The 576716-nt window shown below is 37.9% G+C and overlaps 1 protein-coding gene, 2 long non-coding RNA genes and 2 other non-coding genes across 7 annotated transcripts; 1 reads left to right on the forward strand and 4 right to left on the reverse strand.

The window, feature by feature from the left end:
- Positions 1-52961: 52961 nt before the first annotated feature.
- On the reverse strand, positions 52962-57787 carry LOC135964740 (uncharacterized). The gene is made up of 2 exons (XR_010577306.2): positions 57213-57787; positions 52962-54064 (listed from the first exon to the last, which is right to left on the reverse strand). It is a non-coding gene; the product is annotated as an uncharacterized lncRNA (long non-coding RNA).
- A 26143-nt stretch (positions 57788-83930) lies between these two features.
- LOC102136136 (uncharacterized) lies at positions 83931-106899 on the forward strand. The gene is made up of 4 exons (XR_006700382.2): positions 83931-83989; positions 96851-97029; positions 97667-97869; positions 105172-106899. It is a non-coding gene; the product is annotated as an uncharacterized lncRNA (long non-coding RNA).
- A 22493-nt stretch (positions 106900-129392) lies between these two features.
- On the reverse strand, positions 129393-442931 carry TOX (thymocyte selection associated high mobility group box). Of its 3 annotated transcripts, none has more exons than XM_005563383.5 (9): positions 442538-442931; positions 281983-282048; positions 261223-261465; positions 175705-175986; positions 161716-161946; positions 150553-150633; positions 139101-139487; positions 131816-131967; positions 129393-131482 (listed from the first exon to the last, which is right to left on the reverse strand). In XM_005563383.5, the coding sequence occupies exons 1-9, from the start codon at positions 442637-442639 to the stop codon at positions 131446-131448; spliced, it is 1581 nt and encodes a 526-aa protein (XP_005563440.2). In that variant the 5' UTR covers positions 442640-442931; the 3' UTR covers positions 129393-131445. The 3 variants fall into 3 exon arrangements, with proteins under 3 accessions (XP_005563440.2, XP_065375325.1, XP_045255039.2); XM_065519253.2 differs by lacking the exon at positions 442538-442931 and adding an exon at positions 442270-442408; XM_045399104.3 differs by lacking the exon at positions 281983-282048.
- On the reverse strand, positions 138175-138315 carry LOC123575443 (U4 spliceosomal RNA). Its single transcript, XR_006700720.1, has one exon. It is a non-coding gene; the product is annotated as a U4 spliceosomal RNA (small nuclear RNA).
- Positions 442932-461920: 18989 nt separating the features above from the next.
- On the reverse strand, positions 461921-462050 carry LOC123575394 (small nucleolar RNA SNORA51). The gene has a single exon (XR_006700685.1). It is a non-coding gene; the product is annotated as a small nucleolar RNA SNORA51 (small nucleolar RNA).
- Between the last annotated feature and the right edge of the window lie 114666 nt (positions 462051-576716).

Below are 576716 nucleotides of genomic sequence, written 5' to 3' on the forward strand. Positions count from 1 at the left end.
TCTGGCTCTGTCCCACCGGGGATGGGAGTCCTCCCTTTGTCTAGCGTCTCCACGCCACAGATGTTCCCTGCCCTTTAGACACTTAGCTACCTCAGTTATCAGATGGAAAAAACATACTCTGCATAGGGTTCAGTATTATCTGACATTTCAGGCAGCCACTGGGGACCTCAGAAGGTATTCCTCGCACATATGGGGAGACTTCTGTATACAGTTGTCCCTTAGTGTTTTGGGGATATTCCAGGACTTCCCTATACTCTCTGTACAAATACCAAATTCTCAGATGCTCAAGTCCTTTATAGTCGGCCTCTGTATCCGTGGGTTCTTCACCCATGGATTCAATCAACCATGTCTCTAAGGGTGGACTGTATTACTTTCGTAATTGAAAAGCAAATCACATGTATTACCCATTTTCTTATGCAAAAATTGAAACAGCATTTTTGGAGGGTACATCCTAAAGGATCCCCTTTTTCCATTTTTCTCTGGCCAATTTCTGGACTAAGAAAACACTGAATGTGTGTTTCTTTAAATTTTCTACTTCAAGATTTGCAAGAAACCACTATCAAGGAGCCACCGTTGGCCAAGGATCATTTCCCCAGCCCAGGCCTGCCTCCTGCCTCTCCAATTTCTTTTTTGCTATGGTCTTGAGAACTCAGCTTGGTTTGCTTTCCTTTGTGACTCTCAGCACACACTCTACCCCTTGGGATTTGTTTTTCCTTGAGCTTGTCCACTCCAGAAAACAAAGCTTTCAGCTCTTTTCTTCACTTATTTTCCCCCAAACACATTGATATTGCCTTTTTTCTTTCAAGGGCTGTTTTCCTACAGTACTGGTCCTAGGACACTACTGCTAATGCCAGCAGCACCACCGGTTGTCATTTGCTAAGTACTACTTTAAGTATTTTTTGTATGTTAACTTGTTTAGTCATCATAACCAATTTATGATGCAGGCAGGATCATCCCCATTTTATGTATGAGGAAATTGAAGCATGAGATCACACATTTGGAAAGTTGAGGAGCTGGGATTGGAATCTCTCAATTTAGACCTAAAACCCAGTCACGTAACCACTAGATCACATTGCCTCATGAGAAAGGAAAGAAACTTTTAATGTGAGGAATGGAAGCCTCCTTTGAACGACCAGACCCAGGCAGGGCGTGGTGGCTCATGCCTGTAGTGCTAGCATTTCGGGAGGCCGAGGTGGGAGGGTCTCTTGAGCACAGGAGTTTGAGACCAGCCTGGGGTCCACAAGCATAGTGAGACCTTGTCTCTACATAAAACTAAAAAAATAGCTAGGCACGGTGGAGCACATCTGTAGTCCCAACTCCTCACGAGGTAAGGTAGGAGGATCACTTGAGCCTAGGTCACTGAGGCTGAAGTGAGCAGTGATCACACCACTGCACTCCAGCCTGGGTGACAGAGTAAGACCCTGTCTCAAAAAAACAAACAAACAAAAAAAACAAAAAACAAAAAACACAGACCCAGCAGGGTGTTGGAATGAGACTGCAGTCATATTCCACCCACCCTCTCACCCCCTTGAGTTAAGTAATCATTTTGAAGTGGCTTGTCATGTGGCCTCTAGACTGGCTGATGCCTCCAGTAACTATAAATTAACCTAACAATGCCACATGCTGGACACCGTAATTCATATCTAATAGCTCAACAATGTATAACCAATTACTAACAATGTCATTTTTGTAAACGAATGAGGATTCCTGACAAACCACTTTTACACTTTCATCATCACTCCATCTTCCGATTCATCATTTTTTTCTTTAATAGCTCCAAACTCTCCTTTGTTCTCCAGAGCACTTCCCAAGGTAACATAGAAGTATTTTCTGGGCTGCAGTCCTTAACTTTAGGCCAAATAAACTCTCTACCTATAGTAATTTTGGATCAATTTCTTTCTTTCGGCCAACACTGCTAAAAATAACAAATGAAGCTGAATGGGCATTCACTTTCTGCTTTCATCTTCTTGGGGATAAGAACTATAAAATCCTTTTCTCATTCCTCATCTGATCCCACCTTTAATGAAGGCCGTATGGATGCTTTTATTCCTCATAGTCCTTCCTTACAACACAAAGATACAAATAAGCTGAGCCAATTAGAACAACCAAACCCCTGTAGGTCAAGTGGAAAATGTGTATCTCTGATAATTTTTAAACAGGGTATTACCACATTAATTAGGCTTCAGTCATATGAAGGAGTAATCCTTTCTTGGTATTTTCTTGCAACACTCAAGACATCTGTTGGGCTTATCATCATAATGTTATTGTGGCTCACGTGTGAGTTGGGACCCTCTGCTCTAGTGCATTGTCTTGTAGACAAAGTTGGCTCTAAGCCTCATGGAATTCAAAGTCCTTTCCAAAATGGACCTCATTTCTCTCAGGGTTTCTATTTTCATGGCTTCCTGTGTCTCCTAAGGTCTGGTTCTTTACTCTGGTCTTTGTTTTCACCATGTGAGGCCCCTTTCCCGGCCAACCTCCCTCCCAGCTCCTTGGTATTTGTGTTTGCTGGATAACTGTGAGTCCAGGGAGGAGTCATGTCAGTACTGATTGCTTTGTAAAGAATTCCACATTAATTCTTCTCTCAGCCTACTACTTAGGATTTTAAGTCTACCACTGATGATTCCTCATGCTGCTCATCCATAAAGAGTCCAGTCTCACATCTTCCCATTTTCTCTCTCTCTCCTATCTCCTCTTTTCTTACTTCCCTATCTTTCCCTCTCTAGAGCAACAGTTCTCAAACTTCAGTATGCACCAGAATCACCCAGCTTGTTTAAAACAAGGTTTCTCAGCCCATCCATAGTTTATGATTGAGTGGGACTGAAGTAGGAACTAAGAATCTGCATGTTTTCAATTTTTAAAAGTGTTTTAGAGACACGGTCTTATTATATTGCCCAGGCTGGAGTAGAGCGGCTATTTGCAGGCACAATCATAGCTCACTATGGCACTACTCCTGGGCTCAATTGATCCTCCCGCCTCAGTCTCTAGAGTAGATGGGACTATAAGCACCCCTACTGTCCCCGGAAAGAATCTGTATTTCTGTTAAGCTCCCAGGTAATGCTGATGCTGATCTTGAGACCACTCTTTAAGAAATACTACTTTAGAACAACACATTTATTTCCAGGTCTCAAAGACAGCAGTTCCATCTGCTTCTCTTTGGTTCACATTTTATTGCAAACACTTATTAACACATTTTTCCAACAAATATAATTTGTTTCCTAAGAGGAATGATGGTGCCAGGTTGAAAGAAATATGCTATTTTTGCCACTGTTACCTCTCTTCATAATTGTCAATATTATTACCGTCTGAATTTATTATGTGTTTACTCTGCAGCATACACTGAGCTCTGTAATTTGCATTCATTTTTCTCCTTCAATCTTGTTGGGAGAAAATTCTCCATGAATCTACATTTTTCCATGTCTAAGCATCAATAGTCAATTTGTGCAGATTTATTTACATTCCATTTTAGTAAAAGTAGACAGAGCCTCTGTCTGTCTGTCCTCTCTCTCTCTCCATTCCTGGGTAGTAAAGATAAAAACCTCACCCTCCCCTCCCAGGGAAGATTTGCGAACATCCCAGAATAACAAATATAATCTCTGTTGCTGAAAGGCAGGAGGGACAGGTTTGCCAGCCACCATATAAGGCCAGGGGGGTGCTAAACTTGGCATTCTTCAGGAGTGCCCCACACCACTGTGTGTGCAAGACCCACCTGGGTGTCTTTATCACCCACATGTACCTGACAGGCAAGGGAAGCTGATGCCTGCACGAAGCTCACAATGCCTGCCCTCTCGTGAGTAACAAACTGTCTAAATCCATTTGGGTTCATTGTGCCCTTACCAGTTAAATCCAGGGATATTTGGCAAGCCCGCCTAACAGTTGTCACCTGCTGCTCCTCAGGGACTGCTTGACTTCTTGGCAAATCTTTTAAGATCACTTGGTGAGATTGTTCTATTATATCCAATCTTCAGAAGAGTACAAGTCAGGCCGGGCGCGGTGGCTCAAGCCTGTAATCCCAGCACTTTGGGAGGCCGAGACGGGCGGATCACGAGGTCAGGAGATCGAGACCATCCTGGCTAACACAGTGAAACCCTGTCTCTACTAAAAATACAAAAAAACTTAGCCGGGCGAGGTGGCAGGCGCCTGTAGTCCCAGCTACTCGGGAGGCTAAGGCAGGAGAATGGCGTGAACCCGGGAGGCGGAGCTTGCAGTGAGCTGAGATCCGGCCACTGCACTCCAGCCTGGGTGACAGAGCTAGACTCCGTCTCAAAAAAAAAAAAAAAAAAAAAAAAGAAGAGTACAAGTCAGGCTTTGTGCAGTTTAATAACATAAGCAATCCACTCAATTAGTAAGTAAAAGTGACATGATTTGATCCCATGACTGCCTGACTCAGAGTCTACTTTCTTTGTAATTACATGTTTCCAGTAGCAATTCTGAGGTCTTTCAAAGAAACTGATAAGAATCAGAAATTCTCATTACTTGAAGTAAAGCTCTAAGGGACCTCATGGGAAGAAAATAAATCATTACACTCCTGTCCATACCCAAGGGAGAAGAGCTGCTCCAGAACAATCTTATCTCACAATTCTTATCTCAAAAGTCCTCCTAGGAAACAGTGGCCTCAAAAGGAAGAGGGTAAGAGGGTAAAGGACAAGTTTGATGTTTCTGACATCAATCCTAAGGTTTGCTTTCCCTTAGTTTCTCTTAGTAGCCATTTATAATGTTTATACATTTGTAAATCCATTTTCAATTGGGTTTATTGAGGTATAATTTATATACAATGAAATTGATCAATTTTAAGTGTGCAGTTGGATGAGTTTTGACAAATGTGTGCAGTCATGTAACCTCTACCATGAATATGATATAGAATATTTCACTATCCTACAATGTTTCCTTGTGTCGTGTCGTGAGGAATCCCTGCCTCCATTCCTGGTCACTGGCAACCATTGATCTGCCTTCTGTCACTACAGGCTTACATTTTCTAGAATTTCAACAAATGGAATTATACAATATGTAGTAATTTATATCTGACTTCCTTCACTTAGCATGGTGCTTTGAGATTTATTGGCATTGCTATGTGGACCAGTAGTTTATTCATTTTTATCGCTGAGCAGTAATTCATGGTATAGAGATACCACAATTTATCTCTTCAACAGTTCATGACTGTCTGAGTTGTGTTCAGTGTTTTCAGCTATTATGGATAAAGCTCCTATTAACATTTGAATACAAGTCTTTATCAAAATGCACGTTTTCTCTCATATCTTGGGGCCATCTCCTGGATACTCACAAAAGCCCCAAGGGAAAATTTAGCTCCGTAGAGAGGCACATGATGTATTTTAAGAAACTTTCTCTGATTACCTTTTGTACTTTGTTTCTAAATATTTTCCCTGCACAAAATTTGTAGTCCATTCATTTATTAATTCAACATTTGTGCACCTGAACAATGTCAAGGGCTGGGGATACGCATGGATAAAGCAGATATGGTTTCAGTTCTTACAGAACTTCTACTACGTAAAACTGACTATAAACAAACAAAAATACAAAATAATTGCAGATCATGATGAATGCTACAGAGAAAATAACTAGCAACCAAGATGGCACCAAAAGGTAGAGGAAAACATGGTGCTATGGACTGAATTGTGTTGTCCTGCCTCCAAAAATTCACATATTGAAGCCCTAAACACCAATGTGATTGTATCTAGAGATGGAGTTTTTAGAAGGTAATTAAGACTGAACTAGGTCATAAGGATCAGGCCTTGATCTGATAGGACTGGAAAGGAATAGAGAGAAATCTTGTTCTTTCTGTCTGCCATGTGAGGACACAGCAAGAAGGCACTGTCTGCAAGCTAGGAAGAGGGCCCTCCCCAGAAACTGAATCAACTGGCACCTTGACTTGGACTTCCCAAACTCCAGAACTGTGAGAAAATACATTTCTGTTGTTTAAGCCACCCAATCTATGGTATTTGGTTATGGCAGTCTAAGAAGAATAAGACACATAATTGGAGGTGAGAAGATGAAAAAGCCAATAAGCTAAAATGTTAGATGGGTCAGCCATTGATGAATAATGATGAAATAAGGAGGAGAGAAACTCATTGAGTCCAGAGCCAAAGGTTTTCGTGAATCAGGTGGATTTCCCAAGATGCCAGGAGATTATAACAACTAACTTGGATATCAAATGGTATAGCCTGGTGTCATTAACTTCTAAGTAATTATAGTTTTTAAAGGAGGAAGCAAAAGAATAGTTTGGATGCAGCAAAACAAGGAAGACTGTTATCTATTGGTCCTAAGTTACTTGAGGTGTGAGAACTCAGGATTACACAGGACAAAGGACCAAAAGTTGGGGCGGGATGGGGAAGTATGAGAGATGGGACCAGACTAGAAATGAGTGTCCTGAGTCAGCCAATGGCCTGAAAAGCTTGGACTGCTAATGATGGCAGAGGTAAATAGAGAGCTGAGGCATGGGGAGAAGGTTGGCAAAAAAATATATAATCTTTGGTCCTGAATCTATGGCTCAATGGCTAGGTTACTGCTCACTTTTGCAAGTCTCCAAGATGCAGAAAGCTGGTAGGGATGCCTTTCCTGGGGGTATGAGCCGCACTGAATCTCCTGTGCTCATTCACACACCTAAGACTTTGCCAAGCTATTTTGAATTTGGTAGTTCCCCACCAACCAACTCATCATTCATTATTCAAGTCAAAATTCACCTTCTCTTTGAGCCATTTCCAATCACCGTTTTTTACATACTCACACCTTAAACAGAACAAACTAGGTATTGATCCTTCAGCATTCTCACAGTTTCATGCTCATGATCTAATTTTAGATCATACTATAATGTAATTACTTATTTATATGTTTGTTTAACTTACTCTAATAAGAGCTACTTAAGCACAGAGGTTATCTTAATTGTTATTCTTAGCAAATGGCAGAGTGTCTGTCTCATGAGTATTTCATCAGTAAATACTGGTTAAAAGAATGTAAATCCAACTTTATTAGTCTATTACCTACTGTGTGAGGTTGGACTTCCTCTTATTTATTTATTTATTTATTTATTGTACTTACCTTGTTCAAGTTTCAGAGACTGCTCCTAAAACTAGTATTTTGAGATTGACTGACAAATCCATTTTATCTTATTCAAGTGATTTAGAATTATGTGTGCTCTGTTGATACATGACTTTCCAATCCACACCCTGACAAACTGAAGAGGCCCTACTTTGTGGCTTGTTTTGTCAATGCAGTTTCTCTTCCCATTGTTTCAGCCACTTCAGTTGCCCTTCTCCAGACAATATAGACTCCCTTTGTTTCACTGCTTAAAAGGCGATGTTTGTCTAACAATAAACAATCCAGAAGCAAAATTAAGAAAACAATTCCATTTACAAGAGCATCAACAAGAATAAAATACTTAGGGATTAACATAACCAAGGAGGCGAAAGATTTGTATTAAATCTTTAATTGAAAACTTTAAAACATTGCTCAAAAAAATTAAAGAAGACATAAATAATAGAAACACATCCCATGTTCATGAATTTGAAGAATTAATATTAAGATGCCATTATACCCAAAGCAATCTGCAAATTTCATGCAATCCCTATCACAATCCCAATGATGTCTTTTTCCAGAAATAGAAAACTCTACTCTAAAATTTATATAGAATATCAAAGAACTTTAAATAGCCAAAACAATCTTGAAAAAGAAGAACAAAGCTGGCAGACTCACACTTCCTGATTTCAAAACTTACTACAAATCTACAGTAATTAAAATAGCGTATATTGGTATAAAGAAAGACAGACAGACCAATGGAATAAAATGGAGAGACCAGAAATAAGTTCTTATGTACATGATCAAATGATTTTTGACAAGGGTGACAAGACCACTCAATAGGGAGGAAAAAGACAATCTTTTCAATAAATAATGCTGGGAAAATGGGATATCCACATGCAAAAGAATCAAGTTGGACCCTTAACTAACACCATATACAAAAAAATCACTCAAATGGATGAAAAGCCTCAATGTGAGACCTAACACTTCTTGAAAGAAAACACAGAGCAAGAACTTTATGACATTGGGTTCAGCAGTAGTATCTTAGATACGACATGAAAGGCATAGACAACCAAAGAAAAAATAGACAAATTGGACTTCATAAAAATTTTAAAATTTTATGTATCAAAAGACACTATCAGCAGAATAAAAAGGCAACCCATAGTTTGGAAGAAATATTTGCAAATTGTAAGTCTAATAAGAGATTATAATTCAAAATATATACAGAATTCCTAAAAGTCAACAAGACACACACACACACACACACACACACACACACACACACAAAACCCAAACAGTCTGATTTTAAAATATGCAAAAAGGATTTTTTTTTTTTTTTGAGACGTAGTTTCTTGTCGCCCAGGCTGGAGTGCAGTGGCGTGATCTCGGCTCACCGCAACCTCCACCTCCCGGGTTCAGCAATTCCCCTGCCTTAGCCTTCTGAGTAGCTGAGATTACAGACATGCGCTAACCATGCCAGGCTAATTTTGTATTTTTAGTAGACATGGAGTTTCTCCATGTTGATCAGGCTGGTCTCAAACTCCCAACCTCATCTGCCCGCCTCGGCCCTCCAAAGTGCTGGGATTACAGGCATGAGCCACCGCGCCAGACTGCAAAGAGCTTTAATAGACATTTCCCTAAAGATGATATACAAATGGCCAATAACCACATGAAAAGCTGTTCAATATCATTAATCATTAGATAAATTCAAATTAAAACTACATTGAGATACCTCACATATGTTAAGACAAGTATACTAAAAAAAAAAAAAAAAATGGGCCAGATGTCGTGGCTCATGCCTGTAATCCCAGCACTTTGGGAGGCTGAGGCAGGCAGATCACCTGATGTCAGGAGTTTAACACCATCCTGGCCAACATGGTGAAACCCCGCCTCTACTAAAAATACAAAAATTAGCCAGCCATGGTGGTGGGCACCTGTAGTCCCAGCTACTCGGGAGGCTGAGGTAGGAGAATCGCTTGAACCCAGGAGGCGGAGGTTGCAGTGAGCCAAGATTGTGCCACTGCACTCCAGCCTGGGCGACAGAGTGAGACTCCATCTCAAAAAAAAAAAAAAAAATAGCAGGGAGTGGTAGCTCATGCCTCTTATCCCAGCATTTTGGGAGGCCAAGATGAGAAAATAGCTTGAGTCTAGGAGTTCGAGACCAATCTGGGCAACATAGTGAAACCTTGTCTCTACAAAAAAATTAAAACATTAATTGGGCATAGTGGCATGCGCCTGTGGTCCCAGCTACTTGGGAGGTTCAGGTAGGAGGAACGTTTGAGTTCAGGAGGTCAAGGCTGCAGTGAGCCATGATTGTGCCACTGCACTCCAGCCTGGATGACAGAGAGAAACTCTATCTCAAAAAAACAAACAGAAAAAAAAGATTTTGAATGGAAAAAACTCCAGAAAATTAGGGTTGGCAAGGAGGTGGATAAATTGGAACCACTGTGCACTGTTGGTGGGAATGTAAAATGGTACAGCTGCAGTGGAGAATAGAATGGTGGTTCCTCAAAAATTAAACACATAATTACAATATAATTCAGCAATTTCACTTCTGGATGTATACTGCAAAGAACTGGAAGCAGAACCTTGAGGAGATATTTATACACCCACGTGCACAGCAGTATTATTCACAACAGCTAAAATATGAAAGCAATACAAGGGTTCACTGAAAGTATTCACTTTGAATAAACAAAATGTGGTACGGTATTACATATATTGGAATATTACTCAGCTTTTAAAAAGAAGAAAATTCTGACATATGCTACAATATGGGTGAAACTTGAGGTCATTGTACTAAATGAAATAAGCCTGTCGAAAAAAAAATACTGTATAATTATACTTAAATAAGGTACTTAGTGTCATCAGAATCATACAGCTAGAAAATAGAATGGATGTTGCCAGAGGCTGAGAGGAGAGAATAGTGGGGAGTTATTGTTTAATGGGTACAGAGTTTCAGTTTTATCAGATGGAAGAGTTCTGGAGATGGATAGTGGCAATGGTTGTACAGCCATGTGAATGCACTTAATGTCACTGAATTGTATATTTAAAAATGGTTGAAATAGTAATTTTAATGTGACGTGTATTTTACCACAATTTAAAAGCTTGTGGTTCACCCTACCTTAATTTCACCTACCTTAATTTCTTCTTCACCCTACCTTAATTTCTTAATCTCCTCACTAGGGTTTAGCGTCAACTTGGAAAACTGACTGAAAACAGACTTGGTTGTCACCGTATGAATGAGATTGAAAATACTCTACACATGACCTTAACATTTAAGATATCTTAGGTACAAAATAAACAAGACCATTTTTGGATCACTGAAGATGGTCATAAATAATGCGTTTATTTAAAGGGTATTGGCAAATGAAAGGTACAAAATAAAGGTAAGGGATGTATATACTATCTGTCTCTAGATACATAAAGAGTGTGGAAATTAGAACAGAAGTCTTAAAATAATATATTTAGGACAAAATGAGACATACACCTCTGCTTCAGCACTGACTCATGAATAAGATATCCAGTGAAGACGCTGAAGTTATAGCATATGACTTTTAAAATTACATAAATTACCTTGAGAATAATGAAACTTCCTAAGAATGCTGCCAACAAACAAAGAAGGCAGAACAGTAGATCTCCAAAGATGTCCACACCTGAATTCTCAAATCCTGTGAATATTTGCCTTACATGGTGTGAACTCTGAATGTCCAATCCCTCAAAATGAATCCTGAATGACTAACCGTGCTTAAATTCATATTAGAACCAAGCAGCCATTTGCTGACTAGAGGTCAAACATGTACTTTGAATTCCCAGAAAACCCACGCATCTGCTTAATTTTGGGAACTTCATAGTTGGCTGTTCCTGTTTACATCTCCCTGAACCCATCAATAGGCTATGACCTGGTTTGGCCAATCAGAACTCAGCAAATGCCAACCAATCAAAAGTAAGCAAGTTTGAATTCTTTATTTGCATAAGTAGACTTGAGTGGGAACCTGAGTAAGAACCATCTCAATAAAAGACAAACTTTCTCTTTGTTCTCTAGAACACACCTTCAGTTGACACCAAAGGCTGTGTCTCCCTGGTTTGCAAACTGTTCATTGGAAGAAAGTCTTTTAAAATTTATTTTCCAAGAATTTTGATTCACATGGGGAAAAGAGACTTAGCAAATATGGTTAAGGAATTTGAGATGAGGAGATTAATCTGGAATATCTGGGTGTGCTCAATCAAATCACACGGATCCTTTCCCTACTGGGGTCAGAGAGAGACATGACTATGGAGAGAGAACCAGAGAGGTGGCAGTGCGAAGAGTCAATCCAACTGTGCTGACATGGAAGACAGAGGAAGGAGGTCTTGAGCTGAGGGGTGCAGGCATCTTCCAGTTGGAAAAACCAAAGAAACAGATTTTCTCCTAGATCCTCTAGAGAGGAACACAGCCCTGCTAACACCTTGTTTGTAGCTCAGTGAGAACCTACCCAATGGTAAAATAATAGTGTTGTGTTAAGTAATTATATTTATAGTAATTTGATACAGCAACCATAACTATTACAGGACAGTATGAAAGATGAGATGGGATTGTTTTTGAGAAAGAAAAATTAAAAACCAGGCTAAGAGTTGTAACTGAATTGGGCAATGTGAAAATGACTCTAGCACATGCATTCTTTTTTATTATTCTTTTCCTAGATATAACTACTTAAGACAAAATAGATCCAGCCTGGGCAACATAGCAAGACTCCAGCTCTACAAACAACAACAAAATTAGCCAAGCATGGTGACACACACCTGTAGTCACAGCTATTAGGGAGGCTGAGGCAGGAGGATTGCTGGAGCCTGGGAGGTCTAGGCTGCAGTGAGCTGTGATCACACTATTGCACTCCAGCCTGGGCAACAGAGTGAGACCATGTCTGAAAAAAAAAAAAAAAGCAAAAAAGCAAGAAAGAGAGGGAGGGAGGGAGGGAGGGAGGGGGAGAGAGAGAGAGAAAGAAAGAAAGAGGAAGGAAGGAAGGAAGGAAGGAAGGAAGGAAGGACCGTATACTGAAAAATGTTAACAATGTTACCTTTGTTAGTAAGAGTATGGCTTATTTGCTTATTTTTATGATTTTTCCTTAGTGAACTTATATTACTTTCATAATAAAATATTTAACAAGAAAATGAAAGTGGGCAGAAGAAATTATTTACCTGTAGAACGGTCTGATCATGATTCCTGGTCATTTATACTAGGAATCATGACCTATGACCATGTTTTCCAATCACTAAGAAATTCTCTTTCTAAGACTCTAAAGTAGCAACCTCTGAACTTGTGTGTGTGTGTGCGCGCATGCACACACATAGCTTTAAGCAAAATTCAGAATTTTCAAAAATCTATATATACCACCATGAGCTTCACAGTCTCCACGTACTTAAAACAATGTTGAGATCAATGCAGATATTAACAAGTGTGATTTTTTGACATTGTTATAATACAATTTGTCAACACTTGCGAGTTACAAAATCACACGTGGGTAAAAGAGCCATTTAATGACTGAGGTAAACTGGTGGGCTTTGGTGTAACAGAGAAAGGAAAGTTCACTGACGCAGTTTTGGCTGTCCCATTGCAGCTGTTGTTTGAGAAGTTAACACTAGGTGAATTTCAGTGTCATACCAAAGAAGAATATCCAGTTTTCTGAGAAGGCTATTACATACTCTTCACCTTTCTAACCACATGTTCATATAAGACTGGATATGACTTTTCTTCATATATTTCATAGATCAGAAGCAGATTGTTAAATCTGCTTTTTCTCCTAAATCAGCCTTTTTCTCCTAAGCCAGACACTAAGAAACAGCCAAAATGTAAAACAATGCATGCCAGTCTCCTAATTCATTTTATTTTAGAAATATGGTTTTGGCTGGGCACAGTGGCTGGCTCACGCCTGTAATCCCAGCACTTTGGAAGGCCAAGGCTGAAGGATGGCTTCAGCCCAGGAATTCAAGACCATCCTGGGCAACATGGCAAAAAAAAATCCTGTCTCAAACAAACAAACAAACAAACAAAAATTAGCCGGGCATGGGAATGTGCACCTATAGTCCCAGCTATTGGGGTGGCCAAGGTTGGGAGATTGCTTGAGCCAGGTAGGTGGACATCGCAGTGAGCCAAGATCATACCACTGTACTCCAGCCTGGGTGACAGAGTAAGACCCTGTCCACACCCCCACCTACACCCCCCCAAAAAAGAAAAAGAAAAACATTTTAAAATTCAATTATTTATGATGAAAAGTAATGAGTTCATTGTCACGTTAAAAAATACTTAAAATGCATAAAAAACTCCTCACTATTTCTAGTACAATAAATTTTAATGGATGTAACCTACATAAACAAAAGTTCTCACTACATTTTAGAAGTGTAATGGGTTTGCGAGATCAAAAAGTTTGAGAACTGCTAAATAAATAAAACTATGAGTACATTCTGGAATCCAGAAGCTTCTGAGAGAGCTTTTGAGAAATACATGTCTTATTTGACATACCTGTCATTTCAGGAAAGGGTAAAAATATCACAATCCTGAAAACAATTCTAATTTTCCACATGACCGGTCGGATTTCTGACTGTTTTGATAACCCGAGTCTTAAATGTATCACTTCAATATAAAAGAGATTTTGCTTACTGTAAGTAATAAACGGTACAGAAGTAGGAAAGACATTTTGACCCTTTGCTACAAGAGAAAATGATACCTCATTAAAAGAAGAGAAAAGAAAAATGAATGGAGATTGTTATGAGAAGGTAAAAGTTTTGGGACCATCCTGGAGAAAATAGCCACTAAGAAACTCGGTGATGAATATAACAACAGACCGTGAAAAGAAAAGACAGATTTCTAACTTGACTAAAGGGATATATTTGAAACAAGAAGAACAATGTGCGAACTAAAATAGAGCCTCAAGTTTAAGAAACATTCTTTATTCCTGTAGCTTTTGTGGAGTACACAATGTAAATAAGCAGAGAAACATATTTTTTATCCATATAATTTTTCAACTGTCACATCTAGACCAGCTGGGTCATGCTCAGGGCCATGGTGACAAATAATAGCTCTTGATATGACAATCCATAATGTGGAGAACTCACAGATGGAGAACTAGGAGTTTATTTTATATCATTTAATTTTCTCTCTCTATGCAGCAGGGAAAATGTTTCAGATATTTTCCCGAGTAAATGATCATGTTCCCCGGCTACAATTCTAGAGGAACAGTATTTTAATGCTCATTAATTGAGCCATGACTCCCTCAACACTACAGCTGCAGCAGCTACATGCAGGGGCTCTGTGGGCTGAAACGCAGCGCTGGACCAGGAGACATGTCACTTTCTCCACTGCTACACACCGTGCCACCACAACGATTACGCTCTGTAGTGATCCAGATGGGTGGTGATGGCTTGAGCTTTCTGATGCTGTTGTATCACTGGCTATTGGTTTTACTACCCATTCACTACGTTCTTTCGCAGGACACCTAGTGTCTCATAAGTTAGTAATTTTGAAAAATAACAAAGCCCTTTTATTGGGTTAAGGATCTATTATCTCTGAGTGAGTGACTGTAGATTAAAAATGATATGACTTAATAGTGATCGCATTGTAACAACTGTTACAATGTTGAGTTAAAGTTGACTTTAGGGCCGGGCGCGGTGGCTCAAGCCTGTAATCCCAGCACTTTGGGAGGCCGAGACGGGCGGATCACGAGGTCAGGAGATCGAGACCATCCTGGCTAATATGGTGAAACCCCGTCTCTACTAAAAATACAAAAAAAAACTAGCCGGGCGAGGTGGTGGGCGCCTGTAGTCCCAGCTACTCGAGAGGCTGAGGCAGGAGAATGGCGTAAACCCGGGAGGCGGAGCTTGCAGTGAGCTGAGATCCGGCCACTGCACTCCAGCCTGGGCGACAAAGCGAGACTCCGTCTCAAAAAAAAAAAATAAATAAATAAAATAAATAAATAAATAAATAAAGTTGACTTTAGGGTGCAAGTATAGAGGATGCTTGTGGGGTTTTGACAAGCAGAGTCTAATGTGTCTTTCTCATAGAACACTAATTTCCTTTTGAGGGCTGTCATGTCTCATTGGATTTAGTCTGCTGGAACTGTTCGTTAGTCAGACAGTTTTGCTTCAACAAGCTGATGGCTGGGCACATAACCCAAGCTATGCCAACTGATGTACCATCCACAAAATTTAAATCTTGAGTGGAGTGGCAGAGACTAAGAAGGGCCAAGTTGATTTATTTTAGCAGCACTGCCGAGGAAGAACTGTTCTTGCTACCACACCATTCCCATTCTTGTTTACTAGTCCCTCAAGATACCTGGGTTCCTGCCCCTTCAAACTCCATTTCTCTAGCCTGCTGATTGATTCTGTGTACTCCTAAGAGCTTTACAGATAAATTCCGTTTTGCTTAAGTTAGAACCCCAACATCTGGTTTTTGGCTTGTAACCAGAGAATCCCAATTTACAACAAGTGTCCGTATATATGTTATTGTATTTAAACTTGCTGAAAGGCTTTGTAATTTTATGCTACGTAAAGAACATCAGCCTTAGCTGTGTGTAAGAGAGTGATTGCATGAATACCCCAAAGTTCCTTCAAGACTTCAAGCATCCAGTGAAACAAAGGAATTAATTCTACAATCATGGGAAGAATACTTACTATGTGCTCTATGCCAGACTTTGGAAATATGGAGATAAGAGATAAGAGTAAAACGGTTGCTTGTCTTCAGAGGACTTATAATGTAGCAGAATAAATAGGCATGAACACACAAACAATTAAATATAACCTATGTGATAAGTACTACAATCAAAATACGAGCAAAGGACTATGCAAGCCCAGAAGTAGCAGCAGCAATTTCCTTCTGCCAAGTAGTTCAAGGAGTTGGACCTAAAATAATTGGGATTTCTCCAGCTGGATAGGGAGAGGAGGGTAACTCAGGCAGCAGGAACATAGGAAGATTAACACAGGTTCATGACAGACCTGTGGCCTGTTTGGGGGAAGAACAAGAGGTTCACACTGGTTTAATGCAGAATCCATGAGGAGAGAGGGTGACGGGGGGCATCTGTGGGTGTGGATGCAGGAGTGATGATCAGTTTAAGGATTTATGCAATTGGCTGGGGAGAACCTTCTATTAGTTACAACTTAAATTTTCTATATCTTACGGTACAGATATTTTCTATATCTATGTCTTCTCTTATGTTGACATTTTTCAAGACACTTGCAGATCCAGAGAAAGGCTGCTCCCTGAGGCCTGGATGATTCCTGGGGGTGGTGGATGGCTTGCCTGGAGCTCACCTTCCATGGGCAGACTGGCTGATCCAAGGCTGGGCCCCTATCTGCCTCCTTATCTAACTCACACACTAAGCCAATATTTTCCCTGCTTTAAATCAACCGAGGGCCAGGAAGGAGACAACTAGAGGCAGCCCCTATGCTCCAAAGCCCTCCAGACTTATTCAAACTAGCCAATCCTAAATTGTTTACTCCACCCTACCTGGCCTTTCTCACAGAAACCCCAATAACATCTCTGGTCTCGGCTTCTCCCTCACCCGTCCTTTTCCTCTCACCCAAACTTGGTGCTTCTGCAGTTCTGTGTGGCTTGGTGAGTCTCCTTCTCTTGTGAAATGTTAAATAATAAGTTTTTCTTTCAGTGGCATTGACCCGGCTGTGATGGCAGTCAGTTACCTCTGTAAATTAAAATCCCCTAGGGATAATTTTATTTATTTATCTATTTATCTATTTAGTTAGTTAGTTAGATAGATAGATAGTTTGAGACAAGGTCGCTCTCTATTGCCCAGCTTGGAGTGCAGTGGTGCAGTCTCGGCTTTCTGCGGCCTTGACTGTCTGTGCTCAAGTGATCCTCCTCCTGCAGCCTCTCAAGTAGCTGGGACTACAGGCACACTTTCTGTAGAGATGGAGTCTTGCTACGTTGCCCAGGCTGGTCTTGAATTCCTAAGCTCAAGCGTTCCTCCCACCTTAGCCTCCTATAGTGCTGGGATTACAGGTATGAGCCACTGCACCCAGCGGGTATAATTTTAATATGAGCTTGGACACAGTTTCAGATTGGAAAACAGGGTCAAGTGTGTGATCAATCCTATATTGTAAAAAGATAACTTACAGCAAATGGAGGCTAGACAGAAAGGAGACAAAATCACCACCGAATATCTAGTTGCGGATACTCTAGTAGATACCTTAACTGGTGATGCCACTAAAGAAAGCAAGAAACACAGGATAACGTGCACATTTGGGAGACGGAAATCATGATTCTGTTTAGGATGGGGAAATATCCTAGTCACAGGGAACTTCTGAGCCACCCGGAATGCAAGCAGAGGAAAAGAGCGGGTCAGCCTGCCCCGAATGTCCTGGGTGGCAGCCAGGAGAGAGAGAGCCTTGAGACTGCTCTGGGGTCATGGTTTCCCATCTCTGATGTGTTGCATGGATCATATTTTCACTCTCACACCTAAGGTAGCATGTTGTTCCTAAGGCCCTGAGCAAATATATAATGAATGCATATGTTGCCCAGGTCTTGAATCTTGCCCTCTTTTCTTTGGCTAGCTACAGATAATTCTAATCATGTAGGCCTCACGAGGCAAACTGTCTATTTTTCTTATGTTGGTGATGTCCCAGGCTCTTGATTTTAAATTTTAGTAGACGTCAACTTGAGCCATTGAGAATTATGTAATTGATTTCATTTTGCTTCTGCTTCCATTACGGTTTTTAATTGATACTGGTTAACACAACAACTGATGCAGAATAGAGTGGGCAGTTACTCGGGCCCTCAGGGGCTCCCGGTTCGTCCGTGTGAGCTATCCGGCTTAAAGAGCTAATAATAGTGTGCGGATACATTCTGTCCACAGAGGGTGTGGTGGGTGCCAGAAATCAGAAAAGCTGTTTTGTGGCAATAGTGTCCCCAGCAGCTTGGTCTTGGTTTCTGTACTCATGAATGGACTTTTCATGAAAAATGGTCAAATGAGATATATATTCCTGTTGGTCAAGCTTATCACTATAAAAACAAAACCACTAAAAGAGCAGTGTCTGGAAAATGGATTTTGTTTGCACGTCATTCAACAGATGCTAGAAGATGACTTTGCCTGAACGATATCATTTTCAGAAAGCTTTATCATTAGTGACTAAAAAGTCACACCAACTGTATTGATGGTATATTTCATCCCTCACTCCATTTATCATAGCAACTTGTTTTTACAGTAAATGATATATGTGGATAAATATATATAATATGAATATTTCAAACGTCAGTGTTTTGCAGGGATAAATTTTTAGTAAATGGAAGTAGATATACCTTGACATTTACAGAAAAGGGCACAAGAAGTCTATATATGGAGGACCGAGTTTTGAATAGTGACATTCACTTTAAACTCATTCATTGTGTAGTTACTGAGTACACGCTGAGTGTGAGGTCCTTGCTAGACTTGGGGTAGAAAGTTGAGAAAGACAGAGTTGCTTTTTATTGACAGGCAGCCTACATTCTAGAGAAGAGGCAGAGAGAAACACAAGTTACATAGTGAATTATTTAGTTACACTGTGGTCACTGCTATGCAGATGAAGTCCAGAGCACTACGAGATTATGTGATGTGACTGAGACAGTGCATGTGCGACACACTCAGATCCTCCTTCACTGGGGAAATGAAATGGTTGGATTGGTGAAGAAATTATTCTCTAAGGAAATGCAGTTGCAATTGAGACCTGAAAGATTAACTAGTTGTCAAGCAGGATGAAGGAAGAGCCTGAGGCAGGAAGGAGCCCAGCAAAATGAAGTGCAGAGGCTGGGGCCTCCGGAGTGCAGACTCACTGGAAGGTGCTTAGGGGTATGGCAGAGGGCCCTGGCCTCATGTTTGCCAGAGCCTCAAATTTAGACTCTTTTAACATTTATTTTTATTTATCTATTTTTTTAGAGACAGGTCTTGCTCTGTCACCCAGGCTGGAGCGCAGTGGCAGAATCACCGCTCGCTGCAACCTCGACCTCCTAGGTTCGAGTGATCTTCCTGCCTCAGCCTCCTGAGTAGCTGGGACTACAGGCATGCACCATCATGTCTGGCTAATTTTTAAGTTTTGGTAGAAACAGGGTCTTGTTTTGTTTCCCAGGCTGGTCTAGAACTCGTGGCCTGAAGCAATCCTCCTACTTTGTGTCAAGCGCCTCCGTGTGAAGAGACCACCAAACAGGCTTTGTGTGGGCAACATGGCTGTTTATTTCACCTGGGTGCAGGCGGGCTGAGTCCAAAAAGAGTCAGTGACGGGAGATAAGGGTGGGGCCGTTTTATAGGATTTGGGTAGGAAAAGGAAAATTACAGTCAAAGGGAGGTTGTTCTCTGGCGGGCAGGAGTGGGGGTCACAAGGTGCTCAGTGGGGGAGCTTTTTGAGCCAGGATGAGCCAGGAAAAGGAATTTCACAAGATAATATCATCGCTTAAGGCAAGGACCAGCCATTTTCACTTCTTTTGTGGTGGAATGTCATCAGTTAAGGTGAGGCAGGGCATTTGCACTTCTTTTGTGATTCTTAGGTTACTTCAGGCCATCTGGGAGTATATACATGCAAGTCACAGGGGATGAGATGGCTTGGCTTGGGCTCAGAGGCCTGACACTTTGGTCTCCCAAAGTGCTGGTATTACAGATGTCAGCCACTGCACCCAGGCTTACTTAAACTCTTGACTGATCTCCAGTTGAGGTTGTATATTCAGTCATTGACTGTTGAATTTTTAAAGCATTAATTTATTAAATAAATATTTTAAAACATGTAACAGTTTTTGAATCTCTGTTTTGGCATTTTTATGTTTATCTCTTTGTTGTTGTTTTCTGTTAGAGGTATCAGAAACTCTATGTGGCTCAGGTCCCTCTTGCCTCAGAGGATCTCTGCCAGGGCTAGATGGGTGTGAGTTCACGCAGGGTCTTGTTGGCTGTGTGAAGGATTCTGATTCAATTCTCCAGGGCAGTAGGAGCCTCAGCCGGGCTTCAGTCCATACCTGAGGAATACTATGCCCATTTGTTCCCTTTAATCACCTCCTTTGTTCCCGTTAATCGCTTATTTGATCTCACCTCTCCCTGGCAAGGAAGGTATTTCTAGCTTTATTTTACAAATAGGAAAACCAAGGCTAAGAACATCCCCAGCTCACACTGCTAGGCAATGGTCACAACACTCAGGCCCTCTCCACTGCCTCACAGCCACCTCACTGCACGGTGGATTTGAAGACGTCTGAACAACCCTGGGAAGGAAGGAAAGAAGGGAGTGCTTTGGACTGAATTGTGTTGCCCCCACCTCCCCTAAAATTCATATGTTCAAACCCCAAACCCCTGTGCCTCAGAATGAGACTGTACTTGGAGATAGGGTCTTTACAGAGATGATTAAGGTAAAATGAAGTCATATAGGTCAGCCCTAATCCAACGTAACTGGTGTCCTTGCAGGAAGAGGACATTGAGACTCAGACAGATGTGAACAGAGGGAAGACCATGTGGAGACACAGGGAGGAGATGGTCACCTACAGGCAAGATGAGAGGCCTCAGGAGGAACCAACCCCGCCAACACCATGCTCTTGGACTTACAGCCTCCAGAGCTATGAGACCATAAATTTTTGTTGTTTAAGTCACTCAGTATGTGATACTTTGTTACGGCAACCAGAGCTGACTAAGAGGGAGTTTGTTATTGTCTCACATGTCCCTGTGAAGAGACCCCCAAACAGGCTTTGTGTGAGCAACAAGGCTGTTTGTTTCACCTGGGTGCAGGCGGGCTGAGTCCAAAACAGGAGTCAGCAAAGGGTGGTGGGATTATCCTTAGTTCTTACAGGTTTTGGGATAGGCAGTGGAGTTAAGAGCAATGTTTTGGGGGCAGGGGGTGGATCTCACAAAGTACATTCTCAAGGGTGGGGAGAATTACAAAGAACCTTCTTAAGGGTGAGTGAGATTACAAAGTATGTTGATCAGTTAGGGTGGGGCAGAAACAAGTTACAATGGTGGAATGTTATCAGTTAAGGCTATTTTCACTTCTTTTGTGGATCTACGGTTGCTTCAGGCCATCTGGATGTATAGGTGCAGGTCACAGGGGATATGATGGCTTAGCTTGTGCTCAGAGGCCTGACAGTTATCATTTTTTTGCTTCTTCACTGTGGCTTTGTGGTTGATACTGTTCTCCCTCCACAGGTGCCCATGGCCCTGGCAGGTTCCCCAATATGATATTCCATTGGCTATAGATTGTGTTTCCCACACCTGGCCTCCTCCCACAGTTAAAAATTGTTATCACTTTAATCCTCAAAGTCTTGCCTTCCTAGTATATGATGATGTCTAGTAAAAGATTAAGCCATTTAAGCTAAATCCTGCTAATAGTCAATGTTACCCATCCAAGTTGAGGTGAAGCCTTAACTCAATTACAGACAGTGAGAATGTTAAGACATAATTAAAGTTCTTAAGGTGGAGTGCAAGTCTTAAGAATTTCAGGCACTAGAGGTTAATCAGAAGAGAAATTTCTGATGAAGGGAAGCTGTCAGCATCTTTTGAATCATCTTCCAATGTTCATCTATAAGGCTGACTCCACTGAAAGGAATATTTTGGCAGATGGAGGGGTTGAGAAGCTCTGTGTAAATTTATTCTCATTTACAATCTCATGCCTTGTTTGTCTTCACTAATTGAATCAATATTTCCTGTGTATTTTTTCCCCTTAAAAAAAATAACAAAACCACAGTACTAGCATAATGCCTTTAGGCACTTGTATTTTGCCTTCCGAAGACTTTTTAGTGTTGTAATTCCCTCAGCCATTCTGTAACTCTTTATTAAGTTTTAATGTGGTTTAAACTCTCCATCTGTAGACAATATATTATTTTCCTCCTTTTTGCCAGCAGGTCTAATATGTCCCTGTAGTATGTTTTAGAGCTCCTTCTGGTGGTTTAAAGCTATTATGACACATCCATCTGTAGCGTCTGTATCCATTCAGTCTCAGAGCGATGGCCGGGACCTGTTCATCAAAACAAAATAATAGAAGTTATGTTTCCAATACAATGCAACAGAATAATGTTCAGATTTACAAATTTAGCATAATTACTCGATTTGTGGCTGTCAGAAAAAGGACAGGAGAGTTTTGGGGAGGTAGGTTACAACCACTGTAGTAAATGGACATTCTGCTACATGTAACATATTCTAAAGGATGCATTTAATATTCCTATTGTTGGCTGAATTTGGCCAATTTTTGGTACAGAAACGAAGAAGGAGCTTTGGTTTTTGTGTTATATTTTTGCTCATATTAATATCATTTTTGAGAACAGGTGTATGAGTGTGGGGCAATAGGACTAATTATTAGATCCTGTCAAGACTTTTATTTGTTTCTTTTTAAGATGGAATGTGAGGCCGGGCGCGGTGGCTCAAGCCTGTAATCCCAGCACTTTGGGAGATGGGCGGATCACAAGGTCAGGAGATCGAGACCATCCTGGCTAACATGGTGAAACCCCGTCTCTACTAAAAATACAAAAAACTAGCCGGGCGAGGTGGCGGGCGCCTGTACTCCCAGCTACTCGAGAGGCTGAGGCAGGAGAATGGCGTGGACCTGGGAGGCGGAGCTTGCAGTGAGCTGAGATCCGGCCACTGCACTCTGGCCTGGGCGACAGAGCAAGACTCCGTCTCAAAAAAAAAAAAAAAAAAAAAAAAAAAAAAAAAAAAAAAGATGGAATGTGGCTCTGTCACCCAGGCTGGAGTGCAGGGGCGTGGTCTCAGCTGACTGCAACCTCTGCCTCCTGTGTTCAAGCGATTCCCTTGCCTCAGCTTCCCAAGTAGCTGGGACTACAAGTGCCCACCACCACACCCAGCCCATTTTTTATAGTTTTGCTAGAGATGGGGTTTCACCGTATTGTCCAGGCTGGTCTCAAACTCCTGACCTCAAGTGATCTGCTCCCATCGGCCTCCCAAAGTGCTGGGATCCAGCCTCCTGTTAAGACTTTTTATTACCTGGTGGTTGAAACATTGGTAAAAAGAGCTCAGTGACCTAAGTTCACCATTGCCATTCACCTCACGATCTAGCTTTCTGTGCCTTCTCAATATATATATGGTGATAAAAAGCACATAGCATAAAATTTACCATCTTAACCATTTTGAAGTTTGTGTTTAATATCTGTGCCTTTCTGACTTTGCATTTTTTAAATATCTGCTCAATCATGCCCTTCTTTTTATACATCATGGTATTTATAAATTAAAACATAAGCACTTGCTATAGTCTAAAGCTTTGTGTCCTCCCAAAATTTACAAACATTTACAAGCATGTAAATGATTTCATATGTTGAAATCCCAACCCGGAAGGTGATGGTATTAGGAGATGATTAGATCATGAGGATGGAGACTTCATGAATGGGATTAAGGCCCATATAAAAGAGGTCCCAGAGAACTGTCTTGCTTCTTCTACCATGTGAGGATACAGAGAATAGGCTTCTATGAATCAGGAAGCAGGCCCTCACCAGACACAGAATCTCCTGGCACCTTGATCTTGGACTTCCCAGCCTCCAGAATTGTGAGGAATAAATTGTTGTTGTTTATAAGCTACCCAGTCCATGGGTTATAGAATCCTGAGTAGGCTAAGACAGTACAGGCATTGAAATGAAATAAAACATATTAAGGATTAAAATGACAAATTGCTCTAAATTAGGAAATGCGACCAGAAAACCACATGAATAACTTACCAACAATAGCAACAACAAAATTAGATATGTATCAAAATGAGTGTTTTCCTTTTCAAAGTCACAATATTGGCAAGTTGAACACTTCCTAGAAAGATTTTATCTAAAACAGTGACTTTGCCTTGTGAACATATAGAATCTTAGGTATATTAGTTGTGTTGCAAAATCATCTTCTAAAGTAGATTTGAGGAAATGTGATTAATAAAATAGATATGCTGAGTAATATACAGTTAGGTACAAAATAAAACTACACTGTTAATTAATGTCTTTTCCTATATAACATGTAAATGAATTTTCTGGGCAATTCCAAAGGAGAAAATATAAAAATATCTTGAGAAACAGCAGCATTTTTGGAATAAAGGAAAAAATATTTGCAATCCAATTAGAGGTTACAAAGCATTTCAACTTATATTTTCTCACCTGATTTCCATTACAAGCTGAAAGAATAGATGAAATAGATATTATTATAAACTGTTCCTGCCCCCAACTTGCAGATGAGAAAATAGAGACTTGGGAAAGTGAAGTGACTCATTCAAGATGGTATAGCATTTGATATGGGAGCAATAAATCTGGGCCTAGACAACAAAACCCATGTTCGGCTCCACCACAACCCTTCAGTGAATAGCTCTTCTGAGGACATTTTTTTGAGACATAACTTACGATTTTTTTGTTTTATAAAGAAAACAGATACCTCTTATCATCAGCCTATAAATCTTGTAACATTAAAACAATTAGGATGGGGAAAAAATTGAAAAATATTTCTACAAAAATGTTAACAGTCAAGTGGTAGCATGGTTTTGTTTTTTTCTTAAAACAATAAACATATACTCATTGATAATCAGAAAAAGGTGTTATTTATAAAATGATTTTTAAAATAACTAATTGCTGAGTTCACAATTTGCAGTTTCTTTAAAGAAATTTTACGAGCCACTTGGGAGGCTGAGGTGGGAGAATCACTTGAGCCCAGGAGTTTGAGGCTACAGTGAGCTATGATCACAACATTGAACTTCAGCCTGGGTAACAGGGAGAGAAAGAAAGAAAGAGAGAGAGAGAGAGAGAGAGAGAGAGAGACAAAGAGAAAGAAAGAAATGAAAGGAAGGAAGGAAGGAAGGAAGGGAAGGAAGGAAGGAGATTGAGAGAAAGAGAGACACACAGAGAAAGAAAGAAATAAAAGAAAGAAAGAAACAAAGAAAGAAAAAAAGGAGGAAGGAAGAAAGAGAAAGAAAGAAAAAAGAAAGAAAGGAGAAAGAGAAGAAAGTAGGAAGGCAGGCAGGTAGGCAGGCAGGAAGAAAGGAGAAAGAAAGTTTCCCATTTAGAACTTTACTTTTCAGGCCGGGCGCGGTGGCTCAAGCCTGTAATCCCAGCACTTTGGGAGGCCGAGACGGGCGGATCACGAGGCCAGGAGATCGAGAGACAATCCCGGCTAACACGGTGAAACCCCGTCTCTACTAAAAAATACAAAAAAACTAGCCGGGCGAGGTGGCGGGCGCCTGTAGTCCCAGCTACTCGGGAGGCTGAGGCAGGAGAACGGCATAAACCCGGGAGGCGGAGCTTGCAGTGAGCTGAGATCCGGCCACTGCACTCCAGCCTGGGTGACAGAGCAAGACTCCGTCTCAAAAAAAAAAAGAACTTTACTTTTCAGTTGAAGAGCTACAATTTCACTTCACTTGAAGAGCTACAATCAGTAATTTTTGAGCTATGGATAATTTATTGAAAATGTTCATATTAATAAGAAAAATTATTCTTAACTTTTTACTGAATAAAAACATATGATGAGGTTAGACTTTTTGAGATATTTGATCTATTATTTTAATCTCTTTGAAATTTTAATAAAAACTGTGAACTCTTTTACCAGGGAAATGTATGTGCTCTCAAAATTTTGTCTGTAGTTTTAGGGAGTTTTCTGAACGCCATTCATAGGTCCTACATTACCTATTCCAGTTACTTTTTTTTCCTGAGACTTTGCTTTTTCAACCAAAAAGTTTATTTTTATTTATTTATTTATTTATTTATTTTGAGACGGAGTCTTGCTCTGTCGCCCAGGCTGGAGTGCAGTGGCCGGATCTCAGCTCACTGCAAGCTCCGCCTCCCGGGTCCACGCCATTCTCCTGCCTCAGCCTCCCGTTGCTGGGACTACAGGCACCCGCCATCTTGCCCGGCTATTTTTTTGTATTTTTTAGTAGAGACGGGGTTTCACCGGGTTAGCCAGGATGGTCTCGATCTCCTGACCTCGTGATCCACCTGTCTCGGCCTCCCAAAGTGCTGGGATTACAGGCTTGAGCCACCGCGCCCGGCCAAAAAGTTTATTTTTTATGTATCAGAATTATAACATCATAATTGGTAAAGCTAAATTAATACTCTGTACAAGTTTTAGAAAACATTTTTTATTCTCTCTTTGTAAATAATTTCCTGAATGTGTTAAGGTCTTCTTAAAAACCCTATGCAATTTATATACTAAATTTCCTCCCTCTTCCCCTCCCTGCCTCATTTCTCTCCATCTTTCCAAAAACGATTTAAGGCAGTTTAGAGAGAAGTGCATTAGGTAAGACAAGAAAAGGAAAGATAACCAGTGAGTTAATTTGAGCAAAAAGATTGTTTCTTTTGCTGTGAATAAGCTTTTCAGTTTAACATAGTCTCATAGGTCCATTTTTATTTTCATTGTCTGTTCTTTTGATGTCCTAGTTATAAAATTTTTGCCAAGACCAAGCTGACGTCTTCGTAGAAATTAACAGGCAAAGCCAGCTGTGGTGGCTCACTCCTATAATCCCAGCACTTTGGACCACCAAGGCAGGAAGTTCCCTTGAGCCCAGGAATTTGAGACCAGCCTGGACAATGTAAGGAGGCACCATCTCTACAAAAAATGAAAAATAGACAGGTGTGGTGCTGTGCACTTGTGGTCCCAGCTACTTAAGAGGCTGAGGCGGGAGGATCACCTGAGCTCAGAAGATTGAGACCGCAGTGCGCCATGATTGCACCACCGAATTCCAGCCTGGATGACAGAGTAAGACCCCTTCTCAAAAAAAAAGAAATTAACAGGCGAATTCTAAAATTCACATAGAACTTCAAGGAACCCAGAATAGCCAAATAATCTTTAAAAAAAGAATAAAGTATGATAACTCACATTTCTCTATTTTAAAACTTACTATTATATAAAACAATGGTAACCAAGGGAGTGTGGTACCAGCTCATAAGAACCCTCAGAGAAACATTTCCTCTAGACTTAATGCCAGAAATAAATGTGCTTCTTCTAAGAACTGATTAGCACTTATCTTGTGATCACTGACTCACTTATACATCACATTTCCTTCTCTGTGTTGATCAGAGTGCTATAGGTGGGCCACTTCTAGACCCTCAAAGCATACGTGGCTTCATTTCAGTCTCTCTACTACCCTTATTCTCTTTTTGCTCAAATTAACTCACTTAGTTATCTTTGTGTTTACTGCATGGGAATTTTTAAAGACACTGTTTAGTCCACTGCTCCTTCCCTACTCATAAGTGGGCAAATAACATGAATATACATTTCCCAAAAAAGATACAAATGGCTTATGTAAAAGGTTTATGCAAAAATGCTGAACATTATTAATCATCAGAAAAATGTAAATCAAAACTACAGTGAGATATCATCTTACCTCAGAATGGCTATAATAACAAGAGAAAAGTTAACAGATGTTGGTGACAATATGGAGAAAAGGGAACTCTTATACACTGGTGGTGGAAATGTAAATTAGTACAGCCACTATGGTCAACAGTATGGAGATTTTACAAAACACCAAAAATAAGACTACCATAGAATCCAGCAATCCCTCTACTGTGTATTTATACAAAGGCAAAGAAATTAGTATATGTCAAAGGGATACCTACACTCCCATTTTTATTGCAGCACTATTCATAATACTCAAGATATGGAATTAAGCTAAGTGTCCATCAACAGATGAATGGATTAACAAAATGTGGTGGCCGGGCGCGGTGGCTCAAGCCTGTAATCCCAGCACTTTGGGAGGCCGAGACGGGCGGATCACGAGTTCAGGAGATCGAGACCATCCTGGCTAACACGGTGAAACCCCGTCTCTACTAAAATACAAAAAAAATTGGCCGGGCGAGGTGGCGGGCGCCTGTACTCCCAGCTACTCGGGAGGCTGAGGCAGGAGAATGGCGTGAACCCGGGAGGCGGGGCTTGCAGTGAGCTGAGATCCGGCCATTGCACTCCAGCCTGGGCAACAGAGCTAGACTCCGTCTCAAAAAAAAAAAAAAAAAAACAAAATGTGGTGTATATACCCATTTGAATACTATTTGGTCATAACAAAGAATTAAATCATATCATTTGCTGCCATATGGATGGAACTGGAGGTCATTATGTTAAGTGAAATAAGCCAGGCACCATCAGACAAATATCTCATGTTCTCACTCATATGTGGGAGCTAAAAACTTAGTCTCATGGACGTAGAGAGTAGAATGATATATTTCAGTGTAAAAGCGGTGAGGGGATAAAGAGAGGTTGATTGATGTATACAAATATACAGTTTATGAGAGGAATTTTTTTGTAGATATGGATTCTGGCTATGTTGTCCAGGATTGTCTCAAATTCCTGGCCTCAAGCTATCCTCCCACTGTAGCCTTCTCAGGCGCTGGAATTACAGGTGTAAGCCACCACATATGGCCAAGGAGGAATAATTTATAATGTTTAATAGCAGAATGGAGTAACTATTGTTAACAGCAATGTATTGTATATTTCAAAACACCTATAAAAGAACAACCGACACATAGAAATGATAAATATCTGAAGTGATGGACATCTCAAATGCCCTGACTTGATCATTACAAAGTCTATGCATGTAGCAAAATATCACATATACCCCATAAATATGTACAAATATTTGAATTAATAAAAAAAAGAGTGCTAGGGAAGGAATAAGTAAAGGTAAAATTTAAAAACATCTCTTATTCTTAATTGACCTAAAAGTTAATTGTTTATGCAAAGTAATGATTAACTGACTGGGTGAAGATCCCATAGGAATAGAATGAAATAAATGCTAGCAATGTCAAAATGGATGGGATGGTGTATTAGTCTGTCCTCACACTGCTATAAAGAACTTCTCGAGACTGGGTAATTTATAAATAAAAGAGGTTTAATTGACTCACAGTTCTGCATGGCTGGGGAAGCCTCAGGAAACTTACAATCATGGCAGAAAGTGAAGGAGAAGCAAGGACCTTCTTCACATGGTGGCAGCAGAGAGAAGGGCAAGCAGAGGAAATGCCAGACACTTATAAGACCGTCAGAACTCGTTTTATAGAGAACTCACTCACTATCATAAGAATAGCATGGGAGAAACCACCCCCATGATCCAATCACATCAGACCAGGTCTCTCTCTCAACACCTGGGGATTACAATTCAAGATGAGATTTGGTTGGGCACAAAGCCTAACCATATCAGATGGGAATTGGGAATATTCTGTCATATGTCTGTAACACACATGAAGTAGAATAGTGTCATTTGAAAGTGGACTTAGATAATTATGAAGGGGTGGCCTGCCCCTCCACACCTGTGGGTGTTTCTCGTAAGGTGGAACGAGAGACTTGAGAAAAGAAATAAGACACAGAGACAAAGTATAGAGAAAGAAAAGCGGGGGCCCAGGGGACCGGCGCTCAGCTTACAGAGGACCCACGCCGGCCCGGTCTCTGAGTTCCCTTAGTATTTATTGATAATTATCTTTACCATCTTAAAGACAGGGGAGTGGCAGGACAATAGGATCAAAGAAAAAAGAGGAAATCGGCAGTAAGACATATGAACAAAAACCTCTGTGACATGAATAAGTTCAAAGGACAATGCTGTGCCTTGAGATGCATATGCAAACATCTCCATAAACCTTTTGGCAGCATAGTTTCAGTCTATCACATGGGGAGAAACCTTAGACAATACCTAGCTTATCTAGGAACAAAGTCACACCCTGCACGCCCAAAATCCATTAAACCTTGAGTTACCACAGCACATGTCTCTTGCAAGGACAAGGTTGGGGGTAGGGTCACAGATTAACAGCATCTCAAATACAGAACAAAATGGAGTCTCTTATGTCTACTTCTTTCTGTATAGACACAGTAACAGGCTGATCTCTCTTCCTTTTCCCCACAAATTAAAATGTATATTTTAAACTCTTGAAGAACCATTAAGTAAAATTTTAAAAGAAATGTCATTTATACACTAAAGGAGAAGACAAAATGAGGTTATATAAAATACTCAAACTTTGAAAAGGAAACAAAGGCAAAACAGAAACAAAGAGCAAATGCAAACTTCAGATCAATGAAAATTATCATGAATAAAAAGGGGCATTACATAATGCTACAGGGATCTGTTCCCCAAGAAGACATAGTAATTCTAAACATGTATGCACCTAACAAAAAAGCATCAAAATACATAAGTCAAAGACTAATAACAGTGAAAGCAGAAATAGAGAAAGCCATTATTATAGCTGAATACTTCAACAGTCCTCTGTCAGTACTTAATAAATCAAGCAGGCAGGAAATCAGTAATGACACAGATGAACTAAAAAGCTCTATCAATCAAAATGATCTGACATTTATAGGCTAATTCATCCAACAAACTACAGAACACACATTCTTCTCAAGTTCACATAGGGCATTCATCAAGATAGAGCACATAAACTACACTTTAAGAAATTTAAAATAATAGAAATCATACAAAGTATATTCTCAGACCATAATATAATTAAGTTGGATGTCATTAACAGAAAGATAGCTAAAAACTCCCGGAATAAACAGCACACTTCTACATAACATTGGACAAAGAAGAAAAGTTTCAGAGGTCTTTAAATATTTTGAACCAAACAAAAATGAGAAATTTGTGGGATGCAATGAAAGTAGTACTTAAAGATAAATTTATGGCATTAAATATAGTACGTCACAATGTGTTTAATGAAGCCCTTATGTTTAGATATTTCGATTTTTTATTTTTAAAATTATTTCAAGCATGCAGCACTGCTACATTAAACAAGGTGAATCTTTTTTTTTTTTTTGAAGTGGAGTCTCGCTGTCTTGCCCACGCTGGAGTGCAGTGGCCGGATCTCAGCTCACTGCAAGCTCTGCCTCCTGGGTTCACGCCATTCTCCTGCCTCAGCCTCCCGAGTAGCTGGGACTACAGGCGCCCACCACCTCGCCCGGCTAGTTTTTTGTATTTTTTAGTAGAGACGGGGTTTCACTGTGTTAGCCAGGATAGTCTCGATCTCCTGACCTCGTGATCCACCCGTCTCGGCCTCCCAAAGTGCTGGGATTACAGGCTTGAGCCACTGCGCCCAGCCAACAAGGTGAATCTTAATTAATGAGATTTTTAAGAAAAATATATAAAAGTATAATTGCTGATTATGCATATTTTTACGTTTTCAAAATATATTACTAAGTTATCTCAAAGAAATAATGTTGCGGTTTACATTTGTATCAGAAATACATCCTGTCAAGATCAAGTATTAATTTGTCTTGAGCTTATTTTAGCTAAAATTTGCATTTCTTAGATTATATGTGCATTCATACAAGGGACACTTCCAAAATACAGTAGCACAGATTTAATTTGGACAATGCAAAGTCATTATAGCATAATCCCTATGTCAATGTGGTCCTAGCATCATATATTGGCAGTTGTCCTTTTAGTTGCTTAAAACCCTTTGTTATCATCACAAGTTTCCTGTTAGAACTCTTCTACCTATCTTTCATAAAATTGTTGGACTATAATACAAACTGTACTGATAATTGTGAGGCCTTTCATAATATTAACAGACTTCCATTAATTTTTAGTTGCACACTAATATTTTTCTTTAGTAGTAGTTTTCTATTGCTACATGAAAAATTACTCTCAAAATTTAATGGTTTTAAACAACATTTTGTCTCACTGTTTCTGAAGTTCAAGAATGTGGCAAAAGCTTTACTGTGTGTTCCTAGCTCAGGGTCTCTCATGAAGCTGCAGTCAATCTGTTAGCTTGAGATGCTGTGGGGCTTTTTTGTGTGTTGTTTGAAGGCTCAACTGGGCCTGGAGTGTCCATTTTCAAAAAGGCCCACAAACATTGCTATTGGCTGGAGTCTTCAGTTTCTCTTTGGCTGTTGGCTGGAAGTCTTATTTCCTTGTTACATGGACCTCTTCATGAGGCTATCATATTGTTCTCAAGACATGGCAGCTAGATCTTTCCAGAGAGAGTAGGGGGAGGTGGAGGAAGGGTGGAAGGAAAGAGAGAGAGAGAGAAATGAAATGAAAGCTTTAATCTTTTATAATGTAATCTCAGAAATATATAACATCACTGTGTCACAAGCTGTTGGTCACATACCAACCTGAATTTGATATAGTAGGGAACTACACAAGGTTGTGAACATGAGACAGGCATTATTAGGGGCCATTGTGGCAGGCAGAATCATGATCCTCCCACCAATATATCATGTCCTAATCCTTGGAACCTGTGAATATTACTTTATATGCCAAAGTCTTTGCAGATGTAATTAAGTAAAGGGTCTTGAGATGGGGAAATTATTCTGGACATTCCAAGTGAATGACATTCCTAAATACAATCACAAGTGTCCTTGTAATAGGATAAGGGCCTAGTATCCAGGATATAAAAATAACTTTTGCAACTCAATGATAAAAAGATAAATAACCCAAAGGAAAAAAAAATGGACAAAGGAAACTAACAGACATATCTCTAAGAAAGATATATAAATGGCCAATAAGCACATGAAAAGATGCACAATATCATTAATCAGGGAAGTGCAAATCAAACACACAAGTCCAAGTTACACTTACCAGAACAGCTAGAATTAAAAAGCCAGCTAATGGCCGGGCGCAGTGGCTCACGCCTGTAATCCCAGCACTTTGGGAGGCCGAGGTGGGCGGATGACTAGGTCAGGAGATCGAGACCATCCTGCCTAACACAGTGAAATCCCTTCTCTACTAAAAATACAAAAAAAAATTAGCCAGGTGTGGTGGCATGCGCCTGTAGTCCCAACTATTCGGGAGGCTGAGCCAGGAGAATGGCATGAACCCGGGAGGCAGAGTTTGCAGTGAGCCGAGATCGCGACACTGCACTCCAGGCTGGGTGACACAGCCAGATTCTGTCAAAAACAAAACAAAACAAAACAAAAAACAGCTAATAACAAATACTAGTGAGGATGTGGTGAAATTGGAATCCACCGTACACTACTGGTGGGAATGTAAAATGATGCAGTCACTTTGGAAACCGTCTGGGGATTTCTCAAATGATTAAATGTAGAACTATTATATGATATAGAAATCCATTCCCAGGTATACACCTAAGATAAATGAAAACATATGTCCATACTGAAGCTTATATATAAATGTTTATAGCAGCATTATTTATAGTAGCCCAGGGTGGAAATAACCCAAATGTCCATCAACTGATGAATGAATAAACACAATATGCATACAATAGAATGTTATTCATTCATGAAAAATGATGTATACATGCTACAACATACATGAACCCGAAAACTGAAAGCAACCCTTCACAAAAGACCATATATTATGTGATTCCATTCATAAGAAATGTCTAGAAAGGGGAAATCTATAGGACAGAAAGTAGATTCGTGGTTGTCTAGGGCTGGTGGGGAGAGGGAGGATATGAGTCTGGGGTATGATAGCTAAAGTGCGTGGGATTTGTTTTTGGTGTAATAAAAATTTTCTAAAATTGACTGTGGTGATGCTTGCATATATCTGTAAATATACTAAAAATCATTGAAGTGTACAGTTTAAATAGATTAATTGCAAAGTGTGTGAACTCTATCTCAATAAAGCTGTGAAGCAAAGGATGAGAGTGATGACATCCATGCTTTTTATACGTAGGAGCTGAAATCAGAAGTGGTCCATTATGACACAGTATGAATTACTCTTTAGTTAATAAAAATAATTTTTTTTTTTTTTTTTTTTTTTTTTTTTTGAGACGGAGTCTCGCTCTGTCGCCCAGGCTGGAGTGCAGTGGCGCGATCTCGGCTCACTGCAAGCTCTACCTCCCGGGTTCACGCCATTCTCCCGCCTCAGCCTCCGAGTAGCTGGGACTACAGGCGCCCGCCACCACGCCCGGCTAGTTTTTTTTGTATTTTTAGTAGAGACGGGGTTTCACCATGTTAGCCAGGATGGTCTCGATCTCCTGACCTCGTGATCCACCCGCCTCGGCCTCCCAAAGTGCTGGGATTACAGGCTTGAGCCACCGCGCCCGGCCAAAAATAATTTTTGTAGATGAATATTTATTTATACTGGATTATGTTTATAATATCTTGTTAAGCAAAATGATCTATAAATCAATATGTATGTTTCTAGCTTGGCAAAAAGATATTTCTATACAGATGCTCCTCAACTTATGATGGGGTTATGTCCTGATAAATCTATCATAAGTTGAGAATATCATAAGTCAAAAATGTATTTAGCACACTTAATCTACCAAATATCATGGTTTAGCCTGTCCTACCTTAAATGTGCTCAGAATACTTACATTAGCCTACAGTTGGGTAAAATAATCTAACACAAAGCCTATTTTATAATAAAGTATTGAATATCTCATGTAATTTATTGAATACTGTGCTCAAAGTGAAAACAAAATGGTTGTATGGGTACTCAAAGTAAGCGTCTAGTGAATGCATGTCTCTTTCACACCGTCATAAAGTTTAAAAATTATAAGTTGAACCATTGTAAGTTGAGGACCACCTGTATATAGAAAAATATATGTAAGGATAGTTGTTAAAAGTGGTTATTGGTCAGGTGCGGTGGCTCATGCCTGTAATCCCAGCACTCGGGGAAGCAGTGGTAGGGGGATCACTTGGGCCCAGGAGGTCAAGACCAGCCTGTGGAACATAGGGAGATCCTGTTTCTACTAAAAATAAAAAATTGAAATTAAAAATACAACATTAGTCAAGCATGGTGGCACACGCCTGTGGTCCAAGCTACTTGGGGGGCTGAGGTGGGAGGCTCACTTGAACCTGGGAGGTTGTGCCTGCACTGAGCTATGGTTGTGCCACTACACAACCTATGGGACAGAGTGAGATTCTGTCTCAAAAGAAAACCCCCTAAAATACAACAAAAACGAACAGCAAAAACAAAGGTTATCCTTGTTGGTGATAGTTTGGATATTTTAATTTTTCTTTTTCTGCATATTTATATTGTCCCTAGTGAATTAATCTACTTAATACTGTGAAAAATATTTAAAAATTATTTTGTACCTCCTATAACACAATCAAAATCCCAAGGAATGTGGCTGCAGCACTGTATCTTGAAAAATTCTTTAAGAAATTTTAAACAAGCATCAACCGTTTCATAAAGAAATAATTTCAGCTCGGGCGTGGCGGTTAAGCCTGTAATCCCAGCACTTTGGGAGGCCAATGGGAGTAGATCACCTGAGGTCTGAGATTCAGGACCAGCCTGGGCAATGTGGTGAAACCCTGTCTCTACTAAAGATATAAAAATCAGCCAGGCATGGTGGTGCATGCTTGTAATCCCAGCTACTCAGGGGGCTGAAGCAGGAGAATCCCTTGAACCCAGGCGACAGAGGTTGCAGTGATCCGAGATGATGCCACTGTGCTCCAACCTGGGTGACAGAGTGAGACTCCATCTCAAAAAAAAAAAAAAAAAAAAAAATCCAATAAAAGAGTCATAAAATCCTTATCTTTGAGCATGCCTTCCAAGATTAACAGGCTGGGGAATGTATACTCTGGTAAATGGACAGGGTAATTTACAGAATAGGACATAGTAAGATTAAAGTCATCCAATGTTAAGTAATATTTATGAAAAGCACAACATTGACTTTGAAATAGCACATTGACTTTGATATAGTTTAGCCAAAAGCTTTGTTTTTAATAACAATTAGATGTTTTAAAAAAGGTCACTCCTAGATTGAGACAGTAAAACCTTTTTGCTATTGTGTATTTATTGTATTTGTGTATCTTTTATCTTTTCTAAATGAGAGTGTTAGGTGATAGAGTGGAGGAAGGAATACATTAGTTCATCCAAAAATGCCATTAAACCTTTAAAGGACATTCAAAGGAGAAAGAAAAAAAAATACTGCGTATCCTGATGTCTGTGTCTGTATATATTAGATCTATTTACAAATCTCTTAAACATCATTTCATTCATATACAGATATATTATACTAGAGTATGTCTAGGTTTCTTGAAATTACCACTTATGTCATCAAAATTTTTTTACTACTTATTCCAATCACAGGAACATATTTAGAGTCTGAAATTGAAAGGTTTTTTTTTTTTTTTTTTTTTTTTTTTTGAGACGGAGTCTTGCTGTGTCGCCCAGGCTGGAGTGCAGTGGCCGGATCTCAGCTCACTGCAAGCTCTGCCTCCCGGGTTTTTACGCCATTCTCCTGCCTCAGCCTCCCGAGTAGCCGGGACTACAGGCACCCGCCACCTCGCCCGGCTAGTTTTTTGTATTTTTTAGTAGAGACGGGGTTTCACCGTGTTAGCCAGGATGGTGTCGAACTCCTGACCTCGTGATCCGCCCGTCTCGGCCTCCCAAAGTGCTGGGATTACAGGCTTGAGCCACCGCGCCCGGCCGAAAGGTTTTTTTTTAATCATATAAGTATAACATTATTTCCTTTTACTTCAAGTGCTTCCATTTATAAGATAATTTATCTGTTTGTAGATAAATTTGGGAAATGGATACTCATTTCTCCAAACTCATAGGCTGAAACCTAACCATCAATGTGATGATACTAGAAGGTGGGGCCTTTGGGAGGTGATTAGGCCATGAGGGCAGAGTCCTAATGAATGAGATTACTGCCTTTATAAACGAGGCCCCAGAAAGCTACCTTGCTTCTTCTACCATGTAAAGATACAGTGAGAATATGCCCCCTATGAACAAGAAAATTGGCCCTCACTAGATACTGAATCCGCTGGCACCTTGGTCTTGGACTTTCTGTCTTCCAGAACTGTGAGAAATAAATTTTGCTATTTATAAGCTGCCCAGTTTACAGTATTTTTTTATAGGGGCCTGAATGGACTAAGACAGTCATCCTATGTGTAAGGATATTGCTTAGTGTCACAAATGAAATACTATATTTTCTATGGATTTCAAGTTATTTGGGCTATTTCTCTGTAAGTATACTGAATGTGAACTTTTCAAACAGGCAGAAATGCTAATGGGCATAGAGAAAATAAAAATCAGGAAGTAAATCAATCATAATATATTACTTAGTGTTTATCACACACCTACCAAGTACCAGGCACTATTAGGAACATTGCAGACACTATCTTTTTTTTTTTTTTTTTTTTGATACGGAGTCTTGCTCTGTTGCTCAGGCTAGAGTGCAGTGACATGATGTTGGCTCACTGAAACCTTGGCTTCCTGGGTTCAAGCAATTCTCCTGCCTCAGCCTCCCGAGTAGCTGGGATTACAGGTGTGGACCACCACACCCAGCTAATTTTTGTATTTTTAGTAGAGATGGGTTTCACCATGCTGGCCAGGCTGGTCTTGAACTCCTGACCTCAGGTCATCTGCCTGCCTTGGCCTCCCAAAGTGGTGGGATTACAGGCATGAGCCACCGTGCCTGGTCGACACTATCTTTTTTAATCCACACATCAGCTAGTGAAGTAGGAAACTAAGGCTCAGAGAGTTTACACATGTTGTTTAATGTTGTTTAATGTCACCAAATACCTAGTAAGTGACAAAGTCAGGTTTGAGCCAGGAGTATCCATTTCCCAAATCTAAGGTTTTTCTATAATACCCAAAGAATAAAGGGATATCTTTCTGATGACATTTTAGCCCTGGCTGATTTATAGGTATAGCACTTGCACTAATGTTGAACATTTAGTTAAGAACTTGATTGCTGGAGTGGTACTTACTACATGTGTAATCTTGGGCAAGTCACTTCGGCGTACTCCAGGTTCCTCCTCTGGAGATAGGGTAGCAATATTATTGACCTCATAAGGTTGTTCTGAAGAGCAAATGTAAATTACTATACATAAAGTCTTGGCACTACTAAATACTTTTTAGCTCTTATTATGTTGATGAGAAAATTGTCCTGTTGAATCTGTAAAATAAGGTCACATCCCTGTGGTTATGCTGTTGTGTCTCTTGAAGGGAAAAAAAATAGTAATTGACAGCTATCCTAGGAATTAAAATATCCTGGACAGAAAGTGAAGCCTTGGAGGTAGACAGGAGATGGGAAAGTCACATTCTTCTCTTCGGACATCTCTTTCAGACGTGGACTCTGGGCATCTGGCTGTCATTAAGGGCATTCTTGAGAAACAGGGGCACCTGCCTCATGGAGGCAAACAGCAGACACAGCAGCACGGGTGCAATCATGATGGGGGCCCCAGGACTGGGGTCTTGTGCTGGTGGGCGCAGAGGGCAGCCACATCCTGTGGGCCATTGCACGTTGCACTCTAACCTATCACTGCCTTTCTTCTGTTAGTCTCAGGACCTGAATCAGAACTGATCCACTATTTCAGTCTAGTCTCAGCTCTGCTGTGGGAGATTAAGGAATGTGTGTGCGCTCATACTGAGGCTGGAGTGGGAAAAGGCAAGAGCAAATACAGTGGTAGCAAGGTAAAGTTAACAAAAAGTCTGAAGGAACAGGTGAGTCAGAAATTATTGTGATTGTGTCCAATTGCCCCTCTCCATGTTCATGGATTTTCCCTTCATTGCTCACCTTGGAGGAAATCTGTAGGTTTCCTCACACACATCACACTGTGAAAATTTGATACTGTATGGATTTTTTACTAACACCTGTAGAAGCTAGTTTTAAGCACAATTGAACATGACAAGATGGGCAATAGAACACCCTATTTTCACTTCCAAATACCTACAAAAATATAAATTTTAACATTAAAAATACATTTTAATAAAATTGTTGAGGTTAAAAATACTGGTTTAATAGTTTCAATTGTTATATGTATAAAATTATTTTCTGCATATATTTGAACTTTATTGAAACTGATAGCCAAATATGTAAGGCTGGTTTTCAACTCCAAGTTTGTTTATGATACAGACAGATCATACTAAAGTGAATCTATGAGCTCTATTTCATTCTGTCCATTCACTCATTCACTTCTTCAACAAATACATGCGGCCCTCCAGTTATAAATCAGGGATTGTTATAAGAGTAGGGGACACAAAGCTGAACCCTATCCTTTGGAAGACATACACATAATGAGGAAGATGAATACAAAATAAATTAAATCATGGTGTGTAAGTGTTAAGATGAGGCAGGATAATGCTTTAGGACATTAAGAGTTCTAATTCTCTAGAATAAACACAAGACTCCAAACATTTAGATTCCTTCAACTAGGAATTGGTTAGATATTGGACATATTCCAAAAGACAAAGGTCCAATATTACAACCCTTAGGGAAATCCTAATATTATTCCCATTTGACTTATGATGTCAAATTTGGTTTATGATGTACTAATTTGTACATGATCACACAACTAGTGAGCAGCAAAAACCGGATTTCAATTCACTTATGTTTGACTCCAGAGCCCAGATACTTGACCACTGTGCTACACTAAATGACTGATGTTACTAACCTAGTTGTCTATAGTTTGGCTGTGTTATTTGGAAAAAAGATCATTCATTTGTGCCTCATTTGTAAAATGGGTTCCTTATTATAGGACTGTACTGACAAGTAGCTACTGTTGATCCCTTCAAAATTGTAATCTTAGATGGCATTAATGACAAAATTAAATGTAAAATAGGACAAGTACTTTAGAAATATCAGGCATAGTAGGCTGTTTAAGATGGTCTCACTGATCACACTTCTTGGTAACTAGGCCATTCTATAATTCCCTCCTCTAGAGTATGGGATAGTGCTAGTAACTCAATTCAAATACATGGAACATAGTAGAGTGACTCTTGACATAAATAAACAATTGAATAAATAAACAAATCAGGAATAAGAGGAAGGTCTTCCTTGAAAGAGAATTCTAACATAAAACTTTAAAAGAAAAGTGGGAAATAGAAAATCACTATTAGGCAAATACTGTAGTAATAAATGTTGCAGACAATATCTACTTACAGAGGCTAAATTTGGTGGCCAAAAGTTTAAGAAAAAATAGGCTTTGCCTATTCTCAAGTTATCTCTTCCAAGACGTGTGTCTACTTTAGAGCGAGAGAGAGAGCAGCTCTACAGTAGAGAAACCCAGAAAACACAAACTTAACCAAGTGATCGAGGTAAACATAACCAGGAACGAGACATACTAGCACACTGATATGATACACTAAGGAGGACACAACATAACTTTTAGTAGTGTTTTGGCCCAAAATGCCCAACCTCATTCTAATAATGAGAAAACATGAGATAAACCCAAATTGAAGGACATTCTACAAAGCAACTGACCAGTACTCTTCGAAAGTGTCAGCATCATAAAAGATAAGGGAAGTCAGAGGAACTGTTACAGGATAGAGGAGACCAAAGATGAATAAAAAGCAAATACGGACTTGGAACTTGGATAGAATCCTGGCACAGAAAAATGACAATAGTGGAAAAATTGGTGACATTCTCTCTGAAGTCTGTAGCTTAGTAAATAACATTGTGCCAAGGTTAGATTCCTGTTCTTGACAATTACACTATGATTGCCTACGATGTTAGCATTAGAAGTAGAATTGAGGATATCAGGAACCCTGTGCAATTTTTATAACTTTTCTATAAGTCTAAAATTAGTTCAAAATATAGAATCAAAATGTTATACTGGCTAATAAATAAAATCCAACCGTGTAGTCTTTACAAGAAATATATCTCAAACTTAAAGATACAGAAAGTTTGAATGTGAAATGATGAAAAACTGTATGCAACTCAAATAGTAATAAAAGAAAGCTAGGATAGTGTAGGGATAGATTTTTAAGATTAGAAGCATTACTAGGGGTACATGGAATTACTTCATGATGTTAAATGTTCACTTCACCAGAAAGACATACATTTGTATGCTTTCAAAATATATAACAGAAGAATAACAAACTACAAAGAGGAATAGATAAATTAAGAATCATAACAGGAGATTTTAACTTACCTCTGTCTGTAGCTTCTAGATTAATTAAAAAACAAAAACAAAACAAAAAACAGTGGGGATCTAGAACTACTTGAACTACACAGTTAACAAATACAAGACACTCCACCTAACATCTGCAGAACACTGATATCTTTTAAGCATAAGAAACGTTTACAAATAGTGACCATAGAATGACTATCAGGCAAACCCCCCAAAATACCAAAGGATTGAAATAATACAAAGTGTATTTTTCTACTATAACGCAGTAATGCTAGAAATAAACAATGAAAGACCAAAAAAAAAAAAAAAAAAAAAACCTTCAGAGGTTTATAAGTTTAAAATATTATTTTAAAGAACTCATGAATAAAAGAAGAATTCAGAATATAAACTAGAAAATATTGTAAATGGAATTATAAAGACACTACACACATCAAAACTTACATAGCAAAGTCAGTACTTACAGTACTTTTCCTTAGAGAAACAAAAGAATGAAGCTAAACATTTAAGAAGTTAGTGAAAGAATAGCACAATGTATACAAAGAACATAGAAGCAAGGAAATAATACAGATAAAAGCAGACATTAATCATTTAGAAAACAAATAGAATAGGAAGCGCATCAACAGAGCTGGTAATTAGATCTTTTGAAAGATTAATAAAATTGACAAATTCCTGACACTACTGATAAGAAAGAAAAAAGAATAGACAGAAAAAGATGATCTCTCAGCCAATTCTAAAAACATTAAGGATAATTAGATGCTATTATGAATAATAGTAAACCCATAAATTTGAAAATTTTAGAGGATTTTAGAGGAAATGACCATGTTCTGAGAAAAATACAACTTAGCAATATTTCAGAAGAAGAGTGAGGTGGCTCACACATGTAATCCCAGAACTTTGGGAAGCTGAGATGGGAGGATTGCTTGAGGCCAGGGGTTTGAGGCCAGCCTGGGCAACACAGCAAGACCCTGTATCTACAAAATATTAATGATTTCAAAAATTAGCTGGGCATGGTGACACACACCTGTAGTCCTAGCTACTTGGGGGGCCAAGGTAGGAGGATTGCTTGAGCCCAGGAAGTCAAGGCTGCAGTGAGCCGTGATCACACCACCACACTCCAGCCTGGGTGACAGAGCCAGACCCCATCCCTAAAAATAAATACATACATACATGAAATAAAAGAGAAATAAGGCCGGGCGCGGTGGCTCAAGCCTGTAATCCCAGCACTTTGGGAGGCCGAGATGGGCAGATCACGAGGTCAGGAGATCGAGAGACGATCCCGGCTAACACGGTGAAACCCCGTCTCTACTAAAAAATACAAAAAACTAGCCGGGCGAGGTGGCGGGCGCCTGTAGTCCCAGCTACTCGGGAGGCTGAGGCAGGAGAATGGCGTAAACCCGGGAGGCGGAGCTTGCAGTGAGCTGAGATCCGGCCACTGCACTCCAGCCTGGGTGACAGAGCAAGACTCCGTTTCAAAAAAAAAAAAAAGAGAAATAAGTGAAATATTGAATTAAACATGTTTTCACAAAGAAAACTACAGATCTCGACAGTGAGTTCTGGCAAACATTTATGTTAGAAATAATTCTAAAGCAAACTCTTCCAGAGTATAGAGAAAGAAGATGTGCTCCCCAACCCAGGAGACTGCCATAACTTTGACACCAAAACCCCATAACAACAGTATAAGGAAAGAAAGAAAATACAAGCCAATTAGATACATCTACAAAAATTTTGTAAAAAGTTTAGAAAGATAAATCCGTATGTATCCATGTAAAAAAATGATGATATATCATAGCCAGTTTGAATTTTTTCTGGGAATGAATAATTGGTTTAACATTAGACTATAAATTTTTAAAATTTATTGTTTTAACCACACGGACAGAATAAGGGAGAAAAAATATAAACAATGCAGTACATGCCAAAAGTGTTTGATAAAATTCAACATCTAGTCATAATTAAAAAAAAAAAAAAACTCCTAAGAAACTAGAAATATACGGGAACTTCCTGAATCTCATAAATGCTATCTCATAAAGTAAACTACAGCAGTCATTGTACCCAATGATTAAATGTTATAAAATCTCTTTAGGTTCAAGAAGGAGAGAAAGATGTCCATCATTACTGCTGTTATTCATAGCACATACACAGCATATTGTTTTGGAGGGTCTCGCTAGTTTACCAAAGCAAGAAATAAAAGGGAATAAAAGAGTACTAATTAATCTATCACCATTTGCCAATAATATGATAGTGTATGTAGAAAAAAAGATGAATTTCTAGAATTAGAGATTACTAGAAAAATTCTTACTAGTAAAATTGAAGATATACATCCCTGAGATGTATCTACTTTTCAGAATTGTAAGGTAAGAAGCACCAAAATACATGTATGAACATGTTCACAACAGCATTATCAATATCTTAAGAGTGGAAGCACTCAGGTATACATCTACAACAGAACGAATTAATAACTCTTGCAATGGCATATTATATAGCCAAAAAATAATGAGCTCACAAAAGCTTCATTCTTCAATGTAGATGAGTCTTAAATACCTATGGCTTAGGGGAAGGAGCAAGGCACACACACACACACACACACACACACACATCACATATTCTGTGATTCTAATTAGACAAAACTACAACATTTTATTTAGAGGATACTTAATCTGAGGCTAAATTACAAGCGAAAGGGAAGGGGCAAGCAGGTGTCTTGAGAATGTTCTAGTTTCTGACTTAGGTAGTGGTAATACGACTGTTTATTTCATAATAACTAATTAATTTGTAAATTCATTCATGCAAGAAATAAAGAATATGATATCTTCTTTGGACAAATCATAAATTTGCTAGCTCCACAGAATAATGAAGGATGTAGTGTGCCTAAGTAATTTTTACAATCATGAATATTGAAACTTTGCTGAACTTGGATACTGTCATTTTTTTATCATAAATGTTGTAGACAGACTCTTAATAAAATTTGTTGACAGTCCCAATCTGTTTTATCAAATTTTGCAGAAAATGTGGACCAATTTCTTTTATTATAAACATATGGAATGCGAAACTAAAAGTCAAGCTTTTTCTTAATTTACTTCATTCTCAGTAAATGCCTTCAGGCATGAAAGAGGACCTAATGCCTACAAGTTAGACAGTAATAAAAACATTCAGAAATGTTACTTCTTCAACTGGTCCACTTGAGGGCACTAAACTAACATAGAATAAGGGCTAATCCTCCATGGAAGTTTGGTGCATTAATGTGTTTTCATGATTTTAGACCTTGTGAATTCTAAAGGTCTTTTTTGGCTTAGCACTTTGGATATATGCAGCAGGGGAAAAAGGGGATTAAAATTTCTTTAAAAATTAAAGGTTTTTTCAAATTATAAAAAGACACATTAAAACTCTTTAGGGCAGACAAACTGAGCTGTTCATGTCTTCTTGACTCTTGCTTCTTCTATATCTCCAATTATGAACCCTAGGGAAAGAAATAATTTTGGCCCTAAGATATTAGAGGCTTGATAGATATATATGAATCACAAGATTTGAAATTGAATTCTTTTGTGAGGGCAATGAGATGGAGAAGTTTTGGCCATGGTTGGTGCCCTTCATAGCAGATCTTGGAAGCAGCAGAGGTTTTGCACACTGGCAGCAAGGATGCAGTTAAGATGGAGTGGGTTCTGCAGATTAAGGAAGGATGCTGGTTGCCTTCTTGAAGGAGCATCTTTGCTCGGATCTTAAAGAAGAATAAGGTTTCTTTGCTATGACTCTTTAGCTGTAAGCAATGGGAACTAATTTTTGGCAGGTGAAGAGAATTGGTAGAAGAAATATGAGAAGCTACTGTTTTTTAAGGATGCATTTACTGAAAATGGGGTACATTCGGTAAAGTCTTCACTTCTAATTTGAAATTACATACACCTACAAAAAAGGAGTTGGCCTACATGTTCTCTGAGTGAAATAATCTTTCTTTGAGTGTGTCAGAATTTATTTGGAATTGCAAAACTGTAGACAAACCTGTTACTGCTGCATGAAATACCAGTAATGATCGTCAAAGAAATCTGCATGAATTTCTCTTCTTAGGTTAATCTTAACAAGCCCTTTTCCGGTTTGCAATCACCAAAATTCTTTTTTAAAAATTCTGCAAGGGCTTTCTTCTATGTGAGGACTTTCAGGGTCCGTTTGCCTGTCAGTACCCTCTGCACGTAGCAGGCACTGTTTCCCTAGGGAGACAGGAGGCTTTTTGAGGGCAGGAGCTGTGTCTTATTTTCATCTGTATTCTTTTCAGAAGAGAACCCAATGGCTTAGGGAGGTGAATATACAATAAACATAAATAAGATGACTAATTCGTCATTCTGTTTAATTTAAGACCTGATTTTATATTTTCTTCCTGTCTGTGAAGATTTGATTTTCTTATATGTTCATACATTTTCTTTAAGATAGAAAATTTGATAGAAAGTGAAATAAACTGTGCGAATGGTTTTAAATCTAAATGCTGTATTTTGTCAAACAAAGCACCACTCTGTGCTTTCCTTACCACTTCCTTCCTCTTTTGCTGTGAAGGACCAGTAGTTTTGTCCAAAATACTTCAGATTGCATTTATTTCCCTCAAAAATAAAAAAAGTTTGAGAATTCCTTCAGCATTATTTGCCAGTCTTAAGCAATTTTAGTTGTCTGTTAATTTTTAAATATCACCCATAAGAAGCAAAACATAGTTGTATTCCCGTAATAGAAATTTAAAAGTAGACAGATCTGTTGGACTTTTAAAAAACGTGTATCTCTCTCTCTCTCTCTCTCTCTCTCTCTCTCTCTCTCTCTCAAAGCAAAACCCAATGAGGCTAAAGAAAACCCCCACATAAAATTGAATCCTTTTTTTAATGTAGGACTCATCTTTATATTTCTTGAATCATCAGCCATTTGTCAAAATGCCAGAAGAAATATTCTACACAGAAGGAATATTCATTTTAACCTTAATTCAGCCAGAAAGAGCTCCATGAGCCAAATTTGTATTTCATGCAGCCCAGACAAATTTTATGAAATATCAGAACAAAAGGAAAGCATCACAATGTGTATTTCTTAAAATTTAACAAAATACAATTTAAAAAGCTATGAATCAAAATCTTCCCTCTTTAATGGTAGTCTCTCCTGATATAGAAAACTGTCTTCATAGACAAAATCAAATAGTGCCCTCATATGCTTTTATGAATATCTAAAATCTAAAGACTTTATTAGGTAAATAAAGGGAAGAATTGCTAAGACCTAATGCTTCACATGGGTCTTTCTGACTAGGTCTAAAGAGCAAAATATTTTCATATTTTGAGTCAAAATGTTCCTTCTTTCTCTCTACATTAAAAAAAATTTCAATGCACAGGGGAGAAAAGTTGCTCATTGGCTGAGTCAATTTCTGGAATTTCTGGGTCAAAATGGAAATGTGGAAAAAGTTCTAAGCACTGATTTAGTGTACAGGACAATGCCCTGATCTGGATATGTGTCTTCAGTTCCCAGTACAGTGCTGGAGCATAATCTCTGTGTATTTACTGTACTTACCAAATAAATTGTCTCTCTACTTTCAGTCATGTTTTCTTTTTTTTTTTTTTTTTTTGGTTTTTTTTTTAGTAGAGACGGGGTTTCACTGTGTTAGCCAGGATGGTCTCGATCTCCTGACCTCGTGATCCACCCGCCTCGGCCTCCCAAAGTGCTGGGATTACAGGCGTGAGCCACAGCGCCCGGCCAGTCATGTTTTCTTTTATTCATTCTCTACCAGATAACTTTGATTTTTTTTCCCAAAGTGAACTTAGATCATGATAAAGCTGCTGTTTATTAATCTGTAGTATATACCATACACATTACATCCATCATGTTATTAGATTCTTGCCATAACACTAATAAGGAAGCATTATTGTTCCTGTGTTTAGAGACGAGTAAACCAAGGCACAGAGCAGTTAAATGGCTTTGCCAATGTCAGTTTAGCTATTGCAGTATACCCTCAAGTGATAGCACACCACTTGATGTGTTAAGGTGACTAATGACCTCAGTTTTCCTGGGATTGTCTTAATTTAATACTGGAAGTTTGATTTCATAGGAAACTCCTTAGTCCAAGGAAAACAGGGACAGTTAGTCATCCTGTGTTTAGTTAAACAGCTTCACGATAGTTGATATGATTTGGCTGTGTCCCCATGGAAATCTCATCTTGAATTATAGCTCCCATAATTCCCCTGTGTTGTGGGAAGGACCTGGTGGGAGGTAATTGAATCATGGGGACGGGGTTTCCCAAATACTGTTCTAGTGGTAGTGAATAAGTCTCATGGGATCTGATGGTTTTATAAGGGGAAATCCCTTTCGCTGGGTTCTCATTCTCTCTCTTGCCTGCTGCCCTGTGAGACGTGCCTTTCCCCTCCTGCCATGATTATGAGGCCTCCCCAGACACATGGAAATGAGTCCATTAAACCTCTTTTTCTTTATAAATTACCCAGTCTTGGGCATGTCTTTGTCAGCAGCATGAAAATGGACTAACACCATGGTATACTTTCATTTCTCCCTTCTCCATTTTTGTGGTATTTATTCAAACATTTTCCTTTTTTATATGTCATAAACCTCATATTACATTGTTAATAGTTATATAAACAGTCAACTATTCTTATAAGATATTCAAATCATGAAAAAATCTTGCATATTTTTCCATGGTCTTCAGTCTTTTGTATAGATCCAGATTTCCAGCTGGTATTCTTCTGGTTCTGCCTAAAAGGATTTCCTTTAACATTTCTTATAGTGTGGCTCTGCTGGTCACGATTCTCTCAGCTTTTGTGTATCTGAAATGTCTTTTTTAAAATTTCATTTTTGAGAGAAAATGGAAAGAAACAGAATTACAGGTTTTCTTTCCAGTATTTTAAAGCGCTTCCTCTATAGTCTGGTTGCTGGCATTGTTTCTGATGAGAAATCAGCTGTTGTCTTTGTTGCCCTTTACATATCTTTGTATGTGTCCTCTGGCTGCTTTTAGGATGTTCTCTTTGTCATTGGTTTGGAGAAAATTGTTATTATTATTATTTTTTGAGATGGAGTCTCGCTCTGTCACCCAGGCTGGAGTGCAATGGCACCATCTTGGCTCACTGCAACCTCTGCCTCCCGGGTTCAAGTGATTTTCTTGCCTCAGCTTCCTGAGCAGCTGGGATTACAAGTGCCTGCCACCACGACATCCAGCTAATTTTTGTGTTTTTAGTAGAAACGGGGTTTCACCATCTTGGCCAGACTGGTCTCAAACTCCTGCCCTCAAATGATCCGCCCGCCTTGGCCTCACAAGTGCTGGGATTACAGGCATGAGCCACCACGTCTGGCCTGGAGCAAATTAATTATTGATGTGATTTATTAAGTTTCCTCATGTTTCTTGTGTTTAATGATCTTTGAGATTCTTAGATCTGAGAGTTCATAGTTTTCATCAAATGTGGAAAAATGTTGAGCCACCATTTATTGAAATATTTTTCTCTGTCCTTACCCCCTTCACCCTTTAGTGACTCCAACTACATTAGGCCACTTGAAGTAGTCCCACAGCTCACTGATGTTCTTGATCATTTAAAAAATTCTGTTTTCTTTCTGTGCTTCATTTTGGATAGTTTTTATTCCTGTTTTCAAGTTTACAACATTTTCTTCTGCAATGTCTAATCTGCTTTTAATCATATCCAATGTAAATTTTGCCTCAGACATACGTTTTATCTCTCCAAGTTTTATGTGGGTCTTTCAAAAATAGGTAGCATTCTCTAACTTTTTGAGCATATAGAATGCATTTATAATGATTCTTTAACATCATGCCTGCTAATTCTAGTATTTGTGCCCCTTATGCGTTGATTTCAATAGGTTGATTTATTTTTTTACTGAGAGTTGTATTTTCCTGCTTCTTTGTGTGCCTGGTACTTTTTTTTTTATTAGATGCATAACATTATGAATTTTATCTTTTGGGGGTGCTAGGTTTTTTTTCTACTCCTATCAATATTCTTGATTTTTTTTTTTTTTTTTTTCTGGGACACGGTTAAGTTACTTGGAAACAGTTTGATCCTTTCAGGTCTTGATCTCAATGTTATTGAGCAAGTCTGGAGCTATACTAAGTTTAGGGACATTTTTCCCTAATGCCAAAGCAAGACTCTTCTGGGTACTCTACCTGATGTTCCTTTAATCATGAGGCTTTCCATTCTGGCTGGTGGAAACCCTGGGCACCATTACCTCTAATGTTTTGTGTGTTTTTTCCTCCAGCCTCTGCTAGTTTCCTTATTTGTGTGCCCCAATCTGTACCCATCTGAATACCTGTGGCCTTTGTTGTCCACCTAGCGTTTTGTGAGTCATTATATCTTTTGTTGTTGTTTTTGGCTGTTTCAGGTGGAGGATAAGGCCAGTTCTGGTTTCTCTATTTTAGCAGTAAATATAAGTCTAAAATGTGCTGAATAAATGTCAATAAAATGTTTGTTCTACCTTTCTTTTTTTTTTTGAAATGGACTCTCACTCTGTTGCCCAGGCTGGAGTGCAATGGCGTGATCTTGGCTCACTGCAACCTCCGTCTCCTGGGTTCAAATGATTCTTCTGCCTCAGCCTCTTGAGTAGCTGGGATTACAGGCACATACCACCATGCCTAATTTTTGTATTTTTAGTAGAGACAGGGTTTCACCATGTTGGTCAGGCTGGTCTCGAACTCCTGACCTTGCAATCCACCCACCTCGGCCTCCCAAAGTATTGGGATTACAGGCATGAGCCACCGTGCCAAGCCCTGTTCTACCTTTCATGTTGCCCCACATAACGGAACACGAACTTAGTGTGACTGTTTACATGTTTCTGAACTTAATTAGAAATTATTTTCATTCAGTCAAGTTACCTCACTTATGTTTGCATTTAAGAAGAGACAATATAAATGAAAGGAGTGAAAATGAAATAGTTAACTACGAAGATGAGCTACTTAAAAGAGGATCAGGATAGGAAGACCGTTGTAAGTTTGCTTGTGCATGTCCACCCTACAAGTTGCTTCCCTTGCACTTTGAAATAACCACATTTAATTGTCCAAAAATATTTTCATATAATATTTCTAAGTGTGATCTAGTTAGATAGTATAATGATAACTCTTCTAAATAGCTAATACCTATTTGCATGGATAGAATCATGACCCATGTAATTCAACTTCTTTGAGCTCAACCAGTATTTGCTGGGTGCATTCAATGTGGTGAACACTGAGCTAAACCTAGAGAGGCAGATGAATAACAAACATCCTCTGCCCTAGAGGAGCTCACAGAGAGGCAGAGCTGAGAAGTGAGTTGACACTGTGCTGAGTGCCACAATTATCCTAATTATGGGTTACTATGAGAGCACTGTGGTGGGCCACCTCCCACAGCGCAGGAGGGTGTGGTGGTTGTGATTGAGAGGGTGTAGCTAATGCCAGGGGTTACCTACTCCTCTCTCCTTCTTTTCTTGCTGGAAGAGCCACCTTGATTTAGTGTTGATATTCACTCTTCTCCTCTTCCAGAGTCAGAAAGTGAATGTTCACAAGTCTAAGCCAATCAAAGTGGGGACTCCTAGTCACTGATTTATTTAGGTGTGGGCCTGTAACACAATGCTGGGAAAGGAGACTTAAAAGTAGTTCTTCAAACAGAACTCAGTACAAGTTTCTCTCTGAATAAAAGGAGACAAGCAAGGAGACACCTCCTTTCCTGGCTTTGACTACAGTTGTGTGAAAATATGTGTGGTATCCATGTTGTGATCATGAAAGGACATGCCCGAGGAGGAACCCTAACAGAGTGAGGATGGGAGAGCAGAAATAGGGCAAGCAGTTGGGTCCTTGTTGACATCATAGCATTACTGAAGTACAAACCTGGGACCTTCTTTTCTATCTCTGTATCTTTTGCTGTTATCGTTATATAAGATAACACACCTTTCTTGTTTAAGTCACTTTCCATTATTCTGTCTGTTACATGCAGTTAAAAGGTTCCAATGGATACAGAAGGTTTCCCAAAGTAGTGCAGATTAGTTCATGCTTTTTTTTTTTTTTTTTGAGACGGAGTCTTGCTCTGTCACCCAGGCTGGAGTGAAGTGGCTGGATCTCAGCTCACTGCAAGCTCCGCCTCCCGGGTTTACGCCATTCTCCTGCCTCAGCCTCCCGAGTAGCTGGGACTACAGGCGCCCGCCACCGCGCCCGGCTAGTTTTTTGTATTTTTAGTAGAGACGGGGTTTCACCGTGTTAGCCAGGATGGTCTCGATCTCCTGACCTCGTGATCCGCCCGCCTCGGCCTCCCAAAGTGCTGGGATTACAGGCTTGAGCCACCGCGCCCGGCTAGTTCATGCTTTAAAGGGCCAAAGATATTCATCTTTGGTTGTTGATGAGTAGAAGAAAGGGATCAGGCCACTCCAGGGAAGAGCTTGTGCAAAAGCTTAGAAACACAGAGCAGTATGGAAGGTTTGAGATAGGGCAAGAGTTTTTGTGCTGGATTGTTATTCTGGTAATTCAGGTTTCTCACATGGGTAGGATGTTGATTGAACATAGTTGATATCGAATCACTATCTGTTGCCTGATTGCATTTATGTTTTCTTTAATTATATTAAACTGAGTCTAAGAAATATTCTTGAGAGTCCATGATATTACATGGATTTTATAGGCATAAGTGGCAGAATCTGTGTGGATATCCATCAAAACCCCAACTCGTTTCTAAAGTGCTAAAAATTAAAACATTTCTCAGACTCTGTTAAGAGGCTTGCTATGGACTAAATGTTTGTGTCCCTTCAAAATTCATATATTGAAACCCTAATTCCCACTGTGATGATATTTGAAGATGGGGCATTTGAGAGGTAATAAGGTTATGAAGCTGGAATCCCCATGAGGAGATTGGTACCCTTATAAGAAAAGACATGTGGCCAGGCGTGGTAGCTCACACCAGTAATCCTAGCACTTTGGGAGGCTGAGGCGGAAGGATTGCTTGAAGCCAGGAGTTTGAGACCAGCCTGAGCAACATAGCAAGACTCCATCTCTATAAAAAATTTTAAAAAAATTATCTGGGTATGGTGACATACATCTGTAGTCCCAGCTACTAAGGAGGCTGTGGTGGGAGGATCACTTGAACCCAGGAGGTCAAAGTTGCAGTATGCTGTGATCGTGCCACTGCATGCCAGCCTGGGTGACAGAGACCCTGGTGTCTAAAAAAATTTTTTTTGTAAAAGAGAGAGAGAGACTTGAGACATAAGAGAGATTGCTATTTCTACCTGTCTCTCTCTCTCTCTTTCTCCTGGCATGTGAGAAAATCAGGATGAGGGTCCTTATCAGAACCTGACCCTGCCGGCACCCTGATCTCAGACTTCTAGCCTCCAGAACTGTGAGAAATTAATGTTTGTTGTTTAAGCCATTAAGTCTATGATATTCTTGTTACAGTAGTATGTACTAAGACAAAGGTTATGATTTATTTTCCAACAATCACATACAATACACAGGACTTTGACTTGAAAAGTGTATAGGGTGAGATAAGATTACAATTTTATTCTTCTGTATGTGGATATCCAGTTTCCTAACACCATTTATTGAAGACACAATTAATGTCCCATTTTGTGCTCTTGACACCTTTGTCAAAAATAAATCAACGGTAAATGTGTAGGTTTATTTCTGGGCTCTCTGTCTTGTTCTATTGGTTGAAGTGTCTGTGTTTATGCCAGTACCATACTGTTTTGTTTTGTTTTGTTTTGCTCTGTTTTGAGAAGGAGTCTCGCTCTGTCATCTAGGCTGGAGTGCAGTGGCGTGATCTTTGCTCACTGCAACCTCTGCCTCTCGGGTTCAAGCGATTCTCCTGCCTCAGCCTCCTGAGTAGCTGGGATTACAGGCATGTGCCACCGTGCCTAGCTAATTTTTGTATTTTTAGTAGAGACGGGGTTTCACCATGTTGGTCAGGCTGATCTCTAGCTCCTGACCTCATGATCCACCTGCCTCAGCCTCCCAAAGTGCTGGGATTACAAGTGTGAGCCACTGGGCATGGCTGCCATGCTGTTTTAATTACTATAGCTTTGTAATCTATTTTGAAATCGAGGCATGTGATGCCTCTAACTTTATTCTTTTTGCTCAAAATTGCTTTGGCTATTTGGGTCTTTTGTAGTTCTCTTCAAATTTTAGGATTATTTTTCTAAATCTGTGAAGAAAGACATTGGAATTTTGATAGAGATAGCATTGAATCTGTAGGTCACATTGGGTGATATAGATATTTAAACAATATTAGTTCTGTCAGTCTCTCCTGGCCCGCGGGATAGTCGAAGCAGGCCCTGGAGGAGGGGGTGGGAATTTGGGGAACAAGAGATACGAGAAATGGAGACAAGACAGTGCTCTGATCAAGTCTCTTTTAATGGCGGTAATGCAGTGCCTTATATACACTTGGAGGGAAAGGGGTTGGGCCAGAGGCGGAGATGATCTCATCGCAGAGGGCGTGACCAAGTAGGTATTGGTTTCTCTGGTCGAACGTCATGTTGCACCTGCGCTGTCAGGTAGTAATTTTCGTGGGCGCGGGAAAAATAGGTGAAGAAGAAGCAGGAAGAGCGCCATCTTTTATGAGGTATTAATACAAGGAGAAAAGGCAAAGATAGGGAGAAGGCGTGGGGTGGAAATGAATAGAGCTCAGGCGTTCCCAATCGTCAGCTATCATTCGCTATGGCCGGGGCGTGCAGCTCCGGACAGGTCCCCCTTTTAATTATTTTATGATGAGAAAACGACCCCTCGGGAACTGCGCCTGTCTTAGGTTGGGTCAACTCATCCCCACCTTCTAGGCCCGTCATGGGATAAGGCAGCAGCAAGGGCGGCCCTCCTGTCTTAGGCTCCGATGGAGATAGTGTCCTCTTACCCGTCATTGACTGTCCAGTTCAGCACACAGGGGAGGTGGTCTTATTAAGGTAAATAAGACTCACCATTTTCAGTCATCTCAAGGGGATGATAATGGACCTGTATAGGTTTGGCCTGGAAGGCCTCGATTTGTTGTCTGACGAATGCCATAAGCTTATTAAAGATTATAGGCCCGAGAGTGAGAAAGAGTAGAAGAGTAAGTAAAGGACCAAGAAATGGCAGGAGATAGGGGAGAAGTCCATTGAGTCCAGTCCACAAGGGATTAGCGACCAGACCTTTTCTGCGCTCTTCTAGTTCTTCCTGTAAAGTCTTTATCTTATCTCTGACGATTCCGGATTTGTTGGCGTAAAAACAGCACTTTTCATTTCCATGACTGGTCTGGCATTAGGTAAGCTGTCTTGCCCGAGCAAGTCACCTGGGTGATTCTGTCTGACGGAGGTTCAGATACCTGTCCCCCTCTGCAATCACAAGGCTGACCGTATTGTTTTCATAATAATTCTCTTGCCTTACGAGGGTCACCAAAACCTGCATAGACTGTCACTATGTTATATAGAGCGATTATTCTCCAAAGGAATTTCATGTTAGGCTTCATTTTCTGAAAAACAAGAAGGAAAGAACTTCTCAGGGAGATTTATCTTCCCTGGACTGATAATGGTTATGATTTATTTGTCTTACCAATCTTTCAGGCAGCCATCTGGCTGCATCATTTTTTTGTGAGAAGATGCATACTGAGCCTCTTCCCCAAATTAAAACTGGATCGGGGCCATGCCATGAATTATCAAGTGGATCTTTCCATTTTACCATTGCAAACTGTTTTTGAGATTCAGGATGCCAGAAACGATCGGCAGCCGATTTTCCATGACTGTCCAAATTTAAAAAATTAAGGATAAACAGGGCATGATTGAGAATGTTTCTAGGGGTACCCTTCACGGGGTACCAGCTCCCCCCTTTTAATTTTGTGATAACAGTTTTTAAAGATAGATGAGCTCTTTCTATTATACCTTGTCCTTGGGGATTGTAGGGAATACCTGTGGTATGTTTAATTTGTAGGGTATTACAGAATTGTAAAAAGGTTTTGGCTATATAACCAGGGCCATTGTCTGTTTTGATTTGTTTGGGTATTCCTAAAATAGAAAAGCAATGTAATAAATGAGCTATGACATGTTTGGTGGCCTCTCCTGTTTGGAGAGTTGCACTGATGAATCCACTATAGGTGTCTATGCATACATGGATATATTTTAGCTGACCGAATTCTAAGTGGTGAGTAACGTCCATTTGCCAAATTTCGTTGGGGATGAGTCCTCGGGGGTTAACTCCTAGATAGGGAACAGGCAAATACGTTATGCAGTTGGCGCATTGTTTAACTATTTGTCGAGCTTGTTCTCTGGTAAGTTTAAACATGAGTCTTAAGGTTTGGGCGTTTAAATGATGCAAGGCATGTGCTTTTTGTGCTTGTTGCAAATTGTCTGTAGTGACTGTGGCTATGATTTTTGTTGCCGCGTCAGCTGTTGCGTTACCTTGTGTTAAAGGTCCCGGTAATCCTGAATGTGCTCTAATATGCCCAAGAAAAAAGGGAGTAGTCCTTTTTCGAATAAGTTGTTGACATTGTAAAAATAGGTCAGCTGTGTCTGAAATATGTTTAATTTGAGGCACGGTCTCTAAGAGGGGTATTGAATGAGCCAGGTAGGTGCTGTCTGTGTAAATGTTAAGTGGCTGACAAGGAAAAGCTGATAGTGCTGCAATTATAGCTTGCAATTCGACCAGCTGAGCTGATGTATAAGCGGTCTGGAATTTAACGACTACATTATTATAAGTGTAAGCGGCAAGTCCTGTGGAAGATCCATCAGTGAAAATTAATAATGCGTCATTGAGAGGTTCTTTGCTGGTAATATGGGGAAACACAAACGCATGAAGTTTACAAAATTGAATAAGTTTGTTAGGTGGGTAATGGTTGTCAATTGAGCCAGTGTAAGAAGCGCAAGCAATTGGCCAGGCTTCCGTATTTTGTAATAGCCAATGAATGTGTGATTGAGTGTAGGGCTGTATAATGGTAGAGGGTTCTATTCCAAAGTATTTTCTACTGTTTTCTCTTCCCAAGATAATTAGATCAGCTATGGCATCATAATAAGGCAACAAAACCTTTTTAGGGGAGGAGGGCAGGTGTACCCGCATAATGGGATTGTTCTGCCAAAATAGGCCAGTAGGGGTTATTGTTGTGTTAAAAATAAGGAATATTAATGGCTGAGAATAATCAATACCGGTAACAAATTGTGTTGCAATGGCATGTTCTACCTGTTGGAGTGCCATTAATGCTTCTTTAGTAATGGACCTGGGAGATTTTGGATTAGAGTCTCCTTTTAATATATCGAAAAGAGGTTTTAACTCTCCTGTAGTGAGTTTTAAGTACGGCCGAAGCCAATTTATGTCTCCCAGTAATTTTTGGAAATCATTTAAAGTTTTTAAATGATCACGACGTATAACGGCCTTTTGATTAATGATTTTGGGTCCATTAATTTGAAAACCAAGATAGGTGTATGGATCTTGTAATTGTACCTTTTCTGGGGCTATTTGTAGTCCAGCTGCTGCTAACTCTTGTTTGAGTTGAGCAAAGCACTGTAAGACTTGTTCGCCAATTTCTCCTGCTATTAAAATATCATCCATATAATGTATAATATACATTTGTGCCCACGTTTTTCTGACTGGCTCTATAGCAGCAGCTACATATTTTTGACACAAGGTAGGACTATTAGCCATACCCTGAGGTAAGACTTTCCATTGATAGCGTTTCATTGGTTGTTTAAAATTTGTAGATGGAAGACTAAAGGCAAATCTTTTTTGGTCAGCAGGATGAAGGGGAATTGTAAAAAAGCAATCTTTAAGGTCAATAATGATTTTAAAATATTTTTGAGGAATCGCAACCGGTGAAGGTAATCCTGGTTGTAAGGCACCCATAAGGATCATAGTGATATTTACTGCTCTTAAATCTTGTAAACGCAAAGCATGCCTACAAGACCAAAAACCTCATCACCTGGGTACATGGTAGATAAGTAAATAAACTTGGAGGGCAGAGCTCTGCAAGCTGTGATTGAACAAGCCTCCCAAGTGAGTTTCATGCACACTGAAGGCTGAAACTCAATGAGAACCATTGTTTTAACCAATTAAAATACAATCTTCAGGTGGTTCATATACACTGCCAAAATTGAGAAAGCTTGAGAATCACTGAATAATTATTTTCAGATGATACTCGACAAATTTACAAAAACTGCAAACATGCAAGACCCGCCCAGCCATCCGCACATCCACTGGGATCCACTCCCACGATTACCCTCGAGGGAAATGAGACCCTCCTCCGTATCTTGCAGAGGCTTTGCAAGGTTAGAACGGGAGCTAACCTTTAAAATATGCTCTGTCTGAGCGACCGCAGCCATGACTTGAGGATCGACCTCCTTCCTATCTATTAAATCTCTAATGAGGTTCCAATAAGAGAAAATGGCCACAGGAATTTTTTCTGGCCCAAAAGTATTATAATAGTCCTGAAGACAATCCCCTACTCTACGCCATATTTTGATATCAATAGTTCCTTCCTGTGGGAACCAAGGGCAAATATCTTTTACAAAATCAAAAAATTTAAACAAATCATTACCTTTAACCTTTACTCCTCGTATCTTTAAAGCCTCTTTTAATTGTCCTACATATATTTGATGTTGGCTTAATTCTTGTCCCATTTCGGACGCCTCACTTACCTTCGATCCTGACGCGGCAGGTTCCCGCGGTGATCAGTTTAATTCCTTTTGTCTTTGTTAGCGGTCGACCATCCTCCGGCGTCCTCTTCCTCACAGTGTCCCTCGTTTCCAGGTCGCTGTTCGGGCGCCACGTCTCCCGGCCCGCGGGATAGTCGAAGCAGGCCCTGGAGGAGGGGGTGGGAATTTGGGGAATAAGAGATACGAGAAACGGAGACAAGACAGTGCTCTGATCAAGTCTCTTTTAATGGCGGTAATGCAGTGCCTTATATACACTTGGAGGGAAAGGGGTTGGGCCAGAGGCGGAGATGATCTCATCGCAGAGGGCGTGACCAAGTAGGTATTGGTTTCTCTGGTCGAACGTCATGTTGCACCTGCGCTGTCAGGTAGTAATTTTCGTGGGCGCGGGAAAAATAGGTGAAGAAGAAGCAGGAAGAGCGCCATCTTTTATGAGGTATTAATACAAGGAGAAAAGGCAAAGATAGGGAGAAGGCGTGGGGTGGAAATGAATAGAGCTCAGGCGTTCCCAATCGTCAGCTATCATTCGCTATGGCCGGGGCGTGCAGCTCCGGACATCAGTCCTTGAATACTGGATATCTTTCCATTTATATGTGTTGTCTTCAATTTCTTTCATCAATTTCCTATAGTTTTCAGAATCAGATCTTTCACTTCCTTGGTTAACTTTATTCCTCAGTATTGTCTTTCCTTGATGCTATCATAAATGCAGTTGTTTTCTTAATTTCTTTTTTAGATAGTTCATTGTTAGTGTATAGAAATGCTACTAATTTTGGTATGCTGATTTTATATCCTGCAACTTTACTGAATTCATTTATCAGTTTCTAACAGTTCTAACATTGGAATCTTAGAGTTTTCTATATGTAAGATTATGTTGTCAGCAAAGAGAGATAATTTCATTGTTTCTTTTCCTATATGGATGCTTTTTATTTCTTTTACTTGCATAGTTTTTCCGGCTAGGACATCCAGTACTATGTTGAATAGCAGTGATGAAAGTGGGAATCCTTGTCGTTTTCCTGGTCTTAAAGAAAAAGATATTAATTTTTCACCATTGAGTATGATGTTAGCTATGAACTTGTCATATATGGCCTCTATAGTGTTGAGGAACATTCCTTCTTACCTACTAAATTGAGGTTTTATCATGAAAGGATGTTAAATTTTGTCAAATGCTTTTTTCTGCATCTATTGAAATGATCATATGTTGTTTGTCCTTTCTTCTATTAATATGGTGAATCACATTTATCAATTGGCTTAAGAACTGAAACTGTAAAAAATAGGAGGAAAGTTTGCAAACCATACATCTGATAAGAGGCTAATATCAAAATACATAAGGAACTCAAAAAACTCAATAGCAAGAAAATATTTAAACCAGATTTAAAAGTGAACAAAAGACTTGAGTAGACATTTCTCAAAAGAAGACATACAAACGGCCAAGAGATATACAAAAAATGATCAACATCACTAATTATCAAGTAAATACAAATTAAAACCACAATGAGATACCAGCTTACACCTGTTAGGATGCTCATTATCAAAACGATGAAATATAACAAGTGTTGGCAAGGATGTGGAAGAAAAGTACACTCTTGGTGGAAATACAGATTAGTACAGCCATTATGGAAAACAGTATGGAGCTTACTCAAAAATTAAAAATAAAACTATCATACAGTCTAGCAATCCCATTTTTGGGTATGTAGCCAAAGAAATGGAGTTCAGTACATCAGTGAGATATTTGCACTCCCATTTTCATTGCAGAACTGTTCACCACAGCCAAGATAAGGCAGCAACCTAAGTGTCCATCAACAGATGAATGGATAAAGAAAATGTGACATGTATATGCAATAGAATACTATTCAGCCTTAGAAAAGAAGGAAATCTTGTCATTTTTGATAACATAGATGAACTTGAAGAATGTTATGCTAAGTGAAATAAGTCAGGAACAGAAAGAAAAATATTGCACGATATCGTTTATATGTAAATGCTAAGAATGTCAAACTTGTAGGAGAGAGTACAATGGTGGCTACCAGGGATTATGGTCTGAGAAATGTTGGTCAAAACATGCAAAGTTTCAGTTAGACAGGAGGAATCAGTTTTAGATCTATTGCACATCAACGTGACTCTATTTACTAATAATGTATTGTGTATTTCAAAATTGCTGAAAGAATAGGGGTTTGTTGTTGTTTTTTGTTTTGTTTGTTTGTTTTTTGAGACAGGGTCTCACTCTGTCACCTAGGCTGGAGTGCAGTGGCGTGATCTCAGCTCACTGTAGCCTTGACCTCCTGGGCTAAAGGAGGGATCTTCCTGCCTCAGACCCTCAAGTAGCTGGGACTACAGGTATGAACCACCATGCCCGACTAATTTCTGTAATTTTTGTAGAGATGGGATTTCACCATTTTTCCCAGGCTGGTTTCCAACTCCTGAGTTCAAGCGATCCACCTGCCTCCCAAAGTGCTGGGATTACAGGCCTGACGTTCTTACTACAAAAAAATGATAAGTATATGAGTTGAGATACATGTTAATAAGCTTGATTTAATCATAACATTACATTGAACCCTATAAATATAATTGTTGTTTGTCAATCTAAAATTTAAAAAGAGGAGCCCCAGTGAGGAGAAGCAGAATGTGAGGCATCTGAGCTACGCATGTGAATGGTGCTGAGGTGACATGTACCCAGCCCCCGATGCTCCCATCTCTACTGGACTGCAGGAGAGGCAGCAGTCACCTTGGTGCCACAGGTAGGTAAATTATTCTCAGAAGCTCAGTCTGATTTCTGCTTTTCAGCCCTCCCAACAATTTTTTGAGCCAGATATACTCCTTACTCAACTATCTTTGCATAAACTAACTAAAGTGGGTTCCAGGTATGCATTCAGGAACGTGGGTGACACAAGCTGTAAGACACAGCTCAGGTGCTCAAAGACCTTAAGGACTAGTGGAGCAAATCAGAATCATTTTGCTCTGGGATAACAGAATTAGAATTTGTATAGCAATTAATACTTTTTAAAGCACTTGCTTTCATGAGATGTGTAGGGCTTCTGTGACACACAATAACAAATGTTAAAGAAAATCTTTTAGGGCCGGGCGCGGTGGCTCACGCCTGTAATCCCAGCACTTTGGGAGGCCGAGGCGGGCGGATCACGAGGTCAGGAGATCGAGACCATCCTGGCTAACACGGTGAAACCCCGTCTCTACTAAAAATGCAAAAAATTAGCCGGGCGAGGCGGCGGGCACCTGTAGTCCCAGCTACTCGGGAGGCTGAGGCAGGAGAATGGCGTGAACCCGGGAGGCGGAGCTTGCAGTGAGCCGAGATCGCGCCATTGCACTCCAGCCTGGGCGACTAAGCGAGACTCTGTCTAAAAAAAAAAAAAAAAAAGAAAATCTTTTAGGTAGAACAAAAATAATACCAGATAAAAATCTGGATCTACTCAAAAGTCTGAGGAACATCAAAACCATGAAAGATTTTTTTTTTGTGTGTGTGTGTATTTGTTTGGCAGATGAGGAAATTGAGGCCCTTGAGAAGTTAAATGATATGGAAATAAGGTAGTAATTATTGAGATTAGAATTCAGGTCTTATAATTCCTAATTTAGTGCTCTGTCCTCTTAGTGACCATTCATTTGGAGAATGGTCTATTGTGCAGGAAACCCTACAGGAATTATGCTTTTGCATTGCTGAAAAATAGTCAATCAGGCCTTGCTAACTGAGATACTGGACCCACCGACACACAGGTGAAAGGGTTTGTGGCCCATTACTCATCCTTTGAACCATCTCATCTCACTCTAATAGCATGTTTAATGGAAACCTATCACCTAAATGTCAGACATTACTATAACCTCCTTCACTACCTCCTAAAGATCATTATCCATAAGTGTGATAGAGACATTTATATTGACAAAGAAAAATAGAAAGTTGCTCTAAAAGTTTAAATAAATTCTTAATGTATGTTTGAGGAGGATATACAAAAGCTGTGGTAATAAAGTTTCTAATTGCACACTATCCTAATGCAAATGTTCAAGAAGAAGCCTCATTTTTTCATATTGTGTTTGCTTCTTCAACAAAGAGCTTTTCCTGCAATTGCTACAGGTGCTAAAGATAGCTGTAATAAATGTTGACAATTGGGAAAAAAAAAAAGGTGAATTACATAAAATGAGAGTACACAGACCTACGTAATCCGATTTCAGTGGGCCAATCTGGTGCTCCACCAACTAACCACATTTCCCTGTTCTGACTGTAGGAATTGCAGCGATGCCTTTAAGCTGCAGGGTAAATGCATTATTTACTTGACTGAGACTTTCATATTTAAAAGGAAGATTAGGAGGACTGGCAACTGATTTTCCCTTTCTCTTTTAGGCTATCTGCTTCTCAGCTTTCTACCACTTTTTTTTTTCCTCTCCATGTAGCAGGTTTATGCTAGATGAATGAGGTAGAACTCTGGCTCAGGACAGGTTAGAAATACTGCTGACACTAGTAGTTACATATGTATGAAAATAGGAGAAATCAAGGCAATATAATTTGGCTGCATAAATTAACTACATAACTATGGGTCTCTGCATCTTCTGGCCTTTGTTACAAGGAATATTTTTAGCAGTGGTGGGGTTGTGAAAGAAAGGATAGAAACAGGTAACATCTGCAGATACTCACCATGTATCAGATACTGTGCTAAGTATATGTTTTCTCATTAAATTTCACAATAGCTTCTGAGATAGTTACTATTATTATCACTATTAGTTTACATATCAAGAATCCAGGGTTCAAGGACATTTAGTAACTTCAGCAAAGCCTTAAAGTTAGACAGGGGCACCAGGGTTGTGGAGTTAAGTTATACTTCCTATGCTGAGGCTTACTGACAATTTAGCTCCAGGTAAGTCCTCATTAATCAGTTACAGCTGCCACTTCTGGGGAGGGTTCAATGAGACAAAAGGTACCAACATGATCTGAAAATTGTGAAGCATTTATTCATTTCTCAAATGGTATTTACTGAATACCTATGTCTTAGATTCATGGAAGAAAATACATAGTTTCTGTAGTTAAGAAATTAGTAGCCTTAGGAGGAGATGGATGTCTGAACAAATAATTGTGATAAGAGCACAGGTATGGGAGAAGTTTACTAAATGTAATAGGAGAATTACAGGTGCTTGTAGAACACAGAAAAGGCTTCACAGAAATGGCAGCATTTGAGGAAGACATGAAAGACAAGGCCGGGCGCGGTGGCTCATGCCTGTAATCCTAGCACTTTGGGAGGCTGAGGCAGGCAGATCATCTGAGGTCGGGAGTTCAAAACCAGCCTGACCAACATGGAGAAACCCTATCTCTACGAAAAATACAAAATTAGCCAGGCGTGATGGCGCATGCCTGTAATCCCAGCTACTCAGGCAGGCTGAGGCAGGAGGGTTGCTCGAACCCTGGAGGCAGAGGTTGTGGTGAGCCAAGATCGTGCCATTGCACTGCAGCCTGGGCAACAAGAGCGAAACTCCAAAAGAAAGAAAGATAAATGGAATGTTGTCAGTGGACATGACCGAAGAGTGTATGGAATGTTTGGGAAACCATAATAACTTTAGCATTGCTGGGAGTCAGGTGGTAGTTGAGCAGCTTGGGTGAAACAAGGCTAGATAGGCAGGTAGGGGCCAGATCATAAAAGGCCTTGTCAGACGTACAAAGGAGTACACATTTTAAACTCACCTGTGAAGGGGCCAGAAAAGCTGTGGCCAGAATAGAATTCCAATCAGCTTTATATGTTGTCAGTAACTGACGGGGTGGCAGAGTCGGGGATGAATTCAAGGGAGCAGGATTTGAGATTGGGAGAGAAAAACTGTGGATATCTGGACTAGGGAAGGAGCACTGAGTGTCAGGAGAATATGACTGAGAGCAATTTTAGGCTATAAATTTATAAATTTTTTATCACACCGATAAAAGAAAGTCAGAGGCATGTAGGATGACTCATAGGTTCTAACCCGGACGAATGGGTAGATGGTATGTTGGTGTCATCAACCAAGATAGGTAATAGAGAGTAGGCTTGGGGGACTGAGTTCAGAATGATAAATATCGGATGTGAAGATCCAGGCCAGGGTGACATCCAGGAAGAAATATCCAGCACAGAGTCGCACAGCCCTAATGTATGGTTCACCTACCATTTTGAAGAACTCTTTACTTACACATATTCAGAACAAGACTGTAAATTCTTTGTAGGCAAAGACTATCTTGTTAACTGTTGCACATGAAAACCTTCCTAAATATCTAACAAATAAATGTGTTTGAACACAAGAACAGGGTCTCTCAGGTGGATATGAAGCTCTGAAAGTCAGCAAGGAGGTTGCAAATGAAGCTTTGTGTATCCATTAAAGTTACAGCAAGAAACAAAAGGACTTAAGGGAAGATGGTTTAATGAAGGGATCGTTTACAGAGGTGTGGGCATGGTTAAGGGAGCCGAGCTGAATAGGCAGCTGTTCATACCCCTAGGCCCGAAAGGGCAAAGGGAAGATTGAGTTTCAGCAGAGTTTATGAGGTTGGAGCCAGGGAGGGGTGGTCGGGCAGGAGATGTAGTAACATTGGAAACAGCCCCTGTCAGCATAGGGCACCAATACAGGGAGGGGAGAAGGGAGAGAAATATCCCCACTTCTCTTTTCTCTTGCCCTCTCATGTCTTGCTGATGCCTCCTATTGGCCAAATCCACTGGAGGGCAGGGGAGCTCGAGTCAGACAGTCTATGGGAGGCAGTTTCTCCACGAAGCACGCTCAAAGTCAGGGTGGGGAACAGACCTGCAAATAATACGTACAATATAGCAGTAAACATGTACAAGAGACTACTAGTCCGTGGTGAGCTTTCGCTTAGTTCCCAAAGAAGGTAACAATTAATTTCTAAACATTGACTTGCAATAAATTAGCCTTGGATTTCCATAACCAGGCAGCTTCTGCAAACACACTTCCATTTTGGAGCTGTTTCCTTTTGATCAGAGGAAACTCCTTCCTGGAGCCCGGTTGTACACTTGCCTCTTTCATGTATTCATATCCCTGACCACATCAGATATGAGCCAAGATAAGGACTCCCCCTTAGATGTTTGCCCACCTGGAAGATAAATATTTCTTCCTTAGAATCAACTTTTGCTCCCAGAGATAAATTCCGACTTTCTTCCCTCTGTGCTATATACACTTTGGGCCAAACATCCCAGGATTTACCTAGCTTATGTCTGGGGTAAGGGGCGGGATGAGACCCAGTTATGGCCACTAACTTTGTCCACTTGGGAAAAAAAAAAAAAACCTCTTAGAATACTTTTTCTGTGTCTTTATCCTTTTCAAGTGTTTTCTGCTATGGCTGGTAAGGCACAAGAATGTGAAATTAGGACATGGGAGCATGTTCCTTCTTTGGCTGAGTATTGAGTTATCTCAGTACTCAGATGAGCATCTATATCTTAGGGATAATAAACACTAGTTACTCTCCCTCTCTTACTCAGTAACCTGTCTCAACAGAAAGCCTTCCCTTGTTACTGGGCTCCTTCCCCTGTCTGAATTGTTACCTGTTTCAGACATTTCCTTGAGGACAATCATGAAGCCTCTCTAATAAGGCTGTTCTTAGGAGGGTTATTATACCAGATTAGACAGCCACCTCTCACTCTGTTTAATTTTGTAGTTATTCAACATTGAAAATAAATTTCTTGATCCTCTTTCATATTGATTAATCATAGCATAATTAAGGAAGATAAAAGACAGCTGACTCATCGAGTTTCCATGTTTAATTTTATCTAAACCACACATTCACAAAGGTAAGATGAAAGATGAAACAGAATATGAAAGAATATATGTATAATACCATATATCTATTCTTCCTTAGGGTATATAATGTGTATTTGTAATAAATACATCAATATATAATTCATAGTATTGTATATATGATGTAAGAAAGTACAAAAAATAATATAATATGCAGCACCTGTCTTGAGGTTTAACTCATTCGTTCTTCAAGAGCCGATCTAACAAAATAGGATAGTTCATGGAATTCAATCACATGGAGTGAGTTTAGCGTATGCCTCCTTACTCCCTCTCTCCATACTGGGTTTCGATACTGTTTGATTGACTACCTGTTCCATGGAGGGAAGATGCTATCAGATTTCTCCTCTAAAGATATGTTCCTTCTTTATCACAAACTCCAAGGTTCACTTTTTACCATGACTTCTGGAGCCAGAGTAGAATGTCACTTTCTTTTTTTTTTTTTTTTTTGAGACGGAGTCTCGCTCTGCCGCCCAGGCTGGAGTGCAGTGGCCGGATCTCAGCTCACTGCAGGCTCCGCCTCCCGGGTTCACGCAATTCTCCTGCCTCAGCCTCCCCAGTAGCTGGGACTACAGGCGCCCACCACCTCGCCTGGCTAGTTTTTTGTATTTTTTAGTAGAGACGGGGTTTCACCGTGTCAGCCAGGATGGTCTCGATCTCCTGACCTCGTGATCCGCCCGCCTCGGCCTCCCAAAGTGCTGGGATTACAGGCTTGAGCCACCGCGCCCGGCCTGTCACTTTCAACTCTGATGGCTTCCCGTGTGAGTGTAATGTAACAAGGAGGATAAACTAGATCACACTCTGTGTCCACAGTTCTCCTAGTGTATTGTGGACAACAACACTGAATAGCAGTAGGAGAAGAATTCATTGAGTTGTTATCTAAAAATCCTTCTGGGCCAAGGAAAGAAGTGTTGTTGGCGTTTTACCTTTCAGTTCATGTTTATCCTTGGCCTTCTTCAGATGACAATGACTTTGCTGCACAGGCTCAGCTTGCCCCAGGAAGACCCTGAGTCATGGTGAATGTTTGTTTCTGGGTGAGTTCTCTCCTTCCTTTGCCCCATCCCCAGTGATAGTGGTAAATACTTGCAGGGTAATTTGACACAGCCTTAAAACAATCCAATTTTTCAGTTCTGGAGAATGCTAGAAATACAGGAGACAATGTTACAATCTGCCGTAAGGCGTTTTTAAAGGTAGCTCTCCTGTAAGCAGAAAACTAGTTGTATTGAGAAGAACTACCTTTAATCAGAAAAAAATACCAAGGAAATATGTTACATTGATTTTATTACTGAAAATTGAGAATCTGGAGCAAAGGCAGTTGGTATGAGTCAGAACCTTGAAGTTGATGAGCTACATGCAGCTCAGCAGGGTTCCTGATTGCTTAGTGTGATCTGCTGAATGAGCATGTCCATGTCTATACAGCCCCTGAGCTCAACCATCTTGAGGACTTACACAAAACTGTGTTGAGCACAGTTGTGTATATTAACGCATAATTCATCCAATTCCAATTATTAAAATAACTGGGCCACGATACAGCTTATCCAAATAATTTTAGCATTCTTATCAAATTGACCGTTAACTAGTGACTTGAGGATTCTGTGATCAGCTTCTATGGCAACCAAGAAAAATACAACCAAACTGTCATAAATTCAGTTGAGCCTTCAAAGTATTGTGGCAACGTGCTGCGAATAATGTCCATTTGGTGAAAGGCACAAGTGTTGGCAGTTGTCCATACTGACCCTGCTCACGTGCAGAGATTCCTTCAAAATCATTAGAACTGCTAGCTCTTTCTTCATTAAAATAAATGCTTACTGAAGTTGTACATTAGCTGTCTCTTTGTTTTGCAATCAATTAAGGCAGGTTTTCAACATCTAAATTTCCCCAAATGTTCTCTAATGGGTTTCATTTATATTCTGCTTTTCAAAATTCAGATATTAAAGGCATTGGCATCATTAATATCCTTTTAAAAAAAATCAGTTCATTTGAATGGCTATCCATTTCCCCCCCAAATTTGGGTGGAATCCTTCTGTATCTGGGTTATAACACAGGCCCAATAAAATCAGTGTATGAATATAGTACCACAGCTGTTCAAAACATCACTACTACTATCGCCATCATTGAACTGTTTACTATGCATTACACAGGAGTAGAAAATTCTCCAGTAAAGTGATCAAATTTTTAACACATATGAATATACTTAAAACCTAAATTTTGTATGCTATTTAAAAACCTAATATACTATCAGAATGAGTTCATAGTAAAGTTCTGTCTTTCTGCAAAACTGCCTGTAGCTAATCTTACTAATGAGGCATGCATGAGAATACCACTGTCTTCTCATACATATTACTAAATTTGGTAATATTATGTTTTTCTTGGAGGAGGAAAAGTATATAAAATTTTATTTTCAGATTATAACATTTATTTAGGGTTTTATTTTTCTATTTCTATTTCTATACTTTTCATATGATGTTCAGTATCACATTATGAGAACGAAATTATGTGATTCTGTTCCAGCACTAATAATATTTTATTTAAGATATAGGACAGCTTTTTCTGTCTCTTGGGGACAATGTGGACCATAAATAGTAAACTACTTAGTGGTTCTGGAAGGATAAGTGCTTTTTTTCTAGTTCTGCTGTGCAATATAGGTTCTCTCCCTGGTGAGAGGTGAAACAGGGTAAAGAATAAAATGTATTAAAGTAGTGATATGAAAAATTCTTAGCATTCTCTTCTTTAGTATCCTATGAACTCAATGGCCCTCAGAAATTTAATATCTGTCAGCATTTTGACAACCAAGAGCCCATTTGATTCCAAAATCTTTGATATTTTAATATTCTTCTCATCAGATTGTCAACTCATCCCTGCTCCCAAAATAAGCAACGCACCCTCTGCAAACACACCAAACCTGAGGCTTATCTAAATGGATTCTATATTCTACCATTATAACATTAATGTTTTAATAAATGCACAACATGTAGTACAAAACCCCACAAATGCAGAGGAAGAGTAGGTTCTATTTCCTAACGAGATCAAATAATAGAATTTCCTGTTCGCAATCAGAGGTTGCCAGAAAGACATGTATTTGTGCTACCTCTAATTTGGGCCCATACAGGTAAGATAAGCTTAGAACTCTTTAACCTGAGTTCTCACCTGCAAAGCAGTCTGGACTTGGGGATAAGAGAAGTCCTATTAAGAATTGTCTACAAGCAGGACCATACATGCACTTGAAGTAGGTACATTCTCTAAATTTGTATTATCTTTTGATTGTAATTTTGTAACAGTCAAGGCAGCAGAAGCAATGTTGACTTCCCTGGAGCTGACTGGCCACATTGCATATGGTAGGATGGTCAGCTCTAAAGAGAGTGCAGAAATTAGGGGATGGTCGTGTTCCAAAGTCATAGCTCACAGGAGCCTCCCTGAGCTTCTGGGGTGGGGGTAGCAAAGCCAAAGGGCAAATGATGAGGGGAGGGGCGATCCTATGCTTAGAGAATCACTATTTTTGACATGACAAATCAGGCAAACTTGGTAAAGCTATTTGAGTATATCAGCAGTGGTTTCCAGAAAGTATTATTACCACAGATGTTACTGCAAGATAATCAAAAAAACACATCTAATTTGGGGATGTGGAGTACTTGTTTCTGTTGCTGATTCTATCATTTGAAGCTTTCAGAGCTGAAGGCTTTCATGATTAAGCACATATTATTCTCCTGGAAGATATTTCTTTTTTGGCAGATAAGATAATGGAACAGATCCACTGTTTGTCAAGAGGAGTTACTGTGTCATTAAAAAGCCTTTAACACAATGTTTTTCTCTTTTCCATGCTGGTTGAAAAGATTTGAATGCAGAAGCATACATATAACAATAACAGTACAAAACCTAAATTGTCCATGGAAAAGCTTAAACCAACTTAAAACTTTGCATTTGCCAAATGTTCTCCAGGCAATTTAAATGTAATTCAAAACAGGCACTCAGTAGCCACAGATGTGTGTTGCCTCAAAATGTTCTTTGTCTTGGTTGCATGCATCCATTTTCCTTCTGAAGGTGTTTTTAAAAATTGCCTCTACTGCTGCAGGAGGAAAAAAAAATCCAAATACAATGATGTAATTTATATGATTAAACATTTTTTTCTTATTAACCCTGGAAAAGTATTATCATTTACTTAAAAAAAAATTCCTCGTTATACTGTTGGTTGAAACTTAAGAATAATTCCAGAAGGCATTTTGCAGGGTAATAGTAATTAATTCAATACCTAGTGTTGTAAATTCAAGGAGATGATCTGAAACTCCCCTCACTTTAGCAATAGATACAGAGGAGCTTCTACTTTTGCTCATTTGTACAAAGAGGACACCACACAGTTTGTGTCCATGAGAGGACAAAAACACGCCCTAAATATTTTTCAGAAGATCTTCAGTACAGCTAGGTGCCACCCCAGGACATCTGTTCCCTCAAACACCGTTTGCAGAATTGTGATGCCCCTTGATGAATTTACAGTTCAGGAGACACCTGAATGAAGGAAGTTATGAAAGATTTCTGGGGACCTTTTCGAAATAAATAAAGGCTCCTCATTGAAATAGACCACACGATGTTGCTCTAAGACCTTAATTTGTCGTCTCTGGTCTGGGCCCTCACAGACACTATGTGCTATTGAGCTCCTTAACCTGCATTCTCTCCAGAAAAGTGGACTGGAACTGGGGCACTGCTCCACCCAGAGAATGGCCTAAAAAGGGAACTCACTCCTTGGGGAAGGTTCGCTCCCATAGCTTCTGGGTCTTTAGGAGAGGACTCTTGACCTTTTGAGCCGCCTCATTCAATCGTCCTGCACCCTGACAGGGAGAAGGTGGTCATAGAGATTCCAGATTTTGGTTCACACTGGCTGGATGGAATGGATGCTGGCTTCCTCATTAAACTGGTGTATGGAACTTCACTAAGTCTCAGCTCCTCATAGATGGTATAAGATTAATAGTATCCATCTCATAGGAAAGTGACAATTAAATGAGATTTTATATATAAATGCCCAGCACAGTGCCTGCTACATAGTAAGAGCTCAATAAACAGCAGCAAGTTGCAGCAGCAGTGGCATGCATGGTAGTTGTCTAAGTTATGGAAGGAAATGCTTGCCATTTTGGGGGTGTGGCTATGGAAATGTTTAATAAAATACCCTTCCATAGTGACACTACACACGTTCTTTTTTTTTTTTTTTTTTCCTGTACTTCCATGCAAGTACACTGTGGCTTCAATTTGATTTTATCAGTGTCAATGTTGGACAAAAATCATCAAGTCCTGCCTGTAGCTCTCTGGTGGACCACCCTCTCCCTTTTAGAGCCTGCTCAGATTGGGTAATGGGAAGTTAATTGACAAAACAGCAGGTTTTTTGCAATCCATTATCTTCCTATGAGACTTCTTTGTAATCTTTCTATAAGCAGGTTAATGGTAGACTTGGCAAACAGCTAAATGGTGTTTAGGATGCACCTGTTTGTGTAGGATTGTTTGTGGTAACCAGACCTGGAATCTACAAATAGATGGAGCATGACCTCCTAGAATACACCATATACATATGCTATGTGACTGTGAGTATAAGATGGAAAACCTTCATGCCTGATGTGGCCCTCTTCTGTGCAAGTGATGTGAACTGCACGCACACCTTAGAGGTCACACATGACCCATGGCAGGAAAGGTCCTGGAGAGCTGCACTGAGGGTGGCAGACCTCTCCCTCCTGTGGCTCACAATGACTCCTGAAATTACTAGTAAAACTTGATGCCAGGTGAGATCTCAGGTTCTCTGACATCTTTATTGACAATCTGAGCCTGTGTGTTATGTCAGGTAGTAAGGTGAGTGTCATGGAAGGTGATACAGTGCCTGGTATACAAAAATGTTCCCCCCGCCATACTTGTTGAATAAAAGGATAAATGAATAAGAGAGTAAATGGACAAATGAATGAGTGAATGAATGGGGACTTTTTCTTCCTGTTGTCAGTTGTGAATCACCAGAAGACATTAAAAGAAACGAAACACCCAAGAGTGACTCTTTAGTCGTGGATTTCCGGGCATCCTGATTGGCTAAAAGGGAGGAAAGAGGCACAGAAGACTCCTGAAACTCTTCAGACCTAGCCTCCTTCCTGTTGCAAGTGCTTGTGTGGATTTTTTGGGGGGTATAGAGGAAGTGTTTTTTTAAAAATTTTTAAAGGATAAACCAAAACAAAATTGTCTGAATTTAAGTCAAGGAGTAATTTGGTCTGATTACACAGTACTTAAGTCTGAGCCTGTATGACATTTGCTAATTGGCCTGACTGCAACTACCTTTAAAGGGCCATTATGTGGAACAAAACAGGTTATTGAATTAATAAACAGAGAGAGCTCTTACAAGAAATTTTAGGACTTATTACACATTATAGACATGTATCAACATACCACATGTACCTCATAAATATGTACCAATTTAGAAAAAGAAATTTTAGGACCTAAAAAAGCATGAATCAACCAAGACCTACTGAATACATTTTGAAATTACAGATTTTCTGGCAGCGTATAATAATTACATTCTAAGATTCCTTCTTAGCCCAGTGAGATTCTCCATTCTATGTAAATCAAGCCTGGCGTCATGGAATGGAATCTTATTGGAAGAAACTCGGTTGGGGGGAAAATAGAACTGCCCTGCAGAAGACTTTTTAAAGCCCTGTGTACTTTTTTTCGTGAAAGAGTAGGACATACATGATACCTTCAAGCTTTTATGCTGCAAGAGAGCAAGGCATCCACCACAGACCTCACTGAGGATTTATTCAGGATTCAGGATGTTGTATTTGTCACCGCAAAGAAACCAGAGCTAAATTGATAAAGTTCTTTATAAATTGGACTTAAGCAAAGTAATTGGAAAACCTCCAAACAAGAAAACTCTACCATTGTAAATTCTGCTCATATCTGTTTTGCTCACCATTGTATTGTAGTCATATCGTCTGGCACAGTACTTGATATCAACCTGCTTACCTTTCTTCTGATGCTTGATACTTCAAATGTTTATGTGGCCATCAGGTACTTGCGACATCCAGTCATTCCTTCTGGCCTCAAGCCCATTATTTGAGAGCAAAATTGAGAAGCTATAGTTGTTTGCTATTGGTGCTATATTTGTGACAATTTCCACAGGTGCACCAAGATTCTGGGATCTGCTGTGGGAGCTACAGGACAGCTAACTTCAGGATAAGATATTTAAGGAAAGAAATCCTGTAATTATGTTAGCAAAGATTTGTAAACTGAAAGAAAAGCTGCAGCCTGCCAAAGTATTCTTAAGAAGAGACATACTGTTGATTTGTTCCACATTTAACAACTAACATAAATAAGCAAATTCCTGCCTTTTGTCATGTGTCAGGCATTCGGTCCTCTAGAAGAATGGCATCTAGAAGAAAAACACATCTGGGTTCTGAGTCCAGCCCTGTCCATCAAGAAAACAGATGGGTTTGAAAGAGACCAGAAGGCAGGACCACGGAGTAAGCTACAGGCATTTTTCTAACTGGAATTTCCTTGTTGGTAATTTGAAGCTTGAGATAGTCCCTGAATATTGAAATTCCATTTCATGCATTTATAATGTGATATGGAATATGAAAAATCAGAAATAGGAATGATGGTGGGAACAGAGTCTGTTGCCCACATTTAAATCCTTGTATTTACCATTCGAGAGTTTATCTCTAATGATAGCAGTGTGCTAGAATATAAAGAGATGAACACAAAGAAAAATGTGCTCACCAAAAATTACACTTTGCGTTCCATCTGTGGGTAAATGGCTTGCCGTCTTTCGTTTTAGTATCCTCATCTTCAAAGTAAAAGATTAGGCTGATGATTCTCTACATTCCTATCGTCTTTAGAATTCTAGGACTCGTACACACGCTGATGGAATTCTCCACTGGTACAATCTTTCCAAAGGACCATATATATCAAATATATCAAAGACCCCAGACATGATCTATATTTTGACTCAGCAATTTCACTTTAAATAGTATATCTTGAGGAAATGAACAGGCATGTATGCAAATATGTATGTACAAGGTATTTATTACAGAGTAGTTTATAATAATATTTTGGAAGCAATAAAAATATTTAGTCACATGTGATTAGTATGTAAATATGTGATGGTATATTCATAGGCTTGAAAAAAAATTTTCTGTGTTAGCCTCAGCAATATTTCCTTCTAATTAAATGGCACGGTTAAAGAGGAATAGCCAAACTGTTCTGGAAAATAAGATTTCAGGCAATGAAATTCACAGTCAGTAGCCTCTGAGTAAAGCTTTGTCTCTGGGCTTTCAGAAGTACTCCATACCTGGGGCTCCAGCAAAGGATTCATCAAGACAGGAGGCTGCTCTAGTTCAATATTAACATTCAGTGTTGAGGCAGAATAATGAAGAGGGGACCAGGGCCTGGCCTGAGAGTCACTCACCAGGCTGTTGTTGGTGCTTGGGAGAGTCAGGTCAGTATAACGTGGTATTCAAACAGTTCCGCATTAAGTGACACCAAGGATCCAGATACATCTTCTCGGTGGGCAGAGCATAGACAATGATGGGCAATATAGTCAGGTGTCCAGGAAAGTGGTAGGACTGAAGACTCTTCCTATTGGTGACAGGCCTCAAGGATGGGCTAAGATTGAAGAAAAAGGAAGAAATTGTGGGGAAAGAGGTAAAGAAAGAGAGGCACTGTATTGTTATCTAAGCATGGGGTACATGGGGTAGAGAGGTGTGGGAATTTGACCTTGGAGATCAAGAGCCACCTTCTCAGAACAGGTAAGGCAAGGAGTGACAATTTAGACTAATCATTTGGAAACCTCATTAACTGGATCCACAGCTCTCTTCGATGTAACCAGGAGGGTGTATCCCAGCTCTGTCCCTAATCAAAGGTCTCATGGGTGGGGAAGCCTGGTAAGCCTGGAGTGGAAAAGTGAGAAGGCGGTAACGCTATGATCTGGCTGTGCATCTCTGGGATTTCTGCTGCTCTATGATCTTCGCCATTATGGGGAACAGCCTGATGCTGTAGCCTTGGTCAAATTCATGCCAGCCAGCCAGCAGAAACCAATCCAAGGACACAAATGGAGCCACACAAAAGCGTGTGAAATGAGAAATTTGATGGTTCACTTTTAATGCCACCGTGTTTTTCAGTTCTATGAATTTTTTTATTTTACAGCTGTTTTTGGACTATTATGTAGCAGCAATGTGTATTTACAGGTGTCTACTGCATAGACCTCACTCTGCAGTCCTATGATTTGCTTAATTATGACATAAAACAACAGTAAAAAAAGACAAAATTATATTATAAAATAATAATACAATAATATGTAATATGTAATAGTATTTGTAATAGTATTTTATGTAATAGTAATATGTAATAGTATTTTATATATCAAATATAAAATAGTATTTTATATATATACACACACACACACACACACACACATATATATATATACACACACAAAAAAAAACCCCACATAAATCAACAGGCATTTGTTGAATACCTGCCATGTGTCATGGACTTTACCATGTCCCAGGAAACAAAGATGAGTCTTAAACAGCCCTGGCCTGTGAGGTACTCTCTGTTTACTCCGTAACCAACAGGATGACTGTAAATTCTTGGCAGCTAGGGGCCACTTTTCTCCTGTATCTATTGATCCCACACTGTTGCCTCATCTACCACTTCTCATGTTTACTGATGAAGAGGCTTAATATATTTGGCCCGGCACTATAATAAAAACTAACAATTTCTTAGCACTTGTGATATGCTGAGCCCTTTTCTAAGATTTTATAGTATTCATAACAACTCAGTGAAGTAGAGACTTTTCTGATTCCTGAGTTACAGGGGGTTAAGATATTTGCTTATGGTCACAGCTGCTAAGTAGGAAGTTGGTGTTTGAACCTAGACAGTCTAGTTTCAGGGTACAGGTGCTTAACAATTACGCTTTGTTGTATCAGTGGCAAGCAAAAGAAGGGTGTAGTCTTTACCACTGAGGAATTTAGAATCTGCTTCTGGAAGATAAAGCTAAATTGCTGAGAGCTGTGGGTGACAGAGCACGTAAGGCAGAGTGCAGACTACAGACATCGTAGGGGTTGAAGAAGGTGAGTGCAGCAGTAAGGGGAGGCTTATTTGAGAGTGTGTCTGGGAAAGTAAATAGTGTTTGGAAGATGGAAATGCAAGGTGGTGTAGGGGGTGTTTGGGGCATGGGAGTGAGTCAAGTGTGTGTCAGGAACACAACCGAATGCCCTCTAATGGCCACTGCTCTACCAGGCAATTGGGTCCTGGAGGAGGGGGCAGGGAAGCTAGGAGGTGGTTTCTCTTTTTTGCCCTTGAGGACAAAAATGTTTCAGCTCACATCTTTTATGCATGCAGTACTATTTCTGAAAAGCTAAAAGTAACCTACAGGGCCTTATCAATTTTAAAAAAGCAAATCTTTTCTATAGAATTTTCAAAAACTGGTAGGACTCCTCTTAAAAATTCTAAACATTTGTTTTTTTATCTTCTTTGATCTATATGAAATTATTCAACAGTCAAGGACCAAAGTAATTACTACCATTGAAATTATACATTATTAAAAATGCGTTTAAAGCTGATCTCTCCTTTATTTTAAACATAAGTATGAGACACTAACAGTTGTGCAAAAGGAAGATAAAGTCTGTGCCACAATGATGCCAAAGCCTTCAATCAATTTGATTGACTGAGGGAAAATAGGCCAAAGCTGGTATCACAGAGCTAAAATACCAAAAAAAAAAAAAAAGAAAGACAAAAAAAAACCACAGAAAAAGAAAAGTAATGTTTTTGAAGTACTTCCCACATGCCAGGATTTCTGTCAGATTTTTCATGCACTATTTTATTAGTCACAAAAATTCTATGAGATGTTTGTATTCCCATTTTATGGGTGAGAGAACTGAGGATTTGAAAGATTATCTTCCCCAAATTAAGACAGAGCACAGACTTGGATCCAGACTTTCTGAGTCATTATCCCATGTGTTTAGCAACCCCATCTGGCTTAGTTCCCAAATGCAGCTGGTGTGACTCACAATGACGTGAAGTCTCCTCTTCAGGTCATCTCTGAGACCCTTGGGTTCAGATTCCCTCTAGTATCTCCTTCTGGTGTTTCAGGGTAGCAAGGGAAGCCTATAGTGGTGTGTAGATAAAATATCTGAAAAATTGGCTTATAATTTTCAATATTCCCTTTGAATTCTTGTTATCATACCAGAACATCTGACAGCTTACTTAAGGGTTCGGAAAGAAAACCCAGGTTTTCTTTTTCTTAAGCCAAAGCTTCCCCTTCTCATCTACTAGATTTTTCCATTGGATCTAAGTGAAGTTCATTTCAAGGTGTGGCGTGCAGATAAACAGACCAAACAGAAAGAACATCTCCGATTACTCTGATTTCTGTAGTAAGATAGAGCCTATAGGCGTTAAGGACTGGATGTGAAGGACAGAGGCAGCTCTCTGGCTGACTGCCTGATTTCCATGACCCTCTGCAAGCCTGCACCAAGTCCTAGGCCAGGCACAGCATGCTGTGAATTCAGAGCTCTTGGAAATTGGCATGGGCTTGACATATAGACAAATATATTTTGATACCTTGCAGACAGAGTTTAGGATGTCTTGGACATGAGAAATTGGAGATATTGGTGGCAAAAGGAAAGAGTAAATTGTGATCGTCAATGGGACTTCAAAATGAAAAGATCACTCAGATTGACATGAAATGCTCTAGCAATCCTTCCTAAAGGGAACTTTTACCCATGACAAGGTGCTTTTTGTTTATTTTTTTATTTTTATTTATTTATTTTTTTGAGACGGAGTCTCGCTCTGTCGCCCAGGCTGGAGTGCAGTGGCCGGATCTCAGCTCACTGCAAGCTCCGCCTCCCGGGTTCACGCCATTCTCCTGCCTCAGCCTCCCGAGTAGCTGGGACTACAGGCGCCCGCCACCTCGCCCGGCTAGTTTTTTGTATTTTTTTTAGTAGAGACGGGGTTTCACCATGTTAGCCAGGATGGTCTCGATCTCCTGACCTCGTGATCCGCCCGTCTCGGCCTCCCAAAGTGCTGGGATTACAGGCTTGAGCCACCGCGCCCGGCCGACAAGGTGCTTTTTGTTTTTGTTTTTGTTTTGTGGTGTACATAGTGGTTTCTAGGGGGCATTTTGAAAATTAGAGCTTTGACAAAACTCCCAGGGTTTCAGATCCTGGTGTCTCTCTCTCTCTCTCTCTCTCTCTCGTTTTTTCTAGTAGTAAATAGAAATCTAAAATGATCAAAAAAGATAAATAAATATAGAAAGATCAAAAAAATAACAAACATTACCTCCTAATTACTTTCCCTCTCTGAGCATCAGTTTCTTCACTGGTAAGATGGAAATAATAATAGTACTTCACAAGTCTCTTTTTTTAGAATTAAATTAAACAATCCCTGTATAAAGGTACTTAGCATATTGCCTTATTGCTTAGCACATAGTAAAAAACTCATAATAAATGAAGATATTATTATTAATGGTATTATATTAAATGTGACCATTAATAAAGGATATAAAATATCTTGACCCCTTTGGTAAACAAAACTCCACCTCTAAATTGAAACTAACGGTACTCTGGGGTCATCGTTGCCTTTGGATTCAGGCTCAGGAACTCATTGGCGTGAGGCTGTAGCTCTTCTGGTAGCTAACATACCTTGGCTGGGGGCCAAAGCACATGAGTTAGCTGAATTTTATATGACAAGTCTAGGCCATCCTTTTTGGTATTTATATAAGAATGCTCTTAGGCTAGTTTTAAAATCTTTTATTTTGTGGCAATCTGTGACTTCACTTTTATTAAATGACTTTCTCTACATTTTAGAACAGATTGGAACAATTTGATTATAATACAAAATCTTCAGTGCTAAATAGTCTATCTTTTTATGCACAATATGCTCACCCTTGGGGAGCTGAGCTGACCTCGAATTTTGGGCTTACATTTGCTTTTCCCAAACTGTGTCAACTTAATCAAGAAAACAAACAAAACAAAACAAAAACACAACAGAAACGAAACCCTCTTTTATCTCAGGGAAGTGGCAGATGCTAATTGTAAAGGTTTATCTTCTTTTAACCATGATTTAGGGGAGTAGTTTTGCTACTTTATCCCAGCTCTAATATCACAAGAAATGGAAAATTCATGCATGCAAATATTGTTTATGAATATGGGCAACTCTAGATGCATTTTTTATGAACATGGAACATTTGGCTTTGCATCTGGTAGTGTGGAGAATAACAAATCCGGCTCTGCACCCTAGGAGACATCCAGATTACTTTATTATTACAATGGTTTCAATAACTCCAGGCACTTTTCAGACACCTGGATATTCACGAATGGTTCAAACCTCCCTGACAGCATTTTATTCATACAACTTTTTGAAGTTAGAGATCATTTGAGTTATCTGGGTTTCTAAAAGCATATGGGAAATAAATGCAAATCTTAGACCCCCAATATGTTAGTGCTTTATTTCATCATTGCCACACTTTTCAAAGATTGACCAAATCTTGGGAGCTTGTGATGGTTACCATGAAATTCAAGGCTTCCCTCTGGAACACATCGCTGGAGTACTTTCTGTTAGTCTCAAGTCATCTAAGTCTCAAGTCACCTTCTTGATTTGTGCTGGGATAAATGTAATTCCTCTGTGGAACTTAATGTACAAATTGATTAATCTAAATTAGTCTTTCACATCTTTATAAATAACTCATCATTATGATATCTAACATTTAAGTTTTTAAAGTATCCCTTAGAAATCTCTGTTTTTCATCTTACCCAGGCACTCTTTTGTTTGAAAGGGATTGGATGGAAAAAGAAGACTTGGCTTTTAGTACAAAACCCACTAGAGAGCCCTTGGAAAGTTTATTTGCGCACTTGTGTATTTTGACACTCACTCAGTAGGTGAACTTACACAGAAGAGAGCCGTGTCTAATAGGACTGTCTGATTCTATTTATTTTTTGTTATCATCTTGCAGTGCTGTTTTTGGCACACAGTTATGTAAGCCACTAGTCTCCAAAAAAAAAAAAACCATGGGCAATCCTGTGCCAATCACTTCAAGTTTCCCTAAACACCTCAACATTGACATTTTCCATGCAGTAATTCAGGTTTTTGCCTTTGAGAACAACCAAGAATGGTGTTAAGGAGAGATGCCTCTTTTCTTATCTACAGGTTTTATTCCTAAATGTTACTTCAAACATCTTTAGATTCTATTCAGTTTTATTACTCTTCATTTCAACTTTTACTCCTCCCCCAAAAATGAGTTTTGCATATTTTATTTTATTTTACTTTTTGTAACAGAGTCTTGCTCTGTCACCCAGGCTGGTGCGAGCTCAGCTCACTGCAACCTCTGCCCCCTGGCTCAAAGTGATTCTCCTGCCTCAGCCTCCTGAGTAGCTGGGACTACAGGTGCCCTCTGCCATGCCCAGCTAATTTTTCTATTTTTAGTAGATACGGGGATTCACCATGTTGGCCAGGCTGGTCTCGAACTCCTGACTTCAGATGATCCTCCCACCTTGGCCTCCCAAAGTGTTGGGATTACAGGCGTGAGCCACCGCACCCAGCCCGAGTTTTGCACATTTTAATTTTAGGTTTTAATGTTTAGGTTTTAGGTATTTTATTTTTTTTTTTTTGTACAAGTCAAAAGATATCAGTTGTATACGGGCTTTTGACTGAGAACTAGGAAACAATCACGGTCTGAGGATTCTAGGTTCTAACTTTTGGAATACAGAAGTACTCCTCTTGAAACAGTTTGTGAGCTCTTTTAATCTTATACCTTTATTTATAAAATATTTAAGCCCCACCCCAGTATATGTTTACAGACTTACCATCTCACACTTCTTTTTTTTTTTTTTTTTTTGAGACGGAGTCTCGCTCTGTCGCCCAGGCTGGAGTGCAGTGGCGCGATCTCGGCTCACTGCAAGCTCCGCCTCCCGGGTTCACGCCATTCTCCTGCCTCAGCCTCCCGAGTAGCTGGGACTACAGGCGCCCACAACCGCGCCCGGCTAATTTTTTGTATTTTTAGTAGAGACGGGGTTTCACCATGTTCTCGATCTCCTGACCTTGTGATCCGCCCGCCTCGGCCTCCCAAAGTGCTGGGATTACAGGCGTGAGCCACCGCGCCCGGCCTACCATCTCACACTTCTACACTGAAATGGCCTGCCCAGGGCCCCCAAGGCTGAACGTGCTCTCAGCCTTGCTTCTGCTCCGAGCTCCTTGCTGGGTGAACGAGTTCATACATCTGCCACTGCAGTAACAGAGAGTTTGTATTCTATATCACCAGCAAATGTTAGAAAGATGAAGTAGCCACAATGAAATATCACCTTATACCCATTAGGATAGCTACTATTAAAAAAAAAAAATCAGAAAATAGCGAGTGTTGGTGAGCCAAGGAGAAATTGGAAACCTTGTGCACTGTTGGTGGAAATGTGAGGTGGTGCAGCTGCTATAGGAAACAGTATGGAGGTTCCTCAAAAAATTAAAAATAAAATTACCACATAATCTAGCATTTCCACTTCTGAGTGTATCTCCAGAAGGATTGAAGGAAGCGTCCTGAGAAGATATTTGTAACTCACATCCATAGCAGCGTTATTCACAATAGCCAAAAGGTGGAAATAATCCAAGTGCTCATCAACAGGTAAATGCACTATGGTTTGAATGTGTCCCTCCACAATTCATAAGTTGGAACTTATCTCTCAAAGTGATGGAACTAAGAGATGGGGCCCTTAGGAGGTGATTAAGACGTGGGATTAGTGCCTTTATGGAAGGGCTGGAGGAGCGCATTTGCCACTTTCTTCTATGTCTTCTACCTTATGAGGACATCACATTTGTCCTTTGTGCCCTTCCCTCTGTCTCTCCTGCCATGTGAGGACAGAGTGTTAATACCCTCCAGGAGACACTGCAACAAGGTGCCTTCTTGGAAACAAAGACTTGTAGATGCTTTGATCTTGGATTTCCAGCCTCCAGAACTGTAGGAAATAACTTTCTGTTCTCTCTCTATTACTCAGTCTCAGGTATTTTGTTATAGCAACACAGAGAGACAAAGACAAAAGGATAAAGAAAATGTGGAATGAAATATTATTATTCATCCTTAAAAGGGAAGAAAGTTCAGAATATGCTACAACATGGATGAGGCTTTAGGAGTTTATGTTAAATGAAATAAGACAGACACGAAAAGACACAAACTGCATGATTCCACTTATTTGAGGTAGTTGAAGTACCTAGGTCAAATTCACAGAGACGGAAAGTAGAATGGTGGTTGCCAAAGGATGGAGGATGGAAGGAATGGGGATTGTTTACTAGGTACAGAGATTTGCAAAATAAAAAGAGTTGTGGTGGTGGTTGTACAACAAATGGGAACACTACCGAACTGTATGCTTAGAAGTGGTTAAAATTGGCCGGGCGCTGTGGCTCTTGCCTGTAATCCCAGGACTTTGGGAGGCTGAGGCAGGCAGATCATTTGAGGTCAGGAGTTCAAGACCAGCATGGCCAACATGGTGGAATACTGTCTCTACTAAAAATACAAAAAATTATCCGGGTGTGATGGTGGGCATCTGTAATCCCAGCTACTTGGGAGGCTGAGACAGGAGAATTGCTTGAACCTGGGAGGCGGAGGTTGCAGTGAGCCGAAATGGAGCTACTGTACTGCAGCCTAGGCAACAGAGTGAAACTCCGTCTCAAAAAAAAAAAAAAAAAAAAAAAGTGGTTGAGATGATAAATTTTATGTAATACATATTTTACCACAATTTTTAATGAAATATGTAAGAGATAAATGCACCTTCTTAATATTTTTTCCTGCCTCTAGTGGGTTATTTTAAATCACGGCACTCTGTTGCGCACCACTTTTAAGGCATGCTAACAAGCCGAAGGTGACAGACACAGAGATACGCCTGCCAGCTCCCCCTCCAAGGAAGGATGCACTGCCCACCCAAGGGAGTGTGCCCAGCAGATGGTCCAGCTGTCAGGCACTCTGGGACCCACCGCCCCTGCAGATAGCCCCCTTGCTGAAGTGATGCCCTTACAGGACAGCCTGTGTTAGTAATGGAGAGTAGCAGGGTCATAAAAACCCAGCCCTTTCAGCCTGATGTGGGACACTGTGATGGTCAGCTCTCGTTCTAGGCTCTTCTACGGGCGCCTGCACTGCAGTTCTACTTCATCTGCCCAAAGTTACTTCCACCTCATTCCTTTTCCCAGGTGTGGATTCCTAATAAAGATTTTGTACCCAGACTCTTGTCTCAGTATTTTGGATTTTGGAAAACCCAGCTTGCAACGGAGATCAAGATGCTATCGAGATTAATGGAAGCAGATTCCCTAATTTCTAAACAAGAGTGAACTTGTGCTTAAGTTGCTTAGTGAAATGATGAAGGCCATTACGTTTGAAGAATAAAATACATTAGAGCTCTGAATAGGCAAATGAAGTCCTTTTCTGATTAAGAAACATACATACACATCCATGCACACAAGAACCAAGCTAACATAAAAATTATGCCACAAGATGAATAGAAACTTCTGCTCTGTAAAAGTTGCTGTGTTTGTAATTCAGGTAAACCTATTTTCTATAAAGCAGGTGTGATCAGACATTAATATTTGTATGCCTCCTCTAGGAGAATCCTCCCACATTGTCATTGTTGACAGACATCAACGGGCCTGAACAAAGAAGAGGATAAATAGGTCAATCCATCATCAAACCAGCTCAGTTGTAGGGAGGGGACTATAGAACAGCCCTGAATGGCCATAGCGGGAGCTACCAGATAAGTGAGTAGTCAACACTTAAATACACCTACAGTGTACACTTTTGAGTATTTATTGTCATGTCTCTGGTTTTTCTGTGTGCCTCTGTGAACGCCCCTGGAATCTTAGAATTTCTATGAGAAATTCCAGATGTCTGAGGAATCTTTCCGAACATTATAGTTTCTGCTAATGTGAAGAAAAAGTTAGCCCATGAATTTGAGGTCATGTTTGCACACAAAAAAGAATTCAAGAAATTACAATATAATGTAATTCCTACCTCATTTTGGCTTTAATTATTTGGATATGATAGGACCTTCTTAAACAAATATATTTTAAACTTTCAAAGCATAGTGAGAAATCGCTTGTTTGTGACCATGGAAGAAAGAGAGATGTAGAAATGTGAAAAAATTTGTAAATCCAAGTTAATTATATTTCCATTTGGCTTTCAAATAAGGTAAGAAAAGACTCTGCCAGGTGTTTCTGTACTGTGATATGACAGCTAATATGTACTGAACACACAAAATGGACCATGTGCACATTACAGGGCTATCTCAGTTTTTTTTCTTAAAACAATCTGCAAAAAGGGAATTATTATTATATTATTGTAATATTCACTTACAATAAGGAAAGACACAGCTTAGAGGAAATGAGCAACTTGGCTAAAGTTGCATGTGGAGGAAGTAAGAGAAACAGGAGGAAGCAGAAGGCCGGCTCCAGAGTTGGAGCTCCTAAGACCTGCACATGAATGAACCCAGCCAGTTCATTGAATAACTTGTTAAGTTTTGTTCATGTTGTATGAATTGATGGTTTAATTAAATGTTTTAAATCATGGAATTATATTATTTTGGACCGACAGATTTTCATTAAAAGACGATAAGACACTTAAATCAACTTTTAAGGTTTCTTTCCATTAAAAATATACTTTGCAGTCTTATTTAATGAACAAAACACCAGTCCAGTGAGAGTCAATGAATAGTTTTTTTGGATGACTCAGCTAAAGGGGAGAATGGTGGAATGATCTGTTTGATGATCTAATCTCAATTGCTAGGGACATGATGGTTTTAACTTCCTGAGCTTTGAAATTCACCCAACTCAAAGTTTCATTGCCAGACACGTCATTATCAGTCATTGTCATGGCAGCGCACCGAAATGGCAAATGTATCCATCTGTCTTCTTTCTCCTCCTCCCTATGCCTATGACAGGGAGTCCTAGAGGATCACAGCACCTGCCGAGCCCAGATGTGGTCAGGATCCATTCTGTCATAGCCCAGGGAGCAGCCATCACAAAAATTCTCCGTGAGAAAAAAACTTTTCTGTTGTTCTCTAGCACTTGGGGGCTGTAGGAGGGGAGTTCGAGGTGCAGCTCTGTGTTTGTAGAACATTTATAATGGGTGTTTTTTTTTTCAATACCTCTGAACAGTCCTAGTTTCCTCTTAAACTTTCAAATCAGGGTTGTGGTGTTAAGAAAAGGAGATTTTAGGAAAAGGGCTATTCTGTCTCCTTTTCTTGGGTCCTTCTTAAGTAATTGGACAGTTAAAATGAAAATACAAGCTCATTTAAATTGATAAGAGCTTACTTAACATGTTGGTCTTCTTACTAATAAGTTTGTAATATTAAAGGATCTTTCTTTCCCCATTCAGATTTTATAAACATTTATGTGACAGACATGTGTTAGGTGAGTTTAGAATCATTGTCTCTTGGAAACACACTAATTGCAATGTTGGTTACTTCAGAGACCTCCACAGGCTAAAGGGAGCAGTTATTTAGGGACAAATTTTTGGCAAACCTTGTATAACAGCTCATCCAAGTCCCCTTTACTTATGAGTAGAAATGAACCTGTGACTTACAACTAAATAGAAATAAGTGTTCTCAGCAGGGAAGAGTCATTACCAATTTAATGAACCAGATTTCTGTTTATAGCTCTGTGAAGGATCATAATGTGTAAATTTAAATAAAACACCATGACTTTCCTTTTAAGTGTTAATATGTGAAATATTGACTTAGTCTATTCCTAACTTAAAAAGTAAATACAAAATTCAAACGTGTCTATCAAGTTCACTGACAGGCAATGCAGTTAGAGACCCCAATAGAAATGCAGACAGGTCTCTAAACAATAGCATTGCAGGATCTAGGGGTCACATTATTGGTCTGTTGTGCTCTCCATCTGTTATTGGGCTGATGACTTTAATTAGCAATGTGCATTTAAACATACGTTCATATAAATACTTGAATATGCCGTTTCTTTTTTTAAAAAAGAAATTTTATTATAGGTTCTAGGGTACATGTGAAGGTTTGTTACATAGGTAAACTCATGTCATGAGGGTTTGTTGTACAGATTATTTCATCACCCGGGTATTAGATTCAGTACCCAATAGTTATCTTTTCTGCTCCTCTCCCTCCTCCACCCTCCAACCTCAGGTAGACCCCAGTGTCTATTGTTTCCTTCTTTGTGTTAAAGTGTTCTCATCATTTAGATCCTGCTTACAAGTGAGAATACATAGTATTTGATTTACTGTTCCTGTGTTAGTTTGCTAAGAATAATAGCCTCCAGCTCCATCTATGTTCCTGCAAAAGACATAATCCTATTGTTTTTTTATGACTGCGTAGTATTCCATAATGTATATGTACCACATTTTCTTTATCCAATCTGTCATTGATGGGCATTTAAACTGATTCCATATCTTTGCTATTGTGAACAGAGATGCAATGAACATTTGCATGAATATTGCTTTATGGTAGAATGATTTATATTTCTCTGGGTAGACACCCATTAATGGGATTACTGGATTGAATGGTAGTTCTGTTTTTAGCTCTTTGAGGAATACTGCTTTCCACAATTGTTGAACTAATAATTCACCAGCAGTGTATAAGTGTTCCCTTCTCTTTGCAATCTTGCCAGCATCTATCATTTTTTGACTTTTCAATAATAGCCATTCTGACTCATGTGAGATGGTATCTCATTGTAGTTTTGATCTACACTTCTCTAATGATCAATAATATTGAGCTTTTTCCATATGTTTGTTGGCTGCAAATATGTCTTCTTTTGAAAAATGTCTGCTCATGTTCTTTGTCACTTTTTAATAGGGTTGTTTGTTTTATCTTGTAAATTTGTTTAAGGTCCTTACAGATGCTGGATGTTAGACCTTTGTCAAATGCATAGTTTTCAAATATTTTCTCCCATTCTGTAGGTTGTCTGTTTACTCTGTTGATAGTTTCTTTTGCTCTGCAGAAGCTCTTAAGTTTAATTGGATCCCATTTGTCAATTTTTGCTTTTGTTGGATTGTTTTGGTGTCTCTGTCATGAAATCTTTGCCTGTTCTTATGTCCAGGATGGTATTACCTATGTTTTCTTCTAGGCTTTTTATAGTTTTGGGTTTTACATTTAAGTCTTTAATCCATCTTGAGTTGGTTTTGCATATGATGTAAGGAAAGGGTCCAGCTTTAATCTTCTGCATATGGCTAGCCAGTTGTCTCATCACCATTCGCTGAATAGGAAACCTTTTCCCCATTGCTTGTTTTTGTCAGCTTTGTTGGAGATCGGATGGTTGTAAGTGTGCAGCCTTATTTCTGGGCTCTCTATTCTGTTCCATTGGTCTATGTGCCTGTTTTTGTACCAGTACCATGCTGTTTTGGTTACTATAGCCCTGCAGTACAGTTAGAAGTTGGGAACAAGTTCCTTTAAACCGTAAACCAAAAACAATGAAAAAAAACATGCCTTGAGATTTATCACAAAGTCTCTTTCCATGGTTCCTTTTGTGGACTCTGGCTCCATCAATCCTCCTTATTTACATCATTGCCATTTTCCATTCACTGTAAATTCCCAGTTTGCAAACATGGGGATAGGTCTGCTCTATTCACTGATGTCTTCTCAGGGCCTAGAACCATTCTTGGTCCATATTTGGAGCTCAAGAAATATTTGTTGAATAAATGAATGAGTGAATTTTTGGAAACTATTACAATTGAACAAAAGCTCTTGTATTAGGACTTCTTTACTATAATTAAGTTCCTGAATAACCAGTTGGTTTAATATTTTTAATTAGTAAATTCAGTTGTCTAATCTTGTTAGGGGTTCCACTTTAGGTAAAATAAGCCAGTGCTGTCTTCAAACTGTGGTATAAGTATTTCTGGGGATAGACAAAGATTTTTCAGGTGGTTCACAGACAAAAACACTTAAAGGAAATCAACATTCAGATCTTCAATTTCCACCTGTACTCTTTCCTAAAGTATATTTGACTGAGAACACACAGGCAAACCACCTCCACTGTCATTATCATGTTTCTTACACTTTACAAAAGAAAGGCACGTCTCTCACCCAGCCTGGTTCTCATTATGGTGTGTTGCCTGGAGTGTAGAAACTCAGGTGACTGTAAAACCTACAATCGAACAAGGGCATTCTTGAGAGTGAAAGTAGGCTCTATGAATCTTTAACTTGGGGCCAGCCACAGTGGCTCACACTTAATCCCAACACTGTGGGAGGCCAATGTGAGAGGATCACTTGAGCCCAGGAGTTCGAGACCAGCCTGGGCAACACAGGGAGACCCTATGTTTTCAAATAGTAAAAAGAAATTAGCTGAGTGTGGTGGCACGTTCCTGCAGTCCCAGCTACACGAGAGGCTGAGGCAGGAGAATTACCTGAGGTTCCAGTGAGCCATGATCGCACTATGACTTTCCAGTCTGGGTGGCAGAATGAGATCCTGTCTCAATAAACAAATAAATAAAATAGTTAACTTGCGACAATATAATCTTCACAAAGGTGTATTCAGATAACACTATCACCATTCTCCTCTCCCCTTCTGAGTATACTGGGTTTAAAAAGATGGCTCTAAGTGAAAGAGTAGCAGGTAAATTAATAATCACTTGCTAAAGTGGTAAAATTTAAAAAGTATTCTTCCCAGAAATTGATTAAGTAAATAAATGCAATGAGCCAGTGATTTCTAAAACTTTGTTTTAAAAGGTCTTATTGAATTGTCAGCTGATGGATCAAAAGACATAAAAAATGTTTATAGCAGCATTATTCATAATAGCCCAAGAATTATTACCCAAAATCTCCATCAAAAGTTGCATGCTATATCCATACAATGGAATCTTACACAGCAATGATAAAGAAGTTGTTGCTGCATATAATGGGGTTGACTTTCACAGTTATAATTTTAGCAAGACCATACTTTTTGATTTCATTTTTATGAAGTTCATCCACAGACAAAACTGATTCGTGGTGTTAGATATTAAAACAATAGGATAATGATTATTTTGGGATGGGTTTTAGACTAGGAGGGGGCACAAAGGAGACATCAGGAGAGATGGAAATGTGTTCCAGATCTTGATCTGGGTAGTGGTTACATGGGTCAATCTATATTTAAATCTTCATCTAGTTTAACATTTGTCAACTTTATGTAAGGTATGCATTAATAAGAAAGAAAAACAAACTGATTTATTTCATCAATAAAGGTTTACTAATGCACAAGGCTGGAGTTGGTGATGTAATAATGAACACAATCTCAAGAAGCTTATAGATAGGAAAACCGTCTCTACAAACCATATCTATCTGTTTTGGCAAAATTATTAACACCCACTTGCATCCCCCCCCCCAAGATACCCTGGGTTTTGTGATAAATTACAAGATTGCTCCATGTTACAGTTTATCTATTGCTTTGTAGCAAATAATCTTCAATGCTTAATGGCTTTAAAATAAAAATTTTAACATAGCTCACAATATTATGGGTGAGGAATTCATGCAGGGCTCAGCTGGGCAATTCTTTTTGGTTCTAGTGACCTTGCATGCAGTCACTTGGAGGCCCTCAACTGGCAGATGGGCTGGTCTGGAGGGTTCAAGATGGTCCACTAACGATCTCTGGAACTTTACTGGGGATAGTTGGAAGACAGGGTTCATCTGGGACTGTTGACTGGAGTACCTCCATGTGGCCTCTCCACAGTGGACGTCTCAGGGTAATTAGATGACCCTCTAATGAGGTGGCTGGCCTGGTGGAAGCTGCATGACTCTTATGACCAAAACTTGGAAGGCACCTAGTGTCTCTTTCACTTCATTCTATTGATTGAAGCAGTCACAGCCTGCTATGTTCAAGAGGAGGGAACGTAAACCCCATTGCCAAGTTGGAGGGATGTAAAAAAATCTGCAGCCATTTGTAAAAAACCTCAATGTCCCACTTGGATCAATTCCAAGCAGACATTTTACACATCTATGTTCTCAATATCTTTTGCATCCTTCTCCTGTCTATCCTTAGTATAACTTCATTAGCTTGGATTCTCACAATTTTTCATTTGTACTGTTAGTGAATACTCTTAATTGATCCCTTGTTCTAGTTTCTCTCTTCTTTATTTCGTCTTATTCATGGTTACCTAATGGTCAGCTTTAAAAATCTGTTAAACTTTTGCTAAAAAAATTTTGAAACAAATCCCTCTTTGTGTACGAATTAGAACCCAAACTCCTTTGCCTGACATTTAAAGCTCTTTATGACTTGATTCTAGCCTATTTTTTCAAACTGATCTTTCATTTCCCCTTTTGTGAACTTTAACATTCAGCCAAATACTCATTCTTTATGTTGCCTCTATAGGACTCACACTTCACAGCCTCAGTGCATTAACTCACGTGGTATCTTCTCTCTGAAGTGAACCTACTCACTGGATATACGTAGGTACAGCCCAAATCTAATGGTTCTGCAAGGTCCTGCTGAAATGCCTCCTCCAGGATGCTCACTCATTCGCTCAACAAACATTTATTTCAGGTCTTATTCATCAGCCTCTTTTCTAGGCCTTGGAAGCACAGAGGAGAAAAGGCAGACAAGGTCCTCAGCCTCAGAAGATTTACAAGTCTCTATTGGGAACTTGTAAACTTGTCCTTTGATCGCTCATAAAAATCCATTGATTCCTTTCTTGTGCTCATTTTAGAGGTAGTGTAAGTAGAGTAACTAAACATTAAGATCCTGAAACTGTGGCCTTGAAAAAGTTTCGGACCGGCCGGGCGCGGTGGCTCAAGCCTGTAATCCCAGCACTTTGGGAGGCCGAGACGGGTGGATCACGAGGTCGGGAGATCGAGACCATCCTGGCTAACACGGTGAAACCCCGTCTCTACTAAAAAGTACAAAAAACTAGCCGGGCGAGGTGGCGGGCGCCTGTAGTCCCAGCTACTCGGGAGGCTGAGCCAGGAGAATGGCGTAAACCCGGGAGGCGGAGCTTGCAGTGAGCTGAGATCCGGCCACTGCACTCCAGCCTGGGCGACAGAGTGAGACTCTGTCTCAAAAAAAAAAAAAGAAAAAGTTTCGGACCTTCTTTAGACCTCAGTTTTCCTTTCTGTGAAGTGGGCTATTAATAGTACCTATGACACAGTTGCCGAGAAGTTCAAACACATTATTAAATACAAAACACTTAGAATACAGTTTGGTAAACAGTAAGCACTAAATAAGCTTTAGTAATTATTATAATTGCCACTGTCATTTTCGGTTGTATATTCCCCCACATTAGATTTATACACTTTTTTGAGGCCAGGTAAGATAGCTTACAGTTATGGTGTTTTGGGGTTAGTGTGAACTTTTAAGTCAGATAGAGCTGTTTGAGTCCAGCTCAGCAACTCATTAACTGTAGGACCTTGGCCAGGTTACCTTTCTGTACCTTACTTTTTACATATTTAAATTCTGCATAACAATACCTAACAGAGTTGTCACAGGGATTTAACAAGGTCATATTTGTACATGGCCTAATTTAGTGTCAGATATGTAGTATGTTCCCCCCAAACGATGATGACGGTGATAATGATGATGATGATGAGCACAGACAATGATAAAATTATCATTCTGACATTTTCTAGAATCCCCTCTACTTATTATGGTACATAATTTAGTGAATATCCTTTTAGATGTTCTAATGCTACTATAAAAGCAATGTTCCCTAATTAGGATTATACCGTGTTTAATTAATCTCCTTTTATTACTTTCTGAAAATAGTAGATGTCTTTAAATTTCAACCCACAGAGATATGCCTCATCTTTTAAAATGATTACATGGTGCTTCTTTCTATATGCGTACCATAATTTAATTAACCAGTCTCTTACAAATGTATACTCAAGTGTTTACAAGTTTTTCTATTATAGCATGGTATCATGCTATAATTAAATCAATTGCATAAAGATACATGTTTCTATGCCTATCTTATTATTTCTTTAAGATAAGCAGTTAGAAGTAAAATTGCTTTACAAAGCAAATGTACGTCAAGATTTTTATGCATCCTGATAAATTGCTCTTCTGGCTCGTTGTAACAATTATTACTCTCTCTGCTGTGGTCTGAATGTTTGTGTTCCCCCAAAATTCATATGTCGAAACCTAACTACCAGTGTGATGTTATTAGCAGGTAGGGCTTTTGGGGTGTGATTAAATCATGAGGACTCTGCCCTCATGAATGGGATTTGTGCCCTTATAAAATAGTTCCAAGGGAGTCTGTTTGCCTCTTTCACCATGTGAAGGCACAATGAGAAGATGCCATCTACGAGCCAGGAAACAGACCCTCACCAGACACCAAATTGGCTGGCACTTTGGATCTTGGATTTTCCAGCCTCCAGGACTGTAAGGAATACATTTTTGTTGTTTTGGTTTATGGTATTTTGTTATAGTAGCCTGACTGAACCAAGACATCACCAGTGGGGACCATCCAAGTATTTAGACACCGTTACTAAATAAACACTAGGCTTTGGTCAATTTCTGCACATCTTTGTCATGATTTATTCCCTTCATCTCTTTTTTTAAACCTATCAATATATTCATACCAACACAGGCTCTTTAATGTATGTCTTTTTATTTCCTCTAGACTACAGGCTTCTTGAGAAAAACAATCTTCATTCATTTTGGTAGTTTCCACTAATCAGTGATACATTTCCCTGCAATCTGGAGCAAATACATATCTTTCCTCAGCAATTATTTGCAACATTAAAGTAGATCAAGGCCTTGAGCAAAGTCACCTATTTGTTCATTAAAGGGTTGTTGGGGTGGGAGATGGTTTCAAGTGATTGGAAATTAAAATTTATTTTTAGAATTTCCTTTTATTTCAAACATAACTCCTTTTTCTCCCTGTTGGTATTTCCCTGTTGGTATAATAGATCTAGAGTACCTGAGTGCTGTATTGTGGGTAAAGAAAGGAAGGATAGAAAGGGGATGAGAGGAGGTCTGAGCGGCTGCCAGGCAGGCTCAGAAGGGCTCCCATTTGGTTCCACTTTCCCCCACCAGACAAAAGTGAAAGCAGTCTGGTCAGTTTGTTAGAAAAGACTCGGCAAGGGTGGTTGTTCCAATAAGAAAATCATCTGGGGCAAAAGTGAGAGAAGGTGACTGGCGATTACTATTAAAAAGTTCGGAGGAAAATGAGGTGCAGGTAAAATACTTTCTTACATGCTGCTTTTAAACAATGGGAATCAAGAAAACAGTGTATAAAATAATAAAAGAGCTAGAGAGGTTTCCATATGAGAAGAATGAAAAGTTTTTTTTAAAAAAAACCCCACCATATTCTAAACCCACCACTTTAAATGAGCTCGGATCTCAATATCCCAAAGAATTACATCCTAGGTAATAATATGGCACTTAACATTTATACAGTGTGGAGTTGCAAATAGGAGGCCCCTGGGCTGCACTCAGTCTCCAAATATGTTTTGTTTGGCCCACACAGCATTGGCCAGATAGTGTTTGTAAAAATTTTTAGTAGTTACCCAGATTTAAAATTAGAAACAGGCTGGCTATTCACCAAACTGTTTCACTTCATCCCAGGCACACAGCTAGATTGCATTTCTCAGCCTCCACTGCACCACGTGAAATGTGAATGAAAGTGATGGGCACTTCCTCCAGGTCTGGCCCATACAAACCGACCATAAGCAGCCCTCGCAGCTCTTTGCCCTTTTGTTTCCCTGAATGACAGTGTGGAGGAGAGTCTCCTTACCCGCTCTTTCCTCCTCTTTCCCTGCACCAACCCAAAACAAGATAGGGTGAGCAAGAAGTAATTGTCTGTGATGTTTGAGCCATTGTCTATGTTGGCATTCATCAGACAAATAGTTAGCAGACGCTACCCAATATACTCTGTAGCCAGGTTCACACAACCTCTAGTATGGCGAGATCCATTCCCTGTTATCTCTTATACCCCTGAGGTATTACCCAGTTGTGTTTCCTGGTAGACTCCCTTAAGTATGATTAGAATTTGAGACTTTTTATATTGTGCTTTAGAGTTTACTAGGCATGCCCACATTCACATTCATTATCCCTTAAACCTTTTAACAACTCTGCATTTTCGGCACAGGATACCCCCATTCATTCTTCAGTAAGTTTGGGTTCATGTGAGTAAAAAGTTATTGAGTTCCTGCCACAGACCAGGCACTGTGCTGGGCCCAGGGGATACAAAAATGAGACATGGGGAAATGGAAACTTAAAAATGTTTTGATTCATATCATTACACATTTGCCAAGTTACAGACTGCTAACAGAAATGACAGGGGTGATATCATGTATCTCTACCAAGAGCAATCTCTGAGAAGTAGCGGTGGTCTGGAATAACGCTAGAAGATAAGACATGGTCAAAAGTTTGGACGTTTCAAAAGGAAAATAATGTGACTTCTCGAAACTAGAAACTAGTATATTTAATGTTGATACCATGAAAAAGCCTAGAAATAATCACTTAACAAAGGTTTTGTGACCACATAGAAAAGAAGAAATCATTCCTGGAAGTCAGGATTGGTTCATGAAGAGGAAACTTCACTAAACTTAATTTATCCCCTTTTTGGGTGGGGTTATTATTCTGCAAGCTATGGAAGATGTTACAAAGATGGTTGCGTTAGCTTGCTTGGGCTGTGTGTTAGGCCGTTCTTGCATTGCTATAAAGAAATACCGGAGGCTGGGTAATTTATAAAGAAAAGAGGCTTATTTGGCTCACGGTTCCACAGGCTGTACCAGCATGGCACTGACATGTGCTCAATTTCTGAAGAGGTATCAGGAAGCTTTTGTTCATGGCAGAAGGCAAAGCAGGAGCAGGCCCATTGCTCACACAAGGAGAGCAGGAGCAACAGAGAGGTGGAGTGGGGTTGGGGGAAGTGCCACATATTTAAACAACCAGGTCTAGTGAGCGCTGGTTTACTATCGCAAGGACAGCACCAAGACAGGAGAGACCCACCCCAACGAGCCAAATCCTTCCCACCAAGCCCCACCTCCAACAGTGGGAATTACAATTCAACAAGATTTGGTGGGGACAAATATTCAAATTCTATCGGGCTGCCACAACAAAATACTATAGACTGGCTGGTCAACAATTTATTTTCTCACAGTTCTGGAGGCTGTTAAGTCCAAGAGCAATGTGCCAGCATGGTCATTTTCTGGTGAGGTCTCTCTTCCTGGCTTGCAGATGGCTGCATTCTCACAGTGTGCTCACGTGGCCCTTCCTTGGTGCCTGAGTGTGGAGAGAGCGGGTAGGAGAAGAGAGAGAGGGATACTTCTTTTCCTGTTTTCATAAGGTCACTGATCCTGTTGGATTAGGAGTCCACCTTCATGACTTTATTTAACCTTAATTGTTGAAGGCCCCATCTCCAAACACAGTCACACTAGGGGTTAGTGCCTCAGCGTATGAACTCGAGGTGGGGCGGATGGCACAATTCAGTCCATAGAGATATTGAGTCTTGCTTTTAACATAGCATCTGACAAGAATATTTTTATGATATCACTACAGACCAATTGAATACATATCCTAGAAAATGGCAAATTTAGATGGATGTAGATTAATGGGTAATTGTCAAACATGAGAAAGGTCATTGGTAGCCTGTCCTAGGTTAACACTTTCATTAAGAACATAGTTATAAACAGAAAATATGCTTGTGGAGTGTGCAGCTCATATACTGGATGATAAAATCAAGATTCAAAATGAAACCTAGGGACTAGATTTATGGATTCAACTAATGAAATGTCATTCAGCCAGATAAATGTACAATACTTTACTGAAGATGAAGACATTATATAAGATAGGAGGAAAGTTGAGAAAAAGTCCTGGGGGAAATGAGTCACAGCAACCCAGGCTGTGTTCTTAAAAGTCTAAATCTAGGTTGAGGTGATAGTCCCATGTTGTATCCGGTTCTGGGAGACATATGTAAAAAGGAGGCCATGGATAAAGTGGAAAGGATTCAGGAGGATGACCAAGAGGGCCCAGCACCTGGTGCAACTCAGTTGCTATTGCTCTATGTGGTGCTGGCTCAGGGATCTGGAGAGAGTTAACTTAGCGGTATGAAGCCTTGTGGGGAATACGATACTATCTTCAAATATAAGGAAAGTTGTCATGAACTGCTTTTGATTCTATCTGGGTGGGATTATAAAATAGTTTTGTTTTCTTCTTTTCCTTTAATTAAAAAAATCTACCCTATTTAGACCTGCATACACTACCACTAAACACTGTTTCAAGCACCTCACAAATGCTGCCTCTCTCATTTCTTAGAACAATCTGGTGAGAAATAGTATGTCCCCATATTATTGATGGGAAAACTGAGGGCCAAGGAGGGTAATTGTCTTTTCTGAGGTCACACAGCTAGTAGGTGAAGGAAGTAGGTTTGAGTCCAGCTCTGTGAGGCTGTAGAGCCCATGCTCTTGACCCCTGTTCTTTCCATATGTTCTGTAATAAACAAAAACATTACGTGGATATCCAGGAAAAACATTTTAAGATGAAAACAAACAGACAAAGAGGCAGAGGAAGGACCATGGATAGAGGTTAATGCAGTTAGATTTAGATCTATTTCTGGAAGAACTGCTTAACGGTGACAATTTCCATGAGTGGAGGGGGTCGCCTTGCTGGCTCTGGGTGAGGATCTGCAGAGGCCGTGGAGGTGAGGGAGGACCTGGGAATCTCTGGGTGAGGATCTGCTGAGGCCGTGGAGGTGAGGGAGGACTTGGGAGGCTCTGGGGGAGAATCTGCAGAGGCCGTGGAGGTGAAGGAGCACCTGAGAGGCTCTGGGGGAGGAGCTGCAGAGGCCACAGAGGTGAAGGATCACCTGCGAGATTCTAAGGGAGGATCTGCAGAGGCTACGGAGGTGAGGGAGCACCTGGGAGTTTCTGGGAGAGGATCTGCAGAGGCCATGGAGGTGAGGGAGCACCTAGGAGACTCTTGAGGAGGAGCTGCAGAGGCTGTGGAGGTGAGGGAGCACCTGGGAGTTTCTGGAGGAGGAGCTGCAGAGGCTGTGGAGGTGAGGGAGCACTAGATTATCCAATCTGAATATGCTCTGTGCTCTGTACTGTGTCTAATGGATCTCTTCATTTCTTCAACCAGCACATGATTGTTGAGCACTCAGTAAGCCTCAGACAATGATCCAGGCTTCAGGGACACTGGTGAACAAGTGACTGCTCTCATGAAGTGTATATTCTAGTCTGAGGGGACAGATAAATAAAGGCACATGTAATATGCAGGGTGATAATAAGTGCTCTATGAAGGAGGAGTGAACAAGACAAAGGGATAGGGAAGGATGTTGGATGGGAGAGGAACAGAGCTGTTACATGCAAATGCTGAGTGAGACCTCGTGGATAATTCCTCTAAAGTATAAATCATACCAAGCCATTCTTTAGTAGGTCCCTCAGTGATTTAACATATTAAAATACCTCTAGTGATTTTTCATTTTAAAGTAAAATCCAAAGTACTTAGAATAGACTGTCATGTCCTACCTGATAGGCTCCCACCCCACAACTGCTGCAACCTCATCTTCTACCTTTCCACCCGTGTTCCTTTTGCTTAAGTTACAATGGTTTCCCAGCAGCTCCTACAACACACTGGCACACTCCTGCCATAGGGCCTTTGCACTGGCTCTTCGCACTACCTGAAACCCTCTCACTTAGATATTCACACGGCTCACTCTCACCTGCTTCTGGCCTTTGTCCAAACGACATCTTATCAGAAAGAACCTCTGTCCCTGATCACCCTGAATAAACCAGAGCTTCTTCACCCATTGCTCTCTCTCTCTCCCATGACTCCAAAACGAGCTACATATTCTGAAGGACCCAGTACAAAATAAAATATAAGACACGTGGTTCAAAAAGCAGGGGAAAAATGCTCCTAAAAGTACTAAAATAGGAAGCTTTTTTCTTTTCTTCATGAACTCTTTCTCAATTTGTTGTTTTTTAACTTGCTATTTAATGCTATGCTCTAAAACACAGGATGCTTGTAGACTGAGAGCAGACCTTCAGAAGCACATGGGGGACCCATCCACGGTGGGGGCCTGAAGGAAGGAAAGATGCCTGGCCCAACCTCCTGGGCATGGCACATCAGTCATCTGGCAGTCAGTGGGAAGGAGAACCTGGCAGCCAGAGAGCTGCACGCAGGCACCAAGTTACAGGTGAGCACCACGATGCCCTAGGTACCTAGATTGGGGCGGGAGAGAGGCTTGCCCTCATTGAGTCACCCACTGAATGCACTGTGGTGCTACAAACTCTGGGATGAAGACAGCCCTGGCCACACCCCATCTGAGATGGCACAGAGCATATGCGCCAATTCCTGACCCTTCTCATGCTCTTGTTTAGGTCCCAGCTGGGGCCACAGGGTGGCAGCGACCAAGGGGTGGATGCATGAATGGGTGGTCCGATGGGGCCTGGAGTGCCAGAAGGTTGGGAGCAGGTGGCTGGGAACTTGTCCTGGGTGGCAGGAGGCAGGATGGGGCTGAGGCTCCAAGTCTCCACTCCATGCCCCATTGTCCCATAAGACTTCACTTACAAAACCAGATGCAAAGATGAGATTATGACTATCAGGACACAATAATTACAGGGCATGAAGCCCCAGGTGCACGCCCTTCTGAGTTCGGGGCCCTCTACAACTGCACAGGGCCCAAGCCCTTGAAAAGCCCTCCTGGCCACCCCATGTGACTCTGCCTAGCCACTGTATTATGTATTTATTTGATTTTTAATGTTCTGTCTCCTTCCCCCAGAAGTAAGCTCCACTGAAGCGAGGACTTTTTTCTCTTCCTTATGTGTTTTTAGTGCCCTCAGATAAAAAGGATAAAGAATGGCTTAAACTCTAGAATGTCAATACATGAAACTTGAAAAAATATTGCTTCTCAAACCACCATGGCACATGTATACCTTTGTAACAAACCTACATGTTCTGCACATGTATCCCAGAAGTATTAAAAAAAGAAAAAATATTGCTTCTGATCCAACGAAAGGATACAGGCCTTTACAAGGTAAGTCACAGGATATTGTTGGAACATCCAGCATGAAGGTAGGAAAAGTTAAAAGTATGAATAAACTCAAGGAAGGTTTAGGTAATTTTAGAGAGACCGTATCTATACTACTCAGAGGTTTTTAAGTGAAGTAAGGATGTTTAAGAGACCTTGAACACCAGAGTTTCAAAATAATAGCCCTGAGAGCTCCATGGGCTGTGTGCAGAGGCTCAATCCTGGGCTGCTGGCCCTGGCAGACCAAATGTGGCCTTCTTTTGTGCTCCTTTTCTTATGTTTTACTTCACAGCATGGCTTAGCACCCTAAGCCAGGCACTCTGGGGACATGCAATAGAAATAAATATAAAATGCGAATTCCATTCGTACCAACTTTCAGTATGCAACTGTCAATCAATTCCAAACCCCACTTTCAATCATTTCCTACAGAGATGAACTCATACAGAGCAGGTGGTTTCTAACTGAAGAATTCGACTTCTCTAAGTCAAAGAAGGGTCAGAGTTGCCAAATGAATGCCGTACTCCAGAAGGAAGTGAGCACAGCCTTCTCTTACAGGGAGTAGGGTGGGCCTGATGCTGAAAGACAGGGAGCCTATAGAAGTTTCTTTGGGGTAGGGCAGGGACGCGAGTAAGTCTGAGTCTGCAACAATGAAAATATTCTAAATCTTACTAAACACTGAAATAAAATCAGTTCCTAATATTTACTTTTGGTTGTTGCAATTCCTAAAAGTCTTTAGCCATCGTGGAATAATTAAAACAACATATTAAATGGAGTTAATAAAGATGACCTTTTTTCCCTTTCAATAATTTGTGTTAGTGCTATCATTACAATACATTTTTAAATGGAAGAAAAAGCCCAGCCATCTTTCCCCTATAAAATGCTAGATGTTTTGACTGTAAGAAGATTTATATATCTATCGTAGATTAAAGTAGAAAAGCTTTTTGAAACCTCAGGTTCCAGAGCTCTATTTCTGGGGATTCTAACTTAATTAGTCTAGGTAGGAGCTTGGGAATGTGCAGCTATTATCTCCAGGGTTCCCTGGTGACTGGCTTAGCTCAGAAACTTCTGATCTTGTCCAACTCCTTTATAGACAGAAGAATGAACCTAAGAACCCAGAGAACTCAAAACTTTCATTTCCTCTTTGGATCATTTTTGTAAAGAGACAGGCATTTTGAAGTCACATTTTATTCACCATTTTGTTTGTTTGTTTGCTTTTAGTAGTGGTCAAAAGATGAGAAGAATATATTTTAAAGACCAAAATACAGAGTCGTCTTACGTAAGCACAGATGCTACCAATATGGTTCATCCATCTAATAGATCATTTGTGTGTATCTACTCATGTTGACTCATTGTGTTATTTTCCAAGAAATTAGTTCAACCAAACAGAATAGCGCACAGCTTCCAGCTATCTTAGTGTTGACTTAATTTTGGTGCTTTCATTCAAATTCATTGCCATTTTCTTACTCAGACTTCTCATTTCTACAGCACTTTGCAAAAAATTGGGGGGAGAATTACATGAATGTGAATTAGCAGATATGTGGGAATATTTCATAAATCTTACTTTCCTGAAGCTTCTGTTACTAGATCCTCTTGGTATTTGGCACACTCTATGTGTTAATTTATTAATTTTTCATTTCAATCCAGAAAAGAGTTAAGGAAGTCAATTATTTCACTGATTACTTTTAATGGTGTTCCAAGCAACAGAATCAATTTTTCCCTGGATTCTTAGATTTCATATATCCATTATGTATGTGTGTGTGTGTGTGTGTGCGTGCGTGTGCATGTGTGGGTGTGTTTATATATCTGTTGACTCTAAACGAGGTAATCAATGAAAAGGAGTGTCAGACACCAGGCAAAACACTAAGACTAACTAAGATGATTTTACAGAAAACAAAGAGGAATTGTTCCTTAGAACAGAACAGGGAAACAAAATGCACATTTTAGACAGAATCACCAAGGACACAGTACAAAAAGGAGAAGCAGCTTTAGTATACCAACATATCTGAAAAATGAATTTAGATATAAAATCAAATTTGCCACCTTAGTCCCACTGCAATCATCTGGTCACTCCAGGGATATCCTAGAAACCCTCTGGATAATCACTTGCAAAGTGTGCAGTGTAATTGGTGGTGTATATAAACCATGTTCTACATATGTTCTACACATCTACAGATGTTCTACACATCTTCTCCTTTGGTTTCAGGAGTCTTGGGCTTGTGCCTTTAGGGATGTGTTAGTCAGGGTTCTTCAGAACAACAGAACCAATAGAATGTGTGTGTGAAAAAGAATAAAATATCTAACAATACAGTTAACCAAGAAGGTAGAAGATCTCTGCAATGAGAATAACAAAACACTGCTCAAAAAAAATCAGAGAAGACACACAAAAAATGAAAAAAACATCCATATTCATGGATAGGAAGAATCAATAGCATTGAAAGGGCTATACTGCTCAAAGCAATTTACAGATTCAATGCTATTCCTATTAAACTACCAGTGACATTCCTCACAGAACTAGAAAAAACTATTTTAAAGTTTATATGGAACCCCCCAACAAAAAAAACCCCGAATAGCCAAAGCAATCCTAAGCAAAAAGAACAAAGCCGGAGGCATCACATTACCTGACTTCAAACTATTCTATGAAGCTACAGTAACCAAAACAGCATGGTGCTGGTACAAAAACAGGCGCATAGACCAATGGAACTGAATAAAGAGCCCAGAAATAAGGTAACGCACCTACACCTATCTGATCTCCGACAAAGCTGACAAAAACAAGCAAAGGGGAAAAGACTTCCTATTCAACAAATGGTGCTGGAATAACTGACTAGCCATATGCAGAAGATAAAGGCTGGACCTTTTTCTTACATCATATACAAAAATCATCTCAAGAAGGATTAAAGATTTAAATGTAAAACCCTAAACTATAAAAATCCTGGAAGACAACCCAGGCAATATCATCCTGGACATAGGAATGGACAAACATTTCATAAGAAAGACACCAACGAAAGAAAAAATTGACAAATGGGATCTAATTAAACTAAGAAGCTTCTGTACATCTAAAGAAACTGTCAATAAACAGGCAACCTACAGAATGGGAGAAAATATTTGCAAACTATGCATCTAAGATGTAACATCCAGCATCTATAAGGAACTTAAGCAAATTACAAGAGGAAAAGCAACCCCATTAAAAAGTGGGCAAAGGACATGAAGACACACTTTTCAAAAGAAGACATACATGTGGCCAACAATCTATGAAAAAAAGCTCAATATCACTGATGGTTAGATAAATGCAAATCAAAACCACAATGAGATACCACTCACACCAGTCAGAATGACTATTATTAAAAAGTCAAAAAATAACAGTTGCTGGCAAGGTTGTGGAGAAAAGGGATCACTTATACACTGTTGGTAAATTAGTTCAACCATTATGAAAAGCAGTATGGTGATTTCTCAAAGAGCTAAAAGCAGAACTACCATTCAACCCAATAATACCATTACTGAGTATATATTCAGAGGAATATAAATCATTCTACCGTAAAGATACATGCACGTGAATGTTCACTGCAGCACAAATCACAATAATAACAAACACATGGAATTAACTTAGATGTCTATCAATGACAGATTGAATGAAGAAAATGTGGTACATATATATCGTGGTATACTATGCAGCTATGAAAAAGAACAAGAGCATGTGTTATGTGGGGACATGAGTAGAACTGGAGGCTGCTATCATTAGCAAACTAATGCAGGAACAGAAAACCAAATACTGCAAGTTCACACTTATAAGTGGGAGCTAAATGATGATAACTCATTAACACAAAGAAGAAAACAACAGATACTTGGGTCTACTTAGTAGGAGGGTGGGAGGAGGGAGAGGAACAGAAAAGATAACTATTGGGTACTGGGCTTAATACCTGAGTGATGAAATAATCTGTACAACAAACCCCAGTGACACAAATTAACCTATGTAACAAATTTTTACATGTACCCCAGAACCTAAAATAAAAGTTTTAAAAAAAAGAATGTATGTGTGTGTATACAAGGGTGGGGTATTTATTTTAAGGAACTGGCTCACACAGTTGTGAAGGCTAGCTAACCCAAATACGAATCTACAGGCAGGACAGTGGGCTGGAGACCCAGAGAGGAGTTGATGTTGTAGCCTTGAGTCCAAAGGTGGACTAGGGGAAGATTTCTTCCCTCCTCGGGAGACATCAGTCTTTTCTCATAAAGTCTTCAACGGATTGGATATGGCTCATCCACATTATGGAGAATAGTCTGCTTTACTAAAAGTCTACTGAATTAAATATTAATCACATCAAATACCTTGGCAGCTACATCCAGACTTGTATTTGACCAAAAACTGGGTATCATGGACTAGCCAAGTTAGCACATAAGATTAACCATCATGAGGAGTATAATTTTCCTTCATGATGGACAGTCACCAGGTGAACAGGGAAAGCACTGGTGTCTTCAGGGTTAGCCTTTGTAGAAAATACAGAATCTGACTTTCTGCGCTGTAGGAGAAGGATTTGGGCAAAGGCAATGCCCAGGCTGCCCCCATTCTGATCCTGGGCATGGGTTTGGTATCTCTCTCCCTTTGGGAACTATTGGGGAGAGGGAGAATAAAGCTGACAAGGAGCAGCAGGCCATGAAGGAAGACAGAAGTTCAGAGGGAGGCAGGCCATGAGGAAGTGCATGTTTCCTTGAGTTTTTTACCCACTCAGAAGTAAAAGAATGAGATACCATAGAGCTGGTCCAACATTTGGGAAGTCCTTTCCTAATACTTCCTGTGCCTCTAATGTCTTAGGCCAGGACACTTCTTTTTGAAATGTGGGGCAGCTGCCAACACACCACAGAGTTGAAGTGTCCCATAACTAAAAGGACTTCTTTTTTAAAAAAGTTTCTATTAATACATAACAATTGTACATATTTATTAGGTACATGTGGTATTTTGATACATGTATACAATGTGTAATGAGCAAATCAGGGTGTTCAAGATATTTATCACCTTGATCATTTATCATTTCTTTGTGTTGGGAACATTTCCAATCTTCTCTTCTAGCTATTCTGAAATATACAATATATTGTTATTAACTATAGTCATTCTACTGTGCCAGCAAACATTAGAACTTAGTTCTTCTATCTAACAGTATGTTTGTTCCAATTAACCTACCTCTTTTCATCTCCACCTCCTTCATGCTTCCTGGTCTCTGATAACTATCATTTTACTCTCTACCTCCATGAGATCAACTATTTCAGCTCCCACATATGAGTTAGAACATGTGATATTTGCCTTTCTGCATCTGGCTTATTTCACTTAATGACCTCGAGTTCCATCCATGTTGCTGCAAATGACAGGATTGTACTTTTTTTAATGGCCAAATCGTATGCTAGTGTGTGTGTGTGTGTGTGTGTGTGTGTGTGTGTATGTGTGTATGTGTGTGTTTATATATATGTATATATATGTGTGTATATATATGTGTATATATGTGTGTGTGTGTGTATATGTATACACACACACATATATACATATATATATTCCTCATTTTCTTTATTCATTCATTAATTGATGGACCCTTAGGTTGACTCCATATTGCTGCTATTGGTAGCAGTGCTGCAGTAAACATGGGGGTACAGGTGTGCCTTTGATATTGTGACTTCCTTTCCTTTTGGTATATACCCAGTAGTGGGATTGCTGGATTATATGATAGTTTTAGTTTTAGTTTTAGTTTTTTTGAGAATCTTCCATATGGTTTTCCATTCCCACCAACAGTGTATGATTTCCTTAATCTCTTCATCCTTGCTAGCATTTGTTATTTTGTTGTCCTTTTTATAATAGCCAATGTAACTGAGGTAAGACAATATCTCATTGCGGATTTGATTTGTATTTCCCTGGTGACTACTGACGTTGAGCCTTTTTTTATATACCTGTTGGACATTTGTATGGGTCTTTTTTTTTTTTTTTTTGAGAAATATCTATTCATGGCCTTTGCCTACTTTTCAATGGGATTTTTGTTGTTGTTGTTGTTGAATTGAGTTTCTTGTATATTCTAGATGTTACTCTTCTGTCAGATGCATAGTTTGCAAATATTTTCTCCCATTCTGCAGGTTGTCTCTTCACTCTGTTGAGTTTTTCTTTTGCTGTGCTGAAACTTTTTAGTTTAATATAGTACCATTTTTTTTGTTGCCTGTGCCTTTGAGGTCTTAGCCATAAAATCTTTCCCTAGACCAACGTCCTGAAGTGTTTCCCCCAAGATTTCTTCTAGTAGTTTTACAGTTTTGGGTCTCAGAGTTTAAATTTCTAATACATTCTGAGTTAATTTTCGTGTGTCATGAGGAATAGGGATCTAGTTTCACTCTTCTGCTCATGGATATCCAGTTTCCTCAGCACTATTTATTTAAGAAGGTTACTTTTCTCCAATGTATGTTCTTGGTACCTTGATCAAAAGGGACAAAGTTGAGGACACTGGACATCCAGGAAGAGAAGATAGGTGAATTTTTTAAGCGAACCTTAAGGAACCTCACCACTGTACTAGATCAACCTTCAGATAACTTTACGGCCAGGGCCAGGCACAATTTATGATGAGTCATAAAGAGGATCTGTGATTTTCTTTAATCTTTGATCTGTGTAGTTAGGGGGAAGCAGTTTTAAAACACACACACACACTTTTAGAATTTTTGGTAAACTGTGTTCTTTCCATCATAGGAAATAAGCAGAATTATGAGATAATTCCCATCCTTTAAGATAATGAAATTTTTCTCTATAAGGCCACGGCCTGAACCCAATGCCAAAGCCAAATAAGCCACCAATAATAAGGCTATGAATTGAGTGACAGGTGAACATGATTCTTGCCTTCTCTAATCCAAGGTAGACAAATAGGGAAGTTGGTGAAGGATGAACTAGAAACAAACAAACAAAAACAATCAGTCACTGAAGGAGCAAGCCTGTCCTTCTAGGAGAAGGAGAATTCCCATTTCTGCCTTCTCAAAAGAGTGTCTCCAAAGGGCAGCGAGCATTATCTCCACTGAACTAAGCATTTGCCTCCCATTTGAACTCTGGACTCCAATACCTATCAGTGAGGTGAGGCCAGGGCAGTGGGATTCATATTTTAGAATGGAATTATCATTCTAAGAGTTGTGCAATCACATTAATTGCCTTGAATGGCTTCCTAGATATAAATAGAAAATACGAGTAGCCTAACTTTAACTTCTGTCTAAATTCTCCCAGCTCCACATGGAGTTTTATGTTCTGATATAAACACGATATTATTCGTTTTCATGGTTATTATGGTCTGTAAATCTTTTTAGACCTTTGACTCCTTGATTCCTCATGATCTGGATAAAAGATGGTCTAGAGCAGTATAGAGAAATAAGAAGAGAGCAATGCTTTGGAAAGCAAATGCTTCGAGAATTCCAGAAGGACTGACAGCCAACTGTGTTGAATGCTGCAGAACCACACAGAAGATGATCAGCATCCACTTACCTGTTGTTCAATGACAGCGTATTATATGTGGTGTATGGTGGTGGATGCCAGGAATACAAAGAAAATAGAAAAGATACCTTTTTCATATAACTCAATCTGGTGTGAGACAGAGACATGCAATAGTTTAAGTGCATGAGGTAAGTGGCTTGTTATAATTATGTGCTGTGGTAGAAGTGAAGAAGATGCAAGAAGAACAGGAATAATGAAAGGTTTTGGGGGTAAGGTAATATTGAGCTATGCCTTGATAAGGAATTTCCATGCAGAAAAAGGATGTATGGGCATTACAGACCAATGAAGAACATGAGTAAAGAAGTGAAACTATGAGACTGTGGTGCTCGTGGAAGGATACAGTATGGCTCAATAATATGGATGCACAGGGAAGAAATATCCAGTAGAGCACAGATCACAAAAGGGCCATGTGTATATGCTACATGGAAGAATTTGAATTTCAACTGCAGGGAGTAAAGCACCATGGAAAACATTTTAAACCAGAATGTGAATGGCCAGTTTCCCGTTTTAGAAAGATCTCTTAAGTGATACAAGAAGATGGATCTGAGTAAAGAGATAGCTAGTGTGAATTCCATTTGTCTTCTACAAAGGTCCAAGTGAGACACAATAAAACAATAGCTAAGACAATGATAGTGAAATGGACAGAAGGGATAGATTAAGAATGTCTTTTGAAGGTTGCAAGGGATTTTAGTGACCATTTCATTGTAAGAGATGGAAGACATAAGGGGAGTTGAGAGTGACCACTTTTTGATTTAGATCAATAAGAAGAGAGCAAAGGCAATGTTATTAATTGTGTTGAGGCCTATGAGAAAACCAGTAGACTCAGGTGGACATGATGAGTTCAGTTTTGTATGTAACAAAAATATTACCACTGGATTTCTTGATTGTGAAGTGCATTTGTGATCAGAGAAGAAACTGAGGGAGAGAAAGAAGGAAAGAGTCTGAGAGACACAGAGAAAAGAGAAACAGAGAATGAACGAGAAACTGTGGGAAAGAAGACTGTCTTTCTCTGATTTATTGCCTATTTTCAGCCTTAAGAAATTTAATTCTTAAGACAGTTCCTTCCTTATTGTAACTACCTAATGAATCTTAAATCAAATTGAGAAAGAGGAAAGGTAAAGTGGCAATTTTAAAACCCAATTAGGAAGTGGGCCCAATCCTACCAGAAATACTTGCCTAAAACTTTATACAACTGAAAAGAAATCCAGAGTCACTATGATATAATCCTTTAAGAGTTACTCTAAGGAAATAAGTCACATAAATGCAATTTGGAGATTTAAAAGAATGAACATCTGGCCATTATTTTATCCCAGTGTTAGTATTAAAAATAAAGTGAATAATTTTTTTTGTTGTTTTTAATAAATGAAATGTTGATACAGATACATTCCCTGGAAGCCCACAAAAGCCACTTGTCTTTGACCTGACGTGCTCAGAAATTGGCCTTCATTTGAAGGCAGAAAAACTCAGTTCTCCAAATTCAGACATATTTGTAATTGTTCTTGAAATAATTTCCAGGATTGAGGAAGTCCTCTTGAGGAGCAGATATTCTTAATGAAAGATTTTTGTATCTCTACAAAACTTCTTATCCTCCATAGCAGGGCATTTATCTAAAAAGGAGCATGAGTGCAGAATATAGTAATATGAAAATCAGGCAAAAAAAAAAAAAAAAAAACCCAAAGCACCCATATTAACGAAATTATATTCACACTATGGAAATCCTATAGAAGGTAGGCATATAAAACATCATCTACTATGGTGGAGTTAGACTCTTTTTCATCGAAATTTTCTTAGGGTTCCCTAGGATTAATTTGATTCAATTAATCTCACTAAGATACTACCCTAGAAAGACATGGCTATCCAATTCTTTCATAGGCAAGTAAATGGATTTAGTGAATGCTTTCATTTTCTTATGTTGGGTTAAGCACAGAGAGTCCAGATAGATACTTGAAATGTGGTGCACAGTTTGTAGGTTGTAGAGCCCAGTGTTAAAGGGTAGGACAAAGGTTTATCTGGGTTAAAACAGCAAAAACAACGGTTGGCAGGATTTGTGAGCCATTCTCTCTGCTTGGTCACTAGTAATTTGTTGTGCATCTCTCGGGCAAGAGCTTTCTTCTGATTTGACGGGACAGCAGGAAAAGCTGAAGAAAAGAGAAGCCTGTGCTGCTTCCTTTGTGTGTCTCTGGTGAGAATGTGAGCCTAGTGAGGGTAGGAACTATGCCCTCAATTTAAATGTCTGGTGCCCAGTATAGCATGGAGATGGGTGCAGCATACCTAGGAAAGAGCGAGCTGCACTAGGAGAATGGCTTACAGTTTTACTCCACCTCAACTTGGTTTTTGGTAAAACACGTGGATATTATTGGAATGACTAAGTGGATGTACCTATCAATTGCACATTCTATAGTGAAGATTTATAGATTCGTCTAGGGAGAAAACTACTAGTAGGGAACAGGAACAGGAATATAGGTTTTTTTTTTCTCCCTCAAAGTCCTGGCTGATTCATATTGTCCTTTAAAAATAAAATTCAAGGCAATGCTTTCAAATTCCAAAGTCCATCTTTCTGTGTTTGCCCTCCTTATAAAGGAAGCTAACTGGCTGGTTGAAAACATCAGGCTATGAGTCAATTAACTAATCAGCGTTTCTGGTTGCTCTGAATTGGGTGGGTAGCCACTGCTGTTGGACAGAAGGAATGGCATGTGGTGTGTAGACAAACACTTCTGGGTGATAAGAGCCTCACAATTAAGCCCATGAGTGATCGGGAACAGATGTTTCCCTCGGGCAACTGCTCTCTTCCAGAATGATACTTGGATTTACTGTATCCAGGCACAGTCTGCTGCCACCTTGGCAGCACCTTGCAGCACATGGCCGCACGTGACCTACCTGTCCAGACAAGAGCCCCATCTGGCACCTTCTTGTCTTTCCTTTGGTGGGCTTGCCTGCTGCTGCAGCAATCCTCGCTTTTGTCACTGAGTAATTTGAGATGAACCACCTCATGAAAACTTGCTGGAAGCCTTGAAGGAAAGATGCCAACACACTCCTCCTCCTTCTTACTGGCACTCTTGCCAGTTGTTCTTTTCATGCCTGAACCAGGCACATAATGGACCATCCCTGTTATTCTTACTCATGTTCAAATCACTCACCTTATTTATGCATGATAACAAAAATGGTGGAAGCAATCGATTATCCCTGTTTGTAACCTTTCTTCTTTAGCATTTTTCTCCTGTGTCTCCTGGAGTTTCATTCCTTGACCAGTTGAGGGATCTGTTGGCCTTCCATCACTCTGGTACATGACAGGATATAAACATTTGATGTGTGCAACATGACTGAACGGCACTTGAGCTTTCACGATTATAGCACACAATTACTTCCTGCTGGCATTTTTCTTATTACACCTCTAATTTCCAGCCATCAATTTAGGTGGTTCTGGAACAGTACTCCCTGCAGCAACCAGAGTTTTGTTGCACTCAACCGATTGAGTGAGCCTTATAAATGGATCCCTATCAGTTCAGAAACCTATCATTTCCTCCTGATTTATGAAAGAGAAAGAAAGACAGAAAAGCTTTAGATTTTGCTTGGTTCTGAAATGTCATGCTCAGGTTCCCCAAGGAGTGTAGATGTTCCTTACTGACTCCCTTAGTGATGACAGGATTATGACTTAGGATGAAGCTTCTTCCCACACCCTGTCATTACCCACCAAGGCTTCTGTGATGTGAATCAGAGCTGTGGGACGCAGAGCTCCTGCCTGGTGTAGTAAATTTACTACTCATAGAGAAACTTCCCTTGTTCTCATTTCTTTATTCCCTCGCTCTCTTTCTCTTTGCAAAGCTAAAGTTGTGAGTGGATTGGGACCAAGATATCACCTTAACTCTAAGTCATAGGATAAAATAAAACATTGGTTAGAAATTATTTGTGAGCCACATAACTTATGTTGACCAGAGCTTGCAAAAGCAGTCCTTTTCAGAAGATAGAACAGAGTGGTAATGTGATGCTAACACAGTGTGGTTGAAAATCCCACTGCTGAAGGAAATAGTATTGTGCAAAGACCACTCTCTCAACCAGAGCTTTCCTGCTTTTCAAATCACTCCTCTTTTGGCTTCATTTTCCTTGAAGGCAGCAAACTTTTTAAAATTTTACCTCTTCAGTGAGATTAGCACTGGTTGCATTACCAAGTCATAGCCAGTCCGCTGAAAGCCACCATCTTGGTTATATGGCACAATGACTTGAGAAACTCTGATTTAAATGAACAGCACATGTAAGCCGTTCTTTGGCATTTCCTTTCTGGGGTTTGTAAAATGATGTCTGCCTGTCAACTAAATAAAAAAATTAGTGCTATTTGCAGCAGGATGCCGCTGGAGTCAGCTGAATGCCACGGGAGTAGACAGGAGAAATTCACATAATTGTTTTAAAAGTTTTGGCTCATAACTCACTCTACCTTCCCTGTTTTCAGGTTATGTTTGAGATGGGGTTCAAGTGGAAGTCAAACAGAAAAAAAAAAAAAAAACAGATGTTCAACAAAACCCTAGAGACTTGAAGCCAGAATCCATCAAAAATAGGAGTAAACTCTGGCCCCACATTACTAAAAATGCACCTGAAAGTGAACTGCCTGTGCCTGTGCCTTGCTGAGGGATGAAGCAGTTTTATTCCATTAGGTGATGCCGTGGTCGGGCACTGTGCTCCGGGTGGGTAGTGTCTGTGAGCATCTGGGGTCACCAGCAGTCTTTTCTCAGCAGCATATACATACAGGTATTTTGATTTATGTCTATTTTCACGTTGCACTTCTGGTGCTGTTTGTCTTATAGTGAAAGGAAATCATAGATGGAAATACTCTGAAAAATTCACAATTTTACAGAAAAAAAAGATTTTAATATAACCAAAGGGCAACAGAATTCAAGTCCCAATTTCCGCTGGTTAGAATTCTAGAGATTGTCTTACTGTCCTGTGATGGAGCTGAGTGGTGCACTTGATTCCTATTGCAGTGACCTCTCTGTGGAGAATATTCTCCCTGTTTCTCTTGGCTTGTCAGACCAGGTGGAATCTAACCATAGCCTTCAAATTTTTGATATGCATTGCAGGAATCCACCTGAATTCTGACAACAGAATGCTGCTTAGGATGTCACATGGGCTTGGAGTTGGCGAAGTATGCTTCGGTACATTGACTGGGACTACTCAGGAGCTTCTGGCTATGTCATTGAATCTGTTTCTCAAAAGGCTACTCTCCCTTCAACAGTCTTTCTGACAGCTTGAGACTCAAGATCTCCATTAGCAATGTGGGGAAAGTTGGGAAGAAACGTGGGTATACAGAGAGAGGACGCACATGGAGTTGGAGGCTTGCTGCGAGGGACCACTTTGATTTTTCCATTTCTGGCATTTCAGGTTTCTTTTGCACATGGTTTCCAAGTGCTGTTCCTGAACATACCTCTGAATTATAGTTCCATTAGGTACATGAAATCTAGGGATTTGGGCATTTGCTATCCCATAGCCTCTATTTTGATTCTCTTAAAGGTGAGTTTGTATTCATGCCATTAAGAGAATATGAAGATTAAATGCCATAGGAGCAAATGAGCTCAATGCCTATACCACTCTTGGAGGGTAGCTAGAATCCTGAGCCTCCCTGGACAGCTAGAGAGAGGGGCCACCTTTCAAATGCATGTACTTTTGCAGTTCATTATCGAATCATATGGTACCGGCCTGGGAATATAAAGGAGGGTTTTAAATCTGCAGAGACAGGATCCCAGGGGTCCATGCTAATGCCTCACCTGTTTAACTCTTGCTCATATTCCCTTTAGGCCTTCAAGATAGACCAGGATCCTGTGTAGCAAATCCTAAGTAATAATTTCTGGTTCCTTGAATTTCATTCACCTAGTTTCAATTTCACTACTAACGTACTTTGGTTCATAATTTAAAAGGAAGGATTTATGTGCATATAGTAATTTCAAAAGGGGACTTGGTATCTATTATTCTATAGTATCTTTCTGCCCTTGAGCTCAGAGGCCTTTGTAGATGATAAGGAAGTATATCTTGAAGGGTATTTTTTGGCTTGTCCGGAGGGCTACCTTTCTGACTGGTCAGCTTTAGAGAATTCCTATTGTCAGACAGTGAAACTTTTGTCCAATCAGAAGCCTTAGGGAAACTCTCCAGCAAGATTCTTTATGCAGATCTGTGCAGAAAGACTAAAGGTCAAATATGAGAGGGATTTCCCTTTTCAGCAGCAGTCAGCCAAAGAAATGAGCTAGGAGCAAACTCTTCAGTACAGAAATGCATTAGGAATTAGGTTTCAGGGACACAGAACTATTCCTCTAACGTGTGCATCACCAAAACACAACAAGATTTTTCTGGTGTTCCCACCAGACCTTCATAAATGGGCCTTTCCTCCTTGGAACTGTGGGGAGTTCAGACAAGGTTCCCCACATGAGCAGTTAGATAATAATAACTGGATAGATTTTCCCCAGAGATGATTAACAGCATGTCAGAAATTTAGAAAAATAGGGAGTTTTAAAAAAATATGGCTTTATTCATATAAAAAGTTTTAAAATGTTTTTATTAAAATAACAGTTACATGATTCTGTGCTTGTTGGTAGGATAAAGCCCTTTTCCTATGGGTTGGTTGTGCTGTGTCTTCTTTGAGTTTTGCATGGCTGAAAGTTGGCTGTGGAGTTTCTCTCTCAACAGCTCACCCTAAGAGACCTGCCTTGCCGTGCTCATCTTGGGAGACACCTTTCTGTTATTGCCCAGGCTGGGGTGCAGTGTCATGATCTCAGTTTACTGCAACCTCCGCCTCCCGGGTTAAGTGATTCTCTTGCCTCAGCATCCCGAGTAGCTGGGATTACAGGCATCTGCCACCATGCCCAGGTAATTTTTGTATTTTTAGTAGAGATGGGGTTTCATCATGGTTCCCAGACTGGTCTTGAACTCTTGACCTCAAATGATCTGCCTAACTTGGCCTCCCAAAGTGCTGGGATTACAGGCGTGAGCCACTGCGCCCGGCCTTGCAAGACATCTTTAACACATTTTCTTTTTATTTATTCGTCCGTTTTTTCCTTCAAGAAGCCAAAAAGAGGAATGGTGTATTGTCTAAAACTGGGTTTCCTGGGAAACAGACTCTGGATTGGAGCAAAGGAATATGGCTGAGGAATGTTCCTGGGATCAACACCTGTGGAACAAGAGGGAAGGAGGACCAGACAGAGAACCACAATGTAGTCACCAAGAAGACTGCATCTTGTCCTGATCCCACAGAGAGCTCTGTACTGGGACAGCCCTGCAGAGTTGTCCTGGCTTGAGGCAAGGGACAGGAGGGCCTTCATCCAACTATGTGTGCCAGCCATCGGATGTGTACTGCCCCTGGGATGTGGGCATGGACCTGGTAAGGCAGCTTCTCTGGGTTGAGAGTAGCCCCCAGAGAGGGCCTCAGCTGACAGCCTTGTAGCTAATGCTCCCAACAGCTGGGGCAATGAGTCTCTTAGTCCTGAAAGGAGACATCTGAGTGTCACACCACGGCAGCCACACCACTCTCCTTATGTGGCTTAGCTCTTAAGATATGCAAAAACCTGATGTAGCTCTTTCCCATGGTATGCTCTGTTTCCTACCAACATATTTGTTTGGTTGATTTTGGGGATAAAGGTCCTCTATGTAGTGTGTGTGTGTGTGTAAGCCATATATCATATAGCTATCATATGATAACATATATATGTTATATCATATATAATATATATCATATTACATTATCTACATGATCTATTTTTATATCTACCCTAGTGTGCTATGCTGGTATGCTCAGGATTTTGTAGGTCTTTATGGGTGTCTAGAGGCAGCAAAAATACTGGAGAGAGGAAGTACTTTTGAAATAAGTTTAAAAAAAAAACATGTCTGCTTTGAAAATCATCTGCCAGGTCTAGGTGTGGCCTGAAGGACCACAGAGTCCTCTGCTCTGGTTGTCCACGTGTTCGTAGTTGTATGATGACAAAGGAAGCATTTTCCCTCTGAGAGTGGTTTGTAACCACTTTGTGGAACTTGGACAGCGAAATGTGTTATTAGACCAGAGAAGCACACACCTTGCTGAGGAGTGTTGGCTCAGAAACCTTGGTCAAGGGAACTGCCAAGTTCTAGAAGGCTGTAGGGGGAAAACTGGAGACCTGCAGGCTGTTCCAGGGTTGATTAGATCCTGCTGTTGAGTGACACATTTCCAAATTAAGCCATGTGTGCAGTGCCTTAAGTTTGTACAGTTCCTGACCTGACATTTTCATTATCCTATTTGGGGTTGCTATTGCTATTGCAACCCCAAATAGGTGAGGTGTTGGACTTCTTCCAATATGATTTTATGGATGAGGATATAGAGGCCTTATGAGATTAAGCCAGTTGCCCACAGTCTGTGTGGCTTAGAAGTAAGGCAATCATACATTCTGGTTTGTTCAAAATGGTCCTCTGTTGTTTCAGTGTAATTGTTGGTTGTACCTCCTTTTTATTCACACGAGTTTCTTGGTTCAGATGATACATGATCTGGCTTTTGGGCTCAGGCTTCTTGACGCTGAATATGCCTCTCAGGCTTTCTCTAACGCCTTGCAATGGTCTTAGAAAGTTGTAGTTTCTCAACTGCATGTGGCTTCTGGGACCTGGAACAGTCTCTTCTCCACCAAGCAGGTGTTGGCTCTGCCAGGGTTCTGCCCACTGTCTTCCACAGCACCAGTTAGGAGAAACCAGAATCTATTGTATTTTCCACTAAGGGATTTTTTTTCTGAAACATATATGATCACAAAAATCTGGTCTGAAAGAAACACAGATGTAAGACAGAGTTTTTATCAGGTTAAGATTCTTTTTTTTTTTTTTTGTATTCTTTTTTAGACTAGTGGGACTTGGACCTGTGCTGATTTTTGTTACTGAGTTGTGCTTTCTGGTAAGTGAATTAGGAGGTTAGATTCTGCCAGTCATCTTCAACCCTCTGCCCAGTGAGATACTTGGTCTTTCCCCAGGAAATAGCAGTGTGAATACAGCTCCCAGTGAGAAGAACCTATATTACTCTTCCGGTGTGGGGCTGTTGGCACCTTCTGATAGCAGCATTAAGTGTGAGGTTGGCAGGATTACGTGTGAGGTTGGAGAGTAACTGAATAGTCAGAAATGCATTAACATCCAATGCATTCTACATGAGGCTGCTCATGTGTGCTATATCATAACACTCAAAGCCATCAACAGCTCAAAAATTCCCCCAACCCCAAATAACCCGAAGTATTATCAAACCTCCTTGGTTTGATAGTTATAAAAGCAATGATTGATCTTGTCTTCAGAAAAAACACTTTATAATAGTTTAATCTGACTCACACTTCAAAGTAACTATTTGATTGGCTTAACATGCAAAGTCTATTCGTTGTAGGAATTATGACTCCTCTTGGACATCACCTTAAGGACATCAGGCTCATCTTAGCAGTAAGCATCAATTGCTATTTTTGTTCACAATGGTATTCCCCCTTTCCCCTATTTATGGAATAAACAAAAAAGCCTTTTGGTTCGAATTTTGTTTGGAATAATTTGAGTGGTCTTTAAGAGCCACTAATTTTCAAAAACAACCTTAAAATTATGCCATTTAACAGTTTCTCCATCACATGATTGAAAGAGGAAAGAGAGATTTATTTTTCTAAGTGACATTTTAACCTACTGGGATAAGAGGGGGAGAGAGAGAGAGAAACTGGGGTCTCTTGAATGTGTGAAAACAACAAAGTCTCTTTGAGCTTTCACTTTTTATTAAAATACACAGCTAAAATACAGAATTAGAAAGCTCTCAATTTAAAAACTAACAAATGCACCAAAAGCAAAATCCGAGGGCCAGGAAGGGCCTCCCATCATACCAGCCAGTGACCCTCCTGGCTGAAGTTCAGAAATGAACAGAAGACGCCACTCTTCTCTAAAAACAATTGGTATCATTTTGGTTTCCAAGTAACATTTTCCTGTACAGCTGCATCAGATAGAATTCTCAGTTAAATAAATGACTCACTTAAGAATTAAAAGCACTGAAAAAGGCCAAAAAAAAAAAAAAAAAAAAAAAAAGAAATCCGTTAACTGTTGCTGTTCTCCCCTTGAATTCCTTGCCTGGTAGCTTTAGAACAAGAGAGTAGAGTAGTCTCAGGTTGAACTTGACACAGGTATGGGAAAGTCTCATTGGGAGATTTCTTATCTGAATTATTCAGGGCTGTGAAGATATAAAATATTTAAGTGATCACCATTTCCCCCATTCCAATTTAAGAATTTTCTGTCTTCGGTGGCACATTCAAGACTTTTTCTTTCTTTCTTTCCTCACTATCCTCCCAGGCACCTAGAATGTGTGGGTCCCTGCCCTTCCAATGTGGCCTTTTGGATCAATTCAGTTTGATGAGACCATTTTCAAGAGAGACCTTTTGATAGGGCTTAAAAACTGTAAAACCGCAAGTTCTTAACATTACTATACAACATGTGAAATAGACATTCTCACCTTATTCATGTATTTCACTTCATTCTGAACCTGTCCCGTTCCCTGGTACCAACCTTGGATTTTGGGAAAGTTTGGAGATAGAGTGTATCTAGAGGGTACCTTACTTGGTAACAAAGATTTACCTTTTCATTTTCACCCACGTGTTTTGATATGACTGATTTAAATTATTTTCCCCCAAATACCTGGCTTCAGAATAAGTCAGTTTACAGAAAAAAGAATGATATGCCCAAGAAATCATGGTATAAAAAGTTCCAAGCTGGTTGTCAGGGGTCACCCCACCTTTTGGTATGCATTTCTTTTTGGCACCCTTCTCTTGTAGTGAAGATAAGCCTTTATCCCATGTGGGATGCTGTGAAGCACATAGCAAGGACTACTGGAATCACCCTACAACTTTTCTTGGGACAGAAAATAACTAGGAAAATTTCCTGTCATTTTCTTCTTCAGCCCAGCTACAATACATAAAAAGAAAAAATTGTAATGTTATTGGGATAAACAGAAAAAGAAGGGAGTTCTGATGATCAAAACTATAGGTGTTTGTCCAAAGATTATGTAGAGGTCTTTATTAGTAAATACAATAATGTTGATAGCATATGTGTATATCATCTGAAATCTTACTTGTTCCTAAATTCCTAGTAAGATCTGCGCAAAGCCCCCTTTCCACATCCTGTGAAAATCCAGAGTGCTTTCCATGTTTCCTGTGGGTTCTTGGGCAGTGGGTGAGGGAATGGTGCTTATACCTCATGGGCTTTTCATATTTCAGTCTCGTATGTCTGCTGAACTTCTGTAGGTTTTTAATTATCTTCTCACTTAATGCAAGTTGTCACTCCTTCCCATGATGCTGACCCAGATGTGGAACTTAGCTTTTTCCCATGATATCCACAAAAATTACATGCATATAGATGACACAAACAAATGGAAGCACATCCCATGCTCATGGATGGGAAGAATCAATATCATGAAAATGACCATACTGCTCAAAGCCATCTGCCAATTCAATATAATTCATATCAAAATATCAATATCATTGTTCACAGAATTAGAAAAAAAAATCCTAAAATTCATATGCAACCAAAAAAGAGCCCAAATAGCCAAAGCAATCCTAAGCAAAAAGAACAAACCTGAAGGTATCACATTACCAACTTCAAATTATACTACAAGGGTATAGTAACCAAAACAGCATGATACTGGTATGAAAGTGGATACATAGACCAATGGAACAGAATAGAGAACCCGAAAATAAAGCCAAATACTTACAACCAACTGATCTTCAACAAAGCCTACAAAAATATAAATTGGGGAAAGCGCATCCTATTCAACCAGTGGTGCTGGGAAAACTGGATAACCACATTTAGAGAATAAAACTGATTCCTGTCTCTCACCATACACAATATTCAACTCAAGGTGAATTAAAACTGAAACTATAAAAATTCTGGAAGAAAATCTAGGAAAACTCTTCTAGACATTGCCTCGGCAAAGGATTTATAACTAAGACCCCCAAAGCAAATGCAACAAAAACAAAAATAAATAAATGGGACCTCATTGAACTGAAAAGCTTCTGCTCAGCAAAAGAAATAATCCTCAGAGTAAACATATAACCCACTGAGTGGAGAAAATATTTGCAAACCATGCATCTGACCAAAGACTAATATCCAGAATCTACAAGGAACTCAAACAAATCAGCAAGAAATAAAAGAAATAAAAACAAATAATCCCACTAAAAAGTGGGCAAATGACATGAATAGCATTTCTCAAAAAAAGATATACAAATGGCCAAAAAACATGAAAAAAAAAATGCTCTACATCACTAATCATCAGGGAAATGCAAATTAAAATCACAATGAGATACCACCTTACCCCAGCCAGAATGGCCATTATTAAAAAGTCAAAAAACAATAGATGTTAGTATGAATGTGGTTTAAAAAAGCAAATGCCTATATACTGCTGGTGGGAATGTAAATTAGTACAACCTCTATGGAAAATAGTATAGAGATTTCTCAAAGAACTAAAAGCAAATCTACAATTCTATCCACTACTGGGAATCTATCCAAAGGAAAAGAAGTCATTATATTAAAAAGGCACCTGCATGTGTATGTTTATTGCAGCACAATTTACAATACCAAAGATGTGGAACCAACCTAAGTGCCCACCAACCGATGAGTGAACAAAGAAAATGGGGAATATACACACCATGGAATACTACTTAGCACCGAAAAATATAAAGTAATATCTTTTGCAGCAATTTGGATGGAACTGGGGGCCTTTATTCCAAGTGAGGTAACTCAGGAATGAAAACCCAAATACTGTGTGTTCTCACTTATAAGTGGGAGCTAAGCTATGGGTACACAAAGGCATACAGAGTGGTATAATGAACACTGGAGACTGAGAAGTGTGAAGGCTGGAAAGGGAGTGAGGGATTAAAAAAAAAGTACATATTGGGTACAATCTACCGTAATCTGGTGACAGGTGCACTAAAATTTCAAACTTCATCACTATACGATTCATCCATGTAACCAAAAATCACTTGTGCCCCTAAACTATTGAAATAACTTTAAGAAAGAAAGAAACCCAGATACTGCATGTTCTCACTTGTAAGTGGGAGCTAAGCATTGAGTACACATGGGCACAAAGTTGAGAACAATGGACACTGGGGCTTACTTGAGTGGGAGGGGTGGCAGGAGGAGGTTGAGGGTCAGAAAACTACCTATTGGGTACTATGCTCACTACCTAGGTGATAAAATCACCAAACGCCAGTGACATGCAATTTACTCATGTATCAAACCTGCACATGTACCCCATAAACCTAAAGTAAAAACTAAGAAAAGAAAAAAGTTGCATGTATAAATTTTTGTGTGTAGAGAACTTCATGAAATTATGGGAGAACAGAAGTGTAGGTAGGGATTGAAGGACAACAATGTGCTTCATCTCAAAATTCAAACTATTTCACACATAATATTCCTGAACTTAAATGTCTTTAAGTATCCAGTATTTGGGATTAAAATTGAGAAAAAATCAAATTTTGAAGTATTTAAATTGTACAGACAAAAATACCTAATACAATGAAGACCAGTGTACCTGCGCGTAATGCTGCAATGAACTCCTTTTTGTTTTTCCTTGAAACTTGTGTGATCTTATCCTCAGGGGATATACCTAAAAGCCACCTAAAAGCCAAGCAGTTGATGGCTGCTTCATCACTCCCAGAGCCCCCGGACTCATGGTACTTACTGGTTCGTATCTCTTCCTTTTTCATTTCTCTTTCTCACTCCTTTTTATGTAAAATATCTCCTGAAACTCAAAATTATCCCTCCCCTCCCCTCCCTCCCCTCCCTTCCTTCCTTCCTTCCTTCCTTCCTTCCTTCCTTCCTTCCTCCCTCCCTCCCTCCCTCCCTCCCTCCCTCCCTCCCTCCCTCCTGAGGAATTCAGCTCTTTCTAGCCCTCAGCCTAAGCTCAGTTCCTGGTTCATCTTTGCATATGCGATTCAATTAGGACATACTGCAGCACAAAACCAAACCACATCAAACCAAACAAAAGAAAACTTTCTTTTAATAAGGCCATTCCCTTTAGAAAGCAGTTGGCATTGTAAAAGAAACTTGGTCTCTTCATTACTTTTGGGAAAGTAATCCATAGGACGATGAGTTTCTGTATCTCTTGGTCTGGGGGTCAATCTTCTGCTTGTGAGATTTTGTCTGGAAAAATAAAATGCACGATTTATTCATTCAACAGGTATTACACACATATTTATCTGGCACTGTTCTTATAAGTGTGACAGGATCATAAAGTTGAGTGGGATCTAAATACCTCTTAATCTAGTCATGGAAATAAACACATAAGCAAATACTTATAATACTTTAAAAATTTTTCCTCCGAGTGTGAAATGGAGTACTGTGGAAATATTGAAAAAGGAATGTTAAATTTAGTGAGAAGATGAGAAGTCTTCAAAAGAAGCAGCGGAAATAATAATCACAAGGTGTGGAGCCTAATAGTCTAATGTGTTTGGAATTGGCAAGGAACTGGGTTGCCAAATTTCAGAATCTTGGAAGGAAAATTGAGAAGCAGTAGCAAGTAAGGTAAATTGGTGCCAGATTTTGCGTAGTTGTATACACCAGGCTCAGCTGTTTGAATTTTAATCCATAAGCAATGGAGGAGCCACAAGAGTTTTAAAAATGAAGGCATTATTATATTTAATCTGAGTTTTTAAGAAAAGACTAACATTTGTCTATAAACTCTGACAAGTTAGGTCACTGTTGTGATGTTCCAGGGGAGAACGTAGAGAAATGGAACTAATCTTGTTTGGGAGAGTTGGATGAAAAGTAATTCAGAAAATTTGGTGAGTAATGAGGATTTAGCGTAATTAAACACAATGGTCCTATCTGTGTGTGGGATGAAAGGAGGGAAGGGTGGAGGATATGAAGAATCCTAACTTGGAAGGCTAAGTAGGTCAGCATGCCATTCTCCAAGAAAGGGAGTTTGGGAAGAGGAACAAGTCTTTACTGGAAGGTTATAAATTTGGTGTAGGCAACTCTTTTAATGTCAATTGTTTATTAGGCACAGAATAAGCGTTGTCTGTCTGTGGTCAGTGGAACTATGGTTTTTAATATTTAGAAGAGGTAAGACTTTAGAGAGAGGTTTTGGGGAGGGTTTCAGTGTGGTCCAAAGTAGCAGAGAAATCTAGGAGGATAACACAGAATACAACTCATATGAAATTGGCAATTAGGGATTGTCGCAGATAATTTTCAAAAGCAAAGCCAGTGGTGGTAAGGTAGAAAAGACCTTAGTTGAACGACTGGAAGTTAGTGTGGTAGACACTGCTAATATTATTGCAAATATCTGTTCTCCCAGTTGCTGTCAATAGATCCTTGGTTTTATTCAAAGGGCCATGAGCAGCCACGGATGACCATGTGAGACATTTGTGGTCAATTAGACATATGTAGAAGTCTGTTGGGGATTTCTGGGAAAGTTTGTGGATCTTGACAGGCCTTGCTTCTTTTCAAATTTCCTCTTTGCTCTTCCTCCTTCTTCTGTCCTAGAATACTGTATGAGGCAACAAGGATGACAATGATTGTCTACACATTTAGGGTGATGAGAAAGATAGCATTGTAGAGACTTAACTGATTCTGACCTATCTGCCTCTAGAGACCTTATTTTGCAAGTCAAACAAACTGTTGAATGGCTTTAATCAGATAACCTAGGTCTTCATTAGCTGGGTGTGTTCTCATAATTAGAAGCTAAATCCTCAAGTTGGTATTAAACCTGGGCATTGACAACAAAGAGTCTTGGAGACTTAAAGTTGATGGCAAGATCCACTTGCCATCCATTTATTAATTATTCTATGGACACTGACATCAAAATCTTTTGGGGTAGCTCTAAAAATGCAGATGCTAGGTTATACCTATAGACTAACTACATCAGCCTATCTGGGAATGGAGCCTGGAAATCTACTTTTAATGCACTGAAGTTTGAGAAATATAGCATAGTTTATGATTCTTCTATGCCACTTTCAGATTCATGCATGTTTGCTACACTGTAGGCAGCCTGTGAAAGTGAGTTTGTGTCCATTCCACCGGGGATGGACGGTTATGCCTATATCTGAATAAGTTAAAGAAACAATTAAAGAGCTAATTGGAAATCTAGTCATTAGAAAAGTCAGGCTTGGATGCTGACATGCTCTAGGTTGATTCTATAATATGTAACATCAATATCTAGTGCCTTTAAAATCTGTGAAGGAATGGGAGATCTCAAGGGCTACTGAATAACTGAAGGGAAAATAATTAGGGTGTAAATCTTTTCCTCTCCCTCATCATTGAGCCCACAGGCACAGGCACATGTGAAATCTCTGGGGAAAGCAGTAAGAAATATTCCCGTAGAGATAAGGAAGGGTGGGGGAACACTGGAGTTTAAATCGAAGTTGGATAGTTTCACCATCTGTTTTCAGAAATTAGTCAAATTTTCACACTACTCTATAGTTCTTGTTTGGGTCACTAGACTATTATTATATATTTCCACCAGCCCTTTTAATTTTAAATAACTTAGCAGATTTCTTTTCTTCTTATGTTAACATAGGTAACATCTAGCAAACAGTTTACATTGACTCTGTACAACAACCAAAAGAGGATAAAGTTTTGACTTGTTTATTTGTAGTTTCTTTCTTTGAACATGGAGCCTCTGAAGAGATTTCTTTTTTCAGTATGGTATGTTGTCCAAATGGAAATATTCTGCAAAGTAATGCCTTAAGGATAAAACCAAGATAAAGAGCTGACATCATTATGTTTGACAGAGCATATACAGGACTTATTCTGAAATTGAAGTGATCAAAACTAACCTCATGAAAAAATGCAAACACTCAAAGGTTGTATGAAAATATACATAAATCAAATTTGTAAAGCAATTCTAATGACATTTTTTAAAAAGCAATTTTCCTCTAAAAAGACTCATCAGCTCCACTGTAGTCCAAAAGCTTGCTGGGTGGCAGAAACGATGATGATTAAAACCTGAGATGTGGGCAAAACTCTTTTACATCTTCAAAAATGTGAAAACAAACCTTAAGGCAAAATGCTAAAAATAGGCTCATTTTGGTGAAATGAAGCTGTTTGAATAAATAAAATTAATAGATTTTATCTAAACCATCTGTAGTGTGAAATGGGAAGTCATAAAGAAAAGTCCTTAGAGACTTCTGATCACTCTACATTAGAAAGGAGAAGGGTAGGAGATAAAAATGGGGTCTCTTTCTATCTCTCTGGGAATTAACAAAGTGATCAGCAAAGTGAAGCTGCAGGCCAACCTGCTCTGGCTGCAGGCAATCTGGCTTTTCCAGCTGTCCAGAAGTCGAAGGTAAATGCTCTGAAAACACAAGACCAGAATCATATCAGTAAACCAATAGGTTGTATAAAGTAACAGATTCTCCTGGAAGTAAGGAAAGAAAGGAGGAGAGAGAGAAAGAGAGAGAGGGACCTAAACTCCCGGAGACTTAGTACTATAAAGGACTGTCACTTCTGTTATGTTGGTCTCCTGAAACCACATCATGAAACCAGATGTTAAAAATGACCCAACTCAACAGCTAGAATGGCTTTGTAGGTATGAGTATTTTGTAATAGTACCCGGAAATTGCAGTTTCATTTAGACACATTGTTCTTTCTTTTGTTCTTGTATGAAACTCTTGCTAAGACCAGATTTGGGTTTCTGTGGGTCTACCTTGATAAAAAACAAAAACAAAGCAAAACATGAAATACCCCAGAATTTGTTCCAAATTTGTAGAGAGATGAATTCTGAGGATTTCCTCAGGATGGAGAAACCGGATAGTCCTTGCAAAGGCAAATCTAGTATGATAAAAGTACGGGTTGCTTTTATACAGGACAATTTCTACACGTCTGTGCATTATACCAAGAAGCTAGGTTTCTGAAGGGACTTTACCCATGGACCACAAACAACGGGGATAACTTCACTGGCTTTTGGGTAGTCATAGTGGGGTCCCAAGAGTTTGTTGAGGAACCCTTGCTTAATTCATTGACTGTATCAGATTCTGTCTTGGAATTGGTATACCCCTTCATCTCCCACACTTAGTTAACTCATCTGAATAATCAAACAATTACAGGCCAATGGAAGGCAACCAAGCTTATAAAAGAGCTATGAAGAGTAAGTGTGCCACATGCTGTCCTACAAAGCATGATAGGAATACATGTAAGTGATTTTTTTCCCCTGCCCCTACCCTGGCCTTTCTTTGATTCTATTTAAAGCAGTATTAAGTTTTTTGGGATTAAAGGTTGAAGGTGTAGTCTTTTAATTTGATTAGCAACAATGTGCTTTAAATCCAGTGATAGAACTCTTGCTTTGCTGTAAAGTCTGAGGTACTTTTGGAGCAAGTAAGAGGGTGTATTTCTGCACAATCTGGCACTTGGCCTAATTTCTCAGTGTGAGCAGGGCTCTGCAGAGAGAGTTCTCGCCCTAGAAAATGACCACAGTGCCATAAGCCCAGAGCTATTTTAGAACTTAGAACACTCAATGACGTATGGTCATAGATTAATTTTTAAGTAAATTTTGTCCTCTTGATTTTTCTTTGTCCACAACCTGGGCTTCAGAGCCAGGCTCAGTGGGGCTGAGGCAAACACACACCTTTCTTGTGTTCTCAATGTCTACAGTCACTTCATGTCTCTGATTGTAAGTGCTGAATTAGTGTTATTTCTCATCCCACTACCACCCCCCATTGTAATATGTGGAAAGGACCAGAGAGAGAGCTTTAGGGTGCTGATGGCAGAAAGCGACATATTCAGGGATGAGTGCATGACTCATTTGTCTGTACCTTGGAATCTGGCTGGATTTGATCCTGATTCAAATATCAAGCATCAGAGTGCATCAACAGCAGAGACTTCAAAATGAAGTCATTTAGAAGTTAAATGTTGGTAAACACCTGCTTGAAATGTCCTTGTAGACGGCTTAGCTTCTAAGCCACCTCCCTCCTTCCCCCAACTCCATACCTCAAAGTGTAGTGGAAAGTGCCAGCAGAGAAAAGGTTAAGAGATGACAATGTCCTTTTGCATCTGCTCTGACAACTTAGTCCTGCCTGATGCAATGCAAAATGGCTGAGATTAATCCCCCCAAAAGCGGTCATACTGGAAAGGCTAATGTGACTTTCACCACGACACTGGGCCCTTTGGAGTCTGATGTTTAATTCCATTGGAATGTTATTCTTTCCATTGCTTTTCTGACTATACTTGGATTTGAAACTACCAGGTCTTATTCCAGTACAAAACTCAATCTGCCTCGTCTTTAACAGACTTCAAAACATCCAAATCTGTTTTATTCTACAGGTTTCCACTCAACCAAAAAGCAAGGTGCATGCTTTACCAAGTAAGTGGCTTGTCCTCTTTTGGAGTTCTTGGGAGAAATCCCAGTTCCAATGCTAACGATGAATGGCCACTACTGAACTTCCCAGCATCCCACTGTGGGGTCTTTTCCCAGTTATACGGCAGATACGGCATGTGCCTGGCCTGAAGAAACAAAACATTAACTTTGGAATTCTAATGGCTTTAAACCTTTGATCATCACTTTCTAACTGTCTTTAAAACATTTTGCCTACAACAGTTGCAAGCTGTGGTTTTTTTTTGTCTGTGTGAGGTGACTAACAGTGCTACCGCTACCGCTCTCTATGTGGGGAATGTATTCATCTAGCACCCAAAACCACCTACTGGCTTCCGGCACCTCTTATCAGCTAAGCCATCAGCCCTGAGCTGACATTTCAGCATTTAGAAGCTCCCTACCCCCAACAGAAATAAGTGACAGGAGGAGAAAAAAGCTCATTTGGCAATAGTTTGCTTTTGCTGTTTGGCCTAGAGAAAGACATTCAGAGTGGTAGAAGATTGTTTAGGAACAGCTGGCGAGCACCAGGGTGTGAGGCTGATTTTCAGATATGACAGCCACTTACAGGAATGCTGCCAGATACAGCTGTTTAAAAGCCTTAATAAACAGCAAGTCAATACTAATCTTTGCCAAATTAATCTTTTCCCTGACAGCCCATCAGAGCAATTATGTTTGGGCTTATTGTAAACATACAATTGTCAAACAGGGACGCTCCAGACTTTAAAATACTGTAGTTTGGTTCATACTCTTTCTTTAGAATGGTATTTTTTGTTTTCTCTGTAGTATCGTAAGTCTTTCCATTTTATTTTCTAGTCACTGTTCTTTTCTTCTGGCCTCATGTCAGTGTGAATAAAATTTCACTTTCAAATGTCTTTGCTAGCAAGCTGTTAATAAAATGTGAAATGATTCCTGCTGGTGGGCTTCATTAATTAGGCGCAACTCTGACCGTGCTGAAATATAACAGGTCATTGTTCTCAGTTGTCTCCTATCCGTGAACAAGAACTTCATCTTCACTTCTTCTCATCTACTACATTGCAGGCTGGTGTTGGATACAAATGACAAGATGTTTGGCTAAGTATGAAATGAGAAGACAAAGTCTAATCTCTCTGTGTACATGTAGATTGCCAAGTGTGTCTAACTTGGGTTTGAAGTTACCTCTTCCTCCCGCGGCTCCCAGCCTTCCTCCTCCGTGGTTGGTGAGGTTAGGGGGGCTCCCCATCCCCTTTCTCCAAGCAATGGTCTTGTGTACAGATTTGGAGCCTTTTTTTTTTGTTGTTAGGAAAGGTTTTCCACACTGGTAATTGGTTCCAAATAAAAGTAGAGAAATTACCTTTGAAAATCCTAAAAAATAGAACCAGGAAATACAGTCTTTTCCTTGCTTCACCAAGTCATACTAACACTTGGTAATTAGAAAAGAAAATTCAGTATCCTGTTCATCAATAGTTTAATTTAGAATCCATGAAACTTGTCTCCTGAATGTTCTCTCTTGTGTTTGACACCCTACATGTCTAGCACCTCTTTTCTCCCTTCTTATTTTCTTGGTGAGACTAGTGTGTATTAGATCTTTTACTTTTGTCACAAATAGAAAAGCTCTTGTTCAATTATCTAGGCCAAAAAAAAAATGGCATAACTCATTTTGAAATTCTTTCCATCTTTTTGTAACCCTAGGTTTTCAATGAAATATTTGCATCTTCACTCTTAATGCTTGCCTGTAATATCCAATTCCCATCTATATTTAAAGAGCCTTTAAATCATCAAGAACACACCATACAATTCCTGTTGAGGATAATTGGTGATGTTTTATTGATTTTTCTTTGTATCATTGCATTTTTTTTGTGCACCTACTGTGTGCTATGACATTCAAAGTTGTTTTGGAGATAAGGAAATTGTTGAATTTCAGGCAGACAAAGAGATTTGTACCATGGGGTGACTCACATGAATTCAACCATTAAGCGGAAGGGTGACTTAGATTCAGAGGTTAAACTCATGATATGAATTTTTCTCCTTGCCTTGCCACTATTTTAATATTTAATAATCAGCAAAACAGATGAATTTTCTGTTTCTATCCTTCCTTGAAAATAACAATTATGGGCCGGGCGCGGTGGCTCACGCCTGTAATCCCTGCACTTTGGGAGGCCGAGGCGGGCGGATCACGAGGTCAGTAGATCGAGACCATCCTGGCTAACACGGTGAAACCCCGTCTCTACTAAAATACAAAAAATTAGCCGGGCGCGGTGGCGGGCGCCTGTAGTCCCAGCTACTCCGGAGGCTGAGGCAGGAGAATGGCGCGAACCCGGGAGGCGGAGCTTGCAGTGAGCCGAGATGGTGCCACTGCACTCCAGCCTGGGCGACAGAGTGAAGACTCCGCCTCAAAAAAAAAAAGAAAAAAGAAAAAAGAAAATAACAATTATGGGTAGGCACGGTGGCTCATGCCTGTAATCCCAGCACTTTTGGGAGGCTGAGGCAGGCGGATCGCTTGAGCCCAGGAGTTTGAGACCGGCCTGGGCAACATGGCAAAACCCTGTCACTGCAAAATATAGAAAAAAATTAGCCAGGAGTGTTGGCATGCACCTGTGGTCCCAGCTACTTGGGAGGCTGAGGTGGGAGGATTGGTTGAGCCCGGGAGGTGGAGGTTGTGGTGAGCCAAGATTGTGCCACTGTATTGCAGGCTGGGTGACACAGTGAGGCCCTGTCTCCAAAAAAAAAAAAAAAAAAAAAAAAAGGACAATTATGAGTGGAATAAGAAAATGCAGGCCAAATCTCTATTTAACAAATAAACGTGAGGACATCTATGTTTAACCAAAACTTTCTGTTCCAGCAGATAACCTATTTACAACAAATGTTCACATGAAATTTTTCATTAAAACAAAGAAATATGAATGGCTATTGGGATTTACTGGTAATTTAAAATATTCCTTGTTTAATATAACATACCTGTCTAGGACTCATTCTAAGTGGGGTACCTTGTAAACAAACATAATTGATTATTCCTTTGAGCATTTTCTCCTAGGACTTTGTAAAGTACTTCTAATTCCATTTGAAATTACATATCAAGTTATAGTCAAAACCCAATTGTCTCTAATTCCCACACCTTTTGGTTGAACCACATGAAATTACCATTTCGTAGATAAAACAGGCCAAATATTAGCAATTTCGTACAGTTCAATCTAATCACTTTTCCAAGGAGTGGGACAACTCTTTTGCAAAAGGCAAGAGATCTATAGAAAAGGGATTGGTTGTTGATGTGCTAATTTTAAGTCATGCATTCATAAGTTTAAGAAATATCTTAGTAATGAATCTGAGCCAGAAGATACAGTTGACCCTTGATTAACAAGGGTTTGAAGCAAGTGAATCCACTTTTGTGCAAATTTTCTTTCGTCTCTGCCACATCTGAGACAGCGAGACTAACCCCTGTTCTTCGTCCTCCTCCTCAGCCTATGCAATATGAAGAAGAGGACGAAGAACTTTAGGATAATCTACTTCCACTATTGACACTGGTCAATAACATTTATTTCTCTTCTTTATGATTTTCTTAATAACATTTTCTTTTCTCCAGCTTACTTTAGGAATACAGTATATAATACTTAAAACATACAAAATATGTGTCACTTAACTGATTATGTTATCAGTAAGGCTTCTCAACAACAGGCTATTAGTAGTTAAGTTTTGGGGGCGTCAAAAGTTGCATGGGCATTTTCGACTGCATGGGTGTGGGGAGGAGTTGGTGCCCCGACCCCTGCATTGTTTCAGGGTTGACTGTACTGCTTTGGTGGTCATGGTTTCCTATGGACTGCTTGTGGTCCATGCAGATAGGCCTCTTTGCCTTTAACACAAATAATAAAAGGAATCACAGAGACCAACTTCATCCTTGGCTATGTTCACTAATTTGACTAACTGGAAGTCATTATTTGACTCATTTTGCCTTGTCAACTCGGTCACATTTGAATGGGAATCAGGATTTTGAATTATTATTTCTTAATCATTTCTCGATTATGTTAGAGACACACCTCAACCCACTCCTACACACTCTCGCAATTTTTTCTTTTCCTAATCAGCTATAATTTTGATTTTGGTGTGTTGGTGAAGAAATCTGTTGTCCCACAGTATTGCTGTTATCTCTCAGAATGACTTTATTGGTGGTCCTAGAAATCTTAGGAATGCTTCAGCAGAGAACTTGACGTGCACTCCCACTGTTCCTCTCAGTTACAAGCTCCAAGCCAGGGCCTGGGCTACTGTGCCCAGAGTGGATTCTGGCTTTCTGAAAGATGGGGATTTCCTAGGCAATAGCTCACTGTACCAGAGCCTCAGGTTGGTGAGAGGGCGTTCTCAGAGTTTCAGGAAAGAACGTTTGTGGCCATGGCAGCCATTAACCCCCACTCTGCTCGATCACTTCCACCATAAAATTTATTTGGGATTTCTCATCTGACTAGGCTTGCTCTTTAGAGACTGATGGATCACCAGATAGAATACGGTCACGCATAATAACAGTTTTATTGATGATGTGTTTTCTTTTATTTACATTTGCTTTTACTGTATTTGGTATTGAATTTCAACACTCTCTACCCTGGTCGCACAGCTGCTCTAGAAAAGCTGTAAACAACACGGTGCTGTGCTTTCCTGCACAAACCGCCTGTCAAAGTCAAAGCTGCTCATTCTCCTCCCAGTAATTACCTTCTCAGTTTAGACTTAATGCAAGTGAAATTTTTACTTTATCATAATATAATAAATAAAAGACATTAGTTAATTAGTAGTGCTGGTATATTTCTAAAATACTAAACAGACAAACAATAAACTGTGAACTTAATCACATGAGTTCTTATACAGTTTCAAGACAGGAAAATTAGAGCTCTCAGCTACAGTCATTTTAATAATCACATGGATCTGCATTATTTATTAGTTATTACATGCTCAAGTGATTCAAGGTTGTACAATGCCTAAAATCATTCCAAAGCAAGCATACCTTTTGTCTGTTTAATTCTGAGTGGATTACATAATGCATATATTTGTATTTAGTTAAATTGCTAACTTTATTTCACATATTCCAAGAAAGAGACATCAGCCATTCCCTTGATTTCCAACCAGACTTTCTTGATATGATCCCCTAAAAAGGAGTAATCTGCTAGCTTTTTTTTTCAATGTGAAAGCTATGCAAGCCCTCAGGCAGATTTTCAAGCACTTTTGGTTCCCTAGCAAATCTCTGGTACCTTAAGAATTCTCTTGGAAGACCCAGGAATTCTGGAAAGAGTAGTAGCTTATAGAGGCACAAAAGACAGCAAGAATGTCATTTCTATCAACAGCTTTCAAATTTGGATGGCTTTCCCTTTTCTTTTGCTGTCTGGTTACTCACCTTTCATTTTTAGATGCTTCCCTTTCACTTCTTCCAGCCCCTAGTTCAATTCTTAAATGCTTTCTGGATTTTGTGAAAAGCATGCAGCTTGAGGAAGTTTGGTTTGACTTTTACTTTTTTGCGGGGAGAGGTGGGGTGGTTCAGAATTGACTAGAACCAGCTGAGAACCAAGAAGCAACCCTTTTAAGATAGAGGACCTGTCTGTTTGTTTAGTCTTGGAGCTTGTGTGACTTGGAGGGCAATTCCGTTATATTGTATGAGGAAATAAAGTTCTTAAATATAATAGTTTTTTGTTTGCATCAACCAAAGAAATGCAGAAATAAGGACTGGTTACTTAAATTTGCTGCTAAATGAAAAGCAGGTTTGGCTTTATTCATGTTACTGTAAAAACTAAATAATAAAGTATTCACACCAAGCGTGAATTTTTTTTTTTGCCAGCAAAAGTTAAAACATCAAAGAAATTTCTTTCAAATACTAACAAATTTACTTACAAACACCTATATTTATTATTTCATAAATAGGCGCAACAGGTTCCATAAAAAAAGATTAAATACAGACACAGTATGAAGAAACAATAAGACAGAGCCATATGTAAAGGTTATAATTTAGCTGTTTCCAATCTGTTTCTGCATCTAATAAAATACCAGGTAAGCATTTGGCAGTTTTATACATAAAAGGACTTAAATGACATTTACTAACCATTACACAAAAAGTGATACAAAAAAGCAATTTTTCTGCAGTACAAAATAAATGTGTTTGCGCTTCCCTTAATACTAGTTTCTTTTTGTCTGATCAATGAGACAAAGCCAATTTGTTTTTAAATTAAAATCACTTGGGAATACTTTTTATTTTCAAATATTTTGAAAATATAGAACTATTAGTCAGTTGTTTTAAAAATGAAGTAAAAATATGAATGTTTGCCAATTTAACCCCTATTGTGAAATCAATAAACTGGAATGAGCCAGTTTCAATTACAATTTAGCTACAAAAACATTCACATTTTATACTCTAGGAGAGTGTAACATAGATGCTATTTACAAACTTGCTATGACTGCTACATCAAGCCATTTAAAAAGTCTTTAGTAGTTTCATATAAACACCCATTATGAAAACCAATGGAAAATCCAGGACTTTTATCCGAGACATCTACAGTTGCTAAGGCAGTTACTAGAGCGCAGCACTTCACAGCAAAAAACCAACATAAAATCTGAATGGTCCAAATTTCCTTCAGGGAAGAAGAAAAACAATGTCCATAAAGGATTAAAAAAATAATAAAGAAGCATGACTATTTCTTCCAGAGTGGGTGACCCACAAGCTCAAATGGTCCTAAGTGCTTAGCAACTTGTATTTTCTAATAAAATGGAGAACTGCCTTGACTGTACAAAGCAATCCATGGTGAAAACACTTCCCTGAATTCCTCAGTGGAAAGAAGAGGTGTTCAGACTCTCAAGTAAGGTACAGTGCTTTGTCCCTCTGCATGCCCCTGTATGAAGAGAAAAAAGACAATTCCTTGTTACAAGTCGTTCTGAGCTACAGGTGACAATGGGGGGATGGATGGCTTTGAATTATTTGCTCCAGCTTGAGTTGTTCACTGGGAAAGTGCAATTAGTTAACCTACATCTGAAGTGAGAAGTGAGCTAAAGGCATTTATTCTTGGAAGAGCTAGAAGACTGCTCAACAATTTCTGGTGTCTTCTGCCTTCACGAATGTGAAACTATCCCGGATCATGTTTTTGGAAGCAACAAAACGATCAACTAGGAATGATATCATGCTATGAGTGCTGTCCACCACCAGGTGGCGATGACCACCCGCTTACCCACTACTGCAGTAGTCGTTATTCCAGTCCACCGGCTGTGGGGGAGGATTTCTGCACCCCGAACGCACATACTCCATTGCTTGGGTGACAACTTGTGCAGCTGTAGATGTAGGATTGATAATAGTCTGATAGTCGGGTTGAAGAGTAAATCCCTGAAAGGGAAAGCAAGTCCATAAATAAGGATCAAAATGCATTTTAAGAAGAAAAGCACCTAAATATTTATTCATTCTTTGAAGACACACTAGGCCTCTTGCTTCTGTCTCTGCAAGGGCAAGCCTGTCGGAAGAGCCCAGAAAATTTAAAACAAAGGTAGAAAACAAATGTCCACAAGTCCATTCTTTTTACCTTTCCTTCATTTAATCATGTGTCAGAAAACCTTTAATTAAATACCCTTGAGCAGATAAATTGAATTGAGAAACAATTTCAAATATAGAGGAGCCAACTAAATCAAAACAAAGGGAGAAGAGGGCCTAAACCCCTCAAAGTTTATGTTTTCTATCAAACATAAGGATACATTAATAGTTAATCCCCAGAATATGCAACAGAATCTTTTTTGAAGGATTCAGGCAGCAGGTGGCTGAGTGTTTTATTAGACTACACCTATTCACATATTGTTCTCAAACCCCTTTTTCTTCATTCAGTCACAAAGGGACCATCTGCTTCTTCTTTTATTTGTATTTCTCCCTCAGCTAAAAAATTTCAACCAAAGCTTTTTAACAGTTGTTGGACTAATATAGAGAAAAGAGATTCAAAACAACTTGCCATTGGAAAACACAGGGAGGGAAAAGTGTACGACAGAGCAAATATTTTTTAATTGAAAAGTCTATTAACTGGCAAACAATAATCAGACTTCAGGAAGATTCTGCTAATACACTGGCATGGTGAAGTGTTGACTTTTAATCCTAGCGAAGCTATTAAAAATTCAAGGACAGAATCTCTGAAGTATACAGCTATATCTGGTAAACAAAAAGCATTCTACACTAAGATTTATTTTTAGATTCTCTGGTGAATTCAAGAGCCACATAAGCAAGCTTTGCTGGAAATGACCAAAAAGGCAACTTAATTAATCTTATGGTTGTCTCTGAAGCAGACTCCATCCATGGTTTTAACCACTAAGAAATCAAGAGATTAAAAAACAAACCATTCTCTATTTACTTGGAGAAAGCTTTTGAAGGCATAAGATTGGTGAATTTTCACTTTTAAAGAACTCAGCAGGATGATGGGAGGATTGATTTTTAACTAGGGATACCTCCTTAGACTTTTATTCATGTTTGGGTGTCCCTCGTGTAAAGACTCGAAGGCACCTATTACCAAAGATTCTAATTTCTCATTATTCAGTTTTAGGTATTAGGTTTATTTCCCATTCAAATGATAAAGACTTCCAGCCAACATCACCACTGATTCCCACACAAACTGTGGACAAAGACAAAACTCTGAATGATTGGAGACAAATCACTGAAGAATGGAGAATTCAACAAGACTGGTTACTTGATCTCACACAGACTAAAAGAAATTCACAGCTTGCTTAAGGAAAATAAGTTTGTCTATGTAGATGTGCCCTGTTCCTCAAGCTGTAAATATCTTCCAAAATATTTCCCTAGTGTCTATTTCGATGCTGGGCGAAGGGCAGGAGAAAACTCTCGAGAGGAGTCTTGTCTTGGCTTCCTTTATTCAGCCTCATCACAAGGCTGCTGTAAGCATCTTGAGATCAGAGAGTGTTTCAAATACTTACTGGGTATTCTCAGGGCCTTGCCCATAATAGAGGCTCAATAAATCATGCTTTTTGTAAGTAAAGTTTATTGCAGACTGTTTGATGCTACTGTTGGAAAGGTTCAGGGTATATAAATGTTTAAATGTCAGGGATTTCCTATCTTTTTGTTGTTGATAGAGACTGGGTTTTGCTCTGTCACCCAGAATGGAGAGCAGTGGCATGATCACAGCTCACTGCAGCCTCAAACTCCTAGGCTAACGCAACCCTTATGCCTTGGCCTCCCAGGTAGCTAGAACTACAGGTGTGTGCCACTATGCCTGGCTAATTTAAATTTATATATATATATATGTATATGTGTGTGTGTGTGTGTATATATACAATTTTTTTTTTTTTTTTTGTACAGATGGAGACTTGCAATGTTGCCCAGGCTGGTCTTGAACTCCGGGGCTCAAGTGATCCTCTTACCTTGGTCTCCCAAAGTGCTGGGATTATGGGCATGAGCCATTGCAGCCAGCTGCTATATTTTTAGTGTAAAGTTCTCCATATTGGATTTCTGTTTTGTTTTGTTTTTGAGACAGGCTCTTCCTCTGTCACCCAGGCTGGAGTGCAATGGCACCAGCTTGGCTCACTGCAGTCTCCACCTCCTGGGCTCAAGTGATCCGTCCACCTTAACCTCCCAAGTAGCTGGGACTACAGGTGCTGCCACTATGCAAAAAAAATTGCTAAATGTTTTTTGGTGTGCATGTATGTGTTGTAGAGACAGAGATTCTCCAGATTTCCCAGGTTCATTTCCAATTTCTGGGTTAAAGCGATCCTCCCACCGTGGCCTCCCAAAATGCTGGGATTACAGGAGTGAGCCACCATGTTCAGTCTCCATATTGAATTTTTACACAGTTGACAAAATGTAACCTAAAAGGACAAAAGTCTCAAAAAAGAAGTAGTCGAGAATACATGGACTTAGTTGATGGTGTGGAAACATATGAAAAAGCAAAAACAAGCACACACACACAAAAAACAAGCACAAATAAACAAATCCATCAACCACGCAAGAACGCCCACCCCCTTTTGCTGCCTTTCCCCACACAAAGGCAACAGAAACCGCCATTTTTTCCCCATGAATGAAAATAGTTCCTCAGGTTGTGAGAAAACATTATTAGTTTAAGATTAAATGAGTGACTTCAGTTTACAAAACCAAAATTATGTGTTAGCTACAAAGTTCAAAGATTTAAACTTCAGCTAACTTCAATGTCTGTTTTAAGAAGATCACTAATATCAAGGACCAAGAAAAATACAAGCAAAGCCTGAAGTAATATTATTTCACATTATTTTACTTTCTTTCAATTTAGAAAATGACACATACTTCTGAACACTATAAAAAGAGATGCTGAGGTCAAATGTAGCACTCAGTAAATATTGATTATTGGTGTAAATATGAAACAACATGATGATATACATTTTCTGAAAAAACGTTTGCTTAGTAGTCTAATTAAACAAGACTGAATATTTTGCATTTTAATACTCAGGAGAAAAATCGCCAACTGTTTTGTAGCATGCCTGGAATTTTAAATTTCATTTTCTGGTGCCAGATTGAAATAAAAATAGGAAACATGATAAAGATTAATTTGATGTCAGAAGGGACATTTGCTCTTTAATTAGATTTCTGCAGCCCTCGCAGTTTTGTTGTGCCACCAGAGCAAGTCCGAAAAAGCCTGCAGCACAACCAAACAGTGATCCTCATATCCACACTTTACTGGGAACTAATTTCATTTCCTGCCTGTCTGGAGAGGTATTTTCAACAGGCATCAATGTTTTTGTCTTCACAACTGATTTATTCATCAATCTCAATGTGATTTTTTTAAAACCTTTAAATTACACCCAAATCCTAAAGCAGCTGTTTATTACACAAGGAAATTGAAAATCTGTCTGTGTGATATCATACAAAGATTTTTTCTTAAGTTTATAAAGGAAGTTGACAGATATTAATGATTTTTTTCTCTTGACCTCATTCGACAATCTCATGAGCAGAAAAAAAGGAAGAAAATTGGACAAAAAAAAGCAGGTCCATGGTTTCAGTGTATAAAACATTATTCTAGAAAAAAAATGAAACTATTATTCCTGGTGGACTACACAATCATTTTTGTAGGATACATTCATTTTCAAAAGGATAATAAAATAGCTAAAGTAATACTGGAATATGAGACACTATTTTAAAAATACAGTTGCTGTTAACTTTCTTCTCTCTCTCTCTCTCTTTCTCTCTCTCTGTCTGGTGTTTGGATATGTCCACATGGCTCCCACATGGGGAAGCAAACATCTTCAAGATAAAGGTGTTTTGAATGGTGAATCAGGTCGGATTTTATCCACAACTCAGGTCTGCATCTACAGGCTGAAGACTAACTGATGACTCGGATGTGGGCCCCAACAAACTGTGGCGGTGGCAATAAATGAAGTGACAGCGTGGAGGGGAGGTGGACTCCCTTTTTGATCCTGATTTTGGGATTATCAGTTCTCTGGGGATACCAGTCCCCGTCACCTGCAGGATCCCACTCCAATTCCCTGCCCTTGACTCTGACCTTGCCCCTACCTCTCTATTTCCCTGCTTCCCACTGGCCTCCTTCCCATCTCCTAGACAGGCCATGCTCCTCCCCAGATTGGCTCTCCCAGCCTAGAGTCCCCTTTCCTGGCTGCTGCTGTCTGTGGGAACGTCCTCCACACCCTTCCCACTTTCCAGTATTTAAAGCATACTTCCTCTTCTCATCCTTCAGGTCACTGTGCCAGCCCTTGAGAAGGCCTTCCTTGTCCATCCCAGCTAAAGGCTCCATCCTTCCTCCATGCACCCTGAAAGTCTGGAATTCTGTCTTCCAGTTTTATTTGTTTTCAGAAGACCTTTGTTATTTGTTTATCATATCACCACTGCCATCCCTCCCCTGCCAACTCCACGGGGCAGGGGTCTCATGACTTGTTCTCACTCATCACTCAATTTCCAGAGCCTAGACAGTGTCTAGCACATGTTAGGGGTTCAATTAAAATTTTTTCAAATCAATTACATTTTTAAAAACTTCCAAGGAATTGAAATTGAAATTCTACTAGCTGATCTTTAATTCATTCTAACAGTGAAACACTTTTACTGCTTATTTGTTTGTCCCTTTGTTCACTACTCAACAATTATTTTGACTACTTACCATGATCAAGGCATTGTTAAAAGAGTTCTTAGTTAATGTAGTCTGTGAAGCGATTTACTCTCCATTTTGGGTTTATGCCATTTGGGTAAATTGTAATTAGGTCTTCCCATCTCAGCAAGCATACTTTTTGGGATACACTAACAGAACTGACTTAAAGGATGATGAATAACTTGTCCAGTGTAATCTGTTCTATTTTTTCTTATACAGTTAAGATTCTATATGGAAAGACAAATCTCTTGGATTTTTATATGTGGTCTTATGTAAATCTGAAATATTTGAAAACTATTCAGGATCACAGCCATATCATCCAAGGTGTTTGTGTTAGCATAAATAGAAAAAGTAATCATCTCTGAGTGATAAATCAGAGAAAGGATCTCCTCTGCACACAGCTCCAGCCCTCAGCATGGTGAGGAAACTGAATTTTTGTTTTTTTTCCTCTAGAAAGAAACAGCCCCCAACTATAGTGCTGTAAGCAAAACATGGGTCCTTAGCCGGGCAGCACCCTCAAACAGATGTCAATCATCCAACCAAAGGTGGTGTCCTCCAAACCATTAATTCTTCTTACAAACACTACTGGTTCGTTAAGATGCATGGATACCCAAGAATGTTCCTTTAATTGAAGTTGATGTCTGATGGGAAGAGTGGCAATTTGCCCCTAAGAATATAACTCGGTCATACGCCTCTTAAGACAAGGCAGGGTGGTGGGAAGTGGCTTTCTACATACTCTTCTTCCCCAGTGAATCAACAACTGGTGTGCTGGATGCAGATAAGAAAGTTGTCATAGCTTTAGCAGTATCTTTGGCTTAGGGACCAAGAAAGACTTCAGTAAGAAGATGAATCCCTTTGTTCTCCATAACCATTTTGATTTGAGAAGTAACCAGAATTTAAAGATCCTTTGAATTCTTAGGAGATACAGGTTTTCTCATATGAAAGAGTTAAGAGTCCGCAAGAATCATTGTGAATGAGATGCAGCAAGTCCTTAGAATTCAGCCTCTGAGTTTTGAACAGACCTGGGTTTGAATTCCAGCTCTAACCTTATGAGCATATGACTTAACTCTGCCAAGCCTCAGTGTCTTCCTCTAAATGAAGATAATGCTAGTACCCGCACTGTAAGTTTTCTGAGAATTAAAGAAGAGGGGGTATATTAAAAGCATTGGGCTTGTTACTGTGAGCTCTCAAAAGTCCTGTCAATAATAATAATAATAGTAATAATAATAATGAATTGGGGACTACGTATATTTGATTTCTTTTTCTGCCTCTCCTTCCGCTCCATCTCCCCAGTCCAACTAAAGATTTGAATTCCACAGAGAGGTAGGACTTCAATTCTACAGGAAAGCTGTGTTTGCCTTACATCCTTATAGCTTGGAGAACAAGAGAGTTCTCCAATTGGAGTATATAAGTGATACCTGCATTTAATGTGATTTGTAGTTTTTACTTTTATTTATTTTTTAAAAAATTATATTCAGTCTCCATAGAGACTATAAAAGATTGCCAGTGTCAACTATACTGCGAGTTGTCATGGCAGGGTACTGGGAGAAGCTTTCAATTGGCAATAATCACATCTCAGATAAACTTCATTGGCTACGATACAGCCACTGCGCAAAGCTGCTTTTATTTTTTAAAATACAATTTAAAAAATAGTTTTAGGATTTCAGGATGCCTTCTGTTCAGTTTAGTTTATATTGTTTGAGCCTAATTTTCAAATTTTAAAATAATACCAAAATCCAAAAGGAAGATTTGGTTTCAAAGAAAAGTTAAGCTAAAATTGCACACAAATGGTTTCAATAATCAGGGAGTGGGTAGGGAGGCTTCCAAACAGTCTGTGTTTTTCAATTTATGCAGAAGCCAGATATCCATTTTTAAATAAAACTCTGGTTAAAATGTTCAGTTCTTAGGACTTTCAGGGTTCCACCAGATTTGGTGTTGGATCTGATTTCATTTTTCAGCATTTATGGGACTCAAGAGGCATACCAGTCAAGACTTTCTCATCTCCAAACAATATTTTTTAAAAAGTTGTAGAATTCTCTATTCCAGAGAGATTCGGCAGCACTTGGTATCTTAAAATAACAAATGTACTTTATTCAAGAAACGGAAAACAAGAAGAATGATTAGAAACATGAAGCAAAATGGATATCATGGGAAAGAAACCAGTGATTATGAAAAGAAGCAACTGTCAATTGTGATGGCATAATGCCACACGAACTCACTACTTGTAAATTACATTTTGCAGAAAGCAGATATTTGTTGAATATCTTTAGTGCTCTCTTGACTTACACAGAAGGATAGAAAACACATATCCCCCATCCTGTCGTGGATAAACAGCCCTCCCACCCCCCGCCACCACACTTCACAATAGGGGTGCACACTCTAAGTCCAGAGCCATTGCACTTACTTGCTGCATGGTGGGTGAGTGTAAGGCGGACTGGACCTGCATAGGGAGCTGGTTCCCAAGGGGCTGCTGCATGGTGAGCGGCTGGTGCTGCTGCATGTTGAGATGCTGGTGAAGAGGCGGGCTGATCTGGAGGGGAGGAGGAGGGGACACAGCCATGTTCGCTATAGAGACAGTCACTGGCATTTGGTTATTCGGCTTGGGGGCTATGTTCCTGGGGAGACTAGGATGCATGGCGGTTAGGTGAGGATTCATTCCTGGTTGTTGGTGATAGTGGGAACTTAGGTACAGAGCCGAGTGGGCCTGGCTGGGCCCGTGGAACACCGACGGCTTGGAATTGATCAGCTGAGGAGGTTGAGATGTCTTCACGTCAACAGGTTCACTGTAGCTCTGTTGAGGAAACAAATGAGCAGAATTGGGAGGCTGATACATGAGTGTTGATTCTAGGTATGATGCTTTGTGAATTTATTAAAGCACTTTCCCTGGAATCCATACCCGTGACTATCCTGGAGTCTCATCTTAGAATCCCTCCACCACTATTTGTAATGTGATTTATACAAGACAGCTTCCATCCCTTTTTATGAAATTGAAAACAATCTGCAATGACATTTTGTTCCTTTGCCTAAATGTTTAACTTGGTGACTTTTCTCATCATCCAAATGAGGGTAACAAGATGGGTTTGTGGAGGGGGGGACGGGGAAGGCAGATGCCGCGAATGCCCAAATGGGAAACACACGTGAAGATTACTTTCAAAGCAATTCAGTTCTGGAGTTCTTCTATAGATTATAGGTTTGGTTTTTAATTTTTCCTTTTTTATATTCTCAAAGAGACTTGGCCTAGATATTTGCACAAAGAAAACAAAGCTGGCTGATGGAAATGGATATGGGAGAACAGAGTTCTAAAATACCTTTCTGAAGTCATATAAAACTACATTAATATACTCTTCAAAGTAACTGCAGAACTTATCCTGAGTTTTAAAATGAAGTTGGTGATGAATTGTCCTCCATAATGAAGTAGATAAAAATAATCTCTCTTAGAAATTTTAGACTCCATCATAAATTAATATAATTTTGCCCTAATTTTTCCACACCTTCATATGGTCATTTCCTAATAATATTTTAATTGATTTAAAAACTGAACAAGAATTAAGTCTGTAGCAATTCCTCATGGGTCTGAACCTACCTCCTACATTTCCTGAGAGGAAGAGACTGATAAAACAACCAAAGATAGAAGGTAGAACCAACTGGAAAGAAAAAAATGATAAAATGGACTGGAGAAAAAAAAAATCACTTTGTCAAAACAAGGTCTTGAGGACGCATATATGCTTTTACTCTGCAATCTCGATGTCATGCTTATTCAGCTTTCAAGTCAAAGTGAGTTTCTTCCTACTCTCCGCACTGCAGGGAGCACTGTGCCATGAGGGCTCTCGGGGTCCTTCTGCTCGGTGCACCACCAGGCAACCCACTGACAGGCCCTTAGAGAAACGGGTTCATCATGCATGACGGCATGAAACTCAAGCCGGGTAGCTTCATTATCACCAGGCAGCTTACAATACAGTTAGCAACACAACTCATTTGTCTTTAATAATGCAGTCAAGTTTCATGAAAACTACTGTAAGAATGATGCTGCGTATGTCTGCTGACTCCCAGGGGGACAGGCTGGGGTGGGTGGACGATTAGCCCCACATTCTGTCATTACAGAAAGGACACATCTGACACCTGTAAAAGTATGTCAAACCATGGAAACCTGGGGTCCTGTGAGACTCTGAATACTCCATGCACAGTATAAAGTAAGGTGTACCCAAATAATTCCAGCCCCTTTGGAGAGTCCTCTCATCCTGACATTTTTCCCTGTGTCACTGTTGATGCAGCTTTCTGAAATAGGAACAAACATTTAGACTCCCTGTCTTCGCTATTAACATGAAAAATGTCAAAAACTGTTCATGAAAAATCTTTAAGGGAGGTTTTAGATCAAAAAAGCTTTATTAAATGTAGCTCCTAAAAGGTACTTTCAATTAAAAAAAAAAAGTTTTAAGTAGATTTTTTTTGGCTTCCATTTAAAAATTCTTATTGTTGATGTGCAAAATAGTTAACAATTCAAGGAAAAGGTCAAATGGGTTAATCGAAGCTGTGTAAACAGTGACTACTTCCACATCAGAATAACATGTACTGCAATTGATATGCCTAAAAAATTATTCCATATATGCCAGAAAGATTATGTCTTAAGTCTGTGTGTTTAAGTAATCTGGAAAAGTGTTTGGTGTGTTTGAATTCCCTCTTTTTAGCCTATTGCAGAAAGGCTAGTTTCATATTTAGTCACAGACTGTGTTGACTTCATACCAGAAAGAAATCATATTTATAAAAATGGATACATATTGGTACATCTTTAGTTTTTGCTTTATAGTTGTTGTTTTTAATTTAAAAATAATACAAGTCACTCACATTCTCCTATGATCAAAAGTAGAAAATATGTGTAATTGTAAAAATGTTTTCATTTTTAATTTCTGTATATAACTTATTACTAGATAATGAGGTAACTTTTGGCTAAAGAAATAAAAATATCAAATTCAAAATAAACAATGAATCTAATTCTCCTGAATTCTACTATTTAAATAATAGTATGTGGTCCATCATATAGACAGATGATAGATAAGCAGACAGAGATGGAATAGATATACAGATTTATAGAAGTCAACAGATAGCAACCTAATTTGAGATACTTTATTACCAACCTTGGAAAGCTCTCTTTTCTCATGGATAATTAAACACAAAACATTTTCTCTGTCTAGCCACTTATTTATCATTTATGTCCTCTATATCAAAGCTGCAAAGACCAGTCCCCTTCAACCTACTTTGAAAGAGTAGTCACTTTTAATCACTAGAAGAACTATTGGCAAACTCAAAGTAAATACAGTTCCAAAGATGATGATTCAGACAACACTTGAAACATAATTTTTAACATAGAGGGAGGGAGACTTTGGGGGAAGTTATATATATTTTCCCTTTATTTTCTAATCATTGAATGTGACAACAAATAATGTATCCAGCCATGTGCCTAAATGTGGCAAGTGCTCCAATGTGAGTTCTCGTCCTGTAGACTCTTTTCACAAAGATATCCTGATTCCTCCAAAAGGGGATCTTTTTTTGATGGTAGGGACTTGAATTTCTGTAGCCCACGCATCTACCATAGTGCAAAGTACGTAAAAACATAATTATGTTTTCTAAGGCGTGAATGACTACTCTTGAGCAATCCTCCAGGCAGCCACCATTGCCCTTGCTGACTTGCCCCCTTGACCAGACACACCGTTCCTCTTCCCATGGAGTGAGGAAGGATCTGAAGACTTGGAAAAGCCACAGAGTATTAGACTGCCTTCCTCATGCTCTTCTCTGCTCTCGGCAGGAGCCAAACCCTTCCTGAAGTGATGAGAAATTGCAGCTTTCCGCTCTGTCCTTTGGTTAGATACACTGCCCTTTATGCCTCACTGCTCTTGGGGGAACGGCGGCAGCAGGGCAGCTAGTTCAGTCTCACCCTTACTTTGGGAATTTGTATCTTTATATAATGGTCCACTCATTTAGATGAGGAAAAACCTGCTTCTGGCTTCGCTTTTCATTAATTATTAAGCAGACTAGTACAATAGACAATCTATTAGTTACAGAGCTATTTTATTGTTCTGGAAGATAGGTAGAATAAGTTCATTTTCAGTGGGAAACTGCCATAAATTCATAATGCGATTAAATGAAAATACATAGAAATCATAATGTATTCTTACTGTCATTTTTTTTCAATTTAACTGTGAAAGCAAGGCTACAATTTTGCTAATCAATTATATCGCATATGAAGACTTCTATAACTATCATTCAGAAATTAGAACTATTTTCCCATACATACTAAGTAATGTGCATTTGTTTCCACTTTTAAACACATTAACCACTTTTATTGAGCAATGAGTGTCATATTGGTCACCTGACAAATGTGTTTCCCAGCATGTAGACAACTGAAAATCAACCTTTGGATCCCACACTTTCACAGGAGAAATGTGTTCTTTGCTGTTAGTTTCAGAGTATGTTCTCTTTCCTATGTGCTTTTAGACCACAGATTCTGGAAGATATTTTCTACAAGCCATAAAGTGGGGGTAGTGGCCAGAGAGACATTTTGAGGATTATCTGTAGCGGGTTCCTTTGACATATGCAAAATGTATAAAGGATACAACTCTATAAGCCTGAAGATACCTCTTACTAACCAAATTGTTGATTATCCAAGGTAGCTTCAATCCCATCTACTTTGTATAAAGAAGATAATACTGCATAGCGTATAATTTCCCCCATTCTGGGATGATACGTGCTATAAAAATGAAAGATTGACAAAGCTATTGTTATTTAAAATAGCAAAGTATAAACACAATACATAAAACTCAGTGGAAAGAACAATATAAGAGTTTCTGAACCAAATCAAATTAATAGTCCATCTAATTTGATTCTTGTTTTCAGCACTGACCGATACTTGATGCATTGAAAATTAAACAAAATTTATGCACCTACTCAATTGTGCATTGCTCCTTCTGGAAGAAAACTTCTTTCTGGTCCATGCAGGTGATTAACTTATACCCTGAAGCATGAGATTTTATTATCTTTAAATCACGATCTGGGTTTACAGAGCTGCAAATTTTATGTTACCAGTCATACAATGATCCATCCCATTTGCAAATTCAGACTCAGTATTTGTCTCTATAGCTCACCATGGCATGATATCTGTAAGTTTGCCTCATTTTATAAAAAGAAACTATTTTCTTTTTCAAATCCACTTTCCTTTAATTGAACTAAGCATCGTGCTTCTTTACTATTGACTATGGAAACAGAGAACTTTCTTGTCTTAATTCAATATTGTCCTGTTCCGTATGTTAAAAAAAAAAAGGTTTCCATTTGTCCTTTACACATTTTAGTGCTTCATGAACTATTCCTTAAGGTAGAAACAAAATCTTATATTTGATGTTATGACCTTAAAGTCATGAATCTGATTGCCTTTATTTAATAAACCAGAACATAGTTATCCAAATGCCATATCCTTCCAGGTTGGCAATCCTGAGACGTTATACACTTATTTCAATAATGCTGCCTTTATTTGGGATATTTGGGAGCTTCCCTACTGGAATTCTCTTCAGAGCCTGTGGGACACTGTTTTACATATCCTCAGACAACTCTTTGTCTTTTGATGGTGAATTTGATTTTTGGAAACAGCTAATAGTCACTTGAAGCCAAGTCTGCGGGTTATATCTGGGTGATGTTTGGGGAAAAGAATGAGGTGTGAAAACAATGTAACAAGATTGATTTTCTAATGTGGCTCATAAACTTTTCCTGACTACAGTTCTAAAAGAGGAGTTTCAAAAATTTTTTGAACTCTGGGAGCAATAATAAAATGAGTTTGCAGCCTCCCAAGGTGACTACTTTGAATGCAACACTCATTTTGGGAATATAAATTCTGGTCTATGTGGTAAAATGAAACTAGTTCCATTGCTTTAAAGTTATACATTGTTTTCGGCATAATAATTTAGATCCATGTCTAGGAATTCCTGAGTCTATGGAAAAACTATATTTCCTTCAGCTTTATTTAACAGTCCAACCCCATATGACCTTTAATAGCATGTAAAATTGCTTAAGCCAGAAGTCTGAGCCTTCATAATAGCATATATCCTTGGACCTCTTTGCAGGGTTCATAAAGATAATTTCAATTAAGAAAACTATAGATGAATGCATTTTTGTTTATATCTAGATCATTTCTTATCTTTATAAAGAAATGTATCTATGAAGCAAAAATTTTCTTTTTTAAATGTCACCTTTAGAATTTATTTATATCAAAATAGCCTTTGATATAAAGACAAATTGAAAATATAATCCAGCTAAATTTTCAATGATATGCAAATCTTTCCCTCCTGCTTTGTATACCTACTAATACTAAAAATAAAATTAATAATAATACTCATAGCTTATATGTATTAGGTGCTTCCAATGTTTAGGATGCTGAGTCATGCTGTTTATTTTTTAAATTTTTGAATTTAAAAAATTTTAATTTTATTGTGATAAGAACACTTAACATGAGATCTACCATCTTCACAAATTTTCAAGTGTACAATCCAGTATTGTTGACTGTAGGTCCAATGTTGTACAGCAGATCTCCAGAGCTAATTCATCTGGTTTGGGGAATGCTTTCTGCCTGTTGATTATTGACTCCCTATTTCCCCCTCCCCCAGCCCTGGCAACCACTGTGCCGCTCTTTGATTTTATGAAATTGACTATTCTAGATAACTCCTATAAGTGGAATCATGCAGTACATGTCTTTCTGTGACTGACTTATTTAATTTAGCATAATGTCCTCAAGTGAACCATGTAATTTATATAGATTTTCTTATTTTATCCTCATGGAAACCCTAAGATGTAGGTCCTATTATCTTCTCTGTTTAACATTTGAGTAAATGGAGACTTAGAACACACAAGGAACTGCATGAAGATATGCAGTTTGGAAGTGGGAAACCTGGGATTCAAATCTAGATCCACCCACCCCAGAGACTACAGACTCCTCAGCCTGGGGACTCTCCCAGTACGATAGAGGTGGCACTTTTAGAGGTCCTAGAACAGGCTTCCCGTGATTCCCTATAGAAGCACAGAGGTTGAAGTTGCCTTAGAGGCCTCCAATCCTTATTTATAACATTTGCTTCTGCTTTTAAGTTTCTCTCTATGGAAAGAAGTTGTTCATTTTAACAATTCAAGCATTCAGCAATGTCCCCTGTTCAGATTAAATTCATCTAATTTGAAATGGAACCTATTTTCTTATTCTGTAGTCAGAGAAAATTAAGCATGAATAATCGCTAACCTATGTCTAATGCCAGTGTGGACTTAAACACCCTTGAGTCTTTGTTTTCTGGGTTTCATAAGCTTGAATCCTCTCTTTTTCTGCTACTACCTTCTAACTTTTGGCCTTCCAGTCAATTTTATGACCTTTTCCAACTTCCCCCTTTAAATGACAGAGCCTAAAATTGAAGAAGGTATTCTGGAGTCTGACCAGTGCTGTGTTTGCAGCATCCTGTGTCTTATACATGTGTCCTGAAATTCTTTTGCTTTTACAGCAGGAGTGACCAGAGCTGGGCAGTTTTGTCACTGGCTCCACACGACCAGCTGAGGAACCCACCCGGCTGGAATAGCATAGCACAAAGCAGTGCTTTCCAAACATTAAGCAGGCCCAGATTCCTCTGAAGGTCTCAGCCTCTGTTGGTAGTGGGGGTAGCAGAGTGGGCAGTCGGCTGGACTCCACCCTCAATTAAGCCAGGGCAGCTTTACTCTTAGCTATTTCCTATGTAAGAGCTGGCATGGAATTTTATGGGAAGTTGTTACCTCAATAAAATGAGGTGCTGGTTTGAAAGATTAGAAACATTTGAGAATCACTGAGGGTAGAGAGAAGCCTATAAGCTCTCTCTTATAGGCTTGTGAGAGAGGAGACAGTGAGGAGTTTGAGTCCTACTCTGCTGCAGCCACTGCGGGCAAGCCATTTACTCTCTCTGCCTAGAGACTGTCTAGAAAATGGGGCTAATTCCTACTGTGCAGGTTTGCTGTGATGGGAAATAGGAACACATATAAAATGCCTAGCACAGTATAAGGCACATAGAAGCTACTCTGTAGACGGAGGACATATATATTTTTGTTACTATTGGAAACAATTCAATATCCTGGTAAGAATGGGCCAGAATTTCCATTTGGAAGTTACAAAAGCTAGAATATTTGTTTCCTAGGATTAAGCATTTTATTCTGGGCAGATTTCAATGTTATTCAAGCCTGGAGTCACGCTAATTAATCTGCTGGATTAGATGGTATATAGCAACTTTTTAATTTTTTATTATATTTTGAGATGGAGTGTTACTCTGTCGTCCAGGATGGAGTACAGGTGGTACAATCTGGGCTTGCTGCAACCTCTACCTCACGGGTTCTAGTGATTCTCCTGCCTCAGCCTCCTGAGCAGCTGGGATTACAGGCACCCACTACCATGCCCAGCTAATTTTTGTATTTTTAGTGGAAACAGGGTTTCACTATGTTAGCGAGGCTGGTCTTGAACTCCTGACCTCAAGTGATCTGCCTGCCTCAGTCTCCCAAAGTGCTGGGATTACAGGCATGAGCCACCGTGCCTGGCTGGTATATAGTACTTTTAAATGGAAGACGTAATCACTGAAGCATTGTCAATCCTGTGACTCAGTTTCACAGGTAGAGTCAAAGGTCATTGACTGTTCTTATTTTTTATTATGTTCTATAAGAAGCAGCTAATTTTAAAGGATCACTTCAGGCCTTTCAAGTATCATGAAACAGTCCACTTGGATCTGCTGTATACATCTTTGTCTCTCAGCACCCAGCCCTGTGTCTGACATAGAACAGGTGTCCCGCAGCCCTGCTCTGGATGCAGAGTATGGCCTGGGGGTGAAGAGGGGAGAAGGAGCAGACTGTGACTATGACATGACCACAAATTAGTGAGAGGATCTATTGGCCTAGGAATGCAAAGTCATATTTGGGGAAATGAATGCCTTGCCTAGAAAATAGGTACTAAATTATAGAGCTCTGGAGGAGTAAGTCAAAGTGGCTGGGAAGAATTTAGGAAAATGGACAAGGTGCTCTGGCTAACACAGCTTTTCATGAACAAAAATGAGCTTATCAGAGAGAATGTCAATGCTGTGCCATGACTCTGAGGCACTGGCTGTCTTGGGGTGCAGAGGAGCACATTGAGAGGACTCATGAGCAGCATGGCCCAGCAGAAGACTGAGGGCAGTGCAGGTCAGTGTCAACCTTGGCCACTGGTTACCTGCAGGTGTCTTTCCTCTTCAGTGAAATGTTGATAATCAAGCCTACTTCAAGGGATAAGGCCTGAGGATTAAGGGAACTTATGCAAGTAAAATGATCTTTTAAAAACATAAGTCTCATCAGGCTATCTATCCCCTAACAGAACCCATTCTGTGGCTTCCCTTTGTACTGAGAATGAACCCAGCTCCTTTCAAATGTCCTCCAAGGCCTTCAGGATTGGGCTCCTGCCCATCTTCCCAACTTCAGCTCAAACCACACTCTCCATTCACTCAGCTCCGGCTGCACAGACCTTTTCAATTCAAGGGAACATTTTGCCACCCCAAGTCTCTGCACTTGTTGTAACACTGCCTGGGCCAGCTCTTTCCTCTGGCTCTCTGGTTCTACAAGCTCCTGTCTTCCTTCAACCCCCAGATCCAATGTCACTTCTTTAAAGAGGTCTTTGCAGATCACCTAAGCAGAGGCCTTGCTTGATCTCCTCGAGAATACTTGGATTCTCAAATCTCAATCATGTATTAGTTTATGTTTTCACTCATGATTTCCCTTGACGAAAGAGAAAGTTCCTCAAGTCTAGGGAAAGGATTTGCCTGTTCTTCAGAGCATTCTCTGAGCCTGGCATAGTGCTTGGCACAGAGCACAAGCCCAGGAAGATTGGTCAAATGAATACATAAACGGAAGGTGGGGAAAAAGTAGAGCTTGGCTGGCACATGGTGGTTCCTGGGAGTTATAATTATGGAATATATCATGTAGCATTTTCTGTTTGTCCCTTTAAATCTTTTAGAATAGGGAAATAATTTATAACATAGTAAAAAAAATTATAATGTAGAAAAAATATGTTTAAATACGACTGGTTATTATTTGCCTTGTCATAATTAAAATGGAACAGAATTACATTTTTATAAACATGGTTATATCCTTGGGAGGATAGGCTGGAAAATTTTCTGATGATGTCTAGAAAGTTACACTGCAAATATCCACTCACATACAACATCGGAGGGTCATTTTTTTAACCTGGAGAGGATGTTTGTAACTTGCCTTCAATTTGTATACACACAATAGATAGTTGTACATAAATAGATATTCAACAGCTCCAGCAAAATTTCTACTGCCAAAGAGAAGAAAAATGTCAGAGTAAGCTGTAAAAAAAGTGCTGGGTTTTTTAAATGTAGAAATGGCAATTCGCAGCATTTATACAAATTGCCGTACACTGCGGGTTGCAACTCTGAAACTGAATAGTAAGAAAAGTTGCAGCTAAGAGCAAATCTGAGGACACTTGTTTTGAAAGTAAAGGCTTAGTCAGTATCACAGCATTCTGGCAATCTGCATATCATTAACTAGTGTGCTTTGTATTGGGATTGAGACATCGTGTATTGATTTTCTCCTATGTAAAGTGCTCTGACTAAAACTCTATTTAAAATCTTCAAAAAGAATCTGATCTTGGATGAAGTAAGGAGAATTAACTTTTTAAAAGCCCCGCTATGTTTTTGGTGTAATTATCTGTTAACAATATCCACACGATTATTTAATCCAATGGCTGTATGGATCTAATATTTTATACTTGTTAGGTTATAATTTTATATACATTCTATGTAATATAAGCAGATATGTGAGTTGGTATCAGCAGAAAATATAAATAGCTTCAGAAGGAGTTAGATAAATTAGAAAGTGTGAGATAATACCAAAAAAGCTAGAAATTTTAAGGTAAGTTATACCTAATAAGTTTTCTCACAGTGCAATACCTTAGAAGTAGAACATAAGACTGGATTAGACAAATAGTTTACTGAAATTTCTTATGCATTTGTACTTTGGGCTCTCTTTTCTTCTCTGCATCAGTATATTCAGTACATATTTTCCTCAATAAAACATAATTTATATAATTATTTTAGAATTACAATGAGTCTGGATATTTGTGAATGAGAAAAAACATCTTTTCTAAGGGGAAATGGGATGAAGTCCAGAGCCCCAGACCACAGTAAGCACAGTAACAGCCCATTTGGGACTTGAGATAACAGTGTCTAATGCTTACAGACTCAGTCCATTTCTCTGAGGTTACCTTCGGAAGAATTCCATAAAGGAAACTGTATCTTTAATAACATGAAACCAATCAGAGTCAACTCTTGAGTATTTATAACAGGAAGAACTAGTGTTTAAGATATTCTAAATCACTAAATATTTTTAAGTGGTGCTTTTATTTTCAAACAAAATGATGTGATTTATAAACATTTTTGGGGCCTGCTTACCTCCTAATGCTGCTGTAATGAGTCTAGAACTTACAGTTGGCATGTCCTCAGTAAAGGCCAATGGCATGGGGGCCTGGAGGCAATTTAGGAAGGGGATATGGAGAAGTAGAAAGCTGGCTTGGGTTGAAGAATGTACTGTGACTAATCCACACAACCAACCATCCACAGGTGGACAATATTTTAGAAATGGCCCAGGGGATGCTGCTCTGGTCTTTTAGAGCTGAACGAATATTTCCATATCATATAGCTTTGTTTATAATTTACTTTTTTTCCAACAAAGAAGATTGTGCAGAATTGTTAAAGTGATCTTTTATGCCTTTAAGTGACTATCAAAATCTGCCCTGAGATAGCCACAATCCGTCACACTATCACAAAACTGCGCGTTACCTTGGATACAAGGCTGGCTCTGTATGCTGCAAGTTGCTTCAGGTACTCCTTCTTTGCAGCCTCGGTTTTCTTTTTATAGACCTGCAACAACAGCAAAGAGTCTTAAATTAGAAAGTGCATCTGCTTTTGTTTTCAGAGAAGTACAATATAGAATGATAATTGCACACGCATACACAGTTATAGTTATATAATATAATAATATATAGCTCCTCAAAGATTGTGTTTTCTTACTGAAACAGATTTTTAAGAAGTATGGCAATAGACTAGATAAGAAAAAAATTAACAACAGTAAAACTTTACACCTTTACATAAAACATATGAAAGGATTTATCTGGGTAGCTATGAGTGTAGAGGTAGTTGGCTTACAAAGATACTATTGATGAAGGTTCCCAGGGAAACCACATGTGAGTAAATAAGGCATTCATATCTATATAATGGGCAGATAACTCCACAGAGCATTCACATCCTGATATATATGTTCCATGCTAAATACAAAAACAAAGACAGAATTTAGAGATGACAAATCATGTTCAATAAGCAAATCAAAGGAAACAGAATGGAGTTTGCAGGTTCATCACTCAGTTACGATTTGGAGCCTTGAAGTTCTATTTTCTAAGACTCAGGAAACAGTGATGGTGATTAAGGACACGTTTGGGAGAGGAATGGGAAGCCCAAGTGGCTGTGGATTGCATGCGTGCCCTGCCCTGCAGTCCACTCTGGTCGTGTCCTTTCCAAGAAAAACACTGGATGTCATGGGTCTGTGGACACCTCATTTTGAAAAGGTAAAAATGTTCCGAAATGAATTTCAGTTTACAGAAGCTTTCCATTTCTGAGAGGGAATCATCTTGAAAATAAAAGCAAAATCATCCTAAATTCAGCAAAAGTACTGAAAAATGACTTGCTTGTATGCTAAAGGTCACATCGCTAAGTTAAACAGTGAGCAGTCATTAGAGTTGAAAATGAAAGATTAGCAAAGTGAACACACATGGCTGTCTGCTACCATTAAGTTGATTCTTTCAAGGCTTTAGAGTATATTTTTGGCAATCTTTTGAAATCAGCCTTAAAGAACAAAATATTTTTCATCCTTCACTGTGTAAATGGAAATGTATTTTCATTGATACAGCTATTTTAAATGTCCCACATTTTGGATTTTACAGCAGGGAATAAGGCTTGGCTAATATTTTGTAATGCTGAGCTCAAAAACAGACACACAGATCAGTATTGAAAAGTGGCTTCGGAATTAGAGCAGTTAAATATAAATTATGTCTAAAGACCAAATATCTGCTATTTGGCAGCAGGGGTCAATTTATGGTTTCAAATGCTGACTGTGGTTTGCCGAGCCCAACACCAACTATGAAATTCGAGATGTGAGAAATATTATTTACTCATGAATATTTTAATTAAAGCAGAACATTTTACTTAAGGTAAACAAGTGACTAACCTTGTCAACAGAATTATAACAGGACTCTATGAAATGAATGTGCTAATTTTTCTCTTAAAGGGAGGGCTTCAGCCTTGACTTCTGTATTTGGCATTTTGGTTTAATAAAAGCCAAGTAAAATAAGGAATTAAGAATTAGTACAATATTATCATATAATCAGTGTGCTATCTTACTAAGTATGAAACTACAGAAACTTTAAAAATTATATTTCAGTTTTTTTTTTAAGCAAAAAGCCAATAAATCCTTTGGTTCAAATACAGGAGTATTCTAAATTTATTGAGCTAATTATTGGAAATCAAATTCAAATTCTTTTTTGGAAATTCACACGTGAAAACAAACACACGCTAAAGTCGAGTAAGTGCCTTCGAACAGTGTGATCTGTGTACATCGTAAGCCTCGGTGCAGCCACGAAACACAGCTCTCCTGCTTTTCATTGATTTATTTTTTTTCTTGAGAGACAGATTTCTGTTTATAGTTTTTCCTTAAACCTCTTCTCAAAGACATAATTTATAATTAATGACCTTAAACTGACAATGTTTACATTTGCTTTTAATACCTTAAAACTGTTTCAAGAGGGTTTTTCTCCTACAGAGATAGAAATCCTATTCAGGACTTTGAAGCAAACATTTAGTCAACATGTCTTTTATGGTAATGCATCCTTGTATACCCTAAGCATTTCTATCATGCTTTTATTAATATGCTACTCCAAGTGACTCCCATTCAGCTAACTAGGATATGTTTTGCTTTCAAAGGCAAACAGAATGCACTTTGGTCCACAGCGTTGTCCACAGTGGCATTTTCTAAGTTGTGGCAGATAAGACAGTATTGCCAGATGGTCTGACTGCAGTATCTATCATTTTTCTTTCATTGGTTTCTACTGAAACAGCAACAGTGTGACTACGACGCTATCCCTTTGTTGAGCTCCTGGCAGTTAACATCACACAAAGTGTTAACTTTCCTGAAATTTGTTGCTTAACAACCAGGGAAGAAAGGTAGCTAACTCCACATGTTTCAGGCTGCATGTGTCCCCGGTTTCCCTCCAAAATCGATGTTGTTACAGGATACCTGACTAGCATGCAGAGTCCCCTGTTTTCTACAAATGGCTCCCTATTGGCTATTGATGATTGGCTATGTGGGTTCGTCGCATAAGTGCCTAAATACCACTTTAGGAAAGAGTAAACTCATCATGTCACATTACATGGATTGATGGATCCACTCTTTCCTGAATAGCTGCAGATATTCAGAGGGAGAATTCAAAGGGGGGTCATTTCAGAAGGTATATTCCTGTAATTGTGTTGAAAGGGGAGTAGCCTGGACCAGAATTAAAATCTGAGGTGGTCTCCTCAACAGTAATTAGCACCTCCATCTTTGAGAACTACCTGATGGGTCCTACTTTGTACACTCTGTATATCTTTCCAATGTTACCTTCTAAAATTGGACAAGGATGTTGCTTGAATTCTATATCTAATGGAAACGTCTGAAGAAAGGCCTCAAATATGAATGAATGATGATACATAAAAATTCCACATGCAGGTGAAGTAGGGGAAATCCTTTAAAAAAAGATGTTTAAAAATTACCAGTAAAAAATCTCTCAAAAGCATTTCAAAGCCTCTAATTATGGATGAAGAAAGTCCTCTGCTTGCAGAAAGCAAAGATGTCCCAGGACGGCATTTGGCAACGAACAACCACTGCCACGAGCAAGTGCACAGACCTTCTAACTGACAAGGATGGGTCTGATTTATGTCAAAGTTAAGTTTAGGAAAGAAATAGTCTCTCACTCTTAGGGAAAGACAAATATTTTAAAGGTATGTGATTCATACAGTAAATATTAGTATTTAGTTGAGTTACAAAATGTCTTCCAAATGGTCCACAGCTGTTTGAAATAAAGTACAAAGTTGGCCAGATGAGGATTTAAAAATCATAATACATCATTTATCATTTTCCCCCACTCATCTAAACACTTTTGAATTCATCCTGTCCTAACTGAGTTATATGCTGTTGTTTGTTATTCCAAGAAAACTACCATATCCCATCTAAGGATTGCATCTCAGTGGCTAAACTGAAACATATATAATGGCTAAACTAAAACATACGTAGATAGTCATCAAATAGCAGTTCTAGAGAACCCAAATCTTGTCGCATGATCTAGTGATTCACCGAGGCATTTTTGAAATACTCTGAATACCAGCTTGTACATATGTTTTTATAAGCTAATAATCCCTAATTGAAATCAGCAGTTCAATATCAACGATATGACAAACTCAAGCAGAAAAAAATTTCTCATACAATCTGTCATTTTCCTTTTACTTTCTGCTTCTTCCCTAAACAAACAATCCATCCAATTCATACAGAAAAGCAAAATCTTATAAATACCATTTAATTCCTTCTTCCTTCCTTCTTTTCTGCTCTGGCCCTTAGTTAATCTCTAGCCATAGTTTATTTCAACAGTGTTTACAATAATAATAAGAAAAAATGTAAAATTCTTTCCATTCTGGATTCTATCCAAAAACTAAAGGCGTTTTTCATTCTGGGTAAGTTCAAATGTAGTTTTTCCCACTACTATTTCATATTTACAGAAAATCTTTAGAAATGTATAAGGAGTAAGAATTTAACCACAATTCCTTGCAATATATTTTAGAAATTTAAAATTCTCAGCTTCTTTCAAGGCTGTTGCTATTTAGGTCAGTTAGAGCAAGTGCATCTGTATTTTACATAGAACTTAGTCCATTTAACTTAATGGTTAAATGTCCATCCTGTATAACTCGCTCAGCATTTTCTTAGGTTCCAAGGTCTTTGGAAAGTGGTATTCAGAGGATTGAAAACATTATACAATGTGACAAACCTCTTGCTATGGATTCCTTTTGAGGACTGTCTGACCCATGTAAATGGTCTCAGCAAAATTGGTTTGACCCGTTTCTGGAATGGTAAGAATCTGAACCGAGGTCCTTGCCTGAAAAAATGGCTACAAAATACATATCTGTTGATTTATTAAATGAAGGTGACTAAGGAAAGTATGATGTTGCTCAATTATGGTTACCAATCTATTGAGTGCCCAATATGTGCCTACTGTGGTGTGAGGCACCGATGTTATACAATTAAAATAAAAAAGTCATTAAAAATTATGCCTCCATTGTGTGCATTTTGTGGATCATGCACTCTCTCTAGATATTACCTCTAATTCTTTCAATAAAAATGTTGCATTGGCATAATGCATATGGGATAATTCCCATTTTGCGATAAGAAAACAGACCAGAATGGGTAATTATTTTACCTAATATATTAGAACAGGTATATGGTAAAACCATGGTGCAAATAAAATCAGTCTGCTGTCAAATGTTCCATCTTTGTTTGCTCAATGGTTTCTCCTAGCCATGAGAACTCCTTTTGATTCTTCTCTCAAGACACACAACTGAAAGGCCTGGTCTCTTTTTTCACTGCTGAAGCCTCAGCATGCTTGGAACATAGTAGGTGCTCATGAAATATTTATTGAGCATATAATCCGTGGTCTCAGGTTTCTCCTTCTATGAATCAGCATTAGCATGTGTGCTAAGGATGAAACTGAACTGCGTGTTCTAAATTACAATGTACATCAATGGAAACAGTAGACTGATACACAGATATACAATCCACCCAAACATTTTTCCAATTATAGATAAAGCACAACAGACTTCAATGAGTATTATGTTTGAATTATTTTCCTGTCAACATCATGGAAAATTTCAAATGAAATGTCGGCTCCCATGGTGTCTGAGCATATGAATATCTGTATATGTGTAAAACAAATGCTTACGCCCAGGAAGACATGCAAGAATCATATTTATGTACCAATAATTGTATGTATGGATATATATATATATATATGTAATAAATATATATATAAATACCTGAATTGTACAAGTATGCTCACCATTTCTTGTAATAATTTTCATTGCTCAGTTTCAAATTCGTGTGCATATGGACTTTGCTTACATTCTCCAGTTTTTAAGTGAGCAACTGTTTTACATATCCTTCACTCCTAGTTTTTAAAAAATTGGGAAAATGCTTAATGTTTATAAGAAAACGGCCAAGATAAACACATGTGTGAATGCTATAGTGTGACAGGATTTTAGTTAACCTTAAGTATTGTCGACATAAAAAATCCAAACGTTATCAGAAGATAAGGGGGAAAAAGAAACCCCGGCAGCATTATGTAGTGGGTGTCTGAGCACCAATGAGGAGGAAATGATTTGATTCTGTGGGCTCAGAGGATTTGTCAGCTGCCTCATAAGTATAATTCTGGCTCTTCATATCCCTGCTGCTTCTAATTTAGCAGGACAGGCTCATAATTGAAGCAAATTAACTATTTACACTTGCCACTTCTACCAGGGAAGAGGACACAGCAGCAGGAAAGAATGAGTAGGAAATTACATTCTTCCCACTTGTGTCAGATCTGCCCTTATATAAACACATTAACAGTAATTTCATGAGGCGTCAAACATAGGAATAAATACTGAGGAATAAAATAATGAGGTGTTGCTATTCAGCTGAACTGCTATGGCTAATATCCTTGGATATGAATTATGCATCCTGAAAGAAGGCATATGTTAACAGTATTCAAACAGTTTCCCTGCAAGTGAGATCTGCTCATTAGGTTCTGGATCTCTAGGTAAATCCACTCCCCTCTTCCACGACAGGGCTAGCATTTACAAAAATACACGCTCTGGGCACCGTGGGCTGTGGTTTCTCCTGAATACGCTAAACTCTGAATAGGCTTTCCACTCCATTTTTAGCAAAACAGCATGTTTATTTAGCTCTTTGGCTGCAGCTTTAAAGCCATTTAATGTAATGTAAACAAGAACATTTTGTTTGTAATTTGCTAAATGTCTTACAGCCCGACTGTGTCTCCAATTAGGAACTTAAGGTTCATTTAGTCATTTACATCTGGTTCTGATTTAAGGTGACTTTCCTTTTTCACTTAGGAGCCGGCTTGCTGTGGCTAAAAAGGACCCAAGAACACTTTATAGCTCTTTGGACCAACCCTTTCTGCTTCAAAGTGGGACGAGCTCTTTTATTTTGTAGGGTTTTATTTGTTCTGTATTGTCACTGTGAACCCAGATCCTCCACTACAATGACCAGAATCAGAGAGTTCAGAAATAATGGAGGTAGACAGGAAATTTAGCTGGGACCTCATAAAAAAGATGCTGAGGGTTGCTGAAACTCCAAGGATCCTAATACAAAGGGTGTGATATTGTTAACTTATTATTTTTCTTTCTCTGTAGGTTCCAGTCAGTGAAAGATAAGTAGCAGAGACCAACATCACAGCAATACTTATGTTTTATTTCCTTCTCCATCTGGTGCCTTTTAAACAACTTAGTATGCTTCTGAAATGGGCTCTCCATTGTCTTACGAGTCATTAGCATTTAAAACCCCCGGCTGGAATCCCAAACACAATTCTGCTCCCATTCCAGATTCAGTACCATCTTCCAAAGTATTAAAATGGGGAGATCTCTGATATGTGGAGTTTGTTCAGTGGCTTTGGTAGGAATGATTCATAAGGGAGGTTTTGTGTTCCTTGAGGATTTTTATCGCTTCTTTCAGCTTCCTTTTGATTTCTCTTCTTTGAAAGATTCTTCACAGAAACCAAAGTACATATTGTTTCTCACTCACCATGGATTCTGAAAATAAAGATCTGCCCTTCTGCAGTGGCTTCTTACTCCCGCCTATACTCCACAATGAGGAAGCATGTGATATAAACACACAGCAGCTCTATTAGTCATGTTCCCTCTGGCTGTCAAGAAAACATTCAATTGTAATCTCACTAATAGCCGTTTTTCCTTAAATATTGTAATTTTCTGAGGCCCCCAGTAAGTCATCAATAATTTTGTCCATTTTTCCCAGTTTGTGTTTATATTTGTAGCTGTTCATAATTGTGGGCTATGATGACAACAGGATTTTGGGACAATTGTGGCACATGAAATCTTAGCCTTCCACCGGAACCAGCTGCCTACACAATGCCAACAGCATCACATGGTTGGTTCTGTAACACGCATATTTGTCCAAAATTTTGAATTTTAATAGTATGCCTCGAATCTGCTCCAGGAATGTTCTTTTAAAAATACATAGCAGTATGTGTGCTCCCCAACTTGAATATTAAATGAGAATAAAACACAATTAAGTTTGAAACGGAGATATTATTGTATGTTGGCACAATGAGTTAACATAAAGGGAGAGAACAGGTGGTAATCTACTATTATAACACTTTGGGATATTTTGCTGAAATTTTCTGGATGCCCAAATGTGCATTTCAGGCAGGCACGTTTGCTCTGCTGATGACTCGAGCAAACTGCTAGAGAAGGGCTGCCGCGAAGCAGCAGAGCGGTGGTCCAGCCGGTGCAGTGTGCTCCCTTTTGTAAGCAGTGTCTGATTTCATTAATTTGACCCTCTCCCTGCTTGGTTCTGGCACAGGCCTGCATCCAACGTGTATCCTACACCATATCTTTTGGCATAATCTGCAGCCTCACTCTCTTGATTAAGCAAGATCATCTTTTACTTGCAAATGATAGGCCACGTTGGACTTCTGTGAAGTCAAAGGAGCATACAGCATGGGGACAAATCATTTTAGAGTGACCAAAACTGTTTTGGTCATCCCAATGCCTTGTTTCGGTAACTCTTAAACAAGTGTTCCAATTTTAAAATATTTACTTTTGTAAGATAAAAAATTTATTTCTCTCAATCTTGGCATAATTGTTTAGCAAGTGGATTTTGATTGAGAAATTGCTTTATGATACCAAATGATTTATATGTCAACTATTATATAACTTTATCCTTTATAAAATGAATTTGCTCTCCCAAACCCTATTTTCATTGAGAGACAACCCAAAGGTAGACTCATTACAAGTTACTTACTAAACTAGGCAACATATGAAACCTGCAAGAGAGTAACATACAAAAGAGAAAGAGAAAAATATTTGCCATCATACGTAAGCAATTAAAAAGCTTTGTACATAATCATAATTATATCCACATTAGGGAGACCAGCCTCGATTCTGAATGCCAGAATGGGAAAATGGGAGTGACTTCTCTTTTTAACATGACAGTAGTGAATCTTATACTTTTTGGGTCTGTAAATAACTTTGATGATCAGACAAAATGAATGCAAAATATTCTACCTTAATATTCTCCTCTTGCTATATTAAAAATAAAGAGTATAATAGAATTAGTGGGAAGAAACCTGCTGCCTGATATTTACTGCCTTGAGGAACTACCTGATTTTCATCATAAGAACATTACTCTTTTCCATCAGAAACATGAGAACGGGGATTTATTTTTTAATATTGACAATGTAAAGAACCAGTCATGGGCTAGGGAAGGCCTTTGCAGACCTCCCTCTTTAAAAACCACTGCTCTTGAATATGGAAAATAATTATGAAATGTAACTGGGGTCAGATGATAGATAAGAGAAGTAAGGTGAGTGGCAGAGCAGGCAATTGATGTTTCCAGAAATGAAGTGTTTGGCAAAGTGGACACTAAAGAGGCACAAATGAGCCTTGAAACGATACTCCCAGTTCAGTCACTGAGTCTTAGGTAGGGAAGAGGGGCTGAGCCTTCACAGGGGAATCATGTGTCTTCAGATAAACAAGAATTGCTGTACCCAATCCCTAGGGAAGGGAATTGCTTTTGGGATGCTTTCTCCAGGAAATTTTGTCTCACAAAGCAACAAAGTTTATGGTACTGAAGCCAGGTGCATATTCAAGAACGCACAGAGGGCTTACTGGAGCAGAGAGCAAGCTACGTCTTCATACGTGGCATCATGGGTGGAGCAGGGAGGCCTTAAGGTGACATTAAGGGAACAGGGAGGGGGTTGGGATTGCTGGTTGGAATACACTTAGTTTCTCATTCAGTGAGGCTCTGCTGAATGGAGAAGTGAAGTCACTGTACAATTCGCCCTGATTGTCCAACATCAGTTGGGAACCACACCTCAGGTTTGGCAGTGTGAGAGCAAACTGACCCAAGTTAGAATAGAAACTAGCTTTAAAATTCTGCAATAATATGTTAGGTTTCAATTAGAATCCCATAATACAATGTCAACTACCCTCTTATGGTGAGTGGGCATTTTAATCGAGTGTGCAGAGAACGTTTCGGTGGTGCGTTTCCTGTTCTTAAAGAAAACTCTTGCAACACAGAGCTCCATATGGCAGGTCTGTGTGTTTTCCTAGGACAGTACCCCTTCAGGCTGGCAATCTTGAAAAGGATGTAGGGAAATACTAGAGATTTCAGATAGCAGAAGACAGTTTTGACTTACAGAAAAGAGAGAATGGAGGGACCTGAAAGAGCAAGTTCTATGTTTCCTTAGCAACTGGTTTTGTCATTATCCCCATCATTGATTTCATAGGGTTTGTTAGGAAAAGCATTGTAAGTTGAGTGACAAGTTTTATTCATGGTAATTCTATGTACCAGGTATGTAATTGTAGATAAATCATTCAACACAATGGCGTTCTGTTTGTCTTATTGTCAGTTCTATCCTCAGTGCCTAGAACACTGCCTGGCACATACGTGCTCAACAAATATTTGTTGAATAAACAAATGAATGAATTTAATTAATATGGCCCTATTTTGTAATCTGCAAAATTTGGGTAATAATTTCCCTGTATATCTATGAGTATTGAGTAGAACAAATCAAATAAATCATGCAAAACTGCTTTGAAAACTATAAGACATTATACCTTACAGATATTAATATATAATATCAACATAATATATAGATCCTTATAGATGCATAAATAGGTGTGGGCTTTTCTGTATTTTATAAAATTCCTGGATATGATAAGGTAAGATTGATGTCTCTAAGAATAAAATATGAGACTAGTTCATCATTAATGCAATTCAGAATTCTGCAGTGGCTGAAACTGCATCTACATAGTTATTTCAATCACTTATTTTAATGAGAATGCTTTTAAATTTTTCTTTGTGATGCTGAGATTTTTTTAGACGGTGACCATGGCCATCTAGTTCCTAGTTTAGAAATGTGGGATCAACATTGCTTCTTTGTTTAGGTGTGCTCCATCCTCTCACTGAACCCTCACTCTCTCTGTGACTCCAGTCCTCTTTAAGACCTCTGAGCCATTTGTGCCGTGTCCGTGGTGTCTCACGTGACCTTCCCTAAGCATGGTCCTCAGTCACACCACAGCAATACATGAGAGAAGGAAAAAACCAGGCATCTGGTCCCATTTAACACGGCCTAAAAATATGGTGTAAAAACATATGGGGGATTGAATAACAGCCCCCGGCAGTCTTTAGGGAATGGCTAGGGGCGGAAACCCTTGAATTTGAGGTTCATTTAGCAAAGAGCAAAGAGGGTTTTGATGACAAAATGGTAAATAGTAAGTGCTGGAGAGAGGTGTGGACAATTTTCAAAATACTTTTAGGACTTTTTTTTTCAGTCTTTATGTTCACATTGGCAACATTAAGGAATAATGCAATCCTGGCTGAGATATGTAAAAGTGCTTCTAAAAGTCTCTACACTATATAAACTTTGAAACAAAGGAATCAACATGCTATTTATGGAGGAGTAATAAAGGAGTACAACATTATGTGAACATCTCAGAAAGTCTGGTTTGGATGGGGACACATTCTCAGCATCTGTTCTGGAATCTAAAGAATTTACTAGAAGCCCTGGCAAGCCATTTCTTCAGACTGCACCATCTCAGCTTATGTGGATTCCCACCCCGCTGAGAATCCCTTACCTGTTTCTGCTCTTCTCCTAAGCCATCCCACATTGAAGCCACAATTTTAGAGACTTCACCAAAGGTAGCATTTGGATTTTGGCCCTTGATGGCGGCCTGAGTATCACGAAAGAATAACGCATAGGCAGACACAGGCTTCTGGGGCTCATTGGGATCCTTCTTCTTCTTCTTTTTGGGAGTTTTTGGTTTTTTCCCCATATCGGAGGCAGGCCGCTTCTCTCCACCATTGATCTGAAAGAGAAGTAAAAATAGAATTATAGGGGAACTGAGACAATTTGGGGACAAGATATATTGTTGTTTTCCTTTGAGACTTAGACACATACACTCACCCATTCACATCACTCAAACACAGGCTTTTCTAAGGGACATATTGCTTTGTTATTGTTTTTATTTTTTCCCAGATGAAACTGCATATTTCAAGTAGTCTTCATATTCATCCTACTCCCAACTTTACTTACCTAGCTTTTTTTTTTTTTTTTTTTTTTTTTTTTGAGACGGAGTCTCACTCTGCTGCCCAGGCTGGAGTGCAGTGGCGCGATCTCGGCTCACTGCAAGCTCCGCCTCCCGGGTTCACGCCATTCTCCTGCCTCAGCCTCCCGAGTAGCTGGGACTACAGGCGCTCGCCACTACGCCCGGCTAATTTTTTTGTATTTTTAGTAGAGACGGGGTTTCACTGTGTTAGCCAGGGTGGTCTTGATCTCCTGACCTCGTGATCCACCCGCCTCGGCCTCCCAAAGTGCTGGGATTACAGGCGTGAGCCACTGCGCCCGGCCCCACTTACCTAGCTTTTAAAAAAAGTTGGCTCTTTTTATATTATTCACTATTAAATATAATCCCTTAACATTCCTAACTTTTTCTCTTACACTGTAACTGTGTCAACAGCAGATTTCTCTTGTAGTAACACCATTGGATGAACAATCTAACTTGTTTTCTTCTAAGGAAGTTATCTCCCTCCCTCCCTTCCTCCCTCCCTCCTTTCCTTCCTTCCTGATGGAGTCTTGCTCTGTCGCCAGGCTGGAGTGCAGTGGCATGATCTCAGCTCACTGCAACCTCCACCTCCTGAGTTCAATCGATTCTCCTGCATCAGCCTCCCCAATAGCTGGGACTACAGACGCGTGCCACCACACCTGGCTAATTTTTTGTATTTTAGTGGAGATGGGTTTTTACCATGTTGGCCAGGATGGTCCTGATCTCCTGACCTGATGATCCATTTGCCTTGGCCTCCCAAAGTGCTGGGATTACAGGCATGAGCCACCGTGCCTGGCCATCCTTGTCTTTCTAATTACGGCTTTCAAACCTTGGGGGCAGCATGTCCAATAAATAAATTCAAATGGCTTTTGACTTTGCCCCTAGGTCTATGGAATGCTGCCAGGAAAACCCAGCGATGCTCATGGTTTAAAGAATGGTATGGTCTAGACCCTAGATCAGTGCTGTCCAATGGAACTTTCTCCAATGACGGAAAAGTTCTACGATTTGCACTATTCTATATGGCAGCCACTAACCATATGAAGCTAGTGAGCACTTGAAATGTGACTAGAGTTAATCAGGAGCTAAATTTTTAACTTTTCAAATTTAAATAGCTACATATGACAAATGGCTACCATATTGGAGAGTGCACCTCCAGAAATTAGATTCTAGAGCGTTCTAGAACAGGTTTTTACTCAGTTTAAAAGTAGATTATATTTTCTCCCATGTTCCTAAAGTATGAATATTTTGATAATTGTAATTGTTATTCTGATACAACTGGGATTACACATTGAACATATTTAAGATGGCTGCATTTGAATATTATCTTTGTTACTAACTAGATGTGAGAGTAATTCATCCACCTCTAAAATAAAGCATTGTGGATAGGATTTATTTCCAGCTCTAAAATTAATATGAGTCTACATGAATACAAATAGGGCTGCATCTGAAGGATTCAATTTCCACATGCCTTGCCCACTAACGAAGTGTCAAGGCAGCTTCTGTACCCTCACCTTCTATTGTGGTGGTTGTAGTTGGCTTCTCTCTGCAGATATAATGTAATATATATCTTATTTAGATAAATTGCTAGGTGGGGTATTTGTGTAAAATAACTGCCACCATTGGAGATGAAACATGATGTACAGAGAGGTCTGTGGATATGATTTCAGAGGACCTTGCTTCATGCCCTCTTTTTACTATTTTTAGCTGTTACCTTGGTTAAATTAATTTCTCCAGGCCTCTGTTTCCTCTAGTGAAAACTAGGTATGGCACCATCTTATAATGACTAAGATGGTATATATTTACATATGTGTAGCACTTTAAAAGGTATTCAAATATCAATTATGACATGGTAGAAACTTTCAAAATAATTCATTGAATGAGTGGATGGAAAATACTTTAATATTAATATGTGATACCTTATAATCAGTATGAAAGATATACCAAAAAGAGATAAGAAAAAGCTAAGTGATTTCTTTGTCTTTGTCTTTATTGAGCAATCTACTAAAAATATTATCATTCTGAAATTGTCTACTGAAGCAGATCAAAGAACCCCAGAGGGACAGGATGCTGTGAACCAAGTTGACAAGCTAATGTAGATTAACGCTAGATGATAACTTCCCTGAGATGGATCACAGAGGTGATCCTGTGAAGTCATTGGCCACCATGTAAATCTGTCAGAGACTCAGCATGTCTGGTGCTCGATACTGGACAAACTGGCATAACAATGCTGTATTAAAACACATAGGCATATATATGACCTAGAATGGTGCTTCTCAAACATGACTGCACATTAGAGTCACCTGGTCAGCTTTTAATACCCTGATGCCCAGGTCTTACTCTACACAGTTTAAAGCAGATGCCTAGGGGTGGGAGCCTGGCCTCAGTCACACGCTCTGAACTCTACTCTTCCAACTGGCATTTCGATATCCTGAGAGACAAAACAAACAAGCAAAATTTTTCTGTGCCCAAAGCCTACCCATGGCCATATTTTTCTCCTTTTCACAACTAAACTCCTCCAAATGGTTGGCTGTGCTGGCCTGATGCAACCTCTGCAACCTACTTCAGCGTGCTTTCCTGTCACTTAGCTCTCAATTAGATCTCCACTGGCCACACTGCTGAATCCAGTGGATGCTTGTGTCTCCCCCTTACCTGATTCTCACTGTGAGGTCCCTCTCTCCCACTGGTTCCCTAACATCACCCTCTCTGAGTTCTACTCCTACCTCACTGGCCCTGATGTTTCCAGGATCATTTCAGGGTCATCCTTTTCCACCTGGCTATTAATTGGTAGCATTCCTGATTTGTTTTGCAGTAAACTCCCTTCTCTTGTGAGCGCACTTAGGTAATCTCACACGTAAGCAGGGTTTCCATTACTATCTGTGGGTGGATGGTTGTCAAGTTCATGTTTCCCCTGAGTTTTGCACACACAGAAACAACTGTTATTGACATCTCTATTTCCAAGTCTCAAAGATATTTCAAACTTAAGTCAAGCTTATTTAGTTCTGTATATTTCCATTCATAGCATGTATCAAACTTGTAATGATACAATAATGTATGTGGTTGTTAGATCTACTCCTGTCTGCGTGTAGGCACTATGAAGGCACTGGTTTTGCTCACTAGCACATATCATGGTGCTACCTGATATGTGATACATAGTAAATGCTTAACATTTGTTATAGTAGTAATAAAAATAATAATGCAAAATGATAATATTTTGTAAACACGGCCATTCTTACATTCACAATCATAAAATATTTATTTAAAAGGAGAAAAAAGGAGCCAACAAGATCCACAATGAAGAATATTAAAGATAGAGTGGTCTAGGATACAGGCTTTCAGTTATAAGATGAATAAGTTCTGGGGATCTAATATACAGCACAATGGCTATAGTGAATACTGTGTTGTATACTTGAAATTTGTTAAGAGAGCAGGTTTAAAGCATTCTCATTTTTAAAAAAGTGAGGTGACAGATAGGTTAATTAGCTTATTGTAGGTAATCATTTCACAACGTACACATATATCAAAACATCATGCTGTACACTTGAAATACATACAACTTTATTTGTCAATTATACCTCAATAAAGCTACAAAAAGAGTAATCCTCATATTTCATCAAAGATTGAGAGAAATCGGGAACAAAGTACAGAAATAAGTGAATGCTTATTCATATGGAATATTACCTAGACTCATTTTAAATTTTAATTAAAAAATTAATGATCTGACACATTGAAATCTCCATGATTACAGATTATATCAATCTTTCTGGAAAATAATCAAATGTCAATCATAGAGATAAATTTCCTATCATGCAATTTAAACGCTCTTATTAAAAGATTTCCCCACATTATTTAAATAGTTTTTGTGATGGTTAATTTTAGGTGTCAAGTTGATTGGATTAAGGAATTCCTAGAGAACTGATAAAGTATTACTTCTGGGTGTGTCTGTGAGGGTGGTTTCCAGAGGTGACTGGGGTGAGTCAGCAGACTGGGTGGGGAAGATAGACCCTCAATGTGGCCAGGCACCCTTTAATAGGCTGTGGTCCTAGATAGAACAAAAAAGACAGAAAAAAGACAACTTTCTCTCTCTCGCTCTCTGTCATACATGTGCTCTTTGTCTTTCTGCTTTCTACCATGGGATGACACAGCAAGAAGGCTCTTGCCAAGGGCCTCTTGAGCCTCTAGAATTGTAAGAAATATATCTCTGTCCTTTGTAAATTACCGACTTTCAGGTATTCTGTTACAGTGGCACAAAATGGTGTAAGAGAATTTCCTTCCTTCATTGTGCAGAATTTTGTTTGAACCACTGATCATCATGCTTACCTCCTTTTAAAGTTGGTATTTGGACAGTATGGTACAGGCTTTAGATCTAGTGGATGTGTGATTCCTTGCTGTAACAGATAGGAGGACAGTCATCCTCTTGCATTTGACAACAGGCCCTACTTTTAGAGATGTCCTGAAGAAGCAGGAGAACTTGTTACTGCCAGTAAGAGGCGCTCAATCGTACGAAAACCACCAGTTATCATTTTGAGGCAATGGATAGCAACCCTATAGAAAACGCTAAATAATTCCACGCAGCCAATCCATTTTGTTAGTTGCCTGGAGGCTTTACCTATTTTCCTGGTTTGTCCTGGAGGGCTAGCTGAATGCAATGTTGCTTAAAGTTTTGTTTAATAGAAGCAAGTATTTCATGACTTCTGCCTCCACACTTTCAAGGCTCAGGAGACATCATTTATGCATTAGGGAGTGTAACTCTGGGGCTTCCATTGTATATCTGATTGAGTACCTGAGAGGCACTAGACTGTAAAGCTATGGTGTTGCCCCCCATTAAAGCAGACTACCAGTCAGTCTTATCAGATCACACCATCTTTGTCTTTGCCATGCCTAAAAACAAGAACATATTGATCTGCTTTCAGTTAACATCACACTATGCCTTCCCTTTAAATACTCATGCTAACCTTGGTTGGAATTTTCTGCCATGCAAGAAAACTGGCATCTGAGAAGAACAATCTAAAGGATATACATAAAATATTCATTACTCAAGATTCACTGCCTCTCCTTCAATAACTAAACTAGATCACCACAGTTAGATTCTTGGATCATAATATTCTGACCATTTATAAAATTGCCCTCATAGAACTGAACCATATCTAAGACAATGCCCTGACTTCCACTGAAGATTTACATAAGGGGAAAAACTATGCATGAAAGATCTCTATTTTTTATGAGATAAAATGTACTTTGGAGGGAATTGTTTATTATATTGCTCAATGTTCTTGTATCAAGGACTAGTAAGTATTCATAATATCTTTGCTCTTTAGAATAGTTTTGTTGTAGTTTGATCTCTCATGTACCCAAGTAGTTGGGTTTTGCTCTATGGAATATAAAGCTGTTTGTCTTAGGAACACTGGGCATTGCCCCCTGATCTGTGGGGATCTTATTTTTTATTTTTTGTTTTTCTTGTGCGGAAAGGATGCAGAAATGAGCTGCCATTTTAGATTCTGTGTGATGAACTGGGAATTTGTAAGGTCTACTTTTGGAAGTAGCTTCATCACATGTGTGAAAAACACATGATCACTGTTGTGTCCAAAGCCTCCTTGAAGACAGAAATGCTGCTGTAATTTGGATCCATTTTCATGTCAGTAACGGATGCACTTTGAAAGATACTTGGCTCTTATGACCACAAACTATTTGGAATAAACACAATGATGATAAATATGACTGTGGTAGAAAAATTAGCTAAATGGATTTATAATCTGTCCCTGGACCTTAATTTTGAGTATTGTCTGGATCCTGACTTTTTGCATAGATGGATGGAAACTTATAATTTTAAATCCTAACTTTCCGAAAGGCCTTGACTTTTAAAGTCTAGAGTACACTGTCTCGTAAAATTTTCTAGGATGATAGATATGCTCTCTGCCCTGTCTAAAAGGGTAGCTGCTAACCACATACGGCTCTAGGCCACTTGTAATGTGGCTAGTACAACTGAGAAATTGAATTTCTAAATTTAATTTTAATTGGTTAAATTTAAATGGAAGCAGTCACACATGACTAGCAGTTACTGGATTAGACAGTACAGTATTTTGTACAGGACACTGCTTGAGAGTACATACCGTATTTGTAAAGTTACCAGGGTTCTAAGACTGGAGAGTTAAATTTTATTCCATCATAATCTCTAGAATATGGAAGAAACCATATAATGCAAAAATGTGAGTTTCTCACGATGACAAGCACATTGAAAGTAAGGAGCAAGTCCCATTAATCTTCACATCCTTCATAGCATCGGTACAGTGTTTTACATGCAATGGATCATTCTACATTTCTGCTCTGGTATTCTATAGCACCGGGCAAAGGCTTAGACTTATGAGGCAAAGAAAATTTGAAATACACATAAAAATTGTATGAAAATCATAGCAACTAAAACATGGATGAGCTCAGGCCCTAAATGTCACCCTGATTACCCACAGACTGATTTCACCATCAGTTAAAGCACTGATGAATACATAAGTGCACAAATACCTAAATAATTATTATTCATAAATAAATATTACACATAAGTTTTACACAGATACATGGGCTTCATGTAACTTACTCGTAAGACATAGATTTATTTCTCAAATCCCTAGAGGTGCCCGAAGGTTTCTGGTAATTCACCCCTGTCATGTCTTATTGGTTAATTATAGAGATGTATTTAACTTATTTATCACAAGAAAACAATAATCTTTCACTTTAAAAAAGCATGTGCTAACGGTGTTGCTTAGATAATAGTATTTCTTAAGAAGCCAGAGCACAGGAGATAAGACTACCAAGGAAAGATAATCACTGATATTGAAATGTCCCTGGAGAAGTTAGAAACGTCTATAAGCATATTTAAAATAAACTGCTGCGGTCCCAAAGCCTTTAATGGAGCTGGGAGAGCTGTTTAATGCACACTATCTTGCAGTAATCGCTGTAGTTTAAAATAGATTTTAATCAAGCACCATCTGCATAATAGGCTGAACAAACAACATAGAACTCCACTTATAACTCTTATCATATAAAGTAAATATTATAAACTCCTCTCCATAGAAACAGGGCATATAACAGCACTTTTTGTGATGTTTCAGTGAGTGAAAATTTTGCTACTTAAATTCATTCTCTCTTTTCTAAACTATGCCATCTAAAATCCCCTTATGAGAATAAATTCAAATAAGCATGGAAAGTAAGTCATCTAGTTACTGTGAAATCAGCAAGGCTGTAATACTTCTTTCATTTTACAATTGGGTTTATTATTATCTTTAATAACGATATGCTCTATGACTCAAAACATCAATTATAGAAAAATGCATATGAAGTGCTATACTTTTGAAATGATTCACAAGTGTGGGGCATTGTATCAGTGTCATAGTTTGTAAAGCAATTTCATTTTTAAGGATCTTTGATTCTGCCAAACATAGCTGAGTATGAGTTTTGAATGAGTTCAGCAAAGGCACTCAGTGGCCTTATGTGAAATAGGAAGTTTGGGCTAATGTCCAGAAAAATCACTTTAAAGTGAGAAAAAAGGTTGGTTGTTATTTTATATACCTACTGGTTAAGTTTATCAATTTTATGAGATCCACTTGGTCTTTTCTAAATTTGCTGATGTAGGGAAATATGTTTACTTCTTATTCTTTTGGATTGAGGGCTTTTACAGGCTTACAGAGAAGGCAAGCTGTTGAGGTGGGGTCCCGCTGAATAAAATGCCAGGCGGCTATGTTAAGTCTCATTTTGTTTTTATTCCATAAATGAATAAAGTATGCTCAGTCATCTAGGGTATGTCTATATCCTGGCATAATTATTACTTGAATAAATTTCAGGAAAGATGATTTGGAATCAGGTACTAACTGTCTGACTAAATTTTATCATTTTCTCCTGAACTAGTTTATTAGGCTCAGCCTTAACAAATAGGATACTTTTATTTTAAATAAATAAGAGGCATACATTAGTTTAATTGCTGTGGTCTAATAAATTCTTTAAAAGTATCATACACATTATACTATATAAAGTGAACAGTTACAATATAAGCACAGTTCAATGATGAAAATACCAGACTTCCAAGTCCCAGTTTTAGGTATTCTGTCCCACTGCTAGTTAGATAAAGTGACGTGACATTTGGTTCTAACACTGTTTGATTTCACTTAATATTTGTAGAAACCTGTCTGTTCCTCATTTCTACTTTATTCCAGGAGTCTTCTTGTCTTCAGAGCAGTGGTAAATAAAAACTCCTACTCTCAAGGCTTATTTAATTGCTGCTCTAGTGATTTATCCTATTTGCTTTGAGAAAAAAACCTCCTGCTTCTGTCTAGTGTGGCAGAGCACATGCATTGATGAACTAGCAAATTAGTCACAAACTCTTAAAGGCAAAAACTAAGCGAACTCAGAGAAGACGCAGCGTATTAAAGGCAATTCTCATATTGAAGATACTGTTGAACCTCGTGTGAATTTGAGTTAAGAGTGCAATAGACAGAAGACAAACACCATGCCTGGCCAAAAGCAAGATGTTTAATGGGAGAGGTCCTGTTAAAATCAAGAGGTAAAAGAATTAGACCGTCAGTGCAAGGGTGAAGTAACATTCCCTTGTATGTGACCTACTGGAACATGCAAGAATGGCTGCTCTGGAACTTTGATACAAATGAAGAGTGGAACAAAATCTCTTGTGTTCATTCACAAACAAAAGCCAGCATTTGCAAGATTTGTAGCCTGAACATACACTTTGTGGGTGGTCTAAAAAATTCAGGCCAAGTGTGGTTCTTGATTGTAATGGTTCAAAATATGTGGCAGAAACAAATATAAATCATCCCCGGAGAAATCACTTTTAAACAAGCTCTAAAAGAATTCTTACAAAGTTCTAATACATATTAATTCTCATTTCAAAAGTACAAAAAGCAAAATGAAACAAGCTGTTAAAACCAACATATTCAGACTTCAGAATACTTCATGTATTGAAATTAGCAAAAGAAGCTATAAAACAAATATGTTTAACATGCTTAAAAGAATAAAAGAGATTAAATACATGGGTAAAGAGCAAGCAACTATAAAAAGAAGTCCAAACTCATTTGAGAAGGAACCAAATGAAACTAAAAATATAAAATATTTGAGATTAAAACTGCAATAGACCATTTCAGATTAGGTATAGCTGAAAAGAGAATTATGAACTGGAAAATATGTTAATCAGAATGTAATACAGAGGGGCAAGGAAATAGAAAATATGAAAAAGTTGTGGAAAGGAGAAAGTCTAATATTCATCCCCTCAGAATAACAGCATAAGAAGGGAGCAAGAATGGGATAGAGGCAGTATCTGAAAAAAATAAGGAACAAAAATTTCCCCCAAATTGCTGACAGACAGAAATGATTACAATCAGAATGCATGCAAAGAAACCCATACATATCACCGTGAAGCTGCAGGACACCAAAGACAAGGGAAGATCTCAAAAGCAGTCAGAGAGTAAAGTCAGGTTACTTTCAAAGGAAAGACAGTAAGACAGTAAATCCTCAAAAGCAATAGTGAAAACAAGGATTCAGTGGAATAATATAATATCTTCAAAATGCTGAAAGAAAATAACTGTCAATCTAGAATTCTATACCCAGCAAATGTGTTTTTTAAGGTAAGCATGTTACCTGCAGACCTTCATGAAAGAACATTTTAAAGGCATAAAGAAAAAGATGTCAGGTGAAAGAAATATATAGGTGAATAAATCCAAAGGAAAAATAACTTCATAAAATAATTAAAATAGCGTTTCATGAAGTTTATTCAGCTACAGAATTCAATTAAACTATAGTTAGAATGAACAACAATAACAGCCCCCAGTAAAAACTGAACAGAAGGTGTATGGAGTTAAAGTAATCTAAGAAAGAAGGTAAAGATACTGGTAAATTTTAGACTTTTATATAGTTGTATTCCAGGGACAGCTACTGAAAGAAGAGAAAGAATATAAAATCTCTAATCTCAAAATGGGAAATAATGTAATGAGAAAAATAAGAGCAATCTTAAAGAAGATGAGGAAAAAAAGAAACATAAAATATTTGCGGCATAAACAGAAAGCAACATACTTAGAAAAATAAGCCATTTTCATATTTATATTAATGTAAATGTAGTAAAGGTTTCATTTTAAAGTAAAAGCTCATTTAACTACATGACATTTATAAGAGACAGTCAGATAAAACATGGATATTTTCAACACAAAAGCAGAAAGTAAAAGGATAGAAAAATATATAATGTGATTCTTAACCCATAATTTCCTTAAAGAGAAAACTGTGCCAAAAATATACGTGTAATGCCAGATACTTTTTGTGTCTTAAAGTATCTCTTATATTACAAATACGGGATTACAGGCTTAGAATCGCAAGCTGCCTAAGTTTGTGTTTCTTTGATGCTTTACTGTGTCTCATTTATGACTTAAGGCTGTCAACACAGTTTCCTAGCAATCAAAATCACGGGTAGTGTTTATAAGGTGATAATTTATTTTACTGATGTATTTACAATATTCCTCTCTGTCAAAACAGACTTATTTCATTTAATTGTTCAATTAGATGAGCTGGAATCAACATGTAATTGCTTAAAGACAGCACAAAGTGTTAAGAGGAAAGCTTTAAAAGCTTTTTCTGGTGTGGAACTAAATATTCTTTTTTAGTTCACTTGTTAGAAATGATTTAAATGATCTTTTTGACTTAATGCTATTTCACATTTAACTGGAGCTATTGCACTACAACTTTCCACATAAATCCTACTCATATGTAAAGGGAAAAATCCAGTTTAATCCTTAACGGTAATGAAGAATGCTTTAACATTTTCATCAGAGGATTTTTCTAGCTTAAATAAATATGATAATATAACTCAAATAAATGAATAGGAGGATTTGAATTGGAGACAACGTGAAGAACAGTGTATAGAATTGGAATGAAGGGTGACTTTTCTTGAGATGGAAAATACACTTAAACTTCACATGACTTTGTGTCAATGTTTGTGCAGATAGAAAAGTCATTTTAATGGATGCAGTCTTAGAAATCAATCCCTAAACTTTCATGCATCGATAATTCAATAATCTATCATTATAGAATATGAATTTTACTATGCAATGCTGACACAGTCCACTAATGAAGAATTATAAATTATTTCAAGATGTGGATATTGAATGATTGGAGAGGACACCCACTGGCAAAGTTTCATATCAGTATGGAAACATGTAAATTCATGCTTTAGCAAAATTATAAAATATGGACCTAACAGGTTAATAGCAAATGGCAGAACCCATGAATGTTAATGAATTTCAGATTTCTACCTACTCTTCTACTCATACAAGTGGAAGACTGTGAAAAATGTTATTGTAATTAGGAATAATGCAGTATACAATTTACTGTCAGAGGATGTTACTAATTTTGCATTTAATTTCCTGAAATGTCAGGAATGAATACTGATAAAGACACAATCCAGATACACAAATTGATCTTTACTATGAGAGTACATTAATTTTTCCCCTTACAATAAAGTACATATCATCTGTGTTTAGCAAATTGATTTGAATTATTCATGCATAATCAACATCTAAATCACTGTCCACAAACAAATTATTGGTGTTCACATTTGGGTTCAGGTACTCATTGGCCATTAGGTGTAATCTAACAGCCAATGAGTACCTGGAGCCATTGGAATAACCTGTATTTTCTGAAGAAAATTATTGCCCTGGAAATGGTCAGCTAAAGGCAAGGCTTTCAGCAGCCCAGTCAATTATTTATGAATATCAATTAGATTCCTCCTGCCGTTTCACCTAACTCATGAGAGGCTGACTCACTGACAACAGGGAGAGATGGTAAGGATGGAGGGACTGGCTTGGGCAGTGTTAGGTTCTGCAGCTGTTCTAAAACGTACTTGGGATTTGTTTCATCAGGTGTGGTAAGACAGAAGACAAGGAAATGATGATTGTGAGGAAGAAGTTTCCACTCATAGATCCCTGAAAAGAGGAGGCACAGCACAGCATAGCACACAGGGCCACATAGGGAACTACCCAGGTTGGTCAGGAGACAGAAAGAGGGAGAAGACAGAGCATGCCCCGAGCCTTTACTGGGGATTTTGTGGGCAGGAATGGGCAAAGCAGGCTGGCATGCTGAGTAAGCCTAGGACTGGATAGTTTGAATAACGTTGGTGGGCTATGGGCTATAAGGAGTGATCCCTAATTGTCTGACACTTGGCCTAGGGGTGATGTAGGGCAGAGGGAACACTGGCTTGGTATGTGAGAGTTTTTAAAGGAGATGTTTGGGATGCAGCTGTGAATTGTTGGCATGTATACAGAAAGGGGGCTAGCAGGAGTGTCGTTTGCAATCTCTAAAAATTAGCTAGCTCTGAATTTCCAGGATTAAGGCTCCAAATGCCAGAACATCAAGAATACAAAAAATAGGAAAATATAGTCAATGCAGCTATCTTATCTTTGTCATCAGGCTAAATAAATTGATGAATCACTATTTATCTAGACTGAAAAAAATTAGCAGAGTTACTAGAAAGTTAACCATGTATATCAGGATTGCACAGTGCTGCTTTTGGTAGCATGTTTATAGTTTAACTTTCCAAAAACAAAATTCTCACAATGGTAAAAAGAAAAAAAAGTGGCTGACATAAAACCCATCTTCTTATTCAGATAACTTAAAAGAATGACTCTGCTGGCGACAGACACACAAATAACCATATTGGCAAGGAGTTAACAAAAGATATTCAATGAATCAACGAGGAATGGAGTCATCTAGTATCCCTGGCACTTACTTTCCACATCCTCAATTTGAAATGGTTGGGTCGGCCGGGCGCGGTGGCTCAAGCCTGTAATCCCAGCACTTTGGGAGGCCGAGACGGGTGGATCACGAGGTCAGGAGATCGAGACCATCCTGGCTAACACGGTGAAACCCCGTCTCTACTAAGAAATACAAAAAACTAGCCGGGCGAGGTGGCGGGCGCCTGTGGTCCCAGCTACTCGGGAGGCTGAGGCCGGAGAATGGCGTGAACCCGGGAGGCGGAGCTTGCAGTGAGCTGAGATCCGGCCACTGCACTCCAGCCTGGGCTACAGAGCGAGACTCCGTCTCAAAAAAAAAAAAAAAAAAGAAAGAAATGGTTGGGTCAGGTGGCCACAAAGGTTTCATCTAACATCATCACCAAACATCTCCTCTCTCTCTCTCTCTCTCTCTCTCACACACACACACACACACACGCACACACACACCCTTCATTGTACCCCAGTATACTGCCTTCTTAAAATGGTACATTGACTATACAGGCCCGAACTTTTGTAGGCGCAAGCAACTTTTATGCTTAACACATCTATATTTAAAGGATTTCTCAGGGACTTTAAAGTGTAATTGGACAAGAAGATGGTTTAATCCAGTTTGTTTGTAACCTCATGCTTCATTAACAAAGCAGGTGTCTCCCACCAATGTTTCACTTGGACGATATAAACTTGTACCCAGCACAGGTCAAAGAAGGTACCTAAGAATGGTCTCCTATAGGTCCTAAAAATAACTTATTCATACCTTAGAGGTATCATCGCCTTCATCTTCATGCACTGAACTGGATGGTGAAGGAGTTGCAGACTTGCTTCCAGGCGGAGATGGTGAGTTATGGGGAACATTGCTTCCTCCCATATTCAAACCAAGTTGACCACTTAGCTGTGACTGGTTAATGGTAGTCAGCTGGCCATGTGGCATCATTCCTGGCTGCTGCCTGATGTCTGCAGGCTGGCCCCTTGGTCTCATGGCTGCCATCTGAGGATGGGAACTGTATTGAGCTCCTTCTGGGTTTCGTATATCTGGCATCTACAATAAATAAATAAATAAATAGGAAAGGAGTAATTTTCAAAACATGTTTTGGGCAAAAAAGTAATAATTCTTTAGATTTCCAGATGTTCTGCTGAGTCACATACACATTTATTTTATCGGGGTAAAATAATCCTAAAAGTATGTATCACCCTAGAGGATAGCATAAGACTACCAAAAGAATAGAATTTGAGAATTCAGTTAGCATCATACTTCATTACTTGAGATGTGATTAATTAGATTTACAGTCTTTCTATGCTAGTGAAATACAGAAATATATTATTTATATATGTATTTGTGTATTATATCATGATCATATTTATATAATGTAAATTTCAAGATGCTGATGCTCATTAGAGTGTCTGTCAAAATTATTCAATTATTAGTGATTACAACATTCACAGCAATTCATTAAACCCTGTTTGTTTTATCTTGATCATTTAAGAAAGGCTTTGGGAGTTAATAAGTGTACTCTTGTACTCAGTTTAAAGTTTTACAGGGTATTACTAGCCAAAATGATCTCCTAACTACCAGATTCAAAACACTGATAGGCTGGTATTAACCAATTGATTGACTATTGAAATGACTACACAGTCAGACTTGAAAGTAAAGCTCTAAAATTGCAAGGTCAACATATTAATCCATTATGCTATCTGAGTCACTGGTTTTTAGCCTTAATGAGACTCACTCTTGTAATTCAAGCAATGAATTTTGTCTCTGCAAGGATTAGAATTAAAAGCATTGGAGGATGAAGCTCTTAAGGTATCTAGAGGTCAAATGTGTTGTATAAGAGGAGTATGGAGAATTTCACTTAACATTTCTCTGGCATTTTCAAACTTAAAATAATGGAGAATATTTCATGGTGCTTATAGGAGCAGCTCAGTTTTTTCATCCCAAGGGGGGTGTTGAGGAATTCAGGCAGGTAGAGAGCACACAAAACAAGAGAGAAAAACAAGAAGACTGTGGGGGAAAAAGATCTATGGTTAAAGTTACACGTTGGAAGTGAAAAAGTAATACTGTTATCTTATTCTGTTTCATTAGAAAAGAAAATCCCACAAAGTGTCAGATGTTTGGCAATGACCTGTCTGCAAATGTTGTTGTGACATGAAAATATTGTGAAGGCAAATTAAGTAACCTCGTCATAGGTTCTTGTTTTTGTTTTTATGATAATAAAATCATTTTCCACCATTTTCCCTCTAGTCATTTTACCAATCTAGTTAGATTCACCTAAAACTAAAATTGAGGCTGTCCAGAGTCCCCATATGTGCCCTGTGTTCTTCTCTGGTACACATTTATTGCCTCCACCATGAGGTCTCTTATTAGTCAATTTCACTCCTTTAGATCCTTTCCAACTTTGGTTACTTCTCAGTCTTCAGGCACAGTTCAAGGTATCCTAGACCTCCAGCTGGCCTCATGATTTGTACCTGCCTTTTCTAAGTCTGAACCAACATTTTTTCCATTATCCAAACTGTATTCCTCCAATCCTTCCAAAGTAGTTCAGGATTCTCCCTTCTGTGATGTCCCTCATAAAGCAGCTTTTACTATTCAATGGTACATGCAAGAGCTGCAAAGGCTGTTGGTGACACCGTCGGTCTATGGAAGAGGAACACTGGGAGGGGGTGATGATAGTGCAAGCTTGTTGAATGTTTGTGGAATAAGGATATAAATAATTATAAATGAATAAATGAAGGAGTAAAACCCAAAGAGATCAAATGACTTGACCAAAACCAAAGATAAAACCCACCTCTCCTAATTCCAGTCTTTGATACTTCCCACTGTATTAAGCAGCTGATTCAACATTTTACATATTCCATAAAAAAGATTACAGTTAAAGATAATTAAAAATACCTTTTCAAATGTTGTCTACCCAAATCAATAATGGTTTTATCTAGCCCATTCATGTTGCCTTCAGTCACATTTACTAAAATGGTTGTTGCCTCTTCTTATATGTACATGTAACTTCTACAATCTGATCTTCTTTATGAAGTAGTACTAGCTTTCACGGATATCCTTAAAGTTGTGCCAAGGACAGAGAGTACCATGAAAATTAGGACTGACTTTTGAAACTACACAGAAGAGACAGTGTATACTAAATTTCTTTTCAGGCCTACTCTCAAAAGTCCTCAAGTCCTATATGTTTTTAGACCTTTAGCATGTAGAACAGCTCCCATTATGGGCACAGAGTAATGGATATCCGTAAGTGGACACTATCCTACAACGGGCAGTCTTCTTTCCCAACCCGGCACCAAATAAAGCACTACTGTGCATATTCCAACTTATATGTTTTATAGCCTTGTAAATGAAAAGCATTTACTAGCAAAATCATACTTCAACTAAATGATCTTTCTAAAAGTATGTAACTAATTGCTATCTTTATTTCTCCTTCACATAAATCCCAAGTTACAAAACACGTACAGTCTGTAACATATCTGTTTTGAGCCCATTTCTTCTCATCCTTTCAGAAATCTTGTGGTTTTAATATATCAGAGAGGATGGTTTCTAAATTAATTTTCATATGGAGTTCCAGATTTATGACTACAACTAAAAGTGTTCCAAAAGCTTGAAGCAATCTTCACTTTATCACACCTTCTCTCCTCCACTGTCTTGCAATCTTTGAAGATGTTTTCTCATGTTAATTTGTGTAGTGGGTAGATCTCTGGGCACTAAAATCTGCATTTCCACCCTTGCACTGGAAGGAGAAGAAGGTGGGTGTGGCTATGGAAGAGTAAAGTATCAATTTGGGAAAGGAAGGTGAAGTACTCAAGAGGGTACCTCTCGTTCCACAGTCTCACCATTAGTTCAACGTATCCTGTCACCAGTGGTGTTAGGTCAGGCAGACAGCTTGAATATCAACTCAAAGCACACTTTTCCTGTGTGGAGCATGGCAAGCACAAATGAGGGAGCATATCTGTATCTTCAGTCCTCAGATGCACTTACAAACAGTGGGATCTTAACATCCATGGCAACATTTCTGAATTAGGAGGAGTATTTCCATTTACCTTATTTTCCTGAAAGGCATTTCAGTATTAATCACTGCCTAATGTATAATATGGGGAAAATTAAACTCGATAAAGTTTGATTACTGAAAATATGAATAATTAGTTAGATCATGCAAATAAGCTAATGTTTTGATTATTGGTTTCCTGCTGTAAAGGTATTGATTGACTACAGCTACATCATGTCAAATACAAACCCTGAAGTAGCAGAATATTATTTCCTGTTAATCACCAATATTTTAAATATATTTTGAACAATTCACTTAAGTCATGCTGAATTGCAACGGTTGTTCTGATTCTTCTCAACTCCTTCACTGACTTCTCTTTTTTCTACAACACCCCACCTCTAAGTGATTCCTTAACATGTTATTCTGAGTCACATTTCTTCCACCCAGATAAAATTTGCCACGGTTTTATTAATGGGAAATGTTCTAAACTAAAATGTACAATTCTGACCCAAATTCCAAGCCTAATTCTGCAACTGCTTGTGAGACATTACTACTTGAACATCATTCTTGCTAGAAATGTGAACAAAGTTTTCTTTCTCAAACCTATTTTTTTTTTCTGTCTGACCAATATCTGCTGATGACACCTTCATCTTCCTTGTCACCTCTACTCAAAATGTTGCCGTCATTTTTGACTCTTTTCTTTTCTACCAAACTCTTGTGAGTTCTGTTGGGTTTACCCTAAAACATCAATTATTTCCATCTGCCCTTCCACCCATTTCCACACCCATTCATCTATCTAGGCCTTCATTACCTTTTCACTTGCAATAGCTGCTTAACTAAAATCGGTCTCTTTACATCTACCCCAAAGAGTGGTACAAAATTAATCTTCATGAGCCATGGGCTCAACAATTCTCTAATGACATCTGTCCCCCAAATTAAATACAAACTCTTCAGCATGACACGAAACCTTCCAAATGAAACTCACGCCCTATAACCATCCCTCATCTACTCTATTGTTCAGTCAAACCCAATTAATTGCTTCTTTTTTACCTAAATCTCTCTCCCTTAATCATGTGTCTTTGTTTACGCTGCTCTGTCATTATTCAATTACCATTTTCCGAGAATTTGCTGTCTAAAGTTGTTAAAAAGAGGGGAAAAACCCCCATAGTTTGCTCAGTGATTTGTGGTTTGCCCAGTACTTTTACTTATTGATCCTTATAACTTCCCTTTGAGGGAGCCATGTAGGAAAAGCTGCTTTGCACAAGCCCACAGAGAGGTTAAATGATCTCAGATCTTTCTATTAGCAAAGACTGAAGTAAAAATGAAATATACTTTTTTTACATACTTGTACTTTTCCCACAATTCCATGATGCCTTTACCATCTTCATATATCCAAACCCTAAATATATGTTAAAGTCAAGTTCAAAAGTCAGCTTACCTATAAAGTTCCAAGAACCTTCTGATTCTGAACTGCCAAAGCATTTTGTTTATACTTTCTTTATGGGATACCACTTTAAAATTTATTTCTCTAATGTGTATTGTATCTACCTTCTAGATAGTAATCTCCTTGATTAGTTCATGACTAATGCATTTTTCAATCCCTCTTGAGATATCTTTTAGTTAAATGGTATTCTAAATATTCAAAAATATTTGCTGTGTCAGTGTGTAACTAAGGGAATGAATTCATCAGTATAAACTGACTTTAACCAGTCTGATGATTTTTCTTTTTTCCTGGGAACTTCTTAGTCACAAGATGAAAATATTTGATTAATGTCCGTTTCCCTTAGTGGCAGAAACCTCAAGCTACCCTCCTACACTCATTTTCCTTTTGTGCTGAAAAATGGGCCCCTCTAGCTGGCTCAAGGAGGACATTTGTAGCTTCCTTTGCAGCTATGCATGGCCCTGTGACAATGAAATGTAAGTGGAATCCTTGTGTGGTGCTTGCAAGAAGTCTCGTTGAAGGGAGGGGCTCACCTTCCTTTGTTTTTCTCTAGTTCCTGCTGGCAAAAACGTGGAGATGATGGAGAGAGCTAGGGAAAATGTCTTGGACCAAGACATGGCACCATAAGGACGCTGAAGGCACAAGAAAGGAGCCTGAGGGTGTGATTATTCTGGAACCTGGACAACCTACTTACAGTGGGAGTGAAAGGGAAGTAAATGTCTGTCATCGTAGAATCATTGCCATTTGGGGTTTTCTGTTATAGGCAGCCCAACATAATCCTAACTGATACACCCTAGGAGGTTGAGGTGAGCTGAGATCGCGCCATTGCACTCCAGCCTGGGCAACAGGAGCAAAAAACTCCGTCTCAAAAAAAAAAAAAAAAAAAAAAAAAAAGCTGGGAGAGAATTTATTTTGTTCACCATTATAGCCCTAGTATCTAGAACAGATCTTGGCACGTAGTAGGAACTCAATACATATTTCTTGAGTTACACTGAATAGCTGTTTAGGTCTGGTACAATTAGGATTGATGATGCCAGTTTCACAGAAGTAGTTGTCATAAATCCTTGATCTTTTGGGAACTTCATTTGCTAAATTCTAGGGCTCGAATGTCTCAAAGGTAATTTCTCACGTGTGTGTTTCTCATTTTGTTTATTTTCAAGCCTAATGAACTTCATATTTTCTTGGCAAAATGTCCTGCATGTCACTGGCATTTTAGTGTTGAGTGGCTCTTAATATTTATCTCACCATTTGCAAAACTATGTCCATTTGAAAATGGGTGCTAGATTTCACTTTTTTGGAAATCAGATCTGTTTCCTAGAAATGCTATTGATGACCAATGTCAATTAAAATAATGAAGAGGTATTATAATGATGAAGAAGAAATTTCAATTTTTCCAATTAATGCAAAACAAAAGTTCCATTAAAATCAATTAGGAAGCCAGAGCAGAAGTCATGTATTGTCCCACATGACCTGCCTTGATGCTAAGGCCATGTTCCTTTCTCCCCTTGCCTGGTTACCTAGAGCTGAAGAGTGCCATGTTGAGGACAGAGCTCAAGGTGGAAACATGAGGCACAATAATAGCTACATATTTCAGCATTTGTTTTTCACTTTATTTCCTTTGATTTTCTTTCTTTCTTTTTTTTCTTCTTTGACATGGACTCTTACTCTGTCGCACAGGCTGGAGTGCAATTGCACAACATTGGCTCACTGCAACCTCCGCCTCCCAGGCTGAAGCAATTCTCCTGCCTCAGCCTCTTGAGTAGTTGGGATTACAGGCATGTGCCACCACACCTAGCTAATTGTTGTATTTTTTAGTAAAGACGCGGTTTCACCATGTTGGTCAGGCTGGTCTCGAGCTCTTGACCTCAGGTGATCCACCCACCTTGGCTTCCCAAAGTGTTGGGATTACAGGTGTGAGCCACCATGACTGGTCCCTTGGATTTTCTTTGAAAAGGAAAAGAAGAAAAAAAACCTTGTTGCTCATCTCAGGTTATTATTTTTAAAAAATGAGTAAGATTTTGGTGTAACTGGAATAGGGAAAAAAAAATCCTTGGAATAACATTAGTCATGTTAGTGATGAAATGGTGTTAAAATCACATACTTAAATGGCACCAGAATGACGGAGGGCCTGCCTTTCAGTGTTTAAAACTCTGTGTGCTTCACAATCCTTCCAGAGTCTGTATTCCTCCTTCAAACATCTGCATCCTTCCCCATCCAACATGCCAGCCTTGAAAGCTATCATTATCTCTGCCTCTAGCAGACAATCTATATCAAAACAGTTGTACACATAAAACTGCACCACCGCCTCGGCTGGCTCTGCTCTGATCCAGCTGTTAGAGTGAACAGCAGTTGGTGCACAGAGCGCTGGAACATGGGTAGCCCTGAGGCCTTATTTGCTAATGTGGCTCACCAGCTGCTGCTTTCTGTGGTCTTTGCAGGCAAGGCCTGGAAGGCTGCCAGTTGCAGCAGGAGCAGGAGAACGTGAGGAATCTCTGAAGCCCGTCCATTTACCCCTGTCTGTCAGCATTTGACATCCTGAGCTGTGTGGAGTGCTTTCCCCAGGGCAATAAGGAGATCCTGCTGGCTTTAGCTGTGACAAGTGCTTCCTCTTGGTTCCTTTTATACACACTATCAAACACACACCATTCTTAGCACCTAAAGAAAAACTTCTGAGCCTTGCTCTTGGTTGTCCATGCAGGCCTGCATGATTAATTAGGGCAGGAAGGCAAAGCGGTTTCATTTTTCTTAGGAATAATGCACTCTAAGAGTCTATGAGAAGAATGTAAATGTTGATATTATTTAAGTCCCCAATTTGATTACATATTTTTGCCAGGGATTCAATTAATATGTAAATGTATACACCAGAATAAATGTGTGGGGAAATTTAATAATCAAAATTTATTTATTATTTTCCTAAATGCATTTCCAAGAGAGAGCTTAATTATTTGTTGTCCAAACACATTAAATAAATCGTTTTTACGTGACCTTCTTGTGATCTATTTATTATTTAGAAATGTGTACTTTAAATAAACTTTATGTTAAGATTTTTGCTATTAGACTTCATTTAGTTGCACTGAACACTGATAATTAACAATGAAAGAGGGAAAATTTGGAAAAATACACATGAACAGAACTTGCTATATTTTTAAAGATTGAGAAAAGTGAGGTTCAAAAGAAAGGTTGGACATTTTTATAAAAATGTATTTTTATCCTCAGTATTTTAATTTAGAATAACTTGATTTCAACTCTGCATTTCCATAAACAAAACTATTTTTGTATTTAATATTTGGAATCTTTCCTTTTCTTTCAAAAGACAATAGCAACAAGTAGGGTTCAGCTTTCTTTACAGTATGCTACAACAGAATACTTGCAGTTTCGTTAGGGTAATTAGTCATTATGAAACAATTTATCACAGGAAAGTAAGAACTCTGAGCATAATTTATTAGATAGTTGCCAAATGGACAGCCATAGCACTCTCTAGAACCACCATCTTCAGGGAAGATTAAAACTGCCTCAGAAACCAGTGCTCACACTGCCCGACTTCTACATTACCTGACCATCACACTCCTTCACACTGTGGTCTCTCCATTGTGGCTTCTTCCACAAATGGGCCCCTTATTACTCAAGGAATTTGGTGGGTTCAGAGGAAAACATCACTGATGAGTCTTAAAAGTGATGGCTAAAAATCACACTGGCTAAAAACCATGTCACCAGTTTTGGTGTTTGCTTGTTTGTACATCCTCTCCCAGGGATGAACCAAAGATCAGATATTGAAGAGCAGCAAGGGACAGAGAGAAAGTGGACCCTGAACCTCTTAATGCCCTTAGTGCCCTTGCCTGGCCTCCTCTGCAGAACCCCACTTCAATTGCTGCCACATCCAGCAGATCCAGAAAGAAATGTCTTTGTTGCCCTAGTGTATGCATCTGGATTTATATTTATAAACAACTGGAAAAGCAATTTTACTCCATTTAATTGAATTTTTTCCCTTTCCCTAGAGGAGAGGGAGGTCATGTGTTATTGTGGAGGCAGCCCTGTTCATGACACCTAGCTGCCACTGTTTCTAATGAGTTGTCTTACTTTCAACTTCTTCAACCCCCATTTTTCACCTCGTAAAAAGAGGATAATTTTTCACCAACAAATATTTATTGAGTGCCTGCTATGTGCCAGGCACTGTCTTAGGTACCTAGTCTACAGTGGTGACCATGTAGTCGGAAATCGTGCCCTGATGCAGCTCACTTCCTAGTGGAAGAGGCAGACAACACGATAAATATGCTAGGACAGTGATATATTTTAAGGAGACAAATAGGAGAGGAGCATACTGACCTTAAATGCTTCCTTAAAACATGACTGTGAGGATTAACTAAGATAAGGACTATGAATGTGTTTTATTACAAATGAATTCATTTTTGTGATTGCTGCTCGTGCTGATGGCTCTCTTCGGTTATTATCCTTGAGTTGCTTTCCCTGACCAGTTCTGGTCCCTGGTGAGCCACTGACATAATAATGACCAAACATTCTGGCAGCCAAAAGCTTGTATCTATGGGGACCTTCCCTGGGATAAGCAGGGCAGCTTATAGTCACAGAGCACAGGGTTTCACTGAGAGAAAGTCAACAGCACAGAGAAAGGTTGAACTTATAACCTGGGTTTTAATAGCTCCCTGATCAAGGCTAATAGGCTAACTGGTAGATACAAAGTTCAAAAACATTTTAACGTATAAAAAGGTATTCCAGTTCAGAGGACAGCATTCTTTTCCACCAACTATGTACATATAATCTCTCCTTTGGATCACAACTTCGGCCGGGAGGTTATGGGGTATAGCGTTGCCTTTTAACTGCACAGTTGGAAACATGTTTTTTACTCAGATTGAGCCACCTTGTTTCTGATTGCTTCATGCCAATGCCATTTTTCTCCTGCTGTGAATCTTAAACTATCAACGTCAATATTACCAAGTTTGACACACCGTGCTTCAGTGAGCCCTGAAAAGGGCTTCCCTGCCCAGCAAAAATAAAGGAAATGTGCAAATGGGCAACGGGCAAAGTTTACTTTTACTTGATGAGGAGCATCTCTCATAATTGCAGATAATGGCAGGACATGAGAGGCTCATGGACTACAGGGTCCGTCCTGTCTAAAAGAGCTCTGGGGATCATGTGGTCCACCCTCTGGTTCCCAAAACATCTGAATTAGCAGTTCCTACAAATTACATGTCTGGTAAGGGGAGTTTATGAATGTGCTCTAGGTCTACCTATGATTAGAATCAATGAAGCCTTTTATTTGTATTTGTATGGATCATGACTTTTGCATCTGTGCTACAAAGTGTAGGCAGTGTTTTGCTCACAAGGGGCTATGATTTTATACTAAAAGTGCATCAAACATGCTAATGTTTGCTCACGTCTCCTTTGTTTTGATGTGCCCAGAGAAGGTACTGAATAATGTGCTTTATTTCTTTTTTTTTTTAAATTAATTTATTTATTATTATACTTTAAGTTGTAGGGTACATGTGCATAACGTGCAGGTTTGTTACATATGTATACTTGTGCCATGTTGGTGTGCTGCACCCATCAACTCGTCATTTACATCAGGTATAACTCCCAATGCAATCCCTCCCCCCTCCCCCCTCCCCATGATAGGCCACGGTGTGTGATGTTCCCCTTCCTGAGTCCGAGTGATCTCATTGTTCAGTTCCCACCTATGAGTGAGAACATGCGGTGTTTGGTTTTCTGTTCTTGTGATAGTTTGCTAAGAATGATGGATTCCAGCTGCATCCAAGTCCCTACAAAGGACACAAACTCATCCTTTTTTATGGCTGCATAGTATTCCATGGTGTATATGTGCCACATTTTCTTAATCCAATCTGTCACTGATGGACATTTGGGTTGATTCCAAGTCTTTGCTATTGTGAATAGTGCTGCAATAAACATATGTGTGCATGTGTCTTTATAGCAGCATAATTATGGAACAGAACAGAGTCCTCAGAAATAATACCACACATCTACAGCCACTTGATCTTTGACAAACCTGAGAGAAACAAGAAATGGGGAAAGGATTCCCTATTTAATAAATGGTGCTGGGAAAATTGGCTAGCCATAAGTAGAAAGCTGAAACTGGATCCTTTCCTTACTCCTTATACGAAAATTAATTCAAGATGGATTAGAGACTTAAATGTTAGACCTAATACCATAAAAATCCTAGAGGAAAACCTAGGTAGTACCATTCAGGACATAGGCATGGGCAAAGACTTCATGTCTAAAACACCAAAAGCAACGGCAGCAAAAGCCAAAATTGACAAATGGGATCTCATTAAACTAAAGAGCTTCTGCACAGCAAAAGAAACTACCATCAGAGTGAACAGGCAACCTACAGAATGGGAGAAAATTTTTGCAATCTACTCATCTGACAAACGGCTAATATCCAGAACCTACAAAGAACTCAAACAAATTTACAAGAAAAAAACAAACAACCCCATCAAAAAGTGGGCAAAGGATATGAGCAGACATTTCTCAAAAGAAGACATTCATACAGCCAACAGACACATGAAAAAATGCTCATCATCACTGGCCATCAGAGAAATGCAAATCAAAACCACAATGAGATACCATTTCACACCAGTTAGAATGGCGATCATTAAAAAGTCAGGAAACAACAGGTGCTGGAGAGGATGTGGAGAAATAGGAACACTTTTACACTGTTGGTGGGATTGTAAACTAGTTCAACCATTATGGAAAACAGTATGGCGATTCCTCAAGGATCTAGAACTAGATGTACCATATGACCCAGCCATCCCATTACTGGGTATGTGCTTTATTTCTAAAACACTTTCTAAGGATTTTGTGCATTGAAATAAAAAGAATGGATTGGAAGTGTAGGTTAAGTAATAAGACAATTGGTACGTACTGGGAGACATGCCGTCTGGGAGTAGCGGATCACTTACTAGAACTACCTCCGTGTATTCATAGCAGCATGAGTTAGCAAGAATGCTTCTTCACACCATATGTCAACCTGGGAATTTAAGTTGCTTTCACATATTTTTCCGCTGGAATGTTAATGGGATGCTTGCAAAAAATGGAGATGTCAAGTGGGATATTGACTTCCTAACATCAGTTCAGAACACTGATATTTGACTTCATTTAGAGGCACTTAAATCATTAGATACACACGACATTCAGCTTAAAAATACATCTTAAGAAGCAAAATTAAAACCTTATATTCTACTTGAGCCAGACAGCTTCCCTGTGCAGAATATTTGTATGCCCCAACTTATTGGAGACTTGAAGAAAAGTACAATTTTTACATTAGTATTTTATTATGGAAATCATCCAATAATCCATTCAAATCATACATTATAAAACATTAAAATAGCATGAAACCAAGATAGGAAAAGGCTGGAAATCCTCTCCTTTTGAGCATGGTATTAATAACTTGGAAAAATCATTCTAGGAAAATTACAATGTCTTTCAGCTATTTTAAAGTGTCTGACTCTGTAAGTGACCTTAAGCTCCTTTAAAACAATTACAAGATTCAAATATTTGTCTGCCAATATTTTATAGCATGTTAGATAATGGGATAGATGTAGTTATATCCAGTCTCTATATTTCTAGGTATACCTGATTTAGTTAATATTAACATCACTCACTCATTTATGGTTTTATAAACTTTGAGTCACATAAGGTCAAGGTCTCAAAACTAATCATAAAAACTACTGACTGCTATTCATGCTAATATAATAACGCTTTCTTTAAAACAACAGCCAATAAATTTCATTATAAAAAGTTATTAAAAGGGTTAAAAACCTATTAAATGTCAAAGAATTTGCCTGACTCAAACTTCTAATAAAGAAGGAGAATAGGCTTTCTTTCTGAATTATTTAAATCTTTACTGACTGTGCACTGAACCATGAAATTAGAAAAGTGTTATTAGAAGTATTCTCTGGTTTTTATAAAAGTTGGAGCCCAGAATGTATCAAGCCATAGTCTTTAACTAGACTAGTTAAAGCAGTAGGTCTTTAATCCTAAATACATGGCTTCTACTGATATAAAGATCATAATTAAAACTCTATCCTGTAACTTGGTGATAATAAAGTTATTATTACAGAGGCACACATGTTCATTTAGAATATATGAACTACATGTTCTAATTTTAATTTGAACAAATATCTTCCATTTTGGGGGGATAGTTCCATGTCCACTAACACAGACCCTCTCAACCAATAATTAGGTTTTAATAGTGACTGATTTTAAGGCACTAATGTTAATAATTTGAATTATCTATCATTTACTGGTTTAACACCTACCAAATATACATTGAAATTAGATCATTATGGTCTAAAGTGTTAAAAAAATCATAATCCTGCATGATTATAGCCCTGTGTGACAAATGACATAAATAATTTTAGGTATTATTGAAAAATAGGAAATACATCTTTCACATTTTAAATCTCTATTTCTCCAAGTGACTACACTTAGCACAACTAATTTGAACTGGTCTCTCTCTCACAAGCAGGTAACTGTCCTCATATCAGTTTCCTCAACTGCCCATTCTTAGCCTTTGGTAACTGTGGTTTTAAGTTCTCTTATTAAAAATATCAAATACTGACAGGTCCCACCTAATATACTAGGCACAGTGCTAAGAAGTTTCCATGAATTGCCCTATTTAGGACTCACAGTAACCAGGTGAAACTGTTACAGTCACCACTGCCATGGTACCCACGAGGGCCGCAAAGGAATAGAGAGGACATTCTCCAGTTATTCAGTAAGTGGGTCAGCTGCAATTTGTCACAGGGTGCCTGATCTCAAAGCCTGTATCATAAACATGAAACTGTACTATTGACCCAGTGTATGATCTGATGTTTTTAGCTCTTCTTTAAACAAAAGATGTTTGGAAGGGCTTACAGGGGAGGATGCAGCTAGAACCTAGAATGACTGAATTTAATGTACTAATTCCTTTTGCAGGAAATTCAATTAATTTCTTTTCTTTCTTTTTTTTTTTTTTTTTACTGAACACTTACTCTGTGCCTCCCTCTGTGAGAGGTCCTAGGAGAAACAAAGACAGATGAGACTATCCCTGTACTCAAATATCTCACAGCCTGGAACACATACTATAATACAAGTCAAAGGGAATTCATTGCTATAACCAAAAATGCACTGCTATAGAATTGCAGAGAATAATGCTGCAACAAAGAGTCTGTCTGTATTGCATTAAAATTGCAGTGAGTATCACTTAGAATTAAGAATTTTTTTAACATCAGAAGATACATGAAAAATGAAAATGAGTAGAATTTAACTCTGGAGGCAATATAATTGACACTAGACACATCGTCTAATTGTTTGACAGTCAGTATATCTGCTATATTTTCATAAAACTAATGATACAGCTAAGATAGTGTGAAAGAAAATTGAACAAAAATAAAAAAATCATGTGGCCTTCCTTCTAATGATGAGTTTAAACCTCAAAAATTCAATGTACAATCAAATTATACTTTAAAAAATGTGACTAAAAGCTATCTGACAGTTTGACTTCTGTTTGGGAATTAGCAATGTGATTCCAAAGTGTATGGTCCTGTAAGTCTTAGGATGACTAGACTTAGTCTGTAGTTTCAAGACTATATGTCAGAATATATTCTGAAGTATAAAGTTGTTTTAACTGAAGGAAATCGAAAAACAAAAATAAAAAATACATTGCCATTTGATACTATATTAGCAGAGAGACCATTTCACCAGTCCCCAAATATGGGCCTAATGTTTCAAAAATTACTTGGGTTTTTCATTGGGTCCTAAAAAACATTTATGGGCATAGCAACAGTAGCCATTTTTATCTAGAGCTTTACAATGTTCATTTCATTAGCTAAAAATGTTGCCACATAAATTATGCTTTCACAGAGTGACTGACAAACATTTTGATCAAAACCTTTCTTTATATTGTTTCACTTGTCAATCAGTGCCTTTCACTTGTTAGTAAAGTATGTTTTCTAGAAGGGAAGAATGAAAGCAAAACACTCTGTAAGAGAAATTGGAGAGTGCACAAGTCTTACTGTGGGCCCAGACGGGGATCATGGCTTAATTATGTGAAAGCTTAATAACTCTCTGAGACAAAATTGAAAGGGAAAAGGAGCTTGGAACAAATTTGTTGTGAGGCATGAGCACTGAGTAGACATCGTTTGCTTAAAAAAATAGTTTCCTTTCACTTTAACAGTAAAAGACTAAATGGATGCTTGCTGGGGTTATGAGAGCTGGTATCAGAAGCTTGTATGAGAAAAGAAGAACTTTCCCTACATTCAGTTTTAGATGATGACAACTTTTCCTACTTAACCATTAAGTGACATCTCTTCCATGCATCTCACTGAGGAAGGTGGTGGATGGGCGAGACACTGGGGAGATGTTGACCCTAAGACACAGCAAAGCCTGTGGAACCATTTCTAGGCCATTGTAAGCTTTTAAAATTGTGTACAAGGGGTTTAACTACAGGAGGGTAATGAATACATATGTTGATTATAATGACTCTGGTGTGGTCCTTGCTATTATATATAGGAAGCCTGTCTCAGAATAAGAATTCAATTAAGTTTGCAGTTAACTCTGAATATTCATGCCAACAATCACGATAGCATAATTTTGGTAAAATGTCCAAATATTCTGAGAAATCAGTATTTTTAAAAATTCAATTTTGTATCCTCGTACTTTTTTTTTTTTACTTTTAATTCTTGCTGAAAACTGTTCTAGAATGCCTTTGCCTGCTTTTCTGTCCCTGTTAAACACCTGATTCTAAATAAAATCTTGAAAGATTTCAAGAGAATACATTTTCCCCTCAATAGTAATTGTGAAGTTTTGTGGCTATGGAATATGGAACAGACTAAAGTAATTGTATGCTGCTCTGTGGACATGCCTTTCTTAAATACATTTTTGGTCTTTATGTGTTAAAAACAAAAATAAAAGAAAAAGAAAATAATAGCCAGCTAATTGAGAATATTGTTTGGATGGAGTCCTGTTAGTAGATATTTTAATCTGCCAGGGGAATTTTTTAAAATTAGAAGTAATATTTATTTTATCATTTTACTATCGTTTTTCATAATTATGGTAATTACAGTGTCTTTTTTTTTTTTTTTTTTTTTCTTTTCTGAGACAGAGTCTCACTCTGTCATCTAGGCTAGAGTGCAGTGGCATGATCCTGGCTCACTGCAACCTCCACCACCTGGGTTCAAGTGATTCTCCTGCCTCAGCCTCGGGAACAGCTGGGATTACAGGCACCTGACACCACACCTGGCTAATTTTTGTATTTTTAGTAGAGACAGGTTTTACCATGTTGGCCAGGCTGGTTTCAAACTCCTGACCTCAGCTGATCCACCTGCCTCGGCCTCCCAAAGTGTTGGGATTACAGGCATGAGCCACTGCGCCTGACTGATAGTGACATGTTTTTAACAACAACAAAGTACAACTGTGGCCTAAATCTATATACTAACAGAACCACTTAATCAATAAATTTCTGTATTGTAAAAGAGTTGACTTGCACTTAGTTATACAGGGATTGCTGAATGAGAAGGTACACTGACTGACTTACTCATCAAGCAGTGGTTCAATAACCTCCAACAAGGTCAGAGTGCCAGACACTAAAAAGGATACATTATTTTAGGATTTACATAATTACCAGACTGATAAGTCCCACACATTTTAATGCCACAGGAATAAAATTAGCAGCATTATTTATTACAAAACTTTAACTGCAACAAATTAACTGATAGAAACAGCTGCTAGGTAATAATTTACCTCTGGACACAAACTTATGCTTTCTATCCTTTACTTAACCAGTGCCTCCAGGCAATCTTAACTTAGGTAAATTTTTCCAATATGATGCCCAGTCTCCTGAAAAAAATGTTAACTGACAGAATGGCCATTTAGAATAGAATTATAATCTTAATAATTGCACATTTATATATTGATATTTGCAACTCTGCTGTCCCCTAATTTCCTGGTGATAGAATAATTCAAATACTCATGTCAAACTGAGTAGCTTTTAAAAGAATGTTAAGTATGTGCGCTACGGTGAGGCACGATATTACTTACAAGTTATGAGAAATGCACTTTGCTTATGGGTAAAGTGTGGTTTAATGACATGGAAATAAGATCAGAATTCCTCTGTATTGTATTTACTTACAATTTTGTGTCTAAGACATATTTAATATCCCAGCATAATTTATGACCACAACATGACAGCTCCAATAAATAGGAAAAAATCTCAATTATATTGATCAGCTGAGGGAAAAGTGAGAAACTTGCACCATTAAAGTTTAGAGCCTACTGTAAGAGAACAAGAAAGAATATCTACCCAGGAGTTTTTAAATTTAAAACCCACTGATCATTTTCCTGCACCCACATTTACAAAAGCTAATAGAATTTTCCAGGAACAATTTATTTTCTGAAGACAAAAAACACTCTTGGCAAAGACAGAAGTCAGAACCTTCTGGAATAGTACATTATATTTTATTTCCGCTTTCATAGGCCAGGGGTATTTTAGTTAAATACTAAAAACACTTATATTTTGATGTTTTTCTTTTTTAATAAAAAAGGGAGATAGCTTTTACTTGGCTTATGTTCCTTGCCTTCACCCCCAAACGCTCCTTGTCTGCTCATGATGTATGACACATAGGCAGGTGTTGTCCCCATTCTGGGGGTGGGGATTGAAGGGGACTAAAGGGCTGGGTCTAGATGAATAAGGCTCTACCTTTCAGTCTCCCTCGAGGGCAGCCTCCTCTGAGAGGCTTTCCCGGACAAGTCTATTAAACGTAGATCCATCCTTCCTAACTCAAGCATCTTTTTCACAGCATAACCACAATTTAACATTATCTAGGGTAAGATGCTGCAAACTCTAACATGCACATGAATCTTTCAGGAATCCTCTTAAAGTATAATTTTGATTCAGAAGTTCTGAGGAGGAGCCTGAGAATCTGCATTTCTAACATTCCAAAGTGGTGTCAACGTGGCTGTTGCATGAACCCAAGTTTGAGCAGCAGGGCACGAATTCGCACAAACTAATTGGCTCTCCTGACCAGAATCTAAATTCTGAGGGCAGGGTTTTTTGGCTGACTTGTTTACTGCTCTGTTGTCAGTGCCCAATTCAGGCACATTGAAGAACCAAGCTCAGAGAAAATTAGGATGTAGGCACTGAATTGCAGAACCATCAGTTAAAGCTTCTTAATCTCCCAAGACAGTTTTGTCTTGTTTTGTATTTGATATGGTTTAGCTGTGTCCCCACTCAAATCTCATGTTGAACTGTAGCTCCCATAATTCCCATGTGTCATGGGAGGGACCTGATGGGACATAACTGAATCATGCAGGCAGGTCTTTTCTGTGTTCTTGTGATAGTGAATAAGTCTCACGAGGTCTGATGGTTTTATAAAAGGCAGTTCCCCTGCACATGCTCCCTTGCCTGCCACCAGGTAAGACATGCAATTGCTCCTCTTCGCTTTCTGCCACGATTGTGAGGCCTCCCCTGCCTTGTGGAACTGTGATCTCATTAAACCTCTCTTTTCTTTATAAATTACCCAGTCTCAGGTATGTCTTTATTAGCAGCATGCAAGCAGACTAATAGGATACTGTTGTGAATCTTTTGCTAGTCCACATGATAGAGAACCAATAAAAAACAATGTGGTACTTTGATCTGGCTTTTCTGTGCGGTGGACTAATGAGAAAGTTACCTCTTGCAAGTCCTGGGCTATTATTAATTAAGAAAGAATATGAAATAGAGGGACTTCCACCTACCAAACATGGCAGAGTTTATCAGCAAATGTGGGAATCAAACCACGCCTCTTGGTCCTTGAAAGTTTTCAAAATCTGTGGCAAAACTTTCCTAAAGTACTTAAAAAATAGATATTTAAAATTTCTCAACATATGAATAACTTAAGAAAGAGCTACATGAAAATAAAAGTACAACAATAAAATTTGTGGGATGCAGCCAAATCAGTGCTTAGAGGAAAATTTATACCATTAAATATATAAGAAAAGAAGATCCAAAAATCAATAACCTAAGCTTCTACCATAGAAAACCAGAGAAACAGCAATTTAAGCCTAAACCAAACAGAAGAAAAGAAAAAATAAAAATAAAAATTAGACAAGGGTTCAATGAAATCAACAACAGGAAAAGAATAGGAAAAAAAAAAAAATCAACAAAGCCAAAAGCTGGTTCTTTGAGAAATCAGTAAAATTGATAGACCTCTAGACAGGCTAGTCAACAAAAAAGAAGACACAAATTACCAATGTCAGAAATGAAAGAGGAGCCATTTATTCTGATTTTGAGGACATTAAAAAGCTAATAATCCTGGCCAACATGGTGAAACCCCGTCTCTACCAAAATACAAAAAATTAGCCGGGCATGGTGGTGCGCGCCTGTAGTCCCAGCTACTTAGGAGGCTAAGGCAAGGGAATCACGTGAACTCGGGAGGCGGAGGCTGCAGTGAGCCAAGATCGTGCCACTGCACTCCAGTCTGGCAACAGCGCAAGACTCCGTCTCAAAAAAAAAGAAAAAGAGAAAAAAAAAAGTGTTAATAAAAGTATAATATGAATAAGTCTATATTTACAAATTTGACAAGTCAAATGAAGTGGAACAATTCCTTAAAATTCAACAACTACTGAAACTCATACAAACAGAAACTGACATCCCAAATAATCCTTTACCTGCTAAATAAATTGAATCAATAATTAACAATCTTCCAAAAAAAATCACTAGGCCCAGAAAGTTACCAATAAACATTTAAGGAAAAAATTATACCAATTCTCCACAATATTTTTCAGGAATTAGAAACAGATGAAAGACTTCACAACTCATGCTATGAGAACAGTATTACTGTAATATTAAAACCGGACAAACATACAAGAAAGGAAAAATAAAGACTGTTAACTCTCATAAACACAAATACAAAACTCCTCAACAAAACATTTACAAATCAAATCTAAAACTCTGTACCACAACCAGGATTTATGTTAGATATACAAGGTTAGTTCAACATTAGAAAATCTATCAATGTATTACAACACATCGACAGTCCAATAATCAATGTATTCTAACACATCAACCGGCTAATAAACAAAAATTATATGATCATATCCATAGATGCGGAAAAAACATGTGACAAAATATAACACCATGAGTGGGAAAAAAAAAAAAACCCTTAGCAAACTAGGGGTGGAAAAGAACTTCCTCAACTTGATTTTTAAAAATCTTTAAATCCTATGGTTGATATCATACTTAATGGTGGGAAAGTGAAAGCTTTCCTGCTAAGATCAGAAACAAATCAAGGATGTCCCCTTTCGCTACTGTTATTCAACATTGTACTGAAAGTTCTACCTAATGCAATAAGACAATACAAGAAAACAAAGGGTTGAACAGACAGCAAGAAATAAGACTGACTCTATTCATAAGTGACATTATTGTCTATGTAGAAAATCCTAAAGAATAAAAAAAAAATCTCCTGGAAATAATAAGTGAATATAGATAGTTTCCTGTATACCAGGAGTAAAAATTTGGTATTTGAAAATTTAAAAATACCAGTTACAACAGCACTCCAAAAATGAAAGACATAAAATGAACAAACAAGTACAGGACTTACACACTGAAAACTACAAAATATTGATGGAGAAAACCAAGATAGGCTAAATATAAATAAATACCTTGTGTTCATGGAATAAAAGGGTCAATATTGTTAAGATGTCAGTTCTTAACTTAATCGATAGAGTCCATGCAATCTCAATGGAATATCGGCAAGCTATTTCACTGATATTGAAAAAATGGTTTTGAAATTTATATGGAAAGGCAAACAACCCAGTACAGCCAACACAATACTGAAGAACAAAGTTGAGGGACACATGCTGATAGACTTCAAGACTTACTATAAGACTTGCAATAATGAAGACACCATGGTATTGGCAAATGAATAGAAACATAAATCAATGGAACAGAATAGAGGGCCCAAGAATAGATCCACACAGATACAGTCACTTATCTTTGGAAAAGGAGCAATGGCAATTCAATGGAAAAGACAGTCTTTTAAAAAAATTGGTGCTGGAAAATTGGAATCCATAGGCTTCCACCCCAGGCCCCAAAAGAAAAGAAAGAAAAATAAAAAAGTAAGGTAGGATCTTTCATTCAATATTAAATAGTCTTAACATACAATTAGCCATCATGTTTCAGGGAATTTACTCTACTGATTTGAAAATGTATGTCTATACTAAAACCCGCACACAACTGTTTATAGCAGATTTATTCATAATCAGTAAAAAAAGTCCTTCAATAGGTAAATGGATGAACCAAATGTGGTGCATCCATACAATAAAACATTATTGAGCCACCAAGCCATGAAAAGACATGGGTGAACTTTAAAATGCACACTGCTAAGTGAAAGAAGCCAGTTTAAAAAAAAAAAAAAGCTACATTCCATTTGCTTCCAATTATATCCAGACAGTAAACATTGGTTGTCATACATCAGGAAGGAGAGATGGTTGAATATGGAAAGCAAAGGGGGCTTTTTAAGGGTGGTATTATTCTGTACAATACTGTAATAGTGCATATAAGAAAGTAGGCATTTATCAAAACCTTTAGAACTTAACCTCATACAAAGTAAACCTTAATATATACAAATTTAAAAAGCTATTTAGGATATTGGGGGAATCTCAGGATGAAAAGTATGTGACAAAAGAATCGGCCGGGCGTGGTGGCTCAAGCCTGTAATCCCAGCACTTTGGGAGGCCGAGGCGGGTGGATCACGAGGTCAGGAGATCGAGACCATCCTGGCTAACACGGTGAAACCCCGTCTCTACTAAAAATACAAAAAACTAGCCGGGCGTGGTGGCGGGCGCCTGTAGTCTCAGCTACTCGGGAGGCTGAGGCGGGAGAATGGCATGAAACCCGGGAGGCGGAGCTTGCAGTGAGCCGAGATCACGCCACTGCACTCCAGCCTGGGAGACACAGCGAGACTCCGTCTCAAAAAAAAAAAAAAAAAAAAAAAAAAAAAAAAAAAAAGAAGCTTAATGTATGGCAAATATATGAAACAACCTCATTGAAAAGGAGCAGGATAAGAAGATGCTGACTTAAGTAACGTTGGAAATGAGAGGAGTCCATAAGACTAAAGGCAAAAGAATTGTACATAAGCACTGTACCCTAGTTGATAAAGCTGTTTCCGAAGGGGGCATGGGTTTACTTACAAATTGGTTACCACTATTCCATGGCAGATGGTGGAATGGAACCTGAATTAAATGGATAGTGGATGTGGGGGCCAAGTTTCTCACTATTGTGGTGGGTTACAGAAAGAGAAGGAGGCTATGTGGCAACAGATTGGAGTTGAACACAATCAGCATGAATTCTTGTTTAGCTTAATGTAGATACATGTTTACATATAGAAATATTTATAGATATGTGTTATATATACAGGTCAATATTCATACATGTATCTCCCTAATCTGCCAGTTAGGAGATCCATGAAGCAATAAAAGGCCAGTAGCTATGAGCATACCTAGCCATCTTAGTTTCTAATACAATTCTCCAATAAAAAGAAATAAGGCTCCTTAGAAAAATGGCTTGCTCTAGAACAGGAGCAGAAAATATACAAGATAAGTCTGAAGTATTTTTTTTTTTAGTGGAAGATAGAACATATCCAAAATACAAAACCAAACAATATACACACACATACAGAGTGGTGTTGCCAGAAAAATACACACAAGAGCCACCTAAAATAGCCCCATTGGCCAATGCTAGAACAATTTGAGCAAAATATTAAGTATAATACTTCTGAATCATAACACAAAGTATAAAAATAAATACCCATGAGCACATTCAGATTAAAGGAAAGGATTGAATAAGTAAATACATATGAGGGAGAACATACAAGTCTCCAATGCCGAAGAATTTCAAATAATTTATGTAGTTATACACCTTCAGAAAGGGGAAGCACAACTCCTCATTCCTTAAATGTGGGCTGAATATAATGATTTTATTTCAAAGAGTATAGTCTGGAAAGGGAGGAAAATAAAAGAGTAACATTACATCAATGAAACCTGACAAATACTACCTCAAGCAGGTGATCAAGGTCAACATCAACAGTGATAAGTCATACTGATAATGTGAACCCTTGAAATGATGTGATGAGAATGGCACTTTACCTCTATCATTTTCCTCCCAAGAGTACATTACCTAAGTATCATCATCAGAAAACCATCAGACACATGCCAATTGAGGGACAAACCTGAGGGTCTCAAAACTGCTGAGGTCATCAAAAACAAGGCAAGTCTGAGAAACTGCCTCAACTGAGAAGAGTCTACTAAGACATGAGGACTAAATGCAATGTGGAAACCTGGGTGGAATTCTGGAACAGAAAAGGGATATCAGGGAAAAGCTGAGGAAATACAAATAAAGTATGACTTTAGATAATAAGAAGGTACCAATATTGATTCATTAATTGTGACACATGTATCATACTAATGTAAGATGTTAAAAATAGGGGAATCTTAGTCTGGGGTACTAACACAACTCTGTAGTATCTTCCCAATATATTTTTTTAAATCTAAAACTTCTCTAAAATACAAAGTTTATTTTTAAAAATTGCTCCAGTTTTACTCCCAATAGTCAAGCTGTATGCTAACTAAGAGTCAGGTATATTAGTTACCCAACTAATGTTCTTGCCCATTGTACTTGTTAATGCAATTATAATATTCATTCAAATAGTATATAAACCGATTAAACCTGCATGCATACAAACAGGATGCTTTCTTTATAAATTAAGTCTAATGCTTTGGAAAGACTGACTAAAGATATGCTGCATAAAAACTTGCTGCTTAATTACAACATGATGATACTGTAAAATATTATGAAAAATATTGTAAAAAGCCATAAAGACTCCTCTTTCACATTGCCTCATAAGAGCCTTTAACTTCTTACATCCCTTTAAACACATCTAAAGGGAAAATTTTCATAGACAAAGTTTCATTTCTGTTGTCCATGCTACAAAGACTACAGGAGCTGGAAACATGGACCCAAACAGTAAGTTGGTGCCTTGGTCCTACTCCAAAAAGATTGGATGTTTATATGCTCAACTATCTTTTTAAACAAGGAACTACTGCATCTTGATGCTTCAACTACATTCTAAAAATGTTAATTGTAAGTAGAAAGAAGTTATCTGTATACCACAATCTCACTTGTGTCAATCAAAGTGCAGCCAAGAATGTTAACAGGGGATGCTTTTCCCTCCTTAAGGGCTTATTGTGCTGGCATCTGATGGGATCTTTCAAAAGGAAGGCACTAAACTTACATTAAACATCTGTGGAAGATGGTTAGTAGAATATCTGACTACTTTCAGTCTTTGCTCATGAGGGAGACTCCATTTAGCTGTCCAGTAGCCAGAGATTCCATGAATATTGGATATTTCTCCTCCATAATCTATTTAAGGGCAGAGACCAGAGATTTCCTGAGTGACTTGTCACTTCTTGAAAGGAATACACACCCTGAAGGCCAGGAAGCTTTTTTGTTTTGTAAACCATGATAGATGAGGGTCTCTTGTTGGCCAAGCATGACAAGGAGCTGGGTCCTATCATTAATCATACTGAAGGCAAAGAAACTTCCAGAGTATTCCTTTTACCTAGTGAGTCTACTATAGGGGACTTTAATCCATCTGTGCCTGGCATCCTTTCTATCAGGTTTCTAAGTGCTGGAAGTTTGCGAACAGGCCCATCCATATTTTTACTCTCTCTGCCCCCTGCCCTTTGCTAGGTTAAAAAACAAAAAAACAAAAAAAGAAACTTTTGGTATTAAAATTTCAGGAAGGAAAGTTTTTAGTTTAGTAATACAGGAGTGCCTATTCAGAATGATGGAATTTTTATTTTGTTTTAGGGAAGGAAAGAGTGAGAGATGTTTTGAGTGTGTGTGGGTAGACAGTGGTAAGAATATATGTGTTCCCAGGGACATTTTGGCTTCCTAAGACTTTGTGAGCACTAAGGTAACGTTGGCTTCTGGATTCGCCTACTTGAAGCATTTCAGAGCCAAGATTAGAAAATCAGAGCCAAGGACAAGAATCATGTACTATTTATTCTTGAGAAAGGAAAGTCTACTTGTACTGGACTCAATTCCAAAAAATCTCAATAGAGGTTGCAAACAGCAAAATGAAGGCAAAATTAATTTTAATCCGCCTGAAATTAAAGCACAGATATGAGGTCATGAAAAACTTTTAGGAGTAGAAAGCAACGTTGCATTGCAAATATATGAAACAACCTCATTGAAAGGAGCAGGATAATAAGATGCTGACTTAAGTAACTTTGGAAATGAGAGGAGTCCATAAGACTAAAGGCAAAAGAATTGTACATAAGCAAAACATAATGCAAAAACATGTAGGGTGTCTAACACCAAAAGGCTGGGAATTCCCGTTATTGCTGAGAACTTAGTGGACTGTGTCTTTATCTTATCCACCATGTACGCTGTATCTAAACCAGGGGTGTCCAATCTTTTGGTTTCCCCAGGCCACATTGGAAGAAGAATTGTCTTGGGCCACACATAAAATACAATGACACTAATGATAGCTGATGAGCTAAAATACTGCCAAGAATCTCAAGTTTTAAGAAAGTTCACAAATTTGTGTTGGGCCACATTCAAAGCTGTCCTGGGCCACATGTGGTCTGTGGGCCATGGGTTGGACAAGCTTGATCTAAACACTCAAGAGGAAGATTCCTGCATTTCCCTTGTTCTAGGAGTCAGCAAGGCCATAGAAGACTTCTGAGTACAGCCCACAGTTCACAGAGTCTTTCATTGGTATGTTTGGACATAAGTACAAGACCTCTCTGGTGGTGACATCTGTTTCTGCTTCTGCTTCACATGTGGGATGAGGACAACTAAGGAGATTTTTATTAGGGATTACTTTTATTTTACTTTATTTTATTGTAAAAATAAAAGTAGTGGTTTCTAACATGATTGGCAAAAATTATGAGATTCTGCTGAGTCAAATAACTTATCTTCCTTAGAAACTCCTTTTAAGTCACTCAAAGGTCTTGAAGTTAAAGGTATTACATGTATTGTCTATTGAGGGCGAAATGTACTAGTATATAGTAACTCAATAATTAACTTTTTGCATTTTCTCTGTCATTAAGTTTCTCAAAGATGATTTTCTGAGTTCAGGGGTTTTTTTTCAGGGCAGGCTCCATAACACCCTAGACTCAGAAAAGTAACTCCCTCTTAGAATAGTAAAACAATCCAAAAAGTAGAGCATAATAAGTTTAAAAGGCTATAATTTACAATCTCATGGCTATGCATTGGAATAATTTAAACCAAAGTTCTGGTTCAGTATCTTTGAAATTTTGGTGATATTCCTTGGCAATTGGTTTTACATGTAGTGGAAGAAAAAGAAGTGAGCAGAGGGTATGGCTCACGCTGGCAAAAGTTCTGGAAAGGTCAGATGAGCTGGATTCAACTTTATGTTAGCCACAATTGGCAATCACAAATAGTCTTCAAGCTTCAGTTTTTGCTCTTTAAAAATACGAGGATGTGACCAGATGATGCCTAAGGTCTGACCATTCCAGGACTATATCTTCAGGGTATGTGTACTGCATGAATTATGAAAGAAGGAATAAACATCATATAAGAAAGTATAACCAAGGTTGTAATTGTTGCTTAAGAAAGACTGATCTGGGCCTCAAATCCTAGATTACTTTTCTTTGTATGCTTAACCTAGAATATTTAATAAAGTTTCCAAGAATGCCTTACTTTTCTACCAGTTATTAATATTTGACTAATAAACTAAGTATAGAGAGATATTTCAGAAACATAAGCATTGCCATGAAATACATGTTAGTGTACAATCTTGGTTTTTGTTTTTAAGAAAAGATTCTGATAGATGATGTATTAAGGGGAACCTACATATTATCAAATGGAAATACAGATATTTGCTCAGCAATACATGATAGAAACTGTATATACAATTTTTTTTTAATTATCTTGAATTTTATCATCGGAATTGGGTTAATTCAGGCTGATACTGGGTACAGGTACACAGAATAAAATGTGTTATGATTTGATGTGGGCTACATGAGCTCCCCAAACTCCAAGTACCTTGGATGGAATGCACTATTTTACACATTCATTAATTTGAATCAGCATATCCCTCTTTTAAAATGGTGGGGGGGCGGGGGGAAAGACAATTGTAAATATATAAAGTCAGCCCAAATCCTTCACATCTTGATTTGAATGACTTTAATCTGATTGTTTTCCTCAGAAAGTTTATGTGATCAGTTTCACTGAGCGAATGTTCTTTGAAGGAGAGTCAAAGAGGACATAGGGAATTGTCCTGTGGAGGCTGAAAAGATACAGATGCCTAGCTATGTGTAGCTAGCGGGTAGCATAAAGGGTCTGGGTGTTCAAGGAGCAAAAAAGGACAACATTTCAAAGACTGGAATAAAAAACTTCTGTTTGAGAACTTTCATTCCACAACTATTCGTGGAGTGCCTATTACATGCCAAGCACTCTGCTGGTGGAAGGAAATAGTTACAATTTTGCCTAGCCAGTTTCATTTTTCTCCTAGAAATGCAAATAAACAGGGACAATACACTTTCAGACATTCTGAGAATGTTCTAAATTCCAATTAGTAACGTCCCTTCAGTATATTATAGTTTGAACTTTTAGGAAGAGGCACATTAATAATTTAGCTTTGAAGTGAACTAAAGTGAAATGATGTAGAATTAAAAGCATCACAAAGGCTGCTAAAATATTTATGGAGTCTGTATTTTGACTAAAGGATTGCATTTACAGAATGATTTATGTCCTAGTTCCTGAGATCTCTGTTTACAAAGGGAGCCAAAGCTAGAACCAAATTTCACAATTGTGGTTTTCATTACGAAAAGATTTTCCATGTGTCTTCCTTTTAATTAATGATTACAGTGATGTATCTAGATGGTCTATTGCAGCATTACGTATGATTTTTAAATGATTTTCCTATAAACATGAAGGCCTTCATTTGGTTTTTATGTATTTAAAATAGCTATGGAACAGTGACATGCACTTTACCATAATAAACGCATCAGACAAGAAAATAAAAGCATCAATGTTGCTAGTTATAGTAGCACCAGAGGGAATGTGTGGTCCAGCACAAAATTGTGCTTCCTCAATTCTGAATTGGCACGCTTTACTTAGAATAAATGTATTCACCTTCTCAATCTTGTGAAATAGAGACTCAACAAGCCTTCTTAATAACCCTCCAACCTTGCCTGCTGTTTGCACACACGGTTAGTGGAATCACAGAACTGCACATAATCCAATAAAGCTCACACCACCAAAGATATATGTAATCAGGGATCTGAAAGAACATCCTCTAGGTTATATGCAGTCTCTTTTAACTTGTACTTCACAAAACAAACAGTCTCTTCAGGCAGAAAGAAAATACATGTCTGTCATCCAAAGCAAATATGCAGTCGTGCAGTGTACTAAAATGTGCAGGCCTTTCAAACACTTTCTAATCCCAGCAACAACCTCTTTCATTGCAGAAGTAGATGAATATTTGGAGAAAGCCTACATATTAAAAAAAAAAAAAAAGCCTCAGGAAAACTTTCCAATTGATTTTGCTTACTCTTAATCATTTGTTCTGATTGCTCAGGGTAATGAGGATGACAGAGGGTTGCTCTAGGCTACCCTGACTGGGGAGCACAATGACAGAATGAAACACAGATATGCCAGGTAACCAAAGGTTCCCAGCCACCACGTTGCATACAATCTCTCTCTGAGATTTCAGAATTCCGATCTGATACTCATCACTAGTAGTGCCATCAGTTTTTTATACCTGATGTTTATCCCATCTTGACTCACAATTCTTTTCCCATTTTTTTTTTTTTTTTTTTTTTGAGACAGAGTCTCGCTCTGTCGCCCGGGCTGGAGTGCAGTGGCCGGATCTCAGCTCACTGCAAGCTCCGCCTCCCGGGTTCACGCCATTCTCCTGCCTCAGCCTCTCAAGTAGCTGGGACTACAGGCGCCCGCCACCTCGCCCGGCTAGTTTTTTTTTGTAGTTTTTTTTTAGTAGAGATGGGGTTTCACCGGGTTAGCCAGGATGGTCTCGATCTCCTGACCTCGTGATCCGCCCGTCTCGGCCTCCCAAAGTGCTGGGATTACAGGCTTGAGCCACCGCGCCCGGCCTTCTTTTCCCATTTTTATAGGAAGGTGGAAAGAGGCAATGACTCAAAGTTAGGTGGTATTTGGGGGGGAAAAAGAGAGAATCTAAAAACTCCTTTGCTCTCCCTAGTTTCAAACCAACATCAAAAGAACAGGGAGTAGGACAGATGGCCAACTCCAAGCAATGTTCTTTAGGTAAATAAGCTTCTATGGCATACTTTGTTAAAATTCCAAACAAAATTTTTTGCAGGCCAAAGAAACTTCAGAATTTTAGGTCTATCATCTTTCTTCTCAACCATCTTTAAAACTAGTGAGGTTTACTCATTGTTCTTTTTAAATTTGCTTTGAAATAATTCCTCAATCTTTAGGTGACTGTTGAGATTAAACAATACCATTTGAAAATAGAGAAATCATCGGTCAAGCTCTATTTTACACCATCAACACTTGAGCAATGTATTGTTGGTGGAACACACTCAGCTTCATTTGTCTTTCATAAGAATTCTATTTTTCTGGACCTTTTTGGTAATGTTCCCCAGGATTTTTGTAGTTTCTAGCTCTCTTACAGATAAAAACGAAAGAAACCTCTGTAAAGGCATTTTTTTGAGAATATATTATTTGCCAGCAGACAGATCATCATGTAAGAATTGGGTTTGATTAGGCCAGGCACAGTGGCTCACGCCTGTAATCCCAGCACTTTGGGAGGCCGAGGCGGGTGGATCACTTGAAGTCAGGAGTTCGAGACCAACCTGGCCAACATGGTGAAACCCCGTCTCTACTAAAAATACAAAAATTAGCCAGGCGTGGTGGCGCAAACCCGTAGTCCCAGCTACTCTGGAGGCTGAGGTAGGAGAATCGCTTGAACCCGGGAGGTGGAGGTTGCAGTGAGCCGAGATCACGCCACTGCACTTCAGCCTGGGCGACAGAGCAAGACTTCATCTCAAAAAAACAAAACAAAACAAAACAAAAATAACAAAAAGATCTCAACAACAACAACAACAAAACTTGTGTTTGAGTAAAGGCAACAGAAGGAAAATGAATAAAATCTCATTTCCATTAAGACCTACGTTCATGTGTAAAGGCCTCCAATTAGAATTCTATAGAACTGATAATGCTTTGCTATTCGGTACAGAAACCATACTAGACTACTGGCATGATAGCTAAGAATTTCTGTGTTTCTATGGCAATCTATTTTAGATAGTTTTACCATGATGGCTAAAATGAAATGTCAATTAGTGCATATAATTTAGAAATTACACTCAAGTCTTGCAGAATTTTAAGTAAAAGTCAGATGTTCTCCCAACAGAATAAAAATTAATTTTCTCCAAAGAAGCATTACCACATTTCAAGAAAACCTCCTTAATTCCTACTTAAGGCCCAAAAGAAATCACCTAATTTGTGACTTGGAGATTGTGAAGTAACATATTTTTAGTTACAGTTATTACGTCAAACAAATACACTTCATTATAAATGAAAAAAAAAAAAAAAAGCCAAGAGCGCTGAGCCATGTAATCTAGCCATCTAATAAATTCTTTACTGTGGCTGACTAGTCCTTTGGGAAATGCCACAGTACGTTCCCTGCAAAAAATCAAGAGACTGGCTTGTATCAAACAAAGCATTCCTTAAAAACAAATGTAAATGAAACAGAAGCAAACCCTGGTTTTGTAGTTGACTAAATTCCAAAACAAACAAGGCTCTATTGGATGCATCTATGACAAACTTCAGAATACATATTTTAATTATTTGGTCCCCAAGAATTAAAAAAAATATTTTTTATAGTGCCAGCCACACGTAATATATCCTTGTACTGGTACAACCCATTTTCAATACTTCTCTTTTTCCTCTCTTCCTCGTAAAAAAAAAAGGCACTGAATAAAGGATTATTATGTTTTATTATCTTTACTGTCTTTTTAAAATGGTTCATATCTATTTTGAAATATTCGAAAGGAAAGGCTTCCTAGATCCCTTAGGAAATTCACTTCTGAAGAAACCCAGAGCAGCTTTCATAGCTACTGATCTAGAATGAGGGATTATTCCTGGGACAAGGGACAACTGTAAGAGAGATACAAGAAGTCCTGAAGATGGAGAAAAGTCAGCAGTGTGAAAGTCAGTCCTATCTGCCTGGATGTCAGTGTCCGGGGATGAAGGGGCAGTAGGTAATGGCATTGCAGAGTGAAGCCATGACTAAAGGGGAAAAGGATGGCTGGTTATTTAACATCCTTGAGCTTGAGTTCCTAAAATGTAAGGTGGGACATCCATAAAACCCATCCCTTCAGAGCTGTGAGAGTTAAATAATATATGCAAAATATCTGGTGTATATTAAGATCTTAACAAATGGTGACTATTATTATTATAGCCATTAGCTGGAAAGAATTTTAACGAACTTAAGACTTTATTTCTACATCTGGAGGGAAAAATCATGAGAGACCAGAGTGGCGGGCAGCTGAGTATCCTCTTAGGGGATATTGAATAGATTATTAAAGAACAGGAAATGCCGGCATTCTCTCTCTTTCTGCTAGAATAAGACCCTGAAAGCTAAACATGCTAAAGCAAAATGTGAGAGATAGAGCTCTGTATGGGCCTGGGATGATGAAGTTGCTCACAGGAAAATGGTGAGCTGAGAAAGGACTTATGTATACCTAAGATTGTCTTGAAGCTTATACATAATATTGCTGTGCTGTCCAGCTAAGTTATTTATGGCTTAACATCGCATTACTTGAGAAGAAGCAATTGGCAATTGGATTTATTGGGCTTACTGAAAGTAGGGTTTTAACTTTTTATCAATTTGGTTGTATATATGGAAGGTATCCTTGAATAGCTATACTAAGATGTGAATAATGTACCAGCTAGCCTCTGAAGAAAACAGATCATCAATTAATTTACTTACTTAACAAATAATGACTGCAGGCCACCTATATAGGAGGCAGTGTCCTGGTATCTGGGGTTGGGGAAGAGGCCTCCCACAAGGGCCTCCCCTGTGTGGGAGGAGGTGGGGGGTGAGTGGGATTGAGGTATAAAGATTCAGAACATGGATCCACAAACTTTAGGATTTCACTGACCACAAAGTATTTTCAAAGTAATGAAAATGACAAAGATTTACCAACTTTAAACTTTGTTAAATGAGGGCACTGCAAATCCGATTACTATCTCATTATCACCATTTCATAAAAGCAAAGACATTTTAACACTCATGAAATTAGGAGACTATCTTCGAATAAAGTATTATCCTCTAAACACAATAAAGTTTGCTTTAAAAAAGCATTTTGTGTATTTTTCTCATTTTTGTGAGGTGCAGTAAGAACTTAGGGATTAACTAGCCCCCATCCTTGCATGGGCACATGTGAACCATTAAGACTGAGAAGCTAAGGCCGGGTGCTGTGGCTCATGTCTGTAATCCCAGCACTTCATGAGGCTAAGGTAGGTGGATCCATCTGAGGTCAGGAGTTCAAGACCAGCCTGGGTAACATGGCAAAACCCCTCTCTACTAAAAGTACCAAGTTAGTGGGGTGTGGTGGCACGTGCCTGTAGTCCCAGCTACTCATGATGCTGAGGCACGAGAATCATTTGAACCTGGGAGGCGGATGTTGCAGTGAGCCGAGATCACACCACTGCACTCCAGTCTGGGAGACAGAGTGAGACTCCATCTCAAAAAAAAAAAAAAAAAAAGACTTAGAGGCTAAGAGCTTAAAGTCTACTTTAGGAAAGGTAACATGCACACCAAGCTGCAGTATCAGGAGCATACTAAGGGTATTGTCATTATCATGAAATATGATTATATATCATCTCAAACTACCCTGAAAGATGGATAGGGAAGGCATAATATTCACTCTTTCTTAGAGGAGGAAACCAGTACTCAAAGAGGTGCAGTAACTTGCCATATGTAATTTACCTTTGCAGTAACTTTACTACTGCAGTTGCCTTTGCTGTAACTTGCCTCATGTCGTTAACTTGCCTCATGTAAGTAACTTGTTCATGTAATTGTGCAATTGTAACTAAAACTAAGCTCTCCCACTTCAGTAGCCATTTCAGGAAACCACAGTGCATGTCTGGTGAACCATGACTGTTAGGGAAAATAAACACTTTCATTTTCCAGTTGTTATGTCACCCTAATGGCATTGCTTGACGCTATTAGGATGGCATAAGAATGTAACAAGAAGATCATCCTAACATCCTAACATATACTCCTTGTTTGAATTCTTGGTTTTCCTTGAGTGTGCTAGCACATTCTGTACCTGGCTTCACAATGACTTTATCTTTCATTGGACAGGCAGTTACTGTCATACCAAACAACAATAGAAAAACAGATAATTTCATTTGATGTTTGAGAAGCATTTCTTAGTGGTCCAAATTTGGTCATATCTTCCTTAGCTGTTACTGCAATTTCACAGTAGCTCTGGTTTACTTAAGAGAACTTGACAAAATGAGTTCCACTGAAGTTAGCCCCTGCTTTGCTCTGCAATTGTCTAAGCTTTTAAGGGTATCTTGTCCTTGAAGTCAGATGAATTTCATTAGAAATTGACCCATTTTCTTTGAGAACACAGTCAATGTCACTATAATCTTGAAAAAATGATAAAAAGGTAAGTTCAAGTTCAACACAAAAAAGACCTTTTAACAATAGTAAAACTGGAATGGTTTGCTATGCAAAGAAGTCAACTACCATCACTGAAAGTATTACAGTACAGGCTTGACAAATACATGAGGGAGATGTTGTAGGACATATGAGCGCATTGGGAAAAGAGTTAACTGGATGATGTCACTGTCAACTCTAAGATTCTTCAAACTGTCTCATGCAAGCTTCGCTGACAGATAGGATCTAGAATTCATTAGACACATATCCACTCAGATTGGAGATTCCACTCTGTAAGGTATAGAAGAGCAATGTCTTCCTTGCAAATACTCATTTCCGAATAAAGGCAAACCATAGATTTCTGTGACACACACACGTACACAACCCACGTGCTTTCTACTTTTTTTTGGTTAATTCTATTTTCTCAGTGATATGTGTCCTAATCACTTTCTCAGCAATGTCATTAGACATCTCCGATGTGGAGCCAGGCACAGAGCTAGGCTCTGGGTTTACAATGACAGAGTTTCAGTTCCCATCTGAAGTCCCCACATTCTGCTCAACACGTGACTCTCCATCATCAGGCTCACTGTCACCAGCAGGCTATGAGCCTCAGACAGGAGGTCTTGCCTTAAACTCTCTGGCCTCAGTTTCCTTACCAGTAAAATAAAGGACTTTGATTGAACAATCTTACAGATCAAACATTTTTAAATGATCTATTTTATCATTCCATTATATGGCCTACTAAAACCTTAGAAAATTATACATTCAAATCAACTTATTTCACTATTTTTAGTGTGGCCAATAATCCAAATGCTTAGTTTAGGGAGTTTTATACTACAACAAAACTTTATGTTACTTCTCTTCTTAAAATCATTTTCTACATTGACAAACAATTACCCTTCCAAAAATTTCTCCAAAGTTTTGATTCATAGTGTGACAGCCTTGTAGGATAAAACTATCATTTTAAAATCTAATTTTAATCACTTACCAAAAACATCACATTTGAGTATCTGGGTAAGTGGACAAAGTATGGAAGGCACGATTTGTATGAACATTGTTCATTTGTATGTTTTTTTAAATATAAAAGCACCACTAAATATATAGAAATTGTAACAATGAGAAACAGTCCACAAATTGAAACCTCAAAGAAGACATATGATTGACTTGAAAAATAATTGGTATCTTTCCACTTAATCTACATTAATGTAAACAATAAATCTTCTCTTAAACAAAGACTGTGTGAATCTTCATTTATCTTTTATGACAAGAGTGCAAAGGTTGTGGTTTAATGAATGGAAAGAAGCAACAAGGTCAGTTTTAAAAGCCTCACAGGTCAAATGTCTGACACTGAACATTAAAAAAGAAAAAAGCCCTAACATGGTAATTTCTATTTTCATCAAACCACCAGGGGCCAGCTGAGGCTTCAAGCAGAAAGAAAGAAAACACCATAATTTTGTAACATAGAGACAAGCAATTGGAATGACAATATCCTTTTAGGATGTATTCACCAGCATTTTAATAGGTTTGAATTAGGTAGATTTTTAAACAATTTTGAAGCTTTAAGCTTTGAAAGCTGACAACAATCCCTGGCATTGATAAAGGGATGAAGCGCAGCATATACTTTTATTTTACATATGCATTGATTTTTCCGCCAAATGGAAGACCTCTGTCATCTAAGAAGGTTATTCATAGATCCAAAGAGCTGATCAGGGTCATTAATAACAATAGTAAACTGATCATCATTCCAATGGAACCTGACAAGTTTCTTTTCAAAGTGGATACTAATGTATTGATGCCTGTGAAGTTCATTACAGCAGTAATAAATCATTAGTCTCTGCAAAATGATTTATAAGTTGGTTGAAATGCATTACATTAGACTGTCAAAGAGCTTTGCAGGTATAAGAAGGCTCTGGTGCTTCTACCCAAATTGTGCTGGCTTAGAGTAATGAAACACCAGCACAAAAACAGCAAATCCCACTACAACTACGGTTGTCTCTTGCTTAAAATCCAAGTTTTAATTCAGGATAGACTTAATCCTTCCTTGAATTACTACTGTCTTTATAAAGGCTTTAACCATTCTTTTTAACTTCGTTTATTCCATAAAGATTCATCGTGACCCTTACTTAAATTTCTTTTAGCTTTACCAAATAATGCTGAGAACTTTTATAGTCACAATTACTTCCTTAATATTATTTGCATGTACAATAATATGCACTGTAAATACATTTCCAAGGATTTACCTTTCTGAGCTAACACTGGAATGAAGTGATTCAAAGCTGAACATGGGTTGAAAAGTTTGTTTTCGAACATGTGTAACAATGTCTTTAATGTTCCTAGAATGTTTAGGATGTTTAACAAAAGAGTTACCTGTATTTGCAGGTACTATTTGTCTTCCAGAAAAGGAGGAGGAATAAGCTAAAAGGTTAAAACAGTATTAACCTTTTACAGAAGATAGCACTTTCTGAAAATAAGGATAGTTCAACATTACAACAGATTAATGGGTTATAGATGATACATATTTGTTTAATTTGGGTGTGGGCAACGAAAAAAATTACATTCTCTATCATTCTTCTATTGGGAAACACGACAAAAGCAGTAATCTCATAATTACTAGTACCTTATTTTAAATAAATCACCTTAACGTACACTTTTAAAAAATTTCTTTGGTAGTTTTCTTTCATTACAGTAGTCAGATTGAAACCTATTGCTACTTCTGGCTGAAAAACTGAGAGAGGTGTGCTCACTTCCAAACAGTCTCTTTTCTGGATAGCTTTAAACTATGTATAAAATATTACCTCTAGATATGTGTTACCTTACTCTGGTCACATTGGCTTCTTCTTACCAAATGAGCTTGTTCTGATGGTAATAATAATTTATTGGGTATCTAAAGAGTTCTGCTATGTTAGTAAAAAAAGAAAGCCAATATGCCCTGCCAATATCAAATTACCAAAAACCAGTTTTCAATTGAGATTTACTTATTGCCTGTTCTTGGCTAATGTTTCTCTGTCTTTTGGCTTCATGACAAAGACCACATAAGTCCATGGTTAACAAGGGCTATTCTGCACTGAAGTGCTACAGGTTAATCTGGCGTGTTTGCTGTGTTGATTTTCAGAGGTTAATTGCCATACCTCAATCCCTGATGTCTGTGCTTCAGTGAAGACTTACAATATTGGCTGTCTAATAATCTGGCTATTATTTCACTAATGTACACATAATATATCCTGAAACTTCAATGAAGGGGATTTTCTAGAGTAGGGAATTCACAAGAACATGGGTTTTATTGAGATATTAAACCATGACTCCATCCACAATATACTCTTGACATTGGATCCCTGAAGATAATTGCATGTTGAAGTTTCAGTGTTTTCACACACGTGTACATCTGCCCCAATTTATCCCTAATGATTGTCCCAAAGCACATTCTATCAGCTGATTGCTATTATGAATCTAAAAGAGTACAGTAGGCTCTGAGAGGTTTCAGGAGACAGCAGTCTTTTTATCTGGCCATGTTTCTGTCCGGATATGCTCAAATGGACTCAAATAGCCTTCACTGAGAAGAATGCGGAATCCCTAGCCTACCACCCTCATACATGCTAAATTCTTTTTTTTTTTTTTTTTTTTTTTTGAGACAGAGTCTCGCTGTGTCGCCCAGGCTGGAGTGCAGTGGCCGGATCTCAGCTCACTGCAAGCTCCGCCTCCCGGGTTTTTACGCCATTCTCCTGCCTCAGCCTCCCGAGTAGCCGGGACTACAGGCGCCCACCACCTCGCCCGGCTAGTTTTTTGTATTTTTTAGTAGACACGGGGTTTCACCGTGTTAGCCAGGATGGTCTCGAACTCCTGACCTCGTGATCCGCCCGTCTCGGCCTCCCAAAGTGCTGGGATTACAGGCTTGAGCCACCGCGCCCGGCCACATGCTAAATTCTTAACACTCTTACTCATGAAAGTATCACATATTAAGGAAAGCTACAAAAGTTTAATTTCAAACTGCAACTAACTCTAATTATTTTATCAAATAGTTTCCCAAATTTTCTGCTACAAATGATAGCAATTGAAAGTGTTGACATCACAGCTACATCAGAAGGGAAACTGGATGCCTTCCTTGCTGAGACACAACCAGGGCTACATGTGACCATGTGTATGTGTCTGAAGCGGACTGCTTCCTAAACGAAAAATAGCAAATCAAGATCAATGGCAAAGAGATTATAGATTCTACCTGTGGTCAGATAAAAATGCACACATTTGACAGTTAAAATAATTATTTTTGATGCTTAAATGACAAGACAATAAAAATATATTCTTCAAACAAATGTTAGGAGTGACAATTAAACATGAAAAGCTTAATTTCTTTATACTAAGTTTCTATTTGAATTACCCTATTGTTTGCAGGTTTACAATGGATACTCTTAAGTTTTCCAATTACACAAGAAAATCATCTGCAAATAAGGACAGCTTTACCTTGTTTTTTTCCTGACTACAATTTACCTTTTATGTTTATTTTTATTTTATGTTTTATGTTTTATTTTATGTTTATGTTTATGTTTATTTTATTTTATTGGCTAGTACTTTCAATGTGTTAAAGGTAGTTGTTATAGGAACATCCTTATCTCATATTTTACTATGAGAATTATTAGGAAACATTAGGCTTCCTCTGTAAACGTAAGACTAAATTTTATGCTCGGATAAATATATTTCATTACATTAAGAAAGTATCCTTTGAATTCTATTTTATTAAATTTTAAAAACAAAAAATGAGTGTGGAATTTTGTCAGGTACTGATATGTATTTATCATGTAATTTATGTGAAATCAACACATTTTCTAATATTAAGCTACTGTTGCATGTTTGGAATAAATCTTTCTTATTCAGGATGGATTCTTACTTCTAATTTCTGTTTTTTCATATTTTATTTAGATTTTTGTATTGGTATTTATTAGTAAGCCTGTTCTTTAGTTTTATTTTTGTGTGTAATTTCTGTCAATTTTTAGTATCAATATTATACTCACTTCATATAAGAAAAGTTAGTTTTACTTTTTCCTCTGATGTTTTCAAACAGTTTTTGAGAGTTTTAAATATTTGCTGAAATTCTCCTTTAAAGCCATTTATACATGCTGCTGTTTTTATTGGGGAGAGGGACAACTTTGACAACTTTGTCATTTTCTTTCTATCTTTTCTCAGTTCAATTATTTTCTAAATTATATTTTTATAGAATTTTCAAACTTATTTACAAGGAATTGAGAAAAGTAGTCTCTAATGATTCCATTAATCCTCTACATAATTGTGTTTATTTTATATATTCTGTGCTTTGTTCTTCTTCAACCAATCTATTTCATTGTATTTTCAAAGAACTAGATTTTAATTTTATTTCTCAGTTCTACTGTTTTTCTGTTCTTAACTTGTTATTTTCTGCTCTTTAAGGTCTTTCTTTTGCCTTTCTTAAGTTTATTTTGTTGCTGTTTTTCTAATTTACCTAACTCTTAAACTTTTTTATTTGGTTTTTATACATTTTATATACTTAATCAATGTAAGTACTTAAGGCTAGGAATATTCTTACAAACACAGCATTAGCTGCACAGTTAGGTGTTGTTTAACAATGAGAATACATTCTGAGAATTGTGTTCTTAGGTGATTTTGTCACTGTGTAAACACCATATAATGCACTTACACAAAGCTAGATGGGATAGCCTACTAAAGGCCCAGGCTATATAGTGTAGCCTATTGCTCCTTGTCTACAAACCTGTACAGCATGTGACTGAACTGAATATTGTAGGCAACTGTTACACCATGGGGTTTGTGTATCTACACATAGAAAAGGTACAATAAAAATGTGGTATTATAATCTTATGGGTCCACCATCATATATGTGATCCACTGTTGACTGAAATGTCATACAGTTCATGACTGTATTTTATACATTCTGATATGCCACATTTCATTTTCCTATTTCTCAAAGTGTCCAACCAGATAGAAAATATAATAGAATATCCCATTTATAATAGCAAAATGAAATACACCTAGTAGTAAGTAGCTAGTAATTAATTTTTTTTTTGAGGCGGAGTCACGCCCTGTTGCTCAGGCTGGAGTGCAGTGGCACGATCTTGGCTCCCTGCAGGCTCCGCCTCCCAGGTTCACACCATTCTCCTGCCTCAGCCTCCTGAGCAGCTGAGACTACAGGCGCCCGTCACCACACCTGGCTAATTTTTTGCATTTTTAGTAGAGACGGCGTTTCACCATGTTAGCCAGGATGGTCTCCATCTCTTGACCTCGTGATCCACCCGCCTTGGCCTCCCAAAGTGCTGGGATTACAAGCGTGAGCCACCGCGCCCGGCCGCTAGTGATAAATTTAACAATAAATGTGTAAGATATATAAGAAAACTTACTTAAAACACTACTGAAGGTCACAAAAGAAGACCTGAAGAAATGTAGATACATACCATGCACTTGAAGAAAAGAACAGTATCATTAAGATGTCAATTTCCTATAGGTTAGTTTAGAAATACAAAGTAATATCTATAGAATACTACCAAAATCTTTTTGTTTTTATTTGTTTCATAGGGTTGGGCAAGTTGTTCTAAAGTACAAATGTAAAAATCAACAGAAATATGCAGGGAGAGAAATGAAAAACAATTAGCACTAATAGATGCTGAAATTTACTAAAACACTTGAAAAAATCACAACAGCAGAATATTAGTATGGGAATAAAAAGACTACAGAATAGAAAATCTGGAAATAGGCTCAACTGTACATTTGAATTTTCTACATAATAGAAATAAATCATCATCCACTGGATCCAAATCAATGAACTAAGGAGGGATTACTCAATGCATGTCATTGATTTAATAGGTGAGTCAAGTAAAAAAAATCAAATTGTATCCATACCTCCTCCCTAACAGCAGAATAATTTCTAAGAGACAGTTCACTCAAGCAAAAGAAAATATGAATGGCTCTTAAATATATAAAAAATAATACCCAGATCTTTTTCACCTATCAGACTGGGCAAAATCCAAGTTTGATAAGGCTACAGGCACTCCCATAATCTAGAGAATAAAAATGTAAATTTGTATAAAACATACAGAGTACAATCTGGCATATCTATTAAAATTACAAATGCATAAACTTTTATCCAGAAGTTCCACTGCTGCACTTACACTCACATAAGATATTTATACAGGGCTCTTCATTGCAGCATTTACAATAGCAAAAAAAAATCCTGAAAACAAAATACCCTTCAACAGTAGACTAGTTAATTGAATTGTGAAGAATACACACTAGGCAATGATAAAAAAACAATAAAGCAGCTATCATGAGAAAGAGCTCCAGGTGAGAAAAGAAAGGAGTGGAGTAGTGTGTTATCTTTTGTAAAAGAAAAAGTGAGGGTTGGGGAGGATGGAATAAGAATCTGTAAGCTCTGGAGGGAGAGAGAAGAAATCAAGTCTGTGGCTACCTCTTGTGGTGGTGGGGGTGAAAATGGGAAGCTGGAAGGTAAGAATGGGATACTTTGCAGTTTTGAACAATGCGAATGTTTTACTAAGTTAAATAATTAAATTTAGAAAGAAACAAAACAGAAATTTTAAAATGACATTTATACTATAAAATGTATCTGTCAGCAATCGATGGACCTCCCGTAAGTGTCTTCAAAAAAGATTTGACTTCCTAGGAGGGAGCTTATCTAATGGAAGCCATGATTTAAGAAGTGAATTTCTGTGTCTAAGAGATTTGTCACAACAAAATTTCAATGCTGAGATATCTTGTAATCACCTTAATATTGCTAAATTTTTATTTCGAAATCAAGAAAAAGTGCATTATTAGTTGTCAAGAGTTGAAAATTCGAACTATGACTAAAGTGATCTCTTAACATTATAAAAACAAAGTTTCCAATTTAAAAACCTTAGAGGCTATATATGTTATGACATATGACTCACACTTTCCCAGATGGATATGTATTATTCATAAAGGTTGGGTGTAAAAATAGAAAAATATTTAAAAAAATTATTTTGGTGGGAAATCAGAAAAGTGAGGTGTAATCATTCGCACATTTCACAAAATATTTTATGTCCATAATTCTGATAATCATATATTTTGCTCTTATTAACCAAATATATTTGACAATACATCAATTGTGCAGTAAATGGGAATTATGTACAAAATATAGTTGGTAGTCTACACTGGGAGAAATTCAAAGAGGAATGCAATGTAGTTATCATATTCACAGGACTTAAGACGTGCATCAACAATTAAAAGCAGAATGTGGTAGAGTCGTGGGAGGGATACACGTTACAAGAGCACAGTGGCAGGAGATAAACTGTGTCCACTTGAGAGCATCTTGAACTGAACCTGAAGGGTCAGTAGAATGTTAGAAAGCAGAAGTCAGGAAAGTAGAAAATTCCAAGTCAAATTAATTTCAGATGGGTAGGAAAGCATAGAAAGCGCTCATACAATGGCAAAGTATTTAGTTTATTGGATATATAAGGAACAAGTTGAGAAATAACAAGAATGAAGCCTGAATAAGGTGGGCAATAGGTGACATTGGACGGTACAGAGGAAAGGGCCACTGTGTCATATAACTCCGGGGGCTATGAGAGTAAGGTCTCAGGCATTGGTAGGTAGAACTGTGGATGCATAGATAACGTTAGGAGGAGATACTTGGGGTAATGAAGAAATTATTACATTAGAGGTGCTAGCAGAAAACCCTGGAGGGGATGGATGCTCACCAAGCATTTGAAGTCATGGAAATGGAGGTTGAAAATGAGAGTAGTGTGGGTGACATAGATGTGTCAGTCCCCTAAATGGGGTGATGGAAACTCTGGGGCTGGCTGAGATCCTGGGGATGCAGAACCTTCGGTGGTGTTCACACTTAAGACTGGCAGGTGAGGTGGGGCCAGTGAGATGTCATAGAGCCAGAATCACAGCCAAGTCCAACAGGATCTTAGAGATCAGTATGTTCATTACTTAAACACACTGATCTCTGAGGTGCTCCCTTCCTCTCTCTCTTCCCTGCATTTTCTATATGAGCAAATGGATGGTATCTAGGGATTCGAAGAAGGAAAAGGACAGGCCACCTTTGAAGTATGGGGTGATAAAGAGAGGAAAGATGGAGCAAATACTTGAGACACTAGCAATCTTTAGGAACAGTACTGAGTTGTATTTTAAGGAAATAAAAGACCTAAACACATTTTTAGATAGAAGGAATTCAGCCCAAAGCAAGAGACAAAATATTTAAAATACAGAGACATATTAGAAGGTCAAGTACACATTTAGACATGCTAATGTAAATAGGAAAAAGAAAAACAGGAATACAAGAAAATAAAGAGCAGGGGAGGAGTTTTCTTCCACAGAAGCCAAAGGGAAGGACTAGTCAGAGGACCAAGATGTCATCTTGTGTGCTTTATATGTTCAGCCCTGTGTGATGTGTAATTTTAAGACAATCAAGGCAAGGAGATTTGTAGAAACTCCAAACTCATCTGACTAGCACAAAGGGTGAACAGTGGTGGTGTGGGGAGGGAGGTAGCCACCCTCCCCTTGTAATCATGCCACCCGACTGCCTATGTAGGGAAGGGGAACAGGTGAAAACAGAGACCCTTCAGGATGGGAAAAAGGAAAGTTGAAAGAGTTTCTGTTAGATAACTCTGATTTCTTCATGAAATGGAAGTTAAGCTCCCTTGTTGACCTGAGAAGCTGGGCGCTTAGAGAGGAGACTGGAGAGCTTGAATTTGAACATGATTTTAAATTTAGGAAGCAACTCTGCTTTCTCATGTGAGATTCATTCTAGATGCAGTGTGGCTGTTTCTGCTTTAGCAGGCTTTGCTGTGGCAGAGCCTGGGCTCTGTGTTTCTAGCAAACAGTGTCTCACTGAGAAGTATGACATTCTAGTGTTTTTATTTACACATTTTGGTCAGCTGCTTGCATCACCCGGTTTCTACTACCTAGTACATTTTCTAAACCATTCGTATTCATAGCATGCTACAGATGAAATTAGACAATGAGACTGATGTTGTGTGAGAGGGGGAAAAAAAACTCTGCCATTTCTGGGTGGAAACCATTTCTGAAGAGCTTAATCATCAAGCTCTTCAGCAATTTCAACAATTGACTGTTGTTATAATTGCTCCACTTTCTACATATCACAGACATACTATGCTTACAGCCATTGTTGTCTAACATTTTGGTTCTCAGCATTTCTTTATTTTATGCCATGCCTTAATGCAAAAACAATGATGGATTCCATTTCAGGATGTACAAAGTTTTAAAGGAGGCAGATGTGAGGAGAGAAAGAAGGAGAGAGAGAGGCCAAATCATTCATGTAGGGACATTTTTTTTTTCTCCACTTACAATAAAATTGCCTTTCCTGGTGGCTTTAGTCTGTTGAGTTTTTCCAGTAAGTACTGTAACAGTTGAACAAACATAAACCTGAACTGCCCTGATTTTCGATTAAAATCAATTTGGATTATAGTTGTATGAAGGATGTTACCAATATTGTTTCTAAAACAGATAAAGGAGGAATGCACGTGGCTTTGGGTTCCCTCAAAAGTGTCAGAAGGCCACAAGAACTCTGCCCGTGCAGGATTTCAAGTACTGACTTAACTGAGAGATATGTAAAATCACACATACTGGTTAAATTTGAGTCACACGCAGCCTGCGCATGTCAGTTTCTAGGTTAAAGGTATGGACTGTATTGTTCGCACGAGGTGGCCTTTGGGGACGTACTCTATTGGGAATCAGCACCTCACTGTTTCTAGCCTCATTTCTGCATTAATTTTGTATGACCTTGGGCAAGTCACTTCATCTATCTGCTCCCCCAATTTACTTAACTGGAGCTCCCTATTGCTCAAGAGAGTTGGAGAAGCAATTGTGAAGATTACACATTAAAATAACAAAGATGTAGGCAACAATATTATAAAATGTTACAGAACCATGTAATTACCAAGTCTTAGAAGTAACTAGAAGCAGATGAATTTGTTGGTCCAACACCGTATGTTTCAGGTCACATAAAAGTGTAAGAGCAAATAAATTGTCTTTATATTACTCTACTATATTGGTTTATTGTGCTCCAATTGCCATTTAACTCAGCAATCTCTAACTGCTTTGTGTCTACAATAATTTTGTAAAGTTATAATTTTGCATGGGAATCATGATTTGCCCTTCAAATTGCTCCAGATGATACTCATAAACTCCCCCCACAAAACACAGACGTACATACTCCTGTAATTCTGGGGAAAAGTGGAGTTCTCAACAACTTTATTCATATCATTGAATGGCAAGAAGATAATATCTCTTTCTTTTCTACAAAGACATTACCTTTCTATAATAATCTTCTGAAATTATTACCCACATGGAAATATTACCTATTTCCAGATGGTATTCACTACTGCAGTGGTCCCCGAGTAACACGCACATTATCTAGTGATAGTGTTTTCAAAGTCTTGTCAAAACTGAAAATACAGTTTTGAAATCTACAGCACATAACTCCTCAGTGCATGTTTATGTAAATCATGTCATTAGTTTGTTATAAGTTCAGTGCGATTATTATTTTTTTGGCGGAGTAATGTAGCAGCTCTCTAATAAAACACATCAGTACCTCTTCTTGGATGTGGAGTTCCTAAAGTGTTTCCTAAGACTTAAGTTGACTTTTCATAGAAGAAAGTAACAGAAGCTTTCAAAACTTCACCCTCAAGATACAACTGAGCATTGGACTGGACTTTAAAACTATTTAAGGTGAAATGTGAAAGCTAAAAAGAAGATTGAAGTGTAAATGCATGAAGAGGTGAATTCAAAGTACGTTTGCTTCTTAGTGAGCAGGTGAAAATGAGAGCTTCCCTCAGTAGTAGATAGGAAGGCATTCACTTCCATCTATGAACTAGATGTGCTATTTTTATGTAAGTTAAAAATAAGGATTACTTTTTAGCTGAATATAAGAACCATTTCCAAGTAAAATGAATTGCCCTTTAGCTGATTGGAAACTCGATTCCCTAAAATGCCTCTGTTGTTTTTAACTGTGTTCAAAATCATATCCAATTGCACTCGTGTGCTTTGAAATAATAGTACAAGGGCCTTAATTCAATGTTTCTCTGAAAGCTGAAAAGTTGTCATGCCAAGCGACCATGGGTCAGATTGGGATTCAGGAAATCTTTGCTGATTGCACACCCTGCTATGGCAATCCGTGCAAGTACTGCACAAACATTGTGGTATTTAGTTCTCAAAATGGCTCCGTGGGAAATGTTTTATTGTTTTCCACTTTGCAGATGAATTAATAAAGGATCTTTGAAATTAATTGTCATCTATGGTTAGTAAGAAGTTGAGTTGAACTTTAAACATAGATGTTCTGGCTTCATGTGTGGGGCTTGCCCTCTATTTATTGATATTGATGTTAAAAGAATAGGAGAAAGAGCTAGATTAATAATAATTTTGATATAATGATATATTCTTAAAAGATTCATTGATATGAGCTTGTCTGCTATTCAGTTATCTTTCCTAATATGTGCATTATTTACAATTCTGGTTATTTTGGAGTTCTGGTGCCAGGTGCAGTGGCTTACGCCTGTAATCTCAGCACTTTGGGAGGCCGAGGTGGGTGAATCACTTCAGGTCAGCAGTTCAAGACCAGCCTGGCCAATACGGTAAAACCCATCTCTACCAAAAATATTAAAAAATCAGCTGGGCCTGGTGGCCAGCGCCTGTAATTCCAACTACTCGGGAGGTTGAGGCAGGAGAATCACTTGAACCCTGGAGGTGGAGGTTACAGCGAGCCGAGATCGCGCCACTGCACTCCAGCCTGGGAGACAGAGTGAGACTCTAGCTCAAAAAATAAATAGGCCGGCGTGGTGGCTCATGCCTGCAATCCCAGCACGTTGGGAGGCCGAGGTGGGCAGATCACGAGGTCAGGAGTTTGAGACCAGCCTGGCCAATATGGGGAAACCCTGTCTCTACTAAAAATACAAAAATTAGCCAGGCATGGCGGCAGGAGCCTGTAATCCCAGTTACTTGGGAGGCTGAGGCAGGAGAATCGCTTGAACCCTGGAGGGGGAGGTTGCAGTGAGCGGAGATCACACCACTGCACTCCAGCCTGGGGGACAGAGGAAGAATCTGTCTCCAAAATAAATAGATAGATTAGATAGATAGATAGATAGATAGATAGATAGATAGATAGATAGATAGAGTTTTGATTGCTTGAAGTCTTATTAAATTCTAATTGAGTAAACTTTCTTCTATTTTTAAAGTAGAGTTAGTCTTTGGAAAACTTTAAAAAAGGTTCAGAGAGTCTATCTATAAATAAAAAGATTATATTGTAGTTCTTTATGCATACAGTTATATATAAGCAAACATAAATATATGAGATAAAACATATATTACCCTACTTATTTTTGTATAAATAGTATATTAAAAGGAATACAAAAATCAAACATAAACAAAGCTGTACAGAAGAACAGGAAAAACTCTGGAGGTCTCAGTTCTGTGGTATGCTAGTGATTCAGTGAATTCACTGGATACGAAGCCTAGCAGTTAAAGCATTTGGTTCTTTGTGTGTTTACTTTAAACCAGAATCTGATAGGACTGAATTTTGTCTGACCTTCAAAATTATGTGGATCTGCTTCTCTCTGCTGTGTCGCCATCATAGGCTTCTGTTCTGAAATTATTCTATGCTGGAAGATGCTACAACTCCATTTTTCTCTGCATAACATAGCAAATTGTTTTGTTTGGAACTACTCTGGAAAGAAACAAGAGAGGCAGACTGGGTTTTAATTTTTGTTTTATTTAATCCCCTTGAGCCTCAGTTTCTCTGTCTACAAAAATGGAGGTTATAGCTCCTACCTCGGGAGGGGATGCTGTGAAGATTAAATACTGTACTGCATCTACAAAGCTTCCAGCGCAGAGCCCAGTCCATAGCAGATGACTTGTAAGTAATTAAAGAGGGATTTGTTTCACATCTAGATTCTTTCAAAGGACTTGAAGGAGTAGTTAATATATATTAGACTTTTAGTTCTCTCCTTTTTATTCCTTTTTTCAGTATTAGTAAGATTCAAGTGTTCACATAACTTTGATTCACCAAATTGCATTGCTTCCTACATTTGGCTATGTCAAAAAGTGGGATAAAATCTTCCAATCATGACACAGGCAGACGAGTCAGGCCACGGCCTGCTCACATGGAGGCTCAAGTGACACAGCCCTGGCTGCATCAGGATGCAGACAACACGGCAAGAGAGGACAACACACTCACACCCAACATAAGAGGGGGATGTCTCTGCCTCTGAGCCCCTGGAAATAGGTAATGAATGTGTCATTCCTTGAGCTGGCCATCAGAATATACCATATTAGCACAACATTAAAATAAATACTGGCTGGGCGCGGTGGCTCACGCCTGTAATCCCGGCACTTTGGGAGGCCAAAGAGGGCAGATCACGAGGTCAGGAGATTGAGACCCTCCTGGACAATATGGTGAAGCCCTGTCTGTACTAAAAATACAAAAATTAGCTGGGCATGGTGGTGCGTGCCTCTAATCCCAGCCGTTGGGGAGGCTGAAGCAGGAGAATCGCTTGAACCAGGGAGTCGGAGTTAGCAGTGAGCTGAGATAGTGCCACTGCACTCCAGGCTGGTGACAGTGAGACTCCATTTCAAAAAAAAAAAAAAAAAAATCCTTTTCACCTTAGGGGAGGAAATGCCATTTCAGTACTTTAGTGTATCCAAGGTGCTGGGTTTAGTCCTATTACCCTGCATGGACCACACAGTAGACAAGACACCCAACACTCTTCTGCTTCATACACAAAGAAGCGCTGAGATTTATTATTGTAACGTATTCCTACATTAGGGATAAGACATATGCGTTCTGTCTCAAGTAGTATAAAGGCAAATAAGACATTTTTTTAGTCTTTCATGTGTCAGATTGTTACATTTTTCTTCCTAGACTATAGCTCTGAGTGTAATTCTTAAAATATTAATCCTGGAGATAATAATAAAAATATTTCTAATTTTATTTGCCTTCTAGTATCACCATTGATGGTTTGAAATAAAAGGGCATTTATAACTTGGATTATAAAATATCTTCCTAGAAATGGAAAGTTCTATAAGCAAATTTACCTATATAAAAATGCCCTCTTTTCACAGATCACGATCATCATTTTCTCCAATTACCATTCATATCCTACTCTATGAACATTTTTATTTCATTTAAAAGTGAAATGCAATGTTCCCATCCTACAACTTTTCTATCTGGATGGCAGAATTTGATAATTTGGATGTAGAATTCCTGGATACTACAAAATAAATTAACATGTCAGAAAATCAAAACCCTGTGAAGATAGTGTTTTTAGGACACATTCAGGAGGGCATAATCCATGTGTCATAAGTTCATGTCAACCACAGGCATGATAGGAAACCATTGTAAGGAGAAATTTATCGCTCAAAATCAAACATCAACTAAAACTCAGTAATGTGTTCTCTGCTTCTTTTTGACCTTCTGTTGTTGCTTATTTGAAGATCCTGGCAACTGTCAGTGATGGAATATTCATGAGGCTACAGTCATTCCAAGACTAAAATGTTAGATTCTGCCACTTTTTCATAGATGGCTGTAGAAGTGGGATTTCATTTAAATGGAAGTCTTTTTTTTTTTTTTTCTTTTCTTTAACACATCCTACGTACATGAGTCAGTAACAATTGTGGATGAACAGTGAATGTAATTTTCATGAATGATAAATCCTGTTTGCCCTCTTACCTTGGATATTTCTACAATTTTTTAAAAATTCTACTAGTGACTTGGCAGTCCATCAAAAGATTGGCTAGTTCTTGATGGTGTCTATGGAAAAAACATTTTTAAATTGAAGTTTTTCATGTTAAAAGAAAACATGTACCTTGAATTTAATACTGATTACCTACAATCACATGATAAACTAATAATTGGGTTCTAAACTATAGCAATATCATAACATTTTGAGAATAAATTTGATACAAGCATGAAAATATTTTCAGGCACCTTTCTCCATTAAAAATCCTTTATCTGAAGCACATGGTAAACACATACAGGATGTATCTCGTAATTCTATGCAAATATCAGAAAGAGTTTTCAATTTGGCTCCCTCAATAGCCACATAGGATTATTATGAGTATAACAGTTTTATGTTCAAGTGGGATTCTGCAGCATTAAACTCATTGTTAATCAAATCAGTCAAGCTCTCTCTGGAATTTCAATTTACACCTTTGCAAAATATTAACAGTGATTAATGTTTGATTTATTCATATGTTTGATTATTCATACATAGCTTTAAGAAGGGCTCTCACCCCTAAAAGCTGTCTTCTTTTATCTCTCGTTGTGTTCAAAAACTATACACTTTAGTCCCAATAAGTTATAATTAATTTTAGTAATATAACTGCTAATGCAGTAAAGATCAAAGCAAAATTTGTTCTACAAAACATCCGGTTTGGGGAAGCAACTCATACTGTTTCTCAGTTTGAGGAAGTTGTGATCTGGTAGCAGAGCATCATGCCAAAAAGCTTCAGGAACTATAAGCAGTGGGCCCAAGAGCAGGGTTTTTGGCACAGGGGATACAGGAAGCATTTGGGCCCAAACCAGTGAATGACAGAGTATTTGTGCTCACACTTTTGCTTGAGTCCAAGTTGTCCGTTTTCTTCCCAGCCCCGTTTCTTCTCAGATGAAGAGAGTTGCATGCTTCCTTTGCAATGGAAACTGTAGGGGTGAATCCTACAAGGACACTGACTAAGATTCAGAGAAGGTCAACCCCTTCTGTGTCTTGACCTTGGGAAATCAGTTGTATCTCCAAGGCTCCATGTTGCAAATTGATTCTATTTCTATTCAGATTCTATTCTTACGTGTTAAGTATCTATTAAATGGAGGTGCTTTTACAAATGTAATCTTGTAGTTTACTCTCTGAGGTAGGCAATAGCATTCCTTGTAAAGGAAATCAAGGCTCTGAGAGGTCCAGTACCTTGGCTGAAGAGGCATAATCAGGGTGCAGCCCTGCCCTGGTTCTTGTTACTCCAGATCCAGGGCGCTTTCCAATAAACTCTGCTTTCTTTAATGGTAGCTCCTAGTCCTACTTATAAGACAGAGTGGTTGTAAAAATCTAAGATGATCATGTACATGAAAGTTCTTTGTAAGTGGTAAACAGCTCTAAGGTACAGACTAACATAATCATTTCTCAGCTATACTTTCCTGCTTTCTACTAACTCGCTAGCAATTGTATAAACGTCTTATTCTTTAGCAGGGAAAATTAGCCCTTGCAGACAACTATTTTAGGAAAAGTGCTAATAATCAATACAGATAGAAACTCTCATTTTTCAATTCTTGGCCAAAATCTGTGCTTTAGACACCAGTCTTTTTAAAAGATATAAATTCTCTCTCTTTTGATAAGTGCTTTGAGACTTGCTCAAGCAAAACGATATTGGAGTCTCTCACACAATTGTGATAGAGTGCTCACATGAGAACTTCTCCACTTTGAAATGAGAAAGCTGGGTCAACTACGGAATTAACAAAGACGGAAATGCAGGTAGATTATTCCTGGTCCAAAATATTGGTGACCAGAAGTGTTTCAAATTTCTGACATTTTTTTTTTTTTTGAAATTTGGAATATTTACATTATACTTACCAGGTTTGGCAACCCTAATCAGAAAAGCTGGAATCCAAAATGCTCTGAAATCTTAAACTTTTTGAGTGCTGAAACAATGCTCAAAGGAAATGCTCCTGGAACATTTTGGATTCTGGATTTTCAGATTAGGGTTATTCAACCTGAGCCACTATCCTAATTTTAGTTTAAGGAATAATATGAGAAAAGCTAAATATCCATACTGAAGTGAGGATCTGAGGCTATCAGTTGGAAAATTCACACTCCAGGGAAAACACTATGAGTGAGTGTTATTAGCCGAAATTACAAAACTGTTTGCCTATGTTGATCTGTTTCAACAAATATATTTTCAATGCTTTTTTTTTAGTTGGACTCTAAGATAGTGCCAAGATTATCATTTCGAGAGATGGTCCTTTTGTTGCTATCTATATGAGTAATTATTCTGTATGAAGTTCTTCCATTTGCAGTGATCAAAAACATTCCCATTTGACCCTTCCTCTTTGAACTAACTTGTCCTGGCCCAGGCTTGAACTGAATATTTACTTGCGAACAAAGAAGTATCTCCTGCTCACCCAGTGGAATACAACTGGCCCAACATAACTATTTTTTTCAATCAGAGCATATGTTATTTTGAAAATGAATCATTCATAATCAAAATATTATACAAAATGACTTTTTAAAATGTATGCCTAGCATTTATATAAAACAATCTCTATACATACAAGTAGATGAATACATATAATACCTTATTTTGTACAGCAAGATAAAAACATATATATGAAACATTCTAGACAGCCATATAATAATATCGAAGTGTAGAAGATGAGTAGCCAAAAAAATCATAAATGAATACATCAACTACCATTTTAATCATTTCTACTTTGAGCTGTTTTTAACTGATTTTTCAAGGGTTGGTTGTTTAGTTTCTATGAACCTACACAGAAGATCTGATTTACTTTAAATTGAAAAAATGCTCATACAATATAACAATTTCAAAAATGTACTTTTAGTAGCTGGTGACACCATCTATTCATGTCATCTGAGTGTATTTCTTGGGGCAAGGGACCTGCAAGGCAAGACTATATAGGCCATAATTTAATCACTGCAAATAAAGAAAGTCTAGGAATGACAGTGAAATATATGTATTTCTCCAAATGGGCAGCATACTAAGATGAAGATGTTAGAAGAATAAAATTAAGATAAAATAAAGATCATGTATAGTTGGTAGAGGTTTTTTGGTAAACATTGAGACCTTCGTTGAAATGAATTTTTACAAATAGAGTAAGATTTTTAAAATCCATTCTTCTCTTGCATTGTCAACAGAAAGCTTCTATAGTTCATATAACTAAAAAGAATCCACTATTTTAACCCTTTACGTTGGACAGCATCAGTCTAATTTTGAATTTTATCTAAGGTCATTCTTAATTAGAAACCAGTAACAGAGTAGTTTATCAAATATTTTATTTCTTCCTTCAAAAATCAACATAGGATTGTTTGGTGACTTTGCTTTGAATAAAGTGTCTTTTATTACTTATTTTAGTACAACACATTAAAATCAAATATCTCCTGTAGCAAAACGATTCAAGTCCCTGGAACTCAAATAATTTTCTAATAAAAAATGCATGAGACAAATAAATGCACTTTATGTTCCACAAGAAAAGGCAGTTTCAACAGGCTAATGCTCAGAGAAAATTCATTTTATCAACCAGCCATTTCATTCTTTGGTGCTGTTACAAGCTCCTTCCAGTTGCTAGGCAACCATAATTCATAGTACCTTTTAATGGATACTCTGCTACTGCTGAGAACATTAAGGTGAAGAGAATAAATGCCTTGGGTGAATCTTGAAATCTTTCATTATGCATGTCATTCTATTTCTGTAATGCTATATTGCTGAAATGTTTCTGTGGCAGGAAACTGAGTTGTAGTAATTGCATATTCCACTCATATATGTTTTGTAAGCAGAGCAGCACGTACTTGTCTAAAATGAGTTATTTCAGACATGATTGAAATTGGACTTCTCTACTTCTAAAGGTAGTAAATAAATCTAAAGAAAGAAAGAATAGGTTTAGAGTAAAATGTCTTGAAATTTCCAGTAAGAATGAAGAAATCTTACAGCACAAATCAAAAGTAATCAAGCTGGTTCAAGTTTGATCAGGATGGTTTATAAATATGTGGTACATACAAGTTGAAATGTAAAAATACAATAGAGAGAAGACATTGCAAGCTTTAAAGTAGCCTGGACAGACTTTACAAAAAGGTATAGGTATACTAGTGACATTCATGTGTTCAAGTTTTATAGAATAAGATTGGGAATGCACCATGGGTATCTTCCACATTGTTGTCCAATGGGAAAGGTACTGTATATTAACATATTATTATCATTTATTGTATAGCACACTATTTCTGGTTTAATTTAAGCATTATTTTCATTTTCTTGATTCTGGTAACATATCTCCATATTTTATAAATATTTCTGTATTTATCTCATTGCATTAAAACATAATCTGTGATTTCAAACTAGGGAAACCATCATTACAAATATGCTTTTCTTCCCCCTTTTTCCTTAACTTGGTGTATATATTCCTTTCAATGCAAAAGTTATAGCCTTTTTCTGATAGAAATCACATTTAACTCTTGCATTTACTTACTGGTCACCATCAATTTCTGAAGTGAAGAAGAAGAACAATGCCTCTATCTTTGTGCATGAATGAAAAAAGAACAATTCAATCCATCATCTACATGGTGATCCAAGTCAGCAGTTCTAAATTGGTGCCAGTTACAGGACGGGGGGTCCTATAGGAGAATTATTTGGCTCACACAGAGTTATCAAAATCTCTGGAAATTGAGTGCTGGCAAGGGAAGCACCTCGTTTGAGACTCAAATCCAGGCTCAGAAAGTAATGTCAAATCTGGAGGCATCTCAAAATCTAGAACTTGGGTACTGCCTAGTTTGCATTTGGCACCATGGAACTTTTATGATAAAGATGCATCTTATAAGTTTTCTGGAAAAATGAGTTAGTTGATCATGTTATTTTGCCAAAAATGGGATATAAATCTTTCTGTTTCTGGTCACCTGGAGTATTTAAATTCATGTTTCTTTCAAATGCTGATTGAACTACATCTGCCACTTCATAATGATATGTTGTTCTCTGTTTCTTTCTCATTCTACCCTATGCCTTAAAAAATGCTGAATATCCTTTGTGAGTATTTGAAAATCTAGCAATTTTTTTCATGAACTCCTATGAATTCTACTCAGTATCTACTTGTTTAGAAAAATGCCAGTTCTACCAGTTCTTGGTAAATGTCATCCCTATTACAAAGCCTTAGAATGACTTTGTACTACCCTCTGCTCTCTCTCTAAATCCTGGCTGGCGGCCCAGCCTGAATCATGAAAATGAGAATAGTTGTCCTAAATAAAAACAATACTCTTTACCATTAAAAAAGTCTTCGAACGGAGCATAACCTTTTTGAAGAAGTACTAACTGAGCAAATAGGATTCATTTGGTCCATTTCAAGCACTGATCACAGAAATTAAGAACTGCAGGATTAACACAGACCCTGGAGAGATCGACATGATTTTGTAAGAACTAGTGGTGTTGAACACAGTTAAGCAAATGTTCTAAGATGGGTGTTAAGGGAGTTTATGATATTACAAATGTGTAGTGGACTCTGTTGTTTTAGGTTGGTTGTTAAAATTGAGGGCCTTAATCATATGCCATCATTAAAAATCCCAGGGTAAATGTAGCTTTTGCAGAAGGAGGCGGGTTAGTCTAAAGCTTCTGGATAAATTCCAACTGTGTAATTATATCCTATTTAAATTCCCTGTGTAGTTTCAACTGGATAAGGTATTTTTTTCCCTTCTAATCCAAAATTCAGATATAGTTTTTCTCTGCACTGCTAAACAGCTGCTGCATTTTTGCCCCCAATGGTATTTAGAATTGGATTCAGTTGGGTGTTTCATCAATTCCAGGAATATTCATCTTTGCTTTCCAAGTTTAATAAGGGATCTTTTTGAATATTGGCCAATATTTACACTACTAAAAGTCTCACTGAATTGAGGGTACATGGTAAATATAGAATTTTTGAACAGGAGGTGACCTCAGGGATCCCCCTAGTCTTGCATCTTTCCTTTGAGGGAGAAAATTGAATTGCTAATGAGTTAACATATATCCAGGGCTTATTATGTGGGCTTAGAGATATTTAATTAATGAATGGCCCAAAGTTACAGAAATATATAATATCAGATCCGGAACTCTTAACCCTGCACCCCAGCCTGATCTCCCAGGGTTCTTTCCACTGTGCTATTGTGTGCCATATACGCATTTCTAATAAAATGGATTATCTTATTCCTGGTAGAGGTTAGATGAGCAAACAGTATTAAAATGAACCATATAAGTAATACCAAAACCTTACTTTAGCAATTAAGAAAGATTAGATGTTTAGAAAATGAGGCTCAGATCATGTTTTTTAAAAAGATTCATGGTATGTTCCAATGAGAAAAATGTTCAAATACACTGATTTGAATGGTTTTGCTAAGAAAGATACTAAAATTCTGGTCCCACAGAATGCCTCAGAGTGGAATAAAAATTTAAAAAATGCTTCTACGTTGTTAAATGTGTGACTTTTTTCTATATTTGTTTAATAAGCATCTTTCCTGCTTGTCTGTAAACACCGTGATTGTAGACGACGTATTTTTGTTGTTGTTGTTTATGGCTTCTATGTGATGCTAAAGCACAGAACCTAGTTTCCAGTGGGGGTACAATAAATATTTGCTGTTAGATTATTTAAGGGCTTTCCACATTACAAGGGAGGCACTTTCACGTTTATTATTTTATTCGACTTCCACAGCCTATGGGGATTCGAGAGCCATTTCCACCTGTGGTTGAGCTCTGGGAATCTCTGGAAAATGACATTCACTGGTGTTCTATTGACCCAAGATGACAAGCTCTACCCTGTATTCCGGAACGGCTCAGAGATAATAGCTAGACTCCAGCAATCACTTTTATTTATTTATTTTTTTACTCTTAAGCAGTAGCAGCAGGGGCCTCACTATGGTAATGACCCCATTCTCTACTTTTTATTTTCCCACATGGCATTAGCTGGTAATAAATCATAATCAAAGCTTTAACAAGCTCACTATGACTTCCACATGCCTGCCGCATAGTAGGAACTCAAAATATATTTACTGAATGGATGAATGAAAATAAAATAGCCAAATCTGAATGTACGGGGAGAACACACTGCAGAGGGAATAGAACACAGCTCAGGGAATGCATCTGGTCCTCATTCTTGTTTGTCCATGAATTGGCTGTATAACCATTTAACTTTCCAGTACTGAGGCTTCTTCCCTGTCTGTAGAATGGCACAATCTGTAGAATGGTGCAATCTTGTCTCACTGCAACTTCTGCCTCCCAGGTTCAAGTGATTCTCCTGCCTCAGCCTCCCGAGTAGCTGGGACTGCAGGCACACGCCACCACGCCCAGCTAATTTTAGTATTTTTAGTAGAGACGGGGTTTTACCATGTTGGTCAGAATGGTCTCGATCTCTTGACCTCATGATCCCCCCTCCTCGGCCTCCAAAAGTGTTGGAATTATGGGCATGAACCACTGCGCCCGGCCCAACATATCTATATTACACAAAAGTAGATCATTGGCCCTTGAATAATATGAAATTATTTTATTTCACTCAAACAGAGGGACAATTATATTCATTAACCAAATGACTACTTACCTAAAATTTTTCTCCTTGAAAGATCCCATTTACTTTGACAGGCAATGTTTACCGCTTGAACATTTTCTAACTTGAATGGTGTCCTTTGGAAAAAAATCTTTTTTTTTTTTTTTTTTTTTTTGAGACGGAGTCTGGCTCTGTGGCCCAGGCTGGAGTGCAGTGGCCGGATCTCAGCTCACTGCAAGCTCCGCCTCCTGGGTTCACGCCATTCTCCTGCCTCAGCCCCCCAAGTAGCTGGGACTACAGGCGCCCGCCATCTCGCCCGGCTAGTTTTTTGTATTTTTTTAGTAGAGACGGGGTTTCACTGAGTTAGCCAGGATGGTCTCGATCTCCTGACCTCGTGATCCGCCCGTCTCGGCCTCCCAAAGTGCTGGGATTACAGGCTTGAGCCACCGCGCCCGGCCAAGGAAAAAAATCTTTAATTATAGTTTCCTAGAGAAGTCTGCTTTGTTTTGGAAATGGAAAATACTTCCAACACTTATGCTGTCAGAGAGTGATCATGGTCATTACCAGTAAACTGTCTCTGGCTGGATAAGATGTACAGGTAGGGAATTTTTGGTCAAAACTAAGCTGAAAAGTCCTCCCATAGTCTTTGCTGAATTTACTTTTTGTGCTGTAAATCAATTCAACTTCTCCTTATGCTCTGTATTGGGATAGATTTTCAGTAATTGCACAGTCCGAATTCACAATGTGTGCCATGCTTGCATTATTCCTTTATACTGATGGAAGTGTAGAGTTACAATTTGGATTTCATTTTCCATTATGTTGCATTATCCAATCATTCGATTTTGATCCTATGGCAATGTTTAGTCACATTTCTGAATGTTCTTTATGAAGATCGGCGATGCATTGTCACAGTCGTGCCAAAGACTCTGAGTAAGAACAGTAAAGCGTCTCATAATTTCACCCTGCCAGCATTGTGAGACCACTTTCCTTTTAATTACTGTCAAATTCAATTTCACACCTTTTCATTCTTTGTTTAAGGATGTACTTTTCTAGGAATATAAAATATTAACTGATATTTACACTTTGCAAAAGCTTCCTATTAATCTTCCCCTGAAACAAATTCAACTATAAGTTCAATATTAATTTGAAGTTGATGGGGATGACTATTACATAAACAGAGAAAAATGAATTTCCTGTCAAGTAAACATGCTTTTCGCAAACATTCTGTTTGGTCCAGCACGTCTACTGTAAGGGCCACAATTCAAGAATGTTCAAAACCGGTATCTTAGTTGTACAAGAAGAAAAAGACAGTGGCTGCTCAATATCATTTATCAGAGTAAGAAGAAAAAATAAAAAAAATAAAAAGAGACCCATCCAGTGGAAGGTCACAGCCAATAACATTTCTGCAAATAGAAAAGGGATGCTGAAGCATCAGATGTAAATTGCTGTTTGCTGAAGAATTTTAATGGAGTTCTACGTCACATTATAAAATGTTTAATTGTAACCCCATTTTAATAACACCATCTGATTAAATGAAAAGACGCCTTGCTGATCGCAATTACAATCTGTCAAACTGCATATTTATTTACAGTTTGGTTTTTTAAAACCATAAGATAAAAAAAGAAAACTCTATTCAGCTTGTCAGGAAACTATAATTATTGTGTATCCTTCTGTCAGTTTCTGCATAAAACTTTTGGTCCTAAAATGGATCTAATTATATCTACATCAACATTTTTATAAACGCTACATTTTTTTTCCTCCATCTCAGTGAAATCTTTGTCGTTAACTAGGAAAAACATATTCTCTTTTAAAAAGACATTAGCCAGGCTTGTTTGCTTTCTTTCCATCAAGATGTTATAAAATAAAACATCCCTTTCAAAATATAAAAATATTTGCTTAGGTCCCTCTCTCTCCTGGCATGAGATTATGAATAAAACCAACAGTTTTTGGCTGTTCTGGCAACACTGTTTCTGATTGTCTTTGATATCATAAAATCCCTTCAGCCTGTAGCACTGAAAATCTAAATCTCTTTTCATAATTATATTCTGACATTCAAGGCTTAGGAATCCTCTACAGATTCAAGTAGGACCAAGTTGCTGGGACCTAGGTAGGAAAACATGAGTCAACTGATTTCTCTAAGGTTCCTCCGACTTCTCAAATCCTCCTGTATTTCCCTTGCCACCTACATCTAAGGCACTTGGTGGCTCCATTCTTATTGGGGTCATCCATATTGAAGTAGGTGCCCTGGAAATGTCCTAAACACAGGATGTACATCAAATGTGTCCTGTCCTTTGAAGGTCCATTGGACTTGATAATTTGGTCTACATATTTGTACTGAGATATTTATGGATTATAATGCTTATTATTCTGCCCATTCTGGGAGTTAAAAATATAGAATTCAGGTGGATCACTTGAGGTCAGGAGTTCGAGACCAGCCTAACCAATATGGTGAAACTTCATCTCTACTAAAAATACAAAAATTAGCTGAGCCGTGATGGCGCACACATATAATCTCAGCTATTGAGGAGGCTAAGTCGGGAGAATCGGTTGAACCCAGGAGGTGGAGGTTGCAGTGGGCCTAGATCACACCATTGCACTCCAGCCTGTGCAACAAAGGAAGACCATGTCTCAAAAAAGAAAAAAAAAAAGTCTGTGAATTAGCTTAAAAAGAAGCACCAGGAATGTTGTTTTCAAGCATTAAGGCACATACAATTTTTTAGGGTCTCCTAGTCCAGTATCAGTGAGGCTGTCTCATAGACCATTAGACTATTTCAAGTTGGTGTAATTAATGCCAACTTAGAATAAAACTAGTGGCAATTCCTCAAGGGCACAAACTAGATGCTCCGTTTCTTGTACAGAAAGCCTATATGAGGCAAAGTAATCTGGACTCAATTCATTGAGTTTTGTGCTAGATGTCTTCAAATATATAAAAAGATCCAAACTTTTTTCCCTCAACTTTTATCTTAAGTTTCAATGTACGTGTGCAGGATGTGCAGGTTTGTTACATAGGTAAACATATGCCATAGTGAGTGCTGCACAGATCAACCCTTTGCCTTGGTATTAAGCCCAGCATACATTAGTTATTCTTCCTGATGCTCTCTCTCTCCCTCCACAGGCCCCCAGTGTGTGTTTTTCCCCCCAATGCAAATGTCTTCCTCTGGAAGGTAATCAAATCAATGGTGATTTGTTAAAGGTGAGATAATTTTATGATCTAAAATCCTTTATTATAGACCTGTACAGTAATAGCACAGATGGGGAATCTAGATGTCAGCATTTTAACCTTTTACACATAACCTGGCCCACACAATCTAAACACGGCACACAGGCACTTTAGAATGGCACATGTGTGCATGGCTGAACGCCTTTCCTGTCATGCACCTGATGCCTTCTCACCTCTCATATCCCAAACCTGCTGTTCTTACCTCTGTGCCTTTTTCCAACCATGCTGTTCCCCATGCCTTGAAAGCTGGCCCTTCGTGTTTCTCTGGGTTTTACTCTTCTAAATTCTACAAACCTCAGATTTGAAAGTCTCTTGAAAGGTATTCTTGAATACTGCTGGCTGATTCATGAGCAACTTCCATGTTTCTTAAGCAATTTGTTTATACCTCCTCCAAAGCAATGATGATAACATATTTCCATATTTTTGTGTTTCCTTATCTGGTATTAAAGGCAGGACCATTGATTCTTTATTCATTGATTATCACAAGGGCCAATGTCTAGCTTAGCCCCTGGAACACACAAGACAATATATATTTACTGAATAAATTAACCAGAACACCTCATCTATTTCTGACAGAGTTCTCTGGTCTCAATCTGTCTCTAGGGACAAACATTTATTGAATCTAATGCAGCCTGCCTTAAGCAGGCATGGGCAGCTCTACTTTATACACAGTATTTTCTGATATGAAGTTGAAAACTACCTACCGCATTTACTCTTGTTTTAATCATTTTGTTTTCTAGAGTTTCTCATTAATGGGATGACATTGGCTACCTTCCCTTTTTAGGAGCTAGTGGGTTTGGGGATTAGTGAGCTTTCAGGGAACACAGAAACACGGTAGCTTCATGGCTTTCAACTCTGGTGGCACATTAGAATTACCTAGGGAAGTTTTTGAAAATACTAATCTTTGGGCCCCACCCTGAAACAATTAGACCCAATGTCACTGAGGTGGAGCCCAGGGCGTTTTGCCTTCTGATGAGCACTCAGGTTTGACAACACAAGTCTTCTTGCTATTCAAATGTGGATCCTGTAAAAAGCTAATGCATGTGAGGCTTAATACCTAGGTGATGGGTTGATAGTTGCAGAAAACCACTGTAGCACACATTTACCTATGTAACAAGCCTGCATGTCCTGCACATGTATCCCAGAACTTAAGATTAAATGAAATTAAATAAAAAATGAAATGAAATGAAATTTAAAAATAAATAAAAATGCAGAATCTCAGCCCCCATCCTGTACATGCTGAATCAGAATATGCATTTTAAAAATCAGAATATGCACTTGGTGATGTGTATGGACACTAAAATTTGAAAAGCAACCATTTAAAAAAAAAAAAGGTGGATTCTGTACCAGTGACCTAGGCCTAACCTCCCAGGCCTGATTTCAGACTTGCCAAATCAGCATCTACATTTTTAATAAGATTCCAGTGATTTACAAAAATTTAATGTCTGAGAAGCACTGAATATGTCTCTTAAATCTCTCTCTCTCTCTCTCTCTTTTTTTTTTTTTTTGAGAGGAAGTCTTACTTTGTCACCCAGGCTGGAGTACAGTGGTATGATCTTGGCTTACTGCGACCTCCTCCTCCTGGGTTCAAGGGATTCTCCTGCCTCAGCCTCCTGAGTAGCTAGGATTACAGGCACCCATCACTACACCCGGCTAATTTTTGTATTTTTGGTAGAGAACGGGTTTGATCATGTTGGCCTGGACGGTCTCGAACTCCTGACCTCAGGTAATCTGCCTGCCTTGGCCTCCCAAAGTGCTGTGATTACAGGTGTGAGCCACTGCGCCTGGCCTTAACTTTCTTTTGAATCTTGAGTTTCCAAAATGCCCATCAGGGAGCAGACCATATTTCTACCACGTAATATAGTAAAGGAGGTGGGGAGAATTGACCCCAGCCACAGAGACCAATTTGGCATCATCTTAAATGGCCCTAATTGTGCCATGCATTTGGTGCAGTAATATACAAATTTGAATCAGGAGCTTTTGGAGTTATTGTAAGAGTCTAGGAATCCATATGCAAACCATAAAAATGTATAGTTGTACTTGACAAATGTTTTCAAGTCTACACAAATATTATTGAGATTCATAAAATGCAAATAGATTTAACATCATTACCAACTACTTTGGATTTTCTACATTTTTTTTAAACCAATGAATCTTGAAAGTTCAACCACTGTCAGGTTGGAAAAATGTGACAGATTTTTGAAATTAGAATTTAAAAACTTTGGGAACTACTGGAGTTCAAAAGTTTAAGGGCAACCTGTCAAAGAGTGGGTAGATGGTTAATGGACCCTGTGTGAACAGAAATAACATGAAGTTTCAATGTTCAACTGGCCACGTATGCAATGGATATATTCTCATGTCTAGCAGGTGGCTCATATTTTGTTGGAGCATGTTGTGACAATATGAATTATATTACTTGGGAATTTTTTCTTTCTCTGGAATACAGTTTTGAAAGTTTAAAGTAAGTGAATTAAAAAGTATGATTTGATTTATCAAAATGTTTTTATCAAGCACCTTTTAAAGAGCCTGTTTCCTTAGTGGCATAGCCTTGTAAACTCTCTCCAAGGCACAAAGAAATAGGCGCAAAGAAATAAGTCATAGTAGACTTATTTGTATTCCTCTGTTTCATTGGTCTGAGTCCCCTATCCTGGCTCTTAGCTCTAGTATGGAGCTATCACTGGTGTTTATCAAGGAGATTCAAAGAATAGTTGCAAAGGAGCATGGTCAAATGAGGCTAGAGATCTGAGCATCAACAGAACATGCACCTTGGATAACCAAAGATACTTCCTTTCCTAAAGTTATTCCTATATTTAAATTAGGCATTTAATTTAAATATAGGATTTAAATTATTGCTTGGTAAAATATTTCTTAGTTCTCTCTTTTTTCTTCCTTTGGAGAAGCTTTCCTTCCTATAGTGTACTTTGTAGTCTTTTCCCTTTTCACTGTCAAATTACACAATCCCTCGGATGTCTTTCAAATTCCCTTGGGAGTTTATTTCATGGTTTAATACAGGATGACTCATTTTAAGCAGTTCTCTTTGAAAGTGTTGAACAGGAGCTGTTCAAATGAGTCACTCTCCGTTTGGGATGAGAGTAGTTATTTAATTTAATATCTTAGACCTGGAGAGATCGTTAGAAATGTCTAGATACTTCAATGGCATTACTTGAAGCAGAATGAAAATATCTACATATAATTGGAAACACCTAGTTTTACCCCAAACTTTATTCCAATTCCATACTATTTTTCTCCTATTGTTGATATGTATATGTGTATATATATGCATATACTATATATCTAATATATATATATTTCTCACGAATACTATTTTTAATAATGTAGGGAGTAAATTCAGAAAATGCACAATTTCATAAAGCATTCTCTCATACATAGGTAAGCCTTCACTGATAGTTAGCTGTTGTTCAGCATAGATTAAATGCTGACATGGCTGAACTGAAGTTGATCATTCTGAACTGCAGTGGAAGATGATCAAGTCATCTCTGAGCAGAAAAAATATATATAATACTCAAGCCAAACACTTTTCTTTTTCTTTCTTCTTTTTTTTTTTTAACAGAGTTTCACTCTTGTTGCCCAGGCTGGAGTGCAATGGTGCGATCCTGGCTCACTGTAACCTCTGCTTCCTGGGTTCAAGTGATTCTCTGCCTCAGCCTTCTGAGTAGCTGGGATTACAGGCGTATGCTAATACGCCCAGCGAATTTTGTATTTTTAGTAGAGACGGGGTTTCTCCATTTTGGTCAGGCTGGTCTCAAACTCCTGACCTCAGGTGATCTGCCTGCCTCAGCCTCCCAAAGTGCTAGTATTACAGGCATGAGCCACCGCACCTGGCCCAAATACTTTTCAATGCAGCTCCCCCTGCTCCACCCCAGCCTTCAGCTAAAATGAAAATGGAGTTTTGGTGTTTCAGAGAGTATCACTGAAATGGACTTTGGTTTTATTGTAGTTTCTCTGGTTATAGAACTGTATCCTATTATCTCCACAAGTCCTATCATAATTTTCCTTAAATTTAGTGAATTCACATTTTGAAATCAAAGAAGTACAATTTACTTTCATTTACTCCTTTTATGGATTTAAATCAGGTTTTCAGATAGGATGTTTTGCCCTCTGACTGGCAAAATAAGGAAATACGCTAAGGTAACTGAAGACCAAATTCAATTCATTTTACTAGCCATGATTAGGTTTTATCCTAAACTAAGCTTAGTTCAAACTCTGAGCATGATTCTTTGTCTAGGTTTATTATGGCAATGGTTGCATTTTTCTCTTTCTATTTTTCAAAGGGCAGGCTGACTAAATTTTCTTTTTTCCTTCTGGGGAAAAAGAGCAGATATTTGTTTCACATTAAGTTACTTTAGAATAGCAGCTCTCAAACCTAAGTATGTGACAGAATCAACTGGGGGTCCCAACAACCAGAATTTCTGATTGAAAAGGTCTGGGATAGGACCTAAGAATTTATCTTTTTAACAAGTCTCCACATGACACTGATGTTGCCCCTCTGTGGGTTGCGCTTTGAGAGAGCCCACAGCTCAGGAGTGAACTCACCTTTCTAGACCCAGTGGAGAACATGGCATGGGAATACACCACTTCTCTCTGACTACATTGCCAAGATCTTATCTGTAACAAACAAACACACGCTCTCCTATCTCTTCATGAGCAAGATGACAATGCTAACCTTCTGGCCTTCCCAACATACTTGAGTCATGCTTTAATCTTACAGCAGAGTGTTCTGTCGGTATATCTACAGTGTAACTTAGGAGAGGAATGACAAGTTGTACAACTCTGATCATGTCTCCTTTGACTGATGACAAATTCTCCATTGTTCTTACTAACAAATGAAGTTAAATGTTTTGGCTTCACATTCAAGGTTCTCTATGAACTGGCCCCAATCGAATGTTTATTCTTTCATTCATACCCATTGAATCAATGTTTGGTGAGATTTGGGTCTCTACTCCCCCCTTATATACAACTTCTCCCCTTCACCCACTTTATGATGTAATGAAGCTGAATTATTTGGTGGCTCATGCCTGTAGTCCCAGCTCCTTGGGAGGCTGAAGCGGGAGGATCACTTGAGGCTGGGAGTCCGGGGCTGCAGTGAGCTATGACTGCACCATTGCACTCCAGCCTGGGTGACAGAGAAAGACACAATCTCTAAACAAATAAATGAAAATAAAATAAAATTGAAATTTTTATCTTTGTTTTCCTTTCCTTTTGGTGTGCTGATTTTACTGCAATTTTCTGTAAATGTGGGAAGTGATACCACTTCAAATCTTAGGACTACAAGATGGTGTTCATACAGCGCCTAGCCTGCTGCCTGGCAGATTGTGCTCTTGATGAATGCTTGTTTTCCATTTTCTCTTTTCCTTTTCTTCATTCTCTTGGTGCTTCACCTGTGGGGTCGTGGTAAAGTCACCTTCTAACAATCGCTTTAGTTTGATTTATTTATGTTTCACTTCCTTAGCATCTGTTTCATAAAATTGCTTTCTTTCTTTTTCTTTCTTTTTTTTTTTTTTACAGGAGTAGCATTATGCCTTGAAGCTAGTAGATGCTTAATAAAAATGCCATGTTACTCTTTTATTACCAATACTTGGAAGTATAAGAATGTTTTATAAAGCTCTATGTAAAAGTCTAAAAAAATCTCTATTGCTGGATTTTTAGATGCTTGAAAAAAAGAACAATTTGGATTTATTTACATTAAAATTAAAAAACCACTGAGTTTTGCTCAAAGTTAGCTTTCACTTAGCCACTTTTCAAGAAAAATATAAATCACGTCCTGGTTATTGGAGTGACAAGAAATGGAGAGCACGAGCTGAAAGTGTGCTCAATGGAGTGGAGAGAATTGCAGTGGCAGGAGGTCCACCTGGCATCATTTGGCAGTTGACTAAATCATGGAAACTGGCGTAAGTGGCGTTTGTCAAAATGGTTACCCAAGGAAAACGGTGAAGGTCACAGTTCTAAGCACTGTGCTGTCAATATCAATGCCTCCTTTATCCAGAAGCAATGAAGTATGATGGGAAGAACCCGAAGAGAGTCAGAAGAGGTTGGTTTAGTCCTGCTGCTGGTAGCTGTATAAACTTAGGCAATTCTGAACATCTCTGAGATTTGACTTTATTGAGCTGTATAATGAAGGGTTTTGTCTAGTGAGCCATGTAATTTTCAGCTCAAATTTCTGATGCTCTGATTGTTCCTGCAAGACTAACTCTGCAAATAGGTAGACTCCCTATTTGCTTTTGCAGTGTGCTTTTAAGAGAAGGCCTGAACAAATCTCTAATCACTGCCCATTCCACATTGACCAAAATTGTCTGTCTAGAGCAGTTGTTCTCATTCAGGGGTATTTTTGCCTTCCAGAAGATATTTGTCAATGTCTGAACATTTTATGACTGTCACAGCTAGGAGGTGGGGGACAGAAATACTGGCATCTAATGGGGAGAGGCCAGAACTGCTGCTAACATCCTACAGGGCAAAAAAACAGTATCCCTCTCCCCCACAAAAACTTGTTCAACCCAAAATGTCAATAATGCCAAAATTAAGAATCTCTGATCTAGACAGTAAGCTAAGTAATAACTACTCTGTGAGAAGTTACTTCTTTAGCACCTATCATAGTTCTGGGAACAGTGGTAGAGCTCAATATATGCTTGTTAGAACTAAGAAAAAAATTATATATAAAGTATCTGATATTCCCAGTTTATTAATTATTCCCTTGAGATAAGATTGTGTAGATTCCTCTAAATATGCATTTATGACTCAAGGATAGGTGACTGATCATATTAAGTATCCAGTCATTTTTTAGGGCTTATCTTGCCTTATGTGGAGACACGGAATTAAGAAAGAGAAACATAGAGAACCAGGAGGTACTGTTCATCAGAGGGCTGCGTCATGAAGAATGTCAAAAGGAAAATTCAGCCTGGAAGCTGAAGCTCTTGAACCATCTCTTGAAGAAGTGCAAGCTATATTTCATTCATTCAAACTTGTTTCTGTTTTAAGCAAAGTAAAATGGCTGTTTTTGAAACTTGATTACTGATCTATTGACATTAAGAATGTAGTAAGAACCAAGTTACATAAAAATCCATAAACAAGTTCAAATAAATATCCAGTTCATATTCCAACCTAGATAGGAACAAGTAGGATCCAAATGTCAAAAACAGTTCTTTAAGAAGTAGATCTGTATGACAATTTGCCAAAACACACACGGTTAACTATGGAATGTTATACCCCACCAAAAATATTAGAATACATTTGGTATTAGGGCCCAGATAAGTTAAGTGAATTACCAGGATCTTTCAGCTACACTTTCAGTATTACTAAAAACCCCAAAATGAACGTTAATTTCACTACACAGTAAGCATTTTTTCCCTAACTAGATTCCTAGAGGCAGAAATATGAAAGAAAAAGAAAAAAATCTCAAACTCTTCTCTGCCTTTCCCTACAAATTTTGTAAATACTTATGCAAACTATCTGCCAATCAACCAGATCTTACTAAAACCCGCCAACCTGAAATTTTTATAATTGTTTTTTGTTACTAAAGTACTTCCTAAACACCTGTTGAACTCAAAATCTCTGAAAGAGGTTGTTTTTAGTTTTCAAAGTCATTTTCACTAGATATATTTTTATCTTAAGGTTTATACTTCAAAAGCCTAAGTACAATCAACCAGATAATTTTTATTATGATGATGTTCTATTACCTACAGACTCCTAGATTTGATCATTTTAAGGACTATGATCAGGTACCCTTGGGTGGAAAGAAGAACTGTCTTGGTCCCTCATTTTCCCTCTTTGTTGGATCATAGAATGCTGTGCCCTGACACCAGCTAAGGCATTTGAGCTGAGAATAACAGCTGTTCTTAGTTTGGGATCTTCCTAAATGAAGGTGCTATGTAAATATAAATAAACAATAGATTACTTCATATGGCTCATAAGCCGGTATCCCTGTTGCCTCAATCGTATCTGTATACTTTCTTGGAATTGTCCTAACTGTGTGCTTTACTAATTTTACAGCTCCAGGATTGAAGTTTAGGAGGAAGGGACAGGAGAAGAAGGCAAAGATAAGATATAGTATGTATTTTAATCATAAGTTAGAATATTTTCACAGTAAGAGTGTGCGTGTATATATTGAAATGTGCATGTGTGTGTATACACACATACACATATCTAACACCTCCACCTGCTTCTATGGAATCCCCGCTACATTAAAATATGAAGTGTGACCTTTCCTACAGCCTTTAACTTTTAAATGACTTTAAAATTTATTATGGACAGATAGGTTTTACACACACACACACACAATGTGTGTGTTTGCATATATATATATATATATATCACCAAATATATATGTGTTATTCAACAATACTAAGGGCATGCCTTGTTCTCTCTTCTAGACTAGAACCCAGCAGGATTAGGCAGCCAAGACCACCAACTCTCAGGGTGCCTCCAGTCTAGTAGTGGGAGGCGGCCAACAAACTATTAAATAAACTAGATGATTTCAGGAAGTAACAATGCTCCAAGTAGCTGATATTTATTCACTTATTCCTCATTACATGCACTTTCCAGTGACAACTCATTTCATAAAACAGGGTGATGTAATGAGGGGTGAGCGGCAGAGCAGGGACAAGGTGCCACTTACGGCCAGGGTTTCCGAGCAGTGACATTTGAGCTGAGACCTGAATGTGAAGATTAGGGGCAAGCGTGTTCCCAACAGAGGGATGGCTAAGCGCAAAGGTCATCCGGTGGGAGGTGGGAGACAGAAAACCAGTGTGACTAGCTCGGTGAGGGGCAGAATAGCGTGAACTGAGGTCAGGGATCTTGGCAGAGCCTGAATATCATATGAAGAAACACGGAATTTTTTTTTCTCCTTTTATCCTAGGTACAATGGGGAGTCACTGAAGGGCGGCCAATCTAATGAATGTATGCTAAACAGCTCACACTGACTCTTGTGTGGAGAATGTATCATGGAGGAACACTAGTCAGGAGGGGAGGCCAGGTAGGATCACTGCTATAATCCACAAAGAAGATGGTGCTTTGGACCATGGTGGCAGTCGTGAAGAAGGAAGCCATGAGAGCAGATTTCAAAATGTATTTTCGAGGCATTTCTGTGGAGACTTGCTCAGTTTGGTCAAGAAAATAACTGGGTGTCTGGAGTGACAGAAGTAAGATGAACCGAGGAGGAATCCCGGCTTTTTGGGCCACGCATCTGGGATGGACAATGGTTCATTTCACATTATACTCACTCAGTGAAACTTCCTCACTCCAAAAACATCTTCTTCCCCACTTCTCCCTGTCATTCATTAATCAAACCCTTTTTCATTTTTAAGATCCTGTTCAAACACTACCTCCATTAATTGGGTAGTTTTTCCTGATTCCTTATGTTATTTTATAACTTATAGTGAGTGTGATGCTTTAAACTGTTGCATGATTTTCTGAATACATACCTCATTTGTCTTACTAGACACTGGAGGGCAGGAATTATTTCCATATTAATTTTTGTTCTCCTACCATCACCAAGTATAATGTCTCACACAGCTTACCAGGACTGGATTCCGGGTCCCTCGGGACAGTTCCAGTTGTAGGCTTAATTATTACTAGTTACCTGCTTGGTTCTCACAGCTGTGTTGGTTGGAATGCTACACCACTACATATAGCAGACACCCAAAGGCCTAGCTATTCTAAGTTCCGTGTGCATGAATGCATATGAATGCAACACAAAGAGAAGAACTGGGGTTCAGTTTGGGAATCCACTTTCAAATCAATTTTGGAAATTTTATATTCCATGAAGCTCTAAGGTAAGAATCTTCTGATAAAGAACCCAGTCAAAAAGTGAAGGCTCCTAGTACTACAGTAATTCAGCTCTGTTTACAAATAGAAAAATGATATGCAGAATAATGAGTTGCAGATATTCAAAGACTTTCATCCATCCAACATCTTGCTATTTTAGGTAAAAACGCATTTTTAGTATTCAGGTAAACACCTTAATTTTCCAACAACATGTGAAGGTGCAGAAGACGTAAGGAGGAGAGATTTTCAAATTGTACCGTATATACAGAGTTGTTCTCACCATCCCCTCTCTCCATACATACTAAGCAGAAGTAGGGAGGGAAATCCCTGGACACCATCTGCGGGATATTGTCACAAAGACTCACTCAAAGATTCTCAAAGCCAAGAACCCATAACCAGGTCTATTCCTTGTCAAAACATTTGTTTGCTCTCTCGTGGACATAACCCTAATCACTTTCTCATCTCAGGCATTTTATGCCTGAATGGCATCTTCTTCATAACTTAGACAAGAGCCCTTCGGGCATGATTCTTCCTTCCTTCCTCCCTGTGGAGGGCAGCCCTGTGTTCATGGAGGTGCTTATCCAATAAACCGTAATAGGGGAAAATCTACTATTTTATGCATCATAAAGTTGTCATCAAGGTGCCTGAGGAAACTCTTGTGATCCACGATTCAGAGTTATGTGCATTTGTCTCCCGATAGGTGTTTGATATTTTCTCATTAGTAATGTATTTTTCTCAACATTTTGATAGATTGCCCAGGGAGATTTATTCCTATTTTCCTCTTTCTCTGGCCTCTTCAGGAATATGTGTATTATAGTCATTTCTTTTTGGCTTACTTGGCCTGTGTTTTTTGGAATAGTTTCACATTTTTCATTTTTTTTTTTCACATGATCGTTAGAGAACAATGAGAGAGAACGTGGGGTGGAGTTTGACTCATCCTCCTCCTCACTGCAGCGTTCCCTACTTTCCAGAAGCAGCCCCAGATGGCACATGGAGATGCACCTCGTGCACAGCCACAGCCCTGACCCTCGGCCCGCCTGCACCTCTCACCATTCACGCCGCAGCTTCAATGGCAAGTTAAAGGAGAACTTATGGGTTTAACCCAAACCCTACACTTAGTAATCCTGTTTTTTAACCCACAGAAAATTTGAATTCTTTAATTTAAAAAGGCCAAAATGTTAACTGAATGTGGATAAAAAGCATTACTTTGCAAATCAAGTCAGTTACAGTATTAAAATTGCATTGCTTTTATGAAACCTCACATGAGAATAAATAAATTACAATAGTACATTCAAGAGAATTAAGCATTCATCGCACAGTTAGCTCTTCTCCAGTGGCCCAAGATGCCAAAAGGAAAGAAGGCCACAGGGAAGGACAGGGCCCCGACCCCTGCTGTTGTGATAAAGCAGGAGGCCGAGGACATGGAAAATCTATTTATAACCTACTATTCACAGGCATCTATGACAACTGCCTTACTTGGACTATCTCATTTAATCCACACTACAAGAGGAAGAAAGTATAACAACCTTTCTCCATTTCACATATGGGGCGGCAGCTAAAGTACCCTGTGCCTACTCCTGCACCCAGGACGAGCCCATCTTTCTAATCACTGCATGGTAATTGGAACAATGGACACGATGATGTTAGATTTGGGATTCTCTGCCCTCAGGCATACCTGATTTCAATATTCTTTCCATTATACCAATAAAATACCCCTGGTTTTTAACACATCTACATTTTTATTCCATATTTTAATGTATACTGTGCTCTGAGAAACAGCCCTTTGTCATACCATTTTTAAGGGACTATGTTTCCATAGCTTTATGTGACCTGAGGCCGTGCTGTTACTTTGCCATGCATTGACTATTCTGAATGTGTGCCCCTTCCCCTTTGCAGTGGAGACCAGCCGTGTATGCATTAAGAAGGTCTTGGTACACTAGGCTACCCTGGTAAATCCATCCCAGAGTAAACTCTGTTCTGGAGACTTTATGCAGTCTGTAGAGCCTGGGCTGAGCTGGATTGTGAATTACCATGAAAACCTCACAAAGTGCTTACAATGCTTGGATCCTGTAGCTCTTCTTCTGAGATATCGAAGCATGACTTTTGAACAGCACAGAGAATGGCTTCCCAGTGAGTTTTTGGCCTCATGATGGGATCTCCACAACCCTATCCCCAGAGGCTAGGACATTCCCCAGGCTGGGTGAGAGGAAGAAGGCTAGTTTCTCGATGGCCTCATGATCCTCTGTGGACCAGCCTTCTGATCCTCACTCTGGGGTTTGTCAAGAAGGCCCTGAGCCCATGGGGGGACATGAGTATGCTGCTCCTTCAGGACTTGGCCTATCAAGATGCTTTGTGATCCCAGCCATGTCAATTTATCATTCTTGAACAGGAGTGAAGAAAACTTGGCTGAGTTTATTTACAATTCAATGTTTATTTCTTTGGCTCTGATGAAGGCACTGCATATAGAATATGCAGTTTTGAGAGGGGACAAACTGATATAAACACATTAGAAAACGTAGCAGGAATTTAATAAAGAGAGGTAAACATTTCTAGCTAATTTTAGATCTATTATTTTTGGCAAACTGCCTAGAAATTTTTCTCCTTTTAGTTATAAAATGATTTAATATCTCCATACATTTATAAACTACATTTTTTAATACTGTTGATGGAGAGAAAAGAATACCTTGAGGTTGGCCAATAATGGCAATGTGGTAAATGGCAGAGACCCCAACTCCTGGTCTTAAGTTAGTGCTGCAGAACCCTCGTCTGTTGTGCAGCCTGTTGCTACCTGAGGAGCTAACACTGTCTTCCTTGAAGAAGATTGGTATAATTTAAATTACTGGGTTTTTGACAAAGAGCTGACATTTTTCATTAGTTGGAAAGCTAATGTCTTCAACAAGTGACTTGAGAATGGACCTACACCTTAGGTACTGGATAATCCTGTATCCAGCTTAATCTCCACAACCATATAGTGATATAAATACGATTGTTGTCACACCTTTTTTTTTTTCTTTTATAGCTAAGGAAACTGAGGCTCAGAGAAATCAAGTGATTTGTCAAAGTCACCCAGCCAGAATTTCAAGCCCATCCTTCTTTCATTGAAATATAGGATCTCTCTTTTTCTCTACTCATTCTCTCTTATTATTTGAGCAATGTAAAAATAATGTGAGTTTATTCTGATTTTTTAAAGAAGAGGGCAGAACTGTGAATGGTGTCTGGGTTTACACTGTCAGCTTGAGTCATCATGGTGCTGAGTTCATCAGGAGAGAGACTGAGAGAGAGAGAGAGGACAAAAGGCTCAATTGAGGTTTCCAATGCAAATTTACCAAGCCTCTACCAAGTGTAAAGCAGGGCTCCCAGCCTCACCAGAAATGTAGAGGAGATCTGCGCCCCAGCCTGTCTAGTTCACCACTGTCCATCCCTGTGCTCTGTCCATCCCTGTGCTCTGCCTCTTTGTCCCATGGTCTTTCTGGGCAAGATGAGAATCACACTACCCATCTCCTGGCGTGATCATGGGGATGAAGAAGAAAACTGTGTAAATACTTAGCCCAGGACTTGGCAAGAGTCAGAGCCCAATAAATGTCAGCATATTGGTTGTTAGAACATCCCACGGAACACAGATACCAGTAATGAGAAGAGGAATGACAGATAGTATAAGAAAAACCCAGATCACAAGCTATGGGGGTTCTGAGGAGGTGAATAACACAGTAGTTGACATGAAGCTCACTGTGTGCCCAATACTGCTCGGAGGGCTTCAGATGCACAGACCGGATCAAGCCTCACCACCAGCAGGAAAACTGAGACGCAGACAGGTGGAATCACTTCCCCATGGTCACAAGTGGATAAAGAGGGGCCTGCCAGGGTTCAAGTGCAGGTGGCCTCACCCAGACCCACAGGTGTACCCACCACTCATATGGCTTCTTAAGACCCCAATGCCATCAGGAGGTTTCTGTGGGTGACTACAGCACTCCCCGGACAAGTTAAGAAGTGTTCCATATTTGAGAATTTAATCTTTCATGGTCTCACACTTTTGCCAAGTTTCATATGTGTAACCCAAGTGAATGATCAGTTCCTGGGTTCTATCATTCACTATACGTACCACCTGCAGATCTGAAGGCAGAGCATCTGCTATTAGCAGGGAAATACAGGCCACCCTTTTGTGCTATGGAAATCAGGAAGAGGCTGCTTTGGAGAAAGAGAAAACAACCACATGCAAGAAAAAATCCATGTGACAGTAGCTATTAACTAGAGGTCCCACTCTGCATCTGTCCAGTGGGAAAATGGCCGCTGATATTTTCAGCCATGGCTTCACCTTGGTGCAGCTACCTTTTAATACTAAAGACAATGGGATCAGAGTCCCAGACACCAAACCTAATCAACACATGAATGCGTAGAGAGACAGAAAGAAAGATACATACATACATACATACTTTTATTCTATGTAAATAATAGTTATGTGATCATAGCCTATTTTCCTTTTCCTATTAACTTTTCAAGCACTATATATATACACACACACACATATATATACTATATAGTACATATACTGTACATATGTATATGTGTGTATATACAGTATATATACAATACATGTATACTATATACACAGTATATATACAATACATATATACTATATATACAGTATATATACATATATAGTATATATACATATATACTATATATACACACACACATCACAATAGAAAAAATACTTCAAGATGCTAATAATTTTCTTTGTCTCTTGATAGCCTTAATAATAGTGTTTTCATCAATAAACTTTATGAATCCACTATCTTGAGAACTGCAGAGAGAGTTATCTTTCATCTATAGCTTTCACAAGTTTCATATTGTATGAATTATGATCCTATCTCCATTTGGTAAACCATTAGTTACATCTACTGGTTAATACAGAATGTGATTACATATACAATAGATATAAAAATGTAAAGTATTTAATAGCGTCATATGTTTTCAGGGTTGGATCATATTTTTATTAAAGATTATCAAGATCATGATTAAAGAAAACAAAACTCCCTAAAGGTTGAAAAATAACGCTTTTCAAATGTAACACATTTTGAGAGGGTTTCTTGCCTATCAAAAATAAAAATGTTACCCTGAATTACAAAAAGAAGTTTAATCCTCTCTCTGTCGAAGAGTACTTCTATTTCTCTGGGGACTCTGTACAGTCCATTAAATTCAGAGAATTTAACTATCAATTTTGTGATTATATATTTATCAAAATGTTAAATATATTTATTAGGTGTAAGAAAAAAAGGCATGTTCTCTGGATGATTTTGGTATTTGTGATATTTTAAATTATTTAAAAAAGGAAAGTAAAATCTAGTATTTTAATGACTGTAAGAAATGGTCAAAAACCCTCCAAGACTGCATATCTTTTCTCCTATGCAGTGTGCATTGCTGCTGGTAGAAGGAAGTATATAAATGGCCAATATTAAAAGACAAATAATATTATGTTTCTGTAGGTAATGCTTGTCCACGTAAGAGATCTTGAAACTTTCAAACTAGAAAAAAACTAAAATGGAAAAAATATCTAAAACCAAAACCTGCTCTTAAAGCAATCCCATATGCTCTAGATAATAATAGTTAATGAATAATGAAGAAAGTGGTGTCTTGAAATGAGACTGGCTCATTGTTCTCCTGAAAAACATTTTAGATGCATTCTCCCATGATTTCATGACAAAATGAGTTTATAATGCAACATTTCAATGTCAATAATCTACTTACATAAAGCAAGCAAAAAGCAAGTCAAAGATGTGGCAAGCTGAGATATAATCAGTAATTAAAAAAATAACACGAGTCATATGGGCAAATGTTTAATAGACATTAATTTTTCACACTACTACTACTTCTGCCCCAAGACTTTGGAAGAGTAGGCACAAATATATTCCTTTAGAAGTCTTGTAATTTTACTGATAGTTTTTCTCTATAAAAACAGCTATACTCAGAAAATAAATGGATTCATCTAAAAGGAGGATCAACTACACATTGTAATTAATTGTCAAATATATCAATTTAGTAGTGGAATAGGTTAGAAATGATCAGTGGTAAGTTGATTAAATATTAAGACTGTAAAGTTAAATCTATGTTTAGGGCTCAAATTCATTTAGGTATATTGAAAGCATTATAACATTTTAGACCCCATGATAAATGACATTATACTATTCTATAAAACTGGAATACTTGTATCATTTTAGAAGACTAAACAACTGCTTAGAAGTGTCAGCCCAAAAAGCAATGATAATCTTGTACCTGTCAGGGGAAAATATTATGGCTGGAGATAACTTTAAGTGGGAACAAATAGATTCATTCAATCAGAAATAGTTATTGATCTCCTACTATGGGTTGTACACTTATATAGAGCACTGTTATCCGTAATTTCTGCATGGAGGTCTAGGCAATGAAACCAAGTAAGCTCTCAGGGTTCTAGGTCCTCTTTCCTGTAATGAGCTTATGAGGTAGAGAGAGAACCAGAAAAATGGTTTTCTCCGTGGGGAGTGGAGTTAATGCTGAGTGTTAATGCTAAATGGTGAAGGAAGGAAAGAGAAAGCAATCCTTGACACATGAAGCACCAGCATGATTATTCAAGGTAGGAGAGTGAGGACAGAAAACTTGCTGGACCTGAAATGAGGAGCATAGAGCTCAGTTCCAGAAGCACTGGAGGAAGGAAGAAGCCCCATCCACAACCCCACACATGCCTGGACAGATCCTCCAGGTATGTAACTGCTATCCAGAACAGGGCTGTTTTCATTTATTGTTTATTCCTTCTTTCCACTCCTATGTCTTTTTTTTTTTTTTTTTTTTTGAGACGGAGTCTCGCTCTGTAGCCCAGGCTGGAGTGCAGTGGCCGGATCTCAGCTCACTGCAAGCTCCGCCTCCCGGGTTCACGCCATTCTCCGGCCTCAGCCTCCCGAGTAGCTGGGACTACAGGCGCCCGCCACCTCGCCCGGCTAGTTTTTTGTATTTCTTAGTAGAGACGGGGTTTCACCGTGTTATCCAGGATGGTCTCGATCTCCTGACCTCGTGATCCGCCCGTCTCAGCCTCCCAACTATGTCTTCTTTATCCAGGTTCTGTGCTGCTTTCCCCAAACTGCCCCCTCCACACGTTAGGAAACATTCCACTAACAATTTTGAAGTTATAACTAATGACTGAAAGCTCATGGCTAGGATCTGGAAATTCTTACTTATGGATGTACTTAGAACCCTTTTGTCCAAAGACAATTATTCACATATAAGCTACACTAAATTTTTTTATTCATCTGTTTGCTAAATAACGGATACCCAGGCAGAAAAAAAAAAGACGCCTTGAAGAGCAACACCACAATGGCCTTTTCAGATGTTTGCCTTTAGCACATGAAATGAGCTGCACAAATACAAGATGGGAAACTGCTGGCTAGAAACCAACACAGCAAGAGTCACACAGTGTAGGAGGGATCAAGGAATCAGCAATTAAACATATCAGCAATCAATGATGCTATTAAGGACCCTATCATAAAACATCCATGTAGAGGCAGAGAATAATTTGAAAAAATCAGAAATTAATCTGCAATCTCAGGTTCTAGAGCTCTGCCATTCATTGTGGTCAACATTCCTTAAGATTACAAACGTCAAGGCCGGGCGCGGTGGCTCAAGCCTGTAATCCCAGCACTTTGGGAGGCCGAGACAGGTGGATCACGAGGTCAGGAGATCGAGACCATCCTGGCTAACACGGTGAAACCCCGTCTCTACTAAAAAATACAAAACACTAGCGGGGCGAGGTTGCGGGCACCTGTAGTCCCAGCTACACGAGAGGCTGAGGCAGGAGAATTGCGTAAACCCCGGAGGCGGAACTTGCAATGAGCTGAGATCCGGCCACTGCACTCCAGCCCGGGCGACAGAGCAAGACTCCGTCTCAAAAAAAAAAAAAAAAAAAAAAGATTACAAACGTAAAAAAAAAAAAAAAAAAAAAGAGCGAATTTGATTTAAAAATTGAAAAATAATGACCTTTGAGGAAAGGTTAAAGGAATTGGAGTTATTTGGGCCAGGTAAAACACAACTGCAGGATTGACTTAATAAATGTCAAATATTTGAAATCAAGTGTTCTCCAAGCATTCAGATGGCTGAGGCAGACAAAATAGCCTAAAATTGCCTATTTTGTAAGTAAGAGATTTTGGTTTAACTTTAATAAGGAAATTCCTGGAAGGAATCTAAATATCTTAATGCAATTTAACTTAATGTTACAAGGTTAATTAAACACAAACAGGCTACCAAGTAAAGTTATGGAATCTTGGCTCCTAGAAAACCACATATCTGAAATGGTTTAGGTTTACTCCTGCCTAGACTTAAGAGACTGGATTAAGTAGGTCCCAGAGTTTGCTTACAGCATATTATATAACTGATGTTATACCTTTTTTACTTCTTTCATGCATGGGTGAGGCACACCTTTGTATGAACTCTAGGGTTAAAGAAAAAGTACAAGAACTCCTATATACCAAGTGAATCTTGAGTCTGATTACTTGGCTTAGAAAAGAAAAAGTGTTATTTTTAAATTGGCTCCTTTCCTGAATACTGTTAAGAAGAACTCTAGTTTGGAATAATATTTTATTATAGCAATAAAAGATAGCCCCAAATCATTAACATACTGAGTCCATTGAACTATATTAATACCACATTCAAAGTAGTCTGTTTTGCACAAACAAAGGTCTTAAGTAGATTTTAACAACTAACTACAAACAACACCTATTTTTGGCCTTATTAAGCATTTGTCCAAAAAGAAAAAACACAACCAACCACATATTTACTGTATTTGGTCAAAACTAAGAACAAAAAAAACAGTCCATTTCTTCACAGTATTAAAGTGGTTTAATGCATTGTTCTTGTGTTCTGCGATATTCAAAAAAGGATAATTTGTGGAAAAAAAAAACCAGGTTGTAATTGCTAAACATCTGATGAATTGTGGCATAATGCTAAATAATTGTTCTTCATCATTTTTCTTCTGTCAAAGTGGCAAAATTATTTTTTATGGCTTATTTTCCTTTCTGTTTAAAGAAAGGAACAAGTGGCTGTGACATCCATTCCATTTTAAACAAACACCTCTATTATTCCATCATTAAATGGGCTGACATCATAAGCTCCTCCGTGTTCTGAAAGATGCCTAGCTCTAGTCCATGGTTACATACTTTATGCATTACATGAAATAAAATACCTCAAGATTTAGAAAATATTTATTTTAAAAACAGCAATCAAATTGTCTGTAATCACATTTTCTGCTTGGCTTTGAAAGCTGCATTATTCAATATGCCAGTGGTCTTTTCCATAATGGCAACATATTGGAAATTCATGCTGCTCTAATACATCTGACTTCCTTGATGTGCGGCACTCCCCATAGGCCTGAAGGAACACTTCTGCTTCAGTTTCATGAGTCCTACATAGCACCTATGAAAGTGATGGTTGTCAAAACAGTTGTACAGTGGCCTTTGAATGCAAAGTGTACCATGACTGAATGCTAAAAATGACAATAAATCTGAGTATATACATTATGCTTGCTTTTGTTCGCTGGAAAAAGAAGGCATTTGGGAAATAAACCCCCCAGTTTTATTGCCTTTTAACATCTTTTTTCCATTTCAAACTCCAGAACTGGAAATTTGACACATTCAAAGAAATTGAAATCGCCTTTGTTGCTTTCCTCATTGTAAATTTTCTATAATGTGTCATTAGGAAGCACACTCTACAAAAAGCCCAGGTTCTAAATGAATCCTTTCTTCGAGGGCATTCTAAAACTTTGCACGGTTTTTCTTTGTATGAAAGAGCTTCTGTTGACTGCACAAAGAACAAGCAATCACCACATATAGGCCAGGCTGAGAGTCTGGGATGACTTTATACAAGGTTGCATTTTCCCGTTCACCAATCCATGATTAAGCCCAGCGGTGAATGTACCAAAGTGGGGAGAAACAGAAGAGAGGCTCTTGATTTCAGTTTGGAGAAATCAAAGGATTTTTCTTCAGCCATGAATACTTAATATGGGCATTTTCTTATTCTACCTTTCTGCTAAAATAGTTCTGTAGTTTCCTTTGAACAACATGAAAACACTATCCATCCACAAAAAGCAACATCACTTTTTTTTTTTTTTTTTTTTTAATGGCAGGATTACATTTTCCAGTCAAAAGAAATTATCTATCCAGTAGGTTCTTACAATTGATTAAACTTTGAAGGGGGGTGAGGGGGCGCAGTTAAAACACTGAGACAGCCAAAGCAATGGCAAGAAAAATTACTAAGTAACTAACATGGCAAAACCAGTGAGTCTCAAAGTCTAGATCAAAGTTGTGTGGTTGACAGAGAACAAATTATAGGAAAATGCTAGTCCTGAAAAGGATCACAGAGATCAACTAGTCTTGGGCTTTCCATCTTCTTGGGGGCAGAACATTTGTTCAAGGGAACTTTTATAAGAAATGCAAATAAAAATAAAAGCAATACTGTTCCGGCTAACTCCTGTGCCCCACCCCCGACCCCACATCCCAGCAAGCTCAGTGTGGACCCAGTCTTGCATAGATCTACTCTAATGCTGCTGGTAAGAGGGTTCAGTGACTTGCCCATGATTGACAAGCTTATCCATGGCTCTCATTTCAATGCTTTTCTAACCAGACTCCACTCTCTGAGAAGTGCACACAAATCAATTACTCACTATCAAAATAACTCAGAGGAATGTTGAGAAAAATGGAACTCTTACATATTGGGTCATGAATGACTATTTAACTTGGACCTAGAGAATCAGAACTAATTGGCACTTATTTGACAGTTATATACTTACAGAAATTCTACCCTGTTTTATAGCCTGTCTTAGAAAAGAGGGACTTTAGGAAAATGGAATCTTTTTCAAAGTGCCAGAAATTTAACTAGTTGCAGGAATCCCTACTAACAATAAAACGCACAGACAAGAAAATGCAAAAAAGTGGTGGGAAATTTGGGAAAAACTTTCACCCTATGTATGCTGCACCCCAATATGTCTACGATAAATTCCAGAAGGCAATACAGATATCTAGCTTGGATACCTTTTTATCAGAAAGAGGTTCCTACTGAATCTATCTAGCTAGACATTACAGATAATAGCTACTTTAATACTTACAACATGATGAGATTAAACAGGTGAAACCGAGACACAAAAAGTTACTCACGGTCACACAGTTGGTACGCAGAAGCGTCAGGATTTGAATTGAGGCTCTCTGGCCCAAAGACATCAATTTGAATCACAATGATAAATAAAGACACCCAGTAAAAGGTAAATACTCCTTTGGTTAATAGTAGGCTTATTGCAGTCTTTTTTGACAGATGTGAAGATTCAGGGTGAAAGTATAAATAACTCTTTTGGAAAGTCTTCCTTCCTATGCATTTTAACTTCTCCAAAAGAGTTGTACAGACTTGCTTTTCTAATTTTATTTAACCAGCACTTATATAATGCTTCCCATGTGCCAGCTACTGGTCTGAGTAATCTTAAATATTTCCTGAACGCCGTGAGGTAAGGCCTAGTATTATCATCCCCACTTTCCTGATAATGAAGCTGGAGTATTTACTGGCTAAGCCATTAAGTCACTTAACCACTTTGAACTTTCATTTTTCATTTGTAAAATTGGGATACTAGTCCCTCTTTCAGATACTGATTTTTAATTATGGACTAAATTGCTGATGTCTACTATATTAGGCATTTGTAGGAAATGCTTATAAATGGTGAAACTGTATCACTTATGTTGCCAGTGGACATAAGAAACAGAGGCGGATACAAGAAAATATATCTAAAAACAAAATTTCAGCAAATGACATACATTATAATAATTGATATATAAGTAATATCTCATAATATCTCATAATGCATATATAAAACATCACAATAACATCTAAAATCTATGCAATATCTAAATATATATAATAAATAATATACAAGAACTTAAGTGTTTTTCACTTCCTTGATCCATTTGAATAGTAAAATGTCACCATGTGAAAATACTAACACAAAGATATAATCACAATACTAACAGCAAAAGGTTCAGCTTTGATCACATTCAAGAGCTTTTAGAAAATATAATTAGAGAAAGTTGATCCTATACATACATTTTCCCAGGATGGCTTCTACTCATAGGAATTTTAAATTCACAGCAAAATCAATATTTAGAATCTGCAACTATTAGCTTTTATTAGTTGTTCTCATATTGACCTGGAAAGAAAACCTTGGAAGGGGCACTGTCATTTCTAGGTGGGCAACATTTACGCTCTTATATCTGTAGACACTATATTCCTGTCTAATGGGCACTGATGACATAAACTGTCCCTACACATAAACATATTTCAACAATTGGCAAATCAGCCCATAGCTCGGTTGTTAAATTTTGTGATCATATTAGCCATGAGAAAACTTGCTAGCAAAGAGTTTTAGTACGTTTTTACAAGGAAGTGTGATGAGCAAATTTAATATTCGAAGTTTCTTTCAAAGAAAATAATCCCTTCATGCTTTTAAAATATAAAATATGAAAAGACAAAATGTTGTTCATCTTTAGATCCATACATATTTGTGGATGCAAAAATGGCTTAATGGCACACCACACTGCTATAGTTCCTCGGCACCTCTTACCTACATCGGAATAACAGGCCCAAGGGGCTTTCCATAACCCCTGTCTCTTACCCCTGCTATCTACACAGGGTCCTATTGCCAGAAGGATTTTCCTACAACATTGCTTTCATAGTACTTTTGCCCTTGAGTAAAAAGCACCAGCGATTGCTTATAATCTGTCCTAACATGGCCAAGTTCTTTACTTTTTGAAGGTTTTCATCAAATCTCCCATTTCAAAATACCCAATCTGATTTTTGAACACTCTCCAACATGCCTTTTCTTTCCTCTTGGTTTATCCAAATCAAAGCCCACCTTCAAGCTGTGACTGTTGTCCTATCTTTTCTACTAAGTTTTATACCCAAACCAGAGTACAGTCATCTCTTTCGACTAAGAGTTCCTACTCAGTTCATGGCCAGTACATCTGAGTTGGGCACTTCTCTTAGTCTCTAATTGCCCCATGTTTCTAATTGTTTCATAACTATTTACGTTTTCACTGTCCAGAAGAACAGTAGCTAGGTCTTATCAATCATTTGAACCTTTTCAAACATTGAGACCATGGTAAGCCTTCAAAATATATACACTGAGGAATGGCATTCTAGTCACATGAGAGCTCAAAACAAGAACTGAAGAGGCTCTTTGTTTCTCATAGGAATTAATAGACAAAAGATAGCTCCTGATTCTTCCAACTTTATTAGATTTCTATTGCAACTTTATAGTGTGTCAGACTCTGGCTTCTGGAATCCAGCCAGAGATCCCCAAGCCTTGAGAAACAGAAACAATAAATGTAATCTCCAAATCATCTTTCTCTGAGACCATGCTGGCTTGGAAAAAATGGGCTTAATATAGACTTAATGCTAGAGTCAACATCATTAACTAGACTTATACTGTCTAACACAGTAGCTACTAGGTGAATGTGGCTACTTAAATGTAAAGTAATTAAAATAAAATAAAATGAAAAATTGGTCCCTCAGTCCTACCAGCTGCATTTAATAGCCAGTGACTACTGCTGTTGGACAGCACAGATCATAGAAGAACTCCATCATTACACCACATTCCACTGGGAAGTGCTGAACCTTACCCACAGTCTCACCAACACAGGTATTTGCTGGAGTCGCTTTTTGCTTGCAGCATTAAAGGCTAGGACCAGTGCTGTGAGGAGGCACAGTAGACGTGCAGCTCCAGAATGTAGCTTGAGGGGTATTGGAAAGACTTGCCACCCTATGAAAATCCTGAACAGGCTCACCTTCAAGAACTAGAATGGCAAATCAGAGCTTCATTCCTTTAGCTTAGGTCAAATAGGGGATTTGTTTCCCCTCTACCCTGCAAAATGTTGAAAGTTCCTAGGGAAACACCATGTTGAGGCAAAATTATCAAAGTCCAGTTTTTGACAGTGGGTTGGTGGGCAGACAGAATAAGGAAATTTTATGAACAGAAAGAAGCTCCCGATAGGGAAAGAGGAAGGGACAGTGGGAACAGAGCTGAAATGGCCTATCTTGTGGCTGTGTCTGAGCCCAGTCCCAAATGTGCCATTTGAGGATGGCATAACTGCCATGGGCAGCAAATCTGGAAAAAATCTCTGAGCCACAGTTACTGACACTGCATAAGCATTTCTTTAAGTGTGAGGTATCTTAAAGGTGTATTGAGATGGATGTAGAAATGCTAAGGAGGGTAAATTTGTTACTAGAAAGGAGGTAAATTTTATAAAGGAAAAAGTCTTGAACTATAAAACTGAATATCTCATTATCCTTCCTATGGCCCCAATCTCATTCCCACCATGGGGAACAAGCCTAGAGAACAAAACTGGCATTTTCCATGTATACTGACCGCCCCCTTCTTCTCCTTTCTAGGGAACAGGGGTCCCTACAGAGGCATGACCTGAATGCCTTCTTTGGCTCATGAATCGGGTCTGAAGGTTTAGTCCCAAAGAGAAGCAGGCAGGTGATTTTTCAAGGTGACTACACTGAAATACATTTTTCAGCTTTACACATTTAGCATGTTAAAAAAATCCATTTTCTATTTATGGAGTCATACTTAATACTCAAAGCTAAATCTATACAAGTGGAATATAATCTAAAAACCTGAGTGACGGTGTTGCCAATGAGTTCTCCCCTCTTGGCCGCCCAGATGGCTGCCAGATTTTAGAAAAATTCTATACACCATTGTGTATTACGCAGTAGGCTCTGGGTTTCATTCTTTAAAGAAACTACTTTGGAGTTTCTTTTGACTCTACTTTTATTCCACCCTTATGTTCATGATTAACAGAAAATTCCTCCTGTAAAATCACTCAAGTTAGAGATATATCCCCCAATGATTTAGAGAAGTGATAATATGAAATGTGTTTTTCAATCAGAAACACCATAATATTGGCAAGTTAATCAATTTATTCATTGTGAAAATGACAGTACTGTTCAGTGACTTATGAAAATGACAAGAGAGTTAGTTGAAATGTTAAGTGACTGAACAATGAAAACCAAAAAGTGCTAATTAAAAGTCACTGTTAACCTGGGAGGAGGGTTTTATGACATGGTCTAAAGCTCTCTCCTCGGCCATATACTACTGATTTTTTTTTCCACTATTGGGGTATAGACAGAGAAATTATTAAGTTTCAAAAGACATAAAAATCAGAAGGAAAGATTTTGTAATAAACCAGTGTTTCTCAAGTGTGGGATGCTTGTAAAAAATGCAAACCCCTGGAGCCCCTGGGTAGACCCTGAGAATTTGACTTTTTGCTAGTTTGCTGGTTGATACACATTCCTATTAAATTTGAAAAATTAAGGGGAATTCATAGTGTTGTCATTATAAATTGTTAAACAACAGGTCCAGTAGACTGAAACACTTTAATGGAGATACATTTTTTTCATCAGAATTATACCTCCAAAATAAAACTGAAAATTGTTTTCTTATTTTCCTATGGTATACATTTGTGGAACTTGAGAGCCGAAAATAGGAAGGAAAATCAAGGTTAACAGCAGCTCCAGTTGAGAAGATGTGGGGATCTCCCTTACGGGGAGGAATCCTCCACTGGATGAGAGGTGGCATCTTTCAAGGTGACTTTTTCTCTGAAAGCTGGTAAGCTGGTTTGACTCTATGACAACACATTCAGTGTCAAACAGTATTTAGTACTTTGGGTCATTAATATGAGTGACTGCACAAGTAATTAATTGATTTTGCCTTGACTTAAATATAAAACAGAACATTGCTTTAGAAATGTGTATGATTTCTAAAGAACTGTCTCCATAGCTAGAAACAGTTTCAGAATGCTATCATCACAACGCCAGGCCTTCGCATGAACTTGGTCCGTGTGCTTACGGTATCCCTCAGCCCCCACCACAAACAGGTAAGCAGATTCTTACCACAGAAATGGAGTTAGAAAGCAGTGTTCCATCCTGGCCCAGCATATTGGAGACAGTGATTTCAGGGAGGTCCATGTTTTGTGGATGAAATGGTAGCAGGCCATTATGGTTCATGGGGTGACACAGAGAATGGTAACCAGACTCAACTTCATTCAGGTGCACCAGCGAGTGGTCTGGGAGGGAAGGAGGAGTAATTGGTGGAATGTTGAAGTCTTCACTTTCCAGGCTTGGACCAGGGTAGGACTGTGAAAGACAAGAGTGACATTGTTGCAAATTATCATCTTCTTGCTCTTCATCATCATATCAAACACACTTGACCCTTTAGATATTATTACAAGCAGCGTATGGATTTGGCAAAGACGTTTCAAACTTTCAGATTATCCTGCTGCCATTTCATCATTATGCATGAAAGAAAATTGCCTCAAAGGCAGATCTACTTCTGGTATAAAGACTACTTCCATTAGGTGGTTTTATTTTTCCAAAAAGCTGAACTCAAACAGATTTCAAAGTTCCCATTAAAATTTTCCAGAGTTTTAATCTAGCTGAATACCTTTTTCATGGGAATTGTAGGGAAGGAAGGCAATTTATAAAATTAATGTTTGATCAAACATGTTTCACAGGGCTCCCTACTGCTCAGATCATGGGATGTAATAAAAATGAATTCCAGAAGTTCTGGGCAATTGCTTTTGGGTTTTGAAAGGCTACCTGCTCACAATTGACAAAAGAAAATGTCTTAGAAAAGAAGTGACTTAAGCATGCTGCATAAAAGTGTAGTTCCGCTGAAAGTTTGATATATGAAAAAAAGGCCATTAAGAGCTATTTTTATCATAAAGATTTTATCATCAAAATCAAAGTGAAGATTACTTTTATGATTTCCAATAAGATTTACTTGATTTCCCCCTAAGAGCTGAGCTGACAAATAATATTGCAATTATTTAAATTCAGTTCTGTCCATTTTGAAAGGCAAAAAATAGTACTAATATTATTATAATACTAATCCTGGAATAAAAGTCAGTCAGTAAAATTAGTAGCAGTTACATACATGGGTTTTTTTTTTTTCTTTTACAATCTAGCATTAAATAAAATAGAAAGGGAGGGAGGGGAGCAGGAAGGAAAGATTATATGAGGACACGCCTGTTTAAAATGGGATGTGGCAAATGTTGAAAAATATATGGAAGAAATAAAAAATAAAACATTGTTACCAATTAATATTAAATACACAGTGATATATAGCAGTCCTTCATAGAACAGGTGTCACAGTATGAAAGGAAACATTTCGGTCCAGATAATTCTTGCAAGCTTATCTTTCAAATTAAGAGCGAGCCTTCATAGTGTTTGGGTGTATGGGGAACAAGGATTCCCTTGTCTAACAGTCCGGCGCCTGCTCAAGTGTTCAAGATTTGAAATGAACAGGCAAGGGTGGGAGCCAAAGAAAGTAGTGTAAGGTATTCATTGGGTGTCCAGCCAACAAGCGTCATGCTCCTGTGTCCAAGTGCCTGGGGTTATTTTTTCCAGATGGCGTCTATTTGTCTAACAGAAAGAAAATCTTCAAGTTCCACTTTCTAAATGTTGTACAAGTTTTGATATATTTGTTTAGGTGCCATCAGAAGACAAGACTAAATGAAGAGCTACTTGGAACATCTGGAATTTAGACCTGGTCATAGAGCAGCACATGTAGGTTAGAAACAGGGGGTGTATGAAGGGAAAATTTGACTCTTATGCAGAAAATTTTCTTAAATATCTAAAGTTCTGCTAGAAAAAAAACCAGCTCTAAAAATTCAATCACGTATTATCAGATTCTCCTGTTAAAAATATGTATCTCACGTGAAAAATATGTATGTGCTGTGTCAAAATTACAAGTTTGATGAAATTCTCACTCATCTGATACGTTTTAGACTCTTAACAGATCTAAGCCATTGGTGCCTTGTACAAGTATGCATTTAAGCATAAAAGACGCCTAATGGGGAGGTGGGAGAGATGACTATTTTATATTAAAGCACTGTTCCAAGGTCTTTGACTATGTTGCCCCCTTTTAATCATTACAGTAATCCATTGTGTAGCTATCCAACTGTGTACCCCCAGTTTCCTGAAGATAAAAATTGAGACTCAGAAATGAAATAACTTGTCCAAGTTCACTCAGCTTGGAAAATATCAACTCAATATACATGAGGGATAAATATATCATAAAGGTGGCATTTTTATTGCTATGCTATTTATAAAGTAGTTTAATTGCTACTATCTTATTAGGTTGGATGGTACAAAATTGCCAACACCCAACTGTTTTTGATAAACAAAATTTCATAATTTAAGTAATAGTATTAGCATTAATATCAGGCCTTGCCTTTTTCAAATTCCACCCCGTTGCCCACCCACTGAAATTAAATATTTACTCTATATGAATACAGATTTCACAATTTGTCTCTTTGTCAACATGCAAATGCTGAAATTGTTGATATCTTTTAAGATGTTAATTAGTGCCTGTTTGAAACTCTCCTGGCGGGGCGCGGTGGCTCATGTCTATTAATCCTAGCACTTTGGGAGACTGAGGTGGGCAGATCACTTGAGGTCAGGAGTTTGAGACCAGCCTGGTCAACATGGTGAAACCCCATCTCTATTAAAAATACAAAAATTAGACAGGTGTGGTGGTGCATGCCTGTAGTCCCAGATACTTGGGAGGCTGAGGCAGGAGAATTGCTTGAACCTAGGAGGTGAAGGTTGTGGTAAGCTGAGAGCATGCCACGGCACTCCAGCCTGGGGTGACAGAGCAAGACTCTCTCAAAAAAAAAAAAAAAAAGAAAGAAACTCTCCTGAATAAGGCACAACTAATGCCAGCAATAAAGGAGAAAGATGTTTTTAATTTTAGGAATGCCATTAAATCTCCGAAAATACTAAGGGATATTCCACCTATAGTAGACCATCACTTTACATTCTAGAGTTTCTTCAGTAGTTAAATCTTAATTTGTGGTGTTTAAAAGAAGGTTTAATTGGTATCACTTTACATTCAGTGATAACAATTGTAATTGAATTAAGCTACATGGTTTCTTTTCATGTAATTACACATTAATGTATTTAATTCGGACAATTATATACCAAAACCACAGATTCCACAACTTAACTGGTAATAGGTAGTTATGTGGATCAAGAATTTTAACTACTAAGGTTACTTAGTAGTTTCTGTTCTTTATATTAGAAGTCATGATATACTTATTTGCCATGAGCCTATTACAGTGTAATTGATGCCATATAAAAGTATAGTGGTAATTGCACAAATGCCAAAATGTCCCAGAACGTACAACAAGTTCAATGCCAGGCTAATTACTTATTATTTTTAAATGTGGAAATGAATTTGCTAATTCTTCAACGTTGGTTTCTATGACATGAGAGCTTTATTTTGATTTTTAGAAACTTAATAAACATCCATTTAACTTAACAACAGTTTCAAAATTTAGACAATTTGCAGTTTTGGGGGACGTGATACAATAGAATATGATTCAATATTTTCCCTCTTCCCCATTAAGCTGCCTACCTGGAATTAGTGTTCAATGTTTGTTGAATGAATATATAAATGAATCACTAAGTGAATGTGTAGGTGCATGAATAAATGAATGCTAAAATGACTCTTTAAAGGCACAAAGTTTGTGAATATACACTGTTATTCCTGGGTTTGAGTAAATATCTTTTATTGTCAAGACGTTGCACAGGCCAGTTACCTACCTGGTATGTAACAATCTCACAGAATATCCGGAGGCCAAAAATATCCTGTTAGGGGAGTAGAGGCTTGAGCACCTTCAGGAAGGCTGGGCAGAGCAGTCTGTATCCCTGATATAGTTTGGATGCCTGTCCCCTCCAAATCTCATGTTGAAATTAATCCTCAGTGTTGGAGGTAGGGCCTGATGGCAGGTGTTTGGTCATGCCATTCATGAATGGCTTGGTGCCCTCCTCACCAACTAACGAGTGAGCTCTTGCTTGTTCACACAGATCCAATTGTTAAAAAGAGCCTGGTGCCTCCTCTCATCTCTCTTGCTCCTTCTCTCACCATGTGACACACCTGCTCCCCCTTCACCTTCCACCACCAGTAAAAGTTTCCTGAAGCCTCACCAGAAGCTGAGCAGATGCTGGTGCAATGCTTGTACAGCCTGCAGAACCGTGAGCCGCCTAAACATCTTTTTTTGTAAATTACCCAGTCTCAGGTATTCCTTTATAACAATGCAAAACTGACCAACATAATTCCTCTCTGACTGCTGCTTTGATCCCCTGAAGTGACTGGCACCTACTATCCTTTAGTGACACACAGATTTCAGAGGATTCGCAAAGGAGAGTTTGTGACCCCCCCGGCTGTCAGAAGCTGTGGAGCCTAACCCCCATGGCAGGCAGGACATCAGGGCCCTTTGGGCGACTGCTGGGGCACATGAAGGAAGTCACAGCAGCAGTTCTGATGCCCATGCCTGGCCAAGAGAGAAGGCCTGATTAGACCACAAGAAGGTATATGAGTGATGAGATCAGGGGCTGAATTGTCAGAGAAGGCTTATGTGAAGGCCATCCCTGGGTGATATAGGGGACCTGGTGCTCATGTCCACTTATTCCAGCAGGGTCCTTTTCTGACTTGGGCTCTATTTTTCTCCCTCAAGACACAGTGAGGCCTGGAATTTACAGATCATTCATTCTCCAACCCTCTTGGGAACAAAGATCACTTGGTCCTTTCCATGATGATTCCCAGATGCCCAGGAGACAACAGCACTACTTTAAAAAAAAAAAAAAAAATTAGAGGCTGCCAAGGAGTGAATCACATGTCCTTAGAAGTCCTACGAGGCTAGGTTCCAGTCTAGAATGCTGAGGGAGGCCAGGTATAGATTTTCAAAGGTGCTATCATCTTCTTCATCACATTTTATAGTGACATGTACCCATCCCAGTTCAGGGATTGGAACTTGAACAGCAGCATGACCATGCGAGCTCCCTCTTCCCCAACCAATGCTGAAAGTCAGCAATGACCATCTTACACAAATGGAGAAAAAGTATTTAAGGACTGCAGGGTGAAAATCAGGCCAACACTTTTAATTTTATCTTGAATCTTCACCATACTAAGTCAAGGTAAATTGGAAACATACTAGCATAGAAAGTGTTTTGTTCTAAACCAGAGCCAGTCTAAATGATACACATGATTCAAAGAACTCAAAATTATATTACTGTTAATTAACCAGATTCTCCCTGATCTTCAGTTACTCCCTGGTTCCAGACACAAGACAGTCACAAGGTGTTGCTGGTGCTGAGCTATGTAATAGGACTCCTGTGTTCCAGCGCAGGAGGCACTGTGCATCACTCTGTGTACAGGAAGCAGGATCCCAGTGCCACTGAATATAGGTTAGAATGGAGTGAACTACCATGAGGCGTGGCTAATTCTGGAAAATAGATGAACTTTTCAAGCCCACAAGGGGACTGTTGGGAGCATTAAAGTAGTAATTTCAAAATATTATCCACCTCAAGAGTATTTCTATGGTTCTATAATAGAGAGTCAATGACTATTTCAAGTCATTTTCTTAAAACCTTAAAATTTGGTAATTGCACATTTAGCTTATAAAGTGCTACATCTTTCTCTGATGAGAAGGAGACAGATGTTGGACTAGGTGAGAATACGCATGATTTCTTCAGTGACTGTTAAGATTGGCCACTGTGCGTGTTGCCAAGAATTGTGGCTTTGAAGCCCAATAGACAAGGTCTGCTTCCAGGTCCTTTAAACCATGTATTAATTTGGGTTCTGCAGCAAGCTTTAAAACCATGGGGTTCTTATAAGTATTAAAAACAAAAACATATGTAAAAAGCCTAATAATATGTTTGCCAGATACAAAGTTCTGGATAAACAACGGCTTTACATAGCTATGGTTACTGTTAAATGGATTTATACATCCCACGGGTTGGGTCATGTCCAAGAAAACAAACAACTGTAGACAGTACAGAAGATTTAGATCTATTCTCCACAATGTCATTATAAAGGAATTTCAGTATATTTGCCATTGATTAGGCTTCAGCCTCACAGTGGAGAAAAGTGTAACCCCATTCATACCTGATGTATTTATTTAATTGCTCCCCATAAATAACTAGGTTAAGGCTTCACCTTTATTCTAATGGAATTAAATTGCACTTTTTAGGTTAAGGAATAAAAAGATGGTGGGGAACAGGGTAGCAAAGGAAGTGGAAGGTGCCGAGAATTACTGCATGTGCAGAGGCCCAACAACTTTGCTCCTTCAGGGAGCTCTGCTGGCAGGCCTGCAGCCCTGGCTGATCGGGTTCTCACAGTTTGACTCCCACCAACCCAAGTAAAAGGCAAATGAATTTCTGAACCAGAAAGTCACTGTCTAAATTTGTACAAAAGCTATGATTTCTAACATACTGGCTGTGTCCTTAGAAAAGCGATCTTCCCTGGGCAATTCTTGGCAAGGAGGTCAAATTGCTAATTAGAGGCTCACTTTTGAGACTATTAACGGAATCAAGAGACTGAGGTTGGGAAATTAATAGGGAATCCTTCTGATTTGCTTTGGTTTGATCTGCTTGGATGCCTTTTCAGTCATTTGACTAACGCCAAAGTCCTTCCCTGAAGTCCAACCTTCCCAGCGTCCCATTTCAGTAGAAAAGGAAACTTCTCACCTGATTCTGACATACTCACATTCCTTTTTAATCATACTGCTTTTACATGTTCCATGATCTGAGTATCCTGTTTACATTATTTTCTCCTTCTGCAATCCACATTTCCTTTTGCTACAGCCTGTTCCTATATTCTTATTCTATATGATTACATCTGGAAATGGAATGTTAATCATGCTGATTTTTCTTTTGGCTACAGAGAATTCATGTTTTCATATGGCCCAGGCAGTGTTAATATATGCTAACCAGGAATAAATAATGGGAAATCTCTTTTAAACATTGCCTTTTCTTCTCTTTTCAAAATCTAGTTACTCTACCAGAGAGGCATTGTATTTGTGGGTTTCTGTCCACATATTGCAATCATTATACAGAACACTTTATCTTTGGTGACAAGAAGTCCCATAACTCAGAAGAATTCAAAAGATACCATCTCGTATGTATCTTTAAATTATGTGATGGATTCATGCAATCATGCATACACTAAAAATATGGCTATGGTTATAACTTTGTAAAATATGTTTCTCATATAGAACTTTATCTGAAAGATAAATAAATAGTACTGCCATCAAACATATACATAATGCACTAATTTTTAATCTGTAACATAATTCCTGAAACTTAAGGATAGAAGAATGCCAATGTTTAAACATGTTTCATCTTCTATTATTAAACATTCTTGTTGCATGATTCAGAGAACTGAAGGGAAAGCAAATTAAACTGAAAAGTTTATTAGAAAAATAATAAGCTTCCTCTGCACATTTTTAGAAGTAAAGATATTACATGTAATGGTGATTTTTCCTGAAAGAGTTTAAGCAGCATCAACGTAATCTCTGATTTCTTTTGAGAAGACCTTCAGGAGTAGGTATTTTTCAGATTCTTTTGTCTCTGCATGAACAAGGGTTGATAGCCTGAGACTATAATGTATTACTGTGGAAAGCTTCGGTCTGTTACATAAATCATCTTAACGCTCAGCAAGAATTGTCCAACAGTGCCATTGATGTGCTCAAGCCAATGATCCTGCAAACAATTTTTTTGTCTTTCTTCACGTGTTAGACAATGGCAATAAATCATCTTCATTTAAAAACACACAATGTACTAATTTTTCAAGCAACAGTTACCAAAATGGAATTTTTGGTAGAAAGTATGACATTTATTTGTGCTCATTAATTTTTTTAACTGGTGTTAAATAAAAAGCAATGAGTGCCTCATTTGTTACAGAAGCATTGTCATACACCTACTATGTGTAAGCATCCTGCAAAGCGTGATCTGAGATACAAAGAACTGAAAGACACAGCTTGTGAAAAACATCAAAAGATATCTCTCATTTTGTAAAGATTTAAAGAATCAGACTTATTTGTTAAATTGTGTAAGAAACATTGTCAAATTATAGGTGATACTAGATCTTCTTTTAGTTGCATTTATGGGTATTTGTTGGTGTACATGTTTCAAAAATCATATAAATTTATAGAAATTCAATGTGTTGTCAGTCATAAACCTGTTTATCTTAAAATGTTATATAAAATAAAAATAATTGAATATCTGTCAATTGTAAGCTTTCATCAGCTTTTTAACCATGCTATTCTAAGTTTTAGTTGTGTAGCATTATTGTTTTTTATTCTTCTCTAAAAACATTTACAATCAGATTCATAAGAAAGACTCCAAGTTCTCTTAAATACAAATTTCAGATAATTTTAAGATCCATAGGCTACATAAAATTTCTAGAACTCTAATAAAGAATTTGAAGGAGTCATGAAATGACTCAGAGATCTAGCAGAACAAAAGTTGATTATATGAGATTGAATAAATGATCAAGATCAGGTTTTTATACTTTTATTTAAAATATTATTGGTCCTTTACTCAAATGTTTTGTCTTCTAGATTTAAGAAAATTTTCTCTCTTAAGCTATATGTAATTTACAGCAATTTGGTATAGTATAATTTTATAACAAAGATAAAAGTATTTTATTACGTTACTTGATTCCTCCAGAATTCAAAAACTGTGAGTGTTCTTATGGTGATATGGTTATTTGCATAAGTCCAATAAAAATCTCTCTATACTAGGAAAAAAAGAGACACAGTTTGTTATAAAGATAGTGAATTAGTAGAGAGAAACGGGAACTTAGGCTCTTAATAAAGAACAGTATATTTGAAGTGTCAAACTAAGTGATATCAGAGTGTAAACAAAAAGAATTACTTGAACCTGGGATGATCAAGGGATTGCTATAAGGAGATTTACACTGATATCAGGGCCTAAAGATCAGACACTTCTGCCAAGATGCAATAAGTGATCAGGGGAGGACCACAAAAACTGACAAATGAGCAAGCCCAGGCTAATGTCCAGGTAACAGCAGGCAGGTTCAACAGCAAGGTCAGGCCTTCAACCTCTAAGATAATGTCAAGGGCAAGATTGGTCCCACCAATCAAAGCAAACTTCAGTCTACTGGGCTTAATGCAGGCCTATTCTGGAACTGGGGAGTAAGGTAAAGTTTCACTTATGAAAAACCAGTGTGCAAAGCCTGAATGACACCAGAAAACAAGGTCAACTTGAACCTGCCCCAGACAATGTCTGACACTGGCTCTTCCTGGGGCCTGGGCTGGGGGACCCTGAGGTCAGGGTTTGCCAGCTGAGGCTTTGAGGATTCAGGGGGTACTGGGATCCTGGGCTAAGCACCTGAAGCAGATCAGGTGAGGGTGGGGCAGGTAGCCTAATATTCTCTGTCTCTCTCTCCACATACCTCCAGGAAAGTCCTTAGTGTTTACCTGTAGGGCTTTCTCCTGCCGTAATTCATTAATGATACCAGAATGGGGAAGAGATTTGTCTTCTCTCATTATTGCTTGGGGGTCTACATAAGTCTCCAAGCAGTATTTTTAGGGGATATTTTCATACCAGGCATCGTGCGTAGTTGTCATAAATGAGGACCTCTCCTTTGGCTAAAAAAATCCCCAAGCTTCTGGAAAACAAATAATGTACTCCCCCTCCAAACCACAAACAAATCATTAGAGAGACCAGATTCAAGTGAAAGGAACCAGTTCTGAAAGTCAGTCAGGACATGTTTTTTAGTGCTAGGTCATCATTCCATATTCAATGTTAAAAGGGGTAACTGAAGTATTTAATTTCATCATTCAGCACATAATTTTATATACAATGCAATCTATATTTTTTAATCATCTAGACTTTTTCAATTCTCATATTGAGTTCATACATTCTGAGATTCAGTTCCATATTTTTTGGCTTTATTTTTTAAATAACCCATGTTAACTAGTTTAAAAAAATTAGAAAATATATATAAGAAAAAAAATCACCTTTAATCCAACCACTCAGGAGCAAAACATAAAAATGTGTGTCTTTCGAGATTCTTTTTAGTGCCTATTTGCTAGTTTGTTTTGAGCTTTTGTTTTTGTTTTCCTTAACAAAAGTCAGATAATTGAGCTCTGATTTTGGAGCTGGAAATGCTAAATACAAATCTCAGCTCATCTCTTGGTAGATGTATTTACTTAATTTCTATAAGTCTCAGTTTCCAAAGCTATAAAATAGGGATGACATTAGTCTTCAATTCGTTAAGGATATATCAGGATTAAATATGACAAATGAGATAATGTAAATACTTCGAGTAATACACTGGTTCAAAGAAGCAATAAATAAATGTTAGCTATATTTTTATTATTACACCATTATATAATTTAATGTGATGACTTAAAACAGATTGTGAATAATTTTCCATGCTAATAAATACCATCAACATTATTGTTTAAATGGCTGCATATTGTATTCATGTTCTATCATTTATTCTATCAGTTCTCCATTTTGAACATTTAGGATGTTTCAGATTTTGCTGTTGCAAACCACACCATGACAAATAACTTAATCCACTTATTTCCTTAGGATAACCTTCTACAGTTCTCTACTTATGCTCAAATGGAATCATAGAATGCTTGCTCAAGAAGAAACCTAAGAAATCGTCCTTGAACTTTGCATATGAGAAAAATGAGTTCCAGAGAGGTTAAATTATTTGTCTGCATTTATAGAACTAGTTGGGTAGATGGGAATCCCAAAGAAACATTATACAGACATTGTTTACTGTTAACAATTGATTGCAATGTATTAGGTTTTAATATACTATTTTAAATCACGTGCAGCCTTTAAGTTTTAATAAATTTTTATTTTTTAAAAGAAATGTGTTAAATTGATTTTTGCTTAAGGCTAGGTTCTGTTTGCTAAGTCATATGCAGGCAACCAGCATGGAGTTGAGCATTCAGTGTTGGGCTATTTCTATATGTATATAAAATATAAAATAAATATGTATATATTTCATATATGTGTATATTTCATATATACATATAAAAATACATGCTGTATGTATCTATTCATGGCCAATCATTTTTATTTTGTCTCTTGAGGAGAAATCAGCAAATGCTGGGTGCAAACTCACATTCTGCATGAAGAAGCCAAATTAGCGGAGGACCAGAGCTAATAGAAAGCCTGTGCTCTTAAGGGGTCCAGAAAGGAGAAAAAGAAGCTCCTATTTCTACTCATCCCACGCTGATATGCAATTCCTCCTCCCAGGGAAGAGTTGCAAGTGCATCTCTCTAAATACTGGAGCTCATCTCACTTGCTAGATCTTTCCTACAAAGAAAGCTTATGCTAAAGATTGGGATGTGGAAAAAAAAAGTTGAAAAAATGAAGACAGTTTCCCCCATGTTAATGACGGTAAGACCCCTCAATGTTCAGTTCCCCAGAAGTGGGATTTCTAGGGAAGAGTGGAGGGAGGGTAAGATGTCTTCTGTGGAAAGACTTCTTGTAGTTTATCTTCTGGAGGGGAAAAGGAAGAGAAACTAGGGTGGGAAAAGAGTCCTGGACTTGGGCAAGAAAAGCAGTGGAGTGTGGAGGGAAAGGACTGGGCAGTGGTGGCACAGGCATGGCAAAAGCTGGCTGAGAAGGGGAGGGAAGAATCACTGCTCTGCAACAAGGAATCCAGGGACAGCAAATATCCACTGCGTGATTGTTCAGCTTTTATGTGTGCACAAGTATGAAATTACTGCTTTGTAAATAAGAAATGGTAAAGCATCCATGGTTTCATTTGGCATAAGCTAATATTTCCCAGAGTATTCTCACACATGTAACACATTGCAGTTATCTCAATACTCTTTAGCACTGAAGTATGTCAACATTTTGTCCTTAAAGTTCTAAAATAAAATTAAGCCTAGCTGACCAAGGATGGAGTTTGACAGAAGCCTTAGACCTTCCAAGGCCAGAATCCTAGCTCTGATATTTACTATCTTTTGGAGGTCTGGTAAGTCACTCTAGCTCTCTCATCCTCACTGAATTGTTGTAAGGATCAAATGAGAAAGTAAGTGTGTAGATTTTGTTTAGTTCCTTGTCAGAAACTGGTAGCTTCCAACTGACAGCTATTATTATTATAAATCCAATTCTTTCGGGACACTGGGAGAGGAGGGTACTGACTTAAACTTCCAGGCAAGAAGAAGCTTCCTACTACTGAAATTTATCATCATCTTTAAAAGCAAGAAGTTTCATTGAGGTCAGAGCATAATAAATAAAAAAACCCCAAGAAACAAAAAACCTTTGCACCCATAGTACAGGGAAGTCTCGGCATCCCTGAAGGCAATTTCTGTATAGAGCTGCTGACCCAGTCTCACCCAGCATCCCTATTGTCCCCCACTCCCATTTCCTCCAAGGTCACTCTCTTTGTGATTTTGGAGAATAACAACAAACAGTAGGCTTAGCTCTTCTTGAAGGAAGGCCTCTCCTGAAATGCTGGAAGGCCCAGAAAAGCCTTCATTACTGGGCTCAAATCATGACCATCAGAACCCTTGGGAGTTTCAGATCAGGCTATTACATTTGAATAATCTGATGCTGGGCCTTAGAAGTCACTTGTTTGGCTTTGCTACCGACAGCATCAATTATCCTAATTTATGAACAGCAAAGAATGTATGGAGAACATTTTCTAAGATAGCCACCAATTAATTTCAAATCATTAGGGTTATAGTTACATTTTTAAATACTCAAACTATAAAATAATATAGATCAGAAAGAACACAGGAGAAAGAAAAAAAATACAGATATGGATAAAGATTACACTAAAACCCTCTTTGTGTTTCTGGGAAGTCTAGCTAGGTCTGCTCCCAAACTGAGGAACTGAAACTGCAGAGGGAAACTTGGCTCTTTTTTAAAGGTGTTTGAGGTGGCAGGTGAGGATACACAGAAGGAGGTCTCAGAAGACATTGGGGTGGTTGGAAAACACCTTAACTTTTCTAAGCCCCACTGTTTTTTACAGTAAAAATGGGCAAAAGTGCTTTTACTTAACATAGTGACATATTGAAAATTCAGTGTTTCTTTAGAACAATCTTCAAGCACCTTGGAAACGGAGCTAGCATAGACAGGTGACAATATTCAACACATTACTATTCTTAAATTGAAATACTATACTTATTTTGGAGAGCATTCTTCAGTGACAGGTTTATTATGTGCAACCAGAAAAGAATATAGCATGTTATAATTGCAAAATTTAACAGGAAGGATCATTTAGTTTTTTATAATTGTTCACATGCTAAAGAAAAAAAAATTGTTCAAAATATAATTGTAAATAAGCCAAATGGCTGCTTTCAAAATGTATCAAATGCTACCACACAACTGGTCAGACTGCAGTAGTGCCACAACTCCTCCCTCCAACGCCTAAATGTGCTGGCATCACTTGACATCTGTCCATTGAATAAATCATGCTCCATATGGAGCGCGAGGTTTTGAGAATCTGTTTTTACCACTAATGCTATTCCATTCAGATATTTTCATAATTTTTGTCACTGAAATACATGTCCCTAATACTTGATAAAACACACTATTTGACAATTATTCTAAAATTCTCACGCCTACCCAGAAACAAATAAAAAATGAGTCTTATATTCACAAATCCCACAGCTTGGAAATGTATATGATACACAACATTTAACCTGTCAGCAGCCTCATTAGTGTCAATGAGTAGAAACTGGCAATCAGTAGATGGTGTGCTCTACATGTGTTTATGTTTTAAAATGTTCCTAAAATAGTTCCTCTGCTGGTGAGGTTGATATAAAACACTTTTACTGGACAAATGAATTTCAGTTTAAACATTATGGCCTATTTCTTTTTTTTTCTTTTTAGGAATTCATATTTTCATGTAGATGATCATTTATAGCTAATGGAGTCAATACCCAACTAAAATAATAAAGACTAGATGGGTCAAGAATTACCTAAAGTTCAACAACATCAATGTGGTCGGTCAACAAAATATGCAGAAAGGCCAATGTGTGTTTGACTATCCCAAGCCCTAAGATATATATTTGTATGGTGCCTGTATTCAGTATCCATACAGCTATTAAGACATTTTTATAAACTGTAAGAATTATGTGAGCTATTTCAAGATATAATGCTGAAAAACAGACTTCCATGTAAGAAGCCAATTTAGGAAGAAAACAACATAAACAATAGTAACTTGTGTGCTCAAGTGAAGCATCTTTTTAATTTTGAGTAATGAAGATGTCAAGCCAAATGCTAGAGTAGTTTAACTTAATTAGGTGGCCTATTTTTCCAGGCATCCTTTCATTTCCCATTGAAAACTCAGCTTGTATGCAAGGCAACAAGAGCAATTTTGTCTGTAATGAATACCTCCGGGACTGCACAGAGTAATCATTTGAATGTTACACTGAAGACTGGTTTGAGTAACTAGTCTGGGCTTGTTAAGATGCCAGACTTTGTTGGGCTAACTCGATTACTCAGAGCATGGCAGCTTTATCATTCTGTTGGGTCAATGGTCAAAAAGTCAACTTAATGTTACTTCTGAAATTTCTGCCAAAAGGAACTAATCTAAAAGGAATTGGTCCAATTTACAGTTCAAATTTATGTCACAATCATGGAGATGTTATGACCCACAGTAAGGAGATTTGTTTTTCAAAAGTACTCTAAAAATATTACACTTTCTAGGCCTTTTTTGTCATACCTCATTTACACTCTAACCTGGAGAATTTTCTCATTAGGAAAACACGAAATTAAACAAATAGAGAGTCATTAATATATTTGTAAATCTTAAAACATAATTCTAACAGCAGATTTGAGAGAATATTGTACAAAAAGAAATTTGGAGCACACTACTATTTCCAATTCCATTGCATTGCTGATGATAAACAACAGCCTGATGTTACTGTAACAAGCATTGACTGTCATTATCTAGTTTATTATCATGTTAACTCTTTGAGTCTTGTACCTGAAATAATTCTCCAAGGAGGAGGGAGTGCTGGAACCTTTTGTTAATATATAAGGGCACTGGCATGAAGATAAAGTGTCCTACTGCCATGACAGGGTAGGGCTGGATTTGCTAAATGTCTGCAATGCAGGGTCAAGAATCATTGCAATGGAAGACTCTAAGTATTCATGTGATTAAAAAAAATGTACATAAAATATTTTAGCTGATTTGCTCATCTTTCAACAAACAATGCTGCATACCTCTGATATGTCAAACACTATTCCTGGCACAGGAAAGCCAGACAGAAACAAGAGTGAGTCCTACCTTCAAGAGCTCACAATCAGGGGAGCAAGACAAGGACATCCCTGGTGATGCCAGTGTGCCATGTGCCACCCAGGGACAAATACACACCATGATAAAGCAGCCTTGTAGACAATGGCAAGGCACTGAGGTGTGTACCATTCAGCAAAGATGAGGAAAAGGAAATGAGAGAAGGTAAGATGAGTTCATGAGAAACTGTGAGGCCTATAATGAAGGCAGAAATTGTGTAGCTGGAAAAGAGGAGATGGATTCAATAGATAGGCCAAAAAGTAGAATCAACACTATCTGGAATTAACCAAAGGCTGAATGACGAGGGAGACTCCCCAAGTCTCTGTCTTGGGTGTTTGAAGAGGTGGTGTTAACACTTCTGATTATAAGCAGTAAAGAAAAAAGAGAAGATTGGGGGTGAGGAAGCAGGTGGGAGGTGATGAGTTGTGGTTTGATGAACTGATATGTCGAATTTGAGCTGCTATCAGGGACAGGTGCCCAGTGGAGTTAGAAATCAAACCTCAAATTCACATGAAAGCTGACCTGAATATATATATATGCTCTTCAATTTTATATTCAAAATGTACTTTATGAACTGTATGTCAAATGCTTAGTTGTAACTGATTCCAGGAAAACATAATATTGCTATATTTTATCATTCTTATTTTTAATCTTGAGATTTGAGGGACCAAGTAAGAGACAGAATTCCAGAGGGGGCTGGAGGTGGGGAGAGAGAAAACTGCTCACAATCTCAGAATCCTCTAAAATATGATCTCGGGCCAGGATATTTAATATTTAGGATTTACTATAATGCTTATAATGAACAACAAAAAATAGTTCAAGCTTAAAGGATAACTTTTCATGGAAAGAAGAAGGAAGAAAGGAATGAAAGCAGGAAGGTGGTGGGGAAGGAGGGAGGGAATGAAGGGAGCAAGGCGGGGAACCAAACAGAAGGAAATAGTTTAGTAGAGCAAAGGTCAAGGTCTAAGAGGAAGTGATTTATTAAAAATCTGGTTCAATCAAGTAACCTGAGCTTTTCCATAACCTGATGCCAGAAAAATCTTCTCATTCTTCCTTAATATTAAAGTATTATTTCTTGTATAAAAAAGATCAGTCCTTCTTGATCTTTTCAGACAGTACTTCAACTGAGGCAGGCATGTGAAGAGCCGAGTCCCTGAGTCGAGGGCATTGGTGGAAAACACAGAACGAACAAACAGGCAGCCATGGAAAAGGACACTCTTTCCTTCTTTCCTTCTTTCCTTCCTTCCTTCCCTCCTTCCCTCCTTCCCTCCTTCCCTCCTTCCCTCCTTCCTTCCTTCCTTCCTTCCTTCCTTCCTTCCTTCCTTCCTTTCTCTCTCTCTCTCTTTTTCTTTTTCTTTCTTTCTTTTTGAGACAGAGTCTCCCTCTGTCACCTTGGCTGGAGTGCAGTGGCGTGATCTTGGCTCACTGCAACCTCCGCCTCCTGGGTTCAAGCAATTCTCCTGCCTCAGTCTCCCGAGTAGCTGGGATTACAGGTGCACTCCACCATGCCCGGCTAATTTTTGTATTTTTAGTAGAGACAGGGCTTTGTTGTGTTGGCCAGGCTGGTCTCGAACTCCTGACCTCAGGTGATCCACCCACTTTGGCCTCCCAAAGTGCTGGGATTACAGGCATGAGCCACCACGCCTGGGAGAAAAGGACATTCTTGAAACTGACTCAGAAGAGGAAAGAATGGGGGAAAGCCATGGCACATATTCAAACCTGAAAAATCAAATTAAATAACCTAGTGCTGTAGAAAGTTCTCATGAAGGGAACTAGACTTCTCTTCTGCTTCTTTTGACGTTATTTAATTTAGATGAACATTTATATTGTGACGACAGCCTCATATAAAGGACTATGAAAGGTACTACAACTATTCTAGGAGCTGGAGAAAGGGGCTGAAGTTTTATGGGGAGATAAGAGAACCCCAGAGCATGCATATCTGAGTGGGCTGAGAAAATTCTAGAGAAATTTCTGAGGTGGGAAGCCCAATACCCCTCTGTTTTGTTCTGCCGGCGGCATATTGGTCCAGATATTTTATAAGATACGTTTTATTGTATAGATTTAAGGCATATAACATGTTATGATACACATATAGATAATAAAACAGTTAATATAGTGAAGCAAATTAACATATCTATCATCTCACAGAGTTACCTATTTTGTGTGTGTATGGCAAGAACAGCTAAAACGTACTCACTTAGCAAACATCCCAAATACTATATTATTATTATTATTTTGAGACATAATCTCACTCTGTTGCCCAGGCTACAGTGCAGTGGTGTGATCTCAGCTCACTGCAACCTCCACCTCGTGGGTTCAAGCGATTCTCCTGCCTTCAGCCTCCGGAGTAGAGACTCTGGAGTGGCTGGGATTACAGGCACACACCACCATGCCTGGCTAATTTTTGTATTTTTAGTAGAGATAGGGTTTCACCATTTTAGCCAGGTTGGTCTCAAACCTGACCTCAAGTGATTCACCACCTCAGCCTCCCAAAGTGCTGGGATTACAGGCGTGAGCCACCACGCCCAGCCCTAAATACCATATTATTAACTCTAGTCCTCATGTTGCAGGTTACATCTCTAGACTTGTTCATCCTACATATTGCTACTTTGTGTCCTTCTGGTCTAGATACTGTCATCTCAATCAAACATGACAAGTTCAGAATGGCAAAGAAGTGGGTTTCTGACAAGCTGCTCATCTGGCTTCCTTTCATTAGCCCACTCACATTCTCCCACAAACTCTTAACGGGACAAAGTTCAGGAGGTATTAAGCAACAAGGTGCCTTTAGCCAGGGTTTGGAAACACACAAAGAAGTCTTGAATTGCTGGTTCAAATTCTAACCAGTGTAAGAAAAAAGTTAAATGATGTTTAAATTAAAGCACTGAGTGACCAGCACACTTAATAGCTATTATAGGAGAAAACAGTCAATATTCCAAGAATGGTGCCAGAGTAAAATGGAAATCTTACGAGTTTTTATTATATACTTGTCAGGCTTACTATAAGGTGGTATATTCAATTTAAAAGTTGCCTATCAATTATAAAACTATATGCAAAAAAGTTTTAAGGATTTGTATACTCTAGCTTAAGAGGTAGAGAATGCATGCAGTAGATAGTGCCAAAGAGCCCTTTGGACTGTCTAAAAGAATATCATTAATTTTTACAGTGTACTTCCATTTCTGGAGCAGTTCCAGCATTGGCTTTCTATAAAAATCATTTCAAGTTTAGAATTATGCTATTTGCTTGCAGCAACATCACAGGAGCAGTAGTGTGCCATATGTTGCTACTTAGCAACTTAGTCTATAAGTCCCAAAGCATGTACTGATTTGAAAATTGAACAGGAATTATAATTGTTGAGTGATGCTATGAGGCAAGTTGTCTTGGATTACTAAACTATGCAGATGTTTGATGTTATGTAGGAAAAGGAAAAAACTATTTTTTTTTCCCTGCAGGATGACTAAAATCTTATTTATGGTTGCCTAAAGGAGTAAATTGATTAAAATTCCCTAAAAGAATACCTGGTAATGAATTCTTGAACATACCATATTATAGTAAACAAAAGGAATGTTAAGTGTAAAATTTAGCTAAGGCCATTCAACTTATGTAATTTGTGAAGTTTATTTTTCTCCAGAGCATGTATTACCTTACACTAGTCTGAATTTTAAAACAGCACATTCTAAAAACATTTTCATATATGGCACATTATTTTTTAAGTGTTTCTTTCTGGCTCACAAGCCTGCTCTATCTTTAAAAAGCACAAAAGTATTTGGGGCTCTTCTTTACAAATTATCACTGGTGTTCAAAACATTCTTACTAACTCCTGACTGACATATGAAGAAAAACAATGTTAGTTGTTGGATTTCAGTAAGGGCTTAATATTAGGCATTGTACTTGAATTTTAAAATCTAAGGAGCCAAGTCATTATGATGTATATGTTCTGAATTTCCAATCCTTTATCCAAAACTCTTTAAGACCGACATAATGATTCTCTAAGAGGGAGCAGCTGCTTTATAACAGCCATCATTTATTGAGTTTGTGTTTCTACTGTTTCAAACAAATTCAATTAGCCCTTACACTTCAAAACCCTAAAGGCACCAAAGAGATGATACCAGGTTGCTTTAATCTAATAGTAATACTAAACTTGTCAGTACAGTTTTGGGATTGATGGTTAGAAGAAAATTAATAGTAACATTTTTCATTTTTTAATCAAACAGTCCTATTCAGAACTACCTATGGATCTTGGAGGCTACTTAGCCAAATGAATTCAGTTAAGGAAGATTTCTAAATGCAAAGCTCAGCCTTCCAAAGGTATTCTTAGAGTGATCAGCTCAGTTGAATGGAAGGCAATGTAGTCACGATCTTTGAACTTCATGATGACCTTTTCAGCTGAACAATACAGTGTAGTTTCCAGAATATCTGCCAGAGAAGGCAGTGATCCTAATGACTTCTAAATGCAAAGTTCAGGGAGATGCAGGCCTGCCTCTGTTTTCAGTTAAGCATGAGCCATTTTGGTCACAGAGTGCATCCTTAACATATACATTAGATTTAATTCACTGACAACCTTAATGAAGAAAAAGAAGTTTTATGCTCCCTCCCAACCCATTCCCCAACCCCTTCTAGTTATTAAATCTGTATGTGTGGATATGTAGGCACTGAATATTATTAAGTTTATTTTAGAATTACTAATATATGAAACTCCAATCTACCACGATTTTTACCATTCTAGAAAAAAACATGTTTGTGTCAACAAAATGCTCCTGTGAACTGTTCCTTGCTTTCACTTTTTCACTTATTTATTTTTGCTTACAATGTTCTCATATTTTACGTTATACTGGTATCCAAGGGCAGTTATAGTTTGGCTTTAAATGTTCCACTGAATTAAAGGATCTGGTCTTAAGTATCTAAAAATAAATAGTCAAACATTTACTTTCATAAATGTAACCATTTACATTCTCATTGGACTTTTGTTGTCATTTCTCATGATTAAATACCTTGTCAACTATTCCCAGTGAAATGTATACAAAGGTGCCCTTGAAAGGTTTCAATCAGATCATGTTTTTTTGGCCTGAAAGCTCCTCCCCAGCCCCAACTCCTTACCTTCCCAGGAGATCGTAAAAGCGGCCTTCTAGCCCCACCGGCCATGGGATTTGGGTTACGAACATTACATTTTGTTGAAAATGGCCCCAACCGTTGATAATTAAAGCTATTTGTGACACGTGTAGCTTATAATGATTAAATCGTCTACAGTCAGAAGCACAAATAACCTGCACCTGTAAAGACTTTATTTCCTAAAGGTAAAACAACTGTTTAGGAAAGATCATGCTGGCAAAACAGCTGCTTGCCGTTCTGGAGAGGAAACAAGGTAGTATCTTTCAACAAATGCCAACTCTGGTGTTTTATCAGCTCTATCTCATTAACTGGAAACAAGGCTTAAATGCTTTGTTTATAAATTATGATTATTCCTGATTGCGGCAGTTACTGATAGTGCTACTCATTTGCAATGCAACTCTTTGAATTTGTTTAATTACAATTTGAAACAAGGCAGAGAAGATTAATTAACCCACCTGGCTGGCTGGCACATAGTCCTGGCTCGGCTCTGTCATGCTCATATACATGTTCTCACCGTCAAACTGCGAATGAAATAATAGTAAACATTCAGCAATCTTGACTGCGGGTATGTTTGGTTTTTATTTGTTTTGTTTTGCTTTGTTTTTTAACCATCAAACTGGAAAACAGTAGCCATAAAAAAATACTGCGGCTGGGACTATGGAAAATCTGTCACAGTAAGCGAGCCACATCTTTTCTTTGATGTTTCTGTTGTCATCCTTACTGACCCTGGATGTCAGTGATTTGGAGTAATTAGTGCTCTAGTAATTACAGCAAGCAAGCAAGAAATGAATGGTTTCCTTTCATCTGCAATCTGTTTTAAAACAAAATGGCTCATTTTGCACGCCATGTATACATATTGCAGTTCAGTTGTAATGAAGTATTAAATGAATGGCATGATTTCTGAAAGAAAAGAATAACGAAAAATACACGAAGGCACAGCTCAGTGCATTCTGAGTTTAGCTCTCAAAAAAGAAAAAGTGCAGAGTTTTCACAATAGACTAAAACTGGCATCATAATAACCTTCTGATGAAGAAAAATTCAACTTTATAATAATATTTGAAAAGAGCATGTGCCACTATAACCATGGCTAAGAATGATAATAACAATAAATAATAAAAATATACAGGCACAATGAAATACTCCTTTCTGAAATTTTTCAAAGATATCGAATTCATGTATTAAAAATGCATAGAAATTCATGTGCAAATTTTCAAATTAGGAAAAGGCTGGAAGAAAGAAATTCGCAGGGGCAGAACAACTGGAGAACTCTCCAATAGTTCAAGCAACAACAACAACAACAACGACAACATACTTTTCATTATTTGGGGTTTTGAAAGTAGTCATCACTCTATTCAGACTTAATCCTCAGCTATTTTTAGTCACTTGACAGATGAGCAAAGCATTTCTCTTTTTAGTTAGAGGAAGAATTTTTCCAAGGTAATAATCAAATGGACAAACACAGTAACTTCACAGAGCTGGGTCTGAATATACTTTCATTGGTGGGCTAATTTCAGACATGGGGAATTGAAAGTCTGAATAATTACTTTTCGAAACAGAATAGTGTTATTGATAGTGGTGCAAACCATGGTATTATGGACATACTTCATACTTTATGTACTATGAAAAAATGGTGTTATATCAGAACATAAAAAATATTGTATTATAGAGATCTCATTCCACCACCTATGAACTGCTAGCAGAAGAAGGTTACACCAACATGAGGGTCGCTCCACAGCCTCTAAACTGTAATCGCCAGAGTGGGTGCCCTGAAAGTTCACATCAACATAAGCTGTAAATAAAGACCTCCCTAAAGACATGGAAGCACTCACGAGACTAAGCTCAGAGAATCAAAGGATTTCTTCACACATCACCCTATAAATATATTTCACGTTATGTGAACGACTTATCTAAACATAATGAAATTACTTATTGAAAGATGTTGTTAGAGCAAATAAAAAATAACACAACTGGGTGTTTTGGTTGCTCTGTCAACTGGCTCATGAACCTGGAGTTGAAGTGACTTACCCCAGGTTGCTTTTCCATTGTACAGGTGAACTCTTTTTTTTTTTTTGAGATAGAGTTTCGCTCTGTCACCCAGGCTGAGTGCAATGGCGCGATCGCAGCTCACTGCAGCCTCCGCCTCCCAGGTTCAAGTGATTCTCCTGCCTCAGCCTCCCGAGTAGCTGGGACTACAGGTGCCCACCACCATGCCCGGCTAATTTTTGTACTTTTAGTAGAGGCAGGGTCTCGAACTCTTAACCTCAGGTGATCCACCTGCCTCAGCCTCCCAAAGTGCTGGGATTACAGGCATGAGCCACCGTGCCCCATCAAACAGGTGAACTCTTTCAACCCAAAGATAGGCCAGCCCCAGCCAATCTGCCTGTTACTCCTAACAACTCAAGACCTAACAAAGAGCCTCACTGCGCATTTCTTCATCTGCACCCACTGTTGGAGTACACTGGTTTGTTTGCAAATGTTTTTCATGTGAAGGTGCCAAGGAACCATTTAAAATACGGACAGTTTCTCTGACTGTAACAAACTAAACTGAAGAAGTGGAGTGAACCAAATACTTCACTGCCTGTGCATATTCTATAAATGTGTTACTTTCTATTTCATCTTCTCTAACTCATTTTCTAAATCTGTTGTTGTTCTCAAGCCAGCTAAAGGCTTTGAAGTTTTGGGTTGAGTCTATCCAACATGTACGCTAATTGAGTACATTCGGTGTTACTGCTCTTGATGAAGACTCTTTCCTCAAGAAGTACCAATACTTAGGTAATATTGGGCCAAGACTAAAACAGCATTTTACTATAAAAGATATGTGGCTGTAAGCATTATAACTAGATTTTTAAGCACATTTTATGTTCTTGCCACCTGTATCTTTACATGTATTGACTGATTTAAGCATCACAAAACCAAGAGTTAGGTATTATTATTACCTACATTTTACAAAAGAAGATACAAAGGCACAGATAAGTTAAGCTAGATGCTTCAAGTTACACAGCTTGTGAGAGGTAGGGCTGGAATGCAAACCCAGGCCCCTGGCTTTTTAGCCGCCCATGCACTTCATCACCAGAACATATCAATATATTCTGAATCATAATGATAAGTTAGCTATCAATTCTGAAAATAACATCCAAAAATGGTCAAAGCAGAGTGATGGCATTATCTCAATGACACTGGTATATTATCCAGAATTTGTGATATTGAGAGAATTTTTTTAAGTGTCGTGAGGCGCTGTCAACCTAGTATTTGGCCTGGCAGAAAACCGAGAGAGGGAATGATGGTTAATTCTACATGTCAACTTGACTAGGCCATGGGCTGCCCAGATATTTGGTCAAACATTCTTCTGGGTATCCATGCAGGTGTTTCTGAGAGAGATTAACACGTGAATTGATAGACTTGGTAAAGCAGATTGCTCTCCCCAAGGTGGGTGGGCCTCCGCCAATCAGTTGAAGGCTTGACTAGAATAGTAAGGGCTGACTAGAGTAAATGAATTCCTCCTGCCTCACTGTTGAGCTGAGACATCAGTCTTTCACTGTTTTGGGGCATGACTTGAAATAACATTGGCTCTTATTGGACCTCAAACTTGCCAGCTTTTGGTCTGGAACTACACCATCAGTTCTCCTGGCTCTCCAGCTTGCTAACTGCAGGTCTTGGGACATCTCAGCATCCATAATCATGTCAGCCAATTCCTTATACTGAATCTCTTTAGATAGATAGATTGATAGATAGATAGATAGATAGATAGATAGATAGATAGATAGATAGATAGATCGATCGATCATCTATCCATCCATCCAGTTGGTTTTGTTTCTCTGGAGCACCCTAATACAGGTGGCTTTTAAAAACTGCTATCAGGATATTCAGAACTCCTCCAAAAGTGTATTTCTGGGGAGCCTACAATATAAAAATGTATTTATTTCATGCTGTCGCTTGCTTTCTAGAGGAGAAGAGCCATGTTGATTTTGTTATGAGAGTCTGCTCTCAGTTCCTATCTCACCCACTTCCTGTGCTCCAGTGCGTCCCACACACAATCACACCTCTTTGTCCAGAATGCCTTCCTTCCCTTTTACTTGTTGCAGTGTTTTGTAGACTCCTCACCTCCCCTTAGTGAGGGCTGGGCTGTCTGCAGGCTCTGGGTTCCCCTAGGCAGCCCTCTGTTTCGGGGCAGGTTTTGTTGGGGGATTGATTCCACTAGACTGTGAGCCACCAGAAGGAATGGTGCATACCTTCCTTATCTTTAGTTTCTTTATGGCTTAGGGCTGGCACATAATAGGTCTTCTGAAATGTTTATTGCCTAAATGACAAAAACTGAAACATATTTGCTGGATTAAATATATTATCTTTCTAGAGAAGGTGGTAACTTAAGAAGAGGAAGAATTTCAGCTTTTAGAGAATGGTTTGATGGCTTTTTAAGGCAGTTGACTCAAAGTCTTACAGTGGATTAAAACTGATACAGGCACAGAAGCCCTTAAAGAGAACAACAACCACAACAGAAAAAGAATAAAAAGAAAAGAAAGTACAGAAATGGCCAGGACAACATTACTCAAATGTTAGATTCAGTTCTTCCTCAGGATTTTTATTTAATACAATTTTATTTAATATAAAACATATAGACTGGCCAGGAATCAAGAGACTTGGCTATAAATAAAATGTGTATGCCCTCCTTCCAAAGAATCTTGAGCTGCCAAATAAAAATACATATGTGTATCAGAATAGGCGTAGTCATTCCCCTTGCGGTTGAAAGATCGTGGTTGGACACACTCCTGGGCCCAGGGGAAAAGAGTAAGCCAAGATCCCAGCATTCACAGGACCTTTCCCACCCTACCCTATCAGGTTAATATTATCACTGCAATGTCACAGCTCCGTCCAACCACACCCTGACCAGGAGCTGGTTCCAGGGCTCTCAGCAGGCCTCCTGCTGACCCAACAATCTTAGAAAGCACCCCATGCCATAAGCTTGTGGACAGTTGTCACCTGAAGTAGAATTATAGCTCTTGGTCTTAGAAGTGTGTTTGTAGAATGATGCCTGAAACCATCACATCAGAATCTCTCATGTTATGATTGAATAAATAGACTTTGTATTGTTTATGAGGTCCATCTGGGGATAGAACCAAGGTCTGGATTCTTAGTAGAAGAGTTTTCCACTATGACATACTGCTTTTCACTCCAACACTCATAAAAAGTGAGGAATCAGACTCTGACTACAGCTTTATCCTTCATCTCCATAAGAAGTGGGAATAGACTCAATGGCTATTTGTAGCTGGTATGTGTGTGTGTGTGTGTGTGCGCGTGCACTCTACAGACCTGAAGGCACAGCATTCACATTGCCACATTCTAATGACCCCACTTCACTCTACCTGAATTACAGACTAGATGAGCATTATTAGTAATTATTGCAATAAAATTATAGTTATTAAACATAACTAACTGCATTTCCTTACTCCATATGCTCATCACAGTTATTATTCTTAGAAGTCAACTGAATTTAGGCATCATAACTTTTCAAAATATATCTAAGCATACTAAGGTTTTTAATTTCCATGTATTCTCAATTTAAAACCTGAATCAAAGTTTGAAAGAATAAATAGGCTGATTTATTTAAATCTAAATGTAAATGGCATCAACCCAGGATTAGCCTTCCTGACCAAGCGCTTTTAGACTCTTCATTGTGTTTTTATTTCAAAGCACCAGGGGATGCAATCACATAAAAAGTCATTTATAATCTTCTACTTCAGTTTTTTGAAATTGTTTTTAGAGGATATTAACCAAACCCATAATCCCAAAGAGCTTTCAAACTAGGTAGTTATTATTTCTTCTATTTAAAAATTGAAAGGAGAAATCTAGCAATATCTGAACATAGTGAATGATGAGCAAAAATGGGCGGTATTAGGCTACCAAAACCACAAAGACAAGAAAAGTCAAAAATAGAATGTGAAGTGTAAATCAGTCATTGGCACTGGTACAGAAAATGGGAACATTTTAGGGAAACCATTAAAAGAAAATCAGAAAAGTGCTGCTAGGGGGAAAAACAGCCTCATGGAATTCATGAAACAGTACCACATTGTACTGCCTATAAAGGGAAAAAGCTTACATTTCTGGGTGTTTTCTGAAAGAATATTTGATACTTTGGTGTTTGAAAAGAAGGGCTAAAAATGGAAATGTTTATAACAGGGAGTCAATTTGACATTTCTTAGATGGTGCTTTATAACAAACCATTTTTAGAGAGGCTAATATCCCCAAAATAAAATTTCCATTTTTGTATTCTTTGGACCAGTATAAGATTACGAATCATCGTGTTTTTTTTTTTTTTTTTTGTAACAGAAGAAATAAGTTTGGGCAATGAAGACTTTGAAGACTTTGCTGTTTCCTAGAAGCAAAGCATTTTGAAAGTTAAGCATCAAATGTAGGGTGGTAATATGCATAGTTCTAATGCTGTTCCCATGCACAGTCACACGGATCCAGTGAAAACTGAGCAAAGCTAACTCCCACACTTATTGCACGTCCTCACCAGTCTCAAGGGAAAATGTCAGGAGGCACTGGAGAAGGAAGAGGTGTCTATTTATCTCCCAGTGTCAAGGCTGAACCTGTTGATGCAAGATAGTCTTAAGTCAGTCTGCCTCCATGCTGAACCCAGCTGAATGAAACTGGTTCCAAGCACAGCACAGCTGCAGAAGTGGATCACACTGAAAGGAAAGAGTCCAGACTGAGCCAAGGCTATCAACACCCAAAGAAAAGAAAGCACAGTTACTCTGCTAGTGCTTTTTATGGATGTGCATTCCAACCCAGGAGCACACAGAGCTGAACTAGGGAAGAGCAACCCCTCTTGGTTGAGCTGCTGTCACTTGAACTTGAGTGGTAAAAACTCGACTACAGATCTGAATGGTATGGAGAGGAAGAATGGCCCGGGCACAGTGTGTCTGCTTGGAAGACTTGGTCATGGGTGGGCAAAAGATAGTGCTAGACCCACAACTTAGAAGCTGGACTCCACTCTGGGGCTGAGTTTGTATTCTCATTTTTGTCCCAGTGATATACTTATTTGGAGGAATATTAGATATTCTTTTTGTTAACAGTAAAAACTGAAATTTTCAATAATAATAATACTATGCATTTATCCTAAACCTGTGGCTCGATGGCATGAATCTCAACAGAGAAACACGACGGTTTCCCTCTGCTGTTAAGGGTAAGGCTACAATGTAATGTTTTTCATTGCTGTGTTTTTGGTTTTTTGTTTTTAACCAAATAAACCAAACTTATGATTCAAGTTATTCTTTTAATTAGTATTGAGTAGTCACCTAGTAAGCTCTACAAGTAAAATAATGATGTAACAGTGGTTCAAACCAGTTTGAACTTCTTCCTTTGGAGGCCTTCTCTAATTTCACTAAATATATGAAGCTGTTTAATTTTTATAATAATCCTGTAATATTATTACTCTTATTTTATAGATGACAAAACACAACGGAGTCCAGTAACTTGTCTGTGATGGATCCAGTTACATGCTCCCCAGATCTGCTCAGCCTGCCTGACCCTCAGGCCTCTGACCTTTTCTTCCAGGAAGAGCTGACACTGTTCCCATGTAGCCTCCAGAGGCACCACTTCCATTGCCACCACACAGCTATAAACCATGGTGTCCCCAAGCACAGCAGCAATTTATATAGAGAAGCTTTGCACCTGGCTGGAGCTGAGGAGGTTTTGGGTAACATACCCTGAGAGTGCAGGGAAATTTCCTATTGCCCCATGGAAGGACTGGCTCATGATGTCCTCTGTAGCACCTCTATGTCCCTCATGCCAAGCAAGAAGTGATGAGTTGTTGCAAAGCTATGGTCACTTGGAAATATACACCTTATGTTTTCTTCTCCCTGCCTCCCTGCCTTGCTTACTTTCCCCCCACTCTAGTTTCCCTGGGCTTGCATTCCCAGCATTAACATTCAAGCTTTCACTGCAGGCTCTGCTTCCTGGGAACTTAGACCAAAATAGTGCCCAATGGTACCAGTTAGTAAGTGACAACACTCTTAACTGCAATACTATACTAATCTCACCCCGTCTTTGTTTTGCTTTCATTATATTAAAGTCATTGATTCTATTTTAATTGCCTATGCAAAGACAGAAACAAACTTATGAAACTGATAAATAGAAGAAACAAGAATTGCCTATATCATGAAAGCATCACTCCATTTGAAAGAAAAAAATGCAAGTTTCTAGAAAACTTCATTAACCCCAAACTTTCAGCACCAAGCAATCCATTTTCATTATGTATTGTTTAAGAAAAGAACGTGTGGATGAAAGTTTAACTATAAACCCATTCTGGTGAATTTAATGAAAATAAGTTTAATAAAATGAAAATATGGATTTTACAAAAGGCCTCCACAGGGTGTCTGATATCAGAAAACGAGGAGCAAAGACTTTGGCTTCCTTGTAGGAGCCTTCTTTTTTAAATGAATTCCCAAGTAATTTCTGAAATTCTATAATGATTAAAGCTGTAAAACTGTACCATACAGTTGAAATTCAGCACAGTTTCAAATAGATTGGTTCAGAACATTCCTCTGACTTTTCATGTTTTAGACAAATTTTTTTCTGAATCCATCTACGAAGGAAACAATTTGAGAAGTACATTCAAACTTGCTGCCGAAACTCACTTATTTCCACATCATATCAGCTCTCACCTCATTTACCACAGTACCTAAATTCAACATGGATGTGGAATGAAAAGTATGAAAGTAATTACTTTTGGGGGGTTGGACCTTTTATTGCTGGTATTTCTTTTTAAGCACAGGGAATATTTTTCAGCATCTGATAGACGCATAGAGAAAAAGGTGAGGATATTTTTCTGCACATATCTGGTTTGGAAGACTCTGCTCAGTTCTGGGAACCTCAAAACAACAACAAAAAAATAAGACTAGTAAGTCAAGGCATTAGAAAGGTTATGGGAATAGAATGACAGATGTATTAGAAAGCAACAGAGAAGTTGTATTTAGGTGACCATTGAGTGGGTTGAAATGACAAAACTTTTTTAAAAAACCAAGGACAAACAATTCTTGAACAATTTTGAGATTAAAAGTGGTAGTATCAAATAAAAATAAAATACAAATAAGAAGGTACAGGGTTATTAAGATGGAGATTCTCACTTCCCTATTATTATTACTCAGACAAATTACATTGTGACTGAGTATAACAATTATGTGACAGAAATAGACTTTTGGTGATTAAACTCTCCCGGGGTAAGACAGGTGTGGAATGGTATTTTGGTATGTTCAGGCAAACCTGACCAATTCGAAACACATGAGGGTCAGTCTAGAGCTACTCCATTTTTTTAAAGAGATATTTGACATTTATTTTTCCAGATTGCAGAGTTTCTGTTTTCTAAATGAAAACGTCATTTTAAAGAACTGGATTAAATGGCAAATCCTTCAGGACATTGAGTATAAGTATGGATTTGTCCATTGTGAACTGAAGCAAAGCTCTGTTAACATATCTTTTTCATTTTAAGGAATCTGAGGAGTCATTCAATCCATCATTATAGCCAAAGAGTACAATGTTTTAATTTTTACATCTTCAAATACCACATAGTTATATTCATTATTGCCTTCTTGCCTTTGATAAAACCTCATGATCTCATGTAAGTTTCCCTGCTGATTTATCTAAATTTTTATGAAGATTATAGAATAATTTTCATTGCTTTAAGGCTTCACACATAAGATGTCCCCTTCACAAGGCATATGCATTCAATGTATTTTAGATTTTCAGTTCCAAAGTGTCTTTGCTTATAGCACTTCTAACTATCCCCTCTACCCCTAGATCATTCTCCACTCCTGTTTGATTTTTATGGCATTTTTCAAATACTTCATCCTCCCCTTTGACAATGTCCATTTTATCATATGTTGCCAGAAACATGTCAAACCCAAAACTGGAAGACTTGCTGGAAACAGCATGCCTGCTTCCACTCAAAGCCTTATTTATTCTGCATTGTGAGAGATGATTGGTGCCCCTTGTCTTACTTTCTGGAATGTTACCATGTGATGCCCTTTTGCTGAAAAAATTGGAGAACAAAGTATCATCACATGATGCTAACAGGCATAAACCACCCAGTATGGTCTTGCTGATACATTAAAATTAAATGACCATCAATATACTCCCAGATAAAAATGTGATAATCATTGATTCAGTCAACAAATGCTCATTTGGTGCCTACTTATATGCCAGGTACACACATGCATTAACTCATTTAATCCTCACAACAACCCCACAGACAGTCAGTTTGCACGTTATTTTACCAATAAGAAAACTGAGTCCTGGAGAATTAAGTTTTAAATATTTCCGACATCACTCCTGTCTGCATCTACCTCTCTACTTTCTCTTGTCACTCTACATTTTATCGTTGCTTAGTGATTGTCATATGGCCAGATAATCCCCGTCTTTATGCTTACCCATCATCTCATCTGCCTAAAATACTTCTCCAGCTCCCACTTCCTTCTATTTCTCCCCTTATTTACTACTAATAAGATGATCATAGAATTTATTCTCCAGCTTGGAACACTTTTGACAGTGCCAGGAGATAAGATTACTAATTATGATTGAATAACATGCAGAAACTCAAAGTCTCCTAGCCAAGGAAAACCTTACCACCAGAAGGTAATCTTTCCCTGACCTCATGGATGATTGAGGTGCATTCTCTGTGCCTGTGTCCGTGGTTTAAGGCATCTTGTGCTTATCCCAGCCCATATCTCTTCCTACTCTTGTTGTTTCACTACCTCTCTCCTATATTGAACTATGAGCATTTTGAGGGCAGAGACTGCCCTAACTTATCTTTCTATCTCTAGCACTTAGCATAGGCTTAGCACATTTTATTAACTTAATGACATTAAATGAATCACATAAATCCAGGGCAATACTGTCACAACTAAAAGTATTTAGGAGATCTCACCATTCCATTATTCTGCAGTAACATTTATTCCATATTCTTTCATTTCTAAATCAAAGTCTGTCCATGAAAATAGCTAATTTTCCAGGGACACTGGAAAAAAGTTTCTGTAAACCAGATCCTACTTTAGTTTCCCACATCTTCCTATTCTAAACGGACCACTCAGTCACTCTAGTTTAAATAGTTTGAAAAGTATTCATTTCATCAAAGCTTAGATAGTGGCTAAAAGCTTCATGGTACCAAGTGGTCAAGTCCTCAACCTCCTCCTTGATTCTGGGGGTCTGTTCCAATAAGCAGATTGTGCTAGAACTGCTCCAGATCACACTGGTTTATTCTTTCATGCCAACAGCAAACCGGGTGGGCACTGCTCTGAATCTGTAGCAGCACAATGAGGAAAAAAGACTAGAATTGCAGACACTGCTGTTCTTCTCATTGCCCACATGGCATGTGGGAAATTCAGGGCTCTGCTTCTCTTGTAGGTAAGGCAGAATAGGACAAAGTGAGGACAGATTCTATCATGGAGTGGATTTGAAATAAGGAGACCCAGAGAAGAGTCTGGGTTCTGACACTTTCTAGCCAACTAGTCTTGGGAACCAGAGTAAAAACTTTTCTTGCTCTACGTAATTATGTCAGATTCAGATGAGACACGCAAGAGCATTTGTAAATTATAAAGCACTATCTATACATATGGAAACTATGGTACTTCCCCCTCATGGCAAGTTTGACTGTTTCCATCATTAGTTGGAAAGATCAATAGGCGAGAAGTAGTGGAAACAATCAGATTCAATATGCCCTTAATTTGCCTGTGAAAAGGTCTTTAATATGGGAAGTTATCTGTAGATTCTTTTTTTTTTTGGAGATGGAGTCTCACTCAATCACCTAGACTACAGGCATGCACCACCATTACCAACTAATTTTTGTACTTTTAGTAGAGATGGGATTTCACCATATTGGCCAGGCTGGTCCTGAACTCCTGACCTTAGGTGATCCACCTGCTTTGGCCTCCCAAAGTGCTGGGGATTATAGGAGTGAGCCACAGTGCCCAGCCTAGATATTATTTTTTATCTCTATGTAAATGTAGTCATACCTGAAATATGAAATGATAGGAAGAAAGTAATGAAAAGGACAAAAAATAATAGTAAAATCACCAATTAAATGAAAAGCTTGTAGATCATTATATGTATATATACATATGTGCATGTAAGCATACATAGACATGCATGTTCCTTAAATATGTACACATTTATTTACTCTGTGTGTGCACAAAATATTTTTTCTTGCAATGTTTTTATTTGGCTAACGTTAAAGTTATTTCAGATTACTTAGGGAAACAGCTATTACAGCTCAGTATTAAAAACCACCATACAAAACTGCAGGAGGAGTTTCCTGAAAATGCAAAGTGCTATTGAACTCTTCTCTTAATTCATACAGAAAATATTACCCAGTCATAACAAACTACACAATATTACTTTCAGTAAAATTGCTTCAGGCTAATTTATTGTCATAAAATAAAGATATCAGACAGTCTGACATGAAAATATAAGGTTATACTTAAATATAGTAGTATGACACAGGATGATATGTCTCCTATAACATTTTAGTATCCATAGCTTATTAGTTTTATGCATTACATTATCCATAATAATCACTCTTTGTATTTAATTGAATTGTATAACAATTTTTGTTCTAGTTCAACAATTACATAACCTAGCTAGATACTTAAGCTGTTTCACTAATCAATTAATATTGCATTTAATGCTCACATCAAAGAAATTATGTGATTTCTTCTCTTCTGTATATTTTTCATATTCTGTAAAAATTACATTATTAACTTTTGCACATTTCATATTTGCTATGAAAAATTCTTGCATGAAGTATTCTTTTTATCATTAAGTAAATTAATATTAATGTTAGATTAAGTAGCTTTAAGATATTATTGCTTAAAATACCTTCTGAACAGTTCTGAGCAGAATGTGCATATTTTAAATAAATGAGTCTTGTTTCCAAGAACTCTTTTAATGTTATTTGAGATATTACACTTGCAACAAATAACTTAAACATGTATTAAGAACAGGAGTTAAGTAAGACTGGGATGGAAACTAAACATTAGAACAAGATTAAATTATCTAAAATTTATTTAAGATTTTTATTTTAAAAGCAGAACAATGTCACCTTTTCTTCAGCGCTAATAGAACTTTCCTCAGAAAGTGATATAGCACCTATTCCCCATTCTACATAATGTAGACAACAAAGCTCTTTAGACATATGACAGGAAATATCCCATGTCTAATATTTAAAATTCATATTTTACAGGATCCCATTATATTCCATTTTCGGGCAATGAACCTGCATTTGTAACAATCCATTTGTATTAGTGGTTCCAAAGCTAATGTGGTTTCTCAAAATATGTACTTTCCAACTTTTATGTAGGTTATAAACAGTACTTTTAAAAACAGTGCATTTTCACACTGTCAGATGACTGAAAAGAAAAGGGCTCGTGAATATGCATTCTGAGTAAAGCCTCGGAGGCTCCACGCATCTGCTATTTTCTCCATAAAACCCCTTTTTATATTTTATCCAGTAGCAGCCACTCAAAACTGATTTTTAGACCAACATTCCTTAAGGTGTGAGGCTGACTTTAAGAAGAGTTTCTGTATTGCCAACTGCATTAATCATATAGCATAAGTAATTCCATTATTTAGAAGGTTATTAGCATTTCCTTGGTTCTTTGTGGTTTCAAAGTTCTGTTTTTTCAATTGCTTGGCCATGGCTTTGCTCACTCTTATTTAATAATACTAAATATCATGATGGATATACAATGCAACTCACATTTTCTATGGAAGTGGTTTTCTCTTTTTTTTTTTTTTTTTTTTTTGAGACGGAGTCTCGCTCGGTCACCCAGGCTGGAGTGTGGTGGTATGATCTCAGCTCACTGCAACCTCCGCCTCCCAATTCAAGTGATCTCCCAACTCAGCCACCCAAGTAGCTGGGAATACAGGTGAGCACCATCATGCCCGGCTAATTTTTGTATTTTTAGTAGAGACGGGGTTTCGCCATGTTGGCCAGGTTGATCTCGAACTCCTTACCTCAGGTGAAACACCCACCTTGCCCTCCCAAAGTGCTGTAATTACAACTGTGAGCTACTGCGCCTGGGCTGGAAGTGGTTTTCAAATGGGAGTGATTTTACCCCAGCCTGGGGAGGGCATTTAACATTTGACAATGTCTGGTGGTATTTTTGATTGTTATGACTGAGGGATGCTTCTGGCATCTATTGGATAGAGGCCAGGGATGCTTCCACACACTCTACACTGCCCAGCCCCTGTAGAAAAGAATGATCCAGCCTCATATCAACAGTGCTGCTGTTGAGAAACCCTTGTCTATAGCATGGGTTGAGTTTGTGGTTTTGGTCATTTTTGTGACAAACTGTGAATTGAGAGATGAGGTCAACAATGAAATGATTCACTTAGGAATAAAGATAGCTCAAATTCTAAATCAGGCAATAAGTCTATATATTTTTAAAGAATCACTTAGATATGGACTAGGTAATTTGTACAATGTGCTATAATTACCCAACTCTTCTAGGGCCTATAGCACTATTCCCGGTGTTTGGGTGTGGTGTTCAAAAGAAGAATCAAAGAGCCTTGATTGTCTCAGGCTTACAACTCTATTAACTCAAAATAAACATACACTGTATTACACAAACTTTGGAGTTATAATTACTCTGGGTGACTACAGAATAACAAAATAAATTCTTCAAACTACACATAAAAACTGCCACTTGTCATGGTTAAAACCTAAAAGCTCTAAGAAAAATTACCGATTTGTTAATTAGGATTCTATTTATCCTTTCATGTGAAAAACTAATTATTTGTTTGCAAGATGCTGCATCTTCATGAAAATCATTAGTATTCTGAGTAGATGGCACTATTAATTTTATAAATGGAATTGAAATTTCACTACTATAATCCATGCAGTTCTTAGGACAAGTGAGTATCTCCACAAGATGTTATCTGTGTAAAAAGGGCAATTCTTCATAGGTACACAAAGTAGTTATATCTAATTCATCATATGCATTATTTTTTAAGTAGTCTTACTAGATAGCAGGTAGGAATTATAAATTGTTCAGATATAAATATATATATATATAAAGTTATATATACACAGATTATAATTTGTTTATCTCTATATAGATTTTACAGATATATTATTATATATACTTACATAGAAGTCTATATGTATATATATGTGTGTATATAGATAAGTGTGTATACGTATGTATATGTGTGTGTGATACATATATATACACACACACGGAGAAAGAGAGAGAAGGGAGATTGACACTACTTTAGAGCAATTTAAAGTCATCGCTTCAATTTTTCTAACAAAGGGGAATCTATGACCAGGTTCTTTTCTAGAAAAGCAAGTAAACTAATTAAGTCCTCAATTTGGAATGTATTTCATACTTTTTAAGAAGTATACAGGTATATCTAGGAAATATTGTGGGTTTTGTTCTAGACCATCACAATAAAGCAAATATCAAAATAGAGCAGATCACACAAACTTTTTTACTTTGTCAGTCCACATACAAGTTATATTTACACTATACTACAGTCTATTAAGTGTGCAGTAGAATTATGTCTAAAAATGTGCATACCTTAAATAAAACATGTATTATTGCTAAGAAATGATGATAATCACCTGAGCCTTCAGGAAGTCATAATCTTTTTGCTGGTGGAGGATCTTGCCTTACTGTTGATGGCTGCTGAATGATCAAGGGTGGTGGCTGCTGAAGGCTGGGATAGGTGTGGCAATTTCTTAAAATAAGACAATAGGCCAGGCGCGGTGGCTCACTCCTGTAATCCCAGCACTTTGGGTGGCCGAGGCAGGTGGATCACAAGGTCAAGAGATCGAGATCATCCTGGCCAACATGGTGAAACCCCGTCTCTACTAAAAATACAAAAATTAGCTGGGCGTGATGGTGTGTGCTTGTAGTCCCAGCTCCTTGGGAGGCTGAGGCAGGAGAATCGCTTGAACCTGGGATGCGGACGTTGCAGTGAGCTGGGATTGCGCCACTGCACTCCAGCCTGGCAACAGAGTGAGACTCTGTCTCATAAAAAAAAAAAGAAGTTTGCCACATCAACTAACTCTTTCTTTCATGAAATATTTCTCTGCAGCATGTGACGCTGTTTGATAGCATGTTACCTACATACAGTAGAACGTCAAAATTGGAGTCAGTTCTCCCAAATCCTACTGCTGCTTTATCAACTAAGTTTATGTAATATTCTAAATATTTTGTTGTTATTTCAACAATGTTCACAGCATTTTCACCAATGGTGATTCTATCTGAAAAAACCACTCTCTTTGCTTATCCATAGGAAGACTCCTTATCCATTAAACTTTTATCATAAGATTACAGCAATTCAGTCACATGTTTAGGTTCTACTTCTAATTTTGGTTTTCTTGCTATTTCTACCACATCTACAGCTGCTGCTTCTACAGATGTCTTGATTCCCTCAAAGTCACCCATGAGAGTTGGAATCAACGTCCTTCAAACTCCTGTTAATGTGGATATTTTGACCACCTTCCATGAATCATCATGGATGTTCTTAATGGCAACTAGAATGGTAAAATCATCTCCAGAAGGCTTTTACTTTACCTTTCCCAGGTCCATCAAAGGAATCATTACTTATGGCAGCTATAATCTTACAAAATGTATTCCTGAAATAATAAGACTTGGAAGTCAAAATTTTACTCCTCGATCCATGGGCTGCAGAATGGATGTTATGCTAGCAGCATGAAAACAACATTCATCTCCTTGTACATTTCTACTAGAGCTTTTGGGTGACTAGGTGCCTTGTTAGTGGTGGTTGGAAAGTAATCTCATTTTCTAAGCAGTAGGTCTCAACAGTGGGCTTAAAATATTCAGCAAACCATGCTATAAAATGATATACTGTCATCCAGGTAGAATAGACAGCATAGTTCTTAAGGGCTTTAGATTTTCAGAATGGTAAATGAACACTGGCTTCAACTGCAAATCACCAGCTGCATTAACCCCTAACAATGGAGTCAGCCTGTCCTTTGAAGCCAGGCATCAACTTCTGCTCTCTAGCTCTCACAGTCTTAGATGGCATCTTCTTCCAATAGAAGGTAGTTTTGTCTATACTGAAAATCTGTTGCTCAGTGTAGCCACCTTCATCAGTGATCTTAGCTAGATCTTCTGAATAACTTACTGCAGCTTCTATGTCAACACTTGCTGTTTCAACTTACACTTTTATGTTATGAAAATGACTTATGTTTTTCTTTAATCCTCATGAACCAACCTCTGCTAGCTTCCAACTTTTGTTTTGCAGCTTCCTCACTTCTCTCAACCTTTATAGAAATGAAGAGAGGTAAGGCCTTACTCTGGATTAGGCCTTGGTTTAAGGAAATGCAGTGACTGCTTTGATCTTCTATCCAGCTCACCAAAACTTTCTCTACATCAGCAATAAGGCTGTTTCACTTTCTTATTATTGGTGTGTTCACTGGAGTAGCACTTTTAATTTCCTTCAAGGACTTTTCCTTTGCATTCACAACCTGGCTATTTGGCACAAGAGGCCTAGCTTGGCTTGCTACATGCCTTCTTTATAAGCTTAATCATTTCTACTTTTTAATTTAAAATGAGAGATGTAAGACTCTTCCTTTCAGTTTAACACTTGGAGGCCTAATTGTAGGGCTATTAATTGGCCTAATTTTAATTTTGTTATGACTCAGAAAATAGGGAGGTCTCAAGAGACGGGGAGAAATAGGGGAGCGACCAGTCAGTGGAGTGGTCAGAACACACACATTTATCAATTAAGTTCATTGTCTTATATGGGTGCAGTTCATGACACCCCAAAACAATTACATTAATAACATCAAAGACCACTAATCACAGATCACCATGACAGATGTAATAATAATAAAAAGTTTGAAATGTGTGAATTGCCAAAATGTGACACAGAGACCAGAGTGAGCACATGGTGTTAGAAAATGGTGCTAAAAGACTCTTGCTTAATGCAGGGTAGCCACAAACCGTCAATGTGTAAAAAACACAACACCTCTGAAGTGCAATAAAGTGAGGTGCAATAAAGTGGGGGTATGTCTATATTTGCGTCCCAACTGCAATTTAATGGGTTAATAACATTATGAGTTTTATTTTCTCAACAGGGTAGGCATGGGGGAAGTGTCTCAGGAAAGAGTGGAAAGGCCAAGGGGATCTGCCTGGGATCTTAGATGGTCCCAGGAAATTCACAAAGTACATGGTCTCCCAGGTGAATAACCTTGAGAAACGGAAGTCTAGGGCCACTTCAGTTGGCCTGGAATTACAAGACAATGTCAGCAAATTAGAAATGTTGAGAGGAAAAAATCTGCATAAGGCAGACATCTGGGAGGAGTTCATTTGGGTCCTTTCCAAACCTTGAAATGACAGACTCTTCATATGCTTCTGGGACCCACCTTTGCAAGGAATATGCACGCAGAGTGGTCTTAGACCATCTTAGACAACATAAGGAATCTAATATTTTAAGTATTTAAACATATTCCCAGATGGAAAATTATGCATTAATGGGTTTCATTTTTAAAACAGTATATTGGTTAGCTTTAAAAAATCTACACTTTAAGAGCAACTTTAGGTACACAGCAAAACTGAGCAAAATGTACAGAGTTCCCATACATCTCCTATCTCCACATGCACTACCTCCCCCACTATAAACATGGTGGTCCATTTGTTACAACTGATGAAGCTACACGGATACACCATTATCACCCACAGTCTGTAGTTTACATTAATTAGGGTTCCCTCTTGGTATTGTACATTTTGTGGATTCCAGCAAATGTACAATGACATGTATCCACAACTGTAGTGTCATACAGAAAAGGAGTTATGCTTGTGGTTTTTAGTTTTTTAAAGTATTTTTTTTGGTACACAATTAATGCTAAGAGGATTCTTTTCAGCCAAGGCTGCCTATATCTACCTCCAAAAAGTGCTATTGCTAAAAATAGAGCCTGTAGCCTAAAATCCTATTTGTAGTCCCTACCATACTGAGTATTAATTGGATTTTTCTTAAATTAACATTAGGGAAGGGTTACAGAAAATGATATGCCTATTTAATACTCTGCTCATTTGACATGATACCTTTCCAGAAATATCTGTAAGTAGATACAGAATTTTACATGGATTAAAATGTCAGTAGTTGATTTCATAAAGAGGCAATGCCACAATTATACTTCTTGTGCTGTTCCATACTCAAATTGCATTTCTGGGAACATTTCCAAATATCCCCAATAGTCTTTCTAGGTTAGTGACCAGGAATGTTTGCAAGTGACTAAATTTATATCATTTGGATAAAAATTCCATTTGTGTTTCAGGCTATGTTGATATAGAACAAACGAGAGTAAAGACTTGGCAATTATCCTGTTAATTTGATGAATGTGGATGGCTGTCCAGCCTTACCAGATATTTCAAACCCACAAATAGAATTTTTTTTTGTCTCAGTGATCTAATTTGTTAATCAGATAACTGCCAAGACTGCAACTTCATTCTGTTCTGTATAAAATTATTCATAATTTTTCAATATTTCCAGAATCAGCTGCTTAAGGGAAATATATGTAAATATATGGATATTTTTACATTCTAGCTATATTTCTCACTCCATATTGATGATATAAAGGGAAACAGAGAAAGATATAGATTCTCATGATGATTTTTATCTTGTTTCTCAAATGTCCAGTACATATTAAAAGTAATACAACATGGTAGCTAAATGCAGCAGCTTTGGAGCCAGCGTGCTGAGTTCAAATCCTGACTCCACCTCTTTCTGTGTATGTGACCAATGCCTCACTTTTTCTCTCTGTAAAATGGGGACACAATAGCGCCTATCTCATGGGTCGTTGTGAGCATTAAAGGAGTTGGTACATACAAACTGCTTAAGATCGAGCTCAGACTATAGTAAGCACTCAACAAATGCAACTATTATCTTTACATTAACTTTATCATTTAAAAGATCTAGGAAGGAACTTTTGGGGATGATGAAAATGTTCTAAAAATGGATTTGGGGGAATGGTTGTATGTTTCTGTAAATTTAACAAAAAATTATTTAATTGTCCATTGAACACAGGGGAATTTCATGGTAATTAGATAGCTTAACACAGCATATTTTAAAAAGATGGGCCAGCCTTATTAAATCAATAGCATTAGCTTCTTGAGTTGTAAAGCCTGAGAACAAGAACAGAGAAATACGAGGAAGAAAGAGAGACAATCTGATGGAGGGAGAGCCCATCTTCTCTCCCCTCTCCCACTGTATGGACTGTTCCCTAACACAGGAGCTATAGAGACCTCATCAGTTGTCTCCTGGGAGCTGCCGCTTGGCCTGTTCTCTCATTGCCCTGAAGTTGCTATCAGTGATCTGTCCAATACTGGAAGGTGTACTCTGAAAAAAAACTAAGATTTACTCTTCTGTTTACAGTGTCTTGAACCTACTCCTAAACTTTGTTTCCTTCAACCTTGTTCTTTAAAATCAAGTACAAACTAAGAATACTCCAGGTATCCCTTTCCCCACTCTTATTACCTCATTGCCTGAACATTTTTTAAATGTATTCATTGATTGACTCATTAATTCAGCATTTTTGTGTTACCACCCCCATGTTCCAGGCATATTCCTACAAAGTACAGAGGGAAAGAAAAAACCAAGGCAATGTGGTCCCTGCCGTCAAAGGTCTTAGAACTGCTAATGCGGCCCACTCCATTTGGATCTGCCCTTCTTCAAATCTACCCACTCTTTCTTAATTATAAACAAAACTTAAATCTTTTTTGAAGGTGTTTCCACCTTTCCAGTGTAGATAATCCTTGCCACTGCCCCATCTCACAGGTCAAGAGGTAGAGGTGAGAACTGGCTCCTGCCAGAGCATCATTCCACTGCCATTCTCAATTATTCCTCTTTGGAGTCTACATCATCTGCTTATCCCACATTTTCTCTCTCCTAACTGTTGTCATCTCTCATTTTCTAGGGCACCTCCAACTTTATTCCCTCTGTTTATTATCTTTCCTGATTTTTTTATTTCTGTTGCAGATCTTTTCCAAATTAGCTTCACTTTTTTGTTGTTGCTTCAGTTTTAACTAATGACTGCATTTCAACTTCCTGTAGGCACTGGGAGTAATGTGAACTAGTTACCACATAGAACTAACCTCTGTGGATATCAGATTGCAAAATTTCTGGCTCTGACTAGAACTTCCTACCCTCCCACATCTTCCATTCTTTAATTCTCTTGAGTCTTCCATCTTCCTTCCCAGTTACCTTTAATCCCTCTACCTCTCTCTAGTCATTGTTCCACTGTCTCCAAGAAGACGTAGACTAGATTTCAGAATTCATCACTTCAAGAAAGCTTTTTCTACAAGTCTCTTTATTTTGACATCTTTGATGGTTTTCTTTTTTTTCTTTTCCCTCCATTGCCTTACCCTTAACCATAACCTTCGCCTGGCCTGGGGAAGTCCCACTCTCTCACTTTCTTTAGTCCCTGCTTCAAAATCACATAATATTGCCAGAAATAATCATGAAATTTATCTGATTAATTCCACTATACAATAATGCTTTCAGTCTTATCTAGGCCCTAGTTTTACTGCTCATCTTTCCCATTGAGTTTCCGTCACATTTTCCACCTTACCTCTTCCAAATATTTTTTCTGATCTTCTAATACTCAATCCCTTATCACCTTCTCTAATGATCACCTTTTCTGTTACTGCACAGAAAAGTCCACCCGAAGAAGCTCCCTTAATTCTCCTCCTCTTCATCTCCAAATTTTTAGTGGAAACTGAACTCTTTCTTTCTTCTTTCCTTTTGGCTTCAGAGATGTATTTTTCTCCCTTCTTAAGAATAATCCTTCCTTTGGACTCTCAACTGTATCCCTTCTGGTAACTTGCCCCATCTGTCATTTCTCATCTTTCATCACCCCCTTAAGCCTACAAAAATGCTCAAAGTCTCCTTTATCCTTACAAACAAAACAAAACAAAATAAAATGAAACCCAAACAATCAACCAATAGCTCTTCTCTGTACTCAACCACCCGCTGAAGTTACTAATTTCTCTCTCTCCTTTCCATTACCACAGAACTTCTCAAAGTAACTTGGTATGCCTCTGCACGCACTTCTAACCACTCACTTGCCTCTTGATCTCTTGAAGTTGTGTGCTGGCTTCTCCACTCCTTATACTCATTCTCTTTCCCTCATTTAGAACTGACAGCCAGCCCTTCCCACTTGGATCTCTCAGCCTTTTATTTTCATGCTAGTCTTCAAGACAGATTCTTCTATGTCACCACACCCCTTTCCTTACTCCTGAGTTCTCCCCAGAGGAACAGTGTACACATCCTCTTCTCGGGAAGCAGCACCCTTCTACAGAGAAGATCTCAAATATCTTTTCAGGAAGGATTACTCTGCCTATCTCCATCTTTTCATTCTTATGCCCTACTGGACTTCTTCATCAAAGACACCTATCAGAATCTCAAGTTACTGTGTTCAAGGCTCAACTCTTCTTCCCTCTAAAACTGGTCCTCTATCTTTACTGATGGCACTACTCACACTCCTTAGTCACTGAAGTTTCAATGTAAATATCTTATGAATCCTTCTCTATCCTTTGCATTCCAAGACCTGAGCATTACAGATCTCAAATACCCATTCCCACCAGTTCAATGCCAGTGTATGGTGGTCTCAGCTTTTGTCCAGATTGTTGCCATTATTTAACTGATCTCTTCTATCCCTGCTTCCTCTCAATGCAATTCTTTCAATATAATTCTGAGAATAATGTCCTTAAGTTGTGGCCTTGATCATAGCTCTCCCCTCCTCAAAAATATACCCTGGCTTCTCATTGACAGTTGAACAAAATGGATTCTTCTTATTCTGATATCCAAAGCTTTCTGACATCTGCTCTCCACTCAGTGAAGCCAAACCAGTGTGCTCTGCATGCCCTGTGACATCACCATTCCCTCTTCTCTGCATTTATTCATATGGTCCCTCTGGCTGGTGATGTCATACTTTATCTCCAAATATCCAAATTTTAACCATCCTTCTTCTGCAGCCTTTCTTGATTCTCAAACCAGAGTGATATTTATCCCTCCTTTGAATCAGAAAATTCTCCATTAGTATTACCCCTACATCAGTTTCACTGTCTGCCTGGAACGTTTGCACATGTGTGTACTTTATGAGCTTATAAACTCACTGACAGCAGACACTGTGGACTTGAGTCTAGTTCAGTGCCTATACACACATCATTGTGTAGAATGGTGGTTCCCATACATGACGTGCAGCGGAATCCCCTAGGAGGCTTGTTAATACACAGATGACTGGACTGTCTCCATGTGTTTGAGTCAGTAGGTCAGCAAAGGGGCCTGAGAATTTGCATGTCTCAGGTGATGTTGATGCTGCTGGTCCAGGAACCACCCTTAAAGAACCCCTGGTATCGAGTTAAAGCTTCTAGGCTCAAATCCATGTTCTACCTCTTAAATGCCACAGAAATCTGAATAAAGAGACAAGTTTTCTGACCTTCAAGTTCTTCATATGTAAAAGTGAGATCATGACACTGTCAAACTTATACACATCTAGGATGGTTGTTAAAACCAATTGTTGAAAATCTGTAGAACTCCATACAAATAAACATTGAATGAATAAAAATAATTAAGCCATCCACTTTAGAATGCCAAATCAATTTTGGTGATATTTTTCTCAGTGCCCCTTTATTCTTGCTCCAGTGTATGTTTTTGAGTATATTCTCTAGTGAAATAATCACCTCCCTTTTGCTCTGTAGAGGTTCATCTGTAAAAAGTGTTGGATAAGCCCAACACTGTGGTACATCAAGATCAGATGCAGTGAATATATTTCAGAAATTTCCCACTTGGGTTTGCAATGTACACATGGAAGCAATTTGGCCTGTAGGTTGAAAAGCTCCCTTCACTGCAAATGAATGACTTGGTTTATTCCATATGTGTCCCTGAAATCCAGAGCCTGTACCAGGGTGAGGCATATTTGCCTGAGGAGAAAAACTTAAGGTAAAGAACTGACTAGTCAAGATAAACGATATTTCAGGACCATATTTTTTAAACGAATGTAAAAAATCCATCTGATGGATAAAAGCTTTATGATATTGGATCTGGCAATGATTTCTTGGGAATGACTCCAAGAACACAGGGAACAAAAGAGAAAATAGATAAATGGGGCTACATCGAAATTAAAACTTTCTATGCACTAAAAGATACAACAGATTGAAAGGGCAACCCACAGAATAGGAGAAAATATTTGTAAATCACATAAAGCTGATAAAGGGTTAATATTCAGGATATATAAAGAAAGCCAACAAATCAACAACAAAAACAAGCAACCTGATTAGAAAATGGGTAAAGAACTTGAATAGATGCATCTCCAAAGAAGATATATAAATGGCCAATAGCACATGACAAGACGTTCAACATCACTTATTGTTAGGGAAATAGAAATCATAACCACAAGGAGATATCCCTTCACACCTGTTCGGATGGCTATTATAAAAATTGACTAAAAAAAATCCCAGAAAATAAGGATGTGGAGAAATTGGAACCCTTGTGCATTATTGGTGGGCATGTAAGATGGTGCAACTGCTGTAGAAAACACGATGGCAGTTTCTCAAAAAATTAAACAGAATTACCATATGACCTAGCAATTCAACCTCTGGGTATATAATCAAAAGAATTGAAAACTGAGTCTATATAGACTATGGGCATGAGTGTTTTATATATATATATTTTATATAGATAGTTATATATTATATAGATATATATCTTCTATTATACAGCTCTATATATTCTATCCATATATAATTATCTATCTATATAATATACATATATATTATACTCACGTCCATAGTCTATATATAGATCTATATCTTCTATCTATATAATATACATATAAATATTATACTCACGTCCATAGTGGCATTATTCACAATAGCCAAAAGGTGGAAGCAACTCAAATATCCAACAACTGATGAGCGGATTAAAAAAAGGTAGCATATACACAAGGGAATATTACTCAGCCTTCAAAAGGAAATTCTAACACATGCTACAACTTGGATGAACCTTGAGAACACTATGGTAAGTGAAATAAGCCAGACACAGGAAATAAAAAATAAAAGACAAATACTGTATGATTCCACTTGCATGAGGCACCTAGAGTAGTCAACATTTATACAGACAGAAAGTAGAATGGCAGTTGTCAGGGGCTAGGAGGGAGAGAAGGGAATGGGGAGTCATTGTTTGATGGGTACAGGCTTTCAGTTTTGCAAGATGAAACACTTACTGGAGACTGATTACACAACAGGGTGAATATATGTGACACACTGAATTGCACACTTAAAATGGTTAGGATGGCAAATTTTATGTTATGTGTATTTTGCCACAATTTTTAAAATTTAAAAATTTAACAAAATATCAAAATGTTAAATAAAGGCAGTACTAGTAAACATTTGCTGACAAATTATCTGCTTAGTGGTAAATGATCAGCTGAACACAGATCTCTTTCTTCTTGTATTTCTGTGAATTGGTTAATGGTGTCCTAGTGTCTTATGAAATGATTCCCTACACTTTGGGCTTTACCAGGTATGGGCGAATTGGAAATTTGCAAGAAACCTCCCATTTTTAAAACCTCCATTTCTTCATCTTGCAAGAGCACCAAGGGCCTTATAAGGGTCCATCAATAGTAATAAATCTCATAACGAGCAAAAAATTCTCCCCGTTGATCTATAATTTATGTGCTCTGATTATTGTTCAAATATTAATCCTTACAATAATAAATGGCATGTTCTAGTCTGAGTACGCTTTCATGAACTCATTTAAAAATCCTCACTACTCTTTCAATACATAGTACTTAAGGTCATCACTTAAATTTACTGATGGAGAAACAGACAGGACAGAGAGGGCACTTAGGGAAGTACTCATGGTTCTGCTAATCACAGGACGCCTTTCAAAAGAGGAAGAAAACCTTCATGGTACTTAGAGCTGAGTGCTGGTGTCTCACGGTAGCTACTGAAAACTGCCACAGGATTTAGAAATAGAATATAGACTCCCAGTCCGCAAACTCAGTTTGCAATGGTATGCAATTCCATTGGTTGCAACTGAAGCCACGGAAAAGCAAGTAAGATTACCACCTGGTACGGAGTTCATGCAGTTCAAAATAACTCTAAGCAATGTGGATCGAAGAAGCCTCCAGAGTCAGGAAGTGATTGGAGGGATGTGTTTTATATCTTTTTTTATTTAAGCTCGAAGAGCAATTTGAATTATGTATCCTATTTTATTTCTTACTGTTAAACCCAGACATCGAAATGTATATCCAGGGCCTTTTAGGAATTCAAAGTAAAAGCAATGTCACATATTGTGCTCCAGCAGGTAATTCAGTGTTTCAGGATTAGCCAAGAGATTTATCAAGTAGCCTCCAAGGGAATCAGAGTTCAAGTCTGGGCTCATCAATAATACATAAATAAACCGAACAATTAGGTACAAAGTGACTATCTTGTCAGACAACTTATTAGCCGATAAACGATATACTCACTGGCTGACTTGAGTAGAGAGAGAAAAGACATATTAAGACAGAAAAAGGGCTGAATAAAAAAAAGAGAGAAGCAAGCTTCCTGCAGCCTTTGGGCTTCCGTCCTGTCTCATCCTGCTGTGGAGAAGTGAGGCCTAGGTGTTAACATGGAAAGGAGAGTAAAGCCTAAATCAGAAACATCTACTCTGAATTTCTTTACCTTCTCTGAGAGGCCTAGAGCTTAGCATCAGTATATTTGCACATGTTTGGAGAAGTTGAGGACAGGCTGTAGTCCAGAAGAGATTCCTTTTCTGTAGCAATGAGACTCTCCAGTTAGTGCCTAACGCAGAAATTGGGGGTAGCTATTTGACCCTAGAAAATCCCTAAATTTGCATAACGATGCGATTTTCCCTTAGTGTTCCAGATGCATTTGAAGACCAAACCAAGGAGGCACTTGCCTTTCGGGGACATGCAGTAACAGAATGCCAGTTGTCACACACCGGCCTTCCCCCCAGCACTGTGAGGAGAAAGGAAGCAAAGGCAGGCGGCCAAATGCAGGGACAACAGATGCCACTCCCTCAGAGAAATGGCGTCCTAGGAAATAAACCTTTTTTGCATCTCTTTTTTGGTTTTGGTCAAGACATGGAGTAGAATTTGCGTTAAGTTAGCCCTTCGTTTGTAATATAGATGGCACAAGTACCAACTTTGAAGGTACATTATAAATCGATGAAGAGTGAAAAAGTGGAATAGAAAATAAATGGAAGTACTAATTCTGATTGGAGCTAGAAGAGTCCTTGAAAATCTGGGGAGGAGTAGGCCACTGGAACTCAGTTCTCAATCAGTTTTAACGTCAATGACATGAAAAGCCAGAATTATCCTTGATAGCTAAGGCCTCCAGGCTGGGGCCAGATGAAGTAGTGCCTGGTGTTTAGCACCTAACTGTGGGGTACTTAGTAAGTTTCTTTAACCAGCAGGATACTGGTCAGTCCTGCACCAGGCTCACATTAATAGAGGCATTGGAAGTGAGGCTGGCAGATTCACCTCTCATCTCACACACACTCTGGGTGTTTCCCCACCCCCAAGTGTTGGTGGGGACTTCTTCTGAAGCATTTCCTTTGAGAGATATGGAAATTAAGGCTCTGAGACAAGAGGCTGGCTTAAATGACATAACTAGTTGAAAGTAATACAGGAATCCAACCCAGGTCTTCTGACCCCCAGGGTCTAAGTGAGTCCATTACCGTTTTGCAGTTTGATTAATAATAGCAGGTAAATGCAAACTTTAGATCAAAAAATACTATCTATAAAGTAAACATTGGATGAACAGTCACATGTAACTTTAAATGATGAACTAAAGTCACAATTTCACCATTGCGAAGACTGGAAGGACATGACTATTAAAACCTCAAAAGAATGAACAAGGCTGCCAAAAAACCACAGGTTTCTGCACATAAAAATAGGTTTTATTAATGGGTCTATTCATCTAAGTTAGGGTCTATAAACTAATGGTCATAGGCCAGACCTGGTCTGCTGCCTGCTTTTATAAACATAGCTTTTGGGCAAAACAGCCACGTTCTTTCATTTCTGTATGTCTATAGCCGTTTGCTGATACAATGGCAGAGTTGAATATTTGCCACATCAACTACCTGGCCTGCAAAACCAAAAGCATTTACTAGCTGGTCCTTTACAGGAAAATGGTGCCAACCCCTGAGCTAAGTCATGATGAAACTAGGACAGATTAAAAAGTGTTATTAACAAGTCACATTTATTAATCAAGATGGGCAATTCTCAAACTATGACTCACAAAAACAAGGGTTTTGGATATTAAGAGTTATTCTGATAAAATGGGCTCAATCGGCCAACAAGCTTTGGAAAGTCTGAGAAAATAACTGGAAATAATAATGTAATAATAATAAAGCTTACTACAGGACTTCTCAACCTCCAATATGCCAATGTGCACTGGAAGTCTGAGTTGAAGTGAGGTGTGTTATTTCATACAGTATTTCCCAGACTTACTTGACTGGTGGTGTACATGCCTAGAGCCAAACCAATGGTCAGGTAGTTGGTCTTTTTCTGCAACTGTGAGACTTGGAGAAAGAGGCAGAGGGCAAAACTCCCAAGACAACAAGGAAATCATTTATTCCCTTGCTTGCTCACTAGATTTTTTGACATGTATGATAGAAATAAAATTTTTCTCCTCCAAGAACCTGGCAGAGATCATCTCACAATTACAAAACTTTAGGTTGGGTGCAGTGGCTCATGCCTGTAATCCCAGCACTTTGGGGGGCCGAGGCAGGTGGATCACCTGAGGTCAGGAGTTTGAAACCAGCCTGGCGAACATGGCAAAACCCTGTCTCTACTAAAAATACAAATATCAGCCGGGTGTGGTGCCATGCACCTATAATCCCAGCTACTTGGGAGGCTGAGGCAGGAGAATCGCTTGAACCTATGAGGTGGAGGTTGCAGTGAGCCAAGATCACGCCACTGCACTCCAGCCTGGGTGAGCGCGAGACTCCATTTAAGAAAGAAACTTTAGAAAACATAAACTCTTTTGGCTATATTTAGTGCATGGTGTTATAAAGTGTCCTTTTCACCATAAGCCTGTATCTTCCAGGAGATCAACCGGATATTGAGATGCAGAGTATCCATGAGAGAAGGGTGCATTCCTCTATCCAGTGATGTGTCCAGTATTTGGTGTATTTTTTCAACAGCTTTACACATTTTGCCTTGCTTTGTTCTCATTAACTAAGAGCTACATGTCTGCTTGAGTAATTGTTTTTCCTTTAGTGTTAGCAAAAGACCATATGCTATTTCACTTGCATCTCATTAAGTTCTTCAAATATTAGAGTTTTAAGAGGCTTGGTATTTCTACAGAAAAAAATTAAGTGTCCTCCAATTAGCTGTATTTGGCAATGTGTTAGTTATTAATATAAGCTATTTTCAAACGAAATGTTCCAATGACCACTCTTCCTTTTGAACTAAAAAGAGTGAAAGCCCATTTTGCCTGAGAGGCTCATAACCAAAGCTTTCGCTTAGGACACTGTCCCCTGTGACCTGGCTCCAGTTGACAGACTGGTCCAAAGAAGCCCTATTCACACCTCATGACAACCAACATCATCTTGATTCATAATTGAGGTCAGACACAGGTTAGGTCAATCGGAATCACTCCAGAAACACAAAGTCCTCAGAGCTGTATCCCAGCAATGGTTGTGCTCCTCTGGGAGGGCGCAAGATTGCCCACACTTCTAATTTAACCAGCCTTCATGCAATACTTACTATATCCCACTGTCTCAAGCCCTTTCAAATACTCTCTCTTTTAATTCACATAACCACACTATAAGGTGGGTATTATCAATCACCATTCTTCAGATGGCAAAACTGAGGCACAGAGCAGGTCAAGAATTGTCTGTGATCACACAGACAGCAAGGTAAGGAGCTGGGATACAATTCAGACGGGATTTGACTCTAAAGTCCATGTTTTTAACCATGCTATGGTGGCCTCAAGGTTCAATTGTCCTGCTGAGACTTGGCTTTTCAATCCCTGGATAGCATGAAATACTCTAGTATCCTTCTACCAAAGCTTCTTTGTTTTTACTTTTGATGTTTTTTTTTTTTTTGCTAGAGCTAACCAGAGTTGGTTTCTGTTACTTACAACCAAAAGAAACTTAAACAGAGGAGAGAAAGTACTCCTCTCTTTTCCCAACAAGGTTTCCTCTACATGTCATACTTGAAGGATACTGAAGTGGCTATTGGTTACCACCATCAACACCAAAATTCTACAGTACAGAATTAATGTGGAACAGGAGAGAAGGGGAGAGCGCTAGGATGAGGGAGCCCGCAGCAAGCATCCCAGAGGTCTGCAGGTTTGCATGCACGTGCTGCTCATTGTTAGGAATCTCTGTGCTGGTCAGCAAGTCAGCCTGTGACAACAGAATCAGGGCAGGCACTCACCTACCTGGGTGCCGAGGGCATCCTTCCATCTTTTGCTCCCACAATGTGGGCCACAGTTAGGCTAAATGTGTCCGTTATCCATTTCCTTGAGAGCAAATGCTGTCTTTTATCCCCTTTAGCTCCTCAAAAACAGTTCCTTTGTCCAGAGGTTTCATTTTGTTTTAAATGTAACATGTATTGAGCACTTACAAAATTGAGCACTCTTCTAAATGCTTTGCCTATGTTAATTAATCCTTGTAAGCCTTATAAGAATAATATGAAATTTTACAGATGAAGAAAACTGAGGCAGAAAGGAAGTGTACAGCTAGGCTCAAACTCAGGCAGAAGGTCCCAGACTCCACATCATCACCACTACCCTGTGGTCCCACCACCCCATGGTGGGTAAACAACCAGAAACATGTGCTGACAAACACACATTGTGGTGATGATAAAAATAGCTCACAACCGTGCAATTCAAGTTATCCTATTTAGTGAAGCTGAAGGAATCTGCTCATTTAGGACAGGATTAAGAAGAAAATTGAGCATTGGTCTTCGAGCTAGAAAGAGTGACTCACTTTCTCCCTCGAGCACTAGAAGTCTGATTTTCCAAAGTGACAGTACTACCTAAGAAAACTCAACAGTGCCTATACAGACCCAAAATGTATAGCAGATTAATTGAAAGGGAAACTATCGTAAGTTCCAGGAGGAAATTGTTACCTAAAACAATCGGCCGGATCGCTTCGGTCCTCAGAACTTTTTCTCGACCATAAAAGCTAGTTAAAAAGCCTATCTTCTCCTTTAAAAAGTGTATCTTCTCCAATAGGCTTTTAAAAAATGTTCATCACCACTCAGACCGAAATCAATGGATTTCAAAGCAGCTCTCTGTCCCTGGTAATATGAAACAAAAACGAGATGTGTGACTGTAAAAATGGTTTCAAAGAAATGTGCCAGACAATACTCAGGCTTGTTGGCATTTCTTTATTTTGAGAAGGGGTCTTCTCTCTAGCAATGAATTCATCTTCCAAAAGCTCCCGTAACATGTTGATGTTACAAACACTTGTGGAGACAGCGTATCTCGGGGCAAAGGAGGGTTAATGCTCTTCCCAACTGTAATCAATGGGAGCAGCATGATTTACAGAATCTCCCCTGGCTGTCAGGCAGCCCGCGTTATCAGCGTGCGCATCTTGGCCTCGGCAGGGCTGACGCGTGGTGGAGACGCCAGAGTCCTCGTTACACTAGTTTTACCTGGCAGGCCGTGCTGGGTCTGCGCAAAGATAAAATGAAAAGTCCCTGGGCAACCTCAGGCTATCTGTCTCTGCTGCACATGCTGCTGGCTGTGACTTTGTAGTTTATGTAAAAATAGTTGTTTTCTGAAATGAAATGAAAGCAAGACGAAGGGGAATAAGCAGAGGCTGCAACTGAGAAAGAACTTAAAACACAGAGGTCTAAGTCTACAAGAATTCTAATGGGCGAGCTGCTTAGTGGTTAACTGACAGGCACGAGGCAGCCACATGATCTTCTCCCCTTATGTCTTGGTCAGTCAAGGCACACAAATGGTTGCTACACATAGAAATACATCAGTGATTTCAAAAATGGAAATAATAATGTACAGATTTATTTTTTTTCCTTATATAGGTACAGGATATCTGCTTCCTCAGTACACAACCCACTCCTATCCAGTTATTTCCAGATGAATTTTTCTTTTAAAACCACATGCACATTTTAGGTGCCCAACTTTATTTTTTGCTTTGGGCAGCCCAACTCCTTCTTTCTCTCGTATGGGTTCATGGTCAACTATACTCTGTCAACTTCTGAACTTACATTAAAATTCTTTGGCACTAATTAGCCTTCTACAGAGAACAGCAGTAGTCTCCTCTCATGAAAAAAAATACACCATATCTTAATCAATCATGCTTATGTAAGTTACAAAAACTTTCTGCTAAGCAAAAATTGCATTTTTAGAATTAAGCATTGCCTAACTTTTTTTGAAACCAACTATACAGAACTCTTGTCAAACATTTTTCACGTCAATTCTCTTCTTTACTTACAAATTAAAGTTTGAAGATGGAGACAAAAAAGGGGAAGAAATGATTTTTCTATGTTGCTGTTCATTTGCTAACACTGTTTCATATTTAAGGTATTTTCATTTTGTGAAATCCCAGCAATGGAGATTAGGATGAGCTCTCCCTGGATACCCATGTAAAGAAAAAGTCTGAGAACAGAGGAAGTGACAGAACATGGGACCTGTGTCCAGCAATGGCTCAGTCATTGCGCTCAGGGAAGGCCCAACATCTCTTTCTATAGATGGCCTGAGAATTGGCGTGCCACCAAGACAGAGAACAGGAACTAAGCTGACAGACTGGAACCTGAACTGGGAAGAGCAACTGTCCTGTTCTGGGGATGGACAGAACAGTGAAGGTTTTCCCAGCAATGAGGACTCCAGAATCTCTATATAAGAGAGGTCTAGAGTCATTGTCTTCGAGCTACACTTTCATAACAAATATACATAACAAATATACTCTTTTAATTAAGAGATTAAGAGATTTAAGGTTAGATTTTATTTGGAAAGATGGGGGTATATGGCCAAGGGATATTTATGGCTGCACCCTTTTCAAGAGGCTCACTGACATTGATGGATATTAATAAAGTTGATGCTATAAAATTTCACCAGGAATGGCAGAAGGATGAACCTGTCAAGTAAGCACAGGCTGTTCCAAACCCTAGTATAGGAATCATTGTGTCAGACTGGGAAAAGTCTTTCTCATCCACAAGGGCAGGAATCGCAGAGATTTCTATGGAAAAATAATGAACACATTTAAGACAATAAACCAGAGTTTTCTTGCAAGAGAAAATGAAAACAGTAATAACACCCAGAGGTAAGACCTAGATGGGGTTCTGGCATGAAATAATATTTCACTTCTACCATGCCTTTCAACTTTCCAGTCTCTGAATGGGATCAAGGGCAGGGAGGGAGGGAAAACCTGACCATTCCTTTAAATCTAAGATCATAGACCTTTACTCTTGAGTCACTAGTTTTATCCTTTTATATGGATTGCATTCTCAGTTTATTGTAGAGGTTCTGGCATTTCCATCATCTTCCATGATGGCCTAAGGGGAAAAGGCATCTTGCCATACCTTGTTCAGAATACAGAGAAAAGCATTCCCTGAATGGCTGGGTGGCCAGTTGCCATGGTAGCATAAAGACGTTGTGAATTGGTCTACCTGTGGGAAAAATTTCCAAAAATAGAAGGTAGTCTATTTTCACCTAGATCCACGACATATTCTTGCCAGTATTCATCAAGAGTTTCTAGTGACCTGAGCCAGGTCTAAAACAGCCAGAAAGTACAGGAGCGGATAACTGGAAATAGCATTCTTACTTTGCCAGTCGTTCCGTGAAGACTCATATGAAATGACTGTTCGTCAGGAATGTATTGACTTTAGTGTAGAAAAGTCTGCATGGAGTGGTGTAACAATCCAGTGAGGAGACAGACTCAGAGAAATGATCACTGAGTGTTGTGAAGAGGAAAATGTAGATGAATCCATTCAAACTTGCATAGTGAGAATGACTAGAACACATACATATTTCCATTAAGGGAAAAAATCAGTAAGGTCATATATCCATATTTAGACTATAGCTTTCAAAATGCCAAAAGTGTGTGTGTATGTGTGTGTGTGCATTTTTTTTTTAAAGAAAGGACTAAATCTCTTTAGACTTGTTGGAAACTCCAAGTCCATGAGGTAGACAGTTCTACTGTCCAGAATACTGAATTTCTGTCCTGCGTGACTGGTAATTTCCTAATGATACCCAATGGCAGAAGTTCTATGATAGAACTGTGTTATAAAGATAACAGCATATGTATAAAGTAATGCCGTAAAATTTTAAATATATATTAAGTCAAATAAGACATCTAAAATGTTTTCCTACTCTTTCAGAGATGGCCTGAAACTTGGTTGTTTCAGAGAAAGCTATTGGCCCATCTCCCCACTTCACCTGACTCCCGTTCCCACACCGGCAACCCCGACACATTCAAGGTCATGTTGGAACAGCTAACCTTACAGGGTGGGATGTGGCCTACTGCTCTGAAGACTCGAAATGCTGACGACACCCTATTAGCTTTCTAGTCACTTCAGTCAACTTCCTTCTCATGATCTATCCTCTTCCATATCATGATGGTTTCCTTCCACGTATCATCCGTCTTACATTATTGTGTATATCACACTAAGTGTCAATAAAGTATTCACACAGTGGTCCACCCTATTAGACTATGAGCTCGTCAGTGGCAATGAACATGTCCTTATTTCTGTATATATAATAAGTAAAGCTTACTTAAAGTTTTTAACTTTTCATCACCAATATCACCGCCACCAATATCTTCTGCCACTAACTTTATTTAAATCTCACTTGAGGAATAATTGCTATGATAATGGAGATATAAGTCTCAGAGTATAGCATTTATTACAAATCCCAAATTAGCCCCTAATGTGATTTGTTTTTTTGTTTGTTTGTTTTGTTTTATATTTCATAAGCTAAATACCAACAAGTAGCTCCTTCCTAATACAGAGGCTAGAGATTTACTTCTCAAAGATGAAATTTCTATTTCAGTTTCCCAAAGACAAAACCGTTTTCTGATTTTCTGCTTATGAATCCCAAATTTCTTTTGATTTTACTCTTAAGACGGCTAACCGCAAACACTCAATGAACTATAATGCCCTAAAAAGCAAAATAGAGATTGCAAAACGACAATCATCTTGTTTCATTTTCATGTCACTGTGAATGTTACTTATTATTTATATCAAATTGAGCTAATGCATGGAGCACACAGGCACTGTTTATCAAGATCTCTCCACCCCTCTGGATAACACAGACAACTGAAAAAGCGTGATTTGAACAATAAAGTGAGAAATACACACAAAAGTGATTACCTCCAAAATGGAAAAATAAATGTGTTCATTTTGTGTTATAAAAATATGAATTGCAGGAGAGAAATCAGATCCATCCCTTCATATGCTGGTCATCTTTTCCATCATGAAAAATATACTTTAGCATTTTGTACCTCGGTGACTGATGTACTTGCTTGAATGAATCCTTACCAACAGGTAAAATATCATTTCGATTACTCTGTGCCATTTCAAAACCGAGGTGACTCACTCAGTAATGAGATAGAGTAAAAAGCAGTTGTTTTTAGTGGGTTTTTCCTGGGGCTGGGAATCATTTTAATTTACTTGTCCCAGATGCCACATTTCATCTAGTTGGTATTCCCTCCATTTCCAGGCCTGCTCTCCCCTTACTCAATAAATATGGAAATCTATTCCTCGTCCAGTTTGAACATTGTAATTTTTATAGCAGTTTTACTCTTTCTGACAAGCATATTTCCACTCTCCTTTTACTCCTAGAGAATGTGAAGAAAAGGACTCTTCCCTGAAAATGCTTTGCATGTATAACACATATTTCAGAGTTCAAACTTTCTATACATGTATTGTTTAATTAGTCTTCACAACGAAGACTTCACAATGTTTTCCCCACACTAGGAAGCAAAGCAGGGACTGAAATCATGAAGTGACTAGGGCAGATATGGCTAGGTCCAGCTATAATTTCTAAGTCCAATTTTAAGGGTCTTCTCTTCCTAAAGTTTCATTTCAGAGAAGCATCAAACCCCTATCTCAGAATCATCAAGATTCCAATCCTGCACACAGATTAGATTACAATCATTTGCGTTTCTTTTAAGTCCTTTCTGGAAAAAAGCTGGTTCTAATGAGGCAAGCAAATAAGTAACCAAGTAATTTAATAATGAATGAAAAAATAAATGAGGCCAATGCCCCTTTCCTATAACTTTATCTTATTATTATTTGTGTCCTTTAATGAGGCAATAGCTTTTCCTGTACCTTTACGTTGTTTTGATAGTTTTGGTACTTTTTGTACTAAATTCTATCAGTGAGCCCTACTTAGAGAAAAACATGTTACGAAAAATATTTATAGACAAATACATTTTAATAGGCAATTTCCAGCCGCATTTATGCCCATTAGAAAACTATTCTTCATTTAATTAAAACAGCAACAATGCAATAGTCACACCAATTTCCTTTGAAAAGACCATGATCCTTGAGTTTCCATCAATGATGTCATCGGGTTCTCTGGAATTAGCTAGGGGTGTAGCCAGTTATGCAATGATTGCCAAGACAGTCCCCATTTCAGCCTCTTCTATTGGAGACCTTCCTGTAGAGGTTTGTTTCAGACTCACAAAGCTATAAAGTAAGGAATAAAATAGGAAGTAAAAAGACTTCCTACCTAAGTATTTTTAGAAATGCACCACTATATGAAACTCACATGTTCAAACTAGTAACCAGAACCAGACTCACTAACCTCTCTGATAGCACACTCTGAAAGAGACCTTACAAAAAAATACCAAGGTAAGGCTATCTCCAACACAAAACACACCTAAGGGACACACTGCCTTTTCCTCCAAATACTCTCAGGTAGACATCTGAAAGCTGCAGCAGTCTATGAGGAAAGGTGAGTATTCACAAATAGATTTGATGACAACTAGAACAGGTGGGGGCTTACTGTGAAAGTCATTGTCAAGATGTGAGCAATTTAGCAGAAATAAGCAAGAGGAAAGCAAGGCTGGAGACCAGTGGATGAAGACTTAGACCAGCAGTTCAGATGAACAAACTTCGAAATTATTTAAGTGCACTTGTGTCTAGGAACCGCACATTTTCGTTCTGTGGCCCTATGACTGATGCGTCTTTGGCTTCTGAAACCTTTCCCTAGACCTCAAGGCTTCAGAGTCATAGATTCCCACCGTGAGAGTAGAACAACTATATTCATCAACCTGCCAAGTGCGCGTGGATGGTCAATGTCAGTAAGTTAGTTATTCCGTTGTTCCATTCATGTATTGTGTTTGCAGATCACTATTTGACAAAACCTTCCTGGGCATGGAGCATGTCTTAAATAAAGGTACAGAGTCACAGCAAATGGATAATCAAACCAATATTCTCTTAATACCTTACTTTTTCCCCTCCATAAAGAATACATTTGAAATATATATATTATTTAGAGTAGGATTATAAATTTGGAAAACGCTTTTTTTTTCGTTTTATTTTGTTTTTTTGAGACGGAGTCTCGCTCTGTAGCCCAGGCTGGAGTGCAGTGGCGCGATCTTGGCTCACTGCAAGCTCTGCTCCCGGGTTCACGCCATTCTCCTGCCTCAGCCTCCCGAGTAGCTGGGACTAAAGGCGCCCGCCACCACGCACGGCTAATTTTTTGCATTTTAAGTAGAGACGGGGTTTCGTCGTGTTAGCTGGGATGGTCTGGATCTCCTGACCTCGTAATCCGCCCACGTTGGCCTGGAAACTGCCTTTTTAGCCCATTAATAATTACATAAATGTTCAGACTTGAATATCAGATGTAATGTTTTTCTTACGTTTATGTCATATAATTGGTCGTGAGTATATGCATATTTAATATGAGAAAGAAGATTAGCCTTGATTCAAAAAAAATATGGTAGCCGGGCATCGTGGCTCACCCTGTAATCTCAGCACTTTGGGAGGCTGAAATGGGCGGATCACCTGAGCTCAGGAGTTTGAGACCAGCCTGGTCAACGTGGTGAAGCCCCGTCTCCACTAAAAATATGAAAATTAGCCAGGTAGTGGCATGCACCTGTGATCCTAGCTACTCTAGAGGCTGAGGCAGGAAAATCCCTTGAATCCGGGAGGTGGAGGTTGCAGTGAGCGAAGATCACGCCACTGCACTCCAGCCTAGGTGTTAGAGCCAGACTCCATCTCAAAAATATATATATAATATATAAATTTATGCACGATAGTATAGTATATACTATATACAGATAGTATATTTAATATATATAATAAATTTACATACATATGGTAAGATTTGGAAAATGTTTTCTTAATCAGGAGCAGCCTACAAGGTGTATCTGGTCCACAAACAATTAGAAACATAAGATAAATATTCACTGCCTACAAATATTCTGCTAACTGAGTAATTGATTCAGATAGCCTTCCTATTTTGAGTATGAAAGTACAAAGGCTGAACTTAATCTCAAACAACAGGATAGGTATGAGTGCAAAACATTGAGTTTCCTAAACTCTCTGAATGTTTCCAAGAGAACACACTCCAAAATCACCAGTTACTAATTCATTTTATTAATTCAGTTCAATCTGTTACTTCCTAGAACTACCAAATGTTTTCTTTGGCATCATGTTTATAGCCAAAATGTTTACTTTAAAATTAAAACATTTGTTTTAGTGAAATGAGTTTCCAAAAGCAACTGAAAGTCCCAATAACTGGAAAGAAACTAAATGCAAATTGTTTTTTGATTACAGTTTTTTTGCACTTCTCCTTAGTAGCCAGACTAGTGCAAAGGAAGAAACAAAATATTTTTGCTTTTGAGATTATAGATTTGATTGAGAAATAATTGACTTAAGGACAATACAAATGGCCAGTTCAATTAAAAGGAACCTGATGAAAGAAATACAAAAACAAATGAAAGCTGAAATCTGTGATCTTTGGAATTTCAGTAAATAATTTCAGGAAAAAACAAAAAATTAAAGCACTATGACCTGAAAAAGGAGGTTAAATCCCTGCATGGTATAGTAAGTCAAAGGAGAAAAAAAAAAGAGACTAAGAAGTCGACAAAGTTTCTGAAAACTAAAAACAAGGGTTGAAAGGGTTGTCAAGACTATTGTAGAAATACTGTAGTCCCTGAAACGAGGTGGGAGGTATGGAACTGCGGGGGTCAGTGACTACGGAGGGCATATTTTGATATGAAATATGAAATATGAATTAAATGCATGAGGTTTGATCACTTTGAGGTAGGATGCTGGTACAGAAGACAGATCCTTTTATGAGTTGCTACAGCAGAACTCTATGTGTGACAAAGACAGGCAGAGCAAACCACTGGAGGCAAAGCGTGCTTTGGACGGAGTGGCACGGCGATCTCTATTTTTTAGGAAGAGGTATGGGGAGCTATGAAGTCAGATTCACAATGAGACTCTGGGGAATTTCTAGAGAAAATTAGGTTTATTAACTTGAATAAGTTTCTATCACATCATGAGTGGAAGAAGAGATAGCTAAGGTATTTTGTATGATCCACATAGGAATTTACATAGTAGACACAAGAGGGGCTGGTTTGGGTTTTTAAATTCAGATCTAAAACTTTAAATAATATGAAAATATTTTTTACCAGAATTCTACAAGCATAGAAATCGACGGGAGGACCAAGATAAATTAGGACACTGGATATTTAGTCAAAATACTAGTAGTAATATGAGTTATTTTAAAAAATATAATTAGGCACCCTTTTAAAATACATCATGTCTTTTTAGGGGTAGAATTTGATCTAAAGAAATCTACTATGTACAGGGTAAAAGAGGAGGAAATCCTTTGGAGGAAATGAAAAGAATAGATGTGTATATTCAGTTCTTACAGATAATAGCTGAGGGGGTTATAAAATAAAGCTAAATCAAATTGATTGGCAGCAAGGGAGAAGTGATATTGAAGAGAAAGTGATAAGAAAGGAAAATTGTGGCTATGGTTATACACACTAGAAATAATAAAGTAATTATAGTGAAGACACTATGGGAATACCCAGCATATATAAAGGAGGTGCTAGAGGCTAGATGAATATTATTTAAAGTTCATTAGGGAAAAAATGAGCTACATGCTATAGAAAAATGCAATTAGTTATTGTCCTAGCTGATGGATTCATAACTGACCCCCAAATTTTCATTATACACATCTTTGAAATCAACTAAATAGTATAATTGTCTTGTTTACTCAGGCTCAGTTTGGCTTGAGAACCTTTTAATCTCACTACCAGTATATGTAATTAACTTGACTCAAATAATTTAGTAGTATTGTTACTCAGTAGGTGACTTGCTCCAGGTCAGTGCTGCCATGAATCTTTCAGTACAGCCATAAAGAAAAATTGAGAATTGAAATTGTCTGTAATGTTTGCTATTTGTACAGCAATACTGTATCAGTGATCAAAAATATACACACATACACATTAAAGAGGTCAAACCCCACTGCAAATGAATCTTCTGTCACATATCATGACTCTCATAATAAAAATCCAGGACACTAAAGAAAATACAGAAACAGTTCAAGAAATTAAATTTAAGCCAGCAATTCAGTTATGAAATTTAAAGGTGCTTTCTTATCTCAATTGTATCTCTGATTTACTATCTTCCCACTACTCTATCTAGTGTCTCCAACTAGAAGTAATATGGACTCATAAAAGAATTATGATAGCAAGCTTAGAACGATTGGTAATTATAGTAGTCTTTGCACAGTAGAAATCTCTATAATACTCTCTCAAGCAGAAGTAAGTTTGCTAAATACCTGCAAGAACTAAGATTACTCTTTGTCTCCATTTACTCACCGCCAACGTGGCAGGAAGAACTTTTCTCAGGTTAGCTGGGTTTAGACAGATAATCAAAATTATGGTTTTTCCGATATAGATTATGATGCTGATACATCCAAGAGGTAACAACAGGCACCTCACAATTGTTGTCATCTGTCCTCTTCTAATTTTATCCCAATAATTTTGCTGACTTATGTGGTGTTAAGTATTTGTGGTCCAATCTCTCTTACTTCTACCTAACACATACCTCCCACTCCCACCCTAAAAACTGCACTTAGAAACAGGCAAACATCTCATGATGGGAAAAGTGGTTCTAGCAACTCACAGCAATCAGTCATCGGTTTTGAGGGGACCTGAATTGACAAGACTGAGGATAATTGAGTACATGGTATTTTGTGCCTTACTCAGTTATGTGAGCACACAGCGATGCTAGTAAGTTGCAATTGTGAGTTTTAAAAACCATCCTGAGTTTGAAGATAAAGAAGATAAGGACCTCTAGAGTTAAGGATGCATTCGCAGAACAAAACGCAAAAAGATTTTTAAAATACTATTATTTTGGTTAACTTTTAGTCTGCTCTTTCTGAAATTTTTATCATATTCAAGAAGTAAGACATAACTATAAGGTCAATCAGATGATAAAATGATAGTTGCATTGTAATTTGCAAAACAAAGAAAAAAACAAATCAAAAGAGACCAGAAAAAATAAGTAATAAAATATTCATAGGAGAAATGTCTTACAAATAATTGGGCTGTGACATCTTTCCCTTTATCAATAAAATTATCTCTCTATTGTCAAGGAGACAATGGCACAATTTAAAATACAGAAATAGTTTTTATTTTTATTTTTTTGAAATGGAGTTTCACTCTTGTTGCCCAGGCTACGATCTTGGCTCACTGCAACCTCCGACTCCCAAGCTCAAGTAATTCTCCGGCTCTCAGCCTCCCCAGTAGCTGGGATTACCGGTGCCTGCCACCATGCTGGCTGATTTTATATTTTTAGTAGAGACGGGGTTTCACCATGTTGGTAAGGCGGGTTTCAAACTCTTGACCTAGGGTGATCTGTCCACCTCGGCCTCCCAAAGTGCTGGGATTACAGGCATGAGCCACCGTGCCCAGCCGGAAATGCTTTTTTTTTTTTTAAATGCAGGCATATAAAATGAACAGCATTGTAAAAGACCTTCTAACCATTTAGCATGTGTATGTCACCCGTAAAAAATAGTTATAATGATTTTTCTTTTATTTTATCAGTAAAAGGCATAAATAGTCAATAAGACAAATATCATGAAATAATCTTTCTGATAGGGAATAAATTAGTCATTAACATTAAAGCAGTTTAGTTACAGAACAAATGCGCTACAGTTCAAGTCAACTAGAGCCATTTCTTGATGTTCTTAAATTGTTGGAAACGGTGCCTCAGGTGAAAGACAAAGGGTATAGAGATGTTTATAAATGCTGGTGAAGGGAATTCCATTTCTTTACATTGAAGCCTGTGTTACATTGAAACCTGTGTTTCAATATGTTTTTATATTTTTAACTTGATGCCTCTAAGTCAATTTCATTTTGATAAAACTGATCTTTGGTTTCATCTTCTTCTAAAAGTAAAAGGCTTTGATTCATTTTAAATAAACAAAAGACCAAACTTCAAAATATTTTTACACATTGACCCTTTTTCATGAAACTCGTTATACTGTTACTGGCTAATAAAAAGTATTTCAATATTTTTTTAAGTAGAACAACTTGTACGTTATTATTTTCAATGCTTTTTTTCTATTTAGTTACTTATTTATGAGTTAAATTCTTTGAAATATTTTCTTTTTCAGGTCCAATTGAAGAAAATATTGTGTTACTATGACTAGTCAGCTGTTACCGTTTATCACACGCTGCATCCCCCATTCTCACCTGATCCTGACCTGTTCCCAGAGATCTATTAGCAATGGGATTTTAATGAGTGACATAAGGAAGAGGGCGCTACAGTTTTCATGGAAGTTCAGAATTCATGAGGATTATGGAAAAGTACAACACAAGATATTTTTTCAACAGTGAAAGACGGGGGGGAAAAGGAATGAATAAAATGTTCGGATTTTCGGATGTTAAATGATTGAAACAGTTTCTATTTAAATGCAAATTTGACTTTTTAAAAGATGGGACTACCAGTAACTGCACCCTAAATGGTAAAATGAAAATCAATTTGAAATATGGGATGAATAAAGTATATGTGGACTTTCTGGGAATAATTTTTTATTATGAAAACCTTGATGTATTTTCCTTTGCTCAATCCATCTTAGACTTTGGACAGCTATGTCTGGGATGAAATGCAAACATTTTTTAATTTGTTTAAGCACAAACATGGTCAGCTCACTAGAAGCTTCCCTACTTATGCAAGTCAGATTTCACAAAATAATGATCAACAGTATGATGTATGTAAAATACAAGACCAAAAAGTAAGAGTTTAACTGCAGCATTATAATGACCAATATTCACTATGTGTTTTTTATGATGTTGGGGAAATCACTTTTAAGAAATGGAAATCACTACATTCTATTGATTCAAGAACAGAATCTTCAGACATAAGTCAGCAGAGCTGACACTTTCAAATACATAAAATGTGACATCTGCTCTTACAAATGCACTATACAGGCTGTAAATCATCAAAGAGAAAAACAGTTCAATGTCATTTCAGCCACTGTAAGCTATGGTTTATACAGCTGAGAGATAAAAATAGTCATACGGTCTCTGTGACATCTAAACCACTTTTCTATTGCAGTATTCCATGTTCTAATTTATCTTTGTGGTTGAACAACACACAATCAATTGTAAGCAACTACTGTAGTTTGACTCCAGTCAGTAGCAATTTTCTATAGCTTTATCTTTTCCCCTACTGAGGTGACTTTTAGTAATATCCACAACACACTATCTCAATTTTTGTGGCTGGTTAGCTTTTAGCCATCATTCTAAGGGCTAACATATGGCAATAATCCGTACCCAAAATTTACATTTAGTAAAGTACACATTAATAATCGCATGCATTATAATAATTAAGGATCTATATTCTACTGAAAAAAAGGTTTTATTCAATTTAAATTAAGACTAGAAAGAGCACAGCCTTTGTGTAGGATTCTAGCTTCCACCACTTACTAACTATAAAAGTTCCAGCAAATTATTTAACCTCTGAGAGTCGGGTAACATATCTGAAAAACGGATGAAAAATATATCACACACGGGCAGCTTTAAAGATCAAATGAGACAACATAACTACCTAATACAGTGCTTAGACATATACACTGAACAACATAGTAAATAGTGACTATGATTAATCTTGGGTCATTTTTTATCATTGTTACTATAATAAAACATTATAGTTTTTTTGTGGCCCTAGTAAATTACAATGCTTGTTTGCATATCCTAGCATGGGAATCAACTCAACTTAGTAGTAGCCTATATCTGGAATATGTGTGATTATATTTTTATTTCATTTTTGCAAATAATGCTAACATGTAAATATATTCAGAAATTTATTTTCTGTAATTTTAACTTGAAAATATCATTATTGTAAGTGGTTTTTGAAAATGATTATAGCAACTATTACAACCTAGGTATCATTTGTTAAAACATACTAAATACTAAATAGATTTAAAAGGGAGGTCTATTCGCTTTCTCTAAATTAGTAACTGCTGACAAATGGGATTCTACATACATAAAGAGGGATTTTACTTATCACATTGTTACATTTGCTAAAATAGTATGACATTAACAATTTTAAAGAGTAAGAGTTAGCACCATAAAATTTAACAACATAGTTTTCTAGAAAGATTCACTACATGACAACCATTAATCACCAAAATTTTAACTTTTTTTTTTAATGAGCATGAAACAATAAGGAAAGATGTGCTAATGAAGTTGGTTTGTAGAATGATAGACTTGTTCATTGACAACCTTCTTGGAACTGAAACACAGTGTCTTTTATTCTACTCCACTCTACTGCAGTGAAGCTCAAAGCCTAGTCTCCTGGTATCCACCAGTCCCTTGGCTGAAGCTGAAAGAGAACTGCTGTCCTGGCTGGATTTAAGGCCATTAGTTTAGCAGTTCTGATGCATTTTCTTTCTCAAATCTTTTTATTAATAGGGCAGCACGCTCCAGGATCTGTACTTGTCAGACCATTTTACGCACGGTCCTTGGCTGCTGTCTATGCCTCAGTTTCCCAGATGTGCACACAGGATCATATAGAGCACTCCCTGCCACATGCTCTTGCTTAAGGATAGGTTTTTTTTTTTTTTTTTTTTTTGGAGATGGAGTCTTGCTCTGTAGCCCGGGCTGGAGTGCAGTGGCCGGATCTCAGCTCATTGCAAGCTCCGCCTCCCGGGTTTAGGCCATTCTCCTGCCTCAGCCTCCGGAGTAGCTGGGACTACAGGCGCCCGCCACCTCGCCCGGCTAGTTTTTTGTATTTTTAGTAGAGACGGGGTTTCACGGTGTTAGCCAGGATGGTCTCGATCTCCTGACCTCGTGATCCCCCCGTCTCGGCCTCCCAAAGTGCTGGGATTACAGGCTTGACATAGGTTTTATACAGATTCCAGATCTTCTAATGTTCAAATAAGAGATGCAATGTACTTCACTTTCACTTGTCAGAAAACAAATATTCTCTGAACATTTATGTTTTAGATTCATTGTGTCTGTGCTTTTATTTAGTAAAAGAAAATGTTTTACATATATAACTCCTAAGCCTGTGGTCTTTGCACACATACACAGGAAGATACACTGTGAGGTTCTTGACAAAGAACGAAAGAAAAATAGTTTCAGAAAAACTGGGATGCTGTTTCAGTAACGCACTGGGTTCTGCCACTGGCTTCTACAGTAATGCTATGCCCTGATAGGCTTATTTTCTCACTTGGAAAAGTAGCTGCTGTGCCATTGTGATGGTTGTTTTCACTGGGGAAGGAAGAGGAGGAGGAGGAGAGGTAGGAGAAGAGAAAGTTGTAATTAGGTACATGTTTATATGTTTCTGATCTGTTTAAATCCTGTAATTCGACCACCATGGTCAAGGACTACTGGATTGCAATTTTATCAAGAACAGAAGTGCAGTCTTTTCTAGTCTTTACGTTTCTCACAAAGGACGTAATATATATCTAATCCTCTAGGAACTTTTGTTAAATATTAGTAATACTGACAGCAATACCAGCAACCGTCTTTAAATATAATATCTAACTCTGGCCCTAGGTACACCACTGGCCTTTGCTTCTTGAGGTATTAACATTAAACAACTAATTACAACCATTTAACCAACATTTAGAATAAATGGGATCTTTTTGTGCACAGACATCCAGACCAAAAAATCACTCCTGGAGAAAAGTTAAGCCCATTTCGACTTAGGTCTCTTCTAATGTTCAAGTTCCAGTTCCTCCCAGAAGCATCCTAACTCTAGAATGGAAAGATTTCCTTCTTTTCTTAACTTCCATGAAGAATAATGCAGAACAGAGGCATATACTTCGTACACACTTGTTGACGGATTGAATCATGTTGAAATTGGGCAACAAAATCCTTGTCTGCAAAGGCTAAGAGAAGCTAGAAGTTCCTTAGCATATCATCTGCGCCTAACAATAGTGTATTTTCAGGCCTTTTTCCTTTTCCCAGTGCCCACAAAACAAACTATTACTTCTCCACAGCTCTCAGAGCTGTCAGAATCACCACAGCTCTGCTGGAAAATATGGGGCTATCATCTTTTTTTTTCTTCAGTTATGCAAACTTTCTTTTTACTATACTCTATGTCATTTGACATAGTTTAATGAAATTCTTCTTTCTGGAAAAACTAATTTAACTTTCTGGGAATATGTCTAAAATTGGCAGGTAAAAAAAGAGAAATGGCACTGCTAAGCAGCAGTTTGTGGACTTTGAGGTGTCCAGGGGAAGGCAATGTGTGTAACTTTCACTAGTTACTGGAGTTTAAGAAGAGTATATGCAACAGTGTAAATCAAAGAGCTATTTTCAGGAAAAAAAAAAAAAACATGAAGGGATCCGCAACATTCAGCTCAGGATGGAAATCAATGAAGACATGATGAATAATGATATCTGAGTAACTCATTTACTACAAAATCACAATTTCAGTAAAAAGGAAATCTATTTTTGAATAAACAATGGAGCCTTTTCCAATCCTTTCTGGAGTAATGTTGGGGGGAATATAAAAAAAATACATAAATAAATAAATAAAAGTAGTGTTTGGCACTCTTACGTAAATATTACGAATGATTCTGTCCATGAAATTGTATCATATGCTGGTGTTATTTAAATATTCTCTAAGAGATATTAAACTACACAGGTAATATTAATTCTTACATCTTCCATCAACACAGGACAGTCAACTTTGGGGAAGTTTGTCTAAGAGCCAGAAGGTAATCAATAATGGCACTGATAATCTGATTAAGAAATAGGTTTCCTTCTTAAGAAAACCTTAGTTACTCTCAAATTTAGCAAGAATATTTTTCCATGTACATATCTTTGACCTGTTTCACCTGTTATATTTAAATTGGAAGTCATGATAGTTTTGACATTCAAAATGAAGTATGCTACACATTGTTTTCATTTTTGTAGATTAAAATTAAGTTTTTTCTAGTCATCAGTTTCTTTCATCAAATGAAAACAGCTTTTCTTGGAGTGATTTCCATTTCCCTGAGGTCAATTGGTAAAAGACTGGCCAAATGATCTGTGTGTTTGCTTGGTTGACAGGACTAAGCTATATCCAGATTTACAAGCTATCTTAATTATCCACATTTTGAGGCTAATTTAGTAGTAGAATAAAATATCTTGAAGACACAGCTTTACATCGCTGCTTGTATGACAGGATTATTAATGCATAAAGAATAAATAAGAAACAGCGGGGGTTCCATCGTACATACTTACTTTTCAATGAAGGAGAAGCAGATCTGTGCTCACTCAAACCGAGCCCTGTGGGAGGGGCTGCTGGGCTGCTCACTTGCTATTGTCTGCCAGGTCTTCTCCAAGCCTGGAGAGGGCCGGTGGTGCACGTGGCAGGCCACACAGAGACTGCTAAGCCATCACCTGAGAGTGGGTCCTTCCACACAGAAGCTCACCTCCCCCCATGACTAAAAGAGTCATTGGTCTGGAAATCACATGAGACAGAATGACTTGCAGGAATACGTCCTACAGGGTTCAATGGGGGTGACACCTTTCCCAGAGAAGCCTCAATGTTGTGGCCTCCTCAATGGCTGCTGGATTTCTCATGGTGGCTGTCTGTGACATTTTCCATCAGAAAACCCATTGGCAAATCTTCCTGTCAGACTATAAAGATAACCTCAGAGATGGCCACCAGTAAGTTAATTTCTTAGCAGAATTTGGCACATTACAAATCAGCAGTTACCTTGATTTGAAGCTATAAACCACTTTTTTCGATAGGGAGCCTGAAGGCAGGAAGCTGTGGGACCAGGAAGATTACAATACGTATGGAACTACAGTTCTTTCTTTTGGTTTAAATTTTAATATTTTTTCCGTCCATCCATTAAGTGTTTTCTCTGTCCCCTCATCCCTTCTTTCCCTCCCTCTTTCCCTTTTTCCTTCCTTTCTTCCTTTCCTGTTTCCTTCCCTCTCTTCCTCCCTCCCTTTCTTTTTCCTTCCTACTTTCTTCTCTCCCATCTCCTTCTTTCCTTTCTACTAGTTTTTCCTTTATTCCTTCCTCTCTCCTTTCTTTATTCATTTTTTTCCTTCCTTCTCTGCCCCACTTTCTCCTTTCTTTCTTGATGAGTACAAGCCTCCCGGGAGCACAGTTCTCATCTTCCATTGCATGCCCTCCTTGGCCCTTCAGTCTCCTCTCCTGTTCTTTCTTTCTTTCTTTCCCTTCCTTCCTTCCCCTCCCTCCCTCCCTTCCCTTCCCCTCCCCTCTCCTCCCCTCCCCCCTCTTTCTCTTTCTTTCTTTTTTCTTTCTTTCCTCCTTTCTTCCTTCCCTTCCCTCCCTCCCTTCCCTTCCCCTCCCCTCTCCTCCCCTCCCCCCTCTGTCTTTCTTTTTTCTTTCTTTCCTCCTTCCTTCCTTCCTTCCTTCCTTTCTTCCCTCCCTCCCTTCTTTCCTCTCTCTCTCTCTCTCTTTTTTTTTTTTTTTTTTGACAGAGTCTCACTCTATCACCCAGGCTGGAGTGCACTAGTGCCATCTCAGCTCCCTGCAACCTCTGCCTCCTGCGTTCAAGTGTTTCTCCTGCCTCAGCCTCCCAAGTAGCTGGGACTACAGAAGTGTGCCACCACGCCTGGCTAATTTGTGTATTATTAGAAGAGACAGGGTTTTACCACGTTGGCCAGGCTGGTCTTGAACTCCTCACCTCAAGTGATCTGCTCACCTCGACTCCCAAAATACTGAGATTACAGGCATGAGCCACCATGCCCGGCCATCGTCTCCTTTCCACCCTCTTTCTCTCTTCCACATTCCATGTTTAATTTTCCCTTTATGTCTCCATGAGGTACCTTCTCTTTTTGTTTCCTTTCTTTCCACCACAAGCTCAGCCCACCACCTCAAAGCAATCCAATAAAAAGTTAGCAACTCCTAGTTTTGCACTTTGTGCTACCATTTAATCTCATTTGCAGCACTGCACCAGCAAAGGGAGATGCAAATAAAAGTGCCTTAAGAAATCTGGCCAGCTGGAAGTAACCTATCATCCAGTTTTGAAATAAACATGGAAGGAGAATAGAATATCTTATTTAAATTTGGAGTTTTAGTTTGGTTTGGAAGACTGGGGCACTATAGAGTTTCTGTCAAAATTATAACTCTTGACTTCAAGATGATCTTCAAAGTTTATATCTAAGATACCAAATATTGTAAAATTCACGAGTATCAGTTCCTAGCTCTTCCACAACCAGATGTTAAATATTGGGCTAGATACTTAAAATCTGAAAGCCTGATTTTTTTCATGAATAAAATCAGGATACAAAGCACACTTAATCATAGATGACTACAAATATTAAATGATACAGTGCGAGTAAAATGCTTTGTAAGTTACTTAACAAGTAGTTCATAAATATTAGCAATTATTATGACTATTACTATTATTACTATATTTTAGGAAAACCATTATGAAAGAATTTAAAAATTAGGAGAGATAGCTGGAGTATTTATGTGGAGAGTGCTGACAAGATCATGTTAGAATATTGCATACGATTTTAAGACTGAAGAGGCCAGCGAAAATTGAAATGCAAAATGGCAAAGGTCTTATTTAGTTACCTCTCTGCCTGCCATAATCATGTTGGATTCCACTCCAGTGCAATGGGTTTTGATAGGATTGTGACCCTAGATGTATCACCTGATCATTGTATGAGATTATAAAAGCCATTTAACCTTTCTGGGTCTCAGTCCTTACATCCCTTTCAAACAAAACTGGGATAATAATACCTACCACACAGTGTTATCATGAGGATCACTAGAATAATGAATTTGACAATGCCTTCTAATGAGTTAAGCACTATTATCCACTTTCTCTGCACTAAGAGAACACAAATATATTTCTCCTAGAGTCACAACTCCTATTAAAAACAAATTGGAGTTAATTTAAAAGACCAGCAGGGTTTTTGACAAAGCATCATTGTGTGTGTCACCTCCATTAGCCTCTCTGATGTAGCTCAGGTTGCCCAGTATGTGTGCCTATTTGCATAGCTGAATCACACTCATAACAGTCGGGATAGTAAGAAAGGCTGTTTCCCATCCTTGCTTTGGGAAATGAAATAGTCAGCACCTCTGGGAAAAGAAGTTTGCCTGGATAAAGAAAGAACTCATGGAAAAACCATGAGGTTAATTTCAGAAAGATTGTATTTTTAGATCCCTCTTCATTTGGCTGATGGAACATGTCAGAATTGACAATTACACATAATTTATCTAAAGAACATAAAGATACAGGTAGTAACTGGACATTGTTTAACAAAAGCCAAGGTAACAAAGAGACCAAGGATTAGTCTGCCACCAATGCGATTTCAGTCCATCAAAACCTCTTTCTCTTGGAGGAAAATCCTATTTATTTCTACTCTATCTCCTAAGCACAATGAGCAGCTTTTCTGTGTGGAAGAATCCCTGCCCTCCAAGATGCAGCCCCACCCAGGAAAGGCTGCAGAAACCAGTATGCCAGGCTCACTTTCTAACCGAAAAGCTCTGGAAAGAAGAAAGAAGTATTTCCATTTCTATGTTTGTTTTTTTGAGAGAGGCCTAAGCCTCCTGAACACGGCAGTCTCGGTTGCAAAACTCAGCAAATTCTTTTTCAAGCAATCTCTTTAGTAATATTGATATTTGTTCTTCCTATTTTTTTTTTTTTGAAGCTAGGTTAACTTTGGCTGCAGGGTAAGTAACCTCTATCACCTACTGTCTGTAACTTTGATCAAGATATTTAACCTCTCCCCTCTCTTCCTGTTAGTTTCCTAGTTTGTAAAATGGGAGTAACAGTAATTAGTAATAGTGATGATAATAATAATAATAACCATCTTTCTTTTGAGTTTAATGGAAGATGAGGCGAGATTAGATGCAGAAGTGCCTATCTTATTGCCTGGTACACTGTCCCAACACATCTTAGTGTCTCTCCTGCCTGCTTTTTCTTGCCTACAACTATTACTCGAAGTGCGACCCCAGAGCCACATCATGGGGACAGAAATGCTACAGAGAGGAATTCATTAAGGGTCAAGATGAGGCTTGACACACAAGTTCAAGGAGACAGAAGCTCAGTTACAACATGGCCTGACCTGACCTTTTTATGTTCAAATCATTTCCGGGTCAAACAAGACCACCCTGGAGTCATTGCATCCTCCTTCTCTCTGTCAACCTTGTAACCTCTCAAAAAAATGTGATCAGCCTTTTGTCTCCTTGATGTGGCTATAAGTAAAAATGCATAAATGACCTGGAATCCCACTTTAAGGATTAGGAATGTAATGGTGATTTAAGCCAATCACCAATCTGATATTTGGAGATAAGGCAATTGGAGAACCTTTGATTATTAGTGTAGAACCAAAGTCGGATGACATGTTTGTAGAAAGGATGGAGGAACTCAATAAATGGACATTTCAGCAATAAGTTTGAGGTGCACTGGGAATACCATGAGGGGGTGTTGTGGAGCAATTGAACCAGAGAGGCCCAAGGGAGTGGAGAGTTTGGGAAATGTGACTTGAGAGTTAGCCCACATGGAGAGGGACCACAGAGAACCTGACCTGACACCATGCTTTGTGCACAGCTGGCAGAAGCCTCAAGTCTAAACCCCGTACCTCACATGAGATCACATTTTTTTTCTTGAAAAAAGAAAATGATTAATAATCTTAAAGCCAGAATCGGGATATTATTTTGTCTCTAGAAAAGGCTTCTGGAATTATAACTAATGGTATAAAAACTAAGAAATAAGTTCACATTAATCCTCATAATTTTATTTTTAATTAATAAAATAGCACATTTTTTAGAAAATCACCTTTTCACAAACACCTCACTTTCCCTTTGACTTCAAAAGTGACAACTGCAGTGAGGTAAGAAGGGGACTCACCATCTTTCAACTTTACCAAGAAAGAAACTGAGACACAGAGTAAAATGATAGCCCTAGTTTCTCAGCTGGCCGGCAGACACCCCCAGACAGCGCACTCTTTCCCCACCCACATTTCTTCCCATAGATTAAAAAAAAAAAAAAAAAAAAAGCCCTAAAATAAACTGAGTCAGGAAACACTGGTGACAAATAAATCGAACCAGTGATTAATGCCATGATATATAGTCTTTTTGATTACCCAGCAATTCTATTGCTGTCAGTGCTTGTGTTCACAACTACTCACTCATGTTTACCTATTCCTTCATAGAACTATTGGCAGAGCAATGTTTTCTCAATTCTTGGATTTCCAGCAGGCCACTAGGTGAGACCACACTATCACAGAACCGCTCTTGTTTATCGGCATATTACATCCCCGGTTCCTGGACACTGCTTTCCTCGTGGATTTCAGAGTCTGATACAACTGTTCAGCAACAACTTATTCTGGAGGTTACTACACCTAGGCTATCATCAATAATGTAACGTACTCTAGCTATACAGACATAAAGTATGAGGCTTCAGATTATCTTAAAGATATCATTTGATAATTTAAAACTCTGTAGGCTTCAAGTTCCAACTATCAGATAGGCTTTTTTGTTTGTTTGTTTTTGAGACGAAGTCTCACTCTGTTCCCCAAGCTGGACTGCAGTGGCACGATCTCGGCTCACTAAAACCTCCGCCTCCCGGGTTCAAACGATTCTCCTGCCTCAGTCTCCCGAGTAGCTGAAACTACAGCCATGCGCGACCATGGCCAGCTAATTTTTCTATTTTTAGTAGAGACGGGGTTTCACTATGTTGGCCAGGCTGGTCTTGAACTCCTGACATCGTGATCCACTCGCCTCTGCTTCCCAAAATGCTGGGATTACAGGCGTGAGCCAGCGCGCCTGGCTATCAGATGGTCGTCTATGAGACATCACGAATCATAGGCTAAGCATATTCTGCCCCAAATTTCCCCATCTGAACTCAATTGTGATAGAAACATTTTTATTTAATTCAATTCAGTTAAGTAGACTTAGCAAGAAAAATCAAGTCATGTTGTTTCCTTCTGTTTATTTTGGTGAGAAAATTAAGAAGCACTTTACAGAATAATCATGTTCCTCTTTTGAGGAGTAAGTATAACATTAAATAAAGCACCTTGCCAAATCCTGTATGCATTTATTTCTAAAACCCATTATCCCAAGTGACTAGTTCTGTGGACTAGACATTTTCATAAGGGGTGAGGGGGACAGGGAGAGGAAATAGTCATTGTTTTAGAAATGAATAAAGTCTAAAAGACACTGTTGTAATCATCCAGCATCTTTAGAGAGTGCTATTTATTAAGAATTAACGTATAAAACTATTATCAGTATATTGAAAACAAGACTTTTGTACCATGGTGAGGTTGACAATATGCTATTACCCTGTGGGGTATGTAAGAAATTAATAAATGAGTTCAGAAATAAAGCACTGATAACAGCAGCTAAAGCTGTGCTTCACAAAAGTTCCTTTAAATCCAGACACTATCAATGGGTTCGCTTTGGACGCCTCCTCGTAAAATTACCAAATTCTCTTTATCTCTCATGACTGATCATCTAAATTTTTCCTGTCATCTGTTTTCATACTGAGCATTGAGCTTTTTTATTTTCCCCAAGTCCCTGGAAGGGAAGAAGAATCAAAGTCTATCTTGATATGCAGAATCTACAAAGTAGCTAGAACTGGAAAGCTTCCTATCTATCGGCAGACAAAGCAATCCAAATCCAAGCTACTGTTACGTCAAAACTTGTGAAGAGTGGATAGAAAAATATACTGAGGAAAATGCTGAGGACCTGCTTTAAAGCTTAAATATCTTTGTTGCAAGGACAGTGATAAATAGAGAGCAGTTAAGAGTCATCTGGAGTACCGAAATGTCATTCCACTACTGTATTTATTTTTAGCATTTATTATTATTCGCTCGGCACTCCTAGAATAATGGTGGTGTGAATTATGCAGAGCAGAATGGAATGGGGGAATGGTATTTATAATGTTAAATTTACAAACATGAGAGAAATTAGTAATACTATAGTTATCAAAGGAAACAGGCCTAATTAAAGAAATAACTGCTACAAAACCATATGCAACTCAAAGCAGAAAAAGACAATTCAAATTTAATGAATGCCTTTAATATTAATTACAGAATTCTTAACAATACATTGGGACAGCTCTCTTGGAGAATTCAGCTTACTGTTTAACAGTTTCTGACTAATTTTATTAACCTGTACATCTGAGAGGATCAACCCCCTCTGGGTTTAATTAGAAGGAAATTCAATTTAAATCTAAATGTCAACAGTGGTTACTAATTATGGCAGGGCCCTGGACGGGACAGCCAGTCTGTAATCAGGCAGTTCCCTGGTAACAATTAACACTTTCTTTCTGAGTTATGAGTGCATTAGGATATTTTAAAATAAATACGATTCAGCACGGGACACTGCTAATATCATGAGCCCCTACTGCTAGGTGCAGACATGCAGAAGAGGATGCCAAATTAAATTACAGAGATTTCTCAAACATATAGCTGAATAATAAGCAGCTACAAAACTAGGTCAGGGTCGAAAAGCTAGAGCTGAGTTCCCCTCCCCCAACATGCAAAATAAATATACCCACTATCTCTGAATAGAAATCATTCTTTTGTTATGCCTTTTGTCAAGAATACATTATTGCAAAATGATATTTATTTCCACAATCTTCACAGCTGTGAGCATGACTGAATTAATCTTTCTAGAACTGATTTCATTTGCAATTTCATAATTACGATTATAAAATGTAAATTTATTACTTAAAAAAGAAATGATTATAAAAGACATAGATAAAAAAGACAGTGCTTTATCTATTGGTTTGCTTTGCTCGATACTAATGAAATAAATAGCTGACTAACCCTGAAATAAAAACAAACAGTATAAAGATGATTGCAAAAATGTGAAATGAAAGCTAGGAAAACAATAAAAAATCAACTCTAATGTAACACATACAGTGATAATGTGGCTCACAGAAGTACCAGAACATGCAAATTTTGTCATGGTGAGGCTAAGCTTTAACGGTTAGTCATTTGAGATGTTTCTATTGCTGCTACTCTTTAAATGTTGGCATTAAAGATAATACAGAAAATACTTGGGTACCACTAATCTTTTTTCCCCCAGCTTTCAGTTTTATGCTCTTAAATGATAATCTCTAGCAGGCGATTTTCAGACTGTTTAATATTGATGACCTAAATAACAAATTAGTTTAAAGAAATCCATATTTATGACTTCAATTTTTAGCAAAATGTAGTCACTAAATTGGTCTTCTTTTCTTAAAAAAAATCGTTTTTTATAATCAATATTTAAATGCCTACTGTGTGCAAGGAATTATACTGTATGCCAGGGTATGCACCAGAATTCAAAAACAAGCATTGCTTATTCAATTGCTACTAGTTAAAAATAATAAAAACAGGTATTTTTTAATAACCAGGCAAAATAAACCATTTATTTTACGAAGTATTTTTATTTACATAACTCACTTTTCCCCCAAAACTGGAGAGTTCCACTTAATTAAAATATCAATTTAATTTTCCCTGTTTAAAATTGTGACTCATTAATCTGGGCAAACACAATTAGTATACATTGTATTAAATATATTCAAATGTTAAATGTCAATTACAGAAACACCACTAATGCTAACTACGGATCAACTAAAAATGAACATCAGTCAATGATTCCATAAGCACTTATGCTCATAATAGATGCAACAGTATCTTTAAATAAATATTAACATGTAAAACTGCTATTTATTTATCATGTCAACTCAACCAATATTCTATTTCTATATCAGGAATGCCTTGGTTCTCTTTCTGCATTCGCTCAAAATCACAAAGCAAAAATGCAAGCAATGTCACAAGACATATATTATATTCAAATGGATCCAAACTAGCTGCAGAGAAAAAGGCTATTCAAGCTTATATAACAAAATAAGCTTAATATATATGAATAAATTATTTTTTACCATATGATTCCATTCCATTTCCTTTACCTGTCCTAAGATACTGAGTTTTTGATAAAATATTTCTACTTATGACTTTTATAGCTTTGTAGAGTGTGCGTCTAGCAGAGCTTCTGGGTCATTCTCCCAATCCCAGTATTATCTATCACCTCCTCTAGCACGAAGGTTAATAACTTCCGGCTGAAGATGTCTATATTGCGCCTTTACTGTTCATAGCCATGAACTCTTCCAGCGGGACGGATGGCATCCTTCCTCCTTGAAGAGTCCACGTTTCACCTCTGGGAGGCATGCTGCCTCCACCAGGCTGCGTGGACAGCGTCTAGCTTATCTAAACAATTTTAAGTCTGGTATTACTAACATTCCGCAAGTAGACCTTTAGTTAGCTGTAATAAACATATGCTACTTATCATACTGTAACACTGTTTAGATATTCATAATATTGTTTAAAAATTCTATACTTAAATGAAATTTGGAGAAACCCTGTCTACGTAAATTATGCTTTGATTTCTTTTTCTTTATTTTTGTAAATGGCATTGTGTATTAGAAAGATATTTTTCACTAACTTCTTCAGCTCTCTACAATATCTTTCAAAATGCTACCTGAGGCACCATATCATCCCCTGCAGGGAAACAGCTTAACAAGTGTGCCTTGCTGGTTAATTGTAATGCTTCAAGGTCTGTCTTAAACTAGTATTGAATGACTTGTTTGTCCTTTGCTGAGGATAACTTTCAGATAATTTTCATAGAGACGTTCCGTTATTAGACACCTGTTAGGTGCTAGATCTCTTAGAAGAAAGAAACATGTTATTTAAAACTTAAGTAAAAGGAATAAACAAGAACGACGACATTGAATATGTGACAGACAGTATAATGAGCCATGTTTCTTACACCAGTTTTTAACTGTAATTCACCAGGTAATATTATTCTTCTGAGTATTATATTACAAACTCGGAACAGGTGTCTAGAGCTATTTTTCTACACTTTTAAATGTTAACTCTTTCTCCCTGCATAACTGAAGCTTTAGTTCAGATCTTTTGATAACAAAAACGGAAGTTCTATAACCACAGCTCAATAATAAGGTGAATGGAAAAACAGTTGGTTTCCGTCTCCCTCAACTGCTTACATTGATGTGTTCTAGTCAAAAAGAGAAAGAGAGAGTGTACAGTCTCCATTATACCAACAACCCCAATGGCAAACGATAGATATAAAGCAAAGCACTGTTTTTAACTCCCTGTTGCATAAAGTCTTTATTTTTCATATTTTTATGAGTAATCTAATTTTTACTTTTATTTAGGACCATAAGTTTCAAACAAAGACTGAGTAGATTCATAATGTCACACTGTTCAACAAAATATTTTTCAACCATTGAAATGGTAAAGTTTTAAGGAAATCAACAGTCTTATTTTATATTTGTTGTTGTAGTACAGTAGTTTTACAGCATCTTCTTAGGAGCAGACTTGACATTTTTGTGGACAAGAACCCAGGTGAGAAATGGGTGTGTCAGTGGGAACAGGGAACTGGGAAGGCTCTGGGGAATTCCTCTCCCTTTTGTCCCCTACTGTTTTCCCTGGCAGTTGGGCTTAGCAACACAGAGGAGCTCTCAAGTTTTATTTCAATATCAGGAAAATTCCAGAATAACATTTCCCAAAGTCGGTTCCACAGTATGGATAGTACGTCATGCTCCAATAGATTAAGTAAGTTGGGACGTGCAAGGTCAAACAAGTCACTGAATGTCTCTACTGCAAGATATCCCAGGGGTTCCGAGTCACATGGAAGGATTCTAAGTCCATATACCCCACGTGCTTTCCCACCATTTTGCTCTCTGGGGTGTTCTGGAATTTCTTCACTTCTGCTGCGGAACCCAGAACCAACACTGGCTTGAGGCTGACTGTGGACTCCCCAGGGTGAATTCAGCAACTGTGGACCTGAAAGTTCGAACTTTTCTTCTTGATTTTAATAATATATTCATAGTTAATGTCTTTCTTGCTGATTAAAAGAAAAAACCTTAAATTTTAGGGTATAGCCAACAACAATTCCACTATGACTACCCAGGACTGAGAACAGAATAATTATAATTTTTTAAAGATATGGATTATTATGGTTGTCCTAGCTCATGGTTGATTCTCAATGATTTAACTTGCCAGGACAGTTCCTTAGATGTCTGAGAGTTCTGTTTTCATTGTTAAGCCTTGTAGCCTGGGTAATCACTATTGTTATCCCATTTTAGTTTCTGAATATAAGACTTTGTATTGTTTGATAATCCCTATTTTATAAAAATTTTTTCATAGGTAGATCCTGATTAATTTTCTCACCAGGATAACATCATTTACTTTTGTTAATACTCAACATTCATTTGCTTTCTTTAGTGTACAAAATTTAAACATTATATAGTATGTTTCCTAAAATTGAGGGATAATTACACAATTTAGATAATTGATAGACTACAGACTAGTAACCATAGTATTCTTCAGGGTATCATTTTTAAACATGCATTGTTCAATAAGAAATTTGTTAGCCTTCAGCACTAAAGCCAGATTATTAGCAAATAACTGAGTGGAACCAAAAAAATCCACAATCCTGATCTTATCAAAATAATTACAGAACCTTTAATGTCCCACTAGGCACAAAGAGAAAGAGAATGTAGCACAGAAAGAATAGTGTAATGGAAACAGACAGAAATAGGACAGCCATTCTACTTTTTACACAGCAGACACAAACTAGTGTCGAAAGTTGAAGAGAACACAAAAATGATTGCCTAGCCACAAATGAAATCTAATTTGTGTCTCAATCGACAAAATATTAAGAATATATTTCTAAGTAAAGTAAAAATATAATTTAATGGGTTTACTCTTGTCATTTTTTATAGATACATAATCATTTAGATCAACAGATGAATATTTTCTGTGTGTGTAGTCATATATATGATATTTATATTTGACCATATAAAAAGGAATGAGAATATGCATAATATGCGTGTGCTTCTGCTTCGGAATCATTACAGATTATTATTTCACTCAGTGAGCAGTGTATTTCACACGTCCTACAATTCGGCCATGTAACACTTAGAAGTTGATTTGCTTTGCAAAATATTTTTCTCCTGATGAAACTCAGCTGCATGTCTCAAATGAATCATACATAGTTCACTCTTCAAGTTTAAATATGAAATACTATACACTTACAACTGCATGGCACATAGTAGGCGCTCAGTTTGTAAAATGAACTAATAAATGAATGAATGTGTACCTTGCCTATGAGTTGTTTCTACAATGTTAATTTTCAACCTTAGCTCAGAAGATAGTACAGTACTATGAATGTTGTGGAAGTGTTTTCAGGAATAGGCTTCAAAAGCACTATAGTATTTGTTTCATAAACCATATTAGGCTTCCACTAGAGTATTTACAGGAAAGGACAGAGTTCTTGTTTTTAATGTGAAAACTGCGGGCCCACAGGGTCATTCAAGGATCTTCACAATTTGGTACAACCCCATCTTCTAATCATTTCACTTAGGATAAGCTCAACTATTAATATTTGCCATTTCCATGATGTCCCACCCACTGTGAGGACTTCTGCTGCTACTTTTTGCTGAGAATGCTTTTCTTTATCCTCTCTTCTTGTCCAAAACTCACTCTACTTTCTAGCCCAGCTCAGAATCAATGTTTCTCCATGCCCACAACTACAATACACAATCAAGTGCTACAGAAATACAATACAGTATTTAAGACATAGCTCCTGTCAAAGTCCTAAAATGCCATGTGCCTGTATGAACAGGCATATCAGCAGACATCTTACAATTTCTTTTTAAGTGTCATGTAAAAGTATTATCATACTTTTACATTGTCTTTACATATCATGTGCATACCACTGCATTATTTACCATTCATATATGTACATACCATTACATTATTTACTATACTTTTACATTACCATATCCGTTATAAGTATTGTAAACTTTGCATTGTAAATAAAAATGCATTTTGATAATTATCAAGTTTACTTAAAGTTGTATCTGTAGAATATAGTTTAGGCAATAGTAATCATTCCTATGTACAAAAGAAGCTTTTCCTTTTATTAAAAGAACAGAGTTCCAGGCCGGGCGAGGTGGCTCACGCCTATATTCCCAGCACATTCAGAGGCCGAGGTGGGCGGATCACGAGGTCCGGAGATGGAGGCCATTCTGGCTAACACGGTGAAACCCCGTCTCTACTTAAAATACAAAAAATTAGCTGGACGTGGTGGCGGGCGCCTGTAGTCCCAGCTACTCGGGTGGCTGAGGCAGGAGAATGGCGTGAACCTAGGAGGTGGAGCTTGCAGTGAGCCAAGATAGCACCACGGCACTCCAGCCTGAGCTACAGAGCGAGACTCCGTCTCAAAAAAAAAAAAAAAGACTTCCAGCCTGAGCAACATAGTGATACCCTGTCTCTACAAAAAAATAAAAAAAGAATTAACCAGGCATGGTGGTACATGCCTGTAGTCCCAGTTACTCGGGAGGCTGAGGTCAGGGAATCATTTGGGAGTTTTAAGCTACAGTCAGCCGTGATCATGCCACTGCACTCCAGCCTGTGTGACAGAGCAAGACCTTGTCTCAAAAAAAAGAAAAAAAAGAGTTGTAAAATTTAATTTCTCTAAACCAATGTAACAGCAGAAAATGTATCTAAAACTTAAAACTTTTAAACAAAGGGACAATTCATTACAGCCATTTTTTTTTCTATTAAAAAAAAAAATCGTATGAAGTCAAAATGCTAATCAAGCTCTCCTGTGCGCACTAGCTCCTGATTAGGGAGGTGAGGAAGCAGGAGGGGGAGGTTGGAGAAAGAAATGTAGTATGAGATTCTCTGGTAGCTAATAAATACATGGCTATTGTCCCTGAAAATACTGCCATCTGTTGTCAGAAAAAAAGGTCACTTTTTAAATTTTGCCAGGCAACAGGTTTTTCTGCAGGCGAAAATATACATATATTTTCTATATATATATACAGTGTCAGATATATATAGATACATATATAGATATAGATAGATATAAATCTGACACTGCTTCTTAACTGAGCAGGTCATCCTCCAGAAAAGAAAGTCTCTATGGGACCTACAATTTGGAACATATCCAAAATACAAAAGTAGATTGGTTTTCTCAAATAGTGAAATAGTTCTCTAAAACAAGGTGACTCCTGTTGTAGGCATCTCTTAAATATTACCGTAAACTGGCATATACCATTTTGATTTTCCTTCAAATATATGCAGAGAATCAAAATCATGATTGAAATTCCAACCGTCACATCTGGATTAATACCATTTTTTATTAACTTTTCCTGAAACTTTCTATTAAATTCGATTAGGTGATAAAAGCTACAATATTGCCTTGTGGATCTATAATAGAAGAGAAAGGAGAAAAATCACCCAAATTATCATCTAGTCAGTCTGTATGTGAGAAATTTTTAAAGTCTACATGTAATGTTATTTTTAGTTACAAAATAACTCACATTTCCTATGAAGGATTACAGAAGCCATTTATCACTTACCGCCCTCCAAAGTGTCACCATTTTTAATTAGGAAATTTAAGTTGCACCCCCGATTAAATGCAGAAGGTGTTTATGAACCATCATTATATCAATTTAGATTTTCTAAATTAGACTGAATATTTTAACTATGACTTAGAAACTCTAATCATATAGTGAAATGGAGTTAGACTTAAGTTTGGTGAGTTTTGTGAATTTCATTGGCACGTTCCCAGTCTTTAAACTCATTCATTTTCATTTCAGTCACCCACAATTATCTCACTAATGGAGGGGGAGGATCAGTGTAGAAAACCCAACCAAAGACTCTGACATGTTCTATGTGAGAGCTTTATGTACACTGTCATTTAAACCACACAAATCTATAACACTGGCTTTCTAGACCCCATTTACAAACGAAGATATGAAAGAGGTCATGTACCTTCCCTAATTCCACACAGCTAACAGCCAACGGGATTTAAACCCATGCACATTCAGCTCCATAATTCTTGCTTTTCCCTTTACCTCACACTGCCTCGATACATGCACAAATTGTAAATTGTATGATCTTTACTTTTCAGATTACAGGATGATTGATTTGCTTTTACTTAAATTATTTCTGCTTCTTAAAACGTAGCAACTGGTAAACTCATAGTGAAGAAAGGGTCATCTAAGATGTCTAGGTGGAAGCAGATCTTGAATATGGGATTTAACGGTGATAATGGATGATTCACAACTAGAAATAGACAGGTGAGCAATCAAGAGCTAGGAATGAAAGGCCTGTGGTGGTCTTGACCGTTGGCTCACTTTGCCTAGACAAATGCTGTCTTGAAGGATGACAGCAAAACCCAGCTTGCAGTTTGGAATTGAGACCTTTACTACTCCAGTGGGAAGTGAAAAGTGAAAAGCTTCTATGAAAAGCACACACACCGTTCTCAAATGGCTAGAAACCAGTTACCATTATGAGCTCTAATTCCTTTCATAAACAGTTGCATTAAAATAATGAAAATCTCGGTAGCATATGACTTCCACTCTGCAATTTTTGAAGTTCAGACCAATGATGTGCAGCAAACCTGCTTTGAGGACCCATCTTGCTGAGAAACTGAAGGTTTTTAAGAAGACTTTTGACTTGAGCCTATAGCTTAGCTTATGCACTTCAGTGCACTTCATATCATTTTAAGAATAATTTATGAATCCAGTTTAGTACACAGTTAATGTCCAGCCTGTGCCTGTTACGGTGACAACCCCTAATCTTTACAACAGTGTTGCATGGCCCTTTCATACTCTCATGAGTTGTGAAGATACCTGAAGAGACTACCTTTACTAAAAACCATTACAAAGGTACTCTATGACTCTAATTTTCAATATTTGAGAATCACGTAACAGATTTTACAATACATATTTTGTCTGGTCAGTCTCTGAATTTTACAGTTGGAGAAGCCCACTCCGAGAAGTTAAGTGATCTGCTCTAAATCCCACCACCACTTAGTAACACAACTTATCATAGGAGACTCAGTCTATGGCTCTTTCCACTACAGTACAAATAAAGTACCCTATTATTTTTCCATAGTTGAGAAGTTTTAACTGTTCTAATGCCATGGAAGGTCACTAAGATTTATCTTCTTGGAATAGAGACTATTGCTAAATGCCAACCCGACTTATTTGCTCTGTGAAATCAAGTAATTGCATTTTACTTCTCTGAGTCTTGCTTTTCTCACCCACAAAATGGGAAAAGCAATACTGACTCCAACACAGAGTGTTGTGCCAAATAAATGGGTTCCTGTACTTCTAACAAAATGTCATACCCTAAAATGATTATGGTCATCTGTTGGTCACAAAGCTCGAGCTTGAAAAAAGAAATAAGCAAAACAGTGCTTGAGCTCTCCAAAGTTCTCACTTCAGTTAACTTACGGGAAATCAGAGAAGAGAATTCCAAGTTGGGCACATGGAAGAAGAGTGTATAGCTGTCACTACAATCAAGAGCATACTTAAGATCAATAAAGGTAATGAAAAGAAAAGGCAATATAATGTAAAGAAAAAGAAATAGCTGCATATTAATAGAACATTCTGGGGAAGGCCTTCTCTGAATCTGTCTTTCTCTCTCTTGCACTGGGTTATAAACTTCTTGACGGCAAGCCTCAGAACTCTGAATCTGTGTAATCGCCCAGTAGTTAACCCAGTGCCTGACATATGAGAAGCATTCAGTATGTGCTTGTTGATATTAAGAGATAAACTGTCTGGATAGCTGTTTTCACTTATAGCTTAGAAATAACAAATATTTCACAGCATTTGATCAGTTTTAGATAAAAATATTTCTAAAGTGAATTGTGTAATCAATGCTTTATTTAAAAAGCTTATAGCTTCCTTTTTCTTGATAAATCAGACTTTTGAGTTGGAACATTAATTACTATAATTTGCCATAAAAGAGGATATTCTCAGTAGCTACTAAGTATGTGCTAAGTGTCATAGAAAATGACCCCAGGCCTTTATGCTTCTTAAATGCTTAAGAGTAGGTATTTTAAAAACAGTTTGTCCAGATCCTACATACCTGTCAGGCTGTCACGTTTTTGTGGTCAGTTAGCGGCCTGACATGGTAGCCAGCAGCCCTCTTTATAATTTGCTGCTGCTAAATGCAGTGGTCTAGGAAACCTTATCACTAACCCACCTAGGCTGTGTATAGGATGTGAGTTTCAGATAATCTGAATTATATCTCTTCTGGCTGCAACTTTTTAAAAACTAACTTCTGTGTGCTTGTCTTTACCCCCAGAAAAGAAAAAAAAAAAAAAAGGTGTGTGAGCTCTAGAAAAGTGGCCATGTGATCATCCCATACAATTTAGAGTGACAACATATCCAAGATTCATTTCTTTTAAAAGTAAAATTATTAAAGTAAATGCCAATTCCAAAGACAGTCAAATTTGGCAAAGTTTGTAATTAATAGGACTGTTAAACATCATCATAAAGTGTTTTTAAATATCAACTATTAACAGAAAATGATATATAGTAGCCACAGAAATCCCTCTATGCTTTAAGAAAGTTCTATCTCCATATTTCTACCACAAAGTGGTATTTCAGAAAATGTTAGTAGGTACATGGTAGAGTGTAAAATACACTTATCTTGGACTCAGAAGACCCAGGCCTCAGCCCTGACAGCCCCCAGTACTGCAGCCTTGGGCAAGCCACTCAGTGCGTAGCTGCAAGATTGATAATCTGGGCCAGAGGATCCTAAAGGTCCCTCTCAGGATGAAATTCCCTGATTCTGTGCTATTTCTTGAGTGGGACTTCATTATAGTATGTCTGTGTGGGGGTGTTTTATGCAAAAAGAAAGAAAGAAATGGTAAGTCCATTCAATCAATAAATTCACCAGCGGTTTATTTAACTCACTAGACACACTTTAAGTACCTACTGTACATCCAATACAAGACTGAGGCCAGTCCATGCTCCCTGGAGGCTCACCATTATCCAATTGGGAAGGTAGCACTACACATAAAGTAAGCAGAAAAGTTTACATTCTTAGCCAGGCACATAAGGCCTTCAAGCATAACGGGATCCCAACTTACCCTTCCAGCCTTCTCTATAGCCATTCTAACCTGATACATGCCACATTTTAAACACACCTACTGATCACCCCGCTGGTGAATATCCAGTGATCTTCCCACCACTCTGCCTTCTCCCCCTAGTATCTCAATCGGCCTGGTGACTTCCTTCTTCAAGGCCCAACTCATAGGTCATCTTCTCAGTGGCCCTCCAGCTCCTGTTTCCCCAGGCAGACGGTTTGCTTACCTGCATTCCCCTCCAACTTCATCCTCAGCATTGTCACTGCACTTCTCACACTGAAGCAGTATCCAGTGTTCATAGGACTGCCTTCCCCGTGAGGGGGACTCATCAAGGACCGGGACCTTGCCTCTCTCTGATTCTACCTCCAGAACTAATGGAGTTCCAGACTTGGAGTCAATACTTAAAAAGGGTGACTGAATAGAATTGAACTGGTCATGAGCAATGCACCGCATGTGTATAGACAGAAAGGACTACAGCTTTATCGAGGTGCAAGTTTCAAGAGTGGCAAAAAAGTGAGACAAAAGGTTATACATGCTATCTGCACTCATTCAAGGGCATTAACGGGTTCTAGATTTGTTTCACTTAACTTTATGTTTTTTTCTTTCAGTCATTCATTGAACACACGAAATGAGCCCCAGTGGAGTCAATATTGAAACTGCACAATATCCTTGCACACTTTTGATGTGTCCTCTTTCTAGGATGGTCCATGCCCCCATGTCACTGTGATGACTTACTTCGGAGTGTTGCTGGCATCTTAGAGGACAGGTTTTAGTGACTAGCAAAGTCATGGACCAATAGGAAAGCCTGAGAGGAACGTGTAAGGAAAGCAATAGAAGAAAGGAACTTGGTGGGCCATGAGTACAAACATCTCATTTTTTAAAACAACTAAAAAAGGAGGCGGGGGTAAGGGATTAGATTGATCAATATTTCTAAAATTGCTAAAATTTTAGAATTTCTGGACTACACGTGCATGTACTTCACAGCATTGTGCTATAGACTCTGCAAGGACTTCAATCTGATAAATGAGCTATTTTCCTTTAGCAATCTGGATTTGGATAAGAAAGCTTACATGATCTAGAATCCACTATTATTGCCAGTCCCATAAGGCTATAACCCTGGACACTGAGAAATGAGATTAACAGCACTTGCCATTTGAGTGATATTCAGGTACCATGTACTGCATAGAGTGATTCTATCATTTAATTTCTTAAAGCTTCAGGTCATCAGAAAGAAATATGCTCCACCTACTGAAGTTTCAATATTTAACACACGATAATTTTCTGCCTCTCCTGCCTCAGGAGCACCAAATATTTGAATGCAAAATTTTCATAAGAACATAAGACAATTCAATACATTTATGGAATTCTTTAAAGAGAAAGAGGGAGGAAGGGCAAAAAAAAAAAAAAAAAAAAAAAGTGTCCCTGTGATTAGTCCAGAAGGAGTAGGGGAAGCACTGGGGAAGGGGGAGTGGAGAAGAGGTGGAAGGTGACTGCTGAAGGCTTTCATCATTACCAAAATTCCATTGGCTAGTTCCCTGTTTGCACCTTTGCATCCCTTTATTCGTGGTCTCACCATGAAAGCTACCACCTGCTAAAGAAACAGACTGGGTGCAATCTACAAAGGAAACGTTTCTGGTTTCTGATTTAATGCTAAAGTTATGTCCAGATTGTCTAGGCCCTGGAACACTACTGGTTAGTAAAGAACTTGATTACAAAGAAGGTTCCAAGTTTTATAAAAGCATATAACATTTCCAGCAGGCAGAAATATCTGTCTACCTAAGAGATGCTAGAATTACAGACCATGAAATTTTCCTCCAATTACACTTCAGATTTAAAAAAACGTGATCTTTGAGATTTGCAGACATTTTTGCAATTGATTGTCTTTGTTTCTGTGTTAGTCACATGAAATGCATCCTTATGTCATAGGAGCAAGGGCTTTTTAAAAAATTTTTCAATGACAAAGATGATTTAAAACATGAAAATGTTTTCTTTTTAAAACCAGTCTTTCTGTTTGACAGCACCAACTGGTTTGAGTCTAAGTAGCTTTCTAAAACATTCTTGATTTGTTGCACAGATTTATATCTTTTCATGTTTCCTCTCATCATTAAGCCAATTATGAAGGAATTATTACCTTTGCCCAATCTGATTTTTTATGGACTTCATTGAAATGGTCTCATCACTCACAATCCACTCATGAGATTGGTCCATTGCCCAGAAGTGCACAAATGATATTTCTGATGAACTCCCATTAGCCTTAGAGGAGTTATCGGTACACATATGATCCTCATCAAGAGATGAATATAGACTTCTATATATTTGAACGTGGTAATAGGTCCTTTCTTGCAAAACTGTGACCTACTGCTCTTCATACACATGGTTGTTAGCCGGTTAAATTTAGCTGGGCTTCGTATTTCACTGATATCCCATGTGAATTATTAGGAATCAACTCCCTAACATCAAGTCTTACAACTCTGTGTTCAAAGCAGAAACATCTTTGAAATCTTTCGAAGCATGAATTCATTAATAGATGATATACTAACCATTAGAACTAACTGCATGAATTTGTATCTGTTACCACGAATTTGTATAAAATAGCAGTGAGCTCCCCTTAATAAGAAATTCTTTTTAATATTGCTAATCAAAACATTTTAATTCTGTTATTAAAATAGCACCATGTGTTTGACCCAGTTGTGCCTAACTTATAATTCCTCAATAAGAACGAACTTTTTTTTCCTTTCTAAAGGAAGTTTATAAATATGCTAGTCACATATTTCCAAGTCTTAATTTAAAACCGATGGCTATAATATGAGCTACAAAAATGAAATGTTCTTTGTTCAGAGCCATAATTCAGAAAAGAGGTTATTTTACAAAGGCTTAGAAACCATATATTTTATAATTTCTTAGACACCAAAAATGAATTGTTTGCAAAAAAATCATAATATATGCTTCAGGCTATTGTGGTAAATGTATAGTAATGGGAAGATCTAATATATAGACAGATATAAACATATCTAGATAGATATTTAGATAGATATATACATACATACATACATACATACATACATACATATTGCCTATGAACACTCTTCTAAATAACACCAGGGGTGCACACTCAGGAACATAGATTAGCTCAGCTCCTTGACTTGACTGCAATGTTACTCAAAGCAGAAGAATAGACTTTTTGAAAGAACTTTTCTTTTTCCCACTTAGGTTTTCAAACAATAGCAGATTTCATAGTTTTAATATGAACAAAGTCTGCTCGATCCTTCAAAGTTACATTAAAAAGACAGTTGCTGATCTACCAAAGTTTGTAAACAGGTAATTTTAGAAACATTATGGTAGCTGTAAAATATTTTTTACATTGTTTTTATCATTGCTATAGTTTTTGACTTGATTAGTCAATAACGTAGCAAACCTTGAGGTTCACAAAGTTGTAAAATTCTGAATTGAGGCTTCAGGAAATGTATTTGGTTTTCATCAGCATACAAATAGATAATTGCTTGTTTTGGGACAGAAATGCTTTACAACTAAAGTACTTTTCCTCGGAGGAAATCGTACTGTCATTTGTTTTTATTTTCAAAATGAAAACAAATGGCACTATAATTCCTAAGGGCAAAAATGACTTCAGTCTATTTCTTTTCCTATACACTCTCATTTATTCATTTTTAGTTAGATGGAATATAGATATAGTTCCCCGCTCCATCCCCATGACTTCCACTGCCGCAAAATGTATTCAGTCGCTGTACAGTAATTAACAGCTCTTGACTGGAAAACTGCCAGCATGTACAACGTGACACTCTTTCTTTGAACACTAACAAAGTGCATAAGTAATTTATGTTGGATTAAATATCCCTAACAGGGACCCTTACGTAACCCAATCACTTTAAACAGGCTCCACATGCGTGCTCCTGTGCAGTGAAAATGTCAGACAGTGATAACCCACTAATAGCACAATTCTAACTATATTCCAGCCATTAGCATTTTATGACATCAATCCTCATTAAACCTGGCAAGGAAAAAGATACTAATGTTTCCCAATTTTACAGACAAGGTGGAAGAGAAATGGAGAAAATGTAGACAGGTGCTGTCTCCCAAAAAGGATTAACATTTTTTAAAATGTGGTAGCAATTTTCTGTTAGTACCTTTGTTTGCATTGAAAGAGACAACAAAGAGGTAATGGCTACAAGGACCTCGATGGAATCCAGCCAAGAGTGAAAGAAAAGACTGGTATTTCAGCCATTGTGCTCACTGCTAAAGCACTGTGCCAACTCATCTTCCAACCCATTATATGAAATTTAATTTAACCTGCTATGCAATTAATTCAGATGTTCAGCCTATTTTTCTCATGGCAGAATCCCTCACACAATGCCTTATTTAAATATTAATCAGTCCTCTTTCAATTAGGACTAATTTGCTTCACAGGGTTTCTCTCATCTTCTGATTGCAGGAAAATGGAGGTAACTTGCAACGTTTGAGGATAATTAACATGGTATTTTTATAATACTGATACATCAAATGGGACCTTAATGAACCCCGCTGATTCCATTTAGTAAAGCATGCCTCAAAGTTATAATCAAGAGGAAAGCCATTGCCATCTGTTTAAAATACTAAGGAGCACAATTTAAACACAAAATGCTTATTTCTCTAAACTGTCTATTGTAGAGGTCTGCAAAAGTCATTTTTCTATGCAAACTAATTGTACAGTATTTTAATTTAAACCTTTTATTGCATATATACAAAACAGTGACATCTTAAGATGTAGGGGCCCTGTTTAATTAAATGTTGACAACCACAGAAATAAGTAATGTTTGTTAGTGTTACTTCTCTTAAGCACACTGCACAGTTGCTGCTAAAGCAATGGTAGTAAGTTGTACATTACTAATGAATCTAATATTTCCCAGTCTTTTGTTTAATATTTGAAGAACTTTTCTTAACAAAAGCCACTGAAGCTCTACGAAATGGAAAAACATAAGCATACGTGCTCGTTTGCTGCTTCTAACGTCACTAAGTAAACAGGTTAACATTTACACATGGCCAGTTGTTCACAAAGTGTTCCATCTGCTTCCAGGCAGGTTGAAGGTCAATGTTTTAGGCTTTGAGCTGTTCTAGAGTTCCTTGGTAACATCTAGGTTACTGAGGCTACTGGCTCCTGAGGTCATTATCAAAGCACTCAACATGTTCCAATGGTAATAAAACATGATTGATAACAGACTGCTTATTTACAATGTTTACACTATGGCCACAAGGATTTCCTCTGTTAACTTTGGGAAGAGTAGGCATTACCTGTGTATGTTTTCAATGAGAATCAGAATCTCCTCTGATTTTTTCTATAAAGCTCTTCCATCCACATACTGAGTCATTGTGTCAGAAACATCATACATCAGAATTTCATGGCAAAAACACATCTAAACATTTGATATGAAGTATCACATTCATATTAATTGTTAGTCAATCAATACAATTATCATCTAAGATGTATTTGCCATATGCAGAGAAAAAAATTATTGGGGGTACAAAGAAGTATAAGCAATTGTCCACTTTGGAGCCCAGTTAGGTATGACACATTCCAGTTAGGTATGACAGGTGAGCAAGAGAAGCCATAGGTGTGAAAAGAACAAGGAAGAGATGAATTAGATTGGAGAAAGGGGATTAGATTAAGGCATTATAGAAAACAATAACTCATACTTAAAGTTCTGATATTTAATTAGTCTCAACTAATGGCACATTGAAATTCTTTATATGTTGGTTACTTCATTGAGTTTGAAAACTTCTAGGACAAGATGTACAAGTTTCTCATCCCAATGCCCATTGCAGGTGCCTGTGTTTCACATTGACTGAGCATACGTCAACCATTTATTGATTTTATATAAGATTCATGTGCTTAAGTATTTGGCCAACACTTAACTGGGCACACGCTATGTTCCAGACACTGTTCTAATCATTGGGTATAGATTAGGGAAAAAAAATATGAGACATGTATATCCCTGCTCTCAAGGAGCTTAAATTCTAGTGGGGAGAGGCAAACAGGGTCAACCAATAAATGAGAAAACTTCCAAGCACACAGATCTGTGAAGAGTGCAAAGTAAGATGTAAGGATTGAGATTGAAGAGTGAAGATGTTTTAGATTGGGCAATCAAGGAAGGCCTCTCTGAGGAGGTGACATTTAGGCTGAGAATTGAATGACAACAAGCTAGCTTCAAGGAAGACTGTTCCAGACTGAGCGAGCAGATTGGGCTGTGACCCTGAGGTGGGAATAAGTTTGGCCAATGTGAAGAACATTAAAAATAAACTAATAAATAAACCAGAAAAAATACAAAATGAGATTGGAGGGATGGAAAAGGTCTGGAAAATGCATGGTCTTGAGTACATAAGGAGAAACTGGATTTTCCCTTTCAGTGCAATGAAAAGAAACTGAAGATCTGTGTGTGAATCAGTGGCATCATCTGACTTAATGCTTAATGTTTTCTCTCTCTATCTTCTGGGTGAAAAAGGGATGGTAGGGGAGTAAGAGGAAAATCAAGGAGACTAGTTAGAAAGCCTCTACAGCAATCCACATGAGCTGCACTCATGGTTTGGCTAGAGCAGGAACATCAGAAATTGAGAGGAAGAGATGGACCCAATATGGGAGTGAAGGAGAAGTGTGGGATTCAAGATGACCTTAAGGATGTAGCCCTAAGTAACTAGGATGGAAATACTGAAAAGTTTAAGGGAAAAGTCTAGAGTTCTCTTATGGTCATTTTAAGTTTATAAGTGGAACTGTGACACAGTAAAATCAAATAATGGAAAAAATGTCCAATGTTACTTAAAATTTTAATATTTACTATTATGTTAATGACACATTGAATAATTTCTTTCATATTCACTATTATTAATGACTCCACCAACAAATATTCTTTTCAGTTTTGTGACGGCTCCTTCCTCGCAGTCTTGGGAGCACACCCCACAGTCAGGTGCCTTGGAACCTCTGGCCATGTCATCACCTCCAATTGCATTCCTCTTCCTTCACCTATCCCTCTGGCTAATGCCTGCGCTTTCTTTAATAATAATAAAGCTCTGACATTTAGGATTGCTTTGTGAGTCCAGGCACTGTGTTAGGTGCTTCAATTACACCACTTCACTTAAAGCTCATGGATACGCTCTAAGGTCAATGTTATCTCAATTTTATATAATAAGAAACCGCTGGGCGCAGTGGCTCATGCCTGTAATCCCAGCACTTTGGATCTACCAAGGCTGGTAGATCTCTTGAGGTGGGTAGATCTCTTGAAGTCTCTTTGAGACCATCCTGGCAAACATGGTGAAACCCCATCTCTACTAAAAATACAAAAAAATTAGCTGGACTTGATGGCAGGCGCCTGTAATCCCAGCTACTTGGGAGGCTTAGGCTTGAACCTGGGAGGCGGAGGTTGCAGTGAGCCAAGATTGCAGCATTGCACTCCATCCTGGGCCACAGAGTGAAATTCTATCGAAAAGAAAAGAAAAGAAAAGAGAAGAGAAGAGAAGAGAAGAGAAGAGAAGAGAAGAGAAGAGAAGAGAAGAGAAGAGAAGAGAAGAGAAAGAAGAGAAGAGAAGAGAAAGAGAAAGAAAAAAAGAAAAGAAAAGAAAAAGAATAAAAGAAACCAAGGCTAAGAGAAGTTAAGATTCAGTTTGGATATCTCTCTTAAGAAGCCTCTCCTCGTAGCCAAAGCTTGGCTATGCCCATACTCCTCTTAAGTCCAGAGCATGCCTCTCCTATTGTGAGTTGGACAGGATTTAAAACATGGTCCCCAAATTCTTTGACACTCCTCCTATGAGATCCTAGAAGGCTCACTCACCATTCTATTGCCAGGCTGATGCCCCTAGCACATAGTAGGCACTCAGTGAAAAACACATGCTGAAAATGAACTGTCTACAGTGGTTATAAGGAGCTGGCAGAGGGAAGAATGAGGAGATACCAGAGGATGCAGGCTTTCAGTTGGGGATGATGAAAACTTTGACGAGATGAGTGGTGGTAGATGGTTGCACAACAACGTGAAAGTCTTTAATGCCACTGAACCTGCGCGTTTAAAAATGGTTTACGTGGTAAATTTCATATTATGTGAATTTTTCCACAGTAATAAAAAGGTCAATGCCCAGTCACCACTATTACAAGAAAGGAGGGATCAGCTAGAATTTATTCCAGACATAAACGTAAATGTTTGCTAAGGTATGAGGTAGGACAGTCTGTCATCAAGAAAAGTGGTCTTAGTCGGATTGGGGCAAATCATAATTATATATCCAATCTCTCCATCATGTCAGGGGAAGGAAACTATTTCCGACAGAGCCCACACTGTAATGTATTTAAAGACTGTGTTCACAGCAGACTGCCTAGCCTCTTGAGTGATCTATTCTAGAGAATGTGTTTTCTGGTAGCAAGAACATGTGAGGCTGCTCCTGTGACCTCAGCAGATAGGGCAGCCTCAACATAGACATTGACAGTAACGGCTTAGCTGCTCCTGCCCTTTCAGACTGAAAGTCCTTGGAATCTTCAGGGAAGCAGGCTGAAAGAAAATGTACCCAAATAAAAATCTGCAAGTGGCCAAGATTTTGCTCTGTACATGGACCATCCATAAAGGGGCCTTCCAGGTATCCTCCCCAACCAGTTCCCATCGGACTGACAGAGGCCAACTTTTTGAAAACCCTTCCTGCAATGTCGAGGAGCTCTTCCTGGTCTCCCATCCAATTGCTTATCCCGTGCAGTTTGAGAGATTGTATCTGTCTCACAGTTTAAAGACAGAACAGCTGCCAACAGGCCCAAATGATCATTAATAAGTTAACCGTTACCAGATAAGATTGAAATCTATGCCAGTCTTATTTTAAAGTAATCTCTATGATAATTACTACACAAACTGCTGCCCAAATGCCAGCGCTGACGCAGGAGCGAGGGGGTGAGGTTAGGCATCTACTCCTAGCTCAAGTGGAGAATATAGCCTTATCCAGATATCGTTCCCTATCCCCACTCTGTCCCCCACCTCCACCCCCACGAAGAGCAATATCAAATGCTTAAAATGGATTATCAGTGAAAGGTGACACTTGACACAACTTCCTATCGCCTTTAAAATGAAAACAGAATGGCTTGGTCCTGTCTGTCTGATGCTATCATCCAAGCCCAGTGTTGAGCAGGAAAGTCCTGGAAGACAGCTGAAGAACTCCCTCCACCCTCACTCAAGAAAAACCTAAGGTGAATTTCTAAGCAGCATCTCATCTTCACCCCACCAGCTCACCATCATCCCCTTTTGCATTTGGGTGTTTGAGAGTAAGGGAACAAAATGGCAAGTCAGAGAAAGAAAAGGCAATAATAATTAGAACAAATACCTACACAGCTCGCATTATGCGCCAGGTGCCATTCAAAGGCCTTGCAAAGAAGTTCATTTTGCCCGCACAGCAACCCTATGGGGTAGGAACGAGTATCATCCCCATTTTATAAGTGAGCAAATTGAGACACACAGAAGTTAAGAACCAGCTCAAAGTCTCAGGATCAGGAAGTGGAAGGGAAGGTGGAAAGAGGGGAAGAGCAAGATTCTGGGAGGAGCCGCCCTGGAGGTGCTCTGGTCCTTCCGCGCACACCTGGGAGGATCAGCCACAGGGAATAGGGCGGCACACTTGTCTTCCCAACTGCACTCCAACCACCCCAGTTTATCTTGAGTTCCACTTTCACAGAATGTTACCATACTCATTAGCCTACTCTGGTACTAAATTTGTCTAGCTAGATTTCAGATGGAAAAAATACTAAATTAATTACTATCCATAAAAACATAAATCCATAAACTTAATCCAATAAAATAACATATTTTTATTGCTAAGCAACATAAATGTGTGTGGATGAAAATTAGAGCCAAAAATTTAATGCAAGTTATGGTGACTACAGCAAAACAGGAATTCTCAAATGATGCTTACCCTTTATTTCTTAGTTTTCAGAGACAGGATCTTACTATGTTGTCCAGGCTAGAGAACAGTGGCTAGTCACAGAGGCCATCATAGCTCACTGCAGCCTCCAACTCCTGGGCTCAAATGAACCTCCTGTGTCAGCCTCCAAAGTAGCTGGGGACTACGAGTGCTTGCACACCTGACTCCAATTTTTTATATTTGCTTAAGCAAACAAACAAAAGCCATGCATTTCATTGCTAACATCTAATCTCTCAGAGCCTATAAATAGCCACTCACTTTTTTTTTTATCGGTTATTTATTTACTCAACAAAACATTTAGTGAAAAATTTTGTGTGCTGAAGGTGCTGGATACTCAGGCTGCAAAGCCAAAAATGTCCTGAAAAGAATTTTTTTTTTAGATTAGTGATCATAGAGAAATAATCGTAATAACAAAAACCATGATGAAACAATGATGGTGCAAAAAGGACAATGACAGCTTACACTTACAGGGGTTCCCGTGTGCCAGCCAGAGGGCACTGTTCTAATTGTTTGCATAGGTGAGCTCATTAAAGCTATTGTGACAGCGTTATGAGGTGGTTACTATTAGCCTCACTTTACAGAGGAGGAAATGGCCCAGAGAAGTCATGCAACTTCCCTTGGCCACACAGCTTCAAGAGGTCAAACTGCCCTGCTGGCCCAGGCACTAACTCTAGTATTTGCCTCTCACCATCACATATGGTTGTTCCCCTAGCAGTTGTATTCAGAGTATTCTGGAAGCTCAGGAAAAGAAAAGCAGGTCAGACTTAGGTAGTGGTTAGGGGATATTAGAAAAGCTTCCAGGAGGAGGTGCTCTTTGAGTTGAATATTTAAGTATGAATAAGAGCAATGAGATGAAAAGGGCGAGTGTGGGATGTTCTTTACTCCTGGGAAGGAAATGCAATATCTAAAGGCATGAAGAATAGCTGATCCCTTTTGGAAACTACATCGTTTGCCAGAGATGGATTGCAGATGACATTTCAAAGAACAGTGAGAGAGGCCCAGGCTCTGGCCTCTCATCCCTGCAACAGCATCTTGTCCCACTCAGTGAGGGAAAACTGTGTTATCTCTAGTGCGTCTTATCCTGCATTTTATTGAAAATTGTCATTTAAATTTTTAACAATTTCAGGACCTTGTTAGTCTCACCAGAGAGTTAAACTTTTAGACATCCTAAACATACCTATGTCCAAGTCCTCTAACCAACAGTTAATCTATGTGTAATGGTGAGGCTCCTTCTAAAATTATTAATGAAAATACCATCCATCAATCGAACTAAGTTACATTCAGATGTATTAGGTAATTCATCCTTCTTTTTCTATAGTATCAGTGTTTATAGATGAAATTGTTTTATTTATTACTGGTCTTAACACTGATCTCACTGATTCTTCATAAATTTGGGGTATGTGTGTATGTGTGTTACTATGACGTTATTTGTCTTAATAAGGTTCGTGACAAACAGATTGCTTTATTTTTGCCTGGGTCACCTTACTGTCTTTTACAAAAACATAGGCCCTGTGTGTGTATATTCCTTCCTTAGCCTTCATGCATTTCTCCCCTTCATGAAGAGGACTTCAAAACAATGGTCTTTCTGGATTAATATCTGGCAGTTCCTTATATGACCTGGAATGTGTGTCAAGAGCTGCTCAGAGTTTGACTACCCGGGATTTTGGGGGATATTATTCAGTCATTTTCTCATGTGTCAGAAATATCCTACTTTGTGAATCCAGATGGCCTCTGTATTGGAAAGTTAAAACCCATCTATCAGAAGCTCCAATGTTTTTAAGCTCTTTTTTTTTTTTTCCTACTTTTCCTTCTCTGTTTGATTACATCTTTGCGTGTTTTTTCACACATTATCAAATGCTGGTATATTTCCTTTTGGATTTTTTCTGAATGTCTAACTTTTTAAATCTTTTTTGAATTTTGTCTCAACTGCCCCCTTTCCTGCTTCTGTCTTTCTTAAGGTCCTGGTAAAATTCAAAGTAGAGTCAGATTGTCAGTCTACTTACTCTCATGTTCCTCTTGTGAAGTGTTAGGCCTGTGTTATAGTACTCGTAATTCTGTACTTAAAACAATGAAAACAAAATAAAACTGCTTTTTCTCCTCTTTGGGTCTACACATTTCTTCGTTCTCTTTGTTAATTAAGAATTTTCTGTAATCCCAGCACTTTGGGAGGCCAAAGCGGGCAGATCATGAGGTCAGGAGTTTGAGACCAGCCTGGCCAACATGGTGAAACCCCCTCTCTCCTAAAAATACAAAAATTAGCCAGTTGTGGTGACGGGCACCTGTAATCCCAGCTACTTGGGAGGCTGAGGCAGGAGAATTGCTTGAACCTGGGAGGCGGAGAATGCAGTGAGCCCAGACCATGCCATTGCACTCCAGCCTGGGCGACAGGGCAAGACTCCGTCTCAAAAAAAAAAAAAAAAAAAAGAAAAAATTGAATTTTTTTCTTCTTCAGCTATTATCCTAACAAGCTACTACTCTTCCTTTCTTAAGATCCTGCAAAAACATCAAATGTGTGTGTTCATCTATTTTGTGTTAATGTTGAAAAAGTATCATGAAATAGTAACATTACACAGGACAATAATAAAATCAGAGAGCTCCAAGACAGTTTCAGACAGCATCTAGTGTCTCTACGACTTTTGCAATGCCAGACTTCCCTGTGGAAGAATTTCCTGATGGTGACACTAATTAAATCCTGAATTAGGTATCCAACATGAATTTTATGTGTATCTACTTTAATCACATGCCACAGTTAAAATGGTAAACTCAGGCAATTTACTTTAACTGAAGCCTTTAAAATATTACATTTCAATCTGTCATCACAGTTAATATATCATTTTTCTATAAATAAAGAAACTAAGTTCCTTTCCTAATTTATGGCTACCTGAACACAAAGTTGAGGTGGGAGTTTTCTAAACTTTCATGAATCAAATAAATGCCTATACAAGACTAGTAAGGCGATGACAATTAAATAGCAGGAGCAACAAGGTTAGGTTGGGTTTGGTTTTCTTGTAATCAGAAATGTGTTCTTTGCTTGTGCTATCTCCTTTCTTATGTAGAGCCGAGTCATCAACATTTTTCTCACATTCCATCTGAGATTTTCAGACAATAGTATCATTTTTCAATAACAACAGTAGCTATTTCAGAGAGATTATACTACTTACTTTTCCTCACGTTGATAAGGCAGAAGCCACAAATGTCCTTAAAAGTTCAGGTTCTCCTTGGCACCATGACATTCTATTAGAATTTCAAGTCGGTAGGAATTTTGGATTTGATGAGATTTGGCCTCTGCCTGTTATCACCTGAAGAAACCCTTCCCCTAAAAGGGGAGCTATTTGCTATCTCCCAGGGCTCACTAATTAACAGGAACCCTGGAGACAGGACGCTTGGCTCTCGGGCTGGCGCACTACCCCCACATCACTGGCCTCTGTCGTCTTGGGCACTTTTGACTTTTTAAAAAATAATGTGTACTTATTTTCCCTTGGGTTAGCTCCGTTTTGAAGCCAGCAAGTTAACTGATAAAATGGCAGCAAAAAGGGACAGCGTCCGGCTCTCCTGCAGCCTGCCCTGCCAGGCTGGAGCAGTGTGTGATGAAATCTCACTGGACTCGGGGAATGCCAGTAATTCTTCGACAGCTCTGAACCAGCTTCAGCCTCAGGCAAAGGCACTTAGATTCTCCAGGATTTTGTTTTCTTCATCTATGAAATGACAGTTGGGCTAAATGACCTCTGACCTCCCTACCCCGCTTTAGAATTAAAACAATATTCCCAAATACACTGAAGTCACTTACGAACCACACTGTGGTAATCCTACATTATGTCAATTCACATCAATCATTCATTAGTGGACTTATCTAAAAAAGTCTCAGCAAGCCTGATTAAGCAAAGAATGTCAAACTCAACCAACCTTCATCGAATGGATTTGATACGAATTGCAAGTGTATTGTTCACATACCTTTATGATTGAAAGCAACAATTATCAAATATTTTCCAATCTTCTAATGAATCTAAAAACTGTATATGAAGTGGAAATAACTATCGTTACACTTTCTTTCTTTCCTATTCCTTACCACAGTTGCTTTGGATTGCTCACTGTTCAGCAGTGCTCTACACTTCCCTTTGCAGTGAACAAGCAGACAGCTGAAGGAGTAAGAATTCTTGAATTTTTGTTTACATCTTCATTATTTCCCTATGCCCAACGCATTTCCCAGCTGATCTTCATGAATGCTCTCTCCTCTGTTGATCTCTTATTCCCTCTCATTATCCTCCCAACAAGATAATGTCCTTCTATTGTCCATTTTTTTCTCATTACTCTCTTATCATTACCCTAACTACTTCATTCTGGCATCTCACTGATTTCCCCTTTAGGCTAAACATTAAAGAATCCTAAACATTTCTGTAAATTGTTGAAAGAGGTTTGTTTTTACCTTCAGAAAACTATCCAGCAGAAATAGAAAAGCTTTATGTATTTACTTTCTGGTTTTGGACACAGGAGAGCTAATTTAAATAATTTTTTTTTAAGTATGAGGTTGAAGAAGAAACAACACATTATTTATTGAATTAGCACTTCATAATTAACACTTGAGTTTGATCTACTCACAAAATTTTATACTCATTAAAGGAAAAATGTAAAATAACTCATAAAAATACAATCATTCCAGTGTTCCTTATTTAACAGAAATCCACGGAGAATTTCAAATGTGAAAAATAATTTAATCAAAACTAGACTCAAAGAAGCATCAATTTCCTTCCATCTCAGAAAATTCAGAGATGGAATTTGCTATCTTAGACCATCAGCAGCAATGACTGAGGCCCCTCAAATTAGGTACAGCAGTAACCTCCCACCCTGCCAATGATGGGCATTTTGTCAAGCTCAACAAACACTAATTTGAGTGCTAATATTCTGTGCTAAAGGCACTAATCATTAGTTAAATAAACAAACCATTTGAGTGTATAACTGTCAACAAGACCAAAACCTGCTCACAGAGGGATCAACTTCATGCCCCAGCCAACTACTGAAGTGCAATAGACCCAAATATACAGCACTGCTGAGTCACCAGGGCCACATCTGCACAGCGCGACCAAAGCACACTTTGACTAGAAAGTCCAAGGGTAGTTCAGGAAGAATCACAAATCAGAACTGTCTTTGGATCCCCATGCTACTCACTGCCTTAGGAGCTGGTGCTGCCTCTGGGCCTGGGATGGCCCCGCCTCTCTGACCCTCCCACTCCCCTCACTGGTCCTTTCTTCCTGGTTCCTGGCTCCTTGGCTGAAAACAAAACAAAAACCTGTGAGCAGGACACACCCTTGCTTCAAAGCCTCCATTGGCCCTCAGCAACCAGGTGAGGTCAAAATAAGCTTTAGCATCGGATGGGACAATCCTGTGCTCCCATCACTCACTGGTAGGGACACCTTTGACCGTCAGTAGGGGGCACTTCATAGAAGGGACTCCGTGTGTGTGTGTCTGTGTGTGTGTGTGTGTGTGTGTGTGTAAATGTGTAAAACATTAAAGGAGCTGGCATCGGGTGCTTTATTTTCATTTCAGAAGTATTTTCATTTTCCTTTAATAGGTATTAAATATACATTGTTTTCCTCCCTTTCTCTATTTAATTGCTGGGTTGATTTCAAATTTCTTAATATGGCACACCCCACTCTTACCATCTGAACTAAACTGTGTTGCTCTGGCATCTTCTTTCATTCCCCCATCCTGAGTCCCACTCAGGGGCATCAGTCTCCCCAAACTCATCAGGCAGGAGTCCACGACCTGTTCCTACAATGCTGTTTACCATTTCTCCCCTTCAAAATGTGTACTCATTATTTAATCTCAACCTCTATGTCTTTGCAAACTCCAGTGAGCTACAGCTCCTTTCTGTGCTCACAGCACATTCATTCATTCATTCATTCATTCACTCATAGCAATTCTACTTTGTGTTTAGAATCATGGAGGCTAGCACCAGCCAACATGAATCAAATCCTAGCTTGACCACTCGCTAGCTGTGTAAACTCCAGCAAGTACTTCATCTTTGCGCCCCAGTGCCTTTAGCTACAAATCACAGTTAAAAACGCTAGTGTCAGAATATCTGACATATGGTAGGAAAACAATAGGCGTCAAAGTTAAGGGTCTTGGATTCTTGTCTTGGATCTGCCCATTATTACAAGGGTTAATTTAGGCAAGTCGATGAAATCAACACTGTCTACCATCATTATGCTATATGTAAAATGAGGAGGAGTGAAATAGTCTCTCTGAAGTCTCTTCTACATTTGAAATTCTAAAATTTTCTCCTAATCTGTTGATTTGTAATTCCTGAGTTACGTTATGTATATTATGTAAGTTTTCCTTGCATTAATGTGCCCATAGAATTCCTTAAAATATTGCCAGATCAAATGCAACTGAAAAGAAAATTCTCCCTAGTTTTCTTTTCTCCATATAGCATGCTCACTTTAGTTGGTAACACTTGCACTACAGCCAAAGAGGTTTCTAATAAAATACAAATAATGTCCAAGTATTAAAGGATTCTGATCGCTACACAGTAAAGGGTTACGAGCCCAAAAATCCAAGATTACAGGAATCTGATATTTATGGGTGTTTGTACTGCATGTCAAGGAGCCCTGAGTATTGCCTGCCAAGAATCAGAAGTTCTTCAACCAAACAGCATTTCCTCTCATTCACATCTACATTAACATCCTTCAAATATGACTCTACTTAATACTGAAGTCAGAACGCCATTTCAGAGCTTACTGAATCAGAGACTTTCAGAGCCAGAGGGAACTTTAGCATTTTAAAGATAAATATGCTCCGTTTTTGTCAGATACCACCTTTGTATATTAACCCGTAATCTTAACAAGGGAGGAATAACTAAGAATAATTTACTTCTTTATAGGAACTACTTGCATTTTTATTATTATGCAAAAGCATGGGGGATCTAAAGTATCACACAACAGGTTCCCCACAAATTCATCTTTGCTGATTGTCAAGTCCATACACCTAGTTCTAATAACATAGCTTGAAATTTAGTTCCATGTGATGTCTACATCTAATCTTATTTGTAAAGTCATCATATGGTTGAAGCCATAAATGAAGTGTGACTCTAAAGTAATATAGCTAATTTTTAAGCAAATATTGTATACCAGAACTTTACCATGAGTATTAACTCATCCTTTTTAAGGCATTAAAGTTATCTTGAGAGTGTTCTTTTATATTGTAAATCAGTAATTTATAATTGTATGTATTTATGGGGTACAATGTGATGTTATCATATACAATGCGGAATGACTGATCAAGTTAATCAACCTATCAGTCACCTCACATAGCATTTTTTTTGTGATGAGAACATCTTAAATGTACTCTCAACAATTAAGAAATATACAATATATTATTATTAAATATAGTCACCATGTTGTAGAATCGATCTCAAAAAACTTATTCTCCTGTCTAGCAGAAACTTTGTACCCTTTAACCAAAACTCCCCATCCTCTACTCCCAGCCCCCAGCCTCCGGTAATCACCTTTCTACTCTATCTTAAAGTATTCAACTGAATCCATACTTATCTCAAAACTCTTGTTTTGAAATTACCTACTTTCTTTTCTGTGTGTGTGTGTGTGTGTGTGTGTGTGCATTTGTGTGTGCCTGTGTGTAAACTTTATTTTTCCAGTAAATGAAATTGTAGAAACTATCAAAAAGTCAACTAGATATGTGTTAAAGTACAGCAAAATGTTATGGTAGAATCTAGCTTTATTTTAAATTATGTTTGAATGTTTATTCTTTGTTATTTTTATTTATTAATTATTATATAACTAATATGTTTGAATATTTTCAAAATAAATTATAGGAAAAAATCAGAACTTAGTAAAATAGATAATCTATTGACTAACAGACTGGCTCTATAAAATAAACTATATAGCTAAACTAACGTTCATAGGTATCATGTCTTATAACTCCTTTTTCTATAGAGTTATAGAAAAGGTGTTCCATCGTGTTTCAAACAATGGCAATACTCTTGGGTTAACTGTGTAGTGTTAAAAGGAATATCAATTCTTTGGAGCTAGAAATTCCTGAAATTGTATTCATTATAGAGCATGGAGGAAACTTCATGATTTCCTTCACTAGCCAGAAATGCAAGATGGATGTGTAGCCCCGAGTAGTGCTATCATCCCTCTAGTACAGCGTGCTTTTTGAAAGGACTATGTAGGCAGGAATAGAGACTTGATCAAACATGTGGAACTGATTGATGCTGGCATTCAGCCCTGAATTCATTTAAATTATGATACCAAATACAGTAGAGAGGGACCAAGACTTATGAATGGATACTTCCTGCCTTTGAATGGCACTGAACCCCAAGGGGTCCCCTAAACCATAAGTCTTGCAACCACAAAATGTACTCTTCCTTTTTTCTGTTCCCTTTTCTCTTTTGGAACCCACCAAATTGTCTGTATATAGCTTTTTCCCTGAGCCAGCTCTGGTGTAACACTTAAAAACCACAGAGTTATGCTGGGAGGTTAGCACCCATTCCATAATAAAACTGTGAAATTGTTTCTTGTTCAGAACAGCTACGATGGTATCCTTAAAGGCTTCAGAAGGAAAAAAAATTCCATTTTTCTCTTTCATGGCACTCATCAAAAAAAAAAAAAAAAAAAAAAAGGTGGACGACAGCCACCAACACTGTGTGAAGCAACAGCTCTGCCAAAACTGTGAATAATTAACAGATTTGAAAATATAAGTAGCTTAAGCCAATCACACATTTGGCAGAGGTGAAAGTTGACTGTGGTAACTTGCTACTACAAGCGCACTCTTCTTCAAAAACAAGATTTCCCACCTGTCCCTTGCTGACTACAGAGAGCTGAATCCCCATCCACATTTCCACAAGCTATGGTGATGCCTCCAAAATCCTGGAGGAGACAACAGAATATTTATAACATTTTATATTCAAAGCATTTCAGAGGGTTCTCTGTAAAAGAAATTTTTATGATTTAAAGTAAATTAGCTTATTTCCCCAGAAATAGATGCTTCCTTCACCTAACACAGATGATTTTAAAAAATCTAAATCTCTCTTTTTATTGTTAAAATAGAGGGTTTTAAGATTCTCCACCAGGACTCTTTCAAAATGTAACCCATTTCCTCTTCACACCTGCCTAAAGACTGGACAAAAGTTGAACAACGTATTTCAAGGATGAATGGCATCACTCACCTAAATGTCCCCTTCAAGGGAAAAATATTATAAACCAACTCCTTACCAAAGACAAGAAAGCATAAAATGAAAAACCAACAGATTAATCATATGAATAATCGGCTAGACACATGTTTTACTGCTTTCAAAAATTCATTTTAAATTGAAGTATTAGCTGTGGAATGGCTTAGGGCACTGAGGCCATCATTCCATTTAACCTATACATATCATTTCTCTAAGCAAAAATAGTGCACAATCACCTTGTACAGAATTGTTCTAATGTAATAAAATAATGTAATTGTTATTATTTTCCAGCCTTTCTTGGGTGAAAATTAGACTCTTTTTTCCTAGACAATTTCATTCTGTTTTTCAACTATTTACCTGTTCTTTTCTACTTTCCCATGATTCTTATTTCTTAATTTTTACATCCTTCATTACCTGCAGACACATCATATTTTTCTTATTATTTAAACAAGCTATATTTAGAAGCAACTGCACTGTGTTTCTTTTCAAATATGAAAGAGAGTTTCACCTTTGATAGCACACATCTGTTCTTTTCTATGTTTATGTGATGGTGGTAATAAAAGATTTTTCAAAAATGCCTCAGAGCTCAAGATTTTATTTTTTAAATAATTCATAGGCAAGCCTTGTAACTGGTGCAAAAATAATTCTGCTGCTGAGACGCAAAGAAATCATGTTTGATGTTTAAGAGCCAGGATTATATTTCCTACCCATGGTTGTTATTTGTATAATGGCACAGTCTAGATGCATAGTAGTTTGGTCTGTAGAATACAGCAAGGTCACTACGAATTCTGGAGCATTTTCAGCCCCTCACATATCTCTCAAGTTAAAATGAGTCCCAACCCATTGGGAGGCAAACCCAATGTGTGCTCAAAACATCCAAACCAGACAAGCAAAATTCTGGGGTCCTGTGCTTCCTTCTACTCCTCACCTGCCTGAAAAAAACTAGTGGTCTTTTCTAACTCAGGGAAGGATTAAGTAATAATTTAGTAGAAGCTGACTTTTATAGGACTCAAAAACAAAATTGCTGGCAGAGTACCTGTGATTATCATGGAATGAGGCCAAAATATTTGAACGGCTTCTTTTGCCCTTGACTTCAGAGTGACTTTACCAGAATGTTAGAAGTAAAACAGGGCTCCAGCTGTGGCACCAACAAAGTCGCCCAATGTGTTCTGGGCTAAGTTGGTGATCTTGCCCTTCTCCAGCAATCACAAATAGTGCCCGTGTTTGCACTCAGAGGTGACTGCCATCCCCTGGGTTTAAGGGTTCTGTGTGTAATGACTTTTAGGAAACTATAACAGTTACAGAGACCTGCTACTAGCTGATGATTTTTCCCCTCCATGTTGCATGTTTTCATTCAATCATTCATTGGACAATAACCACCCAAACTATAATAACATAAATTGCATATTTATGGAGAGCCTACCATGCGGCAGGCCATTTTATATTCAATATACATACAATAAAAAAGTTTAAAACACTCAACTAAAAATTAATAATGGCACTGCAGAAGCTTTTTATAAATTAAATATTTAATGGGGATTTAAAAATCCCTGTTATTCATTATTTATTTCAACACAACCAAATTCTCCCAGTGCCCAAGCTGCATTAACACTTTCAGTCCTGAGGGTCTTATTGACAAGCTCCAATTTCAGAGAACTAAATAATAACCTAGGTGTTAATGAAAATCAGGGTTGCTAAGGGTTCTTAATTTACAAATGGGGAGCAATTGTGGCACTGAAAGAACAAACGCCATCTTCCTGTTAGAAAATAACACTCTAGGACAGGCGTGGTGGCTCATGCCTGTAATCCCAGCACTTTGGGAGGCCAAGGTGGGTGGATCATTTAAGGTCAAGAGTTCAAGACCAGCCTGGCCAGTATGGTAAAACTCTGTCCCTACTAAAAATACAAAAATTAGCTGGGCGTGGTGGCACGCACCTGTAGTCTCAGCTACTTGGGAGGCTGAGGCATGAAAATCGCTTGAACCTGGGAGGCAGAGGTTGCAGTAAGCCAAGATTGTGCTGCTGCACTCCAGCCTGGGAGACAGAGTGAGACTATGTCTCAAAAAAAAAAAAAAAAAAAAAAAGGAAAGGAAAGGAAAAGAAAAAGGACACTCTGGGCCTGCGGTCTAAGTAAACTGAATCATCATCCACCACTTAGTGACATGTTTTAAAACCTGCATATGCAAAGCACATATTCCATGTCTATTCACTGGTAATAATGCCCTGCACTATGGAAGAAGCAAGCACTCCAGCTTTCCTATGTTTCTGCTCACAGCTAGTAGCAGTACACTAATTACATGCAACAGGTTAGTTTTTATTGAACAATTCCACCAAGAATTGTGTTGCAAATAGAGTCCCTAGAGACACATCAGAGATTTTATTTTTTTCTAGAGACGGGGTTCTACTATGTTGCCCAGGCTGGGGTTCAGTAGCTATTCACAGGTGCCATCATAGCACACGTACCATCACAGCACACTATAGCCTCAAATTTCCGGCCTCAAGCGGTCCTTCAGCCTCAGCCTCCCTAGTAGCTGGGACTACAGGAATATGATAGTATGCTGGCTTGGAGAATTTCAAAGACAGAAGGGGCTTAAAAACACCATATAAACTAACTTCAAAACATCACAGAATTCAATTACAAACAACATTAATTACCAGAAAATTAAAATTTCTGTCTTTGCATTATGAATAAAGAATATTTATGTCTAACAGAAAAAAAATTATTGCAATACAAGTTCTTGCATTTCGCATGGATGTAAAAAGATCTGGCCTCAATTTGGAATGATACTCAGAATAGAAACATATTCAATAGTGTATAATTGTTAATAGTCATTGATTATTATTATAGTAATGTATCTTCAGGACATATCTGAAGTGGAATAATCACTTTACAAAAAAAAAATACTATTTTCCTGAAAGTAAAAAGTTATATTCTGTCTTGTCCTCAAGATCAACATGGCCATGATCCCAAAGGCTCCAAGTAGAGCTACTCAGCACCTCAGAATAAGAAATTCTCAAAATCAGCAAAGAAAATATCTTTATATTTTAAATTCTAAAGGTAATTGCTTTGTCAGCTTGGAGTTGTTGCTTCATTATATCTGCTTCCCTTGTGCATTGGTGTTAATTCTGACTGGATAATAAACTTTGACAATAGAACAAAGTTGCAATAAATTGTCACAATACATGAAATTCCAAGCTCTCCTATATTTCAGTTCTAAAGGTTGCTTTCAGTTCTAAAGGTAACTGGTAAATTCTGTTCTTGACCATTATCTGTGGCAATAACCAGGAAGTTGCTGGGTTAACCAAACTATTAGACTGTCTTCAGCAATCACTCTGTCTGAATCTTCAGATACCTCCCCGAATCTGCATACCCATGAACAGTTCCATGAAAGCTTGCCATTAGAACATTATAGATAATTCCCCCTTTTTAATCTGTGAAGACATTGAAACATCAGACAGTTAGAAAACTTACCCAGACAGCCTAGAACATATAAATAACAGAGCAAAATTTCTGGTCTTCTGGCTTCAAGTTAATAGACCTTCTCCCAACAAAAAGGCAACAGAGGAAGTTTTCTTGGAAATGTTCTTATTTTTTATATTATCAGGAATGAATTGAGCCAAAAAATAAAGGGTGGGAGAAACCTATGGCTAATTTTAATTTTTTCGCAGATATATTTTTAATTAATTTTTAATTTTTGTGCATGCACAGGAGGTTTGTATATTTATGAGTTACATGAGATATTTTGATACAGGCATGCAATGCATAATATTCACACCGGGTAAATGGGGTAGCCATCACATCAAACATGCCAGAAATATTATATTTTAAGTTACATCATCCATTAAAAGCAATTTGTATTTATATCATGCAAAACACTACTATTTATGCTTATATAAGTATGTATAAGCATAAGAGATATTAATATATGAAATATGGTTATTGAAAATAAAAATTTATTTTCAAAAAAAAGTTTAAATTTACTCAAAGACATCTAAAATTAGTCATGAGCTCTTTTCAGCTAGTTTGCAATCTATTCCATTGACTCATTTTCAATGATAGTATAAGCAAATCATTTTATCTATCCTTTACTATTTGGCCCGGGAATGAAAATGAAAAAAAACCAAACAGCTGGTGATATAAGAAAACATGCATGCTTAAAACATCTTAACTATATTTAAATCCATAATATAAGTCAGTTTGCTCTTTCAGCTTAGGGACCAAAAAATCAGTTAATTAATCATTCAATTGCTAACAAATGTTACTCAGACTTCACTTGGCAACTATGTGGTCACCCCAAAAATCAATGACAATTAAGTGGCTGATCAATAAACTCTCCTCTTTGATGGATCACAAAGATCTTAAAGTTTTATCTTCTATTCTTTTTAATAAACTAGATAAAACACATTTTTTTAATCAACATACTGGGCTGAAAAGATCTAGAACTTCAATATCTTGTTGTATTTTTTAATATAGATTAAAACCAATGTGTTAATGATCATATCTACAATATATCAATGTATTAAATATTAGAAGCTAGATGCTTTTCAAACATCCTTCACCAAATAAGACAACCAAAGTAGACCAACAGCTAAGCAATTATTCAGCCAGCTGCAAACAGCAGTATGGTGAACCTGCCCAGCTCTCCATTTTTTCTAATCTATAAATTATTTTAAATCCTTTGTAAAAAGATTTCAATAGGATTTTAAACAATGGTTTTCAAACACTCAGGTAGAAGAGCATTTCTGCTGGCTACTGATACCTTTATGAACTCCTGAGTTAAACCACTTCTATGGATCACAGAGTGCTTTATAGTTTCCCAAAAGAAAGTGAATCTGTTTGAAATATGAGTATTTAGAAAGTTCGCCTCTCTTTTGGAATGTAGTCAAAGAAGAGAGAAGAGTGGAGTGGCGGGGGTTTCTATACTAAGCAGGCTTTGAAAATTAAAAGCACAGAAGTATATGTTCTTGTATTATATAGTCACACTAATAAAAGCAATAAAACATATCCAGGGGATGCCTGACATGAACAATTTCATAAGCCTGGTATCGATCCCCAGATTCTTTTCAAGTGAGGTTGCTTTGCAGTAACCTATTCCCTTGTGCATTTTCTATCACTGCACTCCTAAGCCTTGTGCTAAATATAGGAGAGCTTGGAATTTCATGTATTGTGACAATTTATTGCAACTTTTGTTCTATTGTCAAAGTTTATTATCCAGTCAGAATTAATACCAGTGCACAAGGAAAGCAGATATAATGAAGCAACAGCTCCAAGTTGACAAAGCAGTTAGACTTGGAGCTGGAACTCCAAGCAAAGTTTTATTCTCCCTTTCAGGATTGTTATTAGAATAGCATTTGTGAAAGTGCTGCATGAACCACACATGACTACTCAAATATTAGAAATGATAAGCCAGAATGAAACTCCTACATGTGCCATTATCTCAATACTCAACACACTTTATTTATTGGATCTAGTACTTAAAGAGCCATCAGATTAATGAATTAAGTAGAATCAAAATTATGTAATATTTTATTGAAATTTTTCTAATATAATGTTAATACTAGTTTTATTGAACTCTGCTATAAATTTTAAAGCATCAACATAAGGAAGAAAAGTCCATACTTTCACATCATTCTAATTCCTTGTACTAATACAAACAACGAAATATGGTCTCAGGGTTAAGAGAAGCTCAAGATGACCTTCTGGATCTCATATTTGCATCACCTAACATTGGGTGTGTGTGCTAAGTATTTTTTCATCCTTTATAACCTCATTTTGACAGAGCTGAATTGTTTTTGTTTTTTATGTGAAATATCTGTAAGAACAAAAGTGAAAAAGCCCTCATTGCATTCAGCAGTATTTCACCAATATAGAAATCTTTACAGTAATTCTGATAAAGTCATTAAATCATTCTTTGCTTTGAAGATCAATTATTCATCATCTAACATTTATGAGAGTCTGTTTTATGAGAGGTGCCATGCTAGAAACTGGTCATATGAAGACTGAGACAAAGGTACATATTATCACATGCTCTATGACATAAAATTATCTGCTCAGCTATACTAGGTTCATTTTAGATGACTTCCAGAGCACAAAATGAAAGGCTGCTGATGGCATACCCCGAACATTTGACATCAACATATAGATGGCAATTATAGTCTAGAAAATAACCCTTTATACTTACTGGGACATTAAACTGAAGAAAATGAGGCAGATTTGGTCCCTTAGAGAAGAAACAGATTTCCCACTATCTACCTGATAAGGATGTGGTTCCCTTTACTTACTGTGTAGGTAAAAGCAGTATATGGGTTTAAGAAAATATCAAGGACAATGGGACAATGAATAAGTCTAAAACAACCCCTAAAACCTTCGCGATTATGTCAGGTATCTCAAATAGTCATGGATGTTGCGATATCTCCAGGATACAAATAGAACAGATAACTTTAAAAGCAAACAAAATTTGCATTTTAGTTTAAAATTGTACCACAAATCTTTACAGTAATTCTGATAAAGTCATTATATTATTCTTTGCATTGAAGATCAATTATTCATCATCTAACATTTATGGGAGTCTATTATATGAGAGGCACCATACTAGAAACTGGTCACACAAAGACTAAGACAAATGTCCTTGTAAATATCCGTGTCTCTATGCAACCTAAGTCTTGGCAAACAAATAAAGAAAATCTACTCTAAAATTTTAAAACTTTTGTAAACAATCTGGGCATCCCGCAGATGCTTTAAAAATACCTGTTGGATGGGGACTGAGTGTTTACATTTCTCACTGAAGTAATAAAATGATGCAGATGATGAAAGAAGTTGAATTGGTATTTAGACTCCCAACACTACCCTGATTTCAGGTTTGTCTCTATTAAAAAATTATATGGAGAAGTTTATCAGCTCTAACTAGGGAGTCAATATAATGAGCACATCTGAATGATTCTAAATCACTTTTCCTTACCAGGATATGTGTTTGCCAAAAGTTTTGACTCTCTACTTTGTATTTTCCTTTGGAATCATATCCCTGTTAAGAATTTATAGATGATGAGAAATAAAGCTAAGGGATATGATCCTACATAAGGGAAAGCCTACAAAGAAAATTCTGTTTTGGATGAGATCTGAATATATGAGAAATCATCCATAACACTTTTCTCTTACCTACTTTTATATAGAAACAAGGATGCTGTATTTTAAATATGTAATGGGAACACATTAAAGTATCATTATAACGTTCTTTTATATGTTTAAATGTTTTCCTACAATCAAACTTAAAATCATGCCAAAAATGTATTTTCACATATTGACTTGCAATTTACTAAAGTCATTTTTCAATCAATACTTAGTGCATTTGCAAAGCATGCAGTGAGATTCTAGACTCTGGAATAGATCACTTTAATGAAATCAAATGTCACATGTCATGTGGAAATAAGTCACATTATTTATGCTTGTTTATTTTAAAGGATAAATAAGCATTTACCTTCTCTGCTGACTTTTATAACTTCCTTAACTTTCAGAATTAATTCAAGTGTGGATTTTAGTTGACTATTCTTGAAACAAATATCCCAATTTCTCCATTTACCAGAAGGTTACAAGGTGCTCTCCCCCAGCAACAGTCTTAGTTGAATTGAATTTCCATATATGCTGTTATGTTTTTACATGAGGCAACATAAAAGTTCACTGGGACAGAACTCCAGTTCTGCCATTCACCAGCTGGGTGACACTGGGCAAATTGCTTAACATCTCTGTTCCTTCATTTCTTCTGATAACATTAGTAGGATTGGCAAGGCATTCCTTAGCATATTAATAATATACCTCTCAAAGTGCTATGAGGATTAAAGCTGTTAATACTTGCAAAGTTCTTAGAAAAAAACTGACATGTAGAAGCTGTAAAATAAAAAATTTTAATGTGCCCTACTTTTGTATTGCATATATAGAACCAAATAATGAAAAATGAATAGTGAAATAAGGAAAAAGCTTGAATAATGGAAAATGGTTCTAAATCGTTCAAGACTTAGATAAATCAAAATTTATTTGAATTCCATATAGCAATAAAATTAATGATGATTATTATTTTCTGAGGATGCCCTTGACATTTCTTGGATGGAAAGAAATCATATATACAATCAAACCAACCACTGTTTAGGTCAATGATAAAACTTTTTAAAAGAAATGTTCACTTCTCAAAAGAAGACATTTATGCAACCAACAGACACATGAAAAAATGCTCAACATCACTGGTCATCAGAGAAATGCAAATCAAAACCACAATGAGATACTATCTCACACCAGTTAGAATGGCGATCATTAAAAAGTCAGGAAATAACACGTGCTGGAGAGAATGTGGAGAAATAGGAACACTTTTACACTGTTGGTGGGACTGTAAACTAGTTCAACCATTGTGGAAGACAGTGTGGCGATTCCTCAAGGATCTAGAACTAGAAATGCCATTTGACCCAGCCATCCCATTACTGGGTATATACCCAAAGGATTATAAATCATGCTGCTATAAAGACACATGCACATGTATGTTTATTGCGGCACTATCCACAATAGCAAAGACTTGGAACCAACCCAAATGTCCATCGATTATAGACTGCATTAAGAAAATGTGGCACATATATACCATGGAATACTATGCAGCCATAAAAAAAGGATGAGTTCCTGTCCTTTGTAGGGACATGGATGAAGCTGGAAACCATCATTCTGAGCAAACTATCGCAAGGACAGAAAACCAAACACCGCATGTTCTCACTCATAGGTGGGAATTGAACAATGAGATCACTTGGACACAGGAAGGGGAACATCACACACTGAGGCCTGTTGTGGGGTGAGGGGAAGAGAGAGGGATAGCATTAGGAGATATACCTAATGTAAATGATGAGTCAATGGGTGCAGCACACCAACATGGCACATGTATACATATGTAACAAACCTGCAGATTGTGCACATGTACCCTAGGACTTAAAGTATAATAAGAAAAAAGAAAGAAAAAAAAAACCAAATACTTTGAAGTGTTATTCTGATGTATTCCACATGTGCATCAGTCAGTAGCTACTTTGGGGACTGAGCACTGGTTTGTCTCTTAGTTTAGTATTTAAAAAAAAAATGCTTTGCTTTAGCACAAATGTATACTCTCATTGACTAAGACATTCGGTATCAAAATAAAAACATCATTTTACTCATCATTTTGACACCCCAAATTGCAGAAATCCTCTGTCCCCTTTCTATCTTTTAATATGTTACAATGAGGAAATATTATCTCCCATAAAACAACAAAGTCCTGCTATCCCTACTGAAAAAACCAACGGAACATATGGTTGTGTCTGCCCATGTTCTACAGCAAACTTGCGCTCACACCACACTGCCTCTAGGATCTCAGCAAGTTTGTCTCAAAAATATATTGGTCTACCTCAACTAGAAAAAACATAAAACATAATCTTGACTGTTGTTTCATTCCTTTCATAAGACCAATAATTCAGTTGTCTTTTATCCAGAAACGTAGTCTTTATAATGTGTTCTGTTCTGTACTGACATTTTAATACCATTTTTCTTTAAGTGTCATGTATTTCAAACGGCTTTATAGTAAGAGTTATTGCTCAAGAGTCACTGCTTCCTTTATGGAATCTAGGGAATTTGGATCAACGTGTAAGTGGTATTGTGAACACATGTATGCTATTTAAGGATTTAGGCCCTATCATTGGACTTGAGATACTCAAATGTCAAATCTATTTCCATTTAAAAGAAAAAAAGGAGGATTCTCTAATGTTTTGATGTCACTTTTCTTATAATTGTAGTAATTCAACACCAAGCAATAATTTTGCCTACTTTATGTAAAGCAAACATATTTTTCTCAAGTCAAAAAAATATATATCATACATTTTCAAAAAGAAAATCTTGCATCCTTTTATTAAACTTTTTTAACATTGCATCTGGAGCCTAGAATTAATTTTAACTATATCAGAAAAAAATATCAGAGAGTGGTGAAAGAGTGGTTAGTTTAACCACTTTAACTTGCAAGTAATCTCCTATTCAGTGTGCATGGCTAAATGTGTGAAAATGAATGGCCAAAATTATCTAATAAAACTCCACAGCATTTTAAAGCTACACATGCATGATGCCAATTTATTTTAATTATTAAATGCTTACATTATAATATCAATAAATAATTTACACTATAATTAACTCTATTATAAACAGTTCATGAATAGGCATGAGTACAGAGGTCATTAGCATATAGGGATCATCCTGATCTTTGTGTACTCTCTCCTTCCTTTGGCAGAAAGAAGGCAAGAAAACATTTTCAACTACCTGACAAGTTTCCAAGCTTCATCCAGTATTCCCAAATGTCAGAGATCAGGAACTGTTGTCTTTTATCTTGCCAATCTATCCTTACAGTTGTGAGTTTGCCAGAAATGGCTTCTATGATTTGTATCATGTAGTTTTAAATTGCCAGGATTCAGTAATTTACAGGGAAGAAAGGTTTGGAGTTTGGTTTTAAAAGTTTGACTGAGACAAATATATTGTTTTAGAAATATGTTTAGTAACATTTCCAGGAACAACAATTTAAAAAAATAGTTCTGAGAATTATATTAAAGGCTGACTCGTTATAACTTTGACAAAAGGAAGTGTCCTTGCCACAAACCAAATACATTCCTCTAAATGTACACTCTCATAAATTACAGAAATGTTCTCCACCAAGTAGCAACAGCCACCGCAAGTTCATAGTGATAAACAAAGAAAGAGAAAGAGAAAAAGACAGAGAGAGAGAAGGAAGAAAGAAAGAGAAAGAAAAAAGGAAGAAAGAAAGAAAGAAAGAAAGAAAGAAAGAAAGAAAGAAAGAAAGAAAGAAAGAAAGAGAAAGAGAAAGAAAGGAAAGAAAGAAAGAGAGAGAGAAAGGAAAGAAAGAAAGAAAGAAAGAAAGAAAGAAAGAAAGAAAGAAAGAAAGAAAGAAAGAAAGAAAGAAAGAAAGAAAGAAAGGCAGGCAAGCAAGAAAGCAAGCGAGCAAGAGAGTGAGCAAGAGAGAGAGAAAGAGAGAGAGAAGGGAGGGAGGGAAGGAGGGAGGGAGGGAGGAAGGAAGGGAGGGAGGGAGGGAGGGGGGAAGGAAAAAAGAAAGAGTCAAAGAAAGAAAGAGAAGAAGAAAAAAATCTAACTAACTTCACTGTAGTAGCTTACAGTTTTCCAAGGACTTTTCTGGGTCTACACCATGTGCCACTGAACTGACGTGACAACCAGCTTGCTGTATTGCTTTGTATACTCCTAGAGTTGATTCAAAGCTAAGCATGCTGTGATATCAAAGGGGGAGCTGTGCTCAGATCAGCTGCAAACAGGCCCCAGGGGACAAGCACTGTTGTAAAGCAACAGGAACCCTACCCTTGGATCAACATTAGCACACAGGGACTCAATGAAGCAGACCCAAGGAGGGCTTTTCTCTACCTGCTCCCCTTGAAGGCAACATTTTCTCATGTTTGAACATGTGAATAAAGAACAAGGGCCCACATGAATGCTGTCCCTTCTGTTTGGTCTGTTAGCATTTTGCCTACTACAGAGTTCCAGGAAACAAGAAAGGCTGCAGCCAGGAGGCAGTGGCTAGCGACGATTCCAGTGCAGCCACCATGGCTGACCATACATTTGAGCTTAAATGGACTAAACCAAAGAAAAAGGCTAGAAGCAGATCCCACTACATATGGGAAATTTAAAACGTAATAAAAGTGTCATTGGGGAGTCACTGGGGAAAAGTGTTTGATCCCTGCCTCACACCTTAGTCAAACCTAAATCATTAGATGGGTCAAACGTTTTGAAGAAAAATAATTTCTTCAAGGTAGAAAACACTTTAATTTTAAAGTGGGAAAGGTCTTCCTGAATATAATAAAACTCTCTCTAAAGCTCTGAATCTTTCCCAAATCAGCAACCGGGTCTGCATTCCTAGTACTTGCTCACTTTATCAAGGGACATCTACTTGCCAAGTCCTATTTGTCCCATCCTACAACTTAAACAAGACTACAGGGAGACACATCTCAGGATATAGAACACTGACAATAAATCATAAAAATTTTTACCCCTTATAAGTCCTAAAATAACTTTACTTAAAGTAACTGCAAAGTAACACTATGAGACTGCTCATATACATTTCTCTTGCCAAAGAGATCAAAACATTTTGCTAAACATCCTGTAAAAGCTAGTAACAAATGAATAATATTAAACTCTTCTTGGAAGTCCTTCTAAACCAAGGACCCCAAGAATCATATTGAAGCCATATGATTCATGCCTATAATCCCAGCACTTTGGGAGGCCAAGGTGGGAGAACTGCTTGAGCCTAGGAGTTCAAGACCAGCCTGGGCAACATAGCAAAACCTCATCTTTACTAAAAATAAAAATTTAAAAACTAGACTGGTATAGTGGTGAACATCTGTAGTCCCAGCTACTAGGGAGGCTAAGACTGGTGGATCACTTGAGCCCATGAAGACGGGGTTGCAGTGAGCTATGATCACTCCACTGCACTCCAGCCTGGATGACAGAGCAAAGCTGTCTCTGAAAAAAAAAGAAAAAGAAAAGAAAAAAAGAATTGTACTGGCCGGGTGCAGTGACTCATGCCTGTAATCCCAGCACCTTGGGAGGCCGAGGCAGGTGAATCACGAGGTCAGGAGATTGAGACCATCCTGGCTAACATGGTGAAACCCCATCTCTACTAAAAAATAGAAAAAATTAGCCGGGCATGGTGGTGGGCACCTGTGGTCCCAGCTACTCAGGAGGCTGAGGCAGGAGAATGGTGTGAACCTGGAAGACAGAGCTTGCATTGAGCCAAGATTGTGCCACTGCACTCCAGCCTGGGTGACAGAGTGAGACTTTGTCTCAAAAAAAAAAAAAAAGAAAGAAAAAAAGAATTGTACTGATACCACTACAATGAAAGTGGTAAGATGACCCCTTAGTAAAATGTTTGAAACTAAAATTGCCAGGCGCTTTCTTTACAGTGTCCCCAGGACTTAAAGGATTAAAGGATTGAATCTGAGCTTATGGAAACGCAAGAAAAAACATTCAGTAGCCTATGTCATTCATTATATAAAAAATATGCACATCAATGCAGAAATTTCTACTCCATTATGTTATCTGAAAAGTCACATGTCACCTGTTTAGAAAGGATCTGATTTAAAAAACCAACTGTGCTTGCTACTCTAGAGTCCCACATGAGCCCACATGAAGAGCAACCAGAAAAAGACAAAAGCAATGGCCCTTTCTTGGCAGCAAGTCAAACCTCTCCATTTTAACTAGCCGCTTGGAAAGATAAGGTCATGACATGTCTAGAAAAACTGCACGCTTACTTGAACAGATAATACACAAAAAGCTGGCCCTAGTCTTTACTAATGTAAGAATCTAAATTTTTATCCCCAGAAAAGAAGTGTATGAAAAATACCCTTTGATACCCTTTAATACGTAGTTCTTTCCTCCCAAAGCAGTGCTGTCTCCCAAGCTCAGCTCACCCAGAAAGCCACCACTGATCAATTCAGGGACATGAGCTGCTCCACCTTCCAAATGCTAGTGCTGCCTTGAGCACTACGTATTAATGAAGACATTAACCAGTAAATTTACATTTAAATAAAAATATGATTCAGGGAAAATATACAAACATAAAATGAAAACATTTTCTGTTACAAACTGGCCATATCTTGTAGAAAAAAAAATCACATACAAATAGTATTTACTACACCTCTGACACTACACTGAGCCCTTTGCAAGTATTATTTGCATACAAGCAGAGGCAAAATGTCCTAATACACACCTCATAGGTTTGTTGCGAGAATTAAAAAGAGTTATTATGTATAAAATGTGTAGAACAATGTTCAAGACACTGGAAACAATCAGTATTAGTTCCCAGTATCTGATTTAATCCTCACCCCAAACACCTGAGGATTAGAGATATTAAAGAACTTGCCTAAAATGACATTGTGTCACTCCAGATCTCATGCTTGTAACTGTGTTGTGGGTGAATAAAAAGTATATTCTCCCTGCCCCCCCCCTTTCAGTGTACACAAACAAAACAGTTTGCATATGAATACCATATATTTATAATTCTATATATGAATGCTGTGAAAAAAATGCATGCTGAGTGGTCGAATTATACAGTTTTATTGCTTCGTTTTCCATATTTTCTACAAGCAATATGTATTCCTTTAATAATCAGCTGTTTTGTAAATATCTTCAGGAAACCTCAATCATCAAAACTTCTAGAAGTTGTTTTTTGTTTTTTGGAGTTTTTTTGATACAGAGTCTCACTCTGTCACCCAGGCTGGAGTCTAGTGGCACAGTCTCTGCTCACTGCAACCTCCACCACCCAGGTGTTTTATGCTTGACCCAAAGGGTCAAGAATGTGCTCTAGAATGTGGACCACAGGTCAATCTAGGCTCTAGAGGGAAAAAATCATATTTTCAAAATATAAAACCAATATCCCTATCCTATTTCAAAAGCTTTTTGTTTAGACAATGGTTTACTTATTATTTGAAAGCTTAAAGAAAAAAATGATTAAGCAACTAAGAATATCATCTCATTTCAGGTGAGTTCTCCCCATGTAAGCTTGCTACGAAGGAGCAGAATTCTCAGGAGCTGCTCAAGGCAGCACTAGCATTTGGAAGGTGAAGCAGCTCATCTCCCTGGATTGATCAGTGATGGCTTTCTGGGTGAGCTGAGCGTGGGAGACAGCACCGCTTTGGGAGGAAAGAACTACGTATATATTTCAGGACTACGTTTCTAAGATGACAGAGGTGGGAATGAAAAATAGCATGAGCTTGTTCCTTCAAGTGGCCCAGAAGGAGCAAGTGGGGCCATGAGGGGAGCAGAAGGAAACAAGGTCAGACCTTGAAACTGAGAGGGAGCAACTGTCACTGGTGGAAATAGTAAGCTGAATCCACATGCTTGCCTACTGGAGAGAGACACCTTGATAATTTCATGTCTGTCTTTTTCTCTTTGGAGACACGAAGTTCGGGAAGAAGGCAAGCCACATTCTCAGGATCATGCGGGTCTGCCCCAGCTAAAGACGTACAAGCTATAGGAGGTCCTAAGTGGGAGCCCTGTGACCGTTCATCCTTAAATACGTTAGCAGCCACCATGCTGACTGTGATGAGTTGTGTGCTCCAAGTCGGAGAGTCTGATTCCCCAGGTTCCAGAAAGAGCTCAGGAGCCTCCGTAGTGCCTTTCCCCACCTGTAACTCTTTCCCTACCAGTCACTAGCCAGCAAGAGACTCTTAGACCAAGGAGCCTTTCTCTGTTTGCAGTTAACAACAACAAAAAAATGTATATTAAAAGGGTCAGAGTTTCTCTCGATAAAGAAAGTAAACACTGAGCCCAGAGTATCCAGGAAGACAGCCAGCTCTGGTCTTTAATCTTGCACATCAAGCACACCCTGATGGCAAACTTCTCAGCCAAGTGAGACTGCTGGTTGGCCTTTCTAGAATGTAGGAGGCAAACAGTAAAATCTTCTTTAAGAGCAGTAAGAGCAATCTGGCCAGAGAGGATTTGAATTCAGGTACACCGGCAGCTTTTCTATTTGTTTGTAAATGAGAGAAGATAGAGGTATTTTAAGTAGATAATGAGGGTGCTAACTAGTGAAGTAAGAGCCAATTTGCTCTAAGTAATTGTCCTCTAGAATATAAAAAGAACTTCAAAAACATGATCCTTTCCCATTCCCCTTCCTCTATATCACCAATATTAAAATAAAATTGAATTCCTTTCTAAGAGCCTGGAGAAGGTAGGGCTACCTTAAATGTTCTTCTAAAGATAAAATGACCTCCTACAGAATCCCCATTCCAAGTATGGGAAGAAAATAATTTAATTGGAAGGTAAAAAGAAGAAATATTTTACTCTTTGTTTTTTTTTTTAATTGAGAAATATCACCAAGTTAGTAAAGATATAGAGTGGAAAAGGAAGAAAAAAGAATCAGTAATAAATATATTTCCTCTGAACAACATTAACACTCATTTTGTTTTTTAAATGTCCATACAGTGGTCTACTGTCAAATTAGATAACATGAATTTATATTATTATTCAAGAAAGAATCCCATATCAGGAGGCCCATATTTCAATGCAGAATGGATTACATTATTTGTCAAGGAAAACACATTACTCTTTGAAAAACAGAAAAGTTGACCTTGGCAAACAGTTAGTAAAATTATTCCCTACTTGATTTCCCTTATGTGCAGAGTGTGGGAGAGCACATATTTAGTGCTGCTTTGTGGCATTGTTTCAAAAAGAACTCTTGTTATCGCGGCCAGAAAGGAGTAGCGAACATCTAGAAAATGGTTCACATTAGTGTTGGGAAGTGACCAAAGTCTTGTTTCCACCTTTTATGTTATGTTGTGGAAAAAAAAAAAATCTTTTAGAAAGAAAATCATCTAGATTTTTATAGTAAGTAGACACTGGCTTAATGTATGCTTGTCTTTTTATTATCTTTTACCTTGATCCACCATAGTTTTTTTTTTTCCATAATCAGAGACAAATAAAAATAAGCATTTATTCTTTGACAAAATTCTAAAATTGTGTAACGATTTCCCGTTTTATTAGGATGCTATTACCTTATCATTTTACCTTGTCTCAGCTGACATTCCCACTATTTTTGTAATGACTGATAAGAGTGTTTAATTCTATCAAGATAACATTTGATAGCCCTGTGTCTTTATGTCTTTTCATATGGATTACACAAATCTATCTCAACAGACTTACTTATCCCAACTCTTCCTTTCTTCTTTATACCCTTCTGGCTCCCAATCCTAATAGTGTGCTGGCTATTAACATTTTATGGCTGGGCACGGTGGTTCACGCCTGTAATCCCCGCACTTTGGGAGGCCGAGGCGCGGATCATGAAGTCAGGAGATTGAGACCAGCCTGGCCAACATGGTGAAACCCCGTCTCTACTAAAAATACAAAAAATTAGCTGGGTGTGGTGGCGCGTGCCTGTAGTCCCAGCTACTCAGGAGGCTGAGGCAGGAGAATTGCTTGAACCCAGGAGGCTGAGCTTGCAGTGAGCCAAGATTGCACCACCGCACTCCAGCCTGGGCGACAGAGTGAGACTTTGTCTCAAAAAACAAAGCAAAGCAAAACAAAACAAATAAACAACCCCCCCCCAAAATTTTAAATGTAACAATAACATAAAAATAGTACTAACAGCCAATGTTTGTTTTGTACCAGTCACCTTTTTGAAGCCATCTTTGCCTGTTATGCCATTCAGTTCTCTTAGTAATATCAAAAATTAAATAATACCATTATCCCATGTTACAAATGAGGAAACCGGGGCTGACAGAGATTAACTATACTTGCCACTGTATCTTGTTGTTTGATGCCCTTTATATTTTATATTTAGGATGGAACATTAAGCCACTCATAACCAACCAAGGCTAGTTGAAGAACAACACTACTACTGGGGGAAAACCTAATTGAAAAACACAATCAATCTTTTCCTGCTGAATGTTCTTCCCTTGTATCACTCCCTTCTCAAAATCTTCCTTAAAGCTGCATCTTTTAGAGTTACTGAGAAATGAATAAGTCAGCAAAGATTACAGGAGATTACCAAGAGATTGTACAGTAAAAATGATAGATTATAAATAATGTAAAATAGAAAATGAAAACAGAATATGTTTACAAAATTGTAAACCAAATCTGTGTTTGAGTGTGTGTGTGTGTATATATTTGCGCATAAAATCAAGTTATTAGATGACTGGATCAAGGTATTATGAATGGCAATGCTTCAGTTTCTAAATAATCAATGTGGATCATCAAAAACCAAAGAAACCAAAGCAGTTGGTACTGATTGTTGCAATAAAAGGTATTTGATGAAAAGATTTTATGGAAAGCAATGCCACAAACCAGTTCACTCCTGTGAATGGAGACACAAAACCCCTTATATCTCTAAAAGATAACGTTCAGTAAAGGTTTAGTAATTACCTAGTAATTTTCTCTCCGTGATGGCCTCCTCTTCGGTAATTTCCTCTACCACAATTTTTAAATAAATGCTTTAAAATGTTTACCTGGTAAAAATCCCCTCTTTTCCCCCACTCCATGGTCTCTTACTGTTAGCAAAACCCCCACCTGGCTATAAAGATCCTTAACCAGTGTCATAGTTGGTGGCCAGGTGATGATAAGAGGATGGCAACCCCTTGAATAAAGCCCACTCCTTTATGTTGGTTATTCCATCATTTAACACTTTCCTGTATATATCTAGTAGCAAGAAACTCAGAAGTTCTGGAATGACAACCTCTTGGAGATCACCATGGAAGAGAAAAGCAGAGCTAGAGAAAAGCAGAATCCATGTGCGCCCATGCCCAGCCCCTGCCAGGGGAGGGAAGAAGGTAACAGCAGAGCAAGGGGGTGCCACCCCTCCATCTTCTTTCTTGGCGCTTTTCTTCTTCAGATTCAGATTTTATTTTTTTATGTATTTTCATTGAGATTTTACAAGCTCAAAATCTTGTTTTGAGGGATATTTTCTTTTCCTAAATATTCCAAGAAGAGGCTTCCTGTATAGCATTTTGGGATCTCCAGTGTGTCTCTAAGCCCAGAAAATTCTGCCCCCACACCCAAAAGATTCTTCTTTAACAGAACCAAAGTTTTTTATTTTTTTATTCTTTTTTATTTTTTATTATTATTATACTTTAAGTTCAAGGGTACAGTGCATAACGTGCAGGTTTGTTACATATGTATACTTGTGCCGTGTTGCTGTGCTGCACCCCTCAACTCGTCAGCACCCATCAACTCGTCATTTACATCAGGTATAACTCCCAATGCAATCCCTTCCCCCTCTCCCCTCCCCATGATAGGCCCCGGTGTGTGATGTTCCCCTTCCCGAGTCCCAAGTGATCTCATTGTTCAGTAGAACTAGATGTACCATATGACCCAGCCATCCCATTACTGGGTATATACCCAAAGGATTATAAATCATGCTGCTATAAAGACACATGCACACGTTTTTTTTTTTTTTTTTTTTTTTTTTTTTTTTTTTTTACCAAAACCCAAACCTAAGTCAGGTGGAAAGGTTGCGAAGCAGTGTGAGAAGTCCTCTAAGGGAAGTTGAGGGTGGGGAAAGGGTAAGGAGAGGTGGTAGGAGTGGAAAAGGAGGAGGTCCTAACTCCCCAGAGGCTGAGGAAAGCCTTCTGGGGAGGCAATTCCTTAAAAGAAGCTGGAAGAATGAAGACAATCCTGCCAGGTACACAGCGGGAGAACATGTCCGAATGAATCCGCTTTAGCGCAAATATCCGTAAGGGCTCGTGCAGGGTGGTGGTGGCTGAGAGAAGATTACTCATAAAAGCATATTAATTTTATAAATATGGAAAATTTAACTAGGTAATTAAATGTGAATTGAGTTTGAAGCTTGCATGGGAGTAGGGAGGAGGTAGTTTCTACTTACAGCGTTTATATAAGTGTGCTTTAATAGAATGGCTCTTTCGGATGACAATGATGAACTGTTCTAAGTAGACAGCTCAAAGAGTTGTTGCTGATAGGCCACTTTCCCACTTAAAATAGCTACTCGGGAGGCTGAGGCAGGAGAATGGCGTGAACCCGGGAGGCGGAGCTTGCAGTGAGCTGAGATCGGGCCACTGCACTCCAGCCTGGGCGACAGAGCGAGACTCCGTCTCAAAAAAAAAAAAAAAAATCTTCAAGAACAGGTGTCGTTCTATAGTTGTTCCCAGTGGCAGAGGTTGAAACAAATAAAATTCCTCAATCCTTTACTCCTTACTAGTGAAGTCAAAGCCACCTGTATGCCTTTTGGTTTTCTCAAAAATTATACAATCAAAGACAATTATTTGGAAAAGAGAGAGGGTGTGTGTGTGTGTGTGTGTGTGTGTGGTGTGTGACAGAGAGAAAGAGAGAAAGAAAGTTAGAATTACAAAATAAAAGGAAATCAGGTCTATCATCAAGCTTTAAGCTAGCATTTTTCCTGATAATATGGATTAACTTCTGTAAATGATTTAATTTAATACCTTTAACAAGGAGGTATAAGAATCTTTCATAGTGAAGAAAAAAGCTTATGCATTTATTTCATAATTTTGTTATTGCCTATGTTTTGAGTAAAAATAAGCTTGCAAAAATTCTTCAGAAAATGCATTTTTTTTTTGGCCATCAAATGCACATTTTGAGTTGGTATTAGTTACAGGGCTCTAGCTACTGAAATCCTCAGAATTTCTCAACGGAACTACCTAAAAGCTAAGCACTGGGGATTTGTAAGAATCTCAATCAAACATTGCAACTATCAATGCTGTGCATATGGGCTAAGACAAAGGGGATTTGTGTGTTAACTGAATCCAGACAGGTAAATATTTCAAACATTATAGGTTAAGAGCTAATGACTGCTTATTTTTATGTTTCTCACCTAATGATAAAATTTGCAATTTTTTTTTTATTCCAAAAGACTGAACGATGGCCAAACAGTTCTAACGTCTAACGATGGAATACAGACTTTTTTTTTTTTTTTTTTTTTTTTTGAGATAGAGTCTCTGTCGCCCAGGCTGGAATGCAGTGATGTGATCTTGGGCTCAGGGCAACTTCTGCCTCCCAGGTTCAAGTGATTCTCCTGCCTCAGCCTCCCGAGTAGCTGGGACTACCGGTGCATGCCACCACTCCTGGTTAATTTTTTATATTTTTAGTAAAGACGGGGTTTCACTGTGTTAGCCAGGATGGTCTCGATCTCCAGACCTCGTGATCCGCCCGCCTCAGCCTCTTCAAGTGCCGAGATTACAGCCTAAGCCACTGTGTCCCACCCAGGATACAGACTTTTACTGAGAGCACAGCTTTAAACTTAATCCCAACTATAAAAGCATATTCCAGCTTTGTGTGTCTAAAAATCATCACTGTAAATCACATGAATGAAAATGTCTATAGACATATTTAAGTAAAGCATTTCTAATTCTTTTTGCTGTGATATATAAATCATGTGTGTATGTGTGTTCCTGTGTGTATATGTACATGAACTATGTTATACCTTCCTCGAGGACCAATGTTGTGCTAAATGTACTAAAGAGAGAATAAAAGACTTGGAAATGACATAGGTTTAAAGTCCTTTGACTAATTCCACTGGGATTATTGAAGTGCTTGGGGTTGGGGGAGGTGACAGCAAGAATAGAAAGGAGCCAGATATTAGTGCCTGTTGTAATTACCATGTTCCCTATGGTCTGAAATGCTAAAAATGAATGTTTCCTCTATTACAAGTATATAGACCTTTTCCCCTGCAAAGCTATTAGCATATATAATGCACATGTCTGAAAATCATGGCTTCTCTGTCATTCTTTGGAGACCTTTAGGGACCTGGGTGATTGTATAGTCCTAAATTATAGCCAGAGTATAATCTGTTGTCCTCTAGTTTTCCAGCATATTTTTAAAAAATCACTTCAAGCAATTTTACCCATATTGAATGGCTCACTCCTTTTCAGCAAATTAAAATGTTTGCATTGTCTTAACTCTGGATGAAACTGCTCTATAACTTGCAAATGAGAAAGTGCATTAACCATACTTCATCAGGTGCCAGCGTTTCTATGAATAAAATGCGTTAGCGTATAATTCTAGAAATCTATTAATGTAATTTTTTTTCAAAAATAAACAAGTTTCTCAGAACTGAAAACATATATAAACTCGATCTGCTTGCACTATTCTAGGGCACATGAAATCACAAGTAAATCCATGACATTAATTTATACCTTTTGTACAAATACATTTCCTCCTGTATTTTAGTGGCGAAATTGTACATTAATACATTCTACATTTTCTCTCTGATTTCCAATTCTTTCATCACAAAAGTAGAATAAAACAAGAAATTTTACTTCCTTATTCAGTTTTTTCAATCTATGTCAATTTAGCATATTTTAAATGGTCTGTATAATTTTTAAAAATGAAAGAACCATTCTAATGTTAATTTGGATCAATCTTCCAAACATATGATTCCAGGTTTCTAAAAGGGGCCCACTTGAGGGGGCTTTTTAAAAGTGAACAAAAAAGCGCCCTGAGGCTTCCCAATTCACATTTAACCTACTTACATGAAAAAGGAACTGCTTTGGTTAAGAATAAACTTCCACAAGCTCAGGTTCAAGCTAAACACGCCAGCATATTAGTGAGGAAATGAGACAGCAAATAGTGACTCCTTTCATACTAGTAAAAGAATACTGTATTTATTTAAAACAGTTGGCAGAAATTCTCATTTTAATTAAATTACATTTACTGAAATAACATTTTCATAATTAAACAACAACAACAAAAAAACCATTTCTCCCCCTCAAAGAACTACCAAATATAATCACAGTCACTTAAAAACGGCAAAGGAGTAGGAGAATGGTTAGAATAAATGTGACTAATTTGGATTACAATTGCGTATTACTTCAGTGGTTTTCAGTGATTTAGAAGCCATTATTATCCTCCCTTGCCATGTAAAATTAATACAAAGTAGATAGCAAGTTTTGTTATTAATGCTTTTTAAGAGGAAGTTACTTAGTACAAGTTTCATATCGTCTATGTTATTACTTGCATATTCGAATTTAAGATGATAGGCTTATGTGAGATTAAAGATAATCTAATCTGACCCCTTCCTTTTACAAATGAGGAATCTGAGACCCAGAAAAGTTATGTGCCTTGTTCTGAATCATTTAGCTCCTTAGAAGAACTCTTCTGGAACGCAGAGGCTTCCCACTGCACAGCTCTGTCACAGAGCAGAAACATCTTTACTTCATAGATGACAGAAGCAAAAAAGAGAAAATAGTGTACCATCTACGTGGATTATGGTAGGAACAAAATTCTGTTCCAAACTAAGATTCAGTTTCTTTCACTCCTGGTTTCTCCCTTCTCAACGCTCACATGAGAACCAAAGTTCATATTCTGAAGAAAAAAAAATCGTCAAATAATCAGGTTAAGTCTCACATATTGACAAAACCAATAAGCGAATAACATGCGTCCATGATTTACCATGACAGCTTGAGTGAGAGCAAAACAACAAACCCATTTCTGAATGTTGAATTCCTCCAAATAGACAAAAGATGTCCAACTTGGTAAAATGATCAACCTCAGTTATGGAAGGTACACAGGAAAAAACGAGAAACATTTAAATGAAGGAGGAAAGTATACCAAACCGCAGGGAAAACAGAACCACCCTCTTCCTTCTTGGATACTGCTGAATGCTGGTCTTGTGAAGAGTAAAAAGCATTAAATGGCATAGTTGTGCCAAATAAAGTTTCCACCATTCAGAAGAGGACTTACAATAGTTTCATACATGTGCTGCTGGATTATTTAATGAACAAATATGTCACGGTTAAAGGCTTGCTAAGTAGGAAGTTTGCTACACTTGTACAAAAGGAACATCACTGATCTTTCATTAGTTTCCTTCTCCATTACTAGGTCAGATTAAAGTACAAATGAGTGAAACCACACGGTTGCTTTTTCAGAACCGATTAGTAATGTATTAAATGTTCTTACAATCTTAACAGGTTGCAGAAAAAAAAAAATCCAATAACAAATAGAAGTCAAATCCCATAATATTGAATATTTGTGACAATGACTAACCAAAAGAGCCCTTGTTCTTCGTTAATTACAGATTGCCTGCCTTCCCTCCATCAGTCAAATTATGTCTTGCAGCACCATTAAATAGATCCCACAAATTCTTTGCATTGCAAAACGTCCCCAAAATTCTTTCAGTTACAATCTATTACTTTGTCTGCCCCGTGTAATGTTAAACTGAACTGTAGTATGAAGGCCATTTAAACTCAGAGGCCCCAGCTACTGTTAAGAAAGAAGCAACGAAAGTTCTCCCCAAGAGTCTAATTTGCAAATTAATTTCCTTGTTCACTGTCAGTTACTCTCAACTTACAAGCTTGAGGGTCAAACTCATTATGACCAAAAGCTCATTATGACTAAAATGCAACAAAACCTGTTAAAAATAATGCACCACATTTCATAGGATGGAACCCAAACTGGTAAACACATCAATATTATGCAAACTGTGTTCCACAGAACACTAATGTGCCTGCAGATATTAATAGACATTGGGGTGGAGGAGGGGAAGGTTTTGTGAAATACTGAATTACATACCAAGTTGCAAACGCCTTTTCTGCAGACCCTCTTGGTGCCTCTTAATCCTACTGCAAATCCAGAAAGGGGGCGGGAGGCTGATATGCTACCAATTTTTAACTTTGAAGTAAGTTAAAAACAAATTTCCTAGAATCCCTATTTGTAAAACCAAAAATAAAACAATTTTAAAGATGTGCTTAAACAATGCTCTCATTTAAAACTAAAATAATAACAGGCCGGGAGAGGTGGCTCACCCCCATAATCCCAGCACTTTGGGAGGCTGAGGAGGGAGGATCACTTGAGGTCAGGAGTTTGATACCAGCCTGGCCAACATGGTGAAACCCCATCTCTACTAAAAATACAAAAATTAGCCACCCATGGTGGTGCACAGCTACAATCCCAGCTACTTGGAGGGTTGAGGCACGAAAATCGCTTGAACCCAGGAGGCGGAGGCTACAGTGAGCCGAGATCACACCACTGCACTCCAGCCTGGGACACAGAGTGAGACTGTCTCAAAAACATAAATAAATTAAATAAATAGATAAAACTACAATAATAACAAGCATAGCACATTATTATTTCTAAACATATTCTTATTATTTCTAAACATATTCTCTCCTTCCAAATACGCTGTGGAAGACTATTTTAGGGTAAACTTGACTGACCCCAAGTGTTCTTCGTAAATGTCAGAGATAAGATATTGCTCCAAGGATCAGGCTCCTACTACTACAAAAAAAAATGGAGGCGCTTATTTCATGGTTAAAACTTCCATCCCTGATTACGACTGGGTCATGAGGTTAAAAAATGACGACTCCATTTTACCTATTAATTTGCATATGTGACACACTAAAGATTTTTCATACCCGTTTCTCTCATCAAATGGCAGTTCTCTCCTACCTTCTAAGATATAAAACCATATCTGTCATTCCATTTCTGATATGAAAAGGTATAATGGTAGTAATTACTAATAGACAAAATTACTATATGTAGAAATAAGTAATCTATGTGAATTAATAAAGTAACTTGTGAATATTAGACCTTATCATTGGGGACAATAATGGAGTGAGTTTGTATGTAACCATGCCTGTCACATAATGTTTTATAAATATCTGATATTATTATTATGCTTATCGTGCATTTAGAAAATGCTAAAATCCTTGCATATTTAGCATTCAATAGGTTTTGTGAAGATCCTTGTATTTTATTGTTAATTTAAGGAAACATGCTCATTAACTCTGAATGGTGAAAATAATAATTGTTTAAAAGCAGAAAAAAACATAATATTTTCCCCAGTATCTAATAAGAAATAACATTATGACAGGATATAAGGCAGAGAGTTAAACATAATATAGTCTCAGTGTCCACAGAGCTTTATAGACGTCTAGTGGGGGAGATAGCTGTAAAGGAGATGGGGGATAAAGAAGAAAACAAGGAGGAAGAGGAGGAGGAAAAAAGGGGGTGACAAAAGAGGAAAATGAAGAGAAGAAAGAAGAGTAAAAGGAAAAGCAGAATAAAGCAGAGAAAAGAGTAAAAAAGAGGAAGAGAAAAGGGAAAGTAAAAAGAAAATCAGCTTTTATTGAGACTTACTCGTCTTCTGTATCAGGCATTCTGAGTATTTTACGAGTTTTGGTAATTTAATGTTTCCAACAATCTTGTATGCTTGGTAATACCACCCTCATTTTAATGATCAGAAAACTGAGGCACAGGTAAATGAGGTAACTTGCTACCATCATGATGAATGTTGGAGTCTGGCCATGCTCCAGGCAGGTTGATTGTGCAGCCTAGGTTTGTAACCACTTCACTAAGAATTACAACATAACCTATCATCCGAAGGTTAAAATAAGGAAGACGGTGGCAGCCATGGGCCCAGAGGAAGCATACAGAGCTGAAGTTGGGTCTAGGGATGCAGAAGGCGTGATATGAGAAGAGTTTGCAGGAGTCAGTCGGATGAAGCAGGGAGGGGCAGCTGAGTCAGGCACAGTAGCCTGTGTGAATTCACGATGGCTTGAAACAGCAAGGTTCACGGAGGTTCAAGGACATAGTGCATGCAAGGGGGCTCCTGAGATGTGGCCAGGACTTGGAACAGCAGTGCTTCGAGCCTTGCAAGAGAGTTGACAGCAAGACGGATGGGTACTCAAGTGATCCAGTAAGAAATGAGGATGGCTGACCTAAGGGAGAGGAAGTGTTGAAGGATAGAAGGGTAGCAAATAAGACAGAAATTAAGTTCAGGAACAGACAGGTGGTTGGCAGTCCACTGGCTACAGAAGTTGATAACGAGGGAACAACCAGGATCCCTCCCTGGATGCTGGCTGGGGTTGCCAGGTAATTTGGTACAATCTTCCACATTAGAGATTACAGTAGGAAAACAAACAGGCTTGGGAGGAAAGGTGTTATGTTTGATCCTCTTGATTTAAGATGCAGGATATAGAGGTTTTGAAATGAAAGCAATCTCCATTGAAGATATAATTTTAGAGACATCAGTTTATAGTTAGTAGCTGAAGCCATTTATTTGGGATCGACCACCCTAGAAAACAATGTTTACAGAGAGGAGACTAGCCTCAGGGAAGGTCGGCACTTACGACAATGGCTCTTAACCACACCTTTGGCAGGCTCAGCACACACCCATCAGAGATAGCGCTAAAACAAGCCATGATTTTCAGTGAATTAAAATTCATTGGCTTATTGATCTAAGAGGTCCAGAGAAGAACTTAGGAAGAAATGGCCAGAAAGGTACAAGAAAAAGCTGGGATATGTTGTAAATACTGAGAGGAGAGGCTTCAAAAAGGAAAGCGTTCAGTGGATGTGGCCACCCGGAGGTCACTGTTGACCTTTCAGAGTGAGAAGGGCCTAAGAAATGTGAAGGGCATTGAGGAGTCGGAACAGGTGAAGACAATGTGTAACACGGTACGCTGACCTGTACAGCGCCTGGTGGGAAAGGGATAAAGACAGAAGAGAAACCTCAAGGGCAACATGGTTTAAAGCATTTGTATTTTCAAGATGGAAGAGACATGCAACAATTGTTGTTGAACACAAATACTTGTATTTTTAATAAGGGTTAAAAGTAATAAAGCTAATTTATACCAAATATGTGACAGGGCAGCTACTTAAAAATAAATTTACAAGTGAATAATTCTCTCACATTTTTGCTCTCTTCTGAATAATTAAAAAGTTTAAGTTTAAATGGAAAGGTAAAGCCAAATATCCACCCCCAACACAGGCATACTTTTTAATGGGTCTCTTATATCTGAACAGTGACAAACTAGAGTTGAACTTCTCAACGAAGGCTTTAACAACTAACACACAATCCATATAACTGATAGCTGGGAACATGCAAACCTCTATCTATGATTCTATTTATCATCTTAGAAGGAGTTAGAAACATCTCAAGGATCAGCATTAATGAACTTTGTTCAGATTCCATAAGAAAGTATGCGCACATTCTATAAATTATGTCAAGTAAAAAAAAAAAAGACACACACACACAGGGAGACCTAAGATTGAAGATACAGAAGAAAAGATGGTGGAAAGAGGGTACCAGCACAGGTTGAGGTCTCAGTCTTGGTTAGAAGGAGAGAGAGAGATGCGTGCTCTACTAAGATCCAAGAGCAACAAGAAAAGAATAGTGGGTACAGACAGATTTTTACATGTTGTGGCTAGAAGAAAGTATTTGTTCATTTAGTGACCTCTATTTCATATGAAATATGTTTCAAGGTCATCTTCGGAAATCGATGAGGTGAATGGGATAGAAAGCTTGAAAATGAGGTAAGAATGTACAGTTACCTCAGAGAGGAATGAGAGGTGGCTGAAGCTATCACATAATTGCATCCCAAACAAAAGCAATTATTTAAAAAAAAAAATCTCTGTAGGATAAGAGAAATGAATCACAGAAAAAGCTAGCAATATCCTTCAAAGTGAGAAAACATGGTGTTTCGGATTTTTCAGATAGAAAGTGCACCTACACGAGGGAATGATTGCCAGCTACATTATAAATTGCAACTTGGTGTAAATATTTTGTTGCTTCTGTTCGTGCTTCTACAATAATCGTGAAAAGCTCAGACATGGGGCGGCTATCTATTAAAGTTAAGGCAAGTTTAATGTCTGATTCACTGAGATTCCACTTGCAAGGGGGGAGAGAGTAAGGAAGAGTGGGGCAGAGGGCTTTGGAGTAGAAGGTCTCAGGATGACAAAACTCCAAGACAAGTAATTAGAGTGACACACTCCCCACCCTTAATACACACCACAGAGCACCAACCACCTGCTTATGTTTTCGAGAGTGAATGAGTTATCAAGCTTCATATGAAATGCTCTCCACTCAGGGAACCTTCCCTCACTGGACACTAGTCCTCCAAAACAAAGATGCTTCTTTCTTAATTAATTGTTCAATTATCAAGTTCCAATGACAGCTTATTTTAGTTATGTCTTAATTAAATGGAGTTGTACATTTAGAAGCAAAAGCAATAAAGAATTTCTAGAGAAACAATTTCAGAAAGATTAAAACTCATTAATTTTAGAGTTAAGAGAGAGCCAAACTTCCACACACCCTTTTTGGTCACCATAATGCCCTATAGTATTAGGATGGTATCCAGGAAGCCAAAATGAAAAGAAGCCTAAACAATTTACCTGTGAACTTTATCCAGGTAAGTAGATTTTGACTGAATGTGACTATGAAAACTTATGGCATAGATATCAGTTGAATATGGATCTATATCTACTCATTGAGTAGCTCAAATAATTGGCTCTGTCATGCTATGATTCAAGTACAGAGCTATGGCCAAAGAAGACCAATCTGGATAAATTAGATACTTAAGGGAAATTCCAATTGTTTTAATTCTTCTATTTTCTTAGGTTTTCATGTTTTCCCTTTGAACAGAGTGCTACACAATATTCTTATAATTTTATCAATTGTCAAAAAATGAACATTAAAAATATAAAATTAAAATTATGTCGAAGAGATCATCTTTTAAGTTTTTTAAAGGCCTGGGCTTCTTCTGATTTTCTTATATTCTGCTTCCTTTTCCACCAACCTCCTAGGGACCAGCAAGATTACACATTAAAGGTGTTCAGGTAAATGTTTGTGTTGACATCATTGTAGTTCAAGTATATGCTTTTGTTAAGTTTGTGACTATATAAACAACATAGATCAACATGCTAACCAAAAAGGAAATAAGACTTGCATTTCTGATCAGTGTAAAAATACCAGTTTAGATTGTATCTTTCCTTGATCATCAAGGCATTCTGACATGGTGACTAAAAAAATCTTTCCGTAATAAAGTCCCCAAATATATTGCCTGGTAGGTAGAAATAGTGCTGAATTTCCTGGTGCTTTGCCACTGCTGGACTCCAGTAGATTCAATGATATCATCATAACCAAAAGACATGAAAAGGGTTCCTGATCAAGAATAAGAGCTTAGGAAACTGCCTGATGCACAGGATATTAAAAATTAATATTTTAAGGGAAATACACAAATTATGCTAATAATTGACAAATTACATAGAAATGAATTAAGAAATTGGCTGTTTAGTATCTTCCCCTGAACATAGCCACATAGTTGCATTTCACAGAAATGTAAAACTACTGAGATCTTTGTAGACCATGATACTATCTTTTCCAGTTGTGGTATCTCACATTTGGAAATATGACAAAGAATTCCTGTCACTTATTGCTCATATTATTTCTTCCATTTTATGTCACAGCTATTTCAACTGTCATAAGTTTAATAATACTTTTAAGTAAAACAAAAACCTATTATTGACAGCATATAAGATACGGTTGTAATTTCATTTTCTTTTCACATTTTCATTAAAATTTCCAAAATGTCATACTTTGCTTGGCATTATTTAAAATTGTTCTTGAATTTAAAAACGTGTACTTTTAACACTGGCTAAATGTAATGAAGCTAATTTACATCAAATATGTGACAGGGCAGCTACTTAAAAATAATTTTACAAATGAATAGTTCTCTCACGTTTTTGCTGTCTTCTGAATGATTGAAAAATGTAAGTTCAAATGGAAAAGTAAAGCCCAATCTCCACCCCGAACACAGGCATACTTTTTAATGGGTCTCTTACACCTAAACAGTGACAAACTGAGTCAAATTCCTCAACAAAGGCTTCAACTACTAGCACACAATACATATAACTGACACTTCGGAACATGTAAACCTCTATCTGTGCTTCTGTTTATCATCTTAGAAGGAGTTAGAAACATCTCAGGGACCAGCATTAACGAAAATTGTTCAGATTCCATAACCATTATAACTTTTGCATTTTGTTAAATATCCTTTGCTATAGCATAAAAACCACCAGGAAAACTTCATAAAATGAATAAAAACAACAGCAATAACAAATATCCAAAACTTTATCAAGCAAAACTACATGAAATGCGTTGCTTGAAACCAAAGAGCTATTGGAGTTGGTGAGAGTCTGGGGATCATGCTTCTTGTATTTAGAGTCCAATTTACCTTCAGGCCAGGATATATAGTAGGAGACTTTTTTTTTTTAATCTTGTTTTTTTGCTTTGTTTTGTTTTAAATCATAGAATTTGAGTGTTTAAGACATTATCATTGGATAGTATCCCAGAAAATTAAATACAAATCCTTGTGCTAGAGAAGGCTGTTCATGGTCTTCATAAATCTATTTAATAGAAATCAAGAGCCTTCCCTCCAACAAATTTGGAAGACCTGACTTAAATAATATTAAGTGTTCCATCTAGAAATGACATATCAGAGTAGACTCAATTCACCCCTCTGCCCTCCAGAGGGTCCCAAAATACAGTCCTAAATTGTGACCCCTTGTGAGGCCCTTCACTTAAATAGCATGGGTCCAGTGTGGCTTGTGGATATTATGAAAAACAAAGCATTACTTTTCAAAGTTCATAAAGCATTATCCCATTTCCTCATTGTCCTTGGTATTTATATATTTTTCTTTTCTTAAAGCTTGCATTGTCCAGATAATAATTTCAATCTTCCACTTCAAACCATGGCAATAAGTACCATCACCACAAAATAAGTAACCTTGGGCAAGTCACTTAACCTCTCAACTCTTAACTTCTCCAACAATAAATCTGTCGGCAAACATGCCGTCTGTCTGTTCTTTGAACAAATATCTATTAAGTTTCAATTGAAGAGAAGCAAAGAACTTGTGTTCCCTGCTAATAGTGCTGCTCAAGTACTTACATAATGGGTTCTTAAGAAACATATTGATAGCTATCTAGTAAATGTAATTCCTACATAAGAGAAATACATTTGCATTTCTCAGCAAAATGTTGAATATTTGTAGAGCAGAGAAAAAGAAGCAGATGAAGAGCACAGCATATTTCTTAGCATTCAATACGGGTTCATTCAATACTGATTGAATGAACATCTATAAGCAATAAGTACTGAATGAACATCTATCTACCAGGTACCTTGTAAGATATGCGGATGGATCAAGCTGAAAAATATCTGGCCCCTGAGGGATGAATCTTAGTGTTGAGACATTATTTATTCACAAAAATGATGAGGTACCTATGCAATATTGTGTTAAAAAAGCATATTATTAAGTACTAAGATATAGTGGACTGCTTCTGGATGTTGTAGACAGAAATTAAAGTTAGCGGAAAAAATCAAGGTGAATTAGAATTTAGAAGGAAGATGAGGTCCTTGACTCTGTGCCTCAAAGGAAGCCAAAAATTTGAGTCTAGCTTGAGCATTAGAGGAGCGACAGCAGCGTGGTAAAGATAAAGACAAGAGAACGTCCAACACTCAGACAGCATGAGACTCCAGGCCTTTGGAAAGAGGGGGCTGGCATTATGTGGAGGCCATGCAAGAAAAAATAAGCAGCCACTAGAGGAACAGGAAAATTAAATTGTCACTAAGGAAGAGCAGACTACCTGCTAGTCTGTTCCTGTAAGCAAAACTGAAGGCAGGGACTGCAGATAAAGTCTTTCGTGGTGACACAGCCATGAGATGGTAATGGTGAAAATGGGAATGCAGATGTAATCCAGTAAGACAAAATGACAAAATGTATTAATATGATGAAGAAAAGGGTGCCCTCGAAGGAGACTCCCAGATTTTAACCCTCAAGGACCAGAAGAACAAAGATCCTAATGACAAAAATGGTGAAAGGGAGACGGTGGATAAATTTGGTTTTGGAAATGTCAGCCTGGAAACATCCGTGATGGGGTTCAGAACATGTTACTCCAAAAATATGGTGCCTTGACATAGTGAATAGTCTAAACCGGAGTAATCTAAGAAACAGCAGATGCCGAAGGGACTCTCTGACCTTCCCCCGAAGCAGGTCATGAGACCCTCATGTGAGAGGTGCCCACCTTATACCCAGAGGAGAGGAGTGTCCTTATCTGAAGACAAAGGGACGCCAAGAGATCGAGTGAGCAGGCTTTGCAAAGCTTCCTCCGTGCAGCTCATGCCCTTTTGTTCTAACATGAGGGGGCTTGAGGTCTTCATTTCTTTATGGAGGTTCCCATGCCACATAAAACTCATCTTGAACATATTTGTAAGCTTTTATCTGGCCAATCTGTCTTTTCTTATAGGGGCCCCATCTGAGAACCTAGAAGAATAAAATAAAAGGGTATTTTTCCTCCCCTACATCTGTAAATATAAAACTGAAGATACTGGTTTTGTAGTCAGCAGCACAGTCATAGCTAAAAACTTGACGAGACACTGCCTACTAGAGGGATGAGGGCAAAGGGAGAGAGAAAGCAGGGAAGGTAGAGTCAAAAGGCCTGCTCATCATTAAAAGGTCAAGAACACGAAGAAACCCTGTCTCTACTAAAAACGCAAAATTAGCCAGGTGTGGTGGCGCATGCCTGTAATCCCAGCTACTTGGGAGGCTGAGGCGGAAGAACTGCTTGAACCGAAGAGGTGGAGGTCGCGTTGAGCCTAGATCACGCCATTGCACTCCAGCCTGGGCAACAAGAGTGAAACTGTCTCAAAAAAAAAAAAAAAAAAAAAAAAAAAGAAAACAGTCAGGAAGGGCCTATGTGAGGGAGGGAAGGGGAGTTCAGGGGGTCAGAGAGAAGGCGCTGTAAACCAGGCTAGAAGAATCTTTCAAGGAGAGGGACCTCCATTGCGCAGTACACATCCAAGAGAATCCAGTGAGGATACAAACGATTTAGCTGGAAGAATTCAATGCATGCCCCTGAGACGGTGAAATAGAGTTGAAGCCAAAGTCACCCCGCCAGAGGCTGATTAGAAAAGCCGGGTGAGGAAGTGAAAACAGCAGTCCTTCAGATGCAAAGGAAGGTAAACTACCCAGTGATACAAGGAGCTTCTCACTATTGGAAAAACCAAATGAGGAGATATGAGAGAGCCTTTGTCTAAATGGTGGATGCTTCCCAAGTCTGGCTTTGCCTATATGCTGAAAAAGAATTTTCACACTGGTGAATCTGGAGTCAAATCAAGTATAACTCCTTAATTTTTTAAAAAAAGAATTCATAATAATGCCAAAGAAATAACTGATATTTTAGACTCGGCACCTATACTTTTGGCATCTTCCTACTTGAAGATCTCTATTTCTCAGAGAGATAAAAATATACAATGTGACTAATACAATGGTTATTTTTGACGCAGCTAATTTGTTATGTTGCTAATTTTATGCTCCTAATTTTATGCTGCTAATTTTTTTTGCAGTAGTTAATTGTTGTTATAAATATATAATCTCATGTATGTTTTAAGTGAAAAGAGTATTTCTATTAAAAAACATACTCTCTTCATCAAGGATCACAGGTCAAACCTTTTTAGTTCCCAACATAACAGTCTCATATTTAATTATATTTTGCCTTACACTGTTCTCTAATTGTATCCCATATGATCTCTCTTAAATTCAGGAAAAACCAAGTCTATCAACTACTAAGACACAATCAATCAGTATCAATACTAGAGTATCATTTGTATAGCACTTTACAAAGCAATTTTATATATCTTATTGCATATTATAATTGAAACCTCACAACCACCAAAAAAGCCAGTAGTGTTTTCTCATTTTACGGAAAATATTGAAGGCAGGGGAGTGAATAAGACAGGATCACTCAGCTCCTGCACTCCTTGTGTTAGAGTTAGGGCAGAGCTGTGACCCATGCCCCGTAACTGCAAAAGGCAGCTCTACTCTAGGATGAACATCTTTGAGGAAATCTACCACAGGCACAGATAGCCACCTTTCCTCAGTCACAAATGTTTCCCCTGTAAGTTAAAGTCCACAACCACAGGAGTGCATGCTCTTTGTTCTGCCAATGAACACACTACTTCCTAACCCTGTTTCAGATACCCAATGCCTATGCTGTGACTCCAGGTTCCCCTTTCTTCTCTAAGTATGCAGGAAAATCGATCACCTGTTCTTGAGGGCTCATGTAAGTTTAGAGTGTTTTCTTAGGTTAGTTTTTATCATAAAGTCTCTGTAGGAGTGAGGTCATTCACTTCTAAAATGGGACATCATGACCAGAGAGGCATGATGCTTGGTACCCAAGAACGTGTGTCTCGTTGCTGTCATCCCTGGGTCTCTGAGATCCCTCTTAAAGAGCTCCCTGAATAATACAGGCATCGACACATGCAGACCCTTTCTGTTCTCCTGGCACTGAGATCTGCTCCTACACCAATTCCCTCCTGGTAGAAGTCTGAAGGTTCCAGATAGCCTCGATGAAAGACTAAAACTTTTCCAGACTAAGAGCCTGAACACTGACATTTTATTTACATGGTTGATACTGAATGAAGTTCGATACTTATTGATTCATGCTTGTTTGCTAAGGGCTATGATGTAGAAAATGTGCTATTAAAAAAGAAAAATTTATTTATTGGACTATAAAGAATAGAGGCAATTGAAAGCCTGGCAACTCTATATATGGAACAATCCTTTTTGCCCCTTAATCACGGTAAGACAAATGTGAAATGTAGTAAGTGGCAACTTGTTGCTTCTCATATAGGCCTTGGTTGCACTTGGGAATACATGCACTGTTCGCAGGGAGAAGATGAATCAACTTTGGAGGGGAAAAAAAAATGAAGAAAAAAGGAAATGGAGGAAAAATATTATCCATACAAACAGATACATTATGAAAAATATTAGTAATGTCACCAAAAGTCATAAAGCTTAATTCTACTTATGCTACATCCCAAGCTTGGGGACAAGCAGTGTCACAGGCCAGTTTCTTAAACTTTATAACAGATCAGAGATGGCAACCAAGTGGCCTGGGCAGTCACTGCGCAAGTCTCCGCCAGCAAGACTCTTCCTCCAGGAATCTGGGACAGCAGCATTGAGGCAGTTTGGATATTTGTCCCTGCCTAAATCTCATGTTGAATTGTAATCCCCAATGCCAGAGGTAGGAGGGTTTGGGTCATAGGTGCAGATCCCTCGTGGCTTGGTGCTGTCTTTGTGACAGTGAGTTCTCATGAGATCTGGTCATTTAAAAGGGCGTGGCACTTGCCCCAACCCCCACATTCTCTTGCTCCTGCTTTCACTATGTGATGTGCCTGCTCCCTTTTTGGCTTACACCATGACTGTAAGCTTCCTGAGGTCCTTACAAGAAGCTGAGCAGATGCCAGCACCATGCTTCCTGTATATTTGTGAACCGATTAAACCTCTTTTCTTTATAAATTACCCAGTCTCAGGTATTTCTTTTTATCAATGCAAGAACAGCCTAACGCAGAAAATTGGTACCTAGGAGTGGAGCTTTGCTATAAAGATACCTGAGAATGTGGAAGCGATTTTGGAATGCAGTAACGGGCAGAGGTTGGAAAAGTTTGGAGGGCTCAGAAGAAGACAGGAAGACGAAGAAAAGTGTAGAACTTCTTAAAGATTGATTAAATGTTTGTTACCAAAATGCTGATGGACATAGAGACAATGAAGTCTAGGTTACTGAGGTCTCAGGTGGAAATGAGGAACATAACTGGGAACTAGAGCAAAGGTCCCATGTGGTATGCATTAGCTAGCAAAGAGCTTGGCTGCATTTTGTTCATGCCCTAGGGATCTATGGAAGTTTGCACTTAAGAGTGATGATTTAGGGTATCTGACGGAAGAAATTTCTAAGCAGCAAAGTGTTCAAGAGGAAATAACTTGGCTGCTTCTAACAACCTAAGCTCAGATGTGGGTATAAAGGAATGAGTTAAAGTTGGAACTTATATTTAAAAGGAACGCAGAGCATAAAAGTTTGCAAAATTTGCAAGCTGGCCATGAAGCAGAGAAAGAAAAACCTTTTGGGGAGAGGAATTAAAAAATTTTAGTTATGCAAATACAGCAGAATTGGCAAAACAAAAGGGATCCAAGTGCTAATATCCAAGACAATAGGAAAAAGGCCTCAGGGGCATTTCAGGACCTTCCCTGCAGCCCCTCCCATCACAAGCCCAGAAGCCTAGGATGGAAGAATGATTTCATGGGCATGGCCTAGGTTTCTGTTGGCCTTCAAAGCCTTGGGACACTGCTCTGCACATGCAGTCCACTCCAGCTCCAGCCTCAGCTCAGGAAACCTCAGGTACAGCTCAGGCCACTGCTTCAGAGGATGCAAACTGTAAGTCTTGGCACCTTTCACGTGGTGTTAAGCCTGTGGATGCACAGAGTGCAAGAGTGAATGAGGCTTGGTACCCTCCACCTAGATTTCTGAGGATGAATGGAAAAGCCAGGATGCTCAGGCAGAAGACTGCTGTAGGGGTGAAGCCCCAACAGACAACCTCTACTAGGTCAGTGACAAGGGGAAAGGTGGGGTTAGAGGCCCCACACAGAGTCCCAGCTGTGAGAAGAGTGCCAGCATCCTCCAGACCCAAGGATGGTAGATCCATTGCTAGCTCACACTCTGAGCCTGAAAAGCCATAGGCACTCAACAGCCTGTGAGAGCAGCCTCAGGGGCTTAGCCCTGCAAAGCCACAGGAGTGGAGCTCCACAAGGCCTTGGAACCCACCAAAGGCTTAACATCATGTGCATGGGGCCTGTAGCCTATAGCCCCTTTCTTTTTTTCTTTTCTTTCTTTCTTTTTCTTTCTTTCTTTCTTTTTTTTTTTTGAGACAGAGTCTTGCTCTGTTGCCCAGGCTGGAGCGCAGTGGCGTGATCTTGGCTCACTGCAACCTCCACTTCCTGGGTTCATGTGATTCTCCTGCCTCAGCCTCCTGAGTAGCTGGGATTATTGGGATGCACCACCATGCCTGGCTGATTTTTGTATTTTTAGTAGAGACAGTGTTTCACCATGTTGGTCAGGCTGGTCTCAAACTCCTGACCTCATGATCTGCCCACCTCAGCCTCCTAAAGTGCTGGGATTTCAGGTGTGAGCCACTGTGCCCAGCCACGGCCCCTTTCTTTTGTCAATTTCTCCCTTTTGGAATGGGAGTATTTACCCAATGTCTGTACCCCATTGTGTCTTGGAAATAACTATCTTGTTCTTTATTTCACAGGCTCATAGGTAAAGGTACTCACCTTGTCTCAGATGGGACTTTGGACTTTTGAGTTAATGCTGGAATGAGTTAAGACTTTTGGGGACTGTTAGGAAGGCATGACTGTATTTTGCAATGTAAGAAAGACATGAGATTTGGGAAAGTCCTGGAGCAGAATGATGTAGTTCGAATATTTGTCCTCAACCAAATCTTATGTTGAATTGTAATCTCCAATGCTGGAGGTGGGACCTGGTGGGAAGTGTTTGGATCATGCGGGCAGATTCTCTCATGGCTTGGTGCTGTTGTCATGACAGTGAGTTCTCACAAGATCTGGTCCTTTAAGTGTGTGGCACCTTCTCCTCGACCCTCTTGCTCCTGTTTTCAACATGTGATGTGCCTGCTACCACTTTGCCTTCCACGATGATTGTAAGCTTCCTGAGGTCCCCATCAGAAGCTGAGCAGATGCTGGTGCCATGCTTCCTGTATAGCCTGCAGAACTGGGCCAATTAAACCTCTTCTCTTATAAATTACCCAGTCTCAGGTATTTCTTTATAGTAATGCAAGAACAACCTAATACAAGCCTCTAACTACTGGTCAGTGTTCACCTGTGTGTTGGTGGAATTTATAAATTTTAGATGTTGTATCTGACAGTGTATAGGGAAGATTTTGTTTTTGTTGTTGTTTTGTTTTCTTTTTAAGACAAAGTCTCGCTCTGTCGCCCAGGCTGGAGTGCAATGGTGCTATCTTGGCTCACTGCAATGTCTGCCTCCTGGGTTCAAGCGATTCTCCTGCCTCAGCCTCCTGAGTAGCTGGGACTACAGGCAAGTACCACCACGCCCAGCTAATTTTTCTATTTTTAGTAGAGATGGGGTTTCTCCATGTTGGCCAGGCTGGTCTCAAACTCCTGACCTCAAGTGATCTGCCTGTCTCAGCCTCCCAAAGTGCTGGGATTACAGGCGTCAGTCACCACACCGGGCCAGGGAAGGTTTTTAAATGAGAGGAATTTGATTCTGTGTATAAAGGAAGTTTTTAAGTTAATTCGGGATTGTAGCATAAATAAGTTGAGAGACAGCAAGAATGTACGTATGGCTTCTACACAAGATTCTTGCAACTCCCTGAGCAATACACCCTCATTTGCTTAAGGTTTTTTGTTTGTTACAGTGCCAAAGAAGAGGAAGTCAAAATGATAGCTTTAAGTTTCACATTGTGATTGCATGCTCAGAGCATCATTCAGCATCTCGGAAAAGTAGCACTTGAAAAAGTGTCTTTACATGATGTCTAAGAAAAGTAGAATAAAACACCTCTGAAGGTATTGATCATGTTACTCGGGAAAGCTCTAATAACTGGAACTTGTCAGGCAAGATGAAGCACTAGCCTCCTTTGGCATCAGGTTCAAAGCAATGGTGAGGTGGTGGATAAAATTGAGGCAAAGGAATAACAGGTAACTCCATCCTGTTTTAACAGCCATAGATAACTGATAATGGGACTTAGCTGAAAAAAAAATTGAATACTGCAAGGCAGACTTCCCTAGCTACTGTAAGACTAATACCATTACCAAAAATCGTGAATACATATTTCTTCATTTTCCCACCACTTAAAAAGGATCATTAAATACTTATAAAGGGGAAAAATGATAAAATATTTAATTTAATATTTGTCAACTAAATGAGTAATTTATTTCATTCTATCTGAGAACAGCTTTTTGAAACAGAGACATCATTTTAGCTGTGTTGATCTTGCCCTGCTCTTGTTAATGCCATTTTGGTAGATCCATAAGTAGTGATTTTTGCATTATAGTTCAACTCTGTTTCCTAATACTCTTTATTTGTCTGGCTTAGTTTTAATTTGGAAAAGGCTTATATTTCATTTCTTTTTCAAATTAGAGGACCACTAATGCCTTAAAGTCTGCTTTTAAAAAAAATCTTCCACGGAGAATTGGGGAGTTGAAAGCATCACTCTTCAATGGGTCAGTCTGGCCACTGAAAGCCAAATTTTCCATGAGGCCTTGGCCTTGAGGCCATGAGATGGGTGGTTTCCTCGCATCAAATTGCACTGCGAAATTCACTTAGGCCAAAACTAGTAGTTTGCTTGCAAACAGTATGACTGTGCAGCTAGAAGAGATCTTAACATACATTTATGGACATGAATTTTAATCAATGCCCATATGTCCTTTACATCTCTACATATATACATCAAAAACATATTTATTAAATGCCTTCTAGATGTGGGCATAATGCTGGTTGGTGAGGGGGTAGGAAAATAAACAAGATATGGACTTTGCCTTAAGGGAAAAGGAACCTAATATTTATGAGGGACCCACCATGTGGCATACCCTAGACTGTATCTTTGTTACAACTATAATCATTCTGAAGAATACCGTTGAGAAGTTGTATGATTTTTGTCAGCTAAGTGATAAAATGGCTTTTAAGTTTTCTTTTAATATATCCTCATTTGCATACCTCTACCCTTGGGAATCTGTGTGATTTCTGTATAAATCACACAGGAAGCTATGTCCTTCATCCTTTCTTTAATCTGAAATTAGAGAAGAACTGCATGTTTATCCAATTTCATTTCTCCCTACCCCAAGCCCTTCATCATTTTATTTGTTTTTGTTTTTGTTTTGTTTGTTTTTGTTTTTTTAAAGAATTCACAGTCAGTCAAGTATTCCCACTGAAGAGGCTGTGTCTGGATTTCTGTTGTGAGGGAGTGTGAGTAGGCACAGAAAACACAACTCCAAATACAGGCTTTCCTTTGTACCATAAGAGACAATCAACAGACTAACCCAGGAAAGGAATCCCAAGAAGAGTTGTCTTAATAGGCTAAAATTAGAAAGGGGGGAAGGGCAGAGGAAAAAAGAGAAAGTGGAAGGAGAGAGTCCAGGAGAGGCTGCATAAATGCACTTTGTAAATTCATCTTGGAACCTACTTATTGTTATAATATTTATTTAAGCAAAATTTCAAATCACGATTCAAATGCTAGCTGCATCCATTTTAAATACCTTTAGTTCTGTATATCATGATGCGAAAAGACCTTAACAATCAAAAGGTCCTCCCATCAACAATTCAAATAATATTTTAAGAGTTATTCAAATATATTTGGTTATTAGACAGATTTATTGGAAAAATAAAATAAAAATGAGTGCCTCATCATTTCAAAAAATCAACACCACAAGGAGCGTTTATGGAGATGAAATATATTTACAATAAGAGTGCTTTGAAGTAAATGCTATTGAGAAAGCTTGGAGAATGATTATATTTTATTTCAACAGAAAAAAACAATTGAACTCTGCTCTTGTCTTCTGTTTCAACATCATGTCTCTCTGTCCCTCCTCCTCCTGTAATAAATATTCTCTTGCCAGCCCTGCTACTGACAATAATGTAGGTGAACTCTGCACCATGTACATCTGTCATTATTAATGACCATGGGAGAGAGAAACGATAACTCACTCTTTTAGGAACCAAGAGGCTAAAGTGCTGTAGAAATTTCCTTTCACATTTTTTGCTGGAAGAATATCTGCACTTATTCTTCCTAAATTCAGAAACAAGCCTCAGTGACAGAGTAGAAAAACTCTCACATTTTTAACTTTAAGTTAAAAAATACTGTTAGGGCAAAAGACACTTGTTGACTTGTTGCTCTATGAGTGTTAATTTTTATCACAGTGCTATACTCAGTGTTTTAGGTATCACAATATATATAATCCTTTTAATGCTCAGGTTATAAAGAAATGTTATGAGAGGAAACATTAAACGTATTTACCAATAGGCTTAAGTATCTTTTCATATGACCACACCGCAGAATGTTCTTACTAAAATACTTACTGCTTTCACTCGGTTTATAAAAAATATATGCTTATTTTAAAATAAGGCTCTCAGGTATTTTTTACTTGAATTATGAAAGAGGCCTTAAAATATTACATCTTTATTGTCAAACTATAAACCAAATGCTACAGAGATAAAGGAAAAGATAACGATATGTGACTCTCTAAAAACAAAGATGCTTTATTTGCATTTTAGAAAAATAAGGGAATGATTGTATTAATATTGTACCGGAAAATAGCCACAAAAGTCTATATTAGTCACTTTTTAAGGGAGAGACAGATAACACTCCCTAGTAAAATAAAAATACACCAATCGATGCAAATATCATGTTATTTTAAACTACTACTAATTCATAGGTGATAACTTTCTATCTGTTCTCAACTTTAAGTTACCAACTACTAATATCTTTTATTTGTCGTTAGCATTAACGCTGATGAAAGTTTGTGATGAGAGTTATTTTTACTTACTAGAAATAGAATTTTCCGGAACATAAAATTTAAGACTTCAATAGATTGGGAGGACTCCTTTAAAGCCACTAAAATGCTCTGCTAATTCTCTCCTGTCTTCCCACTGCTCCTTATAGTGCTTTACACTGTTTTACTGACATGGGAAATTCTAGAAATGTCAGCTTTTGGCAACGGTGCAGTTTACACAGTTATTAGTAGCTCTCTTAGGACGTGTAAAGGAATATTGGAAAAAATAATTTTGTCTTTCAACAGGTTTCAGGTTTCTAGAATACAGTAAAATACCCACAAATTTGAAACATTCTCTACCCAAATCCCAAACTAAAATACAATTTTCCAAGTGTAATGCCAAGTATAAATGAAATGGGTATATCAATGGATATTCTGTAGTAGTAACTCCAGATCCTACGTCTGCTTAAATGTTAAATCATGCCAAATAATAATAGAATAAATCAAACAAAGAAATATAAAAAGTAGATAGAAATGGGCCCCTGCATGTCTGCCTGAAAATTTTCAGTATCCTCTAGATATTATACTATAGCAGTTACCAAAACAGCCTTTGATCTTGAGAGGAACTTTACCACCAAACTTTAATGAAAGCAATCCCTTTCACTTTCACCTGCAGGTCAATGAATGAAAAATAATCAGTCACATTCCAACGCCACAATTTTTAGCTACCAGCAACTGAAGGCTGAATTCAACTTCCAAATCAGTTCATCTACATTAACTATTTAAGAAAAGTAACGTAATCAAATATTTTTTAAAATTATATGATGCCAAACCACCAATCTGAAATCATAATTTTCTTTTTCCTTTTTTTGTTTTTTCTTTTTAAGATAGGTCTTACTCTGTTGCCCAGGCTGGAGCGCAGTGGCACAAGCACGGCTCACTACAGACTCAACCTCCCAGGTGCAAGTGATCCTCCTGCCTCAGCCTCTCAAGTAGCTGGGACCACAGACATGCGCCAGCATACTTGGCTAATTTGTTGATTTTTGTAGAGACAGGGTCTCCCTCCGTTGCCCAGGCTCGTCTCAAATCCCTGGGCTCAAATGATCCTCCCGCCTTGGCCTCCCAACGTTCTGGGATTACAGGCGTGAGCTACTGTGCCCACCCTAAAATCGAAATTTTCAATTTTAATTTTGGTTCAAATGCAAATATACTGGAGGAAGACAGCAGCCTTTGTGTTGACTGAGTGACTCTTATTTAACCAAATGATCCTAGCATTTTTCTTATTATTGTCCAAAGGAAAGGATGTGGGTGAGGCTTAGGAGAAAGAGAACGAGAGAAATTTTTCTTTACAAACTTTTGTTCCTCTGGTTCTCCCAATACAAATTTCAGGGTGAATCAAACTATTCCACCAAAGCCCATAGAGTATTTCTTTTTCTTTTTATTTTTCTTTTCCTTTTTTTTGAGACAGAGTTTCATTCTTGTTGTCCAGGCTGGAGTGCAATGGCACAATCTTGGCTCACTGCAACCTCTGCCTCCTAGGTTCAAGTGATTCTCCTGCCTCAGCTTCCCAAGTAGCTGGGACTACAGGTGTGAGCCTCCATGTCCAGCTAATTTTGTACTTTTAGTAAAGATGGGGTTTCACCATATTGGTCAGGTTGGTTTCAAACTCCTGACCTCAAGTGATCCACCTGCCTCAGCCTCCCAAAATGCTGGGATTACAGGTGTGAGCCACCACACCCCAACTAAAGCTCATAGAATATTAAACCTTATTTAACTCTTCGGGTGTGAAGAGATGTAAGGAGCACATTATTCCACTCCCAACTCCATACCCACTTTCACCCTCTCCCCAGCAGTCCATGCCCAGAAGACAGAATCCAGCCTAATAAGTTTGCTTCCATTTCTCTCTGTCATTGTTTTCGCTAAATAGACTCCCATCATCAGTATATAAAGTAGCCTATTCCTTAGCCCCACTTAAATTTTAAGTCACTAAGACTAAAAAAGAAGTTAATAAAGATTCCAGGGACATAAAATCATTCAATTCAATAAACTGCTCTGAATCAAATTAGTCTGAAACACTTTATCCTTAAAACTGCAAAAACATTGTGATACTAAATATTCAATATTATCAGTCAGGCAAATTGGCCCAGGTCAAATGAGCAAATCTAAAAAATGAGATTGCTAAATTTCTCGGCTTGATAGCTTCGTAATAAATAATGTGCTTCTATTCAATCTGTACATTAAGTCTTTTATGTGGCCTTAAGGCACTCTCTGATGGCTATGCCCATTACAATGTAGCCATAGAAACTGACACATTTATTTCTTGGATTAGTGCGCCATTGAAAATATTAATATGATGCAGTAAATGGAGATTTAATCTAATCTACTGATGGTAGGATGAAGTTAGTAAAAGGTTCAGTGCCCTTATGGAGAAAGAAAGATTATATCTGCAGAGAGAAGCTTGTTATTGGTTACAAAGATCAACTAAACAGCCTATGACATATTATGCACTTTCTACATTTAAACAGACTTTGTCAAACTCAGCAAGCCAGGCTTTCTGCAGGCTGAAGAATGCTTTGAAAATGAAATATATATTTTTTAAAGATTTCTATATCTAAACTGAAAGAACTTTTCTCTAAAAGCATAAACAGTCGAGCACATATCTTACAACATACTTTGTGAAGCATGGCACCCAGGGAGAAGCTGCCATGCCCAAAACCGTTTTCATGAATTTTGTCTTCTGATTTAAAATCACATGGATGCAGCTGGAAACCATCATTCTTAGCAAACTATCACAAGAACAGAAAACCAAACACCGCATGTTCTCACTCATAGGTGGGAACTGAACAATGAGATCACTTGGACTCAGGAAGGGGAACATCACACACCGGGGCCTATCATGGGGAGGGGGGAGGGGGGAGGGATTGCATTGGGAGTTACACCTGATATAAATGACGAGTTGATGGGTGCAGCACACCAACATGGCACAAGTATACATATGTAACAAACCTGCACGTTATGCACATGTACCCTACAACTTAAAGTATAATAATAATAAATAAATTAAAAAACAAAAACAAAAACAAAAACAAAAAAATCATTTGCTTAGCCTTTCGGCTTTGTCAAAGGTTAAAAAAAAAAAAAAAAAAAAAAAAAACAGACAAACTTCATCAAAGAAAGCCAATTTTGCTTCACAGGTTTGGAGAAAAATACAGCTAATCAATTTCACTGTTAATTTTGTTAATACCCAACTTGAAATCAGATACCGATAAATATTCCTTTTATTGTGGAATAGATCACATTTGACTCTGGTGTCTCCTAATAATTCATAGGACTCCAGGTCTGTCCCCCCTTTACTCTGTAGCAAACTACATAAATTTCAAAGATATATTCTGACAGATGAAGCATTGTTGAAAAGCAAAGTACAGCACTTTGTCCTTGAAATGTTAACATGTAATGCCATAAAGTATTCAAATAATAATTTACTCAATCTTTCAGGGTAATTAATTAAAATGCTCGAGATGTTGGAGAAAATCACCTTGAGCTTATAAAACTGGAAACCCACCCCCCCCTTCCTCTCTGCATGCAAGCTGCCCCAGCAGACCTACCACATGCCTTCCCAGTTATGGGGTTTGATTTCAGAAGATAATAAATAGCCAGGATCTAATTTTGCCATGTCACAACCGATTATGTTTCACAAGAAAAGGTGGAGTGCTCACCTACCAGATGAAGGTGAAACATAAAACCACTTTTATTTATGTCATGTGTCCAAATTCAACTCAACCTGGCCCTGGGTCCTGTGAGTGTGTGGACTTTCACTGTCATGTGAATTTATGTACCTCAAGAAAGTGTCAAATATAAACATAAATTTAATCAAAGGGATGGAAACCTTTATTATATTAAAAAAACACGTTTTTGGCAGCGAATATAAATTATTTTAATGCTATTTTTTTTTACTACTTTTCAGAAGGTCACAAAGAAAGAATAAGACATTAAGCAGATATATCTTAATTCAGGTGATGATTAGCAGTGTAATTTAGACTCAGGCTTATTTTGAAAGGTTTTTCTTTTTCCTTCAAAAGTTCATTTCTGCTCACTATCTCAATCAATTGCACTATTATACTTTGTATACTTATGAAGGGATGAGAAACAATGTGAAGGGAAATTTATCATAGGAATTTATATTTCCTATGGGAATATAATCAGACGTAAGTTGTTGAACCTCCAAGTGAAATGAAAGACGCCAGACATTTTCTGGATAACTTAGGCCAAAAATATTTCTAGATCATGAGTATAACTGCTCCAGCATTACATTTTCGGTACAAAATCCAAGGCAAAGTTTGGACATCATAGTCCCTGTTTCTGTTCATGTCAGAAGGATAAAACAGAAGGCTGATAACAATAGATTAACAAGGCCCGGGTATTAGTCAGCCATTCCCCTTAGTTGGATAGGCTTTGGACAGAATTTTAATGACTAAAAAAATTGCATATGATGAATAAGGATGTCATTTTCAATTAACATGAACAAAGGATCATTCCCATATTTGGCAAATGAGGTAGCTGTGGTGTAAGAAAAGCTGGACCATTCACAGACAATGCATCACTGCTTGCAAATCAAAACAAACTGATGACATTTGGGTATCCCTGCACAATGACATGACTACACATTTCTTAGCAGGTACTTATTAGCCACAAGTTATAGATCACACTAATGGCCTTCTATTCACTAAAAATAATACTGATCTTCGTATTATTAATGATTAGTGAAATGTAATGCTTAAACAAACCTAAATAGACTATAAACTATGTTAGCATCCAAGTTTAGGATAAAATAAGTACAGGCCAGAAAAGAATTTATAATAGTACTCCATGACAAATTACAAATCAAGATTTTAATGAACCTTAACCCTCTGAAATCACTTTGTGAAAGGCATGCTAATAGAGCTTCATGCTGATGGTAGACCTAGCATATGTGTTTCGGGCGCAGCACACGTGTTTATGAAGTACAAAACACTTTTAGGATGTAGCTTACGTGTTTACAGGTGTATGAAGCTTTATAAAATATACATATTTTCAGCACATAGTGTGGGAAATCCTGCTGTAGGTAACTGAATTTTAAGTCACTTCCCGTTGTATATTTTCTCACTTCAGGGGTCATGTCTCCAGCTCAGTGGGTTGTGAGACCATCACAGTGACCTCTTTCAGCTCTTCAGTAATCTGGAAGGTACACTGAGTTAAGAGTTCCTGCAAGTCCCTCATATAGTCACTATATTATTTCACAGCGGTGCCTGTTGGAAGTGACTTCTCAGATTAAGTGACTACTATGGGATTCCATTCACCCCTTGGTAGCATGGAAAAGCCTCAGAGAAGCAACACAAGGCTGACTTAATCCAAACCATTCAGCCAGAAATTTTGTTTTGTTCTGCTTTTCTGAGACAAGGTCTTGCTCTGTCACCCAGGCGGGACTGCAGTGGTGCAATCACCACTCACTAAAGCCTCAATCTCCTGGTCTCAAGGAATCCTCTGCCTCAGCCTCCCCAGTCTCTGGGACCACAGGCATGTATCATCATGCCTGGCTAATTTTTTAATTTTTAGAGATGATCCTTATTATGTTGCCCAGGCTGGTCTCAAATTCCCAAGCTCAAGTGACCTCCTATCTCGGCCTTACAAAGTGCTGGGATTACAGGTGTGAGCCACCATGCCCAGCCAAAGCCAGAGGTCTGAGATGCTAACACCTCCATCCATGCTAGGAACTTAAGGCTTTATGGCCAGCATTCTCCAGTGATGGTCTATCAGACTGAAGGCCCCATCAGACTCAGAACATTGGCCATTGATGTGGTCAGGTACTTTCAGTGCACTATGGCAAGATACAAAACCATTTGTTTCCCAACTGTGTTCTACTGGATTACACAAAGTTAAAGAAGTGACAGTATTGAAGGGCTTCTCGGAGTCTTTTATAAGTTAGTATGTAATGAGTTTCTAAGAGGACAGCAGTGAATGCAGTGATGTTTTATTTGACCTAGGAAAACTTTTCTCAAGGAACTTTTCTCAAGGAAATTCAAAATTTCACAGGACATACACATTTTCAGCACAGAGTGTGGAAAATCCTGCTGTAGTGTAGGTAACTGAATTAAATTATCCGCATACTAGTTGTCCTGTGATTCTTTAAATTTTGCTTAAATCTAAGAGCCCTTTGATAGAACTCATCACATGCTTCCAATGCAGGATATGACCAAGCATCTAATATCAAGAGGTAGACACGGTGTGTGTCATGTATCCTTTGTGTATTTCTAATTAAATTTAGAAGGAAAAAGCAAACCAGAGAATGCCACCTGTTTATTAGCACCTGATATTATTATAGCAAAATCATCCCCCACAGAAAAAGGAGTCCAGGATGCTGGGAAGAGTTTGATGTAACTTTCCAAAGGTCATGAGCTCTTCAGAGAAGGAATGCAAGTATTCAGGGTCCCTGCTCTCAGCTGGGTCCTTAATGCTGCTCACAAATCCTTATTCTTGCTTTTGGTTAGCGCTTTTCCCCTCACCTCACAGCACCTGTTCCAAATCTTCACTCATCTCTTCAAGGCTGCTAGCCAGCCCCATCTCATCACTCTGGGCATTCCACCTCCTAGTTCACTGAGTAACAAGGAACATGGACTTGAGGAGCTTCCTCAAGGCCCATCATACAAATCAACCACCTTCTGCATGTGTCCTTACTTGCTTCCCGCCAGTTGCAAAGCACAGGTGTCCTTTATTCTACTGAAGGCAGTCCCACCCCAGCCTCAGTAAGTCCCTATGCCATCTCCGCCAGCTGTGACTCCAGCAGGTTTTCCCATGTGCTCCTTCTCCAGCAGCGTTGTCCCCTCACATATAAATATACCCAAGCCTCTCCTATCCAAAAATAACCCCTTGGGCTCTGTCTCCCTCAACTCTTGCCTTCTCTCTTCCCTTCCCTTCTCAGATAAGTGCAGTGAAAGAGTTCTCCATACTGCCAGCCTCAAAGCCTCAATCCCATCCCATTCCTCCCTCCACCACTGTCTGACTCCCAGCCTCAGCACTCTATTCAAACTATCTTCACCTAGTTGCCAATAATGTCCATAGTGACAAATTCCATGGCTATGTTTTAGTCTTTCTAACAGTCACTGTTGAGATGACACTCCCCAGAACTCTCTATGAGACACTCCCTGGAATGCTCTATTCTCCTGGCTTCCATGACACACCACTCTATCCTGGTTCTGATTGCTCCTTCTTTTCAGGGGTCTCTTCCTCTATTCACCCCTTAACCCTTGGGTTATCTCATGATTCTTTTCCTTTATTCCCAATATGCTGTTCTTGGACAATATAGACAGATAGATCTAGTTGTTAGTCTTAGCTCAGTTTTTAACTTCCTAAGCACAAAACTGTTTCCTCATCTGTAAAATGGGTTTCATAACAGCACATCTCTCATTAGGTTATTATAAGAATTAAATAATACACAGAGCCCTCAGTGCAGGGCTTCATCCATGTCTGGTATGGTGGTATCAATAGATATTTGTATCATGTTATGAATGACTTTCTTTCTCAGTGACTAGCATCCAGCCAAGCATCTACATCTGATTTTCCCTCCTACCCACATCCCAAATCTTTCCACTGATTTCACCATGCTAAGTCAGTGCTGCCACTTCATTCTCCAGTCATCTTCATCTAGATCAATCGTTTTCAAACTTCTTTTAAGAAGCTTTAGGACTCCTCTTTTTCTATCTCCCGTATTTATTAAATTTCACTGTAAGACTTGTTTTTAATAAAAAGCTCTTGTGGCCGGGCACGGTGGCTCATGCTTGTGATCCCAGCACTTTGTGAGGCCGAGGCAGGTGGATTACCCGAGGTCAGGAGTTCCAGACCAGCCTGACCAACACGGTGAAATCCTGTCTCTACTAAAAATACAAAAAATTAGCTGGCTACGGTGGTGGGCGCCTGTAATCCCAACTACTCCGGAGGCAGAGGCAGGAGAACCACTTAGGAACCCCGGAGGCGGAGGTTGTGGTAGTAGAGATCACATCACTGCACTCCAGCCTGGGTGAAAGAGCAAGACTCCATCTCAAATATATATATTATATATAACATATATAATACATAGTAAAAAAAAACTCTTGCTGCTATAAAGAAGTTGGAAAATTATCAGTCTGATAGATTCCTACTTGGTATTCCTGGTTTCCATCCTGTCCTCATAAATCCATTCACTGTACAGAAGCCAGAGTAATCTCTCTAAAATCTACATCTGGTATCTCACTTCTTCAATAAAACCTTTAAATGGCTTCTTACAAGCATCAGCAAACAAATGCCAAGCTCTTTAATGTAACTCAAGAGGAAGGAGTCTAGCCCCACCCTTCGCTCTCATCCTGTGCTGGTCTCTTCAGCTGGGAAACACTTCCCAACTTTGTCCTGGCTAATTCTTACAGATTCTTCTATTTCCATCATCCTCTCTTCTAGGAAGTTTTCTCTGAGATCCAGGCCGGGTTAGAGCCTCCTTTTGTGCCGTGTGTTGTTCCATCTTAGCATCTTCCATGGTATATTATAATGACCTATTTGTGTGTCTCTCTTTCTGGGCAGTGCCTATATCCTAATCACCTTTACCTCCCTGTGCCTAGAATAGAGTAAATGCCCAGCAAATATTTGCCACTCTGACATAAACTATTGTTTTCTTTAGAAGCAGTGAGATGTAGTGGAAAGAGCATTGGACAGGATTGACAAACAGGTGGCAAGGGGGATCCCAACACCAGCAAGTAAGTGAGTATTGTCCGGAAGTGGAATCTGAGGCTATATCTGAACTCAGTAAGAAAACGTCACGAGATGTATGAGCACTTTCTCCAGGCGCACAGGACAGGGTCATGGTAGAACTTCTGCAGCTCACACCTGTTTAATCCTTTCTGTTCTTCCTATAGTAGGCTCTGAGGTGAGATCCTGTTTTCAGTTTCAGCTTCATCACTTACTGGTTGTGAGTTCTTTGTTATGCCCAAGCTTCATCTCTCCCTAACACACTTTCGTAAGTGCCACTGAGAAATAACGGTGAATGCATCTACAGAACTGTGAAGTCCTCAAGCAAACTGTGTCTTGTTCTTATTTTAATTCCCAGTAGAGCCAAGCACAGGTGGTGGTAGGTGCTCAGTTAACATCCACTGAATGATTATTAATGTACTTTGTTATGTGTTTTCTGTGACATGGCCTAACTGCTGAGTACTAGAAAAGCTTTTGAACCAAGTCCTATGAATATTGTTACTTCAACAAACGTTTCCCTTGAGCCTGGTAAAATAATTAAATATTTACAGCTATTGTTACAAGTTCATAATGCGGAATACCTGTGTAGAAAATGTACCTGAAGTCCTTTCTTTCTCCTGTAAAGTATAAGTTTTTCTGTTTGGGTTCACCTAAAGAAGCCGTCTGCTTGAAAATACATTCTTGCTTTTACATAGATGGCCTCTAAAAATTAAATAGCAGAGTTACTTGATAACTTCATTGTTGAGCTATAAATCTGAATGTTTTCCCCTAATAATCCATCCTTTAAAAAATGATCCAGGAGGAGTCAATTACAGATTTGATCAACTTTTACTGGCATGTTGGTAAATGACAATAACAGTTTCTTGCAGAAAATGTCACATCATTTGCATTTACCTGCCAGCTTGTCACACTAAACAAGACAAATATTTGCCTACAACATCGAAATATCAAGAGTGATGGCTGTATTAATGTAAGCCAGCAAACTAAGGACTTTCAATTATTATTTACTAAAAATTATAATAAAATAAAAAGAATATGACAGAGCATGATTCTAATTTGGTTAAAAATTACATGTTTTACAGATCTTGTAATATTCATTATATATTAAGTATCAGTATCTTTAATAACATAAATATTTATGCTTAAATAAAAATAGTAAAAAAATGGAAATATACACACTAAACTATTGGTGGATGTTATTACTAGAAGTGGAACCAGAGGGAAAAGTAGGAATGTTTTGACTTTTAATTTTATTTCTGTACAAGTGAAAACATAATAAATGTAAAAATTAGTATGAGTATTACATAATTACAATGCTAAATTAGCATATAGTGGGACCAGCACAGTGGCTTACATCTGTAGTCCCAGCACTCTGGAAGGCTGAGCCAGGCAGATTACCTGAGGTCCGGAGTTTGAGACCAGCCTGGCCAACATAGTGAAGCGCTGTCTCCATTAAAAATACAAAAATTAGCCGGGTGTAGTGGCGCGCGCCTACATATATTACATAATTACTGGGTTTACATAATTACTTGGGGTTTTCATTATTATATTTCATTATTATGTAATAATTATAAGTAATGATAATAATTGGGTGTGAAAGACTTCATCATTCAAATATTTTTAAAATGCAAAGCAGTAATTGTCCTGAGACACAGTGCAGAAGGACCTCGGAAGCAGTCCAGAGTTTGGAAGCAAACCCGCAGACCACACTGTTAATGGGTTTGACAGTTCTGAAGAATGAGTAGTGTTCCTTAAAGTTACCTAAGCCCCCAAGGAGGTTTACATTTCCATATGCAACTCTAAGAGAAACACATATTTTAGTTACCTTTTATCCTGGTTTCTAAAGAGAGGACACTCAAATAGCCTTTTGGTCTTACTGATGTCACTACACTTGGAAGTGGCACAGAAAGCCACTGCTACACTGGTTCCAAAAATAATGATATAAAAAAGAAGAGTAGTATTGGATGCTGTTACTCAAAGTTCACTATCATTTGCATTTCTTTTATAGCAGTTCACTATTTTATACCATCATTTACAGATGTCTTATAAACCCTATTATGTTCTAAGCACTGGGGACAAGGACGGTGATCATATTCGTATTGCTCATCATTTTGTTAATTTTTGTTGAACTATGTAATTGAGGTCACTTGTTTTAGGATCTAACTTGACCTTGCAACTATATACATAAAGGTAATATTTACTCTAAAAGAGTTTTTTTTTTTTCCCATAGGAATTTCAGATACATTCTGCCCATATTCCAACACAATAAAACAATTTGCGAATAAGACTTCTAACATTCATCTCAGGAAGCTTTCTTGTCAACATTGACCTTAGGTGCATTCATTTTCTCAAGAATATCCTGAAAGATTAATATTAAAAATAATCTTTTTTTTTTTAGATGAAGTCTCACTCTGTCGCCCAGGATAGGTTGCAATGGCATGATGGCGGCTCACTGCAGCCTCTGCCTCCTGGGTTCAAGCAATTCCCCTGTCTCAGCCTCCCAAGTAGCTGGGAGTATAGGTGTGCACCACCATTCTCGGCTAATTTTTTTGTATTTTTGTAGAGATGGGCTTTCACCATGTTGGCCAGGCTGGTCTCGAACTCCTGACCTCAAGTGATCCACCTGCCTCGGCCTCCCAAAGTGCTGGGATTACAGGCGTGAGCCACCGCGCCCAGACAATATTAAAAATAATTTTAAAAAGATGCAGATCCTTGCACATTCTTTAAAAATAAGGTGAAACAGGTTTGCATTTCTGTGGCAGTTTTCACCTAGCCAATGATTTAAGTGTTTAGGTAGGCGTGCCAGCACTCCAATGGCTTCCGGAATTCAGCAGAACTGATGGGTTGTAGACTAGGTGTATAGAGATGTATCTGAATCAGCTCATTCATTTAACACATCCCCATTCTGTCATTTACTGACCACACAATTTTAAATAATTTACTTAAACTTCCTGAACCTCAGTTTCCTTAGCTGTGAAATGGAAATCCAAATGTTCAACTCCCCACCTCTCCCCAACAGTGTTGTTATTCATTTCAAATATATTTACAAATGCCCTGAAAACTACAAGAGGTAATACCCATTAAAGGATAATTGCTTCTTATCATATTACTAATAAAAGTATAAATGGAATGATAATGTATCTTTTATACTTTTATTATCACCTGATGAAACAGACTAACGTTGCTTCAAAATGACTTTAATTAGTTTAGTTTTTTAACACCCATTAACACTCCTGATAATATTAGTGGCCATTTGAAGAGCTTTTGCTGAATCCTTATCATGCAGAGAATCAGTCACCCATCTTAACTTCTTTGCACTGTGGCAATTTACTTTTTACTAACCTCACACCATTGCTAACAATGGTAACCAATACAGACAGTGCATACCTCCAAACTGGAAATGAATTCCTCTCCCCTTTCATGGGACACATGGTAATGAAACTTTATCTGAATCAATAAATTCAAATTGCTGTGTAGTATTTTAGAAACAATTCTTAAAATTTGGTGACACACACAAAAATTAATAATTTAAAGACTAAAACTCAACCCAGAAATCCACAACAAAGGTAATTTGACTCCTGCTTAACAGATAATGATCATATTATTATTTCTGGTAATTTTAGAGAAAATGAAAAAGATCACTAGAGGCACAGAGTTTCACAGGAGGAGAGACTCGCCTATGACTCCTCCAGATTTGTGAACACCTCCAGGAGCAAGTGTGGGGGAAGCATAGCTAAGAACCAGGTGAACAGTGTTGCTGGCGTCCTCCCATCATCTCTTTCTGTGAAAAATCTCCTGTTCTTTCCAATTATGTGACCAAATGGTGTGACCTACACATACAAATCTACAGGCATCTTGGGTTGAGACTTCTTTATCTGGCATCTCTTGGGGCCTAGGGTGTCAGTTTATTAATGTGATAAATTGTTCTAAGTGCATTGCTGGAAACAAGATAGACGGCAATCCCAGGTGAGATGCATATTTTACTGGAGCCAACCATAAACAATGCTCTGGCTTTTGTTTTGGGACTCTTTGGTGACTGGAAGTACACACAGCCCAATGTGGGGGAGCACGTGATCAGGAAGTGTGCTAGCACCTTCAGGTCAGATATCCCTGAAGTGACACCATCCCTGGGAAGGCCCTGACCACAGGTCCAGGATGATAACCTGAACAAGTTTGTGACTGCACTGGTGTGAGATTACAAACAATGCCACTAACTTCCATACCTGTCCGAGAAACTCCAAGGAACACAAGTTAATGAGTTTCAGAAATGTTGGAGTTTACAGACAGCATGAGTTCCTCCGGCAGGGTCTACGCCACCAGACTGAGGTTTTCAGCAGCAGCAACAGCAACTAATGTTACTGAACACGTCTTACCCAGGAAGTCTAGTGGTGCTTTACACAATGTTTATCATTTAATCCTCATTATAAATTCCACCAATAAAATACTGCCATTAATTTCATTCTGCAGACGGGAAAACTATGGTACAGAAAAGAAATAAAACTCACATAAAGTTTCCCATGATGCCTCTATTTCCTTCGTACCTAGGATCCTTTCTCACCTGTGGCACATTCTACACCAGAGTTAGTGGAAAAATCCATCTGTGTAACTCAAATAACTCAACAGTTCACACTCAAGTGATTTCTGCTATGACCTTGACTGATAGTGGTACAGAACGGTATAGAAAGTCTCCATGGTTTCTTGAGGAATTAAAGATAATTTTAGAGTTTTACAATATGTAAACATTATGTTTTATGAACATACAATTTTAATATTTTGTTTTCATGCATCTTGTAAGCATAACGATTATCTCTGGTAGTACTTCAACAAGTGGTTGTCAACTAGTGTGTCAAAGCCTATTTTTGTTTTTCAAGTTTTCACGGTGGGCCCCTAAATTTTGATCAAAGCATAACATTTATCTTTGTTTTAACTGAGATAAATTACTTGCGGCCCTATTGGTTGGAGGAATCACTGAGGGAAATCCATCATTTGAAGCAACCAGCACAAATAAGATCTTACTACAACTCACGTTAAAAAAAAAAAAAAAAATCCAAGAGTGACGATGAGCTAAAGTCAAAGAAAAAGGGCAGCTACAAGAACATCCAAAAAGGTGGTCTCACAGGTACCTGCCGGAGCGCTCCGCCAGCAGCCAGGTTCAACAGCACAGAGAGTGGATGCCAGAACAGTAACAGAGCTGTGGAGGATTCCTTTTTCAGTTTTCCGAAACTTTATTTTTAAAGCATTGACCTATTAATTCCTTTTAAGTACAGTGTCAGAAATTCTAGAATATTCACTTCTATGTGTGAACCAAAAAGGTTAAGAACAACTGACAATCTAGCACTAAGAATATATTTTGTCTTTCATGCTATTCTCTCTGCATTTTTTATTTTTCAAGCATAAACTTTTTTTTTTCCCCCAAACCAAAAACTTCTGGAAGTCAGGAATTCTGCCTCCTTGAATCCTGCTGGCATTATATGTGTGAAAGATGGAGCCAGTTGACAGAATGCAGGTCCATTTTTGAAAGCCTGCACACTCTCCACTTAAAATAGGGCCTTTCAAGTTGCCTGAATCAGAAAGGCTAGGATTTGTTACAGCTGTGAAAGAATCCTAATAATGATGATAAATCTGTGAACGGGGCAGGAAACTGTTTTAATCAAGATGCCTGGATACAGCTGTTTGGCTTGCTCCTTCAGGCCTTGCTAAATCCCTGGATTCTTCCCAGCTCTCTGAGACCTGTCCTCCCATAGCATCCTCCTTGACTTCTGATTCCCACATTCTTTTCCTAACTTATGATCCATGACTTGCTCTATGAGTACAAGGAAACACTGGGGAAATGCTTTATCCTTTGCTACTTTAATATGCTCCAGTTGCCCTTTAGCCAAAAATGATTCCGACGTGAATTAAAAAGAGTGAAGTTTTCTGCCAACATGTTATGACGGAACTAGCTACAATCATGTTCAATGTCTACTCTCGATTAAATTTCACTCTTTGGAAACCTACCTTGCTGTACTTTTTAGTCGTTATGACGAATGCCATGGTGCCTTTCCTCTTGATATGTAATAAAAGACAACAGCATTAGATTTTTTTTTTTTTTTTTTTTTGAGGCGGAGTCTCGCTCTGTCGCCCAGGCTGGAGTGCTGTGGCCGGATCTCAGCTCACTGCAAGCTCCGCCTCCCGGGTTCCCGCCATTCTCCTGCCTCAGCCTCCCGAGTAGCTGGGACTACAGGCGCCCGCCACCTCGCCCGGCTAGTTTTTTGTATTTTTTAGTAGAGACGGGGTTTCACCGTGTTAGCCAGGATGGTCTCGATCTCCTGACCTCGTGATCCGCCCGTCTCGGCCTCCCAAAGTGCTGGGATTACAGGCTTGAGCCACCACGCCCGGCCAACAGCATTAGATTTTTAAACTTGGTGTCTGTAATAGAGATGACACTCTGCTTGCTTTTAGCCTCAGAACCTCTTGATATTGTGAAGTTTGCTATTTGACAAGCCAATGGATTTCTCTGACATCTTGGGCTGGAAAAAATCTTAGAGGTGATCAAGCCCCTCTTTTTAGAGAAAAGAAAGATGAGAAGTAAGTAACTTGCTCCACATCATTTAGTTAGTTCTGTAATTAACATCCAGGGCCTGATATTCCATCTCCATCTTCTTTCTACCATACCAAGCTACAAACAGGACCATTTCATGAATTGATTTCATTGCTATCACTAATCATCAGCAATATAAAAGGAATTACCTGAAAGACAGACACTAAACGGCTTAATACCAAATAAATGAATAATTATGGTGTTTAAAAAAGTATACTGATACATTTAAGTACTGTGAAAAAAACCTGAGGTATGCAATCAATTATCTGAAAATTTCTGAACATTTGACATTATAGACTTGTAGGAGTACTGTACCCGTAGGGTATTAGCACTTGGCTCAAATCTCTCTAATATTTCAAAGGAGAAGCAATCACTCTATGTTGGCATTTGACAGCAGGAAACATATAAGGTGATTATATTTTAACTATGTCCTATTATTTATACTTCAAATGTCATTACTTTATAAGAGATGGCCAAATATGTAAGCTGTTGTAATTTAATTACGGTTTGGGAGTAAAATAAAATGATAAAGAAAAGACACATTAAAGAGACTGACTGGACTGTACCATATGGCTCTCAAAGTCAACCACATCTCTTTTTGGAAGACTCTCAAAGACCCTAAGAATTGGCTATTTTAAAAGAATATTTCTCTTTGTCATGTAAAAGAAAGGTTCTTGATTTTGTCATTAAATGTAAATGTACTCCATATTTGAATATAAGGCACTCCAGTTTCCATTTAAAGACAGGGAGTAGAGTTGCATCTTTTTTTCCCCATAAAATGCAATTACAGAGAAAAGAAGAGCTTCTGAGTGAATTATTTGAAGTAGAAAATCTTAATCAACCTCTTTCAGGGAAAAGGAGCTCTACACTGGGTAACATCATAATTCTCGGGTTGCTACAGACACAAACACACTATTAATATTGTGTTGTTTTCATTTTTTTCTCTTTGACAAAGATCACAAATAAATATCCAACATTCTAAAACACATGGCCTAATTCTGCAAGCTGTTATAATGAAGTCCTTTGAATTATTATAAATGCCTGAACATTAAAAATTCATCAGCAAGGGGAGAGAGGTGCTTTCTATTTGTGGTGTTCTGAATTTAAACACAACCTGCTAAGAATGGCTGATTGTCCCAAGGAAGCACCGCTGACAGCCATCAGCAGGTCTGTGTAAATGGTGTATGGAAAAGGTAATAAGAGCTTCAGGAGTATATTTCAGCCCATATAATAAAGTAATTGTGAAAGTATAATTGCAGTCTGGTTCCATACCATATTAGGGGAAGAAATGAGATGGTAAGAAAATATGAGATTCACAGAATTATTTTGTAAGCAATTTCTGCAATGACTGTCTCGCAGAATAAGTAGAATTTGTCAGAAAAACAATTTTAAAATGCACAACGATGTTTACCTTTTGAAACCCATTATGATGAACCTGAACAAAATGAACACTGATTATTTGACTATTCTAAAAATATCCCGAGCTTATGAACACTTCATACATAAAAATAGTATTGAGTAATGTTAAACAAGTGATTTCAGCCCGTTAAGGCATTAAAAAAAAGAGTTGAGCATGAACTCCCATTTTTTATTTTTGAATGATACCTAGTTCAAATTTCCAAAGATTTAAATATTTGCACGATTAAAATTTCAATTTTTAAAAATTCATTCCTTTAGCTACTTCATAAACAATCACTATTGGCTTAAGTTACCAAGTTACTGTATCACACACGCTATCAGCTGCTGCCACAGTAAGACTTGAGACAGGGCAAGGAATGCTGGTTCTACTCTCAGTCATATCACCTAGACTAAAGGAAAGGAAAAGCGCAGAGAAGATAAATGCACAAGTGAACGCAGGGGTATTCAGAGCTCAATAGTAATAGCATTTAGGTCAAATATTAAAGTTGTTCATTTAATTCTCAGTTGACTCATCTTCTGTTAATAGGGTTATGTGTATCACATCTAAGATTATTACCTCTGTAAGTACGCAGATTTTTTTTTCTTTTTCTATCCTCACCATTTTAGCACAGTTCCTGGCACAAAATAACCATTTGGAAAATATTTAATGAATAAATTAACCAATATTACAAATGTCATGCCCCTGGAAGACTTCTCTGTACCAACCCTATGGCAAATGTTCTAAAACCCCTAGAAAATTAGGATATGGGATCAGGTATTAGGAATCTACGTCTCTTTGTCATTAATTTTTCATTTTATTTTAATGGGACCTTGAGAATAAATGTACCTAAACTGCAGACACATAGCATTCATTCTCCTGGACTGCTGTTGCAGATGAAACTTCAAAATGTGTTAAATATAAGGAAATTACCATGATTTGGATAAAGGCAAAATCTAAAATGCTTATTTTTATATGCCTAAACTGAGTTTTTAGAAGGTAAAACATATTCTTGTCAATAAGAGCAAATATCCATTATTTACACATGCCCGTTTAACAAAAACTTTCAAAACCAGATTAAGGTTAAAATGAGGAAAAGGGGGAAAAATCCAAAAAACAATCAAACAAATTGATTTTTATGGTGTTCTATGGACATCGTGTAGTTTGACATTTGTTGAGAAGTCTACTATGCACACACCTAAAATCTATGCATGCCACCCGGCCTAACCAAAGCTACTAGGTCCCCTGCGGCATCCCCTAACAATAATGGAGAAGATAGGAGAGACTGGCTGCCCAGAAACAGAACCCCACTTTGGGCAGATGAGGATGCAGGTGGGAGAGTGCCAGTGAAAGGGCATCCATGTCAGTTTGTTTTCATGCTACTGATAAAGACACATCCAAGACTGGGCAAATTTGCAAAAGAAAGAGGTTTATTGGACTTACAGTTCCACATGGCTGGGGAGGCCTCACAATCATGGCAGAAGGCAAGGAGGAGCAAGTCACATCTTATGTGGATGGCGGCAGGCAGTGAAAGAGAGCTTGTGCAGAGAAACTCCTGTTTTGTGTTTGTTTGTCTGTTTTGAGATGGAGTCTAGCTCTGTCTCCCAGCCTAGAATACAATGGGCTGTCTCCACTCACTGCAACCTCTACCTCCTGGGTTCAAGCAATTCTCACACATCAGCCACCTGAGTAGTTGTGATTACAGGCACATGCCACTACACCTGGCTGATTTTTGTGTTTTTAGTAGAGACGAAGTTTCACCATGTTGGCCAGGCTGGTCTCAAACTCCTGACCTCAAGTGATCCGCCTGCCTCGGCCTCCCAAAGTTACAGGTGTGAGCCACTCTGCCCAGTCGAAACTCCTGTTTTCAAAAACCATCAGATCTCGTGAGACTCGTTCATTATCACGAGAACAGCACAGGAAAGACCCACCCCCATGATTCAATCATCTCCCACCAGGTCCCTCCCACAAGACATGGGAATTACGGGACCTACAAGATGAGATTTCGGTGGGAACACAGAGCCAAACCATATCAGCATCTAAGAAAGTAATTCAGAAGAATCTTGAAAATAATATCACTCATCCTACAAATTATGTCTGCCTGTGGTGGAAGGAAGAGAAGAAGGGAGGAAAGAAGGAAGTATGGGAGAAAGGAATCCATGCCTCAGGCCATTTATTATGTTACAGGCCTCTCTCAGTCCTATACCTGCCCCCACTTCACCCCCAAACTATCACCATAACTGTTCAATTTCTTGCTGATCCTTTTCCTGAATTTTCCAAATTCGCTTCACGTTAGGTTTTCTACTAATGCCTAACAATGTAATGATACACTTGACTATCTCCTGCCATCACTAAACATCATCAGTTTTTGCAAGTAACGAAGGGATTTTTCTTTTCCACCTACACATAGGATATTTGACTTCCTCCCTCCTTTCCATTGTCTCTCTACAAAGCATAACGTTGGTCAGCCTGGGGCACCAGCAACAATTGAGCCCTAACTGAAGACTTCCAGTTTAGACTAAGATAAAATACTTTGTCAAACTGTCTTATCAAAAGTAGAGAATTAGTGAAAGTCAGGGAAAAAATCAGGGGAAACAAATCATTCCATTCTCTGTGGTAAAGATGACCTAATGAAAGGAAGTTTTTCAAGGCCCCAACTCTATTTTTTAATAATAAGGACAAAAGAGTATTATGTTGTGTCATGCGTCCCCTAGGAGCAAAGAACTATATCCCAAGGCAGTAGAATTACAGAATAGCAAAGACTATCTTCCTAGAATAGAGTTGATTCAACTGTAAGTGCTTCAAAATATCATATTCACATTAAAATAGACATGGGTGTGTTGTAGAATATAAGATCCACATATTGCTTCAAGATGAAACCTTAGCCTTCTAAGACCTATGTACATTGCAGAGGCACTTCCAAAGGATCTTCCTCTAGCCCCCTGAAATATAAATTCCCTCCCATTCATTAGGGCACTCCAGTGGAAAAGTTGGAGAGCTTTGCTATGTGGATACTGGAAGATTATGAGATACCTTCAAAAATGCCGATACAGATTTCTGAATATGTTTGGACACTTTAATATATTCCCCAAATTTACTAATACATTTGGGGAATATATTTACCACTAAGCAAGCTATTTCAGGAAAGCAATTACTAATAACTTCAGTAAATATTACTCCACAATTAGAACAGATTGGAAGTTAACTCAGCAGGTGTGCTTCTAAGACTATACATAAAGCATTAATATTCATGCTAACGTCTGGGCTTATCAATTAAAAACTTGATCTGCATGTAGACTACAACCTCATATGTGCTTTAAGAAGTTAGATTTTAACATAACTCAAACTTTTGACTAAAGTACAAAACCTCTAAAAGGTTATCTTTTAATGAAAAGGCATCAAAAGATAGATCAGTACCTGGTCATTCATTTCAACATGTGAGTTCCCCCAGGGAAGTCTTCTCTAGCACATTCTTAACTAGAAATGGACATTAGCCCACTGACAACAGCAATTTGAAATCCACCTCAACTTCCCCCAGCACATTATCTCTACATTGGCAGCAGTATCTTCCTCAAACACAGTTCTAATCTTTTCACGTCCCTTAATCCTAAACTGTCCCTGGCTCTCTGTATTGCTTATTCCTGCGGGCCCCTCCTACAGAAACCCCAGGCATCTCCCAGCAGACTCCCCCTCGTTGAGCTGAGGATGTTGCGCCTCCACGCGTTGTCTCGTTTTCTCTCTTTTGCAGCCTTTCACTCGAGTTTTTGCAACTTTTCACTAGAGGAAAACTTATTACACGTGACTAATTAGTGTTGATACTCTCTGATAATCAGAACTCTATCATTCACGTATTTCCATTTTTGCTCAGCTCGAGGGAGCAAGAGCCCAATTTAAACGTTGAATTATAGCTTAATATGTAGGTCAAGAAGTATGCTTGCATCTCCACTTCCAGGGGATAATGTTCTATGTTAATTCAAATAGCCCTATTGCATATGTGGCTTTTACTCTGAGTTGTCATAGGTCATTTTATAAAAGGTGGGAAGTCTAAAAAATAATTCAAAAAATTAGGAGTAACCTTCCCCTTCTTCACCGCTGGATGTTTAAGGCCAACTGAAATGCCATCTCCTCCAGGAAGCAACAGGAATTCCTCCAACTTCAACTTTTCCTTTTATACCACCAGCACTTTGACCACAGACTTCATATCACATCAATCATACTGTGGTTCCATGATAGTTATCTGTATTCCTCTCTTATTAGCCACATGGAGGCAGGGTTCATAACTTACTCATCTCTGTGTCACTCTCTGACCCCCTTAACACTCAGAGTAAAGTTCTGCATTCAGCTGGTGTTCAAAAAATGCTTTTTGATTTCTGAAAATGAATTAAGTGTCCCTTAATAACAACCCCAAAGCTTTTTAACAAGCGTATTCCAAATTTTTTTTTTTAAGTTGACTTCTTAGGCGCAAATATTCTTATTTCATCCCTATGCAAATATTTGTATGGGGACCGCATTAGAGCTATCTGAAAATAAGAAGTTATAATGGAAACAGTGACACAGCCTTAAGTGAGGCAACAGAAATAGGAACTACTTTAATACTTTTACTGAAATGTTCTCTGCTTGATAAAGTTCATTACCAGAATATCATCTTTAAAAGTGAAATGCATTCAGCTGAGTACTTTTTTTTCATTTTGTAAATAGATTTTTTCCTTGCCTGAGCTCTCAGTATAAAGTACAAAATAGTCTTCCATAACATTAGAAAAATGTCACCCCGTACATAGAGCTGAATTTTTAAAATAAAATAGAATTTTCTTCTTCAGCATTTTAAAGGTACAGCAGTGCCTTTCACATAGTGATTATCGGTACTGCATATCATATGAAGGCTGGATCGTCAGCCTGCAATTTTTTATGTTCTAAAATGAGTTGAGATAATATATTAGAGCCTAGAACAAAGTTAAGTCCCTATGGGATACCCTAAGGCCATAAAGTCACCATCCTTTCAACATTACCCTACTTATTACTCTAGTTATATTTAAAATGACCCTGGTGCTAATCTTTTTCTCACCTATTCAAAATGACATTAAAAAGTAATTAGGTACTAAATTTACAGCCCAAGTCCCAAAGTTTCATGTTATATAAAATGAAAACTTATGTACGGCATAATTGTTTTTAGTTTTTTCCTCTTTTTACATTATTAAATTCTTGATTAGTCTAGGGTATTGTAGCCAAAGTTACCTTACAAAGAAAGTTTCACTCCACTTTAAAATCTCACATGTACTGTATTGGGTTTTAGGCATTTCAATAAGATAAATGGCATATCACCACCACTGTATCTTGACCAAGCGGTGATAGCAGAAATGAATCTTCAACCAAAGAGCCATTTTCTAAGAAATGAAAAGTCATATGTCTAACAATGTTATTTTACAATAAGCATTATATTCTTGCTATTTTCTCCAAAATTCAGAAACAGCTGTATGAACCTTCCACCTCTCAGAAATATATCCTTCCTTCCCTCCCCCACCCCAGGCCAGATCTTTTCTCAAGATTGCAAGTTACAGAAAGGCAATTGACCTCAGTAAATTTTTCCACTGGCTTACATTTTTTCTTTCTTTTCTAAGTACTCTTTAGGGAAAAAAAAAAAAAGAAAAGAAAGATAAACACACTTCGTATAGCAAGTGCCATAAGAAAAATATGTTCTGGCAGACTTTTCCCAACTTGTAACTGAAAAGAATTTACATCATCCAAGTATATTATAAGTACAGAGAGTAAAAGAAAGAAATCTCAAAATAGATTTTTGTTCTACTTTCAAACTCCAAGGCTCAGGGAACACAAGTGTTTCACTTAAGAAATGAATAACAAATGACTTCAGTACACATACACCTTTCTCTTTTTGGAAAAATTGCACATAAAAGAGCATTTTTTGGCACGGCTGACCTGCAGAGATATGGAGCTAAGCAGAGTCATGAATTCACTCACTCTGATATGCACACATGATACGCAATTAAAATCTCCATTCACATTCCTGCCGGGTTGTCAATCATGAGGAAAGCCTTTTTGACAACATTCAGCGAAGCGTACCAACTAACCGCTCAACAGGAACTTAAACAGTAACAGCTTTTGTTACTAGCAAGAACGAATTTTTCACCAAGATTGGGTTCAGTTTCTAAGAAATCATTATGCCCTGAATTTTAGGGCCTTTCATTAAAAATGAAAATGTGTCAAAAAGATTTTGTATGGCAAGCTATGTGATGTCATAACTAGAAAATATGAGATATGTAAAAAATCCTAACCTTTTCAACTGGGGGAATCTTTTAAACTTTTTTTCCCCATTTAGAACAATGAACAATGATCTTATAAAGCAGTTTGCTGGGGGGTGGGGGGGGAATGTGACATTTCTAATTCATTCTGAAGTTTTTCACTAGAATTTTTAAACTTTTAAAATAGATCGAGGCTCTAAACTCACTTGAAAAGTGACCGACCAATCTATAAACCAGTGGGTAAGTGACTTTTTTAATCATGAAAAGAATATGTAGCATGTTGGAAATATTGCATGTATCAAACCTTTCAATTTATGAAGCTCTGTAGAAAATATTAGGCACATAAATTCTCTCCAGATGAACCCAGAAGGTTCATAACTTAGTTTCTGTTGAACATCTAATCAAAGACTGTGCCCTTCATAATAGCATATTAGTATGCTTTAAAGTCATAAATCCATAAAAACAGGACCCAGTAAAATTGAATACAGGATGCTTGTTAATCTGCTGCTGTGTCTGTTTTAAGCAACTAACCTTGGATTACAAATTTGAAACAAGTTAATACTATCAGATATTGAAATATTTGTCTTCTTACTTATCATGCTCTGTAACTGAGAGAGCAGATGCATCCTGACCATTAACAGTCATGACAAATTGCCTTGCTAATGAACGTTACACACTGAAAGTGCCATAACTGATTAAACTACAATTTCCCACTACCAGATAAGAGAAAGAGTTGGGGACTCCAGCAGTGGGTGACTCTGATATTCTGCCAACAGGCCTTTAGGGCACAGTGCGATATTCAGAAAAACACTCTAAATTCCATATGAACATATTCTGAAAGCCTATGTGTATACAACAGGTTTTAAAAGCATATTAGATAAAACAGCTTAGGTTGTAGCTGATGAGCCGTGAAAAATAGATGTGTTTAACTATTTGGTATCCTTGCAAGTATGTGTTAAAGAATATTCTCTGATGTGGGTTTCTCTCGCTCTCTCCTTCTCTTTCCCCGCCCCCAAAACATTGCGTGTGCTTTGCATCTCACATAATCTTTTGTCAGTTCTTTTGTTGGTGCAAAATTGGCAGCAGTTCAAATTCAAAGTACTCCTATTCATTTACTGACCAATGTCATTCTAGTTCACATCAGCCAGAGAGCTAAGCTCTAAAAAACATAAAAGACTTGCTTCACCACTGACGAATAATGTGTACACTTTTACAGAGCCTAAACCTTAATGCTTTCCCTGAAACTAACAATACAGTATATCTTATCATTCCTTTTTCACAAGCAGGCAGCTGCTGAAACGCTTGCCACTTCAAAATATCAATTGCTTGCCAGAGTTGTCCTCAACACACCCTGTCAAATTCATGTATATTGTGCAATGAAAATGGTGCAGGGCTGAAAGCTAGAAATTGTGTCAAATTCTGCTGTAAGGGTATGATGTGCAAAGAACAATGTATGACAACCGTAGAGACTACAAACAATGGCACTGGAGCCAGGGACTTCATAGATCACAACTGCGCCTGTACATATTTTATTGTAGGCATTATATATTTAAAGCATGACAAATGTACCATTGTACATTATGTGCTGCACAAATAGAAGCTCCTCCCACTCATTCGCCTTTTGCATTTCTCTTGATGATGGAAACATAGTTGAGTTTCATTTTTTTCTCTTCTCTTAAAACACTGAAGATTCCTAAATCATAAAGGAAACACACACACACACACACACACACACACACACACACACAAGGTTATCAAAAGAGTAACAGAAAACAGAAGGCAATAATACAAGATGAGAAAATGAGATCTTGTTCACTTAACATTTTGGCTTCTCTCTGAGGACACAAAAGCAAGGATTATCTTCAACACGAACTGAGGGTATGAAGAGAACTACGCTATCACTATGCCTATAAATTGTTGTCTACCTAATTTTAATGCAGATAAGTGCTGGCTTATTGATTTGCACGATTTTCCAGCAAAATGGAAATCCCACGTGAATATATTCTTTGTGTGCAGAAAATATGGCTTAAGAAGCTTTTACTATTATTGCTTTCCTATGCCAAAAGAACAATTAAGAAAATAATATCTCACTACCCTATCAGGTCTACAAACTAACGCTGATTAATTTCTTAGATTTTAAATATCCCTTCCCATTTCCTGATTCGCTCTGTTTGCTTTAAATGAGTCTCTGGTTAATGAAAAGTTGTTTTTCTTCTAAACATCTCTTTAAATAACATGTAAAATCTGAAAATATTCTCATTTTGGTACACACCTACTTAATTATAAAGGAGCTCACGGCTATAACAACCCGACACTAATTCAGTCAATGACTGTGGAAATGGAAACATGTTTATGGGAGAAGATTACTATGAATATATATTAATCTCTTCTACGACCTAGCTTAGGTTACAAAACCTTTATCACACAAGTAGCTTGGAGGGGAATTAACTGACTCGAGGCTAAGGAAAATGAACAGATATGTTTTTAAGGTGTTAATAAATATTTTGGAAAGAGAATAGGTGGTTTAGGTGCTTAGGGGTGCTGACCTTTGCTATGTTGATTAGTGGGACAATGATGCATTATTAACACACAGCAGCTGTACCTGAACTGCTGCCATGAATATAATAGCCTTTTATAGCCATCAGGGGAGTGAGGTAGGAGGCCTTTATTAACCACTAGACATGATTAGCACATTATGTGAACTTTACTAGGCAAATTATCTCTTATTGAAATATAATGTTGGTTATAACTAATTGTAAACATGATTTTTAAAACTTTGCAGTGAAAAATTCAAATGTTTTACTACCATTCAGCTCATTATTGGCTGGTAATCGCCGACGAAAACATGGTCTATTTTGTGGGAGGTACTTACAGGAGCTGAATCTCAAAAGGCAGATTGTGTCACAGAAGGCTGCCTTTAAAATTATTTAGCATTACAAGTTCAGGGATATTAGCATACATGCAAACTTTCTCTCCCTAATTAAGTAAAAGTGTTCATGAACTAGAAAAGCTGCTTTGGGATTTTTCTTCCTTTTCATTTCTTTAAGTAGTTCTTAAAAGATTAGTTTTGCAGTAAATTTTTGAGAGTTACCTTGAAAAATAACAGCATAATTTATTTCAAAAAGCTTAATTTTGGGAGAGGAAAGATTATCCCATTAGCCTTAGTAACTGAACATAGCTCTGAGTGTCCATTATGAACAGTCTTTTATGCCCTGGCAGGAAGTCATTAACATAAAATAAATCATTAGCTTTGATATTAAGCTTCTACTATCTGCAGGTTTCTATGATTAATGTTCATGACTGCATCTGCCAAATGATAAAATATACTTTTTGTTGGAAGGTTATCCTGCCTCTTTATTATTAACATTTCTCTTGATACAATTGTTACTGGCATTTTAGGCTGAGCCATATTGGTATAGAAAGGAAGCACCGGTTTTTTTTCACTGGTATGAAAATACTAACGCCTATAACACTTTACCCATCATTTTTTAAATTAACCATTTGATTGAGTTAACAGACTTAAGGAAATCAGGCAGCGCTCAGATACTCTTCCAGTGTAATTGCACTGTCTTTAGGCCCAGTTGACCCATTCTTTAATTAACCTTGCACATTATATTTCGCATCTCTGACCCATATATCAGAGGAAGGCATAGAGAGGTAAACTTGCTTCCCTGAAGTCAGGAACAAGAGGGCATTTCCCTCTTTCGCAGTTATTCTCCACTTTTATCTTATCTTCCTACACTGCAAAACAGGCAACAGCCCTCATCAATAGCATCTCTCCTTAGGTGCACTGGCTCTTAATGCAGAGAGGGAAAAAGAGGCCCCCCGGGGGGCCTATCAATATCTGAGGGAGGGAGATTACACACTGTACCTACAGAGACTCCACTTTCCTAATTCACCTTTGACTCTCCAGAAAGGTTATCTCTTTGACTGTCTTCCTGAAAGAACCCCTAGTCTACAACTTTTCAAAACACTTTTATTCCACTAGGGCAGCAGAAATAGAAGAAATGGGCTGAGAATGCAGTATTTTGCTAAATTCTTTGAATTTTTTTTAACATCTTTCACCACAAGATTTCAAATAATCTACCTCCTTAATTCTCATAAGTTTTCTTTGATACAAATATAAATTATTTTCTCTACTGGATATATGGAAGACTGGAACACAGATGGATTAAAGGTTTCGGTGTCAGAACTTTTACCAGGCACAGAACAAAGTCAGGCTTCTCAAGAGAATGGGAAACAGAGTGGGAGGGGAATCACATCCTCTTATGGTTACGTTTATTTTGCCTAGGGAGTAAGTCAACATAGACTTAACGGCACTTGGTTTTTCTCTCAAATATTCAACATAATGGAGTCTTTCCCTGAGAAGGGCCTATGGTTTTCCTCAAAAAGACCTGGTTCTTTAGTCGTATTAGGATATAACATGTCTGTTTAAAGCCCTAAGATTCTGAACAGCATCTTCTCCTGTGAAATACTGCTGAGTATCTTAAAAGGGAGTGGTAACCAGGTATTCCTAGTAGTCATGATGTTTTTCCTTTGTTGCTGCTGTTATACACATGAGGGGGTCTGCCATTTAGGATAAATTTTCATGTATTTATGGCCAGAAATATTCCAGAACCATGAGAAGCACAAACACACACACACACACATGCAAATACACATGCACACACAAATCCACCCCCACACACCCATACACATGCACATACCCATACACACACCAATGTTTCTAGCTCAGTAACCCCACCCCCAAAGTGGCATCAAAGACTTCAGTCAAAAGGCATTTTAGCCAAAAGCTGGTATCATCACTACTGTGGATCAGACAAATGACCTGTAAGACCACATGGCACCCAAAATACGTTCTATTTTCTTGGCCACTGGCAAACTTTTTATTAACCAACCATGGCCTCCTTTAATTAGGAGTCCTTTCCAGACAGTTTCATAAAAGCACATAATTCAGGAATGAAAAACGATAGATACTTGGCTAAAGCAGAACCATTTAAATCTCCCAAGTGAAAAACAAACAGATAAAAAGCATTAATAGTGACCCTGGTTTCATGACCTTTGATACTATAAATATGTATCAGTGATGATTTTTTCATGAGTAACTTGGAAATCTGAAAATAGCCTTTAAAATGTAACTTTACAATTTTTATCAAGTAAGGCAAACTTGCCATAGATCAAACTAAAGAAGTGTGGGAAATAGTAATACCTCCCATCAGGAAAGAGCAAGGAGTTTCTGGAATTACCCTCCCTTCTCATCTTTTCTGCTGCACCATCAACATCCAAGCACAGAGCAATATAATGTTCCCATTTTCAAAATGAATGCTGTAGGGAGCAACATGTTATAACCAGGAAAAGCTCATTCAGGTTAATGTGAATTCCATGTCTCAAAGTATTATGGAAGAACTGCTATAATTAACAGTCTGTTGGCACTTCCATTATAAACCACATTTCTAAGCAGTTTATAACTCAACTGTTTGTAATGAGAAATTGCTCTTTGGGATGAAACTTGGCATGCAAGGTTTAAAACAAAAAATTCTCAAATTCATTAGGCCAGATGTAAGCGGTATCATCTTGGCATTGTGGTTTCCTAGTGGACAGCCCGTTTAACACAATTCGTTATCAATCAGGGGAGACCAGCCTATCTAGTTCTGAAAAGTGCATGTTCAAAGAAAAAGATCAATTGAAAATACATCAATAACTCCGAGGTAGAAGTAAATGAAAAGGGAAAAAAGCATGTCAAAATTTGGTAAAATTAATAACTTGGGTGAACATGCAATTTAAACAAATAAGGGAGCATTCCAGCTTCTAAGATGCCTCAAACAGAAGCTTCTTGCAGGCAAGAACTACAGTTAGGATCATGAGAGCCACGGTGTCTAATAACTATGATGTGCTACAATCTTGTTTTCTGATAAAAGTAAGAATTTTATATTCTTGTATTTGGATGCATACAATATAAGTTTTATTCTAGACAACAACTGATCTTATTTTTAAAATGTAATTGTTAATAGCATACAATCAACTCATGATAATTACATTTCATTTTTATTGACATGTAAGATAATTATCCTACCTGTGACTTCTCAGAAATCTTGAGATTCACACTCAGATAGCTAAAATGTAGGGTGGTAAGTGATCTAAATTTGATTAATTGATTCAGTTCTACATGGCCAACCATTCCCGTTCTAGTTATCTACGTATATTCTGATGAGAATACATCCACATGCTAACCCCTGTTACTTACCTCAAGTGTAACCCAACCTAATTTACTGTATTCCAACTGAAGATCACAGCCCCATCTTCATACTATTTTCGAATCTAAACATAGCCTTCTCACTGAGGAAGGATGTTTAAGGGGTTTATCTCTGAGCTCTAAATACACTGCACAAAATGGGAGGGGACGTGGAAGGGAGACTATAATAGCTTAGAAATACCAGTCATGGTTATTTTTCCTCTCAGCATCATATGGGGGTTGTCTTACTCTAGTAGAATATTGTGTAACTCCACATCATCCATTCAGGTCGGGGGGATGGGGAAAGGAAAACAGCATAATTTGGGATTTCAAAAAGCAGATATGGGCCTGAGAGCTGGTAGATTCCAAATAGAAAACAGAATCAGGTTACTGCAAGAATGGATATGTTCACATGATTATGATGGTGATGAAGGAAGGTGAGCTGAAGAGGGAGCCAGGCAGCCTAGGCAACCACAATGGTGATTAGTGTCCAGTGGAGAAGAGAGTTCAGATTAGAAGTACAGACCTCCTAGGTTAAAATTAAGATTGGGGAGGAGAGTAGCAAAAGCAAAGGTGGTCCCAGGAGTTGGAGTGGCCGGGAAATGGGTAACTGGGAAGGAGATAGAGAGGTAGGAGATAAGAGGTGCTGGGCACACTGGTAGACTTGCGACTGAAGGCTGACTTTAAAACAGAAGAGGAAGAATCATCAGCATTTGAGAAACACCCCTAGGGTCTTTTCAAGTTTCTAAAGTCCTAGCAAAAGTTTAGAAAGCACTATAATAAATCACCCTTCACAGCTAAATAAAATCACTGTGCTCCCCACTACCTTCGTCATTTTCTAGGCTAACACTCTTGAATGGAGCCCATCACAAAAAACATATCACCACTAGAAACAGTCTCTCACACACCAAAACCAACATTTGAGAACCAGATTGGTACCTAGGAAACCACCCCGAAAACTGGAAATTTCCCTACTTCTTCCTGTTCCACTGTTCTTAATTCCCTTGCAATCACATCATTTAAACAATATCCACAATGATCATTCAATTAGATAATTACATATGAGTTTAGTTTTCATAACTAGGCAAAATATCAAAATTCTCCTTAATATCACTTACTAACTTTTAAAATACACGATAAACTGTGAGAATACTAAACTACCTATGCAATGTTAAAAATAACATCAGATCCCTCTAAAGCTCATAACTATAACTTTGTTTGCACAGACATTTAAAATTGAATTTGCAATATTGAAATAACCCACACAGTCAACATAGCTACATTTGAAGCTTTTGTATAATATCTGATTTAGTGGCCAAAAACCATGATTGCTTGGTTTATGCTCTTTCTTACATAGGTATTTATTTAAAACATATTTAACAACCTCAAAACTTCTGAAAAGTGCCAGCTGATAAAACTCCCAGGGGAATTTTAATTATATATATGATGTATGAAGTATCAACTATGAATTTCCCAAAGTCCTAGAAGTTATGGAGGTGGATGGAGAACTAATCAAGCATAATGCTCTAAACTTATAACCCTCCCTTCTTTTCACTCTTTCTCCCCATACTCCTCTTCATCTGCTCCTCCTCCCATCCTCTTCCTTTTTCTTACATTTACTGTTCAAAATAGGAATAATGACTCCTTCTTAATGTGCTTGCAAATCTTGTATTTTTGATGTGATGAGTATTGCCACATTAAAGTATAACACATAATACATTCTAAATAGGAAAATAAGCTCAAAGGAGATTTTGCAGAGACTGTAATGAATCTTGTTATTCTTAAAAGTTATCAAATGTCTAATGTTTGCCCTGACATTTTCAAGCAGAGTTCATCACAAATGGGTCCTTCCTTGTGCGTTTTCACGAAAAAGAACATATGCACTGTCCTTCCTCATTTCAATGATAAAAGCTGAATATTCCAAATGCCCATTATTCTTCACTCTGTATATCACCAGCATGAAGCATGGGTTTGTGTTTTGGACTTCCCTGTTTCTAAATCAACCAAAGAAAGATTCAGGACATGATTCCATAAAGGCAACCACTGAGAACAGTGAAGCCCATTATTTCTCCTCCCACTGCAGGCTGAGGTCACCATCCCTGTCATTAGCCATGTCATAACATAATTGTATTACTACTCCTTATGTGGGCAGATACTGAGCAATAACTGAACACATCACATCGTTGTAAAAATGAAAAAGTACCACTTCTTTGTCCTATCTTAGCATAAAACCAGTGAAAACAATCTTTGGAAATGACGCTGCACTAAGAAACTGAAAAGAACTGTTATTACTCTGTAGGTATATATTTAAACTGATGATCTGACATCTTTAACTAGAATAGAAAATAAGACTATATCACTACAGAACTCCAATTGTAAGCTCATTTAATCCAATTTATTTTGGTAGCATTCAGCTCAATTAAGGGATACAATGTTACTTCAAATAGTCTAATTAGATGAAACTCCACTATGGTACTCATCTTTCAATGTCTGAAATACAACCATGCTTTAGGTTGCAAGAGGTGAATACTGCTAACTCCAGCCTCCATGTGTCTGTCCAGTCTATGAGCTACACTGCTATTTCCAATACTGACCTACATACAGCAACATGCCACCCATTCTGGCTGTTTGTATAAGAGATGCCTCACACACTTGCCTTAACCAACATCATACGCATTGTTCCCACAATGGGCTGTGTGAAAATGGAGGCCACTTTGCATAGTGATATGTTCATAACGCATATTAGTCTTACAATAGAGCAATACTAGATTAAACCGTGTCCAAAAATGCCTCCTCCAGAGTTTATTAACTGAAAAATGGAAGTAGTGTTTTGGCAATCTATAGAGCAGCAGTGCCGGAAAGTGTCAGCAGAGGAAAACAATCACATTTTAGTTTAGAAAGCTTCAGGAAGAGAATATTCATTTTCTCCATTAGAGTCTCTTCTGACACTGAAAACAATGTCACTGGGAAACTGTAGCTACAGTTGTAGGATTCTAAAGCACAGATAGATACTGGTTCCGCTGGGATTTAGCACACCAACTTTAAATAGCAAAGTGTTGACAGGTTTAAAATAAAGATAATAAGTAATTTATGATCTTATCACTCTATTAAAAACAAATCACCTGACAAACTGACTGCTATTTGTAATAAACTACATATTCATTACGCCTCCGAAGGAAGCAAGATTTACTTTGCAGTATTGTTCTTTTGGGGATATCTGATCCAACTTGTTTTAATAAATGTAGGCACAGATTTCTTACTTCGCCTTTTCCAAACTTCTGTCCTTCTTCCATTTCCCTGCAAATCCACTCATGTCTTTGCAAAAACAAATGCTAGTTGACTGCATTATGCACAACTACAATTGTAGAGCTGGACAGAAATTTTGTACCAATGCTAATCACGGTGGAGTGAAAAAACTCAAGTGCCTGGGCTTTGTGGGGCCTAGAAAACTATCCAGTACATTTAATATAATCAGGGACCAGTGACAAATATATCTGATGGACTGCTACATAGAGATGGGCCAGAGATGTCCCTGGAGAAACATTTCCATGAAGTCTTCTTCTACTATTAGAAACATATCTTATGACTTTGCATTTTAAAAATCTATTATTCTCTGGATAAGTTAAATAGAAGACCCGCAACTAGTCTATAGAAAGGGTGCCTCATTTGCATTTAAAAAGAACAGTTTGCTTCTTATACACGGGGTGACTTAAAAGGAACTTCAATGAGCTAGTAAAGAAATTCTGAATACTTTCTAAATTAATTTATTCAATTCACAGTACAACTCACTAAAATTATTTAAAGCACTTAATTGGAAAATGATTTAATATATTGAAGTAATTCCTGATTTTTCCAAAGCATTTAACTTTTAAATTAAATCTGACCCTACTTATCACAAGAACGAGGAGTGAAATGTGTATCCAAGTCATTAACTTCTTTTGGGGGCCTAAAATCACTGATAAACTTAATAAGATTTGTCCAGTTTCATTGCCAAAATAGTTCTGAGCTTTTGGTTCCGGTAACTACAGTGGAATATATCTTTACTCTCCAAGATAGGGCTGCAACTTTATTATTTTTTATTAGCAATACTGTTGGTGTCATAAGCAAAACAAAACGTAACACGATACTTGAGTGTACAGACAAAACAGATTTTAGACTAAAAGAACTATGTCACCAGCAAATAATGAAACTTCATCACACAAACTCCTCTGCGCTCGCCAAAGTTCCCCGTACCTTTCAACTTGTCCCTAGCTGAAGGGCTCCCTGTACAATGGAAGCCCTTCTGCCTTGCTCAAGACTGGATGTCCCTCTTTTCTAACTTGCCTAAACACCATCGGCACACAGCACAGTCCTTTGAGTGGGTCTCACACTGGACACAGCACCGAGGAGCTTCTCCACGGGGAAGTGTGTGTGTGAGAGCCTGACTGTGTGTCAACACTGTCCACGACTCGGAGCTGCGACTCGGTCGCGTGGTGGGGAGTCCAGGGGCTGAGAAGGCAGAGCACTAAGTATCTCTGCATCAGGTAAAAAAGCTGTTTGGTGACGACTCGCCACCAGGCAAATGTTGGCAGTCCCAACGATTTTTCCTGTGTAATACACCGAGGGTCGCCATGGATGTGCCTGCAGGGGCGGTGAGTATCAGGCGGATTTATCACCAAGCGGGAGCTGGGCATCTAAAAGGCCCGCCCCGCGTTTTAGAGACCTCAATTCTCTCTGCCAACGTACATCCAACGGGACTGCTTAGACACGAACAGCTAGCCCTAGGCGGGGGCAGTCGTGCCCTGCGACCACTTTGGGGGACCGGTCCCTGAGTGTCCTCCCTCTCGGGGATGAGAGAGTTCGAGAAGCCGGGAGAGTAACCCCCTCCCTCGTACCCCCTGACTGTCCTATAGGTGGACCCAGCCGAACTCCGCAGCAGCCCGGGCCAGCGCCCCACCTCCGGGTCACCGGCAGGATCCGCCTCTCCCCGGGCCCCCGCGGCCCTGGCACCCGAGGTCAGCGGGCCGTGGGTACAACTCAGCAGCGGACCCTGCTCCAGCCCCATGCCGAGTGCGGGAGCTTTGGACTTGAACGCGACGTGCTCGCTCGGCTCCAAACAAACTTGCAATTTCCGCGCGCACCCCTAAAACAGGAGCTGTTCTCCAAACCGTGACCCAGCTACCCCGCTGTGCTGTGGCCCGCGGACCTGTGTCCGAACCCGGGCTCGGCTGCTGGAACCGGTTTGGGAAAACAAAAGAGTCGTGGGGCAGTTTTCCCTATGGGGGGCAGGGGCGCCTCCCGGGTCCCTGCACCCCGACTCCCGGTTGCTCCCTGGCAACTACTCCGGAGAAGGGAAGTGGTGCCACGAGCTCCCACTGCCCGGGAGAGGGAGGGAGAGAGAAGGGGCAACTGGGAAATAAACTGAATTCTCTTACTCTGCCTCCGTTCCTGGACCCCAGACACACCCCCAAAGTATTCCACGGTTTTCTCTTATTATTTTTTTAAACGCCCCCCGGCAAACCTAGGCAGGGATCCTTAGTCGCGAACAGCAGGAAGAAAAGAATCCGAGCAAATCGTGTCACTTTCCGCACAATCGCGGTGTTTGGCAAGCCCCCGGAGCTACTCCACAATATTTACTACCCAAGCGCACGCAGGCTGCAGCGGGCTGCGAGCCGAGCGCGCCCGGGACCGGCCTCCGCCAAGCCGGCCCCGCCGCGGCCCGGCCACCGCCGCCCCCCTCCCGGGATCAAGCAGCAAGAACACGGTGGAAACAAAAGCAGAGCGTTCACCTTGTTGCAATAGTAGGGGTCCAGGCAGGGAGAAGGTCCCAGACAGGGAGCGTCGGGCGCAGCGGCGGGCTGGGCTGGAGGTGGATAAAATCTTACGTCCATTTCACTCTCACATCAAGCAACTCCTTTTCTTTTTCCTTTTTTTTTAAAAAAGTGTTCAGCAAAACAAGCTTAGACGGAACAGAGTGAGGTGTCTGGGCTCAGGAGTAAAAGAAACACCTTCCTTCCCTCACATCCGTTTGTGGTTTGTTTAAGAAGAAGAGGAGAAAAAAAAAAAAAAAGAGGGGGGAAAAGCGCTCAACTCTCCCCCAAGCCGCGGCGCGCACCCGTCGGCGCCGAGCGCGCAGCCTGCTCCACCGCCGCCTCTCGGTCCCGCCGCCGCCGCCGCCGCTGCAGCCGCCGCCGCCGGGCAGGTAACTTCATGCGCTCATTGTCCCCCCCGCCCGCCCCCCCATCTCCGCCTCCCGCGCCCCTCGCAGCCCGGCACACGCGCTCGGGCTCTAGGTACTGGGCGTTTTATTGGAGACTGAGTTGCTCTGCGTGTAGTTTATTTTCTCCACCTTGGAGGCCCGGGATGTGGGGGTTGGGGGAAATTCAGAGAGGACAGGGCGGGAGGGGGACGAGCGTCCCGGGCCGGGCGGGGTAGGGAGCGCTGCCGGACGCTGGCTGCTCACGGCCCAATGGCTGCTTTTCGGAGCCGAAGGCCGGGGACTGGAAAAAGGAGGAGCGGAGAAGGAGAAGGAGGAGAGCACGGCCCGGCTGGGACAGAAGCGGTGGGACCCTGGGAGGCCTCCGCTGTGCCCGTGCCGCGCTCCTCGGGGCCAGCGCGTCGCACACAAAGGGGCTGGCGAGCCAGAGCTACCGGCGGCCTCGGGGTACCGTGGGGAGCGCGCAGCGAGGGGGCGCTGTGGCGCACCCCGCCCCGCAGCCCCGGAGCCCCGCCCCCGGCCCGCCCCGGCCCCACCCCACTCCCACCGCCCCCTCCGCGGCCGTCCCCACCCCAATCTCCGCGACCCCCACACTGTCCCTCGGCTATTCCCCACCCCTATCACTGTGCTTGGCCCGTAGTGGAGGTGACTTTCCTGCGCAGCGCCGCTCCTGAGGGCCGAGAACCCACAGGGAGTGCGACCCCTCTGCACGCTGTGAGTGAGCAATGTCCGAGGGACTCGAGCCGATCGAAGGTTGAGGAGCCGCTCGCCTGGGAGTGGACGGCCTGGAAGAGCCGCCCCTCTTTGGTTTCTCTCTCCCGCCTGCAGTCCGCACCCCTCCGAGATTCGTGCCCCACTGGACGGTTTGCGAAGGCTGAGGCTGCCTTGGGGACTCACAAAAGGCCACAGGGGTGATTCGATGTGTAAATAGGGAAACAATCATCAGCACACAATCCGGCTAAAGGGATAACATATGAGTTTGCTTGTTGCCCCTCATGGGATTCTTCTCTTTTTATAGAAGGACGCCCTATAGTGCTCTTGGCGGTCCACGAAAAAGTTGGAGTCCGCCTCCCCATTTCTCCGGTCGGTGAGTGGCAGGAGGAAATCGCCAATCATGTTTTCCCGCTTTGCCTCCCCAACTCGGAAACTTGCAACTTGCAGTGTCCTGGAGGTTGGGGCAGTTTGGGGTCTCTTGGCTGCTGTCCAACAGATTTATCTCTAAGGGCAGTGTCCTGGATGGGAGGTCCAAGTAGGAATGGGCGACATTTACCTCCCTCTCCGGGAGCAGCCCTGCACACTAGGGCCCAAAATTCTGCAAGAGAGCTTGGAAGGTCTTCATCCGTTCCACTTGTTTTGCTACTCCACACACCCTTCTAGAACATGTCGATTGCCAACTGCTCTTCGTAACTTTTCCATAAGTGTCTCTTCCCGTGTATTTCAGAGCACTAGGCAAATACAAGCAGAGAGACCCGGAAAAAAAAATTATGAAGACAGCATTAATGATAAAATTAACGTGGCTGAGTGGATTGTCAATGCAAGTGCCTTTACTAACTCTTTGTTAAGTTTTGCTTTGTACTCCTTACATCCTCTTTCTCTTAAGCCATTGTTTTAATTTCTTCTCGTTATCATTTTTAAAAGTAGCAAATACAGCTTTCTTCCTACCTTCACGATTGACATGGTGGAGGTTGGGTTGCAAAGAGGAAACAGTAAGAAAAAATAATTCTTCTATACATTCACAAGTCTTTCAAGGCACAAAATAAAAGTAAGAAATAGAAAATGTGTCCTTTCTCCTGATAAAGGTCTTTATAATGAAATTTAAATGAAGTTTTGTGTTTCATAACATCAGCTTTCCGAATACTATTGTAGATACTAAAATGTGCCTATATGTATTTCCTTCCACAATAATAATAGTAATAATAAACTTTTTAGATTCAAATTAAACATTTCTCAGCTTAAATTTCTATCCTCAATCCAACATTTATTATATCAAAACTTGATTTTTAAAAATAAAAGTTTCTTGGAATTCATCATTTATGTCTGTTTCATGGCCTTGTGAACATCAGGAAGATGAAATGAAATGGTTCAAGACTGGAATGCCATTATCTGCATCTTGACACCTGGGAGATAATGATGTCTCCTGCTTTGCTCTACAGACCTACCACTTTTCTCTGCTTTAAAGGAAAATCCAAACGCAGGAGACCTGTGCATTCCTCTACATAATCAAGAGTCTGGTTTCTTCCATAGGAGTGTATGGAGTCAAAGTGGTATTCTGTACATGGCATGGTGTGATAGGTGGGAATACGAGCTACTGGGGGGAAAAGTTCCTTCTTCTAGCCACTTATACAAAGAGAGGCCATCTCAGTGTAATCTGAAAAAATGCTCACTTTATAATGCTGTATCCAAGGCCCATCATAAACTAAATGGATGTATTTCTACTAAAAGTTGGGGAAAGTTGAATAGCTAAACCCCTGAATAAATCTTCTTAATTTAGAAAATAAAATAGTAGAGTGTCATTGTAATACTTTTCAGTTCCTGGACATTCAACTCCACGTCATGGATAAATAAAATAGTTATTTGTCCATTCATTCATTCATTTGTACATTAACAGACAGAGTGGTGAAAAACACTAATGCTATGTGTTATTTACAGGTTTAAAATACAAAAACAAATTATTTAAAATGATTCTTGCTCTAGATGTAGTCTTTTTTTTTTTTTTTTTTTGGAGACGGAGTCTTGCTCTGTTGCCCAGGCTGGAGTGCAGTGGCCAGATCTCAGCTCACTGCAAGCTCCGCCTCTCGGGTTCAGGCCATTCTCCTGCCTCAGCCTCCCGATTAGCTGGGACTACAGGCGCCCGCCGCCTCACCCGGCTAGTTTTTTGTATTTTTTAGTAGAGACGGGGTTTCACCGTTTTAGCCAGGATGGTCTCGATCTCCTGACCTCGTGATCCGCCCGTCTCGGCCTCCCAAAGTGCTGGGATTACAGGCTTGAGCCACCGCGCCCGGCTAGATGTAGTCTTTCAGAGCAGTATTTTCCAACCTCGTCTGGTCAGTGAAGTCATCTTAGCAGTTTCGAAAAATACTCATGCCAGAGCCCCACCCACATAGATTTGGATTCAGTTCTTTTGGGTAGGGCCTGAGCATAGGAATTTTTAAAAGCTCTCCAGTGGCTTTAATTTTCAGAAAAGATTGAGAATCACTGGCCTAAAAGGAAAGATAAGGCAGTCTAGAAGGAAGGAGTCTAAGGACAAAGGAAAAGTTAAAAGCATGAAATTATAGTAGATAGGCTGGGTTGTCATTTTGTCTTGGTCCCCATAAGAGAACATTGAGGATCACCACTCCCAGAACCCCATCACCTACACTGCATTTTAGAGATGGAGTTGGCAATTTGCCCATTTACTCTTAGTAAACTTGCATGACTTGTAAAGGTCCAGGTTATAGTTTATTCATCTGACCTAGGAACTTTGTGTACTCTATTTACCAGAAAATGAGTGCCTGTAAACAAAACGTCTCTTTACTAGTGCTGATGTAATACTATCAGTACCTACTTGTGAAATGTCTACTATGTCATGGACCTGGTCCTAATTTCTTTGCATTGAATTTCACTGTCTTATTTAATTTTCCAGATTACTTTGGAAAGCCTCATCAGTAATTACAGACCACACGGAGCATTTGATTTTGTTGCCTCAACATTGCCCATCTTCATTTTAATTATAGTTTCACTAATTGCTATGTTTTCAAATTTATACTTGTTTTCAGTGACCACATTTTATGTCTACTGATTCTTTGTATTATGTAGGTTAAGTTCTAAATCTTGTAGTAACGTCTCCAAATCACATATAGAGTGCGTTACTTTGGGGAAAATAGCTTTTAGACAGTTAATCTTATCTGTGATTTACAAGAGTCTTATAAAAATTATTCAACAAACCATAGTACTTCCTGGCAGGTATTCTTTGCTAGATTTTGGAGTTAGTTTTTCTTCAGGGGTTGAAGCCCTCTTTAGATGCACATGAGAATGAAATATTATATAGAGGGGTTGATTTTGAAATGCCAGATATTAAAACTAAAATCAAAGCCTGCCAAATTGTATAACTAAATTAATATTTAGCCCTTCACTGGCCTTTCTGACTTAACGGGCTAGTTTTCCAGTGACAGCTGATGTCACAATATTTCTAGGGAAAAGGAAGCCTCATTCTTTTAAAATACGATTCATTTTATACCTCATATGGCCCACCTAGGATTTTAAGGCCTCATTAGACATGTGTATACCCAATGAGGTTACAGGGTGAAGTAGCTATTTGTTTCCTTAGAATCTAGCCAATCTTGAGTGCTACACATTTTAGATTCAAAAGGATATCATTAATGGTTTTGATGGGAAATGTTTACATGTTCTCAATTTACCAGTTAGTATTTACTGTTGTCCAGGGTTACTTAACATTTTTCTAAAGTAATTTAAATATAAAATGGAATGATATGCAATAAGTAATATCTTTCAATGGAAGAACGCAGAGTACTGAAGTTTATTTCCTGGGGAGACTAGTGAGAAATGACTAGATTGTAACTCTTTCAACCAGAAAATAAAGGATTTCAGAATGATGAGGAAAGTTTGAAGGAAATGATACAGGTCCACAGATAGCTCACATGGTACTAAATGACTCATAAAATGCAGTATTTTTTACATAATTTGGGAAGTGTGCCATGCTTGTACATCTCACCATTGAGTGTGGTACAGTACTTTGATCTTCAACAATATACAACATTTGTGACATAATAGCTATAATAGGACTATTCAGCTATTTTACACGGCAATAATCCAGTCCTCTCTCATCAGGATAAACTGTGAGGACAAATCCTTTCAAAATCAGAATTAGTTCCTTGTAGAAAAGTGAGGCTACAATTATCCCTTAAATAGGAGCAGCTGCAACATGGTATCGGCCTGGAGCGTGGCAGTGAAGTGTTTTTCCAATGCAATTAAATGGATTTTTTAATGCAAACTAATATTCTATAAAAAGTCAATTGGTAGGGGAGTAGGTGTGGAATTGCTGAGATGAAAGAAACAATCATTTTGCTTACCTGAGTTAATATTCCTGCCTTTAGTAAATGATATTTTGGTGAGAATGGATAATCAAGGCTCATATTTTCCTGTGAAGTGGGGCCCAAAAGAGAACCAGAATAATACAAAGGAAAGATAATTCTGGTTTATTTCTACACTCTATGTCTTATTTTGAAATGGATTCACAGCCATATTTTGATATTGTTTTTCAAAAAGGTATAATGAGTGAACAGTAACATTTCAATTTAAACAGCAAAGGTAATACTGGGGTGGAAAAATATAAAGAGAGCTCACAGGACCTATATTAGTCAGTGCCCACATCCAGAATGAGACAAAGAGGAATGGGAACTTAAATTTCTTACCGCAGAGATGATTAAAGGATCAGAAAATAAGACCTTTAAGAAAGATTAAAGGACCTGTCTAGGGAGAACAATACTGAGAGGCAATGTAAGTCTTCAAATCATATATATCCAGAGCTGTTTCACAAGCAACAGGGAAAGAAAACCTCCACTGAAGATACACCATGAGGAATTGGATTGTAATACTAGAACATGGAGAACTCAGCCCACACGAAAAGAACTTTTCCTAGCGTAAGCTTAAATGTATTGCCAAAGGAGAGGTGTCGGCTGTCAGTAGGACTGATTTAAAAATCTCTGCAACCAAAGTTTGTGAAGTCACCTGCGCATTCACTGACACCCTTCTTGAGTATGCTTTCCTTACATAAGATCGAGTAGGCTGAGAGTTTGAACTTAGCCCCGATTATCTAAAAGACATGTACTCATAGATTTTCGATAACGTATAGAGAAGTTTAGCCAGATGTGAGCTAAATAATATCTTACGGTTCTTTGAAGTCAACAAATGCTTCTCTTTATATTATGACTTGTTGATGAAAATTTTTAAGGACTTTCGTTACACACAAAAATAACACATCTGATTTTGCAGGCAAAATGTAAGATATGACAAAACTAAAAAGCAAAATAACTAATACATTTTTAGAGTGTTACATTTGTAAAAGGATAGTCTCACATGATAGGGATGGTGTTTTGGATGACCTCAGAGCCAAAGATAAAAAAAAAGGAGTCCTCCTGCCTTACTGTCATATATTTTAATGCTTATCATTCACTAAGTCAAAATTCACACATTTTTAAGACAACAAGAAATACGCAAGACTCCCAATCAGACTGATGGCTGTTGCTGAATTCTGGATTCTCCCATGAAATCTTCCAGGGTTGAGCAGGTAAATGTGACTCTGCACCCTCCCCTTACCCGATCTCCCCCAGGAATAGGTACTATTTCCTTCCACTAAAAATCCACTTATGCTTGACGTTTATATAATGTGATTAGCTATCTACTCATGTATTGTTTTAATGTTTCCATTTTATACCTAATGGCTTTTGAATATGTCTGTCTCTATTAATATGTTTGATACTGATTATAGGCTCCTAGAAGGAAGGGGCAGAATCTCTTTGAACCCGACTTTGAATCTCTTCAATAGGATATATGACCCCCATGTATCATCAGTTCCTTAAATATTACTCTTTCCAAGAAGACAAATGCTTCTGAATTGTGTTTCTCCCAAATTCAATTCACTTGTTGAAGCTCCAACTCTGACGTGATGGTATCTGGAGATGGGCCTTTGAAAATTAGGTATAGATGAGGTTCATGAGGATGAGGCCACCAGGGTGGAATTAGAGCCCTTATAAGAAAAGACACCAGAAAGATTGCCCTCTCTCTCCCTGACATGTGAAAACACAGAAGGTGGCCGTCTACAAGCCAGGAAGAGGGCCCACCCCAGAAACACGTGATGCTGACAACTTGATCTTGGATTTTCAGGCTCCAGGACTGTGGGAAAATAAATTCCTGTGACTTCCAGCCTCCAGGACAGTGAGATAAATAAATTTTCCCAGTCTATGGTATTTTGTTATAACAGCCCAAGCTAAGACAACAACTTAGCAATTTTTTTCTTAGTCTCAACCAGAGTTAATTTAGGATGCTACTGATGCAGATTCAAGGTGTAATAGTATATAATCACTTCCATTGCATTAAGACAGCTTAGGAAGAGTTACAATAGTCTTATATTCCCTATGTTGTCTCATCTGTATTGTTATAGTTCAATATCACCTTTAGTTAAAGAAACCATTATTAAGAGTCCTCTGTATGTAAGGTGCTGTGAGTAACAATATATGTTAGTTGTTGTTGATCCTCCTTTTCTTCCCCTTCCCTTTTCCGCTCTTGGCTGCTTTACTCATTTATGTTTTCTGTGTCGCCTTTATACACCTTTGTAATGCCTAGATTAGAAATTAGTCAGAGAATGAACAGAGAAAATAACACTTAAGCCAAGAGAAGAGTATGAACCAAGTCGGAGAGGCTTCAAAAACAAAGAAAAGTTTGGAACAACCAGATCAATTGAGTATTTGCTATAATTTTTTTTTTCTAGCATGTTTTTGACCAGTCTTATTTTTTTATTCTTAATTTCTATTTTATCACCTTATGCTCTCGTATACTCTTAATATTTTAATAGTTTAGTGTATTTCCTTTTTTTTTGTTTTCTTTTTTTTTAAATTTATTTATTATTATTATACTTTAAGTTGTAGGGTACATGTGCATAACGTGCAGGTTTGTTACATATGTATACTTGTGCCATGTTGGTGTGCTGCACCCATCAACTCGTCATTTACATCAGGTATAACTCCCAATGCAATCCCTCCCCCCTCCCCCCTCCCCATGATAGGCCCCGGTGTGTGATGTTCCCCTTCCTGAGTCCAAGTGATCTCATTGTTCAGTTCCCACCTATGAGTGAGAACATGCGGTGTTTGGTTTTCTGTTCTTGTGATAGTTTGCTAAGAATGATGGTTTCCAGCTGCATCCATGTCCCTACAAAGGACACAAACTCATCCTTTTTGATGGCTGCATAGTATTCCATGGTGTATATGTGCCACATTTTCTTAATCCAATCTGTCACTGATGGACATTTGGGTTGATTCCAAGTCTTTGCTATTGTGAATAGTGCTGCAATAAACATACGTGTGCATGTGTCTTTATAGCAGCATAATTTATAATCCTTTGGGTATATACCCAGTAATGGGATGGCTGGGTCATATGGTACATCTAGTTCTAGATCCTTGAGGAATCGCCATACTGTTTTCCATAATGGTTGAACTAGTTTACAATCCCACCAACAGTGTAAAAGCGTTCCTATTTCTCCACATCCTCTCCAGCACCTGTTGTTTCCTGACTTTTTAATGATCGCCATTCTAACTGGTGTGAGATGGTATCTCATTGTGGTTTTGATTTGCATTTCTCTGATGGCCAGTGATGATGAGCATTTTTTCATGTGTCTGTTGGCTGTATGAATGTCTTCTTTTGAGAAATGTCTGTTCATATCCTTTGCCCACTTTTTGATGGGGTTGTTTGTTTTTTTCTTGTAAATTTGTTTGAGTTCTTTGTAGGTTCTGGATATTAGCCCTTTGTCAGATGAGTAGATTGCAAAAATTTTCTCCCATTCTGTAGGTTGCCTGTTCACTCTGATGGTAGTTTCTTTTGCTGTGCAGAAGCTCTTTAGTTTAATGAGATCCCATTTGTCAATTTTGGCTTTTGCTGCTGTTGCTTTTGGTGTTTTAGACATGAAGTCTTTGCCCATGCCTATGTCCTGAATGGTACTACCTAGGTTTTCCTCTAGGATTTTTATGGTATTAGGTCTAACATTTAAGTCTCTAATCCATCTTGAATTAATTTTCATATAAGGAGTAAGGAACAGATCCAGTTTCAGCTTTCTACTTATGGCTAGCCAATTTTCCCAGCACCATTTATTAAATAGGGAATCCTTTCTCCATTTCTTGTTTTTGTCAGGTTTGTCAAAGATCAGATGGCTGTAGATGTGTGGTATTATTTCTGAGGACTCTGTTCTGTTCCATTGGTCTATATCTCTGTTTTGGTACCAGTACCATGCTGTTTTGGTTACTGTAGCCTTGTAGTATAGTTTGAAGTCAGGTAGCGTGATGCCTCCAGCTTTGTTCTTTTGACTTAGGATTGTCTTGGAGATGCGGGCTCTTTTTTGGTTCCATATGAACTTTAAAGCAGTTTTTTCCAATTCTGTGAAGAAACTCATTGGTAAGTATTTGCTATAATTTTTAAGGTGTTGAGGTGGAAGTAGGAAAAGGACAGATGGAGGAGAGCCGTGAGAGGAGACGGAGGAGGTTCTGATCATTCAGTGTTGTCCTTCTAACTGAAGAGCTGGAACTCTCTGTTAGGGAGTCTTGAAGAGCTTTAATATAGAACCTAACTTTGATATATTTGTATTATAATATTTTATGAACAATGGGATTTTTCACACACTATTTTCATTACAGTAAGGTTTCCATAAGCAATTACAGGAACTACTGACTACGGAAAGAGAGAGCAGATACTACTTTTCCCAAAATTCTATAAATCTGCTTTAGTAGCTATTGAATGTAAATATACCTAGAAAAATATTAAATTGAGTATTGTTACCCTCTGTAATCTATCTCTTTAGCTTCATATTTTTCCAGCCTCAAAATCCTCTTCCTCTCAACCCCAACCTCAGTATCTTAAAATATAGCAAACTACTTAAACAGGACCACAGCCCCTAAATTGCAACTCTAAATTCAAAAAGTTCTGAAAACTTAAAGTTGTGTCATGACACATTGGTAGCAAAACCCAGAGGCATCATCTAATCTGAACTGACAAAAGCCTCTTTAGAATTTGTTGATCCTACTCAATGTATGTTCATATGTTTTATTGCAGAAATATTACTGTTCCATTATGTGATACTACCTCAAATCTCACATTAAATGTGGTTTATGTAATATTCTGTAAAACTTTTCAAAAGTTAAAAAGATGTTTATTTCAAAACACATTTGTCCGTTGGGTGTCAAGTAAGAGATTATGGACCTATACTTGTAGTAAGCTAAACTCACTGTGACTTATTTTGAAACAGAGGAATAATTCACCTACAATAAAACCATTGATGTTAAATGTACAAATTTGATAAGTTTTAAGAAATGTATGCATTTGTGGACCACTGCTACAATCACAATGCAAAAAAACTGCATCTTTTCACAAAGTTTTCCTGAATCCCTTTGCAGTCAATCCTCCCCCAGTCTTCAATCCCCAGAAACCACTGACCTGATTTTTGTCCCTCTAGTTTTGTCTTTTCCAAAATGTTCTATAAATCTAACCATTCAATATATGAACTTTTATGTCTGGTTTTTTTCCTTAGAATAATGTGTTTGAAATTCATCTATGTTGTCATATCCATCAGTAGTTGCTCCTTTTTGTTACTATTGGACTATCGGTATAACACAATGTTGTTTATTCATTCACTGGTTGAGGAGCATGTAGGCTCTTTCCTGTTTTAATTATTATGAATAAAGCAGCTATAAAAATCCAAGTATAAACACTTATATGGACATATGTTTCCATTTCTTTTAAGTAAATATCTAGGAATGTGACTGCTAGATTGTATGGTAAATGCATGTTAATTTACAAGAAACTGCCAAGTTGATTTCCGAAGTGACTGTGCCATCTTTCATTCCTACTAAGAATGTATGAGAGTTTTGGTTGCTCCAAATCCTTGGCACTGCCAGTTTTGTCAAGTTCAGGCATCCTAGTGGATGTATAATGACAAGTCATTTAATATTAGGAAAAGTCTTTTAAAAACGTTTACCTTTTAAAAATTGGGTTGTTTGTCCACTTATTACTGAGTTATGTAAGTTCTTAATATATTCTGGATGTAAGTTCTTTTTCAGAGTCTAGGGGGAAAAGCTACTAGGGCTAATAAATTAGTTAAGAGAGACTATAGAATGTAAGGTCACTATACAAAAATAATTACATTCTATATACTGTGACAAACAATTAGATATTGAAAAATACATCATTTAGTAGCATCAACAATATGAAACAGGAATAAATTCCACAAAATATATGCAAGACTTGTGCACTAAAAATTACAAAACAATGCTGAAAGAAACTGAAGAAGACCAAGATAAACAGAGACATGCTGTGTTCATTGTATGGGGGCCTCAATATAATTAAGATGTCATTTTGCCCACAAAGATCTACTGAGTCAATGAAGTCTCAATAAAGATCGTAGGCTTTCTTGTTGAAAAAGAAAAGTTTATTTTAAAAAGTTTTTATGAAAATGCAAAGGACCAAAACACTTTGGAAAAGAATAAAGTTGGAAGAATTATACCATTTGGTTTTAAGACTTACTCTAAAGCTACAATAAAGAAAACCACACGCTATTGATGTAAGGATTTATAGACCAATCAAACAGAAGTCCGGAAATAAACCCAAATATACATGGTCAATTGATTTTCAATAAAGATACTTAGGTAATTCAATGGGAAAATGATAGTTTTTCAACATATTCTGCTAGAACTATTGGATATCCATTTGCAAGGTAAACCCTTCCTTCATACCACATACAAAAATTAGCAGAGCACGGATCTGCATTTATGCAAAAATCATAAAACTCACAGAAGAAAATACAGGACCCGGGTTAGACAAAGCTTCTTTAGGACACAAAATGCAATTTATTAAATTGGATTGTAGAAAAATTAAGAACTTGCTTTTCAGAAGACACTGTTAATGAAATGAAAATTCATTCTACAGACTGGGAGAAAACATCTGACAAATGTCTTATAATGCTCATGTTTGCAATATTTCTCTGCCTGGTTTCTGTTATTTCTGTTATTTCCTTTACCTGGTGTGCCCTTTTCCCTGGTCTTGGCTTGAAGAGCTCTTATTTCTCTTGGAGAACGGATAAACTTGGATATTAGATCCTCATTTTGTTCAGGAAGGCTTCCCAGACCCTCCAGCTCTTCATGTTCTAGGCTACTCTTAGCATCTATCAGACTGTACCTTTCTGATCAATTTGCGGGTGCGTTTTCTATAATAAACAGTTAGTTCATTGAGGGAAAAGACATGTTGTTTATGCTTTCCTGGGTTCTTGGACTGAAGAACACTCACCCTTTCCATATCCCTAACCCCTACCCTGTCCTTTCTCAACTAAAACAATTTTTAATACTGCCTCCCCTTCCGGATAAAGCTCTATATACTTCCATCTTATTGCTGCTAAACTTCTTGAATTCATTCCCTATCTATTCTTCTTCACCAGACCCATTTTTTCTTCAACCCACAGCAGTTTGCAGTTTGGTTTTCTGCTCCTGAACTGCTTTCTATTGAAACTGTTCTAAGATTTCCATTGAATTTCTAACTGTCAGTTTCACTGAGCACTCTTTATTCCTCACCTTACTTGACTTTCTTGGAGCTTTATAAATTGGTTCCCTATTACATTGTGAAGCCTTTGAGCTAAGGGGTCCTGCTTTATTTGTCTTGGTGGATAAACAGCTGGAGCGCATCCATACGAAGAGAACAAACAGATAGAGAAAGCAGCATGACCAAAAAAAAAAAAAAAAAACAAACAACAACAACAAAAAAAAACAGAGAAATAACAGAACTCCGGGGAGCAGGGAGTCATAGGATACCTTCCAGGAGGGAATGGCAGAAATTCATCTGTTCCCTCACTCAGTTAGCCATTCTTTCAACAAACACTACTTGAGTATTCACTTTATGCCAGACACAGTGTTAGACTCCAAGTCCACAGACCCTTTTCTATACCCTCTCCTGTTTGACCATTTGCTTCCATAACTCCAACTCCAACTCATTTTCCAATCCCTCCCAACTTTATGTCACTTTCCTATTTTCTGATTCCCAGGTACATATTTCCAACTGTCTACCGGGTATATCTGGCTGTATCTCTGGAGACACTCAAACTCAGCATAGACACATGCATTTTTTTTCTATAAATTCATGAGTTTTTTTCTATAAATTTATGAGGTACAAGTGCAATTGTGTTACGTGCATAGATTGCATGCTGACCAAGGACTTTAGAGTATCCACGACCTTAATAATGTACATTGTACCCGTTAGGCAATTTCTCATTTATTCCCTGACACATACAATTCTGATAAATCTAATACATGTATTAAGCATTTCCTCCTGGAATATATATCTAGTTTGATAGTAATACTCAATACTCTGCCATGATAATTAACCATGGTTCCCATTTCTCGACTCTCAGGTGGACTATTGCTGGAGTCTCCCATTGGGTCTCCTTGAATATAATCCAGAATCTACACACCCTCTATGACTGTCTAACTAAAAGACAATTTGAACACACCATTGCCCTGCTTAAACACCTGCAACAGCTTTCTGATACTCAAGCACTCCAAACCATTTGTTGTCCTGCAAATAGCCACATATATTTGGCTTCTTTCCAAGCATCTGCTCTTACTGCCTCCTCTGTGTAGGAAAGAAGTCCTCAATACCCTATATTCCCATAATGACTTTTATCACCTTCAAGACCCAATCAAATACAACTTTGGCAAAGCCTTGCTAACTCTCCTTCCCCAATACATACTGTGTATTCTTTCATCATGGTGTTGTAAAGATTTGCTTATAAGCTCTTCTTCCATTCTAGATTATCTAAATCGTCATTATACTCCTAACATCTGGAATAGAAATGAGTACAAAAACTAGTTTTGAAAAGGCAACTATTCTCTGATTTTGATGTGACCAGCTTCTATTAGGTGTTATTTGGGAATAGTGTCATATATTTTATGGTGAATACAGTATTTAAAAAGATTTAGCCACTTCCTTAGCAGTGGTTTATCTCTCCCTCAGAGAAAGCCAGAATGAATTTTTAATAAAATGATTGAAAAGGTACACCAAATCTCCAATTTAATTATTTCAATCCCAGCAAAAAGGTCTTTCAGAGAGGCTGCCACTTGATAAAATGTGATAAAGTTTCAACACATTCTTAAAAATTGTAAATTAATTTATAAACTTGCATTCAAAGTTTAATCTGCTATTTTCACATATGAAAACTCATAAGGTTGCTTCCTATTGATTTAGTATTTTGCATCTAGAGTTTAAACTAGAATTTAATCTCTTTCTAGAAGCTTCCAGAGGCACTTGGGACTTATCAGTGAATGTTGCCCATTTTTACTGCCTTCAGAGTTAGGTAAGGACTCCACACCCCCTGTTCCAGATCTCAACTTAGATCTCTAGGCTTATTTCTCTCAAGTTTGTGTTTCTACTAAAGCAGATCACTTCATATTATGTTAACACTCCTTGAATTTTTATGGCTTCTATGTGTTTGTTCAAGGGCAGCGCCCTGCCTACATGCTACTTCCTCCTGTCATTCTCTAGCCTCTCTTTCCATCTTAACTGCCATTGCCTTTCTGAAATCTCTCTGGCTCCAACCGGAGCTATCACCTTTCTTATTCACTGGAGTGCTTGTTGGTGATCCTTTGATGGGACTTCTTATATTTCTCCCTCCCCTACAGTTTTTTATGTATATTATATATATATAATATACATATTATATATATAATAAATACATTATATATTTATATATAATATATAAAAATATATAAATTATATATAATATAAATACTATATAATATATAAATTATATATAAATTTATATATTTATATATAATGTATTTATTATATATATTATATATGTATTTATTATATATATTATATATATATTTTTCCCTTTCTTTCTTTTATTTTTAGAGGCAGGATCTCACGGCTCACTGCACTTTGACCTTTTGGGTCCAAGCCATCCTCCCACCTTGGCCTTTCAAGAAGCTGAGACCACGGGTATGCAACACCATGCCCAGCTATTTTTTTTTAATTTTTTAAATTTTGTAGAGATGGGGGTTCTCCATATGTTGCTGAGGCTGGTCTCGAACTCCTGGGTTCAAGGGATCCCACTTTGGCCTCCCAAAGTGCTGCAATTACAGGCATGAGTCACTGCACCTGGCCTCCTTTGTCAACTAGACAAAAAGTTTTACGGGAAGTATCACTATGTCCAGTTCATCTCTGAGGCTCCCACAATGCCCAGAACAACTTGAAAATATCAAGTACTCAATAATTATTTGCTTTGTTGAGTTAAAATAAATTCAAACAGCTTTTTCCTCACTACATGTTAACAAAATAATTATAACAAAGACATACATAATCACAAAAAGTAGTAGAGCCAGGATTTGAATACAGACAGTTTACTCTACTTTAAACTCTTGGACTTGGTTGCCTTGACAGCAGTTAGAATATGTGTTGCAAACTTGTTGGTCCAGCTATGGAGCTTCACTGTAATTGCAAAAACATAAAAATTGTCCTGAAGAGACCTAACATTTTCTCCCTGACAGTGTATGAGAAAAAAAAAAAAGTTTTTATTATGACATTAGTTTCAAGGAGTAGGAACATACATAAGAGCATTCCTTTCATGAATTAATGATGATCTTTATCATCTATTTTCTAGTTTAAATCTTTCAGAATGTATAGATACAAACTTATAAACATGTAGACATAATCAAACTTACTATTTGCTATTAGAGTGAGTGTCCCCAATTTGAAGACCTAGACAATCTCTGAAATCTACCCAACCTGGGCATAAATACAAATTGTGCTTTTGGTCAGGCTTTGGGAAGTGAATCTGCCTTTCTGATCCTCAATGTCCTAATCTATAAGACAAGGATGCTATTAAGAGTGCAATGCATAACTTGTGATAGGAAGATCCACAAGCGGCTCAAAAGTGGCAAGGATGTACTGTATTAAAAGCCAAAGATGTAGGAATTGAAATAAGCTTGGTTTGGTGATCAGATCCTTATTCTGGGCCTTTGGGCTTCAACAAGGAGGAGGAAGTAAGGGCATAGCAAAACATTCTTCAGTGTTGGGATTTGAAATTCACTAAGGGAGTGTGAAAATAACGTTGACTTCATTGGTCCCCACATAAAGTAACCACTTGTTCTAATTGGAAGCATTATGTTTATTCATTTATAGAATATGAGAAAGAACTGAGTGAACCAATGACGTAGCACAGAATTTTCCATTTGCATTTTGGGATATATTTGAACCTATTTTTAAGTAGTGTCTGGGGTTTTTCTGGGGCAAAGAAAGTAGAAAGTCTCTTTTACATTGTCCTTTAATAGCAGGATCAAAATTTTCCTGAATTATCTGTGATTTTTCCTTATGTGCAGATGAGTTTACTGTTTTTACCATTTGGTATTTCCAGTCAACGTGCTAATCTCCACCATCATCTTGATCAAGAATCCCCTTCCAGCTCCACATCTCTCTGTTAAGAATACCTTAAGTAAGTGGGAAACAAGTGTACAGTTTCTTTTCTAAAATATTTTGAGATTTTGAAGTTCTGGCAAGATCCAGAGGCTACAGATGAGATTGAATAATACTCATTGCCAAGTGATCAGACACAAAGACTTGTACGGAAATTGAAAAATACCAACCAGGTTGACCGTTGCTTTGTGATCCTTCATGGGCTGCTATGGGTGAAGCACACCAACATGGCACATGTATACATATGTAACAAACCTGCATGTTGTGCACATGTACCCTAGAACTTAAAGTATAAAAAAAAATAGAGTGCAATGCATACCTTATGGTAGGGAGACCTACAAAGGTGAATGATTCTAATATTTATTGAGCACTAATAGTAGGCACTGGTTTAAGCTCCTTAAATGTATTAACCCAGCCAGGCACAGTGGCTCACACCTGTAATCCCAGCTACTCAAGGAGGCTGAGACAGGAGAATCGCTTGAACTCGGGAGGCAGAGGTTGCAGTGAGCCTAGATCATCCAATTTCACTCCAGGATGGGCAACAGAGCAAGACTCCATCTCAAAAACAACAACAACAAAAAAATGTGTTATCCCATTACTCCATGAGGTGGACTCTACTGTTAATCCCAGTTCCTTGGAGAACTTGGAGCACAGAAGTGGTTCAGTCCCACAGCAGGTAAGTGCTGGCAGTAATTCTAGCCCTGGCTGCTTCTGCAGGTACCTGCTTCTCCACTATGCGAAGCTACTTTTTCACAGGCGTGGCTGAAGTGACTCAGGGTGACTTCAGAGCACATGGTCGCGTGTGCATGTAATATGCTGAGTCCGTCTGAGTGATGTGGCAAGGCCCAAGGAAATCTAGCAGGACTGGTGAGGGCCGAGGTTCATCATCTACCTGTGCAGGTCCTGGGTTAGGGTGTTTGCATTTGGGAGAAAGTGCGACCAAGAGGCCAGAGTTGTGCTCCTGCCACCATGCTGAGGCTGCTCTGCTCTGAGCTTTTCTTGAAAGCCTGAGGGTAGATCAACTTTCCCTTTACTCTTTGTCTAATACTTTTGCAGCCCATCCCCTCACCATACTATCCATAAACATCAGCAGTCAAATAAAAAAAAGAATACTTCTGAGGCTGCCATTTAAGATCCTGTGGGGCTGGGAGGTCTAATAAACATGTCTAGAATACCAGAGTTTTTTTTGGCCAACTTCGTTTCAAGATGCTCCATAACCTCTCCTTTTTTTGTGAAGTCTTTCTTCACCTCCTTGCCCCAGATGTAGTGTTTGTTCTTCTTGTATGATGTTTTCCATATGCATCCTTCTCAACCAACCAAAAGTGTATACTCTTGAGAACAGGGATTCTTTTATTTTTCTTTTGTTTTTTTGAAACAAGGTCTCACTCTGTTACCCAGGTTGAAGTACAGTGCCTTACCTCAATCATAGCTCACTACAGACTTGAACTCCTGAGCTTAAGTGATCTTCCCACCTCAGCCTCTCAACTAGCTGGAACTACAGATGTGCACCACCATGCCTGGTCAATTTTTTTATGTCTTATAGAGACAGGGTTTCACTATGTTGCCCAGGCTGGTCTTGAACTTCTGGGCTCAAGGATCTTCCTGCCTCAACCTCCTGAAGTGTTGGGATTGCAGGCATGAGCCACCACCACTGGCCTCAGAGAACAAGCATTTTGACTTTTGGATCACGGTATGACTTGCAGCATACAGCATAGCATCTAAAAAGTAGAAGCTCATTATGAAATAGAAAAATGTGAAACATCTGTAAATCAAACCATTTCATAAACCAAGTCAAGTCAAAATACAAATGACAGATTGGGAGAAAACCTTTGCAACTTGTATAACAGTGTATTGTGATTCGTAATATATAAACAATTTCTTTAAATTAAAAAACTTATTTAAAAAATGGATAAATGACAGCTATTTTACCAAAGGTGAAATGCAAATAAGTGAATAGTCAGTAACATGTGGAAAAATTCTAATACTCACTAGAAATTGAGAAAGTGTAAGTGAAGTCACTGCCCCCCTAATATTTTAAACATATAGGCAAAAACTTAAAAAAGATTTACTTCTAGAGAAGAAAAGAAATGAGGGAGGAGAAACATTTATGTACAATGGGTAGTTGGGAAAGGGTGTGAAAGAGTTTGAAATCACATATTTTATGTGTAATTGTGTGTAGTGTATTAGTCTGCTAGGGCTGCCATAACAAAGTACCATTGACTTAGTGACTTTAACGACAGAAATGTATTTTCTCACAGCTCTGGAGACCGAAGGTCTGATGTCAAGGTGTCTGCAGGCCTGCTTTCCTCTGAGGTCTCTCTCCTTGGCTGGTAGATGGCTTTCTTCTCTCTGTGTCTTCACATGATCTTCCCTCTATGCCTGTGTCCTAATCTGTTTCTAGAAAGACACCAGTTATATTGGATTAGGGCCCACGCCAACAAACTCATTTTAATTTCTGTGTCCCTTTAAAGACCTTGTTTCCAGATATGGTTATATTTTGAGGTAGTGGGGGGTAGAATTTCAACATACAAAGTTTGGGAAGACACAATTCAGCTCATAACACATAGGAATATACATAGATAAACACATACTTAATAAACAGGTAGGTGCGTGTTACAGAAACAAAGCAAGTAGGATAAACTCCAAATTGTTAGCAATGTTTACCTCTAGGTCTGGGATGGAATGGATAGATAATATTTGATTCCTTTTCCAATTTTAAAAGGTCTGGAACGATGGCCTTCCATATTTCCCTATTCACAATATAGACGAGGCGCAGGGCCCGGGGCTGAAATGCATATGGGGTAGGTTTATTTCCTTCTCTTTCTGCACAGTCAGTGTAAGAACACAGCTGTGTTAAATACCAGGAGGCTGTTCTGGGATTATTATTTGTTCCTTGTTCCTTTTTGAGCTTTTCAGGATTTTCAAATAATAATAACAATAATAACAGTAATAACAATAATAGAAATATCGTGTACAGAAAACATATCATCATCAGAGGCACGCACTGCCCAGATGCTAGCCAATACTGCTTCTACTCTTGTGCAAACAAGAAAGCTGTATTTCCCAGCCTTCCATGTAGTTAGTCAGATTGGATGATTTGACTGAATTTTGACCAAAGTAACATAGGTGGAAGAAAATATGCCACTTCAAGTCTTGGCCTTAAAACATCTCTTGTTATCTTCCTTAGTTTGCTCCCTTTCTTCTTGACAGCTTATTGAATAAGAGGACCTAGTGAGGGAACTCTGAGCCCATTCTCTGAGGTGGCAGAGGCACATGGTAGAAAAAGCTGGGGTTCCTGAGTCACCACATGGGGTAGATCCAAGATAGTCTGATTTATATCTGACTTTGTGTTAAGTCACTGTGTTTTACGGTTATCTGTTCCAGCAAGTAACATTAATTACTATGACAAATATATTGCCAATACTAGTTCCTTTCTATAAAGTAAATATCATCCATTAAAATGAAATATGTACACACCCTTCCAACTAGAAATTACTCTTCTAGGAAACAAAGCTTTACAATTAAAACCATGAGTATACAAACATGTGCTTGCAATGATATGCTTGCAACAGAAAAAAAAAGTCAACTATATTTTCATCCATAGGTAAAATGGTTCAACAAATTATAGCATCATGATTTATTAAACCCTATGCAGCCATCAAAAAGAATAATCTAGCTATATGTACTGACTGGAAAGATACTGATCATATCAAGTTATTTACACAACAAACCTAGAGGTAAATATCTATAACTTCATTTGTTTTTATAAAAGTTAGATGTATAAATGTGAATAAACCTAAGAAAAATTAGGGAGAATAATGTACACAACTTTATTTTAAATAATTACATTAGGTAGATGGATTTCAAAAATAGCTCCAATTCTTCACCTCCTTTTTATTTATGTTCCTTGCAATACAACTTTGCAGTTTCTTCTAGCAAGAGGTAGAGTCCATTCTCCTATTTCTTAAGTCTAGATTCATATTGGCATTTGCTTTTGACAGTAGAAAACGATGGAAACTATTATTTGCTTTTGACAACAGAGAATGATGGAAACTATCACAGAGCCTAGGCCTCTTGAATTCTAGGCTTAAAACTAAGCTAACTAAACTAACTATTCTCTTTTTTTGACCCATGCCACTACTATGAGAGCAAGAATATGCTAGCATAATGGAAGAGACCAGCCAAGTTCAGCAAAGTTACCTATGGATACACAAGCAACTCCAGCTGAGACCAGAAGGGCTGCCACCCTGCAGACCATTCTACCTTCCATCCTTCTCTGTCTTCTTCCCTACTTCCTTCCCTCCCTTCTTTTTGGCTTTTTCCTCCAACTCTTTCAGTAAATCTAAGACTTAGTGGTGTAGGGTACTCTAATAGACCATAACATCTGCCATATTAGGCCTGCAGTGATTGAGATTAGGAAAGACATTTCTTAACTCTGGCAACCTACAAAGTAAATGGAGCCTTCATACAACTAGTGCACTGGGAGAGTAGTGCAAAGATTATCTTTACATAACTAAATTATTCCCTTAATAAAACTGTTTCTTAATATATAGTCTGCTTTTTTTCTGCATTAAATGTTACCTGCTTCTATTTTTTAAGTGGAAGTATATGTATGTATGTATGTGTGTGTGTATACACACCCCCTCACAACACCCCTATATTTTATATTGTATTTTATATATACATATATAGTACATATAAAATGTTCATACATAAAATATATTATGTATTATATTCTAATATAATATATAGTATATACTATATATGTATATATACACTTACATTTTGATATATACTTATGTTTTACATTGTTACATACACTTATATTTTCATATTTTGTATATAGTTCTATATTATATAAACTTATATTTTTACATTATATGTTTACATTATACATAAAATCATATGTAGTGTAAATGTATGTATATTATTAGGGTGGTAAAAATGTAATTGTGGTTCCTGCCATTACTTTTAATGTCAAAAATTACAATTACTTTTACACCAACCGAATACGTCTATAAATTTATATATACTACATAATATTAAAATATAAATATATACCATAAAATGTAAATATATATATTCTTTCCTATTAGCCCTCTGATACTGGTTACTCAGACAAATGAGATGTGTGCATACGTTTTTATCCTTGCCTGCAGCATACAGGCCCTCTGTCTGTGGAAATAAAGGGAACGAAGAGGCCTAAAGCTGTTTATCTGGGGTTTGAAGGGCCATCCTGGTGAGAGTATCACCCAATTTCATTGAGATGGCTACATTTTCCCACGAGCGGCCTTTGCTAGGATGAGAAATTCTCATGAATAGTTATGACAGTGCAACAGGAAGACAAATGAATGGCTGTTCCAAGGGAGGCATCACACAGGAAGACTTTTTTAAGAACACGTCATATGAATGTTATAAATAAAACTAAGAGAAAAACTGACGATTTTATTAGTTGTATTAAATTGTAATAATTCATTAAATAATATCTCAGAATTGCTTTAGGTGCCAATTAGTTGATTCCTTCTCAACAACAATGGAAACAAGACTAGTGTTGAACAAGACGTAGGCATAGCAAATAGTAAGTACCGAATGGTTCCAAAACAGCCCTGGGGTGGAAGAACAATATTAACTGTAAAATAGCCAAATTAAAAATCATTGCAAGTTAGATTTCAATATGGTATTTTCCTTTTCAAGAGAAAGCATGAAATTACATTAAGGCTCATTTTGATTATTCAAAACAGTGAAATAAGGATCTCTTCTTTTGTACGGCAGTGTGTTTGCTGAGTAGAAGTCTTCATTTTCCACTACATTTCTCTGCCTCGGTACATAATTGTTGCCTTGTATGCTAGTTATTCCATATGTATTGAAGTACTCCAAGGTGGTGAGCTAATCCTTTGGTTTAATGCGGTATTATGTTTAGAGTATGATTCACAAATATTTTGAGTGAAGAAATGAACAAAACTCCAAATTGGATGATTAAAATCACCTTGTATTCTTACAAGGGAATTGGTTAAACATAAAACACACTCAGTTAATGTTCAACTTCATGAGTAATCAGGAAATGCACATTAAATCATCTATGATACATCACTTTTCACCTAACACACACTGCTGCACTGAATTGTAAATTGCTACAACCTTTCTAGAAAGCAATTTGGCAAAATATATCAAGAGCTCAAAAGAGTTCATACCCTTTGTCAGGATAATAACACATCCAAGAATCTATTCTAAGGAAATAATCAGTGACACAAAGATTTTTGTACATCTTCTTGTAGTCATAGCACTATTTATAATTGTAAAGATATTACGATTTTGAAACAATGTCTGAAAATAGAATTGTTGCGTTTCTATGATTAAAGGTCTATGATTAAATGCTGTGATACCAATAATAATCACATGTTTGAAGAACATTTAATCACATGCAGAAACGTTCAAGTTCAGTTTTGTATTCTGGTTGTGTGTGAGAGAGAGAGAGGGAGAGAAAGAGAAATGCTTAGAAAACTCCTCCTGGTATAGAGAAAAAGGCAGCTGTATAAAATATATAAACAGAAATATTTGTAATGCATGATGGAGCTTCTGACAAGGAACAAGAATTCCTTAGAAGTGTAAAAGGGCAAGAAAAGCAGAAATTATGGTGCAAGTAAGCACAGGAGTTAGTGTTTTATCTGGAGGATGCCTTGAGTGGGTTTAATAAGTCCTGTGTAGGGAGCAGGAAATAAACCATGGTGCTGATAGGGCCAAAAGTCAAATCAGAGACCCTCATAGAAAGAGTGGAAGTGCTACAGGGCAACACCCACCCTAGGTAGTAGATGGAGAAAACACTCAAGAGAGAGATGGTGGAGTTTATGTTTATCTTATGTTTGAGTTTGAGTAAAGAAGAAGAACACTGGAAGAAAAAAAACTCTTTCCCTGGGTGAAGGTATAAACTTTGGTTACGCTTATCTGGAGTTGAGACCTGTGTTTATATTACATGTAAATGAGTCTCCAAACTCCCAAGATAGACATTTACTTAAAAGTGTTATAGGTTGGGTAATGCCCTCAAAGCCCAATGTTTTATTTGCTGTCTCTTCACTCTGTCCTGAGGGAGGGTTTCCCAACCTAGGGTTGTGAGGATGGCTGAACACACCACACTCCACCCTGGACAGAAGAGATACGTAGCAGTTTATTAATCACACACACGCACAGCCTGGGGGAGGAAGACCTCGTGCCATGCAGGGTCACATGGGGGTTGCCCTTGCAGAGTGAACACAGAGTGGCTGTGGGAGGCAGTCTTTGTAGTATTAAGAGGATGAGGTGACCCCTGGTTCACGTGAGAGATTGTGGTTGGTTGGTCCGAATCATTTCGCAGAAAGGCCGGAAACTGAAGCCTGCCATTCAGCGGTAAGTGGGACTTGTACTTGGTCTCTATGGTGAGTACGGTTTTTTTGGCTAGGGGACCTTATCCAAAGGAGTAGAATTGTTAAGGGGGTGTTACAGTTTGCCCATCTGAGGTCCTCCAAGTTTCAGATGTCAAGGCAGCACGTAATACAGAATCTTAATTTCAGGTCTTACAGCAGGGGTCTCCAACGCCCAGGTGGGGAACCGGCTGCGCAACAGGAAGTGAGCAGCCAGGAGCCAGCATTACTGCCTGGGCTCCGCTTCCCCTCAGATCAGCAGTGGCCTTCTGATAGGAGCGTGATAGGAAGGGACCGTGATTCTGATAGGAGCGTGAAGCCTATTGTGCATGCGAGGCATCTAGGTTGCACGCTTTTTATGATAATCTAACTAATGCCTGATGATCTGAGGTGGAACGGTTTCATCCTGAAGCCACCCCGGCGTCTCCCAAACCCACCAGCTACCAACTTCATGGAAAAAGGTTGGAGACTGCTGCCTTACACCACATCCAGAAGAAGCAAAAGCAAAATCCCTCTGAAGAGATTCATTTTAAAAGTACCCTCAAGGAATTTCCACAGTTGAAATTCTAAGAAACATCTCCAGACATATTAAAAACCAAGCTGTCTGGATGAGTCACACTAAGCATAAAACTACAGAATCAGATCTTTAATCACTAGTTGTTAGAATTATCTGATAAAAATATCGAAAAATATGTTTAAGGTATCTTTTTTTAAAAGATAATATTAAAAGCATGACCAAAAAAATGAGACTACCAAAATTGACTAGAAAGATTTGATTTAAAAATAGAGATGAAATTTGAGACTATAAATGAAATTAGAGACTAAATAGACTGGTTAAACAGTAAATTTAAAGCAGTTGTAAAAAGAAGTAGCCACCTGGAAGAACTATGTGAAAAAATGGTAGATTAAGAGACTTGTAAGATAGGAGACACTCCAATAAAATAAACTATCAATCCTGAATTATCTTTCAAGATAATCCTGAATTATCTTTTAAGAATGAAGTTTTTTGTTTTTTTTTTTTAAAGACATTTTAGGCCAATAGAAATGAAAAGGGTTTGTTGCTAACAAGAATAAACCAAAAAGAAAAATCATATATTTCAGGTAGAAAGAAAATGATCTCAGAAGGATGATGAGATAGAAGGAGATATTTTCCTGAATTAACAGAGCAAACATATAGGATGACGAAAGAAGTCACAAAATAATACATCTAAAATAACTGCTTTAAAATCTTTTTAAAAAATACAAATATTTATCCAGAAACTGTCAGACTTAAAAAAAAACCAAAATGATAGGCAATAAAGTAGACTGTGATAAATTAGAACACCTGAAACATAAGGACGAAGAAGAATGAAAAATACGTAGCAGGAATGTCCAACAGTACTAAGACACTGTTGGTCTGCTCTCAGCTCATATCTGTTCCTCACTTTTCCCCTCTGCTCTGCTATTTATTGCACAAACTGTTACAGGAATTGGCTCATGTGACTGACTACAGAGGCCAAGAAGTCCCATCATCTGCCTTCTGCAGGTCGAAGGACCAGGAAACTACCTGGTGTAATTCAGCTGGAAGCTGAAGGCCTGTGAATGGTGGGGGGGCAGGGTGGTGTCGGTGATGGGCCCAGATATAAGTTCCAGAGTCTGAAGATCTGAGAACTGGGAGATTCCATGTTCCAGGGCAGGAGATGATGGGTGTTACAACTCAAGAAGGGAGAGAGAATTTACCCTTCTTTCACCTTTTTATTCTATTCTGACCTTCAATGGATTGGATGATGCCCACCTACATTGATGAGGGCATATTATCTGTACTCAGTCTACTGAGGCAAATACTAATCTCTTCTGGACTCACAGACCCTCCCAGAAATAATGTTTTGGTAGCTTCCTGGGTATCCCTTAACCCAGTGAAACGGACATGTAAAACAAATCATCACAACTGTCCATTTAAATCATTGTGGAATGAATTGAAATTTGAAAATTTTGTTTGCTACCTAAATTTTCATACATGTTCTATGTACTTTTGAAAACAAAATGTAATCCTGTGTTGTATAATAGTGTTTACGTCAACTGTGGATGACATATACAATGGTGGTCCCATGAGATTACAATGCTGTATTTTTACTGTACTTTTCTGTTTAAATATTTTTATGTACACAAATACTTAAGATCGATCATGTTACAATTGCCTAATTGCCTACAGTATTCAGTACAGTAACATGCTACACAGGTTTGTAGCTATGTGTATAGGCTATATGCTCCTAGCTACAAACCTGTATGAGGTTTGCAGAGTATACAATTCAATACAGACATAAATTACAAAGCCAAATTCTGTCTGCACTGTTTACCTTTTTGATCTGACAAAGGCCAAGAGAAGCATGTTAAAGTCTCCCACAAAATTTGGTTTTCTGTCTCTTTTTCTAAGACAAGAGTCTTAAATATTGTGACAGTATGTTATTCAGTATATAGTATATCTTGTGTGTATAATTGTTACACATTATTTGACACTTATATACCTCTTGTTGCTTTAATAATTTTAGCTATGAATTATAATTTGTCTGAAATTAATAATGTCATTAGTTTTCTTTTATGTTTACATATACCTTATTCTCTTTATACCATTTGTCTAAGGCATATCTCTGATAAGCATCATGGACTAATTTTTTATCTTTTTTTTTTGAGCCAGGGTCTCACTCTGTTGTCCAGATGGAGCGGAGTGGCATATATCATATTTGTTGATTCATTCATCACCAATGGACATTGGGGCTGTTTCCACATTTAGTTTAATGTGACTGGTGCTGCTCTGAACATGTGTGTACAAGTACTAGTTTGAGGCCCTGTTTCAATTCTTTTGGACCTATACTTAGGAGTATAAATGGGAGTCATATGGTAATTCTATGTAATATTTTGAGGAACCGCCAAATTGTTTTCCACAGTGGCAGCGCCAGTTTACACTACCAGCAGCAATACACAAGGGTTCCAATTTCTCTATCTCCTTACTAACACTTATTTTCCATTAAAAAAAAAAGACACCTAGTGGGTGTGAAGTATTATACCTCTGTGGCTTTGATTTGCAATCCTTAAAGACTAATGATGTTGAATATCTTTTTATATGCTTATTGGCCATTTGTATATCTTCTTTGGAGAAATGTCTGAGTCTATTGCACAATTTTAAAATTGGATTATTTTCCTATTTGTTATTGAGTTGTAAGAATTCTTTATAAATTCTGGATACTACACCCTTAGCAGATTTAAGACACAATTTTTTCCCCATTTTGTAGGATGTCTTTTAACTTTCTTCATAATGTCTTTTGATACACAAAAGTTTTAAACTTTGATGATGTTCACTTTATTTTTTGCTTGTGTGTGTGTCAACTCTAGCTAGACTCATTTTTAAACCCTAGAAATGATGCTGTGACTCTGTCTTTTGAACTTAATATGCTAGTGGCAGTAATTTTTCTTTGAGCTAAGTGATCTGTGCATTGAGTTAAAGGTAATGGAATTTGTGATTCCCTTTGATGGAAATAGTCACTTCCTTTTGGTGACAAACCTGAAAACAGATGTTCCACTGTACAGTTTAATGGCTCTTTCTAGTTAACGTGTTATGCATTCCCCTGGAAGCAATGAGTTAGAGATTACTCTTTTCTCACTCCATTGTCACTATCACCTACGCTTTACTCTGCAGACATATACACAACGTTCTATGGGATATCAAAGAAGAAATACATTATTCTGCCTAGGAAAATGAAGACTTTCATATGGTGTAATAACATGAATTAAAATTACAAGGTCGCTGGGCACAGTGTCTCACGCCTGTAATCCCAGCACTTTGGGAGGCCAAGGCGGGCAGATCACGAGTTCAAGAGATTGAGAACATCCTGGCCAACATGGTGAAACCCCATCTCTACTAAAAATATAAAAATTAGTCGGGCGTGGTGGCGGGCACCTGAGTCCCAGCTACTCCGGAGGCGGAGACAGGAGAATGGCGTGAACCCGGGAGGCAGAGCTTGCAGTGAGCCAAGATCGTGCCAATGCACTCCAGCCTGGTGACAGAGCAAGACTGTGTCTCAAAAAAACAAGACATAGCAAAACAAACCAAAAAACCCCAAAATTTTAGATAAAAAAAATTTGGCAATGTCGACAAACTTTGGAAGGTCATCTTATTTGTGTGCATACTTGAGCGAAGCAGTGGAAGTTTTCCTCTTTGATGTGTATGATTCTTTTCAACTTTGTTCTTCTGGAACGATAGATGATTCACACTCAACTTGAATGAGAATGAGTGCAGTATCATTCATTTCACTCATTCAACAAACAGATACTGAGGGCCTACATGTCCCAGACTCTGCTCCAAGTGCTGGGAATGCAACAATGACCACAACAGACAGAGTCCTTTCTGTTACAGTGCTTGCATTATAGTCAGGAAGACATACAGTAATCAACTAACAATGACATACAGTAATTTCAGATAGTGACAAGTAAGGAAAATGGAACTTGAAAATGTGATATGAAAGGGGACACACATTTTAATAATGTGGTCAAAGAAGCCCTCTGTGAAGAGGTGATATTTGAGCTGAGGTTTGGTTAATGAAAAAAAGCTAGCCATATAAGAATCTGAGAGAAAGGGACTGTGATTTGGGAGTAAGTTAAGGAAGTTTAAAGTAAAGCAAGGAAACTGTGCTGAAGCTGGCTGTGCAGGTGGGAGATTGTGGGCAGATGAAGTTGGTTAGGTGGGCAGGGGCTAGAACTCCTAAAGCTTTGTGGCCTATGGTGAAGAGCTACAGCAGCATGGCTCCTGCTCCATTGGCAGCAGCTAGAAGTGGAGCCGGGGATTGCAGTGGCCCAGCAAATGGTCTGAGGGCAACTCTGAGGGAGCAGCTGCAGCTGAGATGGGGGTGGCAGCAGCCGTCATCAGGCGCTCATGGGGAAGGGAGATGCTAGCAGCCCCCATCCTCCTGAGTGTGCCTGTCTGCCAGGAGGCAAGAGCTCTAAGCAGATTCTTAGGCCAGTCCAGTGGGGTCAGACTGGAATCAAAGTCCTTTGTGAACTTCATCACTTAATTTAGAATATGATTTTTCTCTTGTATATTGACATATTTCCTGTTATAGAATATACACTTTTGAAGGCAGGACTTTGCTTCAGTCAGAGCTGTATGGTCAATGCCTGGTATTGTACCTGATTTAATATTTCAATAAACAAATATCCATAAATCTGTATCAAATTAATGAATAAAATAATAATATAGCAAGAGTCTCTGATTTTTCCTGTTAGTAACGTGGACTGGGACTATAAGAGTTAACATCACTTTTGAAATGGAGATGCTTCTGTAATTTAGCTACATGGTTCCAGATTGCCAATATGTACACAAAACACAGCCAAATGTTTCTTTCTAACCAGTCATATCTTATCAGTGTCAGCTGAACAAAAAGCCTCATTGTTGAGATATTTTTCAAGAGAATTTTCTTTTAGTGATAGTGAAAATCTGAAAAAAAATCAACCTCAAGATGTTTGTGTGTGTGTGTTAAAATGTATCAAAGTCTAAGGTTTTGCTTCAGCATAAGTATTAATTATAACTTCCAACTGAGGAAGTCATTTTCCTCCTGTTAAGCATGATTGAATTAGCAAATGTAAGGAAAGCACTTAAAACATAATAAGAATGTCATTTGGTCGTTTATTAAGCTTTTGGCTCTGATATGCGGCCCAGAGAAGTCGTTCTCTATCTTCATGGACAAAAGAACTGAAACTGACAGAACTGGTGATGCATGAAAAAGTCTGTGTCATGCTTTGGGGAAAGCCAGTAACTGCATCCAATTTAGTACTTTTAGGAGGTAGGAGATGATCATTTTTAAGAATAGCTATAAATACTCAGCTCTCTGTTGTCTTAGGCTATACGCCTGCATGTGACATCCAAGGAAGTCAAGGTAAGGATAAGTAAGATCTCAACTCTTGATCTAAGTGACGGAAGAGTTACACTTATGAACCACTAAGAAATATTTATATTATTGTTCAGTAAGATAACACTTGTACATTTTTAGCTCTTCTGCCTTTAGCCTGATCACTTACAAAATTATATGCTGTCAAAAACAAAAACATTCCATTAACAACTGTCATTTGAAAGGTTTGTAGTATTATTTTCAGCACTAATATTAACTGCAAGTCTACTCAGAAAACCAAGTATTTTTGATACATTTCAAAAATGTACATTTTTATTTATTCTTTAAATATATGCATTCATGTCATACAAGTAAATATTAAATGAACCTTAGTTGAAAATAATAATATTAAAACAAACAAACTTTTAGGTATGAAAAACACTTTCATGATTGTGATGCTTTTCTTATTATATAGAGTGCTTGCTAAGAATAAAAATGAAAATCAAACCAATTGTGGAAAAGCAGAGGTTTTGAAAAAAATATATAAACTTGGTAAAAAAAAATTTTTTAATTTAGATTGGGTGCTGAAATTAATACAGAAGTGAAATGTTCTTTCAAATATTTCAGAATATTTTCTAATAATAAATGTGGTCCTTATTACACAGCCTCTCTTTTGGCATTATATCAGTATGGATCATGATGAAGTCAAGAAAATACATAATAATCTCAGACAAGAAAAAAGTGAAAGTACTCACTATATTGTTAACAAGTCTTTACTGAGAAAAAAATTTTAGTGGTGGAATTTCTTATTTTAAATTTTAATTTAAGGTTCAAATTTTAATTTGGGGGAAAGGTTACACTTACCAAAATGTATTTGAATCTTTCTAATTCTATTTCCATGACCAAAAGCCTCATCCAAGCCACTCCCACCTCGATGGCAACAGCCCCCTCACGCATCACTTTCTCACGCTTATCTCTCCACCATCCTGTCTTGAAGAGCAACCATAGTGGATCTTTTCAAAACATGGTTCAGAACAAGTCATTCTCCCATTTAAAACTCTCCAGAATGTCCCCTTTACAGGAGAGACAGACTCAAATCCCTGCCCCTGGCCTCACCTGATGAGGCCCTTGTTGAGCTTTCTTACTTCCTACTGCTGTCTTTCTGCTCACTAGATTCCAGTCACACTTCTCTTCTTTAGTTCTCAAACACACTAAACTCTTCCATGCCTCAGGGCCTTTGCACTAGCTGTCACCTCTGCCTACACAATTCTCTATCCAAGTCTTCTCAGGCCCTCGTCTTTCTCATCATCCAGCTCTTAGCTTAAATATCAACCCTATAGAGGTTTTCCCTGATCACTTCATCTTACGTCACTCCATGGTCATTCTACCACAGTGCTCTGAGATATTTTCATCACAGCCATGTTGCTAACTGACTTGTTCTTAGCCTTTCTCGTTTACTGTGTGATACACATACACACAAAAATAGGAGTTCTATCAGTATGAGAACAATGTCACTTATGAATCTTTCAATGGCTGCATAATCTGTAGTGATAGCTTCTATTTTATTCCTGATATTAGAGTTTGTGCCTTCTCTTCTTTTAGACTTGTCAGTCATGCTAGAGATTTTGATTAACTTTTTTAAGGCCAGATTTTTGTCTCGTTGATTTTCTCTATTGTGTCCTTATATTCAATTCCATTGATTTTTTTCTCTTACAGGTATTATTTCCTCCTTTCTGCTTGTGTTGGGTTTATTTTGCTCTTTTTCTAGTATCTCAGTAGGAACTTGGGTATTAATTTGAGACCTTTCCTTTCTTGGAATGTAAATATTTACTGCTCTAAATTTGCCTCTCAGCATCACTTAAGTTTCATCCCACATATTTTGATAATTTTGTATTCATTTTCATTACTATGTATTTTTAAATTTCTTTTGAGGCTTCCTCTTCGGGGCAGAGTATTTGGAAGTGTCTCTTTAATTTCCATGTTGATATAGTTTGGGTATTTGTCCCCTTCAAATCTCATGTTGAAATATGATCCCTGTCTGGGCACGGTGACTCTTGCCTATAATTCCAGCACTTTGGGATGCCAATGGGGGTGGATCACTTGAGCCCAGGAGTTTGAGACCAGCCTGGGCAACATAGCAAGACCGCATTTCTACAAAAAACACAAGAACTAGCCAGGCACAGTGGCATGTGTCTGTAGTCCCAGCTACTCAGGAGGTCGAGGTTGCAGTGAGCCGTGATAATGCCACTGCACTCCAGCCTGGGCAACACAGCAAGATCCTGTTTCAAAAAATAAATAAATAAAAATATATTTGATCCCTAATGTTGACATTGGGGCTAATTGGGAGTTGTTTGGGTCATGGTGGTGGAACCCACATGAATGGCTTGATGCTGTCCTCATGGTAATGAATGAGCTGTCACATCCATTAAATTTCATGAACATTGACTATTAAAAAGAGCCTGGCCCCTCCCTCCCCTCTCTGTTGCTTCCTCTCTTATCCTGTGATACCTGCTCCCCTCTGCTCACCTTTGCCTTATGCCGTAAGTGGAAGCTTCCTGAGGCCTCACCAGAAGCAGATGCTGGTGGCATGCTTCCTGTACAGCCTGTAAACGATGAGCCAAATAAACCTCTTTTCTTTATAAATTAGTCAGCCTCAGGTATTCCTTATAGTAACACAATTGGACTAAGACACATGTGCTTAGAAATTTTTCTGTTGTCTTTCTAGTTATTGCTTTCTAGTTCCATCCTACCATGATCTGAGTACATACTCAGTATAATTTCAATATTTATTCATTTATTTATTTTACAGATGGTTATCTGGTTGTTTTGTCCAGGCTGGTCTTTAACTCCTGGGCTCAAGCAATGCTCCCACCTCAGTCTCCTGAGTAGCTGGGATTACAGGTGCATTCCACTGTGTCTGGCTGTATTTACATTTATTGAGGTTCATTTTATGGTCCAGGATATGTTATCTTGGTGAATGTTTCATGGGCTTTCGAAAAAAAATGTGTACTCTATTATTATTGTTTGCAGTGTTCTATACGTTTCAACTAGTTGCTGTTGGTTGATTGCTTTGTTCATGTTTTTTGTATCCTTGTTAATTTTCATCTAGTAGCTCTATCAGTAGCTCAGTGGGATAGAAAGTCCCCAACTATAATTGTTGATTTGTCTATTTCTCTTTTCAGTTCTATTTGTTTTTGCTTCATGTATTTTGAGGCTCTTTTGTTGAATGGGTACATATTATGTTTTCCTGGTGGACTGATTCTTTTATCATTGTGCAATGTTCCTCTCTCTCTGGTAATTTTATTTGTTCTGAATTCTACTTTATCAGCTATTAAATAGTCACTCCTGCTTTTTTCAGTAACAACTTTATTGAGATATAATTTACATATCATACAATTAACTAAAATTAACTCAAAAAGTATAATTCAGTAGTTTTTAGTATTATATTCATAGTGTTGTGCAACTATTATCACTATCAATTTTAGAACATTCTCATTGATCCAAAAGACAATTCTATATTCTTTAGCTTTCAACCCCCAATTCCTTCTTTCCCTTCCCTAGTCCACCCCAGCCAAAAATGTACTTTCTGTCTCTATAGATTTGTCTTCTGGATATTTCATATAAATGGAATAATAGAATATATAGTCTTTTGTGACTAGTTTCCTTCACTTAGCACAATGTTTTCAAGGTTTATCCATGTTGTAGCATGGTATGGTTTATATTCATGACTGAATAGTATTCGATTGTATGGATATACCATATTTTGTTTATCCATTCATCAGTTGATGGACATTTGGGTTGTTTCTGTCATTTGCTATTATGAAAAACATACCTATGTACATTCATACACAAGTTTTTGTGTGAACATGTGTTTTCATTCTCCTGAGTATATATCTGAGAATTGTGTCAAAGGGAAAAGTTATGTTTAACATTTTGGGGAACTGCCAGAATATTTTCCAAAGCAGCTGCAACATTTTACATTCACACTAGCACTAGCTACCTTTCAGCTGATGAAAGAGTGACCCTTAAACTATCCACTGGAGATGGTGGAGATGCAACATGAAACACGGTGGATTGGACCACCCATCCTCCACCCCTCACAGACCCACATTGAAATACATCAAGGTTGTTATTTTCAGCCATTAGCAGACTCAGAATAATAGACGGTTTATTGTTTATCCAAATGATCCCATAATTATTATCTCTCTGGGCATGTAATCTGTGGTTCTGAAGAATGCCAAATGACCTTCACTTCTCTTATACTTTTGGTAACTCTTACATGAGTTAAATCCGTAAATATTTATTTATTCTTAATTTTATGTGAGATCAACCCCCAAATTCCACATAGAAGGGGTACATTTCCTACGTAGTTTTCACTTTGTAAATAGTACAGAAAATGTCATAAACATTTGTGTTCATTAATTTTACCCTGACTTCTCTGTAGATGCCAAGACTCAATTTCACCTACCTACCTTCCTTCCTTCCTTCCTTCCTTCCTTCCTTCCTTCCTTCCTTCCTTCCTTCCTTCTTTCCTTTCTCTCTTTCTCTTTCTCCTTCCTTCCTTTCTTCCATCCTTCCTTCTTTCTTCCTTTTTTAAATTAAGATTTTATTTTTTTAGAGCACTTTTAGGTTAACAGCAAAATTGAAAGGAAGGTACAGAAGGTACACACATCCCCTGCTATGACACATGCATAGTCTTTCCCATTAAGAACATCCCCACCAAAGTGGCACATTTGCTATCATTGATGAGCCTACATTGACACATCATTACCCAAAGTCCATAGTTATTAGGGTTCACTCTTGGTGTCTTTTCTGTGGGTTTGGAAAAATGTGTAATGACATATATCCACCATTATAGTATCATACAGAATATTTCACTGCTATAGTATCATACAGAATATTTCACTACTGTAGTACCATACAGAATATTTTCACTGCTATAATATCATACAGAATATTGTCACTACTCTAAAAATCCTCTATGTTCTGCCTATATTTCCCTTTCTCGCCTCCAACCCCTAGAAACCACTGATCTTTTTACAGTTTTGCCATTTTCAGAATGTCATATAGTTGGAATCATATAGTATGTAGCCTTTTCAGTTTGGCTTCTTTCACATTAATCATATGCATTTTTGGTTCTTCCATGTCTTTTCATGGCTTGATAGCTCACCTTTCAGTGCTGAATAATATTCCACTGTCTGATATGTCAGAGATTATCTGTTTACCTACTGCAGTACAACCTGGTTGCTTCCAAGTTTTGGCAATTATGACTAAAGCTTCTATAAACATCCATGTGCAGGTTTTTGTGTGGATATGTCTTTAACTCCTTTGGGTAAATGCCAAGGAGCACAATTGCTGAATTGTATGGTAAGAATATATCTAGTTTTATAAAAAAACCTCCAAACTGTCTTTCAAGTGGCTGTACCATTTGCATTCCATTATCAATGAATTACAGTTTTCATTTTTCCTCATCCTCGCCAGCATTGGTGTTGTCAGTGTTCTGGATTTTGGCTGTTCTAATAGGTGTATAGTGATATTTCATGGCTTTTTTTTTTAATTTGCATTTCTCCGATGACATATGATGTACAGCATCTTTTCCTATGCTTATTTACCATCTGTACCTCTTCTTTGGTTAAGGACTGTGCCCATTTTTTGATTGTTTTTTATTTTTGAGTTTTAAGTGTTCTTTTTATATTTTGGATAATAGTCTTTAATCAGATATGTCTTTTGTAAATATATTATCCCAGTCTGTAGCTTGTCTTTTTATTCTCTTGACAGTGTCTTTTGTAGAGCAGAAAATTTTAATTTTAATGAAGGGCAACTTATCAATTTTTAAAAATGTAGATTGTATTTTTAGTGTTGTATCTAAAGATCCATCATCAACCAAAGGTCATTTAGATCCTCTCCTATGTTATATTTTAGGAGTTTTATAGTTTTGCATTTTAGATTTAGATCTATGATCCATTTTGAGTTAATTTTTGTGAAAGGTGTAAAGTCTGTGTCTTGATTCTTCTTTTTGCACGTGAATTTCCAGCGTGCCACCAGTGTTTGTTGGAAGACTATGTTAGCTCCATAGTATTCACCTTGCTGTTGTTTTGTCAGGAATAAGCTGACAATATTTCTGTGGGTCTATTTCTGGGCTTTCTCTTCTGTTCCATTCATCTATTTGTCTGTATTGTTGCCAATACTACACAGTCTTCAGTACTGTAGCTTTATAATAAGTCTAAAATTCGGATATTGTCAGTCTCTGACTTTGTTCTTCTCCTTCAATATTGTGCTGGTTATTTTGGGCTTTTTAACACCTGAAAAAGATGCCTGGAAACCGATGTTCATATGGCATTTTGAGTCCTTTAAGAATGTCTCGTGCACTAGACCACCTAACTGAGCCACTCTCATCAAGAGTATCAAAGACTTCCATGTTGCTAACTTCAGTGGTCAGTTGGTCATTTCTCTTTCCTTTGATTTCACCTTCCGTATCGCATACTTTCTTCATGTAGCTTTGAGGCCATGATCCTCTTTAGGTTTTCCTTCTATGTCACTTAACTAGCCTCCCTAATTCTATTCTTGTGTCACTTAACTGGCCTCCTTAATTGTATTTTTGTGTTTCTACAGTCTAATCTCAATATATTATGGATTTTTAAAAAATAAATTGTGAGTTAATCACGATAATCTTTCTTCAAATCCTGAGAGTGGCTCCTCATTTTATTAGAGACCAAAGTCCTTAAAGTGGCCTATTTTCCTATGTTTCTTCCTCTTGCTCACTCTGTTCTATCCAATTTGCCTCCTTTGCTTCTCCTTAGACATGCCAGATCCATTCCTAGCCCGTGTGCTACCTGCTTCCTCTGAAAAGAACACTGGTCTCAATTTGAAACTTTCTGATGTTCAAGTTTGAACTTAAATGTCAACTTTAAAAAGAGGCCTCTGTTGACTACTCTACTTAAAATTAAGTCACCCTTTACCGTGTTCCATCTCTCCTAATCTGTTAATCTTACTCTTTATTTGTTTTACTTCATACATACTTTATAATACATTATATAACATACCCATGTATTATGTGTATTATTTATCAACTGCCACCACTTCTAATCCTACTAGAATATAAGCTACACAAGAGAAGAAATCTTAACCTTTTTGTTCACTGATGAATTCAAGGCCCATGCACAATGCCTGGCACATAATACATGTTCAATAGATGTTATTGAATAGAGAATAAATAAATCTCCCACCAGAGAAAGTCAAAATAATCATCAAATATACCAGAAATGATCATTTCTAACTGTTACAAATTAGTGACTTTGATTTGTTTATATTTAAAAATTATCCAACAACCCATGGAAAGATTCACAAAAACATAAAATATCTAGACTGGCAATAAAGTTGTAAACAGCCAGCATTGTTTTTCCAAACAGCATCAAAGGAACTTTACCCATAACAGAAGATCTTTGATGCTGGTGCATTAATGAAAGAAAATATTTCAGCCTAATTAAATTTACAGTGCAGAATAAGAAAAAGTTAAGTCTTTGTGACTATTTTCAATGGTTATTAAGATACATTATTTATGTTAATATCATAAATTATACTTGGGAATATATTCTTGATTTGCTTTATTAACTCAGCGATTTCATAAATGTAACTATTTATTGCTTTTAAATTATTGTCTAATAATTACTTATCCTTATAGTTTCTAAACCAATGTTCCTCAAAAAGTGTTCCAAGAAATGTTAATAGACAGTTTATGAAAAAGTAGAGTCCAAGCTCAGGTAAGTTTAGAAAACACCGAGTTAGATTTCTTCACTATGGGACTGCATGTACATTTGTGATCCTAGAAGAAATTTGGTGGGCAACATTTCCCACATTTATTTGGTCACAGAACCTTTTTAATCAAAGACCATCAAAATTCTGGGAAACAGTGCTATCTATGCCCAGGTAAAACTGTGGTCTAGTATGACATTTCTGTAATATTTACCACACACGGTAAATACATGTGTGATTGTATTTACTTCCTCACAAATGTGATAGTAATTTGTTATATGAGTCCTACAAAAACAAAACAAACAAACAAACAAAAAAAACCCCAAAAAACAACTTTGCAGATTCCCGGATAGAAGACATATAAAAACTAGGTGGCAGATAGACATTTATCAAACACTAATGTAGAGAGAGGCTGGGGAATAACAGCAGCCAAAATTTGAAGAGAAAACGGTAGGCTGAGAAGAGATAGAGGCGGCAGAAAGGATGGAGAGAAGGTTGAAAAAAAGCATGCTTAACACTTTTAAGCCCTGATATGCAGCCAGAATCCAGATTTGGGGCAAAAGAGAAAAAACTTGGAAAAGCCTCATTGCCTATGTCCCATTGGAAGCGAAAAAGAGTGAGGGCTCCTGCTCTGTTCCTCACTTCCGTTATTTCAAGTCACATTTCTATAAAAATTATCAAGAGTAAGCAAAATGCACATTTCATACAATGTGGCGGCTTTTTTTTTTTTTATCCTAACAAAAGAACGAATTGCCTCAGGAAATTAGATTCTTGTGACATTTGTTCCTCTTTACCATTGTAATGCAGTGTTCATTCTCTGATTCCAAAGGACAACTGATAAGCAACACATGTGTGACATCACTGAAGAAGCCAAACTTACGTGGTGCGAAATATTTCTTTAAAGACAGTAATACGAATAAAAAGGGTATGTTATTCTGGGGAAGATGTCAACTAAATTTATTTTGTCTCAACAGTAAGCAATTTTATTTTGGGCCACAAAACTGCATCATATTGAGATATCCCCAAGAGTATGAAAATGATCTTCTATCTTGAATATGTTATTAAATGACTTATAAATAATTATATATGTACATATTAATTACATCTATTTGATATTTAATTTGTTTAACTAAGTTAAACTGTTCCTTTAGGTAATCAATTTTAAACAGATTGGCTTGAAATTTATAGAGAGTATTTAGAAGTAAGGCACATAGTTTGAACAAGAGCTGTGCACTGACCAATTGTCCTCTCATCATCATAACATCTAGCAGTTGATTCATATAATTTGTCAGGATACATAGTAGATTTGATATCTATTATTGGACTAATATCTTTATCACTTTTAGGTTGATGTTGCTGAAGAGTACAGTCAATTGAGTGTCTTCTCTTCATTGGGCATTAGTCTTCATAGTAGCTTCTGCAGCATCAGAACTTGCAACAGAAGAGAACATTTTTCCAGCCCAGTGGCTTCTGCTGGGTTGTAAACAGTCGGCTTGTATTTAAGGGCGGGAGCATGGCCTATAACATGACAGTCCCAGCTCAGTTCATTGCTTCTGCCACCTGCCTTCTGGCTTAATGTTGGAAGCAAGAAGCATGCAATTAAGTGTGAGGAAATGAAAATAAATGACACCGTTCATTGCACATTACAAAGTGCCTGGCAGAAAGAATGCTGCTTGTAGAGACCCAGTGACCCTGTGGAAAATGTGCCTCTGCTTGAGAAAACGCTGGGACTGAGATAGTGACCTGAGTTTTCTCTCTCACCTAATGTACCTATGGTTGCTATAACACTCTTACATTTCCTTCCTGGTTTAAAAAACAAAACCAGAGAAAATTATGTTTTGAAAACAAAATAAATTGCAAGTGCAGCTATATAAATACCTAGGACATTCACTGTATAATGATTTGTAGAGTCAATAATTAAATTTGAGTACAAGAGAATATACTCACAGTGACATTTAGCTGATTTTGTAAGGTAAATTCTATAAAAACAATGATTTTAAAGTAAATAATTGTTTTTTGGGAGCAACCATTTGAAAATTGTTTTGTAAAATAACATATTTTAAAGCCCAATTTATTTTCAAAATTGCACCTTAAAAAGCATTTAGGTAAGCTGTATTGGGTTCATTTGGTAGCAGTTTAGTCATCCTCAGTGGACATCAAAACATAGGCTGGGGCAGGGAGACACTCCATTGCATTCTATGCATAGACAGTTCTACCTCCTTTCCAATAAAGAATTGAGAGCAGGAAGTGAAACACTCTTGGTCACAGAGCCCAGGAGGGCACAGCTGAGCTGATGGAGAATCTCAGAAGCTTTCAATTTCACACTAAGATTTGATCTAGTTAATAAAGGCACCTTTTAGATGTGTATATCATTTCCAGACATATTCTACCATACAGATTTAGTACATATTGCAGAGAAAATTATATACAATATATTTTAAATTCTAAGAGGGTTGGGGAATTTGTAGACTCTTTAAGAAACTGAGGAGTGATTTTCATAATGAAAACTTATCATCAATATCTGCAGGAACTCCATACTACAGAAAATGGTGCATGTAGGTCTTTTCCTTTGGCAAAAACAAGCAAACAAAAAAATTCCACAAAGTAGGCAGAGGCATGAGAATCTCAGGCCAATGTTCTAAATATGATCTGCATTGGGAGAATACCTCTCTGGAACTAAGAATAATAGAAGGCTAAGGACTCAGTAGTAAATTAATACTTAAAGTTTCAAATATTTTTGTAATTCAAATCTCTAATGTTAACATTGCTAATGTCTGTAGTAACCTAATAATTCAAGTTTCATTTAAACTCATTTTTATTCTGGTTCAAATTTTGATGTCAAGTGGCTCAGCGGAGTGGAGAACAGAAGGAGCCATGTAGTGGATGCTGGGATAGCCTGTTACATGCTGCCAGGAACCTCTTTATCAATAAAGAATTTATCTTCTGGGCCACTAGGAGGCTGCAGGAAGATGGTGCTCAGCTGTAGCTCCTCTATGGGGTTGTCTTCCATGAACATGGTTGCCTCACCATAAAGCTTATCTCCTTTCAATGACTGATCAATGTGGGTGTATAAGGGCCTGGCTGCCTTGCCCTATCTCAGAACAAGGGATGTGGAAGGAACATGATGGGAACATTGGTGACATGGAGGTCTGGGGAAGAAGTATGTGGCTAGATCTCTCCAAATGGTCACAGAATGTGACGATATCTGTTTCCCATGTGAAAGTTCACTGATGGGTGGTCTTGGCAAAGGAGGAGTTTAAAAATGAAAAAGACAGTATGATTTGTTCTGTTCATACTAATCAGCCTCTTTTCATAGCCACCCCTGTTATTACCTCATGGGCTCATGAACAAATCAGCCATGGTAGCCAGGAGAGAGGTTGGTGGGCACGGAAACACGGACATCCACTCACCAAGGCCAGCCTTGCTACAGCCACTACTGAGTGCCCAATCTGCTAGCAACAGAGACCAACACTGAACTGCTGATATGTCATCTTTCCCTGGGGTGATCAGCCAGCTACCTGTGGCAGGCTGATTACGGTGCACCACTTTTATCAAGGCAAGGACAGCATTTTGTTTTTACTGGAAGAGATTCTACTGCAGATATGAATTTGCTTTCTCTGCCTGTAATATGCTGCAAAAACCACCATTTGTGAACTTACAAAATATTTTTTTCACCATCATAGTATTCCACACATTATAGTTTCCCATCTAGGAACTTATTCATAGCAAATGAAGTGTGGCAATGGTCTCCTGTTCATGGACTTCACTGGTCTCACCACGTTCCTCGCCCTCCTGAAGTGGCTGGCTTGATAGAATGGTGGAGTGACCTTTTGAAAACCCAGTTAAGGCATCGGTTAGGTGACAACACCTGAAGGCTGAGGCAATGTCCTCCTGAAGGCTGTGTGTGCTCTAAATCAGCATCCGACGTATGAGGCTGTGTCTCCCATGACCAAGATTCATGGGTCCAGAAATCAAGGGGATTGAAATGAAAGTAACTTCACTGCCTATAATCCTTAATATCCACTAGCAAAGATTTGCTCCCCATTCCTGCTACTTAAGGCTGGCCTGGGCTAGTGATCTTAGTTCCAAAGAGGAATGCTTCCATAGGGGATGCAACAAAGATTCTATTGAATCACAAGTCGGTACTGCCACCTGATTTAGAAAGATTTGTGAAATCTCAAATTTATTTTCTTTGCTAGAGGCAGAATTGTATTCCATCTCATTGACTTCTAATAACCAACATGTGTGTCTTTTGTAACTATACTTATATTCACATACAGAGAGACAGAGGGTGAGTGAGGACAAGTGAGTATGCTCCCTCTTTGTCAACTTTTAAGAGAAAATATTGCCATTATTTCTCTAATCCATAGTCGCAGCAATATGGCAAGAAAAGCCCCGGCTTTTAGCCAGACAGGCAATTGTGTTCAAATCCCAGTTCCTTGATTTACTAAGTTACTTAAGTTTTCTGGGGCTTAGTTTTTTATCTGTCACATAGGGCTTTATCCATCTATGTTGTGAACTAATAAGGCAGAGCATGTCCTAGAGTCAGCATAGTACCTGGTTAGATATCAGAAGGGGAAGTCCTGGTTTGTACCTGTTCTCTTGGAATAATTATTCATAATTAGATTAATTGATACTTATAATGGTATTAGTGATTATACTAATTATTAATTGCACTCCCTCTTAATCTCAGAAGTTTACATGACAAATTATACGTTCACTCTAATCATCATCAAATGTTAGTTTCTGTGCTCCATTTTCCTGTTGCTTATTGTTGAGAATATTGCTGTAACATGGAATTGTAAAGTCTATTCAATGATTAAAGTGCCAACTGATGATCCTATTACAGACGTTGGCTTTATTCAAGGGTATGTGTTACATGGACTGTCAATCTCTAATGTGATGGCACTTGGAGACGGGGCCTTTGGGAGGTAATTAGGTGAAATTAAGCCATTAGGGTAGCACTTTCATGATGGGATTAGTGGCTTTATAAGAGATGGAAGAGAGAAACGACCATGTGAGCACATGGAGAGAAGGCAGCTATCTACAAGCCAGAAAGAAAGTCCTCACCATAAACCGACCAGAAAGCCCTCACCCTAAGCCAACTATGCTGGCACTTGATATTGGACTTCTAGCTTCCAGAACTAAGAGACTGGGAGAAATAAGTGTCTGTTGTTTAAACTACTCTGTCTCTGGCATTTTCTTATAGCAATCTGAGCTAAGGGTAATAAAATAGATACCTTTTTTCCCTGTAAAGAGTTCTTGAAAGAAAGCCTTAAGATAAATAAAATGTAATCCACCATTTAAATGCTATAATGTGAAAAGTTTACAAATATTCAGTAGAATTATTGTTGCCCCATATTTTAACACACTTTCTACCTGGGGCTGCATGTGCTTTGTTGCACATAGAATACTCTAGAAGGTAGGACTTTCAATACTCATTCATGATTACTTACCAGAGGCAGAAAGTTGACTCATGCATGGCCCTGGTCACAGCCTCTGAGGATACATTTCTTACATCCTTTCTTTGCTAGACAACTTTGAGAAGAATGTTCTGTCAGGGTATTTATAGAAGCCATTAGCATGATGAGTGAATTCTATGGATAACTGATGGCTCTTTAAAAATATGGCCTTAAGAAGAGAAAGAGAGAAACTCATAGGGTGTCTTTTCCAAATAGCAGATTGCTATATTTGGGTGGTCTGAGGATTATGACAAATGTCAAGGACTGCAGACCTCATGAAAGCAGCTCATTATATAGCTGAGCACACAGAATGCTACGTTCAAGGTTGAGTAGCTGATTTTGTTGCAAACACTAATTTTCAGATTATATCATTTGAAAATTTTAATTAGCCATGAATCCTTCTAGGGATAACTTTCCCACAGCTCTTTTTAACACCGTAAAAACAAGTCAGATTTTGCTTCAGCAACCTGAAGATCTCAAAATAAGGGTTTCAGTGTGATAATGATTGTTTCTTCCTCAAATGTTAATTTTGAAAATTCGTATTTCAGAAGAATGGATGGTCCAATCCTATGGTCATTCTGCATTTCTAAATCTCATTAAAGTTAATGAATTCTGAAAATTAAAATAATAAAGAGAGCCTTTACAGTTTGACTGAATATTTACAGTTTAATAAAATAAGGTCCAGTGAAACACTTAAACCTGTTGGCAATGTCCACTTTACAAATGGCTGCTGGATTCACACACAATGTCTTTATTGTGGGGCTCATGGTGTGGACCGCATGAGGGACAACCTAAAAAAAGGTTCCTGTCTTGGGCTTATCTACTTAGACTCAGTGTATGTCAGATATAGAGAATGTGAAAATCCAGTACATTGACAAAGACACAATCCTTTGCAATGGGGCCATTCCAGAAAAGGTTGCATTTTTGGAGCTGATGCTGAAAGAGATTTTGGTACATATATAATTACATTGTTGCAAGGGACACAGGTAATACAATTCTACATAATAACTAGTGTTTTGCATGGACTGTTAACATTCTTGCCTAGTTTGTTTAACTCGTTTAATTCACATTTATTCCCTCTATTGAGTAGGTAATGACAAATCATTTCTACTCCACTGTGTGTGTATGTTTTCCCTTGGATACCAGATCTCCCCAAATCCATATTTTAGAAAATCTCTGTGAGATAGCATATTTTCCTCTGAATTTCTATAATTCATGTATTTCTATAAATTTCTGGCAGGCTCAAAGCTTCAAACAAACTCCATGAGTTCGTTTGTTTCTTTAATCTTTTTCCCTGTAGGTTGCTCTAAGCCTCTATTATCTAAAAGAGGAGCTACATGTTTCTAATCGTGTTATTCAACCGTTAGCATCCGCATTTTGCAAATGGGAACACCGAGGTACAGAGAAATTAAGTACCTCATCCAAGGTCACACTCAAAGTTGTGAATAGATATCCTCCAAATGTCGTCCAGCAATAGAGTTCTATGACTTTGTGAGGCATTCAGTAACCTAAATTTCAGTCTAGACATCCTTGTGTGAACTCAGAAATTAACATAATCTTATAAACCATATTTTATACTAGTTTAAAATGGAAATGCTAGAATTATGAGGCAGAACAGTGTGCGAAAAAACTAGTTATTTCTTTTTTAAAAAAATTGTTATTGTTAAGAACAAAGCAATAATTGGTAACACTACATCAAACCAAACAACCTTTGTTGCTATAAGACCATGATAGTCTAACAGAGTAAACAAACTCAAACAACTAATTGAGCACAATTCCAGGAAAGCGGTAAAAGCTGATGAGACAGCTCAGCTTAGCAATATGATTTGATATTTATATTTTTCAGTTTATGTCCCAATCCTGGAATTCCTGTGATCTGCTGTGGCTCACAAAGATTACTAAATGGAGCATGCTTTATCCAGCACCTTAGTTAAGCCTTGAGGAAACTTTCCTAGTTCTTGCTGAACTTATTAACATATAAAGTTTTTCTTACCTAGAATTTCCAATTTGGAACATAGAGCTAGTATCAAACTGCACTGTGCTGTGTACTAAGATCAAAGCAATACACTTCCTTGTATATGAGCTCATAGTTTGTTGAGTCACATGGTCTGTGTTCTCTTGATAAAGAATGGATTTTATAACACTCTTGACTGCTCAAGAAAATAAGTGCAGTCCAAGATATTATGCTTTTCATAAATAAAAAAGAGCCTCACAGACATCTTCTCCACAGATACACTTAGAATGACACAGTGTATTTTGATCAAAATGTATGTTATCCAGTCTCAAAAATCTCAACGAAAATACCAGGGAACTGACAGGGTATCTTTAAGGTATGAAGTTAGATTAACAGTATATTTACATGATTCATTCTATCAATTATTCAATATATTCATTAAGTGTACAAGTGTTCTAAAGAATAGTGAATGAGATAAAATCCTTATCCTCAAGGAGCTTACATTCTAGGTAGAAAGTTATACATGTTCCATCCATGTACAATTAAATTATCCAATGTAGTCATAATGGTTAGAACAGATGTGTGATGGGCTAACGATTAACATAGAATAATCCTACCCTTCCTGATCCCCACATACTAAAGAGCGTTCTGGCTCCATCTACTTCATTCCCTTTCTTTCTGTCCTCTCTAAGAAGGGGCCTGCTTGCCAAATGAGCTCTTGGGTGTTTGAGATGAAATATTTTGAGCAAAAGAAGAGAGGAAAAGGACAAGAAAATTCATACAAAAAAAGAGGACAAAATAAATTATTTTGGGAAATAAAAAAATTGTGTGTTATACAGAGTAGGTATATATATTTATGAGTACATGAAGTATTCTGGTACAGGCTTGTAATGTGTAATAATGATGTCATGGAAAATTGGGTATCCATCCCCTCAAAGCACTTATTTCTGTTAAAAACAATCCAGTTATATCCTTTTAGTTATTTTAAAGTGTAAAATTAAATTATTATCTACTGTGGTCTCCCTCTTGTGCTATCATATACTAGGTCTTATTCATTCTTTCTAACTTTTTTTTGTACCTATTAACCATCACCACCTCCCTCCCACTCACCACTACCCTTCTCAGCCTCTGGCAACCATCCTTCTATTCTCTATTTCCCTGAGTTCAATTGTTTTTGGTTTTAGATTCCACAAAAAAGAGAGAACCCATGATGTTTGTCTTTCTGTGCATGACTTATTTTACTTAATGTAATTATATCTAGTTCCATCCATGTTGCAAATGACTGAATCTCATTCTTTTTTTTATGGCTGAATAGTACTCCATTGTGTATATGTACCACATTTTCTTTATCCATTCATCTGTTGATGGACACTTGGGTTGCTTCCAAATCTTGGCTATTGTGAACAGTGCTGCAACAAACACGGGCATGCAGCTATCTCTTTGATATACTGATTTCCTTTCTTTTGGGTATATAACCAGCAGTGGGATTGTTGGGTCATATTGTAGCTCTATTTTTAGCTTTTTTGAGGAACCTCCAAACTGTTCTCTATAGTGGTTGTACTAATTTACATTTGGGAGGGAAAATTTTGAGGAAAAAAGGCAATATATTAAGGACAAGGAGAAAGATGATTTTTTTTTTTTTTTTTTTTTGAGACGGAGTCTCGCTCTGCCGCCCAGGCTGGAGTGCAGTGGCCGGATCTCAGCTCACTGCAAGCTCCGCCTCCCGGGTTCACGCCATTCTCCTGCCTCAGCCTCCGAGTAGTTGGGACTACAGGCGCCCGCCACCGCGCCCGGCTAGTTTTTTGTATTTTTTAGTAGAGACGGGGTTTCACCGTGTTAGCCAGGATGGTCTCGATCTCCTGACCTCGTGATCCGCCCGTCTCGGCCTCCCAAAGTGCTGGGATTACAGGCTTGAGCCACCGCGCCTGGCCGATTTTTTAAATAAGTATTGTTGGCGGGCTATAAGTTCCCTTAAGGTGTTAGAGAAAACAAAAGTGCTGACTTAACTTGAATTTTTGGGGGAGAATTTGTGTGTTTCTTAAACCACCGTACTGTTTTAGAACTGAATAATGCAGGTTGTAATTAATCCTTTTTAGTATTTATTAGAGTATGCAGAGTGATAGAGTATAATTGAAGCAAAGAAGCAGCACGTTCCACAGTGCCTGGGGTACCAGGAACATTCTAGATGGAGGAATGCACCAGCTGGTCCTGGGAGACAAGTGGAGGCCAATCAGGAGAGGATGGTGCGAATGAGGGTGGTAAAGGAGAGTGATCAAAAGGAGAAAAAGAAGGCAAAACCCCAGAAACAGAGGGAGGAAAAATGTAAAAGGAAAGAAAGATTGTTGCATTGATGGACTTTCGGGAGATTTTTCAGGTTTTGTACTCTCATATGGAAAGTTTTGGTACAATACAAAATGTTGCAATAAACAGGCAAATACATTTGTGCCATTACTTCTGTAGAACAGATTTATGCAAGTGGGTGGAAGGGTCAAAGTTTCCTTTCCCCAAAGTTTGCAACAACTCACGCCCTCACCACCAAAATGCTAGGGAAGATCCTGATTGTTTGACTTGGGTCAGACTGGCATTGGGAATCATCACTGTGCCACATGGCGCATGGGAGATTAACACATCCACCAGGTAGGGGCCACTATAGCATTCTGTTCATCGTGAATTCTCAGTTCAAGCAGAGTGCCAGGTACATAGTATGCATGTTTTCAAACATTTTACTGAATGAATAAATAAGAGTAAGGGGGTGGAAGGCAGAAAGTGGAACCGGGGACATAGAAATTGGGGAAAATGTGAGAATGTTTAGAATGTGGTATTCATGGAACTTTGTAACCAGTTGGATGAAGAAGGTAAGAAAACTGAATGGGCAGAGGATGATGCCAAACCTCTTCCTTATGAATTATGTAAATTTGCTAAAATAAATTATAATCCACCTACAGAAAAGTACTTATGTAAGTATACATCAACATAGATTTTCACATACTGAAAACAGCTATGTAATCAGCGCTCAGATCAGGAATACGTGACATCTAATCAGCTGACTTCTAACGTGGCAATTAATCGTATAGGTGGAGTCAATTTTATGACTGGAATCTCTTTTTATGGAGCAGTTGTATTTGTTGACTCTCATTGTTGAATACCATTGGTTCTCACTGTCATATTGTCTTCTCTGTGCTGTGAATGTACCACAATGTATTTGTCATTCTACCTCAGCTGACCATTTGGTTGAGTAGTACTGCTGGTAGTAATCTAGTACATCTGTTACAAATTTCTAATACTTGTCTACTAGTACTAGTAGTTGTCTCTTGGTGAACAAATGTGGACATTTATGCAGGAATATACCTTGGAGTAGAATTGCTGGATCATAGAATATTCGTGTATTTAGCTTTAGAAGATACCAGCAAAGGGCTTTCCAAAGTAGTTATGCCAATGTACTCTTCTACTAGGAATGAGAAGAGTTTGTAGTTGTCCCACACCCTCACCAACACTTGGCGTTATATATCTTTTTCATCTAGACATTCTAGTAGGTGTATAATAGTATTTTATTTCAATTGTTGTTTTAAGTTTTAGTATTTCTCTGAGACTAATGATGCTCATATGTTTATCTGCTATTTGAATATAATTTATTTCAAGTGTCTGTTGAAAGTTTTGCCCATTTTCTACTGCTATATCTTTTTTTTTTTTCTGATTCTTACAATTAAAAAACACATCCTAGATATACTTTGTGTTTTTTTTTTTTTTTTGCTAACACATGTGTTGTGAATATTTTCTCTCATTCTATCAATTGCCTTATCAGGTAACTTGACAAAAATCTTTATTTTAGTATAGTCTAATTTAGTGCTTTCATATCTTTTTATATAAATATACCATCTTAACCATTTTTTAAAGGTACAGTTCACTAGTGTTAAGTAAATTCACATTGTTGTGAAACAGGTCTCCAGAAATTTTTAGTCTTGCAAATCTAAAATTCCATACCCATTAAACAACTCCTATATCCCCACACCCTTTAGCCCCTGGTAACTAATATTCTACTTTGTTTCTATGAATTTGACTACTTTAGATATCTAATATAAATGGAATCACGTACTATTTATCTTTTTGTGACTGGCTTACTTCACTTAACACAATGCCCTTAAGGTCCATCCATGTGGCAGAGTATGACAAGATTTTCTTCCTTTTCAAGGCTGAGTAATATTTCATTGTATATGTATCTATCTACCATAGTTTGTTCATGCATTCATCCATTCACGAACACTTAGGTTGCTCCTACCTTGAATATGGGTTCACAGATATCTCTTCAAGACTCTGTTTTCAATTCTTTTGGCTATATATCCAAAGTGGGATTTTTGGGTCATATGGAAGTTTCATTTTTAATATTTTGAGAAGCTTCCATACTGTTTCCATAGGGGTTGCTCTATTTTGCAATCCCACCATGCCCAAGCTTTATAATTTCTTCACATCTTCACCAACAATTATTTTCTGTTTTGTTTTGTTGTTTTTAGACAGTAGCCATGCTAATGGGTATAAGGTGATAGCTCATTGTGGTTTTAGTTTGCATTTCTCTGATCAATGATGTTGAGAATTTTTCCAGATGTTTCTTGGCCTTTTCATTTTTTAATAGACATTTTTGATTACTCCAAAATTACAACAATATTCTATTAGATTTTCTTCTAAAAATGTTAATTTTGTTTTATCATATTAGTGTTTACCTTTAATAGTCAGATCTTCTCAACCTATTTGGAATGGACTTTTGGTTATGTTAGAGTGTCAAAATATCTACATCTATATTTTTACTTTATATCTGTATATTTTGGTTGTTCCCATATATGCATAATTCTCACAGTAACTTCTCCCCCTGCAGTTTAGTCAGCTTTGTTATAAGGTGACTGCGCATGTGTGGGTTTGCTTCTGAACTCTATTTTGTCCTGTTGTCCAGTTTGTCTACTTTTGAGTCAATGTTATAGTGTTGTAATTACTGTAGATTGATAATAGTTCTGAATATTTTATAGTGTAATCTACCAATTTTACTCATCTTCTTCAAGACTATCTTGGCTATTTTTGGCCCTTTGCATTTCCTTATTAATTTTGATAATTTTTTCACTGCTCCCTGTCACACATAAAACCGGCTGATATTTTACTTAGGATTTCATTGAATCTATAGATTAATTTGAGGAGAAACATTATCTTTACAGTACTGAGTTTCCTAATCTGTGAAAATGGCATAACCCTGATGTTTTAAAGATCTCTAATTCTTTTCAACAATATTTTATCCATATTAGTGTAGGCATGTTGCACATTTCTGTTTAGATTTGTTGCTAAATGATGATTTTAATGGCATTATAAATAATATTATTTTTAAATTTTCATTTTTTCTTTTTCAGTGATAAACAGGAATATAAATGATTTTTTTCTATTGGCTTTCTACCAAGAAATCTTGCTAAATTTACTTTTTATTTCTAACAGTGTGTCTGTAGATTCATGTAGATTTTCAATTACACAACCATGTTGTCTTAATGGTAGCTTCATTATGCCTTTTATTTATTTTATTTGCCTCATTTTGCTAAAATTTCTGGTAAATTGAAATTTGCTAAAATTTCTAGTAAATAAAAGTGTTTATAGTGGTGGTCATTGTTTCATTGTTTCCTTTTCAAGCTCAGAGAATGTTTTCAAGATTTCATCATTGAATATATTGCATACTGTAGGCATAATTTTTAAAGATAGTTCTTTGCCAGATTAAAATTAGTTTTTCTAGTTTAAAAGGTTTTTTTTTTTAAAATAATGAATAAGTGTTGAATTTAGTGGAAAGCTGTTTATATAATGTTACAATCATATCATTTTTTCTGTCATATTTTCTGACTTTCAAAAATATTTTAATTGGCTATTAATTCTACTTCTGCACATAGTATAAATAAAGATCAGATATAACCAGACTAATGAGAGGATAGTCTACTTTCTGACTAAGGAAGGTTGCATGTCACCTTCAAGTGTAATTTCAGTTCTCATTCTTTTGGGTCAGGCCTATGTACATATGGGTTAGGAAATGTGCTAAGAATTCTATCTATACCAGACATATATAATTAATTGTATTTATATCCTGTATTGAATTTAGGAAGCTGTGTATCTCTGGACCTTTAGCTTTACCATCTATAACCCTCCTGCATGCTCAACCTCTAGGATTTGGCATCCACTCCAATTCTTGGAATATATATATCCGTTTATCTCCAGGACTGGACCCTGATTTTGTATCCCAGACTACTAGTCTATGGCCCTGATCACCTACTTTGTTCTTGCTAACTTCTCCCCAAGGTCTGAAGCCCATTTTGTCTACCCAGTTCTAAGTTGGCAGGGCATCCCGGGAAAGTTATGTAAATATTGTTCAGAACTGGTAGTATTTACATGGACTTTCACCCCTTGTGGATCAGACCCTCTCTAAATATATACTTGAGTACAGCTATGCTTCTTTGGCCATTCTGATTTTATTACCAGCTATATTTTGGGGAGCCAACTGAACAACTGAGTTAATGACGCTAAATATGGCCTCTACTTCACTTAGTTTATTTCTCCCTCTCTCTCCATCCTAGAGTGCTTTGTGGTTTTCTATATTTTTTAGGCACATTTACATATTTTAAAAACAGCCATCTAGTAAAGACCTACAGGACCACTGGGCATCTAATGCAGAAAACCAAGGAGAAGAAAGCTCCCTCCGCTCTCTATGGTCATAGCAAGTCCAGTTCGGGTTGACCAATAGAAGGATTGTTTTTGTATACGGAAGTATCCATTTCCTTTATGAAGAAATATATGATTTGAAATTCTTGACCTCTCTTATCTGTAACTGATCACAATCAATCTCTGTGAACAGGATGGAGCGAAAGAAGAGAAAGATGATTGTGGGAAGTGCCTCGCCCTGAAAGTGTCCCACACTGTATCACTTTTAGTATGTTAAGGGAACACTCAGGTAGTCCATGATTTCTTGGAAGGAAGGTCAAAGGAGGCCTGAAGATTAATTTCTGGAATGCTTTTCACTTTGTTCTGATTCTATAATAAAGACTAAAGGATTTCCCTCCTATTGAGGCACACTTATGATGGTCTTGTCCCGAGCCTCCCTTTTCATGAGACAAAGTAGGAGTTTAGTAGGATTTGGAAGACTCTTCTACAAGGTTGTTAGGATTAGGCATCTCGTAGCTTCCACATCACTTCAGTTTACATAGGCTATATCAGGTGAAAAATGTTCAGGTTTGTTTTTTCTGACCCAGCAGTCACTCAATTTTGGTTATAACTACTACTTAACTATTAAAGTTAAGAGTCTTTGAAAGAGTTTTACAAAGTTTAATCTGTATTTATCTATGTAAGAGTTAATTTAACTCAGCACGATTGCCACTTCTAAAAACATGTGTAATTGAGATACATAGTCATATTACCATAAGTATCAAGATGATTTTAGTTTTGATTTTGTTATAATTTCTTAACTAAAACAATGTACTACTGCAAATGGATTTTTTAAAAGTTTGAAATACTTTTTTAAGAATCGTGAACATTTCATGTGTAGAAAACTTTTATTATAAATAATTTGGTTATACATGTTACCCAAATAAGAGAAGATAATTGCTTTCCTAATAATAGGGTATGTTTCCTGTGATGGGTAGGTGTCCAATATAAGCTAAATAAATTACAAGTAACATCTTTACCTTGCTGCAGGTGAATAAATAAAGTGACAGTGAAATAAATTATTTTTTCTGCTGGCCAAACACAGAGTCAACCTTCCTTAATAAGGTAATGAAGCAACAGAGCAATACTTTATTTGCTTTTCACCTTTAGTCTGGAAAGATCATATCTCAAGGGAAGTCAACTCTCCTCTCTAGAATTACAGAAAACATAACAATATCATTGCTTGCATTTTAATTCACATATTCATTCTGCAATAATTCCATTAGTTCTCACTTAAATAAAATATTCTATACGTTAAAAGATGCTTTAATACCAAATTGCAAGTTTTTATCACAAAATTATATGAATGTAAAGATAGGTTAGTTTTTAAAGCCACAAAATATTTACATTATGCGTATCTGTGCAAGGCCAGCAAAAAGTACAGTTTTAGAAAAATAAAGCATTTTTACTTTATTGTTTATTTATTAATTTATTTGAGACAGAGTCTCTCTGCCGCCCAGGCTGGAGTGCAATGGTACAATCTCAGCTCACTGCAACCTCAGCCTCTTGAGTTCAAGTGATTCTCATGCCTCAGCCTCCCAAGTAGCTGGGACTACAGGTGTGTGCCACCATGTTTGGCTAATTTTTGTATTATTAGTAGAGATGGGGTTTCACCATGTTGGCCAGAATGGTCTTGAACTCCTGACCTTAAATGATCCACCCACCTTGGCCTCCCAAAGTGCTGGGATTACAGGTGAGAGTCACCACCCTGCCTTTTTTTTTTTTTTTTTTTTACATTATTTTACCTGTCGGTGTTTGTTGTTGTTGTTATTTAATGTGTTTTTTTATGTTTATTCTAATAAAATATACATAACATAAAATTTACCATCTAAACCATTTTTAAGGGTACAGTTCAGTGGCAATAAGTACATTCATATTGTTGTGTAGTCATCACTGCCATCCGTTTCCAAAACGTTTCGTCTTCCCAGACTAAAACTCCATACCGTTAAATAATAACTTCCCATTCTCCTCTGCCTCCAACCCCTATAAATCCCCATTCTACTGTCTGTCTCTATGAATTTGACTACTTTAGGTACCTCATATGAGTGGGTTCATCTAATATTTCTTTTTTCATGACTGGCTTATTTCACTTAGCGTAATGTTAACACTTTTCTTTTCTGTTTGCTTGTTTGTTTATAATAGCCATCCTAACATGTGTGAGATGAACTCATTGTGGTTTTGATGTGCATTTCCTTAATGTTTAGGGATGTTGAGCGTCTTTTCATGTACTTACTGGCCACCTATATTTCTTCTTTGGAAACATGTCTATTCATTATTTGACCATTTTAAAATTATATTTTTTGATTATTTTGTTCTTGAGCTATAGGAGGTTTTAAAAATATATTTTGGACATTTATACTTTATCAGATATATGATTTGTAAATATTTCCTCTCTGTGTTGTCTTTTCACTCTGTTGATGGTGTCCTGTGGTGTACAATTTTGATGAAGTCCAATGTATCTAAATTTCTTTTGTTGCCTGTACTTTTAGTGTCATATCCAAGAAATAATTGCCAAATCCAATGTCATGAAGCTTTTCTCCTGTGTTTTATTCTAAAATTTTATAGTTTTTATACTCATGCTTAGATTTTTGATACAATTTGAGTTAATTTTTATATTATATTATGTTATGTTATATTATATTATATTATATTATATTATATTATAGTGTAAATTAAGAGTCCAACTTTATTCTTTTGGATGTGACTATATTTTTCCAGCACCATTTGTTTAAAAACCTGTCCTTTCCCTATTAATGGTTTTGGCACTCTTGTCAAAAGCCTTTTGATCATATATATGATGGTTTATTTCTGGGCTTTCTATTCTTTGGTCTGTATATCTGTCTTTATGTTGGTGCCACACTGTTTTGATTACTGTAACTTTGTAGTAAGTTTTGAAATCAGGAAGTGTGAGTCCTTCAACTTTGCTCTTCTTTTTCAAGATTGCTTTGACTATTTGGGAATCCATGAGATTCCATATATATTCTGTGGCAAATTTTTCTATTTCTGCAAAATATGTCACTGGGATTAAAGCTCTAGATTGCTTTAGGTAATTGACGTCTCAACAATATGAAGTCTTTCTATCCATGAACATGGATGTCTTTCCATTTATTTATGTACTCTTTACATTCTTTCAGCAGTGTTTTATAGCTTACAGTGTATAGGTTTTTCACTTATTTGTTAAGTGTATTTCTAAGTATTAATGTTCTATTATTTTTGATGCTATTGTAAATTGAATTGTTTTCATATTTATTTTTTGTATTATTAACACATTTTTAATTTATATAAATACAATTAATTTTTAAATTTTGATTTTGTATCCTGAAACTTTTCTTAATGTATTTTCTAAATTTAACTTTATCTTCAGATAGTTGCATATTCACATGCTATTTTAAGAAATAATAGAGATCTCATGTACCATTCACCCAGTTTTCTCCAATGGTAACATTTTGTGAATCTTAGTACAATATCATAACTAGAAGTTTGACTTTGGTGAAATCCACTTATTTGGATTTCACTTGTTTCATATGTGTGTGTTTGATTCTATGCAATTCTATCATATTTGTAGGATCATGTATCTATCATGATAGTAAAGATACAGAACCATTCCTTCACTACATTATAAACCACACCCACCTCCTTCCTCTCTTCCTAACCCTTAGCAACCACTAATGTGTTCTCTGTCTTTGTAATTTTGTCATTTCAGCAACGTTGTATAACTGGAATGATACAGATGTAACCTTTTAGGATGGGCTTTTTTCACTCAGCATTATTTCTTGGAGGGATTCATCCAAGTTCTTACATGTATTAATAGTTCATTTCTATTTATTGCTGAGCAATATTTTATGATAAGGATGCATCAAAGTTTAACTATTCACCCATTGAAAGGCATTTCCAGTTTTTGGCTATTGTAAGTAAGCTTCTATGGACATTTATGTACAGGTTTTTGTGTGAACCTAAGTTTTAATTTCTCTGGGATAGATGGCCAGGAGTGAAATTGCTGGGCTACAGGGGAGTTGCATGTTTGGATTTGCAAGAAACTGCCAAACATTTTCCTTGTGTTGATTGCACCATTTTCATTCTCACCAGCAGCATGTGAATGATTCAGTATCTTTGCATCCTCATGATCATTTGGTGTTGTCACTACTTTTTATTTTAGCCAGTCTGACAAGTGTGTAGTGATATCTCATTGTAATTTTAGTTTGCACTTTCCTAAGGCCAGCTGCATAACCTCTTTAGTGAAATGTCTCTTAATGTTTTTGGCTCATTTTGACTTTTAGTCCTTATTTGTTTTTGCTTTTAACTGTTGAGTTTTGAAAATTCTTCTTACATTCTAGATACTAGTTCTTTGTTATATTTTTGGTTGCAAATATTTTCTCTCGGTCTGTAGCTTGTCTTTTCGTCTTTACAAGGTATTTCATAGAGTTAAGTTTGCCAGTTTGTTTTTTTTTTTTTTTTAAGGAGGTCCATTTCTTCATGAAATCTCCTAAAATTAACATTGGATATGGCACATAGTAGGCATTTGATGTTTCTTTGCTGAAAGAATAAAATGAATTAAATGATAAAGAAACTAGCAACTTTACTTCTAATTTTATGGTGTCTACTCCTGATATCCTGACCGTTGTTAGATTTGAAAATAGTATCATCTCATGATTTTTTTTGATATCTCTCACATTTTTCAACACTTTATGTAGGAGCATGTGGAGGAATATTTATTGTGTTTTGAGGGGCCAGGAACTAGAGAATAAAAAGGAGTTTGAAAAAGGTGTGGATTATGAAGGAACACGAAGGAGTAAGAGGGGAATGGCATAATATGCCCTAAGGTAGCAGTTTGCAATGTAAAGCCTGTGGACTCCTGAGGGGCCCGAGGTGTCATTTGCCTTTTGCACTTTGTTGACATTTGCACTGGTGGTGTAAAAGCAATGGTTGGTGCAGAAACGACAGTGGTTAAAACTGCTGGAACTTTAGTATGAATCAAGGCAGTGGTACCAAACCATACAAGAAATCATTATATTATTTTCCACTTGCAGAAGAAAAAAAAAAAAGCCAGTTTCGCTTAAGAATGACCTTGATTAAGCAGTAAAAATAATTATTTTTATGAACTATCAATCCTCAAGTATCCACCTTTTGTCTATTCTGCATGATGAAGTGGGAAGTATACATGAAGTGTTCCTGTTGCATATTGAGGTATTTATGGTTGCTGCAAGGAAAAAACACTGTTGTGATTATTTTAGGTGCAACTGGAACTAACCATTTTTTCATGTAACACCAATTTTTACTTGAAATAATGTTACAGATAAACTGTTTTTTCAAACTTGGGTATTTGGCAGACATTTTCTTGAAAATGATGAATGAGGCCACAAAGTACCTCTTACAAGTAGTCTTGTGTTTATTTCATTCTCCACCCCAAACTTTCTTTTTCCCATGTTTTTCTAAAATATTTTCTCATGTTGAGACTTGTCATTACTAAATCAATAACTTTGATAATGTCTGTTTGCTTTAGATTCAGCCAGCAATAGCAGAAGTAGTAAAATTGCTATCACATTGTTATAATGACTTCCAATATCATACTCAGAAGGCCAAAGGGGAATTTAACAATTTGTTTGGAGATTGGAGGAGAATATATAGAAAATGTCTGTTTAGTATGCATATTGCTCTCTGGTCACTCTGTAAATACCCATAGTTTAGAGATTAGTAAACATTATTTTAATTGTCTGTTTACTTGCTGCCTTTCAGCACTAGATAGGACTCTTGGAAGGCAGGGATTATGTCTTATTAACCAAGACAGCTCTTAAAATTAGCATACGGCCTGCCATAAAGTGGTCGTTGGATATGTCTTTGCTAAAGAATGGAACGAAGGAGTGAGAGAGGAACTAGTAAATGTGCTTCTAATTTGTGCGTGTGTGTCTACTGCTGATGTCTTGGTCATTGTTACATTTGAAAATAGTAGCATCTCATACTTTTTTGATATCTCTTACAAAATTTGTCACATTTTGGCCAATGTGATGCTAAATAAGTATGCTTTGAGCATGGCAATTTTTGGGGTAAAGTTTGGGCAATAATACATATTTTTATAGGACTGATGAGATTGTGGTGTGTGTATGTGTGTGTATATACATATGTGTGTGTATATATATCATACATATATATAATATATATCATACATATATAATATATATCATACATATATGTATAATATATATATATGAAGCACTTAGCATATACCCCACACATACTAATTGTTATTTTTACTGCAACTGCCATGGTGACTGCAAGAAGAAAAAATGCATGTATCTCTGCTTTTGCTGTCACCTAACTTCAAAATGTCTACTTGGGACTTGTAGATAAATAATTTAAGAGAGACAAAATCATATTAGGCTTTAGCTCTAATCTCTTTGGGACACTAATTCTGAGGTAAAATTTTTGGATAATATATTTATCTCCATATCTTGCTGTTTTCTCAAAAGGTAAGCAGAAGAAACAGGATCAAGATCCAGAAATATGTACCAGCTCACTCAGCATCCAGACCATTGATGTATTAGATATCATAGGTAAAATGTAAATAACCCAAGAGCATGGACTCTATCTGTCTGTTCATTGCTAGATCCCTAAAGCTTGGCCCATAGTAGGTCTTCAATTCATATTTTTCCAGCGAATGATTACATCACTGGTGTTTAAATTGTAATTGTTAGTGAACTTTCCCGCCGTAATGTTGTAGGTTTTCATTTCAGACAATGGTGTTGTATAACAGATAATGTTTGAAGCAAATAGGTAGGGGATATGGTGGTGGGAGACGTGCAGCTATACACCTCTATGTAACCAATAGAGAAAGTATAAAAAGGCATTTTAAAACATCTGAAGAACTGGTGTTACTGTTATAAAAGTTAAGCTAAGTGGCAGAAGCTGCCAGGGGCTAGTGAACTGGGAGGGAACTGTGGACTTCCGGTGATAATGCTGAGTCAATGTGGGTTCATGAATTGTAACAAAGGTTAACAAATGTACCACCGTGGTTGGATGTGGACACTGGGGAAGCTGTGCCATATAGGAAAGGGGTCATATAGGAAATCTTTGTAACTTTCACATAACTTTGCTATGAACCTAAAACTGCTCTAAAATTAAATTTATGAAAAAAAGGCTAAATTGTAACCTCATAAGTCTTCCCCTAACATTACAGAATAAAACCACTTCCCCTGGAAAATTAATAAACAAGGTTTTTTTTTTTTTTTTCTTCTTTACATCCTTGGTATTGGGGCTTAGTCATTTCAATGACAATGGAAAAATCTATTACTTTTGCTTTCCCAGAAATTATAAGTTTCATTTTATAATAACTGCATAAAATGATACATGAAACTATAGGACTTTTTTGGTTACGTAAGTCCAGCTCTTAATTAGTTTTTTCCATAAACAATAATTTAGTGTCTCAATTCTCCCAAGGTACGATGCTAAGTATTCTAACAAATGTAGAGATTTTTATAGGAATCTGTTTCACTTGACAGGTGGCTTGCCATTTCCAGAGCATGTACACATATATTTTCTCGTTGTTCCTCAGAATCCTGGGCAGTTGTCAGAGAAGGTCTTTAAACCTCCACCTGAGACATTATTGTTTATCTAAAAATTTTACTTTTGTACAGTAATAACATTAAAACAAAATAGAATTTTAAAATAAAAAAATCACATATACCCAACTATCTTAATAAGTTTAATTTTTTAGCATTTTATCTTTTAGACTGTTCATGTTTAAATAGTAATCATTAATGGATTTGAAGGGATATTCAGAGAGACTGCTTATTTAGAAAAGTAGAAAAAGTTATGGCAGTTAGGAAGTTGAAGTAAAATATGTCACTAATACATTTGGGAAAAGATGAGTGATTCACATCGTGCTGTTGGGAAGCAGAGCACAGGAGTGAACCTGGCAGAACTAAGAAATGTTTCATTGTATTGTTTTGATGCAAGAATTCTCAACAACTGTATTGAGAATACGGTTGTTAAAATGACCTGATAGCGTTAAAGTTTTTTGAAAGGCTGAACTCTGGATGCCCCACTTTTATTACCCTGGAGAGAAGTCCCCTCTGCTTTGTTAGTCCCCCTCCCACCCCCTCCTTTAAAAAAGTCTACCTTCCGAAAGAAGTAAATAAGAAAAAGAGGAGGAAGAACTTGTATCTATTTGTTCTGTCTTGAAGAAAGTCAGGAGAGGACTGTAAGCAGAGATGATACTGCAGTTGAAGATTGAGGTCATGAAGAATGGGCTTTGAGGTAAGGGTGTAACAAAGCTTCTGAGGACCAAAGTGGTTTCTTCCAGTGATTTTTTTTTTTTTCTTTTGAGACAACATCTTGTTCTGTCATCCAGGCTGGAGCACAGTGGCACAATCATGCTTTGCTGCAGCCTCCACCTCCTGGGCTCACGTGATCCTCCCACCTCAGCCTCCTGAGTAGCTGGGACCACAGCTGCATGCCACCACACCCAGATAATTTTTAATAAATTGTATGTAGAAATAGGGGTCTCCCTATGTTGCCCAGGCTCGTCTTGAAATCCTGGCCTCAAGTGATCCTGCCTGAGCCTCCCAAAGTTCTAAGATTACAGGCGTGAGCCACTGCGCCCAGCCCTCTTCCACTGATTTTGATGGGAGCCACTGCCCATTCTAAGTCATGGGGCTGCATGTCCATGCTGTCTCCTATTCTGTCACTGTGGCTGACTGCAAGGAAACTCGGAACAGTAAGTGTTGGCAACTGGTATTAGAGAAACTAAACAAGTTTGCTCATTAGATGGTTCTTCTCGTTTCTCACTAGTAGCAGGGAAGTTATGCCTGCCCAGGCTACCCAAAGTAGAACTCAAAAGTAGAAATTCAAAAGTAAAAATATTCAGTTGTGTGTGTTATAATTTTTATAACCACAGCATAAAAGTCAGTTCTTTTTACTTTGCTTCACTTTAGATAATAACTAGATTTAAAATTGTGAATAATTTTACAATTATTTCTAACAATTGCATTATATTACAGAAGATATATTGCTGCATGTTTTACTACTTCTGGCCAATTAGGAGACATCTAAGTTATAAATTATAATTTATATTATACATATAGGTGTGAACATTTTTATTTTATTTATTTATTTTTAATTTTTTATTACACTTTAAGTTCTAGGATACAGGTGCACAACGTACAGGTTTGTTACATATGTATACATGTGCCATGTTGGTGTGCTGCACCCATTAACTCGTCATTTACTTTAGGTATATCTCCTAATGCTATCGCTCCCCACTCCCCTCACCTCACAACAGGCCCCGGGGTGTGAGGGTCCCCTTCCTGTGTCCAAGTGCTCTCTTTGTTTAATTCCCAACTATGAGTGAGAACATGCGGTGTTTGGTTTTCTGTTCTTGCGACAGTTTGCTGAGAACGATGGGTTCCAGCTTCATCCATGTCCCTACAAAGGACATGAACTCATCCTTTTTTATGGCTGCATAGTATTCCATGGTGTATATATGCCACATTTTCTTAATCCAGTCTGTCTTTGATGGACATATAGGTTGGTTCCAAGTCTTTGCTGTTGTGAATAGTGCTGCAATAAACATACGTGTGCATACGTGTCTTTATAGCAGCATCATTTATAATCTTTTGGGTACATACCCAGTAATGGGATGGCTGGGTCAAATGGTATTTCTAGTTCTAGATCCTTAAGGAATCGCCACACTGTCTTCCACAATGGTTGAACTAGTTTACAGTCGCACCAACTGTGTAAAAGTGTTCCTATTTCTCCACATCCTCTCCAGCACCTGTTGTTTCCTGACATTTTAATGATCGCCATTCTAACTGGTGTGAGATGGTATGTCATTGTGGTTTTGATTTGCATTTCTCTGATGATGAGTGATGATGAGCATTTTTTCATGTGTCTGTTGGCTGCATAAATGTCTTCTTTTGAGAAGTGTCTGTTGATATAGTTTACCCATTTTTTGATGGGGTTGTTTGCTTTTTTCTTGTAAATTTGTTTGAGTTCTTTGTAGGTTCTGGATATTAGCCCTTTGTCAGATGAGTAGATTGCAAAAATTTTCTCCCATTCTGTAGGTTGCCTGTTCACTCTGATGGTAGTTTCTTTTGCTGTGCAGAAGCTCTTTAGTTTAATTAGATCCCATTTGTCAATTTTGGCATTCGTTGCCATTGCTTTTGGTGTTTTAGACATGAAGTCTTTGCCCATGTCTATGTCCTAAATGGTATTGCCTAGGTTTTCTCTAGGGTTTTTATGGTTTTAGGTCTAACATTTAAGTCTCGAATCCATCTTGAATTAATTTTCATATAAGGTGTAAAGAAGGGATCCAGTTTCAGCTTTCTACATATGGCTAGCCAGTTTTCCTGGCACCATTTATTAAATAGGGAATCCTTTCCCCATTTCTTGTTTTTGTCAGGTCTGTCAAAGATCAGATGGTTGTAGATGTGTGGTATTTCTGAGGGCTCTGTTCTGTTCCATTGGTCTATATCTCTGTTTTGGTACCAGTACCATGCTGTTTTGGTTACTGTAGCCTTGTAGTATAGTTTGAAGTCAGGTAGTTTGATGCCTCCAGCTTTGTTCTTTTGGTTTAGGATTGTCTTGGAAATGTGGGCTCTTTTTTGGTTCCATATGAATTTTAAAGTAGTTTTTTCCAATTTTGTGAATAAAGTCACTGGTAGCTTAATGGGGACAGCATTGAATCTATAAATTATCTTGGGCAGTATGGCCATTTTCATGATATTGATTCTTCCTATCCATGAGCATGGTATGTTCTTCCATTTGTTTGTGTCCTGTTTTATTTCTTTGAGCAGTGGTTTGTAGTTCTCCTTGAAGAGGTCCTTCACATCCCTTGTAAGTTGGATTCCTAGGTATTTTATTCTCTTTGAAGCAATTGTGAATGGGAGTTCACTCATGATTTGGCTCTCTGTTCGTCTATTATTGGTGTATAAGAATACTTGTGATTTTTGCACATTGATTTTGTATCCTGAGACTTTGCTGAAGTCGCTTATCATCTTAAGGAGATATTGGGCTGAGACTATGGGGCTTTCTAAATATACAGTCATGTCATCTGCAAACAGGGACAATTTGACTTCTTCTTTTCCTTACTGAATACTTTTTATTTCTTTCTCTTGACTGATTGCCCTAGCCGGAACTTCCAACACTATGTTGAATAGGAGTGGTAAGAGAGGGCAACCCTGTCTTTTGCCAGTTTTCAAAGGGAATGCTTCCAATTTTTGCCCATTCAGTATGACATTGGCTGTGGGTTTGTTATAAATAGCTCTTATTATTTTGAGATACGTTCCATCAATACCAAATTTATTGAGAGTTTTTAGCATGAAGGGCTGTTGAATTCTGTCAAAGGCCTTTTCTGCATCTATTGAGATAATCATGTGGTTTTTGTCTTTGGTTCTGTTTATACGCTGGATAACGTTTATTGATTTGCATATGTTGAACCAGCCTTGCATCCTAGGGATGAAGCCCACTTGATCATGGTGGATAAGCTTTTTGATGTGATGCTGAATCCGGTTTGCCAGTATTTTATTGAGGATTTTTGTATTGATGTTCATCAGGGATATTGGTCTAAAATTCTCTTTTTTTGTTGTGTCTCTGCCAGGCTTTGGTATCAGGATGATGTTGGCTTCATAAAATGATTTAGGGAGGATTCTCTCTTTTTCTATTGATTGGAATGGTTTCAGAGGGAATGGTACCTCCTCCTCCTTGTACCTTTGATAGAATTCAGCTGTGAATCCATCTGGTCCTGCACTTTTTTGGTTGGTAGGTTATTAATTATTGCCTCAATTTCAGATCCTGCTATTGGTGTATTCAGGGATTCAACTTCTTCCTGGTTCAGTCTTGGGAGAGTGTGTGTGTCCAGGAATTTATCCATTTCTTCTAGGTTTTCTAGTTTATTTGCGTTGTGGTGTTTATAGTATTCTCTGATGGTAGTTTGTATTTCTGTGGGGTCAGTGGTGATATCCCCTTTATCATTTTTTATTGTGTCTATTTGATTCTTCTCTCGTTTCTTCTTTATTAGTCTTGCTAGAGGTCTATCAATTTTGTTGATCTTTTCAAAGAAACCCAGCTCCTGGATTCATTGATTTTTTGAAGGTTTTTCTGTGTCTCTATCTCCTTCAGTTCTGCTCTGATCTTAGTTATTTCTTGCCTTCTGCTAGCTTTTGAATGTGTTTGCTTTTGCTTCTCTAGTTCTTTTAATTGTGATATTAGGGTGTCAATTTTAGGTCTTTCCTGCTTTCTCTTGTGGGCATTTAGTGCTATAAATTTCCCTCTACACACTGCTTTAAATGTGTCCCAGAGATTCTGGTATGTTGTATCTTTGTTCTCATTGGTTTCAAAGAACATCTTTATTTCTGCCTTCATTTCGTTATGTACCCAGTAGTCATTCAGGAGCAGGTTGTTCAGTTTCCATGTAGTTGAGCGGTTTTGATTGAGTTTCTTTATCCTGAGTTCTAGTTTGATTGCACTGTGGTCTGAGACATAGTTTGTTATAATTTCTGTTATTTTACACAGGCTGAGGAGTGCTTTACTTCCAACTATGTGGTCAGTTTTGGAATAAGTGCGATGTGCTGCTAAGAAGAATATATATTCTGTTGATTTGGGGTGGAGAGTTCTGTAGCTGTCCATTAGGTCCGCTTGGTGCAGAGCTGAGTTCAATTCCTGGGTATCCTTGTTAACTTTCTGTCTCATTGATCTGTCTAATGTTGACAGTGGGGGTGTTACAGTCTCCCATTACTGTTGTGTGGGAGTATAAGTTCCTTTGTAAGTCTCTAAGGACTTGCTTTATGAATCTGGGTGCTCCTGTATTGGGTGCATATATGTTTAGTATAGTTAGCTCTTCTTGCTGAATTGATCCTTTTACCATTATGTATTGGCCTTCTTTGTCTCTTTTGGTCTTTGTTGGTTTAAAGTCTGTTTTATCAGAGACTAGGATTGCAACCCGTGCCTTTTTATGTTTTCCATTTGCTTGGTAGCTCTTCCTTCATCCCTTTATTTTGAGCCTATGTGTGTCTCTGCATGTGAGATGGATATCCTGAATACAACACACTGATGGGTCTTGACTCCTTATCCAGTTTTCCAGTCCGGGACTTTTAACTGGAGCATTTAGCCCATTTATACTTAAGCTTAATATTGTTTTGTGTGAACTTGATCCTGTCATTATGACGTTAGCTGGTTATTTTGCTTGTTAGTTGATGCAGTTTCTTCCTAGCATTGATGGTCTTTACATTTTGGCATATTTTTGCAGTGGATGGTACTGGTTGTTCCTTTCCATGTTTAGTGCTTCCTTCAGGATCTCTTGTAGGGCAGGCCTGGTGGTGACAAAATCTCTAAGCATTTGCTTATCTGTAAAAGATTTTATTTCTCCTTCACTTATGAAACTTAGCTTGGCTGGATATGAAATTCTGGGTTGAAAATCATTTTCTTTAAGAATGTTGAATATTGGCCCCCACTCTCTTCTGGCTTGTAGAGTTTCTGCCGAGAGATCTGCTGTTAGTCTGATGGGCTTCCCTTTGTGTGTAACCCGACCTTTCTCTCTGGCTGCCCTTAACATTTTTTCCTTCATTTCAACTTTGGTGAATCTGATAATTATGTGTCTTGAGTTGCTCTTCTCGAGGAGTATCTTTGTGGCATTCTCTGTATTTCCTGAAGCTGAATGTTGGCCTGCCTTGCTAGGTTGGGAAGTTCTCCTGGATAATATCCTGCAGAGTGTTTTCCAACTTGGTTCCATTCTCCCCGTCACTTTCAGGTACACCAATCAGACTTAGATTTGGTCTTTTCACATAGTCCCATATTTCTTGGAGGCTTTGTTTCTTTTTACTCTTTTTTCTCTAAACTTTTCTTCTCACTTTATTTCATTCATTTGATCTTCAATCACTGATACCCTTTCTTCCAGCTGATCGAATCAGTTACTGAAGCTTGTGCATTTGTCACGTAGTTCTTGTGCCATGGTTTTCAGCTCTATCAGGTCATTTAAGGACTTCTCTACATTGGTTACTCTAGTTAGCCATTCGTCTAATCTTTTTTCAAGGTTTTTAGCTTCTTTGCATTGGGTTTGAACTTCCTCGTTTAGCTCGGAGAAGTTTGATTGTCTGAAACCTTCTTCTCTCAACTCTTCAAAGTCATTCTCCATCCAGCTTTGTTCCGTTGCTGGCGAGGAGCTGCATTCCTCTGGAGGGAGAGAGGTGCTCTGAGTTTTTGAATTTTCAGCTTTTCTGCTTTGTTGTTTCCCCATCTTTGTGGTGTTATCTACGCTTGGTCTTTGATCATGGTGACGTACAGATGGGGTTTTGGTGTGGATGTCCTTTCTGTTTGTTAATTTTCCTTTTAACAGTCAGGACCCTCAGCTGCAGGTCTGTTGGAGTTTGCTCAAGGTCCACTTCAGACCCTGTTTGCCAGGGTATCAGCAGTGGAAGCTGCAGAAGAGTGAATATTGCTGAATAGCAAATGTTGCTGCCTGATCATTCCTCTGGAATCTTTGTCTCAGAGGGATCCCTGGCCATGTGAGTTGACAGTGTGCCCCTACTGGGGGGTGCCTCCTGGTTAGGCTACTCGGGGTTCAGGGACCCACTTGAGGAGGCAGTCTGTCCATTCTCAGATGTCAAACTCCGTGCTGGGAGAACCACTGCTCTCTTCAAAGCTCAGTTGGAAAATCTTTTATTTTTTTCTATTGCATTAAAACTGGAGTTTGCAATATGAAGTATAATGTAGGATATGAGTATACAAACTTCAATAACTTTGCTTTTGTTTTAAAGTTCTGCTAGAAATTAAAGGTATGACACTGGTTTAACTTACATCTCTTTGTTATTAGGTTTCATTTTCACTATTATTAATTATTTCCCTTTGGTTGCAAATTATTAGCTCACTTTCTCTTCCTTCCTCTTTCCATTCTGCTATCTTGCCCCATATGTTTCCTGCTCTGTAGGACTTAAAATCTAGTAGGAACAGTAAGCAAAGGTACTCAAATAACTAACATATGTTAAAATTAACCTTCTTTCATCAGGCTAATATTCTTACTGCTTCACCCGAACTCTTCCTGACAGGATTTTAAGCAACATGTTTTTCCCTAAGTATTAAAGGGAATTAATATTTTGCCTCTCCCTCAATAAAGTCCTCTCCTCTTTCTCTGTCCTTTTTGGATGAATTTACCCAGTTATCCAAGCCAAAGATTTCAGATCTTGTTAACTATTGTTTTATTCTCATCTTCCACATCCATTCCATCACCAAGACCAGGCAATGCTATTTACTAGGAATCTCTGGCACCATCCAGTTATTTTACTACCATGCACTTAACCTTAGCTGAAGTCAACTTGTATTTCACCTGGTTTACCAAACTGAAGCCTCAATTGGCTCCCAGATGTTAGTTTTTCTCTAATCCATCCACACAATTACCTCTACTCTGGTAGAGGTGAGAATGGCTACTTTTTTCTGGCCATTCTACTTTTTGCTTTTTACATGCTCATCTTCCTTCTCTGAACATGAAAGAGGGAAGTTTAAAAATTCTGTTGTCATTTTTTTTCACTTCCAAGAGAATCACATTTGTACCCTCTCTTTAGTTCAGGATCTATAAACCAATCATTTAAAATCTGTTACCTCTAATCTAGACTTTTATATATAAAAGTCATGTGTGTGTGTGTGTGTGTGTATATATATGTGTGTATATATATATGTGTGTGTGTGTATGTGTGTGTGTATATATATATAAAGAGCACATAAGACAAAATTGGGCAGCAGTGGAGCAAGGTCAGGAAAAAAATATACATATATATGTATATATATGTGTGTGTATATATGTGTGTGTGTGTGTGTGTGTGTGTGTGTGACCGAGAACCTTCTATTCAACCACTTTCTAAATATTTCTGCCTGGATGTCTCAACAAAGCTTCCCCACGTCATTGCCACCATGGAAGTTCAGAATATAACCCTAATTTGCCTGGAAACTCTAATAATCTTTAACTATCCTTTCCACATCCTCTCCTGTTGCCTGATCCTAATCTTATTATCTATACTACAGTTCATGATATTTTCAAAAATTCTGATTATGTTGCCCCATTACTCTAAGCTTATACAACAGAATCGCCTAGAACTCAACCACTAATTATTAAAGGAATAAATCAATGATATTTCCAAAATTCAAATGAGATAATGCTTTTCTTATATTCAAATCCTTTAGATAACTTTCCATTTTGCTTAGCACAATGTTCAAAACACTTACGTGAGTTGAAATTCACTGAATGCTCTGGTTCCTCTTTGGTCTTTCACCTCATCTTAATTCAGTGTCATTATGACAGTATTTACTGAGCACCTACTATGTACCAGGCAGTGCTTTGTGCAGAGGATTTAATGATAACCCAGACACTATGCTTATTGTTCTGGAGCTGAGAGTCTAGCGCAGGCATTAAGCAATGGCAATTTTGATGAACCAAGTGTTATGTAAATTATTAGAACACTGTTACCTTCACACTTTGTGTTCCAGCCAGCCACAGTAAGTTATTTTGTTTGCTACAGGTACCATAGTCACTTGTCTTTTGGTCTTTGCCTAGGCCGTCCGTTGTCTGTCTTCTATTGACATACTTGTCTTTTTTCGTGACCTTGCTCCACTCCTGCCCAATTTTGCCTTATGTGCTCTTTCTTATGAAAATAAAAATCTTTCCAATATTGCCTCTTCCCATGAACTCCCATAGCACCTTGTAAGTCTACTACCTTAGCACTTACAGCTCAGTAAGAGTCTCTTACTTGACCACATGCTCCAGGAGGGCAGATCTACCTCTGGCTTGGTCAATGTGTCAAACACATAGTAAGCTCTCACTAAATAGTTCCTAATTGAATGAATGGATGAATGGCAAGTGGACAGGTGAGTAAACTGGTATGGGAATGCAAAATAGAGAGCTGTTATTATTTTACAAATGAGAAACAATTTATGCAGCAGTTAAGATACCTTATTTAACCAGGAAAAAGTAAACAGCACATTTAGAATTACTAATGTTTGGTTTTTCTTATTCAGGCCATTATTTTGAATTCACTACCTTGCGTTAACTTCTGCTATATGCTGTACTTTCTGCCATTGGCCAGGGTGACTATTGGCAATGGGATGTCAGCTGTCATCAAGAACATGCTGTCAGCAAAAATCCTTTCTAGTGCATTCCTACTTCTACCCTTCCTGGCTGTCTATTAGAAAAAGTGGAAGATTTCCAAGTAAAAAGCACTTAGAGACAGTTTTTGGTGATTCTATTTCTGACCACCTAGGGTCCCACCCCACGTGGACCGGGAAAGACAGCAAAGAGGAATTTTTTTTTAATGCACTGACTAAGGCCATTGTTTTAAGCACCCATTTCTGCCAAATGGCCATGGGAGTAGCTTGTCATTCACACCAATAGAGTCTGAGAAGAATTTCAAAATCTGAATGTGATTCTTGACATGAAAAAGACTGAGGTACCCAAAATAATGTGTTCTTAGGGCAGGAAATAACACAGCACAGACCTTGCTAGCAAGGAGCCAAGGGAGAAAGAACCCTGAATAGTGCTTGGGGAAATTCCTGTACACTTGGGAACCTATCTTTTGGAAACTTGGTTTTATATTTTTTATTTTTGCTATTTTCATTCTGTTCTCCCTGAGCATTTAATGAAGTTCCCCTTGAGAATCAGCTGGTCCCAAGTATGCAATAAATAAGCAAAGAATTTTTTTGTGTGTTTTGTTTGTTTGTGTGTTTGTCCTGTGTGTTATCAAATGAAGGCATAACGTTAAAAAGGAGTGTGTGCCCCCTTGCAGGTCAAGCACAGGCTCGCCACAAGAATTAAAGCAAGAGACTCCACAGCACAGTGGAGTAATAATGGAAGAGTTGACTCCAGTTGTTCCTCCAAAGTTGCTCAATATGTATGAGATAATTCTGCCTTCTATTTAGAAAGAAAGTCAATATTCTTGAATCTGATATGGCAGCATAGTCTATAAAGACCATGCACTTCAGAGTTTAAAGCCTCGTTTTCTTTACTAGAGTGAATTTTATCCTGGAATTATCATTACTGTTATTTTAGAAATTATGGATTTTTTTTTTTTTTGACGGAGTCTCTATCTGTGACCCAGGCTGGAGTGCAGTGGCACAATCTCAGCTCACTACAACCTCCTCCTCCCCCATTCAAGCAATTCTCCTGCCTCAGACTCCTGATTAGTTGGGACTACAAGCCCGTGCCAGCATGCCCGGCTAATTTTTTGTATTTTTGGCAGAGATGGGGTTTCACTGTGTTAGCCAGGATGGTCTCAATCTTCTGACCTCTTGATCCATCCGCCTCTGCCTCCGGAAGTGCTGGGATTACAAGCGTGAGCCACCGCGCCCGGCCAGAAATTATGGATGTTTAAAGTGATAACTTCTGTGTCTGACTTAGGGTATTTTCAACTGCCATTTATTCATTTATTTTTGATCGCTGATCTTTTTATTAATACACGAACCAACACAGACTAATATGGAATTGCCACAACCTATCTGATGGCTTTGGTGTTTTGAAGAGAATTTATAAACAATTCAGGGAGAATTTTGTGTGCCATTAACCGAAAAGAAAAATGGAAAAAGTAAAAAAGAAGTACCTTTCTCCAAAATGAAACGTATGCGTTGTTTGCTCACTGAAATCTAAAATAGTCTTCACCTTCCAGTGATCACTTTACATTCGAATGCTCATAACTGTTGTAGAAAGCTTGACGCCCACACTGCAGGATCTTGCTCCTCTTTAATTTCCTCTAATTTGTGTAGTGAATAACCAAATACTCATAATGCAATTAGAAGATAATCAGGCTTGTAATTATGTTAATTGCTGGAGACTTACATCAATCCTCCAGCAAAGTGATAGGATTTCGGGGGAACTATTAATGTGGCAAGAGAGTGAGCGAGAGACTGGGATGGGGAAGTGGGTAAATTGATGAACAGCTTTGACTTGTGTCATTTAAAAACACTGGGAAGACAACAGAGCCATGCATGAGAAAGGCCTTCAGTGGAGATGCTCGGAAAACAGAGTTTTGGTTCCAGAAAGTCAACCTCTTATTTTTTTTTCCCCGATAAATAAATACCTTGTACCCTTAAATTCATTGGAAGAAGCCTAATGCAAAGAAAACCGATAAATAGATGAGGAAGAAAAAGTAAGAGGAAGAGCGAGAGAGAATGTTGCTATTTGCTCAAGTTACCCTGTCTTATAAAAAGAACAAAACAAGATATTACTACCTTCTGTGCTCCTACACTAGAAGGATCCTGTGAAGAGATCTCAGACTAGCTCATCCGATGATGACCAACAGTCAAGCTGGAGCTGCCACGTGTTGATTGTAATCTGCATAGCCTCAACATTAAGTTTATTTCTAAAAACAATAAATAAAAATCTTAAGATTTCCCAGCTTTCTTTCGAGCGGACTGGAGCTGAGCTGGCTACCCCGAAGCCTGCCGTGGACTGGCATTTTTCGCCTTCTTCATTGGTAACGATCAGCCTGAGAAGCCCACGCTTTCTCTTCCTGCACCCACGTCGGCTGAAACGGCTTGTGGTGTGGGTTAACTGCCACTTCACAAAGACTTATGCCACCACACTCCTATCACCTCATGAAGTTAAAAATAAAATCACTTTACCAAGGTTTGTCTATTTTCTGGAAGTTAAAGACTAGGAGATCTGGATAGTGCTGCGCTTGATGCCACATATCAGATATGATTCAGATAAACTGAAAGACTCTTTCTTCAAATGCAGGCAGACAGAATGATCACAGCCATGAAAGTAGGTCTTTCAAAGCCAAACTTCTGCCAAGGCTACTCAGCATGAATACACAGTGCTCATTTTCCATTATAACTTATATTTTATATCCTTAATGTCAAAATAAAGGGACAAATTTGGGTTTGTAGTTCACCATGTTTACTGCTTCTTGGCCATTTGGGAAGCATATTGGAATTTTACAGTGTATAATTAAACTGTAAGAATGTTACAAGCTGAGGTAAGGTGCGTCACATAATAGTCACTCATTTTCTGTTACATTTTTGATTACTTGTGAACCATTAATGCAAACACAGGTTCTTAGGGTTTATGAAAATTTGAGTCATTATAATGACCCACATGATTAGATTTTACTGGCTACTAGAAAGCCCATATATATACACACACACGCACAAATATATATGCTGGACCCAGAACCATTTAAAAGAGAGAGTTTCTCTGAAAGTATCAGTCAACTGGCAATTTATTTGGAAATAAAAGGATGATTCTATGACCAATAAAAGAGTAACCACCAGTTACGAATATTACAGAATAAATGAGAGGTTTGAGAAAAGGCCAAATTTAGTGAAATGGAGTGATTAGGAAAATATATTGCTCATAGAAACTATGAACTTTTCCTGTAATTTATTTATGGTTGGCAAATTGTCCAAAAACCTAATTAGACAAGCTGATGTTCTTGGAAGAGATCTCAGAGTAACTCATTACATTAACTCCATAAATTTGTTCCTTCAGAAATCCCCAAGTAGGCAACTAATCATACATAGAGTTTTTTGCTTTTTCTCATTCCTTAATTTCAACTTGTGTCATTGGCTAGAATTTTATTTTTACTGCTCACAAAAGTAATTGAGCCAGAAAAATTTATTTAGCTTATAAATCATCACTACAAATCAGATGCAGATTTAGAGATAATTCTGTTAGCATTCTACTATGATTTCTCATCAATATAAAAATGTGAATTTCATCTCCAAAGCCCTTTAGTTTATACAATGAGAATAGAATTTATAATAGTGTTGTTATGTACTGAGTACTGAGGGAAAGGATGATCATTCTAAAAAGTGAAACTCAAATCTTCTTTAAGAGTGAAATCGGTTTTATAAATGTTTGTTACTTTTTAGTCCCTCTCAAGGTCATGGAAGAATGGCAATGCCAATGGCAGAACAGTAGTCACAGCAATGGGTTTTAAGCTTGCAGGGAACAGACCGCTTCCATTCTCAATACATGCAGTTTCATTTATTACACATACCACTGATAAATCACATTTGTGTATGAGGCAGATGGGATTAGTACTATCACTGTTAGAATATCACATCTTAGCTCAATTAGTGTTTCATGAAATGTTATAAAACTAAGTAAAAAAGAAACAAAAAAATCCGTATTTTGCTTTTATATATTTTCCTCTTTCTTACTGTTGTGCTTTCTATTCAGGTTCTAATTTCTCCTAGACTTGACAAATTTGGGTCTGGGCAGATTTTCCCCAAATTGCATTCAAGTTTCTATTAACTCTGTAGCAAGGTTTTAGCTTATCCCACTTCATACTGATTTATTTTCTGACTTGTTAAAATACTTCAAATGATTGATGAATGCAATGGACAGTAGCTAATACTCATATTTACAGTTTAAAAGATTATTGGGCCTAACATCCTGAGAGTATTAAAAAATTGAAGGAAAGTGGCTAGACATGAACACTGAAATTATTGAAGAACTAGTATTTGTCAAAATCAAGCTTACGGCTCTGCACAGGGATATTCAAAATGTGTTTTAAAAGTAAATATTCCATCGGTGTAACCCTGAAATGCTCTGTGAAAACTCTGAAAAGAATTGCCTTAAGGTATGGCTAAATTATTTAAGCCTTATTCCTTTTGAAGTTTCATTTGTATCCCTAAATGATGTTAATAGTCAAAAAGAGATTGTGTTAAAATGGATGCATATAATTAATGTGATAAAAAGCTAGCAGTATGTTTGTGTACTAACATGAAAATTAACTTTATTTGGTTTATTCCAGAAGACAAAAAGATTGAGAAAAAGTGAAGAATTTTTACAAGTTCATTATTATAATGATTTATACTGGTTAGGAGATGGCTTAGAGATTACTCAAAGGACTTGGGTTGTGTGGAAGAGAGAATGGCTTCTCTATTGGGGCTAGAATAGAAGTTAAATATGTAGTTTCCATTCATGGAGTAAAAGTTGTTTCCAAGAGAAGAATGCAGAAATAGTAAAACAAACTTTGGAGGAGGTTAAGATAAACTTTGTATGTGTGTGTGTGAAGAATTTGAAGAATTATGTAAGCATACACATGTACATAAAGGCTTTCCTTGAAATAAATCTTTTAAAATTTGATTAAAGGGACCTGTTAATTGAGAGACAAAAACCTCTTAATGACCATATGATCATGAAGGTAAAAATATTGAAAAATTAGAAGATTAAATAAAAAATATACACAGTAATGTTAGTTCATTAAACTCCCAGTCAATGATATTCAAAAGGGTATAAATCTTGGATGAAAGAATATCAATTATAAGAATTTAAGCCAAAAACATACCGTAAGATGGAAATAAATCTTATGCACCAGTACAGAGTATAAAGGTTATGCGAATACATCAAATATGGTATTTTATTTCACACTAAAAAATGTAGAGGGGCCAATGTGGTGGCTCATGCCTTTAATCCCAGCACTTTGGGAGGCCAAGGTGGATGGGTTGCTTAAGCCCAGGAGTCAAAGACCATCTTGGGCACCATCAAGAAACCCCATGTCTACAAAAAATACAAAAATTACCTGGGTATGGTGATACATGCCTGTAGTCCCAACTATTCAGGAGGCTGAGGCAGGAGGATCCTTTGAGCCTGGGAGGTTGACGATGCAGTGAGCAGAGATTGTACCACTGCACTCCAGCCCTGGTGACAGAGACAAAGTGAGGCCTTGTCTCAGAACAAACAAACAAAACAACAGAGACAGTTTAGAGTACAGCACTGTGCAAATGTCATTATAATTATGGGATAGTGTACCCTCTTCTTTTCAACTCTTCGTTGTTTAATATAACATGCCAATTAGAATTAACGATAAGTTTGTCAGTTATGTTAACAGCAAATGAATGTTGGGTTAAAGCAAGATATTTTTGACTGGGCACAGTGGCTCACAAGTGCAATCCCAGAACTTTGGGAGACTGAGGCAAGAGGATCACTTGAGGCCAGGAGTTTGAGACCAGCCTGGGCAACATAGTGAGATCTTGTCTCTGCAAAAAAAGTTGTTTTAATGAGCTAAGCATGGTGGCACATGACTGTTGTCCTAGCTACTCAGGAGGCTGAGCCAGGAGGGTCTCTTGTGTCCAGGAGTTAGAGGTTATAGTGAGCTATGATCGTGTTACTACACTTCAGCCTGGGTGACAGAGCAAACCCCTGTCTCTGAAAATATATGATTTTTTTTATAGGGGTGACAATAAAAAGTATATTTATCAGTTAAAATGCTGAGTTATTTAAAGTCAAATCACCAGATGCTATCTATAGAGAAATCCTTAAGTAAATGAAGAATTAAGAAAATAATCAAATCATTAGATTATAATGACACCTGTGAAAAGTTTGAGTTGCTGAACAAGATTGATCCATTTGACAGAGTCCCCTTAAAGGGACAGGAGAGAAAGCCTCCTTATGGTTATTTAAATGAATATTTTACTTATTATTTTTGTTAAAGCATCATGCTATTACTAGTATGGAATGAAGAATCCATAAAACATTTTGATTAAGCACACTAAAATTATGTTTCTCCAGTTAATGTATGAACTGAATTAGAATTTATTGAAGATAAAAATGTCACTTTAGATATGTGATAACTCCTGCAGTCTCAAATGAATAGTAATATCTCAAATGGATGATAAAAGATGAAGTCCATTTTAAATAATAACTCATGTAATTTAGAAGCAATTGACTGGGTAGAAAAGGGCTTTGTTTTTAATTCTTATGATTTTCCTATAAATGGAATAGAGCAGTGGTGCAAATATAGTCCTAAATAGTAAATAACTCTCTTGCTCCTCAAATCTGTATTTTACTTAACAATAAGTTATGATTTATAAAAGTAGCTTTTGATCAAATTATAATCTTCAGGACTACTAGTAAACCAAAACATCTGTCTCTGATACCTCTAGGTATCTCTTTATTACCTGATTTTAATATTTCTAAAACTGTTAATTTTAACTATGGTGTAATTTTTAGACTTATGAAAGGATCCCCATGCTCTTGACCACACCTCAGTATAAATTCAGTACCAATAATCTTTTTAAAAAAGACTTTAATCTTTAGAAGTTTAGATATATAGAAAAATCAAGAAGATAGTCCCAAGAGTTCCCATATACCTATCACCCAGTTTCTTTTCTTATCAATATATTAATATGGCAATTTGTAACTATCAATGAACTAATATTGATACACTACTATGATTAAAGTCCATTGTTTATTCAGATATCCTTAGTCTTTACTTAATGTCCTTTTTCTGTTCTAATATCCCATGTAGGGTCCCACATTCGACTTAGTCATTTTGACCCGTTAGGCTCTCCTTGGCAGTGAGTTTCTCAGACTCCTATTTATTGATGACCTTGACAGTGCTCTTGCGTCCCAGGCAAGTTTTGTGGGAGGCCCTTCATTTGGAATTTGCTGGAAAAACTCCTTTGCTCTCACTTCTCATTTACCTCAGTTAGGTTTCACAGCAATTGCAAATCTTTGATGTATATACTTAGGCTCTTAGAAGGATTGCATCACTCTCAAGTTTGCACTACATGTCATCCATGAGTGGCAGGAGATGTTTTTCCTTCACTAGAAGTGAACAGTGCTACATGTAACTATCTCCTTCTGAGTGAGAACGGCCAGCACCCACTCTACACTGGGTGCCAATCCGCACCAAATGCTGTTGCCTTCATTATAGGCTTAATAGCACCACCCAACAGGATCTGCTAGAAGCCTGTTTAGACCTTAAAAAGAGGAATTTAAAGTTATACAAATCAAAGTTACATGAAGTCATAAAAAGTAGAAAAGCAAACAGTATTTTAACTTTTCTCATCACACGGTCAGAAATATTTCCAGCAGATGGCAAAATTTCCATTGGTCCTTTTTTACATTTACCAAAATTTCATTCCTGACCAGTTATAATTTTCTCCTTTTACAGGATATAATGTTTCCTAACAGTCACATTTCATATGAAATAGTATTTCTTTAAAAGACTAAGAATCTGGCATATAGTGATTATTTAATAAATGTTTACTAAGTAATAGCTGATTGGATAAATAATACATTTTTATCCTTGTGATGTTTGGCAAATTTTATTCATAGATTATTGGGTGCTAACTGTATGAAAGATACTGTGCTGGGTCCTCTAGGTGAAATAAAAATGAAAAAAAATTGAAGCTGCGTGGACCCCTCTTCTCTCTCTCTTGACCTGTCTTTTATCACCTTTAGATAACCCCCTGACACTAAGATTGTGGGCCTGGTAATCATCATGGAAAGATATTTAACCTTCATATGACAACTCAGTTCATTTCATGATAAAATGTCTTTATTTCACATATATTCTTTAAAAATATTTTCACTGGGTCTAGAATTCTTTCATTCTGTTGCAAATTTGGTTCTACTTATTTGTGGCTTAGTTGTCACTATTTTAATGCAATCATTTTATTGTTAGGTTATTTAAAAATTTGCATATTATTTAGTGTTTTGTAACTTCACCATTATGTGTGTAAGATTAGCTTACTTTCCTCTCTCTCTCTTTCATCCTGCTATGGTTTGTTTAGTATAAGAATTTGTGGACTGCTATTTTCAATCTATTATGAAAAATTCTCAACACATGCCTTTTAAAAACTATTGCCTTAACATTTCTCCTCCCTCCCTACTCCACCTTTGTTGTTGTTTCTTTGTAGAGCTGCAAGTAAAAGTATGTTAGGTGAGAGGTATTCTATGTTTATGGATTGAAAGATTCAATATTCTTAAAATGTCGATGATTTTCAAACTGATCTATAGATTTAATGCAATCCCAATCAGTATCCCAGAAATATATTGTTTTAAAATTGACAAACTGATTCTGAAGTTTACATAGAAATATAAAAAGACCAAGAATAGCCAACACAACACTAAAAAAAATAAAGTTGTACTCAATTTTAATCCTCTCAAGCTGCAGCAATCAAGACAGGATTTTATTGGCAAAACAACTGGCTCTAGACTGATAGAACAGAATGTAAACTACATAAATAGGCCTGCATAAATACAGCCACTGATCTTTGACAAAGGAGCAAAAGTACTTAGATGGAGAAAGGAAAATTGTTTATGATAGTGTTGGGACAATTGTAAGTTTATATGTGATGACAATGAATCTAGATCTTAACCTTTCACAAAAATTAACTCAAAATGGATGACAGATGAAAATGTAAAGTGAAAGACTATAAAACTTCTAGGCAAGAAAAGTAGGAGAAAATCTAGTGACCCTTGATTTGATGATGAGTTTTTAGATACAGCATGAAAATCATGATCTATAAAGGTTATAGTTGATAAACTGGTCTTTATTAAAAGTAAAAAGTTCTGCTTGGTTAATGACATGATTAAGAAAATCCAAAACTAAATCACAGATCAGGAGAAATATTTGCCAAACAAATATGTGACAAAGGCCTTGTATCAAATGTATACAAAGACCTCATAAAATTCAACAATAATAAAATAAGCAACCAAATTAAAAATGTGCAAAAGATCTGGATAGGCACTTCACCAAAGAAGATGTACATATGGTAAACAAGCATATGAAAGGATGATCAACATCAATTGCCAGGAAATCACAAATTTTTTAAAAAGGTGATACATAGCCATAAAAAGGAACACATTCATGTCTCTTGCAGCAACATGGATGCAGCTGGAAGCCAGCATCCTAAGTGAATTCACACAGAAGCAGAAAACCAAATACTGCATGTTGTCACTTGTAAGTGGGAGCTAAACATTGGGTACACATAGTGTTAGGTTTGACTCTGTGTCCCCACCCAAATCTCATCTCAAATTTCAATTTCCATGATTCCTACATGTCGAGGGTGGGATCTGGTGAGAGGTGATTGGATCATGGGGGCAGTTTCCTCTATGCTGATCTTGTGATAGTGAATGAGTTATCATGAGATCTGATGATTTTATAAGGGGTCTTCCCCTTTTGCATGTTTGCTTTCTCTTACCTGCTGCCATGTAAGATGTGCTTTTGCTTCTCTCTCACCTTCTACCATGATTGTAAGTTTCCTGAGGCCTTGCCAGTCATGCAGAACTGTGAGTCAATGAAACGTCTTTCCTTTATAAATTACTTAGTCTCAGGTATGTCTTTTTTTTTTTTTAAGCTGGAGCCTTGCTCTATTGCCCAGGCTGGAGTGCAATGGCATAATCTCAGCTCACTGGAACCTCTGCCTCCCGGTTTCAAATGATTCTCCTGACTCAGCTTCCCAAGTAGCTGGAATTACATGTGCTTGCCATCACACCTGGATGATTTCTGTATTTTTAGTAGGGACAGGGTTTTACCATGCTGGCCAGGCTGGTCTCGAACTTCCGACCTCAGGTGATCCGCCCTCCTTGGCCTCCCAAAATGCCGGGATTACAGGCATGAACCACCCAATCCGGCCTTGGGTATGTATGGACTATTACACACACACAAAGATGGAAACAATAAATACTGGGGAATCCAAAAGAGGGTAGTAAGGGAGAGGGCAAGGATTGAAAGACTACTTATTGGGTACTATGTTCACTACTTATTTGTGATAGGACCATTAGAAGCCCAAACCTCAGCATCACACAATATACCCATGTAACGAACCTGCTGGTGCACCCCCAATTCTAAAATTTAAAAACACCAGCCCTTTGAAGACCCCCAAAGCCTCATTTTAGTATCAGAATAATAATTGACAAACCAATCAGAAAGTGCGTCGACATTGCTAATGACCAATGGGCACTAGAGTATCTACTTGTTATCGAGCACTGTGCTAAGCACCTTAGACATATTTCTCACACAAACTCTAACTGGTAGAACTACAACCATTCATTTTACAGAGACAGAAAATGCGGCTCCAGAAAGGTTGAGACAGTGCTCTAGGTTACGCAGTGAGATTGAATGCAGTCTGTGCTCTTAGCTATCACTTTGCCCCGGTGAGTCAAATTTAGGGCCATGGCTGATGGTGTCTGACATTTTACCATCTATCACACCTTAGGTTGTGCCTAAGTCCTGGAGAGATTCTGGGCATATGGATAGAAAGGAGAAGATGCAAATCTGATTATTGTCACTTCACTGCTCAAAACTATTCACTGGTTTTTCTTTGGCCTCAAGGAAGAGTTCTAAATTATTAATGTGGCCTTAAAACCCTGTGTGGTTGTGTCTTTTGTACCATGCTCTTCATCCCACTTTTCACTCCCTTTCCTTTTCACTCCAGGTCCTTTACACATCCTATTTCTCCCGTCTCTTTGGCTCTTCGCCAGTATGGGCCCCAATGCCTGGCACATAGTATGCGCTCAATCAGTATTTCCTGGGAGAGTAAACACAATGGGCTAAACACCTCTAAGGGCTGGGACATTTGGATTCTGATTCATGCTGTCACTAGGTAACTTTGAACATGAGCACAACCTCACCATGTCTCAGTTTCCTGACCTGTAAAGAGGGCAAACATTTATCCCTCTCAGAAAACTGTTTTGAAGGATAATTTTTAAGAAGCAACACACATGAAGAATTGAAAGTTACCAAGTGCTAAGCAAAAATGAAGGGTAATTCTGATTTTTTTTTCAGTTAAAAAAATGTTTATCAATGTATTTTTATAGTAGTAAAAAAATTAGAAACAGTCTAACATTCAACAAGGAAGTATTTAAATAACCTCTCTCATAGCTATACAGTGAAATATTGCACAGCTGCTAAAATTGCTTTTGAATATTTAATGCTGTGGGAACATTTTAGTTTTTTTTAAATTTATTTTCTATTTTCTATTTTATTTTTTATTATTATTATACTTTAAGTTCTAGGGTACATGTGCATAACATGGAGGTTTGTTACATATGTATACTTGTGCCATGTTGGTGTGCTGCACCCATCAATTCGTCAGCACCCATCAACTCGTCATTGGCATCAGGTATAACTCCCAATGCAATCCCTCCCCCCTCCCCGCTCCCCATGATAGGCCCTGGTGTGTGATGTTCCCCTTCCCGAGTCCAAGTGATCTCATTGTTCAGTTCCCACCTATGAGTGAGAACATGTGGTGTTTAGTTTTCTGTTCTTGCGATAGTTTGCTGAGAATGATGGTTTCCAGCTGCATCCATGTCCCTACAAAGGACACAAACTCATCCTTTTTTATGGCTGCATAGTATTCCATGGTATATATGTGCCACATTTTCTTAATTCAGTCTGTCACTGATGGACATTTGGGTTGATTCCAAGTCTTTGCTATTGTGAATAGTGCCGCAATAAACATACGTGTGCATGTGTCTTTATAGCAGCATGATTTATAATCCTTTGGGTATATGCCCAGTAATGGGATGGCTGGGTCATATGGTACTTCTAGTTCTATATCCTTGAGGAATTACCATACTGTTTTCCATAATGGTTGAACTAGTTTACAATCCCACCAACAGTGTAAAAGGGTTCCTATTTCTCCACATCCTTTCCAGCACCTGTTGTTTCTTGACTTTTTAATGATTGCCTTTCTAACTGGTGTGAGATGGTATCTCATTGTGGTTTTGATTTGCATTTCTCTGATGGCCAGTGATGATGAGCATTTTTTCATGTGTCTGTTGGCTGCATAAATGTCTTCTTTTGAGAAATGTCTGTTCATATCCTTTGCCCACTTTTTGATGCGGTTGTTTGTTTTTTTCTTGTAAATTTGTTTGAGTTCTTTGTAGGTTCTGGATATTAGCCCTTTGTCAGATGAGTAGATTGCAAAAATTTTCTCCCATTCTGTAGGTTGCCTGTTCACTCTGATGGCAGTTTCTTTTGCTGTGCAGAAGCTCTTTAGTTTAATTAGATCCTGATTTTTTTTTTTTAAAGCTGATAATACCAATTACTGGTGAGGATGCAAAGCAACAAGAACCCTTACTCATTGCTGCTGAAAATGCAAAACAGTTCAGCCACTTCACTTTGGCAGTTGTTACAAAGTTAAATGCAAAATCTTATCCTATGACCCAGTAATTAAGCTTCTAGTTATTTACTTAAATGAAAACTTATGCCAACACAAAAAAATCTGCATGTAAATTTTCATAGCAGTTTTATTCATAATTGCCCCAAACTGGAAGTAACCAAGATGTCCTCAAATAGGCCAATTGATAAACTCACTTTAGTGCATTTGAACAATGAAGTATTATTTGGTAATAAAAAGAAATAAGCTATCAAGCCACAATAAAGCACAAATAAATCTTAAATTCATGTTGCTAAATAAATGAAGCCAGTCTGAAAGGCTACATACAGTGTAATTTTAATTACATGAAATTCTGGAAAAGGCAAAATTGTAGCAATCATAAAAAGAGCAGTGGTGGACAAGATTTGGGGGAAGATGGTGAAGGTTAAATAGGGATGATTTTAGAGTGAGAAAGCTACTCTATATGATACTATAATGTTGAATAAATGACACTATGCATTTGTCAAACCTATTGAACATTATGGCACAAAAAAGAAAACTTATTGCTTGCAAATTAAAAAAAAAAATTTAGAAATTCAGAAAGCCCAGCATGAAATACAGAATGTGACAAAATGTATGCAACAACCCAAAAAAGGTTGATGGGGAAAGGTGCTGACCAAAGCAACTGAAAATAAGCAGAGTTTATAAGACTGAATGCAAAAGAAACTGTGTCTAAGCTGTGCAACCAATAAGCAGTGTACTTTATCTAGTCGATAAAGTTACTTCCTATGATGGTACAGGTTCACATTTCTAAAATTGCAATATATGTGCACTGGAATTGAAGAATTAAGTCAATAGATGGCAGATGGTAGGAGCCAGGTTTCTCAGTGTTGGAGTGAGAATTAAAGATAAACAAAGGGACGGGGCTAGAAATATCCACTTGGCAAAGGATTAAAGTTGGAGACATCATATGAACTCATGTTTAGGTTAGTGTAGGTGTACAGATTACATACAGAAATATTTATGGATATGTGTATAATACACAGGTTAGCACACACACGTATATTTTATTACTATCTGTCAAGAAAGCCTGGAAGAAATGGCACCCACTAGCAACAAGCACATCCAGTGCCCAGATCTTGATTTCTTAAGCCATTTTCCAGTTAAAACAATAACTCCTGGAGAAATGAATGATTCCAGGCCTGGGGCAGGAAATATACAGGATGAGCTTGAAGCCTCTTGCAGTGCCAGAAAGTAAGAAAGTACTCAGAAAACTTAAAAAAACCCCTACATTAATGTAGAAACATCAAAAGGATACAGGAACCACCTGAAGGAGCTCCAAATGGTTGAATCTGGAACAAACTGAGCAGTAAAATAAATTAAGTAATATTGTATTATAACCTAAAGCATAAAGCAAATATTTATGAGTCTGCTTTCATAAGAAGAAATAATACAATTAATTAACTAATGAGAAAAAAGAGCCAATCTTTCATGGAGAATTTCAAGTAATTTACATAGACACTTCACCCCTAAGGAAGTAGAGCTTAATTCCCCACTGCCTGAATGTGGACTGTACACAGTGATTTCCTTCCAAAGACTACAGTATGGAGAAGGAAAAACAAAAAAAATAGCTTTACAGTGGAAAAACCTGACAAATATTTCCTTAAACCAGGTGGTCAAGGACAACGTCAACAATTATAGGTTATGTTGAATGTGTACACTTGATACAATGTGATGAGTGGCACTATATCTCTGTGGTACTCCTCCCCCAAATCATAATGCTAGTCTAATAAAAAAGTCAGACACATTTTAATAGAGGGACAGTCTATACAATGCCTGATCTGTACTCTCCAAATCTGTCAAGATCATCAATTTTTCAAGAATGCCAGCAAACAGTAAGCAGTCAAAAAAACAAGCACACAAAGAAACAAGGCACTATAACACAAAACAAGTAGAAAAACAAACAATAGAAATAGATTCACACAAACATTAGCTATCAGAATTTCAAGATTAGTGTTAAAGTATCATGAATAGAAAGGTCTAAAAAATTGTCATGGCCAAGTGAAGCCTAAAAAGATAAAACTACTAAATGTAATATGTTATCTATAATGAGATACTGGAAATTAAAAAAAAAGACATTAGTTAAAAACTTAGCAAATCTGAGTAAGGTATAGAGTTTAATTAATGATAATGCATCAATATTAATTGGTTCACTAATAGAAACAAATGTGCCATATTAATATAGGGTGTTATTAACAGAGAAAACTGAGTGTGGAGTATGTGGGAACTCTCTGCCATCTTTTTTTGTTAAATTGAAAACTCTTCTAGGAGAAATAAGTTTTATTATTTTTATTGAGCAATAAGTATGTTAGGCTTCCTCAGTCTATGTTCTTGATCTCTTTACCTGTTTTCCATGCCTCCCCCATTATATTCTGGTTGATTATTAAAATCTACATTCCAATTCACTAATTCTCTCTTCAACTCTATGTAAAATGCTACTAGCTTCTAATTTTGGCTTTAGTACTTTTCATTACTAGAAATTCCCTTTCCTTTTGCAACTTTTAAAAATGTGCCATTATTAATAATTTTTAGCTTATTGTGGATATAGTTATGCTTATTTATAATTTATTAAAAATAGTAAGTATACTTATTTAATAATGTTCTGAAAATTCTAATAGCTAATAAAATAGTGTGAATGTATTTCTATTGTCTGTTTTTTAACTTCTTTTTGTTATAGTGCCTTGTTTCTTTATAAGCTTATATATTTTTTTCAACTGCTGATTATTTGTTATTATTTTTAAAAAACTTATTTGTGGGGAAGAGATTCCTTAAAGACTGCAATTAAAATGTCTTCATTTAGAGAAGATTACTGTTTTTTCCTGAACTATTCTCAGGACACTTTTATACAGTTCATCTTTTGAGTTTGCCTGGATCATCCAGGTAATGTGAACCTAGGCAGTAAATTCACTCATAACTTCTCAAATTGTTATTTCTCTTTCTTTTGCACCATGCTCTGTTTAGTGCCAATCCATTAAGTTATGTAATTGGATGGATTTACTTCTGGTTTATCTTTAATCTTAAGCATTTAGCACTTTGAAAATTCTTCTTAATGTAAAGAGGTTCTCCTATTAGATTCCTTATTTTGGGTGGCCACTGAGCCTTATCTTCCATCTGTCTCACCTGATGAGTTTGTCATACTGAAGCCTATGTTTTCAGGGATCAGCAAATACTTCAGAACAAGAGTGGCATTAGTGTTTTGGTCATCTGCTTCCCTTTCTATGTTTCTGATTTCTCTTATATTTTGACCTGGCAGTACTTTACTCTTTTGTTAGTTTGTTCTTGTTTTTACAAAAATATTTTTAATATTTTATTTTGTACTTGAGTTTTCAGAGCAAAGAATGTCTTGAATAACCTGGTCCCAAATTAATGAAAACCAAAGCCCCAAATTATTCTTTTAGTAAATATTTAAGTGCTTATTTTGTTCTGATACTGCTTTAGGAGCTGGATAGATGGCAATAAATAAGCCAAAAATAATCTGTTTTCAAGGGGCTTATATATGGTTAATGAAGATTAAAGATTTAAAAACAAAAATGTTAGACATCAATGTTAAATGATATAAATCTTAGGAAATTAGAATTCAAGATAATCTTATAAATGTCTATATCTGCATGTGGGTTGGGGGAGCTCTGTACTCTAGGGATAATTTTGAAAAACTTCAATGAAATCTATTCAATATGAATGAAAAGATTTCCAAGCAATAATATGATCAAGTTGAATTTAAGTATTATTAATTAAAAGAGAATTCAATGAGTATAACTGATGATTTTCTTATTAGTACTTGGTTGATCAGGCACGAAAAGTAGAGAAAAACAGAAACATATACAACTTTACATGTTGGTATGGCTCATGCTTCTCTCCTCCCAAAACATATTATTAGTGCAAATCTAGCTTCTAAAATACTGCTTTGTACAATGTCATGCATGAATATAATTTACATTGCATTATACCAAACAGTACTTTTTATTCATTAAATTATTTATTTATTTAATCGAGGTTGTCCTGAACCTTGAAAATATGTGGTTATAAATGAAGACAAAATAATACTATTACCTTAATTATTTTTTTCAAATAAATAACTTTTGGCTTTGTTGGACTTTATATTGTATTTTAGTTATTTGATTTCATTGATTTTTTCCTATTGTTATTGCTATTATGATTTAGAGATAGAGTCTTGCTTTATCACCCAGGCTGGAGTGCAGTGGCGTGGTCATTGCTCACTGAAGCCTTTACCTTCTGGGCTCAAGTGATCCTCCCACCTCAGCAACCTGAGTTTCTGGGAATACAGGTGTACACCACTATACCTGGCAAATTTTTGTATTTTTTTTTTCTAGCGAAGAGGTCTCATTATGTTTCTCAGTCTGATCTAAAACTCTGGCCTCCAGAAATCCTCCCACATTGGCCTCCCAAAGTGCTGAGATGACAGGCATGAGCCACTGCCCCTGACTCCTATTATTATTATTTTTTTATTACTTTTTTCCTTTCTACTTCCTTTTGCTTTTCTTTTATTAATGTGAAATATGAGATGACTAGTTTTCAGTCTTTTTCTTTCTCAATACATACATAAAAAGCTACAAATTTTAATCTAAGACTTGTAGCTGTATTCTGTGTTGATATATGATATCTTCATTTTCATTCAGTTAACAATATCTTCTAACTTTCTTGTGATTCATACTTTCTTTGACTAGTATGTCATTTAGAAATTACCTGTGTGATTGCTAACAGTTGATGATTTTCTAGTTATCTTTACTCATTAATTTCTAGTTTTTTTTTTTTTTTTTTTTTTTTTTGAGACGGAGTCTTGCTCTGTAGCCCGGGCTGGAGTGCAGTGGCCGGATCTCAGCTCACTGCAAGCTCCGCCTCCCGGGTCTCCAATATTGGCAGAGTATATACTCTGAGTGAAAGCAATCCTTTGAAATTTTTAAAGGCTTTTTTATAATGTAGCATATGGATAATTTTTGTAAATATTCCATATGTAGATGGAAAAAGTATGTTTTGTCATTAGTGAAAGCAATATTCTTATATCTGAAGTAACTTAAACTTGTTAATTGTTTTCTGTCAATTTATATCTTTTTATATTCTTGTTCTGTCAGCTATTGAGAATATGTGCCAAAGTCACTATGATCATAAATTTGTCTGCTCTTTCAAAATTTATCAATTTTTTCATTATGTTATTGAGTGCATATTGATTTTGAATTGTTATAATTTCCTAGTGGATTGATGCTTACATCATTATGAAATAGTAATTTTTGTGTCTACAAATGTTCTCTGAATTAAAATATGCTTTGATATTAGTATAAAAATGTATTTATTTTGGTTGATATTGTCATGGTAGATATTTTTCATTCTTTTATTATACTTTTAAATATTTCACTTTTTATTTATATTAAAGATACATGTCTTGTAAGTGGCAAGTATTTATTTTTATTTTAAACATATTTTAGTTTTTAAATTTTTTATCTAAATCATAATTTTCTCTTTCAGTTCAGTTTTTTCTTAGATAAAATGTCATATTTTATTTGTCTAAAAATATCTTAGTTTCATTTGTTTTTGAAGAATATTTTTGTGGTTATAAAATTCTAAGCTGTGTTTTCTTTATTTTGTAGCACATTAAACATTATATTCATAATATTTCATTGTATCCTGGTTTCCATATTTCTATTGAAAATTCTGCTCCCAGTCTTAACTATTCATTCTTTGAAAGTAATATATCATTTTTCTCTTTTAACTTTTAAAATATCTCTTTCTGTCTGCATGTATGTCCGTCTGTCTCGTCTCTGCTTTCCTCCCAACTCCACTCTCATCTCTTATCAGATTTATTATGATGTGTCAAGTAGGATTCATTGTACTTGTCCTACTGAGGTTTACAGAGGAACCCGGGGTTGATAACCTTCATCAGTTCAGAAAAATTATCTGCCATTATCTCTCCTTCAATCTGCTATTAAATCAATTTTTAGACACTATCCATTTTAGTTTTTGAATCTCTATGTCTCTTGTGTTCTAATTTTCTGACGAACTTCTCCATCTTTTTACTTATTTTCTTTACATGTTCCCAAATTTTATTTGATATGTTAATTGTAATTACTTTAATATTCGTATCTGCTAACCTCAATATCTAAATCACCTGAATGTCTGTTTCTATTGCCTATTTTGGTTATTGTTGGTTTTTGTTATTTTGGTCTTGTCTTTTGGCACATAAGATTGCAGAGGATCAAGATAACAAGGAAAACCTCTTGCTTTTCTTAGATGATTATCTTAATCCAATCAGGAACTGAGTGAGTCCAGCCAGGATTAAACTTTTGATAAGGCTCAGTGTACTACTACTTCATCCTATGATTCTAGGCTGTATATCTCTATTCACAGGCTAAGTGGTATAAGCAAAGAGTCCCTCCCATTATGAGTCTTCCATTTTATTCCTCAGTTTGCTTAGCTGTTTTGCCTTCTACCTGCACTTCTTAACAATTCTGCAACTGTCTTGAAGGCAAAATGGCTATTATTTGATGCCTCTAAAATCTCCAGTTTTATCCCTGTAGCCTCGAGGGACTGTCAAAAGCACAGATATTTCTCTTTCTCCAAGAGTTGGTCTTCCTGCTGGGATGCCACCCAAATGATCAGTCTCTCCTCTTGCACACAGAATCAACAAGTGTTTTCAGAGAAAAAGAAGCTGCAGATAATCAGTTCAGCTCTCTATGGCTCTTGCTCTCTCTAATTCTCCTTGCTTTAGTAGGTCTCTGATGCCTTTAAACAAATTATTTTATAGTGTATTTAGTTTTCAGAAGTTCTTAGTAGTAGACTTGTTCTATCACAAGCAACTTAAATCTATACAGGGGTCATAATAACATTTAGACATTTATTATTTATCTAGGATAATCATTTGCACCTGCTTTGCAGGGGCTTTGAATAACAGCATATCAGAATCTACAGTAGAACCTTCTGGGTAGGGACGTGGGAGTAGTGTCATTCGAAAAACTCCCTAGGTGATTGTTAGACTCATTTATCCGTCTGTCCTCCATCAAGTTGAGACCTTTGTGGGCTAAATATTTTCTACCTTTCCCCTCCCATTTCAAATTATCATGAGATAATTAGTTGTCTTGTATTTCTTTCCCTGGCTCCTTGCATTTTCTCTCAGGATATAAAGGGAAGCTTCCCAGTTGAATGAAAAATGATTTTGGAGAGTTTCCAGATTGTTTTAGTGTGCTTCAAAGTTTGTGTCCACAGTGACTCCTCTGGAATAGATATTATTATATATATTATGGCAAAGTCTGGATTGCAGCTAATTTCATCATTACTAATGCAAGCAATTGCTTATCATTTATTGAGTAATTCATTATTTCCTTGTATGGAGGATGTGGTTAAAATTCTAGCCCAGCTTCGTAACTTTAATCACTTATTTGAAAACAATTCTCTACAAAGTCTTAAAGATCCTGTTTTGATTGATTCTCACCATAACAAGTAACTGTAAGTAATTTAAGATTCTCTGGCTAATTCTATTGTGCCTTTTAGTTTCTCCCTCCCGCACCCTCAATGTTGTTAACTATTTCTGCCATCTCCTAGACGGTATACGATAAATGTTTCCAAACTTGTTCTCTCAGCTACCATTTCTCATCCACCAATTGGTATAGTGATGTCTCTCCAATGTCTAGCTGCAAAGGGCTCACCAGTGCGCCATCCCTGAGCTGCTTCCCCAGATTGCTCTTACTTCTTGTGATGATCCCAGTGTGTTTTATCTCATCGTGATACTTCTCTGTAGCAATGCTGAGGAAGAAAAGAAAAACCCCTGGCTTTAGCCCCTATCATTGTTTCAATCCAGCATGATTATCTCTAAGGAGATTTTGCAGAGGCAAGCTTGCTTAGTGATAATTAAGGAGCCTTAATTCATAAAATATCACATTTTTTTGTAAATATGATTTGTTTGTTCCTGCTGAAAGCCCTTTCTATGACTCAGATATGAATCAATAACAGACATGACTTGAGAACTACCTCTGAGCTAGAACATGATGCCAACTTCCCATTCCCCTCCCAACCAGTACTCCTTCTCCTGCCCAATCCTTCCTCCAGAGTATAATAATGTATTTGAAGTTTTACTTACTTTCAATGTTTATTACTTTTAAGAACTATTCTAGATCCCAACATGAATCCAACAGCTGCTAAAAATTATTTGCAAAGGCATGACATGTTTTTGGCCATTAAAAAATTAATAAATCATTTGTTGTACTTTGAATAGAATTGCAAAAATAAGCAAATAAGTAATGACTGTAATTACGTCTTTACTTTATAACAGTATTTGTAATTTTGGCAAAAAAAGCAGGCTAGTTTGTTCAAAAGGTTAATAATCTGGCCTCAGATCTGATACTTGCAGGGTGAAATCCAATCCAGAACATTTTATTTCTTGCCTCAACTTCCAAAATATCTACCAGTATCAATCATTTTTATCAATATCGAAAATAGAAGAAGTTTATGATTAAAGCATTCTGGATGTTTTTAGGTCTAAAAAGCTGCTTGGGTATACACCCACTCTTCAAACACCTACAGCAACCTGAAATATGTGTTAATATCACAGTAAAGTTACCTAAGCACTTTCAGCTATTGCACTCCTTTCTAACTTTTTGTTACCCCTCCACAAACACAATCACTCGCAGAAGATAAAGATATTGTCAGTGAATAATTTTCTAGCATTTTGTTTGATGTCTCATAATGTGATTTTAAATAAGAGACTTTCCAGTTAAACGTTCTATCTTTGAAAAATTGTTATTTTACCAAACATTAGAAGTACATAGCCTTTATCTCTCACATGAGCTAGAAATAAAGCCACCCTCTATGAATGAGCCTTAGTTCTGTTCCTGGATTTATCCAAGTCCATCCTTAGTTTAGCGCATTTATACTTGCACCTTCTCCTGAAATCTTCTCATGGTTAACTTCTGAATCTCTTTCAGGTCTTTGTCATAAGATTCATATTCTGCCTATTCAATCTAAAGTGGCTCTCTGATCAATCTGTATAATATTACCATCTTTGGCCAGGCGCGGTGGCTCAAGCCTGTAATCCCAGCACTTTGGGAGGCCGAGATGGGTGGATCATGAGGTCAGGAGATCGAGACCATCCTGGATAACACGGTGAAACCCCGTCTCTACTAAAAAAAGAACCAAAAAACTAGCTGGGCGCCATGGCGGGCGCCTGTAGTCCCAGCTACTTGGGAGGCTGAGGCAGAAGAATGGCGTAAACCCGGGAGGCGGAGCTTGCAGTGAGCTGAGATCTGGCCACTGCACTCCAGCCTGGGCGACAGAGCCAGACTCTGTCTCAAAAAAAAAAAAAAAAAAAGAAAGAAAGAAAATATTACCATATACGGTAAGAAAAATTACCGTATATGACGGTATATTACCATCATATACCTTATTATACTATAAATGATCTATTTTATTTATTTGTTTACTCATTTTCTCATGCAAACTCCATGAGAAGGAGGACCTTGTCTGTTTTGATCAATGTTCTGACTCTAGCACCTTGAAGAAAGGCTGCCACACAAGACAGACTTGGTAAATATTTATTATATGAATAACTAAGTGGAAACTCAGTATACTTGTGTGAAAGAGGATTAAATACATTGGAGGTATAGTATTAAAAAGAATCAATTGCAGCAATAGACCCCAAGGAATACCAAAAAAAAAAAAAAAAAAAACCACAGAAGGAAAAGGGGTTTTCGGAGTAGACAGAAAGATTAGGCAGACAAGATTTAAGAAGAAAATATTTTTAAATCTTAAGTTTTAAAGATTTGAGGTCTAGGAAGTGTTTACTATAAACAAAAGGGAGCTTTTAATAATCCCCACTTCCAAATTCATTGCTATTATTATTAGCAGTGAAATGGTACAAGGTGGAGAAGCAGGTGGTATTAATTCTATCTGTAATAAATCTCAACTATTAGCCATTTGATGAAACAGCGAATCTGCGTGGCATTGACTGCTCTTACCGACAATAGATTTCATTTTTAATTTTCTCAGAAAATGTAGTCAGCTGCTCTGTCCTTGCTCTTAAGAGTCATTCAAAAGGGCTACAAGATAAAGGTACAGTTCCTGTCCTGAAAAACAACAATTGGGTAAGTCCTGATTCGCTATTGTCAGGGCAAGCAATCAGGCCATTGCCATTATTTCTCCCATATGCGACTAATGAAAGAGGAAAAGAAACAAACATATTTCTGCTAGAAGAGCACAAAGTTCTAAACTTTTTACTAAGATTTTCTCTTAAGGGTCTGAGTCATAAGGCCTGTTTAAGTTCTCTTGATCATTTCCCCTTGTAGATAGCAGATGAAAAACAAGGATCCCTACAAGATCAAAAGTCAGGAGTAAATAAATTTCATGAAAAGAACAAACAGGCTGAGAAAATAAATTAAACTAGTATTTGAAGTACTACTATAGGCTGGGAGCGGGGGCTTATGACTATAATCCCAACACTCTGAGAGTCCTAGGTGGGTGGATCACCTGAGGTCAAGAGTTCAAGGCCAACCTGGCCAACATGGTGAAACCCCATCTCTACTAAAAAATACAAAAATTAGGCGGTCGTGGCGCTGCACACCTGTAGTCCCAGCTCTTCGGGAAGCTGAGGCAGGAGAATCGCCTGAACCCTGGAGGTGGATGCTGCAGTGAGCCAAGATTACACCACTATACTCCAGCCTGGGCAACAGAGAGGAACTCCATCTCAAAAAAAAAAAAAAAAAAAAAAAAAAATTAAAGTCCTACTCCATGTCTAGCTCTGGGTAAACAACAGAACAGGTGATACCACTTTCCCATGAAGAGATACTTCTATCCTGGGTGACAAACTTACCTCTTGAAAAATCAGCAAACAGCAATGTTCCAAATGGATAAAGTACCAACATAATTTTTTTTCATATTTTATTTTAGATCCAGGAGGTACACATGGAGGTTTGTTACAAAGGTGTACTGTAGGATGCTGAAGCTTGGAATATGATTGAACTTACCACTCAGGTAGTGAGCATAGTACCCAACAGGTAGTTTTCAACCTTCCCCCTCCCTCCTTCCCTCCTCTAGTAGTCCTCAGTGTCTACTGTTTTCATTTTTATGTCCCTATGTGTTTAGCTTCCAACTATAAGTGAGAACATACAGTATTTGGGTTTCATTTTGTGCATTAGTTGTCTTGGGGTAATGGCCTTTTGCTGCATCCATGTTGCAGCAAATGACATAATTTCATTCATTTTTATGGCTGCATCGTGTTCCGTGGTGTGTATGTACTCCATTTTCTTTAATCCACCACTGATGGGCACCTAGATTGATTCCATGTCTTTGCTATTGTGTATAGTGCTGTGATGAACATACAGGTACATGAGACATTTTGGTAGAACAATTTATTTTCCTTTGGGTATATACCCAATAAAAGGATTGCTGTGTTGAAAGGTAGCTCTGTTTTTAGTTTTTTGAGAAATCTCCAAACTGCTTTCCACTGCTTATTTACATTTCCGCCAACACGGTATTAATGCTCCCTTTTCTCTGCAGTCCTGCCAACATCTGTTGTTTTTTGACTTTAATAATAGCCATTGTGACTGGTGTGAGATAGCATCTTATTGTGGTTTTGATTTGCATTTCTCTGATAGTTAGTGATGATGAGCATTTTTTCGTAAGTTTCTTTGCCACTTGTGTGTCTTCTTCTGAGAAATTAATGTTTCATATCTTTGCCCATGTTTTAATTGGGTTACTTGTTTTTTGCTTGTTGCTTTGTTTAAAAGTTCCATAATACCTTTGTCAGATGCATAATTTGCAAATATTTTCTTTCATTTTGCAGGTTGCCTATTTACTCTGTTGATAATTTCTTTTGTTCTGCGGAAACTCTTTAGTTTAATTATGTCTCACTTGCCAATTTTTGTTTTTGTTGCAACTGCTTCTGAGGACTTAGTCACAAATATTTTGGGGGGATCAGACAATTTTAGGTGTGTAGATTTATTTCTGGGTTTCCTATCCTGTTCCATTTGTCTATGAGTCTTCTTTGTACAAGTGTCATACTGCTTTTGGTTACTGTAGACTTGTAGTACAGTTTGAAATCTGGTAATGTGATGCCTCGCACTTGGTTCTATTTGCTTAGGATAGTTTGGCTATTTGGGCTTTTTTTTTTCTTTCCATATGAATTTTATAATTATTTTTCTAATTTTATGAAAAATAAAGTTGGTACTTTGATAGGAATAGCATGAAATCTGTAGGTTGCCTTGGGCAGTATGGCCATTTAAATGATACTGATTCTTCCAATCCGTGAGCATGGAATGTTTTTCCATTTGTTTATGTCATCTCTGATTTTTTTCAGCAGTGTTTTGTAATTCTCCTTGTAGAGTTCCTTCACTGCCTTGATTAGCTATATTCCTAGGTACTTTATTTTTGTGGCTATTATAAATGGGATTGAATTGTTGATTTGACTCTCAGCTGGAACATTATTGATGTATAGAAGTGCTATTAATTTTGGTACATTGAATTTGTATCCTGAAACTTTACTGGTTGTTCTAGGAACCTTTTGGCAGACTATTTACGGCTTTCTAGGTATAGAACCATATAGTCAGTGAAGAGAGATAGTTTGGCTTCCTCTTTACTATTTGGATGCCTTTTATTTCTTTCCCCTGCCTGATTTCTCTGGCTAGGACTTCCAGTACTATGTTGAATAGGAGTGGTGAGACTGGGCGTTCTTATTTTGTTCCACTTCACAGGGGGAATGCTTCCAACTTTTGCTCATTAAGTATGGTGTTGGCTATAGGATTGTCATAGATGGTTCTAATTATTTTGAAGTATGCTCCTTTGATGCTTAGTTTGTTGAGAGTTTTTATCATAAATGGATGTTGAATTTTGTCAAAAGCTTTTGCGGTGTCTTTAAGATCATCATTTGGCTTTTGTTTTTAATTCTGTGTATGTGGTGAATCATATTTACTGCTTTGCATATGTTGAACCAACCTTGCTTCACAGCAATAAGGCCTACTTGATCATGATGAATTAACTTTTTGATGTGCTGCTGGATTCAGTTTGCTAGTATTTTGTTGAGGATTTTTGTGCCTATGTTCATCAGGGATATTGGCCTGCAGTTTTCTTTTTCCATTGTGTCTTTGCCAGATTTTGGCATCAGGATGATGTTGGATTCATGGAATGAGTTAGGGAGGAGTCCATCTTCCTTGATTTTTTGGAATAACTTCAGTAGGATTCGTACCAGCCCTTCTTTGTATGTCTGGTATAATTTGGCTGTGAATCCATCTGGTCCAGAACATTTTTTGGTTGCTGGGTTTTTATTACTGATTCAATTTCAGAATTCATTACTTGTCTGTTGACGGTTTAAATTTTTTCCTGTTTCAATCTTGGGAGGCTGTTTCCACAATTTATCCATTTCCTCTACATTTTCTAGTTTGTGTGAATAGAGGTATTGATAGCAGTCTTTGACGTTCTTTTGTATTTCTGTGAGATTGGTTGTAATGTCATCTTTGTCATTTCTGATTGTGCTTATTTGGATCATTTCACTTTTTTCCTTTGTTGATCTAGTTAGCAGTCTATCAATCTTGTTTATCCTTTCAAATAAATAACTTTTGGATTTGCTGATCCTTTGTATGGATTTTTGTGTCTCAATTTCATTCAGTTCTGCTCTGATTTAGTTATTTATTTTCTTTTGTTATCTCTGGGATTAGTTTGTCTTTGTTTTTCTAGTTCCTCTAGCTGTTATGTTAGATGATTAATTTGAGAGCTTTTTCAATTTTTAAAGTAGGCATTTAGAGATATAAACTTTACTCTTAACACTGCTTTTACTGCATCTCAGAGATTGTGGCATGTTGTGTTTCTGTGTTCATTTATTTCAAAGATTTCAAAAAACTTACTGCCTTAATTTTATTGTATACACAAAAGTAATTCAGGAACAGTTGTTTTATTTCTATGTAGTTGTGTGGTTTAAAGAGACGTTTTGGTTTTGATGTCTATTTTTATTCCATGGTGGTGTGAGAGGATGGCTGGTATAATTTCAGTTTTTTAAAATTCATTGAGACTTGCTTTATGGCTGAGCATGTGCTTGATCTTTGTGTAGGTTCTGGATGCACATAAGAATTATATTTATTATGTGATTGATGGGTAGAATATTTCCTAGATGTCTATTAGGTCCAATTGGTCACATGTTGAATTTCATTGTTACTTTTCTACCTCAATGATCTGTCCAATGTTGTCAATGAGGTGCTGACGTTCCCCACTATTATTATGTGGCTAAGTCTTTTCTCAGATCTACAAATACTTGTTTTATGAATCTGGATGCTCCAATGTTGGGTGTGTATATATTGAGGACAGTTAAACCTTCTTGTTGAATTGAACCATTTATCGTTATATAATGTCCTTCTTTGTCCTTTTTAACTGTTGTTTGTTTAAAGTCTTTTTTACTTGATATATAAATAGTGACCCCTACTCTTCTGTGTTTTTCATTCACTTGATAGATCTTACTCCATCTGTTTACTTTGAGCTTGTGGGTGTTGTTATATTTGAGATGGGTCTTTTGAAGAGAATAGGTAGCTGGATCTTATTTTTCTATAAAATTTGCTACTCTGTGACTTTTAAATGGGGGTATTAAGGCCACTTATATCCAAGGTTAATATTTATATAAGAGGTTTTAATACCATTGTGGTGTTGTTCGCTGGTTGCTTTGTACTCTTGATTGTGTAGATGCTTTATAGGGTCTGTGGGCTATGCGCTTAAGTGTGTTTTTGTGGTGGCAGGTATTGTTCTTTTGTTTCCATGTTTAGAGCTTCATTAAGGACCTCTTGTGGAAAAAGGAATGCTTTTACATGATTGGTGGCAGTATAAATTAGTTCAACCATTGTGGAAGAGAGTGTGGCGATTCCTCAAAGACCTAGAGGCAGAAATACCACTTGATCCAGCAATCCCGTTATTGGGTATATACCCAAAGTAACATAAATCTTTCTGTTATAAAGATATATGCTTGTGTATGTTCATTGCAGCACTATTCACAATAGCAAAGATGTGGAATCAACCTAAATGCCCATCAATGACAGACTGGATAAAGAAAGTGTGGTACATTTTCACAGTGGACTACTATGCAACCATTAAAAAGAAAGAGATTATTCCCTTTGCAGGGACATTCATGGAGCTGGAAGTCATTATCCTCAGCAAACATGCAGGAACACAGAAAATCAAATACTGCATGTTCTTACTTATAGGTGGGAGCTGAACAATGAGAACACATGGACACATGGTGGGTGGGAAGGAATAACACACTGGGGCCTGTCAGAAGATTGGGGGTAGGAGGAGGGAGAGCATCTGAAAGAATAGCTAGTGGATGCTGGGTTTAACACTTAGGTGATAGGATGTTCTGTGCAGCAAACCACCATGGCACATGTTTACCTGTGTAACAAACCTGCACATCCTGCACATGTACCCTTGAACTTAAAATAAAAGTTGGAGAAAAAAAATTTAGAAGAAGAAAAATCTAGAAGAAGAAAAAGAAGAAGAAAACAAATTTGAGCTATTTGAGGCTCTATTGTGAGCAATTTATATGTTAAAAAAAAGGACTTCTTGTTAAGCTAGTCTAGTGGTAATTAATTCCCTCAGCATTTGCTTGTATGGAAAAGATTTGATTTTTCATTTGTTTATGAATCTTAATTTGATGGGATATGAAATTCTTGGTTGGAACTTATTTTCTTTAAAGATGTTGAAAATATGCCCCCAATATTTTCTGACTTGTAAGCTTACTTCTGAGAAGTCTGCTGCTAGCCTGATGGGGTTCCTTTTGTAAGTGATCTGACTCTTTTCTGCAGGTGGCTTTAAGATTTTTTTCTTTCATGTTGACCTTTGAAAGTCTAATGACTATGTGTCTTAAGGATGGTTGTCTTGTATAATATATTGCTGGAGTTATCTGAATTTCTTTAATTTGCATGTTGAACTCTCTAGTAAGATGACAGAAATTTTCATGACCTATATTCCAGTTATATTTTTCAAGTTACTCTCCTTCTCTCTCAAGAATGTCATTGGCTTGTAGGTTTGGTCTATTTACATAATCCCACATTTCTTGTAAGTTTTGTTCATTTGTAAAAATTTCTTTCTTTCTTAATTTTTCTCTGATTGAGTTGATTTTAGTTTTGAAATTCTTTCCTCAGCTTATACTAGTCTGTTGTTAAGGCTTCTAACTGTATTTTGAAATTCCTGTAGTAAATTTTTCAATTCCAGAAGTTCAATTTGGTTCTTTCTTAAAATGGCTATACCATCTTTCTACTGTTGGATCGTTTCACATTTCACTGGCTTCCTTGATTGTGTTTCAACTTTCTTTCTTTCCTTTTTTTTTTTTGGAGACAGAGTCTCACTCTGTCTCACAGGCTGGAGTACACTGGTGCGATCTTCGCTCACTGAAACCTTTGCCTCCAGGGTTTTAAGCGGTTCTCCTGTCTCAGCCTCCTGAGTAGGTACGACTACAGGCATGCACCACCATGTCCGGCTAATTTTTAGTATAGACAGTGCTTTGCCATGTTGGCCAGGCTGGTCTTGAACTCCTGACCTCAAGTGATCTGCCCATCTCAGCCTCCCAAAGTGTCAACTTTCTCTTGAATCTCATTGAGCTTCCTTGCCATCCATATTCTGAATTCTATCCCTGCCATTTCCACTATTTCAATCTGGTTAGGATCCATTGCTGGGGAGCTAGTGAGATCCTTTGGTGGTTAGGCCACACTCTGTTTGAATTGGCAGAGTCCTTGCACTGATTTTCACCTGAGAGGAGTGGTTTTTAAAAATCTTTTTAAAGTTGCTGTTGTTTGGATGGGGCTTTTTGGTTTTTATATTCCTTTTTTCCCCTTGCGTGTTTGACTGTAGTTTATGATGTGTATGGACTACACACTACAAATGTGCATCATTTCTGGGTACTTACAGAGGACCAAGGCTCTGTACCAGTTCCTTAGTTGTGGCTAGATTCCTATATTGGGAATCTAGAAAATCTATGAAAATAGGCAAGGTGTGCTGAAGGAATTTATTTTTGTTTGGTGGTGTAATGCAGGCTTCAATGCAGCAGATGGCACTTAAGAGTAAGGGCCAGCAGATGGGTTATTGGCCACATGCCTCTTTTGTATCTTCATGTGTTTGCAGCAGCACTCCGGGGAGGGGGAAAATAAGTGGTAAGAGATGACCCCCTTCACCAGGTTCATTCCTGAGCCTTGGGGAAGCCCTCTCCTATCACTGACAGTGTGTCTGTGTTTCCTTAACCCCAAGGGTGGCCCTGGCGGGTTGCATTCTCCACCCCTTTTAAGAACAGCCCAAGAGGAAGGTTATGTTGCCAGGAGACCCATAACCACCCAGGCACCCAGTGGTCCTCTGAGCTTGGCAGAGTCAGGGCAAGTTGTAGTGTATGTCTGCAGGTGCTCTGGTGAGTGGTTCAAGGGTAGAGGATCCTTGGGCAGGCCAGTGGTGCTGTGGATGTGCAGCTCATATGATTCCCCTAGCCCAGGGATTTTTGCCCAGCAGACCTCTGTGGGGACCACCCAGCTCATGCTTCCCATGACCGGGTCTCCCTCCAGTGTCTGCCCCAAGAGTCGGCCCAAGAAGCTAGATTTGTTCCATCCTTCTGCACCCAGATTGCTGGACTGTTCAGTGTTCCAGGCCATGTGACTCTCATGGGTAGAGGCTGTGGCTGGCAAACAGTCTACGCCCTTCCTGGACTGGTCTTATGGAGAGAAGAATGCCTAGCTCCTGCACTGGCACACCAACCACCTCTCACCTTCTTGGTGTTTTGAGACTGGGGCTCCTCCCCGGCTTGACCCAGGCCCCAGATCTCAGCTCAATACACCTGGACAGTATGTGCAAAACCTGTGTGGTTGAGACGGAGCCTGCGGCTTTTCCTCTGGCCCCTCAGGGTGGAGTAATGGCTGGGCGGGGTTGCTGAACTGCTGTCTGACAGACAGCAAAACACTCAGGTGGGGCAGTAGAGGCTATGCTGTGTGAATCCTCTTGTGGAGTGGCCAGGCAGGGGCCTTGGGAGGGAGCAGCAGGCAAGAAGACACACAGATCAGATGTGCCCAGTCCTGTGGCAAAGACAGCCTTGCTCTTTCTTGGCTCAGCAGGAACTGGAGCCACTCATAGCAAGCTAGATAGCCTGGGGGCATGAGCACCTATGGTTGCATTTTGTTCCAGCTGTCCCAGGTGCAAAACCTTCTGGACTCTGCACAGGTTTGAGCTCTGCCTCTGCCTACTCTCTGAACCGTTTCCCCCTGACAGTATACATATCTGGGAGTCCTGGGATCTTTTGCAATTAGGATCCCACAGGTCCACGGCAGGAGTGTGGTGGTGCCCTGAAGTTCCTTCACTGTAGGACCTGTTCAGAACCAGGAGCTGATCCTGGCACACGGTAACTCTGTGCAGGCTTCCCAGCCTCTTCTCTCTTCAACTTTGGTGTTTTTGTCACCTTTCTATTGACTTTCAGTGTTTTCTCTCAAAAAATCTGTTCTGGCCAGGAGCCGTGCCTCATGCCTGCAATCCCACACTTTGGGAGGCTGAGGTGGGTGGATCACTTGAGGTCAGGAGTTTGAGACAAGCCTGGGCAACATGGCAAAACCTCATCTCTACAAAAAATACAAAAAGTAGCCAGGCATGGTGGTGCACCCCTGTAATCCCAGTTCTTGGGAGGCTGAGGCAGGAGAATCGCGTGAACCCGGGAGGCAGAAGTTGCAGTGAACCAAGATCACACCACTGCTCACTCCAGCCTGGGTGACAGAGTGAGACTCTGTCTAGAAAAAAAAAATCTGTTCAAAGTGTGATGTAAACCATTTTAATTAACGTTAATACTAATTTAACCCTCTGTTGACATTTTGGTTTCTCTCTGTGGAGGGGCATTTCCTGGTTGCATCCAGTTGGCCATCTGGCTCCTTCCAGGATTATTATTCATAATTTTATGCCATTCCTGTTCAACCATTCTATAGTCTATTGCAGAATCTCTTAGTTTTCCTAAAATGCTGTTCTGAGAATAGAAATCTTCCCCTTTTGTTCATTTTCTTAAAGTCAAGCTTTTCTGCAAAGAGACCAAGGATACCCTGAGGAATGCCCTTCCCTTCATAAGCTTTGTCTTAGGTGAAAAGAGGAAAAGAGAGTGTAACTGTTTTTCTCTTTCCCACCTGTCATCTCTATTTCATCTCCAACTTTTGCTTTTAGAAGAGCAACATACATTTTCCTTTTTTGAAAATGATATTTCATTACCCACAGGCTTTTAATTAATTCTCATAATTGAAATTATGTCAACAGAGGGTTAAATTAGTATTAGGTAGAACTTAGTTAAATTGTTTTTTCCCTAAATTTAATAAACTTTCACCTTCTGCTAATTAAAAAGGAAAGTAAGCCATTAAAATATAATCACAGTTCCTACCTTTCAACAACATACACTTCGATTAGCCTTATCATAAACTACATTTTTATAAAAATATCAATTTTTTCTCATTAGAATGCTCCTAAAATCAGAAGCTGTCTTTCTGATACAGAATTAACACTGAATTCATAAATGATTCTCAAACTTTTAATCTGACAATTTTTGTGAAAAATGCTGCACCAAATATATGTAATACCATCATGTGATCGAAGTACAATTGTCTTAACATAAAATATTACTCTATTATGTACATGTTGGTCTTTCAAAATAATACTATATCTTAACTGTTTTTAGAAATAGCATTTGTTTTTCCTTTTATATTCTTTCATGTATTGATCAGTTTAGTCACCTGCTAAAATGCACAAGCCAACAAATTGGCATGTGACGAAAGTTTTAGGAAAACATATGGAGGAATCTATTATTGAGGGTTTCTTAAGTTCACACACACACACACACACACACACGAGCAGACACACATTGTTATATACGTTTTGAACTGGAATAGATTACCAACATCAGACTATAGCAGAGAAACACGCCAGCCCAATTCAGAATATATTAGTGTACTAAGAAACTGATACGTGAAATTCAGTGACAGCAGTCTCCTATGATCTGCAAGGGCTATGTTCCAAGATCCCCAGTGAATGTCTGAAACCGCAGATACTACTGAACTCTATATACACCATGCTTTTTCATATATATATGTATATAAACAATAACTAATAATAAAATATAACAATTATGACAAATTCTGTAAGAAAATTGCATGAAGTGGTCCCTTTCTCTCTCTCTAAATATCTTATTATATTGTACTTACCCATCCTCTTTTGATGGTGCGATATGACAAAATGCTTTGTATATCCCAATTACCCTGATTTGATCTTCATACATTATATTACTGTATCAAATATCAAAATATCACATATACCCTAAAATATGTACATCCATTACGTATCAATAAAAAATGGCTTCCTATGGGCTCAATGCTTTCTGGGGCAACACAGATGCTGTCAACTGAAACATTTCTGTTCGTATCTCCCACTAAAAAATTCGATGCTTTTTCCATCTTAACTTTGCACTTATCATGTACTGTGGCCATAATTTTCACAGTTTGAGGTGTGATCGCAAAACTATCACACATTTCTTTTTCCTTCTTCACAATTTCATGGATTAAAAAGATTAATTCTTACTGTAGATCTTAGCAACCTCAGCATCCAATTTTTATGTATTCTTATTAAGTAGAAAACTTTTACCTTTCTACTTAAGCTCTTTGTGGCTTCTCTTTGGCTATCCAAATTGCCAGCATGAATACTCTTGTACTTTGGGGCTATTTTTGAGTAAAGTAAGGGTATTTGGATCCAAGGGCTGACAGTTGATCTGATAACTGAGAAGGCTACTGTGTGACTTATTGGTTGGTAGGATAGACAGAGTGGATACACTGGACAGAGGGAGGAGTCACATCCTCTGCAGGATGATGCAAGATTTCATCATGCCACTCAGAAGGGTATGCAATTTAAAATGCATAAATAGCTTATTTCTAAAATTTTCCATTTAATATTTCTCAGACTACAGTTGGCCATGGGTAACTGAAACACAGGAAGTAAAACCATGAGTAAAGGGGTACTACTATACATATATTGTAAATATTATTAAAACTATTAAAATAATGTAAAATGTTAAATTGAAGTCCAATTTCTAAAAAGTAGACATACATATACTTCAAAGATTGATTATTAAAAATGCACTTACAAAATCTAAATGTAAAATTATTGTAGTATAATAATGAACATTGATAACTTTTTATATTGATATATTTAAATAACACTAATTAAGCTAATTATCTCATTAGAATTTATAATTTTCTTTTTGTTTTTGATGGATCCATCTTTTTAAAAACCTTTTGCAAAGGTTTTCACCAAAAGATTTTCAGACTCTTAGAGTAACATGGGGCAGGTTTTTCCTGCTACTGTAAACAACTAGAAAACTAGAGAAAGTACATATAACAATTTGTTGTACATTAGACAACAGGCAGCACAGAACTCTGATCTTTGAGAAGGATACAAATGAAATGAGCCCTAGAATTGCTCTGACTTTTTCTTGGGGTCTCGTTTCAGTTTTTGGTTCAAGGAGAGGGACCTTAAGTAGAGAGGACAGAGATTGGACTTTAAGAAAACTGAAGAGTCTAGAGGTTGTGGGGCAGAGAGGGGAATACTACATAGAAAAAGAAACTTTAGGAAACAATTTGAGAGTCTCCTAGAGTATTTTCTTAATTCTTAATTGTGTCCACAGAGAGTGATAATACATGAAACTAGTTAAGAAATATCAGGGAGCTGTAAACGAAATAATTTCCACAGATCACACAGGATAGAGAGATAGTCAAGCTTTCATCAGCTACAGTAAAGAGTTACTTTAGGTCGCTCAGGGAATTTGGTAGAAATGTCAAAATGTTCTTCATTTAATATTATGGTTAAACAATACTTAGGATAAAGGCTGCTCTAGACTCACCCTAACAAAGGTTACAAAATAGCCTCATGAGGATCAAACTTATTATGAGAAACAAAGTCTGCCAGAACAAGTACAACACAATCCAGAACTCAAGTATGTAACAACACAATATCTAGCATCTAGTCAGGAATTTTAGGATATGACAAAAGCTAGAAAATGCATCCATGACTAAAAGAAAAAAAACAGCTATGAGAAACGGGCCGGGAAATGATAAAGGTGATGGAATTAGCAGAAAAGGACTTCAAAAGAACTGTTTTATTCTGTATATGAGCAGGGAATTAAAGGAAAACATGAACATCATGAGGTGAGAAATGAAAGATTTTTTAAAAAAACAAATAGAACTAGAGGTGAGAAATGCTAAAATGAGAAAAACACTAGCTGAGATTTATAGCAGAGTAGACACAAGCAAAAAAATAAAAACAAAAAGATAAATGAACTTGAAGCCATAATGATTGAAATGAAGCACAAAAGAAAAAAACAAAGCTTAGTAAAATGAATAGATCCTCAGGGAACTATGGGAAAACATCAAGTGGTCTATCAAGTGTGCTATTTGAGTTCCAAAAGGATCAGAAAGATTCAAAGAAAAAAATTAAAGAAATAAACAATTTCCAAATTTCTAACACCAAGCGCACTGCAACGAATTATTTCACAAAATGGGTAAAGAGTAAGACTTAAAGGCAGCTGGAAAAAAAATGTTATATAAAAAGAATGACAACAGGCTTGTCAGAGATTATGAAAACCAGAAGACATTCAATGAACATCTTGAAAGTGCTATCAGGACAAAAACCAACTTGTCAATCTAGAATTCTTTATCCAGTGAACATTTGATCTTAAATAGAAAAGCAAGGTAAAGACTTTTTATAGACAAGCAAATGTGAGAGAATTGATGACCATTAAACCGAACTATAAGAGATGTTAAATGTAGCTCATGAGGCTGAAATTGTCAGATGAACAGTAGGTCTACACAAAGGAATCAAAAGAATCAGAAAATATAATTACATGAGTAAAAATAAAATAATTTTTTCTTAGTTTTTAATTTTTTTAAAATTGATTAATTTAAAAATAATATCTAAAAATAGTGACAATGCATTGTGAAGTTTAAAATATGCAGAAGTGAAATGTATGACAGAAATAACAAAGTAATTCGAGGAGGAAATGGAAATATACTGTTTTAATTTTATTATATTTTATGTGAAATATAATATTAGTTGAAAGTAGACCAAATTAAGTGTAAGGTGCATCCTGTAGATCCTAGAGCCATCACACAAAAAATAAATAAAGCAACACACAGATAATAAACCAACAGTGGAGATATACGCAGTACAAACAAATAATACAAAAGAAGGAAGAAAAAGAGAAAAGGAAAAAAAAGAATAAATGTGATAAAGAGAAGACAAAGAGCAAGAAAGTAGATTTAAACCCAAATACGTGAATAATTATTAAATTTGAATTAAAAGAATGAGAAGCTGGATAGAAAATCAAGACAAATATATGCTTCCTAAACAAAAACCATTTTAAATCTAAAGAAACTGTAGGTTAAAGGTAAAAGATGAAATAAACTTTTATTATGACAAACTTATGAGAAAACTAGAGAAGGTATAACATAGCTAAAATCTACTTCAGAACAAAGAATATTACTAGAGATAGAGGAAGACTTCATTGTTAAAACAGGTCAATTTATCAATAAAATATAATAATCTTTAAAAATATATATATATATACACCTAATAATAGAGCTTCTAAATATCTGAAGCAAAAACTGACAGTTGTTAAAGAGACATGGTTTAGTCTACAATTACAGTTGCAGACTTTAATAATTCTCTCTCAGTAATTAATAGGACATATAGAATATCAAGAAGGATATAGAAGACCTGCACAACACTATCAAGGAACTTAACATAATTGATATTTATAGAATACTCCCAGCCACAACAGAGAATAAGCATGAAAAACATTCAGATAGACCATGTTCCAGGCCATACCATAAAACTGGCCTGAATACATTTTTAAATGTTGAAATAATAAAGGTATGTATTGTGACGACAATAAAATTAAGGTAGAGATCAATAACACATCTATCTGCAAAATTTCCTAGTATTTACAAATTAAACAGCACATTTCTAAATGACCCATGAGTCAAAGAAAAAATTCAACTCACTAAAAATGAAAATTCAAAAGATTTCAATTTGTGGAACATGCTGCTAAAGCAAACTTTAGTGTAAACTTTATCGCTTCAAAGGCTTATATTAGAAAAGGAAGAAGTATAGAAATAAATTATATCAGCTTTCAACCTAAGAGTCTAGAAAAAGATCACATCAAACCGAAATAATTAAAAGGAAGGGAATATTAATGATGAGAGCAGGAATGAATGAAATAGAAAATAGGCAAACAGAGAGAAAATCAGTGAGTCCAGAGATTGTTTTTCTGCATACAACAAGAAAGCAGCCCCAAATCATAACTCTAGTGAAATGTTAGGCTGTTCGGCATAAGCTAAATCAAGACAAGAGAAGGAAAGGAGGGAAATGTCACCCTGCTTTGGGAGGATGTTTTCCACTTTTCCAGTGCGTTTTACTACCTTTGGGCTCCTTGACAATTTGTTGGAATGCTGTTAGGAATAATCTGAAGCTCACTAGAATAGATAATATTACCTCTGGATAATTTCCACAGATCTTTTAAAAAAGAGATTTCAGCCAGGTAGGATGACTCACACCTGTAATCCCAGCTCTTTGGGAGGCTGAGGCAGGCAGATCACCTGAGGTCAGGAGTTTGAGACAGCCTGGCCAACGTGGTGAAAACCCGGTCTCTATTAAAAATACAAAAATTAGCCGGGTGTGGTGGTGGCTGTCTGTAATCCCCACTACTTGGGAGGCTAAGGCAGGAGAATCGCTGAACCTGGGAGGTAGAGGTTGCAGTGAGCCAAGATCACGCGACTGTATTCTAGCTTGGGTGACAGAGCAAGATTCTGTGTCCAAAAAACAAACAAACAAAAAAAGAGGTTTCAAAATTTCACTCGCAGGACTGCAAATAACGGCATAAAACATTGATGTAATTAAAACAGGGTATTTCATCTGAATAACAACAGAGGTTTAGTATCCTAATCTGTAATATTTGAAAGACTGACTAGGTGGTCTACATATTTCGAACTCTATAATTTGGTGACTTTATATATCTGTAAGCTGACAAATGGATTGATAGATGAAGTAGGAATTTGAATGTTTAGAGCATTTATATAAATTAAGTTTAATTAATGAGTGCAGTAGTAAAGTGCAAAGTGATTGTAGCCTCAACCTATTTCAACCTCTTCACTTTCAACTGAACTTAAGATTTGTATTGGGAAGGCAGACATACTTTTTCATATTTGGTCACTTGTGTAAAACGAAGAAAGGGAGGGAAAAAGGGAAGGAGGTGTGGAGGAAGGAATGGAAAGTAAACCATAGAAATCTAAATATTATTAAGAAGAATGAGAGCATGAATGTCTATAGTCCCAACTACTCTGGAGGTTGAGGCAGGAGTTTGAGGCTGTATTGTGCCATGCTTGAGCCTGTGAATAGCCACTATATTGGGTAACACAGACAGACCCTATCTCAAAAAAAAAAAAAAAAAAAAAAAAAAAAAAAAAAAAGATTTGTGTTGAGTTCCTAGATAATTCAAGTGACATGTTTCCTAGTTAAAGTAATTAATACCTCCATTCATGCTCTCATTCTTCTTAAATTATCTAGTTTCCCTAGTTCATGAAATATTCAACAGTTTATATTTTCTTTTTCTCTCTTGTTTTTCATCATATCACTTTCATTTGGTTCCTTTTCTTTTGCTGGGACTATAGTATTGAGATTTCTCTGGTTTACTTTGCATTCCTCCCTCCACACCTCCTTCCCTTTTTCCCTCCCTTTCTTCCTTTTACACAAGTGACCAAATATGAAAAAGTATAAATAGAACAACCAGTGATGAATAATATCTGAAACTTAAATTTTCGGCCAGTCATCCATTTGGCCACGGTTTCCAATGATTTTTAAAAAATGTTTTACTAACAAATGCTTTTAAAATATTTAACTTTTGAAAGATGTTTTTCTTTGTCATATAATCTATGTTTACACAACTTAGAAAGATAGCTTTTGGACATTTGGAGAATGGTCAGTATTATCCTTGTCCATTGGGAGACATTCTCAAGTTGTATAAATAGGGTCTTCAACATTTTTCTCAGCATTTTAGAGCAATATACAGTGTTGACTCTAGCAAAGTATTTATAAGAAGAATAAGCACTTATTGGCCAGGCACAGTGGCTCACGCCTGTAATCCTAGCATTTTGGGAGGCCAAGGAGGGCAGATCACCTGAGGTCAGGAGTTCGAGACCAGCCAGGCCAACATGGCAAAACCCCGTTTCTACTAAAAATACAAAAATTAGTGAGGCGTGGCAGCTTGTGCCTGTAGTCCCAGCTACTTGGGAGGCTGAGGCAGGAGAATTGCTTGAACCCGGGAGGTAGAGGTTGCAGTAAGCCAAGATCATGCCACTGCACTCCAGTCTGGCCAGGTGACAGAACGAGACTCCATCTCAAAAAAGAAAAAGAAAAAAAAAAAAGAAAAGAAAAACAAAATAAAAAAGAAAAAGCACTCATTGACAGATGTTATTAATACAAGTGGAAAAGATATGAAAACTAGAGGTATCATCGAAAACTATGTTCCTTGGGATAAAAATTAGTACAAGTCATAGAGTTAGCAATCTTAGGAAACTAGCTACAGATAAAATTTTTTGTGTATTTTAATTATTTATAAAAGCATACCGTTAATAATTCTATTTCCCATTTGGCAAAAATTATTTATCTTAAATATATTGTGGATTACTTTCTTATTGCACATGAATTTCTGAAATTGATTTCTAAAATGTTTTTTCTGTTTTTCTACTACTATGAGTTGGGTTTTTTGGTTTCCAATATATATTTCAACCAAGTATATAGAAATTGAAGAATAAATTGACTTTTCTGTACTTATCTTTAACATATCTATATTATATCTGTATATTCCCAACCCTCAAGGACTAACTGGGAGTCCACAGGCTACTATAATATTTTGGTTTGTTTTGAAAATAATTTCTATGGTGACTCTTGATATACATGTATGTTATCTATTAATGAATCAGTTTCTTATTTTCCAGAATTTGATATTCTATTTTTTTCCTGATTTGTGAGATTTTAAAGAGTGTGCCCCTTTTTGTTGTTGCTTTTGAATTTGTTGGAAATGACTTTAGAGGGAAGTGGTCAAGATGGCTAACTAGAAGCAGCTAGTGTGCATGGCTCTCACAGAGAGGAACAGAAGGGGCGACTAAATACAACACCTTCAACTGAAACATTCAGGTACTCATATTGGGACTAATCAAGGAAACAACTTGACCCATGGAGAATAAAGAAAAGCAAGGCAGGGCAACGGGCCACCTGGGACAACATGGAGCCAAGGGAACCTCTGCTGCCCAGGAAGTAGTGAGTGAATGAGCGACCCAGGAAACCACGATTCTCCTGCAGATCTTTGCAACCCTTGGGTCAGATCTCCTTGTGAACCCACTCCACCATGGGCCTTCAGTCCGACAGACAGAACTACGTGGAGTCTTGGCGGAACACTGTATAGGCATGCGTAGAGACCCTAGAACATTAGATACTTGGTCTTTCTGGCAAAAGTAGCTGCAGCTCTGGCAAAGTGGGAGGCTAGACACCCATACATACCTCTAGGAAAGAGGCTGAATCCAGTAACAGCCTGCAGGCCCCCCTTCAATGGCACCTCAAAATGGTAAGACCCACTGGCTTGGCATTCCAGCCACCCTTGGTAGTGGCATTGCACCTCCCTAAGAAAAAACTCCTAGAGGGAGGGGTGTGCTGCCATCTTTGCTTTTCAGGCACCTTAGCTGTTTCAGCCATCAGGCTTTGGAGAGTCTGAGCCAATCGGGGTGGAGGGGATCACTCAGCACAGCACAGCTGCTCTACCAAAACCTGGCCAGACTGCTGATTTAAGCAGGTGCCTGGTCTTGTTCCTCCTCACTGGGTGGTGCCTCTTAACTGGGGCCTTCAGCTTCCCCACCTGTGTTCTCCAGTTGACAGAGATCTGAATTCCCCTAGGGATGGCGCTCCAAAAGGGAGGGGCAGGCCACCATTTTTGCTGTTTGGGTGACTTAGCTGATCCAGCCTTCAGGCTTTGGAGAGTCTGAGCCAATGTGGGGCAGAAGGGATCCTTCAGCATAGCACAGCTGCTGTACCAAATGTGTCCAGACTGCTTCTTTAAGTATCAAAATGTGACCAGACTGTTTTTAAAGTGGATCCCTGATCCCATTTCTCCTCACTGCATGGGACCTCCCAACTGGCATCTCCAGCCACTTCCTACAGGTGCCTTTGGGTCAGCAACAGGCCCTTATCTCCCTGGGAAAAAGCTCTAAGAGGGAGGGACAGGCTGCCATCTTTGTTGTTTCATAACCTTCACTGGTGATACCTCTAGGTACTGGAAAATCTGAGGCAACTAAAGACTGGAGTGGGCCCCAAGCATACTGCAGCAGCCCTATAGAAAAGTGGCCAGACTGTTACTGGAATGCCCATTCCTATATCTCCTCACTGGGCAGGTCCTGCAGGCCTGGGTCTCCAGCCACTCCTTGCCAGAGCTACTGAGCCAGTAGCAACTCAGCAACTATCTAGATAAAGCCTCTGGGGCAACTGAAAGCCTCCCTTCCACTTTTCTGCAGTGGAACAGGCCTTGTCACCCTCAGACTAACAAGGAGCAAAGACCCAGAGTGCCTTATCCACACCTTCAACAAGCTGACCCAAGGAGAGGCCAGTCTGTCTCCCATGGGTCCCATCACCACCAGAAAGGGAACCCCTGGCTTAGACTCACAGCACAGACCCTCCATCCTGGGCTAATTACACTGAGCAACTGCTGAACTGCATCTTTCTGGAGTGGAGCCTCCAGGAGACAAATGACCTTTAGCCACACCCAGTACTGAGATCTTCTCCTCTGCTGTCTCTGAGCTGGGGAAGGAACATAAACACTGAAATTGCCCCAGAGCTGCTGGGCAGCCCAGGAATGCCAAGTCGTGATCTATACAGCCAGCACTCAAGGAGGAGAGAAACCCACACTTTCAGAGGATTGAGAGAGAGCATGGCTTCAACTGTGAGGAAATATAGGAGAACCACACAACCAAGCAAGAGTCTACCAACTGACCAATAAGCCTAAGTGTCACCTGCTTGATCACACCCCAAAGCCTCAACATCAAGAATACCTAACTAACATACCTGCCTCTGAAACCAGAGACAAGAAGTCAGCTTCAAATACGGACTCTACATGAAGCATTGGCCTGGTTATAACACTCAGAAAATCAGTCTATTGACTATATTCAATCTACACTGTAGTTAAAGGAACACTCACATACAGAGATTGAGAAAGAATCAATGCAAGAATTCCAGTAATACAAATGACCAGAGGGTTGTATGGCCTACAAATGACTGCACCAGTTCTCCAACAAGAGTTCTTAACCTGTCCAAGCTGGCTAGAAAGACAGAAATAGAATTCAGAATATGGAGAGGAATAGAGATCACTGAGATTCAGGAGGATGGCAAAACTCAATCCAAGGGAAATAAGAATCACAATAAAGTGATACAGGAACTGAAGGACAAAATAGCCAATATAAAAAGGAACCTAACAACCTAACGTATCTGACAGAGGTGCATAGCACAAGAATTTCACAATGCAATCACAAGTATCAACAGTAGAATAAGCCAAGCTGAGGAAAGAATCTCAGCACCTGAAGACTAGTTCTCTAAAATAAGATTGTCAGACAAAAATAAAGAAAACAGAATAAGAAGTAATGAACAAAACCTCCAGGAAGTATGGGATAATATAAAGAGATCAAATCTACGAGTCACTGGCATCCTTGAAAGGAAGGGGGAGGAAGCAAACAACTTGGAAAACATATTTCAGGATATTGTCCATGAAAACTTCCTCAATCTTGTTAGAGGCCAACAGTCAAATTCAGGAAATACAGAGAACTCCTGCAAGATTCTACACAAGAAGATCATTCCAAAGACATATAATCATCAGATTTTCCAAGGTCAAATGAAAGAATGTTAAAAGCAGCTAGAGAGAAAGGGCAGGTCACCTACAAAGGGAACTCTATCAGGCTAACAACAGACCTCTTAGCCAAAACCCTACAATCCAGAAGAGACTGGGGGGCCTATATTCAACATTCTTAAAGAAAGAAAACGTCAACGAAGAGTTTTATATGCAGCCAAATTAAGCTTCCTAAGTAAAGGAAAAATAAACAAATGTGGGAATTCATTGCCACCAGACCTGCCTTATAAGAGATCTTGAAAGGAAAGCCCGCTACCAGCTAATACAAAAGTGCGCTTAAATACACAGACCAGTGTCACTGTAAAGCAACCACACAAACCAACCAACATAATAACCAGCTAAGAGCACAATGACAGGATCAAATCCATGCATATTAATACTAATCTTGAATGTAAACAGGCTAAATGTCCCATTTAAAAGGCACAGCACTGGAAGCTGGATAAAAGAGCAAGACCCAATAGTGTGCTGTCTTCAAGAGACCCATCTCACATGTAAAGATGCTCATGGGCTTAAATAAAGGGATGGAAGAAAATCTACCAAGTAAATGGAAAATGGAAAAAGCTGGGGTTCCAACCTTAATTTCAGACAAAACAGATTTCAAACCTACAAGGTCCAAAAAACACGAAGAAGGGCATTACATAATAGTAAAGGGTATAATACAACAAGAAGACCTAACTATTCTAAGTATATATGCACCCAACACAGGAGCACCTGAATTCACAAAGCAAGTTCTTAGACACCTACAAAGAGACACAGAGAGACATGGGCTCACATATGATAATAGGAGGAGACTTCAACACTTCATTGACAGTATTAGATCCCTAAGGCAGAAAATTAACAAAGGTATTTAGGATGTAAAAGTCAGCAATAGACCAAATGGATCTGATTGAACTTTACAGAACTCTCCACCCCAAAATAAGGTAATATACATTCTTATCAATGACACATGGCACATATTCTAAAACTGATCACATAATTGGACACAAAACAGTCCTCAAGAAATGTAAAATAACTGAAATCATACTAAATATGTTCTAGGGCCACAGTGCAATAAAAATAGAAGTCAAGACAACAAAAATTGCTCAAAACCATGCAATTACACAAAAATTAAACAACATGCTCCTGAATAACTTTTGGGTAAATAATGAAATTAAGACAGAAATCAAGAAGTTATTTGAAAATAATGAAAACAAAGATACAACATACCAGAATCTCTGGGATACAGCTAAGGCAACTTTAAGAAGGAAATTCATGCACTAAATGCCTACATCAAAAAGTTAGATATCAAATTAGCAACCTAACTTCACAACTGAAAGAATTAGAGAGCCAAGAACAAATAAATCCCAAAGCTAGCAGAACACAAGAAATCATAAAAATCTGAGCTGAACTGAAGGAAATCAACATGAGAAGCCATTCAAAAGATCAGTAAATCCTGGAGTTGTTTTTTTAAAAAAATTAATAAAATAAGCCACTAGTTAGACTAATAAACAAGAAAGGAGAAAATATGCAAATAAATACAATTAGAAATGATAAAGGGAATGCTACTTCTGACCCCAAAGAACCATCAGAAACTACTATGAACACCTCTATGAACACACATAAACTAGAAAACCTAGAAGAGATGGATAAATTTCTGGACACATACACCCTCCCAAGACTAAGACAAGAAGAAATTGATTCCCTGAACAGATGAATAATGAGCTCCAAAGTTGAATTGGTAGTAAATATCCTATAAACCAAAGGTCCTGGATTTAGGAGTGGGCAAAGATTTCGTGACAAAGACACCAAAAGCAAGTACAGCAAAAGTAAAAATTGACAAGTGGGAGCTAATTAAATTTAAGAGCTTCTGCACAGCAAAAGAAACTATCAAACAGACAACCTACAGAATGTGAGAAAAAATTTGCAAACTTTGCATCTGACAAGGTCTAATATCCAGAATCTTTAGGAACTTAAGGAAATTTACAAGAAAAAAAAACGAACAAATGCATTAGGACATGAGTAGACAATTTTCAACAGATGATATACATGTGGCCAACAAGAATATGAAAACAAGCTCAATATCACTGGTCGTTAGAGAAATGCAAATCGAAACACAATGAGATACCATCTCACATCAGTCAGAATGGCTCTTATTAAACAAAATAACAGATGCTCACAAGGTTGTAGAGAAAAGGAAACATTTATCCACTGTTGGTGGCAGTGTAAATTAGTCCAACCATTGTGGAAAGCAGTATGGCAATTCCTAAAAGAGCTAAAAGCAGAACTACCATCAGACCCAGAAATCCCATTACGAGATATAAACCCAGAGGAATATAAAGTGTTCTACCATAAAGACAAATGTGCACAAATGTTCATTATAGCACTATTCACAATAGCAAAGACATGGAATCAACCTAAGTGTCCATCAGTGACAGACTGGATAAAGAAAATGTGGTACGTATACACCATGGAATATTATGCAGCCATAAAAAAGAATGAGATTATGTCTTTTTCAGGAACATGAATGGAGCTGGAGGCTATCATCCTTAGCACACTAATGAAGGAACAGAAAACCAAACATCACATGTTCTCACTTGTAAGTGGAAGCTTAATGATATGAACTTATGAGCACAAAGAATGGAACAACAGACACTGGGGTCTGCTTGAGGTGGGAGGGTGAGAGGTGGGAGAGGAGCAGAAAAGATAACTATTGGGTACTGGGATTAATACCTGGGTGACAAAATAATATGTACAACAAACCTCCATGACACATGTTTATCCTTGAACAAACTTTCACATGTATCTCCAAACCTAAAATAAATTTTTTATAAAAGAAAATGACTTTAGAGTTCTTAATGCTGAATTTTTTATTTAAAATAGATTTTCCTTATTTAAAAATCCTTCTATTCTCATTAAAATTTTTAACAATTTGCAGTGTGTACTAAAGTTATTATCAAGCTATAGAATGTTAATTTTTAGTTTATCATGGATTTAGGGTAACTATTTTAATAGCTTGCTAAATACTGTGGCATCCTTACATTCCCAGATTGAACTTTCTTGATCATGGCATGGTGTAGCATTGAGTCTCATTAAAATTTTAACAATTTACAGTATGTACTAAAGTTATTATCAAGCTATAGAATGTTAATTTTGAGTTTATCATGGATTTATGGTAACTATTTTAATAGCTTGCTAAATACTGTGGCATCCTTACATTCCCAGATCGAACTTTCTTAATCTTGGCATGGTGTAGCACTGAGTTTAAAACAACTTCATGAGAAACAAATTGTTCATAATAAAATTTTCTTTTAAAAAATTGGCCCCCAAATAAACACTATCTATTAGTCTTGTTTTAAGCAGGATTTCTCACTAATACCACTGGTCAACTCTGGATCAATTTCAGTCAATTATTTTTTTAAAAAGGGCACTGGTTTGACATGAAGTGATAAAATATTTAGTATATTTTCAGTGGAGACTAATTAAAAGAAGACATTGTTGGTAAATTAACAGAAACATTTCTAAAAGGGAAGAGGCATAATTCATTACAAATTAATTGAATTTAAAAATACTTAAGAAATCTTAAAGCTTGGAATGACAGTTTTCTTTTCATAGATTTTAATCTCCTTTTCTCAATGTAGAAAAAAAAGAAGTAAACAAAACACACCCACAAAAGAATACCCATGACATAACCCACTCTGAGCCTATCACTATTAATATATTCTTGCACATTTTTCCAGATCTTTTTTTCCCAACACATATACTAAATTTAAAAAAAATTGCAAAGATAAAATATATATCATACATAGCATCTGTTTTATTTTCCTGAATATCTTTCCAGGGCAATGGGTAATTTCTCCAAGGTCATCATTAATGATTATATACAATTTCAATCATACACTCTATTTTATTGGACTATCATTTACTTAGTTGCCTACTATTGGGCAGTGTTATTGTTTCTAACATTTCATTATTATTAGCAACACAAAGCAAAAATGAATTGTAAAAATTGGTTGTAAATAAAAATGAAATGCATTTTGAACTGTAGAAACAAACAAAACCTTCCGAAATTTAAACACAGACAAAATAGACTCAGAACAATTTTGAAAACATTCCCCCAGGTGCACCAGTTACCAACACCACCTGCTATACATATTCATTTTCAAACAATTAATTGTCATAACCAAATAGATTTTGAACAATTGCCTCTGACTTTTAAAAATTTGACATATTTGTATCTAGATTTATCTTTTTATTATATTATCAATTTTAATTGATATTTCAAACATATATGCCAGTTTGACATTTTTATAAGCTTAAGATTTTTATATTTTATTCATTGAATAAATCAAGTAGCTTCCTACAATTTTTCTGTTTTCTGAAATAAAGTATCTAACATGAAAACAATTTATTCTGTGGTATTTGAAATAATTAATTAGTAAATCTCTCAGTATTTGACATATTTTAGAGAGTGGTTTTTAATACATGTTTTACAATTTCTCCTATAGATATATATTGGCCTGTATAGCTTTTTCAACTTGTGTCAACTTTTATATTTAAAAATTTTTTGTTGACATTCTGCCATTTGCTTGAGTAATTAAAATCAATTACGAGTAGTAAATCACAATGCTTACAAAATTTTATTTCCTTCTCCATTCTCATCTTAATTTTTGTTTGTCTTTTGTAGTATTTGACTTGCCTGGAATTTTAAATCTTATATTATTGGTTTACCAGCAAAATTAGCTTTTAGATTTGTCATTGATCTATTATTTTTCTACTGTCTAAAACATTTTCTCCTTGTGTAAACATCAGCATTTCCAGAAATAATGGTGTCCAGATATGATAGATTGCTGGAACTTTTTGTGATGTTTCAATACTCAACCCAAATTTCCAAATTTTAAGGAGCAACTTCACAAACACATTGACATGTTAAAGAATAGGTATCATTATTTCACAGGTAGCATACTTAAGAAATCTTTTTGTGTGAAAACATGACTGGACTCATACCACAATATGTAGAAATATATTTCCAAGTTTTTTCATCTGTACCTAATATGATAAAATCTGTAGTGATTTATCTATATGAATTTCTAAATGTTCTATAGTAGTGATCTTGCACTTTTCTCTGACATAATTACTATTGTGGGAAGTGTGTCTATAGGTTTTCGTATTTTCTGACATGTAAAGTGTCTGATTTTATTGTGTTGGATCTTGAGAAAAGAATCTGTACAATTTTTGGTGTTTTAAATCTACCTCTTTTTTTGTTCTTGGCATAGTATAGTATCAATGTTTGTGAATTTTTTGTGGACACTTGAGAGTTGGAAAGGAGTGGGAGGAGAAGAGAGTTAATGATTTTTAAGTACCCACCGTATAAAAAGGCTTTCAGTATATCTCATTTAATCTCCATAACAACACAGCGAGGTAAGAGTTATTATCTACACTTTTTTTCAGTTGAAAAATAGATATACAGTTAAGTGACTTGCCCAATCACATCTTGAGTACCTGGTCATACTGGAACTCAGATTAGGGTGTGTGTGACGCCAAAGGTTGTTGCCCTTTTTACTAAATTACTGTGCCTTTCAAGGAGATGTAATTCCTATTAAGGGTGTATAGAGTTTGATATACATCTAACTGTTGTACATTTACTGTATTATTCATTTCTTTGCTGTCCTTATTCAATTTTTAATGGGGATTTACCCAGGATAATTGGATGCTGTAATTTAATAGTGAATTTTTAGAAATGTGCATTCCTCAGGCAATCGGTCTCATCTAGCACAGTTAGTGGTTTCAACTACTAACTCCTCCTGGCTGTCAGCTTCCAAACATGTAGTTTAGCTCCAGACTTGAGCTCAGCAAATATGTTTTTAAAAGCACAGATGAAATGTTTTATCATATTGGATGATTAGTAAGGAAGATTAATAAGCATTTACTTCATAGCATTTGGAAAACATGAAAAATATAGTAAAAATCATCTCTAATTCCAAAAGGTGAGATAACCATTAATATTTTAATGAGTTTTCTCACTGTCCAATTTCCTTGTCTTTATATATGCACACACACATACATATTTTATTTATCAGTTTGATTCAAACCAAATATTCAAACCATTGTAACCTCCTTTTTTTAACTTAACAATATAACGTGAACATTTTCATATTATTAAATATTATTCTAGAATGTGATTTTTTATTAGCCGCACTGTATTGTGTTGTGTGTATGTATTATGGGGTGACAATTACATATTATTGGGCATTCAGGACTACAATCATGTAATTTTTATGCAAGTTATGGGGTGGTTGTTGGTGTAAATTTGAATTGCACCTAGTTACATAATAAATGAAATTATTATTAATAAAATTTTATTAGGCAGTGTGGCCTTGGAATTGAGCAGCCAAGAACCAATAGTGTTGAAATATGCATTATATCTTTGACAATATCACCTTCAACAATTTATCTTAGTGGTGTACTTCATTGCAGCTGGATTTCATCATGAACTGTCTCTCCAGCAATACCCCAAACCTTCCTCTCTGCAAAATTTTCACTCTTTTATTAGTCTTTTTATCAGGTCGTCTAATGCTGCCAACCTTTTTCTGTGCTGATCACAACAGATATGAGAACTAAGGTGACCCTTCTAGATAGTAATCTTCTACAGACAGGTGAACTGGGAAAGTACATTTTAAATGGAATTAAATACTGTTGTATACATCTTGATGAGACTATTCATTACTAATGGTTCTTCTGTTCTTGGCATGCTTAGAATTTCATTCTACACTTTCTTGAATCTGTTATCTGTACATTTTTGCTTTCCTGTAAGTGGTTTGTGAAATAAAGAGAGCATTTACTTTCCATTTGACTATGCTATAATAGCTTCTAAATAGGAAAGTTGTGAGAAAATGTTCACATATAATGTGAAGCTATTGAATTTTTTCATAAAAGATGAGAAAAAGCAAAAAAAAAAATCTCATTTCATCTAATGCATTTCACAGATTGCCATAAACTAAGACTCTTTATCATTGGAAAGAAAATGCTGCTTTTCTTCAATAGGAAACAAACATATTTGCATTATAACAGAATGGGAAAGTTGTAAATAGAAGGGTAAATTTTGGTTGTTGCTATGCAGACTGAGCTGTCATAACCCTCAGAGATATTTGGAGAATATTTTTATACAAAAGGTGAGGATCTAATTATTTATTCATTAAAATCTATGATTTACTTTCCATACATAAATAACCCCATAAAATTACCAACATCTCAATGACTTCAGGTCTTCTAGGGCAATTTCATCATCTATCTTGATGACCCTTTTAAAACTCTAGTTTCATAACATCACATTTGCAGAGCTTCCATATTCATGTAGTTTTAGTCAATACTGGCCATTCCATCGATCTCTTTGACTTACTCTACCTCTAACATTAGAGATACAAAAATTTCTCTCCTATTATTTAATAGTTTCCATTCTCTTTGAGACAAGCCATTGTGTTCATTGGGCCATCTTTTCCTGGCCTAGTTGGTATTTTTCATGTCTATTCTCACTTTCCTGGGTATTAGGGTCTCTCTTTCCAACCTGAACTTGTTGAATGCTTTATTTCTTTGACTTCTTGCCATTCCTGCCTTCTATTATCTTAATCAAATTAATCTAAATTAATCCCCAGATTCTAATTTCCACTGCTACTCTTTTTACTCCTGAGCCGTCAAGGGTTGATAAAGTTATGTTTCTGAGCAAATCTATTACACATCCATGCTACTTAGCCCCATTGGGGCTGTCATTTCTGCTCAGTATCCCTATTCCCAGTATCTGCAATGAATGCAGCAATTCTTTTGAGCTCTTTTCAGGTTACTAACTTGACTCCAATCCCCCAGTTCCGAACAGATACCTTCTAAACTAATCAGGAGACAGGAGGCGTCTAATATCAGTGCTGTGACTCTGTCCTTTTACACTATGATTCCTCCCACCTGCTTCTTTATTTCTTATATTTGAGAAAAGGGTCCTTACTGCAATGGTTCTCAGACTCCAGTAAATCACAGAACCACTTGAAGACATTAACAATGGAGGTTTCCTGCATTTACCTTATAGACAACGCTTAAGCAGGTTTGTAGTGGGGCCCAAGAATCTGAAATTGCATGACTACTCCAAGGAGTTCTGTTGCAGAAGGGCCATAGATTTACTGTAAGAAAAACTGCTTCAGGGCCAAGGCTCACTTTTGCTTGTCCTCTGAATTGTATCTCTCTTGCTAGAATTGAGATAAAGCAGAACATTAAGTTAAATTTCAATTTCAGGTAAACAACAAATAATTTTTAACCTATGTCCCAAACATTGCAAGAGATATGATTATGCTAAAAATTATGGAAAGGAGAGTTTATTAAGTATTAACTTACACGATCCCCAGGCCCCACAATAGGCTGTCTGAAAGCTGAGGAGCAAGGAGAACCAGTCCAAATCCCCAAACTGAAGAACCAGGAGTCTATGTTCGATAGCAGGAAACATCCAGCATGGGAGAAAGATGTAGGCTGGGAAGCTAGGCCCATCTCTCCTTTTCACGTTTTTTTGCCTGCTTTATATTCGCTGGAAGCTGATTAGATTGGGCGCACCAGATTAAGGGTGGATCTGCTTTCCCCAGCCTGTGGATTCAAATGTTAATCTCTTTTGGAAACACCCACACAGACACACCCAGCATTAATACTTTGTGTTCCTCAGTTCAATCAAGTTGACACTCAGTATTATCCATCACAACATCCTATAGTTTTATTTGCCAAACATGAGACCCCTACTTCCTTACTCTGTCCAAGGCTCTGTTTTACTTTATCTTTTTTTTTTTTTTTTTTGTCTCTGATGGCTGTTAGAAAACAACTGCTTGCCATTACTCTATAAATGTGCTTGGACCTCAGCTTTCCTCTATATGCAGTACGACACTGAACTTGGACTTTGCTTCCCACTGTTATTTCTCTTCATATTTCTCCAGGAGTTATCTGACCATGATGACTCATCATTCTCTTTATTTCTGCTATGCCTTCCATGTAGATTAATCTTATTTCTTAAAACCATAGATTTCTGCTTGTTAAAATTCAACTTCTTTAATGCTCAACTTGGTTGTGCTTCCCCACAACCCCATGTATACCTCCATCATTGCAACCACTTTCCTCTCACAGTGTATTTTTTTTTTTTTGGTGTGGTTTTCCTATTGGTCTGCATGTTAGTTCCTTGGGGACTGAAACTGTTTCCCGCTGTGTCTCACACAGTGCTCAGTGTACAGTAGATTGCAACCGGCATTTCTCAATGACTTCTGTAAATGTAATCCTACCTTTTGCATGAAACTTTCTCTGTTCTTTCACCTGTTCATTGCCTCTTCTCTGGCCTTGGGTTACAGATATTTGTGTATTTATTTTACTTACCATCTCCCAATCTCCACTTTCCAATGGCAAGGATCAAACCTTATTGACTCTTGTATCCGTCTTCATATGAAAGCTACTATCTTACAGCATATAGATCATTTACAGCAGAACCACTCTGTTGCCATGCTATGCTGGCATTCCATGAATAGATCATGGGTATGCTTGCTGAGAAATGGATTTCATCAGCCTGGGACAGTCATCTTCACCCACCAACAGCCCATTCTACCCAGTGTGCCTCCCAAACATATTTTTATGTGTGCTGTGATGTGGTAAAGATTAAGAATCACTGCTTTGTTCGGAGCAATTGAATAAATGAGTAGATAATTGTTATTTACTAATATTTACTATTGAGTGGGTTGCTTAACTCCTCTGACAGTTTCCTTGAAAGATTGTTCCAAGATTGGATTGATATTCTTCATAAAAACTCTTAGCTTTGTTTCGTTTCATTACTATAATGACAATGATGAGGGTACAATGCCTTGTGAATGAATTGTGATAAGGGTTCTTTGTGATAAGGATTACAGAGTATACAGAGGAAGTTAGGTATTCTGTCCTTAAAGAGATATCAGTATAACTGGGGAGACAAACACTCACACATAGAAGAAGTGCCAGAGTAGTCTATGGTGAGTGTCAAATGCATGTGACAGAGACAGAGTGATGGAGGGCTCAGGAGTCAAGTGGTTAAGGGAGGGCTGCCCAAGAAGGTGGGTAGGAGATAGGTCTTAGAGATGGTTAGGAGTCCTATCAGTAACAGGGGGCCTGGCTGACATGAACTATTCTAGGAAACTATTTAACTGTAAGAAGGAAACCAAGATACAAACTGCTATGTACTTTCTGGCTGAAATTATCGACAAGTGACAAATTTCAAATTTTATTTACTTGAAGTTTTTGACACATCATTTGAAAATACTTTCAGTGACAATTATTCCCCTTTTTGGTAATTAAAAAATAAGATGGTCATCCATAAATGTAATTTCCTCTCTCTCCCCGCTCTGGGTGGGGCTACGTTGTTTTGATACCTTTATTTGCTGTAAGCATTCTTTTTTCTCTTTCTTTGTGATCCTTTCTTTCCTTTGTTTATAATCAGAATGACTTTAGATAAGAAGGAAGATAACTAGAAATCCAAATTCTCAGTGCAGGGGCAGGTGACCCTTCTGAGATCTCAGTCAGTTGTAGTTTTTGATCAGCCATAACAAAGAAAATGATGAAAAGGGAGAAGTGAGAACTGGGAGAGCAGTCTGTAAAACCATTCTCCAGACTGCGGCTCCACCACCTCCAGCCAGTGGACTCCACTCCTCTGAGTATTTAATCAGGATTTAAAACTAAGAAAAGTGAACTGAAGGCCGGGCGCGGTGGCTCAAGCCTGTAATCCCAGCACTTTGGGAGGCCGAGACGGGTGGATCACGAGGTCAGGAGATCGAGACCATCCTGGCTAACACGGTGAAACCCCGTCTCTACTAAAAAATACAAAAAACTAGCCGGGCGAGGTGGCGGGCGCCTGTAGTCCCAGCTACTCGGGAGGCTGAGGCAGGAGAATGGCGTGAACCCGGGAGGCGGAGCTTGCAGTGAGCTGAGATCCGGCCACTGCACTCCAGCCTGGGCGACAGAGCGAGACTCCGTCTCAAAAAAAAAAAAAAAAAAAAAAAAAAAAAAAAAAAGAAAAGTGAACTGAAAACCTGGAAAGTGGTACCTGCCTTAAAAATTTCCTAAATTGGCCTTATTAGAATAGCTTTAGTGTGATGCTGGGAATACACTTCCTATTAAAAACCATTTGCTATACTGGCTGTTTTGACTTGTGGTTTATCTTAAAATGAGTTGACCTCACTGGTATCTTACAAAACACTTCAGTGTTACAAAATTAGCTCTCAACTCTAACCTGAGTACACAACTTTAGTTTCCTGTAAATTACTATATAAGCTCAAAGCCATTTAGAACACAGAGCACTTGATTCTTTCCAGGCACAATCAATGGAATGTCATTTTTCCTCCATGTGATAGATACCATTGAGATTTTGTTCTCCTTGCATGATGCATTAGTATATTATTACAATAACACAAGTATTATAATAATGAAAGTAATATGTTAGTGGTAAGGACAGTCTTTACTACTTATTAGAAAGGCCAATATCATTATTAGGCAATGTATTTAGATGGAATATTTTCACTGGGATCCTTAACAGACCAAAGAGTGCTGAGGTTCTGGGAGAGTTGATCAGAGGTTTTCATGAAATCATCTAAAAGGAAAGTAAGTTGCCTTCATTTCTCTCCAATTCTTCCCTTAGTGACCTCCCACTTATTTTCAGTAGTCTCATGAGGTCAGAATCTAGTCTATTTTTTCAGAACACCATTCCCTTTGCCCAAGAGTGTTTGGTCCAAAGAAGGTCAGGATGTGTGTTGACTGACTGTCAGCTGTACTCAGGAGCCCACTGTGCTTCTTTGGCCTTTCTTCTTGTGTCTCCACCAAAACGTATTCATTCTTTACTTGAATTCTACTTATCACAGGCAGTGTTAATTAATAATGAATTAATTAAATAGATAAACCCATTGAGATAATATGTTAACCCTACTTTTCTCTTTTAGACAATGTTATGTTCAGTTAAAATAATTATGTATCAAATGACTGTCCTTATAAAATGATATTAATGGGAGGAATTTTAGGCTATATGCAAGTCTGTGGGAAAATATTTTCCTTAATAATAACTGTTTACATGAAGTGATTAGATAATTCTTTTGGCATTTCATAAATGACACAGTGTAGGCAGCAAAATCCATGGAGGCTGAGACTTGGAGGAGTTGTGAACATGACTCAGAGCAGTTCTAGACGGATCAGCATGACCAGAAACAGGTTACCCTGGCTGAATTTGTTAATCTGCAAATTCACAGATTATTAAACATTGATGGCTATACTAAACACGACAATCCAATGTCATAAGGATAACTAGATAGCTTAACCTAAATAGACAGGGTTATAAATTCTTGAGCTCAAATGGAAAAAGAAAAAATATAGATTATCTTAGTTTCATTATTACTGGTCAAATACTAGGAAAGTTTATAGCTTTCAGTAATCTTTGGGGGAAGAGAACAAAAAATGAAAAATAGAGAAAAATAAGGTTGGGAGTAATTCAAGAATTTACTGAAGAATGAGACATCTGTAGTCTACCCACTCTAAGTATAATTGTAAGTAGCATGCATTGCTTTTGTTTCTTTTCCTTTCTTTCTCTCGAACCATTCAAAGTTGGTGATATTTCATATGAACACTGTATTTATCAAAAGTCTCCATTTGGAGAGAGTTGTAACTCTGCCTGAAAATTGGATCATCTGTTGATAGCATGTGGTGGCGAAGGCAGTCTCCGGGTCTGTGCCTTTCTCTGCACCGGCCTTCTCTCACCCTGCTCACCTTTATCGCTTTGTCTTTGCTCTTGGAGTGTGCCCCAAGGCTGGAATTTACCACATCAAAGCAGAACATGAGTGCCCTGGGTTATAAGGCTGTAGGCTGGGACTAACGTGTATCTTTTTGCCTTTGCTTATCACATTCTGAAACAAATATGTACAATGCACATTTATTTTACATGTATGGATTCATACGCATATACCAACAAAGACACTCATTCATAAAGATGACCTGTCATAACAGAGTATGTGAAGCTATTGCTTCTATCATTGAAAATTCCCTGTGCTATCTGCACAAATACATCACATATTAAATGCAACAAAACAACAGAGATATAAAGTCTACATACACTTATTCCTCAATTAATAATAATTTATCAGAATTCAGAATCTAGAATATTTGAAAATCATAGTAAATTCACTTTAAGGAATAGTAGACTGCTCATGGACACAAGGGACCTGGGGATTGCATATCACCATTTTGTATTTTTTAGTTAACTCCAAAGCAGCCACTAAATAAAATAAGTGTCTCTCCCTTCTTTCGGTGTATACACAAAGTCTTCCACTTGTCAGGTTTCATGTTTCCAGAACTTTTCAGCCACAGAAACTGATGTCCTCAACTTTCAGGGCTAACTCTACTCATTTTCCTGGCAATCCTTGCCAAAGAAGGCTGTGTGTATCTCAGGATCTTTTTACTGGGCAATTAGAACTTTTGCTGCCACAAACCTGGTGATCCTTGTGCAGAGTGCAAGGGCCCTCCCAGCTGCACAGAATCCTAACACCTCTTCATCTAATCATCGTTGGTGCAGAGCACAGAGGACAGTCCTTCTGAGCTGGTGTTCGTATTGGTTCTCCAAATCCTAGAGGCTCCTAAGAACAGCATGCAATCCAATTCTATTTGTCTTGGTCCTTGTCAACACCCTCCCTGCAAGGGCTAAAATATTTCTTCATACCCACCATGCCACAGGTTAGGACCTTGCTTCAAACTAGTTGAATCACCCAGATCAATGAGCATATCTGTTGACTGACATTGACAAATTCTGCATGACCCATCAGATTGAACCCCAGGTTCAGGTGCTAACCTGGACAGTACCTAAGGTGGTCACTCCATGATGGATGTCATAGGTTAATTATGTGTCATTGTCATTCCCGTTATGAAAGTTAGCCCTAGAATCTGGTTCAGTTTTTCCTTCCCATCCCCATGCCTATATGGATAATAGATACAAGATATTAATCTTTTATGGTGGCAACTAAAATTTATCTTAAGAGGAATGTGTCTGTTTATAAAAATCTCAATGTGCAATTTTAGATGTGGAAAGATAATGTTTAGAGCCTGAAAGTGTGAGCTAGGAATGACAAAGAACTGTACTCTTTTTTCATAAGAAATGGGTATTAAGGGTAGATAAGTTTTGGAGAAAATTGAAGAAGAGAGAGTTTAGAAACATTGCTGCAGACTAGAGTCTAAGGAAAATGGATATTTCAGCACATTTCTTGATGGCAAGAAATGGGAAAATGGATTTTAAGAACAGGAATGTCAGACATTTTATTTTAAATTGCTTGCTTATTTTCTATATTCAAATTATAGAAAATAAAATTTGGAGTAATTAAATAACTTTCTGGGGGGAAGTTTAGTTACTTATTTTAATTGTTATTAAAAAAATCAATAAATGAACATTAGAATTGCTTTGTTTCTTTTCTTGCTTTCTCGTTTCCATCCTTTTTTTTTTTTCCCTTTGGTAATATTTTACAGAATGCAATACTTAACCAAAAATACCTGCTGGGAGGAAGACATTTCACCATCCTCAAAATGACTTGTCATGGGGATGTGCCTCCAGTTGTACAGGCCACTGCTGTGGACATTTGAGAGCCCTTGGGGCTAGCCCTGTGGAGCTCATTTGGAAAACTTCTGAGCTGAGTTTACTCTGAGTTTTTTTCTAAATTTAAAATTCCCTGACTTTATGACAGATTAATGCTGCTCTTTTATGACTCACCTTAATCCAACAGAATTATAATAAGCTATAAATGATTAGGCAAAAACATTTGATTCACCAATTTGCATACATTTGATATCAAAATGTTAGCATGTCCAACAGCATTCCCTTCAAACCTACCCAGATTCTACTGTTTTTCCTCATCTTCACTAGTACATCTCTAACCCAAGCTTGTTATGCTGCAAACCAAAACACCTGAAGAGCGATTGTGACGTGCCAGCGTCCTAAGAACCCCCTAGCAACTCTGCAAAGTGAGCATTATTATTATTGCTGCTTACAAATGAGGAAAGAGGGGTTCAGGGAGCTTAAACCACCTGCTGCAGGCCACATAGCTGATATATGAAAAAGCCAACATTCGAAGGGGCTCTGAGTCTATTATCTCATCCTCCATACCACAGAGCCTTGCCGTTGTCTCTTACCTGGCCTGTTTCTATTCTTGCCTGCCAACATTCCATTCTCCACTCCATGGCCAGAGTGGTTTTCTAAAAATAGAAACAAGATCGTGTGGTTTCCCTGCTTAAAATTAGCCAGTGACTTCTCATTGCACATAGAAACAAATTATATGCATTCCCTCCTGTGGCTTATGAAACCTCACAGGGTACCTTCCTGTCTCCTTCTTTATCAGTCTCTTCATACCATAGCATAAACTGCATGGGTGCAGAGATTTTGTTGGTCTTATTCATTGCCGTATCTGCAGCATGTTAACAGTACCTTTCACATAGCAGCGTTAAAAGAATGAAGGAATTGATAAGTAGACCATTTAGATTGAAGGTAGGCAGATGGGGAGAGGAAATTCACTTATTAGATGGATCATCCTTTTGCACTGATTCTTCTCCTGAAAATCCTGAGCTCCAAAACACCAGGACAAGCCTCTTGTGATTTTCAGGTTTGCGAAGCCCTAGGTGTTTACTTATGTCTCAGAAGTGCGTTTATATGTGACCAGAAAATACGTTCTGCCAAAGTCTATGTTCATACTTACACTATTCAATAAATGCTAAGGAATCTTGTTGAGGTGGGGAGGAATTGACCACTAGCTCTTTCATCTTTTAAATCAAACAGTTTACAAATTTAAGCACCAATATTTGTTGAGGGAAAAAAGCTTTTTAATTGTCAATATTTATTTTTCTTTTGTACCACCACGAAACTATCAGAATATTCTGAAGAGAAGAATTTGATCTTTCTACTCTACTGAATGATTCACATAGTAAGTACATTTTTCTTCTTAATGACCCTCTTCTACATCTCTTGATTAATCTTCTTATATGCTACAAATATTTAAAGTAAATGTGTTTTGTTTGCCAACATAAAAAATGATCCCTATTGTTAAAATGTCCATACTACCTGAAACAATGTACAGATTCAATACAATCCCTATTAAAATTCTAACGGCATTCTTCACAGAAATAGAAAATGCAATTCTAAAATTTGTATGGGACCACAAAAGACTCTGAATTGTCAAAGCAGTTTTGAGGGAAAAAAGTTATTACTGTAGCTTTGTAATATAATTTGTAATTGGAAAGTGCAATCAGACTTCATAGATTTCACTTTCTGATTTCAAGTTATATAACAAAGATACAGTAATTCAAACAATATGACACTGGCATAAAACAGACACATAGACTAAAGGAACAGAATAGAGAGCTCAAAAATAAACCCAAATATATACGGTCAACTAATTTCTGATAAGGGCACCAAGAAGACACAATGGGGAAAGGATAATCTGTACAATAAATGGTGTTGAGAAAGCTAGATTTCTACATGCAAAAGAATGAAACTGTACCCTTAATTTTACACTATACACAGAAATCAACTCAAAGTAGGTAGAAATGTAAATGTGAGACCTGAAACCATAAAATTCCTAGAAGAAAATACAAGGGAAAAGATCCATTAGCCTCGCCAAGGATTTTTTGGCTAAAACACCAAAAGCTTAGGCTATAAAAGCAAAAACAAACAAATGGGACTACATAAAACTAGTAAAAGGAACAATTAAAAAAAATCAAAAGCCAGCCTACAGATTGAGACATAATATTTGCGAATCATATATCCTATAAGGGGTTAATACTAAAAATACATGAATGATTCACACTACTTAACAGAAGACAAATAAATAACCCACTTTGTCTCTACTAAAAATACAAAAACCAAACCAAACCAAACCAAAACAAAAAAAATAGCAGGTGTGGTGGCAGGCGCCTATAGTCCCAGCTACTTGGGAGGCTGAGGCAGGAGAATGGCATGAACCTGGGAGACGGAGCTTGCAGTGAGCCGAGATCGTGCCACTGCACTCTAGCTTGGGCAACAGAGTGAGACTCCGTCTGAAAAAAAAAAAAAAAAAAAAAAAAGTAAAAGATCTGATAGACATTTCTTTAAAGAAGACATACAAATGGCCAAGAGGCATAAGAAAAGGTGCTCAACATCATTAGTCATGAAGGAAATGCAAATCAAAACCACAATGAGGCATCACCTCATACCTATCAGAATGGCTGTTATCAAAAAGACAAGATACAACAAGTGTTGCCAAGAGAAAAGGGAATCCTTGTCCATGGTTTGTAGTAATACAGACCAGTGTGGGTATAGTGGAAAACAGTATGGAAATTCTTAAAGAAATTAAAAATACAGCTACCATACGACCCAAGAATCCCTCTTCTGGATATATCCCCAAAAGAAATATCACTATCTTGTAAAAATATGTGCACTCTCATGTTCACTGCAATACTATTCACAGTAGCCACCATAAGGAAACAAATGAACAGATGAATGGATAAAGAAAATGTGAGATATGTATGTGATGTGTGCTTGTGTGTGTGTGTTTGCATTTATATAATGGAATGTATAATTTATATTTAATAAATTATAAATAAATAAATAATATATAAATATACAATTTAAGCCTTAAAAAGCAAAAAGGAGGAGATACTGCCATTTGTCACACTGTAGATGAACACAGAGGACATTATGATAAGGGAAATAAACCAGACACAGGAAGAAAAAAATGAAAAATAAGATATTGCACAATCTCACTTATATATGGAATTAAAATGAAGTCTAATGCATACAAATAAAACAGTAAAATGGATGTTATGGAGAGGGTGAGGGAAAAAAAGGGGGAGATGTAGTTCAAAGGATACAAACTGGAGATATTTGGATGAACAAGTCTAGGTATCTAATGTACAAGATAAGGACTGCAGTTATTGATATTGTATTGTATAAGATGTGGGAGCTTTGCTAATGGAATAGCTTTTAGGTGTTCTTGCCACAAAAAAGGGGTAACTATGTGAGATGATGAGTATGTTAATTGGTTTGACTATAGTAAATGTTTCACAATGTGTGTGCATATCAAAACATCATGTTGTATATCTTAAATATATACAATAAAGCATAAAGAAAAAAAAATCCCAGAAAGAGACGTGACTGTCACTTCAGTCAGATTTTCACATATTCTGTCTTATTTTTGAAAATGTATGCACAGGTTCTTGAATAAATAATGCAAGATTCTTTTTTTTTTTTTTTGAGACGGAGTCTTGCTCTGTCACCCAGGCTGGAGTGCAGTGGCCGGATCTCAGCTCACTGCAAGCTCCGCCTCCCGGGTTCACGCCATTCTCCCGCCTCAGCCTCCCAAGTAGCTGGGACTACAGGCGCCCGCCACTTCGCTCGGCTAGTTTTTTGTATTTTTTAGTAGAGACGGGGTTTCACCGTGTTAGCCAGGATGGTCTCGATCTCCTGACCTCGTGATCCGCCCGTCTCGGCCTCCCAAAGTCCTGGGATTACAGGCTTGAGCCACCGCGCCCGGCCTAATAATGCAAGATTCTGTGTCCATTTCATGCCAAGTCTGCTCTCTATATTTTTTTTCTTTTTTTGACATGGTCTTTCCTGCTCTGAGCCCAAATTTTTTAATTTTCCCCCTCAAATAGGAAACAGTTCTCAGCCTATAGAAGATTTTAGGAGTTACGATATATTTCGGAGAATACTTTGAGTCTTTGTTGATGTAATTTTTTAAACTTCATTGGATCAGTCAGATTTTGCTGGTGATTAAATCACTCTTATAATTTAGTGGACTAAACAAGTCTTGTATGATTCTCTGGGTTGCCTGAACACATTCTTTTCTGGCTTTCCTTGGCTCACTCTTGTGGCTGCATTTAGCTGAATGATTGGGTAAGCAGGCAAAGCCGAAATGGCTTCATTCACGCTGATGGCAGTGGGTGCTGATCCTCAGCTAGGGCTCCTGGTTCTCCTTCACATGGCCTCTTCTCCGGTGGGCTAAACATTTTCCTTGTGTGGTGATCTTAAGGAAAAAGCAGACGCTGTAAAGTCTCTTAAGACCTAATCTCAGAAGTTGCAAGGCATCATTTCTTTTGCATTCTATTGGTTAAAACAAGTCGCAATATTGATCTGAATTAAAGGGTGGGAGGCAAATGGTCATCACCTCCTAGGGAGAGCAGCAGAGTCACATTACAAAAGGGTGAGCATACTGGAATGGGAGGAGCTCGTGGTCGTATTTGACAATTTATTACATTCATTAACCTTGCGCAATTTTTGAGTCAGTTTCTTTCCATTGCATTCCCAGAAACCATTTCCCAAATCTACTGATTTTTGTAGATTGGGAAAAACTGTAGTATTTTGGCTAATTTGCTCTAAATAATAAATTTCAGCTCAATCTTGATCAGATAGCCTATAATCACTTAACTTTGTGCAGTATTTGTAGTCAATGTTGTTATAATTGCTTGCTACTTGGACAAGAATCTGGTAATACCTCTTTAGAATTATTTCAGTCAAGTAACAGAAAATCCTATTCAAACTGATTTATTCTATAAAAGAGAGTTATTGTTAACATGAAAAATCTAAAATTAGTGCAGGCTTCAGGTATAGCTCGATCAAGACATTTAATCATTTCACCAAGAAACCCACTTCCTTTTGTTTTTCTGCTCTTTCTCTTATGTTGTTGACTCTTCATTCTTGGGTTGGCTTTATTTATGGTTCCTAGATTAATGTCTGATTATCCTAGGGACATCTACTTATATATATTTACATCTAGCCAGAGACATGTTTGCCTCATATTTCTCTTTAAAATAATATGTTTATTGAATGTGTTTGTTACATGTCTACCAATGAACTAATATCTGAAGCCAGAGGAGTAGGATTTGCTGATTGGGTTAGCTTAGTCCACATGCTGAGCCCTATGGGTAAATACTGCATTTTGGAAATGCATATTCTCCAAGTGGAAATTAACAATTGTTGAAGAGGGGGAATAGAAACTGAGGAGGCCGCCAATAGACCAGTGGGTTACAGGAACAACGAGTTTATTCTAGGATTATTTTGGCATGCAGTGAAGTTTCTATGGCAGTCCTGAGGCCAACCCTAGTATAACAGCCCATATTTTGAGAAGGCCAACTGTAAAATGGGAGGTGAACTGGCAGGTCAGAGGCCAGCTGATCATTAGGGAACCACAAGGCGAGATAAGCTGAAGCAAAAGAAAGGCCTTGGTGGGCCTAAGGAAACTGCAGTGACCTTCCAAACAGAGCAAACAGAGCTGAGTGCCATGGACAATGTGGAGGGGTGGCATGAGAACAAGCCAGGCCTTGGTTGTGTTGGGGCAGGTGCAAAACAGGTTGAAGGACATTAAACAGCAGTCCCGTATTGGCATTTCCAAAATGGCTCTACACAGCATCCCCCTCTGCTGGGAGAGGTGAGGTCATGCCGCCCTGCGCTCAGCTGCAGCGCACAAGGCCCTAACGACCGTCATTGTTTCCCACAGTGGTGTCCTTCACACAGTGAGGGAGTTCTGGAAAAGAAGGGCTTGCATGTGTGTACCAGAGCACCTGCGGTATGACTGGCATCATGTTTCATTTGGCCCTGTCTCCATTTTAAAAAGAATGCTGAGCCCAGTCTTAAAAATGGTTTTATCCGTGAAAAATAATGTTACCTGTTTGTTTGTTTGACTAGAAAAGATAGGAACACAGTACCTGCATTTCTACAGGACAACTGCCTGGATCCAGTGGTTGCTACTTATTTTTAAGGAGTCTGTGGTGTGGCCCCTTCAGAGCTCATCTGGATAGTGCACGCAGTGGTTACACTCGCCTGCACCCTTGATTGACTTGAGTTTGGAGCCTTTGTAAAAACTAAGCAGAATTAATCAGAGAAGTAGTTAAAGGACCTAAGCCCATGGTTTTTTAATGCCTAGAGTAAGAAGCAAAATTATTGGTATCAAAGGCACTCTCCATTCCACAATAATTGTAAGCAACTTGAATCATCATAACAGATGGATAATAAAATGAAAAGCCTCCAAGACTTTGAAAGTGCTTTTTGGGTGGCAGACACACCTCTGGTGATAGCCTAAGGCATGGTGAGGCTGAGCCAAGGCACTTGAATTTCCACTCACCTTGTAGAGCCTGTATAGTTTGTCTCTTGATACTGTGGCCTAGCTTATAAGATAAATAAATATAATTAAAAACTTGCTTTTCAATAATCCTTTATCTTACTAACATATTTAATCCTTCTGTAGTGGGAACACTGAGGGAGGAGAAATTACTCACATATTTTTCTTTTTCTAATACGCCATTTATTTTCCAGTTAAAAAAGCAACATATACTCATTATAGGAATTTGAAAATATAGACTAATTACTTATCCACTAAAAATAAAAGGAAAGAAAACCACCCTCCAACAGTTTCATCATCCAAAGGCAAACTTTGATTTATTTACAATTCTCCTTTCACCTCACATATTTCTCAATTCGCCTTTATCTCAATCTCCTCTCCAGCTGTTGACCTCTTTCTCTGCTGCTGTTTACGGAAAATGTCCTCAAAATAGTTGGCCCCTCTGTCTGTAAATCCTCCACTCCCCTTCTCTCAGGGGCCAAATCCAATCCTGTTAATACCACACCTAGAACTTTTGTTGTTCAGGTCACAAGTGAACTCTGGTCCTAAGTCCAGTGTTCAGTCCTCAGACAGGATTGACACATTTGTTAATTACTTCCTCCTTGAAACATTGTGTATACTGGCTTTAAGGATGCCATTTTTCTCTGGTCTCCTCATATCCACCTAGCTGCTCTTCCCATTCTTCTTCTTTGCTGTTTTCTTGGTCTTTCCCGTCTCTAAACGTTGACATCTCAGGGCTGACTCTCACTCCCTTGTATAAACTCATCCAGCTTCAAGTCTCTAATGTTATTTAGATGGCTTCTACCAGAACTGCTTTTCTCAGACTCACCTTTCCAATTGCACATCTTGATAGGCATATTAACTTGAACTATGCCAAGGTTTTTTTTTTTTTTTTTGATTCACAATTTATACATAGTTATGGGGTACATGTGATATTTTGTTACATGCATAGAATGTGTAATGATCAACTCAGAGTATTTAGGGTATTCATCACCTTGAGTATTTACCATTTCTATGTGTTGGAAACCTTTCAAATCCTCTCTTCTAGCTACTATGAAATATACAATACATTGTTGTTGACTACAGTCACCCTATTCTGCTATCAAGCATTAGAATATATTCTTTCTATCTAATTATGTTTGTTCCCATTAATCTTCATCCCAACTCCACCTACACACATACTCTTCCCAGGCTCTATGATCTATTCTTCTATTCTCTAATTTCATGAGATCAACTTTCTTAGCCCCCACATATGAGTGAGAACATGTGATATTTGTCTTTCTGTGCCTGGCTTATTTAACTTAACGTAATGATCTCCAGGTCAATCCAGGTTGCTGCAAATGAATAACATTCCATTGTGCATATATACCCCCTTTTCTTTCTCCATTTGTCCATTGATGGACATTGAAGTTGGTTATGTACCTTGCCTATTGTGAATAGTGCTGCAATAAATATGGGGTGC

The sequence above is a fragment of the Macaca fascicularis genome, chromosome 8 (genome assembly GCF_037993035.2).
Source record: "Macaca fascicularis isolate 582-1 chromosome 8, T2T-MFA8v1.1".
Classification (NCBI taxonomy): Eukaryota; Metazoa; Chordata; class Mammalia; order Primates; family Cercopithecidae; genus Macaca; species Macaca fascicularis.

Bases quoted from the DNA above. Each gene is read 5' to 3' on its own strand.
- TOX (XM_005563383.5), bottom strand. From the start codon at position 442,639: ATGGACGTAAGATTTTATCCACCTCCAGCCCAGCCCGCCGCTGCGCCC. The intron at 261,466-281,982 runs GTGGGTTAATTA...TGTCTTTCACAG, and splicing joins ACTATGTGCCAGCCAGCCAG to TCCTACCCTGGTCCAAGCCT. The intron at 150,634-161,715 runs GTAAGGGATTCT...CTGTTGTTGCAG, and splicing joins TAGGAGAAGAGCAGAAACAG to GTCTATAAAAAGAAAACCGA.